General features: G+C 40.5%; 7 protein-coding genes across 11 annotated transcripts; 3 read left to right on the top strand and 4 right to left on the bottom strand.

Moving 5' to 3' along the window:
- Positions 1–10,859: 10,859 nt before the first annotated feature.
- On the bottom strand, positions 10,860–12,653 carry foxl2a (forkhead box L2a). Its single transcript, XM_063493865.1, has one exon. The coding sequence runs from the start codon at positions 12,626–12,628 to the stop codon at positions 11,717–11,719; it is 912 nt and encodes a 303-aa protein (XP_063349935.1). The 5' UTR covers positions 12,629–12,653; the 3' UTR covers positions 10,860–11,716.
- A 65,955-nt stretch (positions 12,654–78,608) lies between these two features.
- mrps22 (mitochondrial ribosomal protein S22) lies at positions 78,609–84,491 on the top strand. The gene is made up of 8 exons (XM_063494176.1): positions 78,609–78,735; positions 79,090–79,247; positions 79,355–79,519; positions 80,905–81,048; positions 82,909–82,992; positions 83,219–83,364; positions 83,479–83,587; positions 84,112–84,491. The coding sequence occupies exons 1-8, from the start codon at positions 78,609–78,611 to the stop codon at positions 84,202–84,204; spliced, it is 1,026 nt and encodes a 341-aa protein (XP_063350246.1). The 3' UTR covers positions 84,205–84,491.
- A 56-nt stretch (positions 84,492–84,547) lies between these two features.
- On the bottom strand, positions 84,548–96,627 carry LOC134641676 (coatomer subunit beta'-like). The gene is made up of 22 exons (XM_063494174.1): positions 96,583–96,627; positions 95,959–96,096; positions 95,720–95,806; positions 95,401–95,527; positions 94,952–95,100; positions 94,500–94,646; positions 92,903–93,002; positions 92,676–92,818; positions 92,301–92,500; positions 91,925–92,035; positions 90,676–90,764; positions 90,467–90,573; positions 90,219–90,362; positions 89,959–90,089; positions 88,932–89,139; positions 88,496–88,606; positions 87,916–88,130; positions 87,711–87,803; positions 87,275–87,455; positions 87,046–87,117; positions 85,569–86,540; positions 84,548–85,488 (listed from the first exon to the last, which is right to left on the bottom strand). Exons 1-22 carry the CDS (start codon positions 96,583–96,585, stop codon positions 85,405–85,407), a joined length of 3,612 nt encoding a protein of 1,203 aa, XP_063350244.1. The 5' UTR covers positions 96,586–96,627; the 3' UTR covers positions 84,548–85,404.
- Positions 96,628–97,696: 1,069 nt separating this feature from the next.
- Positions 97,697–99,720, bottom strand: LOC134641254 (retinol-binding protein 2-like). The gene is made up of 4 exons (XM_063493585.1): positions 99,572–99,720; positions 98,318–98,496; positions 98,111–98,212; positions 97,697–97,841 (listed from the first exon to the last, which is right to left on the bottom strand). The coding sequence occupies exons 1-4, from the start codon at positions 99,642–99,644 to the stop codon at positions 97,788–97,790; spliced, it is 408 nt and encodes a 135-aa protein (XP_063349655.1). The 5' UTR covers positions 99,645–99,720; the 3' UTR covers positions 97,697–97,787.
- Positions 99,721–144,241: 44,521 nt separating this feature from the next.
- Positions 144,242–145,324, top strand: LOC134641493 (lysophosphatidic acid receptor 6-like). Its single transcript, XM_063493939.1, has one exon. The coding sequence runs from the start codon at positions 144,261–144,263 to the stop codon at positions 145,098–145,100; it is 840 nt and encodes a 279-aa protein (XP_063350009.1). The 5' UTR covers positions 144,242–144,260; the 3' UTR covers positions 145,101–145,324.
- A 10,779-nt stretch (positions 145,325–156,103) lies between these two features.
- LOC134641025 (calsyntenin-2-like) lies at positions 156,104–463,695 on the top strand. The gene is made up of 17 exons (XM_063493204.1): positions 156,104–156,589; positions 265,328–265,450; positions 331,815–332,010; positions 349,160–349,368; positions 362,294–362,443; positions 388,346–388,531; positions 390,355–390,612; positions 391,348–391,469; positions 424,844–425,006; positions 432,498–432,664; positions 435,996–436,144; positions 446,622–446,833; positions 451,852–452,022; positions 452,116–452,261; positions 454,547–454,670; positions 460,446–460,630; positions 460,956–463,695. The coding sequence occupies exons 1-17, from the start codon at positions 156,526–156,528 to the stop codon at positions 461,163–461,165; spliced, it is 2,835 nt and encodes a 944-aa protein (XP_063349274.1). The 5' UTR covers positions 156,104–156,525; the 3' UTR covers positions 461,166–463,695.
- Positions 463,696–487,488: 23,793 nt separating this feature from the next.
- Positions 487,489–537,217, bottom strand: LOC134641580 (SPRY domain-containing SOCS box protein 4-like). 5 transcript variants are annotated; one of them, XM_065471959.1, is made up of 5 exons: positions 536,851–537,217; positions 534,527–534,561; positions 516,686–516,799; positions 503,708–504,576; positions 487,489–488,873 (listed from the first exon to the last, which is right to left on the bottom strand). In XM_065471959.1, exons 4-5 carry the CDS (start codon positions 504,414–504,416, stop codon positions 488,746–488,748), a joined length of 837 nt encoding a protein of 278 aa, XP_065328031.1. In that variant the 5' UTR covers positions 504,417–504,576; positions 516,686–516,799; positions 534,527–534,561; positions 536,851–537,217; the 3' UTR covers positions 487,489–488,745. The 5 variants fall into 5 exon arrangements, with proteins under 5 accessions (XP_065328031.1, XP_063350123.1, XP_063350124.1 ...); XM_063494053.1 differs by lacking the exon at positions 534,527–534,561; XM_063494054.1 differs by lacking the exons at positions 534,527–534,561; positions 536,851–537,217 and adding an exon at positions 530,052–530,125.
- Between the last annotated feature and the right edge of the window lie 8,267 nt (positions 537,218–545,484).

Raw genomic sequence — 545,484 nt, 5'->3', positions numbered from 1 at the left:
CCTTTTCATCGCTATAATCTTCACAAAACCAGCACAACTCTACAGTGCCAGTAAAATATTGAACTTTGCTGCCATCTGGCGAACAAATCTATCATTATCTATGGTTAATGCGTCAACCAATAAACCAAACTGTGGGCCAGATTGTAACTAAACGTTAAATAAAGAGCTTGTTTTACCCGAGACAGCTTGTGACCTTACTAACGCTGATAGACCACTGAATCAAACTGTGTTATAGCTAACTTAGAAATCACACATAAGCTATGCATGATTTAAGTTATGCATTTAACAAAAGTTCAACCTGAATTATTTTATATTCTCATTGACTAGTAAACCCAAATAAAAACAAACAAACAAACAAAATAATACATACGTATATACATAGATACATTTTCAAAGATATCATGTGAGGCATATTTTGAATTCCTAAAGAGGGATGCCAGAAAGAAAAATGAGTGCCATTGATCCAGAGGTCTGTCAATATAAAAGTTTGTTATTTTGAGAAACACAAATGAAAAAGATGTTTTAAAAAACCTCTTTTCTTATAAATATGAAGGCACAGCTGCTCTGTATTGTAGGTCCAGGTGTAGACGACAAACCTGCTGCCAAAGAAGTTGACTGCTGAGTATCTCACACTTACGTCGTTTTGGAGATTACCTTTCATATTTTGCCATATTTTAAAAGAACAAATTTATAAAAATAATTATCTCTTCCAAATAATCATTCCAAATGTCTCTGTTTTGGTCAGGTCACCCAGCAAGCTTGTGATTGTATGATTATAGAAAATGCATTTGTTCAATATGTAGATTTTAAGTATTGTTGTTGTTTGTTCGTTTTAAACATCAGCACTACTAAAGGTGCATTGTGAAGATTTTTGTGCCTCACCTAAACCCATTTTAAACCTGCTTTTTGGTCATGTGCATCCTGTAAATTATTTTATACTGGATATGTTGTGAGTTGAAATGTTAGTCAAAGGATGATTTTAAAAACCAATAAGAGGAACTGGGTGGAGGCAAAGGCAATGATTAAATGGTTGAAGCTAAAGAAGGAAGTGCAGAGTTTAGGGAAGAGTAGACCGGAAGCGTACAGCTGAAGTGTTGAAGGAAACTGCCAAGAAGGTGTTTGTGTGTCCTCTGGACAGAGGAAGAAAGACAAGGAGGCAGGAAAGTATTCAAAGGAAGAGGTTAGCAAGAAAAAGTGGGTTAGTCTGGGAGATAAAGAGGGCATGAGGTTAGGTGTACAGCAAGATGGCAAGAATTTTAATGATAGCATGTGAGGCTGGATAGTAAGGAAGGAGAAAAGGACTTGTATCAAAAACTAAGCAGAGAGATCGAGCTGGAAAGGATGTGCAGCAGGTTAGAGTCATATAGGGTGGAGATGGAAATGTAGTAGCAAGTGAAAAGAGGATGTGTGAGAGTGTAGATGGAAGGACTACAGCATTTTTGATAAACTGATGAATGAAGAAAATGAGAGAAACAATATATGGATGGAGAAAAGTTATTAAATGAGGAAGTGCTGAGAGCTGAAACACAGTTGGTCCTGATGACATACCTGTGGAGGAGTGGAGATGTCTGGGAGAGAGGGCAGTGGACTTTTTAACCAGATTGTTTAGAACAATCTTGGTGAGTGAGAGGATGCCTGAAGAATGGAGATGAAGTGTACTGTTACTGATTTTCGAAGAACAAGGTTTATGTGCTGAGCTGTAATAACTACAGACGGATAAAGCTGATGGGCCATACAACGAAGATATGAGAAAGAGTTGTTGAAGCTAAGTCAGCAGAGGTGACTTCAAACAGTATGGCTTCAAAGCGCTACAGATGTGATGTCTGCTTTGAGAATGCTGATAGAGTATAGAGAAGATCAGGAGTTGCACTTGTGTCTTTTGGATCTAGAGAAAGCACATGATAGGGTGCCAAGAGAGGACCTCTGGTAGTGCAGGAGGGCATGTATGAAGATAGTGGTGAGTTATGTCAGGAATCTGCTCTGAGCTGCTTCTCGTTTGCAGTGGTGATGGAGGGTTGAATAGATGAGTTAAGGCGGGCGTCTCCATGATGTTTCCAGACGACATTGTGGACGTAGCGTTTTCCAGATGAAATGAATCAACTTTTTGGGATTTCCTTACCTGGATGTTTGAGCATGCATCAACACAACCATATAAGGTCATTTTCTTTTTTGGTTACTGATAGCACTATTATTACATTTATATCTTCTATTACTTTATAAAACTTAGAGGATTTTTTTTGTTTTTCTCGATTTACACTTTACACTTTATCTCTTCGGTTAATCTGAAAGGATGCAGTGAGTTATTTTTTTATACTGATAGTGGAGGACATTTTCTCCTCAACTCTCCAACTATCACAGGGATTAGTAAAACAAATGAAATCAATTTAGCATAAAAAACATCCTTGCTAAAGGGTTGAATTTTGCTGTCACACCGAGACAAATCCCGCTAGTGGAACTGATCACAGCCACAGAAACAGCAATTCAAAACAACAATATTGCAGAAGTGGAAGCAGAGCAACTACGGACGAAAGTTTCGGCCTGTCTCAGCAATGCAAAGCCCCCAGCATCCAACATCACCAGAGGAAGGCACTCACATCATTTAGTAATGACAACAACATTATCATCCTTCCGGCAGACAAGGGTAGGTGCACAGTTTTGCTAAACTAGAAAGACTATCATGAGAAAATTTTGTCACTGCTCAGTGATGAAAATACTTATGAGCCCCTGAAACAAGACCCAGGAAGTGGTTACAGGAAGAGGGTGATAGATTGTCTGAAGCATTTAGAACAAGACAAGGCTATTGACCGGACCTCATACCGCAGGCTATACCCAGGGGAATCTACACCAAGTCTGTATGGTTTACCGAAGATACATAAACAGGGTGCACCTTTAAAACTGATTGTCTGTATGATCAACTCGGTCACCTATAACATCTCCAAGTTTCTGGCTTCAATCCTCAACCCGCTGGTGGGCAGCTCTAAACACCACATCCAGAACACCCTGGATTTTGTTGAGAAGGTGAGAGATGTCATTATGGAGGCAGATGAAACCATGGTCTCGTACGACGTTACATCTCTCTTCACTTGCATCCCAGTCACAGAAGCGTTGGAGTGCATAAGAGATTACAGGATGACCCCAACCTCAGCAACAGGACCACTCTCAGCATCGACCAAGTGTGTTTGCTTTTGGAACTGTGTCTTCATTCCACTTACTTCACATACAAGGGTCAGTTCTACAGGCAGAAACATGGGTGTGCCATGGGCTCCCCAGTTTCACCCATCGTGGCCAATTTGTACATGGAAGAAGTGGAAAAGAGGGCTTTGCTATCCTACCCTGGAACACCACCAAGCCATTGGTTCAGATATGTGAATGACACCTGGGTGAAAATCAAATCTCAGGATGTACTACATTTCACGGATCACAGTAACTTGGACCAACACATCAAATTCACAATGGAGGATATGAAAAGTGGCAGGTTAGCCTTCTTAGACTGTGAGATTTCCATCAGTAATGGGGGACATCTAAAAGCTGATGTGTACCGTAAACCTACGCATACGGATCAGTATTTAAGGTTTGACTCTCATCATCCACTGGAGCATAAACTGGGTGTCATCAGGACGCTACAACACGGAGTGAACACCCTCCCCACTGACACAGTGGCCAGGGAGGCAGAAGAACAGCACATCAAGAAGGCCCTGAGTAAATGTGGTTATCCCAGCTGGACTTTTGTCAAAGCGCCTAAAGAAAGCTCCAGCTGATCCAGGAGAGAAGGACAACCGCTGCCTAAGCAGAAACCTGTAGTGATCCCATATGTGTCAGGAGTATCGGAGCAGTTGAGACGCATTTTTTCTAAACACCGGGTCTCTGTGGCTTTTAAACCCCAAAACACGCCGCGCCAAAAATTGGTCCACCCCAAGGATCGGGTCCCCCGACACAAACAGAGTAACATAGTGTACGCTGTTAAATGTCAGGAGGATTGCCAGGATTTATATATCGGGGAAACCAAACAACCCCAAACAACACAGAAGAGCTACCTCGTCAGGCCAGGACTCTGCAATCTATTTACACCTACAGGCCAGTGGACACTCTTTCAAGGATGAGGATGTACACATCCTGGACAGGGAGAAACGCTGGTTTGAGCGCGGAGTCAAGGAGGCCATTTACATGAAAAGGGAAAGACCATCTCTGAATCGAGGAGGGGGCCTAAGGGTACATCTTTCGCCATCTTACAATGCTGTGATTGCAGCCATTCCCCAACTCTCTGTGAATGGTACTCATGGCCATTGATCAGTGGTCTTTGATCAGTGGGCTTTGATCAGTGGGTTTTGGTCAGTGGCTGTTGATCAATGGTCATGAGAATTTGCATAATTATGATTAAGGAACTGACCTCCCAGCCCATTGTTCCTTCAGTGGGCTGGTTTCAGTCATTATGCAAATGTACTGTTTATAAGATTTGGGGAAACCTGCAGTCAGCTGAGACTGAAGAAGTCACTTGGATGAGTGATGAAACGTTTTTTTCCACAAAAACGCTCCGTCCAGATGAACAGAATCAACTTTTGGACATAATCCCTTAACTGATTTCAAAAATCAGTTTGGCGTGAAAATGTAAAAAACCAACAAACTTGACACACACACACACACACACACAGAGAGAGAGAGAGAGAGAGAGAGAGAGAGAGAGAGAGAGAGAGAGAGAGAGAGAGAGAGCGTCTGCTATGGTGCGTTTCTTTGTAATGGCGTTATTGAGCCACAAGGGAGCAGCAAAGAACCACACAGCAAACTTGACCTGAACCATGACAGTTACCAAGAAGAGCCAAAACGAAAAAAATAAAATAAAAATAAAACTAGTAAGGGTTTATCAGAATCAGTGAAAGCTGACGATATTCATTGTCACCACATGATGATCGGACCTGCTATGAATCAAAAGCATTTCTTCCTGTTTGTGTAATCTTAAACATCTCTCTGTACCTTTATGTTTGATGGGCCTCATTAGAGATGTAGAGGTTAGTTATGTGCCATGCGTATGACCTGTGGTGGGCAGGGGTAAAAGGCTCTCCCTCAGAGTTCCCCTCATAATGTTCTCATTGTCTGAAATTTGCTAAACATAAGCTGGGCTCAAAGACAGCATCTTAGGCAGTGAAGCTTTGGGTCCAGCATGCTTCCATTACGTCTCCTCTTATTTGATTAAATGTACTCTAACTCAGTCCAAACCCACACTATGCGTAATCTCATCGCGGATGATAAGCATGTAATAAAAAACACATTTAAGTTGAAAGGGCACCTTATGCGAATGTGTACAATTATGGATTTCCAAGTATGATCATTCGTTTAATTGTGAAGCCTTGCCAAGATGTATGTAATTGCTTGAAAGAAATATGGCTGAAATTGGATTGTTTTGAGATGTGACCTGGGATTGTGTTTGGCATCCACATAAAGGCGGGGCCAACTTCCTGTTTTGTATACGTATATTTAAACCAAATATTCACAAATCTCATTATTTAGAGGAAATTCGGAGAATATTAGAATGTGACAATGCAAAACACAGTTGTTGAAGAGCATTACAATAACAGCCCAATAACTGACTGAATCCATTTAAACGTAGGATGTGTCGTTAATCTCATGCAATTTGTATCCTAACAGGCTTCCTGAGAGTATAAATTTGAGAGCGTCCAGAAGATGTTTTGCTTTAAATAAGCTCAGTGTTTGGCATTCATATCCGCGTGGGGTTTCTATTACTGATAGTGGGCTGATGTATAACTGGCTTTCAGTGATTATGTGTCTCACACCATCCCCAGAGGTCGGCCTAAGTCTGACCATGAAGTTGGACTGATTTATTTTACAGCCTACAGTATTAGAAGAACAGGTGCTGGCCCTTAATGATCCCAGCGGGAATTTGCTTTCGTCTTTGATTAATTGGAATGTTAACAGGAGAAGAGTTATCCTAATAGCTTCTTGTTGCCAACCCTGCGGAAGTTTTTAGAGGGGCGAGAAAGGAAAGCGCTTTAAAAATAGACTCCATCAGAGCACGCTGGGAAAAGACCTGCCATTTAAATCCCGACAAAGCAATTTGCAGCTCATAATCAAGGGAACGGAAACCGTTTTTTATCGCATTTCCCTTTACAGTATAAGCTGGTCAGTTCCGCCACATCCACAGCAGAAGTTAGCGTGAGCCAAACGCTGGTAAATCTTGACCTTGTGTGTACGTTTGTTTGTTTGCTTTAACAGGTCAGCTGGAGCATAACCAGTCGTTGCTGAGAGGTGATATTCCGTCACCAAAACACGGTTATTTGATAAGAGCTCGTGATTATCACGTTGGACAGAGATTATCATACATGAAATGACAAATTAAACAGGTATATTTTTAGAGCCTCCAAAGTGAGATGAGATAATATTTAGCCCGGTGACTGCTTATTTTCAGGCGCTCTTTGTCAGCATCTCACCACCTCTCCTCTCAAAGGCTGTCAGACTCAAAGGATGGCGTGTGTGTGACATCTGAGTGGCCCCGTGGTGGCTGGAGGGTACTCAGAGGTCAGTGCGTGATGATTTTGCTCTGCAGATGGATGACTGTCTTTTCCTTGAATAGATGACACTCCTGTGTATTTATAGATATGGTATTTCTAGACATTTTGTGGACCTTTGTTGCCCAAAGGTCCAGTTAACAAACGCGCGGTTCCTATTTATAAACTGTGTATCAACACACACCATTGCAATATTTTTGGCTTAATAAAAGAATTATTATATGTCATCCATTGTTTCGTCGAGTTGTCATTAAGATAGGGATCAGCAGTCACTGAAAACATCACGTAGATCACCGTGGCAAGCTGGAGATTCACCAGAGGACGCGCTCAGAAAATAAACAACTCCAAATTCAGTAATGGCGTGGACATAGCACAGATACGTGGCAGAAAGGCTGAAACTTTGAGTTTTTCTACTCTGACAGGAGAAGACGAAAAAACGCATGCTGATTGGAACAATTGCCGGATTTTCTGCGAATCAAATCTCTGCATATTTTCCTGTTTGGAGCAGATGTATACCAAACAGTGGTGACCCCCACTCTCCTTTTCAATGGGTTCGGGGTGATGTGCGCCGCTTCTAAGTGGAAACTGTTGCTCTTCAATCTCAAACATTGACCAGAATGCCAGGAATTCAATTGTGTGCAGGCATTGGGAAACCTGCAACCTGCGTGTGACTCGACCTGCCGGGTCGCATCGCCGATGCCCCGTGGAGCATGCAGGCTGTCATACGCGGAACGACTCCAGGTACGCTCCAGTGTGTGTGTGTGTGTGTGTGTGTGTGTGTGTGTGTGTGTGTGTGTGTGTGTGTGTGTGTGTGTGTGACGGAGAAGAAGCGAGGGTCAAATGCGTTGCCTCCACAATGAGTTGACCTCATTCGTCTTGTTGATTATAATCTGTCATCTCTGAGAGCACAACAAAGGATACAATCATGGTTATTCAGAACGCGCTCTGCGGAAAAGACGCGTGAAAACAAACCGCACATTGCGCTAAACCTTTTCACCTTGTGGAGAAATAATTATGATTGACAGAAATATTCACCGATACAGAAATGCGCTCGACTCACATTTAATAATAATTAGCCAGTGTTAGTTTAATTCTGACTGCACGGTTGCTGTTGTTATTCCCCCTTAGTCACTAAAGCGTCACTTTCCAATTAAGATGATACGTGGGAGATGTGTCCATAAGGCTGTGCTCGCCATAGTTAAATCGTTGTTCTTCTTCAGGTCTCAGCAGCTCTAATGTCATTGTGAACTCTTTTATTGTTTCCGACAGCCACATATAGATATATATGGGCTGCTAACCGTGCTCTTAGTGTAAAGGCCTGAAGGAAGCTGCTCTTATATGTCTAAAAAAATTCCACCAATTCATTCATAATGAATTCGATATACTATAAACTCCCGAGGTCAGCGTAAAAGAAGACTATATTAAAGCAGGCCTGTGTCGCCTGGGCTGAACCTCGGCTGGCCTTATCTGTCTCAGCCCCCCGAGACATCCTGTATGCAGGCCCATTGTTCCCTGCCGCCCTGCTGAACTGACAACCTTTCTGCGCAACTGCACACCTGCCGCGCCCGAGTCCGCACACGTCTTTGTATATTCGCGCCTTTTATAGACGAGCTTTTTGGTCCTCAAGTTTAACTAGAAAGGTGTGTGTGTGTGTGTGTGTGTGTGTGTGTGTGTGTGTGTGTGTGTGTGTGTGTGTGTGTGTGTGTGTGTGTGAATGAGTGAGAGCGACAGAGACAAAGACAGAGACAGAGACAGCGATGTATGTTTACATATGGAAGCCTTTGGTGCAGAAAGGCTTTCGCCAATATAAAGTGTAAAAAGCAATTGTCATATAAAATAGACCTATGATAATAATAATAATAATAATAATAATAATAATAAACTTTGTTAATAAACTAAAAGTTCAACTTTCCCCTTTTTAAAAAACAAACAAACAAACGCACAAATAAATCAATAAATATATGACAAAAGCTGCTGTACTGATTGATGGATTCCAACTTTAAATCAGGAGGAGAAAGAAATAAAATAAACTCCACCTCTGGTTGGACAGTTTATGTAAAGGGTTGCATTGGTCGAAACATTATTTCTTGTTAAACCCCTGTATTTATTATTTCTGGAAGCTTGTTTAGAATACAGTTGCCTTTCAAAAGCGCCCTTATCTCCTTATTGTTTACAAAACATTAATGTGAGGAAGCTGAGAACGTACACAGCTACATTTCAGGCTTGCCTCGACGCTCCCTCTGCACACAGGAGGATGGAGAAGTGTCAGTGTTAGTCTGAGTGAGACCCGGCTGATGGCATTTTCATTCTGTGTTTCTGTTCCCGCAGTTTTTATACGAGCTTTGGGCAACAATGTTAAGAGGTTGTCTGAGCTCACTGATCCCCGACAGCTGCCTGCTGCTGAGCAAGAAGAAGAAGAAGACACGCTGTTTACAGTTGGGCCGAGTGTCAAGTCAATTTATCTGTGATTATGACTTTGTGCAGAGTCTGTCTGTTATGATGAAATGAAGTGCTGTTTTCTCGCTGGATTCTTTATGCGCTTGAATAATAAATGAAAAACAGTCATCATGCGACATGCGCTGACTTTTGTGTCTGAGGATTATAAGTGAATTATGCGCTTTATCAGCAGCCAATACCCATGGGCGAGAATTCCTTGTTTATGCAGTCCTCAAAAAAAAAAAAAAAAAAAAAAAAGAAGAAGAAAAAGCTATCGTTTGAATTTCGTTTATATACATGCAAAAAGTCTATGCGACGTTTTCTGTCAATAAATTACTTAAATTATCCATGACCCACATACATTTTGTACATATGCAATGAAATAATTGCCTACGGTTAGCTTACTTTAGCAAAATCGCTGCAGTAGAAAAAAAAAGAAAAAAGATTTTTGCGTCCTATTTCGGCGCACCTGGACGATGACCCTGTTTGACCGTCCCTGTGACGAGTAAAAGTTGGAGCGAGGTGAATGCTTGGATGCGCCTCCTGTGGTGCCCTGAAGTCATGTGTTGGGAGTTTGTCATCTTTAAATGATAGTCCAATAATTAATTTAGGAAATAATATTTTTAAATGACCTGACGATTCCTTAGTAATTCACTGTGCGTGAAAGCTATAACCTATTCGAAAGAGACACTTTATTTGCAGTGATCGATCACTCAGATGTAAACGCAGACAGCAGATAACGCCAATATGTCGATGCTTTGTGATAATAGCAGGGAAGAGGTTGAGATCAAGTTTTACCAAGAAGCTATTTCAATTTTCTTCATGGATGTTCCTCTGGGCTTCATGGAATTTTATTTTCTTTAGTTCTGCAATCTCTCAGTAAAACAAAAAGAAGGGAAGAAGGAGGAGCTGTCTGAATGTGCCCCACTTTCACCCTTCAGAGAAGACTGTCAGCAGATGTCAATATTTTGTAAACTACATTTGGGATGAATGACTTTATCTTTTTTTTTCGTCGTGTAACGTGTTACTATTACTGGTATCTATCTATCTATCTATCTATCTATCTATCTATCTATCTATCTATCTATCTATCTATCTATATACCTTAACTGATTTTATTTGTTTATTACCAATACTTATAGCTAAAAAAAATACTAAAAAACGCAAACAAACAATACACTAATGCCGTAAATCAATTCCACCATATTATCGAATTTATTATTATTATTATTATTATTATTATTATTATTATTATTATTATTATTACTACTAGCGGTAGAAGGCATTAGTAGTGTTGCTGCACTTATAGAGAAAGACTATTTAGATGTATATGTATATTTAGATATTATGATCATAAATTACGAGCGGAAATTTTCCAGTTTATGTGTGTATTTTGTTTCTTTGTCTGTTTGAAATTAACTAGTAAAAAAAGAGGACTGTTACCTACACGCAACGCCGCTGGAGATGGGAAAAATATAAAATATTAAACATGTGACATTAATTGTCCTTAGCGGGCATAAATACTAATGAATAAGTCTAAATGTGTTTTTATTGTATTGCACACAATGCAGACACTGGTCCTTAGTTGAAAGAGAAAGCTTTAACCTGGTCACACTAATATAATAAATCGATAGATTTTTTAAATGTGCATAATTTGAGCCAAACAATTCAAAAGAATGCATATTTAATTTTTTAAAGTGATACTGAGTGCGCCTATCAGCCATTTTTATGTAAGCCTATCCTCAGCCGACCCCGCGCCGCTGTTAATAGTGTTATTTTCTTTCTTGAACAAGCTGTGAAAAAACTCCTGCATCATAACCAATGTGGCACTTTCATGTCGTGTTAGGTTCACAGATTTGTTTATTACTGATTGCTCGCCTACTGCCAGCAGTGGTTACTATAATAGCCTAAAGCATACAACAGATTATTTCATGACCACTTAATTATTTAAGAAATACAACTTTATTAAGAAATTGACAAACCTAAAAAAAAAAAGGGAAAGTGCTAATTAAAATGAAACATGGCCCCAACATTAATGAAACATAACTAATCACATTTATATATATATATAAAAACGATATTTAGAAAGAACAAAATCTGACACTGGCTGGCGTCATTTTGGAATTTACATCAGACATACATGTAATCAAAAAGTATGAAAAGCCCTGAATTGTTTTTTTTTTCTTTTGGTAGTTTGCTGGATCTCTACCCACACCTTTTAAACCTAACAAAGTATCCAACTATAGCAGGAGGTGAAGTATCACCGTGCAGGCCTTTCTCGGTGCAGCTTACTAAGAAAGCCAAAATTAGCTCTGATTTAATCACACATTAAAACTCTGACTTCATTAGGACGTCTTTCGGCAGTAAGCCGAAGGAAAGCTGAGATAAATCATTACGCACACCAAAAATACAACTGGACCGATGTCAGCAATGTCTATCCATTCAAAATAATCAGTTTTTCATTTCACAATTTTGATTTTACAATACCGAGTTATGGCCATCAGTCCAAGTGTAATACAGGCGCACGAAATGGCTCCCAGAGGTTGTGCTACCTGATGAATGAGCAACCGATGACTCCTTTACCTCCTGTTTCCATTTCATAAAACTTTCTCAGCATCACCTCGTGCATGCTTGGAACTGAAGAGATCTGAGTCAGAGTGGTCTCTTCAAAATACTGTCGGCTCTGTTTTGAAATCACAGGAATTACCTCTCTGTCTCTCTCTCCCAGAGTCTTCATTTTTGCACGGACCAGTTGGTAAACTTCAAATATCAATCCTCGTGTGTAACGCCGAGTGTTTGGTCTCGTGTTCCCAGTATGAGCAGTGCATCATGGAGAGCTCCGCGGGCTGGCGGGAGCACGCGAACTGAAGGCCGGCTCCGTTACTGGAGGAGACCGGAGGTGGTGCCGCGGTGGCAGGGCTCAGCTGCTGGGTATGATGGGGATGGTGATGGTGACTCATGCCGTTGTAAGAGTTCACCATGCTGGGGAGCGCCATGCTCTGCACCCGGGAGTAAGGGTTATATGATGAGGGAGCTGACAGCCCCTTGACGTTCACCGGACTCACGTTGCCGCTGGCCATCTGACAGGACGTGTAGGGCATCGGAGTGGGCGGCTGGCCCAACGACCAGGAGTTGTTCATAAAGCTAGACTGCAGGTACTTGGGTGGAGAAAGGTAGCCATAGCTGTCCCCTCCGAACAAGGCCTTCCCCGGCTGGAAGTGCGTTGGTGGGGGTCTGAAAGGCCGCTTCATCCTGCGGCGTCGCCTGTAGTTCCCCTTCTCGAACATGTCCTCACAGGCTGGGTCGAGGGTCCAGTAATTCCCCTTTCTCTCGCCGCCGCCCTCCCGCGGCACCTTTATGAAGCATTCGTTAAGACTCAGGTTGTGTCTGATGCTGTTCTGCCAACCTTTCTTGTTCTTCTCGTAGAAGGGGAATTTGGTGATTATATACTGGTATATGCCGGACAGCGTGAGGCGCTTCTCGGAGCTCTCCCGGATAGCCATGGCAATGAGAGCGACATAGGAGTACGGCGGTTTCTGGGACGGATCCGGCTTCTCAGAGACTTTGTCCTGAACCGGCTCCTCTTTTGGGCGCTCTTTCTCCTTGGTCGTGTTGGTGTCGTGGATCATTAGGGCCATTGCGTCATCCTCCGGGTTTTGGTAAGTGGCCATCATTGCGCACACACCAAAACAAACAAGTCCAGTCTAAACTTTTAAAAAGAACACCTTTCTGACGCTTCTGTCTCGATCGGTGAAATGCTGCGCTGCAGAATCTCAGGATGCACCAGTGAGTCGAAAACTGTCCTCCAAATTGCGCACGGAGAAATCTTAATTGTAATTTTGCGGATCAGTACGTGACATGCACCAGACCTTCCTCTCTCTTCAGCTGAGATTTTTCTAAGCTGTTTTCTGATGGACGCGCAACCCAAGTTTTGGACTGTGAGTCAGTAAGGCCAGCCCTTTTCCCTTTTTTTCAGGGCCGCTGACAGGCTGCTTTCGCTCTAATGCTCTACACCGAGCGACGTAGTGCTTTGTGATTTGTGCGTATTTTAGTTCCGCCTTCCGTGGTTCCAGTCAATGAAAAAAAAGAGCTCTTCTTCACTTGTTGAAAATTGTATTAATCAGAAACGGGTTCAAAATACTAGTAATAATATGCGCGATAAACACCTATTTACAGTAAAATGTAGGCATAAAACACTGTAGGAAAACTGAAGCTGTTAGTGCGTAATGAAAATAAAAATACAGGTATTCGTTGAAAGAATGCAATTATGCTTATAGCTAGTGAATTCGTTGCTCAAAATATTATATTAACATGACTGACTCTGCTGTTTGAGTCAGAAAGGAAGCAAGCTTTTCAGAAAAAGGGGTGGAAAATATTAATAATAACAATAACAAAAACAGATAAAGAAATGTCCCGAAGTATGTCTTTGCGCAAAACAACCCCAAAATTAAATATTTGGAACAAACGTATTCCAAATTTCAAAGTAATTCTGTTTAATATATCTATATTTTTCTACGTTTGAATGTGAAATATAAAATTTCACTTCTTCTAGTAAATTCAATATATAGTCCAAAATATATAATGTAGTCCACACATTCTCACCAGAGTCATGCATATTTGTAAACGGCTGTAGAGTTCACATAATTCTTACAAAATCCGGATAGCTAGTGGTGCTTAATTAGCTCACCGCGGAGAGGGAAGTGCGTGGTGAAGTATACATTTCTCTGGCCACCCATGAGGGTCCCCTCGGCTTTCTCTGGGAGTGTATTTCCGTGCTTTGGGAGTCTTTGCAGGTGGAGCAGCATTGCCATGTGTGTCATCACCCTGCACCCAGTCTGCAGCCAGTCTGCAGCAGCTGAACCGCGCTGAGAGCCAACCATCTCTCAACATGCAATTACCGCCGACTCACACTTTCGAGCGTTACGACGCGTTGTTATTTCTTGTTCCAATGTCTTTTTCACGTGTTTACGACGGACAGCACTTCCCGATAATCTCTGCACCGCCAATACAGGTTTACTTTGCAAGTATATGGCTTGGTTAAAACATGACATCATCATGTTAATTAATACAAATATTATTTAAGAGAATACACTAAGAAGTCCTACTTACCTGTCCGTAAAACTGTAAAATCATTAAAAAAATACTTATGCAAAGAAACGGCCCCAAATGATAAAAATCAACCCTGTCTCAGAGAAATCACTTTTGAATTTGAAATATCAAAGGCTAAATGCTTATAAATGGACGTTAAGTTACACTTTAAAAAATTATAGGTTTATTCCCATTGCACTTGAAGGCACATTGCCTTGTGCTCATTTATACAGGGCATCTATATGTGGAGTGGTTTGCGTTTGTGCAAATAAAGTAGAAATCACAAAAATAAACCCTTTGTCCCAGTCGTTAAATGTTTAGGTTTACCTCGCGATTCCATGACTTGTTTAGTCTTCCTTTATTGTTCCACATTATTCTTCTGTTTTCTGCTTCTGCACTCAAAAAAACAAAAAAACAAAACAAAACAAAAAATAGACCGGGGGGGGGGGGGGGGGGGGGGTAAAATCGTTCATATATATATATATACATAATTGGAAATGAAGAAGCATTGCAAAATATAGCCCATCCCTTTTAATTATGTATTGTAGTCCTCTAACCCTTTCAAACTTCCCCGGTGGCCCCCGTGCAGCACCCGTAAAACCCTGTATCTCACCGCTTTTAGGCTAAAATACTAAATAGCAAAACTTAATCAGCAATTTCTTTCAAAACGGGTGTGCTTATTTAAATATAGCCTTTTGATAAGGTAATTCCAGAGTCTGTAATCTTTGTAATCTATGACGTCTTGAAAATAATAATAATAATAAAATGTTACAATCTATAATAAAGGTCAGCTGCTGTCTCAAAATAATTAGCCTGCTTTATTTGTGTCACCTAAACGACCCCACGTAACCCCGTTAGGTTCCGGTTCAGGTAGTCTAGCTCTAAATGTTTTTTTTCTTCTCTCTCTGTGCTGTAAGAGGACTTACTTGACACTTGTCTCTTCAGGTTCAAGCCGCTGGTCTTAGGGCAATTTTATTATTATGCTCCGTCTCTCTCCATTAGGCTACCTGTAACCTAATAGAGGAATGGTTTGTTGCGCGACACGCACGCGCTTCATGTCACATAACAAAGCTGTAAACAGCATGTCGACAATCCGTAAACAAAACAAGGACCCTGAAACCTGAACTGTAGTAGTTACAGGCTTCAGGACAGCCCTGAGGAATGTTAATGTGAGAGCACAGCCTGTTTTTAAGGTAACTTTGACATACAATAAAAACAAATAGACTATAAATAACCTCCTTGTAGACTGAGAAAATAGAAAAAATAATAAAAGGGTGTATAACTGAAGCGTAACAATGATTTTTTTAAATGTCTTCCATCTATTTGAAGTTTTCTTCTCTGCACCTTAGCAGTTATCAAAAACTGTGCTTTGAAAAAACCCCACGAATAAAAATCCACCTCACAAACGCTTTTTTGTTGTTTCGGATTATTTCTGCCTGTTTTTAATAATACCAGATATGAGTACTATCCCTGCACATTTTCTGGATCCGACGGGCGAGATAGCGGCGTGCACTCCTGAGACTCAAAAGGCTGTCACAGAGAGACAAGAGGAGTCCGTGTCTTCTTCCTAGATAAATACACATCCTCCAAAAGTCTTCTCAAGTTATCGCTTGATCCCAGACACCTCGTGGAAAAACTTCCCAATAACAAAGCCTCCAACTCCCCGGCCCACCACCCACACACAGTCCGATAGACTTCCATAACTTCTAAAAAATATTTCATTTATATTCACCTAAAGTTAGGAGCATGTTTAGTATGTGTATTACAAGCCCGCGATAAAGATTTTAGTCCATAGCAATTTAGTCCATCTTCCTGATGACTACAGACATGATCCAAATCACAATAATTCTAAAACAATCAGTGTTTAAATGTTTTGCTCTTTTAAGTTACTTTTACTTTAGTTTACTTTTTATGATAGACTCGCAGCCACAACTTATTTTCCACATATGTACAACACCTAGGCCATAGTTTTCCTATAATGTGAGCGTGAGGCAGGCCTCCAGTGAGCTGAGGAGCCATCATTGTAACGGGCCTCAATCTAATTTGAAAGAGTGGAATTCCTGTTCTCTCGCACTTCCTGCACTCGCAGGTCTGGGACTAGGATGTTTATAATTGCGCATGCGGGTGGAATGTGGCGAACGGAACCACCAGGTCAGGTCGGGACCGGAGAGCAACCGACCGGACTGGAGACGACCAGCCGGCTTCTGACAACAGGCAGGAGCAAAAGCAGTGCGTTTTCACAACATTATTATTATTATTATTATTATTATTATTATTATTATTATTATTATTATTATTAGTAGTAGTAGTAGTAGGATAAAAGTAATTTCTTCTAATTTATTAATTTAATCTTAACTGTTATGGCGTCATCATCATCAATAACAATAATAATTATATAATAATTGTTGTTGATGATAACGTTATTATCACAGTTATGATTAAATGAATACATTATTATTATTATTATGATCTTAGTTTTATTTTGAATTATTTTGAACCATGACTCTTATTGTTAAAATGGTCTATTCTTATTTATTAAGCCTTTTTAAAATGTCCCACTTTTTTTTTTTTTTTACTATCCCTTTCTCCAGTATAGTTTTAAACCATCCTACATTCCCTTTCCCCCCCCAAGGGAGCCTCTGCTTTTTAAAAATAATAGCGCAGTGACAGATTAAGCTGTGCTCTGTGCCCTTTGTGTGCATATGTATTTTGATATGGGTGAATGAAAAAAACACAGCCTTCAAGCACTAGCAAATGAAAGCATGTTATTCTGTTTCATAAAATTGAGAATTTAAGGTGAAAAATCGCCAAAATAAAGCTTATGAAGGGTTTTTTTTAATCTTGCTTAACACTGTCAGGGACTCTTTATATCTATAGGAAGAAAAAACAAGTGAAATACACATGATAATATTTGACTTAATGTGTTATTTACAGTTATTATAATTAAAATGTGGTTAATAATCTTATCTGAGGTCAGAGGTTCTTGTCTTCCATAAGCAGTGGTGCATCTGTCCTGGACAGCTGTTGGGAGAGACAGCTCTCACTGCTTGTCCTAGTTTGATCTTACTGGGCTGGTTTCTGGTTCATTTGCATCTGGCTCGCCTGCATTATTAAACATCAACAACACGCCGCCGCTCTTGAATGGAATCCTTATGAGGTGCAGGAAAGAGAGGGGAGGGGCGGGGGTGGGTTGAGGGACAGAGGGAAGAGATGAAGAGGAAGGAGAAGGATGTACCCTCAGCCCTCATGTGGCGTCCCCAACATGGCTCTTGTTCCTCTCAGAAAGAAGAGCGTGAGATAGAGCAAATAAACACTGACCACCAGAATCTCCCCCTGCATCTCCTTTTGCATCCCTGCCCGCATGGGTTAATGTTTGAGTGTGGAATGCAAAGAGGCTGCGTGCAGATATATGCATGCACCATACTCTTATTTTTGAGGTGTCAGATGTGTACTCACGAGTTTGCACAAAATGGAAACGACTTATTGTGGGTGTCACTCTGCAGAAGGTTTGAGAGACACTTCCCCTCTTTGTACAATCCATCCCCTCACTTTGAAACATTCAGACAATTATATGAGAGCATCCCGCATCCCCACTCATGACCGTACATTGCCCTTCATCAGACTCAGTCAGCAGTTCTTTTCTAAACATAAGTCTGTGGGAAACTGCATGGTCTTCCACTTTACTAAGTCCTGTGTAATGGACATTCATCAAAAAGGGAAGAAGCAGTGAGTTTGGTTTTGCAGAAGAAGTTACTGTAAAAAAAGTTTTGCAATGACACAATAAAAAGAAAGGAGGAATAACATTTGTAAAACTACTTAATTTGCATACTTTGTGTTATTGCATACTTCTGAATGTAACATGATTAAAAATGACGGGAAAACAGTGCATATATGTGGGCTGGGCTGGATTAGACCAGGAACATAAAATGTGCTTCCACTCACCTGCCTCAGGTGAGAGGGTCAGTGGGGAGCCATGGCAAACCTTTGCACTCGGGCCCCTTAAAGCCATGTATGTGGGTATGCTGATAAATGGAACGACTCAGTAATGCAAAAGAGCATGAAGATTGATGCATGATAAAAAGGCGGAGGAGAAGGAGACTACAGGACAACTCCAATGATGAGTTAAAGCGTAGAGGGAAATGTGGAGAGCGGTAAAAGTAGAGTCCAGGGCAGAGGAGAGCCTCATTGTGTTCTCGCTAACCTTCAATGAGAGGTGAAGTGCTGCAGCCTCCTGCCAGCAAGATTCTCTTTGAGGTTTTCCTGGTCTGTTGCCAGACCTTAAATGATTCACAGGATCGGGAGTGTGTACGTACTGTATGTGTTTTTGAGCTAGGGAAGAACTTTTGAGCTGAACTGTAGGTATGCATAGACCCTCAGAACTGTGCAAAAACATGTTATATTTATGTGAGAGGCAAATAGACTGGCATCACGGGAAATAAACAGGGCTTTAACAGTGACAGTGAAAGCACTGGGTGGATATGAACAGTAACAATCCAAACTCACATCAAGCCAAAATTGCCATCCTCACAATATTGCATTCCTTTTAATACTCACCGGCTGAACCTCTTCACCCTCCCCGAAACAATCCAGCTAGTCACAGCCAGACTCCCACTTCAAAATTCCCAAGTAACCTCAAACCCATTTCCACATCTTCATCCCAGCCGAGGGGATTAGATTTCAGTCCAAATCAAAACAAGTCACTTCGTTAGAGGTAATTACACAGGTAGCCTACCTCGCTGGGCAAACAAACATGGCTGCCAGCTGACACCCCGAAGACAGATCAAAGCCTGGGGGTGACAAGGAACGGGAGGAGAACGCTCAAACGGCGGCTTGTTAACCACTCTAGTTTTTTCTTTTCTTCCTTGTGCACGAAGAGCTGTGTGAGCAATGTTTTGAGACTTCTTCACCCACTTCCTTCATACAGACTGGGGTAGGGGTGGGGGGTTGGTGGGTTCTGCAGCTGAAAGATGGCGAAGAATCAGAGGTGAACAGAATGACCTTTACAGTAGAGCTGCGTGTGAGAACAGTGCGAGTTAATGGTGCAGAACAGCAGAGCTATACTTCATGTGCTGTGCTGGTGGCACCCCGCTTTTGGTGGTCTCTGTGTAAGCTTGGTGAAGAAGGACAGAGGACATGGCAGGTGTGCAGCCTTCTAATCTGACACTTCTGGAAGGAGAAGTCTGTCGTAATTCCCACTTTTATGCCTCTTTCTGCTTAATGCTTGCTTTTTGTAATCCTATAGGCCTTTTTTTCTTAAATCTTGGGAATTGCTTTGAGGAACACAGTGTCACATTTTGTTTGCAAAAAAATCTTAGCACCTCTTTAAGGAATGCTAAAAAATATTGCATACAATTTTCTGCAAAAAGCACAAGCCCTGCATAAATAGCCCATACTCTCTCTTTCTCTTTCTTTCCCACCTCACAGCCTCTCTTTGAACCGCAGTGTTGTTAGGGCAACCAGGCAAGGTTGTTCTTCCTTTCCTCAACATGCCAGTCTACCCGTGTACAATAGAGCAGAGACCATGTGGGCTGGAGTGAATAAGGTAAGCGATGTTATCTAATCTCCAAATGGAAAGACAGCAGTGGGAAGCCAGGCAGCCTCGTCTGAACGCCAGCTGTCCACTATGGTCTATTTACCTGCTTTCTCTCCCTCTCTCTCATTACCTTTTTGTATTCTTTAGTTTCTTCTCTATCGCAGCATCTCTTGATTATTCATAAATGGAGTGATATAGCATGCTTTGCTAATGATTGGCAATTTTACTATTAGTCTAACAGGCACTGCTGAGTCAGATGCCACCCATGCATTTACAGAGGTTTTGGGGGGGTGAGGACACAAGCGTTGAGTTATGGTCTGAAATGAAAGCAAAAATCACAAAAGAATACAAAAAGAAACGCTTCATTTTGGCTTCGACTCTTATTTTCTTTCTGCATATTTTACACTGAATAGATGCTAGGAGATGATTCTCGAGGCCACCACTGCCGACTTCAAACATGTCCAGTAAACAGAGTCTGATGATGGGATCTCGAAACCACACACACCACTAAAACACACTTTGTTTGGTCAACGGCGTGTCACTCTCTGCATATGGCACGCCACACAAACCTCTCCGATTCCAGCTCCTCAGCCTCCGTCCTGACCAAAATAACAAACAGGAAAATCACGCAATGGGACACACACACGGAGAGGCAAAATCTCACAGATTTGAAAAACACTGTGCACTCACTCACTGACACACACGCATAAGCAGCAGATACTGTGGCTGTGGTAAGCTCAAGGATGGTTAAGGGGTGGGCTACTTGGGAGCGGAGAATGAGATGAGAGTTTAAGTTTAGTCTTTCCAAATGGAACACAGAAGAATCTTTTCTGGCTCCCATTACAACCCATCATTCATGTAACTTTACATAGAGCTGAAAATGTATAGCAGGAATATCCACTTTGCAACAACAGGCGTGTGTGAGAATAATTATGATAATTAAGAATGTTCAATAAATATAACACAAAATCTACTGGCATTAGATAAGATCTGCTACAGTGTATGGTAACTACTGATATGAAGTTATCTAAGGTAGATACTTTGCTACTATTCACTAATGAACTTGCAGTCAGTATCTTACTCAAATTAATAAAGCGTTATCAAAATAATTACATTCAGTCTATGGAAAACAGGCGGCCATCAGAATATCCCCTTGTGCAAGGTGACATCCATCACTGTTTAATTCAGAGTGGTGGAGGAAAGGAGGAGTACTAGCGAAAAGGAGAACATGTCCCAGAGAGAGCAGAGCAGGGCCAGGGCAGAACAGGGGGGATAAAAGGAGAGGGCGAGAGCGCTTCCTTTGGTGAGTTTTCCCCCCGAGGGCAGAGGAGGAGGAGAGGGGCTGCTCCCCTGACAGATCTGAAGATGTCCTGTTTTGCTTTTCCTCTGCTCTCCCTCTTCCTGCAGGAAGCAACATCATGCTGGGCACCAAAGCCTCGGTGATCTGCGGTTGTTCATGTCTACTGATGTGTGCCGTGTACAGATTTGATGATGCAAGAATGGAAAGGCATACAGATGTGCAAAGTTTAATGTAATGAACGCAAAACCCGAAACTTGACTGCAAGTGAACGGGCTGGATTCAAGGCTTTGGGAGAATGTACTTTAATTTTTTTATTACAACTGCAACTCTCTGAAGACTCTGTGGCTACTAATAAAACACTGAGGACCACAGAGAAAAGCTGCCATGCAGCATATTTTTAAATAAGAATGAATGAATCCCAAAAAAGCTTTAAATCATATACATTTAAAAACAGAGGAAACCAGACTGTTCAAGGCTAATACTTTTGAGTTTATTTGATCAAGTGAAGTGAAGTGAAGTGGGAAATCTGAAACAAGTCTCAGTATAGGCAATGAAACAAAGTCTATATTATAAGTGCTTAGTGTGTTAAACATTTTAAGTCTTGAGAAAAGTTGAATTACTATTACTGAAAAATGTTCAAGTGACAGCTAAAATGAAAAGCCTAACACAAACTAAAATCTTAGTGTTAGATAAGCAAGTGTCAGCAGGATTATCATCATTTAAAATGAGTGATGTGAAGGCAGCAGTGACTTTTCAGGGCCGAAATCAACTGAGCTGTCAAACTGAGGAGTGAGAATTACAAAGCAGCTAAAATGTAAGGTGATATGCAACCACAAAATGCAGAAAAGCACAAGCAAAAAGAAAAGAATTTCACACCGTTAACAGAATTCAACCCATAACGTCTTCCATTAAAACAGCAATAATTTGGTTTTCCAGTTTGCATGTACGTGTGCCACACGTGTTCGTACAGATGTCCCAATCATTCATAAAACCTGAAGATATAAAATAACACATACTGAGGCCCACAGTGACTTTTGTTCACATGTCTGTCCGCACTGTTGTAATTCACACTGACATCATCACCCACACACACCCAGTGTCTACTCTATGCTCAGGGGGTCTCTCAGGACCCACATGTGATCTTTGCGTCTCTATGCGTAGCCAGGGCGAGTCGTTCTCTTTCTCTTTCTCCCCTTCATACGTAAGAGCCCCATTTCTCCTTCTGCTCTGCTCGCCTCTCACCATTCATTCGCACTGGCTGCCTCCGTGCATGTGTTTTCCTCTCATTCTTAGTGTGAGACTTTATCTGGGGATCAGATAAGGCTTCGGTACTGGTCTTAAACCTTCAGCAGATCTGTCCAAACACATGAGCTCATGTCAGAGCGCCGCTGCTGCCTGTTAACTCCATGAGCTAATATAGGGTCCATGTGTTCGCTGGTCATGCTGAGTGGAGGTGTGGTGTGGCTTTTTCTGTCTCCATCCCTGACTTCAATTTCCTATCATTTTCACATCCTATGATTTTCCTATTTGCCATCCCACCGCTTATTTTTTTTCTTTTTCTTTCTTTTCTATGTTGTGCTCTGCTTGTGTCTCCAGATCAGCTACAAGGCCGAAACAGCTTGAATCTGATCATGTTAACACTATCAGATGTGGAGATCTCAAACACGGGGCGTCGTCAAGACAACAAAGCTGAAGCCACACAGGCAGAGCCGGGCTCAACCAGCATGACGGTCTCTTTTGGTAATGCGTATGTGTGTGTGTCTGGTAAGGGGAAGGGTGAGCAAAAGGGTGTGAACGTGCGTGTGCGTATAGAGAACAATGGCCTGGGTATGTGTGTGGCTGTTTGGTGACTGGCTTGTGTCAGTGTGTGTATATTACATCCCTGCGGGGGAGGGGAGGGGGTGCATTAGGAGGGGGACTAAGGTTACCCCCTGACAGAGGCAGCGAGGGGTCATCCCGCGGCGGGACACTTCTCAGGGGCGACCCCTCCGCCCCTTGTGGCCCCCCGAGCAGACGGGACTTCTGAGGAGAGGAGAGGAAGGACCAGAGGAGAGACCCCCAGAGAACAGGACCCCCGGTCTGCCTCCCAGACCCCGGACCCCAGACCCGTCAGGGCCCGACCCAGGCCCAATGTGTTCCCAATCAGGAGAAACACAAACAATACTTTTATTAAAGAAAGGAGACCGCCGAGGCCAGCCACACACACACACACACACACACACACACACACACATTTCTTCCCACTAGATAGAAATGAAAGGCAAACCTATGTTACATTAACAAAAAGCTTTAACTGCGCTAAATCAGCATTTCTAAATAGCCGCTCCCCACACTCGCCATCAACCCCTGACGCCAAATCCTTGCCTTCCCTTTCCTCCTCAGCCAGCTCTCGCCTCCTCTCCTCTTGGTCTCTATCCGGGAAAACAAACGGAGGGATTAGGGATTTGTGGAGAGGTAATGGAAGCCAGGTGGAGGAGTGTGACTGAAGGGGTCTCCTGCCAGATTAGGGGGTGAGTGGGTTGGCGGGGGGTGCACGAGTGCCCCAATCCCTCACACTCCTTCCTAAAGACAGCTAATGTTTCTTTTGAAGACATAATCCCATTTGGCCATCTAATAGCACTTGGCAATTATGAGCCTTTGCGGGGCATGTATGGTATTACCAGGTCGGGCTACCAGTGTGTGCAGGGAAGGAGGGAATTTAATTTGAATTCGGGATGGAGATTCAGAAGATACATCTGATCTGACATGTTAATAAACCAACTTAAATTATCAAAATGAAGCATTTGACTGTAAATTTTCAAAGTCTGACAAGACCACTATTCACTTTCTTGTCTTCTTCTGTGATGTTTTGTTACTGGAAGTTGCAAGTGAACTTTCTCCAAAGGTGTGTAACATTTTTAAAATATAAATTTTACTTTGCAGAGCATCTTGTTTACTGAAAGTTGTGTTTATTTGTGTTGATATCAGTTCCCAGATCGCCTGTGGCTTGTTGAGCTTGTGGGCATTCTTCTTCATAAATAAAAGGACGAGAGAGAGTGATGTACTGCAGTGCTACCATCAACTAGACTTCAAAAAGAGCTAGTACGATGTCTTTTCAAACATTTAATACTTGTTTTTCCCCTCAATCTCTCTGCAGCTATCTCACCAACACCCTCACTTTATTAAATTTGCGCTGCTGTGAGTGGCCCCTCCTATTCCTTGGTGCATTATGGGATAGTGGAGCACATCAGCATTCCTCTCTCTCTCTGTGTTTTTCAGCTTGCATTAGGAGTATTTGAGCGCTTGTCACCTACAAGTGACATGCTCAGATCAGAATGGATACTGTATGCAGTGCAGGTCAGGTCACATGTGCAGCCTACAAACGTTGCCCTCTTGTGGACTGCTGCAGAGAACAAACAGCATTAGTGACTGTCTAATGGAGTGACTGATCCCAGCCTGATAACAGCCTGTTTTGTTTGTTTTGTCGATGTGTTATTCCAAACAGCTCCCGCCTGGTCATAGAGACCGGTGTGAACACAGAGAGCTTATGAAACAGAGGGGAGAACGGGTCCTTCTGTTTGAAATCAGTGTTCATTTTTAAGTTCAGATGACTAAATAATGACAAAAATAAAAGATTATGTTGGACGTGGAGGACGAGTCAGTCTTTAGGGAGATGTTTGGGTCTGAAGATCTGAGGAAGGCACTTCAGACCCCCCTTTTGTTAAATCTCAAGTAAGCCGGATAGGAAGGAACAATTAACCCCTATGAAGAAAGAGGTGAATTAGAAGTCAGGCTTTTCACACCTTTTCTGCTCTGTTCACACACATCTACACACACACTCACACACATACACACACACACACACAAAACTCTGGCATTCTCTATGTGACCTGAAGCGTGATATCCAGTAGACGATGGAGAAATGTGTGTATGAGCTCCTCACTTTGCAGGGGCGGGGAAGCGAGGGACTCATCATGCAACACCGTCTTATCGGCGTCGTTCTCTTCATCAGCTGTCTGTCTCTTTATCTCAGAGAGGGGACTCCCTCCTATCAGGCGATCGGGTCGTAGCTTTCTTTGCCTTGGCTAGTTTTGTACGTTCTGACAATGCTCGTGTACCTTTATGTGATTCAGGGTCTGTCTAGACAAATAGCACAAAAAGGACGCTTAAAAGTTTCCTTGTGATCAGCAGCTGGGGTAGAGAGGAAAAAATCATATCGGCATTACGAGTCTAACTAGTTTGAGCTAAACTTAGGAAAGGCCCACATCAGCACTGCCTTGTTGAGGTTGAAAAGTTCAGTGAGCTGATTGCACAGAGCTCAGATCTGATTTGAGCTAAATGAAAGACTAAGACATTCAATTATAGAAAGAGTTCATCAGTGATTGAGAGGGAAGGAAAACACTTCTCCTCTCCTTTGTAAGTCCTCCCGTCTTCTTCCTCTCTGCGTGCTGCTGCCGAGGGGCTCGGATCGTTCAGCCGGCGAACGTCGGTGTGGTATACATCAAAGGCCAGCACACGCACACGAAGGAACACGCCTGAAATAAAAGGCCTGCACAAAAAACAAACAGCGCCCTTTGTTCTGAGAGCAGAGGCCTGTTTCGCCTGTGATTAGAGAAAAGAGGGAGGGAAGAGGAGGCCGCGGGTGTGTGGACGACGTAGTGAGTGGCCGTAGCGGCTTCATTAGATTCTTTGAGAAGGATCTGAAAGAGTGAAAGAAGCGGAGGGTGTCAGTCAGCAGGGCCCCAGTAGACAGGAAATGACACTGTGGCGGGGTTGTGACGGTGGCACGACATAGCTAATCACTAATTGCTGATTAGCCCTTCCGTGCATAGTTGTAGTGTGGGCGCTTGAGTAAGAAGGTCTTTAGAAATACAAGTGAGCAGGAATTTCTGTCTGTCTACTCATAAAAATATTTTTCTTTCACTTTTGTTAATGATTGTCTGTCTGCTTTGGTGGTTTGTCTGTGTTTGTTTCAACTGGAAAGCAGTTCTTTCTAGCTTCTGTGTTTGTAGCTACCAGCGACATGCTAACCACAATGGAACTTGGCAACGCTTTATAATTATTGTTAATAAGTGTGTGAACTGAAGGTGGCATGTACATTTATGAAATGACACAACACTGTAAATTGTTAACATTTATAAACATTACTTTGATGGCTATCGCACAGTGGAAACTGATACTTAGAATATAGAAGTCAGCAGCGTGGGAAATCAACAAGATTGAAACTTGAAAAACTGGTCTCTCACTGTTTAGATTAGTCTCCACCCATAGTTTAAACTTTTGCCTTTTTGGTCAGGTTTAGGCCCCAGCATTACTTGCTTTGGACAAGAAAAAAATGTGGTTCGGATTAAAATGTGACAAGTCGAGAGAGAGTCTCATTATTTCGGCTAAAAACAGGACAGATGTGAATGAGGCTCGCTGAACAGTAATGAAACAACAATAAAATATATTTTATCTTAAAAACACTACAATTTGATAATGATAATAAAAATACAAATAAATAAAACAGATTATATTAAATGTAATTGTTATGGTACACAAATATTTTTGCACTGCACAAATTAATGGAATAAGTAAACAGAGTGTATACCATTATATATAAACAAGAAACATAATTTTAATCCTGTTGTTTGTCTGCTGCAAATCTATCCTTTATTTCATTACTTATTCATTATTGATGTTTAGTATAAAGTCAGTTTTACCTTTAATATTATTTTAATATTTGACTGGTTTCTAATTTTTTAATAACAAATAAAGTCTGCAGCTGTCCTTGGGGGAAAAGCTGCAATGGTGAACTTTGAAACAAGTAATGGAGTCATGCACATCTATCTATATTTTATATGTATAATATACATATTAAATATGCAAATATAAATATGACACACATATATATAATATAAAAGTATACTTCCTTTTCAAGGGTGGAGGGCGGTGTGGGGAATCAAACAACATGCTGAGACCTTTTTCTTGCAAACAATACTTAAGAAACAGCAAGGAAAACCTCTGGATCTGTGTTTCCATGAGTGGTTCCAAGAGCAAGATGGTCAATTGTATTGCATTGCTGACCTTTAAGGTTTTAATTGCAGGTACACGTGTCAACAGAATGCTCTGGCAGTGACTGAATTTATCTTTCTTTTACATTATTGGACTTTTAATGTTAATTTTTGAAGTTGCAAGTTTGGGCCACGTCGGCTAAAAAGATTAACAGTGCAAATAGTTTTTCACTTCCTTTACCCAGCAATACACTTTATCTTTAAAACCAACATAACAAATTTGAAACATTTGAAATTTCTTCATCTTTGATCTCTGAACTGCACAGGCATACGTTTCCTATAGTGCGATGCCATTACCTCCTTTGTTTCATATCTGTAGTCGGATATCAAGAACAGGCCTCATCCTATGTAGTCTCATTTGAGCAGATCGATCTGAAAAAAGAGTTGTATCTCTCCCTGGTCAGGGAGATTATATCCGACTGCTGTAAATCAGACACAGGTGGATGAACTTCCTCCTTCCTATGTCTGCCTCCCAGCTAACCTCTCCTTTACCCTTCTTTTCTTTTTCTCTTCGTCGGTCTCTTTTTTTCTTCTCCACTTGATACACCCCTCTTTCTGTATTGCAGTTCAGGGTATCATGAAAATAAAAACATAACTGAAAGAAAAGTAAAAGGTTATAGCTACACATAAATATCTGTGCATCAACATATTTCAAGTGTTAGCAATCCAGTCCTAGAGGGAGAAGATACATACTCATGTAAACATGGACACTGATTACTAAGGACAAGAAGGTGCACATTCACGGCAACTCTGATACCTTATCTCAGAAATTCTATGGAAAAAGAGCGGCCTTTAGGGGAGTAGCCTACCATTTGGTGTTTGAGTGCACAAAAGCCTCAGTGACACAGAACATCTGCTGGAGTCCTGTTCAGCTAGCTTCACAACTTCTTGTGAGGTTTATTTTTGCACAGACGGTCACAATTTTACAACTAGCACATGTAAGTAGCAGTCCCACCATTCAGTTACTGGAGGATAGCTAACACATGCTCCTTTAACTTTTCAAAAAAATTATAATTTGAGGGAAAAATCTAAATCTGCTTTTCCTAAAGTCCGTATGATTGTAAAACCCAGAGATGGGGACGCTGCTTCATGCATGTGTCACATGTCTATGGATTTTTGACTTTTCACATGTCAGTATACTTACTGACATGACACACTAAGTGATCAGAGTTACACTGTAAAAGGGGACATTAAAAGCAAAAGGTGTGTTATGATAACACACAATTTACAAAATGATTTCTGGCAATTTTTGTGTTTTTTATGTGTCTTTTCATGATACTAGACAGGCCTACCCATAGTTGTCAGTGCTCAGGAAAGCTTACTGAGGTACATTAAAAGGTTTTTATGAATAATTACCACTTATCCCTTTCCTGGTGGTTGTCCTTATCTCACAATATCAGTCTTTTATCCCATTTAGCCCTTGCTCTAATTCATTGTTATGTATGGGACAATTATTTTTAAATGCACAAATATTTTCCCAAGATGTTGCTCATGAGATAAGGCTAAACATTCTCCAGTGAAGGCCATTTTCGGCCTTGTCGGTGTCTCCAAGGGACGAGTGGTGCAGCAGTGGTGTGACTGAGATTGGCGCAGACGTCAGGTCAAAGAGGAACCGAATGTTCCCCAAATGCCCCTCAAGGGTAAAGCCTTGGTCTGCTTCTTCTGTCTGTTCTAATTCAACTTAAATCATTATTTTATAGTCCAAATATCATTAATGATCATGGCTAAGTTCACTGATTTTTTTCGACAGCACAGACTTTTTAAAAAATGTAAGAAAATTTCAAGGGTGTACTTTATTGTTCTTCTTAGTTTTTATTAGTATTAAACAAATGATGCTGTTGGAAGTTTAAACCAATGGAGTAAACCTTAACATAACAGTCAATAACAGATATCTGTGCAGCAATATGCCATTTATAACATGTACTGTACTTTTACCAGAACCCACTGAGCCCAGAGAACAAGAGGGTTTGTTGCTATTTTACAAATGTACTAAGTTGATGAAATGATTGCCAGGTAAATCTGTGCATTTAAAAAAAAAAAGCACAGTAGGGATAATATACCCCTGCTTGTTGTGACAAATGTAACACTAATATTATGACAGCACTATGGAGTGGTTTAAAAGGAGTAATAGGATAGAGAAGATAAATCTGCCGTTCCAATCAATTTGCAATGTGTCGGCCTTCATGTACGGATGAGTAGAGACGACATTTAAAAAAAAAAAAATATCCACAGAAATCTATTAGTGCATGACAAATGCTTTGGGAATGTATTTCCAAACGCTGGAAACTGGCCTGGTATTATAGAGATGAAATGCTAAACTTCTGACATGTATGGGAAAGAGTTAATTGTACTCTTCTCCTTTAAAACATTTTTTACAAAGATGACAGCTGGAAGTGGAACTTTTGAATGTCTGTGCCAGGATTTGGGTAGAAGTAACAATAAAAATGAACAGTTAAAACTAGATTGCTATGCTGAATAATAATACATAAATAGCAAAGAAGGGGTGGAAAAACAAGCAACAATGATAGCGGGCATATCAGGGGTGAAGGAAGGCAATGTGATAAAAATAAGAGCATGTTTAGAAAACAGACAAACAGAATGTAATGCAAGCATATTCCACACTTAGATTTCACAGACAGAATTAAGTAAAACTACAGGCTAGTTCTCCTTCGCTTAGGTTTGTTTGTCACTTGTAATTTTAGTGTTATTTCAAGAGCTTAAAGGGTCCCTAGAATGTTTTCGCACCAGGGCTAGATTAAGCTGCTATTGGACCCTGGGGCAAAAATGAGACGTGAGTCTTAATTAAGTCCTTAAAATAAACATTTCACCAAACCCTTTTGCTTCAAGAAATCTACTAATATTACAAAACTGTGCTATGCTCTGCCTGTCCTGTTGGTTAGTTTGTTTAGTGATATGTTTGGCATGTCAACAAAACATTTCACATGTGATCAGTGATGAAGCAGTATCTATAATAGATATTTTGATAAGTGGAAATTCATTTTTAAATATGTAGTTGTACATGGAACTGTAGATATCTTATTTATAATTGTTATCAATATGAGTAAAATTTCAAACTTTTACAAAGCGGGCGGGGGGGGGGGGGGGGGGGCTGTCCTGGTCAGGTTACCATTTTTTTTCTAGGACTAGGAGAGACAATTCACCCTGATGGCTAAATTGGAATTAGCCAATCCCCTCTGCATGTGTTTGGGTTGTGACAGGAAGCTGGAGGACCATGCAAGCACAGGGAAACCTCCAGAAAGGCCTCAGTCGGCTAGTAGACTTGAACTCAGGAGCTTCTCGTTGTGAAGCAGCAGGGCTAACCACCAAACACTGTGCTACCCAACACTGATAAACTGTTATTTATGAAATTGACAATGTAGATATCTGCACTGAATATTGTTTTTAGTGATTTTTTTTTGACTAGTGAGCGCTGATTTGTTGGAAATTAGATTGACATGTAATCAAAAATAAATCATTGATATTTTGACTTGAATTATAACCAAATTATAACAGGACAGTCTATATCTATAAATTATATTTATAAATATCTATTACTACCACTGATAATCCCCCCTAGTAGTAAATGAATCGCTGATATGAAGAATTAATATTTTGACAAGAGAATCAATTATAGCTATGTTGCTATGATGTAGCTATGTAAGTATTAACATTGTAATGCTTTGGACTGGAAACTAGTTAAAACACGATTGTTGCTATAATAGCTACTGATTAAATATTGAAAGGTTTTGCCAGGTGTAATTTTGGTCAACTGGACTTTTAAAAGTTTTTGTTTCAGAGAAAAAAAAATGACTTAGGTCAATGTATCATAATTAATCTGTTTCACTACATTAAAAAAAAGTTACATGAATGGCTCCATTGTGGAATCATCACCGTCTATCACACGTCTGTCACATCCTGACCTCACTCTATCTGTCCCTCTGGATGTGTTGACACTCACCATGTTCCTGATATCTGGGAACAACCAATCCCGCAACCCCCTCCTCACCCCCAACGCCCCGCAGCCGAGGCCACGGGCCTCATGGGAACTGCATATCTCAACCTGGTGCACACATCAGATTGTTGACACGAACAGATACCCTGGCAATGAAAATATTTTGCTTCTTCGAACACTGACATTGGCCTACATGGACCTACATCTCTACCCCCATTGGGATAGACGGCTCCCGTGTAGCGAGAATGTGTGGGTGGGTGCAAATTCTTGTGGGTGTCCGCATTTGCTGACAGGTGCATTAAAATTTCAACTCGGGGATTATTGCTATCACAGCCAGTGGCGTGTTTGTTTATGGCAATAAGGTAAAGTGGATGTCAGTTGAGTGTGTAAAATAGGGGCATAGGTTTAAAGGTGGAGGTTGCTATCTGTTGTCATGAAGTAGACAAGGCACTTTAACAATAGTCACTTACAGGAGGTCATGCAATTATTTAATCCTTCATAATTAAAACCTTTTCCCCAACGTTTTTGCTGCAATTTACTCAATTTTCATCAGTGTTTCAGTACATGCAACACTGATCAAGAACAGGGTTTTATTTGTGACCCTTGTCTTTCAGAAACAGAACATTCTAGAAAACATCCTTTAAGTAGCTCTTCATCACACAATAGTTTGTGTTAAAATATTAACAGTTTGGGTGGTGGAGCAGTTAGAGTCATAGAAACACTGTTACTGCTAACAGAGCATCTTTCAATTCACTTGTATTGACGTGTATGCAAGAAATTAGCATTTAGCATAACACACTAGCTAGCTTACTGTGTACAGCTTGCTAGAATCTCATACTTGTTTTCTGCTGTTCAAATATTTAAATAGCTGCCTTTAGCAGGTAAAATTAGAATCCCTAAGAGGTGTTGACAACATTCTCTACTCTCAACCTAAAACCTAAAGTCACTTCCTTTTTGTCCTCCTCTCCATCCAACACGTGCCCCCCAGAGAAGCTGCAATAAAAACAAGTCAGCCATCCAGGACCCCAATAGACCCCGGTGGTTAAAAGCGTATGTGGAACTTCTCGATTATTTTTACCTGACACAGGAAAGAGTCCACTCATAATAAACGCAGGGCCGAGGTGGTGACAGATCTCGTTAACCTTATTATGAATGAAAGGGGGAAATGGGTACAGGGGTGCGGAAGGGTGAACGTGTGCCTAGATGTATCCCTGAGCTTCACCCTGACCTTTAGCATAACCCACAGAGGAACACACACATGGAGAATGTTCCAGCAAGGGTACACGTGTAATCTTTTGCTTTGACTTTTGAAGTTGCTTTAATCACATGTCTAGCAATATATTTAAATAAACCTGAAAATGCATAATTGACCACATAGTGTTAGCACTGAAGTCTGGTAGCCAACAAGTATCAGTTCAGCCCAATGCACTGCAGCTACATCAGCAGTAACCTTAGGCTACGTCCACACTAGATAGATTTGAAAACGGCGTTTTCATCTGAAAACGCTCCACGTCCTCACTAGCGTTTTCAGTTGTTTTCACAAAGTTGTGCATCCACATTGAAACGGCTAAAAATGCTTACATTCCAGTACTGCGCATGCGTGAAACGCAAGAAGATTCGACCTGCCTCATTTCTGTCTGCCGTTTGTTTACTTTCCAGCTCTTTGAAACGTCGGGGCAAAAGGTCGAGGAAAAGCACCGAGTTTTTTAAATGGACTAACAATGAGGTGGAGTTGTTACTGCGAGTAACACAAAAGTACAAAGTTGCAAAAGCGATTGAGAATTAAAGAATTTGAAGAGAAGCTATCTGAAGCATGTACAAACTGATATTAATCTTTAATAGGGCTGTCAAAATTGAGAGCAAACAAAACAACTGCTGTATAATGCCCTCTGCTATCTTTGTTTAATTGGTCACATGACTGCATCACATGACTAAAATGTGTCATCGTTTTCAAAAGTCTCCGTTTTCGCTGTCCACACTGCGACAGGACAGCACCGTCTTCAAATGTATTCGTTTTCGAGAACGTTTTCAAAACGCTGCGTTTTCCTTCGGGGAAAACGCCATCTCAGTTTGGACGGGAGCCCAAAACGGAGAGAAAACGATGCGTTTTCAAACGAAAACGCATTAGTGTGGACTCACTGAGAGAGGTGTGATGATCACAACTGATTCTTGCAAAAGGACAAAGAGCATATGGAGACATTTGATAAAAGACTGACAGGCCGTCTATTGTCTATTTATGTAACATTTTCAGCACTTCAGCAGTCATGAAGTCATAAAAGTGATTTATGAGTAACAATATAATATAATAATTAATAATATAATTAAGGTTAAAAATACTTTTAACCTATAAAGGCAGCTTATGTAGAGAAGAGCAGTGTGTCATGACTTATGAGATAAATCATCATCAGTTCGCAAATTCCGAACAAATACTTATGACACTGTGATTTTTACTTTCCACAATAATTAGTAAAAAAAATGTATTACTTAATAATAGTTAATTGCAATAATTACCACAAGAAAACACACCTTTCAGCTTTTCATGCATTTTTTTAAACTGAGCTTTTTGGAGACCTGTAGTGTAAATGTGCCTATATCTAAAGCACAACCTCGGTCAACCTCTGTTCTGTGGTAAAGACTGTAATTAACAGATGTGACAGTAACACAAAAAGTTTCAGACATTTTTCATGGTTCATGTTTGAATTATATATTTTTTATTTCGCCCCCAAAATTCAAAACAATTCAGTGGGCTACATACTGAACTCAAAAGATAGAAACAAAGTATCAGTCCTATCACGCTAGTACGGGGGTGGGCAATCTCAGTCCACGAGGGCCGGTGTCCCTGCAGGTTTTAGATCTCACCTTGGGTCAACACACCTGAATCACATGATTAGTTCGTTACCAGGCCTCTGGAGAACTTCAGGACATGTTGAGGAGCTAATTTAGTCATTTAAATCAGCTGTGTTGGTTCGAGGACACATCTAAAACCTGCAGGGACACCGGCCCTCGTGGACTGAGATTGCCCACCCCTGCGCTAGTATCAATTTGATACCAATACCAGTGTTTAGGATTTTGATCAATCCGCCCACCTCAACTGATTGGTTCTAGCTTCATCTGTTGTTGGTGTCTTATTTAGATCTTGTGGACCAGGATTGCACAACCCATTTTATATCATGGGATGCATACAAACCAACTGGTTCTCAACTAAGTTAGAAAGACTAGTAAAACTGCTGCATTATAACCAACTAAAAACAAAACAAAACATGAGCCCTACAATAGACTGATGACCTGACCAGGGTGCACCCAGCCCTCACATTATGACAGCTGGGATAGGCTACAGGCCAAAAGCGATCCTGAATTTAATAATTGGGGAAAAATACTTCCAGGATTTTCCTTATCTTTCTATAAAAAGTATCATTTGTTGTGGTAATTCTGACCTTTGGCATGGATGAAATGAAAAGTTTGGGCAGCCACAGAAATTTTTAATGACATGGAACACTATATTTGGTGGTGCAAAATAAAGTAAAAAAACAAAAAACGCCATCAAATAGTATTTGGACCATTTGGCAGATGAGCTCAGGCCATGTGTTCAATATTCCTCATCAATAAGTGTTAAAGATTAGAACCTCAGGAATAGCATAACAAGTTTTTTTTTGGCTTTATTTTTCCTAACTGTCCCCTAATCACCTAATACTCCAACTAGAAAGAGTTCTTAGTGTTTTTGGGAAAGTTCTTGTTATTTTCTGCATGTGCCTGCTCAAGTTTAAGGAATTACCACACTGCCAGTAACTTAAAAGGAGTGACCACCAGACTAAACAGGGTTAAAGACCTTTTAAGCACTGGTTAACAAAATTTAGCTTGCTTTAAGCACAACAGGCGTTGGCTGACTAATACATGTCATGCCCTCAGGCCTGCCCAAAGCTGTATATACTCACAACTTCTCATTTGGTTGTTCCTTATGTATGCTATTCCTGGCTGTCTGTATTCACTTACAATCCCCTCTTTTTTGTGGCCAAAAAATATGAACAGAGCTTTCAAATAATGTAAGTTCAGTATGTTGAAACTTGAATGAAGATTGTTTATAAAGATTTCTAGACCGAGCTTTTTCTCTTAACAAGTGATTTGTAAAGAATTTAGCCACAATTAGCATGTTGGTTAGAACCAAAAAAGCAAAACAAAAAGGAAGCAAGGAAAAAGTCGGAAATCAATCACAATTAACAAGATGAAGGAAAAGAAAATGTTAAACTGAAGCAATTGTGGAGTTGGCAGATGACTGTTGTTCTAATGAGTGCCCATTAGGAAATAAACTGATTCCCTCTCAGAACCTTAAAACAAATTTCCTGAGGCCTACTCCTTTGATGAACTTGGATGCTAAGAGGCTGCTAAGAGGCTGCGTGTCACTAGGTCACCAAGGTGACGGGACATCCTGGCAGGAAAAACAGGAAATGAGGCTAAAGAGTGACTCTGATTGGACCCCTCCTTGTTGGCGTGCAGTCCGATAAGGAGGCATTGAGAGGCTGGTGGGGGCCCAGCCTCTTTTCCTTCGTTTTTTGTGGTATGAACGTTAATGAGAGCAAGAATGCAAAAACGTTACTGTGCATACTCATAGACATTTAACTCGATTAACAATTGCTTTCAAATTTTGAATTCAGCATGAATTCAGTTCAATTCAATTCAGCAGAAAATTAGAGGTCTTCCAGGTGTTTATTACTTAAGACATCCCTGAAGCTTTACAAACTGGTGTGAAAATAGGAAAGAAATTCACCTATGCATCCTTTATCATGTTTGTCTAGGCCAGTATTCAGTGACATTTTGCCACCTTCTGACCCCACAATGTAACAATAAATGATTGGGTGAAGGCTGTGGATGATCCAACTCTCCATATTCTCTGTGCTATCCCCCCACTTTGCCTCCCTTCCAAGTCCTTGGGCTGTATCAGACAAAACACCTGCTTGTCTACTCCAAAGACAACTTTTATAAGTTCACAAGGCTTTGAGAATCCAAACGATGCAGGGGCTGGATGCGCAAAATGGTATTGGTAAGTATTTATCTTAATCTTATTCAAAGTCTTAATATTTAGTTGTTAAGTCATGGCTCAGTGTCTTTTTGCCCAAACAAATCCTATTTGAACCACTTCGACTTGTGGACCTTTCAGCCTCTTTGAGATCATTGTAACCCAGCTTGACCTTCTGTAAGTTTTTAGGTAGATAAATGTCAAATTATTTTTCTCAGAACCTTCGTCACTGGTCTCAACACTCCTCTGAAATCATTGTCTGATGTGTATATAAAGGACACTGTGTACTCCTTCCTGGAAGAAGTCATACAGGTTCCCAAAAACCAAACGATGTCTATTAATACAATAACAAGACATTTAAAGGTGCATACTGTACTCGCACTGGCAGTCTGCACATAACACGAGATGCTATATTTAGATAAATTTGTGCTATCGATCAACAGGGTCTAGCATTTTTACAGCTTTAGAAAAAAAAGTGTGTGCTTCAGAAAAAGCCCATTCTGCATATTTAATAATTTAAGTATACTTTGATGCTAAAGCTCTTGTACTATTAACTTGTATTAAGAATTTTTACTTTAAAATATTTGTTTTCCAACTTTGCATTACAGTTCTTCAATGCTAAATGTGCTAAAATTGGCTAATTTTCAGGGCAATTTACACCAAATTTACATTATTATTATTTTGGTTAGTGACACCCAGTTGGTGAAATTCCAAAAAATGTCTTGTTTTCCAGATATTAAATTTAGAGGGAAAAACACTGAATTTACAAAGTTGCATGGAATTAGAGGTATTTAGTTAAGGTCTAAAGAGAATATACTATTTTGTGGGTGAGGTATTTCAGAAAAAGAACAAAAAATATATAGAGAGAAATTTAACCAGTTTGGCTTGTAATCATAATGATCTGGCACCCTACAGCCAGTATTGTTATGCTAATATAAAGAAAGGTTTGTGGTTTTGGGGTAATCTGTAATCCAGAAAAGTACCCGTTGGTGTTTGATTGGCAGAAACAAATGCCATCAAATGGCACAAATAAGACACTCAAAACTTATAAAACAATGTGGCATTAGCTGCTGCTTGAATGTTGTTTGAATGATTATTCTTTACTGTCACACTGAAATCTCTGGCACTGATATATTTCTTGAGTCCAAGTTAAATGCTTTGACCTCTCAGGTGTGAAGTAATCCTTAATCTTTGTCTTCCTTCCCAACCAAGTTCACTTGAGAACCCCGTTGCACCTGAGAGAAGAGAGGTTGGGGTGGTTAAGGGTCTGAGGGCTCGTCACAACATCGGGCTGCTCACACATGTCTTAGGACAAAGACCCCAACACCTGTGAGTGCAGAGGTTGGGGATAAGGTGGGGTGGGGGTGCGTATAGGTGGATTGGAGGGAGGTAGCATATGAATGTTAAGGTGACATACACGGTAACTGAGCTAAGTGCTCAAAGGCATTTAAGAGGATGTGTCTCTGTGTGTGTGTGCATGTGTGTATGTGTGTTTGAAGCATAGCTAAGAGAATGAAATGAATGAGAATGTGTTGAGCAGCGTGTGCTGCATGTGTGTGTGTAGTTCTCTCCACGTCGCTGCCTTTCCATACAGTCCAGGTGTGCATTGTGGTCTATTGTCATCTGACTGGACTTATCACCCCTCTTCTCCCTGTCAGCTACCTGCCCTTTGATGTCTGGGAAGTCTTTCACCCCCTTTCCTTTTGGGGTCAACATTCCAGCAACACACAGACACAGAAGTACATGCGCATACAAAAGCACACCTGCACGTACACACACAGACTTAAAGACACACAAACACATAGAAGAGAGGCCGGGGTGAGGAGAAAGAGGGAGAGGGGAAGGGAGGAATAACAAAGGAACAGAAGGGGAGTGAAGTACAAGTAAACACTTGTTCTGTATCTGTAGAGATGGACTTAAACCTGAGCAAGTCAGATGCAGAGAAGGATCCATCACATGATGACTGAAATGATAGAGTCCTGTATATAATTACACAGAGGATAGCTGTGAATCACTCTGCATGTTTTTTTTATAATTTGAAACTTCGTTAGCTATATGTTTTGTCCTGCTGGGTGTCAACAAAGCGAGTGAGAAAAGAGTGAGAAATTGAAAAAAGGTGATCCTGAGAGCATTTTAATGTAGCAGCATATTTAGTAGGCTAAAGAAAAATGACAATGAACGAAAACCCCAACAATCATACAACTCTCTGTCAGCAAGAACACAGTGACAGTGGGAACAAAAAACTTCCTCTTAACAGGAAGGAAGAAGAACCAGGCTCGGGGAGGGGCAGCCATATGCTGAGACCGGTTGGGGGTAAGGCAATGGAGATAGGACAAAAGGCACAATTGAAAAAGGCACAATTTAAACAAGGTGAGTGAAGAAAACACACACAGTGCATCATGGGAACCCCACGGGAGGCCTAGGCCTATTACACCATAACTGAGGTAGTATTCAGGGTCACTTGATTCAGCCCTAATTATAAGCTTTATCAAAAAGGAAAATGGAAAGGATTAGCAGTACAAGATGTTGAGATGTTTTTTTGGACGATTCTTTTCCTTAAATTTTCATTGTAGTTACCACAGGAAAAAGCAAGCTTATATTGCATTTACTTGTGTTAAAGCTAAAAACTAAAAACGGTACTACGGGCAGTTTGTAATGGATTTTTCCGTTGCTGTTGCTCTACCTGTCTGCCAGGTTGGGTGAAACTCAGTATTGGTGGTTTTTCCGTAATCTGGCTCACCTTTGCCTCAATTCTTGCCCTGATGAAAAGAAAAAAAAAACTCAAAACAAACTTCTGTTGTTGTCGAAAACATAAATGGAAAAGTAATTAATAAATGTTCTCATTTATATGGTCCTAAGAGGGCAAAAATTAGACTACAGTCTCCAAAATGTCTTCTTGTGGTATTTCTTAAAATTCAACTTTGAAAAATGCTACAAAAGATAAAAGGAAAAGTACAAAAATACCCTCACAGTGTCATCTCAGGCCTAACTCGGCATGCATTTCATGAAGTCGGTTGGTTCAGGCTTGCTGTGTCCACATACTGTATATAACCACATATTTAGTAATCACAAACACAGTGTTTAACCAGAGTTATGTCTGCTGCAGCAGCCCTCGCTCCTCACACCAAGCCCGTCTCCATCTGTGGTTGTTTTCTCAGAGCTCTTGATGACTAGTGCTGACAGATGACAGACTGTCAAGAGCCTCTGATCACACAAACAACTTCCCCAGCGCACTTTCACTGACTTTTCTTTTTTTATGCACTCAGTTTGACTGGCATGTAAAATGTATGAAGGCAGTTTTGTTAAGAAAGAATCCTCTTTCTTCTCCCATTTCTACTTCTGCTCAAAGGATTCAAAGGACCTGTTTTAAATGGCTTTTTACGAGCAGAGAAACATAACGACAGTGAAAAATATCAGTTTTGTTGTGTCAGGAAAGGAGAAAAAGCGGGGTCCTCGAGTTCAAGTTTTCTTTTTGACCTTTGTACTTGATGGTGTAGTTTTACGTTTCAGGTTAATTGGTGCAGAGACGACGCCTCTGCTTGTGTGCATATGTGTTTGTGTGTGTGTGTGTGTGTGTGTGTGTGTCAGGGTTTGGATCATGCCTGTATCTCCATCCCCCGTTCTTAGCCAGGTGCATGGCAGTGCTTTGGAGCTTTTATCCCAAGCCGATCCCTGGGAATGCAGAGAATTTCTCCCAGACGCTCCTGGTCACAGTGCCCCGGCAGCTCCTACTCACACCCACAGATACACACACACACAAACACACACACATACACACGCACACACATACATCTCTTCCGCCTCTCCCTTAACCCCGACACCACTGACAGACACAGCCCAAAGAGCAGACACCTGGCTTTGTGCACACACACACACACACATGTGCACACACACACACGCATGTACACACACGCACAAACACACATGCACACACACCCTGGGGAACTTCAGGGAAAGTTGGGGATCAGCAGAAACACTCTAGAGAAACAGGAGAAGGCAGAGGACACCAGATGCAAGATAGTACTCAACAAGGAGAGAAAGATGGAGGAAAAAAAAGTGAGACTGAGACAAAGGCAAAGGGCAAAGGTCAGCTTGACAAACAGTGAAATGGATCCTAAAATTCACAGACAAGCTACACATAAAACTTAGAAAATAATAATCATTACACCTCACAGCAAGTCATTTATGCTCAGTATCATGGTTAACATCGTGACCTTCTGTATGACATTAATTATCTTTTCTAAACATTTTTCCCCAGTTATTAATTAATAATTAATATCATCACTTTTAATCAAATCATAAGTAAACTGGGCAGGAAAGGGTTAACTTAATCTGTCAGTGAGGGTGCGGCCCGCCTGTCAGTCAGGAGTTAACACCACCTGAGAGTCCTGTCAGCCTCACTTCCTCTCCTTTCTGTTGCCTGCCAATCAAGCTGCCGCAGTGCAAAACCGCACCTGCGTGCATGTGCAAGTGTGTAGTTTCTATGGATTCAAAGTGAAGGAAACACAACAATAACAAGAGGTTTTCTTTTCTTTTTTTTTAAACTTCACTAGAAATCCTGCCAGTTAAAGTCTGTGGGATGAATAGGGAGCGAAACATGTGAAACACTCATCGGACAACGTGATAACAAGACACTGCGGCTGCAAAAATCTGTTGCTCGTAGGCCTACTGTGGCATTTCTCCTTGCTGTAGTGCTGAGTGGCATGTGTGATAATGTCTACTCTCAATTCACACGCTGAAAGAATGAAAATCATTTAGCTGCTGGGAAGAGAAGCCGCATGCTTCTTGGATCTTCGCACACACACACACACACACACACACACACACACACACACACACACACACACACACACACACACACACACACACACACACACACACACACAGAGTTCATTATCTAAACACTGCAGGGCACGGTTCTTCACTCCCCTCTCTTCTCTCTCTGACTGTGTCTGCACCTCTGAGGCCAAGGCAAACACTCGGTGTGTGTGTGATACACTCATATCTCAACACACTTCTCCCCCCCATGCCAATTCTCCAGATGTTCTGCAACTTAAAGGTAGGTGGTGTGTCTCGGGAGTGGTGTTTATCGGATCATACCAACTGAACTTCAACCCCGCCCTCCCAACCAACTCTTCTAACACATCTAATTCTTACTGTTTCCTCTGAGCAATTATCTGCAATAGCATCCGTTCCTCTTGCTCTCTTCACTTGAGCAAGTGCATTAAGTAGGAGGAAATGCACAAGATTGACAACAAAGAAAAATAAATCGAAGACACGGAAAGTGAGTCTAAAAAGGCAGCAAGTACAGCTTGTCAGCAGTGCCGCAGCAGTGCAGCTGTGTGGTATCTCTGTCACTCGGCTGGTCTCTGTTTCACATAGAATTCCTCTGCGGCTTTCTAACAGGAGGAAAGCCCTCCCTTAGTCACACAAAGCTGATCTCCTATTGGTTCCCCAGAGGCCCCCGGACCTCCCTGCACTCAGACAAATACAGACACTGCACTTAAGAGTGTGTGTATAGATGTGTGCGGGGGCAACAGTAGAGACAGTGTCAGTGTACACCTGTCTTCATGTCGCTGCACTGGTCAAAAAAATATGGTGCATAAAAGGAATGTCTTTTGAACAGCTGTTCAACACAACGAGTCGCACGAGTCTGGAAGTCAGGCTGAAGTTCGGAGACCAAAATGAACAAGAAAAAGTACCAGTCCCCTGAAGTGGAGAATTTTTGTGGTGGTATTTTATGCTGTGGTCACATCCAGTGGGAAGCTGCATCTTTATATAGCAAAAGATTGGACATGATTATGTATGCAAACAATGATCATGATGTAATTGAAGTTTTTGGCTGACGCTTCAGGGACAGTTTTTGAACACTCGGGTTTGGGTCCAACGCTGCAGTACTCTAAAAAACCATGGTTGCAGGTATTCTTTATATGGGCTATTTGAAATATTTCTGTTAACACACTGGCTATGACTTCATAATAACCACTCTGATATTTACTTTGTGGCCTGCTTATAAATTAAATAAGGATTAATTATAGATTTTTTCATTCACTTTATTCCATTATTATTACTACTAATAATTATTATTATTATTGAATTAAATACTACAATTATATGAGTAAATATTTGATATATTCATAAGATTATTTACTTATGATAAATCATTAGTAAAACATCTATAAACGTTGTATTAATCCATCCATTGCATTCATAGATTATATAATTGAGTTTTAATGAATAATAATATAAAGAAAGAAAAATATAATAAAAATAAAATAAAGATGTTGTAAAGCATCTAATATTATAGCTTTACATTTACTGGTATAGATAAATATGATGGCTCATCTCATTTATTAGCCATACACATTTATGTAAGATGTTATTTAGTTTTTTTTAAAACTGCAATGACTATCCTTTAGCAAGTAAACACTATAACAAAATTACAAAATAAACATGACAAAAACACTTACAGGTGTTCCTGATTGGTTGGTACACCACCTACCTTTTAAGGTTTATGTACACTCACATTTTTTTTCCTGGCTTCTCTGAGCGAGAACATTTAAGGGGATGAATGGAGCCTTGTTGTGTGGACATGTACTGTGTCACAATATGTGAACCTTGGTTTGATACAGATTGATATGAGACAGTAACCAACAGCTAACACAGCGACTCAGGGAACCTTTGCGACAGATGGGTCGTAAGAGCCAGAGTCTCCACATAGAGTCCAACAATACTGGGCCAGAAAATGTCCTTACGTCCTTACACAGTTTGTTTAGCAACAACCTGAAGTAGCTGTTTACTGTATTGCCTGTAACAGACTTTATCAGTCTCTTACATCATTGTGGAGGAATTTTGGCACACTCGTCTTTACAGTATTTCTTCAGTTCATTGAGATTTGCAGGCATTCGTTTGTGCACAGCTCTCATAAGGTCCAGTCAAACCATTTCAATCTTGCTGAGGTTTAGACTATGACTTGGCCATTATTGCATGACCAAATTTCATCCAAGCTTTAGCAGACAGATGGCCTCACATGTGACTACAGAATACTTTGGTTCATGGTCAGCTCAGTGACTGCAAGGTGCCCAGGTCCTATGGCTGCAAAACAAGCCCAAATCATCACTTCTCTAATCCCTGTGCTCTCTTCGATTTTCTCTAAATGTGGAGCTGTGTATTATGGACAAACATCTCTACTTTGGTCTTGTCGGTCGAGAGGACATTGTTCCAGAAGTATTATTGGTTCACATGCAGCTTTGCAGACCTAACCCATACTTCCATATTCTTTTTAGGGGGAAGAGGCAGACAAGAGGTTATAGTTTGGCTACTCTTTCAAACAAGTCACACTTGTTTAGTCTTTTTTTTTTTTTTTTTTAAATTTTACTGTCCTGAACTTTAATATTTTACATGTTAACCGAGGCCCGTAGTCTGAGATGCAACACTTGGATTTTTTTTTCTGTCCATTCCTGTGAAGGTTATTGCATTATGTTAATATACACTGGAATGTTTCAGACCAGCAACCTGCCAAACCCTCAGCTTTTATAGCAGAGTTTCTTTTCTTTTTCTGTGACTTTTTTTTTAGAGCAATTTGGCTTCAATTACCTTTGAAATCTAGCATAGTTTAAATCAATAAAAGCTTAGCTTTAAATATAATATCTAGATTATCCCCAAATCATGCATGTCAAAATGAACATTACTGGAACCTAGACAGCGACATACGCTATACATTTGGAGTTAAGTAACTTTTATTTTAATTAAAGACTGAGCAAACAGTAAGTCTAGTATCTGTGACTTTTGTCTATGTTTCAGACATGGAGGATTTACTTCAATCACAGAGAAGCTATTATGAGTGGTGTGTTTTTCCTCAGTACTATATTCTAAAGTCTATCATAGGAATGATAGCTACAGCAAAACTACGTTAACTTGGGGACTGCTAGTCCTATCAAAAAAGAGAAAACGGTCAGAGAGAAGAGAGCCTTTAGGACAGAAGTCTTTACATAATGCACTTCCAGTCCAGAGATCCTCTAGAGATACTGACACAGACTGTTCAGACAGAGGAAGAAATAAAACAACACTCTGCCCTACGCAATGCAAGCAGCTCTGATGAACACAAACAGGAACCAGGCAGACGGATGGAGAGGCATGGAGGAATGAAATTAAAGAAGGGAACACAAGAACTCTCCTCTCTGGCTCCACATCGAGTGCTTAGCAATCTCTCCATCATCATCATGTCATCACTCAATTAAAAGGTTAGGCTCTGTTTATTCTTTCTATTAGCAAGATTTGGAAAACATCAACAATCACTTATTACCAAGACTCACTGCCTCCGGGCAAAGCCACTGCTAATTGTATTTTGTGTGTGCGTGTGTGTGTGTGTGTGTGTCTGTGTGTGTGTGTGTGTTTGTGTAAGTGTGTGAGAGAGAGAATGTGTAAATAGCTCATTTAACAATAGTGGATAATAGAGGAGCACTCTGTCCTGATTTGGATGCCAAACCAATGTTTGTGTTATCATTAAAAAAAACTGACATCTTGATCAGTGATTTGTCTTTAATGACATTTCTTAGAAATTTCTGTGAAAAATAACTCCATGTTGAAAAGTTGCATTGAAAGTGAATAACTAGCTGGAGAAAGATTCACTGTTTTGCAACAGCTTGTAGTGTTTTTGGCACATTGGAGCACCAAGGGCTCCAATCCAATATCACTACAGTGTAGAAATCATCTAAAAAAAACAACCTGCATGATGATCTGCTGGAGAAGTGGCACAATCCCTGCTTGATGCATGACATAACAGGACCCTTGCCACTCACCATTTACAGTTTCATTAGTTGACTGCCTCTCTTTCAACATTAATGACAACAGGCCAAAATGACAGACTGTAAAAGAACAATACAATCTCTGAGTAGAAATATGTTTTCTTTCTTCCATGTTGGACTTTTTATCTTCATAAATGTTTGAATGACATCTTATTAACATTTACAAGCAAGGATCCACCTATTTTTCTCATCACATTGCCCAACAGGCCCAAGTTGCAATGCAGCAGTGCTTCAACACTGAGCTCCACACTGAGGTGGATATTGTTTAATTGTTTTAGAAAATTTTCAGTCTAATTTCCACTCTTTACACAGCATGTACACAGTCCTGATCAAGGTTATCAAAGAGCTACAGCTTGAAGTCCATAATGCATTTTAATTCTCACTGACCTTGGATCAGCCTTTGCTAACAGCAGCCCTTGATATCATAATCAGCTGAAAGAAACTTTCTTGGTAGTTATGATGGAGCTCCAAGTTCTTTGATTTCTTATCTTTCAAACAGCTCTTTCTTTGTTGTGCTCGGCGTTGTCTTTTCATCTGATGCTCCTTTATTTTCTGGCATACCCTACATGTTAGCCCTGATCAAAATTAGAAGTAGGGAGATTCTAAATTCCATTGCTATGCAGATGATGTGCAGTTGTACGTCTCCATAGATCCTGGTACCACAGTACATCCTGTCGAAACTTCTATGTAATTGACAGTAATGCTGCATACAAATTGGAGGCAATTCCCTCGTCAGGCATTGTTTTGAAACTAATGGCTGGTCACTCCCAGGTTCTGGTTGCCTTGGCGATCAACTAATGTATCTAGATCCAGGTCTCAAGTCAATCATTTGCATTGATCACTCTCATTGGTAATCACTCCAGTGTCACAGTCTCACCTGTTATAGCGTCTCATTGCTATATTCCTGCAAATCACTTGCAGTGTGAATTTGGCTTAATAATTTTAAAAAAGAAATAAAAACTATATGGTTATCATGACAACACCTGTGGCCTTAGCACAAGGGCCATTTTTCCAATCTCCAGTCAGTGTGCTCCACCTAATAATATTTGTAAAAGAAATTAGTGACTTAGACATTACTGACTTAAAATTCTTCTTTGAGCTAATTAAAATGGTGTAATCCTGCTTGGCCCAAATGACACAAACAAACAAGTTAAGCAAGCTCAGGTCATTTTTTTGAGCTTTTTGAATGTTTTTGTATCTTCCAGATGGTTGCGGTGCACTTTACTCTGTTTTATGCAGGTAAAACTCCCAGGTATCCTATGAGTTTAAGAACTGATTTTTAAGATTTCCCTGCTTGTTTTTAAAGCATTGAATGGTTTGGCTCCTGCTTATGTCTGCAATTTGCTTGCTCTCTATGAGCCCAACAGCTTCTGGTGATCCTACGCCAGAACCCCACTCATATTTCCTAATCATTGACTTGGCTTCAAAAGTGAACAGGGTTTTGTTATAATAGTAGGTTTTCTTTTAAAAGGTAAAGGTTTTTATTATTATGACATCTAGGCCAGTGGTCATAATGGTAGGAGGAGTAAACATAAAATAGGGGGCTATATAAAAATGACTGAAAAGAAATCTTACTCAAATGAAAGGTTCTTTAATTACATCCTGTTATGTAACTCTGTAAGTTGAAGCCCTGTTTTGTCACCACGTCGGCATGATAAGCAGGTAAAATTCGAAGCGGATGATAAAACACCTCAGTGCCCATGTTTGTCTCGCTACTCCCACTCCCATCTGCTGTCTGATGAACTCGTCCCAAAGAGTCCAGATAGGCATCTCCCCAAAATCTGAGACAGGACCCACACACAGAGCACCACCACCATCAAATACCGCAGAGCAAGTGAGTGTATGCCTCTGTCTGAGGCATGTGTGTTAGATCGTGTGGGTACACATAAAGTTATGTGTGATTGAATCTGGGCAAATGAGATAAGGTCGGTGCTACGATAATGATGTTTGTGAGAGAACTGCGTTGTGGAAGTTCTGTGCACACTCGGTCTGCAAGTGCATACAGTAGTACGTATATGTGTCTGAGCAAAGCAGGAAGCAAAGTCTTGTGCACTGTGATGCTGGCGATAAGGGTGGTGCATCTGTGTGTCTGTGCATATGTGTGTGTGTGTGTGTGTGTGTTGCCAGGGAGGTGGGACGGGGTTCAGTGGTAGGACATGTTCATCCATGCTGGTATTCGTGAGAGGCTCCCAAATACCAGGGCGGGATTGGAGGAAGGAGATGGTAGGGTGGAGGTGGGGAGGTTGCCCAAATCCTGGTACTTATCTCTAAGCATAAATGAAGAACGGTGGTGCAAAACAATTCAAGAATATTACCTTTACATGCATCAAGAGCAGAACATGGCATTTCTCACTTCTGTTGTTTTTAAATGTGCATAAATCTGAGTTCTCAAATCCTCGACTAAATATCTAAAGATACTGTATGATTTTAAAAGTCATTGGAAACACTAGTGCCCCTTTCTGCTCAACTGATGCTGATTTCTGAGAGGAAGAGTTAAAAACTACGTTATTAAAACTAACAATGTACATCCTCCCATGGCATAATTCTTTGCTGAACATCATGCATGAAATTATGGAGGGTGGAAGGTACCCAGTGCATCAAGTGACGGTTAGCAAGAGAAACCTGTTGGAACTTGTTCCTTATTTTATTTCATCCAGAGTAAATACACAGTAAGTATAAGTAAATACCATGTAAGTATGAGTAAATACAAAGTCAAGATAAATAAATGAAAAGTAAACATAAGTAAAAAGAAAGTAAGTGTAGGTAGATGCAAAGCAAGTTTGGATTTTTTTTCCCATTATTTTAATTACTCTTGCTTTAAGGCACTATATAAACAAAACTGAAGTGAACTGAACTGAATTGAGCCCCAATTAACAAAGCCTATGATGTATGGCAAAGTTACAAAAAGAGTGCCTGACGAGCCCAGTTGTAAGTAAGCTATTAAGACTCGACTGTACACTGTGTTCGTGTTTTCCTCCGAAACAATAAGTTCCGTTGGAGCAGCCTTTCAACGCCTCTCTCTGTCTCTCGCTAAAAGTAAAGCTAGTTTTCAGCTACGAGCCTGACACGGAACCCGAGGTATTAGCCAAAAGTCCCTTTACTATGGCTCCGAGCAGCGGACCTATACGCGCGGAACAGTTTTCTATACGAGATCGCTGCAAAAAGTGCAGCCTTACCTAATGTCCACACTACAGTTACTCTGTTACTACTTTTATATTAAGATTTAAAAATCTAGTTGGTATTGGTATGGCGAATAACCTTCAGTAATAGTAATAAATCACACAGCAATAGTACATTCATGTAGCTGTAAAAAGCACGATAATACATTAAGTAATCCAAAGTATTCAGAATACGTTACTCTAATTGAGTAACGTAACAGAATACGTTACAAAATACATTTTGGGGCATGCATTCTGTAATCTGTAGTGGAATACATTTTAAAAGTAACCTTCCCAACACTGTTAATGATTTTGGCTGCCTGTCTAAGGGCCTGTTGGCTGAAAACCTGTGCCACAGTTCTGACAGGCAGTCCAATGATTTTAGAGCACACTGATGCAGTGTGCTGCAGTCTGTTCCTGTTCTGAAGGCTGAGGGAGTGGAACCAGCAGGAGAAGGTCATGATGCTTTCCAGGAATACATAGTAAAAAGTCATCATGATGGGTGTGCTGACTCCAAAGGAGTTGAGTTTCCTAAGGAGGTATAGCCGCTGGTGGCACCTCCTGAGAATCTCCTCTGTGTTGGCAGGGAATTTCGGGAGGTTGTCAAAGATGGTTCCCAGGTATTTGTACTCCTCAATTACCTCCACTGGCTTCCCATGGATGGTGGTGGTGACTGAAGCAGCCAGATCCCTCTGCCTACTGGAGAAGGTCACCACCATCTCTTTGGTTTTGCTCACGTTCAGTTCAAGTTTGGAGCTGTCACACCACTCTACAAACTCCTGCAGAGCGGGTCCGTGGTGTTGTGAGGGGCCTGACAGCAGTGACAGGAGAACTGTGTCGTCAACATATTTCACCAGGTGACAGTTGGGCTGTGGATCTGCAGTCATCGGTGTAGATGATGAAGAGCAGGGGGGAGAGCACACAGCCCTGGGGGGAGCCAGTGGAGGTGGAACGGAGACCGGAAAGAGAGTTGTTGACCCAAACTTTCTGAGTCCTGTTGGTCAAAAAGTCCAATATCCAGAGGGTTAGCTGATCATCCAGGTGAAATTAATTATTAACTGTTCCTTCCTTCTTCCTTCCTTATTTTTCCCTATTTTCTTTCGAACATGTACTGTATATCTTACTTAAATATCTTAAAAAATACATAATGTCTTTGTAGTAAGATGCTTTTTGTAGTACTGACAATGGTGAGGAGTTACCTCTCTAGACTACTTGTCACTACACACTACTACATGTGTGTGTGTGTGTGTGTGTGTGTGTGTGTGTGTGTGTTTGTGTGAATGAGCAGGTGCCAGTAGCGCCAGGTGGGAGAATGTCTGAGCAGACTTTGGCTCAGAGCTAAAGTGTGAAATGACAGTAACAGTCCCAACTTAACTGTTGTTACTCGCAGGTGTTCGTCAACAATACACACACATGCAGAATATTCCGAACTTCTGCATGTACTCATGAGCAAAGCCATAAAGCAAAGAAAGTACAGAGGCAAAGACTCATTAAATGATTAAACAATTAAACTGCTCTGCTGAGCATTTTGTTGACTCACACAAAAATGTGCCACTGCTGCGTCACTACATGTTGTAACTGCTCAAATCTGGTCACTGACAAAAATTGCACACATTTATTGACCCAGAAAAGAAAGAAAAAATCACAGCCATTCACACAAATCCCAGGGCTTGCACACACACACACACACGCGCGCGCGTGCGCGCACGCACGCACGCAAACATTACGCACATGGCGCAGGAAAAGAATGATGAGGTGACTGATAGGCACAAACAAAAGCTGTGCCCCTAGACAAACACACAAACACAATGAGCACTGAGAGAGCTTAACACACACACACACACACACACACACACACACACACACACACACACACACACACACACACACACACACACATGTAAAAACACTATAAGTAGTTCTGTATACAGCCGGCTTATCAGCAGCTGGCTTTAAGTGTAAATCTGTGGCTATATAAACCAAAGCATATCCTTCCTCGTTTCACCTTTTAAAAAGCAGCGTTCAAAATGTGTGTGCACATATGTGTGCATGTGTGTGAGTGCGTGCACTTGAACGTGAGTAAAAAGCTCTAAAGCGCTTTTGTGTGCAAGGTGCAAGTGTGTGTGTGAGACGGTTCATTATTTTGAAAATGAATGTGAAAACAAGATAGGTGTTCATGAGTGTGTCTTTTGTGTATTTTAAGTGTGAGACACCTGTAGACAGCTATTCACTCACGCACACACACCCATTAAAGCACAATCCAAAACACTGTGGGCTCCTTATATTCAACCAAATTATTGATATAGCCAGTACGTGATAGCCATCTGCCGGCGTGTGGCACTGCAAGGTGAAAGGCAAGCTGAACAGAGGAATGAAGAGGGGCAAAAGGTAAATATTTGGTCTAGTTAACGTGCTGGTGTTTACGTTAAAGAGTAGCAAAGCTGTTTTTTTCTTTTAAGCCTCGCTCTCCTTCCAGTTTGTAAATTTGGCTACCAGATAAAGACTCGGTCCCGCTGGCCTCGCAGAGATGAAGAGAAAAAGAGTGAGGGAAGGATAACAAAACAAACATAAAACAATCGAAGGAGCGCTCTTGGAGCAGCTCCTATCTCTATCAGAAACATTTACTGTACCGTGGCACAACAAATAACTAGGTGACAAGTGAGCAAAAACAAAACTACCACTGCTGTGGACTCACATGGATAAAGAGAGGAAAGGAAAGGAGGAGGGTGGGTGGTGGTGGAAGTGACACAAAGCCAGAAATAAAGAGATCATTTTAAGTAAAATAAGTCACCAAAAAAGTGTTTTGGCTAAAAGAGAAGAGAAAGAAAAGATGATAAAATGAGAGGGGAAAAAAATTAGAGGATGGATGGATGAGGATTAAATAAAACATGCCGATGGATGACAGAGAGAGGCAAGGAGACAGAGATATGAAGATAGAGAGCAGGCCAGAAAAATGGAGAGGTGCAGCCAGGCCAGAGATGAAGAGATAGCAGAGCCAATAAGGCCCAGAGTGTGAAAGAAAGAGGCTTTTCTGTGGAGTTCAGACAGACTGTCATTCCAAGAGAGTCCACACTTCAGCAGAAGTGCAATTTCTTTGATGCAAATAGCATCAAACGAGGGAGGGAATGAGGGCTGGATGGACCAACAGCTTGTTTGTGTTTAATAGTGTTTCTATTTTTATGCACCTGGGTTGTGTAATGTAAAAAAAACCCCTTTTTTATGTTGCTGAAATATATTCAAACCAACAAACATGTTTAAATCATATCCCTTAGCCCACATTTACATTTTTGGCATATACATATTGGTGTTTACAGTGTGCAATATTTGGATATGAATTGCAGCATTACATCATGCACAGGTTTCCACAAATTGGAGCCTCTGTGTTTAGTGGACACTGTGATTGTTTTTTTTTTCTTCAGAAGGTCAGAAGGTGGCCTGCTGAAAATTCAGACTAGGTTCGCTAAGGCTTGATTACCAAGCTGCAGTAATGAACAGTGTGTTTACGACCCTCTGTCAACAACTTCTAAGAATACAAATAGCACAAAACAATAAGATGTCATTCACCATAACTGTAGTACACAACAGGCCGTATTTTTTTTGTCAGTTAATTCCATTAAAATGCTCTAAAGGCACTAACATGTATTAATTTCATTACTGAAGTTGGCCATTTTAACTTTTTGGTTGTTTCTACAAGGATTGCCTCATTTTTAGAGACCCAGGAGAGCACTGGATGACATGCACAACTGCGTCATCCCTGACAAAACTAAAGGAAAAATCTATCACTCTGCCAGTCAAGTTAACAAGCTAATTTGCTTAATCAAGTTAAACTAATTTCTTCAAAAGCACACTGACACAAGTCATCACATGTGAATAACAGTTTTTCTAATTTCCAGTTCTGACAGACAGTGGAGAGTAACAAGACTGTTGTGAGCCATTCATATTTTTACTGTTGGCATGAGGTCAAGTCACTTCAACAGATTTTTGATTTTCACTGTTAATCGCCATATTATCACACAAAAATTGCATGTAATTGCCAACTTGTAGAATCACACAGTTACACTAATCACTTTGGCTGGGCCATGGTCTCCCACCACTGTTTTCTCCAGTGTGACAGAAACATGAAGAAGCAAACAGCATTCAGCACCTTCAAGTGATGCTAAGTGAGCAGTGACCTTATATTTTGACAACTTTGAGCTGGGAAACTTAAACAATTACCAAATCCAGGGACACCACATGAGGGGTTGTAAATAAATCAGTTCACCCAGGCAACAGAGCCTGAAATGTCCGGTAGCTATGAAACAATGGGCAATCAAAGAATTTGTTTATATGTAAACAGGGCTTAAAGGTGGATGCTGGGGCTGATGGAGGGGTTAAAAAGGAGTTAGCAATGCAGTGCTGCAACAGCACTGAGATCATCCCTCAAAAATAGCACAGCTAAACAGGCTGCTGTATTTTCAGATACAACACGCTCCACTCACACTCATCCTGACGTCACCGTCAATCATAGCTGCAAGAAAACATTAAAGCATTTACAGACCACACAGACATCAAGAAAGTGAGTCCCGCCTTCATTCTTCAGAGATTCATTAGAGGTTCTTTGATGCTGATGTATTTTGATTGGGAATTAGTCCCCCCCCCACCCACCCGAAACAAGAGCCAGCTGTACAAGCCTGCAACTGCATCTTATCTCCCAGCACGCTTCCCGTTAGCAGGCCTTTTGCCCCCTTTATTAGTAAATAGGGGCAAAACTGCAGTACCATAAAACTCGGCATGTTTTGGGATTTGCATAAAAGATGACAAATTATTGTCATTGCTTGAATATGTTTGTGCCAAAAAACCCATTTTTTATTAATTAAAAGGTGTGCAGAACAGTGCAGATATTTTTTACATGTGTGTGTAAAAAAACATAAAGCCGGCAATAGTGACGAGTGTACAAGCAGAAAGAGAAAGAGGACTGGAGTGTTCACCCGGAGCGAGCCTTCGCATTCTCCAGATAGTTGGAGTGCTCCTATGAAAGCCCCTCACGTGGCGGGGCAGCACGCTGATTCAGCTGCAGGTTATTGTGCCTCAAAGACACTTTCTTACAGTGAAAATATTATGATACATCTGCACATATTTAACTCTCGGCCGTACTCACACACACATGCCTGTAGGGGCGCGCACATCAAAAAAAACACAGCTCACATGTCTGAGAAGTCAAAGAGAGGAGCCTCGGAGAGCTGTCAAATGTGCTAAAATGTTGGTGGGCGCTCAAAACAATAGAAACAATATCTGCACATTATCAACAGCCCGGGGAGGTCTATTGATCAATGCAGCCGCTAACCTGAAACCGACTAATCCACGGCGATTTCCTTCCTTCCTCGGCTCGCTGAAGTTTTACCTTTGTAGTGCCCAAAGAAATCCACAAATGTTTCTCACTACCACTCAGTACCACTTTCAGTGTTGCTGGTGGAAATAAGAAAGGACTCTCAATGGGCGTGCAAGTCTTTGAAGTACGCTCACTAGGAGGTCAGCGTTTCTACGCCAACATGCACGTGCATATCCTTGCATTGTTAAGCATTCTGTCGACTTATATTGTCTTATTAACCTCTTGGCTTGACATGACAGCATGCCAGCACTCTGCCTAACCCCGTGCTTTACCTCATTTTAACCTTAATTCAGCTGCATTAGACAAAAATAGCTCTGTCGCTTCATGTGGTCTCGCCAGTGTCGCCATAATTGGCCACTTACTGGGTTCTGAGGCTATTTGGACCCCACGGAAGGATCTTCTGTAGACCACAAGCACACAGTCCTTTGAGAGAGTTGGGACAGCTAGAAAAAAAGTGAATTTTTGCAACATCGAAACAGCATCATAATATAATGACACACTTCATTGCATCTACTGGAACTGTAAATTGACCTGGGGATAACCCCGCGTGACCCTCCGGGCTTTCGGACGGAGGCGCCATGAAAAGCAAGGCCCCACCAGTCGCCTCTTTTTCCCTCTCTTCTCTTGTTATTTGTTCAGTATGTAGTACAAATTTCCCTGTGTTGCAGGCATATAGGGATCAACACGGCGAACTGTGCCCAACCTTGACTTACCTTATGGACCTCGTTACCATGCCACAGAGTTCAGGCCTGACAGATCCAATAACCCCTCCACCGTCGTTCAGAAGAGAAATTGCTCCAAGCAATCCGTGCCGGAGAACGCCCCACGCCTCACCCCGCGTTTAAAGTTATGATCCTTATCGTAATTAATTCAATAAAGCGGTAATGTGCTGCAAACCCGGCACCCCCCTCTGCCTCGTGCGGCGTGCAGAGGGATATAAGCTTTCAGGTTCGGCCTCTCTCACTGACTTCAGTGTCGAAGGTAATAGAGAGCAGACAGGAGTTAGACAGCGATAGGTATGTCTGCACCGGTGCGAGTAAAGAGGCCTAATCAAATTTGTTTTAGACTTTAAAAAGATACTTTCAGGGGTTTGCGTTAATAACCTAATAATAATAAGAAATGGAAAGCTGATCCAAGGTCAACAGTGGAAGGAGGCCATTTTTAATTTAGAAAACTGGAGTGGGCTCCAAATAATTGGCTACCATCCTGTGGATGCACACACTGGCTTCCAGGACGGCCACAACATCACAGGGCTGGCGGGAGATGAAGAAAATTACTGCAACAACTATGAAAAGACTTAGAGACTGTGATGCTAGTAGAAAAAACATAAAACGTGTTTGTGTAAACGGTGTACAGTGTGTGGAGATGAAACTAGGGTTGAAAAGGGAAATATACATGAAAAAACCCTTCAAAGCTCATTTGATCACATACATTTAGTATAAGCAAAATAAAAGGGGAGTTGAGTGAATCCAAACACTTTTCTGCGGATGTTCTGCTGCAACACAGCTTTACACAGCTCCTTTTAAGAGTGACCATCTTCTTTGCTTCCCCTGCAGGGATCCATTACCTGGAATAATATAAATATTATCAGTGAAAACAGAGAGCATGTCATCACAACATTTTAGAGTAATTGGGAACGCGACCTGGCTTAAGATGAAAAATAATAACCGGTCATGTCTATTGTTTTTCCAGAGCCTTAATTATTTGAACAGACTTCTGGAGATCGAAACGCTGATTAGATGTCAGTTGCTATGCGCTGCGTGTCTGAGCGCACGCTTGTTACTGCGCAGGTATGTGTTAGATGCACTTCAGTACTTCAGTAGAACTGCTCAGTGGTCAGCACATACACTGTATGCCCTCTTTTTCCAACCAAATATCCTAGGTGCCATGGAGCCGCGGCTCCTAGGAAATAAAAGTCCCATTTATTCATTCCCTTTTGCATTTGCAGTGACATCTGAAGAACTGTGTGAGTTAGGCAAATTAGCCAGATAACAGAAAAAACCCTGACACCTGTATTATATGAGCTGTTGTTTTCACACATGAGAGGTTATAAACACGGAGTCATTATGCTCCTCTTTAAACAACTGAAAGAATGCAAAGGAGAAGAGCAGAGGTGAGAAAAGGTCACTGAAAGACAGAACCTACAGACTGTCTTTTGAGTGAATTAAAGATAACTAAAGATAACCTGTTTCTGTTACAGGCGGCCCCCCTTTTCAGTTTTCATGTTTCATGTTGCGACAGTCCAGCGCTGTTTTGAGCTACGTGGAAGTTTTCATTTGTCCATCTCTGAGCCAAGCTGTACTGCTTCTGAAGTCAGTGGTGCTTTTCTTACAGAACTGGTTCTGTGTACACCTCTGATGTTTGCACTTGGTCCTGCTAAAGCCGCTGCTGCTAATGTGCTGCAAGCCCACTCATGCTACACCTCCTTTGCACAACTGCCTTTTTCTGAACACAGATATTCTCTTTGAATGGCTGTCAAGTGACCCTGCTTCATGATTTGTTTGCATCTTTGTGAAAAACTACACCAGTGGTGTGTATAGCATTAATTAAATAATTCAAATCAAATACAAGCTAAGTCTGTGAAAAAAACACCGACGCCAGGATTCCACAGAGAACACGCTGCCTTTTCACACAGATGCTAATCTGGTTTTGCTCAGGAGGCAAATGAGTTCTTTAAAAGAACTATGAAATGTCATGGCTGACTATCTGAGTTGACAAGGAAATAGGTACGTAAATGAAAAATTTTTCATTCGTGACCGGACAGAGTAACGACACAATATTCCCGCCTTAAAAATTCTGTGGAACATTTCCAAATGGTTGCACAGGCTAATTGACAACCCACAAGAGTCTCCTGCATGGCAAAGCAGCAAACTGTAGCAATCTTGAGATGTGTATTTGACTGATGATGAGCAGTCCTGGGAAAGGTGAATTGTAAAATCAGTATTTTACAAGATTAGAGCCATTAAAAATATTGTATTATGAAATATTATTGCATGATGGAGTATTAAAATGATTCCATCACAGTTGGCTTTCTTAGAAAAGTAAAATGTTAGTGTCCTTTTGTGTTACCAAAAATGAATGCCACTCTGCATTTAGCTTTAGCACTGGCATCAGTGTGGTGGACCAGTAGGGTAGGAATGTAATAGGGTAAGTGATGGGCTTTCAAACAGGAAATTATGGGTTTGAGTCACCCTTAAGGCCTTTACGCACTAAAAACATAAAATTCATGCAAATATTTTGTGTGTTAAAAATGTTTTTCAACCTCACCTATTCTTACTGCAGCCACATTTAACCAATCAGTCGACTGCATTTGGCAACAAGTCCTCTCGTAGCTCAAAACGCACGCAGGTACTGAATACACAGTGACATGGAAATCATAAAATAATACTCTTTTGCCTCAGACATACAGATAGACTTGCTCCGGGTCAGTCGGCTCTCCGAAATGATTCCTCTGACTATTCAGATGTGGTTCCTTCTTGTGAGAATTGGGTGAAATCTAAATCTCAGTTTCTTCCTTTTGTTGTTCACAGACATCAGAACCAGATCATCATCGCTTGATGTCGACTTTCTGGGTTTTTTTACAGCGCATTTTCTGAGGAGGTATTTTTCACAAAATCACGTATGTGTGCGTATATAGTATATACAGTATATACATTACACAACAAGTTTGCACTCAAAATATTCAATTTTGTGTCATATTTTTGGATCGTGTGGTGTGTAATGGCTTTTAAGGTGGACTGCTTTTTTTTCCCCTTTTCTTTTCCATTCTAGGAAGACAGGGGTTTTAAAAAAACTTGTTTATTTCACGATATTCCAGTCAATAGACATAGTAGAAAATAACTGTTGAATTTAAAAATTGTCCTACGTCAAACAAGTAAGTAACAATATAGAAATAGGTATACAATAATTAAAATAGCACAAAGATCAAGCTAACATCCGTGATGGTTCAGCTTTTATTTTGGAACTATTTTCAGTCATGAGTACACGTTGAGAAAAGGCCGCTAGCCAATGGCCATTCAAGGTCGAAATGTTTGCTGGGTGGTGATGATCAATATTCAGTAATGCAAAAAACTTAACAGAGCGAATGCTTTTTAGTCACAAAGAACTACGGCCAAGGAACTAAATAAAAACCTTGAATCCTCTGGTCAAAACAAAGGTAAGGTTCCTAAATTCCTGAAACGGTGTCTAGTTGCCTGGAAGGTTCCTGCTGTGAGAAGGGCTTATATTTTTTATATTGAAACACTAATAGTGTGTTAACTGTGAAAGTGGAGCAGTCCTGCTCATGCTCTACTTAGGATGAATAAAAGTTAAAAAAAAAAAAAAGGGGGGGGGGGGGGGGGGGGGGGGAGTGTTACAGCAGTGGAGCTGGACCACCTTAGAAAACAAGGGAGAAAAATCATTATCGAGGTCCAAACTCTAAGCCCTGCTAAGCAGTGGGATCCAATGCCTGTAGGCAATGACAGCTTGGCTGTATCTTCTATTACATTTTCAGAGGAAGAAATGGTTTAGGTGTACTGACACAGAGGAAAAAAAAAATGGGCTCAGACACATTTACCTAAAATTTGAATATTATGAAATGTTCCTTCATTGTTTGTGTTTGCCAGTAATACTCTTTGAGGATCTGAGAGTAACATTTGTTGAGGAGGTTGCAGACTCAAGATTTGCCCAAACTGAAAATTGCAGTAAGAAATTGATCAAAAGCTCATTGGAGAAATGTCTGCGATGAATAAAGGTGTGTGTGCTAGAAGTTGGGTGGTTAGTGGAGGGGGGTGACAGCACTACGTTCAGCTCAGGATATTTGACCAACGTTTGCACCCGTCCACTTCTCCCCTTCTTCTCCCCGAGTCCCCCCTCAGATTGATTAAATTGGATCAAGATGACACCAATAATTGGCTCAAGCTGGGGCCGGTGCGCAGACCCAACGATCCATATCTAACTCCTTTTGTTGCGATGGTGTCCCTTTTCCCGCGCCGTGCTCCATTTGGAACGGTTTACCTTGGCTCCGCCACAAGTGTTTTAGCCCAATCCCCCGCTGAACACAACAGCTCGCTGACATCATGAGAGCGACGGAAAGGTTACATTTTTTGCAGATGTCTGGTGCGTCACTTCACCCCTTTTGTACACTGTCCCCCTGGGGAGACGCAGAGAGAGAAAGCGGATGAGGTGTTTTGGTGTGAAATGTTACCGTTTGATATCAATATCCACGACCTTAGGGAAGAGAAGTAGATTGAGAACTCCAGGAGACGGTTAATTTTAAGGGTTAAGAAACAGATAGGAATCTGAATGGATGCCTTACAGAGCACATAATTTTGGCAAAAGTAAAAAGATTGTAAATTAATTTAATGCGCATGCTTTCGAAATCCATTTCTGGTGTAGTTAATAGAGGCAGATACTAAGCATCCCAGAGCAGAGTGGCTAATCAATCGTTCTGCTTCACTTCTCTCACAGGGCTGATTTATTTTTTATAGTGATGGCAAACCATAATGTTTGAAGCTTTAATGAATTGAAAGTAAATTGTTAGAAAATGTAGCAACATGAGGGGAGAAAAGCTTAATCAGAAACAATATACACCGCATGGCTCCTCCACACAGCCTGCCTTTGCCTTTTAAATAGGTCTGACATGTTTGTTATGGTTTGAAATTCCTGACTACTGGAATCTGCTTTCACCCTTCAGGTTGCTGATTTTCCTGGCCGCTGCTTTGACTTGGCTCTGCTTCCTGCAAAGGTTTAAAGAGCACAAACATTTTTTAAAAATCTATAAAAATTCTTGATATTTAGGTAGATACTGTAAATTATCCAGTTTGTTGGAAAAAATGAGGTGTTACATGGCACCTAGGACACTGGGAACAGTTAAATCAGGTAAATGGTACAGGTTATCGGTGCACAATCAGATGTCTGTTTACCACTCTCGCCTCATGCATTCAATTAGGCTCTGCAGCACTTTATCTAATGCTCCAACTCAGCCCTTCCAGTCTGAGGTGATCCTTGTGTGCCGGAGCTGAGGACAAATACTCAGCCTGTCACATCTGATTGAAGCAAAGCCTCATGGATCCTATCGCTTTGTCACCAAGGTTACTAATCAGATTTCCGTCCATTGCAGCCACGTATGTGATTTTCCGATCAAACGCTGTTACACGGCCCCACTAGTTGGCCCGTGCCCATTATCTAACATGTTTTCTGTGTGCTGGGGTCAAGCGCAAGTATAAAGCTCAGGGAGAAACACTATACCTGTCTTCTTGAGGAGTCTATTGGAGGAACCCACCAACAGGTTAAAAAGGAAAGTATTTGATAACAGTCGGGTCAAAGTCAGGACTCACAGCAGCTCACGTCAGGGGACCAAACCACATAATGCCGGAAAATAACCAGATCTTTATCAGTCTTGAAACTGTTATTATCTGCTTCAGACGAGGTTTCATTTAATCAGTCTATTTATTTATTGGTATGTCATACACACCCAAGTAATTGAGTGAGATTAGCATAAATAACACATCTCTCTCTCTCTCTCTATACAGTGGCTTGCAAAAGTATTCGGCCCCCTTGAACTTTTCCACATTTTGTCACATTACAGCCACAAACATGAATCAATTTTATTGGAATTCCACGTGAAAGATGAATACAAAGTGGTGTACAAGTGAGAAGTGGAACGAAAATCATACATGATTCCAAACATTTTTTACACATAAATAACTGAAAAGTGGGGTGTGCGTAATTATTCAGCCCCCTGAGTCAATACTTTGTAGAACCACCTTTTGCTGCAATTACAGCTGCCAGTCTTTTAGGGTATGTCTCTACCAGCTTTGCACATCTAGAGACTGAAATCCTTGCCCGTTCTTCTTTGCAAAACAGCTCCAGCTCAGTCAGATTAGATGGACAGCGTTTGTGAACAGCAGTTTTCAGATCTTGCCACAGATTCTCGATTGGATTTAGATCTGGACTTTGACTGGGCCATTCTAACACATGGATATGTTTTGTTTTAAACCATTCCATTGTTGCCCTGGCTTTATGTTTAGGGTCGTTGTCCTGCTGGAAGGTGAACCTCCGCCCCAGTCTCAAGTCCTTTGCAGACTCCAAGAGGTTTTCTTCCAAGATTGCCCTGTATTTGGCTCCATCCATCTTCCCATCAACTCTGACCAGCTTCCCTGTCCCTGCTGAAGAGAAGCACCCCCAGAGCATGATGCTGCCACCACCATATTTGACAGTGGGGATGGTGTGTTCAGAGTGATGTGCAGTTTTAGTTTTCTGCCACACATAGCGTTTTGCATTTTGGCCAAAAAGTTCCATTTTGGTCTCATCTGACCAGAGCACCTTCTTCCACATGTTTGCTGTGTCCCCCACATGGCTTGTGGCAAACTGCAAACAGGACTTCTTATGGTTTTCTGTTAACAATGGCTTTCTTCTTGCCACTCTTCCATAAAGGCCAACTTTGTGCAGTGCACGACTAATAGTTGACCTATGGACAGATTCCCCCACCTGAGCTATAGATCTCTGCAGCTCGTCCAGAGTCACCATGGGCCTCTTGGCTGCATTTCTGATCAGCGCTCTCCTTGTTCGGCCTGTGAGTTTAGGTGGACGGCCTTGTCTTGGTAGGTTTACAGTTGTGCCATACTCCTTCCATTTCTGAATGATCGCTTGAACAGTGCTCTGTGGGATGTTCAAGGCTTGGGAAATCTTTTTGCAGCCTAAGCCTGCTTTAAATTTCTCAATAACTTTATCCCTGACCTGTCTGGTGTCTAAATCCAATCGAGAATCTGTGGCAAGATCTGAAAACTGCTGTTCACAAATGCTGTCCATCTAATCTGACTGAGCTGGAGCTGTTTTGCAAAGAAGAATGGGCAAGGATTTCAGTCGCTAGATGTGCATAGCTGGTAGAGACATACCCTAAAAGACTGGCAGCTGTAATTGCAGCAAAAGGTGGTTCTACAAAGTATTGACTCAGGGGGCTGAATAATTACGCACACCCCACTTTTCAGTTATTTATTTGTAAAAAATGTTTGGAATCATGTATGATTTTCGTTCCACTTCTCACGTGTACACCACTTTGTATTGGTCTTTCACGTGGAATTCCAATAAAATTGATTCATGTTTGTGGCTGTAATGTGACAAAATGTGGAAAAGTTCAAGGGGGCCGAATACTTTTGCAAGCCACTGTATATATATGTATTTGTATAAGTTCCTAAAATTTCAGAGTTGATAGCCCAGGATTAAAGAAGTCATAGAAGGCTACAGTAATGCTTTGAGTCACTGTTAACCAATCACATGCCTCCCTGTTTATTGACACTGAGCTAACCTTTGAACTCAGCCTGCGCCTGCCAAGGGGCGCTCTATTAGTCATGGTAACTCTGTGTGTAGGAGAAAGGGTATGTGAGGAGTACTAGTGTGTTTGTGTGTCTCTGTGTGTGTGTGTGTGGGCCATGTACTCCAGATGATGAGTCTAAAGACACGCAAAATAAAACAAAAAAAGATCCAAACCCCAAACACCAAAGTGTGTGAGTAGGAGGGGGAGACACTAAAATTCAAAGTTGATAACAACACTGATAACTCTCTAATATCTGCAAATAAATATGAAATGTGTAAATATAAAAATGCAATCAGGAACTACTTTAATATAGGTACCATAGGCTAGGTAGGGTCTTTATACAAAAAAGACCAAAGATAAGAGGAAGCACTCTGAAGGTTAAAAAAGGATTCAGTGGGAAAGTTTAGCATTGTGGCAATGTGTATTTGTTACCTATATTTATGTATAATTACCAAGGAGCAAAGGTGTCATCACATTTTATTTTACTTCTGTAAAAGTTTCAAAGCTTCCATGTGAGGTTTGGAAACATGCTGCAGTATTTTAGTGTTAGAGCATTTTGGCTTATCAATTACTCAGTCAGATCAAGCAAGCTAGTTGCACACCAAACATATTGCACACAGGTTTGTCTTCTTAATCATGGAATTGTTTTTTAAAATTACCTCAAGAACACCAGTCATGATTAATTCAGTACAACCAATTAACAAGTTTGTTTTTCAGGGGGTAGATACTTTTGAAGCCAGAGATTCTTTGAAGTCCCATATCTAGCAAACCTCAATAGTTCTGCACTTGAAGATAATTTAGTTTTCACTTTTAAGTAATGGTTGTTCTTATATGTTTCTTGCTCTTCCAGTCCCAATGCCAGGCTAACAAGTACCTCAGCCCTGCAAAGCGCTGAGGAGTTGAAGTTACTGAGTAATGCCTCACCTCTTAATCAAATAGTTAGCATAAACCCAAACCAAAGAATTGAGCCCAGAAAATAGTCCCTTGTGTGAGTTGGTGATGTGACCAGCCAGAATCAACCAAAGTAAGACAAATGCAAGGGAATCTATCTGAAACACGGGAAATAAAAAACTACAGCAATTTACAATGTTATCTGACCCTAGAGAGATTATGAACTGTCAAAATATCTCTTAACTTTCAGACAGAAAGTAAAGATGGATTCTAACCAAGTGTAGGCTCAGAGACCACAAACTAGCAATTGAAGAAGGGAGACAAAAAATCATGGCAACTGAAAGGAAACAGAAGATGTGATCACTGTTTGACAGGTGAAGCTGAAACAGACACTCAATACAGTGATGAGCTCTTACTTTACTCTTACTCGTAGATTGATTATATATATTTGGTTTGCATTTTACTCACAATTATTGCTTCATGTTTATGAGGGCAAAGTAAAAAAAACAAAGTTCTTTGTTTTTTTGAGTGCATGCTTCCAGCTTTGAGAATTTAGCTGTGAGCTGTGGGAACCACAGATGACTGAAAACAATGATATTAACAACCCAAAGCCAGTCTTAGCTGTTTTGTCCTTCTATATGATGCAAACCTATATATAGTAATTGTTTATTTCCCAAAATGTCTCTTCTTTGTATTTATTTATATAAGAAGAGGCATGTTTCTCCACATGCCTGGGAGAGTGAGAGTAAAAAGGAGGCCATTTTTACTTTTTCCCCAAAGCAGCTGGATAGCAGAGGTGAAGAGGTAAAGGTGGAGGTGAGGCACACCTCCACACTCCTGCCAGATGTTGCAGTACAGGACACACACTGTGAGGGAGGGTGGCAGCTAGCCAGAGCAAAGCGCGGATTTTACCAGTGACAGATGTGACGTTGCCTGTGTGGATGTGAAAACACTTCCGTTGTTTTGAAAGCCTGCTCTGCATGGCCTCAAAAGTCTGAGTAGTGGCTTGATGCTGCTGGGCTGCCTGGGTTTTGAGGGTGAGAACATTGCCAGCACCCCCCCACCCCCCCAAAAAGAAAAGAAAAATAACAGCATGGGGGAGTAGAAAGGGAGGGAATGGAAATGGTGCAGAAGTAACTAAGTTAACTCAGAGATGTTGGAGCGCATGATGGTGACTGACCATGGAAAGAGTGTGAGAAAAGCAGGCAGACACACAAAAGTGTTGGGATAGAGAAAGAGAAAGTGTTGAGTGGTGAGGTTTAGGCTGATTCTATTTCACTTAATGTAACCATGGAGGGCTGGGAGCCCCAGCGCTGCCCACTCTGGGCTCTTTAATGTAAATAGCTGTTGCTGCCTCTACGCTCAGGCACATGTGAGCGCACCATCGCCGTGTTATATGACTCTGTCTAACCAAACAGCACTTGCAGACACAGAAATTCCTGCTCCGGCTCTTTTCCCATCACTGAAGTGAAGCAGTGGCCGGGGGGGGGGGAATGGACAGAGACAGAATATGACAGAGAGATCAGGGGCAGAGAGAGAGAGGAAACATTTCTTTGGCATGAAGTGAAATACAATTACCAGACAGACATACTTCTCTAAGAGAGAGAGAAAAAAGCAATTTATGCAAAGAGAAAAGGAAGCAGAGATCTCCTGGAGTGAAAAGTTCATGATCTCCTCAGAAATGTCCTCTGCGTGGAGTTCAGGGCTCTCCTGGGAACCCGAAGTACCATGACCTGATTGGCTGTCAGCCTGAGACTGAGACGCCTGATTGGCTGTGGCACATTCCACATTCTAACCCACTCCAACTTGCATTCACACTGATGTCGCCTTATCAAATTATATGCGGCTGCTAAACACAGCTGAAATGTGCTAAATCTGGTCTAAATGTAAGCTCGGGAGACTTTGGTGAATAAGCTGTGGCTGCTTTGCTGCATAATTAGCAAATAGCCTCAGTTGAAGCTACTTTGGCAGCACCTGCTCTGTATTAGTATTTTTTTTCCAAACCTTTTCTCCTTCCATTCTTGACCTTCTCGTGTCACTGATAGCACGCTTTTATATGGGCCACAGTCAAAAGTTCAACTTTTAGATTTGGGCTCAGTACCACGTGCACCGGTTCAGTTCTTACTACCATCAGTCATCGGCTCTGTCACATGTGTCAAATCATGAAGTTCGCACCCTGGTAGCCCTCGCCCTGTTGCCCCATGGGCTAAAACAATATATCACATCCTTCTATTGTGCCTGCTGTGCCCGCCTCGGCAACTGTCTGCCCTTGCATCGCGTCTCCTGAGCCCCCACCACTAAAGGCATATGTGCGGGTGCCCATCCTGTCCCCAGGCATGGTGCGTGGTGGTCACGCGTGTCTTTGCCGCCGGGCCAGTGGCAAAGGGAAGCGGACGTTCACACATGCACGCATAAGCGGGAATCCATTAAGCTGCATGTAAAACAAACTCAACATGTGCTGCTTCCTTTTCCTATAATGGAGAGCTTTTTATCCAAGTCGACCCAAGGGCTAGCAACTAGAGGGCCCGTGTCTGCACTCGGAGTTGAAAGACGAGGTCAGACGCTGAGGTCACTGCATGTAGGTGAGAGGTCAAAGACAATACCATCACAAATTGTAACCCCTGTTCATCTTGTATACAGAGGACCAGTGAGAAACCCGCTGTTTCATTTAACTGTCGAGAAGACAAAAATGCTGTGAGTGGACAGTAAGATAAAAATGCTACACAGATGCCAGTCTATTGAAGATTTAATACATCTGCTAATCATGGATGGAAATAGGGACAGAAAGGTTATTTGTATTTTTCTGTAGTTAAACCATCTGTGTCATAAAATTACATTTTGCATTTGCTATTCTTTTGTAATTACTTGATGCTATCCATTATTTCAGATAGCATCAAGAGCTGTCTTATTTATTTTACTGTCATTTTCATTTTTTCAGTTTCCTCTTTAATCTTTAACTACCGTACATGACGTATGTGCTTAACAACATTTCTGACATCGGGTCAGACAAAATAAGATCCAGTTTGATTCCCACCATTATATTAGATTACATTCTATTACATTATTTTGTGTCTTATCACATTATATTATATTACCGTGGCCTACATTATAAGCTTGGGATACACAAGTTAGTTATTTAGTTATTTTTATTCTTACTTTTAAAAATGAAAAATACTAGTTATTCTTTTATACACATTAACTAAAACTAGCAGCAAAAAACCTGATACTTTTACAAAGTATGTGGATGTAATGATTGCAGCAACTTAATGCTTATGGAGTGAAAGGATGACAGTAACCTTCTGTATATATGTACTTTAAATGCTTGATCAGCCACATACCACATAACTTCTGCACAAACAGAACTGATGCATTTACAATAAATAAAGCCAAGTACTATGTAAATTTGAGCAGAAACTCAGTGTGATAGTCAGCTCAGGGTTGTCCACCTGGCGCCCTCTTTGCAGCTGTAGCCAGGTTAGGCGCCGCCAATCCTGTCTTTCCTTGTTTATCAAATTCCAGTAACCGTGATGCTCATGTAAAACGCCAACGGACAGTAAAGTACCAAAGATCGAGACTTCTGAGCTGGCAAAGCACCACCAGGAAGCACCGGGGACGATGTAGACAGATAGTGGCCGAGCTGAAAAGGTAAATGAACGAAATGAGCTCATGCAATAAGGAAGATGGCAAGAATGAAAGAAGTAGCATGTGAAAGGAAGAGAGTGCAAGAGAGGAAACAGAGTCTTCCATGAGTCAGGGGTAAAGTCAAAGCTATAGCACACACACACACAAGCACTTTTCTGTGACTGCCTAGCACTGGATACTCGGCATGTCATAACTTCACCTTAACAATAGGACACGAGGGGCTTTGGTTGCAATTCCAGATAACAAAAACCTTTCATATGACATCATGACAAGAGGATGAAGAGGTTTAGTGAAAACGCCTTCCTCCAGGTTAAAAAGAACAGAAACAAATTAAACGCAGTGGAAAACAAAACGATCTCTGCCGGACACTTCCACAAACACATTATGGAAAATTGGGGAAACACTGTTTAATTCCACCCTCTTTATATGCTAACATCCACATCACAACAAAGAAGCCATGCGCTAAACTGAATATTATTCATAACAGCCCCCAAACTGGAGACTGTGTCTCAGTGGTGCACTAACCATGCACAAATTTCCAAAACAAATACGGATCTTATCAATTCCACATTTTGGATCTGGATATTTGGAATCTCTCCCCCCCCCCCCCCCCCCCCCCCATTTTTTTTTATCATTATGCTTTAAATGAACACCGTAAAAATAAATATGACTCTCAATGAAAGTGCACTAACGAGGCATTTAAAGCATTTTTCGCCCCCATAACGGACACACAGTGTGGTACTTGTGCTGTCGCTCTGGTAATTTGAGTAAGTAAGGGGGACTTTTCAGAGGAAAGCGGCTCAGAGCTAAGTGAGAGCAGCTGATGTTGCATCATACTTCAAACATTCTTCAAATTAAAGATATGTCAAAGGCTATGGAGCGCTCTCCGGCACACACACTCAGATCTGCTTGAAGATAAGAAATAACCCCAGCACCTCTTCAGAGCAGTGCACAGTGTGTGTGTGTGTGTGTGTCACACTGATATGACAAGGGAGCTCTAAAAACTTGCTCTCCCACAACCTTTGTATCATGGGAGACAACCGCAGTGCATATCAAAGAAAAAGCGTGGCCCTTCAATATCATCCTTAATCCACCAACTCTATTATCGTAAGGTTGAGTTCTAAAGCTGCAGGGGGGAGATTCTCACCACTGGCGGACATTGCAGATGTTTCTGGAACTGTCCGAGGCCAGCTGTTGGAATGTTTTCCCACTGCACGAAGAAGCGAGGGCAGCAGCACTATTGGCTGCCCCCACTGAGTCACGTGACCAGGGTCATGTGACCGAGGAGAACCTGACTAGTGGGTTTGGCAGCTGACCATTGCCGTTGCGGTCATCTTAACCGGGCTGGCCCACGAGGGCCCTGGCCACTGATCTGAAGCCAGAGGGAGAGAGGAGGCGACTGTCAGCCACATCAAAAGCCTGCAACCTCCCACTCTCAAGGGGATACAAAGTCAGAAGAGCCGGAGATACAGTATGGTGGACAGACTGAGGTCACTCACACAGATGGACGCACACCCCCACGTGCATGCTTCAGTGCATGCACACTGTGCACCGAGGTTCAGCTTACCAGTAGAGGTCCATTGTGTCTATTGCAGTGTCATCGAGCTTTGCAGCACGTTTTCCGTACTTCTATCACTTTATACAAGAAGCAGCCATGACAGGGAAATTTACCTGTGGCAGATCGAACAGGTGCTAAAAGGGCAATCATTAGCAGAACAAAGTCAAGTGTGGCTGATTTGCCAGCACAGCTCAGAGTGATTAGTGCTGACAGACACGTCTAAACATCTCTATGTTGTCTGCTAATTAAAATTAAACCCTTCTACATGGCACTGACAAGCAATATAATATATGGGTGTAGGGTGTCTGGGTGTATTTGTGAAGAGTGCCTGAGTGATAGGAGAAGTGTAATACAAAGCAAGTGTGTAACGTCTCGTGACATTACATTTAAACATCCAGTTTCAGCCGAGGTGAACCTTAAACATGTATTATTTTGAACTAAAACCTCCGAGCATGCTCTCTGCCTAGTTTAAAACATTCTTTCTCATGTCTGCTTATTCCCAATGACAGTTTTTGCAACTCTGCTTTCATTTCATTGGCTAGATTTAAATCTTAATATTTTTTCTTGAGCTGAATTTTTATTTTGTGCATTTAAACCAGTGACACCAAAAAAAAAAAAATGCTTGCAGTCTCAATTTAAGATGGTATAATGACCGACAGCGGAATATCTATTCAACTAAGATCATCTAATTATTTCGGATGCAACTTTGATTCATCCTTTTTTCCTGAAATTTTAAAAACTCTCATTAAAAAAAGACATCCGCTATGATATATGCAACAACAAAGAAGGGGAAGAAGGCAGATCCATTTCACCGTATTTCCTACCCAAATGTTAAAGAACAAGATTTGCTCCAAATGAAAGTGACAACATACCATAATGTAAGATACATGAGAGAATTATGTATGTAGCTATAAAAATAAACCATGTAGGCCATAGTACAACCATAATTCATGCAATACTTTTCAACCCATGTAGAAAATCTGTGAAAGTCAGGTAGCGTTAGTTCAGTTATTCCAAACAGAGCTCTGGCCTGATGCCCTCTAGTGGTTTATCTTCCATTAAATAATAACTCCTATCTCAGAACACACTGAGATACTGTGCATGCAGACATTCAGGGACAATAGTGTGCACACACACACCTCTATCACATGTATGTCCTTGCTTAATTAGGAAATAACCATAAAAAGCAGAGCCACGAGGTAAAACTGTGTTTCAACTACAAATTTAAATCCTACTCTTATTTTGCAAATCAGAGATTTTCAGGCAGGTTATTACATAGCAGTGAATCCCTGACACCTGTTGCTAAAACATAAATTCATGTTTTTTAAAAAAAGAAAGAAATGAAATGAATGTGCAGCTCCTGAAACAAATGTGACTTCAGCTATGTGCACCACTCTATTTTATTTGGTTGGAAAAAAAACACAGATTCAAAATCATATTCTCAGAATCTGTAAATACTGACAAAGTTAACTCACAAATGTATCAGAATCTTTTATTTTGTCCTCATTTGTTTTCTTTTTGTGGCTAAAACTTCCATCCAGTGAAATGTAATCTATACACTTAAAGTCACACAAAACTGTCTGAGTCAAGGGTCTGTGCATAGCTCTAACAAATGAAATACAATGCATATGCTCCAGCTGTCCCCCTCTCTAGACAACAATAACAACAACAGCTGTTAGCATCTCGCGTGTAACTCCATTTCCCCGACAGCATCAGTGCTGCAGACCCTCCCCTCTCGTGCGCGACTTTGCCGTGACAGACATGACAGTTATTAATCACCTTTTCTTCCGCCTGTTCGTAAAGAGCTGCTATTTGGGAGCCGGGGGCCGACGGCTAAAATTAGAGGCCTGCTCAATCAACAGGCTGATTTAGTGCTAGCATGTGTGTGTGGTAAACTGTGTGTGTATGCTGTCTGAGTGCTAGGGCAGATCAGAAGACTGATCCCAGTGGATTTCCTGTTCCTCTGAGCCACTGATTCTGCTTGCTGTCACTTAGGCAAAGCACCTTCATTTTCCTGCTGCAGTGTTTTGGTTCAAATTTTTCACCCCTGAATATTATGTGATGAACAATAATACCACACAATACCCATTCACTCCCCCCCCCACCCCCAAACACACACACACACACATGTGTGTATTTATATCCTTGTGGGGACATTTCATTGACACAATGCTTTCCCTAGCCCCTTACCCTAACCCTAACCATCAAAAATGAATGCCTAACCCTGACCCTTACCCTAAACCTAACCATAACCTAATTGTAACCCTGACACTAAAACCACATTTTGAGGCTCAAAAATGCCTTCAAACTCGTGGGGACCGGGATTTTGGTCCCCACAAGGGCTGTTTGTCCCCACAAGTATAGTAAACTACCAATTTTTGGTCCCCATGAAGATGTTAATACCCGTCCACACACACACACACACACACACACACACACACACACACACACACACACACACACACACACACACACACACACACACACACACACACCCAATCACCAGCAGTCAAGCAGAGGTGACCTTTGACATTTTAAAAAGCTGGGTATTAGCTACCTTATCAGTGCCACGCTCCCCCTGTCACCTCATCTCTTACCCTCCCCAGTCTTGAATTATAAAAATAACAATGTGAGGGTGAAAGAGGAGGTGGAGGGAGCATGGAGAAGTATGTGTGTGTTGCTTCTCACATTGCATGTAAACCCCGTAAACCAAGCTGACTGTGGGTTTAGTTGGAAACAAATGCATTGGAGGCGGGGGAATAAAGGTGAGGCCGAAGTCAGGTTATTGTGTGCATATGAATGCTTTTATTTGAAAAAGAACATTTGTGAGTGGAAAGCTTTTTGAAGATCTGATCTATTACTATTATTAAAACTTAAGCTATTGCGATCCCTCAGAACTTGAAACACAAATTATTTGGGGCAAATATGAAATTTTTCAACATTTAGTCATAAAGAATTCCTTACACAGGGGGCATCAGGTACTTCCAGTTGGTTGGATCCTTTCCATTTGTGATATAGTTGATTGCTGTGTACTTTTTATCACCTGTGTGGCATTAAAGAAGAGACTTTGAAGTTGTCTCTATAACACAGATCAGCTTCAATTTTAATGTTTTTAATCCTCTCCAACTCCGGGCTTGTGTGGTATACCCCAAGGTTCCATCAAGGCCCTAATTTATGTTAATTGCACAATTTTTTGCACATGATTTTTCACTGCTGCAGAAAACAGCTCTCACTGAAACCAAGAAAACCAGTTTTTGATCAGGATATTTCAAGTTGCTTTGATGATATGAAAAGCTTTAGTTTTGTTCAATTCAATTTGATTTCTATACCACCAATTTACAACAGCAATTAGCTCAAGGTGTTTTTTATTGTAAGGTGATGGACAATAATGGTGAGAAAACCCCCCAAATCATACGACCTCCTATTTGCAAGCATTTTGCAATGGTGGGAAGAAAGAACTCCCTTTTAACAGAAGGAAAACAGCTGGGGGTGAGGGGAGGAAGACAGGACGAAAAAGAGACACTCCAGAAGAGAGCCAAAGATCAGTAATAACTAATACTTTAATTCACAATAGGGTGTAAACACATGGTGAGTGAAAAGAGATAAAAAATGAAATCCCTTTTTTTCCAGCTGTGCAATGTCAATGCTGATGCAGTTGCCCAATCTAGAATCTGTTTTGTCAAAGAAAGAAAAAAAGACAAAATGCTTGCAGCACCACAGCATCACGAAATCTTTGGACACGATGATGGAACCACTGATGTAAAAACCAATGAGTCACCAATGATTGGCCACGATTATGTCTGCCACAATTTTCTTCCACGGGAAATACCCCAACTTCTGCTAGTAATGTTACATAACCTGTTAAAATGTGGGCTGATTGTTAAATGGCACCAAAGCGTAACTTGGTTTGGTTGAAAAAAAAAGTATAAATATACTCTCTACTTGTTTTTGTAAATGGCTGTTAGTAATGTAGGTTTCATTAAAACAACACAAGTCTTTTTTTCCTCCATTACCATCATTTTAAACTCTTTTAAAGTCTTCCCTAGAGTTAATGCAACAGCGAAACTCTGTTGAAACTACATGCTGTATTACTGTACACTGGTTACCAGTCCCAGTCTTATGTGTTACTTACAACTGGTTAGGAATTTTATCCTGACATTGTTTAATGATATTCCCTTCTCTCAACACTTGACTTGGTAAGTACCATGTTAAACCCGCTACTGATCAGAATATCCCTGATTCACTCCAGTTTCTGAAGACAGTACTATTTCCTGCGTTTATATGTTCCTTTATCTGACTATAACATGTCATAGTGTCAAATTCTAAGTAACAGAAATATAAAAGTCTTAAGATTTTATTTTTAAACCTGCTAAAAATATACATGAATAAATTTTCTGTAAGGCATGCGTGTATCCATATGTGCTTGTGAGTGTGCGGTGGTCTTCTCTGGGAGGCACGAATCAGTGAATATAAACAGATGGATGGAGGTTAGTAAAGGTCATGAGGGGCAGGTGAACTGCGCTGCCATTACTGTTCATACCTTCTACATTCCCTTATTTTGACCCTTCTCACAGCCCCCACTTTCTAAAGCACACACGCCAAACTCCATATGACCCTCTCCTCCAGCTTCTCTTCTCTCAGACAGCAGTAAATGTCAGCAAAGTCAGAAGCCTGTTTTGTTGTTGTCCACTGGTAGGAAACAGTTCCTGCAAATAAAAATCAGTAGAAGTGTCTTTAAACTGGTTTTAATGAGGTACCTCTCCTAGTTCCCGGTCTGTATCTTTGCTCTTGCAGAACTGCATCTCTTAACTCCCGTGAGATAGCAATATTTTGGTTGTGTGCCCTTGAAGTGTTGCCTTCGGCGATACCAGACACCTCCCAGTCTAGTTGGGAATGCACAAAGTTGCTGGGACAAGATACTGCTTTAGTCTGGAAAGTGACACAGGTGTGTAATTTTGTCTCCTTGTACACCACTACAGTAAGTTTTAAATCAAACAGTCAAGATGCGGTTGGCACTCTTACCCTCACAGCAAGAAGTTCCTCGCTCCAGCTTCCTTCTACAGTCCAACGTCATGCTGGTTAAACTGGTAAACTGGGGTTTCTAAACTGGGCGTAGCTGTGGATGTGAGCATTAATGGTTGTCTGTGTCTGCGTGTTAGCCTGTGAGAGACAGGAGACCTGTCCAAGGGGCACCGCACCACTCACTTCAGCTCCCCCACCCAGTTTGGATTATATAAGTGGTTAAGAAAAGGAGTGAATGGACGGGGCAATCAAGATCAAAGTGCAGATTTTCAGCTTGAATTTATGAAGTTTTAGGGATTACAGTCATTTTTATTTATACCTTATTTTCAGAGGCTCAAATGTAACTGGAAAAACTAACATAATTTATATACAAGGATTGTTTTAAATACTTGGATGAAAATTCTTTGCAATAAATGATGGGAGAATAGAACCAATTAGTGATTGTTTGATTTTTTTTTTTTAAACCCACTGTGGTGGTGTACAGAGGCAAAATTGCAAAAATTGTCTTTTATGGTATTAGATTAGATGATATTAGATTAAAAACACTAAACACATACCTTGCTGCTCAATTTTCTTTTTAAAAAGTCAAATAAATAAACAATAATGTCTATAGAAGTGATTTTTTTGTCTCGGCCTTTGAATTACAGAGTTTGAGAGGGAGGCTGCTGAAGCCAGTGTCGCTGTGATACCCCCACCCGAATCTTTTCCTTCTCTCCCTCTCACTCCTGCTATCACTACGTCTCCTCTGACCTTCCATCTGCCCTCTTTCTCCCATCCACATTCCTCTTCAAAGACGGGATGGAGGAGGCAGAGGAGAATAACATCGGCCTTGAGTGCCCACTGCCAAGCCACAACAGCTCATGCACTCATGCACAGGTGCATATCACACACACACACACACACACACACACACACACACACACACACACACACACACACACACACACACACACACACACACACACACACACACACACACAGCAACATTCTTCATATTTTTAACTTACATGAATCCATTTAAAAGCAAATCATTCATACATGGCCTTTATCTTTCAACAGGAAGCCTCTGGAGATAAAATACCTCTTTTATAAGAAAGCTGCTCAGAATAGAAGAAACAGTCAAAGTAAAACTCACAAGGATCATGCAGTATACAGCGCACAGCAGTAGGATACAAAACGTCATGGCTAATAGAAGCCACAAGTACACATGTTCACATTATAAATATTTTTTCTAATCTCGAATTGTTTCTTCATCTCATAGCGGGAAAAACTGTAATAAAGGTTGTTAATAAAGGTTAATAATGTTAATAATGTAGATGTTGTCCAATTCGTTGATATTTAGCATTCAGCAATTACCTTTGTGCAATAATAAAAATGATGAAATATGCTGTCATTTGACGTACTCACACTGTGGTGTGAAAACATTCATTCAGAATCATTTCTGCACGCTGGCACAGTCACAATATGACAACAATGAAAAGAAGCACGATAAAGAAGCATAAAGTGACAGAGGAGAGTGAACACCTGACACACACAGAAACATATTTAACTGGTGTATGGATTTATATCTGCATGCGATATTTATTTATGCAACTTATGGTTGCACTGCTCTCCTTCTTTGGCCAGGACACTCTTGTAAAAGAGATTTTTGATCTCAAGAGCTAAATTTTTTCATGGTTAAATAAAGGTTAAAAAGAGGGGGAAATAACAGCTTTTGTATCTATTTTTGCATTTTTACATGAAAAAATCAACAACATAATAAATGATAATGCCATATAACTGCACATCATTTTCAGCATTGAACTCTTTCTTAAAAGTGTCACACACAGTTGGTAGTGTGTGTGTGTGTGTGGGGGGGGGGGGGGGGGGGGCAGACTGTGTCGGGGCCAAACTGACAATGGCGAGCTGAAAAAGTTGAACTTATTTGTTCCAGCATCTCCTCTCACAGCCCTGTGTTTTTTACACTCCAGTTGTTTGAGCACAGACATCCTCTTCACATTCTCTCTCTCTTTCCACACACACACACACACACACACACACACACACACACACACACACACACACACACACACACACACACACACACACACACACACACCTTTCCGTTTCACCTCGCTCTGAACTCGTTCTCCGTTGACCGTACAGAAAGCTAAATAAACATATGCGGCAAGTCATTCCCAGAGTGCCCCTACCACCACCACCATCACCACTCACCCACTCACCCACCCACCCACCGGCTCACCGCACTCCTCACCCCTGCATCCCCTCTCCCCCGATTCATCCCATCCACCCCCCTCCACATCCAGCCTCTCTTCTACACTCAGGTTTCACCTCTCAGCTTCCTGCTGCTCCCAGTCACGCTGACACACACTCTTACACTCAACCTATTCACTGTAGCCGGAGCAGCAGTAGAAAAGTCCTTTTCATTAATAGAGCAGAAGTAGCGAGCCTTTATTAAGAAGTCTCCCATTATAGATAAAGGCTCTCCATGAAATGACATTTACAGTAAGAGCAAGCAGAGACTATATATTTAAAATATATATATTTTTAAATCACACTGATTTGAAGTTTATTCTATCATATTTTTATAGTTATGAATGAATGAACATGCAGTATTTGTTACAGGTTGATGTGAAGGAGGAAGCTGGTGGAGGATGAGATTGTTTTAATGGCTATATGGCCTTTTTATTTAATATTATCCATCACATTTCTAAAGATGATCATGCATTTAGGAGTTAAATCATTTCAATGTGATTTTTAATTCTGGAGTTTTTCAAACTCAACAGTTTGAAACAGATAGATAGATAGATAGATAGATAGATAGATAGATAGATAGATAGATAGATAGATAGATAGATAGATAGATAGATAGATAGATAGATAGATAGATAGATAGATAGATAGATAGATAGATAGATAGATAGATAGATAGATAGATAGATGAATTGAATTGGAAGTAAAAGTACTTGCGGTCATTTAAACCTCCACGGGATAGACACTAATTCTGTCTCTGTCTCTCTCTGGCTCTGTGCTTCGGTGGCAGGATTACTTTCTGTCAGCAGTGTGACAGCTGTGTACATCTGGTTGTGTAGGGGCCTCTTACATCTCAATCCACACGTCGTTTCGCCGGTGTCTGGGCCTCCGGACTCACTGCCACTGCTCACCTCATTACCAACTGAGCCACACCTCCATCTGTCCGTCTAATATCTAAATCCCACTGCAGATTAGTGGGGGAGTCGGGGCCCGGAGGAGGAGGAAGGGGGTCGAGGGGGAGAAGGCAACTAAGATCCTGGCGGAAGAGATTGCGCATGGCGCATGAAGTTATATTAATGATCCCCATGGCTATGTGGTGGCGGGGGTGATGGTGGTGGTGTTCGGGTGGAGGGTAATTTTGCATTTTGGGTTTGCGGATTGTGGTAGCATGTGGGGGGCTTGTGGCTACTGTCGTTTGTGCACACAAGTGTTGAAGGACAAACAGAGAAAGAGAGAGATACTGAGAAACTGAGAGAAATGCCATCATATAAAATCTAAAAAAGACTTATTTCTAAAGTTTCTGGTCTTCACATAGTGAAGGTCAGCTGCATGACAGCCTTCTTTTCAATGCCTGTCTTTGTGCATATGTATCGCCTGTGTAGACAAAGTCTAATTTATCCTTTTCCTCTGTGCCACAGAGCCACACTGATGGTTAAATACTGGACTGGATCTCACGTTCCCTGTTGAATTATCACCATCGAATGCTATTACTCTGGTATTAATGCCTTTAATATAGAGCACCAAATGTGGAATAATAGTGCTCCCTCATACTCTAGTGACATTTTCTAAAAAGAAAGTGTTGCTTTATTATTAAATCAGGCTTCTTCTTTTTAAAAAAAAAAAAGAGAGATACTTTTAGTTTTGTTTTTTTAGTTTTTTTAGTTTTTTTAAGCTTGGAAACAATTGAGTGTCAGTCTGAGAACTATATTACAGTATAAAAAACCCATGCCAGAATTACCCTTTAATCCTATTTTACCATGCATTATATTAAAAACATATATAAAAACATCAAAAGAAAGCTTGTGGTAGGCCTGCTGAACTAGTTCAAATCAGCACTAGACGTTAATTGCACCTCCCAAGATAATTCAGAGGTGTTATTTTATTTATTTATTTTTATTTGTTAGTTTTTACTATCTTTTATATATTTAATAATAGTGGAGAAGGATATGTTTGTAATATTAATATTACTCTAGAAAAATTAGGCATCATAGATGATGAAATTACCTTAATCATTCTAAAGTAGATTTTTTACAGAGAACTGCATGGAAGGAAGAGCCACCATGGAATTACAAACTATTTCAAACATAAAAGTGACTCACTTAAAAATAAAATAATAACAATATCTTGGAATCATATACTGAAAAAAATCTTGGTTTGAATTTCCAAGCCAAGCACTTCCGCTAATGATTACTCATTATCACTTCTTTTTTAAAAATATTTTCTTTTCATTTTTCCGGTTGGCCAATAGACACTGCTTATTTTTAAGTCAAGGCTGGAGTGTCTATACAGCGCTGATAACATGTGGTTCGATTTTCTGTGTGTCAGCAACTGACTCACTTGCCCTTAATTGCCCTCTCAGACTCGAGAGGGCAAGTGACTAAAATGCTCCACCGTTCAAGGGCATTTTCAACCGCATTAAGCAAAACTTTCATCCTTTTTACTCGCAACACTTTTCCACATTTTCCACACTGTCTCAGTTAATCTGAAGTAAGAAAAAAGTGTAAAACACCACTGTACAGTTTTTGTTCGTTCCTAGTATTGTAAATATTTGAAAGCATGCATTTTCTTGAAGCTATAAAGTCATCGACAACTTTTTTTTGTTTAAACATATTACACTATTTTAAAAAAAATCACTGTTAAAGTCTGTTAAAATAACAGAATTTCTTAAATCTTTTTATATTCTTTAAAAAAATGTTTCAAAAAGTGGGAAAGAGAGAAAAAAAACCTTTCGGACACAGTCTTGACCGTCTAGCGTTTTATAGCTACACTTAATTCTTTTAGTCCCACACTGCACAAACTTGGTGTTAAATAGGACAAAGTTCAAAACAACCAATGGGTATTTTTTGAGACAGACCTATCTTTACATAGAAAAAAATGTAGCATACTGGAAGAAGAGTGTGTAATTTATCATCCAGACAGATTATCCAGTTATCAGACAATTCAAGAACACGCTGTAATGGCAAGTTAGGAATGTGTGTGGGCTACCCAAAGTTAAGCCGCACAAGAGGAACAAACAAATAAGAAAAAAAAAGATCTTTGAAAATCTGATACAATGGTACGACATTTTTGAAAATGAATTATTTTCCAGTACCCACACTAAGGTCACAAGTGAACGCTTTAGTAGTGAGGGGGTGGGCAATCTCAGTCCACGAGGGCCGGTGTCCCTGCAGGTTTTAGATCTCACCTTGGGTCAACACACCTGAATCACATACATGATTAGTTCGTTACCAGGCCTCTGGAGAACTTCAGGACATGTTGAGGAGCTAATTTAGCCATTTAAATCAGCTGTGTTGGTTCGAGGACACATCTAAAACCTGCAGGGACACCGGCCCTCGTGGACTGAGATTGCCCACCCCCAACCGCATGTGGTAGCACAGTGCCACCTGGTGGATATTTTCACTGAGATTTTCTTTTAATAGAATTAACTTTTTTAATATTCTACAATGAAGTTTTGTTGTAGACAAGTTCTAAATATCAATACATTACCAAAAAAATGAAGTACCCAAAAACAACAAATTAAAAAAGCTTTTTTTTTAAACAGCCACAGTTTAACACTCGAAAGAAAAAATAGTTTTATTCATTTAAACTGCGCAAGCTATGAGAAAGCAACAAACAAATAAAGGTGATTTTATTTTATTTTTCGTAGCGTTGTGTAAACATACTACATATCCCATGATCACTTGGGGGCGGGGGTTCACGAGCAAGTTGAAAGGTCCTGTCGCACAGATGAGGTAATAACAAAGATGGCGGCCCTCGGTACAGCACGGTGCTTGTTGCGGAGCTGCTCTGGGGTGAAAAATGTGCAAAGGAGCAAACAGATACTGATGAGGTCTGGCGCGAGGACTTTTTGTAGTGAAACACAAGATAAAGGTGCGTTTTATTGCTGGTAACATGACTGCAGCTCAGGCTTTTTCTTCGCTGTAACGCTGACCTTGTAGCTCGTTGGGCTCAGCAGTTGGGGTGCCGGTGACAAACGCTCACGGACGCTTTATTGTCGCTCTGCCTTTCGGCACCTATGTGCAGCATGTAAAGGCTTAGCTTCTTCTACAAGCCGTTGTATTTGGAGGTGTTGGCCGGTATAGTCGATGCTTGCTAATCCCAATGAATGATGCTATACAAGCTAAGTTCGTCTGGAAAATAAACAATCTACAGTTAAACATAACTGTCACCAAGCCAGAGTTTGTAAATTATTTAACTCATTAACTAGTATGTCTTTCTCTGCAGCTGCCACAGACCATGCAAAGCCCCAATTCACCGATTCAGCTGTACAGGACATCCTCACCAGGATTACAGGCCTGGACCTGCAGAAAGTGTACCGACCCATTAAGCAGGAGCTGAAGCCACCCACGTATAAACTCATGACGGATGAACAGCTGGAACAGGTGCCCTGTAGATGAAGTGTTACAGAGTCCACCCCTTTTGATCGCATACATTCTTAAATATGTTGGTGTTGCTTTTGTTTCATCCAATCCTTTTTTTGTGATTCTAGGCAGTCAAGTTAGCCAAAGAGCAAGCTAAAAAGCTGCTGCAGATGCCCCCTGTGTTGCAAGAGAGGAAGCCCATCAGCGATGTGCTCTGTGAGGATAAGATCCTGGACGGCATGGACACAGCTAAATATGCCTTTACAGACATCACCTATAATATTCCACACAGGGTACACACATCTTGCTTTCTGTGTGTGTGTGTGTGTGTGTGTGTGTGTGTGTTTAACTGGGTATTAGTTGGCTTCCACAAGTCGATCAGCTGCAGTCCTGGCAGAGCAGTAGTTACCCTTCCACATATCCAACGCGCGACTCTCGTATAGGATGCTCCGTTTTATTTGCTTTAAGCTACATTTGCGTCATATCTGCAAGTGACTTTGCAATCCACTTCCACCCCAGCTCATCTTTTCATGCTGCTTCTCATTTAGTCACCATCACTATTGCTTTTATTGATACCTGCTCTGTGCCAGACTGCCATATGTAAAATACAGACTTTTTATTATAGGGGTCCTGACTGACGTGAGCTTCCATAATATATACATCTCTATGCCCCTAATTAGAGCAGGGCGATATGACCAAAAATATTTATCACAATATACATTTGAAAATGTGCGATAACTATATAACTGACGATATAATTGACACTAGACAAAATACTTTACAACTCCACAACTTTATTAGTGCAAATAAAAAAAATCAATGTATTTTCACTTAAACAAGCAGCTGTTTTTTTTATGTGCATTAAAGTTATATAAAAATTTAACAGTGCAAATGCAAATTCCTTGCTGACAGTTTAACCAAAAGGCATTTCCAGTGGAAATTGGCCGACATATCCTCAGCATAACCATGTATAATATCCACAAAACTTAAAAAGAGGTTATAATATGTTGAAGCACAGTACGTATCACTCCGCGAGGCTCCTGCCTACGATAGCCGTAATGCTCCGACAATCCATCAAGCGGTGCGGGTTCGTAGCTTAGCAAAGTCGTACTAAAACATTTGACAGATGTTCGAGCGCCGTGTACCACATAAAATTGTTTTGAGGTCAGTAAACACAACCAGAATTCATACATAAGGCACACGAGATTATAAGGGCACTGTCGACTTTCAGAAAAATCAAAGGATTGATTTTAAGTGTGCCGTATTTTCCAAAAAACACGGTAATAACGATGGCCCGCTAGCATGCTTTACCAAAAATAGTGCTTTGTTGTGTATCTGACGGACAAAAGCTAAACCAGTTCCACATCACTGAAGTTGCAGCATTCGTCCGTTTCATTCAACGATCCGCTTTCGCCCTTCTTATTCTCCGTCGCCGCCATGCTTTTTCCGCCATGTGCGTATGAAAACAAAGGCACTGCGCATGCGCGTTTTACCCATATTCTATTGCGATATTTCATTTTCTTATCGTTGCCCAACATTATACCGGTATTACCGAGAACGGTATGATATGGCCCAGCCCTACCCCTAATTGCCTAAAACTCACCGATTTGATATGGCTTTTGATTCAAGAATGTTACTAAAATATACCACATATATATTCTGTATGTCTTTTCAACAGGAGAGATTTATAGTTGTACGGGAACCTAATGGAACCCTTAGGAAGGCCACTTGGGAGGAGAGAGACCGACTTATCCAAGTCTACTTCCCTAAGGAGGGACGCAAGCTCACTGCACCACTTCTGTTCAAAGAGGAGAACCTTAAGGTAGAACCTAAGAATTCTCCCACCTCTCTTTCTTCTTCTTCTTCTTTTTAAATTATATTCCATAAAACTCCTTCCATGCATCTTTTACAGAGCTCGGGTTTTATAAGCGGCACCAGCCTTCTGTAGACAAAGGCTTCATTTTGTGCCCATGAGTTGTTCCCTTTTATTTTTTATTGGTCGCAGTGAAAACATCATGTGCTGAAAGTGTTACACTAGAGTGTGGTGCTGGCCAACAGCAGATACTTGGACTTGAACTGCTGTAGTTAATACGTTTAATAATGGTTGCCTTCCATTTATATCTGCCTGTTCCAGCGTAGTTTTACTCTGCTTGCTGGGCTCATCGTCACAGTTTGCTGAACACTATTAGCCATTATTGTGATTTGTTGGATCTGTGATTTTTTTTTTTCCCCCAGTATGTAGCTCATGTTTGCGCTGATATAAAATGTGTTGATGTAATCTACTCTACTTTTTAAACTTGTTTTTTTATTTACACATAGTCAGCATAATCCTTGTTTACATTGATGTTCTATTAACAGGGCTAACAAGGGAAAACTCTTGTTTGGAGCCAATTTTCCAAACTTCATGTATTTCAGAATATTACTGCTTGTATAGCATTACAGTGGATACATTGTATCCATACATGGGCACCAAATATTAGTTTATTATTTAAATTGCAGATACAAATTAAACTTTTAAGTACCAGAATAGTAAAATCAGTTCCTTTTGTAGTCCACCAGAGGGTGCTGTGGAGTTTTCCTAGCCAGGTCAGCTATGGTGATTGTCAGCATGCAGGAGGAACGTTCATTAAACAAATGGGCTTCAGAGAAAGAAATGAGAAAAGCACCATTAAAATCAAAAATGTGCTTTTTTTTCCTTTTGTAACCTGCCCGGGACAAAGGTGCAGTATGCAAGTGAAATACTCTGAGAATGTTACAAACGTGAGGAGTTGTCTCATGCACCGCTATCCTGAAATACTGATACAGACTGATTACAGGACACCTCATGTTAAATCAGCTCAGTCAAAAAGCAACTAACACTTGACCTACTTATCATGATTCAATTCAATAAAACTTTATTGATCCCGAAGGTTGGCCCGGAACGAAATGACAAACCTTGTGAGTGACAAACCTACCTCACAGTTAACGGTGAGCTAAGAGAATAGGGTACATGCTGAAGCCACTGGAATGAGATATGTGACACTGTCACAGGGTTTTATCACAGACGCAGCCCTGTCTAGGCTGTACAGAGGAGTGAACTGTAAGGCCGAGGAAAGTTAGAGTAGAACACAAAGGGTTAAATTAACTCGCAGGCTGTGGATTCATATGTGATTAATATGGCTCATTTTGTTTCAGAGGAGCGGCGACTGCTGTCTCATATTCTAAATGTATGTAATGGTACAGTAGTCCACACATTTGCATTCAGTTGTTTGACTAGAGTGTAATACAAACAGCTCAGTTTGACAGGTGGGTGCAGCATTTATGGCAGGTTTTAATGACAATGTCGGTCCGCCTGTGTGCCTGAAAATAAAATTCATTCAAGTGGAGAAGACTGAAAACCTTGTCAATATTTTTTTTAATTAATAAGATAAAGTTTATCACTGGAGGCCATAATTTGCAGATAAATCGCAGTATATGTTATTGCAGAACTCAGCATATCACTAAATGTTTAAAATCACAATAAAATATCATGAGTGAAGTGTTGTGATAATATCATAATCTACACATTATTCTATCCATTTTAAAAAACTGCTATTAACCATGAGTGACAACTGATCATCACCTCATGTTGTTCATTGTCATTGTGTCTGGAGGGTTTTCCTCAGTACACTGTTACCCACTTATACCTCTTTCTCTTCATTAGTTGGTGTTTTCCCAGGACCGCCATGAGGATGTGTTGGACTTGTGCCTCGTCCAGTTTGAACCAGACTCTTCAGAATACATCAAGGTAAAATACCAGTGACCTTGTGGTATTTTGACCTCATTGCTGGCTGCACTGAGATCTGTAAACTCTACCTAGAACTTGTTATGCTGTGAAATTTTCTGTCTTTTTATATGTTCTCTGCTTCATTTGATATGAAGTGAAAAAAAGTGCATAATGAGTGTTGTGCTGATTAATTACAAATGAGCTAAATCATCAAGGTCTGTATTCATTTAATGTGTTTTGTGTCTAGGTACACACGGCCACATATGAGGACTTGGACAAGCATGGCAAATATGATCTGCTGCGGTCCACCAGACACTTCGGAGGCATGGCCTGGTACTTAGTTAGTGTTCGTAGGGTGGATGGGCTCCTAGTGGACATGCTAAAAAGAGAGCTGTGAGGTTTTTTTTAAGCATTTGCATTATTTTAGAATTGAGTTACATTGAGTACGCTGTACCTGCTGGCAAAAGCTCTGATCTGAGCCTTCAGTGTGTGTGTTGGTGTTTCCAGGCTCCAGGATGCTGTAAGCCTCGTGTCTCTGTTCCACATGGTCCACCCCCACAGTGAGTCAGCCCGGGAAGCTGCCAGCCAACAGGCCACAGGCACCGACCTGCTTAAGGTAGTTGAACTGTGACAAACAGTATGTGCTGATTCGTAGCTCTATTTGGCACTTGAGTTCATTTAAAGTCTGTTTAACGTATTGCTATTTGATCTAGTTTACATAAATGGTATTCCTGGATATTCGAGGCGAATCAGGAGTCAGTGTAACTCTTAAGAGGTCAAATCTAGGATGTTTCCTGCATTAGACGTTTGGGTTTTTCCTTTAACGTGGGAATAGAGGGACCAGGTCCAGGATACATCAGGTCTTATTTGTTCTCACTGGCCTTCAGCCTTGAAGTAAGGGGGAGGGACACTGAGAATGACAACCATTTAATGTGAAAGGTTAGCGGCAGGAGGTGTGGGTGTGTGTCTGTCTTCTACATTCAAGGCCTCTCATTTAGTCACAGTTGATTTCGAAACCCAATCTTAGCTGTGTTTACTACGTCCAGTAATAATACTATTAATACTGTGATTGCACTTTGACTGCACTTTAGTGTAATTGATCTTTTTCTTTTTCCATTTTGCTCATGTGTGCCCCTGCAGATCTATGCCCAGAGGGACTCCCAAAGGTCAGGCTACATCGAGCTGGCTCTGCAGGCCTATGAACAGACTGCTGTTGAGGGCTCTGCTTCATGATTGGTCCATACCTCAATAGAGAAATGCTATACAGAACGCCTGGAAATCCTGCCTCTCATGTATAAAATATGACAGTTTGTTGTTTTTGTGTTGGGCCAAGAGTAAAATATGCTTCTCCAAAGGAAACCTTTTCACATCACAACCAACAATTTGAAGAGTTGGCTGAAACGTCTTGTGAGATACTTTAAGATGTTTGTTTCTTATGCAGAGAAGTTGTCAGTGTAGTTCTTTGAATCAAGCTTCATGTCTGCTTATATCATGTACATAAAATAAATACAGCCTTTGTACTTGAGTGTCATGTTATTGGAATTATATTAGAGACTGTGGAAGCTCCTTTAATTTACTCGCCAAGAAAACAGTCACAGTAGCATGCAATTTTTATTTCAAACAAAGGAAGCAGAAAACCATGTTAAACACACTAGCAACAGCAACATACTGTATGTTTTTGATCATTTAATAAGCTTAAAAATAAAATTATGACTTTAACACTTAAGACAATGAGAAGAATCAAATGGAGGGTTTGCATGACGTGGTGTATACATAAAGCGGAATGGCATGCGGAACATTTAACTCACATTGAACCGGTGAAATGGTAATTTGGAGTCTTTGATAAAATGCTGTGATGCTTGTGGGAGAGGTATTGCGATTCTTTCCTATGAAGGCTAAGTTTCTGTCAGCAAGTAAAGCTTGAAGCACTTAGATTTGAGACACAGCAAACCCCAAAGTATTTATTTAAAGCTATGAACCATTTAAAATAAAATCATAAAGGCACGCTAGCAACAATGAAGAAATGCCTATTTGTCTGTCAGTACATTTTTGGCTTTAATACACTGCATATGCAGATAGTGTTAAAATACAGCCTGGTCTCATCAGTCGTGGCTGAAAACCAGCAAAACAGCTCTGTCCCACTGAGGCATGGACAGGCTTTCTAAGGGTTTTCACGGTGTCTGGCATCATGCCTCGAGAGCAGATACTTTGGGATTTGTGGGCTGCAAGGTAGGCGGGTTGGGCTTATTCCATTGTGTTCGATTAGTCTGGGATCTGGGCAGTTGGGAGGCTGGTTATTGTGGTGTTTGGATAAGGGTTTAGGCCAGAACTAAGAACGCAAATGCCTAATAATATCCACTTTAGTCTTAATTGTTTTGATTTATGAAACTCGCATCACTGAACAGAAAAAAATGGCTTGTGAAAGGCTAGTTTCTATTCACCCAGGAACTCTTCATCTAGGTTGACATCTGTGGCATCAATATCCTCCAGATCAAAGTTGTCCAGATCATCCAGGGCCTACAGGTGTAAGGCAAAACAATTCTGGATTTAACATTCAAAGCAATATTAGGGTAACAGGCTTATAAACCTTTGTTTACCTCATCATTCGCCTCGAGGTCCTCTGGCAGTACCTCAGGTCTTTCAGGACCTTCCTCTTCCTCTTCTGCTGCATGGCCTTCTGCATGAGCTACAGTGAGGGCTAAAACCTCTGGCTCAGCCTTGTGAATAACAGGAGGCTTTACTGGAAGTTCTCCAGTTTGTTTTTCTTGTTCTCGTTCTTGTGCTGGGACTGGCTTCAGTACTGGCACTGCATCTTCAAGCAAGTCTAGCAGAGGATCCAGGGTCAGCTCCGGTAAAATCTGGACAGCTGCGTCCAGCGCTGGAACATCTGCGGTTTCAAAAGAGATGAGCTCCTCCACTGCCGTGTGTGAAGGTGTTGTTTCTGCAACAAGTTCGCACGTAACAGGAGTCTCTTCTGTTTCTGCTGCTCCACCCATTGAACCTGGAACTTCTGAGGCGATCCTATCTTTTTCCAGATCTTGATGAATGATCATTTCCCCAGGTGCTATAGGCTCGGACGTAACTTCATTATCGACCGTCAGACCAGCGCTAACCAGGACATCCTCAGCTGCTAATGCCTCATTTGGTGCTTCTTGTGTTGTTAGAGTGGTTTCTGTTTCAGAAGCACAGACAGCAGGTGGAGCTTCAGTTTCTGGAGATAATTCCTGAACGTCTTTCTTCACGCATGACCTGACATCTTCCACAGGACTGAGCTGTACCGTCTCAGCCTCCTCATCAGGCATCCGGCTGATCTCCTCTACAGAGACTAGAGTGTCTGCTTTAGTGCCCACCTTCACTGCTTTAAACTCGCATGATTCTGACACTGCTTGTTCTTCTGTAGCATCAGTAGGAAAAGGGTCTGCTCTTCTCAGGACAGATTCTTCTTCACTTGCTGAAACAGTCGACTCTTGTTTTACTGAAGCGTCCTCCTCCACTACTGCAACTTTTGAATATTTACTTTCTGTTACTGCTGGCACAATGGTGGCCTCACTAATGCTCTCCGCCCCTTGCTTTAAAGAAAACACAGAACGATCAAACTCAGAAAAGGAGTTGCAGTGTTTGCTCAACCGCTGGCTTTAATCATCTGTTTAAGTTATATCTTTTTTAAAATTTGGATACTACAATTTAAGTTTTACAGAAGGAGCAACACTGTTCTCTTTCATGCACCATGTCTGGCACATGGTGCATGAAAGAGAACAGTCAAGTGTGAAAGGAGCTGAATCAGTGGTAAATTTGAATGTTTTTTTTTTTTTCACTTCTCGCAATGAACCATTACAAATCTTTACAAATCTTTTTCATTTTTGTTATCATCCATTAGCTAATATTGTTACCCTAAAGACACATATTAGGTTAGGATATTACACTGTAGTCAAGATACCATGGAAGGAAATTAAAAAAGACTGGTATGCTGCTGTGACATTTATAGTAGCTTAGGCACTTATTGACACACAAGAGCAGCCTGTTTGACTGCACTGACTGAATGAGCATGTGTAGAGATGAGGACTGTGCTCTCACCTCTGAGTCAGTGATTTCTCCTTTAGGTCTAAAACCTGCTGATTCCTCCAGAACACTGCGCTCTTCATTTGGCTAAAGAACCAAAGAAATGGGAAAAGTGGGATCTCAGACTCTTAACTTATGTTCAAAGTATGAACAGCTATAGTCCAACGAGCTTTGCAGAAAATGCAAAAAATCTTAGATGCTGATTTAACTTTGAAAATACAGTTCGACTGACTCTTGCACTGACCGTAATGAGAGGGTATTCTGTAGCAGGTCTGACCCCGACATGAGTCTCCTTCAGGTACTGCTCAGCCAGCAGGGCTTGCTGGAAGCCAGGGAACAGGTTGGTGTACTGGCTGGGGTCAGCCAGAGCATCTGCTGCCTTCTGGTTGACCTTGGAAAGACTCTCCTTCCAGAGCTTCACCACCCTGAAGGAAGAGAGGCACACGCATCGCCACAGTGATGCATAATATATTATAGAAATTCTCATTAATAAGAAAGAACATTTTTCTAAAAACTCTGATTCAGACTAGTAATTATTTCAACAGCTGGGAGGAAAACAGGCACACCAAGTGATACATGCAGAGGTTCTTCAGGACACAAACAGATAGGCTAATGTAAGCCCACAGGCAAAGAGTGTTACACTTGGACATATGTTAGGTATTCATTAGAAGCAGCATTACCTTGAGACATGGCTGGGCATATATGTTCTTGCCAGGAATGCAGCTTCTGGCAGTCGATCTGTTTTGATCAAAAGGTCCAGACATTTGTCCACTCTGAGCAAATACAAAAAAACAAAGATGGCGGTGACAAAAAAAAGAATAAAGTTTAAACACATAAGTCAGTTTAAAAACCTCCTTTGTGCTCTTTACCCCTGACAGCACTAACCTCCCCTGCAGGAAGTAGGTGAGGAAGGCCACGTTGGTCTTCCCATCTCTCTCTGCCCCCTCAGCCAGTTGGCCCACCATGTCAACGTTGCCCGAAGTGGTGGCCAGAAGCAATAATCCCCCATAATCCTGAGCTTGGTGGAGACACTCCTGAGCCAAGCTAAACTGGCACTTTGTAGTTGCAAGCTCTGCCAGCTGCTTCCATTTTTGTTCTGACTGACTCGGCCCCCGCGAGCAGAGGTGCCAAAGAGACAGGAGAGCGGATTATCTCAGGACGAAAGGCATGAACCTCGACAACAAAACACTGTAAAGCGGTTACTAAATAAGGGACACCAGGTCTGTGACTCACACTTTCAGGCTTGTATAGGGGAAATAACTGATTCTGTGCACAATTACACAGCTGCTGATTAAAAAACAAAACCAATAATCATTGATTTATTTATGTGAATATACACCACACAACTATTCCACTCTGTAGCTTTAGCTAACTTTAGCATTTAGCTCAGAGTAGCACAGTGTCTAAAGACATCCTTACATAGCCGCTAACATTTAGTAGCTATAGAAAGTGTCCGAGCTCTCACCTCTGCTTTCAGGGCCAGTTGATAGGCTGTCTTGAGCTCTCCCAGCTGCAGAGCAAGTTCAAACTTATGCTCTGGGTCATTGGACACAGCGAGGGCCTGCTGCCTAAAGCCCTACACAGCACAAAATAACATTCTCATTAGTCTATATTCTGTATATTATCCTTTCTCACTTGTTGTGATGGCCAGCAGTAGAGGCTAGATATATGAAGCAATATGAATAGGGGAAAAGTGACTGCGTGAGAAGCCAAAGCCCTTGCATGATAAATATGTTTTATAAGAAACACACAGAAATTCTGCCCAGAGGCATCACACCATCTGGCTGCCTCATGTTCTGTAAATTATGCATTCGTCCAAGTCCTGAATTTTTACTCAGCCAAAGGAGCAAGAGAAGCACAAAGATGGATTTCCAAGGGTAAAAGCTGGCATGCAAACATACCTGTTTCTCCAAGAAGCGGGCTACGCGGGTCTGCTGCTCCTTGGGAATCGTGGGTAGAACCTTGTCAGCAGTGCTGAAGTCCTTCCTCATGACAGCTGTCTGATATTCTAGCACAGAAAGCAGCAGCGAATAGCTGATAACGTTCAGCTCCTTGTCTCCGAGGTAGAGACGGTCATCCTTCGGGATGTAGCCCAGCAGATACATCGTCCTACACCAAAGAAAGACTGTCTGTAGTTTTGAATTTACTGGATAGTGTTGCGAAATCAGTTTTACCCCGGTTCTTTTATTCGTCGAGGGATCCAGAGATGTCACCGGAACTCAGTAGTCATTTTTACAAAATCTTTATTCATCTTTATTCATCTTCATTTAAGCATGCACTTCTAGAAGGGAAGACGAGGCCGGTGTCCCTCTGAAACAATCTTCACCCCTTTGATAGTCACAGCCAGCTTTATAGAGGCGACCCTATCATAAATCCCCCACAGTGTGCTACAAACTCTGTCTCTGTGTGTATGCACGAGCACGTGAGTGCCTGTGTGTGCGCGTACCCGTGTGTGTATGTGAGTGCTCGTGAGTATGGATGCGGATGTGTGTGCGTGACAGTTAAAACACTGTGGGTGTAGGTGACTCCCTAGAGATCATAAAAAACCCATCTCCCTTCCAGACCACAGTTATCCAGGTTAAATGTTGAGACCCCCACCTAGGTATGCCCTGAGGAATTTCCACTTAACATTAACTCCTTTCTGTCTTAGCTTCACAGTTCAAGTGGGGGAGGGACACACTCAGGCCTTTATTACATTGAGGGCAGTGTCAGTGTCTCTACAATAATTCTACATTCTATCTTAACACATTCCTAAACTCTAAAATAAGCTAAACATTCCTACAATAGCAAGTGGAAATAAAACGTAAAATAAGACGCTAAATGGATTCATAGCCATGCAACAGATTTTGCAGCATTACAGGAACATTTATGAATATGCCAAGGAAAAAAAAACAAAATGGATTTGCAGATACATATTTGTGAGTTTACCTGTCCATGTGAGCAATGGTGATTATCTCTCCTCCTACATAATAGCTGAGTCTGTTAACAGAGCTGGTGTAGATGAAGCAGTCTCCCACCCAAACCCCTGTCTTTACCACCTCTTGGACCTCCTCCAGCACCTGACCAGCAGGAAAAAGAGGACAGACAGAAAAGAGATTGAGAAATGATCTAAAAAGGTAACAGAATTCTTCTAAGACGTCAAATTTTTACTTAAATAGTCTAGACAATTAACCATGTGAGTCTCTGACCTCAAAGGCAGCCTCTATCCCATCTTCTGTCACCCCTTCTTTAGACTCCTGGGCTGTGGACACTCGCTCTGGTAGGTAGCGCAGCACGAAAAAAGACTCATCTGTAGCGATACAGATGAGCTCCCCAGAGTCAGACCACAAGACCTAAAGACACAATTAAAAAAAAAACCCAACTCCTATTAGAAAGCCACAGTAGTAAATTTAGTATCGATTTAAGCTGATAAAGTGCTCATTGGATTATAGCTGACATGTTTAGGCTGGATCTCAATACGCCGGATCAATTCAGAGCTCTCCCAGTCGTAAAAGGTCAGGCCGCTGTTTGACCTCACTCCTAGTAGGAAGCCACCAAAGATGCCTGTAGGGATGCAGGATAGTAATACATAGGCACAGATACTCACACATATGCTCTCAAAAATATATTCAACAAATTCAAACAAAAACATGACATGAAACTCACCTTCAGCTCCAAATTCAGGTTTGAATGTCTTCTTCTCTTTGAAGTTCTTAAATATTTTGACCACACTGTTGCCTTCTCTGACTGCATACCTATAACAATATTTATAATAATAATAATAATGTACCAGACCACAGGGGACTTACAGTAAGGCTAATCAGTCCTTTGACCATTTTCAGGAGTACATATTTTGGGTTTATGTTGACAGTTCGATGAGCAAGTTGAAATCCTGTTTTTAAAAAAATCACTCTCCATTTAATCATTAGTTATTATTAATCTCTGGCTCTTCTTCACAGCATGTTTTTGTCCTCTCTCTCTCTCTTTATCCCCAAACAGTCTCAGCAGATGGCTGCCGCTCCCTGATTGTCCGGGTTTCTTCCTGTTAAAAGGGAGTTTTTCCTTTCCATTGTCGCCAAGTGCTTTACTCGCTGGGGGGTTGTCTGATAACTGGAGTTTTTGCTGTATTACTGTAAGGCCTTACAATAACAAAAGAGCCTTAAGGCTACTGCGATTTAGCAAATAAAACTAAATTGAACTGATTTGAAATTGGACGATGTGTAAAATGTAAAAAAAAAAAAGAGAGAAAGAACACAACACTTTGCAAATCATATGAATGCTATGTTCATTTGCAAAAAGTACAAAGGCAACATATCAGAGTTTGAATCAAGGAAGTCTGATTTTTATCTTAAGGTTAAATTCGATGATACTATGATTTGATGTTACTATTACCCCTGAGTTACATCACATTAAGAATATTCTGTGATTTTTGGGGGGGAACTGATGATGTAGATTTTTGAAAGCCAAACATATTTCAATTCTTGATGTAAAATATAGATATTTAGCTGCTCAACAGAGCCTCCTTTTTCATATTTCTTATTTCAAAATGAGCCAAATGGTTTTAATGGGCGATAGTTCTATCTTGCAAACAGGCCCATTTACACACCTAGACTCTTTTACTATCAAGCAACACTTCTGTAACTAGATTAAGAATATGATTTGGTTTTGCATTGCTGAAATAAGCTAGGTCTTCCCTAAAAATGAACTCAGTCCTCAGACCTTTTTTGGAAATTGGGCTGTACCATTCACCCTACAAAACTGCAACTTTTTACAGTGTTTACTGTTTCCCTGTATTTACTCTGAGCTAATCAGCCTCTGCATATTTAGCATACGTGTGATATTGGTTTTCATATCTAAGTCAGCACAAAGTATATTTTCTAAAATGCTGAGCCTTAATGTAAAGGTAAAGACTTACTGTGAAGAGTCGTGTGCCCAGATAAACTCCAGAGCAGAGCCGAAGCTCTTGTTCCTCAAAGCCATGGCAGTATAGATGATATACTCCCCATCCCCACACACCACTACAAATCTGTCATTGTGCAAAGATACAAATTACACACATGATTATCAAATTATACTTTAAGATTTTTACCCCAAAGACTCAGTGAGCACGCAGGCTGCCACTATCTTACCTGCACTGAAACGATCATAGGCATTACACAATTACACTGCAGTTAGACATAAATCTAGTTCAAGTCTAATTTACACTTTAATAACGGTCATATTTTGGTTAGAGGAAAAAGAAAGATTAGTCAGAACCTCATGCTGTTTCCACCCAAAGCCTGGCGCTTTACCTCCCATTAGGGCTGTGTCGGATTGTCTGGGGGTAAATCTCACAGCTTCCCAGGTCTTTCACACTCAGAGGGAGCCTCTCTCCATCCCTTATCTCAGTCTCTGTCAGTGCCTTTAGGTTGGCCTGCTGCACTTCAGAGTGACGAGCCCAGATGACCTTCCCGCTAGAGTCCATGGACATGACGGGCTCCACTCGACCAATCTGAAACAAAGAGGGAGTGGATGAAGAAGGATTAAGAATAATAAAGGGAAAAAAGAGAGAAAGGTATATGAAGAAATGGAGGACAGAGATGTTACATCATCAGCTGAATCTTGACCACGTCACTACTTAAAAAGTCCATTCAGAAAATCTGTAAGGAAACTACAAATATAACGACCTTGATGATGATGCTGCCTTCATCAAAGCCTATAGCCACACTGTTGGAGCCGGGCTGGCCACATATGCACCACACCCGCTCCATGCCATAGTTGAGTGTGTTTTCCAGCCGGTAGGTGTTGGAGTGCCACACACGAACAGTGCCTATGGAAAGGACAAAGAGGTCAAACTTTAAGCAAGATGCCGTGCTCATTTGGGAACACAAAAATGTACGAATGTTTGACCCACCATCTTCAGCGCCTGTGAGAATGATTGGCAGCTGAGGATGGAAGCTGACGCAGGTCACATTCTGAGCGTGACCCTCCAGAGTCTGAACACACGTTTTGTTCTAGGGAGATAAAGCACACACCGTGTTTATTGTTCTTTTCACATGTGGTAAGATTTTTATATGAACGCACATGAACGTGTGTGAATTGTCTATATCAACGCCGAATAACTGCTTAAGGACTTTCCATATAATGGCTTTATAGTTAAGAATATAGGGAGTATCATGGAAAGTCCTTCCTATTTTTTACTTCTACAGATGCACCTCTTACTGTTGCTAAATTAAATGGGAACAGCAGAAATAGAAATTGTTACACGCTGTTAAGGTTTTGCTTTCCATTCATGATAACCATATGAGTTATTTAACTGTCCTGATTTAGCTGTATTTAGAATTAAAGGTATGTATCTTTAACCCTTTTTACTTATTTTGCTTTTTTAACATGTACAGTGTACATACATAAATTGTACCGGATATAGAAAAAAATCTAATACAAAGGCCCCTAATGTCCAAAGTAATAATGATAGCACTTAATTGTGTCTAGTTTTTAGCTAATGAGAAACACTATCAACAGTCCCAAAGAAAACAAACACTTCATCAGGGCAAGGAAATTTCAGCTATGGGTACCAATGTTTGCTACAGTTTCAGGCAGACCTGAGACTCTTTCAGTCACGTCTTCAGACTACATTTGCAATCTGTGCTTCACACTCTGATGCACACACACCCCAGCCACCTTAACTGAAAACAGCTTTGCCCAAATGTTGTAGATGGAAACCAAAGATGAAAGACTCCTTGAGTTGAAGCTGTCATTAACCTTGAGTCAGCACTACATGTTTTTCATATTTTTACATACTCTGGTAGATTGTGGATGCTTTTATACAGTGCAGCAACATCACCGCTGGCTCAGAGAGCTAACTTCAAATATGAAACTATCAAAAGACTTGATAGTGCTTGATTATCTATTTTGAAATGGCGATGAGAGTTTGGCCTTTTGTCCAGCATTTTCCATGTTTGCTTTTATAGACTAAAGAGGAGTTACACTGATGCAGGAAAGATAACAGTGTTACCATTTGAGTGACCGTGTTTTTTATAGTGCTGACAATCAGACCATCCAAAAATTTCTGCATTACATTTTTTTGTTGAGTGAAATTCTAATATTTTATTTATATATTAGCCCTAATTAGCAGGTAGCTGTGTCTGTGTCATGCACTATGTACAGTGTTTGGATGCTCCTTGCTAACCAAACTAGTTACTGTTAGCGGATGAGTTAGACGTGAAACTTTTCATCCACAAATCAAATCAAATCAAATCAAATCAAATAAAATACAAATGGTCAAACTGAAGGCTTGAAAATAACAGTGGGTAATATGTCCATCTTTTATATACAGGTTATGGTGGAGATATTTTCTTAATACTGTAGTGTGTTGTTATTGTATTTTTATTGTTTTTGTGTACCTCTTTGCATGTTTTGTATAATAGATGTCACATAATTATGGCAATAAACTGTTTTGATCCTAGGGTGCAGAAAGGAAGAAAAAAGCAGTCTCGTGTGTTTGTGATAACCTGATAATCCCAGATCTTGACCAGGCGATCATCAGCCCCTGATATGAGGTAGGGCTTGTCTCCTCCACTGTAGTAATCAATACAATTCACTCCCTTCTCATGGCCCTCCAGAGTAAAGTTGGGAGTCTTGGAGCCTAGTTGCCACACCTACAGTACAACAATTGAGTTGTTTATCACTGAGCAACTGAATATCACTCAGCAAATTACTGCTCCTGTCTCACTTAAATTGTATTGTTAGCAGTAGTGTTTCTCAAAATGAAGACCACCAATCCCCCTTTTCTTCCTCCTGTAGAGAAACTACACCTGTGTGTTCCTCCTTTTTGTCTCCTTTAACTTCATTTAAACTGAAAAACACTTTCATTTCTTCATGGCCTACAGCGGTCTTCCTTGCCTGCTCTTACAATTACTTTCCTGTATTCTTTAGGTGTGCCTGTGTGTGCGTGTGTGTATACCTTAATAGTCCTGTCCAGAGAGGCACTGGCAAACTGGTTGTTATCTCTGGGGTTGATGACAATCTGCATGACATAGTGAGTGTGTCCCTCAAACACCTGACTGCACAACCACTTTCTGTCCCAGTCCCACAGCTTGATCAACATGTCATCTAAAAACACGGAAACACGAGAAACGTAATTTCAATTCAATTTTATTTACACACGTAGCACCACATCACAAAAAAAAAAGCCAGACACGGAAAGGCCATCCAACTGCTGTGATCGGTTGGGGTGAGGGAAAAGGCAAGGAGAGAAGAGCGTAGAGAGACAGTAAACAAGAAGCAGGAAAAAACATGATGATGATGATTTCTGATTACAGCTTGCAAAGTTTAAAAAGTTACATGCATGAGGTAACATTTCATATGAGAGCATTTGTGTTTATGTGAGTATGTGTGGTGGCAGTTTCCTACCACTGCTGGTGAGGATGTACGGCTGTGTGGGGTGGACAACGATGCATCGGATGTAGTCAGAGTGAGCCTCAAACAAGTGAACTCTCTCCAGCGTGTTGTAGTTAAACACTCGGACCTGCATGTCATCCTGCAGACAGTCAAAGAGATTTGAATTTCTCTGCCAATTAGAAACGGGTCATCTACCAAAGCCAACATTACACACAACAGACTCATTCTTTTTAACCTTAAAACTGTCACATTTGTATTGGTGTTTGCACAAAAAACATACAGTAAAAGTAAAAGCTTTGAATCAGCAGTGCACATGAATTCAAATACTTACGGCTCCAGTGATGACCCAGTGTTTCCTGGCTATGAATTTGGCCACTCTTACAGGCAGATCACACAGCTCGAATGTTTTCACTATCGTCTACACACAGAAAAAAGCCCCATGCTGTCAGACTACATCACCATTAAAAACGAAGGAAGATGAAAAGATTGGTTATTTCATGTAACCTCTCAACGAGCGATTAGGGGGGAGATCAAACGGCTTTGTACAAATGTGCAGAGATAGATAGTGACCTGTGTTTCATGGTTCCAGACCACCACGGTGCCGCTGTAGAGGCTGACCACCATCCACGGTTCAGTGGGATGCAGGTCCACACTCTTCACCCGGTCTGACCGAGCTGTCAGTTTCCGCTTGATGTCCAGTCTCAGAGGCTGTGGAAGAGTGAAAAGACAAAGAGATAATAACGCCGCAAAAATATGTTAAAGTAAGCTTTAACCATCCAGTTTTGTCAGTAATCAGCTTGTCTCAGCTGCTGTTTGATTTCAGTTTTTGACTACCTTGAGGGTGGGGTTGTGTCTGTCGATACTTCCCATACCAGATTTTATATGCATGCCTGCCCCATAACGACTGGTCCTTTCAAGTCTTTTCATAACTCTGCTTATTTAGTATTCATAACTCATGCTTATTTGAATGCATGTTCAAAATATCCAACAACCAAAGGACAAAAGTGTTTTTTTCAGCCTTTTCATTGTCTTATTTTGAGAGTTTAAGACATACAAAGTTATTCCAAGTTATTATGTCACAATTATTATGTCGCTGACAAACATCCTTAAAAAAACGGCAAACGAAATAACTATAATTTTTTTTCTTAAATAACCGAAGTCACATAAACAGTTTAGTTTTTCAGTTGCACCTACCATGACTGCACATCGGTGAGTCTCTGCGGTGCTGTCCACTGTAAATTCGGGCCTCACTGCTGCCTGCCTGTGGAGCTCAGCGGAGCAAGTTTCTGTAAGAAAACTACCTCCGGTACAGATTTTCCAAAATAAGCCTGAACTCCCAAATTTCAACAGGGTTATAAAGCCAAATATAGAACCAAAGGGCTCAGTATAAACACCCGTCTTTGACAGATTTTGCTAGTTTTAAAAGCGTTTGTGCAAATAAGTGACTTGTATTTCTTCAATAACAAGATGTTAGCTCTGGATGGTTACACTTACAGGAAAGCTAAGCTAGCAGTAGCTCTGCACATATAAATATGGTTTAGAAAATGCCATTTTATAACAGGTTTGCTCATTTTCAGAGCTACACAACAGCTGTGAATCATTTTTAACTATTGGGTATAGTAAGTAATGCAATACTAAATATATAAAGGTAGATATTTCAACAAGTTACAGTGGGCTATACGGGATAGATTGTATCCTGTTTTACAGTATGTATGCAGGTTTATATATATACTGCTTCCTGTTTTGGGGGGGGTTAGCACCATTTCAGACACATTTCCTATTGCTCAGCAACAGCATAAATCTTTTCTTGTGAAGACAGGGATTTCCGGCCTGTATGATTTACCCGCTGTGTGATTTACACAGCTTCCTCCAATGTGGATTCTTCCGCATTTCCTGTAGAAGCAAAACACGGTGTCACTTGTAAACTTTTACCTCCGCATTTGGTTCTCAATAATTTCCAAGCAAATTATTATTTTGGTCTTTTATTTACGTTTGTCTGACAGAAGAACAGAGTTTAATATGAACGTTATTTTCTGACGCAGTCCTTTATTCATTCTGGCGTGTATAATTAGTCTTTCTCTGTTTTGTCTAGTTTAGACATCAGACATTATTACATACATTACTTACATATCAGAGAAACCTTTAATTATAAAAGTGAATTTTAATGTATAAAACATACACTCTTTATGTGTTTTAAAGCCTGTACTTTTTAATCCAGTATTGGATTTATGAGCAAGGTTGGACTTCACTTTTTGTATGCATTTAATAAACAAAATATATCACATCAAAAACACAGTAAATCAGAACCGTTGTGTGACATCAGTTTATTGCAGCTCTCCATAATCACATTAAAAAAAGACACAGCAGACAGTTTTGTGCAGATGAACTTCATTCCCATGTTATTTCGCCTTCTTAAATACTTGGTGGCAGACTTTGTCGAGAACGTGGATTTCCTAGAACAAAAGGTACAGACCTTCAGACTTAAAGTCCAACATGGTGCAACACATGTCTGTCTAGATTACTCAACAAGGCTGAGCCCGCATGGGTTTTTTTTAGATAGTGATTCATTATCTTTTTATTGTTATTGCCCGCTGTTATGACATTTAACTTACTTAATGGATAAGATTCCATTAAGTAAGTTTAACTGCTTTTGAAAGAATCAAAACACAAGAACATTTAAATAGATGGCAGAAATTTCCCAGCATGTCACATTTTTTCTTACCAGGTGTAGTAGGTCTCCCTCGATCCAGTGTCTCCAGCCACGATTTTCTTTCTCCCCCTTCTGAACACACACCAGCTTATCCCCATCCCAGGTAACTAGTGTCTGTTACACCACAATATAGGACAAAGACATAGCGCTTAATGCATTACTGGTTCAACACAAGGTGCACTTGTTAAAGGTTCTAGGAGTAAACAAATTCAGTCCTACCTTGACCTTTCGGTTGTCCAGTCCCTTTGTGTACTCCTCAAACTCCTCACCCACGGTGAAGTTGACCTCGTAGTTTCTAAAGGTGCTGAGGGTCTTCGTTTCAAACTTGTCTCCATTCTGGACTATCACTTTCGTCTGATGCAGGTGGACGGCGATCTTCCTGGTGGCAAAGTCAATGTCTGCAAGCATGCAGGGATGCAAAAAGTGAACGCAGTGTCAGCTGAGGCATCAGCTCTTTGTGGGTCTGTGAAGAATATTCTGTCCTGTCTTTGTGTGTGCGCAGACACACCCAAAAGCACACATCCAACAGAAATGCACACAACACCACAGGCCATTTATTATGATTCCTCTCCTACCGCTCCTTTTGACAGTTTCGTTTGCCCTTTAAAAATGACCTTGCTCCCAGTCAGAAGAGGCCTAAATGAGTTTCTCCATCCCGCTCAGTTTGGGCTCTGCCAAAGAGAACCACCCATCCTGACCGTTTAGATATTCATATCCCATTTGCCCTAAAGTGAAAATTCAATTTCTTCTCATCACTCTTACAGATGAGGTCCCTATATTTACCCATCTAAATGATATTTTTGACCCATTTCCATAAGGATGTCATTTTCCCATCCGCTGGATGGAAATGAGGCGGAGGCATTGAGGATTTCCTGGATTTTGTGTGAGCCGAGTGTACTGAGGGTTGTTTTATGAATTGCAGATAGAGTCGTGAATAATGAAAGTGTTTCTGGGCCTGATCAACGACACGCCAAAAAAAAAAAAGAAGGAAGGAGAGCCTTTTTTCCCCTCCTTCTTTTTTAAAAATTGACAAGCTGGCCCGCTGCCTGATCCAGGGTCGGAATCTGTCTTCCATTTCTGCGGATCGTGGAGGATGAAAATGCAGAAAGGAGTGAATCAATATTTATTTGGCGTCGTAACAGACGGCAACCGCTCACAGAGTGGAGGTTAACTCGGCCTGACAGCAGCTCAATGAGGAAATGAAGCAGTGCCATAGCACTCTTCTTTTTTTCCCTTCCTCTTTCCACTGTCTTCATCTGTCTCTCACACTGCTGCTCTCTCATCTTTTCTGTCACACACATGCTAGATTTCCTGCTCAGACCTTCCTGTCTACTTGGCTGCTTTTAATTACAGCACTGTAACTGAGCTACAGTAAGCTACAGTGTGTGTTTTTGGGTTGGTTTTTTAAAGAGAGTTGCCAAGCCAAATTCTCTCTATCTATGCCGTATCAGATGTTGCATGAGCGTGACTTACCGAGGGCTTTCATGACGTCCTCAAAGTTGTCATTGCTCACCATCTCCCAGCGTCCATTGTAATCTGCAGGCATGTTTGACTGGTGTGCGTTTGGAGGCAGGAGTTTGCCGTAACGTTTGTTTGTTAAGCAAAGAGAGAGGCAGTGCGTCGCCCAGCCCTTTATATATAGTGTGTTTGTTCCTGTGTGTGTGTGTGAAAGTGCTTGAGTGTGCATGTGTGTGTGTGTTCACACTTATGCCACTATGTGAGGACCGAAAATTCGACTATTACTATACTTGTGGGAACCAACATTCCCCACAAGCTTGAAGGCATTTTTGAAGGTCAAACTGTGGTTTTAGTGTCAGGGTTACAGTTAGGTTATGGTTAGGTTTAGGCTGAGGTTTGGGGTTAGGCATTCATTTTTGATGGTTAGGGTTAGGGCGAGCGGCTAGGGAAAGCATTATGTCAATTAGATGTCCTTACTAAGATATAAAAGGAAAGCATGTGTGTGCGTGTGTGTGTGTGGACCAAAGGACAGGGTCATTGTTTGTCCTTTCAGTGAGTGTGTGTGTATGTATGCAGAATAAGCTTAGGTTTGCATTTTTTTGCATTGTAAACAGACTCATGTGGGTTTGTGTGTTATGTTGTGATATAAAATCTCATATTACCTACAGCTGAGAGTAGACTTTGTGCATGCTTTGAGGTCTGAGCATCACACTGATGCACTGCAAAGAGTCTCCTGCACTTGTTCCAATCTCCATTTCCGACTTCCGCAATCACTCATTCTAATGTGCTGGAGTGGAGATGAGCTGTAGTGGAGCATGGAGATGTGTGCTGATTACCTTAGTGATAAGTTTGGGAGTTTTGCAGTGGAGACATTCTTCTCTCTTTTTTTTAACTTCAAGGGAAGAAATTCTGTTGACTCAAACACAGATTTTTTTTTCTTTATTGACAAATTGCTTCTTGATAAGATAAGAATAAGACACTCAGGCCTCAGTCAGCTGGAGTTACTTTATCACCAATTGAGTGTGAGTGTGTGCTCACATTTTTACAACACAGTGTTTCTCTGTGTTAATGTCTGAGCTGCTTAGTTTGGGTTAATGAAAAGTTTCTGGTTGGTTTATGTGTGCGGGGTTTCGGCGTTGGATCACAGTTCCTTATTTGTGTTTAATAATTCTGAAAGCTGCCATCTAATCCAATCCTCTTCCATGTCTGTTCATTGAATCAGATACCCCAGCAGAGACTGTGTCCAACACAGAATCAATATGACTCACTCTCTGGATCTCTTTCAGAAGCTGCCGTGATTTTCATAAAATAGTGTGCTGTTGTGACATGGTTTCACAACGGCAGCGGTACCACGCGCTCACGCTCACGCTCACATTGAATTCATCTACGGCTCAAAGATGATGTTGTATGTGGAGGGCCAAAGGTGATGTTGGAGCAGAAGCTCTGATAAACCTCATAATTTATCAGGGCTGATAATAACCTAACCACAGCAACACTTACATTTAACACAGAGAGAAGAACAGATCGCAATGTCCAACTGCACTCTTTTGCTTCATCTCACTGCATTTCAGCCGTCTAGTGTAATCATTGACAGACTCTGCCTGCAGTCTGTTTAGTTTGAGTTTTCTTTACACTATGCATGATTCTATACATAATACATATGCAGTAGAGAATTAGTAAGACTAAGTAATACTAGTAAGACTAATGCACTGATTGCCGAAATAAGCAGAATCAGAGAAGAACCCTCCTACACTGTCTCACCTACTGCTGAAATATTTACATAATACATATTTAAAAATGGGTCTGACCCCAGGGTCACCAAATGGTCTGCTTTGAGGCAAATCTGGGTGTGTTTGGGGATTTTGTATCAACCATAAAATTCAATCACACAAAACAGGTTCTTTTACAGTGCTTTATATCTAACATTCACACTCTAATGAATGCATCAGGAGCAACTCTGGATTCAGTATCTTGCTCAAGGGTACTCTGGCACACAGACTAGAGTAGCCAGGGATTTAACCAGCAACTTTCACAAACAGTCCTGGTTTATAGCTAGAAGGTAAAATTAGAAACAACTAAATTGTAGCTGTGCTGCTTGGATCAGACGCTGAAAATAGCCAAAACCGATAATATGTAATTAAAGAGTGAACTAACAATAACTCAGATTACTTACAGGCTTTTGCCCACTGCTTTTCCTTGGGCACAAAATGTTTGAAAAACCCTGATCCATCCAACCTTCAAAAAAATGCCAAATAGTAAAATGATCAAAAATGTTATAAATCACAGATAATGGTTACTGGAATCATGAATATCTGCATAAGCATGGAGAGCTTGTTTTTGTTTTGTTTTTTGATCAGATATAAGACTTTTTGGCTGTTACTCTTTACATGGAAACTATTTGGTATAAATATGTGTTCTTCTTTAATCTACTGTAAAAACTATGCTTTCTGTTTATCTATTTTTCTTCTTTTCATCATTTCAGCAACTGGTTGATTATTAGGAAAAAAAGTTTTATAATTTAGTTTTACCTCGTTTGAAGAAGGACCACATCAGCCTTGTTGAGTGTAGAGATCAGTCTCTGTGGGTTGCATTATAACCTCAAAATGGCCAAAACAAAAAAAACCCTATTTCTTGCCATTTCTTAGAGAAAATTTCTAAAAAAAAAACTAAAAAAAAAACTAGGGTCATTCAGTGTTCAGTGAGGGCTTTGAATAAAAAGCAGGACATCTGTAAGAAGTGGCACAAATGTAAAGATGGTGGTGGAGTGCGTGCTGCTGTCTTTTGCTGATTCCATAGTAGCAGGTTTGCTACACAGTACTTAAATGATGTTAAACTACAAACTACTTTTTAAAATATTTTATTAAAATATTCACCAAAATGTTAAAGATGAATTAATCTCTTTTCATTTCAAATGATGAAAAATCTAAATACATAATGGGTTTTGTAGTTGCTCAAAGTAATCATTTGTGGAGAGTAAAACACCAAACTTGGCAATTTCCCAAAATTCTGAGACCTTTAGCAACTCTCAGCTCATTCTATTGATTTTGTTAAAGCCGCTACCTTAAAGGCTTTAGCACAAAGTGATCTCCCCCAATGGTTTTATTTTCATCAGCAGTAGATAAAGCAAAAAACAGCTCAGATAAAGCCACTGTATAGGCTTCAATCTGCCCAGCACAAACATATAGACAGTTAACAACAAGTGAGCACATAGAGAGCTGGTTATTTAAAAAAGAGTAGAAAAATCTATGAGGCTGAATAACAGACTTTCATGTGTAGAGCAATGACTCCAGATAAGTGCTGTTAATTAATGTTGGTCAGATGTATAGAAACTGTAAAAATAAGAGCTTTGTATACTTAACAGTATGTCACGGTTGTGTTTTCAGACAGGTGGACACTCCCCAAGCCCTCAATAAAATCAAGCATTATACATTTAACATAAGAGCATATAAATTCTATAAGCAATTAGACAACAATGATATTTTAATGTACACTTGCAAGGTAGATGACAGGTGTGTTCACCTGTCATACACAGAAGAGTTATTATAAAGTTTTCTAGCATTAAAGCATTTTTTATGGCAGTGTGGTTGAATCAGTGTGAGGGCGAAGGAGCTCTGCTACTTCAAGAATGTGGAGTGGAGTGGGTGTGATGTGTCGTCCTCGATGCAGCAGTTTGTTCAGTGCCCTCCTGTCCTGATCTTTAGTCAGTGTGGGTCTTGCGCAAGGCCTCGATCAAATGAACAGGTATGACAGAAAGGGCCTGGAAGCCTTCTATGGGGCTCAGACGGTATAGCATGTAGGCTGTCTACTACTCAGATACTTAGTGATACAATCCTTCCTCTGCACTTACACAAAGTGAATTGTTCACTCATTCACACACATTCACAGCCAGAGTGATTTAATGTTTCTTGTAGTTTAAAGTGCTTTAAGCAGTTTATAAGATTTGAAAAGCTCTGTGCATGCTATCCATTCACTAAAAAGTATGAGGGACTTTATGAATGTGCATCTTTTGGCCAACGTTGAACACTTGTGATGATTCAATATGAAATATTACTGAATTTTTGTTTTTTTCTCTGCTCTGGACAGTAGAGGAGGCTCTGCTGTAAAAGGGTGATGCCATGCACTGAAGCAAAATCTGACAAAAGTTGAAGGGCTGTTTGCTTATACTGCCAAGTTGCTGATCAGATCTGATCAAAGTGCACCAGCACAGCCCTGATAAAGCAAATTAGTAGAGGTTGCTTTCCCTCTTTAATGTTTTAACTTGAGCTTGATTGCTGGCTGTTTCTGCATATTTAAGGTTAGAAAGAAAGCCATTGCACTTATTTATCCTAATTAAAAACTGCATTTCTAACTCACAATACAGAACTGTGTCTGCACTTAAAAAACGTTTCTGCCCGCATCTACCTATACTTTGAAATCCTTTGAAAAAAGCATGATTCCAGTGTTGATTAACTATAAAATGTGGACTGCTGCTAATCAAAGTTACAGTAAATTAAACTAAACACACAAACAGTTTTACTCTTGATGTGTTGATGACACACTGGGTAGTCATTAACAGTCTGTGCTGGAAAAAGCATTTGATCATCTACAAATGTCTCACAAAGCTACTTGGTACCTAAATCTTCATTTTAGAGAAAGATTGTGGGCTGTAGCTGTGTCCCTCTCCATAAAAAAAATCTTGCATAGTCTGGTTACCGGCAACGCTTGATCTTTTCAAGAAAGATTGGTTCATGTAAACCACGCTTCAAGCACAGCAAATTTCCCTTTAGCCCTCAGGAGAAGCATTATCGAGAAGCACAAATCTGAGAAATGGTACAAATCATTTCTCGACCCAGATGTTTATCAGTTCGCATGAGTGGGAGTCCTGCAAACAACACATCAAGATCACAGCATTCAGCCCTGAATTAGATAAAAAGAAAGGTAACAGCAACACCTGCAGAAATCTCTACAACTGACTAAATATTAAACCGTGCATCCATTATAAGAACATCAGCTTCATGCTTTTAACTGAACGAACCACAAACAAAACTGTTACTCTCCAGAAAAATTAAAAGAAAAAACTGGACATCTGAAATTTAGCGAAAAGAAGTGTTGAACTTCATAGTTGTATCTTTATCCTTGGTTTGATTTCTCTTTTTTTGTAGTTTTTTAAATAAAAATGGAACTGCACATGGACTCTAAATCCTCACCACTGCTATGAACGAGTGTGGAGGGAACATCACAGTTTAAGGCTTCATGGTTTTGCAGGGACAGCAAATTTGAATTTGAATTAAGGAGAATGTCAGGGCAGCAGTTCATGACCTGAAACTTATGAAAGGTCAGCAACGCAACCAGGCAATTTATCCACAGCCCAGGAAAAAGAAAGAAGAAAATCCATGTTTGTGAGGCGCTAAATCCTGACTTCACACCAAATGAGATGATGTGGTTCATTAGGAATATTGATGGACTGAGATTGGACTGAGAAATGATTACCACTTCCTTCTGATCTTTGTGTAATTCACATAGGCAGCCACAGGAAACATCTATTGTTAATGCTAAAAGAGTTTGTATTAGTTACTACAGCAACGCTTACTTCTTCTAGAGTGTTCATCTGTTTGTTTGTAAGATGAAGTCACAAGAAGGTCAGCTTACATTTGATAAGTGAGGGTTCACCAAGCTTTCCTCGCTGCCGCACACGCAGCAGAAAACGAAAAGTCTCTTTGATCTTCTCAAGTTCCCTCTCTACAATTTCCCCATTTCACCACACAGGGGCGATGTTGCTACACACGAGTTAAAGTACCTCGTGAGACCTTGTGAGAATATCTTGGACTCTGTGCAAAAATATCAGCACATTTCATACTGCGATCAAAGTTAAGACGACACAGAGCCATCTGGGAACTGAGAGGCCGACTTAGTGGAAATCTGTTCATGTTTTTTTTTCATTTTTTGTTAGGTTAAAGAAAAGTATTAGCTGATTTATAGTAAACACAAAGACAGAGACGGTTAATTACACAGAGAATGACATGCAGTCCCCTAAGAAAGAATGGCTGCAACTATGTGCACGTGTGTGCACAGTGTCTCATAAACGTATGCAAATGCAATTAGGGTAGTTTTAATAATGCATCACAATGCATCACATTTTCAATTCTGCCTGATTCACACCTAATGGCACAGCCCCCGTAACCTTGCAGGCACACACTGCATTGACATTTACTTCTGTCAGCTGATTACACACTTCCTTGTGTGTGTGTGTGTGTGTGTGTGTGTGTGTGTGTGTGTGTGTGTGTGTGTGTGTGTGTGTGTGTGTGTGTGTGTGTGAATGAGTTTCAAGATATCTTCACAACTTGCCTGCAACCTTGGCATCTAACTGATACACATCTTTGAAATAATCTCACGATTCTGTTTCCTGCTAGACTTCACACCTACCCACCTCCCCACCCCAACTTGTGAGTGCCTTATTTCACTTATCTCAGCATAATCTTTTTAACGGTGAGATGTCGTGCATTGTGCTCGCGTGCTGCATCAGTCTCCACAAAATGCGATTTCAATATCCTGTGCGATTCAATTCAATTTGCTTCATTAGTGTGGCATTCAAAGCTTTGCATTACGAAGTCTTTACACCCCCGTGCAGCTCCCGCAGTGGGCTTCTCATCCCTCCCTCATCTCTTCCTCCTCCCCGTTGTTTTAAAAAACATCAAAGGTTAGATTAATCACATTCCTCAGAGGAGACGGATGACTGAGAGAAGTCTGCTCTTTGTTATGAAATCTTAGTTGCAGATTTCAGCAGAGAATAGATATATTTGCAGTATTTTTTCTTCATCCCACCCATGGATTCTAATAGTGCAGTGTCTTGCTGTGTGCTTTGATGTCCCAGTGAGAATTGAAAGGGCCCCAATGTTCCCACACAAATGAATGATTTTTTTTGCTTTTACCCTCCTTATGGAAGCCTGTTTGGGATAAAAAAGAAGCTCAGCAGTGTTACATGCATCAGTACACACTGAAAAATAGCCGTGTTAGAGGAAATTGCACAAACAGGGGGAAAGCATGCTCACGCGCACAAAAAGATGCATAAAAAGACATTTTCATCCTAAATAACCTTTGCAATTTCAGACAGAGGACACAATCCAGGTAGAGTGTAAGTCCGTTTTTATTGCTTCTGCACTTTTATAAATGATATGCAGGGCTTTAGACTGCAGAAAATAATAGATCTGCTGGTTATACAGTGTTACTGTCAATACACGGGGTCCTTTCAGGTGTCAAAGACATGCTCTGTGGAGGTATCCTTTGTCAAGGTCACTCAATGTGCACTGCAGGCTGCTTCATAACAAAAAAGAAAAAAAAGAAGAAAAAAAACCCCAACAACAGTCAGATCTACAAAGCAAGCTCTGCTTCCTGTCATTTGTACAGAATGCTGCCATGAATGTATGCATGTGCTGCATGCACTCAGCTGTGCTTGTTTGTCCATTTATGCATGCTAAATGATTTACCCCCAACCAATCAGCATCGCTACATGTGTGCTTTGTTGCTTGCCTGCACCGAGTCTATTATTCTCACAATAAATCAAAATCTTTTTTTTTTTTTTACTCCTCTGTGTGGATTCATTCCCCAGAGAGGGGGAACCCACCCCTTTAAAAAAACTCTCACCTTCGCCAATCCACATGGTGCCCCCCCGCCAACCAGTCAGGTAAAGCAAGACCATATACTGTAAATAAACTCTCTGCTGCCATCTTTCACTTAAAAAATCAAAAAAAGAAACAAACTTTTTTTTCCCTCAGGAAGTTTGAACAGGAAAGTAAAGAAGAGGAGAGGGGAATGACAATGTTAAATATTTCATGTTTTCCTCTTGGTAATTCCGTGCGGTTGGAACGAGACCTCGTTTTCCACAGAAACATGAGCAACTTTGGGACTGATTGCAGGAGCCTGGGAAGCTGTGTGTTTCTCTTTTATTTTTATTTTTTTTTTGCCTCTCTGCTCCAAAATAAGCCTGGGTGGTGATGCATAATGCATTGGGCTTCCTATGTGCAGCTGGAAAGGGCTGTGAGTCCTGAGGGATCAGCCAGGGAAAGGGGTGTCCAGATTCACATTCTGCTGCATGGGGCTGGGCACGTCAAAAAAACAACAACAACAACAACAACAACAACAAAAAAAACGGAGGTTGAAGGAAAACATGAAGTTTGTGTGTGTGTGTTTTTTTTTTTTAATTTCCTGTTCAGATTACTGTAAGATAGCTTACTGGCTTTCATCTAAATCAGGGCCACGAGAGAAAACGTGGGGCTCTTTTTGTCAAATGTATTATTAATTGAAATTTTCTTCTAGTGTGTATTTAATTTTTATGATTCAAATAATATTATATTGGAGCACCATGTTGGTTCAGGCGTTCCATGGGAGTCAAGCTGCGGCAGATCAGCTGATTTCACTGCCAGCCCACATCAGCTGATGGTCAGCTGATAGGATTCTACACATCCAGCTGTCAAATCTCATACTCATGGGTCCATAAGTATTTGGACAGTTTTCTTTTTTGTTTGATGTGGTGTTGAAAAGAGAAAAATTTAAACCGATTTATGTCATTACTCAAATACTTATGGACCTAACTGCTATATAGGCTACTTTGGTCCGCATAGAGTTGGTGGTGCAACTGCAAGCCACTTAGGAACCCACCACTATCTCAGCTTTTTCCATTTCATTCTATTCATGCTACTGTATTTCTGACTTAACCAACACCAAGTGTGTTGTCATTGATGCCTGATCTGTCCTGCCTTTAGGCCTTCCATTCCTGGGACCAATCTGATTTGGATCTAAGTGGCAAGACAGCTGGACTTGTAGAAATGACATTTAAAGACTCCCTCATAAGACATTTGCTTTATCTGTTCCTGACAACGTCCTTGTGGAGCCCTTATCCTGTGGTGGTTCAAGTAAATCTGAGGCTCTGCGCTATCGGTGCATTCCTCGGCATATTTATGCAGAGTTGACGCTGGGTTTGGGTTTTTTTTGCGCAGCGTGGCGGCTTTTATCCTGCCAATCCAGTGTTTTCCTGTTGTGTTGAAACAGAATCTCTGTGCGTCTCTCACATGTACAGTTGTTTATTCTAAACATTAGTATGCACAGGCATGTCAGCTGTCACACTCATGCTTGTATCCAGAGCCCCTCCCCGATGGAAAATGAATTTCAGTGCACAGCTTCTTCTTCTTCCCAGTTGTTGACAAAAACCAGTGCGCCGTAGTCTCTTATGCTGCTAACCTGTTGTCGTGCAAGTTTGGATTTGTATAATGAGCATTCGTTCTCTTCCATCCGACGCTGCCTTGTGTTCAAACATTTGTTTGATTAAGTAATTAGCAGAGGAAAAGAAAAGAAAAAGCCAGGGTTTGGAAGAAGAAGCCTATATATAATGTGTTCACTTTAGAAGCATCATATATATATCTCGAATGATTAAATCCCCCTGCTTTAAACACTAAAAAGCAACTGATGCCGGGACTGATGTCTTTGGCCGTGTTATTAAGATCAAAACAAAATTTGTAGCAGGACCCTCCTCTAATTTCAAGATGCTTCCCAAACACTGCTCAAGGTCTTCGTTAGCAAATCGAGCTGGCTGAAGTTTCATTGTGAGACCTTGGTGTGGTTATATGATAGTCCCATATTATTTCTACCTTTTTAATCCCTGCGCACATCTTCCACGGTGCCCCTGCCTCTGGCTCAGAACGTGACCAAAATAACTTCCCATCACATGACTCTTCAGGTTTATATGGCTCGTACTGTGATTTATTCATGAAAGCGTGTTTTTCTCCTCTAACAAAATCAAGAAGGAAATAAGTAAAAAGGGGGCACTGTCATTAGTAGAGACACATACTGAGTCTTATAAATAAAACATTTACTATCAGAATGAACATAATTTGTTCTAAACTTTTGTTCTATGTAATTCAAACCGATAAAGTGCCTTGAGGCAACTGTTGTTGTGATTTGGCGCTATATAAATAAAATTGAATTGAATTGAATTGAATTGATATTGTTGCCAATATATCTGAACACATCGTCAGTGGGGAAAGTAAGATACACATACAACCTATAGCCTGTGTTACTATTACTTTTTAACTGTGAGGACAATGGCTGGATGGCGGTGGCAGCGGTGTACCTTTGTTCCACCTGTCAGTATTGCAAGTAATTCACTAGCAAAGAACACAATTATTGCACAAGTCATTTTCTTTTATGTCATAGTGTCATTCTGTATCATTATACTGACTGGGGAAAAAAAATAAACCTTAGCTCAGCTTCGCTTTGCGACACCTCTTGCATGCGAAGTGTGCATTATTTAACAGTGTATTCACTTCACTTAGATATTTCATGTGTAGATCGAGGAGAGGAGAGGCTGCTGGCGGAAATGAGAGTCTCTTGTGCTGAGACAGTTGGTTGCCAGTCCATCTGGGCATGAAAAGTGCTCCAGTTGTCACAAACAGTCTGCATTTCTGTTCTGTGTTACTGAGAAATGGTGAAAAGGACAGGAATGACTGACGAAAAAGTGATGCGAAGGCATTGTGGGAACAAGGAAAGGAAGGCAAACATAAGTGAAATGTGGAAGGAATGGAGGAAAACATAGGTTAATTTAGTTATCTGGAGTTTATTTCTCACTGTAGGAGCATTGTCGGGGACTCTGATTTGAGGTGGGGGAGTGAAATGAGAAAACTTTGGCCCAGGTTCCCGTCTAATTTCTCTTAGTTATTTGGCCTTTCCGCTTGTGGAGCTTTCAATCTCTGAGGCCTTCAGGGGGTCCAGATTATCTCTTTCGTTTGGAGAAAATGAGCTGAGCTGGAAGCTACATTACCTCCCCTGCCTTATGTGAGCTCATTTTTCCCACACCGCCATTAGCTCGCTAAAGCCATTTGGAGATGCACTGTGGAGTGTTTTCCATGTTCATCAGTAAGTGTCTGGCATTCCTTCAGTCAATTATCACCAGAACTGTCTCTGTGTGATAATTCAGGCCTCGGGCTTGTGTCTCTGTGCCAGGGTGGGTATACAAGGGACATGTTGATGGAGGTTTTGAGCAGAGCTTCCATATTCAAAGTAGCAATCAGCCATCCCTGCTTCATGCTCACATATGAGACCAAGTGATTTAATACAAGTCAAAGTGGAATGTTAGATATTGTGCAACTAGCTGTACAGAGTGCATTATTGGTTAAAGAAACAAAAAGAAATAATAGAGAAAGCTTGAAGTGAAATGACGCTTCTGAATGCACATGTTAATACATGTGCATTCAGAAGCATCATTTCATACAGAGAAATCTGCATTCTATGTGGATATGAATATGGATGTGTATAACATTAGCTTATCTGTTGTGGCTAAAAGTGTTTCAAATCTGAACAGGCCATATTTATTGTTCATGCCATGATTTTGCTTTTCCTCCACACACTGTTCCAGGTAGTGGAGACAATATTTAAGCCACTATCTGGTGTTTAAGTGATGACCTGATGAATCCTGCTTCCGGGCCCAAACTACTCTGCGTTAAGGCTGTTGTGTTTTAATGCTTTGTATCTTGTTCTATTTAATCTCAGCAAGCCCCTAAAAACACTCAGTGATCACTGTCGGCCTCTGTCAGTTTTTATTACTTCTATTCATTTTAAAGCTCAGTTTTTAAAACATTACGATGTAACTACAGCCCAGCCCATGCAGCAGTATATTAAAGACTAACTTCATATTGTGGATGGATTATGTCAGTTGTTCTCCTGACTGAAGTTTGGTCCATTTACAGCATCCCGCCATGCGATTGCATTTGTCTCTAACCGTCAGGAACCCTCACGTTAACTTTTATTGAGTGGAAAAAAGTTAGCGTTCATCCTGCAGCTTCACTGTTTATATTATGCTAACATAGCTGTGTCGCTAGCGATCACGTAGCACATCATTATATACCAGCTAGCCAAATTTCAGTAACCCTACAAATGTCCCTGCTGTTTACTTTCCTGTCTTCATTTATGTTGGAAGTGATAGCAAAGCTGTACGTCTTAATTTGTTTCAAAAATCCCTAGGTCTGAACATGGTATATTATATTTAGATGGAAGCTAGCAAGCTAACTCTCTGCTAACGTCTAACTCTTTTAAATATAATAAATTCTGTTTTCATGGATGCCTGGATTTTAAACTTAATTGTTACACCTGGTAGAGCAGCCGCACTGATCATTTTATTAAAGATGAGAGAATTTAGACAGGTTTTCAACTCTCAGTGATTCCACAGTGATCGTTTGACTTTGGGACCTGCAGCGTAGTTTGGGCCCAGACATGACTAATGACCAGTGTTGGGTAAGTTACTTTAAATTAGTAACTTAGTTACATTACTAGTTACTTCCATCAAAAGTAACTCAGTTACTTCAAGTTACTCGTTACTTTCAAAGTAACTAGTTACTAGGGAAAGTAACTTTGGTTTTACTCAGACATCTCTTGTTAATGTGTTGCTTCCGTAACTGGATACCCAGCAAGACTGCCAGTGTTCTAGCTTGCTTACTTGCCACAAGTGCACTGTGCCACCTACCAATAGAAAGGAAAAGATAATGTGCATATTTCCACGAGAGAAATCCCACGCCTGGACCGTCGTTGACCGCCGCCATGATTCTAGCCTACGTCACAGCGTCATGTGCGCTTTTTACATCCAACACAAAAACTGCAGTCGTGGTGCTTTTGATTGTACTCAGAACTCAGAAATTCTGCCTTCTGAATAGGAAGATGTAGGTAACACAGACTGCAGATGAGCTGCATACAGGGCTGGACTGGGACAAAAAATTGGCCCGGGCATTTTGACTAGAGACCGGCCCACCATTATAGGAAAAATCATAAAGCCTTTGAATGAAAACAAACGCTGTTGTGACAGTGATGTACACTGTCTTGATGGTATATATGTATCAATCTATCAATCGTTTGTTGTAAGACTCAGATAATTATTTATTAAAAGCTAGACATTTTAAATGAGAATAAGAAAGTATTTCTTTGTGCCCCCCTTTCCCTGTTAATGCCGAACCTGGCCCCCTGGCAACACTTTGCTAGACCCGCCCCTGCACAGTTACCAGCTGTCAGCTACTTAGAAAAGGATCCTGGTGTTATTTGTCTCTGAGAAACAGTTCATAACTTCCCTTCAACTCATCCATGTCACCTAAAAGGTAAACCTGTTTCTCCATCACCTGTTCAGCTCTGATGATTCAGTAAGGACATCTCCTGGTTTCATCTTCATGTTTCCCTCTCACCAGATAACCAAACCGATATCATGACCAGCAGCTTTTACAGCTGTGGCTCCAGCAAACATCAGCTGATACTAGAAATTAATATTAAATAAATTCTAACAACAGCTGATCAAACGTGCTGCTGTTGTTTAACGCGACATCCGCTGGTTTCCTCTTTCTGGCGCAAAGTGGGCGATAAACAAACAAGAGAGAAAAGCCGATGAGCTGATCATTGATCAGTTTCATGATTGAAGTAGAAACAGGAGAGGGAGGGGGAGAGAATGACAGAAGAAGAGGCAGCTGTGCAGCAAAGACACAGAATAACTCCAACTTTGTGTCTTTTTCATTCTAGCTGAAGTCCGGGACAAACTGTGTTCCTTTTCACCTCAATACGAAACGCGTAATATTTTCTCTGAATACAAGACAATTCCGTTTTTTAGGGGACGGTTGGCAACTCTAATAATTAACCTTATGAACAAAATAAAGTTCAACATCAGTAACATAGCACCCACCCAGCTGTATAGAAACCCCGTCATGCTAGCTAGCCGCAGTACGAAAAAGTCAGCATAACGAAAATAAACTCCACCTAAACTTGGTTTATATCTGACCCAGATAGACTGCAGGTCATAACTTCTTACCTGAAGTTCAGTTCACCTGACACTCGGACAGGCGGCCGCTTCGGGTCTCTCCTCTTGCCTCCCCTTTCTCTCATCCACCTGCTGGCCTCCACCACTTGGTAATGTTACTGAATCTGTGGAAGCTCCGCGATAGCCACCACACGAAGTAACGAATAACGAGCCTATCTAAATCCCAGTAACGAGTAACGCGTTCCTGATTTTGGCATAATAACTAGTTACCGTGCTCGTTACCACAATAATAACATAGTTACTGTAACGCGTTACTTAATAACGCGTTAGTCCCAACACTACTAATGACATTAGACTTAAAGACAGATAGGTCCATGTAGTTTTATATTTACTGCATATTTTTAATGAAAAGGCAGTAGGAGTTAAAGCAGATGCTCTTAGACACTTATTACCACTTATTACTTAATATATTTTCTCTCAGTCCCGGAATAAAAAGCGTAGCCTCAGTAAGCTCTGTGCTTCTTTTTAAAAAATATAAACACAAAATGCATCATGACACAGGGTTATAGGGATGTTAAACTTTTACTCCATACACATCACTTAAACCCTGTTTTCTTGGCATAATATATGTTATGTTGAAAAATTTAAGCAGTTCTCTCCTGTTTGGCTGACAGATCAGCTGAACCCCACCATCCTCCTGCTTCCTTCTCCTTTTTCTTCAACTGTTATTTGCCTGTTTGGGGCACAACTTCCAGTACTAAGGTCCTTGCAACACAAACTTCCCTTTTTAAAAGAAAAAAAATTACAGCATCAGTACTGAAAAAGATGTTTCCTGGTCTTTTCTTTGCATCTATTTCTGTGAAATTCTTTTGCTTAGGCAACCTAAACAAGCAATTTCTCCACAATGAACCTCTACTCAAAATCTTTATTTTCTTGCAGAGAGCTATACGGCCATGGCAGTATGCTCACTGCACATAGCTGGACCGTTATCCGCTATCAATTAGTCATCAATTGCTGGGATTCATTTTTGGATGAGTACACAGTTGTGATGTCTCCAATATTATGATGTCACATTATGTCAACTGAAAGCTCAGCAAAAGCAAATATAATATTATAAGAAAACTGTAACTCAAAATAAAACCTATACCTACTGGTTAACATCCACACTAAAATGTGTGAAATAATTTCCAATTTAAAACTTGTTCATTGAACGCTCATAATGATGTAATCAGTCTACTACAAGTAGTGTTTAAAGATGTTCTGTCTGTACTGATGTGTAAGAGCATACATATATGTCCTTCCAGAGTAGCCTTGACATTTTGACTCCACAATTTGACTTCATTATTGCCACTGAAGAAAAGTAGCATAGCAGCTTCAGGTTACTGCGAGAAGTAACTGCGAGAGTTAAATTGCATCCATAGTAACAAGCGTCCTTGCCCCCCCCCTCTCGCAAACTTGGCTGTTCACATCTAACATTGGTACACTTCTTCTTAGTGACTATTCCATAATGATCCAACATTGCAGGCTAAACATATTTTTATACTTTTATAGATAACTGAGGGTAAGATGGTGGCACGGTGGTTGGCACTGTTGCCTCACAGTAAGAACGTACTGGGATTGAGCCCACCGTCTCACAGACAATCATTAAATGGTTCTCCATCTCTCTGTGTTAGCCCTGCGACACATTGGTGACCTGTCCAGGATCTACCCTGCCTCTCACCCTTTGTCAGCTGGGATAGGCTCCAGCCCTCAGGGCCCTGAATTGGTTATATTTAAGTGGATGAATGGAAGAATGGATATAGTGAACTGAAGTCAGTTTTACAACATAATCTATCTGTAGAGCCCTGAACTCTGTTTACTTCCTACATAGTTCTTTTCACTTCAAAAATCAAGCAAGAATATAATTTCCGCTTGGAGTGACCAAAAGCACTCAGACAGCTGTGTGAAGAGTAAGTCCAGTGAGTATGTTGAGCCACTTCCAGGCACTACAAACTGATAGGATAACCTCCTTTTTACCATAAATACCATCAAAGAGGCCTGACTGCAAATGTTTTCATCTGAGGTGTGTGTGTGTGTGTGTCTTGGTGCAACAGTCATATTTTAGGGAACAGAAAAGTCCACATTAGGTCTTTGCAGGGGTTGTATGGGAGCATGTCACAAGTGTGTCAGGCAAGAGGCCCCAGTTTGTGAACTGTTTGAAGACTTCGTGTTTTGTGCTTTTGCTGGTAAAGTTCACAAAGACACAAAGAAGAACATGGTAATGTTCAAATATGCTACAACACCATGGTAACAATGTAGATTGAAAAATGACATTCACCTATGGCCATGTGGCCAGCAATTGCAGCTTTGACAAACCTGTAGCATTTAAAGCCCTAATAAAGAGAGCAACCTGATACAACACATCTCAACCTGGTAATACAAGGCCCTCCTAATATACAGTCACTTGCTCAGGATGCACTCGGCATCATGTCTTAAAACACTGGAAACACCTGTAACACGAGTTCTCATCCCGTGAGGCCTCCTTGTACGCCTCAGTGGAAGCCACAGTTTTATGATGTTTACATCATAAAACTGTGGCTAAATATTCAAACTATTGCAGATGGGAGGAACAGGCATTCTAACACGTGGTTAAACAGGTTATTGTGGTGAACAGGTTACAAAGGGTACCTCAAACCATGATCATTTCCTGTCCTTAACCAGGTACTTCACTTGTTCAGCTGAACAGCAACTACAAATCAAAGAAAACAAAAAGAAATAAAATAAAACTACTACTACTACTAATAATAATAATAATGATTACAGAAAGGGCACAAGCTCCTGCCTGCTTGTATGAGCTCCCTTATGCCACTGCCTACTAATGCAGACTTCCATTGTTCTTCCTAATTTATTCAGCCAGCTGATACCCTGCAGGTCACAGTCTGAAGCTAAGGGGTTACACAGTGACTGAAATGTGACTCCAAGGAGGCATGACATCAGTACGTCAGTATGCGACAAGCTGAGTTGAAAACGTGTTGTGTGTTCCAGCGATAATGCATTGCTTCTGAGGCAAAAGATGAGCTCTGAGGGCAGTGTGTGTGTGTGTGTGGTAGCTTTCACTTCGAGCAGCATTCATGCCGAGCTGATGTGATGTTGCCATGGGTCTGAGGGGTTCATTGTGTTCTGGAGGTTTATCGTGGGCTTAAAGGGGCGTATCAAACAAGTGAAAGGGCTTTTTAAATGTCACTTCCAGGTCTGATCTGTAATTGGTTATTTGCGGTTTTGTCCAGAATTTTTAACCTGGGCCTTCACGACTCCTTCTAACTTCATTTTTGTGCCTCGCTCTGGCCCGCACTCCACTGTCTCGGCTAACACTTATTGCAAGTTATGGACCGTATGAATAATTGATCCTGATTCTATTTAAGATCCTGACGAGGACAAATGGGATGGGGCTACACTCGCCAATATTTCTCCCTCCACTGCCCTAATAGGAGCCCTCTTTACCCGTGCCACCGCAGTCATTTTTCCTCCCTCTCATATTCCCTCGTCTTCCCCACCCAGTTTCCTTTTCCCATAGTGCGCCATACCTTGTTCCAAGTTGCCGACACTATTTTAAGAATTGGAATCATTCCAGGCAGTGTAAAGGGTATTAGAGAGGAGTAGCTTCAGCTCTATGACGGACGATGCCAGCATCGGTCGATAGCAGATAGCGGGGTAAGGATGTATCTCTGTGGTTTTATAGTGGACTGGCCCTTTAAGTGTCATAACCAGGGAGATCATTTGGAAACAACAACATGAGACCATAGTACATCTATTAGTGCTATAAGGCGAACACCAAGATCAATGCTTATCACATTGGGTCTTTATGTCTGTGGAAGTAGCCCAATCTATTAAGTGTGCCTGTGTGTACTTCTGTGTATCGTGTGGCTGGAGGGCCGAAGTGCAGTAGCTCTTCCGTAGGAACGTGTCCCTGTGGTCGGGCCAGTGCAAAACGCTGGATCCAGGTTCAGAAGTGATGGCAGATCATTAGTGTGCGCACATGCTGCGGGGAAGTCAGAAGATATGGACCTAATGGACTGTAATGGACCCACAAACACAAACACACGTATAGGTAGGCGTGTAATTCACCGCAGCACTGGCCATAATGAGCAATTCACTCCATGTTGTAGCATCCATCTTTCCCCTTCTTCTGTGAATTTGCTGGATGAGACAGAGACCTTTGAAAATCTTTCAGCACTGAGCGTCCCTGCAGAAGTTTATTCCTTCTCTCGCTGAACACTAGGGTCCTTCTCAGCATTGATATTTGTCCAGCAGTGAGATCTAAAAGCAGTCTAAAAAGAAGACGGCTGCTGACAGAGCTTAGGATATCCCCGAAAACCTTCTGAATGTCATTCACTGTCAGCTGGACTCCTACACTCACCACTATGTTGTAAATAGAACAATAGCTACCCTGATGAGTTGCACAGAGAGCCCTGCTCCTGTTGTTGATGTCTCCCCCTTAGACTTCCTCCTTTTTTCCACGTCTTTATCATGTGCGTCATCCACTCTTTTTTTTTCATGACTCAAACTCCCACTGCAGCACTTAAACAACACAAATCTCCTGAAGATAGATTTCTGTAGATTATGATTTAAAAAGGTCTATAAAAGTGTAGGCAGGGAGATGAAAGGCCAGACAAATGAATAAAAGGAAGGTAAGATTAATTTAATATATGAATATACTGGCTTCGGTGCTCGTAAAAGCAGCATAGCCAAACGTAACCCGAGGGGGAGGGGGCAGGTACATCAGCATTAGTAGCATTAGGTTCGTTAGAGCACATCTGCTCTCTTGTGATTCATAAAAACACACCAGCACTGGAAATATCCTGTACACAGGGTCTGTGGCAGCCAGTGGCATCAGACCCATTTCAAAGGCAGCAGGAAGGACAGGGTTTGCATGAAATATCAGTAAATTCTGGATACAAATATAAGCCAAGAAACTACAACTTAAAACAGGCTTATTGGTGTCTCCATCTGCATAAACACTGAACACGAACTACTTCAAGAAACACGAGTTAAAGTGTTTGAATTACTGCCACAGTTTCCTAAACTGAATAGAATTTAAACAATGTCCAACAAAGAGGATGGAAAACCCTAACTAGGGAATAAACACTTTAAAAAAAAAAAAAAAGCTGAGTTAGTTAGGAGTAACTTACTGTAGGAGGATCATCAGACTTTCGTGCGCCGTGGATGTTTGAAAAAAAGATGGGGGTTGTTTTTATCGCAGCTGTGTGGGTTTTTTTTTTGGGCTCTCACTTCAAAGAATAGTTCATTTTCACCCAACTTTCGTAAGTAACCGAGTCTACTCAGAAGCCATCCAACAACTGATGTGGCAACACTTGTGCTAGAGTGATTATCACATACAGTGTGACGCACTCTTATGAAGCACGCTGAAGTGTCTTCTCCGTGCTCACTGCTAATAGGTAGAGCTTTCTGACAACTCCTCTGAAAGAATGTTGTGAAGTTGATTGTTTTTGAGGTGGGGTGGTGGAATAACGTATAGAGAGAGACACCTGCCGAATTCTTGCAGGTGTGATCGCGCCCTCGGGTCATTTGTGTTAGTCCCAGTTATCTCGTGTCACGTGGTACATTACTGCCACCAACTAGTATGGAGTGTGTGCCATGGCAACTTTTGGCAGACCTTTATAGCGGGTTTCCTTCCTTTTTATGTCTCTTTCCACACTCAAACTAGGATCTTTTGTTTAATAGTCAAACATGTTGACCTAGTAAGTCCTATCAAAAATGGATATGGCCTGATAGCTTTCACTGGTATATCAATAAGCTCCAGTTTAACTTCCAATTTAAGTTTGAAAATCAGTTGTCTTCTTTCAGCGTGATATTTCTGAGAGTTTAATAAAACATGTCTAATGGTTTCATCTTCTCCACAATAGTTACACTTCCCTGTATGGTGTTTTCTCGTTATAAAAGATGTGTCAGCAAAGATGCTTATGTGGGTCCACAGTGGGCAGGTGTAGGTGAACTGCGGGGCTGTGTGGTAAAAGCATACCCACACTGATCCTACGTAGGGTCCAAGTGGGTATGCCTACACAGTGCCGATAGCAGTTTTGACATTTCAGGTTCCTGTATGAGTTTTCTATGGGAAAGTCCACTATGGTTTGTGTATAGAAAAGCGTAATGGTATTTCCTGTGGGGCCTGCATGAGCGAATCCACAATGAGGCTTTACAGTGGGTAAACCCACTGTGGTTTGTGGGGACGACTCTTCAAAGAGCTATTCTTTTGTATTATTAAGTTGTTTGAACTATTTGACAGAATCAACAGTGATTAAACTCTGCCAATCTGTTATTTTTTTTTCTTAAAAAAATTGTCACATTAATTAAAATTATTCCTAAAATATTAAAAATGTCACAAACGCTGTTACATCTGGAACATAAATTACAACTGTGGTTAAATGTTTTGTTGGGCTACAGCAAAATGATTTATGATGCAGCTGTGCCACACATCATATTTAATTGGCATGCTTTTAAAATGTGGGATGTCTTATTTAGTTAAATGGCTGTTGCTTCAACTCCTCTCTGCTGGTGTCGCTTTCTCACCTCCTCCACCCACATCTGTGGAGGGAGGAAATCGGGGCATGCACAAACTGAGAAATGAGGAGTGGGAGGGGGTTCTAGTGAAGTCTTAAAAAATAATTAAATTGGCAGAAGTTATGCCTGGCCTGATCCAGGTCCCAGGCAGTATAAGCACCTCTTAACACAGTTAAATTCCACCTCACACCTGCTTCCAGCACTAACCTAAATCAGCAGCAAAGGATTTACAAGAGTATGCTTCATCACACCACTTCATTACAATGAGTACACTCCAAACATTGCTAATTGTGGAGAAAGAAGCACAGGAAGGGCTTCCTTCTTAAAATCACGGCTCACACTAAGCAACATTGATGCTGGGTTTAAAAAAAAAAAAAAAAGGCAGCAGCAAGGTGAGGCCATTGCTCAATAGGTGTGACTGGATGCCTCTGCAGACTGGAAGCAAAGGGATTGACTAGGGCCCAGTGAGATTTACATGCAACTAAAAAAACCACAATAAGGAATAAATATATAAATATATGTATATATGATCTATAAAAGGTCTTGATGCAAGCTCAATCATCCAGGTACATTAAACAGCACATTTGCATAATGACTGAAACTAGCACCACTGAAGGAACTGTTCCTTCAGTAGTGCTAGTTTGAGTCATTATGCAAATGTGCTGTTTTTAAGATTAGGGATAGCTGCAGTCAGCTGAGACTGAAGAAGTCACTTGGATGAGTGACGAAACATTTCTCCCACTGAAAACGTTACATCCAGATGAACAGAATCAGTTTTTGGGGATCTGTAAAAGGGATCACTGAGGCTTTTGATTGGCAGAAATTGGAGAAATATCACCCACACCGAATTAGGTGAGTTCTAATTCTGTGTGTGATGTTTTGTGTATTTGAGATAGGCTTTTATTGTGCAGTTGCAGTTTATTTAACCTGAGGTTTGGGTCAAATTTGTCCTGTTTTGACACCTGACAGCAGTAAAAATACCCTAAATGTCAGTCTTTTAGCTTCAAGTTTGATGACCTGTGAAAAGTATATGATTGAGTACAGTGCAGTGAAGTAGCATTTGCTTCCTGATCTCTTTGTTTCGTTTCATATTTGTCACACTTGCATGTTTCAAACCAATTCAAGTGTAATGAATATGCAAACTAATAAATCAGGAAGGGGGCAAATACTTCTTAATGGTACTTTAGGTGTGCCAAGTTTTGGAAACTGCTCCAGGTTGGATTTGACTGGTATCTATTCAGATGGATTTTAGAATTACAGTAAAGAGAACTCTCTGTGTTGACTCCACATTTGCCCAAGTCCATGCAGAAACAGCCACCTGTTGTTCTTTAAAGGCTGGTGGGAGACTCTTGACACAGTGAGATAGTAAAACAGGATAAGAGCCATCATATATGGTACAAATAAGGAGCAGAGGTCATACTGAGAACACAGGCGCCTTATTACAAATTTCATGTCTGTGCTTTGACAGATGGCGCCTTGACACAGACATGAGATGGGTAATGAGGCACCACAGTGGTGAAGTGTTAACCACGCCACCATCGTAGCGCCTTATTAAATAGATCTTATGTCATGTCAAGAAACCCTCTCTCAAAGCACGGACATGAAATTTGTAATAAGGTGCCAAAGTGGTGGAAGGGTTAGCACACTCACTCTTGCAGCAAGAAAGTTTCTCTTCCTTTGCCCACAGTCCAAAGACATGCACGCTAGGCTAGCTGTGAGTCTAAATTTGCAGGGGATCTGAGGTTTGAAGTGTAAAGAATAACGTGCTAGACTAGCTAGACTTATGTTAGCAATTGCAACATGCCTGCAAGTCAACAAAATCTAAAATGTGTGAAAGTCCCCAAAGCACAAGGTTTCCTGTCGCTGGTTTGAATGCACATCGTAAAACTTTCAATTCCAGCCTGCAGCTAAGAGCTAATTCCCCTGTAATCAAATGGTATTTCACTGTATTTCGTTTAAAAAACACTGTAATTATGTTTACCTGCAAATACTTAAAGTCAGAGACACTAGAACTCAGGGGTAATAAGTCAGGTTTTTACAGGAAACAAAGATGTAAGTACACTGTAAATAAATTTAAGTAGTCTCTCTGTAATTTAAGGTCAAGTCAAGTCAAGTGGTTTTATTGTCATTCCAACCATGTGCACTGGCACAGTACACAGTAAAATGAGACAACACTCATCCAGGTAATGCAAGGTAATGCATTAGTAATTCTAAGGGTTGCATAACTTCACATAATCGGTAGGAATGAAGGAATAATTATTCTTTAAGTCATTTAAAATACAGTAACACTATTTCCCCATCTTACATTCAATGTAACTTAAATTTCCCTAACTTCCAGGTGTTTTACAGCACTCCTTTGCTGTAAAATCCTTTTGAAAGTTATCTTTGAGCAGTGATTGTGAAAAACAGAAACCTAAGTGAGGATTGTCTCTATCATTATAACATCACATAGGCAGCAGCATCACAAATAATGAATAAAGATGGAAAAAAAATTAGAAAAAGGTAAGATTAATCCACTCCATATCACTGTCCATGTCCTGAAAAGTACAGTTTATTTACTATGTAAAATTGGGAAATTTTTAGCAAAAAAAGTAAACTTCTTATGGTATAGTTTCTTTGTTTCCTGTAAAAACCTGACTTGTTGCCCTCACCTTCCTGTGAGCTCACCTATAGTTACACTGTAATTTCAAATAAAACAGATCAGGGGTCGGCAACCCACTGGCGTCAAGCCAGCCTCCAGTTTGTTTTCTGTTCCCTGTGTATTCAAAGTATTACGGGAAGAGATGTGGAAACCTGATTTCAAAATAAAAGCCAACTTCGAGTGAATTAACAGATATGTTAAGAGCATAATAACCTGGGCACGTGTGCCACGGCTGGCACGCGAAGGGTTAACTGATGGCACGACCATAGCGGGACTGGACATCGGGCATACCGGGCAATGAGGATTTTGTTGTTGTTGTTGTTGTTTTGTAACGGTATAAACAATGAAAGGTGGTGGATTGGCCAGATGCTGGCCGATGTGTAAAAATAACTCAGTTGTTTGGTGGTGGCTACAAAGGCGCTTCCACAGAGGCCAGCAGGTGGATGAGGGAAGGGGAGGCAGGATGAGGGGAGACCCGAGGCGGCCGCCGGTCCGAGTGTCAGGTGAACTGAACTTCAGGTAAGAAGTTATGACCTGCAGTCTATCTGGGTCAGATATAAACCAAGTTTAGGCGTGGTTTATTTTCGTTGTGCTGACTTTTTACAGTCAGTTACAATAACTCGTACTGTGTATTAGCTAGCATGACGGAGTTTCTATACAGCTGGGTGGGTGCTATGATGTTACTGATAGTGAACTTTATTTTATTCATAAGGTTAGTTATGCCAACTGTTCCATAAAAAAACGGTGACATGAATGAGTTGAAACTTACCAAAGTCTTACCAAAGATTTCTGCGCGCCGTGTACTACATAAAAACGGTTCGAGGTCAGTAAGCACAACCAGAATTCATAAATAAGGCACACTGTCGATTTTTGAGAAAATTAAAGGATTTTAAGTGCGCCTTATAGTATGTAAAATACGTTATACATAAGAAAAGAATATATCGCGATATATATCGTTACCGCACATGCTTCAAATTATACCATGATATGGATTTTTGGCCATATCGCCCAGCCCTACTACCAACATCTGCGAACAAATATAATGCTATAAAGTTGTTCTATATAGTGTGTAACTGTTAATATAGAGCGTTATTACATTTATTGCTAACGCAATCATATGGCACATTGACTTCTGAGGAAATTTTAGATGGCACTCATCATCAGAAAGGTTGCCGACCCCTGAAGCAGGCTAATAATAATACGGCACAGGCCAAAATATATAGTATATTAAGATAAAGTGTAAAAGTGTAAATATTGCTAATTATGGATAGTTGCTATGAGGATTTTTTTTATGATATAGCAGCGAGGAAAGCATTTGACAGTTGTAATGGTTATACATGACTAAATAACAAATCCCAACACTTCCAGAATGCGCTCGTTGTTTTCACTTTGCATAGAATATATTTAAATCATTGTAGCTGTGATGTGTCCATGTCAATAGATTAAAAAAAAAAATTAACTAATTAATCGCACAATTTTCTGTAATTAATCGCGATTAATCGCAATTACTTGATCAATAGCCTGGTTGCAATTACATTTTTTTAACTTTATATTTAAGCTTGTAACTAACATTTATTGAATATAATGAAGTAAATGCAGAATAAACACAAAGAATGTATGCTTAAATTCAAAGAGAATTTGAATAGTTTTCTTCAATCTTTTAACACAGGTTCTCTCCTCTGAAATACAACTTTTTAAAAAACCTATATACTAATAGGTAAGTATACACTAATATATAATATATATTAGTTCCGTCAAACAATTAAAATTTTTAATCAGATTCATCACAGGGTTACAGTGGATTAATTTTGATTAATCACGATTAAATATCATTCATTTTACTCTATATTAATCACATTTCATTTTGCATGAGTAAACAGACTCAAGAAAAAAGGTAAAATATACGCACTTAACATGTTTATTGAACATCTAGAACATTCATGTTAACAGAAAACTCCATAAACATTTATCCACCCTCTCTCTGTCACTCTTGGGGAGGCACTTCAAGTCCTTGAAAAGAGGAACCAAAGCTATGTAAAGCACGAGTCCTCAACGATATTAATAGGTCTGCAGTTTGTTGCAATCCACTTGGCAATTGTGTCAGTGAATATTTCCGAGGTAGACTCACTGAGTCCCCGATGCTCCGTGAGTGGTTTGTTGCAAGCTGGTTGACACGTTAGCCAAAGTCCTAGCAGCATCCCCGACTAACGTATGCTTTGCGTCAATGTAATATTTTAAGCTGGAAGTGCTTCGGTGAAAGGAAAATTCCTTCTTGCACAATGTGATAGTACATTATGTCGGTCGACTGTTCCGTCTCGTTATTTTTTTTAATACTCAAATGTAGGGATGGGTACCGGTTTCCGGTGCCATTCTGACATAAACGGTAGTAACCAGACCGAAAAGCAGCGCACATTTCGGTGCTTTATTTCGGTGCTTTTTTTTTTTTTTTCCTGAGATGTCATACACTTTGGATTCTAGCCAATCATTTTACCTTTACAAGGATAGTAGGCGGGCCCAGGTACGTACGTTCTTTTAGAGCAGAGCTACAGATTAAAAATGCCCAAGGCGAAGGGGTCAAAAGTCTGGCTGTAGTTCACAGCAAAACATACAAACTCAGCAGCCTGCAACAAGTGCTTTAAGCCTCACGCCCCCGGTACCGCGAGCAAAAAGGAGGAGATCACGTTTAATCGGTTATAACACGGGGTGAGAAATATAAGTCCAGACATGTGTGGTATTTACAGAAACCTCTGAATCTCAGCTAAAATGTCATATAAACCATTTCTACAACCACCAAACTCAACGAAAACAAGCCATGATTAAACGAGCAGTTATGTAAATGCGCACAAGTCCGCTAAACAAACAAGGCGAACCAGAAATTCTCCAGACTTCATGTAACCGGCTAAAGAAAAGCTGGTCATCTTCCAGAGCTATCACCAATTCCAAACACCAAGTTTCACCACACTCTGACCAAAATTCACTGAATGAGCCGCAAAAGAAGACCACAAAACCACACAGCGGCGCAAATGCGCTAAGACAGAAATTGGCTTACTGTCCAGATTTCCTGCGTTATTTTCGCCGGTAGCCGGTAGCCATGTGATTATCAGCAGTTACCATGCCTACCTAGCCGCATCAGAGTCGTTTTCCGTCAACAACCTCCATTTTAGACCCACCTATAGACACGCGCCTGGACAGACGTCACATGCAGTAAATTTGGGCCCACGTAGGTTTTGGCATTACAACGTCTGATTGGTTGACGTAACGTGAACGTGGCATCGTTACTGTGACTTTATTGGCTCAAACAATTAAAAAGAGGTGTCAATCATGCAAATTGACCAAAAGAAACCAAAGTTACAGCCCCTCAGAGTTTAAAGGGCCAGAGGCCAATTAAGCGCTCCATGGCAGAAAAGGCCCATTACCATGTAAATGTGTGGTTAATTCTTCAAAAACGTAATTTAAAAAAAAGCATTTTTAGGCATGTTAATAAAATTAATTAATTTCTGCTCTTAAATACCTAAAAAAATCAACTGGCATGGTGTCCAATTGTGTGCAAGAATTGGACATTTTTGTACAACGTCTGGATATTCATGTATTGACAGCGCTGTAATTTTTCACTGTTTCACTTTAAAAACATAAATCTTTGCACAGATGATGTTTATATGTTGGTACGGTTCTTATCATTTTGCAGAAAAAAAGAGACTGCTAAAAATAAAAACATGAGAGGTTTTTGGACGAAGTTTGTGTACTCCATTCTTTAAGCACCGGTTTGAGCACCGTTTAAGCACCGGCACCGTTTCAAAAGTACCGATTTGGCACCGGTATCGGATAAAACCTAAACAATACCCATCCCTACTCAAATGTCCCATTGAGAGGGCCAATGTGCATTTATCATCTTCCATATTGACTTGATTGGTTCAGCTGCCTGTCACAACCAGATCAACTGCCCATTTGCGCATGTGCGAAGGTAACTCTACTTGGACAAACTGCTTGAAATACGTTGACAGAAACATTTCTGGGATTTTGAGTCATTCTGCACTCTAGATGCGTTTATTGCATTAAAAATTTCAATCGCGCTGACCATGATGGCGGATTAATTTGCGTTAACGCGTTAATTTGACAGCACTAGTAAAAACACATGAATTTTATCCAAAAATGATTATTGGAAAAGCTAAAAAATACACTCTAGCTCCCTTCTGAAACATTTTTCAGGATTACTCATCCATTTATTTATACCCTCTTAACAGATGCACTACAAACCATACTGTAATAGTATATATAGTCCGGACAATAACTGACTATAAGCAACCAGCTTCTTCAATAATGAATGCCGATGCTTCACTGGCTGATGAGCCGAACACGTTTATGCTCACTTCAACGCTGCAGCAAATAACACAACAAACGGCTGCGAGTGCACCAGTGAAGACAACGCGTTCACCATCACAGAGCATGCCATGAGGAAAGCTTTCAGGACAGTGAACATCAGGAAGGCAGCAGGATCAGATGCAATCTGGGGTCCTCAGAGCCTGCGCTGACCAGCTAGCACCGATGTTCACTGAGATCTTCAACCTCTCCCTGGCACAAGCAGTAGTTTCCACGTGCTTTAAATGGTCCATCATCGTCCCTGTCCCAAAGAAACAATAGCCCGGAACAGCACCAAGCAGGACAGATGAGATCTGCAAACAGTGGTGCGCTCGGCCGAACGCATCATTCGATCAGAGCTTCCTGACCTGCTACTTTCATACATCGCGTCACCATATGCACTCTGTTTATTTGCACACTCCTTATAATTGCACACTTTGTATAATTTCTTGCACACTTCTTATAATTTCTTTCCTAAATGTTATTTGCACATTATTTTTTACTGTAAATTTCTAAATTTAAAATCTGTAAATTTTGTAAATTTCTTTATTGTAGTTTAATGGTTGGGCATTTCACCACGTCATACTGTGTATGGTTGTGTGTGTGACGAATAAAATTTGAATTTGAGTTTGTTAAGGCATGAAGTATGAAAATGTTGTTCTGTAATCCTACAGTACATTTACATCAGTATCTTCCCGACATGTTGTACCAGTAGTGTGTTTCAGTTGCTGAGCCTCTATTTCTTTTTCTAATGACCTTATGTTTATTTAAAACAAGCAAACTAACCCATTTTCTCCAAACTTAACTAAAACTTGAAAACTTGCTACATTGCTTCCTAAATGGGCTGAGTTTGTTGTGAAGTGGAGGGACACTGACAGCCTGGCAGGATTTTATAGGAACACGCCTAAAAATTTAATGCGGAGAAAATGTGTTTAGTCCTTTTTAAATCTTCTTATGAGAAGCACGAGTATTGGACACAAGTAGTTCCATTTCATGCTGCCGTGTATGAGATTTTAGTTGCAGGAAGTCATTTTCCTTTGTTCTTATTTTCCAAAGCACCTAGACTTTAATGCCATTTGGGGTGGAAAAAAATGCTCCAAAGATGTTTGGCGTGACGGAAAATCCTGCTGAAGATGGTTTTTAGCAGGAGCAAAGCCATGTTCTCCACACCAGTTTCATCTTCTCTTTGTGTGTCCCTCTGAAGAGGTTTATTTATAGAGCCATCTGCATGTAGACGTGCATGGTTCCATCTCCTGCAAAACAGCTAGCTATCCTATTACTGCTCCAAGCATGCTTAATTCAGTTCAGAATGTTTTGGGTTCCGTGGTGACAACTGCTGTCCTCCAGAATCTATGTGGGCTGTGTGTGTGTGTGTGTGTGTGTGTCTGTGTGTGTGTGCGCATGTGGCAGTGTGATAAAAGACAGATGTCAGACCTAGACAGAGATAGCATAAAAAGGAGGAGAGCAGGCCAGCCTTGGCCAAGTCGCTTGGAGTGGGTGGAAAAAGAGAGTCAGAGATAGCAGCAGAGTGGCGCATGTATAATTGACAACCTATGCTTCCTCTCCATAGAGTTTATGACATTTTCGCTCTGTAATCTACTTTTCCTGGCCAATACATAAGATGGTAGTGGGCTGGGTTGTGAGTTGGCGGCTTGGATGGAAATGGCAGAGCGGAGCATAAGCCTGGCAAGGAGAACGTGAAGGGGAGAAAATGCCATGGCAGTCTTGACGTATTTTTTCTTCTTCTGTGTTGTACTTTCACCAAAAAGCAGGTCTGTCACTGATAAAGCAGTGAGGATGGGAGGCACTGAGGTGAGAAGACACTGTGCTAAAGCCAGAGAGGGTATTTTGTTTCAATATTGTGGGTGGGATTTAAATAGGTGTTGATGTGATTGATAGAAAGTAAGAGTGAAAGTGAGGTGGGGAAAGAAAAGGTTTGGTTTTGCTGGTTCAGTGCGGAATACATTTTCTCTGCGCTAGCTATTAGGTGGCGGGAAGCTGGGGGATTTACACATGCATAGGTGTGTTGCTTCTAGCTTACAACTGCTTGGTAACCACTAAAGTACAAAGTCAATGAGATCTTGAAACACATGTTACAGTGCAGTCTGAAGGCCAGAGATGACCAGAGCATGTTTATTTAAACAATGAATTGGAGGTTGAATTGAAAGTAAGCTCATGGTGAATATGATAAATATGATATGATAAACTCGAGGAGGAAAAGCTGCGTAGAGTGTTCAGTGAATATGATGGATTTTAAAAAAGCAAGATCTGCATATTTTCATTAAGACTTGGTTAAATTAGCTGTAAATTGCTGTGAGGCTTTTTTATGCCTTCTTTAAATCCTCCTCATCATTAAGCCCCATAACGCATGTAAATTAAAGACATCATTTGGCTACTCATACACAACAACTATTCGAGATTCGTTTTTAATGGACCTAATGGCATAAATTGTGAATTCCCATCATTTTTCTTATATAAGAGATTTCTATGAAACGAGGCGCATGAAAAACATGAATGTTGTTTGGTGTGAATTTTGAGATTTTAAAGTATTAATGTTACTGAAACTTTCCCCAAGTTATTTTTCTTCCTTAGAAAGACTTATAGATAAATTATGATACATTTCCTGATTCTCACTGTGAGGCTGTATTGGGAATTGAAAAAACGCTTCTCTTACTTTCACTTTCACTCTAACATAGAGACAGAGTTTGAAACAATAAAAATCAAATCAAATAACTGTAAATGTGCTATCTTCCTGCTCAATTTTGATATTTTAACATAGAAGTCTACTAGGGGTGCAACGATACTCGTATCGATATTGAACCGTTCGATACAGTGCTTTCGGTTCGGTACGCATGTGTATCGAACAATACAACATTTTTAATTTATTTTATCAACTTTTCTTCTGACGATGCTGTGGATCTGCGTTCGACTACTCCGCCTAGGCTGCACTGTCGAGCGCAGATCCATTGAGTGCAGCGCAAGCTAGCAAGACAGAAGCTAGCTCATTGCAACATGGCAAATTGAACCTCCCCCACCCTCATTCAGATATGGCCTTTGGAACTATTTTGGTCTTCATGTGAAGTATGACACTGATGGTAAGCGCGTCATGGACAAAAGTAAAACAGTATGTCGGATGTGCCACGCAATGCTCAATTACATGGGTGGGAACTACTGCGTTAGCGCAGTTTGCTCGTTAACGTGTTGACGCCGTCCAGCCCCACGCACGGGGCGATCCGCGGTAGCTCGTTAACGGAGATTTGCTGTGTTGTGGTGTTAACGTCATTTCAGATTAATGCTGACAGCACTAGTGGGAACACAATGAATATGACTGCACATTTACTCCGACATCATTCTAGTGCAAAGACAAGTGGAAGCAGACAAAAACAACAAGCACGCATGCTACAAACTTTACCTGAGTCATTTAGACAGCTGTTAGCACATGATTCTCCTTATGGGGACCTGATATGTTTAATATGCTGCTGAGAGTATACCCCAGAAGAAGTGTATAGTATAGCTTTTATTTTGGAAAGAGCCATTTCTCTGTAATAAACTCTCTTTTCCAAAGATGAGGGATTTCTCCATCAGATATTTATTTTTTTATTACTTTGTCGTTTCAGCAACATTAAATTTAAAAACTGTACTTTTGAGTTAAAATATATATTTATAATTTTAATAAATGACAAATTAAAAAAGCATGAACATTTTTTTGTATCGAAAAAATATCGAACCGTGACACCAAAGTATCGAACCGAACCGAACCGTGAATTTTGTGTATCGTTGCACCCCTAAAGTCTACAGGGTCTGCCTGTCAATGGGTGCCATTAGAAAAACTGCCAGTTTCTTTTGGCACTTTCACGTTGAGTTCATTTTTCAGCTCTGGAGGTTCCCCCAATGCATTAACCTAGAACACAAAAAAAGAACACTCACTGAATTTAAGTTTAGTGCCAAAGGGCCCTTTTACAAGCATCCATATGTGAGGACTGACATCTGAATTGCATTGGATTTCCATGGACCCTATGACATAGCCTCTGCAAGTGCCTCTGAAAGCATTTATACCTGTGAGGGTTGCTTGTGTTTTTACATTTCTAGGAAGGTATGCTTCAGTTGACAACATGGGTCACAGTGTAGGGTTTCAGAAGGGTCAGTGGTTATGACATACCTAATGCATAGATTGGGTGCAGAAGGATAAAAACCCCATAAGTGAGAGACTCACTGCTGCTGCAACCCAGCAGGGTTAAGGAACAGGTGTTAAAGACACCTCACATATGTCTGTATGATTTCAGCTGATATTTGATATTATGCATGGGAACAAGAAGGGAAAAATCCAAATATAAATTCAAAGGACTGAGAGGAAACCAGCAAGGAGGGCCAAGCAGAGAAGGAGCTGAGACAATGAGCAGTTGTTGCTGCATCTTTTGCCCAGTATTGCCAAAGTTTGTTTCCCCCTCATTAAAATGACTTTTTCTGTGGTGGTCCCCAGGGTTTAGGTTAGATGTAGCAGAAATACCTGGCTGGGTTTAAGTTAAGCATCACTGTATGCAATTGGCTGGATAGGTTCAGATTCAGGAAAGCCAACAATTACTTGCGAAATGGCCACCTGCTGCTGCTGTCCACCTCCTGTAACCGCATGCGTTCAGCTGAAGAGAGCAGTTTGCACCTTAAAATACGATGTAATGTGACATTAATAAAGTCAGTTTGCTTTGTTTGCTGATTGTTAAGTGGTAGTTATAGGTCATTTTGATCGCAGTATGCCACTGTATGATGCCTTAATCCAAGCTGTGTTTCTGCACTTTGCATGTTCACATGGTGAATGTTTTTAAATCAGGTTTTATGAACTTTCATCAACTCAGAGGGCAGCATCAAACCATTTGTTTCTTTCTGACTTCAATTTGAACAATGTATACTTTGCAAGATTAACATGCACAATGTAATGGAATTGTCCCCGATACTCAGTTCAGGTTTATTTATATAGCGCCGAAAGATCCTACAGCAGAGGTGTCAAACATATTATCCGGGAGCCAGAATTGGCCCGCCAAGGACTCCAATGTGGCCCAATGGATGACTTTGGAAAATGTGAAAGAAGACATGGATTTGATGTATCCATACGATGGCCAACTTAATTCCATACTTTTGTGAGCATGTCTTAAGTCACTGCCGTCACTGCTGCTGTTATGCTACCTACCAGAAAACACTTGAAACTCTCAAATACGCTCTTTCTAACAGTAAGTATTTTGATCATTACTGGTGAAGGGCGGTGGAATTAAAACACTTTGAAATCAAATGATTCTTTTTGATAAAGCCTATATATAAACATTTAAATAACAGGAAATTTCCAGTTATTTGTTTATTTATTGTTTTGTTTTGGAGATTATGTATCGGAATTTCAGGAGCAGGGCCACTCCTCCAAACACGCTCTTTCGGTTGTCATCTACATAGGTTCCCCCAGTTCTGCAAGCTGTTCATTCTCGTTTACGTGCCCCACACTCCCTCCCTCCTTGTTCTCAATTCTTTAACTTCTTCATTTCTATTTAGTACACGGGGATCTGCCAGGCCCGGGAGCCATCGCCAGTCCCCTTCGAGGCCTTCCCCAAACCGCAGCTCAATTCATGTCAAAGCATTCACTTATACCTACTAAAACGCTGTCAAACCTAAAATGAGGACGTGGGCCCAGCTAGTGAATTTTAAAACAGTCTGTGCAATAAGCTCATCTTTTACTCATCACTTTTCTGCATGAAAAAAACTCTTCACTTTTTTTCATGCAGAAAAACTGACGTGTATTATTGAAATTGCACTTCCTATATAAAGATATCCGGAGGACTGGTTCTGTAGTTAAATATATATGTATGTATATATATATATGTGTATATATATATATATATATATATATTAGGGGTGCAACGATACTCGTATCGATATTGAACCGTTCGATACAGTGCTTTCGGTTCGGTACGCATGTGTATCGAACAATACAAAATTTTTAATTTATTTTATCAACTTTTCTTCTGACAATGCTGTCTGTGTTAAGAGCTCAGTGGATCTGCGTTCGACTACTCCGCCTAGGCTGCACTGTCAAGCGCAGATCCACTGAGCGCAGTGCAAGCTAGCAAGACAGAAGCTAAGCTCGTTGCAACATGGCAAATTGAACCTCCCCCGCACCCTCATTCAGATCTGGCCTTTGGAACTATTTTGGTCTTCATGTGAAGTATGACCCTGAAGGTAAGCGCGTCATGGACAAAAGTAAAACAGTATGTCAGATGTGCCACGCAATGCTCAATTACATGGGTGGGAACTACTGCGTTAGCGCAGTTAGCTTGTTAACCTGTTGACGCTGTCCAGCCCCACACACGGGCGATCCGCGGTAGCTCGTTAACGGAGATTTGCCGTGTTGTGGCGTTAACATCATTTCAGATTAACGCTGACAGCACTAGTGGGAACACAATGAATATGACTGCACATTTACTCCGACATCATCCTAGTGCAAAGACAAGTGGAAGCAGACAAAAACAACAAGCACGCATGCTACAGACTTTACCCGAGTCATTTAGACAGCCGTTAGCACATGATTCTCCTTATGGGGACCTGATATGTTTAATATGCTGCTGAGAGTATACCCCAGAAGAAGTGTATAGTATAGCTTTTATTTTGGAAAGAGCCATTTCTCTGTAATAAACTCTCTTTTCCAAAGATGAGGGATTTCTCGATCAGATATTTATTTTTTTATTACTTTGTCGTTTCAGCAACATTAAATTTAAAAACTGTACTTTTGAGTTAAAATATATATTTATAATTTTAATAAATGACAAATTAAAAAAGCATGAACATTTTTTTGTATCGAAAAAATATCGAACCGTGACACCAAAGTATCGAACCGAACCGAACCGTGAATTTTGTGTATCGTTGCACCCCTAATATATATATATATATATACCCATCTATCTAGATATATATGTAGATATAGATAGGTCTAGCTATATGCATATTTATTGATAGTACACTAAGCTACTATTCCACCAAGGTGTACTTTTGCTTTGGCCAGCCACTGTTTTATGGTCAGCAGTGATGAGGTCTGATGTAGGTTGCTGTCACCTTGCCTTATGGTGTCTTCATATGACAAACACAGTTTGCAATCTGCTACCCATCAACAGTGTGTCCACCAGCTAAATCACCTTATAAGACCTTGTCCTTTAAAACACAACAGCATGACTGAACCTATCCTGGCTTCCTGTGTGGACACAAACTTGTTCACACAGATAAATGTGAAAACACGCAATTCCATGCTCTGTGACACACAAAAAAAACAGATGGAAATGAAACTCCAGCATGCACACATGCTCACAAACACACACAAGCTGTCCCTCTTCATATCGATGGCCCTTAAAGAAGAGGAGAAAGAGGAGAAAGAGAAAGACAATCAAGTGCATTAACTAGGTTAACCATGTTCTTTCTCTCCTACACATCTTACCCACATCATCTCCTCCTCACTCTGTCGCTCCGTTTCTCTCAGGTAGCGCCACTCGCGTTCTCTCGCCTTGTCTTGCTTGTGACTCAGTGCATTGCAGTTTCTCTCACCCCTCGCTCGTATCCCCACCACCACCCACCCTTCAACTTAGCAGCTACAGATCACTTTCTTCTTCTTTCACACTATTGTTGCTTCATCTGCCAATTTTCCTCCTCTTCACTCTATCCCCCCCCCCATCTTTAAATCTTCCTAGTCTTGCTTTTAACCACCCAGCTAAGCGTGCATTGTTTTTGCACCATGCTGTTTCACATAATGGCGTACAGCTTGTGTCGAAGTCCCGCGACTCCCTCGAAAAGAGCTTTATCTCCCAGTATAGCGCTTATCTGCGGTCTCTGGGAATAGTATGATGCAAATTGAGCAGGTGGTGATGGGTAAGTGTTGTGTATTGCCTATTCGCATTAAAATGCAAGCATTTACATTTTCCAGGTTTACAATTAAGCTATGCTTTGTAACTAATTAACATAAGTGGCGTGGTAAGCAATTAAAGCCTCCCTTTGTAACACGCAGGAAGAACAATTATATAGTTGAGTATTGAGTTCTTTCCTCAGTCTTGTCTGGTGTCTTTTTTTGTAGTCCCCCCCCCCCCAGTGTGTCGCTCAGCTTCATGGACACATAACCATAAAGGTCTTGCAGGCATGTAGCGTATATAAGCTACGTGTAATTTTAATTTATTTATTTAGTTCAATGCTTTCCTTAAGGGTGCTGTTGTGCTCTGCAAATACACTAATATGAACCACCCACTGACAGCCAATCTAATGAAGCAGAGTTTCTCAGTATGCACATGCACAAGTACACACGTACACGAACTTGAAAGAAATGGAGTTTGCGATGAAAGCAAACATGTTAATCGAATAACTTCAATTTTCAGACCAAAGTAAAAGGATTTGCCCCCTGGCGGACTGGAGAGGGTTATTTGATTTTTTTTTTTTGGAATATGAAATGATTCCTCTCCCTTGTGTTCTCACAACATGTCATCTTCTGAATGCCCATGATTGGCTCAGCTTTACTGAGGGAAGTAATTTACACAACAGTAAACCGTTTTATGTTAATAGAGAATAGAGATTGCGAAGCCCACCTCCTCAAGCTTTTATTGTGTAAAGGGTAGATAAATGGACCATACTTTTAGTTCTTTTAATGTGAAAGCGGTACAAATTGCTTTATAGAGTTTCAGATTCACCCACGCAAATATACCATGGTGGAAAAACTGCTGCGCTAGAGAACATCTCTTATGTTGGCCTGCTCTGCAAAGGTTGAGGTTTAAGTCTTTTAGCTAAACCACACTTCCCAGGCTAAAAATGAACATCCTGCGTGAGTCTGAAATGAGAAAACGGAAACTTACATACCCTTAAGATCATTCTTTCCGACATGCAGAACAGGACACTGTGATGACAGGTTATCACTGACAGGTTGGCTTATAATCTATGAAAATTCACCTGTCAGCAGAACAGATAGCAGGCATTAGCTGGCACGACAGAAAACCTAAAACCTCAGTCAGAGATAAAAGGTAACAGAACATTGGTTAACACAGCATTATCTATTAGCTCTGGCTTTCTGCTTCAGCTTCTGTGCATGCTCACATTTGTTGCATCATTTGAATCTTCTTCTATATGAAATTGATCGACTAAGCACTGCCTACGGACATTATCAGAGGATTGGATTGAGATTCATCAGAAATCTGAAAAATAGGAATAGTAAAATGCAACACTGTTGCTGCAGTAATATAATTTAATGTATAAAAATTATAATATAATGGATAATAATATAGTATTATAATATAATATTTAATTATGTGACGTTATGATGATCACAGGCACACAGTGGAAAAAGGAAATAGACTGACTCAAGTTAATGTATTTCCTTTTACTGATTAGTGTAGCCTTAGCCCTGTTCTTTATTTCTTATATGATGAGTTGCTAAATTTTTAGAGCTGCTAAATTTGAAAACCTTTACAATTAGACATTACAGGTTACTCAGAGTGTTCAGGCCTGATAGCCTAATAGAGGACGAGGAAATCACTTTAGTTTGTTGCCGGATCAAAATGAAATTAATAAATGAATAATTATAAATAACATACAAATGCTCAATGTTCTTATCTGTCTTCTACTAGCTGCTACTCCAGGGTGTAAAACACACATAGGAGCTTTAGGATAAAACATAAAAAACACCAAAAACCTTGTGATTGCTTTGATCATGGGCAGATTGCCACAGTTACTCATAGTTTCCATGGAAGACTTGTCTGCAAACACTTACCATTTATAGAGTGTTCCTAGATAAGTCAGAATTTTACAGGTTCTCAGTCTGCATTGCAAGTGATACCTGAATGCCTCTGCTATGCTAAGAACCAGAGCAAATCCTGTTTTTTCTCCCTTTTTCTGGAACACACTAAACTCAGGCGTGACGTCATTCCCAAGTCCTGACACCACCGCTCCAAGCTATCTGGGATAAGGCATTACTCTCGGAGCTGTAGTAAAACTCAAAAAGATGTCATGCAACAATACTATTTACCTTCATAGTAAAAGTTGTGCATTTCTAATGCAACCTACAGATTTCAAAGCTTTTATTTTGAAAGGAAACACTCTCCTGTTGAAATTTTTAAGAAAAGCTGGTATAATTTCCAGTTTCACTATTGCTTGGCGTGTTTTATAGTTGATTGCAGACTTCCAGAGACTGCACGAAGCTGGAGCCTAACCTAGCTGTCTTAGGGCACACCCTGTCTGTCATAGGGCTAACACGTAGACAAAGACAACCATTTACACTCACATTCACTCCCCCCGGGCCTCCCACCCTCCCAAAGCTTAATGGTGGAAGTGAACACAGGACCTTCTTGCTGTGAGGCAACAGTGCTAACTACTGTGCAACCTGTGTAACCTATCTGTGCAATCGCCAAACTGGTGGGAGTGTTTGCAGCTAGCCTGAGTCAGACCACAATTATTTGGAGACAATACGACCTGTGCAGTCGCCTTGCGTTTGAATGCAATCACCCACAAGATGAGGGTGTTGCATGCTTAACTTTTGTGCAATCAGTTAGTCACCTAAATCTACTCACAACTGGTTGCTCAATCACCAGGCAACCACCAGTTTTAACGAGTCACGAGAAAGTTGCCGTTCTATCTTTAGTCTAGTGTGAGTAAAGTATAAGTGAAAAGCTAATTAGATATTCCAACTGTGTTTCTTCTTTTTTGCTACAGTAGCAATTTACATAGTTCTTTTTCAAATACAAAGAGGAAATTCATGAGGAGAAACTAGATTACACTTAAACATTTTTCAAAATCTTGGCCAAAGTTCCACCCAAAGGTACAGTCATAAACACTAATCAATTTGTCTTGTTGCAACTTAAAGTGTCTTGGGAATGTTGTCGTTCTTTGTTTAGCCCAGCGGCAATGCTCACGATTGCAACGCTCTCCTATGTTAAACCCGTTTATTTCTGTTGACAGCTTTATTATAGCTTCCCGCTCATTTGCATAGGTAATCAGCCCATACTTTCTGAGCCTGTTAAGATTTAAGATGGCAGGCACTAATTGGAAAAGGGAAGGCAATAAAGCACCATTTGAGCTTGATTTTACAACTTCCTCTCATTGCTTGGGACTAATAGCAACGTCCCTGCACCTTGGGACAGATTAACTTATTTTGTTTTTTTTGGCCTCAGATGAAACATATGAAGTGGGTTAATTGCCTTGCCCCAGCTGGAAATGGCAGAGAAATTGTCTAAAGCGTATAATCTTTCCAAATCCGCGGTTCTTCTACAGGCTCGAGCTTGACAGCAATATTGACTTTCTGTATTTGCAATGGCTGTAAATATTTGACTGAAGCAACAAAAAATAATAAAAAGAATTTGTATGCATTCATTGCAACCTTCACTTCAAACACTTAGCTCTATGGGTCAGTGTTTAGTCATTTTCAAGCTACCAGAGACATGCATCTCCTCTGCAGGTCATGAGAGCAGGGCTCATTGTGACACCTGCTGTTCAAGAAATGGAAATTTTAATGAAGTGAGCACAGAAATGGCTGTATCTCCACCCTCCCTGGTGTGGGAGAATGGCACTTTAACCACACTGCCCAAAAATGGACCGGTGATTTCATTAGAGATAGAGGCAGTCAACCCATCCTGTAATCCCAGCTCTCCTTGTGCCCATATGTAACATGTTGGGAAAGTGAATCAGCACTTATTGAATATCTTCACTTTAGCCACTTATCCATTGCTGTTTCTGAATCATCCAAATGACTTTGGATACAAATATTCTGATAGTGAACAGAGGTTAACAAGTTAGAATGAAGCAACACAGAAAATGGAGCCAAACATTTGCTGTAGTAGCTGTACTTTTGTCAAGTCAGTTAAATTTATATAGTCTTTCATCATAAAATCTACACTTGCCTACCTGCCAAAGACAGAAGCTGACTCATGGTCAATTGGATTGCTTGTTGCAAAAAGTAAGGCTTAAAAAGAACAGGAACAAAGAAGGATGTTTAAGCAACTAAAGCAGCTTAAAGGTTAAACGATGAGAGAGAGCGGTTGCAGTTTTGGGTGTGGGTGTTATCAGAAAGTCTACAAAAGAGAAGGCACGAAAGGAAGAAGGTGCTACCTTATTTATCAGATAAAATTATACCAGCTTTTCTTAAACTTTTCAACAGGAAAAGCACTGAATGATATACTGCCTTCACTGTATGCACTTTTAGGTAACAAACCAAAAAGGATTATACGGCTATCAAGCTAGCTATAGTTCAATCTGACCAGCTAATTTTTATGGTTGAAAAATGAATGTACCTACTGTGATGTCATGAATTAGATTGTAAAGTCACATGTAAGAGCCTTGATTTTAGCATTTGTATCTTGCCATCTTTTGTTTTGGAGACAGAATTGCTCACATTAGGATGACAGGGTGGAGTGCCAAGTTATCGCTTAACGCTAACTAGCCTGATTAGAAAGGTGCATCTAAAGACTGCGTGATTGCATTGCACAGACACAGAGATTGCATAATTAGTGCTAAGTAACAGTGCTAAGTTCTAAGTTCAAATAAAACACCCAGTCAGAGTGTACTACACATTTGCCGCTCTGGCCTTTAAGATGCATGTGGCTGTTGTGTACATAGCATTAGCATTTATTCAGGGTCGTCTTTTTGGTCGCCTGAAAAGTCAGAATTCAATATTAATCCTCTTAGTCTGGTTTTATCTAATGTCTCCAGGAAGATCTGGCTTTTTGTTGCTGCTTGGTGCTTATTAGATAGTACTTTAAGAGTAGTGATTCATTTTTGATGAGTATTGTTTATAAAAAATGTGGATCAAATAAGCAGCCTTTTATAGCATATAGTTCATATATACTTATTACATTGCTGACCTTTTGAAAATCACTTGTTCATTCCTGTTATTCTTTCTCACTCAAATAAAACAAACTTATACAAATAATTAATTTTTTCAGTTAAAAGCAGAAATGATTATTATTATAAGAAGTAGTAGTTAACTGATTTCTTTTACTCCTTGCAAAGACCCAAGTATCTGACTTTCTGCTAACACTCACAGTCCATCTCGCTATGAAAGCAGGTCCAGTATTTTAAATCAATGCATTTTAACCAGGACTCTAATAACAAAGATGACCTGTCCTAGGCAGTGCTCAAGTTTCTCACACATTAGAGCCCAGAGAAAATGGCATTCTTGCTTTTCCACAGAAATCAATTTAGATGCTCTTGTGCCCTGCATGCATTGATGAGTTAGTCAGCCTATTACTCCTTTTATTTAAGTGTGCGAGTCAGATGAAATCACATAATTGCTGTCATTGCAGTAGCCATTTTGATTTCAATCTTCCAAAAGGTTATAGCTGAGAGAGTTGGAGGGAAAAGACCATAAGTGGTAAATTGAAGCTCGGGTGTAAAGTGAAGTTTGATTATTATTAGTATTTCACTTTCCAGGCAGCTTTCAAGTATACCGCTCGACTATATTAATGTTTTATTTATGTAGCCCAGTATCTGCACGAGAGAGAATGAATGATCATGTATGCTGTGCAGTCACATTTTGCACATTTTGTTCTTGAGCTGTGGCTTGAAACTGAAACATAACAGAATTACAGATAACGTAGCCACTGTGTGACAACCCTTAGACGATTGCATCTTTCTCACACAAATGATTCATAGTTGGACAATCTATTGCCTTCAAAGAATTAAAAATGGCAAAGTGTTCAACGTGCTGGTTGATTTTTTTTTTTGTGAAGAGCCAGGTTCCCATCATTTATGTCTTTTTGCAAATCTACCTGATGCCTGTGGGTTTGGATGTACCTTGTAAAAAAAAAACAAGTCAGATGTTTTTTTTAAGAGGTGGAGCAACATTTTAAAAAAAATATTGTAGCTACAAATCTGACAGCACATTGGTCTGACATGTTTGTGCTGTTGTGCTGTGTATTTTGGTTATCGCCAAACACAGTGCTGTGCATTATGCCTAAAAAAGGTTTTGTGGTTTGTTTAGATGCAAACCTGAGCTGCGCTGCGTGTGCTTTTTATAGAGAAGAGGTTTTTCTCCTGACAACCTTTTTCTTTTTCTGATAGTGCTGTCATGGATTAACAGTTACATGCTAACTCAGGCCTGTAGCATCTGACATGTAGCTCTAGGGGGCTTTCGTTGTAATTTGTCTAACCATGAGGTGCATTTGCTGGGTCTTCCACTAATGGTAAAATTGTAGCATTCGATGCTTCAGACCAGCAAACTGCCAGCACTTGCTGATGATCGATTAATCAGGTGCATTTGATTAGTAGCAGCTGGCTGCTACGTAACCTCTTAATTCTTATGGAGCCAGTAAGTCTGTTTAGTTTTTACAGAAAACTGCATACAGTCTTTTTCACATGTCTGTATGCCACTGATCAGCAACCAGTACAAGCAAGCCAAGCCCTGTTTGACCGCTTGAATATTAAAAAATTCAAATGAATCAATTATCATTTAAAATTATAGCAAAGTAGCCATTTGGATGAAAATTAAGTCACTACTACAGACTGGTTGTAAATCAATTCAGATAAAGAGAAAAAATGATAAACTTTTGGTTAGAACCTGGGAGAACAGCCAGACCAGTCACTTTATAAGAGTTAGAGTTACCTCTCGAATGTGCCTCAGTGCCCGTTTGAATTGAGGAACTGAAGAGACATTTGTCAAACTTCATATTGTTTCTTGAAGCTAGCTCGAGAATATGATGCATCAGTGTAGATTAAACTAGCTGACAGGATACGTAGCATTTTAAAGGCACAATCAAACTTTGTGCCACGTATGCTGTGCTTGAGTGTGGGCAAGTTGTTTCGCTGTTTTGTTGTGCTGATTAAGATCATTTGGTGGTGGGAGAAAATGATTCACTGACGTTGCGTGCCTTTCAAGTCACCAGACACAACTGTACAAAACCAAACCTCATGTGCATTTGTGTTTCTGGCAGTGACTGCATCAACCTCAAAAGGGCTGCTGAATACGACGCTGTTATCACCATGGGTAAGCCTTTCTGTTCCTTGCACCTCCAACCTTGCAGCAGACACTGTGCAGTTTTTTTCTTTGTGTTATTTACAGCTTTAATAATAACAGTGATTTGCTCAAATTCCATTATCTGAAGTGTTGGCAATGACCAAGAGTAGCATTCTGTAGTTCAGTCTCTTTTCAAGTTTCCTTATTAAGATAGTTTTGATGTACAGTTTCTACCACCTAAAACATGCAACGACTTGTGTTGTTTCCTGTGTTACCATTTGGTGATTGTGATGTGCAGTGGGTGTAGCAGCACCCACAGGCACACACACACTAAAACACAAATGCAGGCACAACTGGTCAGCTCACAGAATATTTAAAGTCTTGGGGTTCATCAAGATGTATTTTTGGCAAATGTGAGACGAAACCTTTTTTTTGGTCAGCAGTGGTTTTGTCTTTAGAACTCTTTCTTATTGAATCATGCACTCACACCTTAACTGAGAACATGTGAGGCCTGCATTTATCTAGATGTTATTCTGGGGTGTGTTTTTTTTTCATTGTTGCGCTCTTGGAGTAATTTTGCAGTAACCCAAGAAAGTTTCACTATTGTTTCAAGTTTTCGCCATTTGAGCATAATAGCTCTCGCTGTGGTGGAGTCTCGAACCTTAGAAATGGCTTTGGAACCATTTCCAGTCTGATCGATGTCAATGCTTTTGTTTCTCAGCTGTTTCTTTAGGTTGTGACATGATATGTTGCTTTTTGACATCTTTTGGCCTGCTTACCTTAATAAATGAAATTGTTTTAAAAAGCTGCATTTTGTATTTATTTGAGTTAGCTTTGTCCAATAATAAAATCTGTTTGATCTGAAGTCTGTAAGTGTGACAAATATTAAAAAAAAGACTAAGAAATCAGCTACTTTTTCACAGCACAACACTGGATTTTAAATTATGGGATTGAAGCACAGACCTTCAGGTTTAATTGAAGGAATTTAGCAAAAGTATGGCATCAATTGTTCATGAATTACATTCATTTTTTTTCTATAATCACATCTTGATTGTTTGACTTACACTGCAACGGTGCACAGAAGCAAAAACGTATCATTGTCCTAAAGCTTATGAATCTAACTGTATACTTCTTATGTCTGAACCCATCTGCATACACCTGTGTCACTCAAAGGTTCCTCTTTTCCTAGAAAGACCCTACTGTGAAGTATGAGCTAAAAATAACTCTTTGTACTGTGCAGTGTGAAAGTAGAAAAAGAACTTCCTCTGAAAGATAAAAAGTCCACTGACACTTGTGTTCATTTGGCTAATGTGCACCTGTTTAGGCTGTACTAAGTTTACAGCAGCGGGTTAGTGTTAAAACTTAAATAGCTGTATCCAAATCACAAAAATGCAACCATAAAAGGGATAACATTATAATCTCTATGCATCATGATATGTTCACTAAGATGAAAAAAAAAAGACAATGCCATCAAAGGCACGCACAGTAAATTGCTAAATAAATTTCATAACACTGTAATCAATCAAAAATAAAACAAAACCAAAATTCATGGCCACGTTTTCTTTTTCTCACATCACAGAGAAGAAGAAAGTCTCACATTTTGCAACAAATTTATTTTCATAGAATTCTCAAATTTGCTAATAAATCCATGTTAGACATCAGAACGGAAGAACAGGTGTAAGAATGTGACATTGTGGTGCATAACACTGTAGTGTGCAACACCCACAGAGAAACATAGTAGCTGGAATATTCAAGTATGGGGAAGTTTTGCCCTCACTGAAAGTGGACGCCTCCCAGTGAATAGATTTCATCCTGTACAAGAAGCAACCAAGTTTGTTCTGAGCATTGTCGACATGCTGGAATAACATGGGTAACATGCGTTTTTGAACACATTTTTTAATTTCTGTGCAGAGGAAGACTAGATTAAACAGTGAGGCACTGAAAATATATTTTTCAGAGAATCAGATTTTAACTCAAACAAAAGTCTGATTTCCCTGTAAAACAGAGGTAACATTTCTTGAATTCTTTTATTGTTTTTCGATCAAAAATTAAAATCCCCCAGTTACCAAAATCTTTAATGACGCTTTATCACAGAAAGGAGCTAAGTGTAAACAAACAGGATTGTGGATTCCTGAAATAATCCACAGTGAACATTTATAGCTTTACATAAAGGAAAAAAAGAAATTGTAACTTTTTTTTCTTTCAACTTTAGGCTCCCACACTGAACTAGTTTCACATAGGGTTAACTCTTTCATTCTTATAAGGTTACTTCCTGTTTCAGCTTTCTCTGCTACTTCAGCACTGTTGAAACGTCTTTTTTTTTCACACTGTTTTTGGCACTTGTGATTTGCAGGGAGGTGTGTCTTGCGGTTTCTAACACTCATACAGTCACTTCCCCCACTTCTACATTTCACACTCACGCAAAACATGCACGAAATCAACGTGGCTCAAAATGGCACAAAATGGAACAGAAGCTGACACGGTGTACGCCGTAGTTTATGGATCTGTTATAACGCTCGGACTGCCTCTCAACGCTCTGTCGCTATGGATTCTTCTTCGCCACCACGGCCGCAAATCACCCAACGCTGTCTTCATGATCAACCTGGTGATCTCAGACCTCCTGCTCATCATCTCCTTACCAATGAAGGTCTACTTTTATGCCACACGCAAATGGCCTCTAGGAGACATGGCGTGCATCTGGCTCACGATGCTTTTTCGCAACAACATCCGCTCCAGCGCAGTCTTCATCACCTTCATCAGCATTGACCGGCTGCTGGCTGTAGTCTACCCTCTGAAGTCACGCCAACTTCGGTCCTTGTCCAACGCCACAAAAGGAGCTGTGCTCGTCTGGCTGATTGTGTTGATGGTGAATATCCCAGAGAGTGTGAACTTTTTAAAACATTTGAAAAACAACACTTCAAATGTTTCCACTTGTTTTGATGACAAGAATGACTTCTTTCCTCCAATAGCGTATTTTCAGCTTGTGTTACTCTTCACCCTGCTGTTCATCAATATTGTGTCCACAGTTCTGGTGTCTTTGACTCTAAACAGACATTTGAATATCACCACAAGGATCAACAACAGAGTGAACGTCATGCTGATTTTTGCCATGAACTTGTTGATGTTCAGTATATTTTTCTTGCCCGTGTCCTTGACTGTTTTCTTTGATAATAAACGGGCTGCTCTGAATTGTCTTGCCAGTGTGAACTGCTGTCTGGATCCACTGTTGTATTACTTCTCATTTGATGGTTTCTGGAAGAAAAAAGAGGACACAGACAGGTCTACCGAATAGTCATCGAACATGACCAGTCAGATTTCCCAGTTGCTTGTGAGAATGTTTCACAGTAAGGTTGCAAGGGGAAATGAATATCAGTATTTAAGAAGGCCAGTTCTGCATGTCATTTATATAGTTATCTAGTTTTGCATTGTTTTTGTTTTTACAGTGTATAAGCTCTCCTGTTGCCTTGGAAATGTAAACTAATGTGTAATAAGTGCCAAAATTAACAACTTTTGTTAGTTCCATCAGACAAAGTTTGCTCTAAATGTTGCTCTTAAATATATAAATATTAAATACTTGGCAAGTCAGAGATTATGCCAGAGTCTGTTTGCATCACCGTGTTGGCTTGTCTTGAGTTATTTTGTGAAATAGATGTGCAAAGCGGCTTTTTACTGTTTTAGGTTATCAAAACAGTTCAATCACAAATGCTTTACAAGCTGTCATGAACCTCACGGACTACGTTAACAACTCTCAAACCTGCGTTTTTCCCCTAAGATTGAGTGGAAATTACTTAAACTGATGCATGCCTTTGAATGAACTTTTTTGAGGCTGTAAGGATTGGTGCAGCTGCTGCTGTTGCAGAAAGTGACAGCTGTGCATGAGAGCTAAAATTTACACGTAGAAATATAAATGATCACCGTGAACTGCCTGAATTGCTTGCAGGCAAAATCATTCAGATGTTCTAAGTTGCACTAAATTATCATGTTTATTATATCTGATATGGAAGAAAAAAAATCTTTAATTCTGGTATCGTTTGATGTATATAATTTTTTTTCTAGATACAGGTGCGAATATTAATTCATGCTAGCGCTAAAACAGCACCCCTTGTTTTTTTAGTTTTTCATATTTTTTTTTTTTAGATTTATTGTTCAAATCATGCTCTAAAGCTGACTACTGGCAGGATCTTTTTACGATCAAGCTCCAAGTTAAGATGGGATGGACATGTGTGGCAAGCACGTCAGGAACCTGCATGCAGGACATCTCCAGGTGAGCACACAGTTGCTGGTGCTTTCAATGAAGCGATGTCAACTCAGAATTAGTTGACATCGCTAAATACCCCAACTATCCCTGGTATTTACTGTCATTCCTTTATATACGCAGCAGATATGAAAACGGGGCATTTTTATTTTCATGATAAGACATCTTCTTTTGATTGCCTTTAACATCATTTGGCACAGTCAAGTGTGTGTCTTTGGGTATAAATCCTTCAATGCAGCTGAGGCTGTTGTGCTTTTTTGTCAGCATCTTAGTATGGAGGCCAGCAGCACTCCAGTCCTATGACTCCTATGAGTTTTGGTAAAGAGACGGGTAGCTCTCTACGCTTGTAGCAAACAATCCAAAAAGGATCTAGGTGTGAAACAATCCAGACATAAAGTCCAGATTAGCACAATTGAAGTTATTCAAAACTCACTACACGGTCATCTGTAACCGGCATCAGCTAACCTTAAACAGTTATTTGTTTTTGTTTCTAGGTTAGTAATGGAACAACACCAAACCTCAAAAACCACTCTCTACACGGTGTGTTCATCCTGTGCCATTTAGATGCTTTAGATGCGTGCTTTTTTGTTTGCTTTAACTGTGGTTGAATTCGTCTTTATTACATAGATTCTCTTTGTTGAGTGAGTGGTAAAATAAAAAAAAAAATAAAAAATAGAAAGAGATATTTACGTCTTTTGTTAAATTGCCATTCAAACCTCTTTGTCTGCAGCAGGCCACGTATCAGTTATTCATTTTTTATAGTTTATAGTTATTCATCTTTTGTCTGTTGAAAACCTGCTTTGAGGATGTTCCATCCTCTGCTTAGCTCACGCTTAATGTGAACTTTGTGTGTAACCTCTACCAGCAAATGAAAACTGAGAAGTTGAATGGAAAGTGCTATCCTACATAAGCAACCTGTACTGCTTTTATAAAACGTCATATGGTTCATAAAACATCTGCATTTTTTTCTCTTCTTCTTTTTTTTTTAACTTTATCTGTTCTCTGGTAGTTCTACAAAATCAAAATCAAACAGTCTTTTTTCAATCAATTTTTACAGCCTTCCTTTCTTTTCTTACTTTCTTTTTTGATTCTTCTTTAAATATTGTCAAATTAAATGAATACTAGTCACAAAAATATGTGTTCTCTAAATGGAACATATCATTGCTTTCCATAGGGGTGTTGATTGATTGGTTTGTCCCAGAATTAACGTGTATTTTGGAGTTTCTTTTGGGTTCCTTTTTCCCCCTTGTATATGTGTAAATCAAGGTTGTGTTCATGTTTATTTGAAGCTCTCCATCTGTAAGTGGCTGATACACCAGATCTGGAGGGATGGTAGGCTCTGACTGGGGCATGAATGTGTATGCAAAGTCTGGTCACGGTCAGCTGACCCTCTACCCCCAAGGTAAAAGAAAAAAAACAACAACCAGAAAACCACAGGTGTGCGTGCACACAGACACACACACACACACACGCATACATAACACACATACACCACACATACACATGGGCAGACACAGATGCACACACCACACATACACCATAAATACACACAAACAGACCACACATACACACCACACACACACACACACTTAGACACATACACACCACACACACACTTAGACACATACACACCACACACAAATTCCACAAATTTCTCTATCACATATCACACACACACACCAGCACAAACACATTCATGCCATACAAAAAGACCCTAAGTAGGTACATTCAGGTCTGCAAGCCTCCCCTGCCAAGCCCCACAAACAAGCCTGCTGTGCTGCAGCCAAGTCTCCCTTGGACCAGAGGAGGACTACTATTCAAAGACAGCAGCAGCTTTAGTGACTGTGGAGAGTCATGTAGAACAAAGAGCCAAAAACCAAGCAAAGAGGGGCGGAAAGGAGGAAGAGACAAAAAGAAATGCAAAGCTACCTAAACAACAATGAGCAGACAAATGGCTATCTTCCTTGCATGTGCAGGAAGTGGCTCCATCCAATCAAGTTAAACGTTTTTCTTTTCTGTGTCACAACAGTCAGGGGGAAAATCCCATTTTACAAGGTTCTCAATCGCTAAAGCACTAGACCCTATTCTCTGTGTTGTAAGTCATTTTATTGTATCAGTCACTCTTTTGGCTAAACCTTAAACAGTTCATGACAGCACAATTAGAAAAAGACTGAACAAGTACGACTTCTTTGGAAGGGCTGCCAGGAGAAAGCCTCTACTTTCTAAAAAGAACATGGCAGCATGGCTTAGTGAACAAACCACAAGACTTCTGAAACACAGGTCTCATTTCTCCTTTGGACAGATAAGACGAAAATGGAACTGTGTGGCCCAAATGCACGGTGCAACATTTGATGAAAAGCAAACACACCATATCAGCACAAACACCAACTGTCAAGCACAAGTACAGCTGAAGCTTGGGCCAACCTTGACATGCGACATTACAATGATCCCAAGTACAGCAACAAATATACACCAGAATGACTGAAAAATAATAGGTGGCCTGGTCAAGTGCTGAAGTGGTTTGGTGGGACTTTATAGGTGCAGTGTGTAGAATCTCACCACTAGATGTGAGTAAATTGTAGATTATAGTCAACCGAGTTTTGAGATTTTTAAGGTTTTTTTTTTAATTCCCTTTTAATTCAAGTGCAGCAGCAGTGCCAAGTGTAAGCAATCCTTTATCTTAGCAGGCCCCAACCCCCGTGCCACGGACCGGAGTCATTTGGTACCAGGCCGCGAAAGTTGAGGCTCGGGTGTGAAATTTATGGTTTTCAGGGATTTTTAGTGGTTTTTATCGTTATTTTTTTATTGTTTTTATCATTAACTCAGTTTCCCTGGGTCTTTTCCCATGTGTTATGAATAACTCTTTTTTTTGTTACCGGTACTGGTTTTGTTTTGTCCACGACACCTAAAAGGCCGGTCCGTGAAAATATTGTCGGACATAAGCAAAAAAGGTTGGGGACCGCTGCTTTATCGGATCTACTGACAATAACTAATTGCGTAGTAGTATTGTAGTATTGTATAGTATAAATACGCACATTCATTCACATTTTCGTGTTTTAGAGGCCTGACTTGAGTTCAGGAGATGAGGCTTCCCACAAACCAGCACCCGCTCCTTCCTATTTTTATTGGAATAATTCTGTTTATGAGAATGCATCAATTTGTTGTGAGACACAATAATACACTAATAAATCACTAAATAATTTCTCACTGTATCTTTAAGAGAGCTGTGCATCAACAAATGCATTAAGAGTGGACCACAATTCAACCACAATGATGCAAGAGTCTGATAAAGTCAGACTGAAAATAGTTACTTCATAAAAGTGTCTCTGCACTGTTGAATCATAGGATGCACATAGTTCTTCTGCTTCTGCATTCTGGCTCTTTTTCAGTAAATGGCATGGTGTAATATGTCCAATGTTGTTGCTCATCTGAGTTTGCACTTAAATAATTTTAGAACCTGATAAGGACTAATTATTTTTATTATTATTATTTGCTTTATTATGTTGTGATATGGGAACCATTTGACTTGATAGAGCTTGCACTTTCTTTTTCACATGACTGTATGGGGTGTAATGTGCACTGCAGAGAATGAAAGGATATTGTTATCATGTGGAAATTTTTGTTAAGGTTAAGTTTAAAAAGGAAGTTTTCATTTCATCACCTACCTGACCACCATCTTTTAGCTTTTTTTTCTTCTGTGTGAAGCATCTTGAATAAAATTTTATTCAACCAAAAATACTCAAATCTTTACAGGAGAGCATATTCTAGTTTAAAAATGAAACACTCATGCTTTTTTTTTTTAAAACCCCCCCCCAAAAAACGGAACCTCTTTTTCTTTTTTCAAGTTCATTTTAGAGGAAATTAAGATGACCTGAATTGGTTTTGGATGCATTGCAATAATGAGACTGAGCTACAGTGCGTGAGAAAGGACTGAACTCTCATATATGTGATGCTTAGTCACCTGTAACTGCTGTTCAGAATAAATAACGAATAAATGCGATATATATCTATGGTGGCCCTGAATAATAAAGTGAAGACCTGAAAGTCTTGTATTGTCTACTCACAATTCTGCAACTTCAGAACAGTACAAATGAAAGCTTTTATATTTCAAAATGCACCTGCATGTGAGGAATTTATTTTGGTCTTTAAAATAAAATAAACCCTAGTCTAGTATTGTTGTGTTCTAGTAAAAAAAATATTTAGCAAGTTTAACGTTTAAAGAAGAAGTAAAAATGACTGAGTTAAAGACATAAAATTTAAGTGTTTTGATTTTTCTGATGGGAGAGGAAACAATATTTTCTCTTACAGTTTTCAGTAATGGGATTGAGAAATGTGCAAGGCTTTGAGCAGATGACAACTTCTGGCCCAGTTCCTGCCAGTGAGGCAAGGCAAAACGGGGCCAGAAGGCATTCTCACAGCTTCAGACCTCTGCATGATGTAGGCGGCATCAAAGCGCCGCCACCGACACTTCCTCAGAAAGAGCCGGGGGGAAACGCCAGGGGGATGGTGGTCTATCTCTCTGCCTTTCTCAGCCGCCTCTCATGCCTACCCTTCCCCGTCCTCACCTCCTCCTACAGCCTCAGCCAGCTGTCAGTGGGAGCATGCCGAGGCATTGCACTCTTGTCAAACACACACACACACACACACACACACACACACACACACACACACACACACACACACACTTACTGGAAAGCAAGGGCAAGAGGGGAGAGGAGGGGGAGGGAGATTGAGAGATGTGATGTGGTGACAGTAGAGTGATTAGTCTATGCACAGAGCTTAGAAGAACAACAAAACTTTGTGCACGTGGCGATATGGTATAAAAGATCGGACAAAAGGAAACATGGGAGTGTCATTACTTGAGAAAAAATGATCTCTCAACTGAGGGAGAAGGATCAAGATGCTGGGAGAGTCCCCACAGTCATAGGATGGAATACGGAGGTTAAGTGCATTCAACAGGCAGGAGAACAATGGGAATGACATTGGGGTCTGGCTTGGACCTGCTTTGCAAAATTTGAAAATAAAACATTTTTAACTGTCAACACATTCCCCCGCAAGCTAATGTCCAAACTCTGAAACTGACTAATAAAAAAAAATTGCACACATATAAGGCATTCACTTCTCTCCATGATTATATTCCAAATAGCAGCACAATGGACCATTAGCTCCTGCAATGAAGACGATGGTGTTTCTATTCTCTCCATGTGTTCAGCAAATGATCAAATTAAGATGCACGACTGTGCTTTTCTATCTGTCACACTCGCTGTGCACAGAGGGATCTCCAGCCAGACCTGATTTGCTGGAGAAAGCTGTGTGTCTGTGCACAATTCCTGGGTGTGCAAAGTGAAAGTTTAAAGTCAGTGTTCTACATGTATCTGTCTTCCTTGTGTGCCACGGTCCACTTTATGCAAGAGCAAAGGCACATGAGAACAAGCTTGACCGATAACCACACCTACGTGCGTAGCATTCTGGCTATGACTCACGAATCTTTGGTAAGTGGCCACAATGTTCCACACAATAAGTTATTGCTGATTAAGCCTGCTCAGTCACAAAAGCTTCATTGTGTTCCGCTGTGTTCAGTGTCAGTTGTTGCAGTCAGGGTGACTTGCGTGTAACGGTGCATAGTACAGAGATATGGAATTAACTCAGAGCTAGACTTGAGATTCAAAGATAAGAAAATTAATATGAAACAAAGCTATCAGTAAAAAAAAGAAAAAAAAAGAAAAAGAAAACGTAACACCAACATTCTCCTCTGAATTACCCAGATTGTGTTTTATTTAAATCCTTGCCGGTGCTTCATTTGTTCTGGAAGGGCTACGTTCTGACATTATATATTTATTATACAATAGTAAACTAATATTGTCATCCTTCCTAAGGTTTCCATCATCATATAGTAGCCGGTAATATCTCCCAAAAGTGAAATACTTCCATGAGGCGACCAGAATTGCACATTTAAACCGCTCGGCCGGGTTAGATTGCCTGATGGGGCGCGTTGCGAGCGAAAGTTTTCTCTGGACTCTGAGCAGACAGACGGACATGGTGTGATATCGCATTAGCATTATGGCTCCCAATTCACTATTCCCAGGGTGGTAGATACGGTAGCCTGGTGGGCATAATGTGTGTCAATAATGAAAAAGCATCAAAAACCTGGAGAGCAGAAACAGGATTCTCACAAAATTGGCCATTTGCAGCAGGTTGTAATTTTGAAAATAGCCCTGATGAAAAAAATTGAAGTATTTTGCCTGATGCAGCTCAGTTACTGATATGGAAACTTCTGTCACATTCAGGATGTATCTTGCCAGGTGACTTGCCTTGCTACATTATTATGGGCCCTGCTTTTCTGTGATATAGTATTTGCGTCTGCAGATTAATAATTTGGAGAAGAGCTGTCCTTAAGCTTTAAAGCCTTGTGGAATATAATGGCTTTTAGTATATATCCTCAGAGGTGTTTAAAGGGGACTGATTAGAAGCTCCATGTTGTTATTTTCGGACTCTACTATTGCAGCTTTAAAGAACACGTCACCTCAGTTGATCGTTCATCTGAAACTGGCGCTTCACTTTCCTTCCCCCTCCCTTTAAGCCAACTTTCTGCTGATTGGCGGCCCCTCGCAAGCAAAAGATTTGAACAACAGCTACATGAGACTTGCTCAGGGCCGGAGCTGTGGGATGTTTAAGGATATGCCATCATGTGTCTGAGATAACAACAGAAGAAACTAGCAGAAACTGATTGTGCAGAACATGTGATGTTTATGTTTAATATGTTGGAGGGGGGAGCAGCTGTGGAAAAGTGGGTAAACCAGGTTGGTGGGTCGATCCCTGGCTGCTCCACAATGTGCATGCCAAAGTGACCTTAGACAAGCTCCTGAACCCTGAGTTTCTCCTGATGTGTTAGTCAGAGTGCAAATGTTAGATAGAAAGCACTTAAAGAATATAGAAAAAAGTGTTCGTATGGCTATATGGGTGCATGGGTGAATGAGACATGTTGTATAAAGCCCTTTGAGTGCTCAAGTAAAGCAGAAGAGCGCTATATGAGAGCCAATACATATGTCGTATACCAGCCCATACATGTATCCACCACTGTAAATTTAAAAAAGTGTAACAGATCCTCTTTCAGCTATGAATAACAAAAAAAGAGGAAACAAAAAATTAAAGGAACAGGTGATGAACTGTAGCAAAAGCTTAACCCCCTGAGTCCTGATGTCTCCATTATGCTAGCCTGTAAAGTTGCTCATGTAGCTCACCTTCATCTGAGTACACAGTGAATGGTTTGACTATGAAAATGATTTGAATGATCATTAAAATAACAAATAAGGGAGTATCTTTTAGAATCAATCCCAGTGTTTGCTCAAGCTGTTCTGGGTGCAAATGATCACTCAACACTTTATTTTCCTACTGTGATGCATTTTGTTGATATTTTTCCCCTTTAATATGTCACCCAACCGTTCACTCGAGTCTTCTTTATGCAACATATTCCTTGGGTTGTTAAAGTCGAAGCATGCTAGCTAGAAAAACACTGCTCTGCCCCGTCACCTCTTTGTACACACGCGCTTGTAAGCTATACACCACTTGGTTCATTTTCCAGTGAAACGAAGACCAAAATTTAATTTCATCACTGGATTGTGTGGATTTAAATCAGAGCATTGTCATCTGTTTCTTACCCCCCGTAGATAACGGAGGCAATATTTTCCTCTGCCTCCCAGAATAATCCTTAACCAGCAGAGATGGTCCAAAAGAAGAAAAATTCCTTTTGAGATAGGCTACTCAGGAAAATTGAAAAAGTTATTATTAATCCCGCTGCCCAGCATCAACAACAAGGCATATACAAACCTGCACGCATGCCAGCACACGCCCACACATACACATTGACACACACACACCTTCCAGACAAAAGTAGAAGAATGAAATGAGATTTCCCCCCACTACCAATTTGAAACATGCAAAGAAATTGTGCTCTTTCTCTGCAAACATGAGTCATGTTGCACAGTGATTTTTAATTTCATTGCTCGTTTCACGAAGCAGCGTAAATGTCTGAACCAAGCAGCAACCTCTGGCACTGTCAAAATAAATCCAGTGTGAAAGTGCCAAAAACTGCAGTTCCTCTAATAGTCACTTGGGCTTTATGGATAGTTTCCTCCTTCATCACACCTGTATGGTGGGTGATTTAAAAAAAAAAACATCCATCATGATCATGATTATGTTTGATGTCAGATGTCAGACTAATTTTACACCGTGGGCCACATACAGTCCACTTTGAACCTACATGGGCCAGACCAGTGAAACTCCCAGTTTAACTACACATTGAATTCTTCTTCTAGCTTCATATAAGTAGTGCAGTTTCAATGGTAAGTCTCAGTTTTTCTACATGCTAAAGAAATGCTGCTGTGGTAACTGTAAGAAATCTGCCAACATAACTCTTTGTGCATAAATTGTAAGAAATAACAATTTCTGGTAGCTTATTTCACATACTACTTTGTAATAATTAAACAAAGCTTTTGCTAATTCACAGAAAATGATCTTTTAAAAAAAATTAAAAAATACAGTGGACCCATGATAAATACAAAACAGAAATGTATATTGTAGTCTTAAATTTATTTTTGTTTATTTAAATGTTCATCGACAGGCTGTATCAAAAATAATCATGTGATTTCGAAGTGCTTTAATTCCACAGCCGTTCACCGGTAATGATCGAAATATGTACTGTGGGAAAGAGCAGGTTCAAGTGTTTTCAGAGGGGCACACACTTGTGAGCACTTGTGAACATTGTAAGTTTTGTATTTATATTCAGCCACGTATCTTAAACTTTACCCCAAGCTTCTATGCCCGTTACTTTAAAAAATATATAGTCTTTTGAAATTGGACAATTCTTTTTGAAACACCCTGTATTACTTTTTGTCAGGAGGAAAAAAAAATCTATGCGGCTCTTTACATTTTCCAAAGGTGTCCAGTGGGCCGGATTAGAGCGTTTAGTGGGCTGATTCTTACCCCTGGGCCTTATGTTAGACACTTCTGCTCCTAAGGCTTAAATGTAAAGGCCTGTTTGCTCATTTGGGCAGCTAAAGCTCATCTCTGTCAGCTAGGCCTCACCTCGGGTAATAGAAGACACTCAAAAGGACCTCTTAGCCATGGTTGTGGCATTGGCACCTTTTGGAATATTAATAAATATACTCTCAAATTATATATCTGTCCTGTTGTGATGCGAAACTTGTCCTAGAAGTTTCTGCCTCACTACAGACAGAGAAGTGTCTGTGCAGCTTGCTAACAAACCTTGCTAGCTCTCTGCTCATAGGTTCACAGCCAACCTCTGGGCTAAATATGACATCCAGCCCCCCCAAAAAAACCAAACGAAAAACTCATTAACGTCTTTTTAAATACTTTACAAGCTTTCTAAAAAAAACCAAACAAACCCAAAAAACAAAGCAGTAACATTTTTACAACTTACATTCGAGTGTCTGTGTTTCAGGCTTAAAACAACTGGAGTCTGTAAATCCACAAATGTCCATGTCAGTTAAATTGTAGATTATTCAAAACCATAGATCAGACTTGCGGACACACCAGCCTGCACAGTAAATTAGGACTGCTTTAGAGCAACAACACTTTAATGAGTGGCAACAAAAAAAACAAAAAAATGCTGCAGTATTAAAATCACTTCCTGGATATTCCGTTTGAATTTACCGTGCCTTAATTGTATGGCCCTTTTCCCTTCATCGCAATTACAGCATTGTTATATGCACTGCTTTCTAATGGCATTGTACCGTTTAACTCTGATGGTGTTGTAATGAGCCTTTAGCGCTTGTAGTTCAATTGTTTCGGCTTTATTGTTTTATTATAGAAATACTCGCCGACAACCCAACAGTGTTGTACACGGAATCCATTCAAATAGCTTCTTTTCAAACTCCCTCACCCTCTCGTTTTTTGTAACATTAAGGATCACTGCACGCTGCTGTTGGAGTGGGCTGGGATGCTCTACAGATAGGGAAAGGGAGGAGGAGGAGAGCGAGGAGGGCGGAGGATGAGAGAGTGAGAGGGAGACAGGGAGAGCGACAGAAAAAAAAGAAAAAGAAAAGAAAGAAAAGGGAAAGCGCCCGGTCCATCTCTCTCCTCTTCATGACGTAGCTCGGTGTGGTCCCGGGGGTCCGCCGCTCTCTGGTCCCGTCTCCACAGTCCGAGTAGCCTGCGGTGCGACGCGCGCGGTGCCGAGCGGCGAGGTGCGTTGCGGGTATCCGCTGTCCTTCTACTTCCACGCTCCCCCGGCTTGTCCCACATATCAGTGAACTGTTTCCACACTGCCTCAACAGAGAGAGAGGAGAGACCCCGCGGAGAGAGAGAGGGCGGAAAGGAGAGAGAGAGAGAGAGAGAGAGAGAGAGAGAGAGAGGAGGAGGAGGAAAATAAAAAAGGCAGAAAGAGGAGAGAAGAGGAGGAAGGAGGTCGCCTTAGTCCCTCTCCTGAATCTCCAACGAGAAGATGCTGAGAATAGCCGGCGTGCTGGCTGCTCTGGTTTTGGGGTTGAGCGCCGCTCACACCAAAGGTACGGTAGGTGAAGGGCAGCGTGTTCTGCGTGGTGCCCGTCTGCCAGTGTGCTTTATTATTATTATACTGGGTGGCTGTGGTTAGAACTGCTGTGCGTGGATGCAGAGAGATGACCATCTGATACAGCGAACTAATTGATGTTTCTGCTGATTGCACTGTGTGCGCGTTTTGTTCCTCACTCCAAGACAGGGCTGTAATTTTCCGCTGGTGTTTCTGCGTGGACTTGTGGATACTTAGCACTTGATAATAACTGTACGACTGTGCAGCCCCCGATGGCACTCGGAAGAATTCGTTTTTATCTTCTGTGGCATCACTACAGTCGCTCTGTGTTACTCAATAAAGAGCGTACAGTGACCTTGTTATGGCCTATATTATAGGGTGGGATAATCTCAGGTGGCATCGCTAGAAAATTGATTACGACTTTTGTTATGATAGCTCACCCTCTTCACATTTGTTTCTTTATATTTGTGGCATGTTGAGTGTAGATGAAGCATCCTCGTGCACTATTTGAGGTTACAGGCTTTCCTGTTTTCTGCTGTTTGTGACTGATAGGCGGAGGAATAGGCAGGGGAAAAGCGAAGCAGAAGTTTTAATTAAACAAACAAACAAAAAAAAATCATCCAAGACTGCGTGTATATATATTTGCATGCATGTAAGAAAATACATGACAGAATATAGTTAAAGCAGGGGGGGTTAGTGTGTGTGTGACCTGTCATGAGCTTATTGTTTGAGAGAATCTGCATGACTCACTTCTGAAGTCCAGGATCTTGGAAAAGGAATAAGGCAATGTCTTTGCCTGAGGATACACATGCCATGCACATGTATGTAACGTGGCAGCCCCCACCTTAGTGTTGCAAAGATATGTACCTATGTAAGCAGCTATATATGGCAAATTCTGCAAAAGCAGTCAAAGCTTTCAAGATCCAATCAAACTTTTATGAGTCTCCTTTAAAAGTCATGTGCTTTTGTGTGTGTACCTGTGTCAGTCCACAAACTGCCTCTAAGTACTGGCACTTACTTTTGGCTCATTTCAAATTGCAAAACACGCGCCACAAAAAATCCCCCAAGCCACCTGATATACGATAATGACGTCCAGATGTCATAAATCTGTGCCATACTGTTGGCAGTTTTGCTTCGCTGCTGAGCTAATTTTAGGTCTCCCAGCATCCCCACTGCAGCGGGGCCGCTCGGTCCTCTTGTGAGACTGGCATGTGCCGTAGGTAAGCAGGTAAATGCGGCAACAGGTTCGTGCTAATCAACTCCCTGTAGACCTGGGCGGGCTTTTGCACAGCAAAATAACAAGGTGACACCTGTCAGTTTCATCTGGCAGCCACGCGGCACCAGAACTGTGATAAGCTGTTCATCCTGCTCGCCTTCTGACACGGGGAAGATCCTCCCTGCTGCTGGTCGGCTGGCTGCCTACAGCTGCAATCTTTTCTGCGTGTGTGTGTGTGTGTGTGGAAGGAAAACATATGCTAATAGACCTGCTGTGGGCTGCGACCTGGCCAAGAGGTCAAAGTTTTGCCTTTAATGCACTTTTCAGTTGCACGCAAGCAACAGTGGGGCTGTCTATCATGTGCTGTCCTTAAGAATCTGCTTTGCAAATACATGTTACCTATTAGGGTATTAACTGGATTAGTTCATAGATGTAATATGGCCAGAAAGAAAGGGTAAGGTTGCTTTGTAAGGAAGGATTTATTGTGTGTATGTGTGTTTTTTGTTATCCAGAGCTTGGCTGTGAAGTAAACAAATTACTGCCAAGTCAATGGGGGTGGAAAAACCAAGCACACTATGGTTCTAATTGATTCCCCTGGGACACTGTATAGTGCAGTTAAATCCAGGAGAAAATAAGAGGCTATTGTATCCAGTATCTGCCTATCTGCTGCTATCTGTTGCTCTGTACATTGCCTAACCTTTACCACCCTTTCCTGCTTCCTGTCACAGCTTCTGGGAAGCAGACACAATAAGAAGCACCATTCCCCATTTTCTTTTTTTCCTTAACTCCAAGTCTGGTTCTCACTTTCAGCTTTTGAGATAACAACTGAAAGAGTGCATCCATGTCAGGCGCCGGAGAGGGATCTGCCTCTGCAGGGCCAGTATACAAACTTGTTTCCCAGATAACTTTGAAGCGCCGCCGCTCCTGTCATTTTGTGTTTAGCCAGGAAGGCGACTTCCTTTAATCACCGTCACCCTCGAGTCATCCAGTCAGACTCGGCATGCAAGCGTGTGTTTCTTACTTAGTTGTCAGTAATCAGAGCTTGAAGTGTTAACATCCCCCTTGCATATGTGTGTGTGTGTGTGGTTCACCTGTGCATGCGCTCGGAGCGAGAGTGATGGATTGAAGCCAACATGTTGACAGCTGCCAAGTATGCAAAAATAGGCAAGGAGGTGATGTCGTTTACAAAGGAATTATTGCGTTTGCTAGATACACGCTGCGGCTCAATCGATTTCCCCAGGACCGACCGTGTCCCAGCTCAACAGGGAGAATCTCCTGGCAGCGAGGCAGAAAGAGCTATACAGTTTTTTGCCAGTGCTGCCCGGAGCCTTGCTTTTGTGTAATTCCAAGCAATATGAACTCTGAATTTAGATAGCTCATTACCAGCACACTGTATTTTAATTCAGCTGCCCACTGTGTGACTCTTTGTTGGGGGAACCTTTTTGCTGCTTTATTATATCCAGATAAACACACTGTAGGTCTCTCACCCCCCCCCCCCCCCCCCCCCCCCCCCCCCCCCCCCCATCAGTGAGCATGTAAGCAGCTAAGAGTGTAATATTCGGCCACTGCAAGAGGCTCCATGCTAACCAGCTGGCTGCTCGGACATCTGCTAGAAAAGTTGCAGGATTAATCAATGCAGGTATTATAATTTATGCCATTCCTTATAGAGCGTCTGCATGTGCAACTGTGTGTGTGTGAGCTAGTGCTTTTATGTGTGTGTGTAGAGGGGATAAAGACAAGCCAAGAGGATAGGCATTTGAGGATCCCATTAGCAAATAAAAAAGGGGGGTGTCAAAAAAATAGAGGCAGATTTATGTCCACCTCTGTGGAGGAGAGGAAGTGCATTATAGGGAGCACTCTATAAATCCTCCAACGAGGCTGTGACACAGTGTGCGGCACAAATCCTGTCCAGTTTGCCACGGCCACGGGGAGGCAAGCCTCAGTGACACGGAGGAACTTCACAGATTTTTTTTTCTCTTTTCCACGAACGCTTTCTTTCTTTTCCTATTTTTTTTTTCTTTTCTCAGAGCTCTGTGCCATTTGAGAAGTAGGAGAGCTTAAGCGGCTGCAGTGATGGAAGAATGCCAGGCCGCTGATCCCGGCACAGTTCCACAAGCATCAGAGACAAAAGACAGAGTCGGAGTGGATAAGTTTAAGGAGAAGGTCGAGAGGCTTTCTGTGATCCCATGAGTGCCGTGGCTAGATTCGCAGGGAGTCTTGTGACTACGGAATAACACAGTTCCTTACAGCATATTGAACTTTGCTCATTAGCGAACAGATGCTGTTTTTATTGCTAATGAGAAATCAAGCCTTTGTTCTCTGCCTCAGTGCTAAGGATGGCATGAATATGGGGTAGTGTCGAGTGGCTATTTGTTGCTTCCTTTCAAACGTTCATATAAAGCCACAAATGAAAGGAAACTTGGTCTCTGTTATCAGATCTTAGCGTATTCTGCTTGTCCGGGGTATTCCACAGTGGCCTTTACACTTATATTCTCCTACATCTTTACGCTATATACAGTATCTTTTTGTTCAGCCTCTTCTGCTTTTGCTCCATTGTTTTTTGAGACGTGGAACCGAAGGTGGGAGGGGCTTTTTGGGAGTCATGGTCTATGTGAGTATGTAGTTCAGTGGCTGACTGAACTGGGTAAAACATACAGTGAGTAGGTGTCTCATCTCTCTCTCTTCTTTCCTTCCTTCTTTCCTTTTGGTTGTTTTGAGTGGTCACAGCTGACCATACTTGGCAGCAAATAGGCAGCCAGGGCCTATTGATTTGCCCTACAGACAGACAGAGAGTGAGACACACACACACACACACACACACACACACACACACACACACACACACACACACACACACACACACACAGAGGAAGGCACACAGAGAGGATTTGATCAGAGACGAGGCCAGAGTAGATTTTGCAGAATTAAGTTAGATGCTGCAGTGTCTTTTTTGAGATGCATTTGGAAGGAGCAAAGAAATCAACTTGAAAGGGAAAGAAAAAGAAAGGATGGATGGATTCAAGAAGCAGAAAGAGGAATGCAGAAATAAATTATTACCATATTTAGATTTTTTTTTCCTATAGACCTTCACAAAAGTTGTGCAAACACTTCTTTGAAGCTTTTCACCATTTCATGTGATCTTCATCAGCAGATGGCCTGTTATGATGCATTACACACCACTTGGAATGCATTGGTTTACCTTTTCTCTTAGAAGATAAAGTAATCTGTTCCAGTACTCATTACCAAGTGAAAATATAAGAAAAAAATAAAAGAAATTTAACTACAAAGTGACATATTCCACTATATTCTTGTCCTTTCATCCAAAGATCTGCATATCTCTACTCTTTAAAAGCTCCAGCCCAATGCCTTTTCACCCTGTCTTCTTCATGACCTCACCTCAGGCTAGTGTTGCTCACAAGTGCATGAAGAAGACAAGTAAAAACATTTCCCCCATCTTCCACTTTAATAAACTGTTGATGTGTTTGCTGCATTTAGTCACACTGATGTGTTGCATTACTTTGAATTACTTTGTTAAACAAAAATTTAAGGTAATTCTTTTTATTTCTTTATCAACACTGATTTTGAAATGGTAGAGTGATGGTGTGCTGATTAGCACTTTTGCCTCAGAGCAAGAGGTTTCTAGGTTTGACTCCACCTGCTGGCCCTAGCCTTTGTAAGTGGCACTTGCATGTTCTCTGCATGCTTATGTGGGTTTAATCTGGGTACTGTGGATTCCTCCCACAGTCCAAAGACATGCATTAGTTAGATTAACTGACAATTCTAAATTGTCTGTAGCTATAAGTGAGCTTGAAAAGTTGTCTGTCTCTGTATATTTGTCCTGTGATAGGCTGGTGACCTGTCCTGGGTGCTCCCCACCTTTCACCCTGTGACTCCTGCATGTGCCTTGCTAGGCACTTTAGGGACTTTTTATGTCTGTTAACATAGGGACCATTTAAAGGAACATTTAAGCAACTCTACCTTTGCTGAACAATGGTGACTGTGGTCATATGGGGACAAAATTGAATCTTCTTGCTTCTAAATGGGCTTTCATATTGTCTTTCTAGACACTGGCTAGAAAGCTGATGTTATCTTTAGGCATTGACTGTCTTAGCTTTTTAACGAATTATGTCATTTATTTAAAAAAAAAAAACAATAATGGAAAACACTGTTGTAGTCCAACACACCTACATTACAGGTATAACCTTTGGTATAAAAATGCCAATTAATTACATTTAATATAAATTATGGACATGCTCTATTACACCGTTATCACTTAGCTGCTACTACTTTGAAAAAAAAAATCCACTTGAGACACAACAAATGCTTTTAATGAATCCCAGGCACTGGTTTGTAAATGCTTGATTTAAATACATAATATTTCCATAACAGTACAACTCCTACAACTGTCAGTCACTGTAAAGCAGGACCCGTATTCTCATAAAATAAAAGGAAAAAGAATGAAGAAAACACATTGCATTAAGAAAACTTGTAACTTAAAAAAAGAATAACAGTTTAATAACACTTGCAAGTGAAGTACTGCTGTTCAGTTGTGTTTCGCTTTGATGGCTTTTTTTGTCACCTAGAAGAGTAGAAAACAGTGGAGTCACATGAAGAGGTCTAACATTTTGATACGATCCTATTCTCACTTCAAGCGCCTTTAAAGCTATAGAGCTTAAGTGCAATTCTGGAGCCTTGCTCTCTCCATTGCTGTTAATTTAACAATGTCAAGTATCAGTGAGTTTTAAATGTGTGAGCTTTGTTTTCAACAATAACAGAAACTGAATCAGGCTGCGGTCTTTTAACTGATTTATTAGTAGAATTTTGTGTGTCTTGATGTCTACCAGATGGTGACTTTCAACTCACATTGACTTTAAAGTACTTATGACACACAGCTGCATGTCTGAATGTGTGCGTGTATATCTCTCCTTACTGCTACACTTAATCCCCACTTCTTTTGGATTATGAAGTTTAAGTTATTCTAAGTGTCTAGCCAGACCCTCACCAAGCTCCCCTGTTGTTTTTGCTCTCATGGACTACAGTGCATAAAATAGTCTCTTAGTCACACACACACACACACACACACACACACACACACACACACACACACACACACACACACACACACACACACAAGCCCGTTCAGCTATCTTAGTGAGGACCTTCATTGACGTAATGGTTTCCCTAGCCCCTTACCCTAACCATTAAAAATGAATGCCTAACCCTAACCCTTACCCTAAACCTAACCATAACCTAATTGTAACCCTGACACTAAAACCACATTTTGAGCCTCAAAAAGGCCTTCAAACTTGTGAGCACCGGTGTGTGTGTCCTCACAAGTGACTGTTGGTTCTCACAAGTATAGTAGAATGCAGATTTTGGTCCTCACAAAGATAGCTAGACAGGAACACACACACACACTTACGCTCAAGAGCTCTACAATATATTCAAGGAGGTCCTTCTGCCACCTTCAGCCCTCCTTTCATCTATTTGGTCCTGTTTTCCAATCACTTACCTCTAGCCCAATCTCACCAGTGGACTCTCTTCTATTTTTCAGAGAGGAATGATGACACATCCTGAGACACACACACACACATGCACGCACTGATGAGTAGCAAAGGGTTACACAGACAGATAGTGCCCGACCTGTCCCTCTCCACCAGCTGGGTCTGGCTGACCTCGGAGGAAATGATCAGAGGGAGAAGGCAGAGAGAATTATAGGATGAGTGAGAGGAAAGGGTCAGAGAAAGTTGCAGATCTTTGTCTTTGTGACTCATAAATCTTCACACTTGACAAGTGGAGCACTCTGAGTGGAGAGCGGACTTCAAGAAATGACGCGGAAAAATAGCAAGAGCCTCTGAGGAGCTTAGAGATAAGTCTCTACACTTATTTCTGGCTTTTACTCTGTGATACACATCACCCATCTTACGTATATATCCAAAACATTAATTTCCTATCTGTATTTGCATGGTGCTGTAGGCTACCTTGAGGTGATGTATGTAAATTTTCCAACCAGCCACCATCAGTCCAACAGACGGTGACATGCTCATTTTTCTTTTAACTCTTTTCCCCATAAAGACGACATTTGACGACCTCGCCTGTGTCCTTAATGATGAGTTCTGACACCTCAGTATATACCAGTAAAGATGCAGTTTGACAACCATTAGAATAGTTGCTGGGTTTTTCCAAGGACAGCTGCATAGGCAGAAATCACCCTCACTAACATCTGACGCAAGCCCAGTCATTTTGTTCTATAAGCAGGCCTGGAATGTGACAGAAACCAATGACAAAAACAGCTTCAGGTGAAGATGGGAGGGTTGATCAAAATATTGTGACTAATGCTGGTATTAGTAGACAGAAACATTTACATTCCAGGTTTACCCTTAAATAAACTGCCTTTGTAGGTTAAAAGTAACAGTTTCGGAATTGGTATTGGTATACAACAGTGGCCCTGAATTTGCTTGGTAGCAGCTTGATAGCTTCAAGGGTTACTTTATGAGCAACAAAATGACAGTAAAGAAGATTCTAAATGAAGCTGAATGAAAGGAAGTCCTCTAAAAGAACAAACAGGTGGGGATAATGCATGTTTTTCAATGATCAGTGTGCGTACCATGTAAAAATTGCTGGTCAAAAGCTAAGCAAAGTGGCTAGGTCACCTGGTAAACTTCTTGGACATGCAAATGGAGACTGCCACACTGTTGCTTTGCTGCATATTATTATACATTGACCGTACATACTAGTTTTCCATGACTATATGTTGCACAGGATTGTACAGTTGCATACGACTCACCACTTTTAAGCTTAGTATATCTTCATACAGAGACAAGTTAATTACTTAACCCACTGAAGTCTTAAGAATGCAGACAAATACAATAACAGAAAAGCCTCTCGCAGTACATACTGGTCAAGAGGAAGGAAAGTATGTGTTGTTCATGCTCAGAGTGCTGTTAGAACATGTTGGCCTGCTCTATTAAATGTAAAGTTAGGCTAAATATTTAATATTTTGAGAACTACTGTGAACATTTTTTTGGCCTTGACCAGTTAGTTACCAGAGACTCTAAGATCTTATTGATTCTCCCCAAACAGAAGCTCTAATAAATCAAACATTTTTTACTGCGTCTTTTGTGCTGAAGAAAAATTATATAACACGATCACTATAAACGCTTTGAGTGAAGCATAGTTCCCAAATTTTGAACTTTTACTTTAAGAATGAAGGGCTCCTTTATTAAACTGTTAAATAAGACAGAAAAAGGTCTGGTTGGTGCTGATCTGGTGCTTGCTTCAACACACAGATGTGTTGTAGGAGCGGGAGGAAGGTTATTTGAGTTTCACTGCTAAGAGGGCTCCATATTCAGGTCAGCCCTGCATGAGTGTTAGCTGATTCTTTCAGCAGGGCAAGCAGCAACACATGCTCCTCATTGTCAGTCTACACAGACACGCACCACACACAATCCTCATTAGAAGCCATCAGTACTTGCTCTTGGTTTGCTGAGGTTGATGATCTTCCACTGGTATTGGGCTGGGGCTGCCGGTACACACATATTAATTAAGCAGTAATTGTTGTTTTCTCCGTTAGTCCACAATCCCTCAAAGCGCCCCGCACAAACACAAGCATGCAGTGCATAAGCGGGGTAGCGTGCAAGGAAGTCCCTGTGTGATTTTTCCTTGATGATTGTGTTAAGTGATCATCAGTTGCTGCCTGTTCTTCTATCTGTGCTCAATTTCAATTAATCTGTCCATTTCCCCCATGAAGGCAACAGTTGTCATCCCATATGCTAGCCACTTACAGGCCTGAGCAGACGCTGGCCTGGTTTATACGTATACAACCCAAAAAATTCATGTACACACACACACACACACACACACACACACACACACACACACACACACACACACACACACATGCAAACACATAGACCCTCACAACTGCTTTCCTGCGGCAGTGCATAAATAAAACAGCTTTTCTTTGTCTTTATACTTGTGGATGCACGGACTCCTGAGGCTCGGGGCCTTTTTGGCAGTTAAACCTTACATCTGCAGGGGGTCTACAGATATGCCGTGCCTGATAAAACACATGTTATTTAGTGCTGCTTCTTATAAGTTAAAGTGCCAGTGCCCCTGGTGTTAATCCAGTCTGCCAGCAGATGCTCCAGAGTCTGTCACCCTTCTGCAGCGGTTATGATTGGTAGTGACTGGATATGAGGTCTGCCTAGCCTAAACCTGTTTCCCTACATTATCCCTGTTCTGGCATTATCAAAGCGTTGTCACCTTTTTTTTTAATTATTATTATTTGCTGAAATAGGAGTCATTATGCATTTCTAACACACAAAGAGCTGGATGCCAAACATCTAGTCTTGCTATTATCAAGCCTATGTATATTTAATACGGGCTGATGCATCACAGATCAGTATAAACGCTTCGAGAGCAGCCTCGGTGCTGTTGTTTGGATGGGAGAAAGTGTTGTTTTCATTTTCCTTTTAGAAATATCCCACCCTCCCAGAGAACTGCACGATAGCAGACGAGTTATAAACAAGCAGACGTGGAGCGAGTGCCTGGCGCTGTCCTTGGTGCTGAAATGAGCCAATGACACTCAGAGAGAAACTGCATTAACGGAGCCATCCATTGTGCTGAAAGCAGACTTGCCGGAAGATTTTTTTGTGTGTGTGCGTGTCTCCATTAGCTCATTTGCATACACCGGCATGCAGAAAGATTGGAGGGATAGAGGAATGTGAGAACACACCGGGGACCTGACAGTCTGTCACAGTGAGGATAAGGCTGAGCGGTGATTGATGAGTGACAGATGGACGGGTGAAAATGGCCAGGAAATGTGCAGCATCTAAATGTTAATGCTAAGCAATGCTTTTTGTTTTTTGTTTTTTTAAACACGTAGCTGTTACATAGGGAGATGCGGCATGACGATGATGCGTGTCTAGGCAATGAGTTATTATTCGCGAGGGTCCACGACTTTCTCCAGTATCGGGGACCACAGAGCCAATAACCATAAAGCATCTAAAAATAGAGTTCCAACAGTCTGAAGTGCACTGATTTGTTGCCAGTGATTCTCACACACAGTCTGCCAGACATATTTTCAACCTGCTATAGAAATCTAGGCACAATGATCTATGAAATCCCACATCTTTGTGATGAGTTTGTGGGGAGGTGTGTGTATCTGCACGTGTTAAAATATATGAAAGGCCTCGGCTCGAAACTTCAAAGTTGTCCATGCACGCTAAAATCCCTCTTTCCAAGAAATCTGTAGCAACTGTGTTTACTCACATGATTGCGCAGGAACACACACGCGCACACACAACTTGCACAGGTGGAGCGTTTGAACAGGTGGGGCAAGAATTATGTAGAAGGCCTGTCACGGATGCAGTGATTTTATCCCTCTGCTGTAACTGGGCCACTGATGCACACGTCCATGCACACATATACAGACACACACTTTGAGCGCCTTCTCTTCCCTCTGTTGAGGTGCATTCCCTCTGGCTGTTGCACAACCTCAGTAATTGCATGGTCAAATGTGTGTGTGTGTGTTTACCTGCGTCTAGGTCAAATCCTGAGGGACGTGAACTCTGTTGGGTTGTTTCATTTTTTAACGGGACGCTCGGGGCCTCATCACCAAGGTGCTCCTGTCTCCCTCCCTAGGAAAAAAAAAAGAAAATAGGAGGAAAAGGGGAGAGCGAGCGCAGCACTGAGCGTACCTGTCAGCTCTTATAGGAGCCCAACACGCACCAAAAAATCACACAATTTGAAGCTCCACATCCTCACATGTTTATTGTGATTTAGACCAGCTGTCAGGCCGTGGCGGCTGTTTTGGCTCATATCTGTGTCCTGTATCTCCTCATCCTGTGCTCCAGCCCCCACTTGCAGACAGCAGCCAGGCTGTAGCAGCTCCCCTCCTGGTTACCAGGAGGAGGATCTGGGTCAATGTGTACCACCTCCTCCCATCGCTTTGCTTTCTCTCACTCCGCCTTGTTCCTCTTCTGTTCTATCTGCCTCCATCTTACCCTCACGTGTGCCTCTTCCTTGTCTGTCTTTGTCTGATCTCTGAGTCACTAATATCAGACATTCGACATCTCCTCTTTTTGTTTTATGTCTTTCTTTCTTTCTTTTTTGTTTTTTAATCTATAGTCTTCATCAGTTTCCATGCTCCCGCTGGGTTTTTTCCTGGTGTAGCATTAGCGTGGTGGTAATTACCGGCGGCGAGGCTTAGCCAGGTCTTATCACACTGTTCTCTCCTTCCCTCAGGATTCGTCTATCCCCTCTCTCTTTCACATTCAGTTCCTGCCTCGTTTACCGAGGACCCCACTGAGATCGCACTTTTGGAAGGGCATTGGGTTAAGGACAGTTAGAAGCTCAAATTTTAATCCGACTTTTGTTCTAGTTTTTGTTGACTTGATTAGACTGTGCTTTATCAAGGCTAAACATACCCAGGGGAGACTGAGAAAAAGAAGCAAAGCAATAATATTAGAGCCCCACTGATAAAGTGGCATATTTCAGCTGTGACGGTATTGACGTATTTGGCATACTTGTAGTACAATATAAAAACCAAAATTATGCAGAAAAAACACATGCTTGGGGCCATTGAGATATAAAGTCATCACAAAAAAGAAAAGAAAGAAAGAATAACTTTGCAATCACATCACATTTGCCAATTTTCTGACAAATTAAAGGAAAAAAGAAGAAAGTGTCAGAGTAAATTCTAAATTGGCCATAGGAGTGAATGTGAGCATTAATTGTTTTTTGTATCTGTTAGCATTGTGATAGACTGGCAACCCCTCCCGGGCATATCCCGCATCTTCTTGGTGGCACCTATTTAAGTCCCACCTGAATTGCATAAGTTCAAGACCAAACAGTTGATCAAAATGATTAGTGACCCCATTAATGTAGACATTGCAGTTCTGGAAGAGACTGTTTTTAAGGTTTTCCCTTAAATTATTATCTAAAAAAAATGAATCCCCCTCATAAAACAGTATTCATTAACCTATAATTCAAACATTCGTGTCCTGGGTTTGAACTGGGTTCTTCCTCTTGAGGGTTTGCATGTTCTCACTCTGCCTGTGCTTGTTAGATTAACTGGAGATTCCAAATTGGCTGTAGGTGTGGATGTGAGTGTGACTGGTTATCTGTTACTCTGAGTTAACTAGAAACCTGTCCAGGATGTATCAAGCTGCTTGCAGGACTGGCTGCAACCTGGAATGAATTTTAAATATGTTTTTTTTTTTTTTTTTAAATTACAATCGGGTTCCATAATAACACACAGGAACATGGCAGCATTCACAAACATGCAGTATGTTGAATTCAGATCTTCAGATCTTATTTTCATACCCATTTAAAACCATGAACATAAGTGGACTCCTTTTTCCCCTTTGACTACATGCAGGCTAGAAGGGTGCGTAATAAAGAAGGTGCTACATTCGTTCATGGGGCACTCAAAAATGCTTCACAGGACACACACACACACTCTTTTCCAAGCCCTTGTTTTTCCCCCCAACTCTCCTCCTCCCTCTATTTGAATATCTTGTCACTTGGATACACTGCATGTTAACATGGATGCCTGCATGTGTGCGAAGGTCACTTATTTTTCTAACCAGCACAACATTATTAAATCATGAGTCCACCCACCACTCTTGCTTGTTTACTGTTTAGCTCTCAGGTTTTGTTGGCTGTGTGTGTGTGTGTGTGTGTGTGTGTGTGTGTGTGTGTGTGTGTGTTTTGGTGTGCATTACTGATATGTGCTGGAAAGACAGGTGTTTTTTGGTGTGGTCATGCATGTGCATAAGTGTGTGTGTGTGGGACCGGACCCCCTTGAGTTCTCATTATGGTGAGAGTGGATGGCCGAACCCAGGCTTAACATCTGTCTCTGAGAGTGGAGGGGCCCCACATCGAGCCAGTGAACGCCCTGAGAGAAGAGGCTGCTTTTACCTGAATACTAAAGCCACAGCGCCGCACCTCGCTCTGCTGTTAGCTACTGATCTTTAATTCAACTGTTAAATGCCGGTCTCCATTACTGATAGCACTGTCACATCACGCTGCAGAGAGCATTATCCCTATCTAATATTGTTACTCAGTTTATATTTTCCATCAGGTGACAGGTTGCTAGGACACTGTCATTAATATTAAAACAACCCTGCGATGGGAAACAAATGTAGCGCTTCTGAGCTGTATGAATGTTTAAACAATCATTTATATCACATTTATAATACATTGGTAAGCAGATGTTGTTAATGTCAACAGCTAGTCTTCTACTCTGTCACATAAGTAGACATGTAAAAAAGTATAGCAAAGCACAGGTCTGACTGTAAGTTGATAAATGCTGTGCATTTATAGGCAAATAAAAATTATATCATACTGTACTCATACATTTTTTATATCTAATCTTTGTATACTGCTTGTTTTATAAACAGATTTTATTTTATTTAAAGCTGGTCTGTTCCACATTAGGTTTCTTTAATCTGTAACTTAACAGAAACGCTGGGTTGGATCTAAATGTCGGAAGTGATTAAACCCAATAACATGAAGGTGCTTAACAACCTGTCGTCATGTTTGTCCTCTTGAGTAAAGACAAAGAGAAAGTAAACACAGTGACACCTGCCAGAGGACGGGGATACATTTCAACATTGTAAGTTAAACAAGGACTACAAGCTGGTGAAACTTGTGGTCTTAACACTGGAGGAACACAAATTACTTCTCACGGAAGCGTTAATATTTCAATCGACCACATTAAAACAATATGACAATGCTGAGCTGGAAAATGTCTTATTTTGAGATTTAAACTTGATTTCCCTTTTTATTCTTTTGTACATAAAGTAAAATAAGATCCCAGTGTGTTCTTCTTCTTTTATTTATCAACAGAGCGAAAATCTATTATTTATTCAGCACGCTTATTATACATTATTGGTAGCTTGGAAGGGGAGCAGAATATAATATTTTTCGCTCTGTTGTTCCTAACGATTAATAATTACTTATGAAGGTGGTGAAGCTGACATTCCAAGTTATGATATGAAATAATAAACTTATTATTAAAATGCATCCCAAACTGCACTTAGGTGGAAAACTAGATATTACATCTATAAGTGACTGTTCAACATCTAATGGTTGAAGGTGGTTGGAACGAGCTAAACTCTTGAGTTTGTTTTTTAGGTTAATTCTCAAAACTACAATATTAAATCAACAAGGCAAAACAAGCAAGTGAATAGTCAGTCCATAATTATTGATTCAAATTTGAGTGTTTGATTTCAACATGATGCGTTAGAAATGCACCCTTGTCTTTCTGATCCGTGGTGCTCCTTGCCGGACTTCGTAAACAAGGATTCCCTTTGATAAATAAAAAAGATAATGATGAAACAAACCCAACCCAATTCAATTTTATTTATATAGCAACAACAGTTGCTTCAAGGCACTTTATATTGTAAGGTAAAGACCCTACAATAATAGAGTAAATCCCCCAACAATCAGATTACTTCCTATGATCAAGCACTTGGCAACAGTGGGAAGGAAAACCCCCTTTTAGCAGGAAGAAACCTCTCGCAGAACCAGGCTCAGGGAGGGGCGGCCATCTGCCGTGAGTAGATGGAGGGGTTACACATGACAAAACACGCTGTGGAAGGGAGCCAGAAATTAATAGTACTAATGGTTATATAAGATAAGATAAGATAAGATAACCTAATTTGTTTTGTCACAGCAGGAAGTGGACAGTGCAAAAGTTATGTAGCAAAAATTAGAATATAATAAGAATAAATACAGTACACAACTGTACAGAATAGAATAAAATAAAATACTATATACAGTAGAATAAAATAGAATAAAATATACAATAAGATAAAAATAGAATACAAATGCTATATACAACTGAGTAAAAATACAACGATGCCAGAAAAGAGTATTGCACTTATTGCACTTAGTGTTATTGCACATGTGTGGATGTGTGTGTTTGATCAGTTGGAGTCTTTGTTGTGCAGTATGACAGCAGTGGGGAGGAAAGACCTGCGAAATCTCTCCGTCCCACACCGTAAGTGCTGCAGCCTGCCACTGAAGGAGCTGCTCAGTGCTGTCATATCTGGAGGAGTTTAAGTATTTCGGGGTCTTGTTCATGAGTGATGGGAGAAGGGAACAAGAGATCGACAGATGGATTGGTGCTGCGACTGCAGTGATGTGGACACTGTACTGGTCCGTCGTGGTGAAGGGAGAGCTGAGTGTAAGCTGCCGAGTTTAAGCCAACCACTAAACTGAGAGCTGAAGCTTTCAGTTTAGTGAGAGCCGAAGCCAGCCACCCTTCCCCCGAAGGATGGCTGGCCTCTCCCTTAGAGATAGGGTAAGGAGTTTTGCTCCCATCCAGGAGGGGCTCAGGAAAGAGCCGCTGCTCCTCCACGTCGAAAGGAGCCAGTTGAGGTGGTTCGGGCATCTGAAAGCATTCCTCCTGGGCGCCTCCTGGGTTCCTGTTCCAGGCATGTCCCAAAAGGAGGACGCCCCGGAGCAGACCCAGGACACGCTGGAGGGATTATATCTCTCAGGTGCCATGGATAAGCTAGAGGAGGTGGGCGGGGAGAGGGAGGTCTTGGCTTCTCTACTTAGGCTGCTGGCCCCACGTGAAGAAGATGGATGGATGATATGCAAAGGGGTGCATAAACACATTGTGACTGAAATGGGTGAGTAAGAAACCCTCAGTGCATCATGGGAATCCCCCAGCAGCCTAGGCCTATTGCAGGGTCACCTGATGCAGCACTAGCTATATGCCTTAGCAAAATGGAATCTTTAAGCCTAATCTTAAAATTAAAGAGAGCGTCTGTCTCCTGAATCCAACTGGGAGTTGGTTCCACAGAAGAAGGTTCTGCCTCCCATTCTACTTTTAAAGATCCTAGGAACCACAAGTAAGCCAGCAGTCTGAGGGGGAAGTGTTTGACTGGGGTGATACGGTACTATGAGGTCTTTAAGAATAGATAGGGCCTGATTATTCAATACCTTGTATGTGAGAAGAAGGATTTTAAATTCAATTCTGGATTTAACGGGAAATGAAGAGAAGTCACTATGGGAGAAATATACTTTCTGTTTCAAGTCCCTGTCACTAATCCCGCTGCAGCATTTTGTATGAACTGAAGGCTTTTCAGGGAGCTTTTAGGACAGCCTGATAATAATGAATTGCAGTTCTCCAGTCTAGAAGTAATAAATGCATGAACTAGTTTTTTAGCATCACTCAGAGACAGGATGTTTGCAAGATGCAAGAAAGTGAGAAAGCAGTCCTACATATTTGTTTAATATGCCTGCTGAAAGCCCTGGTTTAACATAGGAGATGAAAAAATCTGCATCCTTAGTGTCTCCCTGTTCCTTAGTGGAAAGCAGCCCACTAAGGGACAGGGAGAATATGCAAAAAAGTCCCAGTTGACCTGGAGATTTAACCCTACAACAGCTTGACTGTGAGGTAACAGTGTCTGGCCTTCCCGGATTCCAATCCAATTAACTTGCTAGAGACTGATCCACGGAGTGGGACGCCACAACACTGCTTGAATTGAACCCGCAACAGGTGCCCTTGTGCCTACATGCCTTTCTTTACTGGGCCTCATGGGTTCCATGTCCATAGCGCAGTGGTGCAGAGTTGTTTTAGTAGAACGTAACCATATAATGCAACCAACTTGCATTATATGCTCTATGCTGTCGGTAGATCATAACCCCTTAACAAAGGATTGTAATTCTAGCCATTAGGTGGGATTTTTTAAAAACAGTTACAGCCATTTTCTCAGAGACAGGATGTTTGCAAGATGCAAGAATGTGAGAAAGCAGTCCTACAAAACTGGCGGCTCTTGCAATTATCCCGTTACCTTGTGAATCAGTAACAAGATCTAATTACTGATATGAATGCATTAGTTCTGTCATCTACTTTGCAGGCGTTTAGACACCAGCTGGTGTTTACTGCATTTCCTGAAGAATATCAAACGCACCTGGTGGATATGTTCCCTACATTCGACATGTGTAACAGTCAGAAAAATAAGCTGAAAAACAATGTTAATAATCACCCTGAAATTTGCTCTTGAAAGCACAAAATGATCTACCCGAGCCATCACCACATCAGATTCTCCTGAGTCATAGAATACATTCTGGAGATATGAAACAATCCATCTCTGCCTCATAACTGTGAAGAAATGTCAACTAATCTTATCTCCCTCCACATCTAAAAACAACAACAACAAAAAAATCACACTTTTATGTTCCTGGAATACACAGCTGTCTTTTTCTCACTCACACACATACTGATGCACACATACACTTAAATATCAGTGACTCCTCTCCTTTTAAGCTTTGCTGTGGGTCCAGAAACAAATAGATTATATCTAGCTGTGTGGCATTTCCCAGGTGGTATTTTCAAGAACTCGAGTGTTGGCCACCTGATGCTCGAGAACATATGAAATGGCTGTTTGTGTATGTGTGTGTGAGAGTGAGAGAGAGACACGCGGTGCTGTTATTCTGTGCCCTTTCTGAGTGGTGTTGAGTCTCTTTCCATCTGTTTGAATAGTGACAGTTCTCCCCCGCTGCCCACACCCAAGAGAGCCGAACACCTGTAGAGGGGCACGCGCACGCACGTTTGCATATAGACACATCCTAGCTGTTGACTCTCTCCTCCACCTCTGAGATGGCCCCTTCTTCTTTTTTTCCCACTTCTTTTTATTTACCCAACTCCAGTTTGTACCCTTCACTTTGCATGTGTATATGCTGATGTTTGTTGTGGTGCTCCACTGTGTAGCAAATGACTTGTCCCCGGCTGGGTGGGTAATTTTCCAGTGGCATTGGTGCTTTCATCCATGCAGTCTCTCGGTGTGCTGTGTTTATGAATTGACATCGTAATCACTCCTTTGCCACTTTCTCTCCATTTCCCGCACCTCGGGAGGGCAGGCAGGAGGGTCTCAGGTTTATATGCAGATGCTGAAAAAAAGAAAAGGAAAAAAAAAGATGGAAATCTGTGACAGAGTGTTTCAGAGGCCGGTAACAGCGTGGAATAGGTGAGCGACTGACTGACAGGATGAAATTGAAATAGGAAGAAAGTCCAGGAGAAAGAGACCAGGGGAGAGAGAAAGCATGACTCGCAATGCAGTTGAGAAAATTGGATGGAGATTTTTGTCAAATCACATTTGACGATTCTATCTGTTGAATTTTTATATAGATAAATGTCTGCATTTTAATGTCTAAAATGAAAGGAAGAACCAGTTTCCTCTGTTGACATTTACCATCTGTAGCTGTCGGTGCTTGACAGCACAACGGCTGATTTGCAGGAAAACACCAAGGACCTTTTTATCAAAGTGTGAGCTGAACAAGTTTTGAATATGTGTGTCAGAACTGCCACGATGAACAAGAAAGTTAGTATTTGGTACTCACCTTTATGTAGTCAGCGATCATAAATAACGCTTGTTCTACATCCATCTGCTTGTGCAAGTACAGGCTGATTTAAATACAGGAGCAGTTGCACTGTGCTGTACATGGTTAGTCACTTTGAAGGTAACTTTTTCCTAGATGTATGCAGCAGCCGGAGTAGATTAAAAGGAAAAAACATGACAGACAACAGTATCAAGCAACTCTGATGCTGTGTTCCGAGTTATTATTAATCTCTGGCTCTCTTCCACAGTCCTTTTTTGTCCTAACTTTAGGACAGATAGGCCTCCCTGAGCTTGGCCCTGCGCAGGTTTATTCCTGTTAAAGAGAGTTTTTCCTTGCCACTGTCGCCAAGTGCTTTCTGATTGTTGGGGTTTTCTCTGTATTATTGCAGTGTTTTTAACCTTACAGTATAAAGCAAATGAGAAACAAACTAAAAGAGCTTCTGTTGCTTCTGACTTTGAATATTTCACATATAAATATATCTGGAATCACAGATACACAGCCAAAAGATGACAAATACCACCAAAAGATGGTATTTGGCAAGTAATTATAAGAATCAGCAAAAACTCGCCCTACTGGCGTGTTTTCCCAGGCCTGTAACATACTTGGTACATTTACAGTTAAAGAAAACATATTTAATAACTAACAATGTGAACCATTAGAAATGCAAAAGGAGGGCATAACTTATAAGAAAAGAGAGAATACCACATCCTGTATGTTGTGTACGTTTGTATATATATGTGTGTGTGTGTGTTTCGGTATATCATTGTTGGCTATTTACACTGATTGTCAAGCATATCTTTTTCTGTTTGTTTTTTTCAAATGTTGATCTATCTATAAATCATAATCCTAAATAGCTTAATTACTACTAAATAGGATTTTGAACAGCATTTAAAACTATGACTTTCAATAGTTTGCTACAAGTCAGACACTTTAACCCTCACATTAATATCAATAATAGGTTTTTTTAATTGCAAACACAGAAATGAGGATGGAAATGACTGAAAAGGTGATAGTTGCAGACTTTTGTGTCCATCATGGTTCTTTGGATGAAGGGTGCAAATGCCCCAAAAAAATGAAATAAAAATGATCGTATGCACAAATGAACGCGCAAACAATTCACTGTGTTTACATTCGTAAAAACAGCTGTTGATGAGCAAGCCCCGATCATACAGTTTCCATATACAAACACTGAGAAAGAAACAGTCCTTTTTATTTGAAGTAAATATTTTAATCAATCACCATATAGATTATATAAATTTTGGTACTCTATGCAGTTTATAGGCTAAGACTCATCAGGATTCGTCTAGGAGGAGTTCGGAAACAAACATACAGATGTAAATAGGCTACAATCATTATAATATGATAATGATGTGGTCTTAGTATTAAAATGTGGCTGCAAGCTCAAACTTTATAAGGAACCAAACAATTCAAACACTTTGGACGATACGAGACACATACGAAGATTTAGCATATGTGTCTTTATCCTCCTCCAGCTGAAAGACTTACACAGCATCAGTCATATTGGGGTTTGTTTGTCTCATTCACATTTCTACCTGTACATAACGCCCTCTATATAACACAGCTTATTTGTTTCTGTGGTCGCGTTGCATGTGCACACACTGTCAAACAAAATCTGAGATATTCTATTGAAATAAGCACTTTGAATCACAGTGGGTAAATCTGTATGAGCTTATGCTGAAGGTGAAGAAGCAACACAAAAAATTAAGAATGTCTTGTTTTCTTAAAACCTTGATAGAATGTGAAGTAGGGCATGGTTGTTTTCCTCTGATTGCCACTACTTTGAAAGCATGCTTTCCATCCCCTGTGGGAAGGCAGCTGGATTACCTTTGTTTTCAAGTGCTCCGTGCCACTCCTAGCTGCTGCAACTGAGCCTTCAGTAACAACCCCGGCCGGCTTTGTTGGGTCTTCTTACATTCAAACTCCTTTTTTTGTCTGTCCTGTATTCTCTCAAGTCTCTGAAGCTGCATGATGAAATATAGAGGTACAGTTAGCAGCGTCGAGACACTGAGGCAATAGGAAAGGGATTAAAACCTTCACCCTGTGACACTGTTGAGAGCAGATGCCTTTTGATGTGAAAGCAATTGGCTCATCCAGTGCCATGTAGCAGAAAGGAATAAAAAACTAATCATACTTATAATGTCTGACAGCCAGATATGCAAACACACACAGTTTAACATGTGTGCATGGGAAAATTTCAGTTTCTCTCCTCTGATCTTTCTAACACTCTCTTTACGTCTGTCTCTCTGACTCAGCTGCCTTTTTTTCTGACTTGCTTCTTATAGGCACAGTGCTTCATTGTTTACAGCAGAATACATCTCTTTATTTGAGGGATTAAAGCGATTACGATCCCCATTTTTTTACAGCACGGATCGTGATTGAGTCTTTCTTTTTTAACCTTTCCCCACTTTTGTCCCAATGTCACGGGCAAAGCGGCAGAGAATTCAAGGTCTTATTGAACAAATGCAGTTAATAAAATACCAACCAGGAGGAGAAAGATGGTAGTTAATAGCAGAGGGGATTTGAGCTGGTAGCAAGAGATTAGGGTGCAGTGTTTTACTGGGCCAATTCTCTCGGAGTCATTCGCTGTCCCCTCCATTCCCATCTCCTGGGTTTATGGACAGGAAGGTGTTCATAAAGTTACATGGGTGAATGGATGCAGGATGGAAGGAGTGTCATCCTCATATGTGTGTACTTGCTAGCCCAAGGGCTCAGTAGATGCTGGAAAACCAGCATCTACTGAGCCTGGCTAGATATTTCCATTCTCTGTATGTATATATATGCCTGTATGAAGCTCCCCAGATTTGTATTCCTATTTTTTAACAAAACTGATTTGAAAAAAATGGTTGCTTATTGCACATTTGGCATTTATGGTGACTTGATGAATGTAAGTTCAATACTCTACCACCTCCTTGGGGAAATATCAGCCGCTGTGTTCACAAGCTGCTCACTATCTCTGTTCTTTTGTGGTGAGCAGGTGGTGGGCAGTGAATTGAGCTTTTGTGCTGGAAATTACTTACTGCTACTGAAAGCACCAAAGCAAAGTAAAACAAGCCAAACAAGCTGAAACTTGCCATAATGCATTGTAAACATGATGGGAGCTACAGGTTCAAGTCGGTCTGTCACTGAAGGTGAACTATTTCGTGATGTTGCACCACTTTAAAATAGCCATTAGGATCGATAATTAGTCTAAAAGCATGGCTGTGCCCGCTTAGAGTTTCAGCAGATTTGGAGACACTGGCTATTTGGAGACATGGAACCGTTTAACGAGATTAATAAAGATTCCAGAAAGTTGATTCTGTATATGTGGATGTAGCGTTTTCAGTGGAAGAGCTCTACGGTGAAGAGAGTCAACAGTTAGCTGGATGACTGAGCATTCAACAACTGAGCATACAGATAGTGAAGGGAAATCTCTACTCTGTTTTATCCATTTGCAAGAAGCACAGTTGCGCTTTGCACAAATTGCACGAGCTTAAAGTTTGATTTAGCCTTCTTTGCATTAAAGTTGAACGTTTTATTGATAAATGAATATGTGTCTTAGCTGTGTTTGCTGTCATTCTTTGATGTTGGTCTTAGAGTTGCATGCTATAATTTTTTTTTTCTTTGCAGCAAGACTTTGCAACATTCAGCTCAACTCCGTGCATGGTTTATCGCTCCTTTTGAGCCAGTGCACCACCATTACCGGCACTGGCTGCCAGGGGCAACGGGCCGGCTCGGCGGGATTGGAATACAGCCGTGTATTTGTGTGTGTGCTTGTGTGTATGTGTGTGTGTGTGGGTGGATGGCAGGCAATCTGTCGCTTGTTTACACTTTATATATCACTCTCTGGGTGCTGTAAATCTCTATCGGGCTCTGTCCATGACCATCTCCCTCCTGGTTGGATTACATCTGCTTTTCTCTGTCTTTCTCTCCCCTTGTCTCGCCGAGTGTGCATCAAACTATAAATCACCGCGTGACGCACTGTAGTGTCTCGAGGTGATGCGGTTCTGCGAGCAGGCCCTGAATCACCTTCTCGCCCTGCAAATTTTGAGGTCCGCAAGGGTGAATATTGATCCTCCTAATGGAAGGCGTGATGCTCCTATCAGTGTTGTGATGTCACAGGGTCGGACAAAGAAATGCACAATCGTTCCCTCCCTGGCTGCCTGGAGACATCACCTATATTATTGATTTATCACTCAGGTGTCACTTCTGCCACCATCGATCTGTCCACCGTAAATCTGTCTGCTGACCGGAAAAAAAAAAAAAAAATGAAATTAAGGCAGAGAGAGTGGAAGACTTTTGAGCCAGGTTCTAAATATCCCGTGCCTTCTTAACAAGCACACTTCACAGGTCACTGAGAGGCCAGGGCTCTTATCATGAAAAGCCTGCTTCGCTTACGGATCACCATCTTGCCAAATGACAGTGATGGCTCCAACAGGAAAATCAATGCCTTTCCACCCCCGTCATATGTGAGTCCTCTAAAAGCATTTTCTATCCTGCTTTTCAGCTGCATTTAATGATCTTTCAACCACTGACTCCTGTCACCCTCTCCATCTTAACATGTGGGATGAGGCCTGAGTGGTTACATGTTCCCCTCATCCCCCCTTGCCAGCAAAAATGACCCGCTCGCTGGAACCTGATCTTTGGCCCTTCATGGGCAGACAATTGGAATTTTTTTTTCATGGTGATGGATAAAATAGATTGTTTGATAATTGATTCACATTTTTATACTTTAAGGTGTTGCTTTATTGCCATGAAAATTTTAAAGACTAATGAATATTCAGCCCCCTCCAACCTGTTTGACAAACTATTGATTGAGGCACTTGGATAGGTCTTGAAAATATTATGCTCAATTTGTCAAGACTTTCCAGTTGTGAAAGAAGGCAGGGGAAGTTTAAGAGTGTCTGGCGGTAGGCCCAGGCAACTGGCTATGGGCTGTTTGTCAGAGTTGTCTGATTCAGCCGTTGATGGAGGTATTATTTGCAGTTGGAGTAAGGATGAGTTGCAGCAGATTGTGTGGAATATGAGGGATTTTCTCAGCTCCTGGATCACGGGTTGGGCTAAGAGATAAAATAATCCCTTGACAAGTGCAATATGAACGAAATCCTCGATGGAGAAAATCCCATGTTTACTTGGACATGCAGTTACACCATCTCCATTTCTGCTAAGGGTATGTTTTTTCATGGACTGGACATGGTGTCTTTTTTTTTAATACTTCTCCAGTCACTCAATTTGCAGCTTTGAATATAAAAAGTCACACGCAAAGACAAATACTGTACACATGTACTTGTATTGCTGTCCTTTTAAAGATTGTAATATTCATTCCTCTATTCTGAATATTATTTCTTAGCACAAGGTTGGCATCTAACTAAATATTTGAAATAACAACGTAGAAATAGCAATAAAAGTGACATTACAAGTATTTTGGGAGCAAGCAGAACTACATTGTGCTTATATAAAAAGTAGTAGTAGCAGTAGGAAAGCTCAGTTGGAGATTAAAGCAACATTTCTTTGCTGCCATACAACAATCATGTCACTCTTCTCGAACAAAATGCACCTGTTCTCTGAAGATCGGTGGGTGATTTTACTTAACCTGAGATTCAACTGTGTCCATTGATGTTCAGTTGAATAAAGATCGGGGCTCATAGCGGGCCATTTTAGTATTGTGCACTGTTTTCTTCTCATTAGACTAAAGGTTTACTTTGACAGCTGAATAAAAGTGGCTGTTTCTCAAAAGGTTGTTTCAGCTTATTTGGAAATTAAGGCCAGTTAATGTGGCTTTATAGGTTCAGTTGCTATAGCAGCCTCTCCCGTTATAGCAGCTGAGTAAATGTGTAGACATGTTTAGTGAAATCATAAGCTGTTTGTTGACCAGATGTTAACTGTGGGATCAATTTGTCTAGTCTGTGATCTGCTACCTTTTCACAGCTGTAATTTCTAACTATTGTAAAAGAAGACCTTTAGTTGCAGTATACATGTCTTTACTGTATCCTGATATGTAGGTGTTAACTAGCCTTTACTGTACAAACAAACTGTGCGCTTATGAGGAGATGGAGTTGTAAACTTGCACGAACCGAGTCTTTATTTCCTTTTCTGGGGCAGTGAACACGGTACACAAGATTTGCACAGCTGTTACACTGAAACTTGGGCCTATTTACAGAATTTATGGCTGATTATAGTAACTTAATCACCCTGCCAGCATGCATTTCACAGTGGCTTGGGGTACTTGCTGGCAGCGTTACTTCTCACAGAGTCAGAGCAGAGACAGACAAAGTTATTCTTTTTCCAGAACAAAGGCCACCTTTCTACAGGGAGGGTTCCTGTGGGTACCCGACCCAGTGCATGATTCTGCCATAGTGCCACTGTGTTCATTCACAGTGGGATAATGGCAGATACTGTCAGTCAGTGTTTCTCAAAAATGTTCATAATGTGGCACTAAAAATGCTAGAAGTTTGTTTTAAAGTTGCTTACTTTCTCAACTGTGCACATCTTGCTTGGAAAGGGGTCAACACCTGACAGGAACTTTTGCTAGAACACACTGAACTGCTCTGAATAAATTCCACCAATTTGCAACCACAGCTCCAGTACAAGAAACAGGCCAAAACTATTCAGGTGGAATTTATGATCATGCCTCAAGTTTTATCTTAATGAGGGATAGGTAATAAGGACCAGTATTAAATTAATACTGATACCAAATTAGTAATGAAGAATGGAGTGCCTGTACAGTCAAACTAGCTACCTGAACTTATACCCATTATTAGCAGTACTTTAATGTAGTTGAACAGCAATTTGAATGTTTAAAGGGAGTCACATTCTGTATGAATGTTCTCACAAACATTTTCCATCCAAACTAAAGTTCAACGTCAAACTGCTCATTTCTGTTTTGTTTTATTTTTTGTTTTGTTGTTATTTTTATCTTTAGCAGGAATATGTATGATGCCGCTAAAGCCACTTTGGAGTCATTTTATTCATTAAAAGTTGTGAGTAAATCTAGCAGTTCCTTATTCTTTGTAACTAGGGTTGTAAAAACACTTTAGGGCGAATTTCAGAGGTCAATAAAGCTCCTGTTTCAACAACCTGGCAGTATTAAACAAACAGCACACATGTTAATGTTAGCAGTTTAACTTTTAGCAGTTACCCACTAGCCACATTAGCCTCTTGTTATCATTAACATAGTGGCTAGCGGACATTAGCTTAGGTAAAAGATAAATAATTTTTGTATTATGGCTAAACGTCTGAATAAATGATAAAGATTTACTTTTCTGCTTTTACAATAATTTATTAAAATGTGTTTCTTATTTTGTCGCTGCCACCTGTGAGGGCACCTAATGCTTTGATCGGTTCAGTCTTTCACAATGAGCACTCTGTTTTTTACTGTCTTTGTTATTATGAAATGAAATTCTCTAAATAATTTATAAAATGAATGCCTTATTCTCAAATGTATATTTTTTTAAAATTGACTTCAAATTGGGAAAATTAGTTGAACATTAACAAGTTAACTTTACTTCTGTTGTTGCTAAATGTTCGGCGTGGTATCGAAAAAAATGGTGTTGAATATTTTTCTGAGTCATGGTATCAAGTTTAAAATTCCAGTATTGTGACAACCCTGTTTGTAACATTGTATCTATCTGCAACTAGCTCCTCTCGTTTTTTTTTTAATTTCTGTATTTCCATTGAAAATAATAAAAACTTAGCTTGTCATTTGCCAAGTCTCCCAAACAGCAGGTCCTGTGAGGTCACTGCTGTGTTGTTTATAATGACTGCGGCTCCTGTGACCATGGCAGCAGTGACGTGATGAGGATTGTGAGGGCATCTGGGGAATGGCAGCCGTGCGCTCTGTTTAAATGCTGCAGTGCCCCGGGGATGGACGCTTACGCTCAAAGTGTCCATGTCTGGCAGGACGAGCTGTGTTGTTATTGGATGACTAAAAATAAAAAAAATCCTCTGACCTTGGTTGGTCGCTGATGACGGAGTGAAGACAAGCGATGATGAGAGACATAGTGAATGCGTGTGTGTTTGACAGCAGAGTTACAGAAACTGAGGGAGGATGAGAGAAGTTTGTAGGAGTATTCAAAGTAGCAAGACGAAAACAGATGGAGAGGTCATTCAAGGGAAGTAGGGTAGAAAGTGATGATAAGGGTATAGCAATATTGTACATCACAGATTTTGACGACCTCTTCAATTTGCAGCTCAAACTTATTTAGATAATTTGAAAATACATACTTTGATCTCTAAAAGAAAAAAGAGAGAGATGAATTTTAAACTGGATATGTCATATCTCACGCAGAGGGAAAGAAAGTCTGTAATGTGACTGTGCACGGTTTAAAAATGGGGTGCAAAAGATAGGCTTCACTTTTCTCTTTGATCCTTAATTATAAACTTAACAGGAAATCACACATTTTGGCATTATCATTACAGTAAATATAACAGCATGTGAAAGTGTTTTTCTGCACCTAGCAACTTCTATAAGCTCACTGTCCTTTTCTAAGAAAAAAATGGATAAATTTAATGTGGTGAAAACAAATGAGAAGCCTGTCTAGTTCATCATGCACCACAAGTAAAATCTATTAACATCTTGGTTTACACTGCACTGCAGCCTTTATGACCTTCAAATGATTATGTATAAAATAAAATCATATAAAAATATAATACAGCAAATGCTGATTAATGTAATTTTCTACATTGAAACACAGCTCGAGAGATTACAGGGAGTAGTAAATTACAGTGTCTCGGTTTAGCCTTGCTCTTTCAGTTTACATACATGGTGATTGTGGTTTTTTTGATAAGAATTTTTTTAACGCAACAATACCACACACAGAAAATACAACACTATCAACAGAATGAATTTTGAATTTCCATGGATCGACTTGGAATATTTTCAGTGCAAAAATGTGTTTGATATGAGTTTAGCTCACAGTGTAGGGTAAGGATTACAGGTGCAAATACCATAACCCTACATAAATGCCACAGCAAAGTGAAAACTCATGAAAACTGCAGTTTTTCAAATTATATTAGTCACCCAGTTAAATTTTATTGAACCTTACGGTTTGCATTATTAGGAGTGGGGCTGCTTTAAAGACAGACTCAGGTTACTATAGCTAGCACCTGTCTATAGCTAGTATATAATTAGCCAGTATTAAACTTGGATGTACCCCTGGGTTACCAAAATTAAGGCAATGTAAAAAAGTCTTAAACTCGCATTCTACCTGAAGGTCACCACGTTGCAAAGCAGTAGTTGCAAAAAGTCGTACAGAGGTCTATGATTAGATGTCTTTCTGACTTGACCTCTGTAAACGCTTTCCTGGTTTGACTGTCAGGCCTGCTTCTTCTTGTGACCTGTTTTAAAACCAAGACTGTGATGAGAAAACATAAGAAACTAACAGATGACACTACAGTAGTGTCATCTGTTAACACTACAGTAGCTTTGTTAACCTTTTATACCGTCTATGATTGTATCACATGATTGTACCTATAAACTATGTTTCTTCTTTTTGGAGCATTTCAATGTCAATACAAGAGACATGGTTTACTGTGGGATTAACTGTTATGGTAACTGGACTGATTCTTATATAGCGCTTCTCTACTCTCCCGCAGTACTCAAAGCAATGTATACAACATGCCTCATTCACACCCACTCATACAAGCACTTCTAAACACAAGTGCAACTAATCTACATTCACACACATTCACATTCCGATGAACGCATCGGAGGGCAACTTGGGGTTAGTATCTTGCCCAAGGATATCTGACATGCAGACTGGGGAAGCCAAGGATCGAACCACCAACCTTCCAATCAGTAGCTGATCTGTTCTACCACCTGAGCCACAGCCACCCCTATCCAAGAACTCAGTTTTATTTATTATATGCTACATAGCACTAATTAGTTAGTGTCTGTATCTCTATGATGCACCTGTAGAGTGTATAGATGCACCTCAGTGACTAGGTTGGCTAACAATAACTGCTAACATAGCACTCCACTCTCTTATCCAAATATGGCTGGTTCTCACCAATAAACAAAAACAAAAAACACACCGCTGTGATGCTATCCAAAATGCCAAAAACAATGTTTCAAAACCAAGACTTCAAAAACCTGTAGGCACCGTTATAGTGACTATGATGTCTTTTATATACAGTCGACGGAGGCAGCACTTCTTATAATGGCACTCTTAGTTGTCATTAAATATAAATTGCATAACTCTAATTGTCCAACATGAACTTAATTGTGAGATGAAGTGATGAAATTTATCATTAATACATTTTAACCTACTGTACATTTAGCTACTAGTCCTGCTAGTCTAATGTTGCCCCATGTAGAGATGAAAGAGATGCTCATTCAGGGAGCTGCAGAACTGTTGATATCTTATTCACATACACATTCAAATGCTGATACTTCTGCTCTACAAATGCACGGTGGGGTTGTACGGCCTGTACTTGTCTTCCCAGAAAGGACAGGAAGCATAGATGGAAGGGTACAAACGCTGTTTAAAGGCTGACTGACAGCACTGTAGGAAATACACAAAAGACAGCAAGAGAGTCTAAGTAAAATATGGAGCATTGGGAGCCAACTCTATGGCAGAAAGGGGATAGTGGTGAAATCTGTACAATACAAGGAGGAACAGATCAGCATTGAATGTGCTCTTTTCAACTTCTTTCATGCTAGAAACTGCAGACTATTACATATAGCAGCCCTTTCTTGGCTCTCTCGCCTATTTGTGGTTAATACAGCCCTCAAAGTCAAATGGAACTGGGTTACTGTGAGTTGGAGGGACTGTAATGATGTCATCTGTCTACTGTCATCAGTGACAGGAAAAAATATTTGCCGTGGCGCTGTTTACGAAGGCTGTACAGATGTTGGTTAAAGTTTTATGGCTCTTGATTAACATCAGAAAGATTCATTGGAGCCACTGCATCCTTTTCCTCTAGTGGTGTTTGTGGGTTTGCGTGCAGACTCAGTGCTGATAGATGCCTGATCGTGTTTGTGAACGCCTCAACAATGATATGTCGTAGATTGAACCAACAAGGCTCATGTCATTTTTAATAATGTACACCAGACACCTCATGGGAACAATGCAGCAGTACGTGTTTGGGTTTTGGCGACACTTTAGCTGCCGTAACGCAATTATCGTCCTGCCTGTCCCTCTCCACGCTCAGCCAATCATTTCCCCTCCAGGAGCACATTATTACAACATGTCAGCTGCGTGCTATTTTTTTTTTTTTGCCTCATTTTGACATCTTTGCAATGTGAAAAACAATCTTTCTTTAAAGATGAAACAACTGTCAGAGCAGGGAAACATCTACACTGAGCTGAGTCAAAGGGGGGATTTTACACTCCAAAGTGAGAACATTTAAAATGATTGGAGGCTAAATGGAGAATTTCTGTCTCTGGGCAGTCTTTTTATGTGATGAGCCTAATGCGGTATTAAAAGTTCAGGAAGCAGTTTAGAAGGAAATGACAGTTTCTCTGATGACGTTCCTACAAACATGAAAGCAGACCATTATCCTGTTTATCACCTCTGTGAATAAATGCAGTCTGAAAAATGCTAAACTGCATTATTGTCCTTGAACTGAGGCAGATTTCTCTGCTAATGGAGTGGACTCATCAAATACTGTTAAACAAGGGTCCTGTCCTTGCCCTTACTCATCTCTTGGGAGGGACATACCAGCAGATATGCGCTGAAGCTAATGGGCTAGCCTCCACTGCGCTAACGACCGCTAGGCTAATTGGCTGGCTGTAAGTGTTAATGTGAGACAATGCAATTCTCCTCCTTTTCCCTCAATTGGACCGGCAAAGACAGCCGCCGCCCTTTTGTAATGGAATTAATGGGGAAAAAAATAGAAAACGGCCTGGTTTGAGAATTAAGGAAATGTGATATGTGGTCTAGAGTAATTAGGGCCTACAGAGTGAAGAGTGTGAGCACTTAGCTCGGCACTATTCCCATGTCGAGCAGCCGTAATTACGATGGGATTTCTGCCTCTTCTTCCTCCCCGTGATGAAAAGGTTTTATTGTTCCGCTTCTTTATAAAAAAAAGATGGGAAAGGAGGGATCAGCATCGGTTGATGAAAGGAATCTCTCTGAAATGTGCTGCCACCGCAAAAACAAAAAAAAAAAGAAAAAGAAGAGCTTCATCTCATCTCAGTGCAGCGCCATCACTCTCCCACTTTTTATTTTTGCCTTTCTTCCTCTCTTCTGCTGCCTTTAACTCCCGGAGACATTACAGTAGAGCTGCATCAGAAGCCGTAGAGTAAATTCACAGGAAGCTTTATAAAGATTTTTTTTTTCCTTTTTTTTGTCAGTGCATTGTGATCTCCTGGGATGCGCTCCACAATGGGTGTCAGCGCTGCCTTAGAATGAGGCAGCTGCACGTCGCCGTGTTGTTTTGCTGAGCTTTTAAGAAATGTTTGTGTGAGTCTAAAGCTGCTCTGCATTTATGAGCACTGCTTTTGGCTGACAGCCTGCCGGTTCCTGTATGGGATGTGGCATTTCACACTGCGGTCCCTGTTCCAGAAGGAACATCGTCATCTGGGCCTATTCTCCATGAGAACTAAAGTCAGGAAGAACTTTGCAGAAGCTTGGTAATGCAGTCTAGATTAGAGGCGGGCCGATCGAGTCAAATATCGACAGTATCGACATAGAAGCTGGCATCGGTATCAGAATCAATACTTTTTTTTGTTCCTCTAAATTTAGTGCATTCCTCCCAATTATCAGAAAGTAGACATATCTGTGCAAACACCGCTCCTCTCATGTAGGCATACTGTGCTCCTCCACTCTATGCTGTGTTGATATCATTGATTAATTGACAATTGATCATGTTTTTTTAAAACTTATAATTCATGACTACATTCTACGTAAGCTGCCTTTGTAACCTGAAAGTATCTGTAATATAGGCTCTGTATTTACTTGGTATCAGATCAATACCAAAAATTGCAGTATCACACACAAACTAATCCACACTACGAGCTAGACCAAAGCTCCAGTGATTGATGGAGTACAAAAACCTTTCATGAGTGCAGGGGGAAAAAAGACAGCAGCAGTCAGCCAGGTGGTACCAGCAGGCTACTCAGCAGCTGGACCAGAGCAGTGTTTATAGAGTATATTATAGGGGCAAGCATCATTACACAGAATCCATAATGGAGTCCATCACCTGAAATGACAACTCTTTAATATGAAACTATTAAAGCTACTGGCTTCACTGACTTGCAGCATCCTTTCGTCCGTGCATGCATTTTAGATGTGTGCTGAATCATATTTTCGTCGGGCCCGCAGCAGCCGAACGCATCGCGTCATCGACCCAGCGCATCCGCACACGGAAAGTTATCAGAGTTAGGCGGCACTGCTACAAAGCGCTAATGGAAGGCACAGGGCACAAGTCCCTGTGAACCTGCACAGTTGAAAAGGATCTTTAGCATTTCAAACAAAGAATGGAAGATGGAAGAAGGCTAGGGAGTTAGTTTGTGCCTTTGTCTGTGTGTGTGTGTGTGTGTGTGTGTGTGTGTGTGTGTGTGTGTGTGTGTGACCAAGACAGAGGCCTTTTGTTATGGAAAATAGGGTATAAATAATCCAAATATGATGAGGAAGATGATTAACACAACAAAACTTAAAGGGTTCATGGGTCCATTTGTTCAGCGTAGATGGTTAATGAGAGGACCTAATCTCTGTTGAAGAATTGCAGAATAAGAAGGATACATACATGTGTGCATATTTTTTTTTTATCATATGTGAGCCAATAAAGTCTCATTTAATAACTTGTCTGTATTTTGACCTAAAGCTTTGAAAACAGCTTTGTCTGCTTGCATCCCCTAATGAAGCACAATGCTGCACTGCAGCAAGTCTTTGGTGAACACGAGGAAACGATGCTAATGTTGTTTTCACCCTCTTCAACATCAAATTCCCGAATTATTTCCTTTGCAGTCATGCACTTTTTACACCCCTTTTTGTTTTTTCTGGTGACAAAGTTAGTTTTACTTGCAAAAATAAGGCCGCCTTTCAAACACAGTGGCCTTGTATTCCCGTGATTCACATTCTGTTTGTACAATTTTGCTCAATTATCAACATTTCACCTTTCTAAAAGCCTTATTGGTGTGAACCATGAATAATTATAACCCCTCCATATATAGAGTTATTTGCATTGTCACCTTCTGGTTTTTTGAAAGAAAAAAAATGCTAAACAGCTAAGTGTTGATGACTTTGGTGGTTCTGGAATTAGAATTAATGGCATTTTTAGTTAAGTGACTAGTGCTCCACTTTGCGATTAGTTTTCCCCTTTCAGGTTTGTGTGGTTTTATTAACGCTGCAGGCTGTGGTTGTTCTTTATTGAAATGGTCCGTGATATAATGTGACAATTTAAATTGGACATTTAAATCTGTGCTTGGAGTGACATCCATCTCCACTCAGTCAGAACAAAGAAACAGTACGCTACCCCCATGGAACAAGCTGTAAGACGCTTTATCTGTACTAATTAAGCACTTTAAAATTATACTTCTGAATCGTTCCGTGAAGCTGAGCCGGCGCCACCGGGAGCAGTCACAGCGCTCCTCTATAGCTGCTTAACTTCTCTTTACCATCCACCAGCCATTACCTGTGGCTGCAGGAGATCAATCTTAAGTGATCTGAGCCCTGACTGCCACGATAAAACCTTTCTTGGTATAAGAGATATGACTTTGACCCTCCATTTATAGTGGGTGTCTGTTCTATTCAACACTCTGTCTTACTTCTCATCTTTTCATCGCGACTGAAAAGAGAGGAGGACGGGGCTGTATTTATCTCCTCTGAGAACAGATGAGGGCTTTTGTGCCTGGGTTGGAGACACCCAGTGGAACTGAGGGATACGCCTCCCCAATGGTTTATCAGATCAAATACGTCCTCTGCGTTACGTACTGCTCTGGAAGCGACCAGCAGCCTGTTTTAATTCTCCCCTGCCTGACCGGTAATTGTTTGATTAGTAATGGCTGGGGGGAAGCAGGAAAAGATGGATGGGGCTGTTAAGCTGGAGAAGTGGAGAAATGTGTCCTATGGGCCTTTAATGTAGGTGTTTCTGCAGTACAAAAAAATCATTGAAGGGTGTTTTTAATGTGAGTCAATTCGATGTAATTCTGGAAAAGCACTTCAAAAGACAGCATTGGCTTTATTGGAAAAGAAACCTTGTTTTTTTAGTTCATGGCCCTTTTTTTCTTACTTTGTTTAATACTCAACAAGGAGCCACAGACAGGGAATGACATGGTCTCTAACTTAAATCACTTGAACACTGAGCCATTTGATACATATTGCTCCCAGAGGAGCAACTGTGCTGCACCACAGAGGTAAACATATCTGTTTTTAAGGATGCACATACTGTATAGCCCACATGTCAGCACCATCAGGTTTACTAGCTGCTTAACCCTTTCCAGCTCTTTGTGGAAAGACTGGACAATTTGGCAGCACGGTAAAAATCATGCTTTTATTTCTCTTCAAAATATCAGTTATCAGTAAGTACTCAGTAAATCTGTACATCCTGTTCTTATGTTGGGCTCCAAAGTGACTTTACAGTTAAAAAAAAGTTTACTGATTAAAATAAAAGATTTGTGATGTATAAAAGCATCTAATGTCAAACTGACAAATTTATAATGTAAATATAACTTATTAACATTTACATTAAAAAACAGCATCTTCAGAATAAAATGTTCAAAACCATACATCATCAACACTATATCAATCTGGGAGCCAACTAACTAGTATTGTCTTGCCTTTAGGGGGCAGAGGCCAATGTTTCCAGAGCTTTAGGTAAAACGAAATGCAGATAATTTACTGAGAAGTAGTTGCTGCACACCTCCCTTTTCCCGACATATTTCATCAGAGAGTAAACCTTTTCTTATTTTCTTTCTCCCTAATAATTTTCCTCATATCTGCTTTGATCCTTTGCTCACACCGAGGCTGCTGGATTGTGGCTGGCTCTGAGCTCTGGATAGCTTTAGCTTTAGCCACTTATCCTTTGTTAGCTTCTTTCAAAAATCCATTTGAAGCCGGATGACAATGATTAAGGTGTCTGTTTAGGTTTGTTGTCACAAAAGTCTTCCTGGTTGTTCCCACGTGTTTTGTTTTGTTGAACTTTGTGTCTTCAGCCACAGTGAAGAGCTTCCATGCTAACACCATATTAGCATATGTATGTAAGTGTGTGCCCACAACTATTTGCCTGCATCACTATTTGTGTATTTTGCATGTGTGAAATGGAATATATGGGAAGCTGACCAGATGGTCTCTGGTGAGGCTGAGAATGCTGGAGATCAGCCGATTCTGGTCCCTGGGCAGTCAATCGGTGCATTTCTAATTGCGACTGAAAGGAATAGATCTCATGACTTAGTTTTTATGCCAAATTCCCAAACTCAGTGTTTCCCACTCAATCAGAGGCACTTTAGATTAACAGCTGCACAAGTTTTGGTATCTACCAGTATAAAATAATGATCAGGGATAATTAAACAGGCTGTAACTTTGCTCATCACTTCAATACAGCTCATCAAAACAACATGTGTTTGTTATGTGGCCATCCTCTGCTGCTCACCTGCTGACTAGTTTATCCGAACTCTGTAGCGTATTTTTCAGTCAAGTTTCACCTGGGTGGCCGGCGACGCACTGCTACTGCAACAGTGCTCCTCTCAGGTCCATTACACGCACTGAACTGTGGACACGCGTTCAAAAGCACACACCTCAGCACACACGCACGACATTGAGATGCTTTAAAAGTCTCCCGAGAATTGGCTGTGATTATTGTGGTTACTGTGATTGCTGTCATTGTCTCCCATCACGGCCATTATCAGCGGAGCATTTCCCCGTGTGCTCCTTTCAGCTCAGCACTCTGTTTACCCTAATGTGAGCTGGGGGGAAAATAGCAGAGTGGCGTCTTCCATAAACACCTTGTTATCTCTCAGTCCTTCTCTAATTTTCTCCCCATTCTATCACTCCCGCTCATTTTCCCCCCGTCTTTCGATGGGCTGTGTGGGGCCGCCGCTCTCCGGCTTGAAATGGAAGAAAACGGCGGTGTTGTGTAATGCATGTTTGTTTTCAGGGCTCATTGCTGTTTGTTAGTCAGCATCCAGGGTTGTGCTGATGTTTGCTTTTGCTCGAGTTGTGCAGTTGTTCTGTGCGTGTGTGTGTTTTTTTTCTCCCACCACCACCTCGTTAATAAAAAATGGCTGCAACCTATTTACACTTAAAGAGGTGCCAAAAAAACCGAGAGTGGGATGTAAAGAATTTCTGCCCACACATTTCTGCTCTTTGGCTCTGATTTCCTTTTATCATCCATCTTCTTTTGCTCTCCCTCTCATCTGTGTGAGGCAGCCTTAGTCAAAGCACTCAGTCAATTCTGCACAAATGGGATTCTTACAATCCAAATAGAGAAGATTGAAATCCGGCAGCATGTATTTGAAGGGTGTTAAACGTGTCACCCAGTTAATGCTTCCTCAAACAGGAAAAAAAAAAAAAACTGAGAGAGATTCCAAGTCATATTAAAGCTTGATTTCCTGGAGTACAGTCTCTGGCTGCTCTCTCAGGTATAGGCAATTACCTCCACTACTCTTTATTGCTGGTTAAATGCATGCAACTGTGACCTGGATCAAAAAGTCAAAATCCCTCCCGCTTCCAGAATTGTGATTTTTATGAGCACTAAAGCCTGGGTGACTCCTGAGTGATGCTTACTGATGGCTCAGAGAAAGAACCAATCACAGGTGCCTTTGTTGTGCGAGCCTGAATCCAATCTTTGCGTACAACAGAAGATGTACCAACCCTGCTGCAAGCTACGTGAGTGGGTGGACTTGTTTCACATGGTCAAGGTGTGTGTGTGTGTGTATTCGACTCAGTGACATTTCATCAGGCAGTCACGTTATCCCCCTGTCAGTCCTCGAGACACGAGCATCAGAAAGAGCTGGAGAATGTGTGAATGTTTCTTTGCGCGAGGTGTGAATGTTAGGTGCCACATGTAATGCCCGGCTTCTTTGCCTTGTCATGTCGTCTCTTTGTGTTTGTCTGCTGCTGTTCACCCGTGTGCACGTTCAAACACGCACAGACACACACGCAAACTTCACTTCTCTCCAACCTTTCTTGCCCAGGGCTTTTATCAGCAATTCATTTCCCAGTATCTCAGCCATCAATCATTCCAGCTTGTCCACAAATGCAGCCATCACTCCTAAAGACGATGAGAGGGAACAATGTATACAGAAGTAGACGCCGGCTCCGACAGGCAAAAAGAGAGCGGGGCGGGGGTGGGGGTGGCTTTTTAATTAAGATTGCAATCGACTGGGACTCTTAAGAGATGAAAATTTGCCTCATTTTTGGGTGTGTTTGATCCTGAGCTGACGGTACTTTGGCAGGCCCCGGGTTCCCGTTTGTCCTTTAAATTCAGTGTGACTTACAGCGAGGGCCTTTATTTTGAAGGTTCACACTAAAGGCTAATCCATCTTCTTTTACTGACTCCTGCTCAGGCTTCGTTCTGTGTTCACTCATGGTGTCCATCGCTGCACGTGCTAACTGCCCACTTCTGCTTCTTCTCTGATTCCCAACAAATCAAAAAAAAGTAAAGAGCTTCCTACAGTATCACACAGTTTCAGTGAGTGACCCAGCAGTTTTTCTGACAGGGCAGGTGAACCTCAAATGAAAAAAAGCTGCAGCAGTTTGTTTTTTTCTGAAGTTTAGTCAGCAATGTCCACTGAAAACAGGGTCACAGAGCACACACACTGAGTGTCTAATTTGAGTATAAACTGCATTCTGGGAGCCTAGAGCACACTCTAGCCCTGAACTGCATTTCTTGTGTGCTGCTCAGAGCACCACCCTTGCAGAGCATTGAGAGTGCTCCTTTGACACGGGTGAAGGAGGAGGAGGAGAAGCAGCAATCCGGTGAATAGGTTCCAGCTACCCTGGTGAGCTGTTTTTAAGCCAGTTGCTGAGAGCAAAAAGTAATCTTTCTTTGAGATGTAACTCAAAACGGATATTGTTTGTCCATGGTGTATGTTTAGCTGTTGCGGTGAGGGGGGATGGGAGTGTGTGTGTCTTAATCTTCAGATTTCTTCCCAGACAAGCGAGCCTCCACCATCCTCTCATACTGTTAAAGTGTTTAAAAGGGGTCACGGGCACAGATGAGAGGCCAGCCAGCTGACAGTATGTGAAATGAATGTCATCAGTTTGTTCTTTTTCATCACAAACACAGATCTGAAACAGATGGTCTCCTGTGTTGGGTTACAAAGAGTGGAAATCCCTGAGAAAATGAAGTTTGATTTAATGCGCTGCTTGCAGTTTATGGATTATCTTTATCTTACACATTTTGGTTTGGAAACAATTGCCGTGCTGTCGTTGCTTTATATTGCACAATAATGAGAGCCACCATTATAGCTCACAGAGGTCATAGTGTGAACAGCACATTAACAGAGTATAGTGGGACGTAGTATAAGTAAAATATGAGCCAGAACTGCCTAAAGTATACTGTTTTGCCCAGCGTATTCAGTCACACATCCAAATCAGTGAATTCAGGTTTTTCAATCACTTTCATGGCCACAGGTGAATATAATCAAGCACATAGGCGTGCAGACTGCTTCTACAAACATTTGTGAAATGGATCGCTCTCAGGATACCACCTGTACAACAAGTCCAGTGGTGAATTTTCTTTACTACTAAATATTCCACAGTCAGCTGTTAGTGGTATTATAACAAAGTGGAAGCAATTGGGAACGACAGTAATACAGCTACTAAGATGCAGGCTATGTAAACAGTGAATTACTAATGCAGTTACACACTGGAAAAGGAAGGCTTCAGGCAGCTGGTTAAAAAGCTCAAACCAAGTTAACAACATCCCAGGTGAAAAATGTTTTTCAGTTTTATTATGTGACAACATTGTGCAGCTCCTGAAGACTAACAAGTTACTTTAGTGTAAGTTTTTAAGCCACTTTTCATACTTAAAATTTCCACGGGAAATACTTATGCTGAGTCACTACTGTTGCACAATAATGCTGGCACCGTGTTTCAATCGATTCAGACTTCAACTTAGAAAGTTTACCATTAGTGACAGTGCCTCATTGGAAAAGAAGGATGGAAACTACCCTTCATTTACTTACACTTAGGGATGCTGCTACAGTACCTGCAAGCTGCAAACAACAATAAAATGTTGTTCAGTCTTTTTTTGTATATTGTCAGAAATTTCAGCAAATTGTCTTGAAATATTGTGATGTAATTGATATCACCTAGCCCTACTGAGAACGTGTCTGAAGTAGACCACCTCCTGCTGTGTGCTTGTGTTGGAATGGACAGCTGTGGAAAAATGAACTTCTGCACTGAAAGCAAAGTCAACACATTGTAACAAGCCACAATGTCACATACCAGGGTTTCCACCAGTGTAATACACACATGACGGCATCCCAGATCTACTGTAACCTGAGTCCCTGGTGGGATTAAATCACTAGGAAGATCTGAAAGTTGTAGTCTGCAGATAACACACAATCAAGAATGATTATGTTAGCTAATGTATCTCATGAGCTAACTATTCCCAGTAGCTATTATAAACATTATACAGAAGTTCAAATGCAGTTTAAAGATGTAAAAATGAAACAGAGAAAATGTTATGACTTCATAAAATTTAATTATTCATTCACTGGCTGCGGCTACGGGACCAAACAACGTTTCTGGTGGAATCCCTGCACAATCATGCTGAGTCAAGACCCGTGGGTGTCAAATTTTTACTCACTGGTTACCACTTTAATACCATTTTCCAGTGTGCAGGGTTGTGCTCCAGAAGACCGTTTTTGAGGGAGCATAAAATGACTCCTAACCAGAAGTGGCTGCTGTTTCCGAACTATCATGTTACTTTCAACTTTACCTTTCCTCCTCTTGTTTTATTAGGCTTAGGCACCAAAACTGTTAGATTAGGTTTAGAAGAATATCTATTGGTTTGGGGAAAAATACACCTTTTCACCATGTTTTTGTGTTATACCTCTAAGAAAAGCATCAAGGACAGGACACAATCAAACTGTCCTGGAATGCCTTGATACATCTATTCTTCTTAACTGAAGGATAAATGTAGGAAGGAGTGCTGTCCTTCAGCTGGCAGTGTGGGATTAGAAAAACTGGATGACCACACCCATTGATCACTTGCATTCACCTCTTCCTCTTGATACCATTTTCTAATATAACTGTGTTGTATTTTATACCCATAATCTAAATCTCCTGATCGAATATTTTCACATGAGGAAAATGTGGTTTCACCGTAATTTAGTTTTTGTGTGGGATGTCGTCCACCCACACAGAAAGCCAAAGTGTAGTAGCCATTCCATATAGCCACCGAGAGGTGAGGCATGAGAGTGCTACAGTGTGGACTTATTGGCAAATGCTTAAAACATCGCTCCATTTCATGCCAGCGATGTCCTACATAAACTCACATACAATACATAGACACAGAAACTCAAGCTGAAAAGCGCTTCTGAAAACTGACAACTTAATAGCACCACCTTACAATAAACCACAGCCTTTAATGTGGTTTTGGACTTCAATCATTTTGTCAAACTTGAATTAAGTATGCTTTTTTTCTACCTTCTGCTCTCACAAACAAGAATCGTTCTCTTGTCCTACCTGGCTAGATTTGGCTAATTTGCTATGACAGCTTTAAATGACATTATTGTCATCTGCCTCACATTTTCCAATTGTTTCAAAGAGTTTTTTCATCTCCTTTTTTTCCCATCCACACATGGTTTGACAATGCTTTGACAGCTTTGGAACCCAGTGTGTTTGTGCATCGTTATCAGTTTTATCCCAGTAGGTGTTAAGACAGAGAGAGGTGGTCCACTGAAGTAAGATTACATTGCCAGAATAAAATGGTGGAAAATCGGCTGCTGGCTGCATGATGAGGTCACATTTCAAAGGAAGCCAGGACATTTGAATACACCTTTGTGCGAGTGCTGTCCTTCAGCTGGCGTTGGTGTCAGCCCGCGTAATGACAAAGGAAGGCTCACTTTCATCTGGCTCCATTTGTTCCTGCTCCCTCATTCTTTGCATTATTACCGCAACGGCCTGTTGTTCCCCTTCATCTCCCTCTATGCTTGATTTGTTTGGTCTTGGAGATCTGTGGATTTCATGTCTTTGTTCCCACTGTTGGGAGACATTACGTTTTGATGAGAGTAGATGCTGCATCTGTGTGAATGTACTCTGCAAAACAAATAATGTTCAGTGGGAATTTCTCCTGGAGTTAAAGTTAAAAATGGAACACAATTTCAAACTTGAGCAACAAGGTCTACTTTTGCAGTAGTTAGAGCCATACTTCTCTGCCCGTCTTTAGTGCATCACTCTTGGTATTTATACACTTTCCAGATATCACCTGTTGATTCATCTAGGCATCCTGTGATAGTGTGTTTTACCCCTCAGCAGTAAAAAGCTGATGGAGTATTGTTCAAGTTCATACATTCCCAGTGCGTGCACCAAGCCTGGATCGGTGGGAGGGTTACGTCAGGAGGGGTTTATGGATCCATTTGCTGTGGGAACCCCTTCAGAAATAAGGGAGCAGCTGAAAGTTTTTTCATTTTCTATTAATTTAAAACTTGCACTGTCTCATTTGAAAATATTAAGGTCATGTCTTACAGTTGTAGTGTTAATTTGTTAGTCTTGTCAAACTCCAGGGAGTTCATCTTCAATTAAAACCTAACACATCATAAATCAGTATCAGTGTTAAGTTCAAATGTCACATCTTTTCACATTACAATCAAAATAAAAGAAAATACTTTTTTTGAAAACATAATTTATTACTTCCAGACAGTGTGGAGAGAGCTTGGGGAAAACCCATGCTAGCTCACAGTGACAGCACTTAAGTAGCTCAAGTGAAAATAAACTCAATTTCACACTTTCCAAGACTATAAACAAATAGGAGGTACTGTTATCAAAAATTTGTTACCCTCACACAGGCTTGTGGGTTTGCAGCCAGAATTTTTAAAGTTAGTGAGTGCTGGGGAGATTCATGACTTATTTAAATCCTGGCTCACAGAAGCGTTCAGTGATATGTTAAAAACATTTTTGTCTAGTCATCGTCAGACCAACAACCAATGTTTGCCGCAAAATTCTCTAGTTTGTGGTGCTTTGCTCTCTATTTAAAGCTGAACAAACAAGGGTGTCAAGATCTCTGGGTAAATTCCCAGATGATTAAACATGCAACTATTTTGCTGGTAATACCTGAAATGAGTAAAGAAAATCAATAGCCTATTTATGCAAGATAATAAATAATTTTATTGGGGGGGGTTATATTGGTTGGGTCTGATTATTGGGGGGTCATAGCCCCCCTAACCCCCATGGAAATTACGCCCCTGTCCACTACACGAGACTTTTGTTAGACACCCTGATAAGAAATCAGCAGCAGTGTCTCTGTACAACTTGTAGGTCACATTTACTAAGATCCAATAGCATAAGATTATCAAAATAAAAATGTCAAAAAGACACAGAAGGAGGATTTTGGTGTCATTCTATTACTGTATCTAAATCACTAGAAACTAGATTCTGATATGCCAGCAAAACTCTTTGGTAAGATAGTTTAGCTGTGTGGTGGTTAATGCAAGCACGGTTTAAAAGCATGCTAGCAAGGTCAAAGCATAAAGGTGGACTTTTTTTCTCATGGGTTTGAAAAAATGAGGCATGAACTGAACCGTAAATGTAAAAGATTCTTACACGCCAAACAAAAATGTGCACACGTCGACATGAATTACTCTTAATCACTGATGGCATAGTCTGTTATCTGTTATTTTCACACATCTTTTTATTTTTTTGTTTTCAACTTAAACTCTACAGCTACTGTGACTCAGTCTCCCTGCAGGGATCATTCACATTCAATTTAATTACTGAGTGTAGTTGCACATCTTGCTTGTAAACAGCTACAGAATTATATTTTTGCACACATGTAATTTTCCATCTTATTTCACTTCTTGTTAGGGTTTTATGACCCGTTGTCCAACATATCATTTAAATTCAAACAAAAACACTACCCTCAATTCCACCCACCGCCATACAGCCGAGCAGTATCAATAAAGCAGAACACAACTGCTTTATTCAATCAAGGGTCGAGCCAATCAAAAAAATTGCAAACAGCACCAGTAAACCTCTTTATTACCTACTCCAGGTTTTTCGGCTACATCAAAGAAACCTCCCCAGATATGTGCTCTGTTTTTTTTTTCGTTTTTTATTTTTCTGGAATCAATCTTGTGAAGGCCAGATAATTATGATAGTAGGCACAGGAGCCAACGCTTTTCCACCATGGCAATTAACAAGGCTTGTTAACATCAAAGGCAGAAAAAGACCAGAGGCTCACTTTCAAACAGAAAGTGTACTGAACTCACTGGAGGATCAGCTTTATGCTCCGAATGTCGTGTATTTAAATGCATTTCATCTGAGCTCAGCAAATAGAGAGATTTTTTGGGGAGCATTTATGAGGAATGATTGGGGACTGAAAAATGAGATGTAAATCTGTCGACATTACAGATGTGCTCGCTTTAAAAAATATATAAATTTTCTGTGCAGTAATTGGTTTAATGTCTCTCCATACAGTTATTTAACAGAAAATAATAGCCTGCCTGTCAGTTTATACCTAATCAGTTTTTCAGTAATTATTCTGTCCATGCTGTGGTTAAATCTGCACATCACTTCATTAATATTGCACCAAACAAGCTTTATTTCTGAAACCCAGATCAATGAATTCAAAGAGAACAGAGCGAGAACAACTAAAATTACATCTCTGAGCTTTCTCGGATCATATTTGTTATCAAGCTCTGGTTGTTTTCATGTTCCCCATGAGCAAATCTGCCTCCTCTCCAAGTAAATTTGACACAGGGACACAGAAAAGCCTCTTTTCCTGGAACCTCAATCACTCATGGATTCGTCAAAAAGTTTGCGCTCCCAGACACATTTTCATCTGGCTTCAACTTTCTCAGACGGAGGAAATGGGTAAATGTAATCCCTTTTCTGATGGGCGAACAAGCTAATCTGCTTACTTCCTCCATTGTGGATTGACTCGGTGATGGCGGAGAGGCAGGTGATAAAAGAAAAGTACAGAAAGAGAGGTTTATTTGACTTTCTCCACTTCACTCTTCCCTGCGCTCCTTCTCCTGGGAGACTGACTGTAGTGGCTGGATTATCCTCATGTCTCCTATTCACCATCTCTCCCCATGCAGTATCTCTATCCCCCCGTCTCTGTCTCCTTTTGCCACAGAGGGCACTGATCCCCTGTTTCTGGAAGTTTCTACGTTTGTTTCAATGTAGCTGCTTTTGTTTTGATGCCTTATCTTTCACAAGAGTGCAGCGAAGGGGAACACGACCTTGCCGATGGTTTTCTAGCCTGCCAGGCTGTGGGTGGGAGTTGTTGTGTACACAATCATACAAGTGTGAGTCTGAAATATGAAGTAGTGACTGTACAGAGAACTTTAAAAGCTTTGGTCATGTGACATAAAGGCTGTTTGGTATGACGATGCTGTTCACCAGAGGTGACCAAGAAGATAAAGATGACATCAGTCACATGAGTTTTTGTTAGCCTCGTTACGCATCACTTTGTTCAGGGACAGAGAGAATGGGACGTTTAATCTGTGCCACTAATATTTCTGACTCCAACAAAATTTACATATAAATCTATCAGTTTTGTGACATATACTAAAATATTCTATTTCACACGTCACGCCCAACCTACCTCTGCACTGTGCACCTGAAAATACCATGTTAATTTCTTTTTTTTTTTTTTTTTGCACATTTTTCATCCTTACATGTTTCAGATCATCAAACAAATTGTAATATTAGACAAAGATAACCTGGATAAATACAAACTGTGTTTTTCAAATTATTTCATTTATTTCATTTAAGGAAAACCTGGCCCTGTGTGGCAAAGTAATTGCCCCCTAAACCTAATAACTGGTTGTGCAACCCTTGACAGCAAGAACAGAAATGTATGCGATTAAAGACAATGACTCTTTCACATCGCTGTGGATAAATTTTGTCCCACTCATTTTTGTGAAATTGTTGTAATTTAGCCACATTGGATAGTTGTCAAGCATGAACAGCCTGATTAAGGTCAACAGGAAAGTCCAGACTTTGACTTGGTCATTCTAAAACCTTCTTCTTCTTCTTTTTTTGATGTATTCAGAGGTGAACTTGCTGATTAGGTGTTTCAGATCATTGTCCTGGATTGTTTTCACCGAAGTGCTCTTGAGCTTCAGAGCACAAAGCGACATTCTCCTTCAGGGCTTTCTGCTAGAGAGCAGAATTCGTGGTTCCATCATTTACGGCAATCGTCCAGGTCCTGAAGTAGCAAAGAGGGCCCAGGCCATCACACTACCACCACCATGATTGTTGCTATGATTTTGTATGAAATGCTGTTAGTTTTTGTCGGATATAACGGGACTCAAACTTTCCAAAAAGTTCAGCTTTTGTCTCGTCAGTCCACAGAATATTTTCCCAAAAGTCTTGGGGATCATCAAGATTTTTTTTGTAATGTGAGACAAACATTTGTGTTCTCTTTGATCAGAAAATCATAAAAAAACATAATATATATATAGCTTTTTAAAACTCACTCACTCTGTATTTCAGTTTGAGACCAATGATAGAAAGGACATTTTGGCCAACAACATTCATGACTAGAAAGATTTCTATTCTTCCACTTCAGAGTTTGAAAACAGTTCACAAATTTTCTAACTACATTCCATATTTTTCTGCTGGTGTCTCCCACTAGGCACAACTTGAGCCCGGCTCCAAAGACAAGTCAGCCTCCATAGACTCGTATGTTTAAATGTCCAGCGTTATAACATTAAAAACAAAATACTTACTGCTGGGTCTTTGTGAATAGCTTCCCCCACCATAACAACTATGAGTGTGGTGAGGATTTTGTAACTCATCTGTCTGCATGCTGTAGTTGGGGGCATGGCCACACCGATCAGCATCTGCTGAGCCTCACCTCAATGACTCTGAATTATTACACTGGACCTTTCCACCATGTGTGTGCTGTTGGTACCTTTTGGAGTATTTTAATGAAGCAGCGGTATAGAAGATAGCAGTGCTTAAGCTTTTCTGAGTGAAATTTTGGTGTTTTAATAATGTGTTATTTAGCACTCATTAGCCATTACAAGTTATGCATGGAGCATGCTAACTAAGCTTTCCAGAGCACTTTAGCTTGTCATTCCACATTTCAATAACTTCTGGCTACACAAAAACAACACTGTATTGGGGAAAAGGGCCAATGATGAAACTTCAGAGTACAGTGTTCACAACTAATGGTGATGTCATCTACGCCCATCTTTTATACTGCCTATTGTTTGCATAGGTCAACATGTTGCATTGGTCAACCCCCCAAGTTAGGTCATATGAGCATATGTCCTTCTCTTTTAAATCCATGATGTGTTTAATAGTTGTTAGCTGGGAAATGTGAATGGATGGATGTAGTCATTTTAGGTAATTATGATCTCAGTATTGTCTAAAATAACAGTTATTAATATGTGGCTGTTAGCGATAGTGTCATTGGTGTCTTACGTGCCAGTGCAGCTTGTGCAAAGAAAAAATTACCAGTTTAGGACTTTTTACTTTTCAAGGTGAGGGGAAACAAATTGTTTGTTGCATATTTATATATCGATCAGATATGGAGCAACATTAGCATTCATTTGGAGTCATGTTTCTAACCACCTGATGAATGAAAGTCCAATATTCGCTCGCCTTTTATCTCTGTTTTTCATCTCCACGGCTCCTTAGAGAAATATCAGTCTCATTAACTGATAAGTGATCCACTTTGTTCACATGCTATTTTATAACTTTGTCTGTTTACTGCTAGGCAGGTAGTGAGCAATAAGGTTGGATGTTGTTTTTCTATTTTTTTAAAGAAATGAAAAAATCCATCTAAAGACACTCTGAGTGATGGCAACTTTAAGGGGAGACCAAATATCAAATTAGCGAGCCACAAAACTATAACAAAGAGCAGAAAGATGCAATAAAGCTTTAAAGAGCTACAGGAAAGCGCACATGCGGGAGATAATTTTTTAATTTGTCTCTGTAAGTGACTTCCAAGCATTTGGAAGTTATTTAGTGACTCTAGTTTAAAAAAAGAAAATTGATTGTCACTTGTCACATGTTAAGAGTTTCAATATTTCACTTGATATGATGACAGAACTTTTAACAGAGATTTTTAATTGCTGCTTGCTAAGCAAAGCGTGTCATTTAATACAGTAATAAGGCATTAAAACTGAAGTTTCAGAGTCAGTAGCAGAGCCGGTGACATGGCCGTGATAAGACCCACACCACAGCCATTTACAATGTCTATAATTTCCCTCTGCACTGCACAAGCTCTCATTTATTCAGAGGCCCATTCAGCAGTATCAGGTTTGAAGATGGAGTGAAGCTCAATAAACTGCATATAATTTCATTCCTGCCTCAAGGACACGAAACATGAGGTCAGAGAGAGACGGGGAGGAGGGGGGAGGCCTCGATGGATGAACTGCGAAAAACATAATAACAATATGTGGAAAGATAAAGGCAAAAGTCCGACTTAAGGGTCTGTGACACTTTATTGTGCGAATCGTTCATATTCTTTTTCAGTTTTCATAAAAATCTAATGAAAGCAGGGCTGTAATTTTGAGGAATGGTGAGGACCATGACAGTCAAGATAAATGAGCTGTGGTCTAGCTTATCAGATTGAACAAACCATCAATCTAATGTAGGGTTTAAAATGATAACACTGGACTATTTTTGGATGTATTTTATGAAGGCTGAACGTCAGATGACTGCAGTTCTGTGCGCCCGTGTGTGTAGATCTGTTTAGAGGAAAGCGTTGCCATTTGTGAAAGAGTACATTTCAAATATCACAGCCTATCCGCCTGTTGCAGGTTTCAGCCCACAATTATCCCATTGAGGACATGCTTCAAATAATCCATAACATTTCCCATCATGTTGCTTGCACTTATGAATACGTAATGCTGGTACAGGTGATTGTAAAGTGCCCCAGCCCTGCTTTAGTAAACACCATTCCCTGCAGCACAAATGAGAGGCAATGTCACCTGCCTCCAGGAAAGTGAAATAGACTCTACTTCAGCTAAAGATAAAACCAGCATTACTCTATGGGTGGCTTATTTATAATTTCTATTACGTAGCATTATGAGGCAGTACACTGAGTATTTCTCATATGAAAGCTAATCACACCGCCATCACATCGTTTGCTGTGAACTTATCATTTAGATAATGTCTGTACAAAGGCTGATGGAGAGAAAATGAGATGAAAAAGTAAGGAAACAGATTAACAAGATTAAAGGAGGATGCCAATTATGGCTGTGTGTAAATAAGCGGATGTCTTTGCTAGGGACAGACGAGCTGAAATTTGCCTTCACTAAAGGAGTTTTTCTAAAAAGGATACCAGACGTATGCAGAGGCAAACAACAAGAAGAGGCTTGGGAACATAAAGGAGTAGAAACTACATGACAAACACTGAGGGAATAGACACAGTTTGAATAACGTGTCCACATCCTGTAGTATAATCAGCATTTAGGAAATGATACTGGTATATGGGGAATCTAAATTACAGTTTGTATTCTAAAATCATGTCACATTTGACCTGTGACCTCTGTTTTAATATCTGCCTTTCTTTCAAGTTGATGCCTAAATGTGTTATATCTTTAAAGAAAGTATTGTTAGAGAAAGAGAATGAGCTGCCTAGTTAGTGAGAAATACAGTGTCATACCATACACTCTGATAAAAGTTGAGTTGTCAGCGACAGATCCCCCTTACTAATCTCATTACCTGGTGCCCAGGGGACACCTGGCAAGGCTCACATCAATGAGCCCTGCTAGTACCTTTGACAAACCAGCACTAAGTGACGCCCAGAGCGATGAAAACGGACTGCACTACACTCTACGGAGAGGAGGGTAGTAACAAACAGGTGATTCACTCAAGGGTGGGAAAGAGAACAAAGGAGGGAAGCAGAAATATTGGACGCCCCATGAGGAACAAAACTTCAAAATAAAATAAAGACAAAGGGAACGCAGGAGGCACAGAATAAAAAAATAACACAAAGCGAGAAGAAGAAGTAAGGATTTATAACCGAAATCACAGATCATTACAGACACCACGACAAAGGGATCGCTGTTTCTGGCAGTGTAGAAAGAGTGAAATGTTTTGGTAGGAGGCCACAGTGACATGTGAGAAGATTGCTTCAAAAGAAATTCCACTAAAGCTAAAGCTATTTCCACTTGTTTTGCTATCAATAATAACATAGCAGTAGAAAAAATGTGTAATAAACACACACACACACACTAATGAGTCTTAGATTAAACCCCCCCCCCCCCCCCCCGAAAAAATGAAAACAAAACAAAAAAACCCTAATAAATCAAATGTTACACACTTGACAAAGATGATATCAAACCATCAACCAAAAATTAATAACATGTATTGAAAAACAAACAAAAGGTGTTTATTTCAGCTTTTTAGGGGATGCAGATGTAATGGATTGTCAGTCAAACTAGCTGCTTGTTGTGAGTTATTTGTTTCCTCTGCTTGGCCTGTTTTCTGGAGGAGAGTTGGTTTTGATTTGTTTTCAGCAGATTTATATTGTGTTTGTATTTTGGGGTGTATATATGTGTGTGTTACCAGCAGTCCAGGATGGTAGAGATGGAGTCTGTCCAAAAGGCTGAATGAAAAGTGAACTTTCAAAATAAAAGCAAGGGTAATGTCCACTGGTTAAATAATGGTGGATGATGTCATTCTCTCACATTTATTTATAATTTTTAAATTAAACAAAAATATATATTAAAATGTGTCACTGATTTAGGCAAAGACTGTTATATTACTATTTGATCATCATATACATATATAGAGAGGAGTGTAGCAAAGTTAGTAGTACAGTTTGGAATTTGTGAATATCGATTTTGGCATATTTTGTGACTTTTTTGTTTTTTTACTGGTGAAAACTACACTGAAATGATTGCAGTGAGGTGCCACAGATGGCCCTCCCTGAGCCTGACTCTGCAGGAGGTTTCTTCCTGTTAAAAGGAAGTTTTTCCTTCCCACTTTCGCCAACTGCTTGTTCATATGGGGTCATCTGATTGTTTGGGTTTTCTCTGTATTATTGTAGGCTTTTTAACTTACAATATAAAGCAGCTTTAGGTGACTGGTTGTAAGTTGCCGCTATATAAATAAAATCAAATTAAATTGAACTGAAACAATGGAATTGCAGTAAAAGCTTTTTTTTTCTGCTACTTTTACTCTGTGCTGAGACTCAAAGGAACAGCACGACAGTACAGGAGTCATGTTGAAGCAAAAAAGCTGTGTAGGATTCCCAGGCAGCAGTGGCATTGGTCACAATAAAATATTACCATCATCCAATTTAGTATTGTTTATTTTATTTGTTTTAGTGACAGACACTTTAATTTAGTGATTCAGCTATTCAGTCTGATGTGCATCAGCAGTTGCTGAACACTGATGATGTATGATGGTTTTGAAAAGCTGGAGCTGCTGGCTCTAATACGGACTTTGTATTCAGCAGCCAACTTACCCTTTGGCTACACCGACTGTGGACTGTTCACGAAATAGAGGCTGCAGCATCACACTTTCACTAAAATGAGTGAAAATGGCTACACAGGGTTTGAGAACAGCGGATTAGTAGTGCAAAGGTGCTGTGGACATCTGCACATATGCACAAAAATAAACCAAGATTTTTTTAATGCACGATGTAGGTCTGTACACATGACCTAGATAAGCTAATACTGGTAGTTTAAATATACTACAGTGTATATGAAAAAAAGCTCAGATTTTTTTTACTAGTACCAACTGGCACTTGTGTAACTTTGCACAGTCCACTGTAGTCTGCAGATGTTTACACACCAGTCTAACACATACAGGGTGAAAAGTTTCACCATGCTGTGCTTTGTCCAAAAGCTGACATTCCCAAAATGAAAGCACAGATTACTTGTTTCCCCCGTGATTTACGCAGCCCTACACAGAATGCACATTGCAGGTAACCTCTGAAAAGTTGCATTGTGCTGCACATTGGTTCTGAGATCGTGCCACAGGCTTCAACAGGTAACTTTAAGACTTGAGTTCAAGCTTAAAGTAGCGATATAAATGAAAGCACCTTCCTTATAAAGTAAAAAAGAGCCAATCAAAAAGGTGATTTTGATGATAGGCCAGATTCTTTTTGTGCGAAGGGGTGCTCATGAACCCAGAGTTTGTCACCCTTGGTTCCAGCCATGAGGATAACAAAAAGCCTTTCCATCATTCAATAAGTGTCAGTATGAGCAGTGACAAAGTGACACGTGAAGGTACATTTGCTTCTGGTTGAATATCAGTCTAAATATGGAGTGACTCAGGGTGAGACTGCACCTAGAACGCTGTAAACAAGTGAGCCAAAAATACCAGCAGCCTTAAACGACCATGAGGGAGGGAAAGTGAGAGGAAAGGACATGGGCTTTTTTAACACTGCTCTCTGTCATGTTTTCTCTTCATCTCCAAACATTATGCAGTTGTCTGGTGCTCTGCCAGCTCAAACAGATATTCACTTCAAAATATGAGAATGTCTTTTGGGATGCCGGTGCAGCAGCCAAAGCACGTGTGAATGGATCCAGAGCTGTAAGCTGATTTTTTTGGTTTGTTGTTTTTCTCTGCGTGTGCGTGAGTACATGTGCTTATGAAGGAATATATGAATAAAATCCACATGGGAAGGGTGTCTGGATTAACTTACTGTGTAGGTCCTCAAGGTCAGACAGACACACACACACACAGATATGTGGAGATAAATAGGGAAATGGCTTCTGGGACACATTTGCATCTCCCGTCTCATAATAAACATCCTGAAAACTTTAAGGGCCTTTCTTGTTAATGCTGCCCATTACTTTCCCTCTGCTGGCGTGAATGGGATTTCTGTCAGCATCGCACTTTGCCGTGCGGAGCATTTTGGGCTAAGTAGTCCAAATAACATGGCTCTAAAAGCCTTGACAACGGCTTTTACAGCTTGCCTTTTACCTTTAGAAGCCTCTCCTTTCCGGCCCACTTTAGTCTCTATTTCCTCCCCACTTTCTGCCTTTTAACCGTGTTAGAGGGTCTGTCTCCCATCGTGCTTTGCGGCGTTATCAAAGTCGACCACCTGCAGTTTGTTAATCATGCCGGTGTAGGTGTGAAATGGAGTGTTCACACTCGGCTATGTGGCTCACTCTCTGCTGAAGCCTTTTTTTAAAAATTTGGTCACGGTCAGCCATTTTGGAAAGTCCAGTTGATGTTTACTCATCTCAGAAGAACTCATAAACTTATCTAGTCCAATCCAATCTAGTCCTTATCGATTAGGATGGCAATCACTTCCAGTTTGTGTGTTGGATGACAAACTTTTCTACAGATTCAATTGAAGCAGTTACCAGAACAACAGGTTAGCATGCAAAATCCTTAATTTAGCTATAGTCAGTGAGCAGCGGTGCCTCTAGCTATTTAAAAGCAAACAAGGGAGAGATAAATCCAATTCTAACTGAAGAAAAAAAAGGCACTGTTATTTCGGTGTTGCAGTTATTTTAAAGCACTCTTGCTGTATTGTCACTCCTGAGCCCTGTTTTCTGTGCTTTTATTTCAAACATGTAATCACAACTCTAAGCCTCGGCTCCAAAAGTTGTGCCTGCGGTGATTGGAATGAGAGGGTAAACACGCTGTCAATAGGACTAATTTAACACACGCCAAGACGACTGGCCTCAGAAAGCACTGCCAATTGCGCCCAGTTAGGAAAATAACAAGACGTTCGATTTGTTTTTAACCCCCAGCTGGCACAACTGTTTATGGCTAGGAGGCCAACACCAAGCTTCAGCTTATTATTTAGTCAGGTCATCAGTCTAAACACTAATTAGAATTGTCTCCCTGCTGGCTTTTTTTTTTTTTGCGTGTGCCCATAAGTGTGTTTGTGCTGTCGGGGAAAACCTCCATCTCCTTGAATGTCAGAAACTTAATTGTACATATTTGGACATGAGCATAAATCGCCCTCTTTTTTTAGATAAGAATAAAGCAAGTGCAGCTGGCCTGGAGAGATAAAACTTAATTTACCACAAGGGAGGCAACTCATGCCTCCGTACAAACCTTCTTCTTTTTTTCTTTTTTTTATAGTGGATTAAATTACAAACCTATTAAGATCTTAGTTAGCACTCTGTGTGTGTGTGTGTGTGTGTGTGTGTGTGTGTGTGTCAGACTGATGTAAAAACATACAAAGTGCTTCTCAGTATGTAATTGTATAGAGTACAATATGCTGTCTTTCTAAATAACTTCACTGTAGGTTCTAATGACCATTAATAAGCATTATATGAAATTCTCATCTGAATCTAATCACTATTGTCATTTGGCCCCTCAGTCAAAAGGTCCTAAAGTTCAGACCAAAGTGATTTTAATTAGAAGTTATGATCATATTATCATATTATCAACTATTTAAGGTTACCTTAAATAGTTGCCCTTAGTTGCCCTTAGTTGTGTGGTTCTGGCGAACAGCCATCATGGGTGGTATGTGCAGGGCTACAGGGATCAGAGGTAAATGCAACTCACATGGCAACTGTGAGATTCCAGACTGCTATAAGCCAATGCGTGTAGTTAAATATATATAGTTATATATTTATTTGCATTATTGTCATACTGTTTATTTACTGTACTGTAGAAAGTGAAAAATGTTGCAGCGTATGGTTAATGCCATTTTTTTTTCATAAAGGAAAACAAGTTGCAAAGCTATCTTAAAGAAAAGATATTCCAACCCATCATGCAGATGTATGTTCCTACTTTGAGTCTTTGAGTTTGGGTCCCTCGATTCTTCTGTGAGTTAGTTCACTTGTGTACTCATGTATTCATTTTAATGCCTTATGTCTCCTTGTTTCACCCGTTTCCTGTTTTACTTTGCTAATTAGTTGGGTTTTTTTAGTTTTGCTTTGAGTTTTACGTCTGCTTGGGGTTGCCACAATTCCTGCCAGCTATGCATTGTTTCCCTCCTATTTGCATTTTCTTAATCAGCCTCCTGTGCACAAACAGTCCTGTCTACCCTGTTTTGTTTGTTTGATTGTCTGCTGTTTCACCTTTCCTCTGTTGTCTCATCTCCTGTTTCCCTCATGTTTTGGTCATCCTAATTCTGATCTTTTTAATTTTTTTTATTTATTTTGCTTGTTTGTTTGTTTGTTTTGAATTAAACCCCTGTATTTTTTGGATAAGTTGTCTTTTCACATTGCCATTTTATTTTTAGCTCTTAATAAAGGCGGCTTTTCATTTTACTCTTTGTCTGCATTTGGGTCTGGCTTTAAACGAAATCACATCACAACCCTACATATCTGAAAAAAAGTAAAACCAATAAATGCACTTACTGTCATGAACTGTTCATTCTCTCTTCTGCTCTCTCCGTTACCGTGTATCAGTGCATGTATATATGTAGCAGGGGTTGGGGGGCTGAATAAGGTGAAGATAATCTCAGTCGGCAACAAGTCCTGACATTATTAACATTTGAAATTCTGGTAAAACCACAGCCAGCCTAAATCCTTTTAGACAGCTGGAAAAATAGTCCCGACAAGAGAAGTAGTACTGATAACGTTAATGGCTACACTCACTAAACAAGCACAGGAGGAAAGGGGTTTGACCTATCTTGCCTTTTAGTGAGAAAATATCTCTCCTGACTCTCTATTCATATTGATAAGGAGAGCCTGGATATGCTTAATTAACGCCATACAATCTTTTATTTTGACAACAATCAAATACAAAGCATGGGAAAACATTGTATTGTGCTTGGATGCTTGTGTCTGTTCATCGCTCTGTGCGCGTGTTCATCTGTGCATATGTGTAGGCTCCGATCACGTTTTGCATCTTGCAATCTCGCAGTATACCTTTTTTTGTAGTTATAAGGAGTCGACATGGCTTGCGGCAGTAAGCTGTGTGTTGATATTGGCTGTGATTGGGATTTCTCAGCACGGCCACAGGAGTGTCAACACATTGGCATGCTGCACTCTATCAAGGCTCGGCGAGGTTAAGAGTGCAGCAGACGAGTTGAGAATCATTTCAGATGAGGAAAACAAGCTTGCACACAAGGTTTTTCAACAGTGTGCATAAAGCTCTGAGTTAGCTGATTATAACACACAATAACAATTAAAATGTATACACACACACCCATATGGTTCTGCTGTAATTAGAAGCACATTTCTCTTTTTTTAATCAGTTTCCTATCAGATGTTCTGTGCTATATGAGTATAAAAGATGCTCTTGACATGATAGGCAGATTTAAATGTTTGCATTTTAACACGTATTACAGATTTAATAAAAATGCATACTGCTTGTTCGCAACTATCTTAAAAGAGGCCTATGTTTTTCTTATTTGTGTACAAGACTAACAGATGGGCTTTTATACTCTTGGCTCTGTAAATGAGAACTCTACGAACACAGAAGCCCCACCCTGCTATTCAACCTTTTGTTTGCATGGGCAGCTAATCAGAAGAAAGCTGATTTAAAGGTAGCTAAAACAGCTTGTTTCAGACTGCTTCAAAAACCAGTCAAGGACTTATTATTTCGAACTATGAGTGATGCAAAGTTACTCTAGTGACTCTAGAGCTAACACATTGGGCTAGCAAAGATCACTTTAGTTTTAGAAACACTGGAAACAGGTGTCCAGGTGAAGAATGTCACAGGAAAAAACATCATCAGATGTGAAATCATCAGCGGTGACAAAATACAGCCATTTTTAAAGCAGAAGTACAGATACTTGTGCTAATAAATACTCTGAGTAATTTTAGAGCCTGTATCTTTCTCTTTTACTCAAGAAAACACTTTGAATCAGTGTTTTAACTTTTACCAAAGTAAGAAAGTAAAAAGTAGGTCTTTGAAAGGAAATTTCTACCAGCTATGTTTATACTGCAATTAAAAAAAACACAAACTGTATATGGGAATACAAACTTTTTTCATTTCTAAACAGAAAAATGAGTCCAGTCATGGGTTAAAGTGGGATTCTGCAGGTGAGAGAAACCTAAGTTCTGTTGTAGTGGCTCAGTGTGGGGAAAACCCACAATAATTTGTATTGAGAGCTCTAGCTCTCTCCTTCCTCTCATGTCCTATCGTCCTTCTTTCTCCATCTCTGAATGTAAATGTCTTTCATTCTTTTCTGTGTCTGTGAAGTACAGCAGCTCGACCTTTATGCAAAAGAAACTGTTTGATTGCTAATGTTTGTTTAGCTGACACAAATGTTGCATTTGAAATTACAAAAAAGGAAAACAACCAAAACCCATTGATCCCTGTATGCTCACCCTTTTCTGTATTGATAGCTGAGTTCAGCACTACTGTGATAATAACTTAAAATAGGTCGTTCCGGACTATTTTAACTGCTGATTGTGGTGCTATAAATGATGCACAAATTGCGTTTTTTACTCTTTTTGCTCTTTGTAAGCCCCGATGACGGACACACCAGTATAACTGTCTTTTATTTGTTTTTTAAGGATCAAATTTGTTTAATGCTTGAATGCACGCGGTGATGTAAAATAAAAACATCCCTTAAATGTCTTAAAAGTAAAGTAGTGATTTAAGTAGAAAAGACTGGTGTAAAAATGTAGAGAGTAATAACAAAAAGTTGCCAGAAAAATAAATACTCAAATAACCTAAAGATACCTGAAGTACGGTAACACACTATTGCTTTATTTTCTTCCCACCTCTGGAAAACATACAGGTACAACAGTGTTGTACAGCTACCTTTATAAATCAAAGCTAGAGTGCTCACTCTCTACAACCCATCCTGCTGTGTATAAGAGAAAATCACTCTTTCCCAAGTCTGAAGATATGGCTCGATGCCATGGATGCTAATAAAGTTACAATGTAAGTAAAGGTCAAATGCTTGATCCCATTATCCTTCATAAGGAAAATGACAGTGATGGCTGGCCTCAGTGGCCTGGTGAGAATCAAAGCAGCGAGGTAACACTGTGAACCGCAGTGGCTTCGCCTGTTAATAGGACCTTAAATCACTTTATGATCTACATTATTTAACAACATTCATCTTTTGATGCAGTCATCCATAAGCTGATAATAATTTGCATCGCGCCCTTCATGTTTCATGTCCTTGACGCTGAACGGTAAAGACTAGTCTGTTACTGACTGTAGGGTCTCAAGTCTAACTGACATTCTCCTCAGCTCATAGGACAGTCAGTCAATATTATCATCATTTCACTGTTGTAGCTGTGAATTTTATCAACAGCTCATCTAGGTGAATATAAATGTCACCCCTTTTGCTATGCCTTCTTAGCACTGCACTCTTAAGAACAGTTATCTTAGTTCATCCTCCCACTGGGAACTGTAATTCCTTCTGCAAACATTTATAATTATCACCTCAGCTTTCCCATCAAGTCTAGAAAACATACACGCGTGCACGGGTGGATGACAACACTCCTGGTGCACCCATTTATCTAGCATCTCATTGCTAAGCTCCAATATTGCTCTGACATGAAGTCCACGATTGCCTGAGCGTGAAGGGGAGGGGTGGGAGAAAGCGTGAGGGGAACGAGGGGAAAACAGCAGCTCTAATACGGCAACTGATAAGAAGAGTAAGCGAATGCAACCTAGGTGAAACCCTTAACCTGGATCTCCCTATCTTCATTTTCTTTTTTTCGTTCTCATTTCCCTCTACTTATACACCTCCGTCTGGAATTGCAAATCAGCTCATACAGTATGTTTTTTTTACAGGTGAGGTGGGAGATAAGGAGTGTTGGGCATATCAGCAATCTGAGCATGTTGTTCATTTCAATTTATTTATTTCATTCTTGGCATTTATTTATCTCCCTGTCACTGCTGGAATGTGTGTTTTCTTGTTAATGTACATGTGAATGTGAGAGGTTTTTTCTTGTAAAAATGATAAAGACGGATGGCTTGTTTTTGTTGTGTGATCTGGCTCAGATTGCGCTGAATTCAAGCGTGCAGCCAAGGGACGGGTGGACACAGAAAATTCAGTTTGCTTCCACAAACACTTGTGTGTTTCTTAGAGGTTCTCCATGAGGTGTGCTGCTGCGTGACCGTGAATTAAAGATAGGGAGCATTGAGACGACACGGGAAACCTGCTGTTTGGCTTGTGTCAGTAGGCATTGATAGATGAGCCCGGAGTTGCTGCCTGGAAGATGGACTCTAGAAGATCACAGAGCCATTCACCCTAAGGAGATAGACATGGAGACAAGTCTTGCTCGCTGAGCACAGAGATGGTGGTGAAAACAAGATAAGACATGAAAGAACACACTTAAGAGGGCACAAAGGATGTCAGTCAGTATAGGTGGAACTTAGTTTCATTAGTGGACACTGTAGGAAAAAAGAAACCTTGGAAAAGTGCCTTTTAGTAAAATGTGTTAAATAGGACTTTATTTCATTTGGTACACTGTAGAAAGTCATGTGCAAAAGTCCTGAGCTACTTCTCTTTTCTTTAGAATTTTGCTAGGAAAATGGTAAATGGATGCTGCAATTTATTGAAACGTGCAAACATACACGGAAAGACAGTATATGAGGTAAAAAGAGAGTTTGTACAAGTCAAATGAGTTTGAAAGTCACTATTTGGTTTGACCGCCTTTATTCTGCAACACAACCTGAACTCTCTTAGGCAGCTTTCTTGTAAGTAGTCTTCAGGAAGAGTTTTCAATGCTTTCTGAAGGACATTCAAAGCTCTGCTCTTTGTTTCGTTTTCTGCTTCAATAATGTTGAGGAGTGGCAAATCCCTCACTGATGGTGTTCCACTGTGTGTTTTTCTATCCAGGTATGCTTTTACTGCATTGGCAGTGTTTTTTGGAGCATGGTTATGCTACCAGTCAATTGCTTTCCAGATGTTATTGCACGGTTATTCAAAATTCAACTGTACTTTTCTGTGTTCATAATTCCATCAATTTTGACAAATTCCCCTAACCATGACAGAGCCTCCACCATGCTTTACAGTTGGTTGTAGACCCTCAGTGTTGTACCTTTCTCCTGATCTCCTCCTTATATATATATATATTGACAAAGATTTGAACCAAAAACTTCACATTTGGATTTATCACTCCACAAGATCTGTTGCCACTGATTTCTAGTCCAGTTTTATGTAATTTGTTATACATATAATGAAAGCTCAAGCTTCAGACAGGTTTATATTGCCTAGTTTCAGACAGCTTTTTCTAGTCTTTGGCTTTTTATGATGTCAATGTGATTTTGGAGCCAACCCAGCACACGCTTATATTCACAGCATTAGTTGCCTATGGACATTTTTGGGTCACTATTAAGGGTGACATCTCTTTAAACTGAGGGTAGAAGCCAATTTGCATATGTATATGCAAACTGCAAACTCCATGTCGTTGCCTCAGCCGGCTGACAGGTTTGAAAAGGTGCAGTCCCGCTGTGAGGTGACAGTAAGTAATATTTTAACTGCCAGTAATACAAAGCTTCTCTATTAAAGTCCAAGAACAAGAAATGAAATAATAAATAATCATGATAGTTTTCCTTTAAAATACTATTTACATTATTTCAGCCAGACAAAGTAACTAGTATTGGATGTCAGATTGAGCTGGTGGTATGTGAAATTAATGTTTTAGGTGACACAATATTTGGAAAAATAGAACCCAATACTGTAACAACAAGCACTCGGTGGTCTGCAAAGTCAAGTTCATTAATCACACATAGGAATAAGCAAGGCTTTTTTGATCTTCTCTGGGTGCCCAAGCTGCAAGTGTTCTGTTTCCAAGCTTTAAACACACACACGCAGCTTAAGCCTCTTTGGCAGCACCCAGCATGCTACGTCCACTCAATGCCGGCTCTGACACAAGGCCGAGCAGTGCCAAGCCACTTGGCCCTCAGCAGGTGGTGTAAATCTGGGCATCCATAGATAGCTGCGACCGCCACATTATCACCAATGGTAACTGCCAAATGACACCACCCTTCCCCCACTCGTGTCCTGACTCACACCAATAGTGAAAGGTCATGTATCATTGTCCTTGTTATGTCAGTAACACTTAAAACCTGCAGGAAACCAAACTGGCAGAGTACACAGGTTTTCACACTTGATCCAGCCTCACATCTGGTGCTAACACAGCTTTATAAACTGATACCTACATACTTTCCTTTCTGAATTTGCATTTAACATGCACTGGCACACACGGTGACATCAGAAAGAGAGAGACTTGGCCTCTACAGAGATAAGTGATGGGTGTAATCAGTGGCTATTGTTAGCAGAATTATGTTGTCTAAGGAGATAGTTCTCTTGACAATAAGTATAATCTAAATCTGCAGTTTCAGCCCATCAGTGTAATAAGGTGCTTGCAAACTGATCCCTTTGGCAATAACCTCACATCCACCCACAGACAAAAGCACATGCTATAGATGCTGAGAAAATCAGAGTATTTTAAATCAGTATCTACTCTGTAGTCTTTGTTTTTCTGTCTCAGTGTTTTGCTCAAATTTGATTTGTCTGATTTAATGTAGCGAGCATTAAATGTCACAAACAGATGTTTTTTTATTTGTTTTTTCAAGAATCTAGAATTAGTGAACATACACTTAGACCCAGTACATTACCGCTGTGAAACTGAAATGAAACAACTCAGATGCAGTTAAAGTGCAGACTTTGAGCTTTAATTCAGTGGGTTAAACAAAAAGACTTTTTTTTTGCGCAAGCCCTTCATTTCAATCATTTCAATCAGTGAAATTTATGTTTAATTGGGTTGTGATCAGGTGAGTGACTTGGACATTTATAAATATATTCCAATTCTTTGCTTTAATAAACTCCTGGGTTGCTTTGGCTGTATGTTTTTGGTCATTGTCCATCTGTATAGTGAAACGCCGCCCAATCAATTTGAATGCATATAGCTGGATTTGAGCAGACAGTATGTCTCTGAAAACCTCAGACTTCATTCGGCTCCTTCTGTCCTGTGTCACATCAATAAACACTAGTGTCCAAGCCATCAAACTCCTCTGCCATCGTTCTGGTAGGTGTTGATCTTGGTTTCATCTTTCCAAAGAATGTTTTTTTCAGAACTGTGCTGGCTTTTTTTTTATATATATGTTTTAGTCCAATCTAGCCTTTCTGTTCTTGATGCTTATGAGTGTCTTGCACCTGGCAGTGAACCCTCTGTATTTACTTTCATGCTCTTTATGGTAGACTTGGTTATCAATATGCCTACCTCCTGGAGAGTGTTGTTCACTTGGTTGGCTGTTGTGAAGGGGTTTCTCATCACCATGGAAATGATTCTGTAATCATCCACCACTGTTGTCTTCTGTGGATGTTCAGGTCTTTCTGCGTTGCTGATTTAACCACTGCTTTCTGTCTTTCTCAGGATGTACCAAAGTGTAGATTTTGCCACTTCTACTATTGTAGCTGTAATTCCACTCAAACTTCTTGGAAAGTGTGCACCATTCAGCAGACTGTGTTATTTGTCAGATAATTCTATTAAATGTCTCAAAAGTCACACGCATGGTTGAGAGATCCAGCTCAAGAGCTCAAGTCAACAGAAGTAGGGTGAAACAGACACCTACTGCCTACAGCTGCTTCTTTCGGTACCTCTGTCAGCCCCATACCAAATTTTTAGCCTGCTAGGTGGGAGGTGGTGTTTATGTGAGCACAGTGTCACCAGAGTGTAGCAGCAGCTGGAGCTGTCTGACTGAAGTGGCTTGCAGCTCTGCTTTTAGGCATCCATCTCTAGTCCTCTCAGTTTTCCTCTTTCTCTTCAAACTACTTGACAATTCCCCCACCCACCCCCAAATCAATTCTAAATCCAATTAGTCATTGCATTAGACTGTGATGAAAAGCACCACTGTGCACTGTAGCCTGACAAGTGTTTGGCTTCAGCTGCTGTTTGTTTTCCATGTGAGAGCTATTGATCAGAGGGTATGAGGGCACTGGGCGAGCGGGATGGGTGGAAGGTGGAGAACCTGGTAGAGATAAGTGTTATTGTAAAGGAAAATGTGAAACACTTGTCTGTTTCTGAATTGGAAAGGGAGGATATAAAAGGTGTGGTGTGCAGGGGAAAGGTTCTGCTGGTATGGGAGAGGGAAGATCAGATGAAAGTGTGACTGAGGCCAACATCTGGCAACAGCTGGGGGTGGGGGAAAGTAGGTGAGAGCGGGAGATAAAGAGCGAGGGGTGGCATGAAGGACGGATTTTTGCAGGGTTAAAAAACAGAGACAGATTAAGGGAAGGAGAGTGGCACAGGGTGAGCGTTATTGCCTGAGGTTGATCGCGTCAAAAACAAAAATGATGATGCCGGGCAAGGCCGGCAGGCTGCCTGGCTATCTGGCAGCTTCCTCAGCCAGGGGTTCCCACTCTGAGGTGCCAACATGAAAAGGAGAGAAGGAGATGGATAGAGAGTGGATGGCGAGAGGCAGGCAGGGAGAGGGAAGGCTGATTTTAAAGGAGGATAAACAAAGAGGACAGATCAAAGGGCCGAGCAGCCTCACAGTTTCACCCAAATCGTCGTGAAATCCCTCATGATGCTTTGGAGGCTCTCAGAGCTGAGCAAAGCCGAAACAGGAGTTTTGAGCATTACACCACAAAACACTTACAGCATGCTGCTTTGGGCAACAGCCCAGAAGGGATAATAATACAATAACACAATATGATGGTATTTAATACTCCAAGGGAAATTAAATTCAAGCCACACAACACGGGAGTGCACATCCATAAATGACTGCAGTGGATGATATAGTGACCAATTAACAGCTACAATTAAATGAGCAGAGCATATCACATCTATTGTTATGTGTGGAGAGTTTATCCATACATGCATATACTTATTTTGAACTGGGTCTCCAAAGAGAGATGGCATGTTTGCATATCAGATATCCAAAGGAATCCTTACACAAGAAATACAGTGAGCAAAAACAATAAGCTGCTGCTTTATTTTATTACTCTTTTTTTTGAGGTGAAGATATGAGATTTGAGAGAGTCTAGATATTGTTAAAAGTACCCTCTTCTATTTTTTTCTCCATATTGTCTCAGCCCACCCTTCATGTTTGTGCCGTGATTTCACTTGCAATTCCAATATTTCATCTAATATTTCCAGGGCAGAGAGCAGTGTTGCTGAATTATTTAGGGGCACCTGAAATCTGGAAAGGTTTCACACACACACACACATGCATACAGTACTAGCAACTTCCACATATAGACTATGCTGTCGATTTATGGCTCTGGGTGTTGATTTCTTGCTATTGAGGAGTTCAAGAATGGCCATTTTTGAACTCTGACCCAGGACGGCGAGAGGTAGATCAATCAGGAGTGATCTATAATCACTATCCACAGCCCTGTTCTGGGGCTGATTGATGATCACTCTCTACCTTTTCTCAGATTCTCTCATGTACACACCACACAGGCGCAAGTGCACAGTTACCTATAAATCAGGTCGACACAGACGGTGCTGTTGGTCACTTCCTAGGGTGAGCATTGTCATGGATATGTGACATTTTCTATGGGTACATTTCTATAAGGCATCCTGCGGGGATTTAATTTGTAGCTCCTCAGTGCGCTGTCAGCAGCTTGTGCGTGCATTGTTGGATGTGCTCACGGGCAGCTGGAGCTTTTGTACGCTGGCCTTTATGCACCATTTGTGTGAATCAGTTCTCCCCACATATGTTTCCATCATCTCAATTCTGAGGCCATTCTGCTCCGCCCTGACTGGACCAATACCCATTCTTCTATGAGTCATCACCATCAGAGGTGTAGGTGGTATTGGGACCAATGTATTTTTAAAAAGTGAGGACTGATGGAAAGATGCGAGCAAGAAAAGAATACCAGGAATTGTGAAAAGAAAGAAAGAGCAGCACTACAGCGCCAATCTGCCGCTTTAATCAAACGTTAACATAGTTATGATGTTCTTCCTAATAAAGAATTAAGCTAATGCTGCGTTTGTACATTATGCACTCTGTATATGCATTAGCAATGCGGACAGGCAGACAAAGAGTTCAATCAACATGCGTTGGCCTGATTACTTCCCTTCAATCAAATAGTATTCACTGAGATCACCAAGCACTGCCATGATGGAGGTCACGTGGAAAGGAAATTGAGACTGCACACCAAGGAGGATTAGGACAAGAAAAGATCTCCACAGGTGTGCAAGAAAGTAGGCCTACACTTAGTTGCTCATGGCTGTGTGAACTGAAATAAGTGGAAAAGTTTGAACTTTAAAATTCTGTTATTATTCATATTTTCTGTTTGACTTTCAGTTTGTACTTTTAGCAGGTATTTCCTGGTCGGTTTCCTTATGTTTCTCGGTTTTGTTATCTAGTTTCTGTTGATGGTTAAAGTTTGTTTGTATTCAGTTGCTTGTTTCAGTCATCCTTCCTGTTTTGTTTTGGCAGCTTCATTCTCTTGTGTCCTTTTTCTAGTTTGTTTTTCAGGTGTGTTTTTACCCTGGTGTTTCCCATATCAGTGATTACATCCTGTGTCTGTTTAAAGCCTGAGTTTACTTTCTTTTTCACAACATACTGTTGTCTGCCTATGCATTTCCCCTTGTCTTGGCTTCTTGATTTTTTTTTTAATCTTCTCTGGATTTCTTCAACCTCAATAAAGTCTCGCTTTTTGTTTAACTTAAGCCTTGACAGAAGAGCAGTGGAAGCTACAAGCTAAGAGTAAATGGCTAATAGCATGGCATTTGTTTTGGAGGCAGAGCGGGTCTCCAGTCTGCATGCCAAGTATCATTCGCCAAGATATTCACCACAATGCATCTATTCATCCACACAAGTTGCATAAAAAGCACTTTGAGTGCTCAGTTAGAGTAGAAAAGCACTTTATAAGAACCAATCTATTTATCAAACATAAATCTACATCATGAATCATGGGATAAAATTGTCCACATCTATTACGCATGTTTTGGTTTCTGTCACTTGCACAGCTGTTTTGTCACGTTATTGTCTTTAAAAAAAACACCTTCACGTGTTTTTCGGTCTACTTCCTCTCTGTTTCATTCAGCTTCCGTTGTGTTTTGTGCACTCTTGCTGCATTTTTCTATTTGCTGGTGTTTTCTTAAATTGGAGTGCATTAGACCTCTCAGAGCCACCATATAATAGATAGAATAGAATATAATAGATATAACAGAGCAGCACTTACCTTTTAGCAAAGTAAGAGAGCAGCACATTTCAAAATCTGGTGTCTCTTTTCAGAAATCAAGACCTGGTTACTCCAAAAAAGAATCTACAGACCTTATTTTGAGCAGTTTGATCAGGCAACTATTTTTTTTTGACCAAAATCCCAACAGCTAGCTAACATTACGGATATGCTATGGGCAATAGCATCAAAGTTAACATCCTGTCACAGCTACCAACCTCTTGTAGATTTTTGTTTGTTTGTTTGTTTGTGCTCTTCTCACTAGGCTGTACTTGGCACATGTTGTCTTTAGGATTTGTGATGTTTCGATGATCTTTTGTGAGGCTTCAGTTCAGCAGCACCCAAATAAAAATATGTTGACAGGTCTTCGCTTGTGTGCAATCTTCATTCAACGGTGATCAAATAGTCTGATGAATCAGATTAGCAGGTATTTCAGGGTATTAGAAACTTAATAAATCATAAGCAAGTATCATTTTCCTCAGCTGTGTCATTAATTATTGAACATGAATTCTTTTGTTATCGCAAGTGGGCTCAAGTTGCAGACATTTCTAATCATGAGGTTTGGAGAAAAGCTCTAAATGGTGTGTCCAACGTTGCACAGTCTAAAATCTTAGCAGACAGAAGAAACTATATATAAAATGCATCTACTGATTTCTGTCTAGTTCTCATTTTGAGTCATCTTTAAGAAAAAAAAAAAAAAAAGGAAAGAAACATCCTAAGTCTGTGCTGGCCAAGTTAAAAAAAAAGGTTCTCCCAATCTGGATCTACAGTATGACCACACTGCATTAGCACTCTGGCTGATACCTTACTATTGACTCCCACCAGTGCGGTGTGTGTGTGTGCGCGCACGCATGCTAAGCCTCTTTCAAGGCATCTGATCAGCTCTCCAGAGCTGAGCTGATGCCTACCACGATCAATACCTGGCCTCCAATACCATCCTTCATATATTCAGCAATGTCTGAGGCATGGCCCTTTCTTTCTCTTTGTACTTTCACCCTTTATTCTCCATCCTGTAAAACAGCTTAATTTCATAAAAGGAGCCGAGCATCATAATAAGCTGTATTATCAGCTGACTCACCAGGTATTCATCGGGAGGCTCTCACTTTCCTTTTATTTCTTTTATTTTTCTCACTCTTCTGTCTCCCTATGTATTATTTTACTTCTGTCTCCCTCGCCTCTTCCATTCTCTCCCGCTTCGTCTCTGTACCTACCTATTACTGATGAGTCGATTTCACGAGTCACTGATGCGGAGAGGGTACAGTAGAATATGCTGCGAGTGTGAATAACAATAGCTGTCTATGCCCCATAAGAGAAACAATAATTACATGGACTGGCACGGGGATCGCATGCCTCATAAGAGCACAAATGGTCATTTCAGCTGAAAAGTGGCCCTGTTGTTGGGGGAGATTTTAGCTAATTATGTTAGGAAATGGGCATAGACATGTGTTTTATTAGCATTTTTGTAGTGTAATCAATGATTTGTCTGAATGCTTCTATGTCAAGTTGTGGTGTTTTCCCCCCTTTTTTCCAGTTTCTGTGCGAAGCTACAGAAATGAGTGAAACCCTCAGATAGTCATAACAAAAAAGAGCACATTCACATTAATTATATTCTTGATTCTCTGGCAAAATCAAATCAGAGCATCTTTATAATACCCCACTGGCTTCGTTTCCCTCATTTGTGCTGCATAAATCAATATTTGGGTCTGTAATTGAAGTGGGAGAAATGTAAGTATATGTGGCAGGAAGAGAAGCACTTTAACAGTGTATGTGGCAGAACACACCGACACATCTCTGCTCCGTTCAAGGCTTACTGGTGAATTGAAATGAGCATTGGGATCAGTTTGGCTACTGTCTGTTGCTATAGAAATGTAAATCAATTAATCTCGCGGCATAACAACATAAACCATCTGCACAGCATAAGAAGCCGTTGCTAACAAACTTATGGTTTGTCTTTAGACAACAATAAAGATTTACCTAGAATTCCATTTCGGTGTTCCCGATTATGCTCTGAAAGGAATCTGTGCAGCAAATTAATTCAACATCAAGACTTTTTGACATATATCTAAACCATGGTCAAAATCTGATTTTTTAAATGCACCATATTTTCTGTGTTATTAAAAAAAAGCCAGTGCTTTCATTTGAGAGGAAGCAGAGGGTGACTGAGGCAAAAATTCAAAAACAGCATTCAAAGCTTTTTTTTTTTTTTAGCAGGTATCAGAGATGCAATTAGGCTACTGGCTCATTGTGGAATTACACTTTAAAAGGTTTTCCAGTTCCGACAAAGGCCTTTGTGACAATGTGTACACGCTGTCCGCTTTTTGTTTGTGTGCTTTAGCTATTTGGGCTGCAAAGTGGGGCTATTACACTACCATTGTCCAGGTAGAAAGGCTGTCAAAAAGGAAGCTTGTAGAACTCTTTCCCTGTCTTTTTTCTTATATTCCCCCCCTAATGTTTTCTCTCTCGTGCACGGCTCAATGGCGCAGCACCGAGAGGAAGGTTGGAGAGGTTGCGGGACTGATGGCTCCCCTCCTTTGTGTTCAGCAAACAATCTTAATTTTGGTTTCTTTTTTCCAATGGCTTCAAAAATCCAAATAACAGTGAAAGCAACAGATGCATTCTTGCCTGCTGGCGCTCATGTAAACATTTGTTCACATGATGCTGAAGGTGAATGGAGATTGAGTACGGTGCCTTTTCACCGGGGACTCACTCTGCCACTCTCTGTTTTTATCTCAAAGCTCCACTCTCCTCATCCCTGCTGTGCTACTTGAAGCCTGTGTACAATCTGCCTCTCTTTTGCTTCCTCTCCAACATTTTCCATCTGTCCCTCAGGTTAGTTATTCTTTTTGTGTGTGTGTGTGTGTGTGTGTGTGTGTGTGTGTGTGTGTGTGTGTGTGTGTGTGTGTGTGAATTTTCCTCAATTTTCCTCAAACTTCTTTAAATATTTGTAATTTTTTTGGCACATTTTGGACTTCCTGTTGCAACTGATCATCATCTCACCTTTGTCCATATGATCCCTTAGTGTGTGTGTGCTTGGGATCTGGGGCGGAAGCGTGTCACAGGAAATTTTTCTGGTGACATTTAAAGAGACTTGTGTGTTATGACTGGCTGATTGTCATGAATTGCTATCCACGGCCTGGGAGCACACATTCAACACACATAGAGCTAAAATTTTTGCAGATATGCATGCTAAATCCCTGAGGAATCTGCATTTTTCTTTTTCCTTTATCTCATTATTTGCCCAACGAGATATCAGAAGCTTGAAATATATTGATTTTGCTGCCTTCTTCCTTACTTCCTCACTTACACACGCACCACTTTGCCACGAGCTGAGTAGTCTATACTTAAGTCAACATATAGAGTGAAGTTTAACCAAGCACGACTCCCTAGGCCTCCGCCCGTGCGCCTTGAATTAACTGCGAGCTTGAGAGACCTGGGAAAACACAGCACACATACAGAACAAGGGCCAGAAGAGAGGGACACGGAACTGCTCATTTTATTCCTCATCTATAAATCCACTGCCACAGATTCATGTGAACACTGAACTTTCCGTGAATCATCCAATTCTCATTCATTAAGAGACTCAAGATTGCCAAAGACTGTAACTATCCTCTGCTGAAAGACCACAAAGATGGAATGACGCTCTCCCGTCGCTGTTATTTCTCCCCCGCGCTAACTGTAATCTTCGCGGGAAGCTGATTTTTAATAGGCTGATGGCAGACAAATAATTGTTTTGAGGGGAGCTGAGCTCAGACCTAATTCAATCTTCTCGCCACCCAAATCCCCACCCAAACAAGCTAATGCACATTAATGAGATTTCATAGCTCTTAATAGGAGACAATGTGTCTGTGCAGGTTTTATCCTGCATGCGTTATCTTATGTTTTTGACTTTATCGAATGTGAGCGTATGTGTTGTCTGTTTGGTCTAAATCTGTTTTCATTAGCTGTTGCATGAGCTCAAGTACACTTATCCATCTGCTGTGGGGGATACATATGCAGCAAACAGCATGCATGCATAGAGTACACACCCTATGGGTGTTATTTAGCAAAGTAGGCAAACATTAGAATGCCTTAAGGACCAATATTTTTCGTTTTAACTTCAGCTCATCTCAGCCCATGGAAATATCTGTCGAATATGTTCTTTTCTATTGAATTGTATTTAGTCCTTTTAGGAAAATGACCATAATACATTAAAGGACTAAAAACATGAATAAGGGTGTATTTGGATTTTGTGTCAGCCCCTTAATTTAATGGAGCCATTACTATGGAATTGCTCATTGTATACAGACTTTGTCAAACTGTAGCATCCACTAACAGGACCAGTTTTTTTTTTTTTTCATAACTATAAATTCGCCACGGTGCTCTGTAGTGTGAGCGTGACTTCTTGGGTTTGTTATTTGCAATATGCTGAACTGGTTCTTATGTAGCACTTTTCTACTCTATCGAGCAATCAAAGTGCTTCACACAACATGTCTCATTCACACAAGCACTGTTCTCTACATCTAAGTGCTTTCCTATGATGATGCATCAAGAGCAACTCAGGGTTCAGTGTCTTACCCAAGGATACTTTGGCATGAAGACTGGAACAGCTAGCGATTAAACCACCAGCCTTCTAATTAGGAGGTAACCCGCTGTACCGCCTGACCACCACCGAAGCTCAGTGGTGGTTAAGACTGTTGCCTTATATCGTGGCGTTATATCGTCAAACCCTAAATTGGATTAGCAGAAGATAATGGATGGAAAATCTGCAATATAGTTGTACCTAGCTACAAGCTAATTGCTAACTGTATAGCACTTGGTAGCTAAACCGACACAGTATACCATATGCAAATAGTATAATAACTTATCTGTAGTAACTTATCAGATGTAATGAAACCACAAAACGACACAGAGTTTGTTTTGATGTCAGTTCAAAATCTCAGGTTGTAATTATTTGGTATGTGCTTAATACTAGATTTTTATGCCTATTTATAAATCATTCAGTCCAAAAAGACTTGCAGTTGAAGAGCACTCCACACACCGTGGCAGATTTAGCTAATCTAGAGATAATTTGGATACTATGCATTACAAGCTAGTGACAATCTCCAGGCTTCACAGTCTTGACAAAGACTGTTTATGAAACAATAATCTGTCATGATATATAGTGGAAATAAATTTCAACTTTAACTAAAAGACAGGTTTAGGTCTGTTATTGCTTACGTCCACAGCTGCTGTTTCTTTTTTCTCTTTACTTTTGTGTTAAAGAGTTACCATCTGGCTACTCATCTCTTGATGTAGGCACTTCAGGTTTTATTTCATGGATAAAAACGGCAGTTGGCAGAGTTCCCAAACTGTTACATGGCCCTCAACACATCAAACAGTTCACCCTTCCCAGGCTGTCTCAGCATGCTGCTACGCTGTATCTCCATGGTTTTTCCACAATAAATTAATCGGACACCCTGACTGCAATGTGTGATGTCACTGTAATATCCACCAAATCAAATTAAAGAATGAATGAAAAATAATAATTCAACACTATCCAAGCAGTGATCTAAGTTACTTTATATCATGTTCACAGGAATTGCTATTATTGTATACTAGTCATCATTAGGTATTAGGTAAATGGTAAATGGACTGATACTTATATAGCGCTTTTCTAATCTCCCGGAGAACTCAAAGCGCTTTATACAACATGCTACATTTAACCATTCACACAAGCACTTTCTTCTATCGTTTTCAGTGCTTCCTAGCTAACATTCACACACATCACACATCCATCATACTTTGATGGATGCATCAGAGAGGAACTTGGGGTTAGTATCTTGCCCATGGATACTGGAGAACCAGGGAACGAACCACTAACCTTCCCATCAGTAGATGACCTTCTCTGCCTCTTGTGCTACAGCCACCTTATTAGGTAGATGTAAATAGCCAATAAATGTTTTGTAACTCTTATTGTGTGGCCCATGTCTGAGGTTCATGTTTAGATTAGTTTCATGATCAATAGGTTGCAGCTTTTTTCTTTTTTTTATAATTATTGTGGCTGTAAAAAAAAGTAGTTTTTGTTCAGCAGGAATCTGAAACTCGAATGATAAATCCAACTCACTAAAATGGTGTTATTTTCCTTTGGCCAGTTCTGTTCACTGTTCATTGTTACAGTTTTACTCATTCCGGGCACTGATGAAAGGATGTGGCCTTGGGTGCATTTACTGACAGCTGAGGGAGAATTCTCAGAGAATGTCTGAATTCTCTCACATCAACCATCGTGTTAAGCAAAAGAGAAAGAAGCATATACCACACACATACACAACATCCCATGTTCTGATGTTCGGTCTCCTTTTGGTCTATGCCCAAATTCCTCTGTGCATCAAACCTTCCTTACTGCTCTGATGTTCTACCTTAGTGCGGCTGCAGCCTTGTTTTTTCAAGATTAAGCCCAGCTCTAACCAATAACAGTGGCACTGATGCTTAGCCAGCTAGTGCTCGGTGCCCATTGCTACAGGGCTAATCTCACATATGCCACATAGGACACGGACACGAATTACACACCATACCAAATCACTGTTGGTCTAACTGAGCCATTAGGCTGTGCTGATAGCAAAAGCATAAACCCCACTGCCTCACCTCAGAACCATTAAATGGGGTGCACGTATGTGTGTGTGTGTGTGTGTGTATCTGGAACATAGGTAATGCTCTTCTGACTCCTTTGCTGAGTCCATAGCTTCATCATCATTAGGCTGCTGCAGTGATAAGACAAAGTGATAGAAGGAAGAAGGCACAAAGACAGAGAGAGAAAGAGGGAGAGAAAAGGGTTTTGCAGTAGAGGTATCGGGGGATTACCTTCACAACTGCCAGCTACCTATTAGAATTTCGTACCAGGTCTAATCACACACACACACACACACACACACACACACACACACACACACTCCTTTTTTTTAATAACACTTCATCAAAACCCATGTTAATGGTTATTCTCCAAAAAATTGATTTTTTTAGCTATATACTCAAATATTATTTGATTTGTTATCATCATCATCAAAGGGGAAAAAACTACTCATTTTGGGGCTTAGAGATGGCAAATAAGATTCAAAACCCAAAGATGCTTTTTTTCATTCTTTATGCTGTTCCAAAGTTTTCTCCTTTAATGCTCCTTTTTTAAAAAATCTTCTTGCATTGCCCTTATCTGATCCGCCTTCATTAACAGCGTAGCCTCGTTAGGGTTCCTCGAAACGTTAATCTCGTTAAGAACAATCAAAGAAGCCTGAATCTGAGGCAGCCTCCACGCAACGAACAGAGAACAATGGTGCAGTTGTCTCTCTTTGAACTCTTTTCATCTCCTTTTGTAAGTTTCATTTCTTTTCATTTGCTTTATATTTTACATTTCAGACATTTAGCTAATGGTTTTCTTCAGAGCATGAATGAGCCAGAATGCTGGGGATCAGTGTCCTGCTAATCTTGTCCTGCTCTAATCTTTAACTCTGTTGCTGGGACCGTAAATGCTGAAACATTTGGGTGCGTGACATCTTGGAAGCTAAGAGGGGAAAAAAGGTGTGTTGTGAAAGATTTTCTGTACCTTTATTAGCAATTCATCATGGTTACTTTTAGGCTTGATTCTGACCTCCAGACTGCTTACATTCTACTAGTCCTTGTGTGTGATCTTTTACCTCTTCTCTTCTACCCTTCTTCTTTTATCTTTGCAGAAACAGGCAGTGACATCATGCTGATGTTTAGACATTCCATCATAAGCTGATTGGTTATGGCGCTTGACAGTGATTGGATTTTAATTGATTAGTTACAACCTAATTGACTGATTGGCGCCAGTTTAATGAAAATCAGAACAGTTGAAGTCAACTTCGACTCAGTCTTCATGTGTACCACTAGAAGCGACATCCCCATGGCAGCAAGTTGAATAAGATGCCTGTTACTCTAACAAGCAACATCTTTGAGCCCCTTTCTCAAGGATCCTTAAATTAGATAGGTGTGTTTGATCTAGGTTTCCCCTAAAAGTTTCCTACCACTTGGACACTCTTGGAAACCTCCAGATGTAAAGATCTAGATTCCAACCAGAAGCTGTTTTACAGAAACTTGTCATAGGTTTTAAGGTGAAATGTTAAATGTAATTTCTATGATTTTTACCTGATTTAGCATTAAAAAGAGCAAATCCTATATTACTCCAGGAGTGCTCTCTTAACTTATATTATTTTCAGTTCAACATTACTTATCAACTTTCATATCTACCTCCCAGTAATTAATGCTACTTTTCTAATACTGAACAAAAATTTGTACCCATTGCTTTTTTCTCATTGAGATATCTGTGGTAGAAAGCTCAGTGAGTTCTTCTCCTTCTGGGACGTATACATAACAAGTAGCTAAGCTGCTAATTGCTGATGCAACCCTGGTTAAATTGTGTGATATAGCAGCCTGAGATGAATTTCCTGTGTAGAGCACATCTTGTCAAAATGAAAGTTCATGTGCCAGTCACACCACAAATGCAAGAGTCCCATGTCACTGGGCCAGTCTCCGCAAAGCAGGCTTTATTACTGGGTAACTGCAGGATCATGACTTAGGGTAACATGCATCTGCTAATGAGGGGTTTTCCATTAAATTGCAACACATCACTAGGGCCTGCCATAAGCATCTCAGTGAGTTCTGGCTTCTGCCTTGGTTGTGTCCAAACAAAAAAAGCCCCCGTGTGAACTAAACAACTTAGTGGAAAAGTGAAAATTCCCTTTAGTCAGAACAGGAACACTGGCTTCACTAAGGAGGAAAATAATTTAGGCTGCTGTGGTTTAGTGAATAACAAAACATCATTACCAAAATGGGTGAAGGTTCATCACAACCTTCAACTCCCTCTGCATAGAGGTCCTATATAAAACCTGCATCAGTGTAATCCACTTGTCAGTTTACCCTGCATTTTACCCTCACTTGATAGAGCCATGGGCTCAGATCCAAGACTCTGCATTCTGCCTTAGTGCAGAAGGTAACTGTCTACTGAAACCAACAAGGTCACATCATCTGCAAAAAGTACAAACTTAAACCAGAGCTCGAAAGTTAAAATTTTCTATTACTTCCAACCAAGGATACAGAAACAGCTCTCACTCTGGTAATATAGGGACCGGTCTGTCAAAGGCTTAGGAGACATTGGCACCAAAAACTGTTTCCTCATTTATCACCTATGGGTTATTCATTCATCATACATCATGACTGTGGGTTGTACAGGAATGTGTGTACACGTGTGTAACCTGCTCCTGGAGTTGGACATGTAGAAAGAGTGGGCCATATTTTTCTTAGTTTAAAGCCTAATCAATCAGTTTGTTCCCTTTTCTTCCTGTGGTCTCCATGGTGATCAGAATGGGCCTTATGCATCGTCCTCCATGTGAGGTTTCCATAACGATAACATGGAAGCACTTGCTACATTGCTGACAGCAGTGTGACTGGTCTGTAATTAAATTTCACTTTTACCCTTTTTTTCACACAAAGAATTGTGGCAAAATGACTTAGACACACAATAACAGTGTGTCTGTAATGAAGGACTGTTTGTCTGGGACATTGCCAAAGCTTAACATGAAAAATGATTTGGACTTTCCCTCTTTCACCCCTTTATTTTTGTATTCTTCTGATGAATTGGGCTTTGGTTATGTGCATCAGTGGGAAAGCGCTGGATGTTTAGCCTGGAAAATAAATGTTTTTTTTGTGTCTGGGTGAACAACAGGGAAGTTATTAGAGCAGCATAGAAATCATCACTGCCTTTTTGTGTTGCATGCATTTTGGTTGTATTCTCATCAGGTTCACATTCGTGAGAGATTAAAGTTTCCGAATTACTGAAATCTGTCGCTGCGGGTTGAGGATTTGGTCCTTAAACCCTCAGCGCTGTGTATTCTACAGTCTGTCTGATAAATAAAGATCTGATCTCTTGGCAGTCATTAAAGTGATCACTATGTGTGAGCACTGGGGATGTGGGGAGGGAAAGAGCATTGGTCTCTGTGTAGCACAGCAGGAAACCTTCAGCAAAGTGCACAGGCTGCTCACAGCATGCGCACTGGTCTGCTTCAGTGTGTGAGTGTGTGTCTGTGAGTCTATGATCTTTGCTCAACAGAGGTTGTGTACAGACCTAACAGTAAACCCCGTGTTGGCAAGAAACACAGAGGAAGCAAACTCAGGGTTGCAGTTCAAACAGAAAGCTTAATCTTTTTCAAGTTGTCGACCATGTTCACAATGATGCTGATATATATTTTTTTCTTCACTTTCACCCTGCATCCACACTAAGCTATAGTATTTTAGACTCTGAGAAACAGAGCTTTAAGACAATGTTTCCTGACAGAATTTATCCTCTAAAATGAATCCATTTCAAAATGCTCAAAATCTAGCCTAAAGCGTTATGAAGGGAAAAAATGGTGGGAGACTTCCAATCTTTTACATACAAATCCAACATACTGCCAAAGCATTAAGAAAGAACACTGCAGCTTATCAGACTTCTAGACCTTTGGTTTTCAAGTTTAAACGTCCTGGCCTGAGTGAAAATGACATTTTTAAGCATATCTGCAAAAGAACATTATTATGTGAATAGCTGATCAGAATTTTACTGTACCTATATTGTGGCCCCGATTGCAATTGCCTGTCCCGCGGTCCTTTGAAGCAGTAGGATGCTTAAAATCAGGCTAAGATTTTTTTTTTCTGTGGAGGAAACAGTATATTTGTCTGTAGTAGAGGTGGTGATTTCAAACGTGTTATGAACAAGATGCCAAATAGGTGAAAGACAGAAAAAATGCACATTTGCAGGAAGGAGCAAATTAGTTGTTTTCATTGTTTCCTGTATGAAAGATTTCTGTAGAAGTGGGTCAGTAACACATCATTGTAGCTTCCTGAGCAATGCTCAAGTATACGTTTCATAGATCAAACAGTAGTGTCTGTTTACTTAAAACGGTATATTAGTGTATTAGATTTTGTTTGACTCAGGACACTGGTAGTTAAATTGCAGCAGTAAAGCAAGCAATCACAAAGTGAGTCAGAGTTGGAGGTGGCAGAATGGAGCCAAAATCATTACTCAGACGCTGTTTTTAATTCATTGTAGTAAAAACGAAACTGTTTAGTGTTTACTGACTGTAAGTATACCTAATTGTTCTTTGGAATTGTGTTGTTATTGGATGACTATTCATTTTCATGACAGGAAATGCAGCGTATCAAACATTCATTCAGTTGAATTGCTACCATACTATCCAATAGTTTTGTTGCCTAAAGGTCCACTCACACATGCCTAGAGACCAGCTGCTGACCGCCTGGCAACCACCATTTTTCCAGTAGGGAAAGATAATATTTCCTGACCGGTTGTGAATGGTTGCTGGAGGTTGCAGGCAGATGCTGTTAAGCTGATTGATAAAGCCCCAACCACACTGGCCTAGAACCCCGATAACCACCCGTCACTACAGATAAATGTAAATTTCAGTTCAATTCACTTTTATTTATACAGCGCCAAATCACAACAACAGTCGCCTCAATGCGCTTTATATTGTAAGGTAGACCCAACAATAATACATACAGAGGAAAACCCAACAATCATATGGCCACCTATGAGCAAGCACTTTGGTAACAGTGGGAAGGAAAAACGTCCTTTTAACAGGAGGAAACCTCCGGCAGAACCAGGCTCAGGGAGGGGCGGCCATCTGGGGTGAGAGGGGGAAGACAGGACAAAAGACATGCTGTGGAATTTCTTGACTGGTTGGTGATTAGGTTGCTGGCTTGGTGTTGCTAGGTGAGATTGGTTGCAAGAGGTATATGGTCCTGCACTGAAAACCTCCTGGTGATTGCTTTGTTGCTGAAGACACCAGCTTGACAGCAAACACTCACCAACTGCTCACTAAACTTGAGTGCAATACAAACTAGAAATGGAGAGCGTTCACCTTCAAAGTCAAAGTTGAGCCTTTTGAAACATGTTGGCTGTAAGGTGCAACTTTGACCTTGAAGGTGAGTGGTTGTTTTCAGTTTGCATCACTTTTTCAAGTTTCACTGCCGCTCAGTGATAAGTTACTGAGTATTTGCCGACAAACAGGCGTCTTTGGTGACCGCAGCATCTACTAACAACCAGAGCAATCTCAAGGTTTTAGGTGCAGCAGCCTCTTTATGACTGAGTTCACCGTTTGACAGACATCTACCGAAAGGGAAACACACATATTTGGCTGTGTGGTTGAGTGGTGTGATTGTGGTGTAAGCTTAACGGACGTGATCGAATTCTCATTTCATTCCAACACCTATTCTGGTGCGGCACCTCTCCGTGCAGTTAAATACAGTTACACTATGTTCATCTACCTCTGATTTTTCCAGGCTAGCTCCTTTTCTTTCCCCCAAGAGAAGATTTGTGTCTCCTCTATGAAGTACAACTTGACCTTAACCTTCCCTCATTCTTTCCCACACTGCCTCCACCATTTTCCATTTGATGTAAATGCAAATGATTCATCATCCTCCACTGATACAGTATCAGCAGTCCATGACGGGTGGGAAAAAAGTGATTTTATGTAGTTCTCCTTTCCAACAAGTCTAGTACCTCACAGGGACTCTTTTACATAGAACTGGAGTATAATGTAGTGTACCTTATGGAGTCCCGAAATGTGTCATTGTCTTGCTAGTTAAGGCTCAAAACGAAAATCCATGTGGATTTTTCAAATACCGAAATAGCAATTGTCATTCCTATCATTTCTCAGTTTTTCCATCTCGTCCCTCTGTTCTCGCTCCCTTCTCCTCTCGTCTTCCACTGTGGACAGCAGGCATTCAGCCTCTTATCAGTAGAATCAGCCAAGCACAGCCACTTTGGAGCCACAGATAGGCAGGAATTGGCTGACAGTGTGGAACTGCTTCTGAAAAAGAGAGAGAGATATTAAAGATGAGGAGGGGCAAGAAGGGGTGGGGGTGTTGGGTGTTGGGGGTAAGGAAAAATGACTAATCATAAGGAAAAGAAAACAATCTGAGGTGTTGATTTTCTTCATAGAAAAATTCCTGGAGATAAGGACTTTTTCTTCCAATCACAACATCCAGTGCAGTCTCTTTTGCACAGCATACACTATCTCCCATGCCATCTTCAAAAACTGGCAAGCTTGCGTTTATGTTTGACTTTCAGAAATCCTTGCAGCTCCAGAACTCAGCAACTTTTTTCCTTCACAGTTTAATTCAAATACTACACATTTTGTCAAGTCCCCCTACATATAAATTATGTGTTAGCCCATTTGAAAGTGAGATCAGACTGCAGCTAATCGGCCTGGAAGCTGATCGTCTCCACCTGTCATGCCTGATCTCCTCTAAGGTAAACACAGTGATGTTTGAAAAGGTGGCTTGTTAGGTGTGAGCAACTAAAATTGTAATTACAGCGAGACAGGTGTCAACAAAATAGAACAGGCTATGCAGACAAAGAGAAGCTTCCTGTCATGTGATGCCACTGAAACTGCTTTCTTTGTTTGAATATCATGAGGGATTAAAATCATAGGTTTGATTAAAGCATCAAACCTTCAAGGATGCTACAGCCCAGGCAGGCAAGAGGGTCCAGTTGCACCAAAGAGTGATTGCTCTGATTTTACAAAAACATCTCTCGCAAAGGCTAAAAATGATAAATAAATAATAAAAATTGATGTGAGAAAAAGAAAACTTTGTACAGTTATGTGTTGTTCTTTGTGAATATGGTTGAATCCTATAAATGTTGGTGCTTTTGAGGGAAATAAATATTAATAGCAAACTGTTGTACACTTTTACAGTGTTTATAGGTCTATATGGTTTTTCTTTATTCAAGACAAAACTCAGAAAACTATAAAGGGTTAAGATAAAATTATGAATTTGGAGTTTTTTGTGTTTAGACTCTGATAATTGTGGCTGCATACATAGTATAAAGAATGAGAAACCTGAAGGCTAGACTGTCCCATTTTACAGCCTCGCACTTCCGGCCTTCTCTGTCTTCGAAGGACCCGGCCCATGTAGACCTCCGAAGGAGGACCTGGCCTATGTCCCTATGAATTGGGACATAGCTACAGAATGAAGGTGAGTTGACAGGGAGACACAAATATCTAACACAGGAAGCTAGACACTAGAGGATGGAGAACACAGAGGGAAGATAAGACACATTAGACACGAAAGGAACCTAAATTAACCTAAACAAGGAACAGAGAACTAAGCAAACTCAGAAACGTATGGAAATCATACTCAGGAACTAGCACATTATCTTAAACCTCACTCCAGAAATACCTACCAATTCAAGGCAAGCACAAACTACTGGTCACTACCTCGGGATCATGACAGCTTCTCACTTCACTTTGGATTTGTGTCATGGCATCGCCTGAATAACATGAACGAAGGTTACGCTACTTAAACGTAAAACCACAAATTGTACCTCTCATCTAGGCTCCACACAAACTGTTTCCTTTAACCAGTGATTAACTGTTATTCAGGCCACATGGGAAAATGCTTGGAGTGCAGTGTGGATATTGCTGGGGGCGATGCCTGCGGAATATAAAGCGGAGGACAATATGGACACTCTGTCTGTAACAGGCAGTGAGTGAACTCCATGTGATGCTTTAAAAAGCTGGGGGAGAAATTTAGGAGGGGGGGAGTGGTGATAGTGGTGTGGAGTAATCTGTCCATTTTAATGCATCTCATTATTAGGGAAAAAGAGGCCTTGTGGCATAGAAAGGGGTAGAAGAGGAATAAAAGGAGAAGGGGAGGAGAAAGGGGGAGATGAGGGGAAGATGTTGGAGTGTAATCAGACTATAATTATGCTACTCTTTCATCCACTTTTAGGGGTCTGCATATGCACACAGAGCAGCTTACATGGTCGTGTATGGGCTCACGGTATGGGCAGATATGGCTGCTCTGTAAAAGACGACAAACAGCTGATAAATGAATGTGTTCAGATGCATTAGGCATACTTCTCTGTTTGTCTTTCGCTCTTCTGGGTTGCAGTTTCATGGCTGCAGGTCTATAGCATGCTGGCATTTAGGTGACCTTGAAACTCACCTGGCTGTTCATTTGGCATTTATGTGTCTTGCCCACCTGGTACACCACAAGCTGGGAGAGATGACACATTAAAATGTTTCTTGTATTTAAATAAGGCAGTGATGGTTGTTGTTCTTTTTTGATATTTGTTTAGTTTTTTTTTTTTTTAAATTTAACATTTTTTCTCTGTAATGTGAAGCAGTTGCTGTAACTGGTCACACTGAGAATCCACAGTGCAAACGCTACAAGTCTATACTGCAGACTGTAATTGGCCAGACTGCATGGTTTTGTCCCAAGGGCTAAAATGCAGAAATGCTAAATAATACATTTGCAGAAGTAAATTTCTTGATATTATTCCAAAAGTTGGAGGAGGCCTGAAAAACTAGTGAAAAACAGCAAATAGAGAATGAGGACATTTTCTGTTTCGCCTCTAGCTTTACATTATTTAACACCTGTCCATAAATTTCCAGCAGCACCCCGTGTCTGTGCTAATCCATAGTTAGAAGCGGTGCAACCACTGTGCGTCTTTTGGCAAACACGCCTCATTTGTGTTGTACTTAAAGTATTTCACTAGTAGTATACAGTAAAAGACTGCCATGCTAGCATACCAGCACACAGACTTATAAGTAACAAATAGCCAGTACTTTCTATTATACTAGCTACACGACACTTAATCAGACATCATAAATGCGAACATAGGATATATTTGGATATGTCACTGACACACAGATAAAACAAAGTTTTTATTTACCACTTAAATCTGTCTAATTAAATTTTAGCATTCAAAACAAAGGGGTGGGTCATTACTGTCAAAGCTACTGAGGTGTGAATCTTAGAGGTGGGCAGATCAACTCAAATATGGTATTGATACCAGTGCTTGCATTGGTATTGGATCGATACTAGCATGACAGGTACTTTTTTTCTACCCTCTAAAGTTCAGGATGTAGCCCACTGAATTGTGGTAAATAAATGACCTTTATGGAAATTGGAAGCACTCAAATGTGTTCAGAATTTTTCAATATGCTGATGATTCATCTCATAAGTCATGACACACTGCTCTCCCCTACAGCTGGCTTCATAGGTTAAAAGTATCCATATCGGTATCAGCAATACCGGTCCTGTATTTCCTTAGTATCTATTTGATACCAAAATTTGCAGTGTTGCACAGCACTAGTGAATCATTTACGAGATATCACATGAGCTTTTGAAATCAGATGACCTTCTGTTCCTGTTCCTTATTTGTTTTTCTAACAGTTACATAGTTGTACCGCTCTGGTGTTATACTATCTTGGTAAGTTAAGCCAAATCTTTTACTAGGTAGTAATTATGCCAGTCCAGTTCTAACGAATTAAACATCGCGAAGAATACTTAAAATTTTGATCGTCAGTTCTTCAGAAATTGATTTTCTGAGAATTTGTCTAATAGTTGGAAAGTTTATCTCATTCTAGCAAACCAGAGCTCGTGGAGCAAACTTCCGCAGAGTCATTCAGGTAGAACATGTGATGTCTGTTGGTGTAATGCGTGAGAATTTTTCACCACCTCAATCTACATATGTTCCGTCAAATACTACATATTCTGCACCACATGCCTAACGATGCTAATCACAGAGTCAACACAAAACATTGTCATTGTTTTTAACACTTGGAGTTTGCGTCGTGCATGCACACTCACACACAACATGCACGCGCACGGCATTGAAAAACGGGTCTTAGTCACTTTTCTTATTGCAAGGGCTCAAATGCTGCATTAGCATAATTTAACACGGGAAATGTGTGAGTCATGGGGAGGGAAAAGCTTATCATCTAAAAGGTTATCTTCATGTTCGGTGAACACACACACACACACAGGCTCACATGTACACAGACCATCAGGAAGAGGGCAAGATATTGTGAATGATAAATCAAAGAAAGAGTTGAATGACTAATGAGGAAATTTTTTATCAGATTGTATCAATTTGCAGGTCCTGTGGCCTCCACTGCAATCAGATTATACTTTGAACAATGCAAGCAGTAATGAGGACTCGATTAGATTATTATTAGTTGCATTTTTCACTTTCAGAGATCTCTAGCTGATGACTGACTTGGTGTCAGCATGACCTCCAAAACCTGCCCTTAGGCTGGTTGTTGGGGCATGGATGACACCGCGCACTCAGGGAACTGACTACTGCACATGTGAAATGCATATATATATTATGTAGTGCATGCTCTTGGCGCCGGATCAACTAAGTGACCAAGCCTCTTTTTTGAGATTGCTCTGCAGAATTACAAGTAGTCAAAAACAGAGGTCTGAATTCAGCGGACATTTGATTTGATCAATTTACAGCAGGCAGAACCTTGAAGAAGAAGCAGCGGCAGGCATCAGATAAAAAAAAAAAAAATCTTCCGTCTGGCCTTCCCAGTGAAGTTTAGTAAACATGTGAGAGCACCAGAAAGAAGAGAAGATTAGCTTGTATCAAAATCCTCCCTCCTTCTCTCCAGTTCGCCTCTCTGTCTCTCTCTCTGTCTCTCTCTCTGTCTCTCTCTCTCTGGTCCAGCAGGTTCAGCTGCAGCGAGTGGCCATGAAAAATGGATGAGTGTGTTTCTCTCTCACTCACTCACACACACACGTATACACTCACACTTCTTTCTTTCCCCTTCACTCATCCCGCCTTTCTCCCTCACTGCAGTCTGATCATGCATGACTGTAATATATTTATTTTGCCAATAACCCGAATGAAGACCGTTTCTTTTCCTTTTTTGTAATCTTGTTGCAGAGAATAGCAGAAGAGAATGAGCAGAAACAAAGGAAGAAAATAAAATAATAAAAAAATAAGATGGGGCATTACTGCTGCCCAAAAACATGTGAGCAGGTAAGGCAAAGTAGAGTCGTTGAAGCGCAAAGTCTGCATCTGTTCCATGCCTGAACCCCCCTCCCCGAACACACACACACACACACACACACACACACACACACACACGCACGCACGCACAATTCTAGGAAACGTCACATGTTAGTCAGTGCATCTGCCACCAATGCCACCTCATGTTCTCCTGCACCTTCTGATTTTAGCACTTTGAATTTGGGTTTGTGGGTAGATTTATTCATCTCTAATCTCTCCACATCCTGTGTGTGTCTGTTTGTGTAGGTGTGTGTGAGAGAAAGAGAGAGAGGTGCCTTATACGTTGCCTGAATGTGGTAGCAAAAGCAACAGAGGAAACAGAAGAAAAGATTGACCTTTCTCTAATCAACTCTGGTTGTGTGCATATATGTGTGTGTGTGTATGTGTACATATTTGATATGAGTGTTCAGAAAATCACCGCCACATTTCTACTTCTGCTAGCGTCAAACCAGGAGCACATTAACTGATATTTATCCAGTTTTAAAGATGAGGAGTGCTGAGCTGAAATCGTCAGCTCGCCGCCTTTGATCATTGTATTCACATTAACCTGAACAACCTGAACTGACTGCAGATCAGTGAACTAGCTCATAGATGATTGATTAATAGCAACTAGCGAGTGCAGGCTCAGAAATGGCAGGCCAGAGTTATGGTAAATAATTTGGCAGCGTGATGCATTCTACTGTGTTGTTTACGCCTGCAAGAAAAACACATACAGGAAAAACACTATTATCATTTCCATTTGATTTTTATGGCCTATTGCTAATCTTAAATGGGCTTTCCCCCCCGGTACTTCTTCGGCAACCTGCCGTTGTACCCTCTAATATCCCAATTGTCTCCACCTCAAATTGCTTAAGCCCTGTAGTCCTTTTGATGCTAAGAGGCCTTTGAACTGGAGCCAGCATCTTTACGCTTCACTCAGTGGCGAGTCTGCTAGCAACTCAAATATTCATAGGGGCCACGTCTCACCTGGCATACTGATGGACACTGCACCCTGTGGATGGGAACAGAAGCGTGGTCCAAGACACGGGCCACAGGTACGGTATATGAACTGTGTTATGGCACTGGCTATGAAAATGGTTAGAGAGTTGCCAGTAGAATGGGTTATGCCATTTTATTGCAACATGTGATGGATACTACAGCAAGGTGCAAGGACTTTCTTTTATTTCCATGAAGGTCCTCGGTGTGGGTTATACGGCTCTCGACCAAAATAGAGGTGACTGTAAATGTTGTTATGGGGGTTGTTCAGAGGTTTGTATGAAAGTTCACGGTTAGGTCACAGCAGGATAATAAGACTGCTGCAGTGATGCAGGTTCTCCTTGTGCTGGGAAACAAAAGCATGCTGGCTAAGAAGAGTGCATTTTCAAAATATAGAATTTGATTATTTAAAATAGCTTAAAGGACAGATGCTCAAGTACCCGCACTGGAACTTGAGAGGTCTGCTGTAATCATGCCGCTGCTTAGTGGTGATCAAAAGAATACTTCCTAAATCTCTTTTAGTGCTGCTGCCATCATCATCTGCAGTCTTAGTTTGTGCAATATTGTATTCAGAAGTTTGCTTTTCTCTTTAAATATGAGGCTGCAGCAGTGTGAGTTAAACTCATTCAATGTTTGTGTTTGCTTGGACAGACAAACATGGACTTTTTTCTTTTCTTGTTAAGGGACTGAAACAATCTTTGGAAGGTGCCAACTGGATTTGTCTGTCTCGGCCTGCTGGAAGTGTTTTTTAACTGAGTGAGGGCTGCTGGATTCTGCCTGTTATCTCTTACAATAGAATTGCAATTTGGAAGTCACATTTAAAAAGCAAGAACGAAATGAAAGCATGATCACAGCCATCTGTTAGGGTTGGCTGTCAGAAATGCCCGTTAACAGTTGTCATGTAGATGTAGATGGTGGTCACCTTGTTCTGCCAGTTTTTCCAAAAGAAAAAAAAAACACTCAAAAAATCATAAATATAGATGTATAAGAGAACCTAACAGGCAAAAAAATCCCAATCATGTTGTTTTACTGAGCCATGTACACAGCTGGGCTTCACAAAAGGTTTAAACTGTGTTTTGGCAGACATACTGTATCTACTCATTATTATCCCAGTTTAAGGCTATTGTAGTGAAGATGAAGCTGTGTGTATTTATCTTTTTTTTTCTTAGCTAAATGTATTCATAACATGATTGGTGATTAGGGTTAAACGCAAATTCATTTTTTTTAAGCCATTTTTAGCTCAAGGATTCTGATTTGTGTTAAAATAGACTCTCACAAAGCCAGATTTGCTGCTGTTAGTGTAATAGCTGGATGTCTCCAACATAATCTGGATAGCTCTCTGTTAGTCATTAAATACAGTACAACTAAATACAACTAACAAGTCGAGAACTACGAGAACCGGTGGTAAAACAATTGCTAATGACCATTCAGTTGGTCGACTTGGGTATTCCAAGCAGAAATGCTTTCATTGCTCTCATGAACACATGAGAATTGTTTTTGAGACATTTTTAATTATTTCTGGAAAATATTCATCTTCCTCAGCAGCCCCGGTGTTTGCAAATGGCCAGTGTCAGGTGTTAGCCTCACCAAACCAAAGCCTCATGCTACGGATGGCTGTGCTCTATTATGCAGAGTCTGGATCTAGATTAAAGCAATTTTTCATAACCAAATATCATTTGGGCTGATTACAACACAACAGGTTCCTTTCCCCACATGGTGTTCAGTTCAATTCATCACATACTTCACAACAGAGGCATTCTACACTTGATTACCAGACAGGAGCTATGGTATGTAATACATATGTTCTCAGCGCTTAGTGAATGGAGTCTGGAAACGCTTTTTTGCCGTGCCAAAAGAAAGATGCATTCATGTTCATGTTTCCTTTGACACTTTGTTTTTTCTCAATGTGCATGCTTGTGCGGGTCAATGCATTTTAGTGTGTGTTCTATTTAAGGAGTTCCTACCTAAAGTTATTTATGACTCGTCTTCTGTGCTTTGTCCCATGGAGTGCGGCTGTGAATGGTTTCAGGATTTCATTGGAAGCAAATGAATAGAGGTTGTCAAATTATAAAACATTTAAGCTGTTCAAACTGGCAGTAAAGAACATTCCAATAATCGTAGCCATTTAAATTAAATTACTTCTTATTTCTGAGTTGAAAATGGCTCCCTCAAGCCATTGGGATGTAACTGCCTTTGTTGACCTGTCATCGGCTCAGGAAAATAATTGGTACCAGGTTGAGATGGGTGTAACCCAAAGAAAAGGCATTCAAATCAGTGCCATTTAGACTGGGAGCTCGGGGGGCTGCGGTGGGGTTGCGGGGCAGGCAGTTCTCTTTGTACAATCTGAGTGTTGTGAATGTAGCAGAATGAATTTAAATCAGATGCAGATAAAATAAAGAAACAAAGAAAAGGGAAATTGGAGAAAATAGAAAGGAACAACATTGGGTCAATGAATCATGCTATTTAAAGATAATGAGTGTTCTCCCCTTTGAGTTTTATGTTTTAGTGTTTATTTAGAACAAGCACATTTCAAAATTGCCAGTTTACTGAGTCACCACTCACAATCAGTTGATTGTTCACACAACCAGCCATCCATCCATCTTCTTCCGCTTTATCTGGGGTCGGGTCGCGGGGGCAGCAGCCTAAGCAGAGAAGCCCAGACCTCCCTCTCCCCAGCCACCTCCTCTAGCTTATCCGGGGCAACACCAAGGCGTTCCCAGGCCAGTCGAGAGATATAATCTCTCCAGCGTGTCCTGGGTCTGCCCCGGGGCCTCCTCCCGGTGGGACATGCCCGGAACACCTCACCCAGGAGGTGCCCAGGAGGCATCCCTTCTCCCATCACTCGCAAACAAGACCCCGAGATACTTAAACTCTTCCACTTGGGGCAGGAACTCATCCCCGACCCGGAGTGGGCACTCCACCCTTTTCCGGCTGAGAACCATGGCCTCAGATTTGGAGGTGCTGATCCTCATTCCCGCTGCTTCTGTTAAAGTGAATTGTTTAATGTTGTCATTTTTATGCTTACCACCTCTACATTGTTTCAAACTCGGTGATCAAGGCATTCCTTTGTCCCCCTCCCCAGCCTCTCGAGGTTCTGGGGGGAGGCTGTAGTGTTTTATCACAAGCACATCCCATGTGAAGGTTTGTTTGATGTTTGGTAACCTTCCTGTCCTTTTTATGGCTTCACTGTGTTGTGTATGGTGAACCAATACAGGAATTGAACCATATATTGGGTATGGGGGAGATTACTCCCTTTATGACCAAGGATGTTGTGATCAGGAAGTCACGCGCACAGAGACACACACACACACACGTTCTTGCACATGCATACACGTGCTTACACATACACACACATAGTGCCTTGTCTTTGTAACCAAGGGGGGTTTTACGGTGGGAGGTGCTTTTGCTGTGATGTGTATTGTAACAGTTCGTCAATAAAAAGTAAAATCGATCGAACGCTGTTGCCTTGTTTTTCCTTCACGGGAATAAGTCCCTAGATCAGCGGGGTCTGAGTTTAGACCCAACAGCTTCACACTCGGCTGCAAACCGAGTCGGCTGGAGACCATCACCCGATGAAGCCAACAGAACCACATCATCCACGAAAAGCAGAGATGAGATTCTGAGGCCACCGAAGTGAAAGCCCTCCACCACTTGGCTGTGCCTAGAAATCCTGTCCATAAAAATTATGAACAGAATCAGTGACAAAGGGCAGCCCTGGCAGAGCCCATCACCCACCGGGAATGAGTCCGACTTATTGCCGGCAATGCGAACCAAGCTCTTGCAACGGTTGTACAGGGATCGAATGGCCCGCAGCAATGGGCCAGACACCCCATACTCCCGTAGCACCTCCCACAGGACACCCCGAGGGACACGGTCGAATGCCTTCTCCAAGTCCACAAAACACATGTAGACTGGTTGGGCAAACTCCCATGCGCCCTCAAGTATCCTTCAGAGGATAAAGAGCTGGTCCAGTGTTCCGCGACCAGGACGAAAACTGCATTGTTCCTCCTGTATCTGAGGTTCGACTAGCGGACGAACTCTCCTTTCCAGCATGCAACCATGCCCCCCATTTACTTGGAAACTTCTAAAGAGGCCCTTTAGTTCATTTCCCTTTTTTTTTTTCTTGTTGTTGAATGTATGTTATTACTGTGGTGAATATTCACATATAAATAAACATGATTTTAAACACGACCAGAGTTTCAAACGATGACTCAGTATATGTACTTTGGACATTTTTCACTCCTTTTGGCTCTGTATGAAGTCATAAAGTGGGATTGTTGTTAATATTGTGATCACAGAAGTCCCACCTTTTACTATCAAACCTGTTTAAGAGAGGCAGCCAATCAGAAGTAGGGTGGCTTCAAGAGCAAGTGGCCTAAGAGAGAGATGAGTTAGAATGTCTTGTTTTAAATAGTGGCTAGACTGAGGAGCAGCACCAAGGGTCCAGTATAAAATAAAGGTTTAATTTCTGAAAACAAAATTAATTCATTATCTCTTCATTTCAGACAAAACAGTATCAGATTCATTAAGATAACAGTGGTTGGTAGATATGCTAAACATACCTCCAGTCAACTTTTTCATGTTTTCAAATATTCTCGAGTCTTCTAAGAACCTTAGATACTTACTTGCAATTTATTTACATGATGTCATAGTGTTATTAAATAATGTCTTTGGAAAGGCATGAGAAAAAAATGCCATTGGGATGAAGAATAACTGGTGTGTGCTGCTAATGCTATTCCATCTAATGTTAGTCGGGGTTCTCCAAATCGCATGAAAAACAAGGCAACCAGGGAAAATACAAATTACAAATGATTAGAAAATCAAGGCAGTCTAGACCAAATGCTTATTGTTGTCTCATTCAGCTTTGCACTGATGCTCTCATTATGTATTGTGTTCGAAATTCATTAGACCATTCTTTTACAGCTGTGGCTTTTCGCCCTGCCTCAGTGTACAAAGTCATCCCTAGCCAGGCGGTGGCATGTTTATCTTCCCATATGGAAAAGATATATATAAATCTTATAAAGTTTGTATCTGTCTTGTGTGAAACTTGTATGAAAAGCATACAAGAGTGAAAACAAATATAAGATCCCTTGAAAAATTATATAAATGAAACTTGTATGTTTTGGATACTTACTAAAACAATATATGAAAATAATGAGAAAGTGGCCACTTTCATGAGTAAATCATATAAGCCTTATATGATTCACTATATGAAGTAGGCCACATCTTATGCAAGTCTTTTATAAGTGTTTTCTATTTCTTTTCCATATGGGTTAGTTAACATTTCTTTCATTTCTGTCCCCAAAATTTGATTATATTCCTCTGGACGTAGCGTTCAGCATTCCAGACGAACAGGTGAATAGAATCAACTTTTTGGGATTTCCGTACCTGGATGAGCATGCATCAGGATCATCATTTCATTTCTGTCCCATTTAAAGTCATAATGATGAATTGTTAATTTAATTCTAACCAGAGGTTGTGGCTCCATCGTATAGTGGTTTACACATCGACCTAACAAGTGAAAGATCCCTGGTTTGATCTCAGCAGGAGAAGCAACTGCCCCTGGGGCATCCAATCGTAAAAAAAAATAAATAAATAAATCTGCCAACTCAAACATGTAGAGGTACCTGCTACGGTGAGCAGCTTTGGCAATGATGTTTGAAGTTCAAGGAAATCCACAGTTAAAAGGAAATTCTTCAAGTTCAATATATTGTTTTCAAAGTCATTAAGTATCTGTGTTTCTCCTTCCCCATATTAACCATGCTTAATTATTTGGACGCAACATGCAACAATGGGTCATTGTAACAGCTTGCACAAATGACCTGTGGAGGTTGTTTTCTCGAGAAAGATGCTGTCAGAAGTATTCCAGACGAATCTGTTTTAAAGTTGTTGAAAAATAAAGACAGAAGTGCAGTTCTGTATCTCCAACTGAGCACCTTAAGGTCAAACAAGAGCAGATTGTTCTTAAAAACCACATCGGGGGACACGGTGGACATCCTGCCACGAGGCCTGGGGACAGAAACCTTCATCTGCGCTGTAACAGAATGTGTTTACTTGACAAAGTAAAAAGCATATGTTGTTTTTGCATGAACTGCACTGATAGAATCTGCTGTCCAAAGGGTGACAGTCTCACACATTTCTGTTTGGGTCCATCGGTCTTCAATATCCACCCATCCGTCTGTAGCAGAGGGTCAGAAATGAGTTGTCTCTGTGCTAGCCAGCTGGTCATGTGACAGCTGCATGCCATATGCAGGAGCACTATTCTGAGTATTGCTAGCTTAGCATTTAAGCCCCTGTGCTTTCACTCAGTAAACCCTCCACATCCCCAGCACTGCTTCCCTCTGACTATCATGACTGCCATCATTCTTACTACTAATAAATGTGAAGAAAGCAGTCGCACTGGAAAACAAAGCCGGGAAGTGCAAGAAATCAGACTATTATAGAAGTTTAAACAAGCTTACAGGGCAGGCAGGCTGTCTGCTAAGTAGCACAGCTTGAAAGCCACCTTCTTCATTCAGGTGTAATTTAATGCATTCAAGGTACAGCTTTTTCTGTGCACTGAGAACTAACGATTAAGATGTGCTGGTTTGTGCTGCTTTTTTCGGCTGCTCCCTTTAGGTGTCTCCTCCTCAGATCACATGACCCCCATCTCACCCTAACCTGAGGGTTAGTCTCTCAGCACACTAACCCTCAGCATGTCCTTCTTCACTAGATCTATGAATCGTCTTTTTGGTCTTCCTTTTTTCCTTTTCTGCCACAAATCACCCCTGACACCTGACTCCACCCACTCCACCCTGCTTGCCCTCTCTTCTGGACCTCTCTTGTGCACTGTTGGATGCTTTAAATGGTTAACCCCAGGAATTTAAACTCATCTGCCTCCACTTCCTCTACTCCTCACATCTTCACCTGCCACCTCCCTCTCATCCACACACATATATTCTGTCTTGCTTCTACTGACTGACTTCACTCCTGTTTTCTCCAGAGCATACCTCCACCTCTGCAGACTCTCACTACAGATTCTAATGTCATGTGGGAACATCATAGTCCACAGAGACCTCCGGCTTACCTCATATATCAGTCTGTCCATCACCACTGCAAAAGAGAAGGAGGTCAGAATCGAACCCTGACGTAATCCATCCTGCCACTCCTGATTTCCTCTTCTGGCACCCTATCATGTGCTTTCTCTACATCCACAAAGACACAGTGCAGCTCCTTTTGACCTTCTCCATACTTCTCCATAAACACTCAAAAATGGCATCTGCACCACTCTTTTTTGGCTTGGAGCCATACTGCTGCACTGATCGTCATCCCTCTCCTTAACTTAGCTTCAACAAATCTTTCTCATATCTTCATGGTATGGCTCATCAGCTTTATCCCTCTGTACCGACTACAGCTCTGCACATCACCTTTGTTCTTCAAAACTGGTACCTCTCTCACTCCCCAGGATTGTATTAAAGAGGCTGGTTAAAAAGTCCAGTCTCTCCCTGAAATCTCCACACCTGCACTAATACGTCATCAGGGCCAATGCGTTTCCACCCTTTATCTTCTTCATAGTTACCCTCCCTTCCTTTACTAAGAGTACCCCCACCCTCCATGGCTGAGTTACCCAGTACTACATTTTAATTAGACAATTAAAGATATTATGGAGAGAGATTATAATCAGGCAAGCTTTGAAAAAATAAAAATCTTTAGATTAGTATTTTGAATGTTATTTTATATGAATAGTAAATGGCCTAAATGCTGTTAATATTTTCAGATATAATTTGAAAAGCCTGGGCAAGGTTGAGTGGAGGTGATCTGTTGATCTCTTTCAGAGAAACTCAATTAAAAATGTTTTATGCTACTTTCATTGCTGTTTTTAATACCGGTCTTGTTTTGTTTACTTCCCCGCATTTAATGTGGTTTATGTTGTTCTTTTTCAATCACTTTTGTGTGCATTAGTATTTCATTAATATACATTTGCCTGTGGCTTGTCCACCGAGTCCGCTAAGAGTTTCATTGACTTACTAAAATGTGCCGTCCTCTATAGATTATAGAGCGTCTAAGTGGAAACAATCAGTCCTTTCATGCATTGTGTTGTTTGCGTGTGCTTGTGTGGTCCTTCGCTTTGTGGGAATGGTTTTCTTTATATGTTTGTGTGTTTACACTATTTAAGTGTGGGTGTGTTCGCAAGTCTGGCCTCACAGCTTCTGGAGCACTTCTGGGCATCGAACAGCCCGTGAATGATCGGACCAAGGTTGTCTGCAGTGAACTGATGTGTTCCTCTTTTAAAACTACTGCTTCCTTTATTTAAAATAGAGTTAAACATAGTTGAAGGTGTATGTATATAAGATGTGTGCATTTTTTTCTCAGTGTGTTTGCATGCCTTCTGTAGAGATGCTTGTTGCTCTGCTGGTTACTGATGAGTCTTTGGTTCAATGGCAAGTGACTAACACAGTGCAAACCTACAACAGTGGCCCAAATCCATACTCTCATATTTACTAACAGTCCCATTAGTCACGTATTATTGTTGTTGCATTTTTGGCTACCTGTAACTCAGTGTAGTTTTTTAACTCTCAGCACACTTCAGAAGAGGCACTTAACGCCCATCTTTAATTTACGGTATATTCAAAGCACCTACAATACAATACACACCAAACAGACGTCGTGCTTAATCAGTTGCACCCCCACACCCCCTATGTTTTTCCACCTGAATTAATTTGCTGCACAAAACAACAAAGTGCAATAAAATTTCAGGAAAATTACATGCAACATACAGCGTCCGTGTGTTCGTGTGTGTGTGTGTGTGTGTGTGTGTGTGTGTGTGTGTGTGTGTCCTATTCTCTTCAGTATAATAAACTTAAAATAAGCACTTGATCTTTGGCTGAGTTAAAAAGAGGTTGAGAGGATGTTGTAATGCACAAACACTTTAACAAAACAACAACAACAGAAAAAACTAAAACAAAACAATTGATTGCTTCAGTATTTAGCAGCGTATATAGTGGGTGCTACCCAGGGTGCAGATGTGCATCATGAAATGAAGAGTGCCGGTCGGTGGGAGGAACAGCACAATAATTGGACATGAGTGAGCTTTGTGGTTCATAAGTGGAGACTGTGCATGTGTGTGTTGAATACCAGCTATTGTGTTTTGGTTGGTCTTTTTGTTTTGTCTGAACTGCATTTAACTTTGTAAAACACTAAAGTGTTCCTGTGCCTTCCATAAGAGCTTCTTTAACACTGTCATTTTTCCTGTTTGCTGCTTCAAATAGCGCACTAACAGCTTTAAGAGATCCTCTCACATAAGTGTGGCTTTGCCAATGTATGTCTCCTTTACCAGTCTTCCGGGAGTTTCCTTTAGATAGGGAAGTAGTTCTGATTATGTTGGGTATGTCAGTAGCATATCCAGCAGTCAAGCCTGATTGGATACCGCTTCTGGGATTTTTATTTTGCTTATCGGTGTTTGTTCATTCTGTGCGTATCATCAGGTACATATTTCGGAGATTTGGTGAAGGTTAAAGTGCGCTCAAAGCAATTTTCTCCTTTATGTACATCGCTGACTTGCAACCTCTTCTGTTCTTACAATTCGCACTCAGGGCTCCATGGTCATGCACTTGAGCTCTCTAGGTTTAACCACAAAAAACACACAGACACAGACACACACACAAGAGAAACAAATACACAAAAAGTGTGTAGGGGAAACAATATCCTTTTTTCATCTCTGTGCCATTTGGGCTATAGAATTCCAGCTTACCCCTGCAGTCCATAAAAATGCCTGTCAGGTTAACTGCTGAGTCTACATTAACTGTAGGTGTGAATGTGTGTTTGAATGGTTGTCTGTCTTTCTCTGTTAGCCTTGCAATAGACTGGGCACCTGTCCAGGGTCTACCCTGCCTTTCACCCTATGACAGGTGACACAGACTCCAGCCCAACTGTAACTCTGATTTGAATAAACTGAAGAAAATAAATGCATGGCTGGATGGATGATTAAAATACCATTGAAATTACAGGCTGCTGATTTCTTTGACAGTTAAAATTATGAATTCAGAAGGAGTGCAAATACTTATGTCATCAACTATATATATTCCTCTCTCCAGGTAATATTGTAACAAATAAATGTGGACTTGTGTGAAAGCTGATCCTTTAGGTTTGATGGCTAGATGATTAGGTCAGAGCATCTCCAAACCTGTAGCTCTTGTGAGGTGTTCCTGGTCTGCAATGGTCAGTATCTGCGCAAAGTGGTCCAGTGAAGGAACAGTGATGAACCAGCAGCAGGGTCATGGGCGACCAAGGCTCACTGATTCAGGTGAGGACTAAAGACTGGCCCATGTAGTCTGATCTGAACAGATGACCTACTGTAGCCCAAACTACTGAAAATGTTGATGCTGGTTCTGATAGAGAGGTGTCAGAATACTCAGTGTCACAGTTTGTTGCGTATGAATCTGCTCCTGGCACCAACAATGGGTACGTGAGCATCACAACTGGATCACAGTGCACTGGAAGAAGGTGAGCTACTCTGATGAATCACATTTTCTCTTACATCATGTGGATGGCCAGGTGTGTGTGCACTGCTAACCTTGGAGCACCTGCCACCAGGATGCACTATGGGAAGAAGACATGCTGGTGAAGGCAAATGTGACACTTTGGGCACAAGTCTGAAGTATTGAGTTGGCCTCTAAATTCTCCAGATCTTAATCCAATCGAGCATCTGTGGGATGTGCTGAACAAACAAGTCCAATCCACAGAGGTTCCGCCTCAGAACTTACAGGACTTACAGGATCTGTTGCTAACACATTGGTGCCAGATACCACAGCATCCCTTCAGGGGTCAAGTGGAGTCCATGCCTCGACTGGTCAGGGTTGTTCTGGCAGTGAAAGGGAAACTAACACATTGTTAGGGTGGTCATAATCATACACCTGATAGCTGCTATCAAGTAATAATAATAATAATAAAGTCGTTTTAATGTGAAACCAGCAGGCTACAATGAGAGAGCTGCCATTGATTTCCAAATTATGTTGGGGACGTTGCAGCAAGGTGCAGCAGGTGTTTCAATATCAATAAATAATGTTACTGTGCAAAGGATGAAAACTTAACTTTAGCTCTAAATACACAGTGTAGAACTTTTATCATCACACTGCCAAAGAAGGGCATTATTGTCTCCTTCTACAGGAGCAAAAAGTAATGTTTCAGATATATCTGTTTTACATATTATGTGATAAGTTGTCCTTCACTCTATGCTGATTTAAACAAGTGTATTGGTGTTGTTTAAGGCAAAAGAGCATATATTGAATACATTTTAGACTTAATTGTCTTCCAGAGACAAAAAAATAAAGTTTTTGTGTTTTGTTTACAATGGAACTGTCTCACCAGACACTTTTTATATATTAGGATTGGCACATTTAGCTCTGCTTGAAGCTGTTCCCCAACAGTATGTCAGTGGGGCTAATGAGCCCTCTTTAATTCTTTTCTTTTTCTGCTCTCTTGAACTTTGTTTTTGGGGAGGAGGAGAAATGATGCATTTTAGCTCTTTTCCTGTCCTTAATCCCTCCAGGATCAGGTAAAATGAGCTAGATATGTGCGTGGATGAAGTTTGTGCATGTGCATGTGCATGTGCGCGTGTGTGTTTAGCAGAGGTCCAAAAAAGAGTCCCAGCAGGGATACTCTTCCTCTCATCTCCTTGCTCAGTTGCCTTCGATTTTTAGAGCAATATGAGAAAGACAGAGAGAGGCAAAGTGGAATGGACTGCCAGGAAGAATCATGAACACGCTCTTAGGAACACAAGGGACTAAGTGCTGTGGAGAGCTGAGTGTATGTGTATGTGCAGGGGGAAAAAAAACACGTGTCCACGGTATGTAGGCGACTAAGATGAAACAGCCTGACCAGACTGCATGCATTTGAGTGAAGAGGCTGAAAGTAAAAACACAACAAGAAATGAACAGGAAAAAAGGGAAAAAAAACTAAGCCAACTAAATCTATTTGAGAACAGACACAAGAAGAAATCGTTTCCAAGGTCATGCCGCTGTAAGTGTAAATGTTTCCTTCATGCACACACACACGGGGCCACATACACACACATCTTTAACCAGATTACTGTGCATAGTGCACTTCATGTTCCATAAGACGGTGGCCTTCGTTTCAAAAGCCCAGCCACTTTAAAAGGATTACACTGGGGATACTTTTATTGGCTCAATGTGTTTTCAACCCCCTGTTCACAGCTGACCTGAGGTGCCATATTAACTAGGCAGAGGAAAAATTCTGCCTGCAACAAAAAAGACCTGAGAACTCCCAGCGACTCCTTGTTCTCAGCTCATACTTGAGGCCATCTGCAAATAAGAGGACACTTACTGAGCTGTGAGAGAGAGTAGAAGTGGTCTGAGTCAGCCTAGGTGTTATATATTTGGTTTGCTTCCTACAGTGTACAGAACTTACCACCCAACTTATCTAATGCACGGTTTCTAGAAGTGTAGAACAAAGCAGGCAGAAACGGGGGGTTTAGGGTTTTTTTACACTTAACTGAGCAGAAAATGATCAGTATATTTATGCATTCCTGCTAGTCAATGACATTTTCCTGCCCCTCCCTGAAAAAGTCCACCAAATACTATAAAATAAAAACAGACTGAAAGGAATAAAAATAAAAGTAAGATAAAATAAAAGTATGGAGCTTTTACATGTACGTCTCTTGCAGTCCACCCATGGTAAATGTCAAGCTTCTATCTAAAATAATATTACAAAAACACACACACACACAGGAAGCAGATGGATTTATTAGGTGCTGGAGTAAAAAAGAAAGGAAGAAAAGTCATTTTCTGTTGGGTGGAGAGCAGCTAAAAAGGAGGACGCAGAGATCAGGGAAGCTGATAAGAAAATGTAATGTATTAAATAACAAAAACACAAAGAATAAACTAGCAATCAACAGTATATAATCTCCACAGGCACCATAACCTTAAACCAGACGTTTGAGAAAGCATCACTGGAATCAGTCGTTTGGGTCTCACTATACAGTAAGCTGCCTTTACTGGGTCCACCTCATCCAACACCAGTTCCACAAATGCAACTCCACAGCTTGTCTCCAGTTTCCTTGACATTCCATGCAATGTGATTTTCAATGCTTCCCCTCCTTTCTTCACTGTCCTTGACTAAACTGTCATTCACTGTGCTGTCCTTCACTCTTTTATACCAGGTGACTGTACAGATGTTGACCATTTCCTGAATTGGGAGATGTGCATATAAAATTTCCAAGTAAAAAATGTGTAAATAAAACCCAACAAATCCAAAACAAAGTTTACTAATAGAAACCAAACAAGATAAAATATTAAAATTTATTTAACCCTGTGACATCAACAATGTCTCTAATCCTTTCAACAGTTTTCCTCACAAAGGGAGAGGTCTCACTGGTCCCAAATTCAATCTGCAACATGAAAAGGACCACGGGCATACAGACAGCATTATAAACAACTCTCATCATCTTCTAGTAGAAAAAAACCCCCAGAAGCGCTGGTCCTAACGTGGCAGAAAAGCCTAGGACTACAGAAGCAACTGAGACACAGCAGTCATAGCAAAATGTTGATTTCATTTTTTCTTTTCATTTATCAACTCTGTTTTTCAAAGTCAATCAATAAAAGCTATTCAGAACATTATTTTTAAGCCTTCTCAATTTTGTGCCTAAATCAGCAATTCCTAACCAGAGACTTTGACCTTATCTCAACAACATATCCAGTCTCCACACGCTAATTTGCCCCCTTAGTAAAGTTAGCCCATGGTCTCTTGAACTTATTTGAACTGGATAGGGTTCAGGGATTTTCTTCTAGCATGAACTAGATTGAAGCAAGCATGTGGTCCGCAGCTCTGAGTGTGCTGTAGTCAGCAGTAGATACCCAATAACGCATGTATCGTAGGTAACTTTAATATACTCTGCAGTAACCCTTTTTTCATGTGCATTCATTACATTATGGCAGGAAATTTGTGTACTATGTGTAGATCAGGAATTTACACATCATATATGATCTATAAATTCCTGATGATTGCATTTGCAATAATCCCACTGTGGTTAATTTTTCTCTTTTTCAGTGAATTATCAAAACCTCTAGTGACAGTGGCAGCTAGTTTGTAATTAAGGTTCCAAACTTACTGCACTGGAGAAAAAGCTCCACTCAGAATAGTTAGCATCTACAAGTCCATGTTGTGATTTCTCCCTTAACCAAAAAGAATGATACACATTCTGTTTGCCTGCTTAGTTCTGTCCATTTGGACTGCTCATAGAGCTCTTGATAAGAGCCCTGAGTGAGGAAGCCCATAGCATTTCAGAGCAGGGATGCTGATCATTTTTCCATGATTTTCAATTTTATGTACTTGGCAATTTCTTTAATCATCCCAATTTGACTGGGTGGATAATAACACACCTTTTTTCTTGTAGTATTGGTAATAAACTTTGCTTTGACGCTAACAGTCAGGGTAGCTTAGTTATAAAATGAATTTGCAATGGCGTGCACTAGTAGGTTCCATTTGGGTGGAGGTGTGAACCTCTACCTCAGAGTAATAAGCATTTGAACACCTAGCAAATGCTCATTGAGTCTGCCACTGATTTGTGCTGTCTGCAGTGGGTCAGGTTTGTTCTACAGAGAAATCAGCAACGTGTTTGCATTAGCACTGTCATGTAAAAACAGCAGCGGCAGTGAAATTATGCAATTATATAGCTGAAAGTATGTAATCACCACATGAATTTGAATTGGTTGATGTAACAGTTTCACATGATGGAAATCTGAAATGCACATGTTCTGGAAAAATATAGCGTAGTTACAACTTCTTTGTGCACGCAGTACAGACAAGTACGGTTGTGTCTGCTGCTGCTGTGGGTGGTGGGATTAAGACTGGGGATGTCATCTTCCTGAGACAGAATCAATTTCAAAGAAAATGTCAACTATTGGATGAAACTGACATATGCAGGATGTTGTGAATTCCTCTACAAAAAACATCTCGACAAAGTTTGTCAAACGACATGACAAACTGAAACTGTTCCTACTGACTGTTTTCAAAGTAATGTTGAACATTTGAATATGCCCGTCAGTGTAACATTTTGTAATACAGCCTACGACTAAGGCCATCATTCCTCTGTAATTAGATCAAATTTCAATATAGGCCCACACCATATTTGAAATGTGAAATTACAATGTAATTCTGTTTTGTTTTTTTTTTACCAACTAATACTTGGAAGTATATACACTAGAATAAGGATGAAACAAGCCAGGTTTATACAGGGAACAATAATTATACTGCAAGTAAATTTACACAAATGCATAAGTAATTTTAAGTGCTACATAACTTCAGAAATTTTACAGCAAAGTACAGGGAAATGATCCTGCAAGTAATTTCATGTACCTTTATCAGTAAGTAATTTTATGTACTGCATAAGTTCTTGGTAGTTTTGCAGTCTTGCAGATCGTATTATGGAGTGGGTTATCTTTGCCTAGCTTCCAAGTATTTTACATGAAAGTTATGTTTGAGCAGTCATTGTGAGAGAAAAGTTAAGTTAGACTTGACTCATTATAAGGTCACATAGACCTGCAAAGTTTGAGGGGATTTATTTGTTCTTGTGAGTTGGTAAGGGAGAATATCTATCATTCATGTTAAGATAATGAATATTAATTAAAAGTGTAAAAAAATAAAGATGGGATTCATCTACTCCATAATACGGCCTACGCCTGAAAAGTATAGTGTATTTATGATGTGAGGTGGGGGAATATAGTTTTTTTTCCTGCAAAATTACCATCAAATTGTACACTACTTAAAATTACTTTGGAGTTTGCTTCTTGTAAAAAACTTGGCTTGTTACCCCCAGTATTTGTAGGTGAATATAATTACATTTTAATTTCAAATAAAATATATTAGAATCAATTAATTACAGGGGAAATTCTATTTAGTCTATACTTAGTATATGTATACTTGTACTTATACAAATGAAATGGCCTTGCCCAGTATGTTATTCATATTAACGCAAGAAATTATTGCATATTATACAGAAACTTTAGTGTTTCACTACTACTTGTTCTCCATTAGTTTCTTTCATATCCTGTAAAAATGTCAAATTAAAAGTAGGGATTCTGACATAAATGCACCATCATAGTCTTTACTGTTTAGTTTATTCTCAGTATGCATGTGATATGTGCACTCAGTACACATCATTTGTGATTCTTGTGACTCTTGCCCCGCAGCAATACTTTGCAGTGTAGGTGTATTTAATGGCATGTTCGGAGTGCATGTGAAATTTGAGAAAAGCAGGAAGCTGTAAATGCCATATCTCGAATTGCACATACAATAATGGAGCAGGGTAATGGCTCTCAAATGACGCACAGAGAGAACATTTGTGACTGTGAAGCCATTTGATAAAGAGGGGTCGTGATAGCTGGGGGTAATGGCACCAGAAGTGCATATTCAGCTCCTGTGTATCTACCTTGGTCATTTGGATGGATGCTTTTAGTTTTTTTCTTCCTCTGTGTGCCTTAATGCATAACACTCCTTCATCTCTCTCTTTGTTTTTCTCACTCTTCCTCAGGGGCAGTCACAGACATGGAGGTGTTACACAGCAGCAGAGTAACTGTTCAGTGAGCCTTTTTTTGCAGGTTAATAAGTCCCCACCTGAAAACAGAGCAGCGCACGCGGTGATACGGGAGCGCAGTGACTTACGACACAGAGACAAACTTCGACAATTTGTATTGTGCATTTCCGCCTCTCTCTTCTCCTTTCTGAGGCTCTTTTTGGGTCTTGCATTTAGACTCCAGAGGGGGATTTTGCACTTCAGCCAAGGTGGATGGAAAACAAGCTTATGATAAAAGCCTGACCTTTGTCTTGGCTCTATCATTTTGCTGCAGGGACAATGTTGAGGGGAGGATGGCAGACAAATGTCAAAAGAAAAATGCCATTGCTCACTGAGGTGGAAATAAAGGCGGACTTTGATATGTGTGGCAGCACTTACCTCCTCTCTGTGTTTTTTGTATCTTCTTGTGTAGTACAGAACTATCAGTGCTCCTTTATGAGTTTTTCTTTTTGTATATGAACCTTTGAGCTTGATTGTTGTTATATTGTTTGTTGTTTTTTGCCTTCTTTTTTTTTTTTTTACCACGGTCAAAAGCCTGCTGGGTGTTTTCACACAGTGTTGTGTGCACTTGCTGCTTTGGATTTGTTAGGCTCAAAGGCTGTAGGTACCTGCTGCAACGCCACTGTGCTCTCCAGCCTGCCACTGAACCTCCCCTACTGCCCTCCCAAGCAATAACCAACACACACACAGACACACACACATGCACACACTCACGTACCAGACACCAGGCGCTCGGATCATGGTCAGAATGCACAACTTGCCAGGACCACAGAAGCAGCATGCACACAAACATGCACAGGCCTATATACTGCTTTTTACACCTACACATGTACACACAAACACACCTAGGGGCAATGCAGAGCAGACTCTGAATGATTGGGTTATTCTACTCTCAACAAAACTAAAAAAAAAAAAAGCACAGTGTGATCCCGCTTTATCTCACTCAGCCCAGGGCTACAAACAGCTCATAATCTCAAGGAACTAAATCCAAACAGAACAGCCACGAAAGGCCAAAGAGGGGGCAACAGGTGAATTATTTTCTGGCCGTGTCATGATTTTCAATTACAACCCAAAGGACACACAAGGTCTATGTGTAAGGATTTTATTTTTCTATTGTATGAAACTGTGGAGTTTAGCTTCCATTGTGTCCTCCAGACACTGTTCTAAGATGAGAGGACAGCAGAAGGAGCTCTGTACCAGGCACAGCGCAGGTCAGGGTGTCACTGTCTGAAAGGGACTGCAGAGAGACAGCCTCAATGTGACCCAGGTGTTTTGGCAGGAACACATTTTCTTTTGCTGTATGCTCTGACTGACTAATGAACTTGGAACTTGCTTGCATTCTACTCAAGGAGAAAAAGCAAAACAATAAAAAAAAGCCTTTCTCCCCCATATGGAGAATAAACTGAATTTAAAAAATCCTAGTAAGGCTTTTTAATACAGTCCATCCATCCATTTTCTTCCATCTATCCAATATATCCGATACAGGGACGCAGCCGCCATGGTGCAACATGCAGGTTACACCATAGACAGGTGTGCAGGTCTCTTACAGAGAGACAGACAACTATTCACACTCTCATTAACATCTATGGTCAATTTAGAATCATCAAATAACATAGGACTTTGAAATATTTTAAATAATTTCATTGTAAGTGAGTAGTGTTTGATGGTAATTTTGCAGAAAAAAAGCAATATTTCCCCATCTTACATTGTAAGTACACAGTACTTTTGCACCTCTTTCCTGTAAAACACATGAATATAAATTTACTCACGCATTACTTAAAATTACTTGCACACTCCTTAAATTTACTGACTATAATTATTTATTTATTTACCGTTATTACCTCCTTATTCAACTCTGCCTACCTTTGAGTATTTGTAGAAAAATATAATTACAATATCATTTGAAATTAAATACATTTCATTTAGGGGAATTATACCCGTAGTCATGGGTCATATCACATCCAAGTGTTTATCCGAGTGTTACCCAATATACAAAAAAGGGCCACATTCATGAATATATGAGACATAGAAGTTTATTGTGCCATATAGAAAATAAATGTTTACTTTATACTTTCTTTGGTAATAATTCGCAGATGTAAAATTTTTAATCTTTTTTCAAGATCCTGTTTACAGATTACTGTCAAGTTTCTTAATCATTACACCATCCACTGATTCAAATTAAATAATCCAACAATGATGTTCAATAGAAGCAGAAACCAATTCTTCATAAACTGGTATCTATGTTCCTTTTCCTTTGTTTTATTCAATAAAATACAATGAAGACATTTTTACACTGGGGGAGGCTCGACCCAACATTTTGAGAAAGGCAGTTGACAGTATTTTTTCTTTCTAGAAAGACTAATCAGAGCCTTACAAATGCACATCAGGGTAGCCTTGCAAGCTTCACCAAGACCTTTGCATTTAATTTCTACTAGGCAGTCTAATTGTGTTGAATGCTGGCATGAGGGAAATAAAAGGTTACATTAACTCCTTACGTATTTCAAGATCCTGCTTAGTGAAAGAAGAATAATAGTGGACTTTTTTAGGGGAACAAAAGACGATATCATAGTATATATTTTTACAGTGTAGTCGTCATGTGAGTGTACTTTGGATTTCTTGCAGACATCTGCATTACAACCTGTGGGTGTGAATTTACAAATATGTGGGCAATTAGTAGGCAGGGAGGTACTAAAGGCAGGCTTTGATCCAAGGTGCAATACTAAAAAAACACTGCACCTCTAAAATACCCACAAAGTTTTTTGTTGTTGTTGTTTTTTTTTTAATGAACTTACACTATATAATACACATTTTCTCAGCTTGCAAACTACCTGTATTACCCATATAGTCTAACTGATCTTAATTCAAAATCACTGAGCGAGCACTCAGTGCAATGTAATAAAGTCTTCTCCCCTGCAGATCATTCCTGTCATCTTGCTCTGTGAAGCACAAAGCCAGCACACTGAGTGCAAAGAAGATTAAAGTTTGCAAAGATCTCCAAGGTTCAAGGAAGTCATGGATCACTGCATTGATGAAGTGGTAGTGGGTAAAGGGGGAAAAAAGTGCACTGAGAAACACCCCTTGACAATGGCAGAGCTGGGATGTTTCTTGATAATTTGCAGCAACCCGCTGATGGACATCTCTGAGCCTCTCCAAGCTGGCGTGAGCTCCCCGCTTGCAGTGTAGCTGTAATTGCCTGTTGGTCACATTAATGGCTAACTGTCTGTGCTACGTTTGCTTTTCATTATGTTGATGTATTCATCATGGCCTCCTTTTGTTGACCTTATCAATCAGAGTTTAATTTCATACAAATTTCTTTTTAATTACAACGGTTTCTCTTCCTCCCCTGTCCCCCCGAGAGGCTGTTCAGATTGCAGCACCCGCCTGTTAAGGGGTGGCACCTGCCAGCACAGTTACGGTGGCACACCGTTGCTTGGTCAGAGATTAATCAGCCATTATAGCGCCCCTGCCATGCCCAGAGCCTCAAGTCAAATCCACGACACTCAGCTTAATTGGCAGTGAAACGACAGAGGCAGATAGTCCCCCTCACCTGCAGCCAGCAGTAAAGGGCACATGAGCTCCAGCATTCACCTTTCAGCTGTCACACAACCTGATTATATTAGCCCGTACAAGTTTGATAACTGTATCGCCTAAACCCTGAGATTAATTTGAAGTACAGAAATGATTCAGTGGCCTTTCACTTCACTCATTTGTGAAAAGACAATGAAAGACAATATTACAAGAAAGTGGTAATTATGGAAATGTTCGAGTAATACATTTGATTAATTTAGTGGCAACAAACCCAGTAAAAAGCAGAGAATATTGAAGAGCTGAAGGCAGTAATGGGTTTCATTAAAACAAATAAAAAAGAAAAATGGTTCCTGCTGCATTAGCTCCTGCTGACCACAAAGCCACAACCCCTGCATATTTTACTGCTCTCAGAGCAGGGGCATACCAGCTACCGCATTACACATGCAACTGGCAAATCTCAGTACGTGTTTGGTATTTAAGCTGCTTTAGCATGGCAACTGTTGCCGTGCATTGGCAAGCCACTTTGCAACCCATCTCCCATTTCGCTTTATGTACATATCACATCACCATATAAAGAAAATGCAGAAAAAATAACCCTTCCAATATATTCATATTTTAAAAAAAAGATCAACTGTCCCTTGAGGTCACTGCTGTCTTTAGGTTTTGCATACTTGGTGACAGGAGAGCACATGGTACTACTGGCTGTCATTTCCAAATGTAAAAGTAAGAAGAAAAAAAACATTTGGTATTGTGTATTTTGTAAATATTTAATTCAAATTATAAAATGAACATGCGCGGGCTAATGTACCTTGAGATTTTTTCTCAAGTGTGCAAAAATGGGACAAGATCTAATTTCCACAGTCACTTTCATCGCTTTCTTTAATGTGCCAGAAAAGACATATTGGATGGATATGACAGTGGCCTTGTTAAAAATGCTTTTCAATTGTCTTATCATATATTCAGTTAAATGAATCCTTTTGGTTATAGTGGCTGATCTAGAGTTTTTTCTCCATTAACAGAATTCACCCACTTGCTTCGATGTGTGTCATGGTTGTGAAAGGTCATGATATTTGAATACCAGCTTAGGTCTGGTTGGGAAAACATGATAATCTCATATGAGCAGTGTGCTCTGCTTGTTAACACATGAAACAGAAAATAATTTTTGCTCTGTCTTTAGATGTAACAAGTCTCTTGCATCTCAGTCAATTTCTTCAGCCAAACAGCCACCAGGTTTCACGAGATGCTGGCAAATTGACCTTCCTCCATTCACAAACACAGGTTATCACATGCCATTTACTGAGTGCTTTTGGTAGCCATTCAAGTTGTTTGCTTTTAAAAATTGGGGGCACTCAAAGTGCAGTTTTTTTCACGCATGGGCATGTTTGTTTGGTCATTTTTTAAGCACACATCTTATTATAGTCTGTCTGAAGCGTGAAGGCCTCACAGCACCACACAGTTCAATCAGATGTCTAAAGGACCAATCTCGCTGGTGTGTCGTTAGTACATAAAAGCTCGAAGCCTTTTAGCGAAGAGAACAACTGTTCTCTTTCTACCTGCAGAGGGGAAACGGCAGACAACTTTGGCTGAGATTCATGTTCATTTCAGATTGATTAGCGGATTAACCGTGTGTAGTTTTGATACAAAACACCATTGATGAGTATGTGGCTAATCACTTGGTTTCAAGACATTAGTGCTTGCAGCCGTGGGTTCGATTGTGTTAATCAGCTGCAATGTTTCCTCTGGGAATCTCTGGGACTGATCGTCCGGCTCATTCAATTCTCCCCCCACTTGCACGCCCTCCCTTCTACCGCTTCTCGACTTCTGATGTCCTGCATTATTTCTAAGGATAGAGAACCATATCATACATTTTTTGGCACTGACTCAGGGTCTTGTCTCAAGTTGTCAATACATGGACCCCACTCTGCTAAAGTGGTGCCAGCATCATATTTCTTACCAATGAATGCACGAGCTGTCGTTGGGGGTTAACGCGTAGATGGTACTCCCATTGAGATACTGTGGCGATTAGTGGAGGTGGAGTCTCTTTTAATAGTCTCATTACTTCTGCTGAAAAACTATTCCATCCCACACACTGAGAGCAGTGAGACTTTAAGATGGATTTAACCCTCAATGGCAATGCAGCTTGGGCACACCGACTGGAAAAACAGTCCACTTTGCACATGCGTGATATGACAAAGGTCACCAGCAGTGTGATATTAATAAACTAATTTGCAATGTTTACACCGATAATCACTGTGTAGAGCAGTTTATGAATAGAAAAACTTATTGTTTTAAAGTTTTTGAAAAGGTATTTTCTTAATTCCAACTTGTAACAAGCTAAGACTTGGTTACAGTACACATTTAAAGCACCTGATACAACTTTACTACAGTTGCTTGAAGGATGATGACGTACAAAAACTTATAGAAGCCTAGTTGGGAGCAAATGGATAAGCAGAAGAGGATGTACGTATGGATGGATGGATTGGAAGGCATGTGGATGGGCTATTGGTATGTCCAATTAAAAGAACAGAGCTATGTGCGTCAGTTTAGGAAAAGATGATGGTTGTGCTTAATCATGCTTATTTCTATCATAGCGGTCACAACATCAGCTAGGGTGACACACAAAGGTCTGCACAGACTACCCAAGTCGAAAAATTATCACAAGCAACATTATGTGACGAGCTGGGAGTGAGGCCAGGTTGGAATGCTTTGTGCTTTCACAGGGGAAAATTTTGATAATGCTGAACAGAACCTTTGGGTCAGCGTGACACTGCTAAGTAGTCATGGTGAGTGGCAGAAACCGAGAATGAAGGATTAAAAGGTCAATAGGGCGTCTAAACTGTGAGAAGACTGAATATGAAGCCGATGACAAGCCCCTTCTATTCTCTAGACCCCTCATTAGCTGACATGCATTGTACTCAAACAGTATTATGCCCTGTATTACACATTTATTGGGGTTGCGCACTCATACCAAGTTGGAGAATAATATTAGCTTTTTTCTTGTCATCTTTTACAGATTACTTATTTTTTGATTTGCCTGCATGGGGTCCTGCTAAAGCAGTTGATTTTGTCTGGTTTATTTCTGCAACAGTGTGCTAATTGTTCTGTAACAGTCCAACAACAGATTGCTTTGGAAAAAAAGCCTCTCAAGAGTGTTTTTTTTTTGTATGTCTGGGAGGCACCGTGATAACACATACAAATAATGCTTCTACTTGATATTCCTGTGCATCATCAACAGCAAGATTTTCATTCCCAACATGACACAGTTTGACATTTAAAGATGAAATCCTGTGAAAAAAAATGTTTTACCCCTAACTGTTGTAACAAGCTCATGCATGTTCATCACGCCCAAATACACAAACGTGTTCCCATCTCTGTCTCCCTGTAAATGATCTCTTCTGATTGTATCAGCGCTGTTAGCCATGCTTTGCGGGTTGACATTCATGAATATGCATCCCTGTGGTGCTAACATGCATTTCCCCAGTCTCATTACCTTTTTTTCTGCTACCCACATTAACTGAAAATATAATTTAAATACTTGTGCCTAAATATCAAGTTAAGTACTGAAGTGATAGAAACTTGCTCTTTCAACACTTAATTTACATGGATTACATTTAGCTATTTCAGCTATTGCTTTTGGCAAGTTCCATTATGACGCTATTATGTTTAGCTAGTAATTTGAACCATTTTTCATCAGTCTATTTTTCAGTGTTTTCATAATTTCCTTAGTTTGATTACTTTTAGCTAATTGAACCATTATTACATTTACAAAACTATTTCCCCTTTTCCTCTTACCTGTTCCCTTGACTGTTCAAACCATTTAAGCTAACAATTTGGACTTTTGTGGCAGTCACTTTTAGCTAATAGTTTCTAGCACTGTCATATCCACCACTTGTATATAATTATACCAACCATTTATCATTATGATGATGATAATAATAATAATATTTAACTAACATCTTTGATGTTAACAAGCTAACTGATAATTGACTCCTGTTGGTTGAAGATCTGCTCCACCTGATAGCTTACAGATTAGCATGATTATAAACTTCTGATCACCACTGTTTCAACTTTGATCCTATTCTGATGGTGATTTTTCACCCCCACACAAACACATCAAATTCACATTAGTTGAGTTTCATACAATCTTACCACAAGCACCCAGGCAGCTGTAGAAGTGTCCCCCGGGCTCCGAGTACTCCTGGTTGGGAATCACTGTTTTAGACCGTGTTAATTAGATTTTAAGTGCAGTGAAAGCAGATAATTAAATTGTATGGAAGTGATTAAATGAAAATGTAATTGAAGATGCATTTGTTTCATAATGACAACAAAGTGTTCTTTGTGTACTCACATTAAAAGAGCATGATGTCTGGGTGCATTTACTTGTCTTGTTTGGAAACTCCACTTTTTAGCATTGTCAAGTGGCTTTTACTGGCATTCAGTGCATAACTGAAGTGCTCTATAACAATGATTGCTTGATTAGGACTTAGAAAGACCATGCTTTCTTTGGTTTTCCTTTCACTGAATGAAAAGGTAATTATTGTTTATGCACTTCATTCACCATTAAATAAAATATTCTGTTTTTTTAAGCACTGCTTCTCAGGGGACCTCAAATTAAAGCTTTTCATCGTCAATTTCAATCCACATACAAAAACTTGACATTTCGAAAGTAGACAAAGTGCTGTGTTTTTTGTTTGTTTGTTTGTTTGTTTTTTATGGCCTGGCTAAAAGGCAGCAAGAACGATTTATATGATCCACTGTTTTCTTTTGGCTCTTTGTCATTTTCTTCTTCTTCTTTTGACTTTAGAATAGTAAACAAATGGCAAGTGGATTGGCACAGTGCTGCGCACAATCCAAAGGACTTTTATTCAGTTGTGACCGTTAATAAGACCCTGTGTTTTGACTCAGCCCACAGTTTTGTGTTGGCAGCGCAGTGGTGGTCTTTGGTCAAGTTTTGTCACCATGCTTTGATACCTGCGGGGAATGTTTGAAGGAAGAAAAGAACAAAAGAAAGAACAGAAGTAGCAGGGGAGATTAGCCAAAATGAAAATGTCTTATAGAAAAGAATGCTGCAGGAGCTTTGCCAGTAAAATTTGCATGGCTATTTGCAGCAGCGTGTTAACTTTCTCGTGTTTCAAGGTGAACTTATTTGTCTGTGTCCATGTTTTGTTTTGTTTTTAAAGGAGACATTAGTTGAAGATTTGCATTTTAGTACGTTAAGGCTGAAGCATAGACTTTTTAGTTTACATATGTTTTCTTTCTGTCTCCACAGTGAATAAACACAAGCCTTGGATTGAGACATCATACCATGGGGTGATCACTGAAAACACTGACATCGTTCTGCTGGATCCTCCCCTGGTGGCCCTGGATAAAGATGCCCCAGTTCCTTATGCAGGTATCATACATTTCAACCAGGTTGTCAACTTGACAAGGATCATAGCAACAGAGCAGGCTAACTCAGACCAAATGGAGGCGGTCGCCAATGACTCAGGTGTTAATCCGCACAGGGAACCATAGCTGCGGGATATACTTACACTAAGGATATAAACATATAAAGCTGTCATGTGATATCAATGTGAAGGGGCTTAAATTGGCTTCACTATAACTGCTGCATCACAGCCTTTTTTTTAAAGAGTTATCCCAGCTCTTTGCTGCCTGCAACTATTAAATCCAATAATTCCCAGTGAACATACATCACATACTCATCTTTCATATTTATTTAGAGTGGAAAGTAGCCCAAATAAGCCCCATGGTGGAGGAGAAGAGTGGGGACGGGAGGTTAAGAAAAAAAGACGAGTCAAACCGGATTAGATTCTTCCCACTTTGTGGCCATTCCAGCTCATCTAAAGGGTGCCAGCTCTTGTGGGAGGACGTTAGCTGGAGGCTGTTGGCGAGCCCAAACAGTCAATCTCCTGCCAGGCTGCTAATGTGGCCAGGGCACTAGCATGGGGCTGTTGTGCGGGGCTGAAGCCCACTCACAGAGACCCTCAAGCTGAGCTGGACGAATGGTTGGACGGAGAGGGGGGAGCGTGTGATGTGTGTGCTTGCTAACACATTTTTTTTTCATTATTGGCTATTGTGAGTGTGAGCGTATGTGTGTGTGCATGTGCTGGAGCATGGCCTGAGGGGGCTCACTGTAATGGCCACCCTACAGGGAGAAAGAGAGAAAATGATTAGGCAGTGGGGAGGGTAGCTGGCTGACCAGCGTATGTCCTTTGGCTCTTGAAAGACTGATAGCCACACAAGCAGGAAGTGCACACAGAGAGCAGGCAGAGCACATGAGTATTCCAGGATTGCATAAGTGAGAGTAAAAGAGAGATCTTGCACTTCGATATTAATAAACAAAAGCTGTAGCATTACCATGATGTCTTTTTGCAGTCCGCCCTCTCTTGTCCTGCTATCTCTGTCAGTTCTACATTGTCTCTAGCCTTTTATCACCACTTCCCACATTCATCTCCCTCCCTGTGCACCGTTGAGCAACCCCCAGCAAGCCCACAGTGCAGCAGACACTCTTACAGAAGTTTTGTCCAAATGCACAGACAAGATTCAGGCCAGAGAGAGTTATCCAGTAATTAGCTGAAGTGAATCTTTCCTTCTTCCAGCAAATTGCCAGGGTGGAGTGGCAGGGCAGTGCACAGGTAGTGGTTAAGGCTCATTAATTAGGCCAGCCAGGTTTTAATTACCATAGATCTAAGACATGGACACGCCACGCCTGACTGACAACAGTCACCCAGATGAATGGGTGATTGCAGGAGCAGTGATATATTGACGAGATCGTAAAATCAGCATCTGCTTGAGCACATTTATACACTTTTGGAAGGTGTTAAAATTTCTCACTCTCACACACGCACGTACACACACCACAAACATGTGGAAATCGGAATACACACATTTTCTGGGAAGCCCCTCATGGTTGAGATTAATTCAGCAGCAAAATATGACTAAGCTGCCATACACGCCTGTCTTTAACACCACTCCAAACCTGACCAGTAATCCTCCCGGACTGCCGGGCAGGGTGCAGCAGTCACCACAGTCACTGGTCTGGAACAACAGGAACCGTGGCAGCACTGTGTCTGTCTAAAAGCTGGCTGAGACTGACATTAGCCATCACTGTGGCACTACAGCAGATCAGAAGCTTCAAAATCACAGAGACAGAATATCATGACAAGTGAAATGCACCAGCATAGATACTCATTGCTTTATGCATGGCTGTGTGTGACAAAATGGAGCTGTTTTGCCCTAGGAAACAAGGAGAATAAAAAAAGGTACCTGATTCAGACAGCTATATGCTCCAGACATCAAGGCAACACTTTAATATACATTCTCTGCTTTATAACTCAGTTGATTTTATATTTATGAAGTGAGTTAGAATGTGCATGAAAGAAACCTTGTCTGTAGCATATGCTTCTGTCTACTCTGTCACAACACATAATTTTATTAGTTGACAAGTGCCTACACAAACTCAATCATCAACTTGGATTTTTCCATTCCAGTGACAGCTCTGCATAGAGTGATGTTGAAACTGTGCTGGAAAAGTGACAAGTACCAAGAGAACATGTCAGCTTGGTAAAACTAGACCTTATTAGGTTACCAAAGAAATCAGAAAGATTGCATCAGGCTGTTATGCAAAACTACAGATTAGTTTTAAAGACTGAGCTCGAGATAAAGCTAGTTGTAGTTCTCTGTAAACTCTGGTGTTGGGTCAGCCTGTCCGGAAACACATCTTTCACATGCTTCAGGCTTAAGTTGTTAATCAGACATCACATCAATGCAACACCAGGTCTCACAAATAATACATAATTTAGTCATTAAAAAGGGTTTAGTATTCTCCGAACCTGAGGAAGGAAACTGCTTCAACATGTGCCGGTATAGAAGCCGTTACTTCCCTATTTCTGACAGCACAGGCTGTGGCTGCACTTTGCCCTTTAGTAAACTCACTGCTTTCACCAATGCTCAGGAGATGGGTGCTGGTGATGTACGTGATAGTATTAGGTACAGTAGGTTCTGAGCTTTCTTTAGCAGGGTGCAATTGTGTGATGACTGTCACCATAACCATTCAGGGTCGCATGGGGACTGGAGTCTTTTAAAAGAAAGAATATTTTGAAAGAAAAATATTCTTTTGCTCCATCTCAGCTCTGTGTCTGCGTCTCTCAAATATGGCCTTAATTTTCCACAATCTCCATGTCTGAAAAGACAGTCATGGGTGTCTAGTTTGAACAGAAGGGAGCTGAGCACACAATCTTGGGTGGCTCTGGTACTGAGCACTAGAGCAAAGTAGGTGTTACTGCCAGTCCGAATGGTTTGGCACTGAAACTTGTCAATTTAAATTCATCTTTTAATTTCCATCTGTATACTTAATAAGATGTAATTTTGTGCTCCTTTGCCATAAATTAGGAGCTACTGACTGATCTGATTTAGATGCACTATAAAGGAATATTGGCCTGTGACATATATTATGCGACCTCATTTCCATAAAAGTTGGGATGCTGCGTAAAATATAAATAAAAACAGAATGCAAAGATTAAAAAAATCTAATTAACCCATATTTTATTCACAGTAGAACACAGAAAACATTTTAAAGGGTTGAAAATTAGAAATTTGACTTTTTGGGGAAAAAATTGCTTATTATCAATTTGATGGCGGACAGGGCCATCTTTACCACTGTGTAGCTTCCCCTCTCTTTAACAACAGTCTGTAAACATCTGGTAACTATGGAGACCAACTGCTGGACTTTTGGAAGAGAAACATTGCCTAGTTCTGGTCTCATATTTAATTCCACCTGGTCAACAGTCCGGAATCTTCTTTGTCATATTTTCTGTTCCATGATGTATCCAGTGTTTTCAATCATGGAAACGTCTGGAGTGCAGGGAGACCAGTTTAGCATCAGCTGTCTTCTACTATGAAGCGACGCAGCTGGTGACGCAAACCTGTATAGATCTTTCAGCATTGATGGTGCCTTTCCAGGTGTGCCAGTTTAATTCCAGGCACCAATGCACCCCATACCACCAGAGATGCATGTTTTTAAACCGAGTGCTTATAAAAAGCTGGATGGTCCATCTCTTCTCCCTTTTTGATTTTGATTGATCTGCCCACAAAACATTTTTTCCACATTGCCTCGTTCCATTTTAAATGAGCTTGGCCAAGAGAAGACAGCAATTTTTCTGGATGATTCACAAATGGCTTCTTCTTTGCATGGTAGAGCTGTAACTTGAATATGTGGATGGCACGGTGAACTGTGTTCACAGATTTCTGGAAGTGTTCCTGAGCCCATACACAGATTCATGCCTTGGAGAAAGATTAGAACGATTTCTCCAAATTCTCTGAATCTTTATTGATATTGTTGATATTATGTGCTGTAGATGAGATATTCTTCGCAATTTCCATTGAGGAATAAGTTTTACACAATTTGTAGATGCTTTTTTGTAGATGGGTGAACCTCTGCCCATCTCTTCTTCAGAGAAACTCTGCTTCTCTAAGACACTCTTTTTATACCTGACCATGTTACTGATCTGTTGCCAAGTAACCTCCAGCTTTTTCTTTTTAGTACCACTCTCTTACTGCCATCAAATTCAAAATCAGCTAGTATTTTTCAGGAACTAGTGAAATGTCTCTTTATACATTTGATACAGTGACTTGCAAAAGTATTCGGCCCCCTTGAACTTTCCCACATTTTGTCACATTACAGCCACAAACATGAATCAATTTTAGTGGAATTCCACGTGAAAGACCAATACAAAGTGGTGTACATGTGAGAAGTGGAACGAAAATCATACATGATTCCAAACATTTTTTACAAATAAATAACTGAAAAGTGGGGTGTGCGTAATTATTCAGCCCCCTTTGGTCTGAGTGCAGTCAGTTGCCCATAGACATTGCCTGATGAGTGCTAATGACTAAATAGAGTGCACCTGTGTGTAATCTAATGTCAGTACAAATACAGCTGCTCTGTGACGGCCTCAGAGGTTGTCTAAGAGAATACTGGGAGCAACAACACCATGAAGTCCAAAGAACACACCAGACAGGTCAGGGATAAAGTTATTGAGAAATTTAAAGCAGGCTTAGGCTACAAAAAGATTTCCCAAGCCTTGAACATCCCACGGAGCACTGTTCAAGCCATCATTCAGAAATGGAAGGAGTATGGCACAACTGTAAACCTACCAAGACAAGGCCGTCCACCTAAACTCACAGGCCGAACAAGGAGAGCGCTGATCAGAAATGCAGCCAAGAGGCCCATGGTGACTCTGGACGAGCTGCAGAGATCTACAGCTCAGGTGGGGGAATCTGTCCATAGGACAACTATTAGTCGTGCACTGCACAAAGTTGGCCTTTATGGAAGAGTGGCAAGAAGAAAGCCATTGTTAACAGAAAACCATAAGAAGTCCCGTTTGCAGTTTGCCACAAGCCATGTGGGGGACACAGCAAACATGTGGAAGAAGGTGCTCTGGTCAGATGAGACCAAAATAGAACTTTTTGGCCAAAATGCAAAACGCTATGTGTGGCGGAAAACTAACACTGCACATCACTCTGAACACACCATCCCCACTGTCACATCTGGTGGTGGCAGCATCATGCTCTGGGGGTGCTTCTCTTCAGCAGGGACAGGGAAGCTGGTCAGAGTTGATGGGAAGATGGATGGAGCCAAATACAGGGCAATCTAGGAAGAAAACCTCTTGGAGTCTGCAAAAGACTTGAGACTGGGGCGGAGGTTCACCTTCCAGCAGGACAACGACCCTAAACATAAAGCCAGGGCAACAATGGAATGGTTTAAAACAAAACATATCCATGTGTTAGAATGACCCAGTCAAAGTCCAGATCTAAATCCAATCGAGAATCTGTGGCAAGATCTGAAAACTGCTGTTCACAAACGCTGTCCATCTAATCTGACTGAGCTGGAGCTGTTTTGCAAAGAAGAATGGGAAAGGATTTCAGTCTCTAGATGTGCAAAGCTGGTAGGAACATACCCTAAAAGACTGGCAGCTGGAATTGCAGCAAAAGGTGGTTCTACAAAGTATTAACTCAGGGGGCTGAATAATTACGCACACCCCACTTTGCAGTTATTTATTTGTAAAAAATGTTTGGAATCATGCATGATTTTTGTTCCACTTCTCACGTGGGATCCCATTTATGGGATTTATAAATCATTGCAGTCTGTTTTTACACAGCGCCCCAATCTTTTCTGGGATTGTAATATGTCACTTAAGATAATCAAAGGGCCCTGGAGACTTTACAGATATCTTTCAGTTAGCTAAGACTGTCACATGACAAACACTGCTCTGGATGCTACAACCTAGCACTAAATGGCATCTCTGGAAAGTTCGGGACATTTCATATTGACAAGAAAGTATTAAAATAAGACAGTATTAAAACTATTCATCCTTAACTTAAGATGAGAGTCACAAATGAATGTTCTTAGGCAATAATTTCTACTGGACAAATTATTGCAGCAATCACATATACACAAACACATTCCCTTGAATATAACGCAACTGATTAAATTAACTTTGATACAAAATTACACGTGTTTCTTTTTTAGTATTGTGTCTATCTAGTAGGTATTATTTGTTTAAAATTTGCGATTCTGTTTACGAGGTGTATTCATGTAATCCCAACTAATCTTTCTAGAGAACACCCACTCAACAACCAATATTTTACTTAATTTACTATTTGAACACAATTATTAAGTGGGAGGGGCCACAGGTTTCAGAGTATTTTCCCCACTTGGGATTTTACTTTTAACAACTATAATGTTAATGAGCACAGACTCACAGCAGTCTCCTGAATAAATACACACTACAGACACGCCTGTGAGTACCAGTCTGCAGTTGTTCATTAATTAACGATAGCTTCCTAAGAAGGCATGTGGAGGAAGTTCTGTTTGCTAAAATTTTAATTGTGTGTGCGCGGGGGGGTTGGTCAATTATGTTTATAGTTCAGATGCTGAGGCTGTGTTTTATGTAACTTTATGTTAGATTAGCAACGCTGAAACATGAGAAGTGAGTTACGAGGTTGATGTCAATCCCTGTGTAACAAAATGTAGGTATAGTCAAACTGTTGGATGCTGGAATAGCCCTGCTAAGTATGCACGAGCATGGTCATGTTTGGCTTTATATGTTATTTCTAAAATTAATTCTTAATTACTTAATGGAAATCAGTCAAGGGAAGTAAGAATGGGATGATGTGCATGTGCCAGCTAGTTTGTGCTAGCAGCCTAGCCAGTGTGTTCTGAGGTGAAAATCCAGGTATGTTGCTTATCTTACTTAAAAGTAACTCACTCTTCAAGTATTTTCAAGCAAATCAAAGTAATTATCTTCTATGTGACTATCAAAAGTAGTGAAATCCCATAAAAAAACTGAAAGTTAAAAACTGCTTACTGCTTTAAAACCTCCCTTACTGCTTTAACTTAAAAACACAATCTTAAAAACTGTTTACTGCTGTAACTTAAAAAACACAACAACGAACAAAACTGTTAAAGTAATAAATCACTCATTCAAAAAATAAATAGTGAAATACTGAAATTAGGGTTCACTAGAAAAACGACACAATTAAGCAGTTTCTAAAATGAATATGCAAAGATAGATTCATAGCAGTGTTAATCACAAAAACTAGCTTCGGTCAAGCAGGATTTTAATTTTTTTATAAGTACAGTGGGTGTTTCAAACTGTTCTGCTCTGCTAAAAGTAAAATTCTCTTGTTGATTTAAAAATGGTCTGCATTCTGAAACATTCACTCTGTCAGTGGTAGAAAATATGTGAGAATAGTGCAATAGTCCATCAGGTTATTAAGATGAAGTGGCTTTTTTAGGTGACTTTTTGCAGGCCCAATGTTCTGAGTAGGCTTCTAAAGTGCCAGGTTTTGCAAGGTTAATGGGCAAAAGCAGTGCTGAGCTCTGGTATTTGACACAGGTTAGCTGGTTGTCAGTCATTCCTCATTTTCTGCTGCCTGCACAGACACCAGCACCCATGTATTTTCTTGAGGCCTAACTTACTATTCATGTGTCAATCCTTCACTTCCACTGGTCCCTGGAGCCTCGCGACTTTTATTTGGGCGGCAAACAAATGTCTCACCAGTGACCCGCAAAGCGCATACGTGGCTCAATCAGGAGCGCTGGCAGTTGAGACAGGCTCAGAAAACCTTAAAACCTCCCCTCTACACATTCACTTACACATTCAACTTTCATAAATATGTCCCCCACTTTACATTGGCTCTAATGTGCCATATGACACGTGCCTTTTGTCAGACTCTAGAAGAGGTAGGCTTGCTACTTATTCCTGTTTGTGTTCTGCAATCATTCACAGCAAATAAGAAATCAGACTGACAGCAGGTATCAGCCCGGTTCCCGCTGTCTCTTCTGATGTCTGAGCAAACAGTGTTTCTGAATTCAAATTTTTCCGCATTGCCAAAATATACCTCTCAAGGCATTAATAAAAAATAATTATCTCTGACCTTGGGAGAATCCAGCAGCTTCCCATTACTCCACAAACGGCAGGTGATAGCACATCATCTCTCGTCATAAAGCAAGGTAAATAGATTCACATAAACATACAGGGTGGCTAATGTGCTGTGATTAATTAGCCTCTCAGTGTCTGTCTGATTGAGAAACAGATCTCAAGCTAATTATCAAAAGTATCTCGTTAACATGGTAGCAGTAGAGCTCAGCGCAGTGTGTAGGTGGAGAATTAACACTGCTTTGTGTTTATTAACAAGAGAAGAATGAGAAGGGTTTGTTTTAAAATTGATATATGTTGCGTGACTCAGAGATGGAAGAAATATGTTGAAGTGAGATAAATGGCTTAATGAACAGAGGGTGTAAAGGTTAGGGTACAGTCACTGTTTCTCCTTGTAAAAGATAAGATAATGGCAAGCTAGAAAATGCTTTGAAGTCTCAAAATACGCACATGTTGAGAAGTCAAATCAAAGCATTTAGGTCTTAATATGAAAATACCACTTCTCTTAGCATGCATACTTGCAGCTACTTGACTCTGACTTTTTCACATTCATTCGGCTACTATTAAAATAATTCCACATTTTCCTGATTGTTCCCTTGTTCATTTACTTTGTTGACTACAACAAAGCAGTGTTTCTGACTCTTTGGCACACAGCTGCAACACAGTGATGTTTCCTACAGATGTGCCAGTGTGCATGTTAAAGTCAGCTAGTGAAATTGTTATTATTACTATTAATTTTATTGTTATTATTGCAATGAAGAGAGATCATTAGAAGGAACTGAATATGATTTATTGATGCAAAAAACTCTAGTCTCTTTAAACTCTGCCCATCACGGTAAAATGAAATCCCAACAGTGACAGGAATTAAGGCAGGACCCCCTCCTTGTTGGTTTGAAGAAGGCGAGAGAAAGATGATTGGACTACAGCAATAATGTGGGCTTTGAGTGTGGGAAAGTGGAAGTGATGTAATGAACAGAAAAGCAGCTAAACACCTAGGACAGCAGGTAGAGGAGTAAATACAGAGCTTGAACATTCACAGAAGTTTCACTTTTATTATCATCATTATTATTATTATTATCATGTACTTTGCATTTTAAAGAAGCATTTGCAAGCTTAACATAAGCTTGAGAATGAAGAACGATGTTGATGCTACAACTCTGAAACTGCAACACAGTGGCTGAAACAACATCAAATGTGGCGTAACTTCTGGCACGTGGTGCCGTTCGCAAGGGTGAGAACACCGAGTATAATGGGCCCATTAGTTCTGCTCTGCAGAGTGAGGAGAGTCCTCTGAGGGAATCATGAGTGGGACTGTATTTTGCAAAAGACATTCAGCTGAGTACCATGACATCTAAATGCAGTGCTACATCAGACACATTTTAAAGATGCTGAGGGAAATGGCAGAAAGTGCTTTCTTTAATGAGGGGAGATTCACAGGAAAAGGACGTCTCATTTCGCGGAAACTTTTCCTCACTCGCTATTTCTTTTGCATCGTCTCCACCCGCCGTGTTTAAGCTGAGTTTATTACGTTTTATTGTATCGTTTGTCGGATTGAATAAATGGAAACTAGATGTCATTCTCATCCAAGACCATCACGACTGACAAATATAGATGTGGAGTTAAAGAAGGAGCTTTCTGGCGAGAGAGCCTTTATGCCTTTTAAATCTCATCTCATGAGCTGAATGGAAATTTAGGGCCAGGGGGCTGCTTTTAATAAGGCAACTTTTTTTTTCCCTTTTTTCATTTTTCAACAGGTGCGGCTATGTCAATTCACTTAAAACACTCTACTTCAAAGCTGTGGCTTAAAACCATGATTAAAAAGTAACAGATTGAAATAATTTTGCAGAGCGATGGTCCAAAGACACACACAAAAAAAGAAGAATCCTCCATCACAAGGCTGCCGGATGTCCTTAATCCATCTCTGCTTTCTGTTCAGGTTCTCCTCCTTCCGTGGTTCAGCTCCTCCTTCCTCTTTTAGCGTTTTTTTTCTCGTATTTCGACCCGAAACAAACGCTCGCTTTACTTTCTTCCTTCCCGTGTGCTCGCGCAATTGTCTCATCTTTGCTCGGATGATTTCCACCTGTCAGATTTCATCCAACAACTGAGCTCCTGTGCACAGGATGCTGCATGATTTTCCCCACAGATGACTGCTCTTACATTTTGGACAAATAAAATCGAATTACTTCCATTTGATGTCATTTATGAAGGCTAACAGGAAACAGATGGACCTGACAAAGTGTGGAGCGCTAGTGCAACAAGCCTGTAAAACTTGAGCACAGTGTTATTGTGTGATACAGGTATCCTCGCAAACTTGCTTCGGCTGACTTTTGAGCTGAAGAGAACCGGCAGCATAATGACTATCTTGCTCCTAACATTCAGAGTGCCCTATAGTGTTCAGCTTGAAGACAATGGAGCCATCACTCTGCCATTGTTCACATACTCATTTATTAATGAAGTACTGAAATGCAATCTGCTTCTTCACTGAACCACACAGATGAGGGAAATAGTCTTTGTAATGAGATTTTTTTCCGGGCTTTTAGCTTTTTTTGTCTTTTGATGAGTTACAGAACTGGCAGAGGGGTGGCAGGCAGGTTAGAGTCACAACTCACTCTTTGTTCTTTCAAAAGGACTCTGGAAAAAAACCCAACCACATTTTAGATATCTTTAGTGCCATTAAGCTGAATTTTCAGTTGACTTCATCCTTACCTCGCTGTGCAGCTTAGTAACGTAGCCTCTTTCATAAAGACAAATTTGGTGGTATTTATTTAATCAATTTTCCTCCTTTTTTAGGTTGCTCAATTGAAAACGTCTATTATTACTGCAGTAAGTGTACAGCTGTGATGTATTCTTTAGATCAGTGGTGTCAAACATTTGGCCTGGGGGCCAGATTCATCCTGCCAAGGACTCCAATCCGGTCCACTGGGCAGCTTTTGGAATAAGTAAGGCATAGATTTGGGAGTTTTAACTGTATTTTCAGCTATTTACAGCTCTTCCTAGTGATAAAAACCCCCTCCATAAAAAAAAATTAAATTAACCAACAAAAAATTTTCTTTTTTTCACTATCTACAATAGAAATACCTTTTTCTACAGTTTAAAAAAGATAATAGCTAAAACCTGTGTTTTTCTGTGTGATGTTACTATTTTTATTTCTTATCATTTAAGCCAACTAGAGCCTGGACTCCACTGACTGTCAGTTTAAAAGTGATGCACGACAAGCAAATCACTTTGTGTGGACCCATGATTAAGCTTTAACAAAAGCTAAATGCGTGTTATTTAAAAATAATTTTTTTTTTTTAAAATCCACCCACAGTATAATCGTTTGTACCAGGCTGTTAATGTGCTTTCCAATGGTGTTTATTGGAATATAACGGTGTTTAGTTTGACTGCGTCTTTGGAGATTGACTTGCTTTTGACCTCAAGTGGTCACTCCAGGAACTGCAGTGTTTGGCTTCATTTTTCAGCTCTGGATGTTTCTGTGCATATAAAGCACATGCATCTTGTGGTTGAAGGTGTCCAAAAAAACTAAACCATATTTAAATGTGTATGCAAATAGCTGTTTGTAATGTACAGTTTCACAATAACTGCAAGTGCCAATAACTCCAGGCTTTTATTTAACAAGATGTTTATAGATTTATTTAAAAGGTGTCACTGTTGCAGCTGTTGCTCTGAATAAAACACTTTGTATGTGTAGGATACACCTATACACAAATCTAATTTTCATGCAACTGGTACATTTAGCACTATTATATATAACATGGCTGCTTTTCAGGTGCATCTTTGTGTTTACACATATATACATATATATAATTTATTTATTTATTCATATAACCATATGTTTGCTGCTGGTGTATTTGTTCTCGATTAGTATTCAAGCCTCGAGGCTTCCAATTAAAGTGTCAGCAAACTGTCATGAGCGCTCTTCTCGGGAGACAAACACAAGGAAGAGAACCAAGAGTCAGCTTCGAGTCGCTGGAGTCTGATAGAAAGAAGGATGTTGTTTCAAAGACTTCTCGCTGAAGTTCAGCTATCGAAGCTGCACTCCATGAGAGTAATCCATGTTTTAGCAGTTTGTCAATATCACAGTCATCACTTGCCAGTACATCACAGCTTCGCTTCAAAGAGTTTGACGCCGCTTTTGATATACAGCTTAAATTTCAAAGTTCATCCTGTCTACCCATGAATACTTGTTTTTCATTGCGCTATCTCTGATGTGACTCCCAGTCCTATCTTCACATCATCCCATCACATTTTGAGTCCTCTCTCAGTCTGTTTTCCAAAGAAGACCTCCCCATTTCTTTTGGAAATTTGACATCTCCACTTTACCGCCCTACTTCACTTGCGCGCGCACACACACACAGACACCCAGCAGAGACCTTAGTCGCTGTGCGTGTGTCACACAGCTTTTGAGGATGCAGTCATAAAGATGCTCTTTCAGAAAAAATAAAACTTCAGGAACAACTCAAGCTCACACTCGTGCATTTGTGAAGAAACTTGGAAAATTCAAGAATTCAACACTGCCACACACTGTAACTTTCCACTCCTTGATTTACTTTGGTGCTAATATATTTATCCTTCACTCTTTCACTGCCTAGAGTTTTATTGAGTGAGTGCAATTTTCCCACAAGGGCAAGAAATTGTATGTCACACTGAATTTAAAAGCAGCGAACTGCTGTTATTAAACAGCACACAGGAGAACAGAGGGAAATGAACCTGTGAATCAAATCAAAATCTCCTTTTGATAGAAACATAATAGATAGTCAGAGCTTTAGATTTAATCCTAATCCCCCACCCACATCCATGTAGTTAATTCCTGGATGGCCTCGGCCTTGTAGCTCCGTATTCGAGAGCACAGAGGCTGTTAGGGCACTGCTGCTCAAAATGTCTTGTAGCTTTAATCATCTGCAGGAATGATCACCTGAAAAGGCACCCACTCCTCTCTCCACTATTACTTCATATTGAATAGAAAGCACTTAAAAACATAGATGAGGACTTACACAATCTTAGCTATAAAGACTGTGTCCAACCGCATTGGAGGGCAGAATATTTTACAGCTCACTCGTGACTTTGAAGGCACCTCCTTGTTAATTCATTCAGCTAGAAAAATAAACATGTGCACTTCCAAGCTTTACCAAATTTTTATACTGATGCATACAGATTCAATTTTTTTCAGAGCAGAGCCAATGTAAGAAAGATATTTCCATATACTGTTAGTATCAGTGGCAGACGTTTGCTGGAGGTCAGTCAGGACACGGACGCTATAGTCCTCAGAAAACAGGAACAAGGACAAGGTTTCATTATTTAGCATCAGTATCTGTATTTTCGAATAAAAAAAAAATAGGTATATACATTTATATATGCAAGGAAGCTGATTTTGCCAGTGGAATGCTAGTTTTCTGCTAACACATGCTGATAGGATGGGATAATACCCATTTCTAAATGATAACTATGAAGTGGAGTTAAAGCATAAAAAAGTGTATAGTCGTGTATGTGACGTAGGTGGTCATGGTTATCAATGGTGACTGCTCATTTCCAGATGAATTTGAACAATAAAGTCAGTAAAACTCACATAATGTTGATTTACTACAATCAAACCCCATCAAACCAAAAATAAAAAATGGAACTCAAGTACTGTGCACATCTCAAGCCAACCCCCATTTCTTTCTATTTTGTCAGGAAAATGGGAAATGGGTGTAATGATTTATTAAAACATGTGCAATCATATATGGAAATATATGTTATAAGACAAAAACATTTTAGAAAAATTCCCACAAGCTTGAAAGTTGATGTTTTGTGTCACCACCCACTAACGCAGCCTGTGTTTTTCTAGCCAGGTATGCTTTTACTGCATTGGCAGTGTGCTTGGGATCATTGTCACACTGAAAAATGAAGCTGTTGCCAATCAGACATTTCCCAGATGGTTTTGCATGATAGGTCAAAATGTGATGGTACTTCAAAGCATTCAGTAATGTTTCTGCATTCCCCAAAGCAACGGGCTGAAACAAAGCCCCAAACATGACAGAGTCTCCGTGTTTTACAGATGGCTGTAGACACCCAGCCACTGAGACCATATCATGGTCTCTGGATCTTTGATCCTCAGTTTTGAGTTTTTTTAACAAGTTTATGTTTTCTTTTGGTTTTGAAAATGATTAATGGCTTGGTTTTTCCTTTGTGTGTTCATAATTTCTTTTGTTGGTGTATGTTTGAGCTTTGGTTGCTTGTTTGTTTTGTAAGTTATCCTTGGTTTTTGGTTTTGTATGTAGTTTGCTGTTCAAGTCAGTTGAGTTTTCCCTCAGGGTTCCCCATTCAGTCCTATTGTGTCACTGGCCTAAGTTAAGTTCATACATGTATCTGTGTTCCCCATTTCAAAATGGAGAGACTATTTAGAAGAATTAAACATGATTTAATAGGATAGAGGAATTAACTAATCTATCTGACCATTTGACATCGATCACCCATCATGTTAGAACGGAATCCCAGCAGCGATATTCTAGATGGTGGTGGGGAGGAGGTAGGTTGCACGAATGAGAGGCTGATAGAGAGAATGACAGAGTTCTGGGATTTGAAGCGCAGTCGAAGCTGATTGGTTCATCAAAGGCGAGCAAGAAGATGACTGGTCTAGACCGAGTTTGGCAGTGTGGTAAAGTAAATTAATTTAAATGTTTTCTCTTCCTGTTTTATTTTGATAATCTTTTGTTTCTGGTGCTTTGTTTTTAATTTTACTTCCCCAAGTGTCCTTTGTTGTCTCCTCCATTTTGCTTTGGATTCCTTTGCTCTGCTTTCCCTGTTCTTCCAGAATTATTTTTGTGTTTTCCTGGATACTTGTTTTTCCTGGCATCGGTCCCTACTAATCCTTGGAGTATGGAACTTTTTTTATTTTTGGATTTACCAGCAATAAAAGCTCACTTTATGTTTAACTTCTGAGTCTTCCATTTGAGTCTGTAAAACAAAGACACACAGCGTTTCATGACAAACCATTCCTGATGGGACTTCGATGGATCTACTGAGGGTCCAGATGTATCTTTCAGGTCCTCTGTCAGATCTTTACTGGAGTTTTTTCCTGGTTCTTAGGGAGATGACTTTCAGATAATGCTCATCTGCTGTTGATTGTTTTTAGGCTTATTTTTCCCTCAACTTTCCCTCCAGTTTCATGACTGCAGATGCAGAGTTTTCAGCTAATAGCCGTTTAGAAATCACCTTGTTGGAGCAAAAGTGCTATTTTATGCTTGTCAAACTATGTTATTCTTACCATTTTTTTTTTTAGTTCACGAAATAGGAACAAAATATCTGTTTTTATGACAGTCTGCCAGTTACAAAGTGCCTAAAGATACAATTGGTTGTCTGTTATATGTAGACGCAACCCTTGTTCATCCCTTGAGCTAATTTTTCTGCCTGTTTATGGTTGAATGATTCATAGATTAGTCCTAAGTGGCTTAAAAAACAAATGAACAAAAACATTCCTCTGAAATCGATCAGGTGCAATAAGTGAAAAAGCAGACAATGACCAAAGAAAATCTTTGAAAGACCTTCAGAAAGCCTAGACAACTAAAAAAAACTTTTAAACTGATTTTTTAACTGACATACACTAACCACTTTTAGCAGAAGCATAATGAAAACTGCCAGAAGACCAGTGTTTACCTGACTACATTTACATTTTTGAGCTACAGCTCTGTGGTGTTCCATTCATTCTAGACTGTCTCACAAGCACCCCCTGAGAAACCACAAATTCAGACAGTGGTAGTTATGTTAGTTCCTATTTAGACATTCATTGCTCAGAGCATATTATCCCTGTATACAGGAGCAACTCACAGTCGGAAGCCCACTTTAGTCTGATAACACTCTGCTTTTTATTTCTTATTAATTTATTTATTTAGATTTTTTTTTTTATCTCTGCTCTGCTGTTTTATCTTCTTTTCGCTACATGTCGTCATGGCTAATATCATTTCCAAATGTTCCCTCGCATTTAAATCAAAGACTCAATTAACTGAGTGAAGGCTGGGTGGGTGGGTGGGAGGGTGGAGAGGCAAAATGACTGGCGGAGAAGGAAAACAGGAAAGGAATGATGATAAATCGTAAAACATCAAGCGGCATCAGTCGGGAGGACACATGACTTACTCTATGTGACTCGAATGGAAAAAGAAGGAGTTTTTTTGTTTTCATATAGAGGGGTAAAAGTAATGCAGGGAATGTGATCTCTGTTTAGGCATTATAATTAGGTGTTATAATACACAGACAGACAAACACGTAAGATAGTGTAGCACGTGCTGAAGGTCATCTGGTAGACACAGAAAAGGAGATATTTTAAGTAAACAAAGATTATATGGAAACATGACAGGAAATCATCAGTGGTAATTAATAGGCTCTGCTGACTCGAGATTACAGACAATATCCAGGAAGCTGCACATCAAGGTTATTTACCTGAAAGGAAAATGCCTTAAATGCGTTAGGTTTATATTACGTGAACTGGTTTTATATATACAATCTCCATCTGCCGTGCACACACACACACACACATTCGTTTTTATATCTTAGTGAGGACATCTAATTGGCATAATCCTTTCCTTAGCCGCTTACCCTAAGCCTAACTATAACCTAACTGTAATCCTGTCACTAAAACCACATTTTGAGCCTCAAAAATGCCTTCGAACTCATGGTGATGGGCATTTTGTCCAGATAAGTGACTGTTGGTCCCCACAAGTATAGTAGCATGCCAATTTTCTGTCCTCACAAAGATGTCTAAACATGTACACACACACACACTTGCAGAAATGACTGCTTCTGGTTGTACACCTGTATAGTTCAACAAGGGTCTGTTCTTCCCTCTGAGAAAACACTACCCTGTGACTATTCATAAAGAATATTCATGTATTGTATTAACCCTCCCGTATCACGATGTGTTCATGCAGTGTCTGACTTTGGAAACTTTTATGCGCACGCTGCTCCCAGTACCTATAAACAAAATCATTGGATTTGTGCCAGGCAGAAAAAAAAAACTGTGTTCTTCTAAACAAGGCTGAGTTTTAGAGTTTGGAACAAAATACAGTTATCTGACAGAATGGGAACAAAAAGAGCCTCGGGGGGGAGGAACATTGCTGGCTCCAACCCCGTAATCATAGAGGGTTTTAAAAGGTACAAACAAGATGAGTCGAATTACTATTGAAGGGTCTGGTTGAGATGGGAGTAATTGGGTATGGAAAGAAAAGGAGAGCTCTAGATGAGGGAGGGAATGAAAATGACAAGACAGAGAGCCTAGTTTTTCTTCTCTCTCACTTTCTTTTTCTTTTTCTTTTTTTTTTACCTCTTTTAGTTAGCATAGATATTCTTGTAAGTGGCATGTCGCAGGACCCTGCAGTGAAACGCTCGCAAAATTACTGAAAATTAAGTGTACAAGATTGGCCACCAAAATCCAATCTGCTCCCAGCCTCAGTCATTTTGTAAAGTTGACGATGCCTGGGAACTTGTGACAGTCCAATTAAGGACATTTGCATATCAGGGGGCTTAAATTATTGTCATCCGCTGGAGCATAAAATGGAGGTGCAACTCAGGAGGAGATAGTGGTGATCTGCACTCGTAGACCATGGAGGAGTAAGCGGAGGGGGGAGCTTCTTTCAGTTAGATACATGTGGTATTATTGTACATATTCCCTATACTTATTCCCAATGCTTTTTTTTGCCTCATCCTATCATTCTCCTCTTATGCTTTCACCTCCTGCTTCTTTGAGGTCCCTTCTTTCTCTTTACAACCTTTCTGTCTCTCCTCCCTCCTCAATCCCCCCTTCTTTTGCTACCTTCTTCCACCAGTCCCTCTACTTATGCTTGCAGCTTATTGAATGAGTTTGCTGTTTAGCAGATCTTAAAATTTTATCTTCTTGATAAATGGACAAACTATGTGGGTACAGGCTGTAGTTGTAAAATGCTCCATTACTAAGAATAAAAGTATCTCAAACAGTTTAAAAAAAACAACCTGAAGTTTTTTTCCACCTCAGTCTTTCCCCATCTTTGCCTGGGGCATGTGTATCGTTATGGTCTTATGTCATGGAGGTACAGCCAACAGGAGATACAGCACAAGTAAAGGTAACTGTCAGGTACAAGACAAGAGAGGCAAGCCCTTACAAGGAATGACTGCAGGCTGTACGCACAGACCGCATAAGACAGTTTTGTTTATCTTTTCCTCTGTCTGTTTCTCTTTGTGTTCGCATCAGTCTGAGCACGTCTCTTTGCTTTTGTGTGTGTGCTTTTTTTTATTTGTTTCACACGTGGATCAGAATCAAGGTGCAGAGTTTGAGTCACATTTCAATAACTCTACCTGCCTCGCACTTGACTGTGTTAGAGCTGTCATTGCCATTTTGGCGGAGTTATGATAATGTGCTATACATCATGCGGATAAATTTAGAGAGGAAACGCTTCCATGAAATGCTTGAGACACCTTCGCTGCGCATGCAGGGGCAACCATAGTCGCCTCCACTCTATAAGTTATTTATATCCACAATGACTCATGGGCTGCTAAAGTTTGCAGCGTCAAAGGTGAAGTAGAGTGCAAGGTGAAGGGACCACACAGCACTTCCCTTCAGGGGCGACTGATGCTAGCCATTTTCCACCTCATCAAATGCCCATAATTCTATCATCCATGTAAAAAAACTGACCTTTTGTCCCCCCCTGACGTGTGCTTTTCCTATATTCCTGAGTGTTTTTACTCCATAAGCTTAAATCCATGCATTTCTTAGAGGTATCTCAAAAACAAAGCAAAAAGAAAACTTAGCATGCTGCAGCACTGCAGTTTTATGCATTTATGGTAATAAATAGGTAAAAAGTTTCAACATGAAACAAGCTACTTTTGGCTGCTTCTTTGTTTACATGGGGAGGTGCTACAGTGGTTTGCTTTGCATATATGCAGATTTTAACACTTGATGCCCTTCCTAACATAACTCCAAAGGGATTTCAGTTTATAGTGTGTTTTTTTAGTCAGAGTGATGAAGGTTCCAGAACCCTAAGAAAGTTTTATTTCTGCATCTACTCATGTATTTTTTGTGTATATATATATGGTTTCATTTATTTTTTGAATAGCTGCAGCCCATAATCCTCAGAAAATGTTGCTATCTTTATGCTATGCACCTTGCATTTTTTTTCTCCAGTGGCAATGTTCAGCACCAGCAAGTATCCAAAAACAGCATTTGTTCAAGTGATGTGACAGGATGTGAAGGAGGGATAAAGAAGGATGTAAAGCATCCTTTACAAAGCAATAAAGTCTGTGTCAGGAGCAGGTTGGCAGGAATGGATTAATCAACAATAAAACAGTACTACATAAAAAACAATAAAACGCACACATACATACTTATTCTCTAATATCTAACCATATTTCACTGGTAAAATAATTAATAGCTATTTATTTTAATAAAGACATATTTTTGAAAGAATCCAACATAATTTACTGAAGCACAGAATTTGAGTAAACATAATTAAGTGATTAGATTTTTGTGAAACTCCCCAGCAGAGACTTTGAGAGTGCCAACAAGAACAGGAAGTACTATAGTGTACACAGCGATCAGGCATAACAGTGACAGGTGAAGTGAACAGCACTGATTATCTGTCCATCATGGCACCTATTAGTGGGTGGGATATATTAGGAAGCTGAGAATTCTTGGGTCTTGCCATTCATGTTTATGTTACTTTGATTGTACCACTTACCTGAACACTGTCACAGGTCATGCACACCCTTAAATGGAAACAATATGTCCTGATGGCTGTGGCCTCTTTCAGCAAGGTAATGCACCATGCCACAAAGTAAGATGGTTCAAAAATAGTTTGAGGAGCACAGCAATAAGTTTGAGGTGTTGACCTGTCCTCCAAATTATCCAGATCTCAACTTAATGGAGCGTCTGCAACTTGTAGCCAAACTTTGCCTTAGCTTATACCGTCAGTACAGTATTGACACCACTGGTTGACAGTAGTTATATTTTAAGGATCCATTTTGCTCTTATAATGATGCCATGTAGTTACTAATTTATGTAGCAAAGTGGCACTGAGCTATTTCTGGCACAGGTACAAATGAGACTTATTGAAGATGCTTCTGAAGTACCAGTAAGTATCAGGTAACAGTGTCAGTACCTCAAAATCAAAGAGCACAGTTATGAACACAAAGCTAATGCTATTATTTTCCTACTGTCAGCTAGGAGCCTGTGATGTGCAGAATATAAAATGCAATATTCTTATAGGTGTCTTGTTTGGGGTTTTTTTTTTTTTTGCTTTATATATATAACTATACTCTCATTAAGAAAAACAGATTAGTCTATTGTTTCTCTTCTGGTAAGCAACACATTGAAGTGGCATGCAGCCAACTGTGGGATCAGTGTAGGGACATAAAACATTATTAACCTCGTCATCACTCTTGACTGTCACTCTAAAACTACACCCTCCACTAATGTAATTGCAGTCAGGTCAAGTCTTCGGATCACACAGTGGTATCCTGGCAGGCTTCAGCTCAAAGGATTCAACAGTGAGAATACTGACCTGGCACTGGGATGATGTAGACCTTCTTTAGCTTTATTGAAAGCTGTCTCTGAATTGTTGCCAGAACAATGTGCATTAACATATGAAGAGAAGCACTCACTTAAAAAGATGGAGTAGAGTTGTGGGGGAAAGAAGCAGTTCAAGGAAGGCCAAATGCCAGCTGTCTAAAGCCATGTCCCATTTACTGAGTGTAATCGATACATGTGTAGTAGGCATACTGGATGAGCAGCTGAGGAGACAGGTTAGTACATTGCAAGAGGCAGCAGCGCTCAGTTCGGAAACATGCTGACATTTCATCTATAGGTTACTGAATTATCATCAGTGACACTGAGGAAAGTCCTACACACATCAAGTATGTCTGAAATGGATGGGACTCTTTCAGGTAGGCTGTCCTCAACAAGAACTGTGAAGAGGGACTGCCAGCATGTGCATTCTGACAGTTTGCTTACTGTAAGCCCATTGGCATGCATCCTGTCTGTGTTTGGATTCCCATCTGTAGACTTGGGTAGACTTCAGAGAATGTGAAGGATCATCTTCCAACATTTGAGTGTGAAGGATTTCAGAGAAATAGCAAGCTTATTTGGATAAGGTGACAATGGCTCAGCCCATAGTAGACTCTCTACAATTTAAAGGGTTCACACACACACACACACACACACACACACACACACACACACACACACACACACACACACACACACATGCAGTCTAGCTTAACCCCCTCTCCCACATTTTCTGACATTTGAACACAAGCGCAGACTAAATCCAACAATTTCTGTCACTTTCCAGAAGTGACTGTCCGACAAGCCCGTCCATCTCATTGCAGCAATTGACCAGTTGTACTTAAATGTGAAACTACCATGGCTTTCTGTGCCGCTTTATTTATGTGGCACTAATTCACAACAACAGTTATCTCGGGGCACTTTATATTACCGAGAGAAAGCCAGCGACTCCCAGAGCAGGCATTTGGACACAATGGGAAGAGAAAAAAATCTTCCTTTTTAACAGAAGGAAACAGAAACAGGCTTTGGAAGCAGGGCCATCTGCCTCGACTGGTTGGGGTGAGAGGAAAGTGAAGAGAGAAAAGAGGCTTACTAAAGCTTACTTCTTTTATTCTGTCTCTTTGACTTTTCATGTGTATACCAGAGTGTCACACCATGAATGGCTTTGGGGTGAGGAAGTCAGAAAGTACGCACCAGTATGCTCATTTGTACTATTCATTGCATCTCGTCTATGACGGCAGGCTTTTTGCACTTCACATGTGGCACTCTGGAACAGGTTTTAGCCTCTAAATGTGGTTGATGACACATTGTGGCACTTTCTTTCATTCTAAGCATAATGAACTCTTTAAATTGAGCAGAAACAGTAGAATGTCTAGACGAGCAATTAAAACAAAACAAAACAAAAAAAAACCCTAAATAAATTAAGAAAAGAAAATCACTACAATAAATTGTCTGTGCGCCTTTTATATTGGAGTGTGTTGTGTTAGGTGTTGGCCACATCCTTCCTGCAAGACATTTTCCACTAACAAGACTATACTAGACTCATACTGTGTCTCAAATCACAGACCTCTTTGCACTTACATTTACTCTTCTAGTTGTATAATTTTGACAGATGAACTGTTGAACAGTTGAGTGTTGCATGCTCTACACTTCTCACCCTTAGTGCTTACTGGCTATGTAGAGAACAGGGCGGAACCAACAACCAGGGCTCAGCCAGGAGTAGGAATATACATCCCCATTGCTGGTGACAGTGTGATGCTTAGCAACAGAGATACATTTTAATCTAGTATTACATGTGTTGCTGCGGTGGCTGTTGTTTCGAGGGTTCTTGTGCTAATTCTTTTTCATTACTGTGCAAGGAATTAGTATTCAATGTGAGGTTTGAGGTTGAAAATGGTCACAAAAAGTAACAAGGCCTCACTTTGCCCTGAGAGAGAGTTCACTTTCAAACTTAAGCTAAGTGTACGGTAGTGTACAGCTACTGTCATAAGTTTATATATACTCACTGTGGACATGAATGTCATGGTAATTTGGGGATTTTAGGGATTTCTTTGAACCGTTTGTTTTCTAGAGTGGAGCACAGCATACATCTTTAATGACTTAAAAGAGGAAGAAGAAGAAGAATTTAGTGCAATAGTTTAAATTAATTTAGGTTTTAGTCTAATCCACACAGGCTCAAATATATACAAACCCTCATTTAAATCTTTGAAGTGATGCTGAATGTTCTTTTCACTTGACAAGGTCAAGGCCCATGAACTTCTCATTAGTGATTTTGATTGTTGGATAGTTTCTTCTTTGCAGCATCAAAAAGGATATGTTTGATAGCACTTATTGGATTTACCAATACTCAGAACAAAGGAAAAGCCCAATGAACTGAATGAGGATCTAAGAAAGAGAATTTTTGATTTATTTGGGAAGGTCTTGCGGAGCCATTTATAAACAACTGCATATTCTAAGATCAGTTCAAACAGTTGTATGTACAAGTAATATGGATGTGCCACCACTGTGCTGAGGCCTGGAAGAAGACTCGAACACTCAATCTCTGACGAATTAAAGATGTTGAAGAACAAGCCTGGAATGGCCTTCCTTAAGGCGCTGAACTCAACTCAATTGATAATTTGTGGACTATGCTTAAAAGCTAGGTCTGTGGCACAAAACCAGCCAATTTAAATGAACTCTACCAATTGTGCCAAACACAGTGGTCAAATACCAGCCACAAATGTGTCAGAAGCTTGTTGATGACTACATGTACTAAAGGTGTCCTGCTGAAGTGCAATATTAGTGGGGGTGTATGTCTGCTTTTAGCCATGGGTGGATTCGAGAAAATCCCAAATAAATTCAAATTAAACAAATTTTTCAGTGAAACGATTTAAAGACCAAAATTACCATTACATTCATGTCCATCATAAAAAGACTTGCTTGACTTAAGTAGCAGTACAAATACCTGTGCTAAAAAATACTCCAGTAAAAGTTGAAGTATGAAAACAACTTCTTCTCTTTTCATGCAACATTTGAATAACACAAATTTAGCATATTTTAGTTTGTTTTGCTGGACATTGAAAATACATCATTTTTGAAAGCACATCATATACAAATCCAATATGTAATTAAAATTATGACATAAACTATAAAGTTTAAATCTGCAGATTATCAAGTGCCTCTGAGCAGTCCCTACCTTGAAATCTGACCTTTCTTCTTCCTCTCGTCTCCTGTTTGTCTTCCTACATCTTCCTCCATCTCTGAGTGAAATGATCTCGCACTCTTCTCTCCTTGTGAAATGCAGCAGCAACACACTGTTCAACAAACTACACATAAACAGTTTGTGATGTTTGTTGAACTAATAGAAACATTGAATTTGAAATTACCTGCCACTTAAATATTTGTCATTCCTTTCATGCTTAATCCTCTTCTGTAGGGCTGGACACAATGGGAAGAGAGGTCAGCAACGCTCCTTTATTTCCTGAGTATAAATGCTATCCGGTCTTTAAGTGATGACGTGACGAATCCTGCTTCCGCGCCCAAACTACTCAGTGTTTAATATGGCTTTTGTGTTTTTAACATGTTTTAATGCTTTGTATCTTGTTCTATTTAATCTCAAAAAGCCCCTAAAAGCAGTCAGTGATCACTGTCGGCCTCTGTTGGTTTTTATTACCTCGATTCATTGTAAAGCTCAGTTTTTAAAACCTTACCATGTAACAACAGCCTACCCCATGCATCAGTATATGAATGACTAACCTCATATTGTGGATGGATTATCTCACTTGTTCTCCTGACTGAAGTTCGGTCCGTTTACAGCATCCTGCCATGCGATTGGATTTGTCCCTGACCACATTCTCACGTTAAGTTTTATCAAGTGGAAAAAAGTTAGCATTCATCCTCCAGCTTCACTGTTTATATTATGCTAACATAGCTGTGAAGCTAGCGATCACGTAGCACATCGTTATATACCAGGTAGCCAAAGTTCAGTAACCCTACAAACGTCACTGTTGTGTAGTTTTATGTCTTCAATTATGTAGGATGTGATAGCAGAGCTGTACATTTTAATTGGTTTCAAAAATCCCTCAGTCAGGACATGCTATATTGTATTTAGATGGAATCTAGCGAGCTAACTCCCTGCTAACTTCTAACTCCGTTAAATGTCATAAATTCCGTTTTCATGGATGCCTGGATGTTAAACTCAATTGTTACACCTGGTAGAGCAGCCACACTGATCATTTTATTACAGATGAAAGAATTTAGACGGTTTTTCAACTCTCAGTGATCCCACAGTGATCGCTTGACTTTAGGACCTGCAGCGGAGTTTGGGCCCAGACACGGCTAATGACGTCAGACTTAAAGACCGGATAGATAAAAAACAAACTAAAAGTAACAAGCCTATTTTGAAAATGTAAGCAGTACAAAATACAAATATTTGTTTAAAAATGTAAGGAGTAATAATAAAAAAAAATGAATACTCAAGTAAAGTACAGTAACAAAGTATTTATACTTCATTACTTCCCACCTCTGATGACAAATGTATGCAAACTTCTGACCACATTTGTATACACTTTATTGCATGCAAGTATAAAGGCTGAAGTTTTAAAATTGCTGCTTAAGTTCCTTCTCCATGTCACCATGCGAAACCATGCTGCAGCCTTTAGCAGGCTCATTTACAGGGGAGGCCACCTCTTGAAAAGTAATCATCAAGTGCCTGAGCATTTTATCTTGTGCATTTAATCACACACTTGGGCTTTACAGGTGCAATCCTCCTCTACCCCTCAGCTATCCCCAAATAAAAAAAAAAAGAAAAGCTCATTTTAAAGGAGCATCTAGTGGCTCATCAGAGGTGATACCCTGTCTTCAGTTCCCTCTAGGCCTGTAAACACATGAGTAATGAATCACTTCCCAGCCATACTCAAGTGGACAACAATTTGTGTCCATCTCTGTCTGGTAACTCCATCTCTTCCACTGCGTGAGACCTACGGGGATTACCGAAAAGAGAACGACTCAAAGTTTAAAAGCTGCTGTGTGCATTGCTGTCAGTGAGGATGAGAGCCATCTTAACACCACGTGTGTGTCAGCCTTGTAACATAACCCTGCCCATCAGCATTATTGTAGTCTATTAGGGTAGCTGCTTAGTTGACAGCTGAACGATTGTGCTTTACTTGTGCTGTTGCCTGGTCGTGTCGTTTTCATGCTCCGAGCTCTTCCCTGTCATTTTCCCCTTGTCTGATCCTTTTTGTGATACTGATGCTTACATACAGTGCGCAGAATATGGGAAAGACCTACTGTAGTACACACCTTCATTGGAGCTGTCAAACCTCATTGCAATGACAAGCCAGTGGGAAGCGTAAGAAGCTGCGCCAAAAAAAGAAAAAAATAATAATAAGGAGCTAAAATGTTGAAGTGAAATGAAGGGTTTGGGCGTTTATCATCATCCACTTGACACACAGGAAAGGCGACAAGCTGTAGGAATAAAAGAGACATGGAAAGTGATAAATGTGGCTGGAGTGTAAACTTTAATGGCCCAACCTTGGATGGGAACAATTTGCCAATATTTAATTAACTGTAATGTGATCAATCAGAGTGTTAAAAGATGAAGCTGTTCCGGTGGGGCACTCTGCCAGCTGCACTCATCCTAGAGCTCATTTAGTCTTGAGAAAGCTCCAGCAAAATGCAGCAATCAACAAAAGCCCCTCTGGATTCTGTCTGGAGGATCCTATTGTCACTGCACTGACAACAGCAGCATGTGTTCCCTGTAAATCAACAGAGAGGCTCTGCTATTCATTCCAGTTTGAGGTCTGCGCCGCTTGGGTTTCTTTTGTTGCCTGGATTTCTGTATTTATGAGATTAATGTGACATGATATTAAGATTTTTTTAACTTCTTTTTTTGCCTCTTGATTTTTCACAGATATATTATTTAAAAAAAAAAACACCAAACAAAAGGAGAAAGATTTTCAGGATTGGTGCTCAGTTACACATTTGCACATGTGTACAGCTAGCCTTCAGTCTCAGCCTCTCCCATTGCTGTGTCTTAACTGTGTCATGCCGTTTTGAGAGCAGATACTGCTGAGTGACTTGTTTCCTTTGTCTCCTTATGTGTTTCTCTCTGTTAGCAGAGAGGACTTAAAATATAATAGATGATTTACGAGAGGTGGCTTTTTAAGCCAAAGGTTACTGGCGATAAAGTGTTCACTGATGATCATTGTTTTTCTGGGGGAACTTAGACTAGAAGGCCACATGTAGATACTGGGTTATAGAATTAGTTTCATTCATTTTCATTTGCTTTACTTCACTTGGTTTAAAGGTGTAGTTGATGTCTGGGCTCCTGTGTTTTCATTCCCCAGAAGATTACACCAAGCTTAGTGCAGCAGGGATTGGGGAGATACAATAATGAAATCTCCAAGGGAGCTGGTTCCCACAGGTGAACGCTGGGAGGGAGGAGGAAATGAAATGCTATAAGAACAAATATAAGAACAGCAGATCAGCATGCTTGCCTAAATGCATTTATACTGTGAATGACCTGCTACATGAGCCAAATTCTGATTTATTTAGGTTTGAAAATGAAAGGCAGTTAGTCGCAAAGAAACATATTTCAGAGTCTTAGTGAAATCAAACTAGCACAAAAAGAGATCATAATTAAGAGACTCTTTATGCTCCATTAAACATAATAGAGTGAAAAGTAAAGGTCATTCTAAGATTACAACCAAACCAGACTTAAGATCTCATATCTGTAGTCTGCAATAGGCCATTTAACTAAACATTTCAAAGCTTTCTTCTTTCTTTTTTTTTCCAGATAATACCATCAGCTGTGTTCTGATAAACATATTATTCATTCATGGTGTCAAGAGCTTTAATTTCTCGAACCTTCCAAGGTTGCCCGGTGCTTGTGTGCTCATCTAATTTTAAGAGTTTCCTTATCACCTCCAGTTCCGCAATATTCAGCAAATAAATAAGTGATTAAACAAATGAAAATCTGAAACCTGGCTAATATCGCTCTGGCCTAGTGACAGCGATGCTCACTGTGCTGTCTGTCAAAGATATATTCCATCTATATAACGGCATCTAAAACTGTCAATGAAGATAGACAACAGCCAGGCTAAGTGAAAATGAAGTGCAAATTGATGGCATATATTATCCCTACCTCAATTTTCTACTCGACCTTTACAACTCACCACCAAAAAAAGGAAAAGGAAAAAAAAAGAAGGTCTTCGTGCGTTCTTACTGGTTGAGTGTCTAATCTCTTGCAGAAAAGTAGGAAGATAGTGACGGTAGGATGCTGTGACAGAAAATATATGAATTGGCTAATAAAAGTGTGGCCGATTAAATTAAGACAGTAATTGGATTCCTGCATGAGCACTAAAATAAAGCTGGATTGGGTAGAATGAAACAGTCTAGTCAAGATTTAGTTTCATCGCTGCTCTTTTCCCCCCCCCTCCTTTTAGAGCTGGAAGCTGGAGCGGGGTTACAGTGACAGGCAGAATTGGAAACTGGGAACATGGCAGTCGGAAAATGGATTGAGACACACAGATTTGTTCACCGCTAAGCACTCAGGCAGCCAAATAGCATTTTGTTTAGGCTTCATCCTTCAAATCAAGTTCAGTGACTGAACTCAGTGAAGGCAGAACTTGCAAACAAAAGCCATATGGCCTCCATTATTCTCTTTTTAAAATTTCTCTCTTGTGCAATCGCAGCGAGAATCTTCTGTAATCGTTTTTTTAGATTGACAAATTTAAAACGCTATTAAGTCATTATTAGTTTGAGCCTAACCTTGTCTTTTCAAGATAACCTTTCTTTTTCTCTGTCATTAAAAATAAGTTAATGATTGTTCCCATATAGAAAGTGCTTTGGAGAACACTGTTCAAGTGTCTCTGTGTTCTACAGGAAGTTTGATCTTGTTTTTAGTTTTACAGCTATCGTTGAATTCACACCGGATTCCTCCAATAACTGTATCATTACCACGGCAGCACTTTATGCTGTGGACCAGGGCACTTTTACTTCAGCTCACGCAAAGGTCTGACTATCACTCATTCCACCTTAATGATCCATTAACTTGTAACACACACTGAGCACACACACACACATACGCTACACCAACACCACCACTATAGGCGATTCATCAGCGCTGATTTATTGAGAGTATGTGTTAATTACAGTGGGCTAATCGATACCTTTCACTAAGCGATGGCTCCAAGGCAGGTACTTTTGCATCTTCCTATGTGACCAAGTGCACATGTGCACATCTCGGTGTATGTGTGTGTGAAATCCCCTGAGGTATAAGTACTTTCCATGATGCACTTTTTTGCACTTTCCATGATGGATGGTCGAGTGTTTTAGCCATCAGCAGTGTTTTACTGGCTGTGAGCGGTCATTCCGCTGAGCTGACCCTATGACAGGCAGCCTGGAGCTGAGCCAGCATCTGGACAGCTGGACTGATGGTAGTTAGAGCAGTCGAGAAAGTGCCTTGAGTATGAAATTAGCTCTGCTTGCTAAAACAAACTGTTTACTGTAGAATTAAAAGCATGGCCGCCTTTGTGAACTATCAATATATATGACATGTGAATATACTCTCATACAATTTGTAATCAAATTGTTTATCAGAGGGAAAGTGGGATTTTTAGGACAAACAAGCCTAAAGTTAGCTAGCGTCATGTTAGCTAATAGCTAATAACCAACAGCCATCTAGAGACGGTAAGGTAACATGTCTAAACTGCTGAAGATAAGTAATTGTTTTAATATTTGGAATAAGAAGTATTTATATGTCTTTGTGTGCTAGAGCCCCGAGACAAAGTATGAATTAAAATTTGCCTCCACAGCACACGAATGCCTATGGTTGCTCTTGTCCTCCACCTTTGGTGTACTATGTATGCACCCAGTTTGTAGCTGCATACATAATGCACGATTTGGCATCTATGTATTTTTAATGGATTCATTCTAAAACTGAAAAATTTGTTGAAAGACAAATATATTTGAGTACAATATCCCCTTTTTCCTATCAAATAACCTCAAAAAACAGCCGATTGTACCTTTAACTCTCCTTTCCCAGTTCACATTGCAAATGGTTATTTCATATTCATATTGCTATAAACTAAAGAATGTCACTGACATTTTGTTGTAGCTGTTGGACCCTTCCTGCTCAAAGTAGTTCTGAAATCAAGCATCTGCTAGTGTTCAAAATTTCACTAAACCATTGTAGCAAGGAGGAGCATTGAGACAAACGATGGTCTGAGTCGATCATAGCTTCATTGCTTACACTTTTAACATTGCAGACTAACAAAGTCTAGGCACTCCATTACAGATATACACCTCAGGCTTTTATTGAAGGGCAGAAAGCAAAGAGGCAACTTAAAGACCCGGTAGTTTCACTTCTTCAAGTGATTGAGATAATATGGCTAAATTGTTTGCTTGTCAACAGTGCAGCTATGACCAACTCTGTTTCTTGCCACCCCATGAGACAGTAATTAGTCCAACCCTGATAAACAAAAACAATTTTTTTAAAAAACAATACCTTCTACAACTGTATTGAACTTTGTCAAGATTTCAATGACCAAAGTCTAAAAGACATCAAAATGTGCACCGCTAACTCAGTTTCCCCAAAATCGCATAATGGTATTTGTCATCCTAGAGGAAACCCTTGTTTTTATCATTACGCATTATGCCCTCTAAAATACAAAGTTTTTTTTTGTATGAGTTTACTCTTATTTGGGATGATTGAAATAGACATGCTTAAACGCTGTAGCTTTTACAAAGATTGGGAAACCACCAACTGTGCACCATAGCTGTCATGGATGGAGGAGCATGTGTATGCGCCGGGGAGAGGATAAAAACAATAAAGCAAAGAAGAATGGAGGGTCGCCTGGGGAGTTGTGCTAAAGCACTAATAACGCTGTTAGGAATTTTGGTAATTTTCTGGATGAAAAGCATCATTTAGCTGCAGACAAATTTGCGTAAGGCTCCATAGTAATTAGAATCTGGGGATATGATTATAGAAGGGCGTCAGCATGAGCAATGACAGGCTTTGAATCCAGCAAGTCTAGATGAAAGAAGGAAAAGAACCGCAATAATAACAACAACAAAAGGGAAATTAATGTAAACACATTAGCAGAGTATTATACTAAGAGTCCACGCTTATTGAGAATTTTTAATTATCATTCAAAGAGCTGGGACTGTTATTGCTAAATGCTGTTTCACTCGTCATTTTATTACGTGCCTATCTGTGATTAATCAAGCCTCAAAGTCGAGAGCAGATTTGGAAGTCTGAAGTTAAAGTTTGATGTGAGAGGGGAAACATAAAGCTCTGTGACTTTCCAGTTAAAACAGTATCAAAAGAAAAAAATCAAGTATCAAAAGACATATTTCTTGACCATCCATGTGTTGAATTGTGCGATTACACTACAAATAAAACAACTTTTTTTTGTACTGGAGCCTAAACCATAGCAAGAGAAAAGAGGAGTATCGTGAAGGTGCTGAGCAGGAACTCCAAATCAGGTTTTGAAGCAGTGAGATTGTCAGGCTTTTTCTGTGTTTTGTGTGTGTGTGTTGGGGAAATATTCACCTAAATGTGTAAGTTTGTGCTGTATCAGTTTACAGAGATCTGTGTAAAAGTAAAGAGCTGTATGGTGAGATTATGGTGCCTGTCAAAAGAGTCCATTGGCAGTGGAACCCAAATTTCTCCTCCCCGTAGTGGACTGCCAGTCACAAATCTTTCAAAGGCAGCATTTAGTGACGTATTTGTTATTCACTAAGCTTCATGTCTAAAGGTCGTCTAGTGCAGTGCTCCTTGCTGTAGAAATCAAATTCTAGCTTGATCTACAGCCTGCTGAATGCCCGCACAAAGGCTTTTATTTTTCTTCATTTTGTGCCTTTGACTAAGTCTCATAATATTTTGGGAATGATTGACAATGAAAAGCAGATTAGACGTAGATGAAAGAGAAAACACTGTGTTTTCAGACAACAGAAGGATTATTGCGATTGTGTGAGATATGACATACGGTTCAGTCTAAGGTTACATGTATTTCTGTCAAGGTCAAAATGGAAATGCTCCTACTGAAAATGAACCCTTGAACCCTTTCCATAATGCCTCTATAACTCTCCTTACCTCACCACACCTCAACTTTGCTCTCCACCTTCCCACCCCCACCTTGTTGCATTGAACCTGTCTTTATGGGGAATATGACATAACGGGCTGACGGGGTCTGTCCCGTTTCAAAGACTTCTGCAAATGCAGCAGCTGCTTTGGCAAAAAGGCTTCAAGGACACTTTCTTTAAAGGCAAAACATATCAAAAGGAAAAATAACGGCATATTTACTTGGTGTTTTTGTTCAGGCGTTAAATCATCACCTGTAAACACAGAAGCCAGGCTTCTGTGTTTACAGGGTCAAACTGCATTTGACCCTAAAGGGCAGCAACTGAATGCACTGAATTGGATGTAGTGTGCAAAACACGCATCTACTGTAACCTCTCAGTGCATGTGAATGCCACACTAAAAATGATATGAGCATTGTTACATAGCATCTATACTACATGTGTTGGAATCGGCTTACTTCTAGCCCATTTTAAGTCTACAGAAAATTGTTTCCATGCATTCAGAGATTGCGAAAGACTGTAGTTGCTAGTCAAGCATTTGACTGTATGTTTGACACTTTATATAATATTATGCACACACACCCCGTCAGTTAGTGTGAACACAGTGTCTACTTACTGTTAAACAACTACTGCAAGAAGGTGGGAATAGTATAAGCACTGAAAGGCATAAGAACTAGATTTTTAAAGTTGGGATGTTTTTTTGTTGTTGCAAAGAATCAAATGAACCAAGTCTTTATCATCCAATAGATAAGATCAAGTAATTGCTTTTAAGTGTAGTATGGGTTGCACTCTGTTACGACACTGGTTGTTAATTGCTGGTTTAATGAGCAGTGCAACCATGTCTGACTGCGTGGTCAATGTTATGCTAATCTGTGTGTTTCTGTGCAAGTACTGCGGTTAGTGTAGTTCACATTCAAGTTGTGTCAGATGAGCCAAAAGCTGATTTTCACAGATATGGAGATGTTTACTTTTGAATTTAAAAGAATGTGTCTCATTTGGCGTTCTCCTTCCACTAATTTAATTTTACTGATGAAATCCTCAACCATTGCACTTGTGTTGTGTTGTTCGCAAACAATGCAACAATCAAATATGAATTGTTTTTGCATGAGACATCTGATAAGTGCGGGGGGTGGGGGGAGGGGGGGTTGCTGGCAAATGGCAGTGATGATACGGGCTGTCATTATGAGGGATGAATTGGGATCTGTATTGTAGGCTGTCTGTGCAGCATGCATTCAAAATGCCACATGTACTGATGTCATTATAAACAATATAGACTAATTAACACATACTTCCCATGACTTGTGATAGATTAATCAAAATGGGAGCACTTAAAACATCGTTGCATCCATATGCTGCTGTTGATTACAACCCTCATCACTTCATCACTATACATAGTACCAACATTGTAAAAATGAGTGCAGCCATTTCTCACTCATGTTACATCTTTAACCATCTGCAGAATTCAGTACTTCATATTTTTATATTTTTTCTTTCCATTTTAAATATAGTGGGGCGCACAGTTGGGGGTTAGGCATAGTAACTGTTGTATCCATATACAAGGTCTTGAATCATCAAGCACCGTCTTATGTTAAAGACCTCATAGTGCCGTATCACCCCAATAATTCAGTTTCAATTCAATTTGATTTCTATAGCGCCAAATCACAACAACAACAACAGTCGCCTCAGATTGGTTTACTTGTGGTCTCTCTCTGCTTTCTTCTCTTTCCTCTCACACCAAACCGGTCACAGCAGACACCTGCCCTTCACTAAGCCTGGTTCTGCCACAGGCTTCTTCCTGTTAAAAGGGAGTTTGTCCTTCCCACTGTCGCTAAAGTGCTTGCTCACAGGGGGTTGATTGTTAGGGTTAATTTCTAATATTTTAGCGTCTTATCTTACTTGAATCACTGGCTGTACCTTCTAGAACAGTCTTTTTAATAGTGACATAACTTCTTCTTTACGATGTAAGACGGTAGCTCTGGCCTGTTTTCCATGAATTCATGAAGTTTCTTGAAGACGTTTCACCTCTCATCCATGAAGCTTCTTCAGTTCGCCGAATGCTTCTGCTGCAATTTTTTGAAGAGTGGCATGTCATGTTCACTGACCAGGCCAGCTACTTCGACTATGACTGAAACGGATGTGGTATTTGTTGTGCTTTATTTCTGTTGCATCAAACTTGTAGATTTGCATTCTGTAAATTTTTTGCGATCGTCACAGACTCTGTGACACAGACTGTGTCGTATTACTTATGCTCTTATTTACAATTTTGTTTAGACAGAAGTAAAATTGTCAGTGTTTAATGGACATTTTAAAAAATCTCACTGTGGGTTGATAAAAAGCCAGAGGAATCTTATAGTACTTTTACTTTCCCCTAAGTGTCTCTCATACATAATTCATTTTGAGCTCAAAGATTTGGAGCTGTAAATGTAGATAAATGTAATCAAAAACAATAATTTAGAAAAATAATGTAGGATTAAGATGCTGTTTTTTAACTAGAACCTCTAGAACTGAAGTTTCTGCTTTATTTTTTTCTAAGTGATTATAATATTTGAATTTTTGTAGCCATTCAATGCATATCTTTTCCCTGACTACAGACCTCACTGTAGCTTGCAGACTACACACCAAAAGTAATTTATCATTATCAGTCCTGCTAATTTCCTAAACTTCATGAAAAAAACAGTCTAGCTTTGTAGCCACTTGTGGTATTTTGTGCTTGCTCTGTGATTGTGATTGTTGTCAGCTCAGCCAAGAAATTCTTTTTTTCCCTCTTTCCCCCCGGCCTTTCATTTACACTGACTGCATGAACAATAAAGCCCAAATGAAATGCCTCACCTGAGTAATGGCTCAAGGTTTTCACAAAAGCACAGCTCGATAAGTTTTAGCGCAAAGCTGAGTTATAGAAATAAGTCGAGACTGTGATGTATAACAAGCATATTGTATGCGCGCTTTGTCTGTGAATGCAGTCATTTTGTTACCCATTCACTGCATTTGAATGCTTTTTTTGTTATATTTAGCTGGAATCACTCAGTGTCTCCAACCATAATGTCAGTAGATGCTTTAATTTTACAGATCGCTTCCTAAAGTTGGAATTCAGGATAGAAGTGGATTGTGGAATTCTCTGCTGTACACAATTACATTACATCAAACCCAGGTAGACAGAGAGCCGGAATTTCTATGTTAAGACATGTGTTGTGTGTGTGTTCACAAATGTACAGTATGAATGAGAGTGTGTGTGAGACAGAGATAAATAGAGAAGAGCGGAGGTGTCAAAGATAGAGACGGGGATAGAGATAGCTGTGGAAATCCTGAAGCCCTCTCATCTTTCTTAATGATACATTTGTGATGAGACGTTTGCAATGATGACATCTCTCATTGTAATTTGAAGTGCCTGCGCCCGTATCAGAGTCGTACAAGACAGGATGTGAAATTGGGGTCTCAGAACGGGATGTTTTATTAGCTGCTGGATATTTCCAGGGTGGTTAAGATAGGGTATTTGATTTGCACCGCTCCTTTCATTTACTCTGTTTGATTTGCGATAAGTGACTGTTCCTGGGGAAGAAATCGGTAGTAATTTCACAGTTTGTGCTCACTTTCTGTCTTTTTTCTCTTTGTGCCCCCCCGCTCAACCCTCTCACCCTTATGGACTCCCCTCACACACCTCTCTGAGACTCCCACATGCAGCCTCAAGCCACGATGGTGATGAACAATGCAAATGAATTGATTCCAGTATAAATGAACTCATGATAGCAATCCCATGCTAAGTGGCTGCTGCTTAATTTCATATTGATAAATGAACTGCCGCAGCCAGTGCTCAGAACAATGGTTTCTAATTAGAGCGACACTAATTGCAGACACATTGATTGGCTTATGAGGATCCAGTTGGATCGGTTAAAGAGCTGTTCCTGAAGAAAACACTTCAGAGTTTGTTGCTAGAGACTTTAAACCTCCAGGAGCACCATTTCAGAAAACTCCTTAAAAGCACATAAATTTATCTCTATTAGTCTGCAAAATATGTCACGGGAACAGCAAAAACGTGTTTCGAAGCAGCAGAAAAGGGACAAATACACTGTGTTACATAAATATAAAATAGTTTTACACAGCATACATGTTTAATAGCTTTTACAACACAACTCTGTTGACCCTTTAGGGACATAAAGGCATTTTGACAGCTTGGAAATAAGAAATAAAGTATAAACTAGTACACCAGCCCTTTCTGTGTGGTCTTTAAATCATAAAAATGTACATTAACAGCAATATACTGACAGCAGGCATGCCAATATGTTACTGTTGTTTTACGGTCCTTTTATTGGTATGCTTTTCTAGCAAGTGTTAGTGTTAGCATCAGTCTTATTATGTTGCCATAATGATACCAATCTCTGAATTTCAGTGCATTGCTGTATTTCCTTAAACTATTTCCTCAACTGGCAGGCAGTTTGCTGATAATTTTCCTACAGTTTGCTTGTTGTAAACTAAAGATTCATGTCAGTGTCATGTTGGCTAAATATTAACCTACAGAGGGCACCTTTAGGTTGAGCAGACAGGAGACAAAGTTAAAGAGGGAAGGTTATGAAGGTTTGACATGTACAGAGGAGGCTCCAGTGGACAAAGGATGTTGAATATGGCCAGGTAAGAGGAAAGTAGGAAGATCCCAGAGAAGCTTTATAGTGAATTAGGAAGTGCAGGCTGTTGGGGTGACAGAAGAGGATGCTGGGAATAAGGTGAGATGGAGGCAGATTTTGTGGTAACCACTTAAGGGAGCAACCGAAAGACTATGTTAGAAACCTCTGATGTGGATCTAAAGTTCAGAGTTTATCTGGCCTCTAAGGCTCATCTTGGATTTAGTTCAGAGCAATGACTTTCCTGGTGCTACAACAAACACAAAGTCAATGTTCCTGGACAAAAATAAATAAATAAATAAATCAGGGCTGTGTCTGAAGTCATTCGGTTAAACTCTAAACATATTGTTTACCTTCTGCTATCTTACTGAAGTGTCAGGACTCTGAGTATGTACCGCTGTGCAGCATGTTAAATACTTCTTTTTGCCGAAATTCCCACAGCACAATCTAAAATTTAAAATGTGCAAATTGGAAATGCACATTAAAAGTACTAACATTTATGGATTTATCACTTATTTTTTTCATCTGGGTATGCATTTATGAATATCTAGTTCCAGTTATGCATTTTGTGATTGAACTAGGAATGTTGCAGTGGGATCCATAATCTGTGCAATGAATATTTATACTGAATTACATAGTGCACCTGTTATACAGCAGGTATGAGCAGGCAGGAACCAACCAGTGAATGGCTTTTGATACTTCAGAAGACTTTTATTTTATCATTGTTGCTTTTTATTATTATTATTTTGACTAGGACATGCATAAAACAACTCACATCCAAGAAATGAATAAATACTGATTGCATCTCTAGCATTATGTGTAGCATTATATTGTCTCAAAAGCCATTTATATAATGGGAAGAAAAACCAAAACAAAAAAACTTAGAGATTGAAGAGACTACATTAATATTCCAGAGTGGGATTAATTTTGGAAATCTTTGTTCTAAAAAAAAATAATAATAACAAACCTGAAGTCCAAATATGTTATAGTAAGAGCTTGACTAATTTTATAAGAAACACTCAAATTGTTCTTTTTCTGTCCTTGTATGTCCCATTTCCCAGTGATGTTACTGTAAATAACAAACATGGATGATCTTTAGCTTGCACATGGACCTTTTCCTGTCATGTCTGAAGTGTAATCCCTGCTGAATGATGACAGTGTTGTAATGGTGGCTTCTACAGTAGAGTCTGTTGCCTCTAACAGGGCAGTGCAGCTGAGATCAAATCATTTGGTCTGATCCAGTAGAATGAAATGGAGTTAGAGAAGGTCAGCCTGTGGCGCCATGTTTCTCACTCTGCTCTAATGTAATAAGAGCACACTGTGAGAGACATGGATTAGACTGTAATCCACCTGCTTTTCTCTCTCCCTCTCTTTCTGATTTGTTTGCATTATGCATCCCCTTCTTCTTCTCTTTCTCAGACTCGTCTCCTGCACCATCTCTCTTCCAAAGCCAATTTATTTCAGCCTAACCTCACTGGGTTATTGGAATTCCTCTTCTCTCTCTGTCTCCTTCCTTCTCCCTTCTGCTCATCTGCCTACTAACGCTGTCAGTCAGTCTTTGGTTGTGAATATGTCAAGTGTTTGATCAGTTTCAATGTTTTCATCACTTTCAACCAAAGTTTTTATTAGAAATGGGACTAAATCAGTCAGTATAAGGATCTTAATAATGTTCAGCTTGCATTTTCTATGTTTTATTTTTTTGGGGGAGACTGCCCTTGAATGCATTGTCTGAACTTTTCTATGTTATGTGACTTTTTTAATGTAAATTTTTAAAAATAAAATAGTACCTTTTTACATTATACATTTCTGTTCAGTTTTGTGAGATAGACTCTAAGACCTGCTGTTTTTTTTCTGTGTAAGATATACTGATTTGATCATTTATATATTTGATTGTAAAACTTTATATAAAGATGAGCAACATAAAGAGTCCAGGTGATTGCATGTGGATATTATGCAATGAGAATAGGTTCATGAACAGACAATCATGTCGTAATGATTAAACGCCTTATTTGATTCCAGTGTAACACATGAAGAGTACTGACAATGGATAATTACTTATAACAGTACTGTTTAACACTTTGATATAAGCAGTAGGACTGGTCATTAGCATGAGTGTTAAAGACCAAACTGGATGTTTAACTGTACATATTTATATATGTAGTTAAAGGCACATCTGCACTGAAAAATGCTGGAATATGGCATTATGGAAGCTCCACTTGTCCCAGCGTAAAGTAAAAATATTGTACGAAAAATAAACCACATTTTATTCCCTTTAGGATAATATAACATTGGAGATCTCTTAAGTCTTGCACTGTGAGCTTTCATTTGTCCATCGCTCTGGATTAATATTAAGTAATTACAGAACTAATGATGAGCCTCAGCTGTACCTTCAACACAGTAGTGTGGGAGTTAGCTCATTAGCTTGGTTAGCTAGTTTGCATCTTAATCGCAGTACAAAGGTCCACTCACTAGGTGATGCCTCTCTGTGTGGAATTTGCAGTGCAGTGACATTAGGTTAATCTGTGAATGTGGCTGAATGGCCTCCACACCATCTGTCTCATTTAAATGTAGATGACAAGCATGGTAAAATAAAATCTAGCTAAACATGCATGTTAGCATTGTCTGCTTAAAATGACTAACAACTGTAGTATCCTCCAAGGATCCTTCTGATTTAGTCAGTAAAAACCATAAAACCTACCTTCTGCTTCCAGCAGTTTTTGTCATTTTGCGCACAGCTTAAAGTGCTAAAGCAGATTATACCAGCAATGTTCAAAAAAAACCCCAAAACTTCACTATAAATGCTGTAATGCGAGAGAATGGTTATTTGACGAAGTGCCATGTTGTATTTGCTCAGTCCAAATGTGATTTCATTTTGTGATTTTTATCTCAAGACATCAAATCTATAATTTACCAAATATGTCACACAGCAGGCAGCCCCATATCCATCACATCACAGATCAACAACCCAAACTAGCAATAATCAGTAAAACCTGACTAATGATATGTAATATCAGTGTGATATACTGCCATTAACAGAGATTAAAATGTACTTACTCTTCAGAGAAAACATAAAAATTCACTTTGCTTAGCTCAAATGATTCCTGTCCACACTTCATTTACTGCCCCTGGGAAAAGACTATGACAGCAACCCACCCCAAACTTCTAAACGCTCAATCCTATCTCTTTCTTAGTTAAGAGAAGCGTGTGTGTCTTTTGGGGGTGCGAAACAGTCCATTACTTGCTGCTCCCCACTCCTCCAACCTTCCTCGTACCGAGACAGAAAACTGTCATCATCATGTTCCGTCAGTTCGATCAAAGCTGAACACAGTCAGCGGAAAGCAGATTTCGTTGTTTAAACAGTCTTTGGGGAGAATTGGACAGGAATGTGATTGTGGTGACAGCAGGGAAACTGGTGGGAATAATGATGTGTGTGTGTGGGGGGGGGGAGTGGAGGGAGAGTGATGCAAACACGATGTGCATCACTGTGAGATGATATATCAGGAAACGTCTGAAAAATAATGATTGTTATAGTCAAACTTTTTTACTTTATTTTCATCTATCTTGGAGTGGGAGGCTCTACTTGGCCTTTGTGTCAATATGTAAAGACATCATTACATCATTCATCTACACTGAGTGCATTTACAATAACTTCTTAGTATGTACAGCATAGCTCACATTTTTATATTCATGTGTTGTATGTCCATTCTGCAGTGGTTGCTAGGTGGCATCATGACATCATAACATGTCATGTGTAGTTCAAGTTTTGGGAATATAAATGAGATGCTGTTTTTGTGAAATTGAAATGTTACAAAATTTTGTAAGGTGTTGTAGGTTGTTTTAATCCACTGGTAGATAGTTGCTAGGCAACATGATGATGTCTTAATATCTGATATCAATGAGAATCTGCACGGGTCTAGGATGAACCTGTGTGCCAAGTTTGATTGCTCAACTCCTGATCATGTAGGAGTTTGCAGGCAAACAGATGGATGGATTTTGCGTATTAGAGTAAGATCAGATATTTTAGAATTTAGTTTTTATGGCAGTGAGCTCGTTTCTGCTCTACGGTACTAGAGCAGTTTAGAGTGATAAAAAATAGATCTTCTTAATGGCGATAATAATGGTGGATTTAAATGACAGAGAAAGATGCCACTCAAAATATTGAATATTTTCAATAGGTCCTGGCAGCTGCATTAACACAATCTAAAGAGTGAATTTCTCTGAATCTTACAGCCTTCTCAGGACACCATGTGATATCATAATGCAGTTTTACTGGAAAGAAAGTGATTCCATTACTCCCATGAGTCAGTGTTTTAGCAGTTTTTGAAGTAGAGTCATCTGAGTCTTTTGTCCTTAGCAGAGATGGGCAGTAACGCGTTACTTTTTTCGAGTAACGAGTAAAGTAAGGAATTACTATTGCAAAAAAGGTAATTAGATTACTGTTACTTTCCCGTAAGCACGCTGCGTTACTGCGTTACTAAAACCGTGATTTTTTTTTTTTGCGAGAGTGTCTCATGACAATGACGTAAGTGAGTGCGACGTTCGTGGCAACAGCTGTGTGCAGATCAAAAATGGATAATATAACGAGTGTGGGAGAGAGTATGACCGTGCAGCGTTTAAAGCGTGGAAGTACTGACCTTACTTTGAGTTTGATTCCGTAAAAAGTGACAAAAACATTAGCGTCCGCTGTTCACTGCGTGGGAAGAAAACTTCTTTTTACAGCGAAAAAAATCCCTAAACGTCCGAGCAAGCACCAAATACGCTGCCGCTGGAATGTGAAATTCACAGAGAAACTGCCGTATCCTTCCACTGACCGCTGCGGCACACCTGCACCAGGGCAAACCTCCTCCTGCCCCACTCCTGCTAAACAGGTGAAAATAGAGCAACAGGACTGCTGAGTCTTTGATTTTATTTATTTTCTGCTGTGTTTTACGTGCATCTATTTGAAAGAGTGAGTGTAAACACAAAAAACTATTTTATTTTATATGCTGGAATATGCAGAGAATAGGTTTAAATGTTAAACATTTTTCTTCCAGTCAGAGAATGTTGCATATAATTTAATGCTTGCTTGATGCATAAAGTTAAAAGATTAAAACTAATAAAACAAGTTTTAAAAAGAGACTTTTCCATTTGATTACATTTTATATGATGGATTATGCAGAAAAAAGTAGAATTGGGCTGAAAGATCTATTGCTTTATTACCTATTTAGGGGATAAATCATGTTTTAAAAAGTAACTAAGTAACTAATTACTTTTGAAAATAAGTAATCAGTAAAGTAACGGGATTACTTTTTTCGGGAAGTAATCAGTAATTAGTTATTGATTACTTTTTTCAAGTAACTTGACCAACACTGGTCCTTAGTGTATTCCAGTAGTGTTTGGTTAAAGGGTAGTCGTGGTATTAGTGTGTGGTATTAGCCCTGATTCATATCACTCACACTAAAATCACAGAGTTACACGTACAGCTTTCTGAAGCTGTATGGCCGTCTTTGGCATGTCACTCACACTGCCATGATCCACACAAACTCTGAGTACCCGAAAGCAGACGCTGAAACTGAATACAAGTTTCAAAGGTTTATTCAACACCAGAACGCAGAGGCGGCTCTGGGTCCCTGACACATACTCCTTTGAGTTTGCTCACTCTCAGTCTCACCTTGTCACATATGAACCCTTGTAAAGGATATCTTGGCATCACATTTACGGTGTGTCATTTTTCAAGGTGCAAGGACAATGCTGTTTTACTCAAAGCACAATCTCTTTCTGATCCTGTTTTCTTTGTTGCTTTGTTTTTTAAGCCTAATCAGCAAGTGCAAGTGAAAGTAAAAGGCAAATGAAAGCAATCTGAAAAAACTGAATCTCCTAAATGGTGCGTAAACTTCAGCCTCCTGACATAGTTTTTGACATGATAGGATGATAACATGTGGTTTCTTAAGGCATTTCCAGTATCTTCAAAGACTATTAAGTTAAACATGCTTCAGTTTCTACATACTACAATTTTGGTAGAATTTGTCTCAAGTATGACATTTAAAAATCAGAGTAAAACCGAGTAGTAGCAAAAGAAAAATACAGTAAAATACTGAAGTCTGGAGGATGTAATAGTTCCTTTCAATGCAGAGGGAATACATCAATTCACCCATCTAAACAAGCAACTCTCAAACTCTAACCACTTTGTATGTTTGTGTATGTGCTCAAGTTTAGTTCTTGTTTGTTTAAAGCTGCAAGGACACATACCAATTCCCAGATTCCTTTCTAACACTGGCAGGCACATCCTCCTGCGTATATATAAATGTGTGAGTGAAAGACAGAGCGATAGTAATGAAAACTTCTACAAGCAGACATACTCACATGGGTAACTACCTGAATATGCATGTCTGCTTCTCCTCTTTACGCACTTTCCTGCACGTACACACAATCTATAAAACTGAAACACAGCTCCCCTTGACAGGTACTGCTGTTGTTTCACTGGATTTGCATTGACACGCCACAGTTTATACATCTCCAGGTGAATACGTGCCTTCTGCTGTCTGTGTGATTTCCCATTCAGTTTGTGAGGAGGGATTATTCTTGTATGTATGACTCTGGCCTTGTCATATGTGTGCTGGATCGAGGCGAATCCCACGTTTCCGAGCAGGGATAGTCAGTGTCAGTCCTCGCTGACATGCTGACATTTACCGCAACGCCGACGTCTTTGTGCTGCTCTCATCACCGTGACAGCGGGCTCACAGATCACCAAGAATCCCTGCGCAGTATCAATTTGCTCAGGCAGATCGCAGCAAATGGATGCAAGGTGTACACACAACCGCACACACAGCTGTGGAGTAGAGGCACGACACACACACACCAGTGGGGTGGATACTGAAGGGCAAAAGTTCCAAACCTCATATTAGCTGTGGTGATAATAACCTCGAAGTAAAAGGATTGAAAATTACTGCAAGTGACAGACTGGCCTGTGATTTACATCTCTGTGGTTATTTTGGTGGAAAATAAAGGCTCAAGATTTAAATATGGCTGCCATGAAGCACACTGAGATGCATTAAGGGTTACTCATTATCCTTTTCAATATTGATCAGACATCAAAAGATTGTCCAACAAGCATGCAGCTAAGACTTCATCTACTGTCTATCATCTGCTGTAGGCAGGGAATAATACATTATTAATCCCCTCTTGGCACATGAGCTGTTGTTGTCATTAATAGTTTAGAGGGTCTCATGACTGACTCTAATGAATCAATGTTCAGACTTTACCTATTAATATTAATTAAGGGTAACATGTTCATATGAAATTATTCAGTGTTTCTCAGTGTAATATCACACATTTTAAAACTAAAGCATGTTTAAATGCCTTCACTGTAATCCCCCTGTTTGGGAGAAGTACTATTTCAAAGATTAACCGTTACTGCATGATTGCATGCATATATTTGCATCAGATTGTGTTTTTTTTTTTCTCTCATGCAGTTTTTGTATTTAAAAGAGTTTATTTTCGCACCAGCCACCTGCGATAGAAGCACAACTTTCACTGCATGACCTCTGCCATCTTTATCTAAACTTACAGAGGTGAATGGAGTCAAGAACAAAAGATCTCCAGTCTCTGAAATCTGAGTCCATTATTGCCTGTTCTAGTATAATGTGATCAATTTACCTTGGAATAATTTCACAGTCTCTTCTTCCTCTTTCCAGCTTACAGTTTTGGTTATTTGTGAAGTTTGGGGGAAAAATGAAGTTTTATTTGCATTACTCTTTCTTCAGTAACAGAAGTGCAGTATGTTTTCTTTGGAGAAGCTGTAGTCAGCAAGAAGGCTGAAAGGGCAGCTCATTAGGATCTTCATATGCAAAGGACAGGCTTTTTTATGGAAGCTTTGTGGCTTCTATTTGCAATTGATTGCATGATTGTGTTCAGAGCTGAAATCTAATCTCAACACTACTGGCTGTGATCTCATTATGATTTAGCTTTTCATTTACTTTTGTTTTTAACATATGTGGTGCATTGAACTGAAAGTCTTGGTCTGGGTTTGTTATATGTCGACTGCTATAGAAGCTCTCAAACATCGGTCATTCAGCAAAGTCATGCTAAGTTATTAGGTGATGGCTGATGTTCACAAATTGGAATCAACTACTCCCCAGGACACAAGCAGCTTTATAAAACAGTAGGCTTATGATTTGATAAAGGCTCATCACTGATTAGTGCAATCGCCTTAATCCTCTAAACATTCTTCCATCAATAAGTGCCTTATTTTCAACAGATTTATGCCTGAAGTGGAGCTGCCAAGTAGCCTGTATTTAAAACATTTTTGTTTTCAAGGATGAAGTGAGACAGAGAGGTCTGTGGAGGTGCTGTTCTGGGAGGATTAATCTTTAATTTATTTGGTTCAGACTGTCCAGACTACAGCTAACAGTTCTCTTCCTCTTATCGAAGAATCCCTGATCAACTTGAAAGAACGCCGAGCACACAGTTCACACTGTAAGGCTCTTCATCACCATGTGTCATAAAAATGAGAAGAAGACTATAAACTCCTAACAAATTGCCAAAGATTTATAAAGCTCATCTGAAGAAGCAAATAAAATCTGGGATCTTATACTGTATGGACTATATACAACTTCAGATAAAAAGAGGAGGGTTTTATTATGCAATTGGCATGCACGGTATTAATAAAGCAAAGCATGCCCTTCCTTTTTTTTAATATTTGCAGCACATTAAGAGGAAATGAGAAATATGCCAAAAAGCCTCAATATTCCCTGAGCAGAAAATAATTTTTATAAAAAATGTTTGAGGGTACCAAATGGTGTCCATTACGACCCAACCACCTCGGTTATTAGATGAAACATCAGGTTAAATTCTCTGCTACTTAAACACTGCAGTGAATTTAATTACTAAATTATCTCTGAGAAGAGGAACTGTTTTTTGCACCTAATAGCATGAAATTGGACTATGATCATTATATATTGTAAAAGAAGGGATTCTGCTTAGTGTTAAAGGGGAAGTATTATGCTAATTTCCATGTATTTAGTTCCTGGACTCAAGAATATCGTTGTATGATGCACAGTTCAGAATGAAACTAATTTATCTCATACTGGGCCTCATTTTGTCCACTCTGAAACAAGCAGCTTTAGCTCCTCTCCCTTTAAGCCAGCTTTGTTCTGACTGGCTGCTTCTTACAAACAGCAGGTAGGTGGAACTTCTGTGGTCTACGCTAAAGCTTTGCCTGTGAGGTGACCAAATTAAGAATAGCCACTCTTATTATTCATACAGGGCTATTAACTCACAAGGACCTTACCTTGAGCAGCCTGACAGTAACTGGGTGAAGATTTGCCATTGCAACACTTTAATTCTTTTAAGAACTGTCTTCCAATTCTTTTTCAGCCATTCTGTTGCTGCTGTGCTGGGATTATAGTCCTTTTGCATGACCCAGTATTGGCAAATTTCAGCTTTACCTGTCTGACTCCAGAATACTTTGTTATACAAAGGAATTCATGGCCTACTCAATGACTGCCAGGTGCCTGAGTCCTCTGCCTGCAAAACAACCTTAAATCATTACCCCTCCACCACCATGCTTCATAGTTAGAAGCATGGTGGTGTGGGGTTGTGCTGATATGCCAATTTTCACCAAAAAGTATGCATAGAGTCTCGTGAAAGCTTTCTTTTTCACTTGACTGTACAGTGCTGGTGTAAAACTAATACAGCATATACCACCAGTAAAATATGGTGGTGGTAATGTGATGGTCTGGGGCTGCTTTGCCACGTCAGGACATGGGCAACTTGCTGTAATTGATTGAATCATGAATTCTGCTGTCTACCAGAAAATCCTGAAAGAGAATGTCCAGCCATCAGTTGGTCCACTGAAGCTTAACTGCACTTCTGTTATCCAGCAGGTCAGTGATCCAAAACATATCACCAAATCCACCTTTGAATGGCTCAACAACACATAAAGGTTTTGGACTAGCATAGTCAGTCCAAATTTTAAATATAATACTTTGTCCAAGAAACCCCTCCAATGTGGCTGAATTTAAAGATTTCTGCAGAGGACTAATTATTAGGTTCAAGAGGCAGCTACTTTTTCATATAACTTCACAGCACTGTATATGCTGGGAATAAAAAATAGCACAATCACTTATATATTAGTACATGTAACACAACATGCTATGCTCATACTGTTAACTAAAGCTGTTATGTAGCGCTTTTATGCAGTGCATTTTATTTTATACACGTGAGTGTTGGGATACAGTTAAATGTGCAAGAAAAGCCAGCATATCATCACTAAAGGCAGGTAAGAGCTTTGCTAGAATGTAAAACTTCAACTTAAATGTTTCATGAGGAAAGAAGTGCATTTAACACATAATGTGGAGGAGGTGAGAAACAGTTAATGTAAACAGAAGTTTAGTTTGGCAGAAAACTCCACAGGTTACCTTTAAATGAGGTGTAAAATGCACAACATAATTCATTACAATAGTTTCTGAATAAAGCGAACAGTTATTATATATTATATGTTAGATATTGTAGTGATTAGGGCCTTAAGTGGCCAATTAGCACTTGAGTTTATCACGCTGAATGATGCTTTAGTTGACATTATCACCATCTGTAGTTACACTGAGTGGCTTGGGGCCTGTGGCTCAGCTTTAGCTATGGCTGTTTCCAGAATAGCTGACAGCATCTATACTGTAGTTAATGTGGCATAGTGAGGAGCTGCAATAAAGATAATGTAAGGGTTGTAAAAGTGCTAAAGCTAATTACACTGGCTGGTAGAAGCACACCAGGTGAGTGGAGCTGGTCGAGATGGAGGACAGACAGGAAGAACGATGGAGTTTTTTTTTTTTAAAGCAAGCTGTGGCCGGCATAAAAAGACTCTCAAGGTTAAAAGTGTCGTGTGCCAAGTATCACAGGAGTGAATTTGTGCATTTTCCTCACTAATATTGATTAGCCTCGGACATAGCATGACACTGTCAAGGAGAAAGATCAGGCCGGGCTGTACTATTTTAATAGCATCCTTCTCATGCTCCATCACACCATGTAATACACTCCAGCACTCTGTTGGGACCTGCTTCACAATCCTGTTGCGGCAGGAATGATTATTTGAAATATACTTCTCAAAATATTCCCACACACTCTCAATTAGATATTATCTTTGTAACTTGTATGTTTACGGATGGTTTGTGTGTGTGTGTGTGTGTGTGTGTGTGTGTGTGTGTGTGTGTGTGTGTGTGTGTGTGTGTGTGTGTTGTAAACTGAAGCATGTATATTATCCTTTATCCCCTTACCAACTTCATCCTCTGTTAACCCTCAAATTTCTGTCAAACTTTAACTTTATAAGATTCTGGCTTTAAAAAAGTAATTACAAGTAGGCCACGCCTTCATACCAGATGGATTTTAAAATAATAAAACTATAAGTCAAGCTTACAATTGCTATGAAGGCTGCGTCTGCAAAGAACATTTTAGTAACATGGTTGCATATGAGTCATTAGGCTTCTGAAAGAACAACAGGCTGGTACTCAAAACAGCGATTTTATATCTTATTTATTTATTGTCTTGTCTATTGTGCTGCTAATCATTTCATACTGGGCTCTGAGCACTTCCATAATGTGGGCGAGCTATGCCACCACTTCCTGTGTATACACGCAGACATCCACTAACAGACTCCAGAAGCTGTGGCTCAGACCTGGACAGTATTCCAGGGGAATTCCTCACAGAATCACTTCAGAGTTTTAGGACAGCTGATGTAAATCGCTCTCTTGGTGTGTTTCAGCAGCATTGTGAACAGAGACAATAACGGCCTGATGATTATTTTAAGGCTTTAACTGTTACTCTGGGCTTCATCTTGAACCTCAGTGAGCATTATGTGCTGTGCCTTTAAAGTTATCTTGGCTGAGCACCCTCTGCTAGCAGTCTCCACAGTTTGTCAACACGATGGGCTGATCAATCTCTTTTAGAATACCTTACAAGTCTTATGCAAATCAGCAATTTTCTCTTTTTGATTGATTACAACAACAACAACAAACTTTATTTATATAGCACATTTAAAAACCAGTGGTGTACCTAAGTGCTTAACATGCAAGAGGGTAAGATGAAGTAACAGGGAAGGATGAGGGCTATGGCAAGGTACCAAAACGTGCTAGCAGGTTGAATGGCATTAAAACACACGAAGGCAAAAGAATTGCATATAAAAGCATAAAAGAAAGCTAAGTGTAGAGGATAAAACAATAAAAAAAAAATTAAAAATGAATTAAAAGTAATTAAGAATAAGAATAAGCCGAAGATAAGAATAAGCGTTAAGCTAACTATCAAGCAAGCGTTAACTGGTAGAAAAGGCGAGGCTAAATAAGTGGGTTTTTAACCGCGATTTGAAGGAATGGATGGAATCAGACTCGCATATAGCGATGGGGAGGTTATTCCATAAATCGGGTGCAGCCAAGGCAAATGTGCGGTCACCTCTAGTCTTCAGCCGAGATCTCGGCAGTACCAAGAGTGACTGGGAAGATGATCTTAATGCTCTAGTAGGGGTGTATGATCTAAGTAGCTCAATGAGGTAGCTTGGCGCTATATTGTTAATAATTCGGAAGGTAAGCAGCAGGATTTTAAATTGAATGCGGTACTTAACGGGAAGCCAATGCAGATCAGCAAGGACAGGGGTAATAGAGACACGCCGCCCACTACCAGTAAGGAGACGAGCAGCTGCATTCTGAACAATTTGGAGTCTATGGAGGAGAGTAGAGTTAAGACCGAAGTAAAGTGAGTTGCAATAATCCAACCTAGATGTCACAAAGGCGTGGATAAGCTTTCCAAGGTCCCTATGTGGAACATAATGTCTGGCCTTGCTAATAAGACGCAATTGATGGAAACAAGATTTAACAACAGAAGACACTTGTTTATCGAACTTAAAAGAGCTATCCAAAAATACACCCAGGTCACTAACAGTGTCGGTGAGGAAGCTGTTAAAGGAACCGAGGGCGTCACGGAGTTGGCCACGGGGGACTCTACTGTCAAACACAATAATTTCCGTTTTCCTGACGTTTAGAATAAGAGAGTTACCTGCGAGCCAATTTTTGACCTCACGCATGCACTCGCGAAAGCCGTACAAAGACATAGAGGGATCATCAGTTAGCTCGAAATACATCTGTATGTCGTCGGCATAGCAATGATGTGTGATGTTATACTTCTCAAAGATTGCGCCTAAGGGGAGCATATACAGTGAGAAGAGCAGGGGCCAAGGACAGATCCTTGAGGGACGCTGCAGGAGACAGGTGCAGCAGAGAAGAAATAAGGGCCAAAATTGATCGAGAAGGACCTATTAGAGAGGTATGACTTAAACCAATCTAGGGCGGCACCTCCAATGCCAACTGTGTGTTCAAGCCTCGCTAATAGGATGTCATGATCTACTATATCAAAGGCCGAGGATAGATCTAGTAGGACCAAGACTGAAGAGCGTCCGGAGTCAGCAATCAGAAGGAGATCATTGAGGACTCTGAGCAAGGCCGTTTCAGTACTATAACAGGGTTTGTAAGCAGACTGAAATTTATCATAAATGGCATTCGTATCCAAATACGGCTGGAGTTGTGAAAGAACGATCCTCTCCAGTATTTTGGACAGGGATGGAAGCTTAGAGATCGGCCTATAGTTCCCAAGATCGTTATGATCAAGGTTCCTTTTTTTAAGAACGGGCTGGACAACAGCGTGATTAGACTCCAGGTTTCCTAACTCCTGGCTTCAATTGGCTTTTTTTCAGATGTCATTATCCAAGAGATTCACAGAGTTATTAATGATCAGTTCAGTGTGGACAAAAAACCCCGAAAAACTTGCTATGACCACATTTTAATGTATTCATATATGGAGGACAGCATAATATTATTCATTAATGATAATATTTGTATTATTTTTTATTTATTTATATTTTACAATTAACATGCAGATCTTATCTACAAATTAAGAGTTAAAGTCTGTTTTACCAGCAGTTCTTGTATAATTACACCAAAACTTAGACAAGGGTTTTGTAACAGATACCTCTTACACCTTAAACCTTATTACCTTACATCAATGTTCTTGTCATAAGTTAAACGTCAACTTATTAACAGGTGACCAAGTGTTACAAGGCAGTTGTTGTCTTTATTAGATGTTGATGTTGAATATGGATATGGTGACTGAATGTGCCAGCACTCAGCCCTGGGCATCCCAAAATCAATTTCATCCTTGTTTGTACGTGATTGGTTGATTGATTTTTAACACTGTGCACTATAATAGTCCAGATAAAGGCACCCATTAAGCACTGTTATCTCTCAATAAGTATATTAATACATCTATTAATTTAGCAAATCATTATTATTACTTCAGATCTGGTGCTTGCAGATAAGTCAGCTGTTAATAAGTTGATGTTTAACATCAAGTAAATGTATAATGAAGAATGTATTGATGTTAAAGAATCCACACAAATCAGCAGAGGTTTGACGTTTACATGATAGGAGGTTAAACAGTTATTAACGCATAATATCAATGTCAGTGAGCATCATATAAGCACTTAAAGGAAACAGATTTCTAAATGTATTTTTAAACATAATTTATCCAATCTCATTCCCAACGCGTAACATAACCGACAATTTGTCACATCCCGAGGCGTCCCACGGGTACGGAAAAGGTAACCTTCCGCATCCCTATGATACGCGCCTGATTGTGGATGTAATCCAATAGAATGACACTCCAAGCAGTAACACACGTTCCAGCCATGTATTTGAGCCCTAACCCTAATCCTAACCTTAACCACAACCTTAATGGTGTTAGATAGTGTTTTCCAAAGCAATTAAAGTAAAATAAATATATATGTGCAGATTGAGTCCAAAAGGTTCTCATGTTTCCACCTTTTTCTGAACACGTAACATAGGAACGTGCTGGGTGGCCGAAAGCGTAACATCCCGACGATTTGTCACATTCCGTAATATGTTAAGCTTTGGGAGTGAGAACATGTTGGCATCTTTCAGTGTGTATCATTGATGGTGGTATCCTTTAATACTGAACAATAATCAGTGGATATTTAAATGGAAGGAATGAGAGATGGATGAGACAGATTCATACACATCGACTAAATAAAAGGTGGCACTCTTATTTTTTTATGTTTTTTGCAACATCATAAGTGCAAAGACAAAGAAAGAAAATGGCTCTTGAAGTTCAGTTTGCACTCAGCTTCCCACCCTTGGCCGACAACAGCACTCAAAAAGTATATCCACTATATCTGGCCTTTTCCTGCTACCTTGATCAAAGGTGGTTATTGAAATGTCATTACTGTAATTTTGCAATTTTAAAGGAACATTTATTAGGGTTTTATGATGGAAAGAACGCATTGTTAAATTACCTCTCATTTGGACCATCAGTCCATTTCTCAGCCCGGACCTGTGTAATCTGTGTAATTTTGTGATATACTGAGCTGATTGGAGATAATGCCACACTATGGGAATAAAGCTAGGTCAATGAGCCACCCTTAGCGTAAGGATTTAATGGCCCGCTAAAGGCTGAAAGCTGGAAAGCTGCCTCTTTAATGTGTGATCATTATGTGAAAGAACAGAATTACAGTACCAGCAGTAATCATATTGTTCATGTCAAGTAACTGAAAACTCATATATATTACAGTCATACATTATTGCCATTATTCATAGACTGATTTGTCCTGAAAACAAAACAGTGTCAAGATCCTAAGAAAAGCCTGTAACAACAGATTCTTGCTCAAATATTTCAGCAAATATGTACAGATGTACTTTGAAGGCCAGTTAAGTACTTGTTTGGGCTTTTTTTCCCCTCATTCACTGTTACATTGGCAATTAACCTTCTTGTGAAGTGTATCAGCAGCATGAGAAGTGACACTGTGGGAAATGTGACCCGTCCTCATTTATCAGGAGAAAACATTTTAATCATAAATCCGCTAAAAGCTGTAAGGGGAAAGGCCCTCTTTGTGTTGCCAGGTTTAATCACGTTTCACTCTCAGTGGCTGTGCTTTGAAGAAGGAGTGCAGTTTGACTCGAGTGTCCCACGGGCCTTTCTTGAGTGATCCGCTGAGGTCCTCCTGCCAAGGGTAGGAAGATAGGAAGCAGACAGGAAAGAGAGTGATAGACATCTAATTTGGCAGTGAAGTGGAAATGACAACAAGCTTTGATGCCCATCAGCATGCAACAGGTATTTAAGTACAGCAGCATCTTTTTGTTGAAACCGTGGTACGTTAAGTACGCATCGAAAAAGGGTTAGAATGTGTCCTGTTTCCTTAAAATGATTAATCGGATAGTTATTAAAAATATTTACACAACCTATAATTTAGTGCGTTCTGTTTTAGTTAGTAAGCTAGACCACAGTTTTGTCAGGGCCTCTGTGTTTGGTTTTATTCATAATTAATTGAGAAGATACAACAGAGTTAGGCTAGTTGGTTGATGGTTGATCCAAAAAGATGGTTCCACTTACATAAGCAATGAACTCATTTAATGCTCCGGTCAGCCACATCCAGTCAGGTGTCTTTTTTCTAACAAAGCTGTGTAAATAAAGGATAAGAACACAATATCAGAGCAGAATACACAAGCTTTAATTCTCCAGCAAGGTGAAGCAAGAGAAGGACAGAATGGCATGAAGGGCAAATGAGGGGATGGGGGAACGCAGCACCATGGACAAATGGCACAGATGACAGACACTTAATAAGAAGCTGAATTTGAGAAATGGCAGCAGCTGAACGGCAGGAATAAATGAGAGAGCGAATGAGAGAAATAAATGATAGGAGGGATAGAGGCCATGTTTGCCAGCCAATCACTGAGCGTTTTCATTTTGTGCAGGTTTTCAGGTGTGTGCAACGCAGAGACGAAGCACACACTGGACAATAGAGATAGAGTGGGGATTCGCGCGCGCGCACACACACACACAAACATCGACATTTTTACTTATAAAAAGAGACAGGTATAGGAACAGCAAGAGACCAGGCTCTCTCTCTCTCTCTCACACACACACATGCAGAGTTCTAGAAAAACAGGTGCAGACAGCAAGAAATCCCATCTATAGGGTATTTTTGTGATGCGTATTGTTGCTCCCATAATCTCTTATCTTTCATGCTTACTTGCTCTAACACACCTCACACACACACACACACACACACACACACACACAGACACATATATATACAGTTTTTGGCAGGGACTACCCTGCTTTCACACTCCCAGGTTCCTAGGCCAATTTGAACTGTATCAGTGAGCGATGGTGACCCACTGGTGCCAGCAGACCTGGGTGGAAAAAGTCAAGTCATTTTTCACAGCTTTGCAAATGCAAACTTCTCTCCAATGAGAGTTCAGGTAACATTTTGCCTCTTGGAACGATTACTTTGTGTTTAGGAAAAATAGAAATATATCATACTTTTACTAAAGTTTCTTTAGTAAACCGCTGGAAATATTTAAATTGAAGCTTCTGAAAAAGGATTCAGTTTGAATCTCTAAGAGCTGAGTTTTAGAGTTTACCCGTTTCCCAGCGGGTAACTTTTCAGGATGGAGGGAGGGAGCAACTATTCCCAAACTACTCACTTTAACTAATTTAATTCCAGGTAAATTTTACGTGTAATGTTGTTGCATATGAACAATGTAAAACATTAAATTTAATGGAATCAGGTCAAATGAAAGATACTTCTTTGGTATATATTCAGTTTATTTTGGAGCATAATTTCCTCATTAATCATTTGCAGAAATAAGCCTTTCATTTGTATTTCAGTTTAATTTTACTCAAAATTATTGCTTCATGTTTATGAGGACCAACATGTGCCATTTAAAAAATATATATATATTTTCTGTTAAATGCCACTGTGGTGACAGTTTTAACTGATTTAAAAACAGCAGCTTTGACGAATGCCGTGATGAAAATGTTCCATTTGTTTCACACTGTTTCCCCTGACCACGTGCTGATCAAAGTAACTGTTCACGCTGCAGGAAGGCAAAGTAAAGACATTAAACCATAATACAACATTCAACTCACACAGCATTCATTCTAGCACAATAAACCAAAATGTGTTTAAAAATATTCAGTTCAGTGCCATTTCATTTATATAGCACCAAACCACAACAATATAACGAACTCAAGGTTCTTTATATTGTAAGTTTAAGGCCCTACAATGAACAAGCACTTGGCAACAGTGGGAAGAAAAAACTCCCTTTTAACAGGAAGATACCTCCAGCAGTACCAGGCTTTAGGGAGGTGCGGCTGTGGAAGAGAACTGGAGATTAACTACTACTTATTAACTGCAGCGTTGTGTATAAACACACAGTGAGTGAAAATGAAATGTTCAGTGCAACATGGGAAACCCCCCAGCAGCCTACGCCGATTGCAGTGCAACTAAGGGAGGGTTCACCTGATCAAGCCCAAAATTAGTTGACATTATTGGCAGGCTAAAGTTATAAATTAGCCTATTTAGCTGTTTTGGCATTGATGCAAAGACTGCTTCCTTGTTAGCTTCTATAGCCACTACATAAGTATTAAATAAGTCGGGACTGGTGTATAGAAAACTAATGAATCACAGTGAGGAGAGCTATAATTTCCATGTGTGAACACACTGTGTACAATGATGACATTTTAAGTAGTTATAAACCATTTCTCAGATATTTAGTGCTTGGAGGAAGGGGGCTGGAATGATTTCTGCCATTTTTCTGAGCTCTGTGTGTGTGGTTTAGAAAATCATGTGAGACATTTGCCAGGAAATGAGCGTCTAACGTAAGTTACTAAGTTGCTTTATGGGATACGTAGGTGTGTGTTTGGGTTGTTTTACTTGTTGTCTTTGTTGCTGTTTTGCATCTCTACATAACTTATCATGTACACAGTGGTATTTGAAATGGACTGTTAGCACAGGGGGGAGCGTAGCCACATCCATGTGTGGGAAGAGCCAATCTGGTCTCAAAAGCACTGTGCTTTAATGAAATGAAACAGAGGCTTTAAAGAGGGCATTCAAGTGTTGTGAACGCTGGAAAAGCAGAAATCATGTCTCTACTGTAGCTGTCAGGATATCTCATCCGTCACATCTGTCTTGCTGTTTGATGTAAATGCCAAGATTGTGGTGCCTTTTGTAGTTCTCCGAGGCACAAATATAAAAATAATCTTCTAGGAGTTTTCTCCAGGGACGTCACACAGACACAGTAACAACATTTTCTCTGCAGCTGTTATCAGACACACTGTACACACCTGGTGCCGGCGCTCGCCTTTCCTCCCCCCCCTCCAAAGTTTTGTCCCCCATCTCGTCTTCCCCCCCGAAGGTAAACACTGCCAGCAGCGATGGTGGACATGTCATTTGAGCCCGCTGTGGAGAGACAGCAAGTCGTCCGTCCTGCACTCCATTCACGCTTGCTAACACAGCCTAACACAGTCATTAACACAGAATGCACTAAAAGAAGATATGTTCCTGCCTCGTGGACCCTTTGGCTGCGGGAGCTTTTAAACAGGATGATGCAACTGATGGCAATTTACATATAAAATACACCAGAGATATGGGCAGCAGCATCAATATTTTCATCTGGTTTCCCTCTCAAATTCCCTAATAGAGCATAAACAAGATTAGAATACATTTTGTGTTTTGGTCAGTTGGGACACGATGCCTGTGCCATAAAAAGTATCGCAACTGATTTTCTGATAAACCAATTCTCTGTAGCATTTACAAACATCCAGACTTTTGGTTCCTGCCTCATTTCAGCCCCACCGGTCGAAGCCTTATGTCTTGTTGGCTTTGGTCCAGCTTTTGTTAAATCACGGGCAGACTAAGGAAAGCTGAGTGGAGCCACATCCATTGTGTGGTTGGACCGGAGCCTATAACACTCAGTGGTGATGATGGTGAACAGCTGGGCCTGACTGCCGGAGCCGTCGGTACACGACGAGATGATCGATAGCTCAATGGCAGGATTTCAGCCTGTATTTGAGCAGAGTGGAGTGACATAATGGAGAGTCAGAGTAGTTATTTTTGGAACTGGGACTTTTTAATCTTCCTCTGGGCTCTGTGGAGGGCAGTGGGTGATGCCTTTTGGTAAGATTGGAAATAATATTTGGAATGGCTTTAAAATGAACAGATGCATTAAAATGCCAGGTGATCCCTGCAGTGGTCATTCTCTGAGTCGGGTTCATTTCAGCTTATTATTATGATGTAAACATGAACTTCTGACACTATCAAATTTTTCATTCGAATAAATAAAAAAGTTTAAATCCCTGTTTTTGTTGTAAAACAATGAAGCTGATGCTGACAAAAATAAATACGTTTAAATGGATTTTCCCAGTGGAAGGTTGAAGTTTTTGTTTTACTTTGTATCTCACGTTGTGTCTTTGAAAAGCCTTGTTTTCCTCATAACAAACTATTACTGTACCCACTTTAAAGTTTGTTATATAGAAAACCTTTTTAGCAGTAAAAATCAATAAAATGCATACCTCTTATTGCCATATATTTCTGTTAATCGAACACTATGTGGACGCTGCTGTGTGACAGCATTTGTAGAGGTAAATTGTTCGGTTCTTATTTAATGCACAATTTAATCTACCTTACACGACATGTCTTTTTCACACACACTTACTTTTCTACATCTAAGTGCTTTCTATCTATTGATTCACACTCTGATGAACATCTGGGTTCAGTATCTTGCCCAAGGATACTTTGGCATGCAGACTGGAGCATTCAGGGATTGAACCACCAACCTCTCAATTAGTAGACAGCCTGCTCTACCAAGTGAGCCACAGCCATCACATTAGATCACTACTAATGGGATGGGATGGCACAGATCCTCATCTGTGTGTTTGTGTGCGTGCTTTTCTGTTCTCGTTTGGCAAATTGCTGTGGGTCATCTGTTTTTGTTACTCACCGTTCTCTTGTACTCATGCAGACATGACTGGTATATAAAAGTAAACCAGAAGGACTCATAATAACCTTCTTTGTATCTCTGAACTGATTACATTTGTAAAGTTATTATTTTTTAATTATTGTTTTAATTAAGGTCAGTAACCCTCTGGTAGCAATCAGTTGTGGAATCAGGGAATAGCGACTGGAGGTTGTCAAGGGGTCACCAACTGTTCTTTATGCTTGTGTGAGTGAAGCCAGAATGTAATTAAATCCTTCTGTTTGCTATGGGCATCCAATCAGAAGAAAGATAGCAAACAAAAATATAAGCAGAGCCTTCCAGGCAACAGGACTGGCTAACTGTTCTCTTAGTTTAGTAAAATGAAAAGCTGAACAGTGCAAATGGTTTAGATGCATCAACAATTCAGTTAGTGCGAGAGTTAAACCGATATGTGAAACAAGCTTCTCATAATCCCTGCCTGAGCTTTAGTGGATCATTCTGACATTAATTTTGGGCCTATAAAGCTCAATAAAGCACTGCATGCTACACTGATGAAAAACAAATAAAACTGAAATGCTGTAAACGTCGAAACAAAGCCAGGGTGTTGTTGCGTTGTATTAAAAAACACATGAAAAACGTTTGTGGGCTAGGTTGCATTTCTGCTGTGAAGAAAACTTGGCACATAATCAGGTTTGCATGTACTCTAAATATTCTGTTGTGTGGTTGTTCTTTGATTTTGTTTGGCTTTGCTGACCTTAGATCTAATAAACTCTATCCATGATCAAAGAGAGTGTCAGCGATGTGATGGTCTTTGCTTCATCATGTTGCTCGACTGTGGAGAGAACATCCTCTGAGGCATTAATGGGGGTCATAAACTCTGATACGGATATTTGAACACATTGAACTCTAACTGGCCTTGCTCAGACAAGGACACATGCTCTCCCTCGAGGGCATTTCCATGAACAGAATTGGAAAATAGAAACTATTGATTTCTCTTTGTGTTTAATGTGATTGCCTTGGCTTTGTTTTGTTAATGTTTAGCGGGTTCGGGTTTTTTCTCTTTGGTTGCTTTTGTGTTTTTTTTACCTCCTCTCACCATTTTTGGAAGGCCAATGGTATTTCGGTATTCAGCGCAGAGGAAAGAGTTGTGTCAAAGAACTTGCGTTTTACATGTAGAAAGGCCTTACAAAGTCATTCCATGACACAAAATATTGAAATTAATCTTAATTAAAGCCTTATATCGATTCATTTTATGGCATTATGCAGTTTTTTTCCCCTCAATTAGCACTTGGTGGATACAGTTTCCAATGTGAGCCATACCTTAAATCAGCAACAGGAAATAGAATAAAGTTGTTTTTTCAAAAAATTGCCCAACGTCAGTTTTTAGATCACTGCCGGGAAATTTCACCTTTCCTGGCCATCACTGACTGAAAGCACGGAGTGAACATTTTGTGGGTGGATGTAACCGTGTAGCATCCAGCTGATTAAAGTGAGGTGTTTGTGTTTACTGTAATGATTTAGCTGGTGCTGCATCGGATGCCAGTCTGTTATTGATGGTTTGACTTCTGCACAGCAGTGCTTTGGCCCTGCTCCAAGTTGAAGTAATTGACACGTTACCCGCTGGGGTTTGTGATTAACTTTACTGACATATAAGGCGAGGTGGGTGTGTGTCATTCCACACACTTGGCAGAGCTAACAGACCTTTGAAGCTGCTACGACAAAGTAGCCTTGATTTATTTAAATTATTTTGGTGCTGTCCAATGAAATGCCTGGAGAGATGAAACCGAAAACCCCATGCTGATTCACCCAAAAATCTGACCTAACCGGACTCATATTGCGATACTTCTACAGCACTTTTAGACGCTTCTAGAGGGTTAGGGTTTTTACCCACTTCTAAACATCAAAATCTGTGCATTTATCATAGAAAGTTCTTCTCAGTGTTGGGGTAGTCCAAAAACTCTATAAAGTATTACACCCGATGAAGTAACTAAGGTAATTTTGGCTTGTGTTTGAAGAGCACTACATTAAAACCCAAAGCTTGTGTGACGAGCTCAGTTAATTTAATTCATATGTGCACTAGGCAGGGAGGGACTGTGAAGTATGCAGAGGAAACTGATAAAGCATTAAACAGCGATTTTACTCTGGCAGGTACTTTAACCCATAAGCTAAAGATACCAATAAGTTCTTATCGCAGGGCATCAAATATTGCTGTTCTGTCAAAGATATGAGATATGACTAGATCCTTTGGCTTTGGTGGCTTGTTGGAGAGGAGAGGAAGCTGTTCTCTGTGAAAGAACTGAATTATAAAATTGGAGGAGTGGTGCAAGCTTGGGGAGAGTCACAAGTTTGTCAGTGAAGAAACTGATTTGTGTGTTTGTGATTTGTGTTTTACACTTCATTTACACTCACGGATTTGTGTCATTGTCACTTTCTGAATTCACTCGCTTGTTGGGTTCAGGCACTTGAAACTACTTGGTTATATTTTTGAAACGCTCCGAGTTTGGGTTCAAACGCAGTCATTCAACACTGCTATATCTCTCCTGGTTGAGCAGGCAGCCTACATTGCTGATGACTGCCCATATGGAAAAGAAATAGAAAAAAACTTATAAAAGACTTGCATAAGATGTGGCCTACTTCATATAGTGAATCATATAAGGCTTATATGATTTACTCATGAAAGTGGCCACCATTACTTTCATATATTATTTTAGTAAGTATCCAAAACATACAAGTTTCATTTATATAATTTTTCAAGGGATCTTATATCTGTTTTCACTCTTGTATGCTTTTCATACAAATTTCACACAAGACAGATACAAACTTTATAAGATTTATAAAGTTTGTATCTTTTCCATATGGGTGGGGTCAGAGTCCGCCACAATATTAACTCTTCACATTGAATCTCGGTGCTTATTTAGTTCGTTTAAATGTAACACAAACGGGTGACAAGTCAGGAGTAACAGACACACGTCACAATTGCCATAATTGCATGCATCGATGTTCTGATATTTATACTATCCTTGGTCTCAGGCAAAGATTTGTTCACATGAGCCACAAATTCCATACGCATGGTGCATATATCTCATGCACAATGCATTTCATGTCACACCAAATCTGACTGTTGATTCTCCTGCTGGATCACAGCTTACTGGGGATTTATGCTTCAGCGGGAAATGTACGCCTTAACCACAAACCCCACTGAAAACTTAAACTGTAACCAATGCGAAACTTGATGTGCAGCTCCCTACATATGTAACTACATGTCAAGAATTTGAATTTATCAGTGAGAGAATCATCATCATCATCATCTTAATATAAGGAATAATAATCATAGCATCAATCACAAATGTCAGTAAATTCCTGGAGGGAGAATGCAGAAGCTATCAGAAGGGATGTGATCAAAGAACCAGAGGGACAAATGTGCCGAAAGAAAACTGACCACAACCAAGGGCAGGGAGCCAGGGTTGAGAAGCAACCACACGGTAATTAACACATACTGCACCAGCATGAGCATAAACGCTGGCAGCGACTTCAGTCGTTTAGGTGGATAACATCGTAGGTTCTACAAAGATTCAAGGCTTAGTGTTTTCCACATTCACTACAAAATTAAATTTGCACATTTCATCTGACCTATCGACCTATCGTAGGTTGTGCTGTTTTTTGAAATGATGACCCAGTTCCTTAAAAAAAAAAAAAACCACTTTTTCATGTACAGTATTTCCTTTTTCTTCCTACCAAACTACATCCACCAATTGAATCACCGTACAGAAAAGGAAATTCCCACCTACCTGTGATGAGAAGCCTGTACCTGTGAGTGGATGTAAACTTTGATGGGTGAGCTGTAATCTTTGGAAGCTACATGCTTGCTTTGGTTGGCAGATTGCACTTACTGGAAAGGTCATGGGCAGCCCACCGTGCAGTTTTCTGTGTTCACTGTACTAATACAGAACGATGTTCTGCACATCAGGAGCAGGGATAGTGCAGATACATACCGTCTACATTCTTATGAACAACAACAGCATGAGCTGATTTCAGGGGGGGGGCACCCATTGCTTCCTTGACATGAGAGTCTGAGTGTAGAAGGTTCAATCCTCCACCGTTCACTCTCTCACACATGCCTACACACACGCACACATGGTGGGTGTTCACTCTGATAGAAGACAGTGGGATGTCATTAACACTGTGTGAGGGGCCTTTAATGTAATTAACAGAGAGGAGAGGAGAGAAGGGAGGTGGCGGGGGGGGGTGGCACCCACGAGGTCGAGCAAATCAACTCGCACCCCTTCCGCAACAGTCGAACACACACAAGCCCACTTCCTCCCCGCTTTAAACCCCTGTTGAGAAAGCTGTAGTTTAATTAAAAATCCCCGTTCCGACAAACACTCAGAGGCGCTCACTGTACAGAAACACCACTTCAGGTTTCATGCACCGCAGTCAGAACATGTGGGCTTGATTAGTATTAATCCTTATCTCAGAAATGGACAGCTTCTCAATTGTGTTTTTTTTTTCCTCAGCTGGCTAATTTCATGAAGAGCATAATTACAGCATTTTCAATTTCGTCCCTCTGCAGAGTTATGAGGCTCGTGCTCTATCTCTGCACTGCAGCTGAGAGGGGCCGGGGTGGGTGCTTGTGGGTGTGTTGATTGCATTTTTTTTTTTCTTGAGGGTGGGGGGCTGAAGTAAGCAGGAGAATTAGTAGGTTGCAGAGGTGACTAATACACCAGATAATTTGATCCCACGTCAGAATTGGAAAAGCAGCTGAAATCATGACAACTGTGTAAACCTCATAAAACACAGCAACTCTTCTGCAAACAGGGCCGGTTTACTAACAGCGACAAGGGGAAATATTAAGTGAATGCAAACATTTCAGTGCCAGCGAAATGATTCCTCTTCCAGAATGTGCTCGGTAGCAGTATGAGATCCAGAAATCTGATTTACTTGCTGTCTATCCGGTGTTTGTTCCAACAGTAGGAGGATGAAAGGCATGTCGGCTCTGATTAGAGCCGCCGAGCTGGCACTGTTTGAGTGAACGTGTGTGTGTGCGCGTGTGTGTGTGTACTCATGCCTGTGCTTTGGTCATTCTCCAGTAGGGAAATCGGAGCTGCCCTAAGGCAGCAGTGGCCATGTTCCCATCCTTCTCAGTTCCTCCTTTCATCTGTCTCTATATCTTTCTCTTCCTCGTCTTCCTCTCAGCAGTGTGACTGCTTCCTCGCCTGATATCTCCACTTTTACTCCTCGCTCAAATGCTCGGTAAACAGCTGCCGCGCATATCTCTGCACTCGTGAGCGAAAGCACCTTTTCGGCTTGTGTATATATTAAGATACAGGCAGCTCATCAAGAATGCTTTGTCAGCTTTGATAATAACTTGGGGCCCCAAGGCGCCGAGGCCCCTGATATTTTGTCACACTCCTCCAGCTCTGCAAACACGAGCCAATATTGCTGGTAAAGCAGCTCTGCCTTCAGTGATAATGAGCTCTCCGTCCTCTAAGATAGTGCAGAGTGGACCGGTGCCAGATTCCCTTGAGGTGTTTGAGCACTGGACGACTTCTGACACCAACAGGACAGCAGCTTAGGTCCAGAGCGCACTTTCTACTAACTAATAGACAACCCTTAATTCAGAGTTGATTAAATGAAAATGTAATGATGTCCAAGGGGAAACGCAGTAATCACAGCAGCAGAGAATGAGGTAGCAAAGAAGGGGGGGCAAATCAGGCATAGTCGAGTAAGTTAGTTTCAAAGTTTTACAGTGTGTAAAGCATAAAAGCATATAGTGATTAAAAATGCTGCAGGCCTACTATATGGAGTGCTGAAGATCATAAAAGCAATTTATTATGCCAAACAGTGGTGATTAGCCAGAAAATAAACTAATAAAGAAACAGCACTGCAGTCACACTATCCATTAGTTTGCATCCATTAGTTTTAAATGTCCCCCACCTCACCCCCCTTCAAGAAGACAGAGTTCCTTCTGATCGTAAATCTACCTCTTAAAAGTCTAATGTGACACCGAGATGCATATTTAGCTAACAGTTTAGCGCAGTAATTAGCGTTTGGGAGCGCTATGCCTCTGCCAAGTTCCATCCGCCCAACATCTGTTCCTCCTCTGCCTCCGGGGGCCAGTGCTCTTCCACCTCGTCCCCTCTCCCCCATCCCACTCCACCGCCCATCTTTGCCTCGCCGTAGGTGGCAAAACACTTATCAGGTCTGGAGTGAAGTGATAGATAGAAAGAAAAAGAATGAAAAAAAAATGACAGGTCTGTTGGCAGCTGGAACCATTCACAGTGTTCTTTTGAGACTTAAGAGAGGGAGCCCCCCCCACTCCACCCGCCCACACACACACACACACACACACACACACACACACACACCTCCTGCGGTCACCTTGACCCTTCTCCCTGCCTCTCCCCTTCAGCTACAATTAAATCACGAAGGAGCACGTCGGGCCACCCAGCCTCGACGGTGGGCGTGCGCACCATCAGCATATCTTCAGCATATTCGCCCTGATGGGAAGCTTCTGCACTTGCCTGTGTGTATTGGATTTATTTCTCGCCTCAGCGGTGATGGATTTTCCATTTTCCTGTTTTGTGTGGTGGTGGCGCACTGTCGAGAGAAGCCTCACGTCAAGACTGTTGCATCTTCTGTCACTCGCCGTCTCACACCGTTTGCTCGGTGCCATTTTATGATTTCGCTCTTGCCGGCAAGCCGTGCTTCTCCATGGCATGGGGGCCCATTTAACTCTGATAAGTCATTGTTCAGGCAATACAGAAGGTGGTGGTGGTGGTGGTGTTCTTTACAGCAACCAAACAGTGTTGACACCTCCCAACCCTTTCAATTCTCTTACTTTCTGCCCTCCTTTTCCCCTCCGTCTGCTCTTTCTTCATCTTTCTTCGCCTATAGCTCGTCTGCGGGCAAATTGTCATCTCAGAGCCCCTGCCCCTAACGGGAAGGGAGGAGGCGGGAGAGATGGGTGTGGGCGGGGTGAGGTGGCGGGGATTATGACAGAAGCAGGATGAAAGGGGAGAGAAGGGGGGCAGAAAATAAAGTTGCTCTTATCAGAATTTGCCAGGAGCAATGTGCACACAAAGCTGCTTGGGAATCCAATTTAGTCCTCGCTGTTAGTTTAAGTGATATCAGCGCAATTAGCCGTCACAGGTCAGAGTGTGAGACCAGCACGTTAAGTGATTTCCTGAAATCCCACCAGTGGAAGCACAAGAGGATGTCAGTTCTCGAAGTTAAGAAGAAAAAAAAAAAGCGTTCCGACCCCACAAATGGACCGCTTCTTTATACGCTCCTGCTAATAAATGTCAGCCGTCTCTCGCCTCTTTTGTTTTGCTCTTGTCAGCTGCTCACTCTGGATTTAAATGGATTTTCTTGCTCTATATCTCGCCACAAGGGTGACTTTGAGCTGTTTTAGTTTTACTTGAGCCCCTGTGTAACTCAATTGCGCTTAATGTTGCTTTTGGGTGCACTACTAAGAATGGCTCCATGTTGGGTGGGGAAACGGTGGGAATGCCCTTGGTGTTTCTCACAAGAGCAATTAGACACTAAGTACGAAGGGGCATTGGCGGGATTGCGATTTTGATCTATTTATAAATGCTCCAGTGTGACTTTCTGATGCTTTTTGCTTTGCCTGGATGTTTCATTGTGCACCTGTGAAGGAGCAATAGGAATAACCCAAGGTGACCAAGAAGTAAACGTTAGGGTTTGTTTTGTCCAGCTTTTATTCAGCCACAATACAGTTTAGATCAAATAAAGTTTAAATTAAAGATTTTCTTTTAAGCGAGGTGTTAAACTTTATCATGGAATTAACTGTACTTCTTACACTTTAAATAACGATCTCACATTATATGAGCAACACTTACAATATTAAGAAAACGTAACAAAGTAAAGGATTATTCTCATCGCCAAAAACAGCAGTTTTATTTCTGCAGAATTATTGCTGTATAGTGCCTTGTTCGTAATGTGCAAAAGTAAAGACCTGTTACATCAGGAATATTGCTGTACAACACAAAGGAACCTGTAAAACACAGTCCTGAAGAACTTTCTGTCTTCTGTTTAAGGTGGGACAGGTATGTTACTTAACCCTCTGAGGTCTAAGTCATCAAGATACCACAAACTTCTTGTTGCTTCACAGCAAGTAGGTCTTGGGTTTGAATCTGCTATCTGCCTGGAGCTTTTTTCTGTGGAGTGCACATGTTCAGTCTCAGTTGTATGGTTCTTTTTGTTTAAGGGGGACAGCCAATCACAAGTAAGTTGGCTTAAAGAGAAAGAAGCCTGGGCTTGTTTCAGACTGTGACTGAAGAGAGAGTGGAACAAGCAATATAAAATAAATCTGTATTTTTATTAACTATAAATCATATATAAACTCTACTGGAGAGCAAGAATCCAAATATAGAGTTGAAAATAACATAATGGGTTTAAACTTTGCTAAATTTCTAAATTAAGACAGTGAGGTTCTAATGTAGTCTTACAAATAATCCTGTGGTTGTTAGTGTAGAGCATTTTAACTTTATTCATGAACTTTCTCAGGCAGGAGTGGGCTAGATCTTTTTTTATATAATTCCCAAATAAAAATCATGAAGTCTTAGTAATCTGCTTGCTTTACATTTTTATTATTCTTTCCAGTATGTCACCACGTATGTATTTTCTGCACTGGTATCTTTCTCAAGGATGATGCTGAGAGCATGTTTGAAACAGTTACAGGAACTGAACTGTTATTTCTCCACCATTGCAGATAGTGACAAAGAGCAGCACAGAGCAGATATGAATATCACAACAATATCTGTTACAGTGGCTGCTGGTGGAAATAAATAGCTCAGCAATATTCCCAGAAAGCATGTGTTTCTTCTATGCAACACAATTAAGAGTTGTACCCACAGGAACATCCATAAATGTTAAATTAAGTCAGCATTTCTTTCCTACAATGTTAGAGTAATCTGATTGTGAAAATGAGTTAGTTGGCAGGTAGGTTGTTCCAAGCATCTTGGAGAACCTGCAACACACTGGCTCCATAATGTCAATATCAAGGCTCTGTGGGGGTCAGCCATCTGTAGCGGGGCTCCTTCTGAAGTTTAGGGTCATGTCACGCTGCAGACTGAATCTGGGACCAGTCAGGTGCTCTCTGATGGGTTTGCATGATGGATAAGAACATTTCGTTCCTACTGGCCATCAGTGCAGGCGTCTAGTAAAGGCAAACCTTTTTCTTGAACTTCCTCTCCCCAAAAAAGCTTTTTGTTTACTTAATTTACACACAGAATTCTGTCTAGCTGGTTTCTGTGTGACAGACATTGATTAAATCTGACCTCATCTTTCCTTTTCCTTCTCTCTTTTCTACCACCCTGCTCTCTAGGGGAGATCTGTGCATTCAACATACACGGGCTGGACGCACCGTTCGAGGCAGTGGTGCTGAACGGTACGTCCGGTGAGGGCCAGCTGAGGGCACGGGGCCTGGTGGACTGCGAGTTACAGAAGGAATACACCTTCATCATTCAAGCTCATGACTGCGGGTCGGGCCCTGGGGGCATCGAGGGCAAGAAGTCCCACAAGTGAGTAAAACAGACAACGGGGTTTGAATAAAGCAGGCTTTGCGAAGGTGGACAGAATGCACTGACAGGAAAATACCACCAACTGCAAGGCCTAGACAATTAAATAAACAAAACCCAAGTTAATAATGCATGTCAAGTGCTTGGGCTACATTGTGTAAGGCTACAAAGTAGAAAAGAATGAATTATTCATTTAGACAATGTCTAAACCCACATTATCAGCTATCCTAAAAGATGGCGGAGCTTTGGAAAGACTAACGAAGACAACTAGTCGGCTTTATATAACTGTGAATATATATATACAGTGGAACCCTGGCTTACGAAGACCCCATTTAACGAAAAATTCAAGTTACGAAGGCACTTAACGGCAATATTTCTGTCCGTGGTACGTAACGAAATAGATAAAATAAAAAATAAAAAAAAAATTAAATTAAATTCCATAATGTTATGTACATGTACACGTACGTATGTATGCATGCATACGTATGCTTTCTTCAACCTCCGCCACCTCCTCCTCCACCAAGAACTTCATCTTCAGCCAGCATTGCCTCACTCAAAAAGCGATGGAAAAAGGTGCTTCGACTTACGAAAATTTTGACTTACGAAAGAATTAATTTCGTAAGTCGGGGTTCCACTATATATATATATATATATATATATATATATATATATATATATATATATATACACATATATATGTTTGTGTGTGTGTGTGTGTGTGTGTGTGTGTGTGTGTGTGTGTGTGTGTGTGTGTGTGACAACTAAAATGTGCATCCACATGTTTTGGATGGTCCAAAAGATGAGACTATCAGCAGTAAGTTCCTACTTTATTCTCAAAATGCTAAGGAGCACCTCTGCAGCTTTTGTCAGTAGCAGCAAGATGGATACAGCTCTGTACCTTCATGTCTTGAGGCCCATATACACAGAAAGACAGTTGTTTACATATGTTTGGTTCTATTTAATCAAGTATTCTAGAAAATTATTGTGGTTTAAGTTTATTTGAATGTGTATTTTGTAAATTTACCAGATGGTTTAGGGGCATCAGCTTAGTAAATACGTTCTATGACTTATGTCTTTTATGCATCAGTAAAGCAGCCCGCCCCCCTTCTTTAGTGGGGTGTTATTATTCATTGTAATTAGTAATGAAAAAAAGAGAGCATCACAGATTATGTAGAAGATATCGAGTCTTTCAGTGAAAAGGTGTTAATGTAAAAGCTGATAAACGCAGCTTTTTAAATTGCACTTTAGATTGTGACCCAAGCTGTGACCATTTCACAACCCTAAGTAAATACCTTTGTAGCCTAATCAAATAGCCCATTTTTGTTGCCTAAACAAAGCCAATTAGTGCATGAAAGTAAACAGCCACTAAAAGACCAATTAAAAAGCTCTTTGGAACAAAAATAAAATCTAAAATATGGGACTCAAACTTGTGTGATCATTGAAGTGAACAGCCCCAAAGCCTCGTTCTGTGAAGTTATGTTTCTGTTTTACCCTGAACACACACTACACTCAGCATCAGCCACCACTGGTATGTATGGAACAGATTATAAGTGATTACCTTGCATGAACCAACTGTCTGCAGCACCAGATTCAGACCTGAAAATGAAATTTTTTACTGAATGAATCAAGTAAGCAAAATACTTCAATGATGCCAATGCAGCTATCATTACAAGAGCATTATGTAGTTATATTTATGAGGCCACTGTCATTGCTAATCATCAAAAGTCCATGGGCTGTATATCAGTTATACAATTAAAGAAAAAGTACCTCGAGAAAATAAAATGATACTGTCTCGGGATTAATTATTTTAAAATGTATTGTGCTACATATTATTTTATTTTTTTTTGGGGGGGGGGCATCACAATGATGATGTAGATGTCTCAAAAACTCAAGCTCATGAATAAGATTGATAGACTTGGTGTTAAGGGAATAAATTTGATGTTAGATTCTGTCTCTCTGCTTCTTCATCATGTACTCGGCCTGAACATCCTCACAGCGTGTTCCTTTTTAACACCAGTTTATGTGTGTGTGGTAAACAGTGCGTGGAGTTGTGTTTGTGCAGCTTGTTTAAACTATGAAAATATATATTTAAAAAAACAAAGCTGCACCAAATCTACAAAAGAACCTGCTTGTTTTTCTTGACTGTGACCTGATTCCTCATGATAAATGATTGTTTGCATCTTCACCACTGAGTGCATCCCTCTTTACACATCTGATTGATGCTCGGTGCTTGCGTCATTTTTAGGAGGCTGTTAACTGCAAAGAAGGTGGAGTCGCCTGCAGTCTCCCTCTCAGACTGCCTACAGCACCAACAACCTCCAGCTAGAAGTCAGGGCAAGACTGTATGCAGTCTGAGGCAAAACACAGGGGAAGAAAGTGCTCAAATAACATGCTTATTAAATTTGTTTTTCTGAGCACAAAATAGGCATCAAATATAACTTTTTAAATCAAATTTTCTTTTCAAGTGTCGTTCTACTTGGAACAAAATAATGTTTCCTGCCAGCACAACAGTGCAGGTTATAAGAGAAAAAAAATACAGTCAAAATTAAAGGAAATAAATAAACCAAATTAGAGCAGACAAGGTAAAAAGCAAAGTGTGGAAATATATGGAGTTCAGAGACATTTGAAATGTCAAGAAAAATGGGGCAAAAACAAGAACTCAGAAAAATTAAATTAGGTAAAAACTTACAAGTAGATATCTAGTCCACTTAAAACTAACTCCCTAGACATGGTGTTTATATTCATTACAGAAAATAAATAACCTTTATGTAGGACTCATTGATTATAATTATGGCTTTAGACTGCACTGCTAGAGATTTGTAACATAATATTAAGTGAAGCTGAAGAAAAAAAAAGCTTGATATCTGTTTTTTAAGTCTGTCTCACACCTTTGTGAGCATTTATACTCGTGCTCTGGTCTATTTGCCAGTATGTGGCAAGTAAATTGCCAGAACACGTGTTGGAATTGAATTTTACTTTAAACAACAGCAACTACACCCAAAGAGGAACAGATATGCAGAAAAATATATTGCAACTAAATGTATCTGGGATTGAGCTGGGAAGACTGCATGCATTGGCTATTGTGTTTGCAATGTAGGCAAACCTGACATATTTTCAACCGACAACACATTTCACATTTTCACATTGTTTCAAGGTAGAATTCTTGCACAAAATAGTATGTCATGGTATTTTTTTTACACCCTTTAATTACATATTAGTCCAATGGCACTCAACATATTTCTTTAGCTCTTCCTCCTCCAGCCTTCACTTGGTCTCAGCTTGATTCCAGAATGCTTTGAAAGCAACACCCACTTCATCTCTCCAAATACTGGTAGACTATACTTTAAAGAGTTGACCTGATAAAAACAATTTGTCACACTTGTTGGCTTTCCTGAAAGCAGCTTCTGCCTGAAATTGCTCTCAGTCCAGACACCTCCCTTTGTCCACTGTATAATGCACATCTCTCCTCACAGTCTCTCCACTCAGCTCCCACTCTCACCTCGGCCAACAACGCAGTCGAGCACAGAAATCTATCATTGTGTCGTTGCATTGACTGTTATTGTTGATCATTATTATGAACAGCTGTCACATTCATTCAATGAAATTAATGAACAATGAATAAACAAAGTAAATGTTTTAATTTAAAATACCAGTATATGCCTCATATTTGTGACTCCAGTAGCCTACAGTCATGGACAGATTACGAGAGGATGAGGCACATCTACCCTTCTACACAACATTAAAAACAACTACAAACAACACAATGTAATATGAACGTTACTGTAATTTCATTGCACAAAAAGACAAGAATGGATGATGGTGAGGTGCAAAATACAGGCTATAAGACAGTATTCTAAGTACTGAAGAACCAAAATGGATGTTAAAAGTGTACACCCACTCCAGAAAGGCATTCAAAGCCTGATTTTCAAACATCTCTTTGTCTTTGTTTTGGATCTTTGTCTGATAGTTTTGCATTTCTGGGTGATTGTTTTGTATGTCTGCAGTTGGTTTGAGTCTTTGTGTGGTTATTTTGCATCTCTGCACAGTTGTTTCACATCTCTCTGTGGTTGTTTTGTATCTTTGTGTGATTGTTTTGCATTTTTGGGTAATTTATTTAGGATATTTGTGTGGTTGTTTTGCATCTCTGCGGTTGTTTTGCTTCTTTGTGTGGTTGTTTTGCATCTTTGTGTGGTTATTTTGCATCTCTCTGTAGTTGTTTTGTATCTCTTTGTGGTTGTTTTGCATCTTTGAATGGTTGCTTTGCATGCCTGTGTGGTGGCTGTGTAGCTGTGTGGTTGTTTTCATCTCTGTGTGCTTGTTTTGCATTCCCGTCCCTGCCTTCACGCTGTTGATAATGTTTTACATCCCTCCTAAGCTCCCAGGCGTTCTGTTATGTCACACTATTACTTTCTATCAACATAACTCACTGCCTGCTGTGACGTAGAAATAGTTTGGTTGGTACAGACAAGCTGATGCTGAAGGGGAAATGAATTTGGGAACACTTTAAATGGCCTGTCCTTTTGCTGGCAACTCTCAAAGGATGAGGCTGGCCTTTCACTGCACTGCTCACTTGCTTGCTCCGATTTACAAAGAAGCTAGCAGGGAAGAAGACGAATCTCTGCCTAAGGCTGTGCTTAAATTACACATGACACATCAACAGCACAGAGAGAAGGCAGTCAAGAAAATTAGCCGCTAAAGAGGACAGGGGAGGGGATCAGGAGTGACACAGGATGAGTTCAAACTCATCTTTCTACCCTCTATATATTCCTGCTCTGCTAACCACTGGCTGCTGCCCTACTTCTCCCTGTAGTATTTTTTTCCCCTGGCTGGCTACAGCTCAGCCAGCGCTTGCTGTCAGACGCTGTCCTTCTTTCCGTCAGGCCTTCTCTCTTTGTTACAGGCTGCAGTGTTTGAATATTTTGTTCCACTGCCTCTGCATTCACAAATGGATGCTCTCTCTGCTCTGGCTATACAAATCTGTCTCCCAGTGTGAGTTTTTTGCACACAAATGAGATGTTTCTTTCTTTTTCAAAATGCCATGTCAAACTTTGAATATATGCATCCTACAGAGCCAATAAAATGTTACATTCCTCCACATTTGACGACTTTGTCAAAAACCACCGAAACAGACATTTTTATAAACAACGACATTAATGACTCAGTCAAAGCACCATTTTAAAGGATTCCCCAGAATTACTCTTCTTGCCACTGCCCTCAGATATATTTTACTTGGCTACTGCATTAGTCACTTGTCAGCAAAGTGCAAAGCTTGAATGAATTCACCTTAAACTCCTTGAGGCAGTTTCTGCTCAGGTCAGCTTTAAATGAAACACAAATTACACTATAGGGCTGACCTCTGTCAAATCTGAGCTGTGAAGTGTTCTCAGCCTTTGTTGCAAGGAGCCATAAATGTAATAAATGTCCATTTTGTGTCTATTGATTTAACACAATAATGATTCAGCTCAGGCATTAATGAAAAAGTCAAGCAGTGCTGATTTTTGAGAAAAAAAATGCATCTCATAAGCAGGAATGACTTAACCACACAGAAATGTTATTAACAAAGAAATCATTATGATGCATCTGCTGAGGCCACGTCATAGCCGTAGGGCGGCTCATGTGCAGAGTTTGCAGTTTGATCTCCGGCACGTCTGCATGGAAAAGTGTCCTTGGGCGAAACACGGACGCCCAAGTTGCGCCTCCTGTGACATGCCAGTTGTTTCATGGCAGTTTGGCTGTCGTTTGTTGTGTGTAGGGGTGTGTGTGTGTGTGAATGAGAAACACATTATAAAGCACTTTGTAGAACTGCTACATTAAAAGGTTGATGTATACAGTAAGTGCAGACCATTTCATGCAGCTGGTTACTTGACCAGCATGTAATGTAGGTGCTTTGGAAGCTGCAGGCTTTCAACTCTGACATAACATGCAGGAAAAAAAATCTCCAAACTTTTTGCAGACCAAGTTTTAGCAATTTGCTTTTTCAGACAGAAGTTTCCAAGGATAGAGTGCTTAGTGATCAAGCTAGCAATTTTGGTAAGAAACTACATTTATAAACTATAAAGGTGCAATGCACAGACACACATATATGCTAAATGGTGCCTAGTGATAGAATATGAGAACTTCACTCAACGTAACTGAAAGGTCTTGGCTGATGTGTTCCACATAGCAAACCATATTTTTCAGATAACGCTGTTGAAAACACCAGGACCTCAATGAATGTGAAAGTTGAAAAAGCAGAAACTATCCACAGAAAACAAAACATGTCAGTAAACATTGTAAACGTAGTTGGGCATTTTAACAAAGGAGTTTATGGAGACTCCCTTTTGCTGTCACACCCGTGGCCATTAGAGCAAATGCAAGAAGGTGTTAGATGCAATTTTCAACATCTGAGGTTGCAGCTTGACTGTGACCCAAATTTTCTTTCTCTCCTTTCTCTCCATACCCAATGTTTCTTGTATCATTGAAGGTTTTGTGTGGTTTTATGTTCTGACAAAAGAAATATGGTTATTATTCTAGATCTCTGCCGAGTAGAACTAAACAGCTATAAAGTCAGCGTTTATTTAAAACCCCCAGATTTATTGTTTTAGGGCTGATCGTTCCAACTTTTTAATCAGGAAGGGATCAAAAGTTACATCTGAGATCTACCCGTAAAATCACAGTATGAAAAACAATGTTACGTTTCTTTTCTGGTTATTGAATAGTTTTTTTGTGCCTCTAAAAATGATTGAAATTAAGCAGCCTATGTGGGGAAACTACTCCTGACAATTCCTGCTCAAGGGGCCATAATGTATATATTTCTTTCTATAATCGTTTAAGGTAACTCATTATATGATTTTTCTTTTGCCAGTGCTCCTGTGGAACATTAAATAGAAAGCTCAGAAGTAACAGTTGCAGCTACAGATGTAAGCACTGAGCCTTTGGGATGGGCACACTTGAAATCCAACCAAGTTATAGCAATAATAAGCAACAGAAGACTAGAAGTTTGTCTATAAGGAGTATAGCTTGCCTTTTCCCGCTCCCCTCTCTTGACACAAAGTTGTGCCATTTCTACAGAGTAATTAGGCGTAGGGGACATTTCACTGCCTTACAAAGCAAGTCATATTCATAATTCCTCCCAGGACTCACACCTAACCGTGACACGTGTATTTAACACTGGCCCAGGGGTTAAGAGCCTGGAGGCTGTCAAGAAGGGTAATACATTCACAAGGTTAGATGTTCCTGGACGTGTGTGTTCATTTGTGTATGTGTTCAAAAGAAACTCTAGACTCAATGTAGACACACATATGTTTTCTCGTGTCCCTAAATAGCCACACATTCGCACACTGTGCTCGGCAGTACGGTAGTTATTAAAGTCATCATTAGAAGTCTGCATGTTCTAACCTCGCCGCGTTTATGAAAAGCTAATTATCCAACTGAACAGCCAGCTGAAGGACAGCCACGCACACCCACACACACAGACACACTCTCAAACCCCAAATGACGAGACAAATTCACACTCATATACCTACATTTACATACAAATAAGGCAAACAGTGTAGCTGGGGATAGATAGACTGATTTTGCATCTCATAATCGACTCGCAGATACTCTCCTAAAAACACCTTTTAACATTAAAAAATAAAAGGAAAAAAAGGGAAGAAAGTCACTTCCTTGTGAGTGAAGAAGTGTGCCAAACGCTCTGCCTCGTTAGCATAAGCTGTCATGATAAATTTCTGCAGTGAGAAAACCAGGGGACTCCTCGCAGATACTGCCCTGTCAGTGCGTCGGCTCTTTATTCTACCAAGAATCTTAACTTCTCACTTGTCACACTTGATGCTAATATGAGTGAAACCTCATTCTGTCAAAACCTGTTAGTTGACGTGACTATTATTCCCACCAAGCCAAGAAAAAAAAAAAAGAAGGAGAATACACATCTCGTGTAGAAATATGTTGTTTATCCTCAGCTCACAGATTGTAATGGGGGAATATATGCTACACGTTTCAATTATGAATTTGCACTGGCAGGAAGTGCGCCATCTGTGTTTGTCTATATCGCTTACCAGACCAAAGAAAGTGAAACCCGTTACTATCCACAATTCAAGCCACAGTCAGGTGCTGCACATCCACTGACACTGAGGTGCTCATCAGCAGAGTTAAGCAAGAGGACATTCAGTGATAACTATTTTACTTTTTTTATGTATTATATAGTTTTATTAAAATATGTTATTATATAATATTTGTAATGTAATATTTTTGCACTACTTTGAGATTTTGTGAGACCCAGATTTGGACCAAATGCTTAAAACACTGTTTTCAATTCATGGGCTTTAGATTAGTGAGAAAAGAGACGTACATAATATGTAGTCTTCTATTTTAAATAGATTATTAACAGCTATAGTGGAAACTACTTTAAAAAAAAAACCCACAATGTTATATGAATTATATAAACTTTTATCAAGAAAAGAAGAAACATCAACAGGTATAATAAAGATGAAACAGAGAGAAGTGCTGGGAACACAACAAACAAAGAATGCAAACAGACGTTCTCTGAGATTCATTAAACTACCAGTTTTAGAAGACGTAACTTGGAAAACAAACCTGAGATACTTCTTGGGCACAGAAATTACATTTAATTATAGCACAAGTTCATATTCTCAATGCTGGAGAAATTGTGGAAAAAAACAATGCATATTACCTGTATGTTTTTTTTTTTAGTATGAAGCTATTTTGTAATATGTGTAATAGATCTCATATACTTCTTTAGATAGATAGATAGATAGATAGATAGATAGATAGATAGATAGACAGATAGATAGATAGATAGATAGATAGATGTTACTCTAGAAAATGAGGAATATGTTCCATTGCTTCATAAAAATATTATAATGTAAAATAGTAATGGCAGATATCTGGTGTATTTCAGTCTATCAGTCTACTTTTTTAATGTTGTGGCTTAGGTGTTTTTACATGTGGGACATAAAACTGTTTATGACTTTGGCTTAGGTTGTAGTTCCAGTGACGACTCTATAAAGATTCCAGCTCTCTGGTTGTCTCTTTAAGCTGTCATAGCCATCAGTCACAGGTTGGATCAATAGTATCACATGTGAAGTCAGGAGGATTGGCTCACGAAGCTGAAAACTGAACTGGATTACCTTGCAGCGAAATCACCTCCTATTGAGATTACGCCGGCCTCCGTGGAGTCTCTTGTGGCTGCTTCCGAGGAGGATTCTTGTCGATATGGAAATGCGATTTCCTTGCATAGTGATGAAGTTACTATCCTGTGTTGTGTTGTGCATTTGATCCCACTGGCGTAGTTGGGGTTGTTTATTCCCATTCCGGTCTTGCACGAGGAATCTGACGATTCAGCCTCTCGGCTAATTCTTGTCAAAGATTAATTGAGTCCTTTCCCTTTGTGTTGGATGTTGACTTGTGTGTGTATTGGAAGCGTTCAATACTATCAGTCTGTTTGAGTGCCAGTGTTTATAAATAATGAGCGCAGATGAATATGTAATAAGCTTTGAACAATGCTAACCTGACATTAACATGCATCGCCTGCCTTTAACATGCAGCTGGTATCTGATTGTTATGGTTTCAACCCAGTTATGGTTTAACTGGGTTGAAATCCCACCTGACACTTAGATACATCTCAACTGCTTGGGATGCTTTTCATTTTCTGAGATACTTACATCATTGAAAAGAGACCGACTACTTCCTTTTATTAGATATACAGTGTTCTATGTAAATGAGACTGCATTCAGGCAACTGGGGTTATTAAGCAAAACAAAGTTACACAATTGTGTATTTTATGCATGCTGCGTTCAGTTCTAGAAGAGTGATTAGATGCTGTTAGAAGCACTTTAAACTCTCTGGTCATTTACTACTTTTGATGTAGCTGTTTGAATGGAGAAAGTTAACAAGAGGAGCATACTAATATTGTATTTTGATTAATTGTGAGGGAACATAGAGGAAGACTGATGCCCTCCATCATGTTGCTATTCAGGAATACTATTTCAGTCAGCACCATTACTGAAAAGAAGACTGATATTTCCATGTGCAGTAATTTATATTTGGCAGCTTGGCTTTGTTCTGGGACCTACCTGCCCTTCCATGCGTGTACGTGGAATGCATAAGGTGGGGAGTGCTCACCTCCCTGTCCTTGTATGTGTATACATGGAGAGCTGGAGGCAGAGAGAACAACACCAAGAACCCAGCACAGAACGCATCAAAGACGAACGTTATATTTAAGTCAGATACAGATTGAAAGGAGGAGCTGCGGTGGGGGTGGGTTGCATAGCAGCTAGCAGGTGCAAATCAGCTGTGGGCAGGTGAAAGCAGCTTAAGTAGCATGAAAGAGCCAGTTGTAGGAGCAGAAAGGGGATCAGCTGCTGTGAGCTGATATTTTTTGCAGATGTTCACAACATAACCAGTAACTCAAATATCAGAGATGGAATGAACTTTGTTGATTCAGTCTTTTCAGAAAATACCCCCAAAATATCATAAGTTTGTTCAAGTGTTAAATATATAACATCCATTATGAACATGTCTCAAAGGAGGAAAGTAAAGTAGAACCTTAGAGACTTCAGAGTGGGGAGGTCATGGTGCTGTGAGCCATCAACAAAATGTTGGCTTTGACAAAAGGTCTACGCAGAGATTGGTTTCTTTCAACAAGTTCTCATCCCTAGATGTCAAATACTGCCATTCTGCCAGATACCAGACATGTTTACCCTTAGCCTTGATCCACCAACCACAGCAAAATAAGAAGCGAAGAGATTATTTATTTATTTTTATAATAAAGAAGAAGAAAATACCCACTAGCACAGCAAAATAGGTGTATACTGATTTAAACTACTTTCAACTTTGCAATGAAAAGAGGCAAGCAGTGGAAACTGACTGGGCTGAAAATATACAAGAGGCTTACCTGTGCAACCAGAGCCTTGACTGTTTCCTATGAAGGCAAGGTGTCACCTACAAACCTACTAACATTCTTTGTTTGCTGATGGAGATTAAGGCCAAGCTTCTCGGACATGAGATGATTTTCATGCAGTACTTAGTGCTTAGAAGTTTTTCCATTTCTCACTTGTTAAGTTTAGATAAAACCAAAACTACATAACCTGTTTAGGCACCAAAATATACTTGGTTAGGTTTAGGAAGAGACTGTTATTTAGTTGACATGATACTGGAAAAAAAACTCTGATAGCTACCTATTGCAGTTAAAAGTGGCTTCAAGGCATATTCGCAACTTCAATGAAATGTACAGTACGCTAATCACTATATGTACTTCTGGGATCTCCCTTATTAACTGAGGGGTGGCAAAAGCAGGTCGATCTTAATTTGATTTAGCACAGTTTTTATGCCTGATGCAAGCATCCCATTTGTCTGGCGTTGGAAGCAGCACAAGTTCACTAACTTTTGCCCCTCTAAGGCTCTCTTTGTGTGTCCTCCCATTCTCAAACCAGTGACCTTTCACATGCATGTCAGATGTGTTAACCAGACTGTTTACTTTTTCCCAATTGCAAAAACATCATTAAGTTAAGTTCATTTTTATTTACATTGTACTAAATCACAGCAACAGTCACTTCAAAGCCTTTATATTGTAAGGTAAAGACTCTACAATAATACAAACCCCAAACAGTCAAGCACTTGGCGATAGTGGGAAGGTAAAACTCCCTTTTTAACAGGAAGAAACCACCAGCAGAACCAGGCTCAGGGGGGGACGGTCATCTGTTGTGATTCCATGTGCTTTTCTGTTCTGTTGTACTTGTTATCTAAACAGTCAGATGACCTGTTGGAATGACAAACTGGGAAAGTGAAATTATTGCACTAGTGCTTTGTCAGCATTAAGGGAAACTGAAGGATGTCAAAATGCATTTTAGAGTAATAGGATTTACAAGTACAGTTGTTACTGTGTGTGTGTCCTTGTATAGCCGGCCACATTTAGCAGTGTAAATGTGTAGTTGGTGCTGTTTTACAAACAGTGTGATCAGGCACTGTGTGTATAAATGCTAAGTGACAAGAGGAACTCAAATGTAGTTTCCCCACTCAGTGGGATTATATAGTTTGTTTAACCTTTGACTTTTTCTTTTCAACTAACTATCCCCCATGGTGCAACTTTTTCAATCCTCTTTGTTTAAAGGTGGTGTGATCATTCACCCATAGGGGCATTTAACCCCCCACTGTCTTTCTGTGTCACTCTGACTCATTGTGGACCCCTCCTTATGAGTTGGAGCCTGTCACAGGGAGGGATAGCAGCCTTGGGCTCAGCTTGGCAATCTTCCAGCACTATGACAACACACACACATACACGCACACGTGCACAGAGACACACACAAGTAAGACTTGCCCCAGAGAGCCAGGCGTCTGTTTGAGACAGATGTGAAGCATCAGCAGAGATACACAGGCACACAGACATTTTTGCAGTTATAGCAGTTAGTTATATATCATGCATTTGTGTGAACGAATTCATAATCACACACACACACACATATGCACACACACACACACACAGACGAGTCCTTCTGTACAAGCCCCAAAGGAGTAGAGCATATGTTTCCTCTTTCACCACTGGGGAGAGTGGCACAGTGAGGGGAGGGGGGGTGTTTATGAGCAAGTGTCATTAATATGACAAAACAAGGCTGGCAGAGGGATTTATGGCACATTCTGGTGCCACTATCATCTGTCAGTGCTTTTTCTACTGCTGTTAGCATCACTATTAACACTGGGCTAATCCTGCTTAGTCTGCAACATTGTTTAGGTGAGTGATACATGACAAAATCACATTTTAAATTAATGACAGGATGCTAGGTTTCCCAGGAGACCACTGAAACATCCAATGAAGAATTAAACAAAAAGTGCCTGTCTGTCAATCCAACGCTTTGCTTTGTGCTTGGTGATGTAAGGCTTAGCAATAGAAACTCATTCCACGAAGCTCTCTACACAATGTTCTTGAGCTAATCTGAAGGCGACATGAGTTTGTAGGCTTGTTGCGCCTGACTTTGCAGAAAGTTGTTGACCTCTTGGCATTCTTTAAATTCCATTCTTTCACAAATGTTTGTAGAAGCATGGAAAGATACTTGATTTTATAAACCTGTGATTGGAGCATCTAAATTCAATCATTTGGATGTGTGAGTGAAGAGTTTTGGCACCATAGCATATTGACACCAATTACTCAAAACAAGGCATATGATTGTTCATTAGTATACTGGGAACCAAAACGTATTGGAGCAGAAACTAAAAGTTAAAAAAAAGAAATTCTCAAAATTAGTTTGTACTTCAGTGAACTTGCTTAAGTAAATGTACTTAACAGTAGTTACTGCCTCTGCCCTTTTGCCACGTCTTTTTTATAGCTTTTCTTCACCAGTTGTTTAGGCCTTTCTGTGTTCTGTTAAATAATTCAAGCATGTGAATAGAAGCTCAAAAACAAATCATAGCCTGTGTTTGTGGACTTGTGACAGGGTGCGATAAGGCAGTATAAAAATCAATTCTGCCTGCGCTCTGCCTGCGCACTCCCTCCCCGCTGGCTTTGTCTTTGTTGTCCAGTCTCTGTCTTCAACCGACCACCGTTGGAGAAACATTTACTGCTTCTTTGAATAGGATAATTTCACCGTCATTACATACCCAGCTCGAGTCCCATATGCCACATCTCCATCCCATTGTGGCTTAAAGCAAGGTATTATTTGGGCTTTGCTGTTCTGAAGCCATTCCAAAAGCAAATTATTGTAGCCCATTGTCATCCATCATCAGCTGTCAGTCAGTGAACTGAAGGACTGATCATGCAATCTGTTGCTTTCTGGAGAATATTGATGAAGACATTTTGAGGTGATGAATGGTGAGGAGTTTACATGATGTGTGACTATCCATGAATAACTGTTGATAAATCACTTATGGAATAATTAATTAGTGCAGTTTGATGCGCTTGATGGAGATTCTGCATAGCAAGCAAGAATCTGGCAGATGAAGTGATCTGGGGGTTCGCTTTATCTTATTTTGGTACCAAAACACAATCAAAACAATCCTTTAGGTCAGACTACATTGTGCATTACACAAAGCACAATGCGACTAGTGGTTACTGAGCTAATCCATCACCTGCTGATGCGAACTCTGCCCTGAACTATCCAAATTTAGCAATTATCTAGGAAGCTGTAATTAGTCCTTTGTGCATGGCTGTTGAAGACGTATTTAGCCTTGTAAGCCAGTTCCCATTTTTGGGTAGACTGAGGCTGAAAACAATAAATACACACAGCCTCTCCCCATTCATAAAGTTCTTTTACTGTGTGTTCTGTCACGCTCCCTTTTATTTCCTTTTGGGGATAAAAGTGCCATACTGAAAATAAAGACAACAAACCTTAATTAAATGTTGTTTTTCTGAAAGTTGCTATAAAAAATTGGCTGCACAAGTTATGATTGGTTTAATATTTCATGAACGTTAATATTTGAGTTCATTAATGTGCAGGCAATGGTTCCTTGTTATCTACTATTTTGAAATGTCTTTAAAGGAGTGCTATGGTGATCTTTTTCCTTCATCTTTAATATAGTTGAGGGAGTCATGAAGGGCAGATTTTTTTTTTAATTGGAGTCAAAGAAGCCGAGATATCCTGCCTTCTCTATGATGCATCACGGGCAGGGGTGTCCAACTCCAGGCCTCAAGGGCCGGTGTCCTGCAGGTTTTAGATGTGTCCTTGATCCAACATAACTGATTTAAATGGCTAAATTACCTTCTCAACATGTCTTGAAGTTCTCCAGAGGCCTGATAGTGAACTAATCATTTGATTCGGGTGTGTTGACCCAGGGTGATATCTAAAACCTGCAGGACAGCGGCCCTTGAGTCCTGGAGTTGGACGCCCCTGATCTAGGGCCTAACCCTGTACAGTTCATATATGTTTAAATCAAGCTTGTTAAAACTTGAGCCTAACCAAACATGACACCTGTTCTAAGAAAACAAGATGTGTAGTAGATATATTTATATAAAATTAATGTATAAATTTGCTGAAATCCTCCTTTCATTTGCTCTCTGCTTCATTTACTCTCGGAAACAGGGCTCTGCTTCAGAGAGTAAATGACCTGCTTTTGTTTCCAAAATGGGGATGCTTTAAAGTAAATAAGAATAATAATGTAATTATGTGCAAACAAATAAACCAAATAACTAATTACAAATTTAGCAAGTACAGCATATCAAATACTGAAAATGAGAAATGGTATTGTTTAAATAAATGATGCCAAAGATATTTTTAAAGAATGGTTTCAGATTTCAGAATGGGCATGTTTACCACTGCATTGCATCACCTCGACTTTCAACACTGTAACCATTTGGGAACTGAGGAAACCAGCCGCTGTAGTTTTTAAAAAAAAAAATGTTTTCCCATGCTTGATTGATATCGGAGTTTAGATGCACAACAATTTGAGACTTCTTTGTTCTAATGTTATTTTGAAAATATGCCATTTTTTCAATGGGTCACAGCTCTGAACTGTTGGAGGCCATTTTAGCACTAGGAATGTTTATTCGTGCAGAATGTGATTAACTGTTATCTTGTTGAAATAAGCAAAGCCTTCCCAGAAACAAATGTTACCTGGCAGTGTGCAGTCATGTGAAAAAGAGATTTCCAAGGGAGTCTGTGCAGTCCTGGAAAAACAAAGCACACCCCTACTGCTTCCATAGGGATGTGGACAATAAGCAGCCAGTTGCTGTTTATCAAATGCACTTGATTAACTGATTATCAGCAATTGTAAGAACTGCTACAAAACAGTAGTTTGGACAGTTTCCTGGTGTGTATTAACACAAAATGTTCCAAGGAGTGGACATGCTGGTAAATTCACCCAAAGAAAAGACCATGGAATCCTAAGAGCAAATGAACAAAACTCCAGAGGCTCTTGAGTCCGAGCTCCACATCAGACTCATTTAGCATGTTAAACGTTGATGTTCATGGCAGGACTATTTGAAAATAGTGATCAAGTATGGTTTGTTTGGAAGTGTTGCCAGTAGAAAGCCGATTCTCTCTAAAAACAACATGGCAGCGTGACTTATGTTGGGAAAGTTAGATGAGAACAAACTACAAGGCTTCTGGAATTATGTTCTTTGGACAGAGGAGACCAAAGTGGAGCTGTTTAGTCAAACTGCACAGCACCACATTCGGCAAACACAGGATAACAGTTTAAATACCTCATACCAACTGTGAAGCACTGTGATGCATGTTGGTGGAGGGGTGATGATTTGGTTTGTTCTGTTGCTAGACCACCTGGGCACCTTACAGTCATGGAGTTAGTCATGAATCTCTGTGTGTACCAAGTATTCTAGGGTCAAATGTCAGGCCATCGGTCTGACAGCAAAAGCTTGAGGGAAATTTGATGAAACAGGACAATGAGGCCAAGCACACAGCAAATAACAATTTAAAAAAAAGGAAAGAACCAAGGGGTTGCAATGGCCAAATTGAAGTCCAGATCTCAACCTACTTAGAATGTTGTTGTGGAACTTAGCAGAGCTCTGCCTGCTAAACCTCAATGAGCTAAAGTAATTTGTAAACAAGAGCGGACCAAAATTCATCCACAGCAATGTGAGAGACTGATAAATTCATACAAACAATAATAACGTCACATTATTGCTTCTAAAAGTGGTTTTAAGCTACTGAATACTGTACTTAGTGTTTCACAGGATTGCATGGAGTGGAAACTTTCATTTTCACTTGACTGTATATCCTTCAGTATTATTGTTGCCCTGACAGATGTTTAAATTAGATATGTTCTTTAGTTTTAATATCGCCTCCAGAGAAAACCTCACAAGGCAGCATTTCTGCCCTATGTGTTTGGCTTTGCACAGTTTTAACTTGCATTTTTAGATGCGGCAACAAACCAGTTTGTACACTGTGTCTGAACTTCAGAAGTGTTCCTGAGTCGGCACAGTAATTTCCAGTACTTCTAGGATGCTTTCTTTATACCCAGTCAACATAATAATTAACCACAAGGAATGAGGTTAATTAACTTGGTTTAATTTAGTATGTGTTTTTCAAAGGAAACAATATCATTTCTCAGTTTCACTTTTGCCTTTATACTAAGGCGTTTAAATGTTTGCAGATCTTTTACATCGTTGGTTTATTGAAAATCTGGGTTGTAATTAGAAAAATCATTTGTGTTCACTTCTTTACAGCGACTGACATGATTATCTGCTGTTCTCCCCTGCTGTTTACAGGGCAGTGGTGCACATTCAGGTCAACGATGTCAATGAGTTTGCCCCAGTGTTTCGGGAGCCCCAGTATCGAGCAGCAGTGACAGAGAGCAAGATTTACGACAATATCCTGCAAGTGGAGGCTACTGATCAGGACTGCTCCCCACAATACAGCCAGATCTGCAACTACCAGATCACCACTACTAACACACCCTTCGCCATCGATCGTAACGGTGAGTAGAAGTTGGGGCAGAATATTAAACGCATTCGGGGATTTTTGTAATACTTGTCACAAAGAAGCTACGCTGTTACCGGTCATATTCAGTGTGCTGTAAGTTTTATTTTGAAACGCTTTCCTTGAAACTTTTGTGTACCCATTTTCTCTCGAAGTTCTGCTTCACCTATTTCACTGATTTCCCACAAGTCCAAAAAGATCTTCCAAAACAAGTTTAAAGTTTGTTGCCTTCCCTTGGCTCTTCATCTGATATACAAAAGATGTAAAAACACATTTCTCACAAACGCCACAACACACATGATCTGAAAATCCCATCCATCCGTACTCACTATAGAGCCATGGGAGAAGTGAACACACATACCTGCATACGCTCCAGTAGAAAAACTTAATACTCTGACAGATATCTCTCCCTGGGGGTAAAATGCACTCTTTAGTCTTTCCAAGGACAAAGTCAAGCTTTGCTCAGAGAGCCATCACTCTCCACAAATCAGATCACAGAAGTCTGTGCACACACAAACATTATATACACAAACACACACACACACACACACACGCGTTCACAGACAAAGATAAATGCTAAGAAAAATCTAAGGACACTGGCAAATTTACTTAACTTTGCTGAGTTGCTACTTGTACTTTGCTACATGGGTAGCTATTAATCATTATTCTCTAAACAAAAGTTAAATGTTATCATGAGGCACAAACTCAAATACGAAAATGCCCACAAAATCTATTATGAAATGTGGTTTTGCTGTTTTTGTGTGTACTGACCTTCTGTCTTATTACCATTACAATTGTTCAATTTTTAATTGTGAATGTAATAATAGAACTTCATACTTAGAATGTAACATATCACATGAGCATACACTTTAACACTGGACTTACTGTGTCATATACTTTTTAGACAGGCAACTCGAATACAGCTGCTACATTAGTGCCACCGAGACACCACATAAACTCTTTTGCCTAAAATACAGAGATGAAAGGCACATTACTGTTTCAATTTTTACTACTGCCAGCAGAGAGTTCCTGACTGTTGAGGTGCTGCAGTAAAAAGGCTGACTGAGTGAGGTGTGGGCCAAACTGCTCCGTGAATGATACAGGAGCGAGGCTGCAGCCTGTGCATGCTCTCTCCATTTCAAGGGGTCTTGCTTAGCTATTGACCGCTGAGGAAAAAGGCTTTGAGAGCTCTTGAACTCAAGAGTACCTGAGGGAGAGGAGAAGATGGTGGGAGAAAAGTGGAGGTTGCCTGTGAGAGAGAGAGTAAGTGGTGAGACTGGGTCGGGGACAGAAGCACACTGCAAAGTATAGCAGGAAAAATCTAAACAAGCAAGGAAAAATCTAGTGATGTTGTAATTTTTAAATAGACAGTAAATCCCATAAAAACACAGGGTATTCTTTTTCCTAAGCTTAAAACAATCTCTTCCTTTGTACCGTACTTTGTACGGACTTGCTTGGTGGGGGTGCTTCGCCTCTGTTACCACTGAGACAATGAAATGCAATGCAGGCGGAACTAGAGAGATGACAAACTATAGGTTTGTGAAGCCACAAAACACTTCAGAGTGAACCTTTACCACTCTGCTGCTGCAACACTGATTTAAGGAAACAGTAAATACAGTATTCATGCTGTACTGCTGCACCAGGGGGGATGTTGCACTACATTCCATGCTTGCTAACATGCTAATGTTAGCAAGCAGGTTAATGGTATTTTGATAAGATCCCATTAAATATGGTTAAATATGGGAGGGTTAATTTAGTACAGTAACACTAATTACTTGCTTTTCAGTTATCCCCACCCCAGGTGGATTGAAAGAAAAAAAGATGTGCTTTTTCTTCCCTGCACACTACAGCCAGATGATTTGTGTGCAGGAGAAGGAAAATGGTGGAGCAGTCTACAGCAGAGACTTTTACTGCACTATTATTTTTTATTGCACAAAAGGACAAGAGCTTGATGGCAAAGTGCAAACTCTGTCCAGGACAGAAACAACTGCGTTACATTGCTAACAAAACCTCAGCTCTTTGCAGGCATCTCCACAAACAGCTTTAGCATAAGTCTGGGTTCTTGGGTAGCTTTTTGTTGGCATGCTGAGTGCTGTCTTTAGCGGGTAACAAAAACAGTGATGAGCAGTCAGCCCATGTTTGTACCTGTTCAATCACCTTGAATATTGCTTTTAAGTCCCTTAAGACAACTTGTGTTGTTGGCTTTGTTTTCACAGCAAACACTAAAACAATACATATGTGTGGCTTCATTATGGTATATATATATGTTTTGTGTTGGTGTGTTGGACTGTACACTACATTGAGGTATATATTGCTTGCTGGTAATTATGAGATGATGCATTTCAGGTCATTTTACGGACTAATGAGAAAGTATTTAACAAGGGGTAATTTAGCAAGTACTGTAACAAATGACTTTTTTTTATATCAAGTAATGTGTAATACGTTACTTTTTTTGAGTAATGAGACAACACTGATAGCTACTGTATAGCCCTATAATCTACATCATAAACTACACCATAGCCTGATCGCCACCTTCCAAGAAATGGAACTACATGTTGCAGCCATGCAGGTTTCAGCAGACCTCTGAAAGCTCTGTATAGTAATAATACGCTTTGTAAACACAGTTTCGTCTGTCCTGTCTTGTTCCTGAAAAATTAGATTGTTTTGGCTTCGAGTCCAGCCTGAACACCTCCTTTCACTTGTGATGGCAGGGAAATGCAAATATTGTCCACTGTGCTAATGGGTCTGCACAAAATCATCGCAGTTTATTAGCTTGGTGACAAGTTTCATCTACAATCTGTAAACGTGCAACACCTGTTAATTATTCCAAAGTAACATAAAAATAAAATACTAGAATTTCACACACTGAAAATAAAGGCCAGACTTTTTGGATGAGCTATATAATTACTGCATGCCAAATAATTTGTCACACCACATGTATGTTCAAGTGTTCCAGTCCAGTGACTCAAATTAGCTGAGGTGAAGCCTAGCAGCAGCTGCCAACACCAGGTACTTGTGCAGTCATCCCCTTGTCAAAGCACCCTAAATACTTCTAAGAATAAGTCTTAATGAATTTTAGCCCTCATCCTACCGACATAATTTACATACAGGGAATACTGAGTTGCATCCCTGGGGACCCCAAAAATAATTTTCAATGAGAAGCAATTATCATAGCAAATAATAATAGCAAAACTTATTATGTCTTAAAGCATTATCAGTTATGCAATGAACATTGCATATTTTATAACATCAAAATCTATACTTGCCTTTAACAACTTGAAGCTTTTATTCCAAGGAGAAGGGCCTCCTCACCTTCTCCCCCTAGGACATTAACAAAACACCTCACCTAGGAGGTGTCCAGGAGGCATTCTCGTCAAATGCTTGAGCCATCTGAACTGGCTCCTTTGGATGTGGAGGAGTAGCAGCTCCACTCTGGGTCCCTCCCAAGTGACCAAGCTCCTCACCTAGTCTCTAAAGGAGAGCCCAGTCACACTTCGAAGGAAGTAAATTTCTGTATTCACCGTGTAATTTTTCAGTTCCTACACAGAGCTCATGGCCATAGATGAGTGTCGAAACATAGATTGCAGCTTTGGGGTCAGCTCTTGTTTCACCACAGCAGACTGATACAGTGTCCACATCACTGCATCTGTCAATCTCCCGTTCCACGCCCCCTCATGCATGAGCAAACCCCTGAGATACCTAAACTCCTCCACTTGGAGCAGCAAGTTATTCCTGACACAGAGTGGTCACTCCACCTTTTTCCAACTAAAAACCATGGATTCAGACTTGGAGGTGCTAATTCCCATCCTGTCTGCTTCGCAGTCAGCTTCAAGGGCAAGGGGATGTCATGGAGGTCATGTTTTGGTAAAGACAACAGAACCACATAATCTGCAAAAAACACACACGAGATGCTAAAATCACTGAACACTCCACCATCCACACCTTGGATGCACCGAGAAATTCTGTCTAAATATAGTATGAACAGACTCTGTGACAAAAGGCAGTCCTGTTTGCCCAACCTGACTTGCTGCTGGTAATGCAAACCAAGCGTTCACTGTGGTTAAACAGGGACAGGGCCCTCCTGGGAGGTTTCTCACTCCCAGGAGGGCCATTGCTGCTCAGATTGGGGCCTGTGATGTACTGTAGCAGTATCAGCTCTCCTTTTGATGTGTGGCTGACCATGCTCGAGCTTTCTCACGTACAGTACATTCAGCGATGTCCCCAAAGTTCAGATAATTTCCAGTCAGGTCACGTCCATTAAGGCCGCGAGGGCATCTTTTTGACTGAGATGGGCCCTATTTAGGTCAGTTTTACATATTCACTCCAGGTAACAAACCCCTCATTAGCATAAAGGTGTAGACCAGGGGTAGGGAACTCCAGGCCTCGAGAGCCGGTGTCCTGCAGGTTTTAGATCTCACCCTGGATCATCACACCTGAATCAAATGATTAGTTCATTACCAGGGCTCTGGAGAACTTCAAGACATGTTGGCCGTTTCTCAATTCTCAAGTACGCGAGTACGTACTCGCGTTCTCGGCGAGTACGTACTGGCCGAGAACGCACGGGAGTACGGACTCGCCGAGAACGCGAGCACGGACTCGTGATTTGTACAATTGGAACACCAGCGTACGTGATGATGTCACAGGTCCGGAGTTTTTACTGCCGTCCCCTCTTAATTTAACTGTGAGTAACATGTTATGAAGCTTAACTTTAATCACAGCCAAACCGGTTTACTCAGGAACAAATATAACACTGAAATAAACCAAACATTAACATTTAGAAGTGATCTAAGTGACTTATATATCATTTTTAACCTCAGTAGTGAAACCTCCATTAATAAAAATAGTGTACATGTACATACGTGTACATACCTTAATAAAAACAAGCAGGTGAGATGTTAGAACGCTTTTATTTTTATTTTAGTGGACATTTAATACAATAGACAGCTTCTGGGGTTTGTTTAACCTGAGTAGCGAAAAGACCGCGGGCGGGGGGGGGGTTGAAAACGATGTGCCGGGAGTCCGCTGTTCTGGACGAAATGCATTCTGGGATATTTAGCTGTACCAAGTCCACACCGATGCATGCTCGATAAAACGGGCGGAGCGAGAACACATCCGGGACTTTTTCGCGTTCTCGGCTTGATGCGTACTTCGAATTGGAACAGTACTTGGTCTCCGACTGATGACGTATCACGAGTACACGAGAACGCAAGTACACACAAGTACGCATATTGATAAACGCCCGTTGAGTAAGTAATTTAGCCATTTAAATCAGCTGTGTTGGATCAAGGACACATCTAAAATCTGCAGGACACCGGCTCTCGAGGCCTGGAGTTCCCTACCCCTGGTGTAGACTCTGTGATCAAAAATATCCAGCTTCATTTTGGGCATTTAATGTAATATTTAGTTAAAACTCCAACGTAAGAAAACTGGAAAGTCATGAAATGCAAAAATGTTTTTATGTATTTTGTATTTTTATGTTATTTATCGAAGAAAAGAGGATTAATGTGAGTGGTGTCCTGTAAACAAAGACAAATGGGCCTTAGCAGTGTTAGATAAGAAAAGCTTGGTGGTAAAACTAGATGGTAATTACAAAAGGGGCGATGGCATGAATTCACAAAGACAGGTGCAGAGACGGTTTGCTTGTGTGCGTGTGTGTGTTTTTCTGGATTTGATAGAGAGGCAAATGGGGCAGGTGAGCTGGAGGGTAAAGCAGTCATTTACTAGCTGACCACCCTCACCAGCAGTCACAGCACGCACAGCCTGCTGACATGGATAAGTTGATGTTGTAATTGAAGGAGCAGGAATAACAACCTCTGTCATGCAGAAAGGTGGGAGTGTGTAAGTGCATGCATACTATGTGTGTGTGTTTGCGAAAAAAGAGAGAGCAGAGCACAACAGATGAGGCAGCAAACAGTGAAATGGGATGAGGCTGCAAAACAGTGAGACAATGATGTGCGCTACGAGGGAATGGGAAGGTTGGGCAGGGCAGAGGGAGGAGGGAAGGAATTCTAAACAAGCAGAAAGGAAGACAGAATGGGTGACGAGGAGGACGGGAAGGCGAACAATGCCCTCCTAATATGAATTACAGCTAATCCTCCTACTCACATACTTGTATTCAAGTATACCACATTATCAGCATTCAGCTCCTTCTGCACCTCTCTCCACACAATAGAAAAAGCTCAAGAAGCATCCAGGCTGTTATATAAGTAACTCATTCCAGCTCCATTTCAACTCACAGCCAATAAGAGCCAATTTCCATGCACTTTACACTCTGCAAGTGCTCTCCATCAGGGACCCCCTCCCTGTCCAGCTCTAGTGGGGTGTAGAGCATTGTCATCTGTCTTTAGTGGAAGACTCATCAAATATTAACAGACACATTAGGACTACACAAGGTCCCTTCATCCACTTTGCTCAGCACGAGAAAAGATGCCAGCTTGGAAAATGGGTTGTGGTTACCAACGAGTCAGGAGATTCTCAGTAACTGGTTGCGGTCTAGATGCTGAATATCCAACGGAGGCAAGCCAATTATCTGTCCCTTCTAAGGTGTTGAGTGAAGCATTACAAAAAGCATTGTTTTATACATTAGCATATATAAGATCATTTTACAGAAAGCTGACAGGCTGCAATGGCTTACAAAGCTGAATCGTGTGGGTTGGATTGATTGACTAGCACAAAGAAGGTGCGAATTCCGCTCACGTCACTTGGACTTGTCATGGTGGAGTTCAAACCAGACAAAAATCAAATAAGCCTTCAAATTTCACTTTGGCAGCAGTGATTTATCTCTTCCTCTTTTTAACCAAACCTAGAAGTAGGAGAATCAAAAGTTTTTACAAGTCTTTATATTCAAACATGTTTGTTGAGGATGGGGATATACCTGAATCGTAGGGTAACTCTAGGCGTTGTTCAACAAAAGGGAAAGACAGAGATATAATCTTGTGACACACAGTACCAAACTGATATTTATGGAAATATTTATATTAATGATCCCACACTGGCTCGTGCAGACAATCCAACCACACACTTGATTGCGCTCACTTGGTGTTGCATGTTGGGTTCAATTGTTCCTACTTCGAATTCATTACTAGATTAGCAATGGATAGTTAAAAGGGATTAAGATTTCTCTCTGCAGAACGAGAGATATTGATCCTCATTCAGTATTATAAAGCTACAAATGTTCTTACCTGTGCACAAAAAGAATGCACACAAACATTTTTTCCTTCCCTGTGCTGTAAAAGCAAAAGAAGCAGGAGAACTTCAACTTAAAAAAAATGAAAGTCTCCAATGAAGAAGTGAGACAAGGCATAGCTTTCCAACACGTTTCCTAGGAGGAAAAAAAACAGTGCTTAAGGGAATCTTATGTCCCCTGAGACAGGCTTTAATTCAGATTTTTAAAACGTACAGTTGATGTGAAAAAAATGAATAAGAGACTAGAAGAAAAGGGAAGAAGCAGGAGGAGGGCAAGGCACAGCTAATCCGATGGCAAAGATGAATTCAATGCGCTGTATTTACTGAAGAAGCATCAGTAGGTGTCATGTTTCCTAAAAATTTCAAGGAGATCAGTTTTAGTTTCAAACTTGAATCTGAGTCTAAACATTCAAAAATAAGGTACAACCAATATTCTCTATGAATGTCTGCTATTTCATTTGGTCCTTATGTTGGCGAAGCCAAGTAGCGAAAGGGTTGCTTTTTAAAGGGGAGTGTATTCCTAAAATGTATTCCTTTACAGTTAACGCTTGGATTCTTTACATGTGATTTAACTCCTTGCTACTTACTTAATTTTATCTTTCTGGCTGAGTTTGTTTTGAAAAACTGTAAATTGTATATTTGTAAAATGTATATTGATGAATCTCAGATTTGTGTATGCATAGACAACTGAAGCACTGATATGATGTGATGTTTTTGTTAAGGCCAGTTGTCCTTTTATGCCATATATTAGTTTTCTTGGTCAAGAGATATAATAACTTGCCAACAAGGTTTGTGAGTCCTTTTAAATTACCATGATTTGTGTATAAGTACTCATTGCAATGTGCTTTGGCCTTTATCAGTCTTAGACACTATTTGACTAAATTCAGAGCTGCACTTTTCATGTCTTTATTAATTAATTAAGGCTATTTATCAATAGCCGTGCAGACTGAAAAAATGTCACTTAAAGTAGTAACTTGTAAAACTTCCAGCAGCACCTTCATTCAGACATTCAGGCTTTAAATGAGTCTGCAAAACCTTTTTAGTACATTTCCCTTAATGCTTTGGGATTCAGCTGGGTTACGGTCAGGTCTCACGTACTCATTTCAACATGTGAATTTTCTTAGTTACTACTTATTCGGCGGGGCGACCGTGGCTCAGGGGGTTAGGAAGCGCATCTGTAACCGCCGGTTCGATCCCCGGGCTCTCTGTCCTGGTCGTTGTGTCCTTGGGCAAGACACTTTACGATATGGCAGCCTCGCTTCTGTCAGTCTGCCCCAGGGCAGCTGTGGCTACAACTGTAGCTTGCCTCCACCAGTATGTGAATGAGTAGTGGAATTGTAAAGCGCTATATAAATGCAATCCATTATTATTATTCAGTGATTTATGTGTGTGCCATTGGTCGCTGTTCTGTTGCATTACCCAACCTCTCTTAAGCTGCGTCGCTCCTTAATCATGACGCTCCCTCCAGTAGCTTCACAGCTGTGGACTTGGTGGTCTCTTTCAAAAAGCACCTAAAACCTCCTCCTTTTTGTGCATTTGGTCAACTCTTGTTTTTATGTTTGGGCATGTGGTTGTGAAGAACTTCGTGATGTTTATCTTGAAAAGTGGTATACAAATAAAATGTTACATTATTTTACTTACAATGAGGTTTTAATCTTTATACTATATAGTGTATTTTATCCTGCTAACATTGTCCCAAAACTTCTGTAGATACATCCAGGTGGTCTTTTGCGAACCAAATGCATTCTGCAGTGTTTCTTTCACAATAGAGTCCTTCATATCTTTCCATCTTATTCATTCATTCATTCATTAAAATGGCCATGACCAAAGATTTAAACAGGTGGCATGTTTACATTTTTACATGTGTTTTGCTGTTACTCTGTGATTATTTTTAAGGACTGCTTGCTGTTTTCTTGCTGTGATCTTTGCTGTGAACAGTCATGTTCCTACTGAATATGCTCCAGTTTCTCTTACTGTGCAGTGATGAAGATGTAGGACTTGTGTTTATGCATCTGTATAACGCTTCTTATGAGAGGCTGTAAGAGTTTTTGTAATGAACAAAGATTTTATGAAAACGGGAAAAAGACCTTATACACTTTGATTTATAGTAAGCGGCAGTATCTGCAACCCACTCTTCCCATCTCATCATCTGAGCTGGAGACATGTTTGTAAAATATTTTGGTCTATTATGTTAGTAGAGGCTAAATGTAGCCTAGAGGCATTAAACTTAAGCAAAGAAACACGGTACAGAGGTCTGCTAAGGTCATTTTTGTCCACACTCCAGATTTTTTTCTCTTTCTTTTCAAACTTGGTATTTAAATTCAGCTGATAATACCTCAGAGTCATTTCTCTTAAGGCAGTTTATTGCATCTTGTACTCTACTCCTACTCTTTTTTTACATATTATCATAATATTGGGCTTCTCTTTAGTTATTTCCTGTTTTATTTTGAAGTCACTAACCAGATTTTATTTTTTGTGTCTGTCTTCCTGCTAATTTTCCCATGAGGGAAACAGGTGTTCCTTCTAAGGTGTTGAGTATGCAATCATTATTCCCTTTGTTCCCTGCCAGACTGTGGCATATTCTTGTTTAATTACGCTTTCCCAGCATTCCTAGCATTCACTTTTAACTGTATCATGTGTGACCTTTTGGAATGTTTTGGGAGTTGTTTAATGGTGAGTACATTCTAGTAAAATGCAGGTGTACATAATATATTTAATAATTTCTAAATTTCATTCAACTTTCCTAGTTTTTGTGCGCACAAGCCTGGATAACCTTATGTAATCTAGTAAAGTGTGTACTTTTTAAGCCTAAGGTGACAAAACTTTGTGATAATTTCTATTTCTATTGATTGCCAGTAGGTATCCAGATCCACATTTCATTCTATTTGACAATACAAAAAAAATCTCTAATTAAAACTGATAAGGGCTTTGACATGATTCATATCAGAAGTTGATGAACCAACTAGAATTTTTACAACAATAGTAATCTCATTGTTGAAGGATGATAATAACACGAAAGGACTAATTGTGGTGGTGGCAAGACAGGGGCGACATTGTCTCTGCATCAGAAGGCAGCATGGATTTAATGAAAATGTGCTCTTAATTTTAAAAAACATTAGCTCCAATCAAACACTTTGAGAGACGGAGGCTACCTGTCATCTCTGCCGTGATCTCATTTGTTACAGTGATTATATTAAGGCATCAAAGTTAATTTGACAATGACATATTGGGATAGTTTAAAATTAAATACTCATTGTTCCTTTAAGCAAACAAACTGCACAAGGGGAAAGAAGACAGCAACAGATACACATTGTGTGTTATCTAAAAAGTCTAAAATGTCATTAAGATATACAGCGTCGTGCAGTAGACACACATTTAAGTGGAACTGCTGCTTCTCATTTTCCACAAGGGAGAGCATAGGCAAGTATATATACTTAAGTTATGATACTATGCTTTATGCTAAAATGTCAAAGTGGGTATTTTTCAAGGCACCAGACTAGAGAAGAGATCCTAAATAAATGTAAATGTCTAGTGATGAGTACAGAAACATAGATATAACATATTTCTTATGACTGCAGTAAAATGAAACTCATTTAGCTGTAAAAGATCACATACCCATTTTATGACTCTATAAAATCTGACTTCCAGCCACTGATGATTTAGAAACTCCAGACTCAGATTTGGGTTTGTGGTATGTATTACATAAAATGTTTCACAAAAAAATGTGCAGGCTGTTTTCTGTAATATGTAATAACTTCCCAAATGCTTCCACTGAGCATTTTATATTTACTTGGTGTCATGATCTGCGGGCTGCAGATCGTGTGGAGCTGAGTGTGGAACAAAATGCAGATGACGCAGAGAGACAGGAATGAGTTAACGTAAATCGAGCTTAGGCTGGAACATGAGAGTACAAAAGAAATACCAAGACATAACAAATAACCTAAACTGGGAAAGGAAACTAAGGAAACATGGGACTAGTGGGACATGAAGACAAATGAGCAGAGACTCCGACGAGAGACAAGGGGAGACTGAGACAATATATACACAAGGGGAAGATTAGGGAGAGTGGAGACAGTTGGGAAACACAGCAAGAAGAAATTAGATGTAACAAGGTAAGGGAAGCAAACTGAACCTAATTCACAAGAGACAAGAGACTATCAAAATAAAACAGGAAGCCCAAGGGACATAGAGAACTCAAAACAATGAATAATTTAGAAAAATCAACAGTTTAAAAACAAAAACACTGGCTCAAGACCTACATGGCACTTGGATGTTTTGAACTTGGAGCCTTTTTCCAGATTAAAGGTTTTAATTATTAGATCCAGATCTAATAATTAAAATTGAGATGTTGATAGTTTTTTTTATTTAAAACATATTGTATATGTGTATATTTAAATATATTGTTTACTTTATTTTTCTTTTAGATGCATGAAACATATTAAGATTTTCCTAATATTTGTTATGTTTAGGTCTGCCCAATTCTGCTGGGATCAGCTAGTTATTGTTTGTAGCATTCCAACTGCTTTGGTCGACAAGCTATGCAACATTAACACACAATTATACTTATTTTCATTTATCAGCTGTTAAACGTGCCAGTAGCAGTAGATCTGCTAATAGTTAATAGTGGTTGGGTTGGATTAGCCCACATATATGACGATTTAAGGTGCGTGTGTTAAACAATTCAGATATTTATGTTAGGTTACTTCAATGTAAAAGACTAACCTTAAATATTTATGTAATAACACAGCAATTTCACTTACATAAACATAAAATCAAATCAAGACATGTAGCATCAATGGCTGAAAAACAATGGTGCTTTTAGCTAGAGAGCCAGCTAGCACTAGCATCAGCATCAGTACTCATATTTAACTGTCTGGCAGTTTATTGCGATCCCTGGTCAAGTTTGTAGTAAAGCAACTCAGTTTCAACCACTGTGGATGAAAACTGAGTTTTGCCATTAAGAGTAGTCAACTGTCTTTAGCCTCATTTTTTGATATTAACATACTTAAGTACTCAAGAGTCATGACTAATCCAGAGCATGCATGGAAAACAACCCTACTCGGCCCTGTGTGCATGTACCATTAAATATTTTCCTGCTGTGTTAGCATGCTTTTGATTTTTAATTATAGCTGTTCCTCAAACCAAAAATTCTGGATGTTTTCCATTTTTCTACCAACTCAGCCAATGGGAGCTATGTTTAGTCTCAAAATGTTTCTGGCTCATGAGAAGAGAAATGTGATTCAACCATAGTTAATTCATTTACAGCTGCCTTTTTTTTTTTTTTAATGTGAAATTAGGATAAATGTGCGTTTATTCTCCAGGCCATAAACCATTTGATCCACCCAAATGGATCAAATCTACAGCTGCCTTATATTTTCCCTAATTGCCTAAATCAATTTCAGGTGTTTTGCTGGTTGGGAAGTGTGAATTAAATTGAACACTTTAACAGAGAATAAGTGCACAGGATGAGTTCTTTTGTAGAAAATTGGACACAGCGATTGCAACTTTCTAACTTCATCACTGCCACACAAACCAGACAATAGTTTACTAACTGAATGATGGTTATTTTTGTTTGTTTTTTATTCTTAAAACATTTCATTTTGGCAAACCACTAAACACAAAATGTGTTCATTATGAGACACAATAGGGAAGCTGGATTTACTCAACAATACACTATAATGAGTTGCTTTAAAAAGCTATTTTGGATTAATTTGACCTCGACCTTTTCTCCCTACCAGGTAACATCCGGAACACGGAGAAACTGAGCTATGATCGCCAGCAGCAGTACGAGATCCAGGTGACAGCCTGGGACTGCGGCCAGAAGAGAGCCTTGCACAGCGTTCCTGTCCGCATTGACGTCAAGCCGGTCTGCAAACCTGGCTGGCAAGGTTGGTCCTTGTTATATCTGCCTGTCTGTGTTTGTGTGCAAAGATTTCAGGCAGGTCTGACTGTGCGGTGTTTATACACCCAGAAACACAGATGCGGTTGTTTGTGTGTGATTACTTGCGTTTGTGCAGTCTGTGTGTGGCTTCATTCTGTTGATGTTCACAGATGTGCTTATTTGTAAGTGATTACTCATAGTGTGTGTTCCTACTTACCTCTAAATGCGTTGCTTAAGTCGGCATGCTTCATTTTTCTCCATTTGTGCTTATCATAATGTCTACATTTCTCATCTTTCTTTACCTACAGTATGTTTCTATATTTTTCTCTCTCACTTTCCTTTTCTAAGCCTCTTTCTGTCTCTCTTTCCCTCCCTGAGGAATTGGCCTGTCAAGCGTAGCTGGTGTGATCAACAACACTTTACTAAAAGCACTGTGACTCTCAACCTATACCGCTCCTAGCACATCAGAAGATGGTCTTGGCAGCTTTAACAAGGCCCAGAGTAATGCAAAGGCAAGCGTCTGAGTGCTGCCACAACAACACAAACAGTGCTTAAGATAACTTTAGATGCAATTTACGCTTGTCAGAGAGGGCGGCAGCACGTGATGAAAGATGGCCACATGCTGTTTTCAGCTTCACATGTAACCATGCGCAATCTGTGTTGTTCTGTCATTAACAAGGTGATTCATGTGCTCTTTGGCATCCAGCCATTTATCGTCCCACAGAACGCAAAGATAGCAGGCTGGTGATAAACAGCAGTAAATGAGGACCCTGGCAGCAGCTCAGTGGCAGCCACTGAACCCTGACAAAACTGCTAAGTTGCTTGGCTCATATTCAATCTTGTTTCAATCCTCCAACTTGTATTTTTTTTGTTTTTTTTAAGCTTCTGGACAAGTGTTTATGTTTCTGATGTGACTCGGGAATTTCACAGAAAAAAAGTTGGAATCTTATAATTCTGTTTCCAACAACACTAGGACACTGTTTGAAATATGAATATAAGAAACGTCAATATTAAATGTTTAAGAGCAAAGAAGAGGAAGGGTTGAAAATTAAGGTAACTTTTGTACAAGATCCAAAATCCATGCTGAAGAGATCATCTTCTGGTCTTCAGAGGCCACTGCAGTAATAACTGACATGATTGAATTAAATTGTTTTTCTAACACAACATCTGCATCAAGGCACTTTGTATTGTGAGGTAAATACAGAAAATCCCAACAATCTAACAACCCCCTGTGAGCAAGCACTTGGTGACAGTTGGAAGGGAAAACCCCTTTTTAACAGGAAGAAACCTCCAGCAAACCAGGATCAGGGAAGCGCAGCCATCTGCCACAACTGTTTGAGGGAGAGGAGTTTAGATAAGCGTGATAAATCGAAATTTCAGCTGCTTTTTGGTGTTCTCTGAGAAAAAGAAAAGCATAGAGGAAATCACTGGCTTACCATCGGTGCACAGTTCAGAAGCTAGGATCCATGCATGCATTAGTACTCTTGGCATATGTAACTTCATATCTGCATGACATATAAAGGTTTTGGACTATATTCTAACACCTAGACGGCAGCTTTTTCTGGTAAGCTGTTGCTTATTTCAATAAGACAACGCCAAACCAGCAGGTATTAAAACATCACTCTTACTCTAGTAAAAGAGACCAGGTAATAAACTGGCCTCCCTGCAGACGCGAGCTATCACACACTGAACACATTTGGCAAAAAATAGACCCAGAAGGGTCGAACCGTTAAAACTCTGCAGTATATCGAGTAAGGATGGGGAAACATCTTGCTTTCAGAACTACAATTGTTCACCTCGGTTTCCAAACATTTATACAGTGGTGTTAAAAGAAGAGGTGATGCAACACAGTGGTAATAATGCCCCTCTCCAAGCCTTTTTGAAACAGTCCTGGCGTGAAATTCAAGAGGAGCATTTATTTTTCAAAAACACAAGGCAATTTCTCAGTTTCAACATTTGATGTTGTCTTTGTACACTTTTAAATTAAATATTCGACAGTCGTTTTTGTCTCCACAGTTTCCCAAGCAAGGTGGAAAAATTAAGATGGGAAAAGGGGAAAGCAATCAAATTTAACATTAGTACTATTTAGTATAAATAATTTCTTAACATGGATCAATTCAAACTCCACCAGAGTAGGAGGCTTAATTTTAAGATTCACGGGAATCAAAAAGCAAAGAATGAGGGAAAGAAAAGTGTAAAAAATGTCACCCTTTATTTTACAATTCAAATTATTACATAAATATATTATATTAAAATGTATTTTAAAACAATTGCTCACTTTGTTGTTTTAGTGGTAAAGGTTTAAGTTAGAAGTAATTACGATGGCACTTTGAATATTTCATATTTCACAATATACAGTTGAACTATCAAAGATGCCACAACAGAATAGGTTACACATAAGAAAAAATTGTTCATTATGATATAAATACACATTCATAGACTCACATATTCACATATATACATAACTAATAACAAATTTAAAAGCCCAAGCTTAATGTTGTGTACACCTCCTGCTGCCAGCACAGCCCTGACCCATCAGTGACGACATTTACAGTTGATCCTTTGGCTGCTGTCGGTACTGAAGTACTTAATTCTAGGTGAGGCTTGCTTCATGCATTGGATGGATGGATGCTGATGAACTGAGACTGGGACAGTTTGAAGGCCAAATTAACATAGTGTGCTCTTTTGTTGTAGTGCTCATGCTGTTCCTGTGTATTTTTTTTTTTTGTATTTAAATTTTTTGCTACTGTCCCTTCTGGGAGAGACCACTGCCATCAGGGAGGACAGCTGCCATGGGGTAGATGTTTAGTTGAAACAAAGTAACCTACTGCTAAACCTTAGACTACCCCGGACAAAATCTAATCCAGCTGAAAATTACATATTAATAAGATGGTCTGTTTTTTTTATTCACTTTGCCAATCAGGAACTGATCGGTCTTTAGGTTTTGGTGGGTGTGTGTACAAGTTCAGTGCCTTTGCCTGGCACGCTTACAGTCACGCAGTCACACACAGAGCACTCTGAGCTGTCATGGACGTAAAAGGTAACCTTTACGCTCTCTGTGATAATGCTGTCTTTACACTCTGCTTTTGTGTGAGCATTTTTTCAAGTTAAGATTTGAACTCCGAAATTATGGTGAAAAGATCACACACACAAATCTACACAGAGACACTGTTCCTTCATGAAAGGGCACTTGTCGCTATGAGCGTTGTTTGTCAGCAGGGAAAAAAGCGAAGGATGGAGAGAAAAGTAAATGCCACGGCCATAGATCAGGGGATATTTAATAGGCCTAGTGGTTGTTGTATTAAACACAGGCTACTGCAGGAATGTCAAAGGTGCGCATGTACACATACACACACAGACACACACAAAATTTGCTTTCTTGCAGTTAAAAAAAACTGTAATCTGTCTGTTCAAGTTAGCCATGGTCTCTGGCTCTGGACAGCAGGGCTCAGTTGTGTGTCTCTACCAATCTCAGGTCTTCAGTTGTTCTTGGAAACTTCTTTACTGAAGGGTACTGCCTGTGCACACACACAGACTCACATTTACAGAGGTGTGTGTAGATAGTTATTTTCAGCCACATCATTCAGCTGTTTTCAGCTGTCCACCAATTAGTAGATCATTTAACAGATGTTTAACCAGATGTTTCCCTTAAGGTTTTTAATCAGCCAAAGGCGGGTCTAAAAGAGAGCGATTATTTGGCTTTTGGCAATTCAGCAGACAAAAACATGTCTCCATATAAATCATCATATTAGTATGTAACAACAAAGATGTCCTAGAGATTTACCCATATCAACTGAAAATGTGACACTTTGTCAAAACTTGTTTCTACGAACTCCTGCTGGCTGAAAAAGATTTAAATCATATTCATATAAAAAAACAAACAAACATGGAGGTAGTTGCATCTCCTGCTGATGGACTTTTTATTTTTAAAGCTTCAGTGTTTTAACTACTGTCCTGTTTTTGTTTAATTAATTGATTGATTCTTTGTTTTTAGGGAAAAGTAATCATATTTAGATGAGAGTGCTAAGTCATCAGGCTTGTTCTGCCATTTAGACATAACAAAGAGACATACATATCTGACAGCCTAATAAAATACTAGAATTTCATGCATTAAAACTGAAGCAAAAAATTTTTCACGCAGCAGATCATATTATTTATTGAGTGTAATAATTATAGGTGAGATCTAGCGGACTTCTGAAACCTGTCAATTAAGCTAGCCAAGCACCTGACTATAGTAAAGTATGGATGAGTGTGCCAGGCGATGATTTTTAAGAATACTTTTTTGCACTTCAGGCTTAATTGTTTCAGCTCTGAAAGTTGCTACTTGGTTTAAATATGAAAAAACAGCACGAGTCATCTGGTGTTTTACACATCAAACATCTGTGTCCAAAGTAACCTTTTCCAGATCTTAATGGAAGAAGATACACAGGCAAATTAAGTGACATGGATCATGGTTCAGAGTGCCATCTAGTTCCCTCAGCATGTAAACCTGCAATCAGTGCTCTGATCAGAGCCCACGAATCTGTCCTGTACCTGCATCTCTTCCTGGAGCACATTATGTTTCATTTGTTGCAGGTTCTTGGAAGGATGCCAATGTCTGTCCCTCTCAATGCCAATATGCTCTGTAACTGTCTCACCGGTGCATCACTTCTTCATCGTTTTTTTAGCAGTCTGTTCTATAGCAGGAGACTACACCGCCTCTGCTTTTTTCCCTCCACCAGTGAAAAGCTATTTAAAACTTCTCAAAGTATAATAGTCCATCTCATATCTTGTCTATTAATCTCCCTTCTCCCTCTGCCCACATACAAAGACAAACATGTGAATACACACACACACAAAGACACACAAGAAAAACTAATAATGGATTGAGCGGCTGTTGAGCCTCTTCTCTAAATTTGAAGGGATGGCTATCAGCTTTATTTGGTGTGATACAGTTTGTCTCTAACACAATAACAGGCACATTGACAGAAAGCTTTATGTGGTCAGTCTTAAAGCCAGGAGGCCCGAGACTAGAGACCGAGCACTTTGAGAAAACAAACAGTCTCAGAAAACAAAAAAACTCCTTGTTTCTCAGTGTTTGTGTCCTTGGATGGTGGTCAAACACAGAGACAGTCACCAACACAACTAAATTGACTTTACGGCATACACTCTTCAAAGTTTCACAAAGGATTCTTGAAGTTATTTGTAACTGTAGTGTATGACATCATTGCCTATTAATCTACATTTTGGTGTTATAAAAGACACCTTATATATTGATTAGCACATTATGGATAAGCATGAAAAGGAAATTTGTACCACATAGTTTGATTTAATTGAAAAATTTAAGCAAAATTTAAATGTGTGTGTTTTGCCTATTTTCCTCCTCCTTAGTTGTCTTACAGGCTCCTGGTAGGCAGCGCTACTGGGAACACCTGGCAAGTCTCCCTGGAGCATTTAAAGAGCCGCCTGTCTCAGTGTTTGCAATCTTCCTCGCTTTACCCGTGTCATTTATTTGTTTGGCCTCAGCCTGATTATTTTAGGTTCTACTACATCTCACCATATGCCTAACATGGAAACACTTATCTAACTGCTGACACACTGATAACACTGACTAACACTTATCCTAAAATTAATCATGCTTTTTTTGGTTTATAAATTCCTACGTCTGTTGTATTATTTGTCGTGGATCATGGAACTATGACAAAACTTGCAGCTCAATACTGATAAACTTGTAGGGCAGTGTACTTACAATCGCAACGCTAACATGGTGATGCTGAGAAAGTGTATGCAACTATTCATCATTTGTGAGAGTTAGCTTGAGTTCTGACATTGACTAGAAAGAAAGACCTTATGTCTCCCAACTGGAATTTGAAAATCCTGCTCCTCACATACAAGGTCTTAAATTATGAGGCCCCATCTTATCTTAAAAGCTTCATAGTACTGGATCACCCCAATAGAGCACTTTTGGGAGCTGCCAGACTGCTGGTTTACTTGTGGTTCCTAGAGTATTTAAAAGTAGGATGGGAGGCAGAGCCTTCAGCTTTCAGGCCCATTTTTTGTGGAACCAGCTCCCAGTTTGGAATCAGGAGACAGACACTATCTCTGCTTTCAAGATACTTTCAAGTTTTCTTCCTGTTAAAAGGGAGTTTTTCCTTCCCACTGTCGCCAAGTTCTTGCTCATAGGGGTGTTCTGATTGTTGGAGTTTTCTCTTTATTGTTGTGAAGTCTTTACCTTACAATTTAAAGCACTTTGACACAACTATTGTTGTGATTTGGTGCTATGTAAATAAAATCAAGTTGGCATCGAAAAATGCTATCATTTGCTAATAAATAAATAGTGTAGCTGAGGCTAAAGTGAATCTTAGCTTTGCAAGGAATGAAATGTGTGCTATCATCACCAACAACAGGAAAAACAGCTTCCAAAACCAATTCTGTTGTCTATGCACTCCACGGCAGAGATTGTAGTCACAAGCACACAACTGCACAACCAGCGACAAGCACAGGCCTTGACTGGCAGATGTCGCACTGCTGAAAACAAAAATCTGCATATGCATATCTTTCTGTTGTCTTTTGAGCTTTTTGAGCCTTGACTATTTGTGTGTCCATGTTTGTGAATGTGCACGATGCTCACTGCGCAGTTTCTTTTTTTTTTCTTTTTGTCTTTCTTTCATAACCTCCTACAGCCCCAAACTCAAACTAACCCCAGAGGTAATTAGTGTGTACTTGGACTCCACGTCTGCTTTCCACACTGGAATAATTAGAGCAATATAGCATAGATGTTTATGTTTTAAAAGTTTACATGTCGCAATCATTTTCTTCCTAATGAGAGGTATATGGATGGCACCATTATGACATGAGTGCACATTTATTTGGAGAGAGGTGGCATTTCTTATTCAACTTTGAATTGAACAGTAACCTTTTATCATATCACTCTAGTTTTTACACAACAAATTATTCAACTGTTTAACAAGCAGACAACATGCAGGTTTTACAGAAATATAGTTATGAATCTTTTGACTAAAAATATCCCTTACTGAGATTGTTTGATGTTTCCATTTCAGCAGAAGATATAAGTGAAGAAAAAGTCATTGACATACAATGTACTGATGGTCCTGGCCATAAAACTGTAGCATGAGGCGAGATAATTATGAATTTTATATCTTTTGAGCATGCAGTGTAAGAGATGTGACTAGTTATTAAAAATGCATGCACCATACGTCAATACTACTCAGTTTTAAAGGTTTTTGTAATGAGGATTGGAGTAATGTTTGCAGTTTGTCTTCCTTAAAATAAATAGAATTGACCAATTCCATAAAAGGTGAGGTAAACCTGTTGGATAAAATGACATTTATCTAATTGAGAAAAAAAACAAAGATCTAATGATGATTATGATAAGAGGCTCTGGTTTGGAAGATATCTTTAAAAAATGTCTGTAAAAAAGGGTTGCATCGGAAAAAGATGAAAACTCGGTCTTAATAAATGCCTGTATGTCGCAGCTTTCAAGAGGATTAAGACATCGAGACATTAAGTGTGCAGAGATTGATGTTGTGATTTTTTTCACACACATTAGGCAACAATTGTTCCTCATTTTTGGCAGAATATATAAATGTCACTGTGACATAAATACAAATTTATTAATGAAAAGGCAGTCATGAAAAAAAAAGTAGTTTGAATTGTGGTGTGTTATTGCTTAGTTTTCACGTGACTGTGTATCCACCATAATTCAATAGCTTGTAGATCAGTCTTAGCAGTGATAACTTGAAGTAACTGTTTTCAATATGACTTTATCAGTGTCTCACTTGGTTGTGGAGGAATTCAGGCCACTCTTCTTCACAACATTGCTTCAGTTTGAAGGCCTGGGAATTCATTTGTGTACAGCTCTCTTACGGGTGCTCGACAGTAGTCAGTCGGGTTTAGGTCTAGACTTTTAGTAGGCTATTACAACACCTTGATTCTTTCCTTTTCCAACCATTCAGTTGTAGATTTGGGATCATTGTTCTGTTTTATCACTATGTTTCAGTAACGCTTTACCTATTAGACATTTGACGCTGGAATACTTTGATACACAGAAGAATTTATGGTGGACTCTATGACTGCAAGGTGCCTGGATCATGTGGCTGCTAAACAGCCCAAATCATAACCCCTCCACCACCATGCTTAACAGTTTATGAGGTGTTTCTGGCAACTCTTACAAACTAAAATGTACTCTCATGAAATTTAACATATAACGTGCTAACTGAGACCTGTAGAGTCTGATATGTAGCTCTTGGGTTTTTTGCAATTTCCATGATTATTGGACAGTCTTACTATGGGGTAAATTTGGCTGGGATGTCTGCTCGTTGGAAAACTTTGGATATGTATTGACAAACACCTGAATGCTCCAGATCAGCAAACTGGACATGATTAATGTTATGATGTAACCAAAACCATAAACTCTTCCTATCCTTTGTTAAATAGTTTTATTTACTCTAAAACTGGTAAAATAAATAAATAAATAAATAAACAAACAAATAAATAAATAGTTGCAGTTGCAAGGGTCCTCCTGGTAAAGGTTACTGTAAATGTGGTAACTGTCTACTGAACCTGCTAACTCATGGCAGAGGCGGACTACTGGTTATATCTTCATATATCTTAATTTATCATTTTCTAAGGAGATGTCAGCGCTCATTGTGACAGTGTGTACTGTGTTAGCAGTAAAGTTGGTGGAAAGTTGAGGACCAACTGAGAATAAGCGATTTTCTGAGAGCAACAGAGGCTTTCAGGCAAATTCTCTCTTTGAGGAAAGAAGCTGAATTTTCTGGCTAACTCTTCAGTGTGTGTGTGTGTGTGTGTGTGTGTGTGTGTGTGTGTGTGTGTCTTGGGAGCCAACATTACTGATCTGTGATAAGAGAAGGAAGAGGATGAATTAAAGAGAGGAAAAAGAAAAATAAATTACTCTGCACTTCCTTTTCCCATTTCCTTTACCTCCTCCTCTCTTGCTTCCTCTCTAATCTCACACTGAGGCTGTGTGACTGCTGCTGTAGCACTTTTCATCCCCCTCACTTGTATTAGCTAGTTTCCCCATATTAAATTCATTGTTTCCTCTTTTCTCCCTCTCCTTAATGTCTGTGTCTCATACTTTTTTCTTTTGTGGGTTTTGATGCTTTTCCCCTTTTCCCTGTTCCCATATCATTCCTCTCATTTCGCCATCTGGCAACTAAGTTCAATCCTCATGTTCATGTTTCTTTCATTCTTGCTCCCTTTCTTCTCTGATCCCCTGCTAGTCATAGCAGTTCGTGCACATCACTGTTTTCAGGCTGTTGTCTTTTGCCACTTTTCATTTTTATTGCATTACATCATAACAAATTTGTGCGCATTGTCGCAGGGATCATCTCACGCAAAGTCTTTTTATTCTTCTCTCTGGCTTTAGTTGGAAAGGATGAATGAATAATGGTAAGGGTAAAAGCCATAGCTTTGCTTTTTTTTGTATCTTAAGAGACGCCTGTGGTAGGATGAAAATAATGTTATGAATGCAACTTTTTTTAAAACTACTGATGTGAGTACTGCCATGAATTACAGTCACTTCACCATTGTTGAAGTTGTAAAAAAAACAAAAAAAAAACACAACTGTAAATTTATACTAAAAACGTCACATCTTGTTCTAAAAAGAAAAAAATATACTTTCATATACAAAAGTAGCCTAATTTTCCTGTTACTGGTAACATCTGTTGCACATATAAAAACTTGCAACAGTCAGGAGAATATGTAGGGTCACACTGTTAATTGAAGCGTCCTCGATTCAGTTTCATGAGCAAACAAGTATCTTGACCTTTGCCTGTTGCAAGTCTTAAAAACAATACTATCCACGTGTGCTTTTTACTTTAGGAAAGTCTAACAAATGTAGGTAAAAAAGACTATTCCTAAACAGATCTATGGAAATATTTCCATAGATCTCAGATGGAACTCCAGTATATGTGACAATATGACAATATATAAATTGCTGGAAACCATTCTGAAGCCTGAGTTTTTACTCCACAGTGATCACTTGATATGATTAGTTTTGACTTGATCTACATTATAACAGTATACCAAAAGGGAAATGAAAATTTAAAATATCAACTGCCTTGAATTAAACTGTGTTTGGTTGCAATTGCAATACATGATAATCTTTATGTTCCTTTAATCATAAATGATTTAGTTGGACAAAGTCTTGACATAAATACATATCAGCACACTCACACATACCAACAGAAGAGTGTTTTTATTTCCTCAGTCCCAGTCTCTCTGCCAGCAGAGACTGGAGCTTCCTTTATAGTGCCACCTTACTGTCAAGATGACAATGACTGATCATGATTACAGAGACAAAGCTGGAAAAGGGATAGAAGGGAGAGAAAGGGGATAAAACAAAATGGAGTGACTGGATGTCTGAGGGAAAAAAACAGAAGAAGAGTTCAGGGGAAGGATAAAGGAGGCATGTTTCTGTGTCTAAGGAAAAGGTTTGGAACATTAAGTCCTTGGGTCTTGTCTAGCTGGGGCTCCAGTTATGTAGATGTATTTTGCTACACACTACAGCCATGTTGCATTCTGACCCTCTCCCACACCTACAAGCTTTAGATGTGACTAAAGAGCAATACAGTGGAAAACCTCACTGTAGGGAGAAACGACCCTGGGGCAGACATGCTGCAGGGATTACAGTGTATGCCAGGCTTGGATTCCTTGAGGGTTAGAGGACATGGGATGCCTTGAGTAATCTGCTCAGTCTTCTGATATGATGAGCAGGACAAAAACAAAGATGGTATAAAGAGAACAATTTGTAGAGTTCAAAAAAGAACTTTTTGGATGATTTTTTTACTGAATAGTTTTAGTGTCTTCACTTTAAACACACAGGATTAAATTGTCATTTTCACTCAATCCTCAGAGGGGGCAAAAGAATTAGAGTTACTCTAGACATGAAATTGGGGTCTTTTAGGAGGCTTCCCACAGAATTCTGCAGAATGAGAACTGGTGTAATTTCATTAAATTCCATTAAAAGCTTTATAAGATTATTATAATAGAAATATGTTTCTTACAGTGCAGACCTTTAATTTCACACTCATATCTGCAGCACTAGACACTTAGTAATGACAAATTTAGCAGATTAATCATGTTCAAAAACAACAGATGACAGATGATAACTGGTGCCAGAGCAGTGAAAGCATATCTAGCATGCCAGTCTCCCATCAGTCTTCCCTGAAGACCAGAGGTTCATCCATAATGGGCATGCACAAAGAACCAGAAAAACCTGCTGGATTCAGAGCTGGCACAACTCCAGCAATCTGTATACTATGCCGGCCACTTGGTTATGGCGTTCCATGTATGCCCTGCCTGCTACCATCTTGCACCCTGCTGTTATGTGCTGGATTGTCTCAGGGGCATCTTTACACAGCCTGCACCTGGGGTCTTGCCTGGTGTGATAGACCCCAGCCTCTATGGATCTTGTTCTCAGAGCTTGTTACTGTGCTGCCATGATTAGTGCCTCTGTGCTGTCTTTCACTCCAGCTTTGTCCAACCATTGGTAGGATTTCTGGATGTCAGCCACTTCCTCTATCTGCCGGTGATACATACCGTGCAGGGGCTTGTCCTTCCATGATGGTTCCTCCTCTTCCTCCTCTTTCTTGGCTACCTGAGGTATTCACTGAGCCATCTTCTTGATGTACGCACGGATGTTCGTTGTCTCATCCTGGACCGTAGTACTGACACTCACTAGTCCCCGGCCTCCTTCCTTCTGCTTAGCATACAGTCTCAGCGTGCTGGACTTGGGGTGAAACCGTCCATGAATGGTCAGCAGCTACCTTATCATGATGTCAGTGACTTCTATCTCCTCCTTTGGCCAGCTTATTATCCCAACAGGGTACCTGATCACGGACAGGGGGTGCGTGTTGATAGCCCAGATCTTGTTCTTTCCATTCAGCCGACACTTCAGGACTTGACTGACCCTCTGCAGGTACTTGGTGGTTGCAGCTTTCCTAGCGATTTCTTCATTGCTCCCATTTGCCTGCGGGATTCACAGGTACTTGTAGCTGTGAATCTCAATGTTTGCAATGTTGCCTTCTGATAGTGCAGTCCCCTCAGTTCTGACTACCTTCCCTCTATTACCATCCGAGATCTACTAGATGTTGTGACTATATCACACACATAAACACAATCCAAAGGCCAATTCTGAGCCAGAAAAAAAAACTGTAAATAAATAAACATATGTTTATTGCAAACTGCACTGTGGGTCATCGAGCTAATAAACTTGTGTATAACAGAAAGTTTTATGTTGAATCCTTTTTTATTCCCAGCTACATCACATTGGCAAGTTCATTATAACAGCTGCAAAACAAATCACACAAACAAGGCTTCTGCTGCCACAGCCTAATTAGATTTATATGTTGGAATCACAGATTTCATTTGCACATTTTAACAGCAATTTTTCAGTTTGAATTTGTTGTGTGATGCAAGCGTGTCAGGTTTTGCTGCAGTCCCATTGGTTGGTTAGTAAGTAAGTAATTATAATTTTCTTTCTTGACATTAGCTTTGTGTTGCAGCACCCTGGTAATGGTAAACCTGTGCAACCATCATTTTGAAGGCATGACCAAACAAATCATCTTTTTTTTTTTTCATAGATCATTTCATTTTCTTCAGGTACAGTCCAAAATCATATATTTGGCTTAACACTGATAATGTGGGGCAATGAATGAACTTCCTATCATGGAACACTGAGAAAGGAAAAATCATTCCAGTCACTGGTGTGTTTTTTGCATTTTGACCTTGTTTGTCTACTTTTTTCTTAGCCTCCAACATTTTGTGAGCTGCACATTTTTCAACTGCAAGTCTTGCACTCTGGTGAAACAAGTAAGAGCTCTCTATGCACTTGAGAACAAAAAGTATCTTGTATGGCACACAAAGAGCATGCATGAAAGCATTAAAATGAATCCTTTGGGGGAAAAGAGAGACCTAACGACAGCGAGGAAACAAGAGAAATCAGAAAGATGAAGTGGAGAGAGATGGAGGAGGACTGAGGTGGAGAGGAAAAGGAAAGGGAAGAAAAGGGAGGAAAAGAGGAGCAGAGTGCTCTTTTATATGTAAATTGGCTCTCTCAGTGATGGCTGGGACGAGCAATGATGACCTCCTCCAATACTTGAACATGGTGTCAGCATTTTTACATGTGCGCACGAACACACACACACACACACACACACACACACACACACACAGTATTCACATAACCATTCTCCTACACATCCGCACATCTCCATACACATTTAAAAGCATGCAAGAAGTTACACGCATACACACATGCACACATACAAAAACTCACTCTTCCACACCCTCAAGAGACAGGAAACAGTGTGAAAGTGTGATGATGCATCATTTTCTTAAGCACCTCTATCCATCTTCCCTTCCCCACCGTGTCTTTTTCCCTGCTTTTCACACCCTTTATTTCAGGCAGGATGATGGAAACTTACCTCAGTTGTGTATTTGTGTGTGTACAGCAATTTCAGTGCCTGAATATTCATATGTGGTTCTACCTGAGAGATCATCTATCAATATTATATCCATATCTGCTGACAAATCTCTTAATATTCAAGTGGGAAGACAAGGAATAAGACAATGAAAATAGTCTGCGGTTACACCTGTGTTTGTAAGAATTCAGCCTTAACAGCAGCTCACTGTACTGGACCTAATTCAGAGTAATTTTAATTCTGGGCAGTGTTTACTTTTAAGAGAATTGTGTAGTATTTTGTATGTATTCAGCTTGTTTTCTTTGTTGTTTTGAAACATACATACAAGAAGTTTGTAGTGCAGTAAAAATCAGATAAGAGTAGTTTGACAGACTTTAATTACACAAAGTAAGAGTAGGTAGCGGATGATAGGCAATGATTTGTAAATAAATGGACATGAATAACTTTATTAAATAATATTATACTGCAGTATAGTTATCACTAAATAAGCAGCTTATTGTCTTTCTCTTGTCAATTCTTTCTTTAAAGATATAACACATCTTGGGATCAACTTGAAAAAAAGGTCAATGTGACATGTAAAAGTGAGGTCAGAGGTCAAATGTGACAAATGATATTTGGATGCAAACTATAATGGTATACAGACCTACCCCATACTTGCCACTCAGAAAGAGTGACCGAACATCCAAACACTACCAAAAACCTAATCTTCTTGGTGGATGTGACAACAACTGGTTCTTCTAATGTTGGCTTTCTTTCAGCTCAAATCTATCTGGACATTCTCCTCTGACCTTTAGCTTCAACAAGACATTTTTGCCCAGAAAACTCCTGCTCACTCTACAGGGTGGGCCATTTATATGGATACACCATAATAAAATGGGAATGGTTGGTGATATTAAAGTCCTGTTTGTGGCACATTAGTATATGTGAGGGGGCAAACTCCTCAAGATGGGTGGTGACCATGGTGGCCATTTAGAAGTCCGCCATCTTGGATACAACTTTTGTTTTTTCAATAGGAAGAGGGCCATGTGACACATCAAACTTATTGGTAATGTCACAAGAAAAACAATGGTGTGCTTGGTTTCAACGTAACTTTATTCTTTCATAAAGTCGTCGTGGGCCAGTTGAATGGCCCCCAAGGTCTCCCGATCTGACCCCCTTAGACTTTTATCTTTGGGGTCATCTGAAGGCAATTGTCTATGGTGTGAAGATACGAGATGTGCAGCACCTGAAACTACGGATACTGGATGCCTGTGCTGGCATTTCTCCTGCGGTGTTGCTATCAGTGTGTGAAGAGTGGGAGAAGAGGGTTGCATTGACAATCCAACACAATGGGCAGCACATTGAACACATTTTATAAGTGGTCAGAAACTTGTAATTAACTCATGAAAGAATAAAGTTACGTTGAAACCAAGCACACCATTGTTTTTCTTGTGACATTACCAATACGTTTGATGTGTCACATGACCCTCTTCCTATTGAAAAAACATAAGTTGTATCCAAGATGGCCGACTTCTAAATGGCCACCATGGTCACCACCCATCTTGAGGAGTTTGCCCCCTCACATATACTAATGTGCCACAAACAGGACTTTAATATCACCAACCATTCCCATTTTATTACGGTGTATCCATATAAATGGCCCACCCTGTATATTTCAAATTTTTCAGATCATTCCTATAAACTCTAGAGAAGGTTGTGGTGGTGCACGTTGTGGTGTGACCAGACATGTCGCCATCTATCATATTTTCAGTGTGCCTTATAGTCCGGTGCGCCTTATAGTGCGGAAAATACAGTAGATGAGGTGCACTTAAAATCCTTTAATTTTCTCAAAAATCAACAGTGCGCCTTAGGTATGAATTCTGGTTGTGTTTACTGACCTCGAACTGATTTTATGTGGTACATGACGCTCAAAAATCTGTCAAAAAATGTTTTAGTATGACTTTGGTAATCTACGACGCCGCACCGCTTGATGGATTGTCGGAGCATTACGGCTACCGTAGTCAAGAGCCTGGCGGACTCGGAATAATCTGGGTCCAAAACTTCGTCCGCTTCAGGTCCCAAAGTCAAACGATCACTGCAGCATCACTGAGAGTTAAAAACTGTCTAAATTCTTTCATCTTTAATAAAATGATCAGCGTTGCTGCTTTACCAGGTGTAACAATTAAGTTTAACATCCAGTTAGAAGTTAGCAGGAAGTTAGCTCGCTAGTTTCCACCTAAACTTGATATAGCATGTTCTGACTGAGAGATTTCTGAAAAAAATTCAAACGTACAGCTCTGCTATCACTTCCAACATAAATGAAGACAGGAAACTAAACAGCTGTGATGTTTGAAGGGTTACTGGAGTTGGGCTATCTGGTATATAATGATACATGATCGCTAGCGACACAGCTATGTTAGCATAACATAAACACAGGGAAGCTGGAGGATGAATGCTAACTTTTTTCCACTCGATAAAAGTTAACATGAGGGTTTTTCATGATGGTTAGGGACAAATGCAATCGCATGGCAGGATGCTGTAAACCGACCAAACTTCAGTCAGGAGAACAACCGAGATAATCCATCCACAATACGAGGTTAGCCATTTATATACTGCAACAACATGGGAATAGTACAGCTGCGACAGAATTACGGAGAGGTACGGAAGTAGAGGAAGCAAGAAGAATGAGTTGAGTAAAGTTTGAGTTATCTGAGTGTTTTGTTTCGGTTAATGCATCTTATAATCCGGTGTGCCTTATCTATGAAAACAGACCCTTATGGTACGAAAAATACAAAACTTAACAAATTTGCTCAGCATGATTAGCAGCCTAACCTTGCACATTTGCTGCATAAACCTAACAACAGTAGACTGTGCGTCACTCCTCAGTGACAGCAACACCACTTTTAAGATTTGATGCCAGTAAATATTTAGATCGTGATCATACAGAAACATTTCCCTTGTTTCATGCGCAAGATGCAAAAACAAGATTGTTGACTTGAGCGCACACACACATAAAAAGCTCCTTTTTCATGATCCAAACCTCAGCGAGTTTGTACTTTAGCACTGATGAACCAGCTTCACATGGTTGTTTTCATGTCTGCCCCGCTTCCTCTGCCTCTCGTCTTCCTTTCAAATTCACAAAGAGAGGAACTCTTGGGCCCTCTGTGTGAGTTCTGTTCAGCGTACTGCAGGCGAGCGCACAACTCAATAGAGACCAGATAGCTTCCTATTAAACCCACACTGCTTTTAAGACAGCTGAGCATTAGTGTAGAGCTGTGTGTTATTGTGCCTGTGCATGCACGTCACATTGCGCGAGAGCTTTTCGTGTGATTCTTTAGATGTATGTCTTTACGCTATGTTCGCTCCTGCTCTTTGGTTTATTTATTTATTTATTTATGGGGTTTTTTTTGGTTTTGTTTTGTTTTGTTTTTTGAGCTCCTACTGCACCTGTCAGTGGTAGCAGCAGTAGTCTCATACAGATACAGCTAAATAGTTTAGTTTTGGTCTGTGAAATTAAAAATACATTAAAAATGTCTTTTTCTCTCCTTGGCTTTTAAATCTTTTAAGTGTTTTTAGTCTGTGGGTGTCTTATTTTTTGCTACTTGTTTACACACAAAATATCCTCGTGACTCTGCTCTGAAGTAATAAAACAAGTTGACTCAGTAAATCCAGTTGTGAGATCCCACCTCTGGCAATTTGTTCAAACCCTTTCTGACTTTCCTCTTCACCTAGCTTTATTTCATCTGTTTTCCCCGCCGCAGAGCTGCAAATCATCGAGAAGCTGGATGCACTCACTTACTGTTTATCCAGGGGAATATTTAGATGCTACCTACTCAAATCCTGCAGTTTCCTATAGCAACTGAAAAAAATAACATAACAGTATTGAAGACTGACAGCACTTCATAATGTCCGTGGAATAAGCAGAATAATACTTTGTCACTGCTATTCTGTTGGAACCTCCTGTGTTTCATCGTACAGAGATATAACACTGACAGATGTTTCTCTGATTAATAGTTGTGCAGCCAGTCAGATTTCTAAATAAACTCTTAAATAACATACAGCCATTAGTCTACAGCAGTGATTCTCAAAGTGTGGTGCTCAGTCCCCTAGTGGGCTGTAAAGACACCTTAGATGGGCCATGAAGTCATTTACAAAAAGCAAATATGTTTATTTTGTTTTGTAGGGTTTAAAATAAAGCACTGATACTTACCTGGTTCAGGGTCAATGTGGCTGGAGCCTATCACAGCTGTCATAGGGAGAGAGGCAGGGTAAACCCTGAATATGTTGCTAGTCTATCACAGGGGTAACACATAGAGACAGATAACCATTCATGCTTACGACTACCTGTACAGCCAATTTAAATCGCCAATTAATAACCTGACACATGCGTGTAACTGTGGGAGGAAGCCGGAGTACCTGGAGAGAACCTTAGAAGGCATAGGGGTAAAATGTCTACACAGAAAGGCACCAGTCGCTGTGAGGTGATGGAGCTAACCACTGCACCACCGTGCAACATATTATTATTAAGCCTGAAAACTTTCTTATATCGCTTGTCAATAGTAGGAAAGAGCTGAAACTGAGCTGGTGCCAGATGTAATGATGTTCAGGAGAATCAACTTCAAAAACAGTCATGAGATCAAAATGTTTCAGTGAAAACATAAAGAAGCAACTACTTCATCTTCTGCTCGTCTGATAAACAGAGTTTTGATCAAAGGTTTGGGCGCACCGCAGAACACGTTCTGATTTCCTAATTGGCCACAGCAGTCTTGGGTTAAGGAATGTCAGGGCAACAGTATGTGATTGCTCAGCTGCATGACGGTCATTAAAAAAAGGCTGCATTAAGATCATCAGTAGTTCATTTGTCAGTTTTTCTCTCCCCCACATTATGATTCAGTTTTCACTTATTAATGAAATATTCTATACATTACATCTACAGTTCAAGTTATTAAAAGCAACTTTATTAAACATTTTATTAAAGTTGCTTTTAATATTTCCATTTTTTTATGTAGTTTTAGTCTAAGTTGGTTTGTGAAGCAAAGTTTGTCAAACGAGTGTGAGTGTACTCATGCCTGCCATTCTGTCCAAGCTGCTGACACGTCACATTTAAACACAACATGAAGAAACTGGTCAGGTTATGGCAGTGGTAAAAAGAAGCCTGTCATTCTACATCTCCTCGTTCTCATGTTATTGCTCTCACAAGATTTTTAGAAAACTTGACCTGTGACCTTGACCTTGAGGTTGAGGTCACTGAGATTCAAACAGTTTTTTTTAGTAGTATCAGTGGAATCAATTTGAAACATCTACATTGCCTTGTTCTCAAGTTATTCCATTCACAATCTTGAGAGTCCACACCACCCTCTCACCTGCAGGGCAGAGTGACAACAATACTCCATCAGCCTTTTGCACTGAGGTGTAAAAATTAAAATAAAACTGCACTAAGGAACAAAACACAGAGATCCAAAGCGTATGTGAACCACAGTCTTTTGGCTCTTACCGTGGCAGATGCATGAAGGGCTGCTGCCAAAGTACAACTTTTGTGTAACATAGACAGCATCTGACAAATTAGCATTACATGACACCCGAGGATGTGCTTTGCAGCAGCACATTCACTGGCAACAATAGAATCAAAAGATACACATTCTCAAGATCATTGCAGTCAAAGGAGTACTCAGCTGTTAGTATTCAGATGCTGAGGACAAATTAAAGTCCTTCAAACTATTACTTGTAATAATCTCTAGATCTTTTCAATATGCTTCAAGTATAAATAAATCATTTCAACTCATGCAGCAGAAGTGCCCTTTTTATTATTACCGAGTAAGTAATAATACTACACCATATCTTTAAGTCTCTGGGGACATAGCATGGAAAATCACAGATCCAGAGATGTAAAACATGGTGGTCAATATATTTCCTCTGCGATGTGCGTAAAGTAGCATCTAACTGTTCAGTTTCAAGTAGCTAAAAATTCAGCCTAAGTAAATGGATTTGTGCTCATGTCCCCGCTGCAAGAAATGGCCTTTTACAGCTTTGGTAGGTAAGGCTTTTAGTAGAAACAGATTGAATAAAATAGCCCATAGGGTTTGAAAGCAACATAAATTCTGTGCTTTTATGACATGAACTGGGGGAAAAAGGCTGAACTGACATATACCAGAGCACTTTGGTTTACATCACTATCTTAAAAATAGTATTTTAGTGACAAAACAGAACGCATCACAGGTCTAGCACTGTAATTTAGTTCTATTGCAGAGCTAGATGTAACATAAGGCTTCTGCAAGAGTGCTTGGAGTTATTTATTAGAAATTTTAAAATGAGCACATCAGTGCTTAAAATATATGACAGGGATGAGGTTGGTGATAAATGTTCTGTACTCTTCGATATATATATGCGTTTATCTTTCAGAAATCAGAAACTTCATTGAGGACAGGTGCCACTGTGAACTATTTCAGAAGGAACATATTCAGGACACTGATGTATTTCTTTGTTTTGTTCCTGTAAATACACTTCAGTACAGCCCACTGGGTTTTTGGCAAAGGACATTTTCCATTTCATCGCTGCAGTGTTTCCTGTTATTAAAGATAAATGCTACTGCCAAATATTTATCAGCGATACGAGGTTGTTTGTTTGGGTCTTATCTAAACCTAAGAAATAAAAAGGAAACTGTTTTTCTTTTGTGTTGAGAGTATATGGCTTTTCATTTTCTTTGCTTTTCTCTTAACAGTTCATATTTCAACTTCACTGCTTCCACACAGTTTCAACACTTTCTGCCTCATGTGTAACCACAGAGGCAGGAGGTGTCTCAGAAGGAAATGTGTCTTTTGGTGTGAAAGAACATCTGCTACTGTACTCGGCACTGTGATTGGTTTCCGTGACACGCTACTCCCACGCTTGCTGTAACTCATTTCATTCCTACCAGTGAGCCACTTCCTCACTATAACTGAGGGCAGTGCACTTTTCACCAGTTGGTCAAACAGTATTATAAATACCATAATTTATCACTAGGACTAAAGTGTATAAATAGACCTTGCCTTCTTAGTAATCTGACTCGCTGTCATTATTTGAGTCTCATCTTCTTTTGATTAAAGTTTTGTATGAATAACTTAACTCATTTTAACTCAAGAGTCATTTCAAACTGGGTTTTCTTTTTCACTTTTTGAGCAAATCACTACACTAAAGCAGTAGTGGTGGAGCAATCGTGGTCAACAAGAGCTTTACAAGAACCAATAAAAATATTATGAATCGATAGTGAACATTGTGTGGTTGTCCTGAGCTCAGAAACTGTTTTCCATGATCATTTTTTAGAATATATGCTTCCAGTTATATGCAATATTGTGAGGTAATGACATATCATCATATCACTAAGAAAAGAATCAGCTGGTTGGTAAAAAAAAAAAAAAAAATGGTGTCAATCTTCAGTATGATGAACCTGCTGGCGACATCATAAAAAGCTCACCAGCTCATTTATACAGGAATAGTTGTACAGCCTTACCATGAAGTTTATCAGGTTTAGTGAATGCATTCTGGTCACTGCAACTTCCAGACAACTAGAGTGCAGGTGGTGAGATTTAACTAAGGACTGAGGAGACTGAAACCACTTTAATCTTTCCTGAGTCTGCACCTTTTTAAGTCCTCATGTTTGTCTAGTGCTCTCTAACCCATAACCGTTAATCACCTACTTCCAATCTGAACCAGGTCCTTCCCATATATGCTAACTGTGTCCTCAACCCATTACTCCTCACTGGAAAAAAAGAGATTGCCCATCTCTTGGATTTATGTAAGCATCTTGCGTGTATTTAACACAATTGCCTCATGCTTTAAAGTTAAGTGTAACTATATAGTGTAGAAACTACATGATATGGAGAGAAGGTATATTAAATTGTTCATATCAAGTTCAAGTGAAGTAAGTCAATAATATAGCAATGTTAAATCTTGCACAGGATTTTGGCTCGTACACTTTGGTTCATGGTTTGAGGAAGGCATCCATCTAATTCAAGTTGAGCAGCCGCCTCTACTTTTTTTTCGGGATACCGAAAAAAAGGAAAATGGGTGGTTGTTACATTTACAAAAGTCTAACTTGAAACTATTTTGTTCAAATTACTTGTTACTATGGTGAACATAATTAAATCATGTAGGATCTGTATGAAATTCAACAACTTAATTTGATCTCGTTGTGATGACATGATACAGTCTAGTAAGAGCAGTTAGTTGCTGGACTCATGAAATTCACAAGATCACACGAGATTACAAACTGCAGGGAAATCACAGGAGTTATAAGAGGCAGAAAACTACACACACCATGTGTATGGTATTGCTATTTATTGTGGTTTAACCTGTCAAGGACAAAATTGTACTGAAAATTCTGCATCAAGCCTTGATAAGCCTTGTTAAGCCTGGCTTGGTAGCGTGGTCGTTAGTGCTGTTGCCCCACAGCAAGAAGGTCCTGGGTTCAAATCCACAAGCTGGTTAGTTTGCACTGTGTTCTCTCTGGTTTCCTCCCACAGTTAAAAGCCATACAGTTATTAGTTAGGTTAATTGGTGAATGTAAGTGGAAATGGTTGTTTATCTCTATGTGATAGACTGGTGAGCTGTCCAGGGTGTACCCTGCCTCTTAACCTTTCACTTCGGGGTTATGCCCCAGCTCCCCTGCAACCCGGATAAAGGAGAAAGGAAGTATTTGTAAATCCATTCAATTTTTATGTCTACCAGACTCTAGTCTTTGTTGAACAATATGTTAATATGAAGACAAACTGTAGTATTTAAGTAACCAAGTAGTACTGGGGTAAAAGTATAGTATAAAAAAGAATAGTGTTGGAATAAAATGACAAAATTGTGAAGGATTAAAACATTCCAAGAGCTCAACTTACTTCATCTAAACATGTTTCAATCGCATTTTATCAACACAAAATGCACAGGTTTATTGAATATGAATAAGTTGTGTTGATTTAACTCAGTTGTTTAAGTTTCTGCCAAAGTTAAACATCTGTGTGCAACCAATGTCCACTACTGAATTAAGTAAATCTAACATGCTCTTTTTTTCAGTGCTCATTTATCCCTTCCCTCAGATGTTTCCATGCATTCTTAACCAAGCTCTGCTCTATTATCCCTGCTCCTGCTCAAAATGTAGAGCTAGGCAGGCTGTGTTAAAGCCCCGTTATCACCTTTCATTTGTTCATGGAGTCTCTTTTTACTGAACAGCCTTTTACACCTTCTCGCAAACTTAAATCTTAGGTCTACATTCTTAGTCATCCAGGTCATGGTGGTCTCAAGCGTTTGAAATAAAGGCAACTCTACTTCTTTTTGACTCCTGAAGATTTTTCACCTCCCATCCAAGATGTTTCAGATGATGAAGTCCCAGGCATTTAACCCCTTGAAAGGGGTCCTAAGAGCCACTGGCCCATCCTGTAATCAAGTCATTAAGAATCACACGAGCTAGGGATTCAGGGCCATCAAAGGGGCCAAGGTGTGAATGCTTTGTGAGATGTTGCTCCACCTGCCATCATGTGAGTTATTAAGGTCACATGGGTCAAGGTGTGAGTGGGGGGTTGAAATACCTGAGAAGGGATCTCAAGACTGTGTTATATGTGACTGATAGCTGGTATCATAGGCCACCGCCTCTGTTCAGTGATGGTTATCTATGTCCACTATGAACAACCGTCATTAATGACCCATGCTGCGATTCACACCTTGGCTCATGTGACCCTTAACGACTCACATGACTACAGGGTGGGTCTACAGCTGTGAGGAGACAAGGAGGTTAAATACCTGGGACTCTGCATTAGTTTTTAGAACTGAAGAAACCAAGAGGTTTCTTCACAAGCCTAGTTCAGTTGCCTTCATTGCAAATGCTCAAGAACATCCTAAACTACTGCAGTTATAGTCAGCCAAAGTAAATCTTCAACTAATAGTTGTAAAAGTAAGTAAAAAAACAAACTTAAGGTTCTTTCAGAAGAAATAATTCCAATTCTAACCAAATCTGACCATCTTACACCTCCATCCATAGTCTTATGTTTTCTAAAAGTGGAATTATATTAGTCTGTGATCCCAGCACACGAACTAGTGACGAAATACACTAAAGCTCATGTGGTGAGCTAAACTCCACAGGTCTAATTATGATATTGCTTTAATGTTTTGATTAGTGAGAAAGCTTCACATTCAACTTGGTCACTGTTCATACAAGTATGTGTGGAAGCTGCCACTGGATGCACCTGCTATTATACAACCACTATATATAAATATATTGAAATATGCCAACACTGGTATGTTCACACGCAAACCTTTAAGTATAAAACACAGACATGTACACATTCTGAACAGAACATACAAATCTAGCCTACTGTTTTTAGATAAAGTTCATTAGTTGTTGAGCTGCACGGCAAAGTCACTTGACTGTTTCGCCATTTGTTTTAACAAAATGACCACAGTGTGGGTTTTTTTACCAAGAGTAAAAGTTATACAATGGCTACCAAACACTGGAAGACTAAACTTTTAAAGACTGGGACCCTCACACATCTAAAAGTTGTCTTAAGGCTTTCAGTTTGAGACTATATACTATAAGATTTTCCAAAGACTGGGGATCTTGAAGGGTTGAAGTTCAGAAAACCATAAACAGATCAACTTTGAGACTATTTCCCATCATCCCACTGGTGGAAATTTATAAATTATAAATTACAGAATTAGGGCCACTGTGCTGGTACTAAGATTTAAAACACACACACAACACAACGTATGCTAATCTAAGTTTACTGTATCACTAGCTGATGTTCTCATCTCACTGTTGGCAAACATGCAGTTTTTTTGTTTAAATATTAGAAAATGGAAAGATGTTCTTTCAGATAAAATAGAGCTTTATTAGTGGACGTCCTTGCTAAAGGTTGATAGTAAAAAGTGAGAAAAGCAAAAGAAGAATAACAGACAAAGCTCTGCTGTGAAAAAAAATCCCTCTCTGCATCAGCAAGGTTAGCTACTCTATCTGCTCACACAAAATTAAAGAACTATTTTTCTTCTATTGTTGTTTTGAAGATTGAATGTCTGTCGGCAGTTGTTGCTGCTACCTCTGAAAAAAGAGTGGCATATCAGCAGCTTACCCATCAGCTGGTTCAAATCAATAGCTGACTAGCTTTAAAAGCATCAACCCCAAAATGGACCACAGAAGTAGCAACTCCATACAGGGGTAATCAACAAGTAGGATTAGACAGGCATGTATGCAGTTACCGTGTGCGTGTGTGTGTGTGCGTGTGCGTGTGCGTGTGTGTGTGGGTGGGGGGGGGGGGGGAGTAGTAAGAGAGTAAGAGAGAGAAGAAACAAAGTCTAAATTAGCCAAGTCTTTTGTGCTTGTGGCCTTTTTTTAAATGCTCCTGCATGTGCTTTTGTTCTTGTTTAGCGTGCACTGTTGTTGGTACCCATTTTCATTTCTGCTACAGCCAATCCCATAGAAACAGTGGTGCTGTAGCCCAGAGCAATTGCAGTCTAGAGGAAGTAAATCAACTGCAAAACAGATGCAGCATGTGTATGTGTTTCAGCATGAGCTGGTGAGTGTGAGAGGAAGTGAACATGGCAGATTTAACAGGCTTGTGAGCAACAAAAAGATGCTCCCTTCTTCTTCAGTCAGCTTGGCTTCATGCTTATGCCTCCAGCTCCTGGCTAGTAATCGTGGACAGAGAGGTAGATAGACAGTGGATAGACTGGAGCTCATGTATGCTTGTGAAAAAAGCATGGACTGGGTAGGATGGTTTAGAGCTGGTATCAATAATTCTGAGGTCATATAATTTGTTTTTAAAGAGCCAGTTTCATGAGCGATGATGCGGTGATGCTGGCGTATGACAGAGGAAGCAAAGTAAAAGAAGTAACAGGGATGAGGAAATGTTGGAAATATGTGCTGACAGCATTTATAGATATGCCAAATGCTCTGTTTGAAAGTGAGATAATGAGTGAGAACGGCTCACTGTAAACACAACTCGTGGAAAACATTAAACAGGTTACAGAATTCCACAATTCATTCTGTTGTTAAATAGAAGAGACACTGCAGATGAACACAACATCACACCGCAAAGCCTGGAAAAAAAATTGATTGAAAAAGGAAAAAAAAAAATTACTGCCACACAAAATAATAGCCTTCCCAGATAGAAAAACACAATTCACAGCTGACATGGCAGACAGTGACAGCATAATGACTATTGCCGCTAATGCAGGTACTGCACTGCACTCCAACAACAATGCAGCAATTTCATTAGTCGGGTACATTCTGCCAGAAGGATATTGAGTTGTGATGCCAGAAATACCAGTGACAGAGAAAAATTGGAATTGGTGTTGTTTTGATGGCAGTCTAAATGGACAAAATGAGGCGCAAAACGTGCAATAACAAAAGCAACGACGAGCTTGTGAAAATCTGATATTATTACAGATAATAATCTGCATCCACTCACAGGATGAACTCTACAATATAATATATCCTCTCTAAGACTGTCACTCCATCTTTTCTTTCCCCCCAGGCTGGAATAAGCGAGTGGACTATGAGCCGGGAACAGGCAGTAAGCAGCTGTTTCCCAGGATGCACCTCGAGACCTGTGGCGGACCTCTGTCCTCGGTGAGGACCACGGTGGAGCTGCAGACCAGCCACATTGGAAAGGGCTGCGACCGGGAGACCTACTCTGAGAAATCTCTACAGAAACTCTGTGGTGGGTTATTTGGGGTTACTGTGTTTTCATAATCACTAGCTATTCTTGTGTGGTCGAAATGAGCACTAATTAAGACAAACACTTGACCTGTGACTATTAAATCGATGGTTGATATGCAGATTTACACATTATATGGCTCATCAAAGACTGCTGTCTGAGGCAACTAAAAGTTGGGGCAGTAAATTAGAAGTTAGATCCTGCTAAAAGCATTAGCGGAGTCCATGCATTGAGCACCAGGGTCAGACGGAGCCCGAGGTGTGTTTCTGTGCCCTTTTTAAATCAACATCTGAAAGCTCCCAGTTCGTGTTGCTTTCTTATCTCCACTTATGTCCCCGGTAAACCCCTGTGCTAAATGAAGGCACCAGAATGGCAAGTTAAGGCTGTGTCACTAATGATGTGACAGAGCGAGGGCATTAGCCGCCCTAGATGCAGCCGCGCTTTCTCCTCAGTGACTGATGAGCAGTCGAGCCACCGTGTCAGTGCCCAGAGCGCCAGCAGAGCAGTCGAGCCTATACCCCCACCCCTAGCTCCCCTCCACCGAGCTCCACTCTGCTTCCCCACCCACACCGCACTGCCAGCAGGAGGGCTGGAGTCATCATCTTTGACTAACGGCCTTCACAAGCCACATTCCAGCTAATCTGAATGCATAACATCCACTCCCTGCCTCCCCTGGCTCCCAGTCCACGCATGGTTTACCACTAAAGAGGCCTTTTCAGGCACCTCATAATCGTTATCTGATAGCAAATAGAATAAATTGTAATAGCTTTTTTAAAGCACAATCAATTTGAGATAATGTACAAAGACATCGGGCAAAGGAAAGGCTGCAGCTGGGTGCTGGAGGAGTCGATGGGTATTTATTTACTGAGGGAATCTAATTACTGGAATCAGAACGTCGACGGCGCCACGAGCACGCAGTGGAGAAAAACAGGGTTTTACAAACGAGTGAAAAACATCAATTAACGTGCTAATGTGTTATTAGCGGAAATGAACAGATGCACGTTAGAGTTTCTTTGCCAGGAAAAGGGACGCAGTGAGTAGTGACACTTCCTGTTTTGTTTTGGTTTTTTTGGTTGGTTGGTTTTTGTCTTATAACAGCATAGCTCCCAGGTCGCTTTGATCCATTTCCATCAGTAAGCCATTAGAAACGATTCATAAATGTATTTTAAAGGCATGAAATAAATTTTTTACTGTCACACAGGAAAGGCAGAAGATAGATGGGTGAGGGCATGTCGTATGCATGGAGGAGCGAGGTGAGCATGTGTCAGGGGCTGCGTTTGTCAAGGTGACGGCTCGAAAACAAAGACTGGACGGGGCTCAACATATTAGGGTTATTGTGTCAAAGGAATGATGGAGCTGCTTTGAAAGGGAGGAAGAGAAACCAAATGAGCCAGCTCAGTGCAGGACGGTAACGACGGGTCTGTTTTGTCAGGATGTGTTTAGGGATCGTGTCAGCTGTAAGCCGTCTGTGCGACTGGCTGATTCTTACGAAGCCTTTGCTATGTCTTTTTCTCTTTGTGTTACCATAGTGCTTGGTTAGTATTTCCTCTCTGATTCCATAGAGGTGCATTATAGCAGTGAGCTATGTTCTGAATTTATGAATAGTGGCTCACATTTCTTTTGAAAGTTAGCTTCATTTGCCATGAATCAATACCCACATCCCGTAGCTATCTCAGCCCATTGATTCCTTATTAAACCCTGCCATCTGTATTACTCTTAAGTAATCATAGCCAAGAATAAGGCAATGCACACTGCGTATCTGCCATGATTGTTGTTGACAGATCTACTGTCTCACCTCTTGTTTGTTCCCACGGCAATAACTCCAGGCGCCTCGTCGGGTAGCACTGACCTCCTCCCTGCTCCCGGCACGGCCACCAATTGGACAGCGTCCCTAGTGTCTGACAGCGGGAGGGACAGCGACTTAATCTTCAGGTTTGACGGTCGTCAGGCAGCCAAAATCCCAGACTGGGTGGTACCCCAGAATTTGACAGACCAGTTTACCATTGCAACATGGATGAAGCATGGGCCTAGTCCAGGGCTCAGAGCTGAAAAGGAGACCCTACTTTGTAACTCTGACAAGACTGGTGAGTCATTTGTTAACACATTTCATGGAAAAAATATATTTGTTTAATACTTACAAATATATTTCTTGACATTTCATTAGGTTATAAGAGATGTCTGGGTAAGTTGTAGTAAGAGCGGATTAGCGGAAATCGTAAATCAGAATTAAATTCAAAAACCACAAATGAAGTGCACCTTGATTCTTTGGTGGATCATGTGTTGTGTGGTCAGTTGACAGGAGAATTGTGGTCTGTGAGCAAAGGTATAAGACACTGACTGCAATACCTCAAGTGACAGTGGTGCAATAAAGACTCAGTTTGATAATATCTGTTTTTGTTCGATGTAAAACCATAAATCACTACTTAAATCATCCTAATAATATCACTCCTCTATACAATAGAGCTACACATGTATAGAATATATCTATAGCTCCTTCACAGATCTAAACAGCAACTGTTTGTGAAATTATATTTAAATCATTTAAATAAATACTTATTTCAATGTGATACTTTTTAATAGTGGCACATTGAACAAAATATGCAGCTCCGTGGACAGCATGCCCTCCCTGCAGGGATTATTTTGTTGTTGTTTTTTTAAATTCCAGTGAAAGACTGTCTGCCTGCAAACTCACCTCCTTCAGAAAAGTGCTGCTGTCCCAGATTTGCGAGAGCCACATGTCAGGCTTGCTTTACCTGTCAGCTGTGAGTAGGTGCGGTGATTTGGTCCCTGGTGTCTACTCCTCTTTTTACCTCCCACAGAGATGAACCGTCATCACTACTCGCTGTATGTCCATAATTGCCGCCTGGTGTTTCTGCTGAGGAGAGACTTCACCCAGGTAGACACCTTCCGGCCGGCTGAGTTCCACTGGAAACTAGAGCAGGTGAGGCGCTAACATTGGAATATGTGTGATAGACCAGGAAACTTGTACTCTGAGCTTATCCTCAGCTCACCTTTTTGATGAGGTATGGACCTCTCGCACAGAGAAGTATGAAGCCTCTAGCCTGGATTATACCTCTATTAATCATCCACTGGGATATTTTTTTCTTAGTTTAATCCATGGTGGTCTGTGTCTTGCGTTAAAAATAGAAGGCTCCTGGTAAGATATTGGGATTCACTGGCAGCGGCAAAAAAGGTTTAAAAGGGGAGTAGGAGCTGTTGGTGATTTACTAACACACCTCATATTCATCCAGTGATTTGCAAACAACCATGGTTTTGTGGGTGTAAACTGTAACCAATTAGTGCTTGGCTATACTAGAAATCCCTCTATAAAAAACAAAACAAACAAAAAAAACACCTAACCTTTAATTAACCCCATTTAATTTAGAGAATCCACATACTACTTAATATCCATGTAATATCTTAATGAATTTAGGGACTGAATAAAACACTGTGTTACCTGACACTCAATCACAATTCCACATTTAGTTAATAATAAAAACAATAGATACGATGGCTAGAGAAATATGAGCTTCCTCCAGGGTTGTGCATATGTCTCTCTCTGTGTGTGTGTGTGTGTGTGTGTGTGTGTGTGTGTGTGTGTGTGTGTGTGTGTGTGTGTGTGTGTGTGTGTGTGTGTGTGTGTGTGTGTGTGTGTGTGTTGTGTGAAGACAGAGGGAGCTGTCTGTTGATCATGGATGCTGTCTTGAAGTCAGACAGGTCATCTCGACTCACGAAACCCCACACTCACCCAGTGAGGACATTTGATTCAGGAGGCACACAGCTGAGGCTGGACATCCAGATGCAGCACCCTGGGCTAATTTAATCAGACAGATCACTGGTCCTTGATTGGAGAGATAGCATGAAACGGGTCATCCATCAGTCTCCTGACAGAGCATGGTGTGCGTGAAGCCCCATCTGGAGGAATTTAGACAGAGTTTCTATTGAGTATCTGTCATGGCTATTGGTCTGTTTTTCTCACTCTACATTTTCTCCTTTTGTTTTTAATTTGTTCTGTTCTTTTTTTTTTAAAAAGACATCTGACCAATCTGGATATTTCACAGACCTCACTTCTACAGTAGTATGGCTTCTGCTAATGACATTAACAGTGATGTTCACTGTACTTTCTCAGGCGCTGTTCAGATCAGCAAAAGTTACAGTCGCTACGAGAAAAACTAAGCATGGCTGGAATTTTTTGCCCTCATTCCCTCTTTCTTTTCAACCAATCAAGCAATTATAGTGTATGTAGAGTATTTGTTTATATGTTGAATCAAATAGTTTGAGAGTATCAAAAGTGTTATACTACTGTGATGTCACTAATTACATTTCTGAGCAGTACCTGAAAACTACTGGGAATACTGTAGCATCACTTTTGACTATGTTAATGTTGTTAGCATGGCCAACATTATAAACATTGGTATGTTAGTACTGCCAGTTTGATAGAGGTCGTGTTAGGATTGACATTGAGCTTTAAGGAACACTGTCAATCAGCATAACTTCATTATAAGTAAAAGTAATTTGTAGCCACTGTGACGTCAACCTTTGGTTTGTGGACTAACATTTTGAAGACTTTAGATTTGATTTGGATGTCAACGTCTTTCAGAAAGAGAAACAATGTTGCAAGAGTTAATCTCTCTGAAACCTCCAGGACGCTCTGTTCATATGTACTTGTCTATCCCAAGGAAACAACCCCCAAAACATGCAGTTATTTATCATTTATTTTGTTCTCAATTTGATAGTAATTGATAAAATGAATGTGATTCTCTATTAAAGGAGACTTGAAACTAGCAATCAAGACCAGAAAGTTCTTTGAATACTCTGTAATTACTTTTCTATCTAGTGAGCAGTAGGACCTTTTTCTCACAGACCTCAGTACAATGGGACTTCGTTTGGAGCTGGCAGAGCTGACTTAGTGGCCTCCTCCTCCTCCTCCTCCTCCTCCTCCTCCTCCTCCTTCTTCTTCTTCAGGTTTTGAACATTTCCATTCTGGCTTCACTTTCCAGACCTAGAGGCCAGGGTTGTGTAAGTTGACACATAACAAGAGCTTATTCACAGTTCACAAAGAATTAAATGAAGCAGATAATATTCATAGTTCACAATTTAATTAAGGTTAAGCAAGCCTTATAACCACTGGGATATGTTCCAGGCCCCGGGCAGCCCTGAACTGGATAAGCAGAAAAGGATGGATGGTTTAGATGGATCTCTAAACTGTTCTATTTTTATTACAATCACTTCCTATCAACAAATCCATCTTCACATCATTGCATAATGTTACTTCTTGCTACCTCCTAAAATAAAAAGATTATTTTTGCTTTTCTATATTTCTTTTAAAAGTACAAGACAAAGCAATGTGAATCTAATTAAAGAAAAATTAGCTCAAATAGGTACAGTGGTCACAAATTTGACAGAATTGACGTGTTCATCTCCGTATTTGTTTAAAAATTGTGCTCTACAAATGACCAAAAATCCAAAGTAAGAACAAAATGTAAATATTAGATGCTAGTGTCACGTCAGTGGTATCTGTCTACTTAGACATATAGATTTCATTTCAACTGTCTGACTCTGATATTAAGTGACAATGGAGGTAAATAGAATTTAGTTGCTTACTTGAATGTTGTAAACTCAAGTGCAACTTCTCTTCCATTAACAGTATCTTGCTGCTTTGGGCAATCTACACTGACACAGTTCACATTTTCATTCTAGCTACTTAGTGTTCAACAGTCTGCCATATGGTCTGTGAGCTTCAGCCTGGCTAAGTCCCTCTTCACAAATCCCAATTGTATTCATTATATAGTATGTATCATACATAATAATAGCATTGCTTTGAGCTAAGCCACTAAGGTTTAGGCTGTTTATTGTTTACCAAGAAAACAGTCCTAGTTCAGCATACTGTCATTTGCTAAATGGCACTAGTCAGAGTATAGCTGAGGCTAATGTAATAGAAAAATAGCCTCACAGAGCCATTAAGGTAACGCAACCTGCATGCAGAGCGTATCCAGTTTAGAGGCCAGGAGAGAGGCAATTTTCCCTTTGATGTTCTTGCTTGTTTGTGATAATTCTGCAGTCATAACATGACTCATTATAAAATGTATCATATCACACTTTTCCCCCATAGCTGTTTTAACCATATGCCACAGTTAATGAAATCCCACATGAAGGAAGTTTGTAGATTAGAAGGGAGTTTGACAGTTTTTGGGGTTTTTTGCTGTGGCTTAAAAAGGGTTAAGACAGGTAGTTCTATAGCAGGTCTGAAATGATCTTGATTTATTTCATTAGCACGTCTCACGATAAAAGTTTCCACGGTCTACTCTGGCACCACATAGGCACACAATAGCTGTTAAACTTTCTCGAGCACATTTAGAGTTCTCACTCTTTCACGCGTCCTCCCGCTCATCCTCCTCCCTCTTGTTAATAGTTGTCTCTGTGAATCCTGGGGGCATGAAAGGAAACTTTCATTAAGTCGCTATCTCCCCTCGCCTTGTCGCCATTTCCTCCTCATCTGCTAATGTCTTTAAAACAAAATGAACTTCTGAATACCTCCAACTTAGAGAACCCTCGAACAGAAGAATCCTCCTCTCCCTGCACTGGTTTATCAAAGAAGTAAGAAGTCCAATTAATTTCTCATACAATCCAATCACGCACTGCGAGCTGCTTCATAATAACCGCACCGGGGTGGTGGGGGGGAGATGGGTGCAGATATTAGTTTTACCTGCTGAAAAAAATCAAGAGTGTACTATCTGTTAATAACAGGCAGCATGGTTTTATGCACATTGGCCTATTCTGTTCGGTATGCTTAAACTTTGCTCTCTGTGCTGTATGCATTGTTGGGAGATGAAGCCTGAGGTTTTCATTGAAACTTCACTGAAAGGTTTTGCATTGAACGTGTACCAAATGTGTCTTTTGTGCACACTTTCATATTCTTTAAATGCAGATCCGAATAAGAGTGTCTCAAAGAAGGAGGCTGTCAATCTTGAAGATGTTTTCTGCATGAGCCAATACTGAATGAACCCCTGCAGGTGTTATAACTATGTACAAAATTGGATCGGGTGCGCACGGTCTAAAAAATAGCCTTTGGCGCTCGCAGGTGTCCGGGAAATTCACTGTATAAAAGAGTGCCTCACAGACCCAGACTCCCACTTTAGTTCTTCCACAGTGTATTAACAGCTTGTGAGGTTTTATTGTTCCATTCACCATATTCACCCGGCGCCTACTTTCCTCCTGACATCGGATGGTTTTATAATACTGCTGCGTTGTAGTTTCACATCTAAACAGAGGGAATATGACAGGGGATTTGACTGTTATCATGTTACTGGTTGATTGATCTGATCAGCATCTGAAAACACAAAAGTAAAGACAAAAAAAATCCAGCACACACGCACTGTGTCATCTTTAATGATTAAAATACAGTGGCTTGCAAAGGTATTCCGCCCCCTTGAACTTTCCCACATTTTGTCACATTACAGCCACAAACATGAATCAATTTTATTGGAATTCCACGTGAAAGACCAATACAAAGTGGTGTACACGTGAGAAGTGGAACAAAAATCATACATGATACCAAACATTTTTTACAAATAAATAACTGAAAAGTGGGGTGTGCATAATTATTCAGCCCCCTGAGTCAATACTTTGTAGAACCACCTTTTGCTGCAACTACAGCTGCCAGTCTTTTAGGGTATGTCTCTACCAGCTTTGCACATCTAGAGACTGAAATCTTGCCCATTCTTCTTTGCAAAACAGCTCCAGCTCAGTCAGATTAGATGGACAGCGTTTGTGAACAGCAGTTTTCAGATCTTGCCACAGATTCTCAATTGGATTTAGATCTGGACTTTGACTGAGCCATTCTAACACATGGATATGTTTTGTTTTAAACCATTCCATTGTTGCCCTGGCTTTATGTTTAGAGTCGTTGTCCTGCTGGAAGGTGAACCTCCGCCCCAGTCTCAAGTCTTTTGCAGACTCCAACAGGTTTTCTTCCTAGATTGCCCTGTATTTGGCTCCATCCATCTTCCCATCAACTCTGACCAGCTTCCCTGTCCCTGCTGAAGAGAAGCACCCCCAGAGCATGATGCTGCCACCACCATATTTGACAGTGGGGATGGTGTGTTCAGAGTGATGTGCAGTGTTAGTTTTCCGCCACACATAGCGTTTTGCATTTTGGCCAAAAAGTTCTATTTTGGTCTCATCTGACCAGAGCACCTTCTTCCACATGTTTGCTGTGTCCCCCACATGGCTTGTGGCAAACTGCAAACGGGACTTCTTATGGTTTTCTGTTAACAATGGCTTTCTTCTTGCCACTCTTCCATAAAGGCCAACTTTGTGCAGTGCACGACTAATAGTTGTCCTATGGACAGATTCCCCCACCTGAGCTGTAGATCTCTGCAGCTCGTCCAGAGTCACCATGGGCCTCTCGGCTGAATTTCTGATCAGCGCTCTCCTTGTTCGGCCTGTGAGTTTAGGTGGACGGCCTTGTCTTGGTAGGTTTACAGTTGTGCCATACTCCTTCCATTTCTGAATGATCGCTTGAACAGTGCTCCATGGGATGTTCAAGGCTTGTGAAATCTTTTTGTACCCTAAGCCTGCTTTAAATTTCTCAATAACTTTATCCCTGACCTGTCTGGTGTGTTCTTTAGACTTCATGGTGTTGTTGCTCCCAGTATTCTCTTAGACAACCTCTGAGGCCGTCACAGAGCAGCTGTATTTGTACTGACATTAGATTACACACAGGTACACACACACTCATCAGGCAATGTCTATGGGCAACTGACTGCACTCAGACCAAAGGGGGCTGAATAATTACGCACACCCCACTTTTCAGTTATTTATTTGTAAAAAATGTTTGGAATCATGTATGATTTTCGTTCCACTTCTCACGTGTACACCACTTTGTATTGGTCTTTCACGTGGAATTCCAATAAAATTGATTCATGTTTGTGGCTGTAATGTGACAAAATGTGGGAAAGTTCAAGCCACTTTTGCAAGCCACTGTATATATATACACAACGACCCGTTACCTGCCATTAAATCATAACAGAAATTGCAGATTACAAGGGTATTTTTTTTTGTATTGGCAACATTTATGAAGTGAACTAGTATATGGGGATTCTAAATATCACATTATAGTTTCCCCTAAATATCACGTCACATTTGACCTCTGACCTCTTTCTTTCTTTCAAGTAGACCCCAAAATGTGTTATATCTTTAAAGAAAACTATTACCTGTTACCTAATCCTGCATGTCATAAATGTCATGCCTGCACTTTGCACTACAAATTGTATGCAAACTATGTTTAAAAAGAGCAAAGAAAACAAAATGACATGCATAATACATATATACCATATGCAAAATAAAATATTATTCCCTTAAAAATAAATACTGCTCAGAAAGCGAGCTGTTTTGGCAGAGGTTTGCGCTCTTGGAGGGCTTCTTGTAATTTGAATGTTTTCAATGAGAGCAACAGATGTACAGTAGTTCTGTTTTTAGCTCTTATGGGTTAATAAAATTGCATTTCTGTAAACACCGCACAGTATTCGCCGTTTTGAATTCACACATCAAATGAGCAGCAGCAGGTAATTTCCACCAGCAGCTACCAAATAAGCACTGACTGAGTTTCATTTTTAGTGTTGACACAACTGTCAAAATTTATGTTTTTACCATCAGTGGAGGAAGTCCTGTTGCAAATAGTCATAAAACATTAACTGTGTGTCCACAGGCAGCGAATCTTATGAAGTTTTCAACAACAACAACAAAAAAAGCACTCTGAGCACACAGCTTTTTTCCCTTCTTTTCTCACAACACTCTCAGCTGACATCAACTTTGTCAACACTGACATTTACTTACAATCTAATATTAAAAGCAGTTTTTTTTTTCAACCCTACAATAAACACTTAGGGTTGTGCTCTGAAATCAGGCTCATGGGCACTTCCAATGCTAAAAACACTAACAAAAAAACACATCTGATGCATACATCAGCGAAAAAGTGTTTCAAAAATCACCAAGAAAATAGTGAAAAATTAGTAGCTTTATGTTTTGCTTTTGATACAGTTGCAAAAACCAAACTAAAAAGCTGGGATTTTTTTGGTCACAAAGAAGGTATAAAGTGTAAGTTTACATTTTTTCCATCTTGCCCTCCTCTACATGAACTGCAGACTATTTCAAAACAAAATGAATTACAATAGAGTTAACATGCTCTCTGTAGATGTGTTTTTGCCTGCAGCTAACATTAGCATTCAACCATATCATAGCCAAGATTACAGTTACAGTGTAAGTGACACAGCGAGGAGCAAAAACACATTTATTTAAATGTGGAAATAAAACACACAGGATGCAGCCAAGCGTACAGTGGAACATTACTTTTTTGCACCTTTTCATGCAGCCTCAGAAATGTTTTGTTTAAGTCAGTAATGTTCTGTAACATTAATGTTAATAAAACTTTAGAAACCAGATTTTCACCTGCTCTGCTTTCAGTTGCCAATCAAAGAGTATTAAATTTAGCTGTCTGCGAATGGTTGTCTGTTTCTCTGTGTTGGCCCTGCGGCAGAGTGGCGACCTGTCCAGGGTCCTATAGTAGCCCCTGTGCTACCCTGATAACTATAGGTGGAAGGGGAAAGATGGATCATCTTTGTTTTATTTAAAGGATATATGTCATTTGTAAATTATTTCTCTAAACATTTTAAGCACTAATAGTTTAAAAACTTGCTTCTAATCAGTCCTCTACAGTTAAGAGATTGAGTTGACCGTTTTGAAATACAGTAAGTCTTCCCAGAGCAAAAATAAATAAAGCAAACTGTAAATTAGAGGGTAAGTAACAACCTCATAATAACCTCATAGTAATGGGTCACTACATACTGGTGCTGATGAACTTGTTCAAAATGCCGAACTGCTACCAGTTTGATAAAAAGGAAGGAAAATGGTGCTATTTACATTTTGGTAATATGCAAGTTGCACTAAAGTAACAAATCCATGGGCTCCAAAATAGACACCTCCAAGACATCGACAGCTCACACTTATTTAGCCTTATTCCTTAAGGGAATTTCCTATATGTTTTGACACTGGAGGATTTTTGTTTTTGTTTACAGCTGTTGGTAAAGGAGGTGTGTTTGGCATGACCACATAAAGGTTCAGGCAACCCCAGCAAAGTATTGTAATGTATATTGTAACAGACAGCACAAACCTCCTAATGATTTAAAATAAACGATAGCTTTGTGTGTATTATTTCAAACATCTGACTAGTCTGTCCTAAACTAAATGCAACAATTGCTTGTTTATGAATCTCTAGATAGCTGGTTGACCAGCTTAAAACTTCCTTGTTTAGGCAATTGTGTGCCTCACAGATCCCATATAACTTGAATAAATTCATTATGCACTCTCATATTTTTGCTAATTCTCAGTCAGAAGATAGCACCACCCGAAGGCATACTCTACTCTATCGTCATTTTACCACTGAATGGTAATAGTAAAAAGATGGCAAGACAAAATGAATATAATGCAGAAACAAGTGAGGAGAATTAACTAGCTGAGTGAAGCAGGAGATTGACTGTCTGCGGTGCTATGTCTGCTGTACTGGTCTGTTCTGGTGGAGCGGGATCTGGGCTTGACACCGAAGCTGTTGATTTACGGGTCAGTCCACTTTACCAACCTCAGCTATGTTAGCAAGCTCTGCGTAGTCACCGAAAAGACCACATAATGGAAACAAGTCATAAAAATTAGTTTTTTTAAAGGGTGGCTAGGCTCTCTTAGTGTAGAGCATGTACAGTTTGGCCATTTGGGTACAAGTCAGAGTAGAGTCAGTGCTTCTCCGAAATGAAAGAAGGAAGTTGAGGTTATTCAGCAATCAGACAAGGATGCCTTCTGGGCACCTCTTCGGTGAAGTGCTCTCAGCATGTCCTACGGGTAGGAGGCCCTGCAGCAGAACCAGGACATGCTGATTACATCTTTCGGGCTAGCTTTGGAAAGCCTTGGTGTTCCCCCAGATGAGCTTGAGGAGGTGATCATGGAGAGGGAGATCTGTGCTTCTCTGCTTAGACTGCTGGCCTACTGACCCAGACTCGGATGGATGGATGGATGGAATATCATGCAGTGTTGAGCAAGATTTGAAACAAGCAAATGACACCTTAAAGTCATAATGAAAATGTTTAGTGAAGTGTGAATTAGGATCATTTCCTCATAGAGGTCTGTACATTAAGACTTGGCTGTTAGAAAGAATGCAGGTTTAAGGCACTTCCTATAGACGTTTTACATGTCAGACTTCGAGGTCCTCTTCTGGTAAATATTCTGTTTTCTGTCTTTGCAAGTGTGAAATCAATTTATTAAAAGCAAACAAGTTAACCTTTACACATGTCATTGTTTCATGTTGTGACCCAAAGACACCATCCTGAACAACCACTGATAAATGGGTTCAGTTTCCACATTTGGAGACACTCTGCAGGGTGTGTGAATTTCCCATGGCTGTGTTTTTAGCCCATTAGGATTTATAAAAGGTAGATTTTTTTTAAAGTTGAATATTAACTAGGACCACACCAGTGGTGTCTCATTACTTTCATGCTTCTGTAGAGTTTGATAATACGAACCCACATAGAGAGGTAAATGGAGGCTCTCATTTTTCAGTTAGAATAAAGACAGCATTGTGTCCTCATTTGACAGGCTGGAGGGATTTTGGCAAGAGGAGAAAATCAATGAGAAGTCACCTCGAGCCTTTCAGCTGGCAAAAAAGAACAAGAAAAACCAACAGGGATAATTGAGATCTAAATGATGTTTCTACCAGGAGTCTAAATTGAATGTGGAAAGGACATCATTACATTCAGCTACCCAATGGAAAACACTCGTTTTTTTCAGAAAGCAATCAAGCAAACACTCAGGGGGGACTTTCTCTGATTTCGCAAGTGGACAGTAATGGAAATATGAAATCAGTGACCATTCTTGTTGTGTGGTACATATGTCATGGAGGCTAAGCCGGGGACAGAGCTACACTAGAGGGAAATATTTACACAGAATAGTGTGTTCTTTTACACATATAGCGACTGTTTATCAGTGCATGTGTGAAATCAATGGAAGTGTTTTCTGTCTGTCAGACATCAGACATTGTTAGAGTATATTTTACAGCAGCTTCATAAGGTGCACATTCAGTCATATTATAATTCCTCCTCATCATCCATTTAAATAGTGTAAATAAGCCACTGTTGAAAGGCATTACTAAAATGTGTTCTGCAGCAGATGTTATCCTCATTAGTTTTGCTTCTTTCACAAAAAAAAAGTTAAAATTTAAAGCTACAAATGCTGTGTTTTAGTCTTCAGCTGAGCATAACAGCAAATTTAAAAATTGAATGATCCGAGCCTTAAGGCAACAGTTGCATCACTGCCAGATCTTGAAAGTCCACCTTAAGGGTCCTAACCTCAAATGCAGTTTAAGCATTTGTTGTTTTTAGTTTTGCATTGTGCGTTTCAGTAAATGATCGTGTGTTCAGTGCATATAAAGTACGTAGAGAAAAAAGGACGAATAGGTCATTTTGCGCTCTGGACCGTGTTTTTTGCCAGGGGCCTATCTCATGACTTACAATCATTTTCTGGATGAAATTAATTCTGCATTTCCTGTGGCTGTGTACACATAGTAGAAACAGAAACATAACTTATTCAAGTTTTTTTCCATATATTAAAATTTCAGTACATGTATTCAAATTCAGAATGCACTGATAGAATTCAGCGTTCCTCTAACAGGACTGAATAAGCTGAATGTTATGATGGTGTCAGTGTCTCTCTAACAAATGTGTTATTTTTTCAACATAATTGTGACCAATTCAAAACATATTCTGAACATAATTACTCATAAGAACTCAAAATAATGAAAAGAGGACCCTTAAGATAATGTGCTGTAGCTGCTTCACTGTTTGATTGTTAATAAAAACTTTTCTGGTTCGTTCAATGCTATTTTGAAAAACCTATGCAATTCAGAAGGCTACTCCTTTGAACACAAGAATATAATTATGGATCACGGATTTCCAAGGTTTTAAGATGAAATAAGATAGCCTCTATTGTTGCCATAGTTGAGAAATTCATGTTGTTACAGGAGCAGATTGGACAGAGCAGAAATGAATAATAGCCAGACTTTTGTGTAATTTCTCTAAGTGGTCTGCAAAGTTTTTCTTTCTCAACCATTTTTAGAGGATTTTTGGGGTTTTTTGTTAAGCCACCTAACACTGACCTGTGAATCATTATAGCTCAACAGATGATCCAGTGTTGCATCTACATATAAAAGAAAACTTGGCTAAAAATCCATTTTAGATTGTATCAGTCTGTCGTAAAAACACACCGTTTGTTCCAATTTCTTTAGTTGAATCTTTGAAGAATGCTAAAGATAACACAGTTTGACTGGCATAAAGTAATAGTTTTGAAGCAGCAGAGGTGATTCCCAAAGAGCTGTTGACCAAAAACTTGGCAAATCTCATCATAGTCTAAGGAGCTTGGAAAGAAAAGCGTCTGGACTTCTTAAAGTTGCTTGAAGACGTTTCACCTCTCATCCGAGAAGCTTCTTCAGTTCTAAGGTCAAATGGCCGAGAGTCCCAGATTTAAACCCAGTGGGAGTATCCCCCCAAAGAGGGACAAAGGACCCCCTGGTGATCCTCTAATCACATGAGCCAAGGTGTGAAAGCGGGTGTGTGACCTAATCAGCCAGGGTTTCGGGTGAGCTCATTGTTAAACCTGGCCCCACTCTATCATGTGAATTCCTGAGGTCAGATGGCCCAGAATGTGAGTGGGCGTTAAGGCCTTGGATGACTGAGAACCTTCACAGACAAATCTCATCATAGTGTTGAGTGTGTTCTTCAAAAATTTGAGAAAAATGGACAAAAAATGGAAGACAAAAGATAAAACAGTAGGTGGTGTATAAACTATCTAGAGCAGATGAACAGTAGCTGAAAGTCATGTCCTTAAGAAATGAAGAAATACATCTGACCCTTCAGCTGATTCATCTACTGTTCACTGAAGCCTCGTGAGAAATGGTCTCTGCTGTCAAGAAGCCATTCTTAAGGAAAAGAAACATGGAGAAAGGCAGAGGTATGCCAGATTACACAAGAACTATGTTGAAAATCAGTGGCAACAGGTCTCAGGTAGTGATGAATCCCAATTTGGCAATTTTACTTCAAACCTTCATCAGTATGTAGTGGTTAGGAGAGAGGTACAGTAATGATGCTCTACTGCCATCTGTAAAACAGTGGGAGGCTGTGTCATGGTTTAGAGCTGCACTTCATACACAATGAACAGGATCAGTGACTAACCTCCCCAGACCTCAACATCACTGTAGCAGTGTGGGATCCACTTGACAGAGAAAAAAGGCAGCCAACATCCAAAGAAGACCTTTGAATGGGCTTCAGGAAGTCTGGAGAACTATTCAATTTAATATGATTCAATTCAGTTTTATTTATATAGCACTAAATCACAACATCAGTTGCCTCAAAGCCCTTGCAAGGTAACAACCCTACAATAACACAGAGAGAACCCCCTATGAAGAAGCTCTTGGGTGACATCAGGAAGGAAAAACTCCCTTTAAAGATCCTAGCAACCACAAGTGAACAAGCAGTCTGAGAGCAAAGTTCTCTAATGGGATAATACAGTACAATGAGGTCTTTAAGAAAAACGTGACCTGATTCTTCAAAACCTTGTATGTAAAGAAAAGAGTTTTAAATTTGATTCTGGATTTCAAAGGGAGCCATTGAAGAGAAGCCAAAATGGGAGAAATAAGCACTCAAAAAAATGAAATCTGGTGGTTGTTACATGTACAAGATTCAAACTTGTAATTTGAACTAAATAATTTCATGTTTCTATGGTGAACGTAATTAAATCATGTAGCATCTGCATGAAATTCAGCAACTTAATTTGTTCTTGTTGAGATGACATGATACAATCTAGTAAGAGTGGTTAGTTGCCTGGACCAGGGCTGGACTGGCCATCGGGCATTCCGGGCATTTGCCCGGTGGGCCGCTTGTGATTTTTAGTTTTTATGGGCCGATGGGGTTTTATTTCTTTTCTTTTTTTTAACGGTATAAATGAATGGTGGTGGATTGGCCAGTTGGTCATGATCGACTCTGGGCTGGACCAATTACAGCCAATGAGGTCGAACTTTAAAGTTGAGGTGAAAAGGAACGCGATTTGTCCCGTACTACTTCAGCTAGAAAGTTGCTAATTCAATCATGAAACTGATCAATGATCAGCTGATCGGCTTTTCTCTCTGCGCCAGAAAGAGGAAACCAGCAGAGGTCACGCTAAACAACAGCAGCACGTTTAAGCTTGATCAGCTGTTGTTAGAATTTATTTAATATTACTTTCTAGTATCAGCTGATGTTTGCTGGAGCCACAGTTGTAAAGCTGCTGGTCATGATATCCGTTTGTATATGTGGTGAGAGGGAAACATGAAGATGAAACCAGGAGATGTCCTTACTGAATCATCAGAGCTGAACAGGTGATGGAGAAACAGGTTTACCTTTTAGGTGACATGAATGAGTTGAAGGGAAGTTATGAACTGTTTCTGAGAGACAAACAACACCAGAATCCTTTTCTAAGTAGCTGACAGTTACGTGTGCAGGGGTGGGTCTAGCAAAGTTTTGCCAGGGGGCCAGGTAGGGCATTAACAGGGAAAGGGGGGCACAAAGAAATATGTTTCTTTCTTATTCTCATTTAAAATGTCTAGCTTTTAATAAATAATTATCTTAACTTGTGTAGAATGAATTAAAACAAATTTCACTCTACATACTTAAATAAATCACTTCAAGTCAATGTAAGTATACTACGTTGATCCAACGTAATCTGATTACATTAAACCACCAAATGCCAAATGTGTTGGTTTGACATGGTCAAAAATGGTTTATTGTACTTGGTTAAATCACGTGGAAATAGGTCCCATGATTAAATTGTGTTCATCCAACAACAGATTTTTTTGAGTGTGCTTTCTCTTTTTAGTCTCTGTCCGTACTCCCACTGCAGGCTTTTCAAGGAGTTTTAAAGACAGCCTGATATTAACGAATTACAATCGTTGAGCCTAAAGTAGAAAATTCAGTTTTTCAGCATCACTATGAGACAGGATGGTTCTAATTTCAGAGATATTGAACAAATGGAAGAAAGCAGTCCTACATATTTGTGTAATATGAGCACTGACAACATATTCCTGAAGACTACTTGAAGAAATTAAGAGAGAGTTTTCCTAAGAGTTGTAGTCACACTAAATATTGACTTTCAAGCTTGTTAGAATTGTACAAACAGTTATATGCTGTATTTTCATATATGTTTTTATAATTTTTTAATATAATATTTAGAAAATCATATCAGGCAGTTGTTATTTTTTACAACTATAAACAAACATTGATATTTGCGGTAGCTGCACAAGTGCAGCCAAGAGTATAATATATATATTGTATAATGGGAAGTACAAAAATGGTACCTAAAACAAGAAAGATGAGTAATTGAAACACTGAAAATCAAAGCAGATAATGAGAACATTTAATATTATAGCATGAGTTTATATCAACAGCTAGTAAACAGTGAGTGCAGATGTGCACTGATTTAACCAGGGCTTAACTGCTGTGCAAAGAGTTTTAAAAGCCTAAATCTTCTTTTATCACAACAGTTTAATATTGCGTCAAAAAGGAGGCTGGCCAGTTCACTGATCCACTCTGACTCATTTCCTGTGGACCAGGTGTTCATTATTATTTATTGACCGATATGCTCTTTTCCCCCGTCTTCACAGGGAAAGTATAACTAGCTAAAGCTAACAGGCCACTGTCAGCGTGTGCACTCACATCCATGTGGCACATCAACAATTTCTGAATTTATGCTCAGTCATGGCAATAAAAAGATGCTCACCACTTGGCGTGATCATCCCCCACAGTTGCCTCCCAACCGGTCCAGGCTCATTGTCAAAACAAGCCTCTCCTGAGCACAATTTGAATACCGAGCATCTGGCATTTTCAAATTGCTGATGTGCTGCCGTTGACTGCTGTCATCAGAAGCTCCTTGTTAGTAAACTGCAGGCTGTTTTGGGACCACCCTACCTGATGAGTTTATGAAATTATGTTGTTTTTTATTCTTACATCAGGAGGGGAAAAAATGTTCTTGCTTGTAAGAAAAGGGTGAACACCTGTCTCACTCAGAAAGGAGATTCTAAGCGAGAGAAGACACGCATCATTCATACATGCTGCTGTCCTCACAGGAGTAGACCTGCCATGAGGCGCATAAACCACTTACTACAGGCTCAAAGTGCAGTGCGTGCAGCTGCCTCTTATTCTGCACCAAATTAATGTGCAAATGAGGGTGGTGCAATTTTGTTCCACGAGCTGAGATCTAACAGATGAGTGAAATATGAGGCATGGTGCATTTTTTAAAATTTTAGCCATTAAGCTGAATAATTTACAGTAACACTAGATTTTAAACTTTTAAAACAAATTACATTAGCCAAAAATCTTTACTCGTCTATTATAGGTTTTTTAAAAAAAATCCTTAAACATCAAGCTCTCGGAGTGTCCCACTTATTAAAGAACAAAGATTTTTTTTTTTTTTTGTTATTGTTAAATTTTCTGCCTTTATTTTATTTATGAGCTGACATACGTCAGTAATAATCAAAAGGAGGGCAGGGAAAAAAAAACATTTAACAACTGTCTGTCTTTTACCTTGGCTGTGCTGCTATTTTACCTTCTTTCTGGGAGACATACATACACTCACAACCAGCCAGCATCTCTCTCCTCATGGGAGGGGTCATGTTGAATGATAGATGACTCTTACTAAAGAGCCTGCTAAATTTAGAGCTCTGCTGCTCCAGTGGGCTCCGAAGAGCTTGATGGGCACACACACACACACACACACACACACACACACATTCCTGCTATCTCAAACCCATACAGACTTTTGCCTCGTACACTTTCAAACCTGATTCTTGTTTTGTCTGTTCACCTGAGACTACCTGCACAGTAGCCCACACGCACACCCTCTCCACTCCGAACACATGTTTTTATGTGTGTTTGTTGCATCATCGTGCTCTGGGGTCAGGACTAAAATCTCACTGTTTACCAAGCTCAGGGCTAAGATCTCACAGCTTTACTCACAAATACTGTGACCGGTGTCTGGCTACACCTGGAGAGGTAAGACGGGGGCGGTGGGGGGGGGGGCTGCCTTACATCGACCGTTACACGCGATGTGCTATGCCACTCCACCTGTAAAAATGCATCAATTGAAGCGTGCAATTCTTCCGTATAAAAAAAAATCCTCTGAAATACAGTTGTCACTGCAGTCTCCACTGTTTGCTCCTCACACAGCACACACTCACATTAAAGCAATGGATTTACTTCCAAACAGCAGAAAAGCTGCTCCTGGATTTTTGATATTGATTGGCAGTCATGCAGATGGACTTGTTTGTATTCAGGTGGAGGATCTTATTGACAGGATGAATCAATAGCGGCGCAAAGATGAAGGGGTAGAGACAGAGGACAGGGGAAGAATAAGGAACGATAAAATGGATAGAAAAGGTAGCATGGCTTGAGAAACACCTCGGGGGACAAAGATCGAAAGAGAAAAACAGGTTAAGAGAAGATAGGAGGAGATAGAGGCAGCGAAGGAAGAAATGTCAGAATTTACCTCCCACTGCGACAGACATGCAAATATTTAGAACACGCTGAAGGGAGAAGCTGGAAGAAATGGACATTAAACAACAGGTATTACTCTGATACCTCACGCACACATGCACACACACAACATGATGGACAGACGTGAGATCGATGTAGCGGCACAGCGTGCGAGGAGACAAAATATTCAAACTAATAACTTAATAAGTGAAATTGGAACAGGCAGGTTTTGCCGTTGCAGTCCTCTCAGTGTGATATCACTCATTCATCACCGACGACATTATCATATTCCGCCGAGGCGTCTCTCAACCTGCACTACCACGGTCTGCTTCACAAATGAAATCAGCCTTTATTACAAACGCACTTTTCAAAAACCAGATCCATGTAGTTTTCCATCATTTTTATTTCTTTCCCAACCCGGCATCCTTCGGTACTATCGCCTCGCCTTTATGAGAGGGGTAAGTGTTGTAGGTATTAGATAGGTTGAAATGGTGCTGGAGAGGCCACTAAATGACAGAATGGAGAACCAATGGCTTTTCTTACCTCACTTACACACACACACTAACTCTGTGTACATATGCAAGGTGATACTGCTAGAGATTTCTTATCTGTGGTTTCATTAGAGAGAAGTTAATGTCAGGTCCCCCGGAGTCACTAGCAGGTCATTTAACCAATCCAAGTCTTCTTCCTGAAACTTTACTTAAATTTATTCTGTTCAAGTAAAATCAGACATCATGAAAGAGAGGTTTATTCTTACATTTGAACACTTGAATGTTAGCTGTGGGTCATCTGTAGGGTCCACATATCGCCTCATGCTACCAGTAGGGACACTGACACTAGCCAAATGCAGAACTAGTGAAAGAAAAAAGGAGGGAAAATGTCCTCCACCTGTAAAATCATTCGTGTTCTGGGGTCGGTTTCACTCTTGCCCCTCTAGTGCATCTGTTGTTAATTTAATTAACACCAAAACAGCTGAAACTGATTAAAAACCCCTCTGCTATTTAACAGAAACTTAACTGACTCAATGCTATACTCTACATATTGCACTGTGCTTTTTTGAGCCATATACAGTGCTACGAGTCTAACAATCCTCGCTTTCTTGCCCATTTAAAATCCAGTTTGGCTAAAGCTTGTGGCTGATCACAAGGATAAAAACAAAAAACACTTGGGGGAAAGTTTTGTTGTCGTGACAAAAAAAAGGAGGAATTTGGCCAAAATTATCAAAAGAGAACTGTGACAGCAGACACAAGGTCAGCCAAAGATGCAGACCAAGACTTGTAGCTGTGCACAAAAACGACCAAGCAATGACACAGTCAAGAATAATATCTCCACTGGTAGTTATGATAATTTCACTGCCTGTCATATCTCTCAAAACTGTGCCAGAATAATGTTTCTGGTGCATGACCTGCAAATAAAAATCAAAGTATTTTCCATATGTACATTTATATTTAACCAAGAAAACAAAAGTCACACGTTTGTCACTATAATGTCGTCACTGTATTTAGAGTGTCAGCTACACACTAGTGAAATTAAGATGTGTTGCTGTAATTTATATCACATTAATTACTACACGCAAAGGTAGTAAGAAGGTAAGATAGATGTGCAAATCATAAAATCGTATGTGTCCTTGCATGAGAAGCAGTACTAAGAAGTCTGTAGGCCTTTGTATACTTTATGTGACACTTTTATATCCTTGCTTTGTGAATAGGTGTTTGAGTGTCAGAGAAACTGGAGACCTTTGATGTCATTTTGAGGTAAAGGGAGCAGAAAGGCCAAATAAAAGAAAATAATAGCACAGTAAAAGCGGTTGGTCTGTGCCATTCATCATATTAATCTGCGAAACACGGGTTCCCTGTATCCACTCCTACTGCAGCAAATCTCTCCCTTTACCCTTCGGCCTTTTCTCCCTCTTACTTTCTTTGTTTTTTTCCCACCAATTTGTCTTACTTTCTTGCCAAATGACTCTCAGTAAACTCTCCACCCAGACTTTCTGCCTACCCAAATAGTTTTTAAGAGGGAAAGTTTATGTGCGCTGCGTCCCTTGCCTCCGACTGGCTAAAGCACTTCCTGGATTGAGGGTGGCTGTCAGAACCTGCAGTGAAGATTTATTGTGCACATCCCACCCTGACCTTAAGTCTGGTAGGAGAAAGGGATGTGAAAAAGAGATGAATTGAAGAAGCGATAAGGACAGAGGCAGAGGAGTAAGTGAGCCTGGTAGAAAGCTGGTAAATTTAGCGTAGGAGTATCTGCCGTGTAGGTGTTATCAGTGTTTAGATAATCAAGAGGAGGCGTGTGATGGATGTAGTGTGCCCCCTCCCCCTGAGAGTGTCTCCTTCCACAACTCTGAGAAAGGTCTGTGGCACTGCTGCCTGGTTTGTACTGACAGTTTAAGCCTGTGGGAACATGTTTTCCTTTTTATTTTTTTCTCTCCTCTTGCTGAAGCTGCTGTTGCTTCAGAGTCTCCTCTCTTTCGCGCCGTGTTACCCAGTTCTTTTCCCTCACCTAGACGTCCACATTTCACTCACACTGTGTTCTCCTCCGTGGCAGTATCCACTAATTGAGCATAGCATTACACCAGGCTCTGCAGATACCCTTGTACACAGTCCACTGGCTATCTCCTATAGGGAACACCTTTTTAAGCTGCTTTAGCTTCTGCGGATTTGCTGTTTATCTGCAAGCTGCTTAACATCCCACCTGCACTGCAGCTTCTCCTTTCACGCCTTTCATTGACTTGATCAGTGTCATTGTCGACCGCTCGTTTTCGACTATATTCACTGCAATATATGTACATGTGCAGTAGTCATCAAGCGACTCCAGGAGATGGTGACTCACTATGTTCACCAAACAACAAATATGGCATAATGCATGCATTGATCCTGATTTAAACCTTACAGGAAACAGCTGTGCATTTGCTTGCACGCATCACTGTTTTACCATCAAAATTAGAAACCAGCAGGGAAAATGAAGAACAACCTAACTCTGTTAAAGATCACTCTGTCTGATAAGTTAGGAGGATGAATATGGATTTATACAAGATGCCCCTCCCTGAGCCTGCCATTGTCAGAGGTCGCTTCCTGTTAAAAAGGCAGTTCTTATCCCCAAGGGTTTAATCATAGTGGACTGTGATTTAGGGATTTGATTGTGATACCATATTACCTGAAGATATTCAGAGATGGCTTTTGTTGTGAACTGGTATCATAAAAATTGATTGTATTGAATATATGGACTTTATATTACTGAACATCTGATGCAGTCTGCCCTGAATCCAAACATACCCGTGACTGCAAATTGTTTTGCTCTAAATGTAGCCTAAAGGAGTGATTAATATGAATGTCTCTCAACCCACAGGGGGGTCCCAGCTTTCCTCCTTAACAAATCCCATTTAAATCCTAGCACATACTGTGCACGAGTCCCTGCTGACAATTTTAGACTTTCCTGCGTTTCTATCTGTCCTGTTCCAAACTTAAATCAGAGACTTTCCGTCTGATTTCAATTCGAAGTACTGTAGCAACTTGCTTAACTGTCGCTGTGTGTTTGCATATCACACAGACTAAAGAATAAAAGTAGAAGATGATAAAACAGAGGGGGGGGGGGGATACTGTAAGGGTAGACACTCGCTAGACTTCATATCATGTATAACGGTGATATGAGAATACAATCCATCTCCATCAGTGCTAATACTAAATATAGTCTGTTTTCATCCTGTCAATATCACTTCTCTAATTCTGGATACCAGTACAGATAGTGGTGATTCACAGCTGATGCTGCAGCACAGCTAAGATTTTGGTGTTCATCTGCAAAGATGCCTGAGTATCCTACCGGGGATCCACTGGGGTGAAATGAGGTAAAACCCGCTTTCTGCAACTGAGTATTCTCTGTTTGCTAAGAGACCCAAAGCAAAGTGCTCCTGGGACTCTGAGAACCAGAAAATCGTATGTGGGCCAAAGTGTTTCTAAAACTAGCACTAAGAAATGATGTTTTTGTGCAGTGTGTTTTTAGACAACTAGAAAGTCAAAAGAAAAGGACCGTGTGCGTGCTTACTGACTCACGTTGTGGGGTTTAGACTGTCGGGCATATAAAGAGAAACGCAGGCTTTGATAGGAGTGTCCCCCCTTAATTCATCTGTCTCACACACATCTATTTTAAGTGATTCTTAATCTTCTCACAGGCACATTCAAATGGGCAGTGTATAAGTGGAGAGTAGATGTGCACAGCGGTGGGGAAGAACTAAAATGCTCTCGTTTGATGCAGGTATTAAAGTACTCTGCAGTGATTCAGCCTCCTTTTGTTTTCCTTTCGATTATACGACAGGCTGAAATGTCCTCCCACTGGAAACATTCTCTGCTTACCCTGTTTTTTCCTTTGTTATTATTCCCATCTGATTAGCTCAGTACTTCGTTCCTCATTTCCCCTGTCTTGTTTCCTGCTTTGAAATAGACTTGTTTTATTCATAAAGAATTATTAAGGAAACATGTAAGCTAATAAGGAGCACCTCTGATAGATAATTAACAGCCATCCCACAAATTAACAGCACCCCTGAGCCACTGACAATCATATTGAGTCATTTGGGGAATTGGGAACCCTCTCGATCTGTGTTTGTCTGTTCACAATTGCCACAAGCATCTAAGCATCTAAATACCTAATGCTCTCAGAGTGGCTTAACCCTTGAGGGCTTTCATGTATTTACAGTGATACCCTTAAAAGTACATGGATCACTTCTAAACCCTTATCAAGCATGAAATATTGTCCCACACGCTAATATTTCTTCTCCTGCATTTAGACTTAGATTTAGATTTAAATTTGCTCACCCTACCTGAAGGGCTTAGTCGCTGAATCTAAAATAAAAAGAGCATGTACCACTCAGTGCAGTGATCTGTGCGTCGCAGTCATGTTGCAGGCTATACAAATAACCACTGACAGCTTATTTCCAGTATCACCCTGTGCCTAATTTCTCTCCCTCTATCTTTAAATGAGCAACTTAAAATCACAGATCTGTTAGGAGAGTGGTGCAGAAAATTATTCTCATGACTCACGGCAAAATGAGCTGCACTGGAGGGGCTAAAGTAATCATAATTAGTGGCCACAAAAAGCTCCTGAAGTACAAAAAAGTAATTAGAATGCAGGCACGAAGAAGAGCATCTGTACCTAACGTTACCTCATATTTTTAAACTTTCAGCAAAGGCAGTGTATAAAATCCAAAAAGATAAAGCCCAGCGTTTGCCTCCTAAGCCACTTAAATGTCAGAAACACTTGTCTTTGAAGGGAACCACCACTGTGAAAATCGTGTTCTGTCAGGCGTGCCTTGTATTGAGAGAACAGACGTGGCTGGTGCAATGTTAATTAAATCTGGAGATATGGCAAAAAGCAGGAAAATTGAGTATTTAATGTTAAATTTAGGCTGATAAAACAAGTTGATGGCTTGATGGCTTGGTTATGACAATGTACCAAAGTGTTTTGATTTTCCATGGTACCTCAGTTTTTTTTCTCCATTATTCTAAAAGCTTTTTTCTTTAATGGAAAAAAACACTCAAATTGGCATTTCCAGTAACCTTTCCAAAAGTGTGCAGTAGTTAAAATAATCTTGCTGAAAAAGAAAGAAGAACATCAGACTTCATCAGACACACTATTAAAGGCAGCGCTGGTGCAGCGCTAGGTTGCAAAGTGGCTTGCAACCGTGGTCAGATTAAAGCAGATTAAAAGTCTATATGGGATGGCCCTTTGGATGTGCACGCAGCAGCCGATCCATCAGCTGATGCATGCTGGGACTGAGATCACCTGATTTGCCGGTATTGTGGGTGAGCTTGACTTCATGGCACGCAGAACTGAAAAAAAGAGGAAATTTGTTTCGTCTTTGTCCAACCAGCTGACCATACTGCATACTGTATGCATTATATTACGACCTGTAAACCACTTAAGTACAAAGAAGTCCCCGTGTTTTAACCATTTTGCATCTCTACGTGTAGAAATCCAGCACAACATTGGCACGATCAGCGTGATCAGTCTTACTGAAATGGCCACGTAGCCTAACAACCTGGTGGTTATTATTGTGCTTTTGTGTGCACATGTGTATGTGTGTCTATTTATGTGGGCGACCCATTATGAGCTCTTGGAGAGGTCATTTGGCTGTTGACTCCCAGTCTCTGCCGGGAGCGGCTGTATAATTGCTACTCTAATTAGTCACTTTTGCCAGCCGGTAATTCATAGTCACCTTCAAGTGCTTCTCCCATATACACAAACACACACACACACATATACATACACACAATTTGGGGGATGCATACAGTAACATCCTGTGTACACCAAAGAGTTCTGTCGCTATCAGTCTCTTTTAATTGTTTCTTCTATTTTTGTAATTATAGGCTCTCAGACACCCGGTTTTGGATGCTTACAACAATTGACATGATAATGGTTTCCATGTTGACACGGAGCTGACGATGATTTATGGCAATTATGTGTTAGCAAACGGCACTTTGCTAATGAATCTGAAGGGTAGGGGTATTTCTGAAGCGTGACAGCTTGGCCTGCACAAGAGCCTTTGCTTTAATGGAGTCGGCATTGACTGAGGTGTGCAGGTTTCTCTGGTATGTAGAAATTTTCTGTACAAAAAAAAGAAAATTGTTTGGAGGAGATTCTTTTTCGGTTTTACTCTTTTTGTCATGAGAGAGACAAAATACCTAATTCAACCTCAGATGTCTGTGAGTAGGCTCCTACTTTAATGTTGCCTGATTGTTCTCTAAATATCAGATGCCTCAGGTTCTTGTCACTGCCCTTGTAGATATGAAACCATCATACTTCTGCATAACAGTCTGAATTTGTTTGTCTCTTTGACCCCTATGCTCTTTTTAGATCTACTCCCTTTATTAACAAAGATAAATTAAATATTCTCTTTACTTCTGTTGCTAAATTTTTGCATTGGTAACTACCCATATGTGGATTCTTTATCCTTGCATTGATCCTCCTGTTAAACACAAGGCTACATTATGCTGATGACCTTCTTTCTCTGTCATAATGGGATCATTTCCAGATTTGTTTGGTGCTTTAACATCCAATCCCCCAGCCAGTCAGATCCCTTTATTTTACACCTCTGTTTCCACTTCGCCTGCACTATAGCGTTCTTATTCCTTCCCTGGTCTCCCCTCCCCCCGCACAGCCGTCTGTAAAGTCACCTTCTTTCCAGTGCTCATCAATCTCTGTTGTGCATCTTTCCTCCAGCATGCCTTAAAGGCCCCCCTCCTTTGCTCCATTCTTCCACCTATTTTACTTCCTCTTTAAACCGTCTTTCAATCTGTGTCCTCAGTCACGTCACATTAAGTGCTGAAAAATAGATTAGATTGCATTAAATTTGTTTTTTACCAAAGTTGCCAATTAAATAATCATGTAAAGATAAATGCAAGGAACTTCAGCTTAAACATAATTATTTAAGACAACTAACAGTGAGCTGAGCAGAAATGTCAATTTTGCTTTGGTCATCAACCAAAGCACTGGACAAATGGCCAACAGCTACAGTTGTTAGAGGCAATTTATCCTGGACTGTTGGAGCAGCGATCAGATGGACTGACAGACATCCCTGCAAGCATGGCAAAGAATGGCTCCCATCAATGGTGGTCCATTTAAAATGGGTAAAACTCGCAAATCCTGCCATCACACAGTTAGCATGACAGTTGTGCTAATATTGCTAACGACACTACTTTATCAGTGTTGTAGAGAGTTGCACTTCCAAGTTAAAAAACTGGTCGAGGCATACTAAGGCTATAGAGGCTGGGCAGCAGAAACAGAGCAGTGGATATTGGTTCCAACTCTTCCAGTGACCAGTTTTACATTTTCTTCCCATGTGACCTCATGTGGTAGTGAAAGTGATGACATTCTCAAAAGTAAAAGTGGCTCTTCACAGAGTAGTTCAAAGGTCATGATGTATTCTGTTAACAAAGAGTCTGAGATTGGCACTGGTAACATGGTTTGCATTCCCTCTTCTGCCAACAGTCTTCTTTTTTACTTCATGGTGCTAAAATAAGGCTCGAAATATAATGATGTGAAAATAAAACGGTCAGTGTGGGGAATTAAGATTCTTTGTTTGTTTTTTAATAAAAGGGGGAAGCTACAACTATTACTTCGCATTGAGAGGTAGCTGAGATTAACATAAAGGTTGGAGGCATCTTGGGAGAGTACCCCTAAGGCTGTAATTAACAAATAAGCATAAGAATATCCTTATCCATCTTAAGTGTAATGAATGAGTTTCCTTAAGTATTGAGCCTTATTCTTTCTCCATCTACAAATCTGCCAGGATCCACTTGGGTCCAAGTGACTGAAATTTCATCATCAGACAGTGAGTGTGATGGCCTGTACAGGAATCTGTGTCCCTGGCTGGTTTTTGTACTGACTATGCGTGCACCCCAGACAGAGGACTACAAAGAAGTATCACAGGAATGACTGCTTGCCCATCGTGTCTCTAGCTGTCCATATACACAATAAATAATAAAGGTCCCTTTAAACCCAGAGCCTGTCTGCTCTGAGAAAACAGCAGACCATTTTCTGGGCAGTTTTTGGATGGTTCCAAAAGGTCTGCTGATTAGAGCTGATTGGATTTTTGGGGGACAAAAACAATAGGTACTCTGGAGTAGGTGCTCCTGAACAACAGCCTGGAAAAAAATCTATGCTGATTGGTCTAACACAGAAAGGACAACCACAAGAAAAACAAAAACCGTAAACTTGCAGAAGCCAAAGAAACAACAGAACAAATGAAAAAGATAACAAATAGAATTCCGAAGTGGATCGATTGGGCAGCGCAGGCTTTGGTTGCTTATTGGAGAAATTTTGCATGGGAGCAAGAGAGATAGACAAATGAGTGGTGGTGGTCAAGTGAGCCAGAAAATAAATGAGGAGATCTAGCAGTTTTGAGCCACAGAAATATAATATTACACTCCTTTTTTGCAGCAGCAGTTGAAATGCAAACATATACCTGCCCACACCTCTTTACATTCCCCATTGCCCCTTCATCCTGTCCACTGCACCTGCCATGTGTGTGCACAACCTGTCACACAGACATAGAGGCAGGAAACTGTGATGGAGACAACAATCTGGTTGTTGCATTTTTATAAAGTCCTGTAAGTACAAAGCTGTCTGTACATCAGGTGACTACTTTGCCTAATGGTCACAGGTCTTTGGCAAAGATACACAATGGTCTAATAGAAGCTTTTAGCTCCATGAAGAAAAGTTACTCAGAAAGAAAGTTCTGGATACTTCGGATGGAGGAAAAAAACTGCTGGGTATGAGCTTTAGAAGTGTGAGCAAACTAGCTGTTTCCCCTTTAGCGCACAGACATGAGAGTGTAGGACATTTTTGAACTGCTCTTCTGTTATTTGCTGGGTGCCTCGATAATTGTTTCTAAGGTTTTCCTTGTTGCAGCTGTGAGTCACTTTTCCTCCCAAGTTCTCCTCACCTCTTCGTACTTCCCTCCTAAAGTCTTTCCTCATATCGTTTCGTTTCCTCCGCCGTCTCTTTTCGTCCCTTTCTTTCTTTCATCTGCAGCCTCCCTCCTTCCCGTGCTGTCATCTCTCTGCCCTGCCACCTTCCAATCCCAGATCACCTCATCTCTCTTCATTCTCTACCTTTTTCTATCTCGTTTCTCCATCTCTTGTTTGAAGTTAAAAGGTTGGGTTGGATGACAGATCTCTTTAAGACTTTCAACTCCAAAGGACTTGAGGCAACAACTGCTCAGTCAAGTTCTAATGGAGACATTGGAGAAGAAGAAAAGGAGACAGAGTAAACTGCAGAGAGAAAAAGGAGAGTGAGACGGGTAGGGGGTAGGGGGTGGGGGGCAGATAGCAATTTTGTTTTCTTCTCAAGTGCCCCAAGAGACGGTGAGGGGTCTTTGATGTGTTATGTTTCCGGCCTATACATCTCTCTCACTCTCTTTCACGTTCCTTTCTTCGTCCTCTGGTTATTTCACATCTTCTGTCTCCTTTGTTTGTGTGTGTGGTTATTTATTTCATTCATTCATTCCTTCCGTCTGTCAATTTGCATGAGGCAGAGAAACGGGAACGTGGAGGGATTAGGGAATACTCAACTTTTTGCTTTGCTTTCACAAGCTAGGCGAGTCAGGAGTGCTCTCGTCAAGTTTAATTTCTGCTTTGAAGTTTTTGGAGTTTGACACGTAACGATGGGGATTTATGTCTTTGCATCTCTGCATGTACTGCGTGCGGGTGGGTGTTGTTACGAGCTGCGCGTCATCGCAGACTCTATGGCTCTTTCTTCCTCAGACACGCTGTGGAAGATCATCTGTTCGCACACACAGCAAATGCACACAGAACAATGCTTCTTTGTCCGAGTCCAGCTGGCATCTTCTCATTATTAGCAGTCTACTTTTTCCCGCAAACTCGAATTACTTATTTTTTTGGCAAGATGCCAAGCGCTCGTGCCACCTCCACCAGTTGGATTTCATCATCATCCTGTCTGAATGCAGTTCGTCATACTCCTTGGGTCTTGGTTCAGCACTTAACTGGTAGAGAACGGCTGCTTGTTGAAGCAGACCCTCGTCTTGTCAGTCCTATAAATACAGCTTGTGTATTTTTACGCACCGTTGTTTTAGCTTTATTTAAACCAAGAATGGAAAAACACAGCAAAATCTATAATGAGAGTGACTCAGACACTCACACAAACAAAGCATTAATTCACCGGATGTTTCAGCAGGATGCACCGAGCATTTTATTGCTTCTTGCAATGAAATTACGCGCTGCAGCTCTCGGACTGCATACAGTGGTATCGGATTTCCAATAATGTAAATTTATGTAGATTTTTTTATTGAGCAAGTTGGAAAAATTGGCGAACAACGATATAAATTGCATTCACAGCAGCAACACTGTTGTCAGACAGTGAAACAGAAAAACCACACTGCACTGGAGCGAAAAAACTAAAATAAAAAATAAAAAAAAGCAAGGCTGAGTTAACGTGGGCATGTTTTTCATTCTAGTGAGACACTGAGGAGAGATTTTCATAGCATGCTGAAAGATTTCACTTGTTTACTTGCACACATTCCTGCCTTCCACTGTGGCGATTATGGTATATTAAAATTACCCCAACGTTTTCAGCGGAAGGTAATTCATCACAAATTTGCCAGCGCAGCACTTTGACAAATGATGATTCTTTGCATTGAAATGAAAACTGAGCCTAATTGATTCGTATTGTCTGCATTCCCATTCGTGGTGTGTTGGTGCACTGATGTTACTGAAATAAGTCCACTGCTGGCTATGCATTTGGTAATTCTATTCATAAGGTAACTAAAAGATATTTTAACAGTCTTCCTGCCAAACAAACCTTCTCTATGGGCTGATTCAATATTGTAGGCAGAAGACTTACCTCTACAATAAAATGATATACACTCAATTAGCCCCCTGCAAAGTCACAAAATTCTTCCTGTAAAACAAAACCCTTACCTCGTTTAGTTTTTGGCGACGTCACCTTTAAGGTTGTCTCTTTGCACACCTTTGGACCAATTCCGGCACTGACAGGTCACATCAGAAGTGATCCTTGGCATTAACATGGTGCACATTCTGTACATTCATGCAGATCTGCCATTCTGACACATTCCAAAGACGTTTGCTGGACACAGTTCTGTCTCCCACGAGGGTCCATGAATTCCACTAAAGTCACTTTTATGTTCATGAAAGCAGAGATGACTTTGTGACAAAGCATTGTCATGCTGCACGTACCTTTGGGAAGATGTTAGGTTATGACCATTTAGAGATGCACATAATCAGCAGCAGTACTCAGATAAACTGAGGCATTCAATCAACATTTGTCTGGTATTAACAATGGCAGCGTGTGCCAAGGAAGCATTCCACACCCCATTACACCAGCAGCAGTCTGCAAGTAAAACAAGAAAGGTCAGAGCCATGAAGTCATGCATTCTGAGCCTATTCTGAGTCTACCATGGGCAGCTTCAGCAGAAATCAGTTTGTCATCTAATTAGACCATGTTGTTTTGCAAAAAGTCCTTTTTAGGTGTGCCCACTGTAGCTGTTGTTTTTGGCTAACAGGATTCAAGTATTATAGCTCATCTGCCAGCACTAACAACCATATCATGGTGAAAGTTACATTTTCATCCCCACTCTGCTGTTTCATGTGAACATTAGTTGAAGCTCCTGGCCTGCATCTATATAACTGTATGTAGGACACCTGTGCCGCACAGCTGGTTGAATATAAATTGTCTAAGCAGGTGTGCAGGGATTGATAATAAAGTGTATATTGGAGGTATTGGAAGCTTTTAACATCCACCAATCCAGGGTTAGGAACAGGTCCTCATCTATACTTTTATTATATGGATTTTTCTTTCACCTGGCCAGATGGAAATCTCACAGAACTGTGAAACTCATAACATTGTCTTCTTTGCATATCAACCCTATACTTACATCATCCTTAAAGATTTCCTGAATCCTTTTCCCTTTCACACTGCTTAATCTGATGGGGTCTGATATTTAAGATTAATAAAATGGAAGGTTGCTGTTGGCGTTTTAGTCTTGTTTACAGAGGTGTTCTTACATCTAAATTACATCCATAATTATTGAATTCGCAGAACCTCTGCCTGCAGTTGTCCAGTTGAATTTTCTTTCTGGTATCTTCTTAAACCTTTTAATTTGGGCAAAATATAAATATTTAGTGACTTTTAATGTTTAGAAAGAATCTAAACCATCAGCAGCTACTAAAATATTTTGTCAAAATAGTTTTTTGCTTTGTTTTTGTCTGCTTGCCTAATGTCGTCACATTGTTCACTCCTTCCTTATACCATTAAGAGGTCTCTCCACCTGACATCACAAGCCGACTAAGTCAGCGTCCTCTTGGGCAAAAAACACCGCGCCATTTTCCCTTTTGAAGACTGTAAGAGTAAATCACCCACTAGGTGCTCAGAGCTGTCTTTGAAATACTCCACAGCAAAAAGTGAAACGAAGCAGTAGTGTGCATGTGTAAATGTCAGAGGGATTAGAGCATGTGTGTGCCAGTGTACATAAGCGACTTTACATCTGGCAGCTGAGATTTAACCAGAGTGAAAAAAAAACCACTTTAAATTCCGACTGATAATGCACAAACCTTGTCCGGGGGATGAATTCAGCATGAGTCTTGCAAACATATGAAATCGAGAAAACCCCACGATGCACAGTGGACTGCTGACATTAGGGCCACAAGGTGTTTGCACACGCTTCTTTATGTCCTCAAATCCTAACTAGCTAATCAACGTTGATGCAGTTAGTTTCAATCGTATATGCAGCACCATCAAAACCACAAACACATTATCCCCCTGCAATTCTGAGCACCGACTCAGCAGATCGACATGCCGCATATGTGTTAAGCAGCTGTGCAGGATGATCACTGGTCGGCCAGATGTTGCATCTCGCACCTAAATAACAGGGAAAATGGAATGGATTGATTAGAACTCCCATCTGCTGCGCTAGGATGGTGCTAATAAGCAGGCTGCAGAGTGCTCTTTCCCAGAGAGGGAGGTTACCGCAGGCAGAGTGTTCAAAGGCTGTCGCAGGTTGTATCAGAGGGGCCGAGAGAGGAAGAGGTGAAGCACGGCCCGGTGAGTTTTGAGAGGCAAAGCCTAAAGCCGACAAAAGGGGAGCGACAGAGAGACAGATAGACGGGAGAGGGCCGGTGCACTCAATTAAATTGCACAGCAGGACGGGGTAAATGGTCAAACATGCCGAAGAGCACCGCAGTCAAGCATTTTTCAGAAGAGGTTAAACAGGTGATGTACTAATGCATTTCAGTCAGCGTTTAGTGGAGAGGAAAGCATTTAGTTTTCACTTCCCAAGCCAAGAATTAATGCACAAAAAAAGGGCTGTTTTTTTCCCACACTAAATCACAAAGTGGAGGCAAGCTCTAATAGAAAACAAACATCCCTCTTAAATGAGACACAGTACTGCAATATTAATTTATTCGCCCACACAATGTGGTCTCGGGAGGTGAGGGAGGGTTTTGAATTTACTAATTCTTACTGTAGTTAACGTCTGGTTAAAAATGAAAACCAAACAAAACACACCATAAACATCACCTCTGTCATTTAAAATCCCACGTATCCAAAATCAAGTCAGTTATTTCACCATTACTTGATTTACAAGTGTCAGTCAATCTGCTGTGTGCAACATATTTCACGCACTTCCTGTGATGAGAAGCAGCGGTTTCTGGCAGCAGAATGAGATCAAAGGATGTTTTTTTCCTTGGTGAACAGGGAGCTTTGTATTCCCTGACAAAGAACAAAGTTAAAGTGGTTTTCAGTATTGTGAGTCTATTTTTTGTGCAAGTCAGTGACATAAAGGCTGTTCTTTTTTTTTCTTTGGTTGTCTTCTGTTGACACTAACGCACATCATCAGGCGCCGTATACGTAGCCATCTCTAGCCTGTTGTTCTTGTTTTGAACTGATGTCTTCTGAGTCAGGTCATTAAAAAAATATGCACAATACACAGCATATGCACAAAGCATAAATATTATGTCTTAAAATGTTTTATCATCATGGTAAAAAGAAAGTACACCCTGTTTATATTCTGAGGTTTTATGTATATATAATAGAAAATGGTAAATATAAGCGCAGACTCTTACTGCTTCCATTCAGAGCGTAAGTAGCAGCCAGGTCCTGTTAATCAAATGTACTTGATTAAGTGCTCATGAGCAAGTGTGAGCACCTCTATAAAAGCGGTTTTGGCAGTTTGCTGGTCTGCAGCATTCAGGTGTGTGTTAACACAAGGACCCAAGACATCAGCAATGATCTTAGAGGCACAGTTGTTGCTGCTCATCAACACAGATGATGTCAAACTCAACCACTCCAAGGTCAGACTGTAAATAATATTTAAATTCTAAATAAATAATGATGGTATATAATGTCTTGTGTTGTTTAAAGCATCTAATTTGAGACCCAGCAAAGACTAAATTAATTTTTTATTATGTCCTGATATGTAAAACCTTAGTCGTGACTGAGAGTGTATTTTCTATTTACCATGACTGCATACAGGGTACAACAACTTGAGCATGCACTGGGCAAATATCAGAAATGATGAAATAAAAGCAGTCCCTGTTTTCATGTTTAATGAAGAAAAGCTTGTTTTGAATAACAGAATGTTTGATGAAGAAAAGTGTGTGTTTGAAGCTTCTTCCGATTTACTTTTATCATTTGGAGATACAAACCTGCATTCAAAGTGCCACTTATAAATCTACCCTAAACTTGCTGCACTCCTGTAGCCTCACAGCGACATTCCCACTTCTCTCCTCATGGTTTAAGGTCAGAACTATTTTGTTTCATCTAAACAAAGTTTGTGCTGCCAATATTCATCAAGCTTTTTCTTGCTCTGTGATGAATGATTTCACTCTTGGAAAAAATCCATAGACGCTTTCTTCGTGCAGTATCCTTCACACTGTCACTCGTTTCAACAAATAATCCACGTGCCAACTCCCATGCGCTACCGTGACTATTTTTCAATTCGAAGTTGCATGGAGGGCTAATTGTACATGAAATAATTTTCCCCAAAGGCCACCTTATCCGTTCCCCCTAACAGCTGCTGCTGCTTGTGTTTCTTTTACGTTCAGTAGCCTGCTGATGCTCCTCTACTTGTACTGAGTTTCATGAACGTTCACCTCTCTTCTTGGAGGAGCTTCTTTTTCACGTGGAGCCATATTCTATTAAAAACACCCAAGGCCAAAACCTGAGCAAACAGTAATTGAAACTAGCTCACATCATGCTGATGGTTCTGCTGATACCTTTACACTTTGCAAAACTTAGATGGTGCACTGTTTAAGCTGCTTTACAGATACTGAATACACGCAAGCTGCTTTGGAACCCACTTTCAATCTAGCTCAGGGATGTCAAACTCATTTTTTATTATCATGGGCCACATAAAACCCACTTTGATGTTAAGTGGGTGGGACCAAAGAAACTCACCTTTCCATCAGTCTAAGTAGGTTTAACTACACATTAACTAACCATTGTAGAAAACCAAATTTCCTATTATTGTAGAACCTTTCTGTCCTGTAATAGTTTATTTATTTCTTCATTACTTTGATGTAGTGTAACCAGCCATGGGTCCAGTCCAAAGTTTATACACTCCTTCACATTTTCCTGTGCCATCCATAGGGCCAGATTGGAGTCTTTGCTGGACCGATTCTAGTCCCCCGGCCTTGTGTTCGGCACTTCTCATCAAGATCCTTTTTTTATGCTGTGTCTAACTGTCATATCTCTTGTCATGCCTGATCTGTTCAATATGCAGGGATCTTATTGGCAAATATAAATTAGTGCAGAAGGAAAGTCTTTTGGCTGTAGGGGTCCAAAGCCATGGTTTTACGGGTTCTTCTATAAACCTGCTTGTGCAATTAGCCTTAAATAGAAATTACATTTTGTAACAACTTGCTGCAGGTGGACTCCTAGATTCTACTTTGAGATATGTATTTTTAATTGCTGTTTTTTAATAATACATAGGATCAAATGCACTTTTAAATTAATGATTACCATTCCTGTAAAATGCTAGTTATCAAAATGTCTACAAGTAAAAAGATATTAAAAAACTCCATTTTAATTTCAGAAGGTGTCCTGAAACAGTGGTAATAAGTTCATATTTAATGTAATCACAGCAAGGCACCAGTGAAGTGTTACTTAAAACAGAAAAATGATTCAGGATACTCGTGACTTTCCTGAATAACCTTTTAATCCAAGCTCCATTTATCTCTCTGGGTTTTCCTCTCAGATATGCGATAAGGAGTGGCATTACTATGTCATCAATGTGGAGTTCCCAGTGGTGACGCTCTATGTGGACGGAGTGACCTATGACCCCTACCTGGTGACGGACGACTGGCCCATCCACCCCTCACAGATTGATGTTCAGCTCACAGTCGGTGCCTGCTGGCAAGGTGAGCAGCCAAAGCTGATGATGACACCAGATAGTGGTGCAGGTATTCAGTTAATGTTCTTCAACAGAATTCATTCATCTTGTGGGCAATTAAAAAAAAAAGTGCAACTAAAACGAAAGTTTGAATATGAAGGTCATTGTAATTTGAAGTATTTTGAGAATCCTCCTGCTGCTTCTATACGTGAGAAGGTTCAGGGATAACACTGCTGAAGTATTTGCACTGAGGGAGTCACCGAGTGTGGAACGTGTTCTTTGGCCTTGAATGAACAATGTAATTAAGAAGAGCACTTAGTCTGCCTCTGACAAATGACTGAACGAGTGTGAATGAAGGCGTACAATTAAACTGTCCTCTAAACTGATAGCTGCCACTAATTGCATAAGGGTAGAAGAAAGAGGATTTTTTTTCTCACACAGTACAGCATGCTGCTGATTTGATAGCCCAAATGAGACTGCTCAGTGATGCTTAGCCTTACATAAAGATGGCTCTCAATGTGGGGAGCAGCAGCAGGTCATCATGTGTGGCTTTGATTTGCATTCCTCCTCCTTTACTCCACCTCCCTCTCCCATTTTTTTTTCATTGAACACTGTACGCCTTCAGGAAGATTAAAGGGGCCTTGAATAGTGAAGGGAGTTCAGACACTATTTGTGCTTTCCTTGTTGGGGCCAGTCTCAGTCGTGTATTGTAAAGGCAGTACTGAAATCTGAACATAAGCCATTAGCGACATAAATAGCCTTTTCAAAGCACAGAGTTAAGTATCCAGTATGTTGATTGCAAACATGCTTGCAAAGTTGCGCTCGTCTGTTGTCTAACTCGCCCAGTTTGGGCTGTAAATGTGTTTTCAGAGCAAAAGAAAAAGACAGAAAGTGAACACTTACTGACGTGCAGTAGCAGTAGCACGTCTTTGCTTATTATAGCTGCTTACTGATGGGCTTTACAGAAACAGTCGGATGCTGATAGAGAGTTCAGGCAGGATATAATATGATGGAGTGTGGTGGCACAGTAAATAAAAACAGATTTGTCAGCTCTAAGTGCTCCACTGATATTCTGGAGTATTTAATTCAATGTAATGATTTAATTTCATGGTTCATAAGTCTTAACTGGCCAGTCAGCATTGTCTAGAAATTGATTCTGTCCTGACTACAGCAAATTGATTTAATCTAGAATTATTGTGTTACATACAGTCACCCAAATAAGCCATTCTGGTTGTTGTAACAAGGTCTGTAGTGTTGCTACATGTGCTTCAGACTGATTAAACTCATTAACAGGTGATCATGGTCTGCTTTTTAAGAGCCTGGTAAAACACCAACGTGAAAAATACTTACTGTGTGTACACACTGTGTGCTTTAACACTCATTCTTTTTGCAAATCGGTTGCAGAATTAACCAAACAACCAGCCTAAGAACAGAAATCAGGCTTCTTAGTTTGTTATTACTTGTTGTTTAGTGTAAACTGCCCAACATTAGTTCGAGATTGCCGTGAAGTCAAGATCAGCTGCATTGCTGGCAGTTTACCTGATCTTAGCACCATCTTAGCATTCTGCATGGCTCAGTTGTGACCATTCGGCACATCCATTTGGCAAATCTAATGTAGCTCTCTATTTTAGTTGCTTTAGCCTGCCTTGAGCTGCTATGCATCTGCAAGCCACTGTCCACCCCAGTCCAGCCCAGCTCTTCCCTTTTATCCCATATCTGAATGAATCAGTGTTATGTTGTCTTGAAGCCTGCTCTGTTCTGTGTTTGGATCTTGCTGTTGGGGTTCCTCCCAGAAAAAACCGGCTCCTGCACATAGAAATACCAATACAAATCCAAACAGCCTGGAATATTATATGCTGGGATGATTCATCCTCATTCTGAGATTTGGGATCTTTCTCTACGAAGACGTTATGTCTGGGTGAGCACTAAGCAGCATCCGCCCCTTCTGCACATGCACACACAAAGGTGTGTGATGGTTGCTGTTGGATGAATGCACGGTTAAAGTAGCTTCAACTTAAGTAGAAAAAAAATAGTTCCTGTTCTGTTGAGGTCTGAAATACTTATACACTTCAGTTGGACGATTTACATAAACTATAATACTTTTGGCTTTCCACTCCTCAACAGTTAATGCATGCTGAACTTTAATCCCTCATCCTTACAGTGAGTGAAAAGAAAACAAAACTATATGCTAACCATCTTAAAATCAGACTTATTGAAACTACAGACAGCACTGTATTAATGGAGGTATGCTTCTTTGTGAGTGGTGGTGGTGAGGGAGGTTAGTTCTAGTAACAGATGAATTTCTATGTGCAAAAATACTGTGCAGGTGTTTATAAGGCTATGTTTACAGTTCTGGACTGTCTGATATGATGACAGCATCTTTCCAGGTGGATCTGCATTCATTGAAATGAGTGAGAGGCCTGTGCTGTGAATGAACGGCTAAAGTCTAAGTACAAAAACTTTAATATGCAAAGACAGACATGGATGGTATTAGCCTCATGGTTAAAATCAGTCTTAAACCTACAAGAATCCATTGGCCATAATTGTGCATAAACAAAGTCTTTCCTGCTAACCTGCTAGTGAAACAACAAAGCTTATTTGGCTGCACATCTGCCCACCTTTTTTCCACACTCTCCTATTTTCTAATAAAAGTGTTTTCCCCCCATCAAACCTTCTGCTTCCACCTTGGAGAGTAAGTGCTGGCTGTGTACTCCTCACACAGTCAGTCTATATTTACCCTCTGACCTGGCGGAGGGTGTTCATGTTCGGAAGTATGTAACAGCCAGATAGCAAAGAGCAACACGCTCATCCTGCCTCGTTCTCTTCATTCCTCAAGTGTGTAATCACACACCGTTGGTCTGCCTCTGGAGCTCCCCTCCTCGCAGCGGTAAACATGCAGGAAGTAATTTTGATGATTTGCACTGCTGAGCCATAAATATATCTGTATGTAGAGTGTATTGAATAAATACAGGCTCACAGGTGTTGATACTCATACATTATAAGTGTAAAGCTAAACGAGGGAGCCACATCTTTCATATTTACACTTAAGTAATGATCCTGTTTCCAGCTCACCCATGCCTCTCCACCTCATCTGTTGTTTTCGAAACGACGCAAATAAAAAAGAGTGAAGCTCTATACGGCTGCACATATCGGGCAAAGAGAGCTGACGCCACATAAAGACCAGTCTCTGTAAAGTGGAATGATCAGCGATTTTATCACCCGTATCATTCCTGCTCTGAAGCATCTCAGTAATCCCCTCTCCTCTGCTTTTCCGTTTTTATCCTCTGTCTGGGACCCTTAATGGTTTCTCTGGCCGCGGCCTAAATTGATAACATCTGTCAGTGTGGGACTAAGTGGAAAGGTGGACATCTTAAGAGAAGGCAGGGGAAGGGAAGAAAAACGTAACTGAGCATGGGAGTGAGAATAAGGGAAGCATGAAGTAAAAGGAAACTATGGCTTTGGCATAATTTGGTGTCTGTTAATCCAAATGTGACTTTGTGGTTTTATGAGATAGACTGAAGTCGCCTGACAGCCTGGCACTTGGCAGGGCATCAGCCAGCACGTATAAAGACATGGCTGCGGTTGTGGTAATTTAACTGAACTGGAGTGGAGTAACATGGAGTGACTTGATGTCAGTGTGGCCCTGTCGCTCCACACAGTAAAATGTGAATACACTTACAGGTGATTGGTATCAGGAATAGACTGTATACACTGATCCAGTAACAACCACTACTTTCCTGTCAAGCTTGTAGTTCTGTACAACACATAACACAGCTTAAAGTGACACACTTGACACATTTACCTCTTAATGGCCTCGGTGGTTAATTTATGTCAGTTTACAACAGCTGCTGAACATTTTCATCAGCTCGCTTAAGTACAATCATCATAAAAAGAAATGCTAACTCTTGCCTTGCTGTCTATACGAATGTAACCAGTGTCAGAAATCATACTGATTCTCTTTTTTATTTTTTTAAGTGTATTAAAAATGAAAAACTATAATGACATTAGTTGTTCATAGAGTTTTCAATTCAAGTGTTACAAAATTGCACCTTTATTACTGGATACCATTTATTGCTATGATAAAGACGTGTACACTTGGTAATTACTTGAGGCTAAAAGTATAGAAGCACCTGACTCAATGAATGAGGCATTAAGGTAAACAAAGACAATTTGCTTGATTATTCTCACTTAACATGTTATACTTAGAGGCTTCTAGGAAGGCAAATGTCACACAGCCACCATCTTCATTGCCACAGACACCATATATTTCGATTCAGGCTTCAGAACAGCCAGCAGATTTGCTCTACAGCCTTCAAATAAATATGCTACACTATATAAGCTTATATTCTGCTCGTGTGTAGCTGGTTTGACAAGCCTAAGCAGTTACAAAAAGGTATATGTCTAAAGCTTGACAAGACAATTGCAGTTCTTTGAGCAGAAAATAGTTTGAAAAGAACATTTTCAAAAGTCTGTTTCCTGCTTGCTTTTTCCAAACTCTTCCATTAACTTTCGAGTAGGTGTATGGGAGCATTTGTCACACAAGCATGACTGGGGACTTGCACCTAAATTCATGAACTGGACAGTAAGCTGAAGTGTTAGGGGGTAAGAATTTTTATATCTACCCCTCTATTTCCCACTTCCTAGTCAAGAAAAAGGCTTCATCTGTTTCTCATCTAAGAAGGCAGGCGAGCAGATGACAAGCAACTGGGTTGATAAGATCCCCCGGGTAGATCACATCAACTGGTAGGACTCTGTTGTCTGCCCCGTGGGTGATAAGGGAGCTCTATCTGAGTAGTCACTGTGCACAATGTAGCTGCAGGTCAGCAATCATAGCCTCTCTGACTTGAAGGGCTGGATTCACTGCTCCCCATTTCTGTCATGTTTTCTCACCAGGAGAGCGAGGCATGATAAAGTGTATCCAGTAGTGGTCAGTTGTGTCTCCATCTGTGCTGACTGAGCCATTCAAGAGCTAAATGCATCACTTAAGACAGTAATAAATGTGCCGTTACAATTAGAAGGTACTGGGTGACCCCGACAAGTAAAGTTTATCATCATAAAAGTATAAAGAGTTTTCAAGAGTGTGGGGGTCTATTGTATTGAAATAGAAAGGGAAATAGACGTACTCTCCTGCTTCTGTTTTTTTCCTCTCTGGCCTATGATGACTTAATAAGAACAAAAAAATAACTTGTAGTTATTAAGACAAAGAAGAAGCGCTAAATGAGCACAAGTCTCCACCAAGGCAGCTCATTCCCTTTCTTTAAAGCTGTAACTCATTTTGGGATCAACTTGAGAGAAAGGCAGATGTGAAATGTAAAAGTGAGGTCAGAGGTCAAATGTGAAATGATATTTGAATGCAAACTACAATGTGATATTTAGAATCCACATATACCAGTATCACTTCATAACTACTACCAATACAAACAAAGGCAGTAAAATTATAGTTTAAAGATGAAAGACATTTTATGAAAGCTAGATCCTATTTGACATTGAAGAAGAGGTCAGAGGTCCATCATAGTGATGTGATATTTGGAATCCAGTTACAATAATACAAACAATGGCAGTAAGAAACATAGTTTTAAACAGCTCTGGATATCATTATTATCACTTTGACCTTCAGATCAATGCTTTGACCTTGAAGGAGAGGTCAGAGGTCAAATGTAACATGATCTTTGAAATCTTTAAACATTGGCTACTACATCCTGAAAACACACACCACATAGTTTCTAATTTATGAGGCTTTTTTTTTAAATCAATAAATCAGTGAGTTGACGTTAAAGACTTTGGTGGATGTCAGCCAAAATTTAACAGATTTAACACCCCCACTAAATTGATCAGAATTCATTAAATCAATTACATAAACGCTGCCAAAAACATAACCTCCTTGGCAGAGGTAAGTATGGCTGGCGTAAGGACAGTATATCCAGGGGGAGTTTTCATTTTTGTAAATGACTCTTATTTTTGTCAAATCCAGTAATACTTGTGCACTGGAGCCTTGCATGAAAGCTAATACCTTTGCCACAGCTGTTCAGTCATCAAACTTTGAGGTCCTGAAGATTGAGCATGAATGGGTCTTGTCCTTCAACAGACACAGGCGTGTCCTGATAAAAACATGGCGACCATCGCAGACAAATGTTATTGTCAGTACTTTGGCCTTTAACATCTATAGCCCAAAGGGCTGCCAATTCCTTCATATTACCCTGCAGATTGTGCCACTGACACCTACCTGCAGCAGTTTCACAGCAGGGATCCATAGTACTCAACTACTGAAGTATACCTGCTTTTAAAATGTTCAGAGCTAGTTCAGTCATTAGGAAGGAATTGTCAGAAGAAAAACTGCAGCACCACATAACGTGTGTAAGGATCCTCCAGAGGTAAAGATTGTTACAGCCTATTTACCATCTGTATGAGCTGAGATACTCAAAGATGCCTGGCAGTAAAGTAAAGGCAGTAAAAATAATGTGTTACATCTGGAATCCTACCCAGGGCCCACTGTCTACAGCTGCAGGATTAAGGAATGTGTCTACTGGACACAGAGGCTGAAGTTCACAGGGCAGGTCAGAGCAAAACGAGATCAACTTATAAAGAATCTACTTACAATGCAAAAGTGGAAAAAACACACTGGCATCCGAGTTACGGGTTAATGCGGTTAATAACAGATTAGCTCAAGGCTAATAGATAACTGGACCCAGTCCCTCACTTGCTGTATCTACTGAGTAATTAGATGCAAAGCAAGTGGCAATCATGGAAGAATCTGTGGACATGCCTGATTTTGGCCAAAGCTGTACATATTTTCCCAACATTAAGAAGCAGGTGTGAAAAAAATTCCTGGATTTGCCTGCAGCAGTCACTTGAGAGCAGGTGGATCAGGGCACAGAGTCTCTCAGAAGTATGTTGAGAGGCAAGACAGATAAATTAATCACGAGTGGAAGACTTTCTCTTGGTATGCACCCTTCCCATCGGTCACTGCTTCACTTCATCCTCCAAATGTGTTTGATCAATGAGCCAGTTTGGATTTTGTTGTTATATGAGGGGAATGTTCAATACTTTTAGTGCTTTGGTGGATTACCGCCAGAATTAGAGACCAAAAGAGGGAAAAGGAAGAGAGAAATGAAAGGAAGGACAGGAATCCAAAGGTGACGTTTTGATACCCAGAGCTGGTAACCTTTCAGCTAATGAGTGGTTTGGAGACTCATATCGCTGGTATTGGCCTTTATGGAGTTCAGAGGACAGCCTTTAAATGTGTTGACTTTTTCCTTACCTTTATTTAGCCTGGATGGGCTGGCAGAGGAGCACTTGCACTTATACAGCAGTACCCTTCCACTTAATCATAGGTTGGGAGACACAATTGGGCCAATTATAACCATTATTTGACCTAAAGGACCATAAACCAGTGGTTTACTGTAACTAAATGTTTACATGACCTTCTGTAATGATTCCAGAAAAAGTGGAAAAATGATTTTCATTTATCTGAATTGTAGTAGTACGCACTGTTTTATCTGTTTGTTGTTGTTTTCTGCAGGTGGGGAGGTGACCAAGCCGCGGTTCACTCAATATTTCCGGGGAAGCCTCTCTGGACTGACCATCCGACCAGGAAAGATTGAGAGTCAGAAAGTCATATCCTGTCTGCAGGCCTGCAAAGAGGGACTGGACATAAACTCCCTCGAGAGTCTGGATAAGAGTATAAAGGTACACGTACACAGAGATAAAGGAGGTGTTTCAAAAAGAGGGACTGCAGTAAAACCTCTCATCTTGGTTTAAAGTGTCAGATAATAGTGCAGATCACATCAGTTCAGTGAAGAGAATGGATATTAAAAGAAACAGAGGATGGGCTTTTTTCAGTGTTTTAGATACCAAAAGCCAAACAATAACTGAATGACTCGCTGAATTCAAGTGTGGTACTGTAACAGGATCCCAGTGTTGCCATAAGTCAGTTCATGGAATCTCCTAGATATTCCACAGTCAGGAAGTAAAGTGTTTAAGAAACAAACCAACTCAGTCATGAAGTTGCAGACCACATAATGTTACGGGGTTAACACTCTAAACGCTCCAAACCTCCTCTGCCATTAACATCAGCACAAAAGCAGTGTGCCGGGAGCTTCGTGGCAACTCCTGTAGGTGTTCTGTGTATGTGACCCAGTACGTTTGTCAGTATAGCGTAATTTCACAAGGAATGTGTTGCGTATATACATGTAAGCTGACCTCAGTAGAGTGGTTCAGCTGTTATCCAGACTAACAGAGGCTACGGTCACCTGCACGTTCCTGAAGCACACCAGTCAGCTTGTACCGTATTACCTGTGTCTACCCAAACAATGTCGCCACCTGATTAAGCAACTAATGAAGCAGTGGAGCACAGGGGAAGAGACAAGTCGGGTTCTTGCCTTCCCGGCCCTCAATAAAATCTGCTGCCAGAAGCAGGAAACGTACCTCAACCCCTATTCTTAAGCAAATGTACATTTCTTATGTACAAATCTGCAAGTTCACGTCTCCCAACATGCTGCCCATGATCAACTTCATGCAGAGAACTCTAACAGAGATGTACGCCCTGGACGCAGAGGTCACTTACCAGCACTTCCTCTATATCCGACAGCTGGCCAGTTACCTCAGAAACGCCATGGCCATGAAGAAGAAAGAAACGTATCAGCGCCTTGTTGGGATTTGGCGCTGTATAAATAAAATTGAATTGAATTATATATTAGAAGTTGTTGGCTAACAAATTGCTGTATTAAAAGTAATCAAATGTAAATGTTTTGTTGTTCCTAAGCAGACAGAACAAACTATGCTAATTCAGGTTTTAATATGAAGTACAAAATACATCTACTTCAATTCTTATACAAACACTATAATGTGTTGATCAATAAATGTAATGGCAACTAAACCTGGCTTTCCTGGTAATCTTCAACTACCTTCTTCTTCTTCTTCTCCTTTTTCACTGGCTTAGCTAATTGATCTCACTGCACTGTGCAAGATAGAGGGCATACAAGATAGATGGGGCTTTGTGTGGACTCAAAGCCATCGCCCGTAAGCACCCTACCACTCTCAGCTCCTTTATACTTTCTCCCTCTTCAGCTTTTCCCTCTCCAGCGAACTCCAGATCCTTCTATAGAGAACCTTGTGCTGTGGCGCAGCAAAGAGATGCTTGCCAGGCTTTTGAAAAGGCATGCTGGGATGAGGTGGAGGATATGAGAGAGAAGAGGAGAGCCTCTCTAGGGCCAGTGCAGTTTATCTTTTGAGAGCCATTTAATTTTCTTCTTAGCCACACACTCATCTGGCCCCTGGAAGTCCACGGGAAGCTTAGCCAGGCAGGTGGACAGCTGGCACTGCACAATCAGAGGAGAATAACAGGCAGAGAGGCAGGTAGACACAAAGTATAGACAGAGAACAGAAGATGAGAGGAGACAGAAAGAAGTGTGAATGGGGAAAATGACAGGGCACAGGGACTGTATAGAGCACCACAGAGAGGAGGAGTAACTTCACCCTGGTGCTGATACCCAGTTTTAGAAAATGGGAACTACTCATTGCAGTTCTGGCAGGAGAACACTGAATCCTTTTTGAAGTAAGAAGGCTTCAAATCGCTACCATCAAACTCTGCAGGAGAGCACACAGCTCTGTAAAACCAGCTCTACTGTGTGTCTCTATGTTTACGATATTTACTAGTACATGCATATTCCCATTATTATCATACTGCCATGTTTAGTTATGCCAGGTTTTCATTTATTTCAGTACAGTATGGAAGCAGAAGCCTGAAACTACCTTGAAACAGGTGATCCATCACAGTGAACGTTGGATGTGTTTGTTTTATGCCGTTGCATGGTAAAGCAGCGCAGCCGTGATGTTCACTTTGATGGATTGCCTGATTCAAACAAGTTGCGAGTCTCTGCAAACTAATGTGTGCACCACTGTACAGTGAAACCTGTAGAACACAGAGACTGCCTGGAAACAAGCAGAAAGGTAGTGACCTTTTATCATTTGCAGAACCGCTGCTGAAATTATTCAGTTTTTACCCCTCAGGCTGATGGAGTATTGCTGTCAACCCACCGGGCAGGCGGGCAGCGTGGACCCCCAAGTTTGTGAATATGATAACTCGAGGAGGTGACGTAGGATTTTGAAATATCATACCATAGGTGCATCTACTAAAAATCTCAGATGAGTTCGAATCTCAGTGATGCTGACCTCAAGGATTTTCAAATTTATACCATAGGTGCATCTGCCTGAGGGCTGGGCATGACAGTGCTACCATGGGATTATAAGCACCCTTGCTTCTTGTTGCATCACAAATATCAAACACTATACACTAAAGGTTCAGCAACAAAAAGTTGGTTTTCTGGGTTTCAGGTGCAGGAGCCTAAGCAGAGAAATCCTCATTCAACCTCCTCCAGTTTACCCAGGAACGCTTATTAATTTGAATTGTGACCCTGAATGGGATAAGTGAAAGAAATACATTTGAAAATGTTGTTTTTTCTAGTCTTTACTACTCTCAGTATAAGCCACATTCACTTTATCAAACCCACAAACACATATAATAAACAGAGATGACACATGGCGACATGTTTATAGGTCGTATCTTGGGCAAACATGCAGACTTGAGGATCTGGATTTTGAATAAAACATCTCAGATTATTAGATAAGCTGTTCTTCCTTCGAAGCCGCGGCCACCCCTGAAATATCCATATAGTACGGATTCCATTTTATTATTTGATCTTAAGGCCACGACTTGAAATCGTTGGAGTTTAATCACATTACCACACAGCAAACCGTGAGCCGCGCGGTATTTAAACGGTAAATTTTGCACAGAGAGTGGACTCTGTACCCCTGCCCCCCCTTCTCCTGCAGCAGGTTAATCTGCCCATGCCCTGCACACTTTCACTCTGTCAGCTTTCGTATGCACAGACTAATCTACAGCATCTCAATTAGAGCTGACTGATTTCAGTTTTAAATGGCACTGTTCCCACGGACATTTTATCATTTGCTGTGTCAGTTCTCGCTCTCCGTCGAACATCTGTGTTTTCTCTCTCCTTAGTTTCACTTTAACCCAGCTCAATCCATCCTGGTAATGGAGGGCGAGGACTTGGAGAACATGAACGCCGCTGTGAGGAAAGTTTCCTACATAAACTCCCGTCAGTTTCCCACACCAGGCATCCGACGCCTGCACATCTCCACTACCGTCCAGTGAGTACACTGCCGTGTTCGTCTTGTTCTTCGCCTTGTTTTTTCTCCTTTATCTTTACTGAAATCTGCTTCGTGTGTGTGTCTCTCTGTCGTTTTTTTCTTCCTACACGACGATATTTGTTTCCTTTAGTGTTCACACGCTTTCTCTGTTTCTGAGTACCTGTTCTTTAAGATGTTCGCCCACCTCGATACTTCTGTTAAAACAACACGGCAGACATCACACCCCGACTGATATATAATTCCCTTTCCGCACATTGATCCCCACCCCTCCCCTCTGTTTCTCGTTTTCCTCTGCTGTCACTTCCCCTTTCCTTTAATACACCATTTTCGGTTCACTGTCGCCACCGGGGGCTGGTTTTTACATTTTCATGTCATGTATTAATAATTCTGCCTGGATTTTGCCAGAGGAACGAGGGGAAGAGAGATGCAAAAGGAGAGGGCGTGTGTGTATGTGTGTGCGTGCTTGCGGACGCAAGGCACAGAGAAGAGAGGCTGGCTGGTAAAACAGCCTCCCTTGGCGGGTTACCATTAAAATTCATGATTGTTTTAAATATATGTAGACCCCTGCAGCACAGCCCTGGGGTTTCACTCTCCGCCCTCCCGATGGGTTAGATGCACAGCGGCAGGCCCGAGAACTTCAACTAACACAGCAGAAGAGTGTGTGAGTGTGTGGACGAGTATGCACATGTTGGTGTGTGTGCTGCACAAGCTGCTGGTGATGAAGCAGAGTCGTAGCTGGAGGCGCACCGATTATCAAGGAATACATTATGCTAATAAGGGCTAAGCTTGCATCATTGCTAAATGTTGTTTAAATGAAGTTTTTCCACAGACTGCTGACTAGTCTGCGAGTTGCCGCAGCTGTGCGCATGCCTGAGTGAGTGTGAGTGTGTGTGTGTGTGTGTGTGTGTGTGTGTGTGTGTGTGTGTGTGTGTGTGTGTGTGTGTGTGTGTGTGTGTGTGTAAAATAAGGAATAAAACACTACTTGAGGACATGTGTGGCTAATGTTTAAAAATGGGGTCCACTCAAAAGCATGTTTAGGGGATGAGTTGTATTTAAACATCCAGTTTGACTCCAGAAAAAAAAAAAGACAGTAAATCTTGCCTTTCAGCTCTGTTAGTTACACTGAGAGTCTGGAAATTGGCCTCCTGCAAGAAGGCATCAGCGGGTGAACAAACTCCCTTCACTGCTACAGACAGCATGGCTTTACACAAATAAACAGAGATGCTAAATATTTCCTGGCGATGCAATTAAACTTCTTTCTTGCTGACGCCTAATAAGCCAAATTACTGCAGGCACTGAAAATATAATTAGACGAACAACGCTAATCTTAACAACAAGGATCATGGGTTCCCCTTGTCCTCGGTCTTGTTTTTTTGTCACAGAGAGCGGTTCAGACACGGAATCTGTACTAGAACGCAGAATTTTATTGATTCCGCGTCCTAGATGCTGTGGAATCAATAAAAGTGTAAACGTGGCGTCGACGGTGCATTATTCTCGTACCACAAAAACACGAAAATGGAGATGTACGCTTCCCGGACAGGTGCTTTCAGCTGGCTCTGGGGCTCAGATGTGATTGGAGAAGTGCTGCAGATAACAGAGCTAATCAGCCAGAGAGAAAACACCTGTGTGTGTGTGATCGAAGTCCAGGTGTGACTAATGACATTAACACTGGCTGTGGTTCATTAAGGTATCCGGCAAGCCTTTGCCAGTGAGACACAACGCACAGCACTGGGACCCCCTTGACACGCACCTGTGCTTTTTCCTGCTAAAACTGGCGAAAATACCGGTCTGGAAAAATATTACTGCACATGCCCACTTGAGATTGGCCGTGGAATGTTCAACGCGAGGGTGTACAATCACGACTCGATACGACATGGCTTGTGTCGGCTTATATATGATATTATAAAAAGTTTGTATAGCCATCATAGCACCAGCATTTTGTATAAAAAGACATACTACCAGTAATGAAAAGCATTCTCCTATGAAAGATTTTAAAAAACACAAAATTCAAACTATAAAAATTGGTTTAGCAGTGTAACACAGAGACATGTAAGAGACAAGTAAAGACTGAAACAGTGTACCTCAGTGGTTAAGAATAAAGTAAAGAATACCAAAGTGCTCACATGGTGGAGAGGTGGATAGCACTGTTGCCTCACAGCAACACGGTCTTGAGTTTGAACCCACCTTCAGTCTGGCCTTTTTGTGTGGAACTTGCATGTTCTCATTGTGTCAGCGTGGATTCTCTTTGATTTCCTCTCATAGTCCAAAGACATGCAGTTAGTGGGGTTAGGTTAACTGGTGGTTCTAAATCGCTCATAGGTGTGAACGCGGTATAAATGCTTGTCTATCTCAGATGGGATGGGCTCCGTGACCCTGAATTGGATAAGTGGATGAAAATGGAAGGGCTATATTAACGTGTATTATAAAAAACTCTACATAATGTTTCTTTATAGCTGATTTAAAAGAAGGCAAGGGTCTGCAGGCAGGGCGTTTTACAACAAGTCTCCCAAACAGCAAACGCTGTAGTCTATTGTGTGTGTGAACAGTCAGATTTCTCCTGGAGAATCTCAGGCTGCTCGCTGAGACAAGAGTTCCAATATGTTTCCTTGAGCTATGAGGGGCTTTAAATGTGAGACATAAAATTTTAAAATGTATTCTAAAACAAATGAGCAGCAAATGTAGAGCCGTTAAACGAGTGTAATATGTACACTTGTCTTAGTTCTTACAAGAAGTCTTGCTGCTGCATTTTGAAACATTTGAAATCTATTAATTGATTCTTGATTTACACCAGTTACAAGACCACCGCAGCATGAATGATCATTTCAGTATTGCTGAAACTCAGTGCTGATCAAACGGTAGTAGCAGGACTGAGAAACCTGCTTTGTATAGTTCTCAAAAGTGAGGTTGAATATCACATAGCACACCCAGATTACAGACAATTAATTTAGCATTAACTATCAAAAGACCAAAGAAAGACTGAAGGATAGGATACAGTTTATCAGAACCAGTGATAACAATGACAGTTTTGACCATTTTGCAATATTAGTTCAACATTTTGTAAGAATATAGTAGTTTGTGGTGTCTGTGGACAATAAAATTGGAAAATGTAAAAGTTGGCAGAGCTGTTGTACATGTATTTACATAGGGGAATAAAAATGACTGAATCTGTGGGTCAGGTATTGAGTTTTATGATGTGACGTCATGAGCAGAAAGTTGTCCGTTATATTGGACGTGGTACAATTGAAAAATGGGACGTAAAAATGTTTTCTCCCGACTGGCTTGCAGTGTTGCCAACTCTAGCTGTGTGAAATCAAATTCGAAGAAGGTGCTACGCCAAAAACCTCCTCGCCATTGCTTTGGTTGCTACCAAATTGTTACAGTTGGCTGCAGTTTCTTACGTTTGTCTGCAAACACTTGCTAACTACTAGCCATAAGGTGCAACTTTTATTCTGATGGTCAGACCGTCTCCATTTCTGGTCTGTGTTGCACTTCCCACAGTGTCAGCACAGCTTGGACAACTCACTTTCATTTAAAGTACAACCACAGCAAAATGCTAAAAACCAAAGCAATCCCAATGAGGATTTTTCCAAACGATTAGAGAGTACATGTTTTTCCTTAGTGATAGGTGGTTGCCATGGTGGTCACTTTCTGGTCCGTAGGCTTGTGTGCCTGGGGATTTAGCAATCATTTTCCCAGCGACTGCCATCAACCTCCAGCGACCGGTAATGAAATATACATTTTTCCCTCATAACCACTGGTTAACAAATGGTCATGGACCAGTCTCTAGGCATGTGTGACTGGGGTCTTACACTGTCACTATGAATCTCAGGCATCCAGAATGGTGGTCACATGTCTGCAAAACCTCAGAAAGGAATGCTTATCAGGCTGTTAGTCTTATACTAATCACTGTAGCTATATCTGTGTGGGAGTCTATCTCGACTTCTGATGTTTTGAAATGTCAGTAATTACTAGTAGTTATTATAGCATCGTTCCAACTATATGAGCTAGTTCTAGAGCTCTGCTACCCTGACTTTAATCTTTATACTTCTCCGTAACAGCAGGAGCACTCTGAGTGATAACGATGTATGTTTATATACGAGCAGTCTGATAATAAAACACACACTATAAAGATTTTCTTCTAGAAGACTCTGACTAACATAACAGGGCTAATAAGCTGCTCTACCACACAAAGCTATAATCAGATCATAAAGTTTAACAGCTATTGCATAGTAGGATGAAAATGGCATGTCATGTTTATATGAGGACTAAATGAGTGGTTTAGTAATCAGTGCAAAATGCAAGCTGTAAATTGAAAGTCTGGTTGTTTACCATGTGACGTCAACTTACCAATAATTTCAGTGTAGGAGCACATGACATTTTTTACCCGTCAAAACAGTCTTGCAAAGAAAGGTTCATGAAGCCAGCTGTAAGCTAGTTGTAGCTTTGCTGTATCGAGTGTCTTTTAAATCAGACAAGTGTCCCCAAGAGATTCCTGTTAGGTTTGAAGCTTGTGGGCTGACACATTCTTAGCCAAGCCTACAATTTTTGCTTGGTACCCAGAGGAGTTTAAAAAACAAGGACATGGAACAGAAAAAACAGCTGAGCTGTAGCTCAGAAGGTAGAGTAGGTCATCTACTCACTGGATGGCTGGTGTTTCGATCACTGGCTGCTCCAGTCTGGATGCCTAATATCTTTGGGCAAGATACTCGCCCCAAGTTGCTCTCCGCCACATCCATCGGAGTACGAATGTATGTAAAAGTTAGATAGAAAGCACATATATATAGAAAAAAGTGAATGGGTGAATGAGGCATGTTGTAGGCATGTGTTTAATGTGTAATCTGTGGTCTTTCAGGTTTCCTCCTGCACCAGACACACTGGGCACTGCTCACTTTGTTAGGTCTTCAACTGCTCATTTAGAGAAATATCTAATCAGCCTATCACACGGCAGCAACTACGTGCATGTAGACATGGTCAAGGACACCCTAGGTGACACTCCTTTTCTGCTAAAACAGGAACCAAAGGCTACAGTTCACACGGGCTCACCAGAACTGGACAATAGAAGATTGGAAAAACGTTGCCTGGTCTGATGAGTCTCAGTTTCTGCTGCAACATTAGGACAGTCTTCTTGCTGTGAGGCAACATGGTCAAAATTTGGTATAAACAATATGAAAGCTTGGAGCCATCCTGACTTGTATCAACGGTTCAGGCTGGTGTGGGGGATATTCATGCATTTTGAAGGGCATTTAAATATCACAGCCTACCTGAATATTGCTGCTGACCACTTGGTCTGTGGTCACGGTGTAACTGTCTACTGATGGCTACTCGCTGCATGGTAATGTGCCATAAATAGACAAGCCAGTCCATTTATGGTCAGGTTAAGATTTAATTCAATACTCTATATGGTCTTTTCTGCATTATATTTATGATTTGTTAATTTAAACATGTTTGTTTAAAGTTGACTCTTCTTACAGAAGAACACCTCTATTGACAAAATAAGAAATGTAAGGGGGCTTTGCTCATAACCTTTAGTTCCTGACTGATATTGACTGACCTCAGTTTTTCTCCTAGACTGCTTAATGGTCAGCCTGTGGCTATAAGTCTCTTTGTAAGCCATTGTGAGTTTCCAGCAGTAAATCCTTGTGTACAGTCTAGTTGATAACACGGGCGATTTCACAGACTCGGTTACACTGGGAGGCTGAAACATGGCCAGCTGCCACGACGTGTCCGCGAGTGCTGGAACAAACTCCCGTTTTGACTGATGCGGAAAGTATCGCTCTTCACATAATAAACAGAGATGATAATTGATTCCTCCAAATGCATTTAAATTTGTTTTGTGCTGACACCTAATAACTGCAATTACTCCAAGCATCTTGCAAATAAAAGTATCCAGTGCTAATCTTTGCAACAGCCCTTTTAAGCTCCCTTGTCATATTTCTTTATAATTAAGTTGGCGTGGCTCCAGTTGCTGTTTGTGTGTGTGTGTGTGTGTGTGTGTGTGTGTGTGTGTGTGTGTGTGTGTGTGTGTGTGTGTGTGTGTGTGTGTGTGTGTGTGTGTGTGTGTGTGTGTGTGTGTGTGTGTGTGTGTGTTTTGCAGGCCCACGCAGCAGCCGACTTCCCGCATCACTGAGTTTGTATCTCCCACTGCTCACAACAATGGCTTGGTGCCCAAGCTGCAAGCAGGCACACAGACACACAACACCAGCCATAACCATAGGAAAGAAAGGGAAAGATTACACAATGCCCCGAAACCTGTTTTGGTCCCAAACTGTGGCCTCATGCCCATGACTACAGAGGATTAGAGACTGCAGTCAGGTTTTTCTCTGCTGTTAGGCTAAGTTTAAGAGGGTTTTTTTCTCTTTTGTTTCAGTCTTTTGTGTCAAGAAAGTGAAAATGAATTTGCTCCATTTTTTAAATGATAGTGCTACATTCAAGATTTTTGAAAATGTATCCATGTGATTTTGACAATTCAGCTAATATATCAGCTAATAGGTGTGTTACATGTTATATTTGTCGTAAATTAAAGAAAAACTCACATATGAGTTTAATTTAGTTCATTTCTGGTTTCTTCTATGTCAACATCCACACACACACTGTTAATTAGCAGGATGTTTTCTTATTCTTATTCAGAATATGGCATAAAGCATGTGTGATTGCTCATAATTGATTTCAATTTTGAGCCAATTCACAACAACAATCACCAGTATGAGCTTTATACAGGTCTTTGAAAGGTGAAGACCTTGTAACATTAGAGAAAGCCAACACATTTTTTGTGGCACAACTTCACCTACTTCCAAGGTGCATGGAGAAGACAAAGATCTGATGATGTGAAGATTACTGCAACAGTTAAAGTATTAGGGAACAACTTTATTGGGTGACCATATGCGTTAATGCGTTGGTCACCCAATAAAATGACCTAACCATTATATTCATTTTAAAATCCAGTGTGTAATCCTGATTTCTTATTGCTGTCTCCACACTCTCTTGGTGGGAGGAAGCAATAGCATTTATGAACTTGAATGACTCTATATAACGTATATATATATATATATATATATATGTGTGTGTATACATATATGTGTGTGTGTGTGTGTGTGTGTGTGTGTGTGTGTGTGTGTGTGTGTGTGTGTATATATGCACGTATGTATATGTAAAATGTGGCTGTTCATGAAATAAGTTAATGATATAACTTAATTTAATTAGCAGTTCTGCAAAGTCATAAAATAGAATTGCTCGGCTTAATAAGCAACTTAAAGGAGTGTGTTAAACAAGAGTACGATGGTTACACAACTACCATACTCATACCTACTACATTTTTCTTAAGAATGACAACTTTACATTTATGTATCGTCATCTCAGAGTGTAAATGATTATTTATTTTGATACATTTGTTTAACCAGTTGGCCCTGATATGATGTTTACAAGAGCATGTAAGTACGGTATTTAATTAGCCATTTCGTGTTCATCAAAAGCTACTTGTAAAGCCAGGCTGATTAATCATAAAGTCAACATGACGGGCCTGTCGCGCACACACAGTAAAACCCCTTAAAGGGCATTTTCTGCATCAACATCAACAACATCACTAATACCTGACTTGTGTTATTGTTCTAGCAAATACTTTAAAGAAAACTTTTCACTTTTTGTACGCTTTTCTTTGGCAAATTTGCCTTCTCCTTTCAGCTTTTCTAATGCTAATCACAAACAATTCTAACCTAGCTGTAGGTGACCCAACATATACAGATTCATCAAGTACATTCAAGCATTGCAGAATCATTTACATGAGAATGTAGCTGAGAAAATAGAGGCTGCATAACTGCTGAAATGGTATAGCCCAGACTTCCAATCTAGGGGGAAAAAAAAAGTTATGAATTCTCATAGCCCGTTACAGAGCCGCAGCAGGGAGACAAGGCAATGATGTCCCTCCCACTGACAGATGTTTGTGTGCTTGAAAGGCCTTCGGTGAAATGTAAAAACAAAAATCTGGCTTGTTTGCTCAGCTTTCAGTGCTTCTACTACCTCTCCTTCCCCCGCAATGCTCAGTCCTCCGCCTCGACACAGCCTCAGCCCGTCCTAGCCTTTTCTCAGTTTAATAACTCATGCGTTCCGTGTGATCTGCAAACTTCGCTCTGTTTATCAAATAATGCAATAGAAGGGCTGCACGTCAGATGCCTGCCCTCATTTGTGTGAACATGTGTGGGTGAATATGGCAGATCTGTGTGTGTGCTGGGTTATTCTCTCTCTCTCTCTCTCTCTCTCTCTCTCTGCGTGACTGTATTGTGAGCTCTCAGCTATCGAGCTCGAATCCAAGCCTGTGCATTGAATGTTGCCAGTGGACGCTGGGCATTTAAAGGCATGCTATCACACGCAGACAGGCGGCCATACACGAGTGAAAACGCAGCAGGTCTGTGTCTGCTGCCTAAGCACTGACAGGATGGAGCGGTTTGCCTCTTTAATAACTGCACGCACTGTGGTCTGAGTTTGAACCACACAGCTGTGGTTTGAGCACAGCTAAGAGGGCTTGATGCCGTCGATAAGCTTTATTAGTTGCTGTAAAGTTCCACAGTTTTACATTGTGATGCTGCATAGGTGTATGCCAGTTTGTCTGAGGGCCAAAATGTTTATAAAATAAGTTTTAAGCACTTTCCTGTCACACTTTGGTGCTGTGTATCAGCTAGATAGTCCTTATAGAGCAGCGGTCCCCAACCCGCGGGCCACGGACCTGTACCGGTCCGTGAGTCGTTTGGTACCGGGCCACAAGAGTTGAGGCTCGGGTGTGAAATTGATGGTTCTCAGGGTTTTTTATCAGTTTTTAACGTTATTTTTTATCGTTTTTATCGTTAGCTCGGTTTCGCTGGGTCTTTTCCCGTGTTTTATGAATAAATATTCTTTTTTTTGGTATAGGTACTGGTTTTATTTTGTTGTATTTATCTGCGACACCTTAAAGGCCAGTCCATGAAAATATTGTTGGACATCAACCGGTCCTTGGCGCAAAAAAGTTTAGGGACTGCTGTTATAGAATATGTGGCTTACTCTCAGTGACCTACTCCTTAGGATTTAAACATCTTGACTGAAATAAGGACAAGTGTCAACATTTAAAAAGGGCAAAATCCAGTCACACGCTGCTGATAGGTAACTTTAACATCTACAGAAGACTGTGGTCAGTGGTTCCTATGCAGCACTTTTCTGCTCTGCTACTTTAAAGCACGAATAATTCCCACACATTCATACAAGCACATCTTTCTGTTTAACACACTCTGATGAACACATCAGGAGCAACTCCAGGTTCAGTATCTTGCTCAAAGACTCTTTGGCATGTAGACTGGAGCAGCCAGGGATCGAACCACCAACTTTCTAATTAGTAGATGACCTGCGCTACCCCCAGAAAAATTACCCCGCAGTGTCACAGTAGCATTATTATCATGGTATGTGTCCACACGATCTGTCATTTCTACATTTCCATGGACCGTTTGTCAAATCAGCCATTCGTTGGATTCTGGTATAGTTGTATTACCTGTTCCTCATTAGCATAACGATGAGGTCTAGGTTACTTGTGCAAATCAGGGCATCTGGCGTGATGTATGACGCTCTGGAAACTTCTGAAAATCGATTAAAATGATTTGCGTTTAGCTAAAATGAGAGAAGATTGAGCAGATGCTTCAAAAATACATGTCACTGGACTATCTTTGATCCAAAAGAAAGCTTGTGTTTGAGCCCTCAGTGTTTGCACACTTGTGTGAGGCTGGAGGAGCGGGACAGCACCCATTAGTCATCATCACCGTCATCATCATCACTGTCCGGTGTCTCGTCCGGCCAGCATCAAGTTTGTATTTACAGGAAAATACGGATAATTTTGTTTGAACGTTTGACATGTTTTTTTCTTTTCTTAACCAGAACGTCTCATCGTTGTGGAGGAATTACATTAAATGACATTAAATTGTGTGGATGGATTGATTGGATTGAAGATAATTGCTCTTTTTAAATAGCAAATTTTAGTCACAGGTGTTAAATATTCAGAAGTGTGATCAAAGGCTTGTGTGGGCTGCAGAACACACATTTACATTTATTATAGCACGAGTATAGCTCCGTATTTCCTGCATTATTTGTGTATTTTTGTACTATTTTCTTATGTTCCAATAAATGCTTATGTACTCTGCCATCAGAGGCCTCAAGATACTTTCCCTCCTTACATGAAACAGAAATTAAAACAGAGCTTTAAAAAGTTCACCAGCAGTTATCCCATCCCTGCAAATCTCTGTAACCATGCTCACCACATGGAGTCTTCAGCTGACTTCATCAGCTGTGTGGAGTGTCCAAAACTTTCAAAATCTGATCTGTATCATATAGCGCTTTCTCCACAAAATCTGAGTAACCAAATAGCATCTTCAGACTACAGCTAAACAGAGCGATGCAGTAAAACACCACACTAATTCCAGCTTGAGTTCGCACAGTCTCTCTCACTCTTCTGCCTCTTTGCGTCCAGGTGTTTTGGTGAAGACACGTGTATTACCATCCCAGATATTGATGCAGTGGTGATGGTGCTTCAGCCCAGTGAACCCAGGATCACAATCAGCGGAGTGGAGAGACTGAGCCATCCAGCCTCCGACTTCAGAGCATCAGGAGGGATTGTTCTGTTCCAGGACCTCCACATCATCAGCACAGTCACCAGGGCAGACACCGCTGCACATCACACAGGTAAGACACTTATGCCAGTATGGCAAGTGTGGAAAACAATTGACCATGGGCAGCAGCGGGTGGAGAGCCAGCGAGGGGTTACCCGTAAGGCTGAAATCAGGAGGTGGAGGTGGACTAGATCATTTCACACTCGGGGAAGAGGAAAGGAAAACTCTCTAATTTAGTATCCTGATTGTTTTCTTGCATGTGTGGGCTCATATTAGCATTTTTTTAAAGCTACATGTCACTTTCTGATCATTTTAAATAATGCTCTCAACAATAAGTTTACACAACAGAAAGTGCAAGTTTGTGTACACTTCACAAAGTGGGATATGCACTCCTTCCCACAGGTAGAAATCTGTCTCAGCTAAATATTTTAGCTTTTTTTTCATATTCATAATATGTTCACTCATTCATGAAGTTCCATAGCCTATTCAGCGCCAACTGTCTTGCAAAACAAACCTTCAGAGAAAGCTGAAACATTTCACGATGCCTCGTGAGATTTTGAACAAGCAGCAACGAGTTCTTCTTTCATCTAGTACATCTGTGCACAATACAAACTCGAGGAAACAAAAGATGGGCTTTTGCTCCCACACTGGCAAGTTCTCTAACGTGTACAGGGTGCAATAAAACTTCAATAAAACTGCTGCTTTAACTCCATACGACTGACAAAATCGCCAAAAAATGTAAATAAAGGTTTATGTAAACCTACACATGCATTATGTGACTGTAGCAGAGGTTGAAGTAGTATTCCCGCTGTTTATTCGCAAACTGTTAATTCTTTTGGAAGTCCTGCAAATAAATATTCAAGCAGAAAATATAATTTCATTATCTCATTTTAATCAAACACAATATTAGTCTACCAAGTCAATCACACCAGATGGTGTCAGCGCAAGGCCACACCAGATACTTTTTAAATTTAAGAAGCTTGCCTGCCGTTATTACACATCTGCAAGCCACTTAGCAACCCATCCCCAATTTTCATGGAGTTTCAGTCATACCTGTTGTCAACTGCACCTGGTATGTTCTGTGCTGGGGTTTGCTACTACTCCAATTTTTCATGTATGCACACTGGAAGGTGTGACGGTCCCAAAACAAAGTCAGAAATGGATCAATCAAAACTGGGCACTGGTGTGCAGATCCCTGATCTACAATGAAAGACCTTCAACAACACCTCCCTCACCTAAGCTTGCAGTTTAGAACTGGTACCAAATTGTCCAATCCACTGCAGTAGCAATGAATGATTCTTTGCTGGTTTGTTCCTTTGTAAAACGATGACGTCAAGCTTGTGGCAGTGTAGCTCTGAGTCACTTACAAGCCCTTTACTTGTCTGTTTCTACGCTGACTCAGAGATAATAAAACATAGTAAAATAGTAGAAGTGTAAATCAATTTAAAAAACTGATTTTTTTAAGTAGACCACGGCCTTCGTGGTTTACGTGGGCCGGGTCCTTTGAAAACCGAAAAGGCCGGAAGTGTGAGGCTGTTTAATGCGACGGTCTAGCCTTCAGATTTGCATCACCAGCTGTCTCGGTAGACTTTAATAAACTCAGCCGTCTGCTCCTTGCTCCCTAAACTATAACAGCACACTGGAGTAAATTCTCTACCATCTCACACTTCTGTTTAATCAGTTTTCTCCTTGATGTTCATTCAGCTGTGTGAAAACTATAACTTTAATCTCAGCCAAACCAATTTATTGAGGAACAAATAAAACACTGAAAAAAGCCAAACAATAACATTTTTAAGTTATCTAAGAGACTTATATATCATGTTTAACCTGAGTAGCAAAAGACCGCAGGGAGTTTGAAAACGATGTGCCGGGAGTTCGCTGTTCTCGCCGGCTCTAGTGAGCCTTGAACCCCCAGCTAGCTATCGAGCTGCTGGGTAACAGACGTCTCCAAAAACGTCGGAGCACTTTTGCAAATATGTGATGTCTTGATAAATCAAGCAGATATTTGAAGTTTACACAGCTACATTCTCGCCTGAAAATATCTTAAAAGTTTATTTTGTGACCCAGTAAGAGTAATATGGTTAAGATCAAAACTAAGTAACTGCTGCCATTGTTGGGAACTGGAATTGGCTGGGCCACGCTATGAATTCTGGGATAGGTTGGGCCACGAAGGATACACCCGACCTGTCCTTCAAATTCAGTAAATGAGGGACACATTTGTCGGCCACATTTGGAGAAGCCTTTGAATTGGGGCAGCCTTCATCGCCTGGCTGTGACATAATCAGCCTTCAAATGCGGCCTCCAAAGGATGCGGCCTAGGAATTGGGACACAGCTTATATATCTACATGTACCCTGCCTCCTACTTAACAGGTGGGCCAGCTTTAATGAAACTTAGTGACTAATAACATCTATTTCTTTTTTTAAAGGATTTATTATAAATCCCAGTTCTTTTGATTTTTGTATATATCTTGTTTCATTTCATCATCCTTCTGTGAATGCGATGTTACATTCTCCGTTTGTGTTTCACGCGTCACGTTCATCGTACATCACTCGTACGTAACTTCATGATCACCAGCATCCCAGACTGAATTTTGTTTGACTCACCGCTAAATACGAAATGAAGTTAAAAATGGTCCTTAAATTCCTTAAATTTTTACAGATTCCTAGCTTAACAGACAGCAGTTTAGTTTGGTAAAGCTGAAGACGTTTTTGACGACCATTAGGACTGCATGGATCCTCCAACAAACACTGCTAAACTGCATCTAAAAATTCATTTTTCATGTTTTGCAGTAGATTATGATTAGAAATACTTTTTAGACTTTTTAGAAACAAACAAGAAAAAAAAGAAAAATTACCGTACCAAAAACAAATCAAATTTAACATTGTAACACTTCCTGCTAGACCGTAACACTCCCTCAAAGCCTTTTCCCACTAAGGGTCTAAGTGACAGCCTTTTCAAATCACCTTGCCAATATGTTGAGTCAAATGCCCGCACAGTCCTTCCCCGTGCACACAGGTTTGTAGGTATACCCTTTACTATCTTAGCCTATGCAAACGCCCTCCTGCTGAGTAAGCCCTATACCTACCAGAGGACTGATTCGCTAGGTTACGCTGCCTTGCCCGACCGCAAATGAGTATGACATTTAAATCCCGAAGGCTTTGGTCTCATCCAACGATCTGGCCACCGAGGCAGGAACCGTCTGGCTCGGCCCCAGGCCCTGCCGTTGGCAGCCAATTAGGAGCAGATAAGCAGAGCGAGAGGAAGGTTTTAGCCCACCATTGTGCGTAATTCGGCACAGGAAGACGAGTAGAAAGCGGTGTCCCTTTCAGGAGTTGTTGGAGCTCTTTCTGCTGGTGAAGGAGATATTCTGGCTGGGGGCGAAGAGATTAGCTGGAAGCCACAGAAAGACATGGAAGAGGAAAGAAAGGAGGATAGATGGGAAGATGTGAGGGAGAGGGCGTCACGATGAAGTTCTATAATGAGCAGATTTTGTATTCTCTCAAGGCTTAAAGGATTCAAGATAAATCACATATTTCTTTTTCGGGGCATGCAATAGGTTTCTTTTGGACCCTGCTAATCACCCCCTCGCCCTCTTCCTTGCTTTGTCTTTCTGTCATTCATTTGTCTTTTTATTAAGCCTGCTCAGCACTGCCTCGTTTCTCTCTCTCTCTCATATTCCCGTATCTTTTCCGGGCTTATTCTGATTCTTTTATTTAAAGGCAAGGTCATCACTTCTTTCTTTAACTTGTTTTTGACCCATTTGCTTTAACGGTCATCGTTTTTTCCTCTTCTTTTCTGCTTCAATCCAGAGTTTTCTTTAGTTTTAATTTCTTTACTCATTCAGCACTCTTTATCTTTATCTTTCTCTTTTCTGCATTCTCTCTAGCTTCTGCTCTTGTTTTTCATCTCAGCCCAGACTAGCTCTAAGGTCAAAATTGACTGCATCACCACACTGTTCAAAATGAATGCGTGTACTCATATATTACTCTCTAATTTCCAGTCAATTCAGTAACCACAGACTGCATATAAAAGCCAGACATATCCACCTTGACATAATGGGTTTGTTTGGGAAGTCATTCTTAATAATTTTCAGTTTGGCATTATCACTAAGTAATGAATGCAGTCTGAGGAGCTACAGTTTCCCATAAGAGGAGATCTCAACCTGAAACAATAGGCTAAAATAGGGTTAAATACTTCTATCATGAACTACAGAGCACTTTGAGGAAAAAAAAGTAATTCATACACAAAAAGCATACATATCTTTACTTCTAGGACCCAACTTTTTTTCCCCGTTTTGCTCACTTTCCTACCTTTTCTCTGCTGCGTCAGTCTCCCCACAAACACAGACACACAACATACAGTGTCTGTCCTTCTCAACTGGGAAGCTGTTAAAAGGGGCATAGCTGGTTTCCTCCCTTGGGAATCTACAGCGAGGGAGAAAGCTGGGTAGCAGCTGAGAGGTGGAGGCTAGTGCTTAGCAGACTGTCAAAGAGCCCCAGCAGCCACCCAGAAATGCTGTGATGGGAGCTGTCTGCAGGAACATGGTACCACAGCAGCTCACAGCGCTGACTGTGTTCAGAGAGTTCATGGGTAATTGGAGCCTGGGAGTGGGAGTAGGAGTAGGTGTTGTGTCCTGTGCTGTTCGAATTATGGTTCTTCAAAGCGTGCGCCGTTTTCTTCCACACACATTTTTTGGCATGGCAGCAGCAATTAAACTGCTGAAATGTGACAATTAACGGTACATTCATTCACGCTGGCCGTGTTTGGCACCGCGTATTTGATTATTAGTTTGGATCATTCGGTGAGATTAGAACAAAGGAAGCTGAGCTAAAGTAACCAGCTGAGAAGCAGGAATGAAAAAGAGCTGCAGTGGAGCTCATTAGCAGTAACAGCATATTCGGAACTAAAAATAGAAATTGACCTCAAACACTAAGTTATAATGCCAACGCTTTCTTCGGCTGGTAAAACACAGGATGGAGTGAGCTGAAAGCAAACTGATGCTGATCTTCTCTAGTTGCCCTCTGGGATGAGCATCAGAGGGGGCAAATTATAGCAAATTGCATGTGTGTGTGTGTGTCAATGTGTGTAGCACATCGACCTGGAGTGATGGAGGAGATCATTCATAACTTAGACTACTGTGATGTCCTGGTGCTGGGGGAGGAGCTGAGCCCAGAGCACGAATCTCTCCAACTGCAACGAAGCACTCTGCTTGGAAAACACCTTGATGCAACCAACTCCACCTCTGGCATGTCCATATACGGTAGGTTACTGATGCCTTTTTAGCTGGTTCCCATCTACCACTACTACATATACTAGCTGGACAAACCTGTGCTGTCTCTCTCTCCTTCCACAGGCGTGGACTCCATGTCCAACTATGAGCAGGTGATCCGAGAGGTGCGCTACTACAACTGGCGTCCCGGGCAGCTAACGGAGAGGCGTTTTCGTCTCACCTGTTCAGAGCTCAACGGACGCTACACCAGCAATGAGTTCAGCCTTGAGGTCAGTGTGAATATGAATCCTCTTCATATTTATTTTTGGCATCTATCAAAGTAATCCATATTTAATAAAGAAAAGATTTTAATAAGATGTATTTATATCATATTTGGCCTCTCAGTTCATTCTCTGTCTGATCCAAGCAGTTCTTCTTCTCTCCCTTTAAGATACTATAGCTTTCTCCTGATTGGCTGCCACTTGCAAACAGAAGGTTTAGAACAGCAGGAGTTGGGTGCCTGAGATAGCCATGTTAATTGTATCCATTACATGGCCAGGTCTCTCTTGGAAATGAGATTTTTAATCTCAATTAGATTTTTGCCTGGATAAATAAAGGCCTAATAAAAAAATAAGTCCCCACTTTTGTCACTTCACAGATCTGAGAGTTGAAAAGTACTCTTCAAAAGCGAGGACTAAAGGATTACTTGCATACATTACATTCACGTCATTATGTGGAAGTATGAACGTCTAACGAGAGTAGCCATCATTAAAAGTATACATAGAAAATAAGGAAAACCATAATGGATTATTTTAAAATTTGTGTAGTGAATTCACCTGTTGACCATTCTAGAAAAAAAACCTTACGGGAGCATTGTTTCCTGTCCACTAATGTAGAGATTCCCAAAATATGGACCAGGGAATCTCTGCTTTAGTAAAGGTACTGCAGGTGGGTCACAGCGATGACATAAATTCAACATAACATAAATTCAGTTTGAAATTACGAGTATGTAGAATTACATATTTATTTATAAACTTTTATTTATTTATATAAAAAGTGAATTAAAACTGGAGTTAATTAATAGGAGGTGGTTAGTTTGTGAATTTACTGCTCTTGTACTGAAGTTTGTGTCCCATCAGCCTTGTATGTGACTGGAAAGCATTAGCAGTTTATAGCCAACAGCCTGTGCTGTTTATGTATTTTGAATAAAATGGAAATACATCACTTTCTCGTGTATTTTAATTAGAATGAAGGTCGGGTAGGCCCCATGAGATTTTCCGTTTTTTAAGTGTGTCGCGGCACTCTGGGACTTTGGGAATGTGTTGAGTATAGCTGAAACTATTTGTTTAGACGGAAATTGAATCTCCAGTTAGTTTGATAATCACCTGAGAATTTTGTTATACATTATCATCCCTTTTCATATAAACCTTCCATGTTTCCTATCCATGTGGTGGTCAAGGCTCTATTGATCATGGTAGCTGCATCAGCATACTATTTTCTGCCACACATTTACGCCTACAATGGAGGAGAAACTATAAAGTTTGGGTGACCAGTGTAGCCACGTTTGCCATTTTTTAATCGGAATATTGAAGGTTGAAATAAACTAGAATTATCTTTTAAAGCAATATGCCAAACATTAACAAGTTCTTGCAGTCCAGATGTAAGGACTTTCTTCTGTTCTTCATCAAATGACAGTTTAATTTGTTTTTACACTACTGTGTGAAAATTTGCATTCAGTTTTTACGATGTAAAGACAATGACTAGTTCATTAATTAAAAGCAAACTGTACGATTGTTAAAATTGATATTTTAAGTGTATGAAAATTGGTTTTTAATGGGCTGGACTATAATTATTCAGGTTAATGCATTTATACCCAGTGCTTTTAATTTTACTCAGCCCGCCCACTCACAGACAAGCTTCAAGTATTTCTAAAAAGCAATGTAAGAAGATGTAACTGACAAGCAGCTTGAATAAAACAGATGTACATTGTGCTCAAAAATCATTAATATCACTAAGTGCCACTAGAGATCGTATTGCTTTTTACTACCAAGTGAAGCAAAGTGCTTGAACTGGCAAAGTGACTGAGCTGACTCAGCTCAGGTCTCCACTTTAACTTTCAAAAAGAACCTCGACAAGCCTTACAGCTGTGCCACTTCAGCCTCTTAGTAGCAAAATACCCTCTAAAATACCCAGGCTGTAAAAGAGTTAAACATGTCTAAAGAGGCCTCAGTGCAACTTTGAACACCAAAGTCAGAGTAGGCCTCTCATTAACACACACACACACAAACCTGTTCTTTGTGCATCTGTCCCTACTCTGAGAAAGGTTTGACTTATTGATCCATCCCTGGTGTTCACACTCAAGTATTGATTTGGTTCTGTCTCCTAAAATATCCTAGCATAAATTTGCTTCCACATTTATTCCATTTTCATTTTCATTTTTCACTGATTATAATATCAGTCGTTAGAGTTGAGGCTTTTTTGGTTGTGCAGGTAAACATTGAATGTTGTAAAATGTTTATTTTGATGGCCGTACTTTCTAAAATCCTCCCTCCTGCTTCATGTGTCCTCAACCAAGGTGAGCATCCTGCACAGTGGAGAAGCGCGGGAACACGTCAATCACGTGGTAGCTCCACCTCCATACGTGCAGGTGGTCCACCATCCGTCCATGATCCAGGATCTGTACCCCGTCCACAGCTCGGGTAAGAAAAAAAGCAACTGGGGTGGATTGTTTACATTTTTTTTTAATGTCACCTTCAGCCAGGATAGATTATGATTATTAATACATTATTGGTGCGATAGGCAGGAAGACAGGTTTTATTTTTAATGTAAACCAGACATTCCACTTGGAGTTATGGTGTCATTAGCATCAGAAACAAACTGTTAAAGCAATTCTAGGCCAGTGAAAAACCTGAAATGGATTAAGGTAAAAAGCAAGTGAAAGAAACATTTTAGGTCACCAAAAACTGAAACATCTTATTTTATTACATGAAATCTCTGCCTGCCCGTGAACTCCTCCTAGATCAGTGGTTCCCAAACTTTTTTTGCTAGGCCCCCCTTTGTTTTACAAGAAAAATGAAATTGTGAAATAAAAATCAAGAATATGGGATACTGTTTGTCCGTGATTTGAAGAGCCCAACGCGTGCTCCCGACGAATGGAAAACCAATTCTGCAGGGGGAGACCTACCTCAGCACTTGTGCAGGTGAAGCGAAAGGGAAGATATGCTTCACCATATTTTCTTTGGCTTAAAATGAAGTTGGTTTGGAAACATATTCAGCTATGCTTCATCTCCTGCTTTGCGTTTCTGTGGGCGCCCTGTGCTAGCAATGTCCAAGTGTTGGTTTTTTTTCCCCCCCTTTTCATACCGCGCCCCCCCTGCAATGGCTCTGCGCCCCCCCTAGGGGGCGGGCCCCACACTTTGGGAAGCTCTGTCCTAGATCATCAGGAGTTGAGCAACCATACTTGGCACCTGTTGGGTTTTAACTATGTCAGATTTTAGAAAAATATCAGGTTGCCTAGCAACCACCTACCAGAGCATTTATGTACCTATAACAACTTATAAAACCACGATTTTTATTTCATACCAGTAACATCTAATTTGTATATAATACATCTGAATTATGCATGTTATATATTAATCCTATCATGTTGCCGGGCAACCACCATCCAAAATGACCTGTTTCTACCTTTTATACACCTGTAAGGCCTCATGAAAGCATCCTGTCATTTCGATTTCATGACAGTACCATCTCATTTATATCCACTAAAGCTGCCACCAACTAGCACCAGGCTAAAATGACCCATATAAATGTCTCCAACCCATATTCTGCATTTTTTAATGTGATCAAGTATATTGATAAGTATAAGTTTGCCAACAGCGCAGACAGACCAAACAGTACTGTAGTATGGGCATGTACCAGTAAACTAAATTTCATACCGAACAGGACTTGAAAGTAGCTGCAGAAGTAAATGAATCCCTGAAGATTATTGTAGCCAGCTGCTTTAGGTTAAGCTGTTAGTTACAAAGCCCTCTGCATGCACAAATGCAATGTTTGAACAGACTGTCTTACTACACATTCTGATTTATCACTCTATTGCAGGTATTAGTACTCTATAGTGAATAAAGGAACAAAAAATCAAAAGAAATGTGGAGTGGCTAAATGGGTCATGTGGTGAGTACCTGTGAATGCAGGTATGTGGTGGAGATGTTTAAAAGAAAGAAAACCAAACAAAACCAAACAAATCAGCCTGTTTTAACAATAAGCTAAGTGGCAAAAGATGTGCTTCCTCTTAAGACCCACCTCTCACACCCTGCCTGTCTTCTACACAAAACGAGAAAAAGGAAGAGCAGACCAGGCAAAGTGGGCGGGGTCATCACAGCACAGTATTTCACCCTAACTGTGCAACAAATAGCAGGAAAAGAGAGAAACTCCTCAAACTCCAAATAAATTCAGGGACTCAAACTCAGTCTTTCTATGACAAAGACGAGCATTAACAGCCACTGTATCTGGCACACGTGGCAGCGCAGGAACTTCAAATAGCGCTCCACACATTGATAGGGAAATTAGTCATTAAGAGACATTTCTAATTAAACTACCCTGCAGAAATAGTTTGGCATTAGTTACCCTGACTCCTGCCCTCATATTGCAGTGTTAATGACTGAAGTATAGCGCAGATCCTGGAGGGGGGGAGGCAAAGAGCACTGCTTAAATGATCTTACACACAAAGCGTTCATCGTGTGGGGTTTGCAGTAATAGAAATTAGTATTTCCACAAAATGGGTAATGCAGTGAGTTTTAATCGGAAAAAACGAACATACGAGTGGTGAAAGAAGTCAAAGAAGCAAGAAGGTTCTGAGTAAAGTTCATGAAATACTGTTTGACTGACAGTTGAGAGCAAAAACTTGCATTTTTGACAGTTGTCAAGTCATTTTGAGACATGAAAAAAAAGGAAATCAATAAAGGTTAAGCATTATAAACAAGGCAGAGCTACAAAGCATAAAGTTATAATACAGAACTAAAAAGTATTAGGAGTCTTGGATTAGTTGCATACATGACTGCTCAGCTTAGAAAATGGGAAAATTCAAATGTGGAAAAAGTGTCGACGTAAACTTGACAAAACACTGCCTCTCAAAGGAAACCATGAGAGACGGAGGGTGAAATGCTGAGACTCAGACTCAGGAGCCTCTGCTGTGCCTGTGAAGAGTTTTGCTGTCAGCCATCCATCCCAGGGTAAACATGGCGAGATCCAAGGGAACGCTCCGTTCCGCTTTCTAGTTTGTTTATCGCAGCGCTCATCAGACTGCTGCTTTCCTACTCTGCGCCTCTCCGTGATTGAGGCCCTCCCAAATGATGCAGCAGGCTTCTTACCCTCCTCCTGAGCACATGAGTGATCTGAAGTTAAAAAAAAAAAAAACATGGAGAGGAGGAGAGACATTGGTCTTAATCTAACACATGAGATTTAATTATTCATCACACTCTAATGGATTCTACTTAGAGTCCTGGAGAGTTCAGTGGCCGATGCTGTTAACGGCTCAGAGAGTTGGAGGGTGTGTGTGAAAAGGAGGTCAGGGGAGCGCAGAGGGAGGTGGATGATGGTGGGCAATCGCCGAGCCATACGTGACAAATAAAATGTTTCAATACATTTTTACACCTGTGACGTGATTTTGTCTAATGTTTCAGACGGCCTGACGTATGTAGAGTATTAGCAAACGGCAAGATGTGTGTCACATGGTGTGCGTACAGACACACAAGTTACATGAAGGTTCAAGAAGATGTGAAGATCAAAGCCCGTGGATTTAATGTGAAAATCTAGGAGCTAGAGCGAATCAAATGATCAATTGAAGAGTCCTCTGTGAGCCTCAACCTCGTTAAGCAAGCGAGCACACACACACACACACACACGCACACACAGGAGGGACTCGTGGGGAGAGGGCAGGCGCAGAGATGTCGTGTTATTTCAGTAGGCTCGAGATCAGAGTGGATGAAATAAACATTTTAGTTCAAGAGAAATCCCTCGGTCTGTGTTGTGGGTATGGTACTAAAAGGGTCTATGATATATCTGTGCAGTCATGTGCTGCATACATGCCAGATCTAAATGTGTTTAAAGCTGGTGGGGGGGCGGAGCCACTAAACACAGCCTCACAGTGCCAATATTAAATAATGCCTGTATTTATATAGGTTTAGAATGGACATGAGGAGTAGGGGGAGCTGCAGGATGACAACTGAGTTTTTAAATTTGGTCTTTTTGAAGTTTGTTTTCATGTTCTAACAATTCCCTTTTAAGCACAAAAACCACAATTTTAAACCATATTTGTATGAATCCAAGCCAGCATATCAAATTTAACTGGATATTTAAACAGCAAGCAACTAGCAATGCTTTCTTATGTTTAGTGGCAGCAAAGAGAAACATTTCATGTGTTGATCATATAGAGGAAATATTGAATTAAAATTTTAATATTTCACCCACGTTTTCACCCAGTAAGTGACCATATTTAGGCTACAAGGTGTAGCACCAAGTCATCGGCTAGTACCCCCATAAACTATTTGGGTGCAGCACAGAGACCTGCTAATTAGTTTGAACAGACTATCAAAATGTTTGCCGAATTTCATGCACCAAAACTGGAGCATAAACTTCTTGCATGGTCTGTAGCGCACAGAAAGTGCACTTATGTCCCATATTATTGTAGTGAAGAGGCATCAACAGCGCAAACACAGTTCCGTGACTTGAATTAGCAGATGTGAGGGCTGGCAGAAAGCTGTCCAAACCTGTCAATCGATTGACTTTTTAAGGCTTTTTAAGATTTTTTAAGGCTTAATAAAATCCAAACAGGTTAGTTATAAAAATTTAACCTGCCATAAAGTTTTCCTTCAGCCTGAACAGTCTTGCTAAAGTCAACAAGACAGTTCATCCTGTAGACATGATAACTTTATAAACAGTTAAAGTGGGAGTCTGTAGAGACTCACTCATATTTGGAGTCTGCCTCTAGTGACCATTTAAAGCACTACAGTTTTTTGTCTCTTACCATTTCTGCTTTCTATCTTTTAGCCCTAGAGGTTGCAGTCTGTTTTCACTATGCACTGCTGTACAAAATCTTTGTATTTTGCTAGGAAAATACCGTTTGTTCTGTTCTCTATAAAGATGATCCCACACTGCTTAAATAATGTTAAGGTCCGGGCTCTGGGGAGGCCAGTCCATGACTGATAGTGTCACATTGTGTTTTTTCTATCCAGATATGCTTTTAGTGCATTGGACATTTGACATCCTGCTCCAAACAATGGCAGAACCTCCACCATCTTTTTCAGATGGCTGTAGACAGTCAATGTTGGATCGTCCTAATTTGTACATGTTGACAGCATTTTGAACCAAAATTTTCAAAGTTGGACTTATCAGACCTGTTGCTACTGATTTTCAGTACAGTTCTTGTGTAATTTGGCGTATCTCAGCCTTTTCTTTTTTTTTTCCCTTCCTTAAGAATGGCTTCTTGACAGCCATCCTTCCACTGGGACCATTTCTCATGAGCCTTCAGTGAACAGTAGTTGAATCAGCTGAAAGTCCAGATACATCTCTCAGGTCCTGTGTCAGGTTTTTGTTGGATTTCTTCCTTTTCCATAAGGATATGACTTTCAGATACTGATCATCTGCTGCTGTAGTTTTTAAAGCCTGCCACTTCTTTTGTCCTCTGCTTATCCAGTTTCCTCAATTTTTTTTAAGAACACACTGCACACCATGCCAAGATATGCCAAGTTTCCAGCCAATAGCTCTTTGGGAATCACACTGTGATAACTGTGTTATCTTTGTCAGTTTTCATAGATTCAGCTAAAGAAAAGTGACAAAATGATGTCTTTTTGTAACAAGCTGCTAGTTACAAAGTGTCTAAAGATACGGTTTAGAATGAATGCTTTGCTAAGATGCTCTGGTAGGTGTAGACACAACATTGGTTTATTTATCCTTTGAGTCTGGTGCCTTTTATATGCTTGAATGATTCATATGTCAGTGTTAAGTGGCTTAAAAAAAACAAGCCAACATTTATCTGAAAATGATCAGATGCAAGGACTGAAAAGGCCAACATCCAAAGAAAAACTTTGAAAGACCTACAGAAATCCTGGATAGCTTTTGCCTAAGACCACTAAAAAAATTACAATAACATTTGGCTCCTTTGGGTGGGATGTTGGGTTGCGTACTGATGCAGGCACAGATTAGTAATATGGTGAGATGCTACTTAAGTGCATTATAAGATGTCTGGAGCTTTCTCATCAAGGACTATAGTACAGTACCTCTCAAGGTCTGCAGCATTCAGTTGGCTGTTCTGGGTATTTTATGCCCCTAGAAGTGAAAGAATAAATCGATTCAGTACATGCTGAAGATTTTCTGACCAAACAGAATTATGCTGATTTCAAGGTACAGAGTGACACACTGTTGTGCTTTGGCATTATTATACTCATTAAATCCCTGATCTCTTTTCATTCCGTTCTCAGGTGTACCGAGTGCTGCCACCGTGGTAATAGTAATGTGTATCGCTGCCCTGGTGGTGGTTGTAGTGTTGGGCATTTACCGCATCCACCTGACCCACCAGCAGGAGGTGAAGTTGGCAGATGCGGCTAAAGAGGCAGACGTGACCTGGGACGAGTCTGCTCTGACGATCACAGTGAACCCAATGGAGGTAGGAGGGAGGGAACTTCAGGAATTAAAAGGATGCTGTCAGGGAGGGAGCATAGGAGCTACCCACAGTGGACCGTGTGTAGTGGGATACTATCCCATTTCTATTTAAGGATAGAAACAAAGGATTGATCCTATTGCGCCACTATTGATCCAAATACCAATACCAGCAATTGGCATCAATGTTGTCAATATTTGGATCAATCCGCCCATCTCTAATGTCTCCTTTGTATTAAACCAGTCAAAGGAAGAATTAGTGACATTTCTTGTTTCTTGCTTACTGTCTGATGATTAAGTTTGTGAAACTTTGCAAATATTTCTTACCACAGAACTTGGAGGAGCCTCAGGCTGCAGAGGAGGAAGCCAGCGAGGAGGAGGAGGAAGACGAAGAGGAGGAGGAGGAGGAAGACGACGACGAGGACGACATCACCAGCGCTGAGTCAGATGACAGCGAGGAGGAAATAGACGTCCAGCTACCCAGGATGCAACGCTCGACCAAGAAAGGCCAAAATTGGGACAAAACAACAATATCCTATTGAAACATACACACATACATACACCCTCACACACACACACACACACACACACTCTACAACACATCTATACTCAAATCACATGGCTGAAACAAAAAGACTATAATGTTGATGCTCTAAAAATAAGGTAATATCTCCCCCTACTGGAAGACAACACTTAACCACACACAGACACACACACACAGTTACACACACACACAGACACACAGTGCAGTGATTTAACCTTAGCCTTGTCACAGAACCTCCTGTTTTATACAGCTGATAAGAGATAATATGACTCTAAAAGTGCTCCTCAATCAAATGACTTTCGTTGTTCTTAGACGAAGAGATCACCAAATTTAGTTTATTCCCAGAGAGATGTCCCATGAATTATCTCTCTCCCATTCCAATGCAGTCTTTAGTGAACTCGAGCTGTAGAAGCCTTTTGTCAGTGAAACCCTGCATCATGCATTCAGTTTGATGTGTCAAATTTCACAGTAAGATTTCTGATGTCCCATATAAGAATCAAAATGCAAAACATCCTTTATTTAGGAAAAGTCAATTGCAAAAGTAAAGAAACTGACTATTTTTTGGTTTGTATACTTCATGTTATTTATCAGTCTTTATTCTGGCCTATGTGGCAAAGCCAGGTAATTTTACAGAAATAGCATATTTTAAATGGTACTCAAAAGCAAATAGAACAAAAAAAAGGGGAAAAAAAGATGATCAATGTGCTGTCACAGACGTCATGTTGAACTAGCCGACAGGGCCTGTGTTCTGGGTTTTTGGGAAAGACAGAGGAGTCTCCTTGTACATTTTTATACGCTCCTTTCTTGTAAATATTGAGTATAGTAGGTGACCCCACCCCACTGAGTCAGCCCCACATTGTCTAACCAGAGACCTTCCTCTCCACCTGTACACAACACACCTCTTCATATGTATGTACATGCCCTAATCCCTTAGCCTGCAGGAGTCTTTCCAGAGCCGACCCCCAGATCCTCCGTGCGTGTTTTTAGCTCAGTGTTCAGATCATTCTGGCTAATGACAAACTTGGGTTTGCTCTCGCGGATGTGCTACTGCCTTTGAAATAGGTGGGTTATTAAAAGCTGCACTAGGTGAGATTTTTGTATTTAAAAAAAGAGAACAGCGTCTCATTAAACAACAGCAGAAACTCAGTGAAAGAGAGTTTTGATTTAAAGTCAAAAATTCCAGCTGTAAAACACACAATCCTTGGTGTGGAAGCTAGCTTAATGGAATGAAATGTTAGCCGCTAGCTAGGGATTTCAAAAAGGGAAAAACTAAGCTAAAAGAATAACAATAGCGTACTTGGACTTATAACTTGAATATAATACAAATCTAAATAAATTAAACTGTTGCTTCATGTCTGCTGGGTGTGTAGATAGTCAGCAGTTAGCCAACACATTAGCCATATCAATTGTGAATTTCACATCTTGCAGAAATGATCTTGGTACCGCTTTTACTTGTTACCCATCAAACTACTTAGTAGCTCTAAGGTATTGATCATATTTGGCAGAAATTTCAAACCTTCAGAAACCTTCAACAGTGACCAGGCCAATAAATAGTCAAGCTCTCACATTATGCATTTAAAGACACTTTATTGTGGCCTAATGGCCTAAACTAGAAAACACAGCCTTCCTAACTGGATTGCTAGTGTCTACAGAGACATCAGATACACACTGCAAAAAAATAAATGCAAAATTTAAAATAGAAGAGGAACTTCTCCAAACTTCTAACTTTGAAAAAAAACTGCAGCATTAATGGAAGAAATTTAGGTCTAGAGACTGATGTCACATTACATAAATCCCACCTCATTAGCCAACCCTTGAGGCCGCCGGATTGTGAAGTCGCCTCGTGCAACTTTTAAGAGGACCGAGAGTGGAATGCATTTGGCAGTGTCACATTTGACGCGATCAGAAAACCCAGTCGTGTTTTTTTTTTTCCCACTTTGAAATGAAGGGGCATTAATCACTGTAGCCATCCTCAATTCAGCTTGTCTGTAGTGTTTGGCAGCAAGAATCCACAAATGACCAATGAAATGATGTTTTTGTCACAAGAAAGCTTGTGCGCTATATGCCAGAAATCGATAAAGGGTTCGGTTAAAGTCATAAACACTGGAAAATGTCCTCCTCTAACCTAGTGAGCCTTTGCCAGCTGTCCTGTGGGTATAACTGGGAGAACCTGTTGTATGTGTATACTGTAGCTCTACTGTATGTTCATCTAAAGATCTCATATGTTGTTTAAGAGTTTTCCTCATCTACTGTGACACCTGGTCTTGTGACGCCACTTCCCTTCCTGCACACACCCCTCCTCCTGCCCCCTTGAAATCTTTGGTGGATTTTGCATCAGCCCTAATGTTGTCCTGACATTTGTTTTAGAAGAGGACGGTGAAATTAACATCGAAACCTTGTATAATGTGTAAAAGTTTCTTTCTTTTTTTTAGTTTTTTTTTCTCTGGACTCTTTGGTCTGTTTTCCTTTGGAATGGTCACTACAGCACTTTGTGTAAATTGGCCAATAAAAACTTGTTTTGGAATCTAGCTGTGGGGTCTGTATTTGTGTGACAGTGTAAGTGTTTCTTTGTAGCCAGTAATACATTTTGTGTAACAGCATCCTCTTTGGAGCCCATAATCCTCTTGTGGAAACTGTATGTGAGCAATATCAACTGAATTATGCAAAAAGAACAGTTGTGTACTGTACTAAAAATTAAGTTAAAAACTATTTAAAGGGACTTTTTGTAATCAACTTCTGCACAGTTCAAAAGCTTCATCACCAGGTGGCACGTATGTACGCTGCTGCATTTAAAAATTGTAATCTCTCTTTTTAGCTAGCCCTATTTCCTCTAGATGCTCTGCCTTTTTGCCTAGCCATTAGAAATTACATTGTGGTGCTTAATGACTCTTCTGTGAAGGCTTTCCACAAGTTTTAGGGGTGTGTTTATGGGGAATTTTCAACCGTTCTTCCAGGAGTGCATTTGTGAGGAGTGCAAGAAGGCCTGGCTCGCAGTCTAATTGATCCCAAAGGTGTTCTATCAGGGTTGAGGTCAGGTCTCTGTGCAGGCCAGTCAAGTTCTTCCAAACCAACTCAGTCATCCATCTCTTTATGGACTTTGCTTTGTGCACTGGTGTGCAGCCATGTTGGAACAGGAAGGGACCATCCCCAAACTGTTCCCATGAAGTTGGGAGCATGAAATTGTCCAAAATGTCTTGGTATGCTGAAGCATTAAGAATTCCTTTCTCTGGAAGTAAAGGGCCGAGCCCACACCATAATATGTCCTCTACCAAGCAGTGCAGTCGGACAATTGGTCTCGTGGAAACCACCAAACCCAGAATCATTCATCGGATTGCCAGATGGAGAGGCGTGATTCGTTACTCCAGAGAACACGTCTCCAGTGCTCTAGATTCCAGTGGTGCCATGTTTCACACCCCTGCAGCCCACGCTTTACATTGTAGTTGGGGATGTAAGGGTTGGCTGCAGCTGCTCAGCAAATGAAACCCATTCCATGAAACTCTCTGTGCACCATTCTTGAGCTCATCTGAAGGCCACATGAAATTTGGAGGTTTGTAGCGATTGACTCTGCAGAAAGTTGGCGACCTCTGCCCACTCTGCACCTCAGCATCTGCTGACTCGTGGCCTACCAATTCATGGCTGAGTTGCTGTTGTTCCCAATTGCTTCTACTTTGTTATAATACCACTAACAGCTGACTGGAATATTTAGTAGTGAGGAAATTTCACAGCTGGACACGGTACCACGCTGGAATTCACTGAGCTCCTGAGAGCGAGCTGTTCTTTCACACATGTTTGTAGAAGCAGTCTGCATGCCTATGTGCTTGATTTTATACACCTGTGTTTGGAACATCTGAATTCAATGATTTTGGAATGTGTGAGTGAAGACTTTTGGCAATGTAGTGTACCTCCTCAGCACAGCACACAGACATTTTGGACAGTGGGTGTTTCTTTGCATCCTGCTGACAGCTCTAGTTAATTTAGGAAGTTTTCAAATACAAGAATTTACAATAATTACCTTTAAGCGTAAAGCACTCCAGATAGAAAAATATTCCAGTAAAATTCACAACAGACCCACAACATCTGAGGAGCAAATGTCTCTAAAGGCATCAGTTTAATTGAACGCAATCAGCCATTTTCTAAACTACTTATCCTCTCCAGGCGAAGCTGCGGCGCTGATCCCTACTGGATTACTTTTTTGTTCTTCAACAAAAGACTCAGGGCTGTGTCAAATTAGAAGTGTGGAAAAGCAAGGAAACATAAGACGGGCTGTACAAAATGCCACTGACAAGGTCTTTTAGTCATTTTTTCCTCTATAAACACTAATTCTACTCATAGTGCCAGGGGCTGGTTAGAGTAAGCATTACCAAAGCCTGTTATTGGACATGTTTTTGTCTGAGAAATTGGAGTTCAATGACTGAACCACCCAACTGTGCGCTCTATCTAATCTTCACCTAAAGAACAAGCCAGCACTATTGTCGATGTAACTGTTCAATAAGCAGTTTGTAAACGCAGAGCAAGCTGCAGGGTTGGGTGCTCTCCATGCTGCTGAAATGCTGCCCGGCAAAAACAGTCCATCTGGTCAGACTTCTCTCAATACATTGAAATTCCTCTGTGGCTATTTGGGTTGTGCTTTTCCTAATTTTGAGATGGCAATATCAAACCTATCCTAGATTAAGAGCATCTTTCCAAGAAGAAGATGAAAATCAGCAGCTAGTGCCACAAAGCAGCTTTGTATGACTTGCCACAGCAATTATGAAGGAGGATGTAAGTTGGTAAGGAGTACATCTATGTGTATTACCTCTTTTTCCTGTTCAGCTTAGAGAACTTGCTAAATGTACATATATATTTGCATAAACCAAAACTTGTTTTACTTATTTCCTCATGGATAGGGTTACTCTGTGTGGTATAAGCATACCCAAGGATAGATAGGCCTTCTGAAGATAGACTAAGCGTCCCGAAATAAACTATATTTCTCCAGAATAGAACTAAAAATATCCGAAATAAGATACAGACGAGACATTAAATCACCACAAAAAAAAAACAAAATGGCAAAAAAAATATGCCAACCCCCCCCCCCCAAATGTGAAATGGCTCTGAAGAGACAGACTGGCTCTAAAGTGATTTACAAAATGATCCAAATTGAATCCAAACAACCTATAGAGATGCAAAAATAGCCAATGTGAGTTAGAAAACAATCATTAATTTATGCAAAACAATCAAGATTTCACATAAAAATCGTTACAGAGCGACAAGCTGGCCAAATTAAGACAGAAAAAGATACAAAATTACTTCAGAAAGGCATAGAATAGCTCAAATAGATGCAAAATAACCATAATGATACACAATATGACCCTAAACAAACCCAAAATGAGAAAAAAACCTGTGTAAGATGCGCATCCCAAAATCACATCTATGAACAATGCAGGAGGACCATGTGCAAGTCCATGCCTAATGATCCATGAGTGCACTGTTAGTACTGTTACAGCTAATGTACATGTACATATTACTGAGATCCAATGCAGTGCAAGAAAATGAAGAACATAGCTGCTAAGCCCAACCCAGAGACAGCTTGTTCAGCGATTTCATTCACAGTGACTTGTAGCTCTGAGCGGCTTGTTGAATGGTAGTCGAGTATACTTTACTTTGTCACTTTTCCCATGTGAACAGCCTCAAAATCTGCATTTAACATTTACTATGGAACTGGGACACCACTAAGCAAGAGGGAAGATAGCTTCAGTGCAGGCTGGCTATATTTGCCTCCAAGCATTGATCGCTGGTTTTTAAATATTAAGTTTGCTGATTTTTGGCTCGGGTTATTATTTCTGTGGTTTCTTTATGGCATCTTTTATTTGAAAAACAGCATCTGTGCAGTGAGATTATCCCTAGAAAGATTATCTAATATGTTTGTATATCATAGACCAGTAATGGGCATATCTAGAAGAGGGGCATGGGGTAGCACCAGCCCTCCCTGAAATATGATTGGTGCCACCCCACCAAAGCCACTTGACTGGAGCATCGTTTATCTTACGGTTCGCAACCCCCATTGGATAAGAACATGGATAGGTCCAGTAGGAATGTAAATGAGTACAGTTACTCAAGTACTTGTCCTAGTACTATGCTGCTTTCTCATTTTACTCCAGCATATTCTTAATGTGCTTAATGTGCACTTTGTACTCCATACTATATATTTTAAGCTCTAGTTACTTGTTATTTTGCAGATTAATTGCATTGTTACAGATCAAGCTGTGGAGCAATATACAAGTAATTAAAATAAAAATCCTGTGGTCCCCTCATTAAAAAAAAGTCCTGGACATGCCACTGAGCCCAATCAGTACTTTTTTTAAAGCAGCTTAAAGAATAAATGTGTTTGCTGTATTCTGTTCCTTATGATTCTATGCTAAGCGCTGTAGAGATTGTATATCCAGTTGAATGTCTCCCTCTAGTGGATAAAAACTATATTGCATGACTTTAGCAATTGCAAATGTTCTCCAGTCACACCTGAGCTCACGCAGTCCTAACACGCTGCTCACACATGTCTTTGTCATGATCATTATCTGTTTTCATATCAGCCTTGAGCCAGTTTGAGATTACCATGGTCTCAGAATACCCAGTGTTACTCAAACTGTACTTTGCACAGCCAAAAATTGGGTTAAATGATGACCCAAGAGGCCTTCTGCTTGCATAAACTGGCGAGAACTCAACAGCTCAGTAGGAAAGAATTAAAGTATTTGCAAAACTTATCTTCGAGCACAGCAGAGGGGGAGCCCCAGGCGCTGTCACCTTCACTCCTGACTCACAAAGAGATGTTGCAAAAACTAAACTCTGTCAAACTGCTTTAATGCACATCTATAATTACTGTCTCTCTAACAGAAACTCTTTTGACCTGACTTCTCAGGACAGCCAGCAGGGAGAGATGTGGACAGATGTTGCCTTTTGCTTGTCATTGCTAGATGGCGGCAGTCGGTGTCAAGGCTGCAAAGTCACGGCTTCCTGTCACTCACTGGAACATCGAGTACGGAGAGGTTGAGGCAGCAGTATATAAATAATGAAGTTCACGATGCCCCAGAAGGAAACAGACTACCTTTATCCCATCATGCATTATTCATTACATTTCTTCCCACTCCAAGGCAGCGAGAATGCATTAATGTTAACGCTGTAATTGTAACCTCGAAAAACTCCCCAAAAAAAACACCAAAAGAAAAAAAAAACAGATTACAGCAGGACTAAGGCTTCTAGAGGAACCAGAGAGACTATGATTTTACACACAGAGTCAAATTTCACAATAATTCTTTTATTAAAAAAAAAATGTCATTTATGTTTTTTTAAAAGTGAGCATAAGGTGGATGTGACAACAAAAGGCAGAAAAATGTAAGCCTATAATAAAACACTGTGCTGTGTGATATTTGGAGGTAATAGTAGATGGTGACGAAGCAGTGGATGAAGAATTTCAACCACTGCAAAACAAAAAGGTGTGTAGATCAATCCAAAGATCGATGCCAACGCTGGTATTGGTAACAGCTCGATGCTAGCCCAATAGATACTTTGTGTCCCTCCTCTACGTTCAGTAACTCAAACATACACTAGAAAAAATCTCTGAACCTTTTATGTTGACCATCATGTCACATTTAAACAATCGAAGCTGACCCAAGTAAGGGCTTTAGAGACAGACACATCCAAAAAACAACAACAACAACAAAAAAAACAGTTTCATCAAAATACATGAAAAGCTGTTTTGCTGTGTTAACTAATTACTGTGAAAAGTACAAATCCTGTAAACTAGAAGCAATTAAAATGCAAAATAAAGCATTTGCAGTCCTACAAAAAACAAAAAAGCAAAATAGTTTTATCCAAAACGCACAAAGTGATTGGATGAGATTCACCTTCAGGCTGCTGACAAACTGCAAACCAGCAACAGGATGAACGAAACAAAGCTGAAAAGGCTTCAGGCTTCCCTGCACATGTGTGGCAGCAGATTTGTGGCATAATAAGGAAAATGTTGTGGAGAAACTACTGTAATGCAAAGACTAATTTCACCTTTCATTTATTCCAAAAATAAATGACTCCTCCCTCTAGTTTTTACCTACATGTCAAGCTGACAGTTCATGTCAAAATTATCACGGAAGCAGTGAAGCAATGGGAGAATGGTAATAGTAAGAGTTACAATCTAACAAAAACATAGAAATGTGGGTTCTTTAAGGATGATGTCATGGTTAGATCAGCTGAAACTGGCTGGCAGTGAGTCACTTGCAGGCTTACTGTAATTCATGGACTGAATATAAAAAAAAATGCAGCTTAAGGCTCTGACAAGGCTGAATGGCCTTAAATCTGCATAGCTTTCTAGTCGCGCATAGGTGGCAACTCAACTAAATTCAAGCTGAGTTCCAAGTCTTAATGAGTACAACACGATATTCATTTTGTAGATGAAGGGTTAGTAACTGTGCAAAAGTCTTAAGCTACTACTCATTTCTGTATATTTTGCTTCCAAGGAGCCATTTTCAGAGGAATCTTTTTCTTTTTTTTTTATTTGTGAAGCTACTTATCATTCAAGCATTTAAAAAAAGGCCCTAACTGGATGAGCAAGTGTTGTGTCTACACATAACAGAACCCATTTTAAATTGTATCTTTTATCATTATTTGTTCCCTTTTAATAAAATCATAAAAGTAGTATTTTCAGTAACAGTAAATTTTTCACAAGTCTCTACCCTACCCTATTGTATTTTAAAACACCTAAATGGTAACTATGCCCACCTTTAATATACCGACAAACCTCCATCCTGTAAATCCATCCAAAGCGGTGGTGTCTATATCCAGGATGAGAGACTCAATAGAGCGGTAGTTAAATGACACTGAGGACTATGATGAGATGTCACTACTTATTTGGAAAATTCAGTTGCTTCTAAGATGTTCGCATATGGCACCTTTAAGGGAAATGTCAACTTAGGCGAATATCGTCTTGTTTTTTGAGTGTGTGTGTACTTGTTTAAATGTCTTTGTGAGGACCAAAAATTGGCATGCCACTATATTTGTGGGGACCAGCAGTTACTTGTGGGGTCCAAATGCTCGCCCTCACAAATTTGAAGGTATTTTTGAGGCTGAAAATGTGGCTTTAAGAGTTAGGGTTAGGTTATGTTTATGTTTAAGGTAAGGGGTAGGATTAGGCATGTATTTCTAATTGTTAGGGTTAGGCTAACGGGCTAGGGAAATCACTATGTCAATTATTTGATGCCATCACTAAGATGTAAAAACGAGTGAGAGTGTGTGTGTACCAAAATCAACAATATCTGCATGTAATCACATTATGGCACAAATGTAATTCCAGAAGTTTTTATGTCTTCTTTTGAAAGAGCAACTGGCACACATGGACCTGAAAAACAGACAAATTTCATCAGCAGAAATCCTTTGCATGGAGACAGATACCTGGAAGCAAGCTGTGTGGGACAGTAAACAGTCAACAAGTGGTTAAACTCAATAATCAGATATGCTTCCTCGGGACATGAGTCTTGTAAGCTCTCCAAAAAAACAGGAGGAAAAGGAAAACCATGTTGGAAAAACAACATCAGCTTTGGCAGGACACAAACCAGCCCACAGCTGGGAACAGAAACTACTTTTCCATGTAAATACCCAACAGCTTAGTACGATCCTCCAAAATATCATCATTCCCTGCCAAAACCTCTTCAACTTACCCCTAGAACACTTTAAAAAAGAAAAACTACCGCTCATATGTTTCAGTTTGAACAATAAACATAGTACTAAAGCTAAATACATACATTCGAACTGTTATGACAAAGCTGCACACCAATGAAGTATGTATACAGTGCACCGATAAGTGTGGTTTAGGTGTCTGAGGCAGGGTCAGCATTCACTGAAACTAGGTTTGTGCTCCAGAGGAAGTTAACTGTGGTGAACTTCTGGCAACATGTAAAAGAGAAACAGCTTGCAGAACTGACAGACTGAGTAGCATTTATTTGGATTGCAAAACACTGTGCATTACGTGCAGAGCAGCATTCAACCTCTTGATCTCCACTGCCGCGGGCTTCTGAACTCACTGTGGTGTAAACAGGGTACTTTTTTTAATAGAACAAGCTGTGGCAGGTTACACAGATGACATATTAGATCACTAACTTGGCAGATAGAGTGAACATGACTGAAGTAATTTCAAATGAGCTCCACATTCCACCGTTGTCCTCAAAAACAGCAGCAAACAAAAAAAGTTCTGTTTTTAGTTATTTCCTGTTTTTGGTTTCCCACCAACTACTGACAGTCTTCAGTCGTACGATCTCTTCTGTGCTCAGCAGCTTGTCACCGTATCTAGGCATACTACGAAAGAGTGAACTAAAAAGCTCCTTTCAAAACACTCAAGGTCACCAAAACAGCTGAGTTCAAAAATACCCATCAAGTCAAAACCATATTTACAATATTTAAAAATCACTAAGAACAGCTGATTGAACAGGTGAGTGTGAGAGATAGACAGAGGCAATTAATGTTGCAAAGATGGAAGGATCAGGACCTTGTAGTTTTACTGATGTGCACTGTGTTCTTTTCGATGTGCGAAAAGAAAGCATACTATCCAAGGATGACACCCACACTCTATATCTGAAAGGGAGAGAGAAACTAAGGAGTTGTCAACAGAAAATGAAAAACTATTACATTTAGATAAGGCAAATTTGGTGCCAATGAGGAAAACCTCACTTTTATTGCTGTTTTATTTTAGAAGATTGCAATAGAACAAAGATTTGATTTCCTGGAGGTAAACACTGAGGGCAGTGGGTGAGATAGTGGTAGTAGAGTTAGTAGATAGGTAGAGCTGGGTGTCATCAGCATAACCATGGAAACTGATATGACCAAGAGGAAGTAGATCAGGGGTGGGCAATCTCAGTCCACGAGGGCCGGTGTCCCTGCAGGTTTTAGATCTCACCTTGGGTCAACACACCTGAATCACATGATTAGTTCGTTACCAGGCCTCTGGAGAACTTCAGGACATGTTGAGGAGCTAATTTAGCCATTTAAATCAGCTGTGTTGGTTCGAGGACACATCTAAAACCTGCAGGGACACCAGCCCTCGTGGACTGAGATTGCCCACCCCTGAAGTAGATAGTAGATAGATTACAAATAAAAGAGGGCCCAGGAGAGATCGCTGGGGGACTACAGTATAACTGGAAATGGATGGAATTTAGCAATTCTGAGTTGAATGAACTGAGTGTGGCCAGAGAAATGAGATCTGTGGGCCACAAAACAACAACAAAAAACCAAAGAAAACAAACAAACATAAACTGAGCTGAAAGAGCTTAAATGCTCTGTTGAGCTGAGTGTGTTATCAATTACAGCAGCTCAAAAAAAAAAACTAGAAATTACATGTATTTTCCATTGCCGATGAGGACACTGTCTTCTTTCTGCTTCCTCCTGCAAATCAGAAGCTGGTGTATATTCACAGTTTACAAGCACAGAAGCACAATAAATTTCTTCCATAATCATCTTTTAAAAACCCCCACCCCCACCTTCTTACACTGGATTAGTCATTTGACAAACAATTACAGTCGTTCACACTCCAGCGGCCAGCAGCACCACACCATTTCACAGTCAAGCACGCTCTAATCCACTTTGCTCTAATTACGAGGCCACCATAAGAGAGGTGCCTGGAAAATGAGTTATGCCTCTCATAAATACAGCTAATCAACATATAAAGTAACTTTGTGCTCACCAGGTTAACTCATAGGTTAAAAGGACGATCTACTTCCTTTTTATTAGTTTACTCTAAGTAAGGTCCACTGACATAATCAAAAGAAAGCTCTGAAATTCAAGTTACTATATACGTCATTTCCAACTAGTGCAGAACACAAAATAAGCTTATGGGAGAGGACATTGCATCACCCCCAACCCACCCCCTCTTATTTAGCTTTCCATACATCTGATAAAATCAAGACTTAAATATAAAGTGTGTAGATTACAGTAGATTGGAGATTTCAGTCAAATAAGTTCTGTTTTCTTAAGTGTTTTCTTCAAGTGTATAATCCCAGCTACAGCGGCCGCTGTAGGACAAACAACTCTGGTCCCCAGTTTATCTTTAGTGAACGTAGGCTATCAGTCCGATGTTTACCTCAGCTGTCAATGTAAGTTCACATATTTACTCCGGAAGAGGCTGTAAAACTTTGTGAAAGGAGCCGATATGAGCTGAGGAGTCAATGAAACTCACTCATGTCTGATGGCAGTGATACTGAGGTGACTTGCTGAGACTATCCTGAACTTTTCCATCGGTAAGCACTGCTATTTTTGCTGCTGTTAGTCTCTAATGCTGTTAGCATTACTGAAACTCTCATTGAAATGGGTCTAACATTGTTGGACTTAATGAATAAACTCTGATAACATGTCAGATTGTAATCAAACTCTTTATCAGAGGGAAAGTATGGTTTTTAGGACCTTCAAGCCTAGCATTAGCTGGTATAATGTCAGCTCACAACCACCTGTTTTTATCGCTTAGCTGGCTTATTGTCAGCTGCCTGGAAATGGGTGGGTCACATATCCAATCTGACATTAAGTAACTGCCACAATGAAACTGTTTTGTGTGTTAGAGGCCTGACTTCAGTTCAGGAGATGATGCTTGAGATGAAGAGGAAGAGGATGAGGTGGAAATGAGGGAGGAGAGAGCAGTTGAGGAGAAGAAAGACATAATGAGAAAGATTTTTTTATTATTATTTACTTGTGTATGTTTAGGCAATTTTGGGTCATATTTTCATCCTTTTTGATCTAATTAATTACATCTTTTGGTTTTTGCCTTAATAACCTTAACCTTTGTGTTTGAACATATATTCTGCTTACAATGGTCTTTTAAGACTGTTGTCCTGGAAATCTAACCTCTGTTGCTCTAGAGGAGCTTGGTCATAAAAATCTGACAATGTAATGCTGATGTCATCATGGCCGGGCTACATTTATTTAACACAAACCAAGAGCAGTTTGAAAGATGTGGTTATGGTCTAACGATGAGATGTGTTCGTTTGCATCATGGGTCGTTTTAAAGTCGAAACATACCACAGAAATATTGATCTACAAAAATCTGATAATTTATTATTTAATTTAATGTATACTGAATATCTGCAGATTCTGTTTGACAGAAGTCACTCAAGGAGCATGAAACTAGTGAATAAGCACTTGAACTTTAATTAAAGCCAGAAGTGTTGCAGTGATGACAAACAACCAAATGGTGGCAGCAGAAATGTAGAAAATACTACATCTTACTGTTTCTCAGTAGAGAGAAAAGAGCAGGCCTCTGATTCATGCTGCATTTTACGAGTTTTTAATGAATTAACAAGTTAACTAGATTCAAAAGCAACACAACTTAAATTAACAGGACCTTTGCAGCCGCTACGTGTTCAAAATGTGACAGTTGCAACAATCCAGTGTGAAAGGAGCCGTTCTGTTAACAAAAGAAAAAAATAAGAAAAAAAAGCAGACATCTGGGAGTGTTTACTTTGAAAAAACAAAAATAATAAATGGAGAGAGAGAGGCTTTGTTCCTTTTACTGAAATCAAGCCACAAAGCAAAACCGTATAAGAGCATTAGCGGTCATGATCCTAAATCCCCCGGCTGTTATTGGCTGGGTGCTTATTTACATAAGGTGTAGCGGGCACAGCACTGGAGAAACAGGACAGGCCAGTGGGCACAGATGACGCAGTGCAGTGACGTCACAGCGAGTGTGTGTAGAGTTGTGGAGGATTTTTTTTTTTTTTTTTTTTTAAACTTTTGGCACAGAGTCGGTCACCAAAGAGGCCGCCGCCGTCCCTGCTGTGTGCTCCAATCAGATTATGAGGTCCAGTGTTCTGATAAAGGTGCCAATTCACACACGCACAAAATTTAAATACACATATCTGAGCGTCACATCGCCTCTAGGCTGTGGCCACTAATCAAACAGGTGTGTGTACTATACGTGCGCGCCCACGGATCTGTTCTCACTAATTTTAGAAGCACCTTTCGCAGCAAAGGTAGTTTGTTTTTACCTAACAGGCAGCAGGTGACATTTGAAAAGGTTGAGATAGCAGGCAGGAAGCCCGACTGGAATCCTTTGGAAAATATTAGCAACCACACACCGACTTCATACCACCTCCTTTTACACTTTAAGACACTTTTTTTTTTTAAACATTGTTGACTCCTCAACTTCCTCTTGTTCAACCGAAGAAATGCACCGAAGCTGAAAAGAATGGAGGGTGATGCTGATGGCTCACAGGCCACAGACAGAAAAAAAGATGGAGGAGAGATAAGAAGAAGCACCACACTGTTATTATTGGGCCTCACACAGAGTTCTCCTGCTGAGAGTGTGCGCGGCACTCAGATAAGAGTATGACTCATGCATACCTTCACATAAGTACAGACTCCAGAACTTGTGCTGCTCAAATTAGAATTCCACGTTCTGTCCGTTTCCTGTGCTTGTTAAGCTGCTGTTTACAAAGTGGAGGCTTTTTTCGCCTTAGAGCGTTTTATTTTTGTACTTCTGCAGCTTTCCTCCATATATACAAGCAACAGACGGTGGCATTGCCACCATGATCGCTCCACAAATGCTAGGGAGGGGTGCTATCCTGGGTAGCACAGCTTAAAATATGGCCTTTCCTACATTTTCCTCCCCTCATTCTCACTCTCTGCCAACCCTACTGTTACCCATCGTCCTTCAGTCCGACTCGCTCCGCTTCTCATTCACTAATCCCCTCCCTCCTCCCTTCATTTTCTCTTCACTTTCTTCTGGTTATCAGCCCTGTGTTCCAGCTGAAGGAACAGACTGTTCAGGTAGCATTTGAAGAGCATTTTGAGCTCCAGTCTGATAGAGAGACTTAAGAGAGCATCGTCACTGAGGCTGAGCTGAAGCTGCTGCCGCACATGCTGAAGAAGTCACTGAGGTAGCACGAATCCAGCAGAAGAAAATGATCACACATATTCTGGATCATCATGCTGCCATTCCAGTGCAGTCTCAAGCAAAAACTGAAGTCACCTCGGCCTCCAAGAAAATGTGACAAGTCTTTCAAGAGTTAAAGTAGTCCTGTGTGAATCATAAATTTCGTGCAACCCTAGATCATGCTCACTAATAAAATGGATTTTCTTCAATCAGGAAGTTTGAACATTTCAGATATTCACAGTTTGATTCCGGCTGGGAACCAAAATGCTTAAAATGCAGTCTCACCAGATGGTGGACAATCTTAGTATCATAAAATCATGTCGGGAAGGTGTAAATTGGTAAAAGATGCACATTATCCTGACCAGGAAAGGTCAGCGCTATTAAAGGCAACAGTGGGGGGTTGTCGGTGGATTGTCTGAGGATTGTCTGAGGACAACACCAGGAATGCCTTTGAGGAAAAGTATGCATTGTTGTAGCACAGAGTTGAACAAAACAACAGAAGCATACCTTTTGTTTTTTAGGTTTTATGTAACTGTGCTAGTGACTGTTTGATCAAGGATATTTCCAACATTGTAAAAGCATTCAAATAAGGATTCGTGAAGCAAAACCAAACCGAGAAAAGATTAATACTAAATAAAATAAACAAAATATAATTTTAAAAAAGCAAAAAGGCAATGATAATCCACTCCATAATACAGCCTACGACCCAAAACATACAGCATATATTTAACACACTGAAACCAAAATAAATAAAAAGGTTGATTTATTTAAAAAAAAAAATCACTATGTAAAATATGCTTGATATAAACTCAGTGTGTACCACTCAAACTTCATTTGACCAGATTCCATTAAAATGTAACATTTTACATTGTACTTATGTAACAGAATTACATGGAAGATTGAAATGTAATCATATTACTTAGAATCAGCTTTTTGGGATTAAACTTTTTTTTCCCAAAAGTACAAAGCTGCAAAGTAGAACAAGGACCGTCATCCCCAGCTACCAAGTTTAAGTCAGTACACAGAGACTGGACAGGAGAAGCAGCTGAAGACCGTCAAGACAGCGACGGGATGGGGTAGGTTTCACAGCAACTAAAGTTTTAAAGTAAAATGCTTACGTATAGCACCTTTGAAGTCAAAAAATATTCTACTACTAAAAATATAAAAGAATTTTAAAAACATAAAATGTGTCATCAGAAATATCTTTGCAAATATGATTACCTAAACATTCATCTGCAAGAGCCTAGAAGCACGGGATTTTTCCATTATGTGACGCATGTGATTTCTGAGCGGGCAGACTTGGATTTACTAGTGAAAATACGAGTGGACTCATGCAAACATAATTTTGTTCTTCAGACTTTTCAGAGCTACTGGAGCTCAAAACAAGCAGTCGATTGATCTGTCGACAGAGGCAGAGCATAGCAGAAATGTCAGTGATTCACTGGCTGCTGCTTCTTTCACAACGTCTTCTGTAACAATAAGGAAACTCTTTTTGTCAATACAAAAAACCTACACCACACACATATATACATTCTTGTGCGTGTATATACACAGTGTTGGGGAGTAACGGAATACATGTACCGCCGTTACGTATTCAGAATACAAAATATGAGTAACTGTATTCCGTTACAGTTACCGTTTAAAAAGGTGGTATTCAGAATACAGTTACTTTGTTGAAATAAATGCATTACACGGCGGTACTTTCCTGTTTCATATTGTCGCGGGTCAGGACTGTTTGGGTTTGTTTGACAGCTACGCTCTGTTGTTCCAGGCGGCAGCGTTACGGTTGCCATGGTTACAGGGTGACGCGCTCTCTCTCTGCGTGTTTCCTGGGTGAGAGAGCGCTTTTTTGTTGTTGTTGTTGTTGTGCTAAGCTAAAAGGCAGAATGCTACAGGCATGGCCCTAAAGAATGTAGCCTGATGGGCAGTGTAGTCCGTGCTGCAGCGAGAATGGACTGTCATACCCGTTATGTGTCTGTGAGCGAGGGAGGGAGAGAAAGGAAAAGTCCGAGCTGTCACGGAGCAAAAACGGGAGCTGGAAGCATGTAAATATAATAATAACCACCGCAGCCAAGAAGAGTGCCTGACGAGCCCATTTGTAAGTAAGCTATTAAGACTCGACTGTACACTGTGTTCGTGTTTCCTCCGGAAAAAATAAGTTCCGTTGGAGCAGCCTTTCAACGCCTCTCTCTGTCTCTGGCTAGCAAAGTTGACCCAGACAACAAAGTAAAGCTAGTTTTCGGCTACCAGCCCGACAGGGAACCGGACGTATTAGCCAGAGGTCCCTTTACTACGTTTCGGAGCCGCGGACCTTCAGTAACAGTAATAAATCACAGCAATAGTACATTCATGTAGTTGTAAACAGCATGATAATATATTAAGTATTCCAAAGTATTCAGAATACGTTACTCTCATTGAGTAACGTAACGGAATACGTTACAGAATACATTTTGGGGCATGTATTCAGTATTCTGTAATGGAATACATTTTAAAAGTAACCTTCCCAACACTGTATATACATACAAATATATACACACACGCATGTACACTACTAGTCAAAAGTTTGGACATACCTTCTCATTTAATGGTTTTTTTTTTATTTTCACAACTATTTACATTGTAGATTCTCACCGAAGGCATCAAAACTATGAATGAACACATATGGAATTATGTAGTCAACAAAAAAGTGTGAAATAACTCAAAATATGTTTAATATTTTAGATTCTTCAAAATAGCCGCCCTTTGCTTTAATTACTGCTTTGCACACTCCTGGCATTCTCCCGATAAGCTTCATAAGGTGGTTACCTGAAATGGTTTTCCAACAGTCTTGAAGGAGTTCTCAGTGATGCTGACCAATTGTTGGCCCTTTTCCCTTCACTCTGCAGTACATCTCATCCCAAACCATCTCAGTTGGGTTTAGGCAGGGCTGGACTGGGACAAAAAATCGGCCCGGGCATTTTGACTAGAGACCGGCCCACCAGGTGTTCTAGGAAAAGCCATAAAGCATTTGAATGAAAATAGACGCTGTTGTGACAGTGATGTACACCGTCATGTTGGTATATGTATGATTTCTATACATTTTACATCAGATAAAAACTTCGGTTGTAAGATTCAGATAATTATTTATTAAAAGCTAGACATTTTAAATGAGAATAAGAAAGAAAAGTATTTCTTTGTGCCCCCCTTTCCCTGCAAATGCCCTACCTGGCCCCCCTGGCAAATCATTGCTAGACCCGCCCCTGCACAGTTACCAGCTGTCAGCTACTTAGAAAAGGATCCTGGTGTTATTTCTCAGAAACAGTTTATAACTTCCCTTCAACTCATTCATGTCACCTAAAAGGTAAACCTGTTTCTCCATCACCTGTTCAGCTCTGATGATTCAGTAAGGACATCTCCTGGTTTCATCTGCATGTTTCCCTCTCACCAGATAACCAAACCGACATCGTGACCAGCAGCTTTACAGCTGTGGCTCCAGCAAACATCAGCTGATACTAGAAATTAATATTAAACAACGACGGTTGGCAACTCTACTACTAACTAAGCTTAAAATGAATAAAAAAAAGTTCACTATCAGTAACATCAAAGCACCCACCCAGCTGTATAGAAACTCCGTCATGCTAGCTAGCATGCAGTACGAGTTATTGTAACTGACTGTAAAAAGTCAGCACAACGAAAATAAACTCCACCTAAACTTGGTTTATAGCTGACCCAGATAGACTGCAGGTCATAACTTCTTACCTGAAATTCAGTTCACCTGACACCGGCCGCCTCGGGTCTCTGCTCCTCCTGCCTCTCCTTCCCTCATCCACCTGCTGGCCTCTGTGGAAGCTCCGAAACAACTGAGTTATTTTTACACATCGGCCAGCATCTGGCCAATCCACCACCTCTCATTGTTCATGCCGTTACAAAAAAATAAATAAATAAGTCATCGGCCCATAAAAACGAAAAATCACCATCTGCCCACCGGGCAAATGCCCGGTATGCCCGATGGCCAGTCCAGCTATGGGTTTAGGTTAGGTGTGTGTGGAGGCCAGGCCATCTGGCGGAGCTCTCTATCACTCACCTTCTTGGTCAAATAATCCTGGAGGTGTGTTTGGGGTCCAACTAATCGCAAACCCAATGGGATGGCATGTCGCTGCGGGATGCTGTGGTAGCCATGCTGGTTCAGTGTGCCTTCAGTTTTGAATAATTCCCCAGCAGTGTCACCAGCAAAGCACCTTCACACCACCTCCTCCATGCTTCATGGTGGGAACCATGCATGTAAAGATTGTCTGTTCACATTTTCTGAGTCGGGCTCTAATCCAAAGTGTTGATAACTCTGAATGTCTGAGGCTGGTGACTCGGATGAATTTATCCTCAGCAGCAGAGGTGACTCTTGGCCTTTCTTTTTCTGTAGTGATCATTAATGTGAGCCTGTTTTGTCATAGCGCTTGATGGCTTTTACGACTGCACTTGGGGACACATTCAAAGTTTTAGCAATTTTCCAGACTGACTGACCTTCAGTTATAAAAGTAATGATGGACTGTTGTTTATCTTTACTTAGCTGATTGGTTCTTGCCACAATATGAATTCTAACAGTTGTCAAACAGGGCTGTCAGCTGTGTACCAGCCTGGCTGCTGCACAACACAAAGGCAAGAAATTCCACAAATGAAACCTGTGAAGTGAAAACCATTTCAGGTGACTACATCATGAAGTTCACTGAGAGAAGGCCAAAGGTTTGCAGCACTGTCAACAAAGCAAAGGATGGCTACTTTGAGGAATCTAAAATATAAGACATATTTAGAGTTATTTATCCATTTTTTTCTTTGTTACATTATTCCATATATCTTGCTTCATATAGTTAATATTTTCAGTATGTATCTACAATGTAGAAAGTAGTAAAAATAAAGAAAAAAATATTAAATGAGAAGGTATGTCCAAACTTTTGACTGGTAGTGTATATATATATATATATATATATATATATATATATATATATATATGGCTGAAGAAGCTGACTGCACTCCACGAGCGTCTGGCAGCACAAATGAACCAGCTGCTAGTTAACGAGAGACACCCGGAATGGCTAACCGAAGGTCGGACGGTCCTGATCCCCAAGGACCCCAAGAAGGGACCGGTCCCATCCAACTACTGACCAATAACCTGCCTCAGTACTACATGGAAGCTCCTGTCAGGCATCATATCGGCTAAGATGAACAGGCACATGGGTCAATACATGAGCGGGGCACAGAAAGGGATTGGCAAGAATACCAGAGGCGCAAAACACCAGCTACTGGTAGACAGAACAGCCAGCCGGGACTGCAAGACCAGACTGACCAACCTGTGCACAGCCTGGATTGATTACAAGAAGGCCTATGACTCATTGCCCCACAGCTGGATACTGGAATGCCTAGAATTGTACAAGATCAACAGGACCCTAAGAGCCTTCATCAGGAACTCAATGGGGATGTGGCATATAACACTAGAGGCCAACTCCAAGCCCATAGCACAAGTCAACATCATGTGCGGGATCTACCAAGGAGATGCTCTGTCCCCACTGCTGTTCTGCATAGGCCTGAACCCCCTCAGTGAGATCATTAACAAGACTGGCTACGGATACCGACTACGAAACGGAGCGGTTGTCAGCCACCTCCTGTACATGGATGACATCAAGCTGTATGCCAAGAGTGAACGAGACATCGATTCACTGATACACACTACCAGGCTATACAGTAATGACATTGGGATGTCGTTCGGGCTGGAGAAGTGTAGTCGGATGGTAACAAAGAGAGGGAAGGTAGTCAGAACTGAGGGGATTGAACTACCAGAAGGCAACATTGCAGACATAGAGGACAGTTACAAGTACCTGGGGATCCCGCAGGCAAATGGGAACCATGAAGAGGCCGCTAGGAAAGCTGCAACCACCAAGTACCTGCAGAGGGTCAGGCAAGTCCTGAGGAGTCAGCTGAACGGTAAGAACAAGATCAGGGCTATCAACACCTACGCCCTGCCCGTGATCAGGTACCCTGCTGGGGTAATAGGCTGGCCAAAGGAGGAGATAGAAGCCACTGACATAAAGACAAGAAAGCTCCTGACCATGCATGGAGGGTTTCACCCCAAGTCCAGCACCCTGAGGCTGTACGCTAAGCGGAAGGAAGGGGGCCGGGGACTGGTGAGTGTCAGCACCACAGTCCAGGATGAGACAAGAAACATCCACGAATACATCACGAAGATGGCCCCAACTGACAGCGTGCTCAGTGAATACCTCAGGCAGCAGAAACCCAAGAAAGAGGAGGAAGGCGAGGAACCATCATGGAAGGACAGGCCCCTGCACGGTATGTACCACCGGCAGATAGAGGAGGTAGCTGATATCCAGAAATCCTACCAGTGGCTGGACAAAGCTGGACTGAAAGACAGCACAGAGGCACTAATCATGGCAGCACAAGAACAAGCTCTGAGTACAAGATCCATAGAGGCTGGGGTCTATCACACCAGGCAAGACCCCAGGTGCAGGCTGTGTAAAGATGCCCCAGAAACAATCCAGCACATAACAGCAGGGTGCAAGATGCTAGCAGGCAAGGCATACATGGAACGCCATAACCAAGTGGCCGGCATAGTGTACAGGAACATCTGTGCCGAGTATAACCTGGAAGTCCCGAGGTCAAAATGGGAGATGCCCCCAAGGGTGATGGAGAATGACCGAGCTAAGATCCTGTGGGACTTCCAGATACAGACGGACAAAATGGTGGTGGCTAACCAACCGGACATAGTGGTGGTAGACAAACAGGAGAAGACGGCCGTAGTGATCGATGTAGCGGTTCCGAATGACAGCAACATCAGAAAGAAGGAACACGAGAAGCTGGAGAAATACCAAGGGCTCAGAGAAGAGCTCGAGAGGATGTGGAGGGTGAAGGTAACGGTGGTCCCCGTGGTAATCGGAGCACTAGGTGCGGTGACTCCCAAGCTAGGCGAGTGGCTCCAGCAGATCCCGGGAACAACATCGGAGATCTCTGTCCAGAAGAGCGCAGTCCTGGGAACAGCTAAGATACTGCGCAGGACCCTCAAGCTCCCAGGCCTCTGGTAGAGGACCCGAGCTTGAAGGATAAACCGCCCGCAGGGGCGAGATGGGTGTTTTTTTATATATAGATGTCATGATGCATACTCAACCAGGTAAGTAAATCCCAAAATGCTGATTCTGTTCATCTGGACGTGGCGTTTTCAGTGGGAGAAATGTTTCGTCACTCATCCTGACTTCTTCAGTCTCAGCTGACTGCAGGTTTCCCCAACCTTATAAACAGTACATTTGCACAATAACTGAAACCAGCCCACTGAATGAACAATGGGCTGTGAGGTCAGTTCCTTGATCATTGTTATGCAAACTGACATGACCGTTGATCAACAACCACTGATCAATGCCCATAAGTATCATTCACAGAGAGTTGTAAAATGGCGACAGATGTACCCTTAGGCCCCCTCCTCGATTCAGAGATGGTCTTTCCCTTTTCACGTAAATGGCCTCCTTGACTCCGCGCTCAAACCAGCGTTCCTCCCTGTCCAGGATGTGTACATCCTCACCATTGAAAGAGTGTCCATTGGCCTCTAGGTGTAAACAGACTGCAGAGTCCTGGCTCTTCTGTGTTGTGCCATCCACTTCGCCAAAGGTTGTTTGGTTTCCCCCCGATAAATCATGACAATCCTCCTGGCACTTAACAGCGAACACTACATTACTCTGTGTCGGGGGACCCAATCCTTGAGGTGGACCAATTTTTGGCACAACATGTATAGATATAATCTCTCTATATAGATATCTCTATATCTGGATATATCCTGTGACTTTTCATGTGATTAAAGCATCTCGGCCTGCTGTGTTCTTGCCCGTTTAAAGAATCACAGTAAAAACTACTGCAGCCCACGAGTTGCTTTTACTTTATTAATTCTGTGTCCTGTGGACAGGTTTGTGGGGGTGGGGAGCTTGGATAGCGGTCCATCTTTTTGATAACAGACACTTTTTTAAAAAACCTCTGAAGCTTGAATTACCAGCAAAATGCTTAGTGTTTGCAGGGTAGTTTAAAGATATGAAACATGCTGAAAAGAATCTTTAACATTCAATCCTAAAACTACAAAAAAAGGTGATAAAAAGCAGGACGGATAATGCATCTTTCATGTCGGCACTGAACATATACTGGACATAAATGTAGCAGCAGTCCAATTCTTATCATCTGTGGCCATGCAAATCCTCAAGTAGGTCAAAGAAACATCCTTTGCTTTGAGGAATTTAGGCGTGTGAAGATCTCCGTGTGTGATCTAGAGGAGAGAAATAAATGTTAGCTTTTACATAACTTACCAAGCAAAGCAGACAGGATTTTTTCCCCCCCTCCATAAATTATGGATCTCTGCCTGTCTCTGTATCAGAGACATCCGACCTCCAACCAACCATCTCCTCAGCTGCTCTCCATACATGCATATGTATAACACAAGCACAGAAAAGTGAGGCAGCGGGGCTTGCGAAGGGAAAAGGATGCTCGGCACTTCCTTTGTCAGAAATGCTTCTCTTGGCCTGAAAGTCATTTTCCCTTCCAGATAAAAGCTCGGTGATGGAAGGTGTGCTTCTGAGCAAAGAAAACGGTGATGTGAGGATTTTTAAAAAAAGAACGAAAGAAAAAAAGTACATCACCTGAGCAGAGCGGTCGAAAAAGAAGATAGGAGGAAAAGGCAGGATGTGATGGTGGAAGCAGAGGCAGAGGAGGCGAGATGAAGAGATGATGAGATGAAGGAAAGCCTCGCTGTCAGGCAGCAGCTGAATATGGATCTGGATGAGAAGAGTCACTCCCAACCTGATCAAACAAGTCATCAGCTTTAACTTTCAGCCTGTTCCAATAATCCTTTAAATGCTTGGCTCCTGCATTATTGAACAGCACTATATGCTACAGCGGGAGAATCGATTGCAGGCAGAAGCTCACGGCTGATCTCGTCTCTGCAGTGACTCACGTTTTACTGCTCACCCTTGTGTTGGCAGAGAGCTTAATGAGCACATTCTTGATAGCCAGGTATTGTTAAAGGCTAACTTTAGTAATGACACCATTTGTGTCATTACTAAAGCTTTAAATGTTCTCATCCAACAGCTGTCTCGCTGGACATCTCCCTCTCACTGAGGTAGAGATGCCTCTTGTTGCGATTATGATATTATCAGCACAGGCTGCTTTCTGCTGCACAACATTAATGGATTTTCTGTTGGTAGTGCCAGGAAAAGAAGCACAGAGCTGAACTTTGATCACACGAGCAGCTTTGTTCTGGTGTTCAAAGGCTGTCCCGGCACGGGGAAATCCAGTTCATAGATGCACCTCATCTCGACTCGACAGCAAAACCAGCATCAGGGGGGCTTTGACAGCAGCAAAGGACTTTCTATCACTGCAGACCTTTGGAGTAACTACACTGATTTCAATGCTGTGTGATGTCACTGGTTTTATTGCCAATAAACACTTTTAAATGACCAAAATTCACAGCTGCTTGTATATGACTTCACAAAGAGCCAATTAAAGCAGACTTGTCATTTAATGCCACACCAATGACGGTGACCGATGAAAGGGAACCACACACGTATAGCAAATAATGGCAACCCCCCCCCCGACAGCTACACGCATAAAATCTGTGGGGGTAGATGTGGTTAGCAACATACTATACAAATATTATATAGTAAATATACATTCAATGTCAGCCTGTGAATTTACAATTATGGATCTCTGAGAATGAGAAAAGAACACTATATTGTGTGTCCTAACACAAGTTCGGCTGGAGCCAGGTGTTGAAGGTCAAAGTTTACTGGTAATGACTGAACCATGTACTGTTGGAAAGAGCAGATGCTCGAGTTTCACGTATTTGCTGATAGGTATAACAACAAGGCATAACAATAGCAGTGGCTGCTGTGAATTAAGACATGCTCGTAGATGTATGGGATGAGTTTGGCCATCATATGGACATATGCTGTGCATCTTGGGGGGGGGGGGGGGGGGGGGGGATGCTGAGCACTTGTGAACATTGTAAGCTTTTCATGTAAAGTTTTTTTATTCAGACATGATTATTTTAGCTGTTTAGAATCTGCTATCACCATATTCTAAGTGCCCCTAAAATGCGGCCCATCTCTCCTAGACAGCATAGCTGCTCTACACTGGGGAAGAAATTAAAACAGTAACAATCATAACAATAATACTTTTAAGTTAGAGTGCGTAAAATCAACGTTTCTTATAAGGTAACTGAAGCGGATGATGGATGTAATAACATAAGTTATTGCTTGCATCATTTTTGTAATATATCAGAAAATCCATACATGCATCATCTTCTGCTTGTTCAATTCTTGGACAATCAGACCTATTTACACAGCTGTGTTGAGTACATAAACAGTTGAAGAAATAACACTGATCCATACAGATTTTAGAAAACGTCAAAGAAACATAAAATGGTTAAAATCAGTATTACAAATTGCTAATACTGATTTCAAAGATCTTTGTTGAAGGATGACAAAAGAAGCCGTTTTGTGGACATTCGTCTTCATTTCTAGCACCCGTCTGTTTTGACTGGCGATCTAACCATACAGCATGTAACAGCTGACGGATGTTTATCAGGATGGATAAGTGAAGTTTCTCACGTGGAACCTTCAGCTCCTCCACCCTAAAATCACCAAGAGGAGCTAAAAAGCAAAGATGCACGTAAAGGAAGCAAAGAGCCATATTGGTATGAGTAACACCCACAGACAGCTTTCACACAGCCACATCCCAGGAAATAAATAAATAATTGAAGGAATCATTGAGGGATCAGGGATTTTTTTGTGTGTGTGGTTTAAAGCGGGTACTAATACATCCAGAAATAACTTCCTGCTGTAGGTATTATGTTGATTACATGTGCTCACTAAAGTGCACAGCTTAGGTGTATAAAGAGCTTTTAATCCATTCCTTCCAGTTGGTTTCAGCTTCTGGTTCAAATTTAAATTTAAAACACTCTGGGAAAGAAAAAACAAAACAAAAAAAAAAACAACACACTTCGGTTAGCAAATGTAACGTGACAAAACAGACCACTGTGACCAAACAGCTGCTCAGTGTTGCAGTTTAGCACATCAGTGTTCTGAGCACCAGTTTAGCTCACTGGATCAAGTGGGTGAAGCATATGCTACTGCAGGAACCTGGGTTTAATTTTGCCCCAAGCTTGTTTCCTCAACGTGTCACCCTCTCACCCAATATGTCCCTTCTTTCGCATAAAAATAAAAAATACTGGCAGCTATCAGTGCTACCCCTCAGACACACGTGGTTTCAATTCAAAATCTTATGTTGTCTGGTGCTCAACTTATCGCATTTGCAAGTTTTTCAGAAAACTTACTCTGACCTTGAGGTCAAGATCAGTCATATTCAAACTCATCCAAGATTTTTAGCAAATGCTCCTATTGTCACCTTGTTCTCAAGTTAATGCATTCACAAACCTGGGTCCATCACGCCTACCCACCGGGGTGACGACAATCCCCCATCAGGCTTTTACAGCTGAGGGGGAAAAAGGCCAAAAATAAATCTTTATGTCAGAGAACAGAGCCAGGCAGTGTTAATTCATCTCAGTTTATTCTTATTCACATTTAAAACATTTTCATGGCAGCACATTCTTCCAACCATACAGGCGAGACATCCTGTCCTGCAGAAAAAAAAAAAAAAAAATCCCATAAAATTCATTTTTTTAAAAAGAAAAAAGTCTAAGGGTATGTCAGTGATTAAAAACAAAACAAAAAACATCATAAGTCATATGGTGGATAAGCAGCATTTAAAATTTTGGGGGAAAGAAGTGTTTCCTGATAAATGTGTGTTTGTGTGTCGTAGCAGAGCGGGCCCCTGCTTCACCTTTGGATCAATCCCTATCAGTGTTAGAGGAGCTAGAGAGCCGACCAACGGCGTGTCTGCGGTCCTTTCAGTTCACTAAGCCTGACGGGGGCTTAAAAATCACATTGGAGCGAGGGGTGGAGAGATACTGAACGAAAGAGAGAGAGTAAGGCTGGCAGCAGAGAGAAGGACGATTTAAAAATCTGAAACCAGAGCGGGGTTGTTTTCTAGCCTGCGTGTGTTACTGCCTGCTTGTCAGCGTGTCGTCTTCTTGCTACAGACCGGGCTCACATTGTTTCTATACACAGGCTGCCTATACGTGATCCATGTGTGCTGTGCCGTGTACACAGCAGCAAAAAATAGAACTGCGTGTGGCTTTGCAGGGATTGTCGAGTCTCCACAGAGCCTGCTGTGTTGTTGGGAATATAAATATAAATACCAATATGTTCCCAAGGAAGCCTCCACAGAGTCTGTGCACAGCAGATGTCTGGGTAAACTGTTACCCGAAAACCACAGCATTTCTATCTGAGGACGTGGTTAGACTCGACATAGGAAAATGGATTGACAAGTTCTCTTTTAATCTCTCGCTCCCTTCATTTCATTCATCAGCTCCTATAGTCATCTGTCAGAAGATGGAAACAAGTCCAAAAAAAAAAAAAAAAAAAAAAAGCATAAAACCAGAAGATAAAAACACCCAAAATGGAAAACCCCCAAACTTGTGTAAACAAAACCCTTTGCGGTGGCATCTTAACCACCTGTTCAATGTCATCGCCTGCATCCTCAGCAGATGTCTGATGTTCAGTCCAGAGGCTGGTAACCATAAGAACAAATGGGCCTCAGTTTCTTGCTGTGTGTGTTTAATGTGTATGTGCCGTCACTGGTACTGGAGGTAGTTCTTTAGTGTCTGCGGCAAGGGGAGTGTGTCAATGTGATGGATGCGCTCTCTACCCAGAGCCAGTCGAGCTACTCGTCTGCACAGGTCCATGAGGGGGAGGGGCTCCGCTGTTAGAGATAGAAGAGAGCACAGACACGGGTTAGAGTCCAAACAGGCCTAGGAACAACTTCAAAATGCTCCAGGTATAGATGACAAATCATGTCCAGAGTCATTTTAGTCACAGTATACATTAATTTTTAAGTTTGGGCAATATTTCCTGTGAGGCAGGAAAGTATAAAGAAGCATAAACATGTAGACACATTTCATATCAAGGACAGTAAGACACTTTGCAAAACATAAAACCGTAGGTTATGGTAGTAATAAACTACAAACTTTTACACTAACTAGATTTAGGACACTTAATTGACTAAAACTGAAATCATTTGGATGCTTTCAAAGTGACCAACACTAAATGACCTTTCAGTCAGAACTAAAACACTGCTGTCAAAATTAACAGCGCTTACAATAACAGAGAGAAAAGCCCAGCAATCAGACGACCCAACAAGCAAGCAATTTGGAACAGCGGGAAGGAAGAACCAGGCGCAGGGAGGAGCATTTGCCACTAATAGCTGAGCTTTTTTTGCATTTTGAACCATGCAAAACTACTCTTGTCGAACCCAAGAATAACAAACAGGGAGCTAGGAGTGAGCATAGGTCGTCCCTTTTAAGCCTCATTAACCATTGTAAACCAGAGGGAGCAAACCCAGTGATACATGTTAACATTTGTTTCATCGTTTTGTGTCATTATAGAGCAACTGCTGCTGCAGTTAACAGGCACTCAGTGACGGGTTGTCAAGTAAACACCAGGAGCTGACATTCTGTGCAGAGTGTAAAATGCTTTGCTTGATTAGGACTTTGTTAAATTATTACTGCGAAACACAAGAACATGAGGAATTTCTTTCTTCTTTTTAATGGACTGATTGCACACAAAGATAGTACTTAAGGAAAAAGGTTTATGAGCATGATCATAAGGCAGATGCGACCTTGTGACCTTGCATGAATGCAACTCTGTTGTTCTGAAGTGTAAAACAGCAGTCAAAGTAATGTTACAGCACCCAAAATGTAATAGCCTTTTTTGGGGTGGGGGCAATCTCATGACTACTTTAATTATGTTGCATCTTCATACATGCAAATGGAAAGAGAAGCAGCTGTTAACAACATTTAAATATATACACTTGTCATCACTTCCAACAGAGTGTGCCCAGCAGAGCACGCCAACTTCCCTCCCACCAGTTTTAGAGGCAACTGATGTCTGTGCATGTCACACAGACAAGACTCTTAACTGCTACCCCTGTACGGATGTCAAGCTGCTCCACCTGGAAGCACCATCTGGTGAAGCAGAATTCCTGCTGCTTGGAGTCCACTTAAACACGGTGTGAAGGACATGAGGAGAGACGTTTACACCTGCATAAAAACCCAGTTACACACACCCTCTAGTTGACAGGGGTAAATATTGAAGAAAGCCACTTCCGTGAGCCAACCTGACCTGCAGGGTCCACTTCAGTTACACACAATCACAACACAACAATTACTCACACACAAACACAGTTGATGCTAGATTTTCTTCCCAAAGTAGATGTTTTCAGTAACCACATCCATCAGCTCGAATGCTATCACAGAGTGTGATTTTCCATCTGTTCAGTCAGTCAGCTAGCTAGCTGAAACAATCTAAGGAGGGCCACAGCACACACTTACACAGTCTCCATCATCTGCCATAACATTACATGGCCCATATGATCATATACAGTATGATGTGTGAAAACGTGCCAATGATGGGATGCAGTTCTCTTTTATGTAACAAAGTTTTCGCTTTTCCTCGTGTCCCGAGCAACCGTGACAGCATGATCACAGCTGTCAAATATTAAGCTTGTTTATTAAAAAAAAAAAAGAAAAAAGAAAAAAAAAGAGAATAACATTGAGAACATCTGCCAGTGACGGGTTCTTAAGAATTAAGATGGGAATCTACACTAAACACTAAAAACACAGACTGGATCAACCCAGCTGTTGATTCAGCAAAGACAGTAAAGTGGTGCAGTTTTATGTCTATGAAACTATGATCAATCCCAAATGTGCAAAGCTGACTGATTATGACACTTGGGGTGGGTGTAATATAATGGGGCCAGTTCCCGTACTTATGAAGTCATAATTTTTTTCAAGCCTTTTTGAGCCCTAAACTAAAAATTAAAATTTCAAACCACTCATATGTACTTCACGGTCCTGTTACTCAAAATATCCACAGTATGAAAATGAAATAAATTCTGAGAGTTGGAACTCGTTCCAGATTTGACTGCTTTTAGATGGAACAACGTCAGACTGACTGTTTCCAGAACCTGCTAACAGTCTGAAGCAATGAAAAGACATTTTAAACATCCACAGATGAGCAACAAGGGCTATGACTGACCGAGCCCTTACTCTCTACAGTTAACAGTATTGCAGCATTACCACAAACCGAAACCCCCTGCCAAACTCCTATGATGTGCATACATGAGGACTAGTCTGACAAGTGTTCATGGAAATGAAGCACATGGAGCTCATCAAGAGACCTCGGGTATTCCTCTGGGCATGAACTGCTGCCACTGTGGCTTCATGACCGCTGAATGGCGATCACAGCTAAAAGGCAGCAGGAGCTGGTGAGGCTGGACAAGGATAGAGCAACAGTGACTGCACACATCAACACTAATTAAAAGCTGCCTTCGTCATTTTATGTCTTTGTTACAATCAAAGCTGATGGGCTTTCCGTCCTTGTGCTTGTCATGTTATTTGTAAATCATGGCGAACATCCCACCAAATCCCTCTGCTGTGGTTTTGCTAAGTGACTTTTTGAAAGCACAGTGAGGGGAAGTGATGAAATCCAGCAGCTGAACAGGCATAAGGAAATCGAGTAGAGCTGTCCGGATTTATGTGAGTGCCGCATGCTTAATGAGAAGTCTTTGTTAAGGGTTCTTTGTGGACATGTGGCAGTGTGGATTTATTTGTAGCCACATCAACAAGCCCATATCACAAAGACGAGTTGAATGAACTCCGACTTAATATAGACAACGTGCAGTGATGTGTGCAATGAGACTGTACAGCCGATAATCCTTCACAGCAGCAAGTGAAATACTTGGCAGGACAATCGCATCCCTCCAACATCTTATTAGCCTCTCTCTGCAAAGGCAAGTCCATTCTTTAGCGCAGCAGCTTAACAGATTAGAAACTAAGTCTTTGCAATATAAACCGATGGTACAACATCATCTCCATTCAGCCTGCAGCTTGTGACGGGCTGAACTTTGCTCTCGAGAACAAGGAACGCACTCTTGGTGCACGTGGAGCCTGTGCGTACGCATGTTCCCTTGACAGCAATCAATCAGCCTACTATCAGTAGCCTTAGCATATGGATAGTTTCCATAGTAACCAGCTCCTTGCACCCCCACTGTGTGATGTCACTGTACCGGTAAAGACACAGATGCAAATGTTCTCTGTGCAGTCCACTGTCTGCATCTGACTGCAGCCTGTTAAAGTTGAGCCAAATTCAGTTGTTTCAGCTCAGATGGAAACGACTGTATTAAAAAGTAGCTTAATAACAGCAGATCCCCCAAATAAAGACACAGCTGCACACCCCAATTTACAGCTACAATACCACTGCTGTAATTGGACTTCTAGGTTAAAGAAGTAGGTTCTATAAAGGGTTGTTCACATTTTCACAAGTGTACTTACACTTATTTTTAAGCTGATTTTTTTTTTCTTTTTAAACAAATGGAAAATTCTGAAGGACGTCTGTCATACAGACATAATATTGGCAATGGATCTACTGCCGCATTGAATAATTCACACTACAGTACAATTGGAACATTCTCCTTGGGACTTCGGGGGTGGGGGGGAATAAAGAAACCGGTGGTTCCTCCAGTGCTTTGTGGAATTTTCTCACATTACTCCCTAGTGTAGTGGTTAACGCAATGACTTGGCAAGTGAAAGGTCACAGTCAGGAAGGGCATCTGGTCAATTCTGAACATTGCAGAGGTACATGCTGTGGAAAAACGGGGTTTTGACTGCATGTGGTTGCAGACCTGGTCCTGACATTGCTTTGCATTCACTGGAAAAAGCCTCAATAATATTGATCATGTTCCTGTAGCATTAATATAAAAAGGATGAATAAGGATAGGATCGTTAAATGAGGTGAAAAATGTCAGTGACTATAAGATGTCATACAGTGTCCATGTAAATGAGTCTATGGTGTTCCCAAGTACACAATGTGTAAACCAGCAGCTTGGTGTTAATGACAGATTTTTTTGCATGTTACTCAAATCAACATAGATGTCATGAATCAATGTGCAGCAACAGCTACAGCCATGCATTTTGTATTTATAGGTTCTCTTACATGCACACAGCACACACTCTGATACAGTGCAATTACAATTAATGTGAGTATTTGATTTCATTATTTGGAAAAACTAGTAGAGCGTCGTTCTAATGGAGTTTTTACACCTGTATTGTTAAGGTGCTGGAATATCTATGACCCATGCAGAGCGCTTCTTCCACACTGTGCTGCAGAAGTAGTGCACAGTGCAAGGGGAAGTGAGTGCTTGGAGACCTACGTTCAGAGAACCTTTGATGACTTCTGATCACTTGTGTTTAAAAAAAATAAATATAAAAAAAATAAATAAATAAATACACATACAACATTACACAACACATTTATGTCTCCCCCTGTTACACAGATGAGATCACTATGGCTGGAATAACCAGACAGGTGTCTGTAACAAGGGAATGCATAAAAAAAATTAAAATATTCCTTTGCAACAACATTTCTTGATGTATTTGATTACACTCAAGCAACCACCCAGCTGCAGTCCAATTAGTTCATATTTTTCTGCTCTGTAACCACACTGACTGCAGTTTTTGCGTGCCTCCGCTGTGATTGCAGCAAGAAGAGTCCATCTGCTTCTTGCACATTTGAAATATATTTAAAATTTATATATTTATATATTTAATGACTTATAATTACATTAAGAATTTTTTTAATGAGCCTGTCAGTCAAAATGACAGAGAAAGTCTAAAATCTGCTCAGATTGGGCCTCTGTGTGGGTGCGTGCGTGCATGTCCATTTGTCATAAACGAGTGTGCATCATGTCAGCATTAGGTTTATATGCTTATGAATATTGATGTGAATTATGAATGCTATAAGTGGTTCCTTAATGTCTTTGTGTACTCCTATAGAGGTCAGCATGTTTAATGTACATTTATCTCAGCCCACACCTACAACAGTTGTTTTCAGAGGTACTACATGTGCATGCATCAGCAAGGAGAGCTGAGCAAAAAGAGAAGAGGAAAAAAAAGTTCATTATTTAGAGTGTAATGATGTCATTACATGTGAAAAACCATTGTTTGCAGTATTTCACCCATTACTCTCTGACAGTGCTCTCCTGAGGGATGTGGGGTTTCTACAAACTTGCTGGAAGCCAGCCAGTCGCTGCCGGCACAAGCTGGTCTCCATGGTAAGGGTTGCCTGGGGTGACAAGTGGTCCTGTCAGACACTGATGATGAGCACTAACAGAAGGTAGGCACTGTCCATCAGCTGATAGACTCGACTAACACTGACAAGTGATCCGAGTTTGGATTACAAAACCGCTTCTGTTCAAATCTGCATATGTTCAATCTCAGTTGAATCAGTCTCAGATTCTACTTCACACCACATCCAGCTGTGACTATGTTCAGACTGTTGGGATATTGGAGCTCATTTTAGAATATCACTGATGAGCAACAATACAATTTAACACAATTACATTTTATTTTAATTTTTTTTTTTAAATTCTCGAGTGCTACTGTACACGCTTTAAAACTTGTGTACCCATTTCCATTTCATCAGTGTACATAGTGATGTTAAAGATATAGTGACATATTTGGACAGTATTGCTTATATACAGTCTTACGCTGTGTTACATAAACCATCTGTTCAGGTTGTGTGCTTCTGTTAACTATAGGTAACAGTTTGAGTGTATAAGGGATTTTTGGTTTCCATAGCACAATAACTAATTAAAGCTTCACCAAACAAATAACGACTAAAGAATCAATAAAGAGGTGAACTAAAGTGTGAGAATCTCATAACCTCACTTTCCAGAGAATGAACCACTGGACACGCCCACTGTCTTCATGCAGTTGAGGAAATCGTTATTCCTTACAGCAGAAATAATCAGAATCTGCTGCAGTTTTCAGTAAAGTTTAACTGTTTCGAAATATTATCCAAGACACTAATTTGCATTTTATTTCGATCTATTCTAATAAAATGTGCTTCGGGCACTTCATATGTTGTTTCCAAAGAAAACACTGACACGGCGCATTATTGCCATTCAACCCAAAACTGGTTCAGCACCATGCATGTCATCTGACATGCAAACTGACTGTTAGAGCAGGTTTAACAAAGAATCTTTATCATCCTTTGGAGGCATCCAAGTCAGCTTAAAAGTGGAGCTCTTTGCCAATTCTTTATGTTTCCTCCTGCTTCCAGTCTGCCGTGTGAGTGTCCAAGTGTGCGCTCTCCCTTTCACCTACCGCACTCATGACTTATTTGGAATAGCCAGAGACTCAACTGACAGATTTACGGCATACTAAAGGGGAGATGGAGTATGAAAACGCATGGATAAGGACGACTGAGCACCTGATGCACTAGGTGGACAGAAGAGGCCCGCAGGCTGGCAGGCACCCACACCCACCTAACACTTAAACAAGAACAAAGCGTAGGAAGGGGAGGTGAGCTCAGAGTTGGCAGCACGTCAGTTTGTCTGGCCTCACTCAGGTGTGACGGCTTGTGGGTAACTGTTGGTGGTAGTGCTGGGCGATATATATCGTGTGGACGATAGAAAAGTGTCTATCGTGCCATTTGTCTTCTATCGTTTCTAACCCTAATTTTATAAATTATTACATAAAATATATCATTAACCCTTTACAACCGGTCGGAGCAGGCACACTCCGTTTTGCCTAACTATTTTTAAATCCCTGTAGAACTGGAACCACGTAAGGTAGCACAATAATTGTTTTTGCATATGAAACCGGAGGAGTTGTACTTACATCTTATTCCATTAGCTTGCCCTAGGTCACGGTTTCCTTCCACATATAGCTTTGCAAAAATTGCATAAAAAGCACTTCCAGCAACAAAAACATAATATTCCAGAAACACGCTTTGCCGATCCGATCAGCTGTTCATAACACTTCCTACGTTGGAATATAAGTCAGCGCAACTATCGCATGTCCGCCATTACCTGTCCGAAACCGGAAGTGACGTCATTTTCACGGAAAATTTAGTTTTTTACCTTCAAAGCCTATGTTGGTGTTTTTAAAAGTCATGTTTGACTTTATGCTTTTCTGTATCGTTTCTGGGATGCTTAGAAGTCAAATTACACTGTTGGAAATAGTTTATTTTGATGCACATGCTGGTTTTTTGCAAATTTGCATTATAATATTTATTTTCATTTTTCCTGTAGTATATTAAAATTAGTGTATCTCAAACATAAAACTATGAAGACACTCAAAATAAATTTCTCGTGGTTGGAAACTATTTTGTGCAACTTTTTTGTATTTACAGTTTTGAGGGATAAGCCTCTTAAATTTCTCTAACTAGAAATATATCTAAAAACAAAACAAAAACGATTTTCAATTTTTTTGTAGTTTATTGCACTTTTTTTGCAATTTATGTAGTTTCTATGGACTTAATGCATACATATTATTAAAATTTGGGCTATAACGGTTGTATTGATGTATAGCAACTTGAAATGCTCCCACAAATGGCACTACAGCATGTAAAATGTAAACATAAGCTCTGGCGGACTTGGTTCTATGGTAGGGTTAAATAGCCTGTGGCAAATATATTAGTGTTGTCTTCTCACTATACATACTCTGAACTTTATGCAAGAGAAAATAAAGTATAAAAAAAATGATATTTTTCGCAAAGAAACTCTGTCTTGTGGTTTTGCGACATGGTGCTGCTTTACGTGCACCCGGATTTGCGACATGCTTTACGGTAACTCAAAACAAAGACTGCACCCTCGGCACTCGCTGTTTACAGACTTCATACTTTCCAGATGACCACAGGTCAGGTGGTATATCGTGACATATATCGTTATCGTGATATAAAAGAATTCATATCGTGATAAATATTTTTTCCATATCACCCAGCACTAGTTAGTGGTTCCCTTTACTTTCACTTGCACATGTGCAGCCCACTAATTTTAAGTGCATAGACATCAGCTCACCATAAGAGACGACCTAGTTATGTCTTACTTAGAAATTGGGGCTTAGGTAGGTCCATCTTTCTGGCACGTGTTCCAATTTAGTGATCCTTGAATTCCACCCACTTTTCCCTGCCTTCCTTCAATATGACAGATGTACTGAGGTAACAGGCTCCTAGCCATGCTTATCCAATACATTAGCATAAAACTGGTGGGGTTGTCAGACCTACTTTTAAAATGATGGGTGCATGTGTCTATATAAATAGCCCTTAAGGTGCTTAAGCAGCTCCGTTCCCAAAATGAGGGGAAAAGGGAGCCAGAGAGCATGTCTTGGAATGGACAGAACAAGATGACCTGTGTGGGCGATGAAGGAAACTGTGGTTTTAAAAAAAAAAACAAAAAAAAAAAAAAAACCATAAAGGGGTGTCACTCTATACGCAATTGGCAATGCAGCTGTCTAAATTGAATGGTCCACTCAGAATGCTAAACTAATCAGATATCATTAGTGGAAGAATTTTATATTTGCTTCTCGCTTCCTTTTACATTGCATCGGCAAAAACAAACGAGTTCCACACAATCAACTGCCATGAATTTAGTCTCTGCTCAAGAAATGGAGGCTAACAATAGAATTACTACACAGACCACTAAAATAAGTGATCGCTAACAGCACATGCAACATATAGGCAAACAACCAATCTTAAATGGGCTTAGTATAAATGTGTTTAGCTACAGTGGACATTCCATACAAGTTCTGCCTGGGAAGCTTTCTAATACGTCTTAGGAAGGCCCTTAGTGTGAGTTTTCACATTAGGGACAGCTCCTTAGTAGTGAAGCTAAATATTACCAAGATGGGATCTGCCATGTTAATATTATGACATCTCTGGTGTACGGTGAAAGGCAGCTATAATGTGTCATCCATCTTTACATGCAGTCTTGCAAGAGAGACCCAACTGTTTACCCACTACCTCAGTCAAATTTCTAATTGCTGTCAATCATAACCAAATGCATGTAGCAGCAGTTTGAAAACTCTGTGGTACATAATATAGGATAGAACACCAGTTGAAAAAGGGTGTCATTGAGACCACTGTTTCATTGTTCTACTCAAAGTGCACCCACAAGAGCAGCACTCAGCCAGTCATCAGTGCTGATCACAAGTCCTAAACTGATGTTCTCTTTACTTCAAAGGGTACTTCATTTAAATGCTTAATTTACACCAAAATGCGCAGATAGAATTACCAGGATCACTTTAGCCAGAAAACATGTCTGACTGTTACAGCTATTCAATACTAGAAGTGGGACATTTTGATCAACAACACCACATCCTGACTTAATAGCAAGCATAACAACACTTACTTTGGATAAAAAAAAAAAAAAAAAAAAAAAAAAAAAAAAAAAAAAAAAAAAAAACACCCACTTGGTAAGTGCTTGCAAGTCAGTGAATGAGCTCAACCTTAATTTATGCAAGGTCTAAGATTAAGTTACAGCTTGCATCTGTGCTGTGAACACTGCCAGAAGCCAGACAGCGAGGAAGAAGAAACTATGGCTTTTACATAGGGCAATCCTTGACCAACAAACTAGTGAGCAAAGTGACTGATCAACAATTAACCACCCACCTATGCACACAAAAGAAAAAGTCAGCTAACCCGTTTCCACAGCAACCTACCACCACAACAAATGGGTGTGTAAACACTGGAATAAAAAAAAAAAAAAAAAGGGGGGGGGTATCAGTGTTGAAAGGAAGGGGGAGAAAGACGATGAAACAGGAGGGAGGTAATGAAACACAATGAGAATTGGAGGCAAACACAGTTGATTTACAACCAGGGGTGGACATGCATGTCAGCAGGATGTCTGAACCCCTTTGACTGTGGTATCATGAGGCCTGGTGTGGTTGATAGAAAGATCAGGCCAAAATCCAGTGACACCATGATAGCCAGTTACAGGTATAAAAGTGATTTTAAAAAGTAAAAATAATAAAAATAATAATAATAATAGATAAACAACTAAGTCATGTCTCAGTAGGTGTGGCTTTCAACTGTATCTGGGACTCAAGGCCAAAGTTTAGCGTCGAGTGGAAGGCTGTGAGGATGAGAAAACTGCTTTAATGTGGGGTATTAAGGGACAATACAGACAGGAGAAGGGTAAAAGGATACTCATCTCTTTTCGCTTCCTGGGGAGTGAGATGAAGAACAAAGGAGTCCAAGTGGGGGTAGAACGAGGGGAAGAAAGGAATGAAAGAACTACATGACGCATGAAAAGCCAAGAACCGAGAAAGCGAACAATCAGTGAATCCTCTGTGAGACCCAGGAATAAGGGAGCACTGACATCTCCAAGCATACATATTGACGCTTCTATTCTTCTCTACATCAGAGAGATGTGCTTTATGTCTAATATCATACACTGATCTCCCATGTGCGATCTGCCACAACACAGGCTCTTCTGAACATTTGAGACTTCCAAACTCAACAGACACACACACGATATACCAGGCAGACAAATGGGAGTATGATTGTGTCGATTCATGGATCATTAATCTATAATTTAAAATGTTTAGAAGCAAAATGAAAATGAAAACAAACGGTTTATTTTTGCAAGGACTAATGAAGCTCGTCAATAGAAAACAAACTATAAACGTTCTGAGAGTTAAACTAATGAGAATCACTAACAATTTACTTGCTAAAAGCACATCCATTCCTGATAGACCAGTGCAGACTGCTGTATAGTCACTTCCATGCTATACTGGCACACCTTTTAGCTACAAGCTACATCTTATACATGATTAGGTCTATGTTGCCCCAGAGAATTTACCTGAGTAGGTATTTTTGGAAACTCATCTTATCATTTCATGTTTTTAACTTTTACATCCATCACAAAGATCACCATCATCACTGCTGAATGAGGAGTACCACCTGCAGGACGGCAGCTCCTGATACCGGTCCTTTTCTAGTCACAAATGATGCTGTCATGATGCCAGAACTTCAAATAGTATCACCCACAAAAATAGGCAACACTCATGAAGAGACAGCACTGAATGAATATCTAATCCCACAGTAATTTTTACTGTTGTTTAGAATAGTTTGTTTTTTTGGACAGCCCTAGTCACAGAGTACCCGACAATCAAATGACCTCCAAAAGGCCTGAGCCTTGTGGTGTGGCTTTCACACTTTTCACACCCAAAAAAACAGAACAAAAAAACAGAACAAAAAAAACAAAAAACAAAAAAAACAAAACAAAACAAAACACATTGAGCTCTTATGTGGGAAACTGTGTACACCATACAGCCACATACCCACATCCTCTTATTAGACCTAACTGAGGGGCCAAGTGGACAATTGAGACAGCCGAGCTTATATCCTCAGGACATTCCACTGATCATCGCTGTGATCGAACTCTGAAATCACATTACGTTAAATGATACCACTGGCTGACAGTCGGATGCTTAAATGTGTCGCCATATATTGACAATAAAAACAATTGACCAAATGTTCTGTAGGACAGAGAGACAAGAAATACATCGACCTTCTAAAGTTCTGGGCTGTGTTGTACTCACTTTTTGAAAACGGCAGTAAATGTTAACACTTCAAAGCAAGATTTGCTTTGGTCTGGGCCAGATATTACAGCAGCTTCACGTTCAGCCGTGGATCCATACATTCAGAACAATCAATGAGATCCCTCTTTTTGATAGCATACAACTTCAAAGTGGATTCTCCGTTTCAACCATGTTACTAGCTGTCCAAGGGCTTATCACTGATATAAAAAAGGACTAGCATACAGTGAGTTGTGAACTGAAACTAGTCAAAGAAAAGCGCCATGCCTAATCCTTACACAGACCATATTAGTATTTTAACATATTTTTCACACTAGCCAAATCCCACCTTCACACGAAGGTGGGAAAATGTTATCATATATATGCAACAAGTGTGATCATCATGATGTAACGACAGATGTACTGTGGCATGTTTTGTTCACAGAGCCAACCTTAACCTTAAGTTCCTCACTATTCAAGGCTAGACGCTTAACTCAGAAGCACACTGGGAAATCCTCCAGAACTCCCCCTCAACTGTCTGCTGTCCACACATGGCTCACAGCCATGGACACGGCGTCCGTGCCACACTGTTGGCAACGCCCCCGGCCTGTTTTGGGTCTGCGCGCAACATGCAGGCAAGAGCTGGAGGGTTGACTGAGGGCTGTTACGCAATCTGAACCGACTCCAGTCTCTGGGTTAGGGAATGATGACATTTAACAGAAAACACACAAAGCCAGTGCACGCACGCACACACATTATGTTTAAGTTTGGGACAGCAGTGAAACGGACAGAGCTGGATGTTTGCCTTCTGCGTGTCTGAAAGTTGAAGTCTGTATGAAAGTGCCACAAATGAAGTAAAAAGTATGAATAGTACGCTTTAGTACAGAGACATCTTTCAGCTGCTTCCTAGTGGTTAACAAAGCAGCAGTCCCTCCTATTGTGGGCTTTTTATAGATAGAAACGCACAATGAATTTCCAACTGCCTCAAACCATATATCCTGAGAGCCAACACATGTTATAAGCACTTGGAAATCATCCACACCGTTACCACTGGTTCAATTCTCCACATCACTCGTGTATTAGATAGCAGAGATAAGTTTCAGACACAGTAAGGATTACATGGCTGACTTCAAGATGGTTGGGAGTTTAATGAAGGCTGCCAAAATGACTCAGTCGCTTGAAACAGACTTGCCATCTCCAAAACAACTGTGCTTTGTATACAGCTAGTCACACATAAGGCTGGTCTGATGACTGAATAAACATGCCTTTCCTAGAATTGCTCCCTCTTCCTCCTCTCCCTGTTTCGCTGGACTCCAAGATGTTACAGCACAAATCACACCCTGGGTCACTGAAGCCCTAATGAGCTGCTCTAAATAGAAGTCTGTCCTGATTTGCAGCCATAAACATTACATATCCACAGTGTGGAAAATTTGCCCAACACATCCAACTCTCTGCATTTCTGCAGCGATGCAAATGCAATCAGCAAAACTAAAGCGGGCTCTAGTCGACTCGGTAGAGAGCTACGAGTTAAGTGCTTTTCACACCGTGAAAGTTATTACACTTCTATATATATGAAACTCAAATCTGTGTGTGCATGCTGACTACAAATTATGTTCAAGTAGGTATCAACACAGCAGTCCACAGACAACCTAAAAAGCTGCATGAGCTCTAGTAAGTGAAGCCCATGCAAAACTTAAACAAGAATTAAGCAGAAAAGTCAAGACATTCAATTTGTGCCAGTCTCACTTTGGAAAGTGCTCCCCTAAATGTATGCTATGTAACATGTTTTGATAAATTATACAGTATTAAAGCTCAACACTGTCAGAAAACAAACAACAGAAGGTAAAAGCAGATGCTGAAGATTACTGAAGACAGTAAAGGGAATGGAAAGAAATTATATGTTCCCTTCCTATGTCATTTCTGTTGCAACACTTTCTTCATCTCTCCATGCGTTCCCCTCACCCACCAATCAGTCACAGCAAGCAGTTGCTCCTCCCTAAGCCTAGTTCTGCTGGAGCTGTCTTACTTTTAAAAGGGAGTTTTTTCTTCCCACAGTCACTTAGTGCTTGCTCTGAGGGAATTTGCATTTAGACGACTCGCTGTGAACTTGTGCTACATCCCAAACAAAAAACACTGATCTGAACAGTAGAGCAAGGCGATACGACCAAAAATATTTATCACGATATACATTTGAAAAATTGTGATAACGATATAACTGACGATATAATTGACACTAGACAAAATACTTTACAACTCCACAACTTTATTAGTGCAAAAAAAACAAACATCAATGTATTTTCACTTAAACAAGCAGCTGTTTTTTACGTGCATTAAAGTTATATAAAAATTTAACAGTGCAAATGCAAATTCCTTGCTGACAGTTTAACCAAAAGGCATTTCCAGTGGAAATTGGCCGAAATATCCGCAGCATAACCATGTATAATATCCACAAAACTTAAAGAGGTTATACACACACACACACACACACACACACACTACGGTAATATTATGTTGAAGCACAGTACGTATCACTCCGCGAGGCTCCTGCCTACGATAGCCGTAATGCTCCGACAATCCATCAAGCGGTGCGGGTTCGTAGCTTAGCAAAGTCGTACTAAAACACTTGACAGATGTTCGAGCGCCGTGTACAACATAAAATCGTTTCGAGGTCAGTAAACACAATCAGAATTCATACATAAGGCACACGGGATTATAAGGGGGCACTGTCGACTTTCAGAAAAATCAAAGGATTGATTTTAAGTGTGCCGTATTTTCCAAAAAACACTGTAATAACGATGGCCCGCTAGCATGCTCTACCAAAAATAGTGCTTTGTTGTGTAGCTAACGGACGAAAGCTAAACCAGTTCCACACCACTGAAGTTGCATTTTTACAAACTAATTCTGGTTCATCCATTTCATTCAACGATCCGCATTCGCCCTTCTCATTCTCCGTCGCTGCCATGTTTTTTCCGCCATGTGCATATGAAAACAAAGACACTGCGCGTTTTACCCATATTCTATGGCGATATTTCATTTTCTTATCGTTGCCCACCATTATACCAGTATTACCGTGAGCGGTATGATATGGCCCAGCCCTACTGAACAGAACCTTTTGTGGCAGCCTGTCAGAAAAATAATTTCAAAGATTAAAGTGCAGAAAAAACAGTGTTGTACTTACGATCTAGTCCGTTAACGTAGCGAATCGACACTTCACAGTGCCCCCACACAGCGCTGACGATAGGATAGAGTCTCTTGCCCTTCAGCCCCCTGAAAGCCACTCCTAAGTACTGTCCATCTACCATGAAGCTCAGCGTGCCTTCATCCATGTCTAGTATCACTGTCAGACAGTCCGGAAGCACAAACGATTCATCTGGCTCCAGGAAAGAGGGATATGTGGGTGCTGATGTGGAAACAGGCCGGTTCTTCCCATCATGGTAGAGTCTGTTACGACCCAAGTCCCAGCCCCAGGACTCCGAGTCTGAGCCCACCAAGGCTGTGTAGCCCACCGAGTGTAGAGGCGCTTCAGCAGTGGCCACTCCCACAACAGCGTGGGTGCCTCTCTGTCTGGCTGGCCAGTGAATCCTCCATACATGGAGGCCCCTTGTATATCCCACCTTACCTCGGATACAGTCCGTGCTTTGTGCTACAGGGTGTCTGTGGAACGTCAGCTTGTCATCCTCCTTAACAAAGACATTGAGTGATCGGTCGTCAGGGTTCCAGGCGTGCTGAAGCTGAGTCTCTGGGCTTGCAGGGGGCATGTCCAGCAGCAAGTCCAGCCTAGGTGGCCGACAGAAATCTGGGCCCCGCAGTTCACGTCGAACAGGCCTGTATGATGGCTCTCCACGTACATCGACTGACTTAATGGTTCCAGAGATCTTTTGGCCCATGGTTGGGAAGGTGCAAGGAAGGAAGGGTCAGAGGGGAGGGAAATGGATGGACCAAGGGTGATAATGAGGGGCCGGTAAGTCCTGACGTTACCTCATGGGCGCAATGGTAATGCAGAGTCTGGTTGGAAAGTACCGTCTTCAACCAGGGGAAACAACACTCCTGAAATGTAAGAAAACACAAAATTAATTCAAAAGAGTTAAACATGACACATTCATTTTCAGCTCCTTATTTTTATTCTTGGACTATTTTGTATAAAGCTACTTTAACAGTGTACATCCGATTGGTGCAGCCAGTTAGTTCATCCACTGTCAGGCACTTCATTCAGCTGCCTTTAAAGAGAGTTCCTCATCCCAGTCAGAAACCAGCTGCACTGTTATGGACTGTAGCTGCCAGTGCTTGTTGTTCTCTTATGGAGATTCTGTGCAAGTGTGCGAGCCAATCTAACCAGAACTTCAACCATGTTTAAAAAAAAAAAAAAAAGGTCATGTGCTGGTCATCAAGGCTGCAAGGCAAAGTGCTGCTGACACTACTGGCAAAAACTTTAAAGTGTTGGCCCCTACCTGCACCATAGGGCCTCATGACAGTATATATAGTTTGGGGTTTTTTTGCACACAAGAACATGACTAATGCAGAAACAGGACATTAACAGCACCAGCTGCCAGACACTTTTAACATTCCTATTGGAGGTTTCACACATGACATGCACACATTGCTCAAGAGTCTTCTGCTAGGAAAAATCTATTCCCCGACTCGCTGGCAGCGATTCCTGTCGGTTGTTGGCTGTCAGTGGTTGCAAAGTGCTGCACCGAAAACATCCTAGTGATTGCTTTGTTTGCTAGCAGACTGCCAAGGTTGGTTATAGTATATCATGTTCACCTGCAAACAGTCGCTGTCTATTAGTTGGGCAGAGGTAAAACATTAAAAAGTGCAAACAGTAAAATTGGGAAGGTTCACCCTAAAGGTAAGCTGCAGCTCTGATACACAGCTTTTACTTTGACAGTTGCATCCATTTCCAATTTGTGTCACACTTCAGTTTCACTACAACTCAACAGTGCTAGTAGACTGTTAGTAGTCTGTCACTTACATTTAAACTACAACCACAATACACTAGCAACCAAAGCATACATGCACAAGGAGGCTGCTGGAGGTATACACATTTTTCCCCAAGTGACAGGTGGTTACCAGGGTTCACTGAGTGGTGTCTTGGCCTGCATGACCGAGGCCTTATTTTCCTGCCATCACCCTTCAACTACACACAACTGATTTTTTTCCCCCTCATGACTAGTGGTTGGCAGATGACCACCATCCTCTCTGTAAACCTGGGGCCTTATTCACTGGATCTTAAGTTGTCACACATCCATAGTGGGATACAAGTTAGCGTCATAGCAGCCCATGTCTGCAAAACCTCAATATCAAAAGTTACTTTGGTAATGAAAGTGATTTGACATTTGAGTGACATTTAAGTTACACCATGTGCGACTGTTTATTTGCCACTTGATACCTTGGCAGTCATTTGTACACCATGTACCGAGTTTGCAGCAGTCTAAACATGTGACTTGTTTGCCTTTACACTATTATCCAACAAGTTGAGAAGATGACATCTGGTTCATGGACTGACCCATCTACTACATCTTTGGGGGAGGAAAAAAATAACTTTAGAAAGTAAAACACATGACACACAAAAGCACCTACAACATTTTTGATCAAACAATCTGTGAAGAATCATTTAAGAACTCAGCTTTAACAGAGAAGGAGAGCCAAATTGCTTAAATTTGCTGCTGACTTCCTGTGAAATCACGCAGGATGCATTCGCTTTTAGCCAATTCCTCCTTCACAAAGCACACAATTGTGACGCAATTCATATTTTATAAGCCTGTAAGAGAACGTAGCATGCTGAGCTTTCCCAGCAAGCAAACTGAAAGCCTGAAGCTACTTCTAAACACAGGTGCAGAGTTTCCCTCGAATGACTTAGCTGTTCCAAATATGCTGCACTGGCATTACTCCGTGCGCAATCCCTCCACAGTGTTTTTCACACTCCCCTAGAGTTTCTGAGGAAACAACTCTGCAGGGTTCTTCCAGGGAAAGTACAGAATAATAACTAGTAGTGACCCACCAAGGGAGACAGTCATAGATGTGAGTAAAACAGATGAAGAGATCATGAAACTTTTAACACAGTTAAATGCAGCTTAAATCCTTTCAAAGTAATAGTCAACAAATGGAAACTAATTTGCTAATCTTTTGATTTTGAACAACTCAGAGTCTCATTTTTTCCCTATTCTCAGTTTTAAGCCTGATCTTAAAAGTAGAGAGTATGTCTGTCTCCTGAATCCAAACTGGGAGCTGGTTCCACAGAAAGCTTTCAGAAGCCTGAAAACTGAAGGCTCTGCCTCCCACTCTATTTTTAAATACACCAGGAAGTACTTTGTTAGGATAAGGAAAAGTAAAAGTCTTTACAATATGATGGGGCCTCATTATTTAAAATGTTGTATGTCAGGAGAGGAATTATGAATTTAACAGGGAGCCACTGAACAGAACCTAATATGGTAAATGGCCTGTATTTGTATAGCGCTTTACTTAGTCCCTAAGGACCCTAAAGCGCTTTACACTACATTCAGTCATTCACACACACATTCACACACTGGTGATGGCAAGCTACATTGTAGCCACAGATGCCCTGGGGAGCACTGACAGAGGCGAGGCTGCCGGACACTGGCGCCACCGGGCCCTCTGACCACCACCAGTAGGCAGCGGGTGAAGTGTCTTGCCCAAGGACACAATGACCGAGACTGACCGAGCCGGGGCTCGAACCGGCAACCTTCCGATTACAAGACGAACTGCCAACTCTTGAGCCACGATCCCCCCATTGTTCTCGTCCCAGTCAGGACTCTTGAGGCAGCATTTAGATCACCTGAAGGCTTTTCAGGGAGTTCTTAGAACAACCTGATAATAAGGATTACAGTAGTCCAGCCTAGAAGTAATAAATGCATGAACTAGTTTTTCAGCATCGCTCTGAGAACAGGATGTTTCTAACTTTTTTTAGCGATACTGCGCAAATGTAAAAAGCAGACCTGCATTATCTTTTAAATATGCCTGCTGAAAGACATATCCTGGTCAACAATGACTTAAAGATTCCTCACAGCATCACTGGAGGCCAGAGTAATGCCATCTAAAGTAAATATCTGGTTTAAAAAAAACAAAAAAAAAATAGCCGAGTACAAAAACCTCAGCTTAGAAGCAGGAAATCAGAGGTCATCCATGCCTGTAGTTTGACTAGTTGATTTGTATCATCTGGATTTGTGGATAAAGCTTGATCTCAACTGCATAGCGATGAAAGCGTATGCAGTGTTTTCTAAGACCACCGATTAAGGAAAGGACTTACAATATAAAAGGCATTTGTCCTAACACTAAACCCTGTGGAACTCCAAAACTAACTTGTGTGTTAGGAATACTCTTCATTTACATTGACAAATTTGAATCTAAATACCAATGTGTGTTCTAATCTCTGTAGTAAAACAGAGGAATGTTATCTGTTGAAATTGAGTGAAACAGCAGTACTGATAAATTAAAACCTTTCATTTTGAGATCCAAACAATGAAAATGCTTACTTTTATGTATTGGCAGGAGGTTGGGGTTGTTTAGTGTCCCTTTCAGGATGTTGGGGAAGAGATTAATTGTGAGCTGATTTTGAACATATTCATTTAAAATATATCTTGTAGACCAAAAGCTCTTTCCTCCTTCATTTTGAAATAAACCATGTAAGTTTGGGCTGTTAGGGAAGCCCAAAAGCATGCCAGTATAGGAAAGGGGTGACTAATAACTGATAACAAAGGCATAATGATGAAATGATGAAAAATCAAATTGCCAAGCTATACATCGGATCCCAGGAAAAAAAGGAAAATTCTCAAATTTTTCGCTCTTTTGTTTCATGTTAGTGTCTAAATATCACAAAGTAAACATATGAATTGCAGAGGTAAAAGGAGACATGAGATCAAGAAAAATGTCACAGTGATGAATGAGCAACTGCTCCGACAACACTCTCCACATGCACATTTAATGACAGTGTCATTTGCAGAACCTCCATTATGACTACAATCCATGAAGAGAGACAAGCTCCCTATTTCCATATTAATTACTTGCAACTACCAAATATGCCACATAGAACCAGTTCCAGACAAATGAAGGGTCTATTTAATACGGGGCTGCAACGATTCATCAAGTAACTCAACTTTACTTAAAAAAAAAAAAAAAAAATTTACATCCTCAATTCAAATGTTTTGCTTTGATCCTTCATATTATCCACAATTCTGTCACACTCTTTGTAAGTTCAAGCATTTCACCCACAGTACTGAGACCGTGAGCTCAACTGTAGTGAAAGAAAGTTTTTCCAGTGTCCAAAAAAGCAGCTTTTGTTACTGTAACATAAAACCAACATACATATATTTAAAAAAAAACAAAACAAAAAACAAAAAACAAAACACGCTGGCAGAAATGATCAACGAATGCAAACGTGAATACTTTGTTTTACACCATGAGAAATCTACAGTAAAAGTATATGAGCAGTTTTAAAAAGACCTGAGTACAAGTAAATACTCGTGCTGTCAGCCCCACGCACGGGGCAATCCACATTGACTAACACCAATATAGTACGATGGAGCACACTGAATGAAAGAAGAAAAATTCTGATGGAGAAGCAAAAATAAGACAATGTCTAATGCCGTGATAATTTTGAGAACTATGTCAAATATAATTTTGTTTAAAAGTGTTTCAGTTCTTGATCCAGGAAAAAAAAAATAAATAAAAAAATTAATAAAATGGGTACGGCTCAAACAAACTGCTTACACCACTGATGTAAAGTAAAGCGACCTAAAAAACAGTCTGTCTTTCACTGTACATCAAAGACGAAGAGGACAAGGCAGAAGCAAAATATCAAAAAAAGTTATTAAAAAGGTGAGGAAAAAGCTGGCGGTGAAGAGGGTTAGTGAAGAGCACCGAGGTGGGAAAAAGTTGGAACGTGATGGAAAGAAGAGACGAGAGAACTGATGAGAAGCACCAATGGAGCAGGTGAGTAATGGTGAGAAGCCTGATAAGAGAAAGTGTGAGTATGAAGGGAGGAGATGTAGTGTCCTTTCCTGAACTTCTTCAGATTAAGAGTGTTTAGTTTAGTGGAATCATTCTTCAGCAGCAAAAAGCAGCCCTCAACATCACCTCAGTGATTTTCATCAGCTCTGAGCACACAGAAGACTGGATGTGAGAAGGAGCTGGAATTACTTAAAATGCAGCTGGACTGTAAACCATGGCACAAACTTCTTATCTCACGCAAGCGAGGCAGTGGCATGGAGAAGGGCGCTGATAGCGTGACAACCACTGTTAGCATATCAAAGATACACAAGCTAGTATTAACGCAAGCAACCCCCACCCAATGCACAGACACAGACTCATGCATATGCGCTTAAGGGCGCATTAATGCACTGTAGTATTGCAGGGACTTTGAAGTAGAAAAACGCAAATCCACCAACAGTTATCTGCACACTGGCTTTAGAACATGAACTGCGGGCAATCATGACAAGGGTCTAAACACACATGAACAGTCTCCCTCTCACTTGGACAATAATTCGTGTCTGCCATCACAGTATCTGTCATATGGATGAACACATAAGGAAAAGGACAGTTTGCTGATGCTAACTCTTACTGAAAAGCTTGACTTGGAAAATGTTTCTGGAACTTGAAATGCCTCGAATTTTAGAATTTAGAACCATTCTGAAAGAGTTACTGATATCTATAACTTTAAAATCGATGTTATATTTCAAATTAACAACTACAAATCACAGGCAGAAGTTCATGAGACGAGTTAACTGAAAGACGCACAGAGGTTTAAACTGCTTCTCCCACTGAAAACGCTATGTCCCGATGAACACAATCAAATTTGGGGGGTTTAAACTGCTGTGTTTACAGTGTAGTATAACCCATCCGAAGACCTGACACAAGAACTGAGAGATACATGGTTATTCAGTTGATCTGTTTACTGTTCACTGAAGCCTCATCAAAAACAGCCTCAGTGGAAGAGTGGCTGTTCAGATTTTCCTTTCCTTAAGGAAGGAAAATAGGGAGAAAAGGTTGAGGTAGCAACAGTTCCAGTGGAGTGATTAATCAAATTTGAAATTTGTGGTTCAAATCATCAACAGCATGTACAGAGGAGGTCAGGAGAGAGGTACGAGCCATCTGTGAAACACAGTTTAGTCTCCATCAAGGCTTGAGACTGCATTTTAGCCACTGGTGTTGGGGTCGAGTCAAAATTGATGGAATTATGAACACAGACAAGTATCGTCAGATTCTCATCCACTGTGCAACACTGTCTGGAAAGCATTTGATTGATATGGCTTTATTTTTCACCATGACAATCATCCCAAACACATACCCAATGCAGTGATAGAAAAGCACACAGTGGAACACCATCAGTCATGGATTGGCCTCCTCAGAGCCCAGACTGCAGCATAAATAAAGCAGTGTGGCATCAGTGAGATAAAACAGAACAAAAAGCAGCCAACATCCAAAGAAGAGCTTTGAATGTCCTTTTAAAACTACTGCTGAAGACTAAATAAGTCACCCACACATAACCACACCTACCCCCCTTACCCACATGGCCACAACATGAAACATTCTTTACAATCGCCTCCTCTCTTGAGGATTTTTGGAACATGAAAGGCCGGTGCTCGTTTGTTGCTGTGATACAGGTAGATGACGCAAGACGACATGTCGGGGGCTAGACAAAAAACAAGGCACACACAGTCTGAGAGTTTCTTCTAATGTTTGAAATGAATTCAAACATAGTGATTGGTTACAGTAGGACATGACAGATGACATGGCAAGAGCATCAGTCAGTGCCCTGTATTTAAATATTTTCAATATTTGGTTCACTGGTACTCGACAAGTATTGCTACTGTTGTACAAATAACATTTGGATAAAAGTGTAGCTGACAGAGTTAAGCACAGCCACCAGTCCTTATGAGAATGATTAATCTAAGCATGGGGCAGCTTAAATATTTTACATTTTCTTTTAAAACTTACATTCTTAACAAACCTCAGTCCTGTTGTTACAAATGTATTCAGTTATTCTCTTGGTTTAACATTCCTTTACTCAATCCTCTGCCAAAGTGTTAGTGGCAGATCACCGCCTGCTAGATCCCACCTAACAGACAATGATCTTGGCTTGCTGTGATGTAAGGATCATTCAAACAGTTCTGGGCAGCCTCTCATCCAAAACAGTTCCTTGTGGCTTCAAATACCAATATAGAACCAGTCATAGCATCAGCACTGAGGCTTCACAATACAGGGGGCATTTTCAGGTGAAGTCATTCATGAACACACAAAGATAAATGCTAATTGGTGCCAAATAACACTCTCGGAAACTAAAACTGAAGCACCAACTCCGTGGAGGCTTAAAAATGCTCCAATAGGAAACAATACCACAATATTATAACATTGTTATAATATTGTATAGTATAACAGTCGCAGGGTCCACTTTAGTGACTTGAATTATCAGCGATGAGGCCTAGCTACACCTTGTGTCAGTCAATGACAAAGGGAATATGACCGTTTTATTTTTATACGGACAAACTAAAAAAAGTGAGTTTAAGTCATGCTAGAACTTCACCGTTTTATTTCGTTGACTGAAACTTTTGCAAATTGCTGACAGCCTGAAATCACTGCAGCACAGTCAAGAAGACTTTTAGAAACTGAGTACTGGATGAGCCACACAGCAGCCTTACCAACAGAGAGAGAGTCACTTCAGTCAGAGACTGAAGGAGGCACAAATAAGAGGTCAAAAGACAGAAGTAGCCTGTGATTACAGGAAGAGACGTCTTACCATGAAAGCATTTCTACCAACAGTCAGGCGGCTCTCACACAGCAATGTGAACACGCAATCACAGCAGCCAAGCAGAAGAGTGGGAATAGTTGCTCCCCAGTCTCTAGTCCAAAATGAGGTCAGCACACAGTCAACAGCCAGACGAGTGTGGGACAGGGCAGAGACAGACAAGAAGAGTATGTGTGTGTATTTCAGTAAGTCTATGAGTTCCTGCTTGTGAGGCAAGGATAGGGAAAAAACAGCTTGGCTCCAGTTCCCAGGCAAGACAGGAAAACAGCTGCTTGAGGGAGGAGGGAAGACAGAGAGAGGGAGGGGGAAGTGTGGGGCTTAGTGTGGAGCACGCTCAACGTCTTTCCTGAGCAGTTTAAAAGAAAAGAAAGAAAGAAAGAAAGAAAAACCACACACACACAACCAAAAACAAAAACACCCACTCTACCACAGATGCACTTACTGTGCTCCAAGTAGAAGAAAGGATGGCGGAAAGAAATGTGGGCGCGCACATACACACCGTGATCCTTCATTTGCTGATTACCAGTTCATTTCCACTGGATTCAGCTTGCTGACTGCTGTGGAGCTGAATCAGGACAGAATCGCTGCCCAGCTTTTGTTTAGACATTTTATTGAAATATTGCACTCGTGCCTAGACAATAAAGTTGTGACTGTTAGACTATAAAAACTTGTACACACTAGATAATATTTCAAGATACAACATACACACCGCAGCGTCTACTAGATCAAGTGCCAAGGAGTGACTTCCAGGAATCCAGCAGTGAGTTCGATTCAACTGACAACAACAGCAACTACTAACATCAAGCAGACTGTGTGAAAGCTCAGAGAAAGTGATTGCTGAAATCTCAACAAACTCACATTTCAACGATTGTCGTCTCCATCTGGAGTCTTTTTTTTTTTCAAATTCGCTATATTTTACAACTTAACCGTGTATTGTCACTTGATCCAAGCTGAAAGTAAACAAACCTTGCCTCAGTTCGATTCATAGTACATTCACACTTGTATGTACAGTCTTTATAGATCCCACTAACACTATTGCACAATACCGAATGCCAATACTAACATTTACTTTAGAACCTGGGGCTTACGCATCTCAGACATTTGCTATTTATCATGATGAGAACAGTCAAAACGTCCCGTGACTACATAAAAATACAGATTTCAGGGTCATGTTGCGACAAGTACTGAAGAAATCATCAAACAGAAAGTACTGGAGGCATGTGCTGACTGTCAGGTGAGGTTGAAAGTGTTTTAAATGTTTTTACCAAACTTCTCCTTTGTATCTATAAGAGCAGATACCTGTAACTGTGAGTGCAGAAGCTCCACCCACCTGCTGTTCAAACCTTCTGTTTTTTGAGCTGCAGCCAATCAGAAGAAAGTTGGCTTAAAGGTAGTAGAAATAATTCAGACAGTAGATGAAGTGACAGTTCCCAGTAGACAAATAATGACCATTCACTTGCAGAGTTCAAAAATTAAAATATGCGACTGGAAGTCAGTATAACACCTGCCCTTAAAGTCAGCACAAACAGAGTTTTTCCCAGCCTTTTATGATGTGGTTTTATAAGAGTTCAAGCCTATAAGTCAAACCTACACTTCAATGCAGTGTTTAGATATTTACCATGTCTATTTACATTAAGCTGGCTCTTTCCTCATCTTCTCTCCTCTGCTAGGTTCTGACACCATCCCCCGCTCTCTTCCTCTCATCTTTCTCCCCTGAGAAACAAGAAAGCCCTCCTCTCACTTATCCCCCCTTCCCGACAGGCATTCCTCACTGCCTGCTTTTAGTCTTCTGCTGAATTCTGCATACATTAACACAATACCACAAAAAAAAAGAAAAAAGAAAAAAGAAATTGCACACTCACCACATTCATAACATATTCAACAACATCCACACTTAAGGCTGCCAGTGCTTGCCGTGGAACTACCTTGTTATAGCACGTCCTTGTATATATTCACGTAGACACCAACGAGGGTGGGCCACAACTCTGTCAACATCCCATTTTGATTTAAGGGTGCAAATTATTATGGGAAGGAGTGAATACATCAATCAATTACAAACATAATGAACTGACAGGGGCAGACACACGGATTGGGGGAAACTGCAGTGAAACTGAAATAAGACAAGTGAGGGTAATGAATACGTGGAAATAAATGAGCAAGGGGGAAGTGGATAAGCAAAACAAAACAAACAAAAAAACAAAACAAGTACACTGGTGTTTACGGATCCAAATCAGCATTACACATTTTTTTCCCAAATCTATTGCCTTTCTTCCTCAAAGGAAGAGATGGAGGACTTTATAAGATACAGATCAAAGATTCCTGTTGGCCAAGATAGTGGAGTGGTCAATAATAGGCCCATTTGTCCAAATGTTTTCCTGCCCGTCACACAGAGCTGCACCCACCAGCCGAAGACAACTATCAGTTTGCTGTCTCCCCATCTCTGTTTACTCAGGAAAAGAATCTGATGGCAACCACGTGTTGGAAGCAGGAGCCAAAGCTAACCCTCTTTGAGAAACTAGGTCTTTGTTTGTGTCTGTATTCACACACACACACACACACACACACACACACACACACACACACACACACACACACCAGATTGTGGCCATCTTGATGTTTTAAGTTCAGATCTCACTGGATACTGACTATTTAACACTTTAATAAGCAAAACACAGAACTGCACATATCTGTGGAGTCAGACTGGAAATCTGGCAGCATCACTCTCATGCTTTCATACATGCGTAAACCCTGCTCATGCAGACGGCCCTTTTAACATGGCTCGAAAATAGGTTGTGCACACATTACAAGTTGAGCAAAATAAAGCCAGAGAAAATACTGGCTATTATTTAACACTCGACATCCAACTACACCAAACAAGGTCTGGGACTATTCTGGCTAGCTTGATAAAGGGATCTACTGTAAGTACCCCAGTCAATTAATGTTTAAAAGAGGGAGAATGACAGGGTAGTTCAAGTCACTGAGTTCACTTTAAAAATACTGTATCCTGATGAGGAAATTGCAGTTGTAGTGGAGAGTCGTGCAGGAGCTGAATAGCAACACAGACACTAGGTTCTGAAATAAACCTAAAATATATATTTGATGAATAATACAAAAACTAAATGACAATAAAAGTAATTTTACACCTGTTTTTCCCAAGGAGCCATCTAAACGGTCATGATTAAAACCACATACAAAAAAACCCCCAAAACAAAACCAACAACAAAACCAACAAAACCAACAACAACAACAAAACCAACAACAACAACAAAACCAACAACAACAACAAAACCAAAACCAACAACAAAACCAAAACCAACAACAAAACCAAAACCAACAACAACCAACACCAACAACAACAACCAACACCAACAACAACAACCAACACCAACAACACCAACAACAACACCAACACCAACACCAACACCAACACCAACAACAACAGGGTTTTCTTCTTCTTTTAAAGTGGATCACCTCGTTCCACAAGTGGTGCCAACTCCCAGTAAAAAGTAACTAAGCCTTGGCTTGAATGTGCTATTAGAATTGTTACCACATCTTTATTTCAGTTTTGCCCAATCTCAACCAGTATCAGCACTTTAGATGTGCCTGTTTCCATCATCTCTGCATAAATGTTTTATATACACAGTATTTCAATACTGTTACAATCTATAATCTACAATCTGAATTTTGATTCTGTAAATTGGCCAATGGAATCTGTAATATATGCTAACGCAAACTTTCGGTTTCAGTGTCATGACCAAGTCTAAATCTCCCAACCACCTTAACTATTCCTTGATCTAGACAGTAACTTCCTGTGTGATGTACTTCACAGAGAATTAATATAAATATTGTAAAGAAAGGCCAGATCTGTGATACACCTTTCAAGTAATCTAATCCTCTGTAACTTCATACGGTGCACCTCCATCACGCTCAAGTGTGCTCAACAATTGAGCCGGTGACGTAGCCTTCCACAGAATGTAACCCTAACCAAAATTCTGAGACATAGTGCATATCAGCTGCTTTTGGGTTAGGAGCTGTTGAAAAATTTATCAGCAGCCACCGCAGCTCAGTTTTCCAGTTCCTACAGGTAAGTCCAAACCAGGCTGATTAGGTTTCCACCGCTGGGCTCTGGTTTGGGACGAAGATCACTGAAATATGTCTGTCTTCACGTCAGCAACAATCAGCCACTTTCTAGCAAGTGATATGCCTTTGTTTGATAATGACAAAGGCTCCCTGTGCCGATGGAGTCACCGTGTATTCAGTCTTTGCTGACAGGAAAGACTTTTTCCCCTAGCTGCCAATAATAAACACAATGCACGGCTTTGACTTGCTTTGAATAGACAAAACGCAGCCTTTAATGAAGGAAGATTAGGGTTGAATGTGAAATTGGAAACTAACCTCTTAATCCATCTGAGTGCAAACTCCTTGACAAAAATGCATCTCTGCCAGGTCAAAAGGGAACGGTGTGGGCTGGTGGGAGTGAGGGTCACACAATGAAGTCTTTGTTATTTCCTGTTGAGATAAAACAGGTTAAGGTTGGATTAGTGTGATGTACAGAACTAAATGTTGTCCTTGTGGTCACTAATTAACAGTCCCTTTACTGCAGCCGAGGAAATGGTGCTATTAATATGATAAACAATAGATGGCAGATCATGTTAATGAGCTCAAACATTAAACACTCAAAAGGACAATTAGAGGCAACAGGCAGGCAGCGTTTTGCATTATACATTCAAGGATCACTAAAGTGCTGCTGGATGATCTCATGAGAAAAGCCGTTTGTTTGGGTCCGGCTCAAATTCAGGCCAAGATGAAGGGATCGGAAATAAGAGGACGGTGACAAAGAGATAAGAAAGGAAGAGGAAAGGGGGAGGGGGTTCTGGTCAGATGAATATTTATGAGCCTGTGCAATCTTAATGTTCATCAAATTTTAAGACTGTGTGTCTTCAAACATTAAAAAAAAAGAAAAGGGGATGGTGTTTTAAAAGTATCCTGTGGATACACCAGTTCTCTGGCAGCGCAATGGAGCCATTTCTTTATGAGTGGGTCTCTGGCGTTTTGCATGCCATGTGCAGGCCTGTGTACACGGGTGACGTAATATGAATCCTTTCCAATGGTTTCGCACTATTTGAGTGATCAACAGGGGCCAGAATGTGCCAAGAGACGTAGATGCGCCAGCAAAGACATTGAAGAGGAGGACTGCAAGCTAGACGCTGATGTAAACAAAGCAGAATCTGAGATGTTCAAAATGGCAAATGTTTAATGAGGAAGAAAATAGAATCCGTGCCTTTGTTAGGCACCGGGAAGGAACAGCAACAGTGACAGGGAAGGTACACAACTTCAGTTTTATTAATCAGTGTATAAAATGGCTTGTGGTTTGTCCACAAAAGGCACAAAAATATTTTGTTGATGACATTCGACAAAAGAAAAGTGGGATGACTTCTCATTCTACAGACTGAAATCAGACCATTTTCAGTTTTTCAGTCTTCATTTTTCATTTTCATTTATTCATTTATATAGCACATTTAATAACAACAGGGCGTTGACCAAAGTGCTGTACAACATAACAATTAAACAGTGACATTAACAACAACAACAGATAAAAATTAAAAGCAGATTAGGATAAAAGAATCGGTAACTCTCCTACAGTTTCGAAAGCCAGAGAAAAAAAATATGTTTTAAGATGCGATTTAAAAAGAGTAACAGTTGGGGCCTTTCTAATGTGGAGAGTTAGATCGTTCCACATTTTCGGTGCCACAACTGCAAATGCCCGGTCTCCTCTATGAACCATCCTAGACTTATGCACAGTAAGGAGTAGCTGATCACTTGATCGAAGTGCTCTAGAGGGTGTATACAGTTGCACAAGATCAGACAAATAGTCCGGTGCCTGGCCATTTAGCACTTTATAAGTTAAAAGTAAGATTTTGAATGTAATTCTAAAACGCACTGGAATCCAATGAAGGGAAGCAAGCACCGGAGTAATATGTTGGTGTTTCTTCACACGAGTCAAAAGGCGAGCTGCAGCATTCTGTACAAGTTGGAGCCGGGCCAAGCTAGACTGACTGACACCCACATAAAGTGAATTGCAGTAATCCAGTTGAGATAAGACAAACGCATGAATTGCTCGTTCCAAGTTTCTAAAGGATAGAAAAGATCTCACTTTGGATAGGAGCCTTAATTTAAAAAAGGACCGCTGGACAACTGAATTAATTTGTTTCTCAAATGTAAGTTTGCTATCAAAGAAGACCCCCAGGTTTTTTACATGCCTTTTAACAGCACATGTTAGGATACATAAGTCCAAATCTGGGGCATTGAAGTTACAGCTTGGTCCAAAAATAATTACCTCTGTTTTATCCTCGTTGAAGCTAAGAAAATTTGAGGCCATCCAGGTTTTAACTTCGTCAAGACATTTAACTAACGATTCCAAGGGCGTAGAGGTGTTTCTATTAAACCGAAGATAAATCTGGGTGTCATCGGCATATGAGTGAAAGCAGATGTTATGCTTCCTAAAGATTAGGCCTAGGGGCAACATATAGATTGAAAAAAGAATTGGGCCTAATACAGATCCCTGCGGGACACCACAAGTAAAAGGAGCTGGGGAAGAACTAAAATCATCAAGGCTCACGGAAAAAGTCCTCTTGGAGAGGTATGACCTAAACCATTCCAAGGGGATGCCTTTGATACCACATTGCTCCAAACGGGAGATCAGAATGCTGTGGTCTACAGTATCAAAGGCTGCAGTTAAGTCTAGCAGCAGGAGCACAGCTGGGTCTCCTGAGTCAGTGATCAATAAAATATCATTAAGGATTTTTAAGAGGGCAGTTTCTGTGCTGTGGTGGGTTTTGAAGCCCGACTGGAACTTCTCAAAAATATTATGACTGTTTAGAAAGGATTGTAGCTGCTCAAATACAATCCTTTCTAGAATTTTTGACAGAAACGGTAGCTTGGAGACAGGTCTAAAATTAGCAAGAACAGAAGAATCAAGATTCGTTTTTTTTTCTTACACATTAGATCTTGGTAGTGTGGATAGAAGTTGTAAATTCTGCAGCACGTCCTGCACCTGCCTCATTGCTAAAAACATCTTCGACGCATCCTACTCAGAAAATCCTTTTAAATACAGAGGAGCAGCAGCTCTACAATGAGCACCTCTCAAATGACTGACATCATCACCCCATCGTCAAAGGTGAGCCGAGACAACCTTTGGAAGAAGCTCATTTCTGCTTGTATCCTTGATCTTTTTCAGTCACTACTCACACCTCGTTGCCATGGGTGAATGGAGGAATGTAGATCGACCAGTAAATTGACACCTTCACATTCACACTCGGCTCCCTCTTCGCCTCAATAGACCAGTACACATCCACTGTGCTCTGCGGATCCATCTACTCTCCACCACCCATAAACAAGACCCAAAGGTGCTTGAACTCCTTCACTCGAGGCAGATCAGAGCAGTCAGTCCACCCTTTTCCTGCTGACAATGATGTTTCTGTGGTACCAATTCTCATCCCAGTCACTTCACACTCTCCTGCCAATCACCCCATTCAAAGCTTGAGGTCATCTAAGCCAGCAGAAACCTGACACTCTCTGCCCAGTAAAAATGTATCGACAAAAAACTGCGACAAAGCACAACCTTGGCCATGTCCAATGAAAACTTCCTAAATATTTCTTCAAGATAAATTTGAACTTTTACAGACTCCTAAATGTCATGAATGTGAGCTGTATTACTGAATCAGTGCAGTTCGGAGGCTGTCTGACTGGCAGGGAGGTGCACTGCTGTGGCTTTAGCACAACATTCCTCCCCATGGTCATGCACACTGCAACTTTGCACTGTTCACTTTCTACTGTGACACAAACAAACTTCCCACGTGTGGGACTAACAAAGGTTTATCTCATCTTATCCCACTACTCAATATGCTGGCTCCTCAACCCTTATGAGCACGGCTAGAACAGAGCAGTAATTCTTTCCAATAAGTATTTGAGGGCTTTTATTTATTTAAAAAAAAAAAAAGAAGAAAAAGAAAAAAAAAAGCAACTGTATGAGAAATGTGCAGTTTCTTATAGAGGTCTTAGCTTGTGCATGTAAATGTTGTCACTTACTGTCATCTGAGTCCAGATTCATGCCTTTCACCGATTATACACATGCATGAATTACAGATGCCATCTTAAGCATTACATGTGAAAAAGAGCGATACCCCCTCCTATGAAGTCTGCTAAGCTACTGAGCTCATTAGGAAACCTGCCCAAGTACACATCTTACTTTGTATGTATTCTTTGTGACTGCTTAACTGTAGACAAATTGATGCAAACACTTAAGAATGATCATTTCTCAGACATTTAACTAAAATACTGTCAGCACTGAGGATGATATTACCATGGCAACTATAGCGTTGTGTCTTTTTCAGCTAAACTGCACTTATAGGAGAGGGAAAAAAAATGATGGATTTAGCACGGTGGCAACAGAGTGCACCGCTTCCAACCTGTCAGCCCTCAAGAAAAGCAAGCACATCTAACTGATCCGGGCCCCGACAGTGTGTAGTCTGACCAAACAGCAGGACGGCTCACAGAGCTTACACAGTAGCCTCTTTCCAATGCCCCTCACTCGTCGCCACCTGTTTCCTCCCACTCTGCCTCCACACAGCTCCAGTGACAGGCAGCGAGCTGGTGTGGAAACTCAAGTCAAGGTGATATCAGTGACACACAAGCATTCATCGCCATAGCATAACCAGTGAAGGAGCAGCCCGCCCTATCTGAAGGTTTAAGATGATGCACATTTATATTTTCAAATCAGCAGTGTTTCAGCAAATTTCAGTGTTACTGAAAATGAGGCACAAAAGAGACTTTTCTTGAAAACACCATCAAAAACACTTTTCAATCTGGAGTTAAGGTGCCAATATGCTCTGTGATGAGCAGTTTTGCGCACACACACAATTATATTTACACCGACATCACAGAGCGATGGGAGAGCTACATAGAGGTGAGAAGGGACCACGGTTTCAACATTCTGTCCAATGTTCGGTGATGGCATATGGACTCTTGGATATTGTTCTTTCCAGGTCTCAGGCTTTTGGATGCCTCACAGAAGATGAATCATTCTGTGGTCAATAATGGTTTCAGATTGGAGGTCAAGTTTAGGATTAGAAGTGTTTGGCAGCAAAATCATTTGAACCACGCTGCAACATATTAAATAGCACTTAGGGAGTTTCCCTGAAGTTGCACTCTCACTGCTAACAGGAATGCCTCTGTGATGCAGTAGCCACCATGGGGTTCATGGTGATAAAGTTGAACAGGCAGAGGTGCAGTCAAAAACAGTTAGTGAGCATGGACACTGTGGCTGGCTTAAAATATGCTGGCTGATACAGGCTTGGGTCTAGACCTATTACCGTTCTTACATTCGTGCTTGTAATTGCCTACATTTAAGTGCCACCTTCTTGTCATGGACTGACCCTGAACCTGCACCCATTAACTTGAAAACTGCATTACGTGTTTTTGTTTGGGTTTTTTTTTTTTTTTTTTTTAACATTGTGGCTAACTGTAGGTGTATTAAACAGAGTAGGATAACCACTGGCTTTAAGTTTTTTCATCTTCATTCAAAACCATTATAACGGAACTGCTTTTACATGTATATTTTTTCTCTACTAGATCATGGGCATCCAATTATTAGCTGTCAACTAGCCAGGTAACTTAGCTAATGTGTCCTTACTGTCTAATAACTCCTGCGAGAACATCTATACCTACGATTTTATTTAAATAACTCAACAGATTTGGACCACCTTGGCCTAAACTGTGGCTATTTTTAAATGGGTGTAACCACTTTTGTGTTCTAGTTCTGTTCTTTTAAATGTTCACTTCCTAAAGAACACACTGCCCTCGTACAAGACCCTTAACCGCTGACTGCACTGGCATCTTTAACTAGGTGCATGAGTGTTGAGCACCTGTCGCCTTGCCAGTGCAACTCTGCTTCAGTCTTTTATCATCTACTAATAATTAACAGGACAATCGGTTTGAGGCAACTGAGGAACAATTCAAATGTAGTTTACAAACACTAGGGAAAGCAATTAAGCATTCTCCAGAACAGGAAAGATGAGGCCAGGAGACATCTCCCATCAGTGAGGAGAGTGGTGATTATGAAGAAGTGCAGCTTTTAATGATTTGACATTTTTAATGATGGCTAGAGGGAAGAGGCAGTGAACCATTTATCAGTAGAAGGCCCTTGGGACACTACAGCCCACGATAGTTTCCAGCTCTGTGTTTCAATTCAAAAACACTCTCGTAACCAATCACTTCTACTGTCTGAGCAGCTCATGGGCCAAGACCAAAATAGTGGCCAGTAAAGATAAGCTTTATCTTTATTGTACAAGTTAATGTCTGGTATGAGGATGAACAACCCTGTTAGCTGCTTTGAGGTGCTGAACCACCTCCTCTTATGTACCAGACAGCTGAGAAACAAATAAACCCAGTGATAAAGCAAGAACACTCGAATATAAAAATTACAACAACCAGCATGACTGGCAGCACGAATTCCTTTCTACTATTGACCTGATTGCAGTTCCAGGGATTTTTTTATTACCACGTTGTAACCAATAAATATGAGAAACTTCATAAAGGTTGTGACATCCGTCTATAAATTTACTGAACTGGAACCAACTATATTTAAAAGGTCATGCGTCTGTTTAATCACACTTAACAAATTCAATTCTAAATTTCCTGCAGGTTTTGTTCATTTGATAAACCAAAATGACTTGAGCTGAGTAAATTAAACCCCACTTTTAAAAAAAAAAGAGCAATGTCATTATAAATGTTTTTAATCACAGTGCAAGTGATTATCTTTTGGCCAGAGGCTGAATCCTTTGTCACAGTTCTCATCTTCTTAGGTGCGCTATATTATGGCTGGGCAACAAACATACCAGCTCTATGCCACATCCATCGCCAGTGCTTTTATTAGGAAGCTGCTGCTCTGGGGAAGTTTCCCCATCATGTACAGTGTTGGGCAAACGTCAAGAGTCACTCTTCAGTTCTTTATAATTTACTAGGAAATTGGGAAATACGTGAGGCAATTTCTTGAAACTAGAAATTCAAACTGAAAACTGATATCCAGGAAAACACTGGACACGCATTTTTTTTTTTAAATAAAAATAAAAAATTAGAACAATGCTGGTTCATGCAACTGTATTCAGCTACCACCTGCATTTATTTCCTGTGCATCTGGTAATTTGGCACAAAACTTTATGTATTTTTTTTTTTTTTAAATTGCTGATCAAATAGAATTGGTAAGTTCAGCTGCCACCGTTTCTAATTGCTGGTAAAGTTTCAAAAACATCTAAGAATTTATGACAGACATAGAAAGTTTTACTTACAATCGGGCAGGCTGGATAACACCTCCTGCCTTGCTCTCACACTAACATTTTTATTATTATTATGATTATTATTATTATTATTATTATTATTATTATTATTATTATTATTATTATTATTATTATTATACACAGTCATAGCTCCACTACTTTGGTCCCCCACTTGTCCAGTCTCCTCAAACTTTTTTAAGAAACCACTGCACACCATGCTGAGATATGTTAAGGTTTTGGCCAATAAATCTTTCAGAATCACCTTGTTGATTCAAATCAACAAGGTTTACTGCTCGATTCATAGATTTGGTAGGTAGTTTACCAAACAAAAGAAACATACTTCTGAAAATGATCAGGTACATTGACTGGACTGAAAGTGAGTGAAAAAGCAGCCAATATCCAAAGAAAAACTCTGAGTCCTTCAGAAAGCTTGGCGAACGATTGCTCAAGACCACTTTTACTCATTCATTTTAGAATTTAAAGATAAGTCATCTTGTGAGTCATGTTCAGATTCCTCCTGCTACAAGAGAGGGGGGGGGGGGGGGGGGGGGTAGTTAAAAAAAAAAAAAAAAAAAAAGACATTTTAATAGCATAACGAGCTGTGCTCAAAAATGACTTGACAAGCTCTGCATGTAGGCCATGGGATGGTCGTGACAACATTGAGCTTAACTGGAAGGCATGTTAGCAGATCAAAAGTGCCATGTCACTTTGAGCAGTTAAATAAGCTCAATCTGCTATAGTTGAGAGCTTGTGGCCTCATCTACCCTGGAGAAAATAAGTCATTAGCTACAGTCAAACACGGACTGAATTTACTTGGATAATTAATGGGTTTTTTGCTCAAGGACTTGACTGACATCCAATTAAAAATGCAAAACAATATTTGGAAGAAAGGGGAAGAAGAAAAAAAAAGACACGGGTGTGAAAACTGTCTTCTCCTGTTTGTGTCACTTTCATCTAAGCAATTTCCTCCCCCAGTGTCCCAGAAACACTCAGCCTCAAAGACATTCGTCTGTCCCAAACTCAAGAGAACTCACTACAAAACAAAGCTTTACAATTACCTTCTCTGAACATGTAGATAACCAATAGTGCAATAAATCTACGGGCTAAATTTTCAAAGATTGGCATTTGCCACCTTTAAAATATATTCCTCTCATTTAAACAGGACACCTGACCTACTAAACCGTAAACTACTCAAGAAAAAAAAATGTAGCGAAAGTGGAAAGATTAATAGGGTTCTTTAGATGGACCAACTGCTGTGAACAAAGGATGCTGACATCTTGCAGAACAATACAGCAGGCTACAAAGATGTTGAACATCAGTAGAACAACAGGATCCCTAGGGCATAGATGTCGGAGCACAGCTCAATTATTCATGTCAGTGAACTACAGCTAAACAATGGTTAGGCTCTTGGGACGGTTGCAAATACAGGTGGAGGCATGTGTATGTGCAAGACCCATCAACAAAATAAGATAAGAAACCACCTTTTGGTGTGAGAGTTAAAATTCCTGGATAAAAATAGACCTTTGGGAGCTCAAACTCTGTAAGCACTGCTGATAGCATATCTTTGAAGCAATAAGTCCATGTTACCTTCTTACGACAGATGTATACACTTATTACCCTGTTTTATTTGTTTTTTGTAAAGACATTTGATTAACAAAAGTGCATTTTAAGCTTAAAGAAATTAAAAATGATTTTCCCTTTCACATGTAGGAAAACTCCTAGTAAAGCATGTTAAAAAAAAAAAAAAAAAAAAAAAAAAAACACACACAACCACACTCACTTCTGACTCCAAACTTCCGAAACAGAGACTGTCAAAAAGCTAAAGCTGAATTCTCCAAAGAGGACCTCAAACTAAATGGTGATGTCACTTTGGGAACATCCCAAAGCATGTGGTTAGAGAAGGTTTTACCTTTGTATACCAGCAGTGGATTTTAAATGCAGACTTCCAGACTTTGTTAAACCCCTTGAATTAAAACAAGGCATTGCAGCACCCATTTAAAATCCATTTATATACATAGTGCCCCATTTTCAGAGGCTCAAAACTAATGCAACAACTGACTGACAGGCAGTTTCATGGCTCATTATTCCATAACAAAAATCTTCAATGACAAAAATTTTTTTCACTAAAAGTCTTTAATGATGTCCAAAGACTTTTGGATGCAAGTTAATGAGTCCATTATTAGAATGAAAAACCAAAATAAACCTATCAGAGAAATGTAGCAAAAACTTTAGGAGTAGCCAAATCAGCAATGTGGTACATTCTTAAGAATGAATGCTTTGACCAACACAGCCACTACCATTACAAATTTTAAAGCCGTAAGTATCATCTTGCTATCCGGTCTGAGTGATGACGTGATGAATCCTGCTTCCGGGCCCAAACTACTCTGCGTTTAATAAGGCTTTTGTGTTTTTTACATGTTTTAATGCTTTGTATGTTGTTTAATCTCAACAAGCCCCTAAAAACAGTCAGTGATCACTGTCGGCCTCTGTCAGTTTTTATTACCTCTATTCATTTTAAAGCTCAGTTTTTAAAACCTTATGATGTAACTACAGCTCAGCCCATGCAGCAGTATATTGATAACTAACCTCGTATTGTGGATGGATTGTCTCAGTTGTTCTTCCGACTGAAGTTCAGTCCGTTTACAGCATCCTGCCATGCGACTGCATTTGTCCCGAACCTTCGGGAACCCTCATGTTAACTTTAATTGAGTGGAAAAAAGTTAGCGTTCATCTTCCACCTTCACTGTTTATATTATGCTAACATAGCTGTGTCGCTAGCGATCACGTAGCACATCATTATATACCAGCTAGCCAAATTTCAGTAACCCTACAAATGTCCCTGCTGTTTACTTTCCTGTCTTCATTTATGTCGGAAATGACAGCAGAGCTGTACGTCTTAATTTGTTTCATAAATCCCTCAGTCAGAACATGGTATATTATATTTAGATGCAAACTAGCGAGCTAACTTCCTGCCAACTTCTAACTCCGTTAAATTTCATAAATTCGGTTTTCGTGGATGCCTGGATTTTAAACTTAATTGTTACACCTGGTAGAGCAGCAACGCTGATCATTTTACTACAGAAGAAAGGATTTAGAATTTAAACTCTCAGCGATGCCGCAGTAATCAATGTTCCCTCTAATTTTTCATGTGTCTGAGCGAACACACAAACTCCGTGAGCGATCCCTTGGACCACTGTGAGCGACATCAGACATGTGCATCTAATCCATCCAAGTTACATGGTTTATTAAAATAATCAAATTACAGCATTTACATTTATGTTAGACTACTTTTAATTAACTGCTTTAGCCCATTTACAATGAAATTTTTAAAAAAAATCTAGTCATTGACCTGTGTAGTATGTTAACACTATTGGAAGTAAAAATAACTTGAACTCCAATTTTGAAAACACAACTTTCTTTTTTTTTCTTTTTTTGTTAAATAAAGCTGTGACTTGTATTATGAGTCTGAGTCTGTGGTCTGGGAGAGAGTCCTGTAACTCTGTCTGCAAAATACAGTATATAATGACCAATGCTGGGCAATTAATTTAATAGTTACTTTTTTAAAAAAGTAACTCAGTTTGGCAAACAACAAAGTTTTTTGCAGCTGTTTTTTTTTTTTTTTTTTTTTTTTTTTTAAATGCAGCCAAGGCGTTTTTTTTAAATAAACATTTCAAACTATTTACAGAACAATCAGCTGTTCTGCATCAAATTTGATGCCACACAAATTATTTGTGCCACTCCAAAAAATAATTTCTGTCCACTATGAGATAAAGGAGAACAACAGCCTGATACCTGCAGGCCTGACAACAGGAGATGTATCACTCCTGTAACACCTGTAACATTCAGCAGTCGCCTCATTGTTCTGACACACACAACAAAACTATTGACTACACTACACACTAACTACACATGATTTGCGCTAAACGTCTCAAATCTCACATCTCAAAGCACCGCCGTCACTCCTAAAACTTCCCCCCGTTTCTTAACAACTAGATGCCACGTTGCCATATAATTTTTTGATTGGTCGACATGGTACTTTTTTGGACGAACAGGAAAGGAAGAGGGGGGTGGGGTTTGTTTTTGCTCACAGGTGGAGAGCGCTTTCGAGCCTTTTTTCTTATAAAACGGCGTTTTTACAGTTTCTTCCCGCAGTAAATATAAACAACGACAGTATTTAGGAAGAAAATCAAACATTGCATATTTTTTATCATAATTCTGGTTTTACGTGGCCTATCAACACAATTTAAAAACTGGTATAAAGTCCACACTTTTTCCGTCAATTGTTCCGTCTGACCTCCTCACATATCCATGGTTGTACACGTTGTAATTAACGTGGCTTCACTCCACAACAGCCACGCCGCTTTGCGAGCTAAAACACCGGTGTCGGCACATAAGGACGCTGTCATAGCCTGTCAACGACGTTGATTGGCTACGTATATACGCATTATTGGCTGAACTATGGGATCAGGTGGCATCGTTCTAATTCCATATGGGAGCAGCCAGTCACTTACCGACTAACACTGCAAAAACAGAATTGTTAAAGTTTTAATTTTAATTTCAATTCAGGTTAGATTTTTTTTGTGCGCAACGCAGATTTTCTGTGCGCAGAGACCGTGCCAGCAGTGCGCAATTGCGCACGTGCGCAGCTTAGAGGGAACATTGGCAGTAATCGTTGGACTTGGGGACCTGCAGCAGAGTTTGGGCCCAGGCACGGCTAATGACATCAGACTTAAAGACCGGATATCAATGCTAAAGCGACATCAGTTGTTTACATTCTCTAGCAGCCCAAACATGTCTGAGAGTGAGAGCTGCCTATCAGTCAATGACTATAAAAAGAGGTAAATTCAGTATTATGAAAGTGGATTGGTTACAAGTGATTGGATGTCTTTCAAAGCACAACCCTTTGCAAAACAGGTAAGAAAATTGTTCCCCGTAAAAAATAGAAACACACTAATGAGTAAAACCAAGCTATGAAGCCAAGCAAAGATGATATACTAGCAACCTGAGACCAAAAAGTAAGCAAATGAATCAACCAAGCATTGCTGGAAGACTGGGTATCTCCACCTTATATGACAGGACGAGCATGTGGTGGATGTAAATTACTGATACAATTACATGGTGGTCCTGGAGGGGGTTTAAGGAGCTGGTTAAAATTCTTGAGTGATAATACAACATTCTGGGTAGAAAACTGGAAAAGGATGGAAACTTCCCTTCATATTGTCTGCATTAATAAATTTCGTTTCTATTCCTAAAGTTTTTACTGGTTCATATTACTATTCCCTTTTGTTTTATCAGTTTTTTCTGTAATGTTTTTATTTAGATTTTTTTATATTCAAATATAATATTTCAGCGTCCCCCACAACCCTGAAAAGGATAAGCGGAAGCGAATGGATGGATGGATGGATGGATATATTCAAATAGCTTTTTGAAGATATAACGTGCTTTCAAAGAAAGTTCTGTAAGTTATTATTATTATTATTGTTGTTACAGTCAAACACCTTCATAAACAGAAATAGCAAGGGTGTAATTGCAGGTTTCACTCAAGAACAATACTGCCAGATTAGACTTTGGACAAATGATAGTCAAAATAAAATCGTACCTGAATGATAGGAAGAGAAAAGTATGGAGAAGGGGAGAAACAGCTATTGATCTGAAGCACACCACATCATCTGTCAGAAAGGGTGGAGACATTTTACGGCATGGACATGTATGGCTGCCAGTGAAACCGGGCCACTAGTGTTTTTGATGACGTGACAACTGACAGAAGCAGCAGAATCAATTCTGAAGCGTACAGGACTATATTCTCTGCTCAGACTTAGATGCTGCAAAATTGATTGGACAGTGCTTCACATTTCAGGTGGATAATGAGCCAAAAACATACTGCAAAGGCAACGCAAGAGTTTCTCAAGGCAAAGAACTGGAATATTCTTCAATGCCCAAGTTAGCCCCCCTGATCTCAACCCAATAGTGCATGCTCTTCAGTTACTGAAAATACATACAGGAGGCAGGGACGCACAAACAACAACTGCAGGTGGCAAAAAAATAAATAAATAAATATCATTGTCCAAATCACTGACTAGGCACCACTAAAGCAGTAAACAAGGTTAGAAACCATGAGGATTAAAAAGACTTACTTTATTGAGAGGGAAAGTCTGAACCACATTCATCTGAACTCAGTGGCATATAGAATGTTTTCCTGTCAGAAACTGACTGTTAACACAATAAGTATTTACATCGATAGTTGGACATAAAGGCCACTATCATGAAATGAGCACAGCTGGTGACTGCTCCACAACAATTTATACAGGTTTTGCTGCACAATTATCCCATTGCCACAAGATTTACCACAGTCAGTGCACAGCTCCAAATGAAAAAGCCACAAGACTATTGACAAAGTGAAACATTGCATCTAAAGTTGGTTTACTCACACTCTGTTAATCATATGCCTCTGCTTCAGCATATTGACCAAATGCATCCACCACCCTCCTGTTATCCCTTCAATTCTGTTTCAGTAAGCTGACAGCAGGCTGCTGTGTACGTCTGCACTTCTTGTACCAGCATACACAAACACACCATTGCATAATACGTTATCCGAGGTGAGATGATTCACTGAGGCTGTGTATGTGGACTCTGGCCTCGTGCTGACCCAGGGGTTTGGGTACACTGTTTTGCATGCAGCAGTTAAAGAGAGACAGCACAGACCGCATATACTGCTACAGACAGGTAAGTGGGGTCAATCAGATAAATCTGGTAGTTTTGCATCTCTATATCAATAATGGAATCTTGATTATTTGGAAATCATGCACATATGAAAAGAGATCACAGACAGGAGCACTTTAAACGCAATTCAAATTAAAAACAGGGGGGATGGAATGAGTTGCCAAGTTTGGGGGCGTTTCTGACCCTAAAGCCCATCTCACAGGGCATTTAACAGCCTTCCTACACCACAGTTGGTTCCCCTTTGCCTGCAAAGACAGAGAGCCAAATGGGGCTTGAATGCCTCAGGAGACTGCAGTCAACTATTGAAAGTGATCCACAGATCAAGACACATGCAGGCAAACTTAAGAGCTTACTGCTTAATAAATAAATAAATAAATATTTTTTTTTGGAAGTAATCAGCTGCAACTAGTGCTGGGCGATATGACGATATATATCGTGTGGACGACAGAAAAGTGTCTATTGTGCCATTTGTCCTCTATCGTTTCTAACCTAATTTTATAAATTATTACATAAAATATATCATTAACCCTTTAAAACCGATCGGAGCAGGCACAATCCGTTTTGCCTAACTATTTTTAAATCCCTGTAGAACTGGAACCACGTAAGCTAGCGCAATAATTTTTTTTTTTTTTGCATATGAAACCGGAGGAGTTGTACTTACATCTTATGCCATTAGCTTGTCCTAGGTCACGGTTTCCTTCCACATATGGCTTTGCAAAACTTGCATAAAAAGCACTTGCAGCAACAAAAACATAATATTCCAGAAACACGCTTTGCGATCCGATCAGCGAACTATCGCATGTCCGCCATTACCTGCCCGAAACCGGAAGTGACGTCATTTTTGCAGAAAATGTAATTTTTTAACTTCAGGGCCTTATAAGCCTATGCTGGTGTTTTTAAAAGTTATGTTTGACTTTATGCTTTTCTGTATAGTTTCTGGGATGCTTAGAACTCAAATTACACTGTTGGAAATAGTTTATTTTGATACACATGCTGTTTCTTTGCAGCAAGTTGGGAAAAGAAAAACTATAGCCAGCCGAAGATACAGCAGTCTTTCACACAAGGCCCTTATGAGAAACGTCCCAGCGCCATAAACAAACCACAGGAGCCATCTCGCGTTACATTTGTAAAGGCATGGCCCCTGTTTATGTAGTTGAGAAGGACAGCTTTCGTGACCTCGTCAAAGTCCTTGATCCGAGGTACGTAAGCACTTCAGTAAAGTCGAGTTGCCTCGCTTATATGACGCATGCCGGGCCAAAGTAGAGAAGGATGTTTGCAGTGTCGTGCATTATGCCTTGACGACTGACGTATGGATGAGCAGAGATAATTTCATTAATTTCCATTTAATGAAATGGATGGTTATGCCCTACATGAGCGTAACCATCCATTTCATTAACAAAGACTGCACCCTCTGCGCTCGCCGTTTACAGACTGCGTACTTTCCAGATGACCACAGGTCAGGTGGTATATCGTGATATATAATAATTCATATCGTGATAAATACTTTTTTCCATATCACCCAGCACTAGCTGAAACTAATGAAAGCTTGGCTCATAGACCGTTTCAAGACAGGAAAATAGAGACTACAGGATGATCATGACATCCCCAAAATAAAACCAGTAAACAAATATCCTAAGTAGCTGAACATTTGGGTGCAGCTCTACAAGAGTAATTTTCATTCATAGGAGTTTGTACTTCTATACACACTGTGCCCAGCTTCTGTGCAAAGTACAGAAACGTGGGTGGAAACTTTCTCCAAGAGGAGCTCTTTACACCACATCCTTCTTAGATGTGAAAGATAAACAGCCCTGGTATTTTGTCTCTCCCTCTACACACTCTGCTGAGAAATTCCTTGGTGTGCCTGAAGGGCTGGGTAAAAAAAATACAAACCCTAAATAGCACCAGGTACCACCAGGTGGCACGCAGTATTCTGATGTTCTAGTCATACATACAGTGCCTGAAGTAAAAATGCAATGAGCAGGGTTTTCTCAATTGTTTAGCATATTAAAGGAAACCTTCTGCTTAAAAAAAAAAAAGAAGAGGCTTTGCATCAATACAGTCTATTATCAGTGTCATGATAGAGACCGGGTAGACACTTAGGAGCTTCGCCTTTCCTATTATTCAATAGCAGACAAAGGCCACAAACGACCCATCTGAAAGCCAGTGGTAGTCACAGCTGAACCTGGTGGGAAATGTTGCTGCTTTGCATACAGTCCCTGCTGTTCAATCACCCTTATCAGGACAGGGCAACAAAAACAATAGGTGGATTTGTTTCTCCACCCCCAACCCCAGCCAACAAGAGTGGCTAAAGCCTTAGGGTAAATCCATCCAGCATTTACCCTTTGGACTAAAGCCTCTCTGAAAACTGTTATCCTCCATCAGTAACACTTGTTAAGAAAAAAAAAAATCATTTAAACTGCCTTGAAGAGCAACTAAACATGAGTGGCAGCAATTTAAAAGAGCCGTTCAATTTACTGTGAGCCACTCAAGTAATTAGATCCTATTACAAGAGTGCAAACACAGGGACACTGCCGGCCTTTTAAAATGACCTGCTGTCCCGTAAAGCCCAGGCTGGGCCCTGCTCAGCACTGGCTTGCTCTTAATGGGATTTCACAACATTAACATTCTACTGAGTCAGCATCAGACACACTGACTACAGCCCTGCTCTGCTGAAACAGCCTCGGCTCTGAGTGTACATCTTTACTACTGAGTGCAAGTCTCTGTTAAAGTGAGCGTGGGATGGAGGGATTAACCGGACAGATAAAAGTGGAATTCTGCTGGAATCCCTCCAGCAGGTACTGGAGAGACAGTATTAAATTTTTGTCTATGGAGGGAAAGTGTCTCCTAACAGTTTCAATCCATTTTTTTCCACTTATTAAAAAATTATGAGCATTGCAAGTGCTGCTTGAAAATTGGGTTACACACCATTCTGTTGTGTTTTTATTTCAACACAGTGCTCTTTCCTGACAATGTTTGAATTACTCATTGGAAAGTATCCACATCGGTCATCCCAGGCTCTGTCACATGTCCCACATTTATATATTTTACTTGGGACATCCATACAGATATTCTAACCACCATCAAAGCACATTTTAGCATTCTGTATAAGCTTGTGATAATGACGCCATCTATGATTGCCTGACTAGCACAACTGCTCACTTACGGCAGAAATTGCGATTACTTTCTTGAATATTGTAATTATTTAAAACAAACGTTCTACTATTATATGAACATTATATAAAATAAAATTTAAAAAAGAAAATAACACAAATAAGAAGAAAAAAAAAAGCCTGAGCCTGTGTCCTTGATGGTGATCGAGGACACAGGGTCTTTTAACATTAGACATGAGTTGGACACAGACCATGGAGTCCGTCTCACAAAGACAACCACCAGTCTCTGCAAGCCTGCCATCACCACAGGATGTTTACACAAAGGGACTGACTGCCTCAGGGAGAACAGAAAGCTGACAGCTAACCTGTGTATGCTACCGTAAGTGGATCATGAGACACTGAGCGATCTGGAGACAAATGCTGGAGTGGGAGACCAATAATCCCTCCCTCACCTATGGAAACCCTGAGTTAACCAGCCGAGTCAAGTCCATTTTGGTAAAGAGTCACATCACAGAAAATTTCCACTTGTTGGTGCAGACTGACTTAAGTGGATTTAAAGCCCCTTTTCCATTAGTACCTACTCAGATCGACTCACCTTGGATCGCCACAACTCGACTCGGATTGACTAGTTTTCCACTACAATCCAGTACTACCTAACGTGCATGACTGTCGTCATAGCAACGCGTCTGAGAGTCCCGCAACACTACAAAAAAGGTGGAAGTCTAGGCAAGAATACACCTGCTGCTTGGTGTGTGGGCTTTTCATCAGACTCAGCGACCACAGCATTGTTTTTTGTTGCATTTTCCCCTTGTTGCGGTTTCCAAAAAAAAAAAAGAAAAAAAAAAAGGGTGGTTTTCGTGAATAAGTCACTCTCATAATTCATCAAGTGACACCACTGGCATGCAGTCTTAAGACATCACATTTCAGTACCTACTCGGATTGCTTGGAAGCCCGGGCGAGCAGGTACTAACAAAAGAACCAGGTACTATGACCTAATGGAAAAACCTGAAAACCATAGCGAACGATACCGAGTTGATCCAAGTAGGTCAATAGAAAAGGGGATTTATACTTGCCACATCCGCGAGTCCACTAGGGTACACTTTGATCCCTGTGAAGTAAACGAGTATCAGTAAGCACAAGGGTTTGTCCAAACCACATTTTATGTTAAAAACTTTAAAATAAATAAAAAGGGAGGGCTATACATGGTGTCTCAATGGTAACATCCTAGCAGCAAAGCGAGTTTGTTTAAAAAACAAAACAAAAAAAAAAAAACAACAAATGTTAAGAATAGATTTCCTGTCCACATCCTGAACAAAAAAGCAGATTGTCTCATTTTTAGAGACATTGGCAGGACAGGGTTTGTAACAGCCGGAGGAGACAGTAAAGCAGAATTTATGCTCTGTTCAAACTGTATATCAGATAACTGGAGACTCCAACTGCTGCACCAAATGATCTTGCCATTTTTAGGGCTCAGTCTTTCAATGTTTGGATCCACACAAACTTTACACAAAGTGTAACCCGTGGTTCAGACTGTAGAAATATCAGAAATGCTACGCCGAAGAATTTATGGTTCTTCTGTTATATGCAGATTATTGATGGAAAGCAGTAAATAAGAGCCAGAAAGGGTCTACTGCACCACTTCTGCATACGTCACAAGGCATCTATGGCTTGCATCAGATGCGGATAAATAAATGGCAGTAGTTGGTACCTTGGTGAACAAAGACACATTCAGTATAGTCTGAAGGTGGAGAATTCATTTATCTATCACAATCTGTGTGGCATAACCTTATGATCAGTTTATCATAAAGATTTTACAAAACTAGTATGTGATGAGCAATTATGTCGCATTCGTGAACCTCATAGCACCAGTTGGTGAGATTCCTATATGGGGGAAATGCACATCCAAAGACCCCACTCACTAAAAATCAATCCAGATCACTGGTCATTAAATAAGGTCTACTTACGCAGGTTAAACTATGTCACAGAGGCGGTCTGTTATCACACACAAAAACCCAGAAGCTGAAGAAACACCAATTCCCTGCTTTTTAATGCATGAAGTGGCCATTGTCTTTTATATGACTGAAGATGACCCATAAGATAAATTAAACATAAATCAGAACTCAACTGCTGACCTCTAACGCCATGTTTACATTTATGCATGGTCAAAGGGAGGTGAGCTGACGTCATGATAGCCACAGGGTCGAAATCCAGATGGCTGGAAGTGGAGTGCAGGGGTCATTAGCCCCTCTACGAGGAGAAGATAAGCTTGCTGTTGTACTGTATGGGAAGCTAGTTAACATTCACACCATGTCCAGTGCTGCCTCTGATGGAGCTGTGGAAAGTGCTTGCCTGTTGAAAGATTCTGGCTTTTGTTTATTACACTGTTGACAACTAAAAACACGATCCAACAAACCACCACAATGGTTTGCCTAGCTGCCACATCAGCCAGCTATGCTCTCCATCTTACCATCTGCTGTGGTCCACCCACACAAATCTCCCATAACACTTGATCTGGACAGTAGCCTGACAATACCCTGGAGGGCAAAGCAGATGGTGTGGTTACAGGCAAGGCGTTTAGCCTTGAATAGCAGGCAGGCTTAAGATTAAATGGCCACTGAATGGAGTCAAACAGCCTAGCTGCTATTGGTTGAAACACACTAGGCTACCTACCTTGTTTGCTCACATGGAAAGCAGCCCGTTTCAGAAAAAGAAGTTCACCAACTAGCGAAATTAAACCAATCAGGCAGCACACATGTGAAAACATCTCAAGACCTCAGGCATTCAGGTGGTGAAAGCTGTGCTTAAAAAGTGCCTTTAAGCAGCTTATAAACACAAGGAAAACTAGTATCATGCGTGATCCTTTAAAACGGCAAAGAAATTTAAAAAAAAAATAGTTTGGTGTTGACACATTTTAGTCAACTACAATACAGGTCGATTGACTTAATGTTGCAGCAATGTCATCTTAATGCATCCGGGCACGACTGACTCCCTACGAAGCCATTTAGATGAGTATACAAAGGCTATATACGCCAGCTGAAGCACCAGTCCTAGCTGTTCAACAAGTTAGCCTTAAACATAACAATGACCGACCTGCTCTCAAAAAGCTTATGCCGAAATACTCAGAAAACACCTTTAAGTTTAGTTATTCTTTGTGTCGTCTCTTATCAAGGAGGGGAGCACGAAAAAAAAAAAGACCCGAACATTTAGTGGAGTCGGGAGAACGCTCCCGTCTCCGGGCTGTTCGTGAGAAGAAGGTAACGTCGCTTTCGCGAGCCTCAGAAATCAAACAGTCAAAGTTTGAGTTCGAGGAGTTTTCTGCTTCCCGCAATGCAAAGCGACGAGCGTCCTTTACAGACTCTGTAGTTTCTGACTGATAGAAAAAGAAAAACTAACTTACCACACACAGACCTCCGGTAAGCGCATCCAAAGCTGGAGGATTTCGAGAAAGACGACCCGACGAAAAAAACAAACAAAACTAAACCACCTCTCACGACGCCAAGTTTCCTCTTTCCTCAGTAAAAACGACTGCTCGGACTTAACATGTAATAGTTACGGTAACGAGTTTATGCTAAAGACTGAAAGAAAAAACAAGACAAACAAAAACCCACACAGACCCAATCCAACACGGTGTACGTCCGTGTTAACGAAGTGAGAGGACGCCTTACGGACAGCGAGCGGCTTTCTTTGTTCCTCCTGCCTGCAGCGGCTGTTCCGCGGATATTATCGCCGTTCATGTGTCCCTGACAGCCGCTGATTGGCTGGAGGGTCGGGATCAAGAAAAGGTGACTAGCGTTAAGCTAGCAGCCCAGCAATGCGTTTCCGGTCACGACGCCCGAAGAGAAACGCTTCACTTAAAAACGGCATTTTTTAATGCGCATTTGTGTCCAGTCTACAGGCATGGAGTTATAAGAACACGCACCGAACGACGTAGTGGAGTGTTTTTGTGAGCTTTTGTTGCCAAATGCTATTTTTCCCTGAAGGTGTCTACATGTGTGCTTTTATTTTGTGTGTCGGCTTCTCCGCACTTCCTGTTACGCTCTCGCTTTTAGAGCTGAGGCAGGGTGGAGACCACTTCATGCCTTACATAGTTTTATGCTGAGCTTAATCGCAATGGCTCAGTGCCTTTGCAGTGTATTTACGTGAACTTGGAGCACTGGTCCTACTTTTTGTTATGAAAAAGTGCATAAGAAAATATTTCTATGATTGAGGCTATGTCTTGGTGACACACGCAATATGTAATCCAACCATACCATAGAACATTTCCTGATCTTTTTTTGTCTTTGATTAATGTCGCATACTTATATAAACAACTTAAAGCAGACATTGTTTATGGATTTATCTAAAACTATTGATTTATCCAAAACTAATGGCTCAGCAAGCTTATTTCTCACATCTAATGCAGCTTGCCACAAAAGCCAAACCAGTTCAAGTTTATGACGATCACACTGGTTTGTTTGGATTTAGGTGTGGTGTGTGCTCACAGTAACCACTGTGACTCCACCTAATGCCAGTTCATATCAATATTAACTCCCTCTCCATCATCCCAGTCCAATTCCAGCTGTGTTCATCTCACCTGCAACGGTAATGAAAGCGTACGGACACACGGACCAGCAAGCCTCTGTGAGTAATAAAGGTCTGGATGAAATGAGGCTCATTGTAGAAAGTAGAACACCGGCTCCCTAAGCAGCTGGCCTTGAATCAATTCCAAAGAGGACTGGAGAATTGAAGCTGATTGGTTTAACGCAGCCCAGATCACTCGCCTGTCAGTCAATAAAAATCAGCTGATTTTTTTCCCCTTGCTCCTCTGCAGTGAGTCATTAAGGGAATAATTCAACATTGTCTGGTAAACATGCTTCATTTTCTTTCTAGAAAAGTTATTTGAGGGGATCAATAACACCCCTCGTGTCTGTCTATTAAATATGAAGCTGGAGTCAGGAGATGGTGTGCTTAACTTAGCCTGAAAGAAGCATGAAAATATCTACCTATCAATCTTCAAGCTGTCACCTTAGACAGTAAAACGCCTGTTACTCATAAAGTCAGAAAGTTGATGTAGCTGAGGCAGAAGCAACTTCAACCGAACATGACTCATGCTGCATGCTGTGTGAGTGTGCAAGCAGTGAATTTCTACTCTTGTGTAAGAGCGTATCTATTGTCTATGAAAGAGGCTGTGAGAGTTGTGAAAGTTAGTGTGTGTGTGTCTCCCTGCTTTTCAGTGCTGACTTCAGAAGAAGCTGCCATGGCTCTTCTCACCAAGCACACACCGAATCCTCTGCGAGTCCTTTGACAGACACTTTGCATGGGATGTTTTCATTCACTTCCTTTCATTATGTCGTCTCTGTCTCTCTACCTCCCAACATCTACACCCCATCCTAATCTTTTTTGCCTACCATTCCCTCTGGTTATCTGTCTCTATCCAGTCCTCATGTGTCACACCTTCATTATGTCTGAGTTTTTTAAATCCCTCCGTGGACCAGGTTGTGTGGCCGACCATAATTGGACAGTGTCCCTACAGCCGAAGTGGTGTCACAGAATCATCATGAGTATAGCTGCTTGTGAGAAAATAAATGGAAGTACTTTGTCCTGGTTTGGCTGTATTTCTCTTCACTTTGCATTCGCATATACAGAGATGTAAGTGTGTGTTTTGGACAGAAAGAAATGTCTCTAAATTCAACCTTGCCAGTCTGACTTTTAAGTCCACAGTCAACAGGCTGTGGCTGAATTACTGTCTCTGTAATTGTGTAATTGTCTGGGTCTTGCTGCCCACAGGATGAATCTGTACTGTCTATGGTGCTCCAGACACCAAATAACTAGTTCTTCCTGAAAAATCTAAACAGATAACAACAGGTGTGTGTGTGTGTGCGTGTGTGTGTGTGTGTGTGTGTGTGTGTGTGCATGTAAACATTACATTACAGTATTATCATAAAAAAACTTTTTAAAAAAAGCTCTGGCTGCTTCATTTCCCATTTAATATAAAATACTTTTAGTGAAGATTTATTGCAATGGTTATGTTTTTTTTCTCTGTGAGGTTCACTGCTCTACATTTTAAACTATTCTGCGTACATGTGCTGTGTACAGGTGGTCTAAGGTGTATGATATGATACGCTGGCTCGGGCAAACCAAACATTTGTGAACCTCTTGATTTATTAACACTCAAAACTGGTGAATAAGATCATAAAACCATTAGTAAAATATTTACTGAGTTAATCAATCAGTAGTAAACCAAGAATTCAAATACTTTAGTAATCTCAATTGCTTGAAAACTAGAGACCTCTCCCTCTGCTGGCCGCTAAAACACAATACAGGTTTAAAAATGTGTTTCATAGACAGTTGCACTTAAATAAACTTAAATTGTATTAGTATAAATATTGGTTCATTCTGAAATGCGAGCACTGGTGTCTGTGCAGACATGTTGTCAGCAATCCTCTGCTGCTGACATTGCAGTTAGCTAACTGGAAATGTTTCTGTGCCCCTTATTTTTCCAACTTGGGATTGCAACTCGGAAGTTGATATCAATGGTTTTCCCCCTACAACTCATAATTATGGCCTGAAGTACATGACCAGAATGCAGCCTAAGAACAACCTTACAGCACAGACCCACAAGCATGGCTGGAGAGTCTCAGGCCACAGACAGCCGCGCCTAAGATGTAAAAAGCTACACTTAGTATTAGTTTTGGGTGGCTTTTAAGATCCAGGAACAATATAAGATTTAAGTGCTCAGGGAAGAACAAGAGCTAGAGACAGAGAGCAAATGCATTTGCTTTTTAATCCATGCACGCAATGTGGTGTGCATAATGCCTTGTGCATGTCAGCCATATGCTGGAGTTGTGGTTTTTTCACTGACAGTATGAGCCGTGGAAGACATCTAAAGCAAGATGAGAGGGGATTGCTCGTCTGAATCTGGAGCCTAGTGCTTCACCCTCATATAAACCTGCAACAGGCAGACAGCTTCCAATTACCGGATTGTAGCATTTCAGGGTTAGAATGAAACAATGGAAGACTCAACACAGACCAAAGATTTTCCATCCATCCATTTTCCAATGTTTATCTGGGACCGGTTATTGGGGTGGGGGTGGGGGTAACGGGCTAAGCTGTGATGCCCAGAGTTCTCTCTATCTCCCCAGCCTCAGATTTTATTCAGAAAATCTGTACTCTCAAGCTGTTCTTTGGTTAAGTTAGTTATTCTAATGTAATTGTAAAATCCCATTATGAGACATAAATGAAATGGATGATAAACTATGGTGCACAGAAGTCATGTCTTCTGAGGCTTTTAGAGTAAGACAATGTATATTTTTTTAAAAAGAATCAATGTACTCTTCCTCTTACAGTTGAATACTTTAATCAGGACAATTCAGTACAGCCCACCATGTCCGTTTGGATCTCTTGGATGACGTTAGCAAACTTTTAGATGGCTGTAATATAACCAACAGGCTCTGACTTTTAACTGTAACAGAGATAAAGCCTGTTACTTCTAAAGATGAATTTATGGTTAAGCAGGGTTAACATGAAGGCAGTCTGTTGGCAGTCTAGTGATGGCGTGTCTGAAGCTGGCTCCAAAATCAAGTCAATCCCCATAGACTCCAACAGTGTCTATAGCCACCACCAGCTTCACAGCATTGAAAAGATTGGCACAAGAAGCGGTTTGGCAAGTTTTGATAGTTTTCCCCTTTATAAGAAGTTTTTATCACTCATTAATATCCAGAGCTTTAGTGCTAGAGTTGGGGGCGTGGGTGCTTTGACTGGTGGGCCAACACAGGCCTTGGTATTCAGTCGGTGTCTGCCAGGCCTGACCACTTACAGAAACTGAAATGGGCCCCTTCACCTGTTTATGCTGTTGGTACTTTTTGGTACCCTTCAGTGCAATTATTTGACAAATAACCTGGTTTTCTGTCTAAGTCCAAACATTTCAGTGTTGGCGAGTGAAATTCTAGTTTTCTACTGTTATTACTATTACCACTGTTACACTACTGCACTAATTAACAAATATCTTTGTATGTTGCACCTATAGAGTTTAAGGAGACAGCATGCTAACCAAGCTTGCTACTGTTAGCTGCTAACCAAGTTTGCTAGTATTAGCCGCTAACCAAGCTTGCTAGTGTTAGTTGGTAAGTTAGCACAAATCGTTCTTGTCCAAACATGCCCACTTTTACCTTCAAAAAATTAAAGAAAAGAAAAGAAAAAACAGAGACCAAAGCACTTTTGTTGAGGTTGTGGAGTCTAAAACCAGTAGGTAATATCACAGTGCTTATATCTATGTTTAATGTACAGTCTAAGCTTTGGAAACTCAGTTCTTTAATGAGCTGATCGGGTGAGTAGTAAAAAGTGTAAAAAGGTCCTCGGGAGAAGTATAAATTGGTGAGCAGAGAACTTGGACCTGGCTGAGCAAGCTGCCAGTTCTATATGAAATACGTGCATAAGCTGGTGATAGTGGAGTAAGGGGAGAGCTGCAGGAGGTGTGTTTGGTATTTACAAGTTCTCTTCTTGAATATCGCTTGACAAGTCAAATTTATAACAAGAAGCCTGTTTCAGGACAACTTTGTCAATTATTAGCATTTATTTTACTGGAGACACAGGTTCTAAGTTGCTCCTAGAATACACTATGGGAAATGTATCATGTGTTTTTGTAACTTGACCCACACAAATGGTAAGCAGTCTAGATATCTCATTCTCTGCTCCATCCATTGTGTAGTCTGCCTGAAGCTCCCATCACAGCATCTTTCTGCCTCTTTCTAATCTCCTTTCCTTTCCACTCTAGAGGTAAACAAGGTACCAGTTATAACGCCCTACTGGCTCCATCACTTTCTGTCGTAGCTGTTGCTTCTCAGTGTGTCCCCAGTGCTCAATTTACAAGTGAGCCACAACCAACACCCTGAAGCCCTTTGTACTATTCCAAGAATGCTGGCAGATTGTGGAACGTGTTTTAGGAACACACTCGTCCCTTTCAGTCTGACACTAAATAAATACATGTGGTGTGTGAGTCAGGCTGGTCCTGCTAGAGCTAATATGATGATGCAATGCCCGTTGTTTACCAAAGGGAATTAACTGTGAATTAGGGAAGAATGTTTGTCAGCTGAAAGCTACACCATTGTTCATCAGTTGTTGTGTCTTTTACAGTTCATTTATATTCTGATTTAGTTGGCAAAAAAGTCACATGCAAATTTCACGTGTCAATTAGAATTAAAATTTGGCGTTCTTCTTCCCCAGTCTCCCAGCATTTGGACTGAACAATGGGACGGAAGCAGGCTGTCATCTGCTCCACTGGCTTGACTTTGTGAGTCTTTGAGTGAGAGTTAAATGGGGCAGAGGAGCAGGCTGACACTGCCACCTGCTGGAAGGTAATGTGCTTTCAACAATCTGTTGAGACCAAATAAAATGAAATTCAATGAAATGTGACTGATATCAAACAAACAGAACAGAACATAGAGTAAAAGCAAATCAACCACTCCCTAAATCACAGATAACAGACCACTGAAACACAGAAATGGCATAAATTTTTCTAGTAGAACATTTTTGCAGGGCCTTTTCTCCCCAGCCATAGTTTCCATATGGACACATTTTAACAGCACAAATACCCATTTTAGTTGTAATCACCTTTTTAGCTTTAACAACACATAAAGAAGATTGCTGTCTTGATGCATGCTCAAAAGGAAATCTCAAAAAGTTGATTCTGTTCATCTGGATGTAGTGTTTTTAGTGGGAGAAATGTTCCATCACAAATCCAGGTGACTTCTTCGGTCTCAGCTGACTGCAGGTGTTCCCAAACAGTACATCTGCATAATGACTGAAACTACCATCACTGACAAACAATGGGCTGTGAGGTCAGTTTCTTGACCATTAATCAGCATGGAGGAGAGGAAGGCGCTCATATCGCTTAGTAATGACAATAACATTATCATCCTTCCAGCAGAAAAGGTTAGGTGCATGGTTTTGCTAAGTTTTGTCACTGCTCAGTGACAAAAATACTTATGAGCCCCTGAAATGAGACCCACTATGTATGGTTTACCAAAGATACATAAAGAGGGTGTACTTCTAACACCAATTGTCTGTATGATCAACTCGGTCACCTGTAACATCTCAAAGTTTCTGGCTTCGACCCTCAACTCGTTGGTAGGCAGCTCTAAACACCACATCAAGAACAGCTTGGATTTTGTTGAGAAGGTGAGAGATGGCATTATGGAGGCAGATGAAACAATGATCTCGTACTATGTTACACCCCAACCTCAGCAACAGGACCACTCTCAGCACCGACCAAGTGTGTTGGCTCTTGGAATTGTGTCAGAAACATGGGTGTGCTATGGGTTCCCCAGTTTCACCCATGGTGGCCACCTTGTACATGGAAGAAGTGGAAAAGAGGGCTCTGTTATCCTACCCTGGAACACCACCAAGTTGTTGGCTCAGGTATGACAGCTGGGTGAAAGTCAAATCTCAGAACTGCTACTACTACAATTCACTGATCTCATTAACTCGGTGGACCAACACATCAAGTTCAGCAGGGAGGATATAAAAAGTGGCAGGTTAGCCTTCTTAGACTGTGAGATTTCCATCAGTAATGGGTGACATTTAAAAGTTGATGTGTACCATAAACCAACGTATACAGATCAGTAGTTAAGGTTTGACTCTCATCATCCATAAACTCGGTGTCATCAGGACGCTACAACACGGAGTGAACACCACCCCACAGACACAGCGGCCAGGGAAGCAGAAGAACATCACATTAAGAAGGCCCTGAGTAAATGTGGTTATCCCAGCTGGACTTTTGTCAAAGCTGGGAAGGCACCTAAAGAAAGCTCCAGCCGATCCAGGAGAGAAGGACAACTGCTGCCTAAGCAGAAACCTGTAGTGATCCAGTACGTGTCAAGAGCATCGGAACAGTTGAGACATATTTTTTCGAAACACCGCGTCTCTGTAGCTTTCAAACCCCCAAACACACTGCGCCAAAAGCTGGTCTACCCCAAGGATTGGGTCCCTTGGGACAAATGGAGTAATGTAGTGTACGCTGTTAAGTGCCAGGAGAATTGCAGTGATTTATACATTGGGGATGGCACCACACAGAAGAGCTAACTCAACAGGCCAAGATTCTGCAGTCTATTTACACCTACAGGCCAGTGGACACTCTTTCAATGATGAGGATGTACACATCCTGGACAGGGAGAAACGCTGGTTTGAGCGGAGAATCAAGGAGGCCATTAATCACATTCACCACCACAGAGTGGGGTTTATCAAACACTATCTCCAGAATTTGGGAGTGGAGAGGATGGTATGGTCAGCCTGCAGTGCTGACCTCAACCCCACTGAACACTTGTGGGATTAGCTTGGATGTGTTGTCCGTGTCACAGTAACAAACACAACCACACTAGCTAACTTGCAACAAATGCTGGTTGAGCAAAGGGATTCCACAGCTGTGTGTGACAAAGCTGGTTACCAGCATGCGGAGGTGCTGTTGTAGCTGTGTATGGTTCTTCCACATGCTACTGAAGCCCTTGTTTGTTAAATGGATTAATTATCCTAATGTCTTGTTTTATCAAACTTCAATCATCCAATCCAATAACTGACACCAAATAAGAGCCAATAGCAGAATAAGCTGTTTGGTATTGGGAGAGAAGATCCAGCAAGTTTTTCATGTGTAAACACAACTCTACTGAGTTTGTGTCTTTATCCTGTTTTCCTTCTCTCGCCCCTCCCTGAGCCTGGTTCTGCCGGAGGTTTCTTCCTGTTAAAAGGGAGTTTTTCCTTCCCACTGTTGCCAAAGTGCTTGCTCATAGGGGGTCATGTGATTGTTGGGTTTTTCTCTGTATCTATTATTGTAGGATCTACTGTACAATATAAAGCGCCTTGAGGCGACTGTTGTTGTGATTTGGCGCTATACAAATAAAATTGAATTGAACTGAATTACTGCTCAACCCACAAATGCATTTTCCTTACAAATCATCAAGCATCATTTAATCTGCCTTTTCCTCATTCTCCCATCACGCCCAGGGACCACCTTCATTTTCCTTGCTCTCTTTACTTCCTTCTTTCTCGGTCATCAGGCTAC

This window comes from Pelmatolapia mariae, linkage group LG14 (assembly GCF_036321145.2).
Source record: "Pelmatolapia mariae isolate MD_Pm_ZW linkage group LG14, Pm_UMD_F_2, whole genome shotgun sequence".
NCBI classification, from domain to species: domain Eukaryota; kingdom Metazoa; phylum Chordata; class Actinopteri; order Cichliformes; family Cichlidae; genus Pelmatolapia; species Pelmatolapia mariae.
Note: the sequence above shows the minus strand (reverse complement) of the source record. Positions and strands in the feature narration are given on the sequence as shown.

Bases quoted from the DNA above. Each gene is read 5' to 3' on its own strand.
- LOC134641493 (XM_063493939.1), top strand. From the start codon at position 144,261: ATGGCACAAAATGGAACAGAAGCTGACACGGTGTACGCCGTAGTTTAT.
- LOC134641676 (XM_063494174.1), bottom strand. The intron at 87,804-87,915 runs GTTAGTGCTGTC...GTATTTGCTCAG, and splicing joins ACCTACTTCCTGCAGGGGAG to AGTGGACAAATGTCTGGACC. The intron at 87,118-87,274 runs GTCAGTGCAAGA...TTGGTTCTTTAG, and splicing joins CAGAATACCCTCTCATTACG to CCAAATGAAGAGCGCAGTGT.
- mrps22 (XM_063494176.1), top strand. From the start codon at position 78,609: ATGGCGGCCCTCGGTACAGCACGGTGCTTGTTGCGGAGCTGCTCTGGG. The intron at 83,365-83,478 runs GTGAGGTTTTTT...TGGTGTTTCCAG, and splicing joins GACATGCTAAAAAGAGAGCT to GCTCCAGGATGCTGTAAGCC. The intron at 83,588-84,111 runs GTAGTTGAACTG...GTGCCCCTGCAG, and splicing joins CAGGCACCGACCTGCTTAAG to ATCTATGCCCAGAGGGACTC.
- LOC134641025 (XM_063493204.1), top strand. From the start codon at position 156,526: ATGCTGAGAATAGCCGGCGTGCTGGCTGCTCTGGTTTTGGGGTTGAGC. The intron at 265,451-331,814 runs GTATCATACATT...CCTGCTCTCTAG, and splicing joins TGCCCCAGTTCCTTATGCAG to GGGAGATCTGTGCATTCAAC. The intron at 388,532-390,354 runs GTGGGTTATTTG...CAATAACTCCAG, and splicing joins ATCTCTACAGAAACTCTGTG to GCGCCTCGTCGGGTAGCACT.
- LOC134641580 (XM_065471959.1), bottom strand. From the start codon at position 504,416: ATGGGCCAAAAGATCTCTGGAACCATTAAGTCAGTCGATGTACGTGGA. The intron at 488,874-503,707 runs GTAAGTACAACA...TATCTCTAACAG, and splicing joins CTACGTTAACGGACTAGATC to CGGAGCCCCTCCCCCTCATG.
- LOC134641254 (XM_063493585.1), bottom strand. From the start codon at position 99,644: ATGCCTGCAGATTACAATGGACGCTGGGAGATGGTGAGCAATGACAAC. The intron at 98,213-98,317 runs GTAGGACTGAAT...GTGGTGTAACAG, and splicing joins TGGACAACCGAAAGGTCAAG to ACACTAGTTACCTGGGATGG. The intron at 97,842-98,110 runs GTAAGAAAAAAT...CTTTTGTTCTAG, and splicing joins AGGGAGACCTACTACACCTG to GAAATCCACGTTCTCGACAA.
- foxl2a (XM_063493865.1), bottom strand. From the start codon at position 12,628: ATGATGGCCACTTACCAAAACCCGGAGGATGACGCAATGGCCCTAATG.